At 44.3% G+C, this 530040-nt stretch overlaps 19 protein-coding genes and 4 long non-coding RNA genes across 69 annotated transcripts; 10 read left to right on the forward strand and 13 right to left on the reverse strand.

The window, feature by feature from the left end:
• The first annotated feature begins 28487 nt into the window (after positions 1-28487).
• GZF1 (GDNF inducible zinc finger protein 1) lies at positions 28488-53006 on the forward strand. Of its 6 annotated transcripts, none has more exons than XR_011094287.1 (9): positions 28500-28633; positions 28930-31498; positions 32731-34035; positions 35580-36494; positions 38017-38111; positions 38612-38779; positions 39265-39422; positions 39898-40124; positions 45586-45681. XR_011094287.1 is itself a non-coding variant. In XM_068675183.1 (8 exons), exons 2-7 carry the CDS (start codon positions 40002-40004, stop codon positions 48791-48793), a joined length of 2268 nt encoding a protein of 755 aa, XP_068531284.1. In that variant the 5' UTR covers positions 38858-39422; positions 39898-40001; the 3' UTR covers positions 48794-48806; positions 49704-53006. The 6 variants fall into 6 exon arrangements, 2 of the variants coding, with proteins under 2 accessions (XP_068531284.1, XP_068531283.1); XR_011094286.1 differs by lacking the exon at positions 45586-45681 and adding an exon at positions 42774-42911 and having other exon boundaries at positions 28501-28633; XR_011094288.1 differs by lacking the exon at positions 45586-45681 and adding an exon at positions 42774-42911 and having other exon boundaries at positions 28504-28633; positions 28930-31585.
• NAPB (NSF attachment protein beta) lies at positions 52635-63317 on the reverse strand. The gene is made up of 11 exons (XM_068675184.1): positions 63150-63317; positions 61231-61310; positions 60499-60615; positions 59170-59216; positions 58956-59033; positions 58127-58182; positions 57532-57616; positions 57040-57144; positions 56375-56443; positions 55939-55989; positions 52635-55410 (listed from the first exon to the last, which is right to left on the reverse strand). The coding sequence occupies exons 1-11, from the start codon at positions 63245-63247 to the stop codon at positions 55306-55308; spliced, it is 891 nt and encodes a 296-aa protein (XP_068531285.1). The 5' UTR covers positions 63248-63317; the 3' UTR covers positions 52635-55305.
• A 1130-nt stretch (positions 63318-64447) lies between these two features.
• On the reverse strand, positions 64448-75989 carry LOC137853164 (uncharacterized). 8 transcript variants are annotated; one of them, XR_011094290.1, is made up of 6 exons: positions 75194-75989; positions 67185-71301; positions 66816-67106; positions 66223-66292; positions 65297-66103; positions 64448-65006 (listed from the first exon to the last, which is right to left on the reverse strand). It is a non-coding gene; the product is annotated as an uncharacterized lncRNA (long non-coding RNA). The 8 variants fall into 8 exon arrangements; XR_011094291.1 differs by lacking the exon at positions 64448-65006 and having other exon boundaries at positions 65103-66103; positions 67185-70651; positions 71166-71301; XR_011094292.1 differs by lacking the exon at positions 64448-65006 and having other exon boundaries at positions 65103-66103; positions 67185-67658; positions 67737-71301.
• Positions 66396-74598, forward strand: LOC137853162 (uncharacterized). Its single transcript, XM_068675185.1, has 7 exons — positions 66396-66601; positions 66853-67036; positions 67269-70514; positions 71247-71432; positions 71772-71944; positions 72278-72395; positions 73392-74598. Exons 1-7 carry the CDS (start codon positions 66396-66398, stop codon positions 73752-73754), a joined length of 4476 nt encoding a protein of 1491 aa, XP_068531286.1. The 3' UTR covers positions 73755-74598.
• Positions 75990-77213: 1224 nt separating the features above from the next.
• Positions 77214-111385, reverse strand: ZC3H6 (zinc finger CCCH-type containing 6). Of its 2 annotated transcripts, none has more exons than XM_068675186.1 (12): positions 110934-111385; positions 94165-94345; positions 92619-92744; positions 90780-91035; positions 88742-88860; positions 85771-85887; positions 84138-84251; positions 83422-83529; positions 82409-82662; positions 81244-81764; positions 80736-80975; positions 77214-79635 (listed from the first exon to the last, which is right to left on the reverse strand). In XM_068675186.1, the coding sequence occupies exons 1-12, from the start codon at positions 111245-111247 to the stop codon at positions 78131-78133; spliced, it is 3855 nt and encodes a 1284-aa protein (XP_068531287.1). In that variant the 5' UTR covers positions 111248-111385; the 3' UTR covers positions 77214-78130. The 2 variants fall into 2 exon arrangements, with proteins under 2 accessions (XP_068531287.1, XP_068531289.1); XM_068675188.1 differs by lacking the exon at positions 110934-111385 and adding an exon at positions 107145-107948.
• A 4272-nt stretch (positions 111386-115657) lies between these two features.
• On the reverse strand, positions 115658-122445 carry FBLN7 (fibulin 7). Of its 2 annotated transcripts, XM_068675193.1 has the most exons (8): positions 121812-122432; positions 120152-120311; positions 119770-119949; positions 118772-118897; positions 118503-118640; positions 118282-118419; positions 117730-117868; positions 115658-117581 (listed from the first exon to the last, which is right to left on the reverse strand). In XM_068675193.1, exons 1-8 carry the CDS (start codon positions 121902-121904, stop codon positions 117209-117211), a joined length of 1347 nt encoding a protein of 448 aa, XP_068531294.1. In that variant the 5' UTR covers positions 121905-122432; the 3' UTR covers positions 115658-117208. The 2 variants fall into 2 exon arrangements, with proteins under 2 accessions (XP_068531294.1, XP_068531295.1); XM_068675194.1 differs by lacking the exon at positions 118503-118640 and having other exon boundaries at positions 121812-122445.
• An 890-nt stretch (positions 122446-123335) lies between these two features.
• MERTK (MER proto-oncogene, tyrosine kinase) lies at positions 123336-146873 on the reverse strand. 3 transcript variants are annotated; one of them, XM_068675190.1, is made up of 19 exons: positions 146604-146873; positions 142660-143026; positions 142106-142206; positions 141725-141898; positions 139435-139521; positions 138444-138559; positions 134920-135103; positions 134458-134609; positions 130988-131138; positions 130620-130773; positions 129155-129240; positions 128717-128812; positions 128310-128390; positions 127595-127687; positions 127347-127465; positions 126464-126573; positions 125959-126118; positions 125430-125566; positions 123336-123894 (listed from the first exon to the last, which is right to left on the reverse strand). In XM_068675190.1, the coding sequence occupies exons 1-19, from the start codon at positions 146662-146664 to the stop codon at positions 123411-123413; spliced, it is 2913 nt and encodes a 970-aa protein (XP_068531291.1). In that variant the 5' UTR covers positions 146665-146873; the 3' UTR covers positions 123336-123410. The 3 variants fall into 3 exon arrangements, with proteins under 3 accessions (XP_068531291.1, XP_068531292.1, XP_068531290.1); XM_068675191.1 differs by having other exon boundaries at positions 130620-130740; positions 130988-131141; XM_068675189.1 differs by having other exon boundaries at positions 130988-131141; positions 146604-146872.
• A 6541-nt stretch (positions 146874-153414) lies between these two features.
• Positions 153415-189219, forward strand: ANAPC1 (anaphase promoting complex subunit 1). Of its 2 annotated transcripts, none has more exons than XM_068675195.1 (47): positions 153415-153735; positions 154050-154211; positions 154391-154442; positions 154622-154731; positions 155122-155204; positions 156671-156744; positions 157000-157148; positions 157630-157850; positions 158475-158684; positions 159339-159434; positions 159902-159992; positions 160131-160196; positions 161096-161233; positions 162325-162465; positions 162832-162892; positions 163413-163600; positions 164373-164447; positions 165469-165734; positions 166089-166180; positions 166941-167089; positions 168731-168809; positions 168918-168954; positions 169056-169126; positions 169255-169433; positions 172265-172491; positions 173709-173827; positions 174371-174642; positions 175458-175692; positions 176890-176981; positions 177156-177290; positions 177464-177546; positions 177699-177777; positions 178380-178454; positions 179528-179604; positions 179902-179992; positions 180081-180134; positions 180440-180633; positions 181023-181109; positions 181626-181743; positions 182608-182685; positions 183127-183194; positions 184825-184963; positions 185500-185586; positions 186142-186237; positions 186607-186805; positions 187702-187836; positions 188855-189219. In XM_068675195.1, the coding sequence occupies exons 1-47, from the start codon at positions 153523-153525 to the stop codon at positions 188968-188970; spliced, it is 5859 nt and encodes a 1952-aa protein (XP_068531296.1). In that variant the 5' UTR covers positions 153415-153522; the 3' UTR covers positions 188971-189219. The 2 variants fall into 2 exon arrangements, with proteins under 2 accessions (XP_068531296.1, XP_068531297.1); XM_068675196.1 differs by having other exon boundaries at positions 157003-157148.
• A 2458-nt stretch (positions 189220-191677) lies between these two features.
• LOC137853170 (uncharacterized) lies at positions 191678-219488 on the forward strand. Of its 3 annotated transcripts, XR_011094300.1 has the most exons (6): positions 191678-191694; positions 191854-192026; positions 197196-197277; positions 217056-217158; positions 217511-217582; positions 218853-219488. It is a non-coding gene; the product is annotated as an uncharacterized lncRNA (long non-coding RNA). The 3 variants fall into 3 exon arrangements; XR_011094299.1 differs by lacking the exon at positions 191678-191694 and having other exon boundaries at positions 191823-192026; XR_011094298.1 differs by lacking the exons at positions 191678-191694; positions 191854-192026 and adding an exon at positions 196549-196736.
• LOC137853171 (uncharacterized) lies at positions 195995-197552 on the reverse strand. The gene is made up of 2 exons (XR_011094301.1): positions 197436-197552; positions 195995-197338 (listed from the first exon to the last, which is right to left on the reverse strand). It is a non-coding gene; the product is annotated as an uncharacterized lncRNA (long non-coding RNA).
• BCL2L11 (BCL2 like 11) lies at positions 211427-223642 on the reverse strand. Of its 2 annotated transcripts, XM_068675197.1 has the most exons (4): positions 223573-223642; positions 222817-223264; positions 218310-218422; positions 211427-214598 (listed from the first exon to the last, which is right to left on the reverse strand). In XM_068675197.1, the coding sequence occupies exons 2-4, from the start codon at positions 223247-223249 to the stop codon at positions 214509-214511; spliced, it is 636 nt and encodes a 211-aa protein (XP_068531298.1). In that variant the 5' UTR covers positions 223250-223264; positions 223573-223642; the 3' UTR covers positions 211427-214508. The 2 variants fall into 2 exon arrangements, with proteins under 2 accessions (XP_068531298.1, XP_068531299.1); XM_068675198.1 differs by lacking the exon at positions 223573-223642 and having other exon boundaries at positions 222817-223396.
• A 6537-nt stretch (positions 223643-230179) lies between these two features.
• Positions 230180-248793, reverse strand: BUB1 (BUB1 mitotic checkpoint serine/threonine kinase). Its single transcript, XM_068675203.1, has 25 exons — positions 248699-248793; positions 248511-248570; positions 248276-248420; positions 247831-248027; positions 247203-247243; positions 246005-246111; positions 244554-244603; positions 244226-244416; positions 243190-243350; positions 242511-242842; positions 241568-241620; positions 239838-239975; positions 238742-238834; positions 237704-237794; positions 237249-237321; positions 236434-236614; positions 235789-235867; positions 234568-234761; positions 234186-234326; positions 233373-233488; positions 231848-232009; positions 231539-231696; positions 231269-231446; positions 230899-231005; positions 230180-230474 (listed from the first exon to the last, which is right to left on the reverse strand). Exons 1-25 carry the CDS (start codon positions 248713-248715, stop codon positions 230279-230281), a joined length of 3261 nt encoding a protein of 1086 aa, XP_068531304.1. The 5' UTR covers positions 248716-248793; the 3' UTR covers positions 230180-230278.
• A 137-nt stretch (positions 248794-248930) lies between these two features.
• LOC137853174 (uncharacterized) lies at positions 248931-263272 on the reverse strand. 5 transcript variants are annotated; one of them, XR_011094302.1, is made up of 20 exons: positions 262629-263272; positions 262454-262536; positions 261040-261154; positions 260251-260379; positions 259901-260017; positions 258733-258851; positions 258452-258553; positions 257075-257201; positions 255874-256075; positions 255191-255335; positions 253399-253584; positions 252902-252966; positions 252549-252636; positions 252211-252280; positions 251356-251575; positions 251009-251099; positions 250604-250717; positions 250115-250233; positions 249735-249846; positions 249311-249451 (listed from the first exon to the last, which is right to left on the reverse strand). XR_011094302.1 is itself a non-coding variant. In XM_068675204.1 (19 exons), the coding sequence occupies exons 1-19, from the start codon at positions 263238-263240 to the stop codon at positions 249306-249308; spliced, it is 2850 nt and encodes a 949-aa protein (XP_068531305.1). In that variant the 5' UTR covers positions 263241-263271; the 3' UTR covers positions 248931-249305. The 5 variants fall into 5 exon arrangements, 3 of the variants coding, with proteins under 3 accessions (XP_068531305.1, XP_068531306.1, XP_068531307.1); XR_011094303.1 differs by having other exon boundaries at positions 249729-249846; XM_068675204.1 differs by lacking the exon at positions 249735-249846 and having other exon boundaries at positions 248931-249451; positions 262629-263271.
• A 234-nt stretch (positions 263273-263506) lies between these two features.
• On the forward strand, positions 263507-281653 carry NPHP1 (nephrocystin 1). Of its 7 annotated transcripts, none has more exons than XM_068675208.1 (20): positions 263507-263700; positions 263783-263847; positions 264601-264661; positions 265100-265236; positions 265699-265903; positions 266215-266316; positions 267080-267171; positions 267643-267685; positions 268208-268292; positions 268974-269068; positions 269849-269977; positions 271126-271200; positions 271714-271824; positions 273405-273487; positions 274329-274405; positions 275156-275255; positions 275678-275790; positions 277953-278026; positions 278767-278811; positions 280812-281653. In XM_068675208.1, exons 1-20 carry the CDS (start codon positions 263632-263634, stop codon positions 281079-281081), a joined length of 2031 nt encoding a protein of 676 aa, XP_068531309.1. In that variant the 5' UTR covers positions 263507-263631; the 3' UTR covers positions 281082-281653. The 7 variants fall into 7 exon arrangements, with proteins under 7 accessions (XP_068531309.1, XP_068531310.1, XP_068531312.1 ...); XM_068675209.1 differs by having other exon boundaries at positions 275159-275255; XM_068675211.1 differs by lacking the exon at positions 280812-281653 and adding an exon at positions 278999-280800.
• Positions 281120-285569, forward strand: MALL (mal, T cell differentiation protein like). The gene is made up of 4 exons (XM_068675226.1): positions 281120-283097; positions 284195-284362; positions 284846-284977; positions 285352-285569. Exons 1-4 carry the CDS (start codon positions 282996-282998, stop codon positions 285412-285414), a joined length of 465 nt encoding a protein of 154 aa, XP_068531327.1. The 5' UTR covers positions 281120-282995; the 3' UTR covers positions 285415-285569.
• Positions 285570-287231: 1662 nt separating this feature from the next.
• Positions 287232-317471, reverse strand: ASB3 (ankyrin repeat and SOCS box containing 3). 7 transcript variants are annotated; one of them, XM_068675221.1, is made up of 14 exons: positions 317345-317471; positions 309126-309396; positions 306400-306541; positions 305850-305976; positions 301764-301949; positions 299370-299582; positions 298856-299014; positions 296927-297039; positions 296232-296367; positions 295619-295796; positions 293982-294179; positions 291841-292092; positions 289958-290091; positions 287232-288464 (listed from the first exon to the last, which is right to left on the reverse strand). In XM_068675221.1, exons 6-14 carry the CDS (start codon positions 299563-299565, stop codon positions 288211-288213), a joined length of 1620 nt encoding a protein of 539 aa, XP_068531322.1. In that variant the 5' UTR covers positions 299566-299582; positions 301764-301949; positions 305850-305976; positions 306400-306541; positions 309126-309396; positions 317345-317471; the 3' UTR covers positions 287232-288210. The 7 variants fall into 7 exon arrangements, with proteins under 7 accessions (XP_068531322.1, XP_068531320.1, XP_068531318.1 ...); XM_068675219.1 differs by lacking the exons at positions 305850-305976; positions 306400-306541 and adding an exon at positions 300726-300871; XM_068675217.1 differs by lacking the exons at positions 305850-305976; positions 306400-306541.
• Positions 300520-314581, forward strand: CHAC2 (ChaC glutathione specific gamma-glutamylcyclotransferase 2). The gene is made up of 3 exons (XM_068675225.1): positions 300520-300665; positions 308292-308327; positions 311644-314581. The coding sequence occupies exons 1-3, from the start codon at positions 300531-300533 to the stop codon at positions 312025-312027; spliced, it is 555 nt and encodes a 184-aa protein (XP_068531326.1). The 5' UTR covers positions 300520-300530; the 3' UTR covers positions 312028-314581.
• On the forward strand, positions 317457-330696 carry ERLEC1 (endoplasmic reticulum lectin 1). Its single transcript, XM_068675224.1, has 14 exons — positions 317457-317600; positions 317799-317903; positions 318431-318511; positions 319431-319508; positions 319651-319714; positions 321591-321631; positions 324043-324266; positions 326662-326791; positions 327222-327383; positions 328476-328535; positions 328835-328959; positions 329315-329392; positions 329596-329671; positions 330398-330696. The coding sequence occupies exons 1-14, from the start codon at positions 317457-317459 to the stop codon at positions 330467-330469; spliced, it is 1440 nt and encodes a 479-aa protein (XP_068531325.1). The 3' UTR covers positions 330470-330696.
• Positions 330697-331248: 552 nt separating this feature from the next.
• Positions 331249-337948, reverse strand: LOC137853186 (uncharacterized). The gene is made up of 4 exons (XR_011094308.1): positions 337492-337948; positions 335194-335309; positions 334196-334275; positions 331249-331428 (listed from the first exon to the last, which is right to left on the reverse strand). It is a non-coding gene; the product is annotated as an uncharacterized lncRNA (long non-coding RNA).
• On the forward strand, positions 337316-340625 carry LOC137853175 (toll-like receptor 2). The gene is made up of 2 exons (XM_068675207.1): positions 337316-337514; positions 337959-340625. The coding sequence occupies exon 2, from the start codon at positions 337960-337962 to the stop codon at positions 340552-340554; it is 2595 nt and encodes an 864-aa protein (XP_068531308.1). The 5' UTR covers positions 337316-337514; position 337959; the 3' UTR covers positions 340555-340625.
• Positions 340626-342953: 2328 nt separating this feature from the next.
• GPR75 (G protein-coupled receptor 75) lies at positions 342954-347056 on the reverse strand. The gene has a single exon (XM_068675216.1). It carries the CDS (start codon positions 346320-346322, stop codon positions 344697-344699), a length of 1626 nt encoding a protein of 541 aa, XP_068531317.1. The 5' UTR covers positions 346323-347056; the 3' UTR covers positions 342954-344696.
• A 5454-nt stretch (positions 347057-352510) lies between these two features.
• PSME4 (proteasome activator subunit 4) lies at positions 352511-416398 on the reverse strand. Of its 3 annotated transcripts, none has more exons than XM_068675202.1 (48): positions 416299-416398; positions 406320-406460; positions 405655-405771; positions 404759-404818; positions 401294-401338; positions 400440-400589; positions 399335-399398; positions 396961-397035; positions 395989-396111; positions 395411-395503; positions 394241-394506; positions 392443-392629; positions 391831-391920; positions 390269-390333; positions 390022-390172; positions 389019-389117; positions 388630-388699; positions 388047-388114; positions 387239-387454; positions 386138-386295; positions 384611-384706; positions 376075-376130; positions 374903-374959; positions 374576-374631; positions 374393-374491; positions 373810-373872; positions 373554-373649; positions 372571-372702; positions 371366-371575; positions 370331-370467; positions 369949-370002; positions 369238-369367; positions 368543-368624; positions 367808-367961; positions 367291-367360; positions 366487-366612; positions 365991-366143; positions 365161-365265; positions 364238-364329; positions 363731-363862; positions 362965-363173; positions 362590-362675; positions 361487-361615; positions 361042-361197; positions 357084-357246; positions 355875-356008; positions 354758-354896; positions 352511-354120 (listed from the first exon to the last, which is right to left on the reverse strand). In XM_068675202.1, exons 2-47 carry the CDS (start codon positions 406358-406360, stop codon positions 354762-354764), a joined length of 5250 nt encoding a protein of 1749 aa, XP_068531303.1. In that variant the 5' UTR covers positions 406361-406460; positions 416299-416398; the 3' UTR covers positions 352511-354120; positions 354758-354761. The 3 variants fall into 3 exon arrangements, with proteins under 3 accessions (XP_068531303.1, XP_068531301.1, XP_068531302.1); XM_068675200.1 differs by lacking the exon at positions 416299-416398 and adding an exon at positions 413644-413997; XM_068675201.1 differs by lacking the exons at positions 404759-404818; positions 416299-416398 and adding an exon at positions 413644-413997.
• A 10760-nt stretch (positions 416399-427158) lies between these two features.
• ACYP2 (acylphosphatase 2) lies at positions 427159-472294 on the forward strand. Of its 9 annotated transcripts, XR_011094306.1 has the most exons (6): positions 429173-429375; positions 429819-429835; positions 431653-431762; positions 465567-465743; positions 468132-468237; positions 471351-472294. XR_011094306.1 is itself a non-coding variant. In XM_068675233.1 (5 exons), exons 3-5 carry the CDS (start codon positions 431345-431347, stop codon positions 471463-471465), a joined length of 234 nt encoding a protein of 77 aa, XP_068531334.1. In that variant the 5' UTR covers positions 427159-427323; positions 429819-429835; positions 431244-431344; the 3' UTR covers positions 471466-472294. The 9 variants fall into 9 exon arrangements, 7 of the variants coding, with proteins under 7 accessions (XP_068531334.1, XP_068531331.1, XP_068531329.1 ...); XM_068675233.1 differs by lacking the exons at positions 429173-429375; positions 465567-465743; positions 468132-468237 and adding exons at positions 427159-427323; positions 431244-431353; XR_011094305.1 differs by lacking the exon at positions 468132-468237 and having other exon boundaries at positions 465567-465708.
• Positions 472295-530040: the final 57746 nt, after the last annotated feature.

Raw genomic sequence — 530040 nt, forward strand, 5'->3', positions numbered from 1 at the left:
CCAAATTATACAAAATAACAGTGCTCAACACAAAAGCATTTCCTTTCTGATGCACCAGAACATATCTTCGCTTTTATGAAAACACGCCTAGTGTTTTCTCTCCCCAGCTGACACAGTCAGACTAACCGAGTGCTCAATCTACAATTTATTTTAGTCAACCCATACAACCCAGCAATTTTTGTCAAGATCCATGGCCAAAAAATGTCCAGTTGCCACTCCAGCTCCTCTGAACCCTTTCCAGCTGGGGTTATGGACCAAACCAGAAGTCCTTAGACATCCCACGAGGGCTTATGTTTCAGGGGTTATCCCAGCAGACTGATCAATTGCTGATGGTGTTTTTGTTATGCTGGGCACGTGGTGCAATCAGGGATAAGATGTGGAAGTCAGGGTCCCTGTGTGATGGATGAGATCAAGTCTGTGGCGTCGGATCCTTTCCTTCAATTTGCAAGAATACAGGTAATAACTTTTTTTTTTCCACTGGCTTTTTGTTTTTCAATAAATGTTTGACTGCTCCTGATAGAGCTGTTTACAGGCTGGTTGCAATTACATGAACAGGAAGCTCCCCCCTTCCACTCCCCGGCACTTTTAAGTGAGATCTTCATCTGCAAAGCTTATGTTAATATTTTTACCCACAGATTTGGCAGGAGAGTAGAACTGGTAACTTAAAAACACATCGTGCTTCTATTGAGTTTATTAAATGTGCCATATTTATTAAATTTTCTTCTCAGTTGGGCTGATGTTCCCATCTGAAAAGCAAGAAAAGGCCTGGTTCTAAATTAAAAAGGGGTTGGTTTCTCAACCCCCTCAGCTGAACAAGTCTATAAACCCCTGTCTGGGCTACTAATCAAAACCAAATTATCTTTTTAAGAGCAGAAATCCTGCCTGACGGCATGCTGCACGTAAAAATACATCAGCTCACTGCAGGATCTGCTTCAAAGATGTTTCTCAGAGGCCAAAGAAGGAAATGTATACCATCTGATTGACATCAGCACCAAGTGTTTGTGCAAGCAGCTCAAGGCTAGGACAAGGGACAATGGCCCTGGGGGCAGGGGGACACCTGCACCAGTAGCAGCCTGAGAAGAATAGGAGGAACTGGGCTTCCTCTGGGGACACCCTCAAGGACATTGCTGCAGAGCAGCGCGCAGCAAACAGTGCCGGCCCCTGGGGAAGTGCATGCAGGTTTCGGGGGCTTGCAGCAGTGCCTTATTGGATTAACGTGAAATGAGGATGTGAATATCCAAGTCAGATCTGTATCATCTACTTTTAAAGTAAGAAAATCTTACTGCCTGAAACATTTTCCAGCTGAACATTTTCCGGGGATGATGTTTAGTGACTGGTGATGGAGTCCCTTGCCAATAAGCAGGAATTAGCAAGGCTGCAGCAAAAACAAAAACTACCAGGACAAAGAGATTGCTGTATTTGGTTTCTAGCTACCATCTGCATTACGTTAATAGTGACAATAGGTATGTTGGCTTGTATGCCTGGCAGTCAGGTAAAAAAGCTTTTTGGTAAGTTTCTTGTGTAAGTGGTGGGCTCCAAAAATAGTGTCTTCTGATTGTTCCTATGGCTGACTGGCTGGCTTGGTCTGTCCAGATGTACGTCATCTTTCTGCTGAAATTTTAGCATCTCTCAGGGGGAAAAAATAGCAGCAGCTCCTTCCCGTCCTGCCTCGCAAAAGGCTGGGCTGTTTGTTACAGACAGATGATTTCCCTGGTTTCCTTCCCTTCCTATTTTTGAATGTGAGATAGAGGGTCAGCTTTGCACTTGATCTGGAAGGTCACTTCTCAGTTACGTGGGGGGAACCCAGACTCTCAAAACATGACTTCTTACAGCTGCGCATTAGGAAGCCACGAGGTGCTCCTCTGTTGCTTGTTCAGCAACCCAAACCCAAACCCAGCTGTTTCTGAACCAAGACCACCCAGCTGCAGGAGGCAGGTGAGCACTGCAAGGCATGGGGAGGTTCCCAGCTCCGTACCACTCTGCCCCGTGTGCCAGGCACCTCGCCCCAGGCTGCCTCCCGTGCCAGCTCCTGGGACACCAGCACCAAACCCACAGAGACCCTGGAGTTATTTAAAAATGCCTGGAAGGAAGTAGTGAAGCAAACAACATTGAATACAAGCGGGGAACAACAACATGAAGAACAAACACTTCCAAAACCTGGAGCATAATGGGATGATGGATCAGTGACTCCCTCCAGAAAGGCTTTGCAAACAGCCGCGAGCACCAGTGCTGCTAGCAGGAAACATCCACACCGCCAGGCCAGGAGCAAACGAGGCATCGCCCTGGCAGAAGGCTGCCTCGTCCTCGCACCCCTCATCACAAGCCCTAGAGGAAGTCACCCAGCACTGGTTTTGGGGAGGAGAGTGTGGTCGCAGTGGGGCTTGGTGCCAGCACGTACCCGCCGTTGCAATACTTATTGTCACAGGAAAGCTGTACCCTCTGAAGTTATCAACCATTTACACACCCGTTATGGCATTGCACACACAAGCACATGCCTATTTATATACACATTTATAAACATTATTTTACATATTTTTATCAGTAAGTGTATTAGGATTCCCTTTGTGGTGCGGGAGGTTACCCTGATCACACCAGGAATATCACTTCGCGCTCTGCAAAGCCTCCCAGGATTTATGCGTGGGCCTTCGCTCAGAGGAAGAAAAGTGCTCCCTAACAAAGTTTATAAGAAAAAAAACAACGCAAAGATCTCGCATTCTTTGGTGGTAATCGTTCAGAATTATTTTTTCTAAGCCCTTCTTTTAGTGCTGTTAGCTTGTTTAGTGACTGTAGCAAAGAAATGGCTTCAGCATGAGAGGAAAGGATGCGCTTCCACCTCGCTTTCAGTCATCAAGCCAGCCAGGAAGGCTTGGGAAGTGGTAACGCTGTTGTGCCAGCAGAGATGCTGCAAAAACTGGATGCTGATGGCAAGAGGAGGAGGCTGAGCAGGCAGCTGGCACCAGGCACGAGCTGCAGCCCCTCTGTCCTGGAGTGCAGCTGCTGCCCACACCCAGGGACATCGAAGGGACCATATCTGGCTGTGCAAACACAATGGTTGCAGGGATCAGCACGCTTCTGGGCTGCGAGGGTTGCAGAAAAGTTGCTATCAGCAGCCTGCATGAAAGGCAGCCCCACGAGACGAGCAATTCCCGATCCCACAAATCTCCCAGTGCCTCCACCTGCCCCCCTGGCTGGAAAGAACCAGCGCGTGGTGCGAAGCTGGGCGTTGTGCTGTGCGCCCCTATTTATTTGTCCTCCGTTTGCCTTTGTGCTACAGACAATGCCTTCCATCAGAGCTCCAACACTGAGACAGAGAGTATTCACGGCAGGGGATGGACACTTGAAACCTAACCAGGGGGGTCAGCAGAAAAGCAGTTTGGCAGCATTTCAGCCGATGGAGAGCGTGGGGCCAGCTCCTGCATCCTGTAAGTGCGGTGCGTTTTTCAGTCTCTGCTAGCTTGGGAACAGAGTTGTTCATGGCCAAAGGCAGGAGGTAGCCATGGAGTAAAGGACAACGTGGCCACCTTCCACCTGTGCCACCCTTGTGGAAAGGAAGAGCTGCAGCACACGCTGCCTTCACGGGGGGGGGGTTGTGTCCAGGAACATGTTCTTCCCCTTTTCCAGAGGAAAGCATTTGCAAAGTTCACTGTAGAAAGTGGCCGCTTTTGCCAGAGCAAATTGAAATCATGTTGAAGGTGACGCTGACTTTGAAATGTTGCTGCAATTATGCAAGCTGGCCCAGACACGCTGCTATGTCATAATAATGAAGATCTGTTGCTTATGCACAAGAGCAAGGCATCAGGGAGCCTCTTCCCTGGCTGAGCATTGCCGTGCCAAAGAGCAAACGGCTCCTCTGCCTGTGGCACCTCCAGGACCCTGTCCTCATGCCACAGTCTTCCCAAAAAGTACCTCACAATGCCAAGGACAATCAAAGTCCCAGCACCTCTCTTTGTTGTTTTTTTTTCTGCTTTTTTGGGTCAAGGAAAAATGAAAACCTCCTGAGTGGTGATCGGTCCAAAGGTGCCAGGCCTCACAACACTCTCCTCTCTCCTATATTTTAATGACATGGGTTACAGATCTAAATTCTGCCTGCTGCAAAACTGCCCAAAACATGAATCCCACGCCCAGATAACGCCCACACCACGTAAGCACTTGCACAAATAGTCTTACTTCATTCAGCTGCAGCTCTAACAAACCTTTGGAGATTCAGACAAAAAAAAAAAAGGGCTGTGCTGTTGATTTATGAGACAGAGGGTGTTTGGGTTACAGCTATGAGCACGTTGGTGGTCTTAGGGAAAAGAGAGGGGGGGTTGATTTGGAGAGAGGGTGGGAGGATGCTGAGACCTCGTAGTTCCCTGCTGCAGCACGGTGGCCAACGTGCTGCTGCACCTTCCTCTCCGGCTTTCTTCTCTCTGAACCCCGCTGCCATCACCATTTAGGAGAGGTACTGTGCTTGTTCAGGTAAGGTGTGCGCTGTGTGGGCTGCAGATGAGGCTGCTGATTTTATCATTTGCCTTCCAAAGTGGTGAGTTTTGTGGGTTTTGCCTCTTGTGGCTGACTTGTGGCTTACCACCAGCTGGTGACACCTGCCCGGAGTGACTGGGCATGCCCTCCTCTTCTGAGAACAGGGGAAATCACATCCCGTTTGCTAACAGCTCAAGAAACCCCCAGCCTTTTCAAGCAGAAAATCACTGAGCTCTCTGCAGCGCTGCTTTGAGCGCTGTGTACTTGGGGCTACCATCAGGCAGCGGTGACCTCGTGTGACAACGTCCCGTGCGTGTGCTCCGCGCCCAGCAGGGCAGAGGATCACGAAGTGCCATCAGGTCCTTCAACACCCCGCTGCCGATCTCTGCTTTGCTCTGCTGAAGTTTGTTCGCAAGGGCTTTGTGCCCGTGTAGCACATTGGGGTGGCAGAGAGGGGGGCACGGTGGGGGAACACGGCCGGAGCGGGGTCAGGGTGCGTGCATTCGTACTCCTCCCGCTGGCAGCTGGAGCCAGGAGAGCTGTGTGCTGCCTCCCTGTGAGTAAGAGTGCAAGGAAGATGGGAGTGGGAGGAAAATTAAAACACATGTGGAGAGGACACGATGGGAGGAAGAGGCCGTGTGGATCCAAACTCATAAACTGTCCCCTTTTCACTTGTTTTTATTGCGTTCATTTGTTTTCCTGGGTATGTTTCCTATGTAAACTGTGTATCTGTCTTTATTGGGGGCTGGGGAATTGCTCTGAAATGTCATTCTCGTGGAGTTTGTTCCCCAGTCGAGCAGGCCATCCAGGGGGCAAATTGCTCCTATGGGTTTCTTAAGCTCCATCCCCTCTGCCGCGTGTCGGAGTGACCCCAGTGGCCATGGAAAACCTATAGATATATTCTTGGCAGCAAGCAAGGATGTTTTGCTGTGGGATGAACAAGGAAAAAAATCCCTCAGAAATATATATAATCTACACAGTGTTTTTCTGAAGAAAAGGGTTACATTCAGTAGAAGGCTCCCTGTTTACAGCCAGGGGGTGAATGTCCTCGCCCCACACCACCAGCAGGAGGGTTGAGCGAAATGCTTGGAGAGCTTTTGACCTAAAAGTTCCCATCAGGGAACCATTGCAGCATGCCGCCAAGCCTCCGCAGGAGCACAGCTGGTGTGTGGTGGGGGGACAAGGATGCTTGCAGCCCCTGCAAAGCTGCAGCCACCAAAAAAAGGTGCTTTTGGATGTAAAATATCTGCGGAATCATGTTCATGGCACCCCAGTAGCTCTGGTGTAGCACCTCAGGGATCTGGAAACAGATGAAAAATGTGATAGCTTGACCGACGGATGCCAGATGAAATCTAAGAGCACGGGGTCCAAAAGTGCTGTTGACCTGCCCTGGCAGCAAAGCGGCGTGAGCCAAGCCTCTCACTGCTCCGTGTTTAAAAAGGCACCGAGATGCTGGGGGGATGCCTTGGCGCTAGCTCCTCAGGCAGAGGTTAGCTCTCCACATCTGCTCGCAATGAGCGCTGAGTGCTCGCACGCTCCCCTCCATGTGTTTGGGATTAACGGAGGAGAACGAAAACATCTCCCTGCTCCAAGGCAGCGCTGGGGAGGCAGACCTGGCACGGCAGGATGCGTGTAAAATGCAGATAGCTGGGGGGCAAAGGCGTGGTGCAGCACGTGGCCATACCTGCAGCAGGTTCAGGTATCCCATCCACATCCTCTGCGGGCCAGAGCTCGCTATGCCTGCTGACCCCAGGGTGTTTCACCACCCCACGATACATCACAGCAAGTCCCACTGGTCCAGAGCCTACAGCTTGGGTGACGTTGGGGAGTGGATGTGGGCAACGGGCCAGCGCCGGCTGCATCCATCAGTCTGCAGGCATCATCCATCGGCTGCCTGTGACTGCAGCGGTGTCCTCGGGGAGATGGCTCCCTGAGAAAACACACAGGCTTCCTCAGGGCAGCAGGGCGAAGACAGAGGCCCATAGTGCTAATCCTGACCTCTTTGCCCAGAAAAAAAAAAATAATAATAATAAAAAAAATCAATTAACTCTTTGGCAGTGGGAGGTCCACTGGGAAAGAGAAAAAAAAAAACAAACAACACGCATACAATGAATGCAGAAATGTTTCTATCCTGTTTTTGCGCAGCATCATGCAGCTGCTTTTTGGAAAGTTGAATCTGCACTGTGTTCAGGAGTTATCCCACCAGCGAGACCACCCGCGAGCCCCGTGGCTGCGCTGCTGCTGGAAAGCACGGACGTCATTAGAGGAGATGGGTGTAATTGTTCTCTCTGGACGGACATTCACCGCCTGAAGGCTTCTGCTGCTACTCCAATTAATCTAGCAGCAAGGGGGCAATTGAAGAAGGGTGTGAAGTTCCGGCCGTTCTGTTGGTACCGTGTTCTGCAGCCCTGACAGCGCTTCTTTTGCTGCTCTCCCTTGGGCTGCAGCTGCTGGTCTCGTGCCCGAGGAGAGTTTTTTCCTCTCCCAGCATGCGTGGCCGGGTGACACCTAGCTGCTTGCTCTCTGCCTGCACTCCCCGAGCCCTCAGCCCACCGAGCAGCTCCAAAGCTAAGCTCAGCAGGGCTTGATGAGCTTCAGGCTCCCTCAGCTGAGGCTATTTTACCCGGTTGCTCCTGGCGCACATTTCTCCGGGGAACTTGGCCCGTGAGGACATTTTCTGGGTCATGCTTTGCTCTGTACCCTGCACGTGGTCAGTGCTGCTCCCTGAGGGGTGACTTCATGTCCAGGAACATATTAATCACCCTGTGGGGTCACTGCTGACATCTCTTATGTGAGTTTGTTTCTTGTAGCCTTGGAACCAACCTTTCCTGCCCAGGATGTCCTGTGGGCTTTAAGGGGAGGTGCAATTTTAAAAAATATTCTTATTTGGGGTCACTCTCCCAAAGAGTGTGCTGTGTGGGGAAAAACCCAGGGGAAATGGGGCTCTAGATGTGCGCCTTGATGGGGTCCTAGCCGTACAGAGATGCCAGCGTCACGTTTGCATCACACTTCAGCGTGTTTGTGCAGCTCACTAGAGCTGCAGCAGCGTGACATTTGCTTCTTTTTTTTTTTTTTTTTTTTCCAAAAACCTCGTGGTTTAAAAATCAGGAAGCCCAGGGGCGAGCTGGGGGAGGCTGGTGGGTGGCAGGCGCTCAGCCGGTGTGCTGCGCTGAGCCCCGGCCCTTCCCTCTCCTCCCGGCAGATACGCCACTTCCTCGGCTCTCCGTCAGCGCTGGGGGAGGAAAAAGGAGGAGGGGAAAAAAAAAATAGAAGGAAAAAAACGTAATTTGGAGTGACAAGAGCAGGGGCTCGGGGACAGGGAGGTGCTGGGGTGGCTTCTTGGAACAGGCTGTGTCTGTTCCCTGCCTTGCTCTCCCTTCGTCACACCACCCGAAGCGGCCCGTACGGGGAGCTCTGTCCTTTGGCACGTTCACCCTTTTATTGGGAAACCCTTGTGAAACCCCAGTGTAACTGTACGGCAGAGGCAGCTTATGGTTTTTTTGGTAGAGTAAGTGAATACTTATCTGGATGAAAGGAAATGAGTGGTGCGTTCCCACCCGAGTATCACATCACTTCTGAGCACTGGCACTGCGTGCCTCCCTTCCTCCCTTTTATTGCTTTTGGAGGAGAAGGAGGAGGAGGAGGGGCATGGGGATCTGCCTTCGCCTGGCAGCCCGGGTCTCTGGTTTTTCCCAGAGTGGTGTGCTTGTTCTTTGTGGGAAACTGGCTGTGAGGGCGAAAAATGTGTGAGTAAACATCTTTAGTATGCTTTAATGCCTTTTTTCTTTAGTTGGTGTAGCTTGAGATTGTCCCCCATCAATAGGAGGTGTCGGAAGGCTCACCTCGGGGTGCTTGGTGAGGGCCTGCAGCCGTGCAGTGCCACCAAGTGATGCTGTGTGACTGCAGTGATGTTGCAGCACTTCATGTTGTGCTTCGAAATCAGGTGAACCTTTGCTTACAAAATATTGAATGCCCGTGTGCTTGCTCTCATCTTGGATCCAGGCGGAGGGAGAAATGGTTTCACGGATGTTTTCCTCTGAATTTTTTGCTCCTGTTGTGTTCCCTTTGAAACTTGAAAACTTAACCAAAACTCACAGCCACAAAGCTGAGGTTTTTCCTAATTAAACCAACCTTCCTTCCAAGGAACTGATCCTCAGTTCTGTGAGGAAAGTCCTGTACAAGCACGGGAGGAGGAGAACAAAGCAGGGCACACCTGGGCAGCTCAGTGCTGCAGCCTCGCAAGCGCTGTACGTGAGCTCCCCAAGCTTCCCCACGTGGCAGGCACAGCGTGGAGCCTTCACTTTTCTCCAGTCCAGTGCAGGTTTTAGCACTCCTACTGTGCTGAGGGAGGACATCACCAACCGCCCAGGACAATGCATCCCCCAAACATTCACCCAGTTCTTCAGCGACTCGTTCTTCACCAGCAGGGGAAGGTGCTCAGCCCAGCTCCAAAACCTTGGAGACCTTTCCAGCTGCTGACCTGCCTTCTGCAATGGACTGGGAGGAAAAACGTCCCCCATGAGCACTGCAGGGTGCTGGTGCACATCCATCCCACAGGTCTGCATGCGGGGAGTGAATGGCTCGGCTGGGCCCCGGTGCCACAGCCAGCAAACACCCCATTTCTTCCCTTCTTTCCCTTTTTTTGGTGGGCTGCAGGCAGCCACACAGCGCTCAGTCTGTTACCGGCGCCTCCTGCAGCACCGGGACACCGAAGTGCCATGGGAAGGGCTGGGCTTTGGAAGCCAAAAGCAGGCTGCAGAAGGGCTGCCGGAGGGCAGCTGCAGAGGAGCAAAGCCCTGTTCCTGCCGGGGACAGGAGCGGCTCCTCCAGGTGCAGCGCAGATGAGGCAATGCAGCTTTTGTTACCTTTAATTGCTCGAGTTGCTGCCTGCAGCGTGAGAACGGCCAGAGGCAATTGCACCATCTCAGGCGATGGGTGAGGGCTTGTTCCCCTCGGTGCTCGTGGTTCAGAAGGTCTCTTTCCCACGGGTAACCAGTCCTCGTTAGGTGGGAACGTCAGGACGTTGGGAGCTCTGAGCTAGGGCTGTGCTTGGGCTCCTGCTGGCTGCAGGGGGGCACCCACGCGGTGCCCTCTCCTTTTGGTGCCAGCAGAGCAATCCCAAAGGACGTGCCATCATCTCTTACACCTGCACGTCCAGCCTCCATCACTCACGTCCCAGCCCTGGGGACAGCACAAGTCCGAAAAGTCAGCGGGACCTGGGGGTGAGGCCTTCGGGGTCAACTTGACTTTAGGAATCCCTCGTTTACACCCAGGACATCCATACACTGCACAAGTCAAGGTGTCTCTGAATTTCTGTGGCTTCCTTTCTGGAGCAGAGCCACAGGAGTGGTGGGGTTAGTATTAAATACGAATTTCCTCCTCTTATGGAATGTTTACTCTCAGCGCACCATTTCCTGCCTGCTTTCGCTCGGCCTCCTGTGCGGGTTTGTACGTTTGTGGTCTTTCCCCAAATTTCCCGGCTAAGGTTTGCTGCCTGGGAGCGCTGAGCAGGCAGTGGATCAGGGGAGAGAGGGGGGATGAAGGTTGGCCAAAACCAGCTTAAATTGGGCTCGGGGTGGCACCCTCTGTGTCCCTCCAGCCGCCAGCTCTGAGCTTGTGTTGGAGACGGGCTGGGGGCCCCGAGGAACAGGCAGGGTTGGGAGCGGAGCTGAGGGCTGGGTGGTGGCTGCCCGGCAGGAAGCGGAGGTGGAAATCCTCCAAGGGGACACATCCCTGGGTGCCCCCGCTGGGTTGTGCTCATCCTCCTGCCCCGCACAACGGCAAGGTATCGCCCTGCAGCCTTCCCCGAGCGCTCTGACAGAGAGGCCTCAAGCTGCGGCTCTGTCTGAAAACCCACGGGGACCTGAACTGTTTGCAAGGCAGCTCGACCCCAGGTTTGGCCAGATGCTGACCCAGCCAGCGGGTCTGCTTGCAGGGGAAAGGGGTTTTGTGCTTCTTTGCAAAGCCAGGATGAGCTCCTGGGGTTGTGCTTCGCTGCTGAGAGTCCCTGTGCAAGCTTCTGCGCCCACTCCTTGTGTGGCTCTCAAGAGAAGGAGCTGGCAGGAGCCAGCTGCTGGGCACTGCTGAAGCTTCATTTCTGGTAGCATCAAAGCTGGCTGCGCCCAGCATAAACAAGCGGGTTATCTTTAGCTAGCATTATTCCTTGGAAGCCTCATAACCTACCCTTATATAAACAGAAAGTCAAGGCAGCCAAATGTTGAGCACTGTCCATGCGACATGGCCCCTGCTTTTGGCCGGGTTTCCTTGCACGTGGCTCAGCGGGGAGGTAGCAAGAAGTGGCCAGCGCTTCGTCCCCACGAGCCTGGACGCCGGGCTCGAGTTTTGATCCCATGGCTGGCAAATGCACCAGAAGAACTGTTGGTACCCCCCAGTAATGAGCCCTCCACCTGCCGTGTGAAGCATTTTGCTTGCTCAGAGCCTGGGGCAGTGCAGCAGGAGCCGTGGGGCAGAGAGCAAACAGCGAAGGATTTGCGAAGTGGGAAATATCCACTCGCGCCCATGCCAAAATACACGTGTGTGGAGATACACCCACGTGTATATTTATATATACATACACATCTATAGGTTTATTTTTTCATGTCGCAGTCCCTGGAGTGACGTGATGCTTCAGATTTTATTTTGTGAAAAAGCTTCTAGGCCCGTTGCACAGAAATCCCTGGAGATCTGCCCAACCCTCGCACTTAAACTAAAGCAAATAAAACAGCGCTGTTGTTGTTTTGTTTGTTGGTTTTAAATAAAAAGCTACCTGCAGGCACAGGTGGGGGCTGGGCCCACTTGAGATGCAGCAGCCCTTTGGCTGGGGTCCCTGTGCCCCTGGTGGCAGAGCCGTGAGGCTGGCAGAGGGACAACACACGCAGCAGTCCCACTGAGACCCTTGCAGGCTCCTGGAGCCTCTGGGGGACACCTTGGGAGCCCCTGTGGCTGTTCCGTGCCCTTCCAGAGCATGCGGGGCAATCACTGCTTGTCCCTCACTTGGTGTACGTGTGCACATTCAAGTGCATGCATGGATGTGCATATAAACGTAGGCGGAACTGCACACAGACAGGTCCATGTGCGGACACAGATAATGCATGTGCGCAGGGTCAGCAAAGGAGTTTGCCCAGCACCTCCCTGCCAAGACAATAATGTGGCTTTGTCCAGAACGTGTCTCCACCTCGATCAGAAGAACCCAAGAGAACAGGAGGAAGCGGCTTAACGACCCAGAAAAAGGAAACCAAGATTTCAAACAAAGGGAAAAGTTTATTAAGGCGTTACCAAAGCCAGACTGTCCTGGAAATGATGTTCAGCATTGTTCGGCAGCCGCCCATGGCTGAATTCAAAGGCGTGCCGTGCTGTGCCTTAAAAAAAAAAGCACACGTGCAGGCAACGCTCACGTTTGCAGGGCACTTTCTCTGCTCCAGCATCAGTTTTGGCCCTGCAGGACTTGTCCTGGGAAATATGCTCAGAGGAGAGCATGGTGGTCCCTGGCAGGACGTGGCACAGAAAAACCTCAACGCAGACATTCATGGAGAGGAACAGATCCCACCTGAAGGTCGCTGTGGCAGCAGGGTCCCTCCCCCCTCCCAGCTGCATCATTCTGGTTCCCAAAGCCCCCTTCCTCCTCCCCAGTTCCTCAGCCTTGTGTTTGTGGCATTAATTACCGAATAGGAAAGCAATTAGTAATTAGCCATGCCTCTGCTGCTGTGGCATGTAATGGTTCGATCTCAGAGCAGAATGACAGGTGAATCGACAGCATTTGGGGACCGTGTCCTTAAACTCGTCTTTGTTTAGGGGGGCTGTCTGTTGAACCCCTGCAGAGCTTTTGGGGATGTTACGCTGTCCTTCCCATTCGGTGGGGGCACAAAACCCATTTTCCCAGCAAAGAGGTGCCTGCTGGGGCCGTGCAGGAAACTGAAGCGCCCCACGCCACAATGCATTATTTCCTGCAGGGAGGCACCCCGCAATACAGGAAAGCATCAGCAGTTTTCTGCGGCCATCGCGCCCTTGGGGCAGCCTCAGACAGCTCTGCCGCCACATCCAGTGCGTGCCTCCACACCACCCCACAGTGCTGGGGCCAGGGGCTGCCTGAGCCCAAGCGTGGCCTGTGTAGGAACATAGAATAAATAAAAATAAAGAGCAAACACAAATGCCCTCTCTGGAAAGCAACCAGGACTCGGAGGAGGAGGATGCTGGCATGGAAAACCCATCTCGCTCCTCTCACCACCGTGGGAAAGGTGCCCAGTGCGCCAGCTCTCCTCCTAGCCATCACCACAGCTCCAAAACCTCCCTGCTGAGCATCAGTCTGAGACCAAGAACGATCAAAACACAGGCATTCTTCCAGCGAACTCTGCCATAAATCTATTTATGCAGTGATGCAACCTTATGCTAAGAGCAGTGACTCAGAAGGCGGCACAGCACGGATCCTGTGCAGCCCATCTCCACCACAGCTGGCTTTCTGTGCCTCGTCACCGTGTTATGTGAGCTGGGCTTGTCCCCACGCGCTGCTCTGGGGCTGTGCTGTTCTGAAAATCTGGTTCCAAAAAGTTGTTTGGTTCCTTTGGCAGAGATCCTCAGGGCTGTTGTGGCTGCCCGTTAAATACGGGGGGTTTTATTGTGCGGTTTCTGGTTATCTTGGGGGGAAATAGACTGTCCTCGGTGCATGCGTTCTCACAGCATGTGGCTGTTGGAAATGCCAGTCCTCAGGGCCTGGGTTATGGGGAAAGGAAACGCAGGAAAAAAAAAGTTTCAGCTCCATCAGTTTGGGTTTGATTTTCTTCTCGCAGGCACCCACTGCTGGGCTCGCTGGCACTGGGGAGCAGCCCCGGGGCTGCAAGGGGCGCACGCTCCCCTGGTGATGAAGGTGCCTGCTCTGGAGTTGTGCCGAGGGATGCTGCCGCCCCTTGGCAGCATTTAATTTTTTCCTGCACTTTGGTGATTTGCCCACAGGTGAGAAACACAAGTGCGCGCCTCACCAGGGCGGCGGCTGGTGTGGGATTGCATCGCCCCCATTCACACACAAAGTCCTTGCACCATTTTGCTGCACGGCCTCCCGTGAAATAATCTCTGCAGATAAGCATCTGGATCCTGCCATTGTTATCCAAAAAGGAGCAGCGGGAGGAGAAAGGTGGGGAGTGAAAGATGGTCCCCCCCCCAGCAGCCAGGGCAGCGAGGGGCCACGGGACAGCCCGGGCGCAGATTTTGCAGATTTGTTTGTCTTTCGGGGGGAGAAAAATTCCAGCTCCGCTCTCAGCAATCGCGCAAGTTTTCTCGCTGCTGGATAATATTGCTTTCCCCTTCCATTGTACTTGCACAAAGCAAAACCTCCAGCTGCAAGTTATCTTTTTTCACTGAGCAGGCAGCCCTGCTCAGTCATGAAACCACAGCCTCCACGTGCTCGAGAGCTTGAGGGGAGCAGAAAGGGGAACAGGGCTTGTGCAGGACGCGAGGGTTTGCCATTAGCTTCATGAGGAGCACCAGCCAGGAGACCAAACCACACCAAACGGTTGCTGGTGTTGATAACAATCCTGGTGTAAATCACTGGGTTACTGCAAAATAAAATGATCGTGCTAGAAGTCGTTCGAGAAGAAAACCTCCCCTGCACCCTGCTTCGCTCCTCCGTGGTGCTTCTTGTGCTCCTGCTCCTCCGACGCCAATAGTGGCAGGAGCTTTACCGCTGAGTGAGCTACAATCAGCACAGCCAGATGAACATTTTCCTTCAAAACAAGGAAAAAAAATTTGCAGACTTTTTTTCCAAGCCTGTAGTGATTTTTCCCTGAGCATGACCAGTGATTTTGCCGCTCGAAGCACAGGAGTGGTGATTCTCACAGCCCGCTTTCCCCATGACTGCAAGCCCCTGGCCCTGGCTGGGCTGCTCACCAGCGGGTGTGAAGGGAAAGCTCGCGGCACATCCCACAGCCCGTCCCCACAGCCACCTGCGTGCCCTGGCCTCATCCAAGCCCAGCTGGAGGCAAGTGCAGCCTTTCCACTGACCTCACTCCCCAAATATTCCCTCCCCCTGTTTTTGCAGGAAGGAAAGGAGCGCAGAATTAAGGACTGGATACACAGAAGGACTGAAGGAAAAATTCATGTCCTAGGCTGTCACAAAATGCACGGAGCCCGCACCCAAAAGCTTGGCGGTGGCTGTGGGATGCCTGGCGACCACCTGCCCCATGCTTCACATCCTCTTTGCCCCCTGAGACCGCCCTTTGCACTGAGGGAAAGGGCTTCCAAGACTGGAGTTCCCCCTCACCCATCCCAACCCAGCTGCTTCATCTCCAGTAAACATCTCCTGGGTGGTTTGTCGTCATTTTCAGCAAATTACCACGAAATGCTGGAAAAGCTCGTGGGGAGGCTTTGCTCTCGTGTGTGGGGGAGCAGCAGGGCTGCATCACAGCAGCCGGCACAAACCCGAACCCTCGGCTTGCTCCTGCAGAGCTGCGCCCGTGCAGGTGGGCAGCGGCTCGTGCCACGCACAGCATGAGCCCTGCATGAGGCAGTGCAGAGAATAAAGAGAACAGGATTCCGATCGTGCAACCAAAGAGCTGCTTATTGCAGTTCTGCATTGGCGGGACATAAAACATCAGCCTAGAAGTGGCACGGGTGGCAATGCACCCCCCCAGGGTGCAGCTGCTGTTCGCAGGAGTGCACGGTGCTGGCACCAACCTCCTCCATGCATCATCCCGGCATCTGCTCCAGTGGCAGCACTTCGCTGCCAGCACCAGCACGCATCCTCCAGGGACGTCCAGCAGCACATGGCAGCCCAAGCCCTTCCCGAGCCTTTCTGTGCTGGCACAAAGCTCCTCGGCGGCTGCTCAAATGCAGCGGAGAAGGGAGGAAGAGAAGTGCCGCTGGGTTTGCTGCGGCGAGCACACCGTGGCCTCAGCCAAGCCAAGAGGCTGCAACCTGTTGTGTGTAGAGCTCATCTAGAGGGGAACTGGGGGGATCTGGAGAAACTCTTTCCAAAAAAAAAAAAAAAAAAAAAAACAAAAAACAACACAAAAACAAATTCAAGCTAGACTCTGCACCGCAATGAGGCCATAAAAAAGCTATGTGTGGGCACAGGGCCATGGTATTTCTCAGTGTTTCCCTGCTTTCCTCTAAACATCCGTGGTGCTTTTGCCCTCTCGGCCTGTTTGTCAGCTCCTGCCATGTGTGCTGTCACTTCTAACTGCTGCCTTAAGTTTGACTCGTGCACAGCACCCGGGGCTGAAAGCAAACCCTGGTTTGTGTTATACCAGGAGGTAACGGCGAGGTGATGTTTGGGGAGGAACCTGCAAGCAGGACTGCAACGTTACCAAGAGGAGAACTAAAATGCTCGTCCTGTGATGTTCCTTCCAGATCGCTCTGAGGTTTACAACAGGCAGGTTTGCTGGCAGCCAACCCATTTCTCAGGGCGGAAACCTTCCCCGCAACCTGTGCCAGCTACAGGCACTCCCTGGCGAGGTGGGAGAAGAGGAGCCGCACGCAGCTCCTGCTGCTCACGGCCAAGAACGGTGCCGAACCCACCAGGGCTGGCGCCGGGGCCGGCTGGGAGTGCTGGATGTGGGGCGAGCCGGGTGAGCCGCCTGTGGCTCAGCCTCCCGAAAGAACGCCCCGCTGATCGATCGCACGTGTGCTCGCTCAAACCTCTGGCTCTTCTCCCGGCTCATGAGGCTTGGCCAAAGGCTGATGGGCTATGCGGCTTCCTACTCGGTATAAATCATCCCACACATTTATTGCGGCCGTAAACCCGTCGGAGAGGAACCCTGGTGCTGTTTCCAGTGCCAGCTGCAATCAGCTGTGCCATTGTTTCCTGGCGAGAGGTGCGAGCAGCCCGTGAGCCCTCGGGGGAGGTGGAAAGGGCTGTGCTGGCACAGATCCCCCTACGCCGCTGCTCCTCGGCCCCCAGCCCCACGTGAGGGCAGAGCGGGTGCTGCCCCAGCTGCCTGGGAATTTCTCCATCGGCGCAGGGCCTGTGCAGCAGGGTGCTGGGCCGAGCGTGCCGCCAGCGAGCAGCCTCGGCGGAGACGGCAAGGCCTCCGCTCCCGTGAGAACATGCTCCTCAGGAGCCACTGACATCACGCCAGAAAATGCGTGTTGTGGTCCCTGCCCCATCGCTATGGAAACCAAGTGCAGGGCCTGGGGCTGACAGCAGCAGCGGGGGCAGCACGTGCAGCCCGCCGGCCTTCACGGCACCTCGCCTGCCTTCACGGCACCTCGCCTCGTCCCTCACGGTGCTGCACATCCGCAGGGCGGCCAACGGAGCCCCGCTGCACGGGGCCTTGTGCTGGGAGCTGCCCGCACAACGGGGCTCAGAGATAAAGGCGGGCGGGGACCCAAATCCCGGGCTGGAGGAAGGGACACCCTGTCCAGGCCCTCCCGGTCCAGGTGGGAAACCCATCGGGGTGACTCAGTGGGGCGGCTCTCGGGCACCTCCGGGCCTCGGGGAGGGGTTGCCTCGCAGGATGCAGCAGGTGAGGGGATGGCACAGGGCTTATTCTGGGATGCCTGAGCCATGCCGCCGGCATTCCCAAGGCTGCTGAGCTGCTTTGGCTGTCCCTGCATGTCCCCTGCCCCCTGGACGGAGGCACCCGCTGCATCTCGAGCCGCTCCCACGGGTGCTGAATGTTCCCACTGCTCTGGTCCTTTTGCCAGCACAAGTCCCAGCTTCCAAAGCTCATGTGAGAAAAATAAAGTTATTTTTGGCTATGTGTGAAAATGGCTTTAAGCTGGCAAACCGGACGGAAAAAAAACATGAAATTAGGACGCGCTCCAGGACTCCTTAAAGGCTATCGCGGTGGCAAATATCTCTCGGGGGAGTGCTGGGGGAGTGCAGCAGCCCCTGGCGCTGGGTGGAGGAGCTGGGTCAGGTCCCCAGCACCCCTCTGCCCGGTAGCTGTGCAGAGGGCTGCCCTGGGAAGTGCTGGGAACATTTCATAAGCAAGTGCAAGGAAATGTCGTGAGCTGGTCGGTATTTTCTTACTGCGGGGCTTGGCTCTTTCCAAGGGTGCGAGGCCATCTGGGAGGCTTCTGGCAAGGAAACCTCGGTGACACATGATGACTGGCATTTAGGGACCTCTAGGTGTGCGTGCAGGTGCTATTTGTGGAGCTGTGCTCACACAGACCTGGACAACAGCTTCGCCCTAACCCCTGCCCTCGAGTGTCCGGTTCCTCTGGGATGATCTAAATGTCAAGGTTCGCGTCCGCGGCATCTTGGGGCTGGAGGAGGGAAGATGAGACTTGCTGCTCGTGTGGTCATGGACAGCAACCCCTCAGCATGTCCCCCTGGGGAGGCAGGGAAGAATTCGGGCCAGAAGAGGGAAAATGAAAGCTCAGGGGAAGACAAAGCCAAAAATCACCCATCTATGCACCCAGCCAGGATGGGCTTCCCAGAAACAAAAGGCTGAGGTGCAGGGAGATGAAATGATTTTACCAAGGCTACGAAGCCTTTAACAGAGCAGGGCCAACACCTGGCACGCTCCCAGGGCAGCTCCTCTGCTCCCAAAGGTCTCTGCCCGTGGCACCGCGGTGACATTTTGGGGCAGGAGAGCTGCAGGGGGAGCGTTGTGGCCAGGCAGGGGGATTTCTGCTGGCAGCAAGCAGCTAAAGCCCTCGGCCAGCCAGCCCTGCGGGGCAACAAGCAAATGCATAAAGCATCCGTGGGGAAGGTCTGCTCAGAACCACCAGGAGGGGTCTGGGTGGATTGAAGACAGGGAAGTTGAGCCCTGGATTGTGTTTCGCCTTGCTGAAGAGGTGAGGGCAGCAGTGGGCACCAACCATTGCTCAGTCCCCGCGCTACGGGACTGGTGCCAGGGGAACTCTTTGCCCTCAGCTGGAAACCCTCTTTTGCCCGATTTCCCAGGAATGAAAGGCATTCTTTACTGCCATCTGCAGACATAACACCTGCATAAATTAAAGGCTCCGACAGCGACAATGCCTGAGATTTCCGGGTGGTTTTCCATCACCACGGATTTTCCTTCACGTTAGCAGGCTGCAGTGCACTTCTCCAATTGCCTCCAAAGCCTGCCGCTCTGCTCTCCAAGATTTTTCTCTAAAACCACAGCACTTGGAAGTAAATCAAACCCAGGAGAGATGATGCCGAGGGCCAGGATGTTTGCGTGTGTTTGCTGAGCTGAAGCCAAGGGGTGCAGTCGTGCTGGGGAAGCACAGGGGGGACTGCAGCTTGTTGTCATCACTGGCACCATCGTTGTTTTCTTACAAAAGCAATAACAGGGAAATGAAGCAATGTTGGTGCCAGAGGGCAATGCGCATTGACAAAAAAGAACAAAATACCCCCAAAAGAAAACCGAACCAGAAGCCTGAGCAGGATATAAGCCAGTTTAGCCCCACCAGCACTGGGATTTACCGGTGTTTTTCTTGAACCAGTGGAAAAGGCAGGCATTCCTGAGCAGTGGCTGCAGCAGGGCCAGGGTGCACATAAGGCCCTTTGGGGACTCGGAGGTACTGCTGCTGTGTGAAATACCAGGCCGCAGACAGATGGACATGGGTGATGTACCAAAGGGTCCTCGGCACGAGGGAATTCAGGTAAAAGTGGCTCTCTGTGCATTTTGAGTTTTTGCCTGAAAACCTGCACCGTCGGTGCTGTCTCCTGTGCTGTCTCCTGTGCTCACCCCCCTCGTGGGATGTGCTGTCCGTGGGCTTGTGACATGGGCTTGTTAACCCAGCCAGCACGATCTACGTCGAATTTACTTCTCTGTGCATTGCTCTGCTGGGTCAAGAAAGGAACACACACACTTACAACGTTATATAGAATAATAAAGTACCAATGAAAAAGCCCTTCGGAGGGTGATGTGCTGGGATTCTCATTAAAGTGAAGTAAAACTCTCTAAACTCAAATGCCCCCGAGGGAATGTTTTACTTTCTCCACTCTGGCACTTCTACAGCTCTTGAATTTGCACATTTCTGGTGTTCTGCAATCCTCTGATATCCCAAAGTAAGAGCAGATGCTTTTAACAAGCTCATGGCCCGAGCAGAAGTCACCACTGCTGTACCCAGAGGTGTGTGGCTTCTCGGTTGCCCTCCCACTGTTTAGGAACACTTTGTTATCCTCTTCTAATGGCAGCTGGGGAAACACATTCTTAAAAAAGTAAAGGGAAAAAAAAAAAAAAAAAACACAAATCAGACCATCTGGTGACACTTCCACCTATATCGCTTGCCCATGTGATGAGCAGCGAGTCCTGAAGAGCTGGCTCCGAGACAGCGCCACGCAGTTACTGGAAACGAGCACAGACCTGGCAAGTTGTGACCTCGGCAAACACCCTCCCAGCCCTTCTCCTCTTCCCTTAGCAGGAGCTAATGAAACGTGAATTAATTTTGACTTAATTTTGAATGGACATGGATTCATTTTTCCTTCCCCACATTATCCCTGTCCGCTTTCCCTATTCCAGATGCCCCATCCCACGTCTCCTTTTTTCTCCCCCGTGCATGAAAGCCCCTGGGCGATGCTTCTGAGCCCTGGGGGTCCCTGAATGCACCTTTGCACCCAGGCCTGGAGCCTCCCAAGGCAGCAGCAGTGCTGGGTGCTGGCGGGGCACAGGGCAGGGCACCAGAACAGAGCGATGCTCCCGGCCGTTTCCTTTGCTCCTCTTTGCTGTGATTCTCTCAGCTAAATAGGTCCTTGTTTCCCAGAGCCTTCAGGACTGGGAGAGGGCAAGGGGGGGACTCGATGGAAAAGAAGAACTCCTTGGTGGGATTCCAAAAATAACGAGTTAGTTAGCTGCCAGTGCAAAACCTCCCTCCTCCGTTTCTGTGTTTAATGAGCACGCCGGGAACAAATACAGATGGATGAAAAGGGATTAATTGTGCTTTTAACGAGCTCAGACGTTCCCTTTGCAGAGACGGCTGCAGACCGTGCAGAGCTCACGACGTCCCCTCGGTGGCTACCAGCCCCCTTCCCAGGTGGTGTGGCCATCCTCTGGGATCCAGCAGCAGGGAGCTCCAGGCGATGGGATGGCAGGGAAAGGCGGATGAGAAAACGGCCTCAGGCTCCTTCTGCAACCAGTTGGGATTCCTTTGCTGGAAAATCATCTCTCTAAAGCGCGAAACAAGGTGAGAGCCTGTTTATGTGGAGCTCTGCACCTGGGGAGAGCATTCCCCAAGCCTGACAGCAAATGCTGCTGATCTCCAGTTGCCACTGCCATATGAGAGCTGGTTTATCTGACCCAGCCGTGTCTCACATCACTAAAAACTGAGGGGCGAGCGCATGTGGAGGTGATGCTGGGGTACAAGTACATGTATGGAGCTGATCCCTTAAGCCAAAGCTGCAGGGGCTCTCATCACCCTCTGTGGCTGCTGTCACCTATTCCCACCGGCCCAGCAGCTGAAGAGCCCTGCCTGCAGCTTTCCTTCTCTGCCCTAGCACCTCTTGCTCCCGTTGCGCCCCCCCAGCGTTCCCTCTTCCTTCCCTTCCCGCAGTGTTTTTGCTTGTTTATCCCTATTTCAAAGTACGCGTATCAGCTTTCTTGGATGAAATCCCAGAGCTCCACATGTGGCTCCTTGTGCTGACGTTAACCCAGATTTCTGGCCAGAGGAAAGAGCCCGCTGCAGGAAGAAGCCGGTGCTGCGGGACCCTGGCGGCTACGAGCAGGGATTGTCCGGCAGACACCCTCCACAGGAGCCTGGCCACTGGCTTCAGGGGAGCTGCTGGAAACCCGGAGCAGCCCTCGGGTGACAGAGATCACACCTGGCGTGCACTGGCACGTCCTCAAGCCCGTGCTTTGTTCTCAGGCCGCAAGCCGCCCTGCAGATGTGTTTTCAGCTATCTGCACCTTTCGGAGCCCATCCTCACCTCATTACGGGATTCGATGTTCGGTCGAACACCAAGTCACACCGATGTGCTCTGACCAACAATCCCCCGGCCCAGGACACCACTTCCAGCACTCCAAAGAGAGGGACCAGACGCAAACCTAAATTCTCAACTTTTGGCAACGAATTTGGATTCCCGGTTCACGATGAGGGCCCGTCATTAAGGAAAAAAAAACAACAGGATTATCACCACGAAGCTAGGAAATGTTTATATCAAAATAAATAAATAAATAAATAAATATTAAATAAAAAGAAGTAGCACAGGCTACTTCAGACGTTTACAAGTCAAGGGGCTCAGCCACGATGATGCAGGGGGGGCAGCCCCTTCCCCTGGTCGTGTTTTCCCACCCGAATTACAGTCAGTAGCACAATTTCTGGCGAGCTGCATCAGTGCAGAATGGGACTTTCGATGCCAGACGCAGCCTGCAGGCACTGGGGGTGCCTTGCTGCTTGCCTGGCCTTCACAGCAGCATTTTTGCACTGATCTCAGTGCTTCGGGTTTTTTGTTGTTGCTGGTTTTTTCTTTAAAATTCCCATCAGTCGGCAGCTGGGATCAGGTGGAGTTTGTCTGGCACCAACTTCTTCAAATCGGCAGCTATTTTAACAGATGTCTTGGTCAAAATAAAGGATAACATGAGCAGCGCGAGGCTGGGACTGTAAATCTGGTGAGAAATTGCAGTTTTGCTGGCGTTAAGAATAACTTTGATTTTCTGCTTTATTTCTTTTGGCTGGGGGCAAGGTGCTAATATTAATTCACTCTAAAATCTGTTTGACTTTATGTAGGAGAGAAAAGGGAGGAAAAAAAATATATTTTTTCCCCTCTGCTGATTACATTTTTTTTTGTTAATATTTAAGAGCCTGTAACTAAACAGGAGGCAGTTTGTTTCCAAGAGGGGAAAGCGCTAGCATCCTGCAGCTATCAGCAGTGTCTGTTGGCCAAAGACTAAACATCATCCACCTGCTTTCTCGACTCTTGACAGAGACACAGGATCTTTATATCCTTTCACCAAGCCCCCGACTCAGCAAACTATTTAAATATAGGCTTGACTGGAAACAGGAAGAGTTATGGAGTTAAAAAAAAAAAAAAAAGGCTTGCACACAGAGGGAAAACTTGGCTGAGGTCTCCAGAGCTACATCAGACCTTCAGTGTTTGCTCGAGCAGGATAGGAAATCACAGGCTCGCAAAGGCAATTGCTGGCGTTGATGCCTGTAGTTTATTACGGGTTAAAATATTTTGCTTCTCTCAAAGGTACAGGGAGAAGCAGAAGGTTACAATGTGCCAGCGGCTTAAATATGTGTAATAAACAAGGGCACCTAACGGATGAGCTGTGCGGGGGATTTATTTGGTAACACAGCAAACCATCCAGGGGCTCACCTCCTACATCTTGTTTTCCATCCGCCTAGCACGCCACTTGTCAGGAGCGTGCTGTCAGCTTTGGAGTGAATTAACCCAAAAGCAGCCCCTCCAGCGCCGGGGGAATATATCGTGTCACAAGCGCCTGAGCACAGGGGTGAGCCAGAAAGAAAAAGTAGATGGAAAAAGCGCCGCTCTCCATAATTCAGACTTCTTGAGCCAGGAGGGGCTGTCAAGACATCTTGTCCGGTCTCCCATCTATCACCGCCCCAGCCCTGAACACAGCTCCCGTGGCTCCCTCGAGCTGCCCTGGTGGAAGGGCGCTAGGGATGGGCTGGAGGTGCAGGAGCCCCTGGCTCCTTTGCCGTGCTCCAGCCTCCCCGGCAAAACTAACCACGGCTCGCCGAGAACCACAGCTTGCTTCTCTTTAGGGCTGCAGTATCTCCTTCTTGAGGAAAAAAAAATAAGGCAGATGAATTTTTATCAATTCGTGTGCTTATCAAGTGGCACCAAGGTCTTGGATTTTTTTTTTTTTTTTTGCTAGAACGTGCATAACTCCAGCTCCTCGCAATTTAACATATAAGCAGTGTGAGGGAGAATATATGGTATCTTTGATTTGTAGCAAAATCACATGCCAGAACGTATTATGCAGAACCGCATTCGAGGTTAACCAGTATGTACCACTAACATACAGACCCGGAGCCTGCTGTTTGTTTCTCATTAAGATTTTGTCTGGAATTTGCATTTTTAGACTGTGCTGAAAGCTCTGTCTCTGTTTTGGGGACAGCACTAAGGTTTGCTGAGTGGTGGCTTGGCTCCCATTCAGGAGAGCTTCAGTTTCATCAGCTCCAAACTTGGGAAAAATTCATTTTGAAGCCCTCTTCTCCTCAAAGGCTCTAGCAGACACGTGGTTGGATTCCTCCTGATGCCACAGTCCGTTGAATAGCACGGGGGATCAATCTGTCCCCCAAGGAAGCTACTCAATTTGACCTTTTTTTGTCCTTCCCAGTCTATTCTCACCCTTGACTCCTTCACCATTGAATTCGTTTTTTTCCTCTCCCCATGGCAAAGGGGCAGCCCAGCACTGACTGTGCTCCTGCACAGAGCTCACCCCTTCAGGACACCCTTCAGGGACCTGCCCCAGCCCCGCTCCCTGCCTGCAAATCCAGCGGCACTATCAGTGCACCCGAGAGTGCGCACTGATCGTGCACCTGAGCCCCAGCAGAGCCGCAGGGCCAGCTTCAAATGGCCTGGGCACCGCAGTCATTTCATCTTCTGCGCCAGGATGCTGGGATTATGTCAGTGAGCGACCGGTTGTGGACTTCTGGACCCTGGGAAGGATGAGCAGGGCTGCAGGGCTGTTTCTGAAGGCTGCAGCATCCTCTGGCGGAGCTGCAAGGAAAGGATTGCTGCCCAGGGGAGAGGCGCGATGAGGTTTTGTCTCGCATTGCCGGGACAGTTTAGGGCCTCTTGAAATGTGCCCCAGTGTCACTCATCTGCAACGTGACCTTTGGAAGAGTTTTAAGAACAAGTCTTCTGTGGGGGCCTTCATGCACGCCCCAGGTTTTAGGGATGACTTCTCGTGGCCAGTCGCTGTGTCTGACCTCGCGCTGTGTCAGCGTCCGCAGCCCAGCTCCCTCCACGTGCTCGCCCTTTGGTGCAGGAGGCTCCCTGGGGGCTTTGGAGAGGAAGAGGCAGCCCAGCAATTAGCCTGGCACTGGGGGGACCGCGCTGCCACTCCTCCCTTCGCTTGGAGATGACCTCGGGCAAGTGTCTGCAAACCTCCTGGTGCCCGAGGGTCAGGACCGGTGTTCACAGGGGAGTAACCTGGTCCCAAACATCTCCCTTCTTCCTGCTCTGAGTCACCACAAAGCCCACAGCGTTCACTCCCAGGCAAAGGAGGTAGATAAAATCTGGGTTCCCAGGCTGTGATTCTTTCCTGGACATTGCAGTGTTTAGGCTTGAAAGGACAAAATGGATGTCTGTGTCCTGCTTTATTGCAGCAGCCCTGTGTCGAGATCTCTCGTCCCACACAGGGCACTTGAGTTCAGTGTTTTCCTCAGGCCGAGAGGATCCAGAAGCCTCTCTCCCACCTCGCAGCTGTTTCATCCCTCCTGTTGAAACACTGCATAGAATGGTTTGTGATTCAGAGAGGGTAAGTCACCTGCCCTCTCTCTCTCTTACAAACAATTAGGATGCTCAACAGGAATGAGGGAGATGGGGCTTGATCTTCTGCTCTAAGAAGCCATGGGGAAACATGCATGAGCAACCCCAAAGTGCAGCAGAGCACCCAGGACGTGTGGAGGGTCAAGGCCCTCTCCTCCGACCTCAGAAACCAACCACTGGCAGCATGAAATCCAGCCTGCCCTGCTCCCCAGGGGTCTCCAGCGTGTGAAAGCAGCCTTCAGAGAATTCCTCCAAAGTGGGCCCACAAAGACTGACACACAGCACAACCCTGTGCAACGGCGCTGCCAACTTTTTGTAGTAATTCACTCAATCCTTGCGAAAGCAAGGCTAAATTGGACAGGAGTCTGTACTTCATCTACTCTCCCAACTCCTCTGGGTGAGAACTGTTGAGCAGACCAGGTTTCAGATAAAGTAAAAGCAAACACCATTCCCTTGTGCTAAGATACAGGAATATTATCCTGACATTTTAGCATGGATCACTCATATTGCTGCTCATTCTTTCCGCTCCGAGAGCTGTATCTTGACAATAGAAACATTCTCCCAGTACAAACAAAATAATCAGCGCTGAAAACCAAATTCGTGGTGGAAGCACGCACTCCTCAGTGGGAAATATCTGTCAGGCGAGATTTACCTCTTGGCCTATATGAGCCTGAGCAAGTTGAATTTCCGTTAGTTATTTTTATTCTAAATATTTTTATTCTTTCTTTCCTGCGGTAGTCTTGTTTCCACATAACTGTGTGAATATTTTCTAATATCTGGCCAGTAGCCTGATAATTATAGGATCCAGGTTCAAATTTGTGTGATAGAAGTACAGAAAAGAAAGGTAAACAGCATGATAAGTTCCAGCGATGTTGGCATCTTGGTGAGATTTTTAATTGAGGAATTTATTTTATGTTACCTCGAGGAATTACAATCAGCATCCAACATTCTTACAAGACATTAAAATGTAAAGATTAAAATAAATAAATAAATAAGCTTTCCAGGAGGACTTTATCTGTGATTTGTCTTGGAGACGAGATTTGTGTGTTTTAGTACTTGGCAGCCCACTGAGTGACTTGTCATGTCCATCAGCTGTTTAAAATCACTTCACGTGATAAAGGACAGCTTGGCGTGCTAGCGCCTGTCTAGATGACCATAACACTGAGTTATGGATGAAAAACAGTGGCTTGCCCTGCAGGAGCAGTGGTTGTGTGAGATGCAAGCCTCTCTTTGTACTTCTGCTAAGCCCAGATTTACCCCACCAAAGCTTAAGCACTTAAGTTAGATCCACAGCCATTATAAACTCTAATCACTGGAAATAATCAGCAGCTATCCATACTGGGAGGTGTGGAAGGGCTGGATCTCATTGGCAGAGCAAGCTGGGCTGTGAGATGAGTGAAGGCATTTACTGATTCTGAGGAACAACATGAGGAACCGTTGGCAATGTGAGCACTTTAACCAGATCCTACTTGAGTTCTGGGTGAAAACAGAGCCCCTTAGGACCCAGAGCCACTTGACAAAGATACCTTTTCCTGGCCTTCTCCGGAGGTAACTCATGACAGGGCTGTGTCTTCTGCAACGGAGCAAGAGATGCATTGACAGGGCCTCCAGGCAGGACTACCTGCCTGTCAGTGGCCGGACAGCTCCAGATAGGTCAGTGCCCTTTGCACGGTCATGGGTGATTTCAAATCCAGTCACAAAACACATTTTCTGAGGTGCTGCTTTTCAGCTTTGGGTGGTTTCTCTGTTTAATGGTTTTAGCGCTAATAGCCTTCAACGGCAGATGCAGTCTTTGGGATGTGTTTGGACAAGAAGAGTGAAACAGTTCATTTGGAAAACGTGAAAACAAATTGGTTTTGATTCAATTGCATTTTTTTTCAGTGTTGTGGAAAGAATTGAACAAAAGCTATGTAAATTAATGCATTTTTTTCAACCAGCCCTTGCTAGTGAAGATATATATGAATCACTGGAAAAACAAAGTCCCCACAGAAACTGTTCGTTTCACTGTTGTCCAGCCTGGCGATGTAGACGGACAGTAAAGTACCAAACGCAAGTGAACGAAGTCCTGGCAGCCAGCTTGAAACCATTTTCAGAACTGGGGCCCTGAAACCTGATCTTCTGGAAGATTTCAACAAAGCTGGCTTGCTTTCTCACGGGAACAGAATGCTTTCACACAACTTGCATGAACGCGCTGCCCTGAGATTTGAGATTTTCTTTCTGAGTGTCAGAAAACATTTTAAAGCCACTTATTTCCTCATTTCCCTGTTGTCTACCCATATTAGGAGAAATCTCCCATCTCTCGTCTTCCCTGAGCAAGATGGTACGAGGGCCACCTGTGAATCTCTCTTATATGAGGAAAACTAGAACAGAAGTAAAGGAGACATTGGTGGGTTTAGGAGTTAGGAGAATACAATAACTCAGTAACCTTTTAAAAAAGAATTTACTAACTTTTAGAAAAGGGGGAACTGAGAGAGGGAGTTAGGGGCAAGTAGAGATAGAGTGCTGACAGCATGAAATTAGGATGGTGCAAATTAATTAAAGCAAGAAGCTTTGGGCCCCTTTACCAAGGTCAGTCTCCTAATAAGAGTGTGAGCCCATCTTAAGAAACTGGTACAAATTGGTCCTGCAGATGGACAAGAGCCAGGGAGCAACTGAGTGCGCAAAGACAAGAGGTCAAGGAGCGGTGACGAGGAAGAGTCATCAATCTTCATCCCCACAACCCCTGACGACCGCCATCAGAATACACTGCGCAAGTGCAGATGGGAGGAATTGGAACTAATTTTAATACGAAGCGGGGACAGGTTATGATTATGTATAGGCATATTGTGAAACTTCATGCATATGTAACATTTTACTGCATAAAACCAAGGCAAGTTGCTGCATCAGGTGAGCATGACTTTGGCAGGACTACCCCCTGTGCTGCCCAGCACTGCATAAACATACCTACTTTACAATCTTACTGATTGTGGAGTCCGTTCTCCACAAATCAGTTTCCTGAAAAAACAGCCCAGAAATAAGTAAGCTCTGGCCCTCAAAATCCCACTTTTGCCTGGGGTATTCTCTGCAGTCTAAATCTGTAGGCTGGTCTGTATAAATATGTACAAGCAGGGGGTGCCTCGTACTCTGATAGCCCTGATTATGGGGCTGCTTGTGGGGTGAGACTCGGCACATTCTTGTGCAGAAATACTTTTAACAGCAGAAGCAGTCCAAGGAATGGCTAAAACCGACCCTGCCTGCCATTCTGAGGAATCTGGTGCATCATGCTCGGGAGGCACACAGAGCGTGTCACACTCAGTGCTGAACTGAGCGGTGAGAGGCCTCCCTGATGACCCTGGCTAAAGACCAATGAAGCCCCTCTCTAATTAGTGCGGCTGGGGTGCTGCTGCAGGCAGGCACCTCTGGGCATGGGACGTGCAGCAGGGCAGGTCTCAGCAGGCAGGTGAGCCTGGGGCACGCTGTCCCTGTTCCCTGCCCAGCAGGTGGTTTGTTGCTGCCTGGTTGTGTTGGGTTGTGTATTTGCTTGTTTGTTATTCAGCTGCTGGCTGCACACACCCTGCCCTTGCCCAGGCTCTTCCTCCCAGACACGACAGGGAAAGGGCAAAAGCCCCTCGCCCAAGATGGCGGCCGGCTCCTGACACGCCGCTCCCTCACTCAACATGGCGGCAAAGCCGGCAGGCCGAGATGACGAAGCCAACGGCGGCCATGTTGGTTTCGGGCAGGCGGGCCGTACCACCACGCCGAGGCGGCGGGGGGGGCAAGGTGGTTCCTCCCGGGGGCGGTGCGCGGCCGGCTGGAGCGCTGCTACCGCTACCCAGGCGGGGGGCCAAGGAGCGGGGCCCCGGCGGCAGGGTAAGGGCGGCGGGGAACCTCGCCGGGGCCTGGGGGGGGAGGGCGGCGGGGGCACGGTCCCCCCCCCCCGGGCCCGCCGTGGGGGTGTCCGGGGGCCCCGGGAGCCGCCGCCCCTGCGGGGGGGGGGCCGGGCCGCGGTGCCTCGTGAGGCGTCATGGCGGCGGGGCCCGCCTCGGGGGCGGCCGGGGGGGGGGTCGGGCGTTGTGAGGAGATTCTGAGGAGAATCGGGCCGGGACGGGTCCTGTGCTGTGGGATTCCGTTCTGTGACCTGTCACGTTGGTGTTTTTTCCCCCCAGATACATGGGCATCCTTCTCTGCCTTCCTTGTGGCAGGGCTGTGCCTTGTCCCGGCAGTTCAGGCTCTGTCCCACTCAAGTTTCTACTTAAGCGTGAACAGTGAAAGTCAAGAAACAGCCCTGTGCTACGAGTACTTACTGCCCCTCGTACAAACACACGTCTCCCGTTTCATTTACTGTGTTAATTACCTCCAGTTAGAGCAGCGCTATTGAGTGTGTCATTGTGTCATACAAAAGTGGTGTGGCACAGAACCTATGTAAATCCTTCCTGGGGTTGGAGCTTCTCTTGGGCTTTATTTTTGAGCACAGCTGGATTTATTCCCGTGGTTTTGAATAGAAGACCGGAATTGACTAGACACGGCTTTTGCAGTGGTTCATTCAGGCTAATGATGTTCTGGAAATGTTGCATACTTACAAACTCTTTAAAGTGCTTCTTTTTTTTTTTTTTATTTATTATTATCAGGCAAAAAGTTGAAAGAAGTTACAAACAAACTGAAATTTCAATCTGTGGGGAAAAAAAAAAAGAAAAAAAAAAAAGTTGTGGCCATTTAAAACCTTCTCCCAGAAGTCAGCGCCTCAGGCCAGCAGCGTGCTGCCTGGTGGCAGGAGTAGCTTCAGGGCGCAGCAGGATGGTGTTTTGTAGGGCCGTCAGCCTCCTGCCAGCTCTTTCCTGCCTCGGTGATCGGGGTGCCTCTGACGGTGGGGTGTGAGCCCTGCGCCCCTCAAGCGGAGCTCGGAGAGGGTTTTTTGGGGTGCGAGAAAACAGGAGGCAGCTGTAGGGTAACAGAGAGCGCTCCCCATGCTGCGCTGCTGCTTCTGCCCCGCTGATGATCCCACGTCACCACCTGGGGTCTTGTTCTGCTGCGCCGTGGGGCTGGGGTGGTGCGTTTCCAGTCCAGCAGGGAGGAGAAGTGCTGGTTGTTTCCAGTTTGGGGCCGGCTCAAGCAGGAGATGGTGAAGCTCCGGGAACGCTTGCATGATAGATGCAGTCGGGAGACAGGATTGTGCAGACCAGGGTGTCTTGTTCTCGTAAATGGAGCGACAGAGTGAAGCCTGATACTAATAATGGTGCTGGCGTCATCTCTTCTGTTCAGTTACTGGTTGTAATTTCAAGCCGACGTTAACTCGTAATCCTTAGAGTAAAATGTGTGCTTCTCTGTGATTCAATAAGGGAATGATTTACTACATCTGTTATCCTTGTTTTTGCTGCCCTTGTTTTGGGGGGAGGGGGAGTTGCTCACAAATCTTCTCTTGTCATTAAGTTTTAATGAAGTGTAAAAAGTAAGGAGGAAACTGCTTTCCTAATCCACTGGAGAAGCAGCTGCTCCCATACGCCTCAAAGGAATGCAAAATGCTTAGAAACCTTCTATTGACTGAACTTTTGAGGAAGAACAAACAAATAAAAAAAAAAAACAACCCTTAGATGCTGTTCTGATACCGCTGGAACCTTGTGTGCCAATCTTAACCTCATGAAACGAAAACAGGAAAACCAGCTAGTCAGCAGGACGTCGGAAATGTCAAGTTAAATGTTCTCTCCGAGCAGTAACAAAAAGTAGTCACATCTTTTACTGGGAAAAGAAAAAAAAAAAAAACGGCGAGAACTGATCGATCTGTAGTGGTTTTCATTAGAAAGCCGTTTTGGCGTTGATTTAATCTAGAACCGGCTGAGCTAAAGAGATGGTGCTGGAACATACCTCTGCTTGGCTCAGTGTCAGATATCAGCGTTAGCTGGGTTCACATCAGTGTGTACTGAGAACTTATCGCAGACAGGGATCTGAAAAAGGAGTAGGAGAAAATGCTCATTGATTGCCTTAAGCGCTACTGATCAGTGAGCTGCTGAGCTCTGGGGTCAGCTCTCAGACGGGAGGAAGGATATCGCGTCGGAAAACATGAAGAAGGGCAAGCCAGGCACAGATGGAGCGGCAGCTTTGGTGAATTTGTGGTCTGGGTGTAGGTATTAGCCTGTGGTCTGTGTTTGTTCCCCCAGCCTGCAAGTGTGCCATGGGAGCCACTGATACACAGAACACCAGTGCAGAGCTGGTGAATGCGGGTGTGGGAGAGCTGGCGGGTTTGGAAGGTGCCTGCTTGGTCTGCAGGGACTGGGTGGTCACCTAGAGGCTGGGATCTGCTGGCCCCTGCTGTTGCTACGGCGTAGATGCAAAGTAGTAGGTAGGGCTTATGGCAGGTTGCAAAATTTCAGCCAAAATGAGGTGCAAAACAACAGCGCTGCGCATTTACTGACAAGGTTCTTTGCTGCCCAGAAATCCTAAGGCAGAGACTGTGATAATTATTGGACACTTGCAGGATCTGGATCTGAGCAGACCCTTTCTGACAGAATGTAGTCGGTGTTGTTTTGCACATCCCCCCATTTTCAGCTCCTGTGGTCTATTTCAGCACCTGCTTTATTTGTCTTCACTCTTTCTTTTAGCTACTTTTCCGAAGTCTTTTTCCTTTAATAACATTTTTGTTTTCTTTTTTTCTAAGTAAACACCTTTGAGGAGCAGGGGAGACAGAAGGTTGCGCACTAGCGAGATGAGAAAGCTGGGATCCCGAGCAGACCCCTGCTTTGGGTGAGGCTTTTCACAGGAGCTCACGGAGGAGAGCACTCAGGATCAAACCCCAGCTGAGTACAAATGTTGAGGTTTCGCATAACTCAGGTGTGCAGGCATTTAAGGTTGAGTAGAAATCACGCCCGTTTCCCCATGAACGTTCCTATGACAGAGGGGTCTTTAGAAAACCAGTTTAAACCTTTAAATGCAGTTCTTAAAGTGTTATTTGGGATGTCACAAGCTATGAATTACTTACTCCTGGCAGATTAGAAGATGATTATCCTCCGTGGTGCTTGCTGCAGCAGCTTGTAATAGGAAGAGCTTCTCAAGGCTCCCTCCTAAGCCTGCTATTCAAACCTATTCACTCTAGGCTACGTATTGTGTTCAGCTTCCTGGTGCTGTGTGTTGAAGATGCATTTGTCTTCTTAATCAGGCACTTTATATCTGCCAGGAATGTATTTAATATAATGTCAAACATAATTCAGATGAGAAGTGAAAGCAAGCACAGCGAGCCAAGCCTAAGCAGAGCCTTTAAGCAATAGCAGGCTACTTGGTCTATTTATTTTGGCCTAGTGTTCCTCCCTGGGTTGCGGATCTGTTGCAAACATGTGCTAAATAACAGGCATTCAGAAATTGCTGCGTCAGGAATATCAGCTTACAGTATCAGATCGGAACAGCCTGTGTTAGGGGAGCATCTAAAGACCACAGGAAGGGTGCTGGCATCAATTGTCCGTTGTGAGATTTATTGCTCCAGAGTTATCAGTGTCACACGTGTGGGAGTTGAGACAGGAAAGCCATGGAGCTCTCAGACATGTGCATTTTTGTAAGGACATGCAGCCTCTGTCCCTGAGCTGCTGGGAAAGTGCCAATTGTTCTTTGACAAATTGTCAGAATGTGAAAAAAAAAAAAACAAAACTTCTGACCCTTCTGTTTGGTGACTGAGAAGGGGCAAGCAGTTTTTGAAATATTTTTCAAATAAAGTGATACTACCTTGTCCAAAAAAATATTTATATAAATTGTTTCTAGATATGTAACTTGTCCCTGTCAATTACCTGCATTTTTAAAGTGTGTTTGCTGATGACATTTACATTAACAGAACTAATCTTGAGGTCTTTGCTACGGCTTTTATATGGGGAATTGGGACACAGCTCCACACTGAGCTTTGTATATAAGTGACTGTTCTATAGGAGTGAAAAGAAAACTCATGGAAGAGGGAGAGCAAGTATTCAAACATTTATCTGTTTTTCTGGCAGGATGGAGAAGAAGAAAATTCTGATGAAGTCCAAGGTTGCTGCTCCTAACCTCCTGAGGGCCCTGCATTCCCTGTACCGGTCGGGTCACCTCTGCGATGTGACAATTCACACGCAGCATCTGGGAACTCAGGAGGAGTTTCTGGTTCACAAAGCTGTCTTGGCAGCTTCCAGCAATTATTTCAAAGGACTTTTCCTGCGTGATGAGATGCTGGACACCAAGAATTGCACGGTGACTCTACAAGACATTTGCATGGAAGAGTTTGCCTCTTTTCTGGAGTTCGTGTACACCGCAGAAGTAGAGATCGAAGTGGAAAAACTGCATCGAATGAAGGAAATAGCAGAAAGACTTGAGTGCAAGGATTTGCTTGACGTTTGTGAAGAAGTGAGAGCAGAGGGCAAGAAGGGCTTAGATTTGAGCCTCCATCTGCAAGGTTGGCCATGCGAAAATGATGGAGCACAGTGGCCTCACATCCAGCAGGAAGAGGACCGCGGAGGGAGCAGCTCTTCCCAAGTGATGGCAGGACCCATACAGGGGAAACTCTGGGACAGGCCAAAACATAAAAAGCTGCTGGCTGGTTACGAGCTCATTGAAGGCCAACCAGCAAGTCTGGAGCAGCAGGGCACTGCCTTTCCAGAACCAAAATCCAGGGCAGCGAAGCCACCGAAATGTAACAAGACAGACACCAGAAGCAGCCTCAGCACGGGTGTCACTAGTCCCGAACACAACAGTCATTCTCCTGCAACTCAGACCGAGTCAAAGGAAGCCTGCGTAGTGATACGCAGTACGCTGCCCCAGCAGTGGGAAGATGAGAACGGTTTAACTTCCAAACCTAGCAGTAAAACAGAACGTAGGAAATCACCGCGGCGCGTGGCCAAAGTCTTGCCACAGATGGCATGCGAGAAGTGCAACGCTTCGTTCTGCGTTACCGAGCAGTACCGCTCACACATGGAGCTCCAGCACGGCGTGCATCTGGCTGTCAAGCACAGCTGCAGCGTGTGCCAGCAGCTCTTCTCCAGCCACCAAAACCTCAGGCAGCATCACCTCACCATTCACGGTGAGGAGCGGGGCTTTTCCTGCCTCTTATGTGCCAAGAGGTTTAAGCGCCAGAAGGGCATCAGCGACCATGTCCGGAGGGTACACGAGAAGAAGCAGGAGCCGCAGGCGTGCCCGTACTGCGACAAGGTCATCAGCTCCAAGTGTGGCCTGACGGTCCACATCCGAACGCACACGGGGGAGAAGCCGTACAAATGTGAGCGCTGCCCTGCCAGCTTTGCTCAGAGGTCTGCTTACAACACCCATGTCAGGTACAGTGTTCAGGGAGCGTGTGCGTGTGCCTGTGTGTGCAGAGGAAAACGCATGCTGTGTCTGGGCAGCAGGATGAAAGCATTGCTGCTGAATGCTTCACTTCCAGAATTCCTTGGAGCTGATCAGAAGGGTGTTGAAATCGGCATAGATTTTTGGGGGGTTACTTCACCGGGCTCCCAGTCTGCGTTACGGGATTGAGGTTTCCGAACTGGGAATTCAGGCAAGTGCTTCCTGTTGAATCAAAGACATCTTGTGCAACTGGATCTCCCAAGTGATTTTGGAAGCCTCAAAGTTCAGTTTTTAAATAGGAAGCTGGAAAGGACCAGCACCCGTTTAAAATGCACAAAAAACGTCTTTCCTCTTTCTCTAATGCCAGTGTTTTCTTGATTCTTAATATCTAATTCTCTAGCAATAGATTTCTTAATATCTAATTCTTATCTAAAAAATGGTAATACTAGTAATTCACTCCAGGATGGATTCCAAAATAAAGATTAAGGGAGCTAAATTATTTGAAAATACCATCGGATCAATCAAAAATCTGGTGAAATGGAGAAAGTGGGGGTAAAAGAAGTTACAAGACTGGGTAACTCCTGGTGTCATAAGGTGTTAGAAGTTGTTCCATATTGTTCTTCTGCACTTCTGCTCTGTGCTTTCCAGAGTAAATCCAAGTTGGGACTGTGCTTTATATTTGGGATTATCTGTAGTGCTGAAGAAAACACAGGTTGTGTGCCATAGGCCCTGAGACAAATGATTTTAAACCTGTACCTGTTAGCCTTTCAAGTGTAGGCTCGGCCTTCCATTGAGGGCATGCTTTAACTCAAGACAAATCCCGGTTTCAGGTAAGCGAGCCATAAGGACTGCTCTTCTCCGAGGCAAGAGAGCTGCTAGTATCTGGTCTTGTTATTTAATAATCAAAGGTCCACCAAGAGGACCTCAAACTGTATTTGATTTTTTTTTAAAAAGCACTTGTTTATTCCATGTTTGGAGACTAAATTCGTAGGGGGTGTAAGAGGCTCTCCAGCACATCCATGTACTGTAAGGCTCTGTCTGCTGTCCTGACGTGATTTCTGGCAGATTCATGCCTGACCTGCTTTGAGAACCTTGGCAGTTCACGGTCCATGTCCTGACTAGTGGTGAGTAGAGTTAATTGCCTTGACTGGTGGCTTATGAGGGGCTCTGTTCTGGTTTTCCATGTGGGTGGTTACTCTAGATTTCCCTTGTTTTCAGTCGTTAATGTCTTATGCTGCCCACCATGGTCTTGGAGGAAAATTTACAGTCCATCCTTGGTTGCTGGTCAGATGACAACTGAGTGTACTTGAGAGACTCCAACTTTGATGAACTCTGAGACATTTTGGTTTTGTTTAATTGCAAGATCCAACTCCTTGCAAAACTTCCCTGTGTGGCTCTCCCGCCGTGCTGTTAATTCTCAGAATGATGTGAGGAGAGGTTAAAAGGAAACAACCCTTCCTCCCAGACAAACATGCCTGAATTGAAACTATTAAACCTATTGAAGTTGTGCCCTGTTGTTTGTTTGTTTCAACAGAAAAATCCATGAATCTGGGCAAGAGAGGAAACTTTTGCCGGTCTGCTGGATGGTAGCTCCACCTGCACGCAGACCAAGTGCAGCGGGCGGCAGCGAAGACCCTGAGAGGGGGACGTGGAATGGGGCCTCAGAGGCTGAACTACAGAAGTGTGCTGAGCTCGGAGGGGCTGCAAGCCATGAGGAGGAACCTGCTCCCAAGGCAGACGGTAGCAATGAGCAAGAACAGAAGCAAAAGTATAAGGAAGCTGGAGCAAGAAGGGAAAAACTGAGTGAAGAAGGGGATGAAGCTGCAGGTGAAATGAGTGTGAAGGGAGAGGAGGAGGTAGGTTATGAAGCAGGGTATTCAGAAGCTGAAGATGGTAATGAGGATGCCTGTACTGAGGGTGATGGGGGTGAAGAACGCTCTAATGAGAAGAATGCTGAAGAATGTGAATCAGACAAAGACTTTAAAATGAAGAAGGTAAATAAAAATGGGGTGAATAAGAAATCTGCCTATGTAATAACATGTGATAAGTGTAACGAGCAGTTCGTTTCCCGGAAAAAATATGTGGATCACTGCAGAGACGTCCATCAGTGCTTGCCCGGCAAAGTCTATCAGTGTGATGTCTGCAGCAAGTCGTTTGCTAGCTACAACAGCTGGAAGGAGCATCGAGCCTGTGTCCACAGTGAAGAAAGGCAGTTTGCCTGCACCCTCTGCAATGCCGCTTTTAAAAGGAAGAGAGATGTGAGGACGCATTATGTGCGGAAGCATGAGGGCAGAGTCAAACGCCCTCTCTGCTCCGTCTGTGGGAAGATCCTCAGCTCCCGGACAGCGCTTGTGTTTCATATGCGGACACACACAGGAGAAAAGCCCTACGAATGTGGTGTTTGTCAGGCAAAGTTTGCTCAGCCATCACAGCTTAAGATCCATACCAGGTCAGCCTCCAGTCCTGCTTCTCCCATTACTGCATGCCCAGCGCACTTCTTTTTCCTCCTCTGTCTCCCAGTTCTGAGTCATTCTCCCTCCGTGTCCTTATGACAGGAGTGCAGGGATAGGATGTGATCTGTAAGCTGTGATTAATTGTTTTATGTTAAGGCTTTGTCTGCATCTGGTCATTGCATCAGTTTTGGCAGGGATTTTGAAACAGATGCTCTGTCCGAACTTGTCAGCAAAAGCCAGTCACTTGAAACAGGTTTCAAAATCAGACGATGGCCCTCACTGATGAGAAGTGAGCTGAAAAATGAGCCAAGGACTTGGAAACCCAAGAGGAGAGCCCTGCTTTTTCTGTGTCAGTGAGCCAGCCTTTTGGTATGGGATTTCATTTCTTCTGTGTGATACAAGAGCTGGACTTCTCATCTGGGCTCCCTCTGTAGTCAGCGTAACTAGATCGGATGAATTGCTCCCTGGTGGGGTCCGTGCTAGATGTTTCCTCTCCCGGGAGGGGGTGAATCATCCCATGGAATTTCCCATCTTTTTCCAGAGAGCCTAGCGGGTAGCTCGGAACAGGAGGTGAACTGCGGGAGGGCTAAACTGGGTGAGAGAAATCCCATCCTTTGAGACTGGGCTCGTGTGGTGGGGACGGTAATGTTTTTCTGTCTCCTAAGCATTCTTACAACGATCTAAAAATTGTGAAGTGTGCTGATTGCAGAGTGATAAACTGCGGGGCTGTGTCAGCTGAAAGGCAGCGGGGCTGTGCTGTCAGAGGGTAAGACGAGGCCTGAAATTGGGACAAATTGCAACAAAACAGTGACTCACGGGATTTGTGTTGGGTAACTGCCTGTCTCATATCTGCAGCATTCTGCCCAACAACTCAAAATCAGGCGTGATTTTGCAAATCGTGCTGCGTGGGCTGCAGTAAGGAAGGTCAGCACAACATTAAGATGATAAGTCAGGACCTCTGGCTCAGACTTTCTTTGGTATGAGCTGGTTTAAAATCAGGCATCCAGCACGTGCTTGGAAAAACTTGCTTGACTTTTGCGCCTTTTGACTTGAACTGGGCAGGATATTCCATTTGGAAGCTTGCAAGCCAGAGGCACAGGGCTGTGAGGGATTATGGAGGGCAAGAACGCCACCCGCAGAGTCTGGAGAGAGCTGCTGCTGGCAGCGTGCTGGGGACGCTTGGGATGCGTTCAGATGGAAGCACGGCAGCAGCCTGTTGTTGTCTCCTTTCCAGTACTTACACTGCAAACTGCAACCTGTGAGAGAAAGGTGGATTTTTCAAGGGCCTTAGAGTGAGGGAAAAGGTAAATCCTTAAACGAGAAAGCTTTACATAGCACCAGTGCTGGTAAACGTTCTCTCTCCTGGCTGAGCAGAAGGTGTTTTTCCCCAGTGACCTTCCTCTGACAAAACGACGCGTGCTTCCTGTACTGTGTAGCGCGTAACTTCAAGCAGCAAGTCTTAAAAACACCCTGTGGGAGCCATTTTATTAACAGGCATCTGTGTTTCGCTTCATTTAGGTCCCATACAGGGGAAAAGCCATATATTTGTGAAGACTGCGGGGCTTGCTTTGCTGATAAAGGGAAACTCACTGGCCACAAAAGGACACATACAGGTGAGCATTAAAGACTTCTGTCCCTTCCATTGCCTCCTGCTGCTGCCTGAAAAGAGAGAGTAGGGATTTGAAGGTGCATGGTTTTTTGTTCGCTAGCTCAGAGAAGAGACTTCCAAGTACTGGGAAGGAACTAACAGGGGTCGAAAGGCATATGAAAACTAACTTTGAGGTAGAGAATTGGAAGTGGCGGGGTGGGGCTGGAGCCTTGTGCGCTGAAAGCGTAGTTAAGGGTTGAGTGAGTGAGGGAGCGTGGTCCCAAGGGACTTCCTACGCAGAGGGCCAAGGACAGCATCAAAGGCTAAACAAAGCCACGAGGAACTCAAATAAACAAAAGCTTAAAATTGTGAAATAAGTAATTCTGGGGAGAAAAATATTTGAATGAGTAAAGAGCATCAGGAAGTTAAACATGCAGAAGGGAACCTTCTGCAGCTCCGAGCCAGGAGGGAGTTTTGGGTGCAGACTGCTGCGAGAATTCAGAGTGCCTTTTCCCTTGTTCTCAGGAGAGCGCCTCTTCAAATGCGACGTGTGCGGAAAGCACTTTGCCACCAATGAATACCTAAAATGCCATAAACGATGCCACATGGGTGTGAAGCCATACAAGTGTGAGGTTTGTGGGAAGACGTTTGGCTTGCGAGCCTCGCTGGCTCAGCACAGCAACGTCCATGCAGGTAACGAAACTGTCGGGGCTGGGAAAATGAACGGCACAGAATTTCCAGTCTGAAGGACTTCACAGTTGGGATGGTGACTTTTTTATTCCAGAAACACTGTTATAAGCTCCTTGAGTTAGGCAGTGAGGAGAAGCAGGACTCCTCACGATCCTGACTTGTTAAAAAGTGCAAGGTGCTGCCAGCACAGACAACTTGAATGGTGCTTGCACAGCACAGACAACTTGGTGCTGCTGGAGAACGTGACTGTAGTTGCTGCATTCCCCTTGCAAGAGCCGTGCTTAGGCTTTGCATCGCAGCCAGGGAAGGCTTCGAAACATTTATCACATGGCCTTAGAAGCCAGGAGAAACATAGCTGGGGCCCTAGGTGCACAGCTTTATCCCAGCATTCATCTTTTCAGCCTTCTGTGTGCTTTTTTTTGGTGCTGAAATCCAGACCAGACCAGCCAGCCTTCCAGATCTCTGATTGCAGTTCCCTTGTTTTTCAGAGACCCGCCCGTACTTCTGTGAGCAGTGTGGGAAGACCTTCACCCAGCAGGGCGCCCTGCGGCGCCACCAGCGCATCCACACCGGGGAGAAGCCGTACAAGTGCCGGGCGTGCGAGAGAGCCTTCACCGACATGTCCACGCTGCGCAGACACGTGGCGGTACGTGCGCCCTGCCCGCCTGCGCTCGGGCTGTGCTGGTGGAAATGTTAGAAATGGTATCAGAGGCTTGCACAGTATCCCATAACAGTCACCAGTTCATAAATTTGAGGAGTATTTTCTGGTAAATTGACTCGACTGAGGGGGAGACTGGGACACGCTGCATCTGTGGTTCAAGACTTAAATCGCCAGTGCAGGGCCCGGAGGCAGCCAGGACCTTCATGGCCACGAGTTGTTAACACATCCCTCCCAGAAAGAAAAAAAAGCAATGGAGGGGCGAGGGCTGGGGGCTGCATCCCGGGGGAAGCAGGGGGGTGGTTTATTCAGGCGGGGGGGTTCTGGGGAGCTGCTTTGTTGGGGATTGCGACGGGCGGCCTGCAGGCAGGAGCAGCTCCCAGCCATGACCATAACCCTGACCCTAACCCTGACCACGGCCACAGCCCGGCCCCGCTGACCGCCCCCTTCCCGCCCCCCGCAGGTGCACGGCGGCGCGGCCCCGTGGCGCAGTTTCCTGGCGGGCCCCGCGGAGCGGCGCGCGCACAACTGGGCGCGCATCCGCCCGCTGCACGAGCCCGCCCGCGCATGACAACGGGGCGCGAGCGCGCGCGCTTCCGGCCGCCGCCCGCGCCTCAGGAACGGCCCCGGGAGCCGCTGCGACGGAGCGGAGCGGGACCGGCACCGCCACCGCCACCGCCCCGCGCACAGGTGAGGGGGATCCGGGGGGCTCCGGGGGGCTCGGGGGTGCAGCCGGGGGGCGCTGGGGCCGGGCGGGGCTGACCCTGAGGGGCGCTGAGCCCGGGGGTGGCGGTGAGCGTGAGGCGGCAGCTAACGGCCCCCCGCACCAACGGCCACCCGGACCAACGGCTCCCCGCACCAACGGCTCCCCAGCCCAACGGCTCCCCAGCGCGGCCAGGAGCTGGCTCCTGGCAGAGGGAGAAGGTTCGGGCCTTGATTTCACCCTCCCTGCAGGGCAGCGCCGTGTCTGCACGTGATGGTAGGTGGGAAGAGGATAGGCACTTCGTGAGTAGTTAAAATAATGGTGTTAGGGGGCAAAAAAAAAGAAAAAAAAAAAAAAAAAAAAGGTGAAGTTCCACCGCTGCTGGTTATTTCAGGTGAGGCACGCAATGCGTGCTGATGTGTCACGGAAGCAGGAGAAGGAAAGGCCTGGATAGGTACAGGTACAGAGAGGGGAAATTAACTTTAAAAACATTATTTTCTGATTATTAATGTGTCATCCTTTCAGCCAGGAGGCAAATCACATCATTCATTTAAAAAAAAAGTCTGTCAAAACCGAAGCGTAGCATTGGGTTGTAAAAGTGGGCGACGCTGTGAGATGTTCACCGTGCTCTGAGCTGGTGGAGCAGAGGAGTGCCTTGTCTGTCATCGTCGTCTCCTGTTGAGGTCTAGTAAGCCTAAAGCGGTGACAGATTTTTTTAGGTATTTGTTATAATAGTGCCAGGGTAACTATTTCAGAACTTCAATATTAAACTTACAGAGCTAAAGACTCACAGGTTAGGAAATAAGGAGGCTGTGGTTCTCAGGATGACCTTTTCCTGTAGAATCCGGGATGGAGGTTTGAGCACCTGAGGTGGATTGTGTGTGCTCTTCTCCGAATACTGCTCTCCTGTCTCTTTATCACATAGTAGAGCTTCATTACAGTTAATATAAATTGTGCTCCACTTGAAAACTTGGTTTTGTTCTTCTGAGCAAGATTTCTAGTGTCTCATGTATAAAACACTGCAAATCTACTGTACCTGAGATTGGACAGGGAAAATAAACTTTCCTGTTGGGAAGTGGAAAGAATTTTTTCAGATACAAAATGCGGGCATCCATAGTTAGACAGTGAAAGGCAGTGTATTGCCCGGCCAGGCTTTGCTGGCTTTGCAAACACTGTTTGTTTCTGTGAAACAGAAAAAAACGGTTCCCTTGAGAACTTTGGAGCAACTTAAAACGTTGGCTGGAAAAAAAGTACCAACCAAGTGGTTTTGGAAATGGCGAAGCCCTGGTAGGACTGCACATGGGCATTCAGAAAGTGGGGGCTGTAAGTCTGAGTGAGGGATTGCTTCACAAAAGACACCACTTTGGGAAGGTTTGGGGTTCCTTGGGTTTACAATCTGACAACATATTTATGCGGTTTCCTTTGCCTGAGTCAGGCAGGCTTTCAGGAGTTTATCCAAATCTTGTTTAAAAGTCTTATCGGAAAAGGCTGTTTAATTAGGATTGCAGGTCACTTAAACTCACCTTTCTCCTACTGCCTGATTAGGAGGGACAACAGTTTCTTAGTTAGGCATGCCTTAATGAAAACGTTTCTTTTGATTTTTTTCTGTTTGCTTTGTCCCTGTTATGCTTTCTAATACTGTCTGGTGTTTCAGGTAAAGTTACAGTTGAGATTTAAAATCAAAGTAACTTCCGAGAAATCCGTGTGTGACTGGCAGAGTGTTCTTAGTGTACTGGGTCTGGCTGGAATGTTAACTTTCCCGGCAGCAGCCCATACAGTGCCGTACTCTGCACTTGTAGCTGGAACAGCAGTGTTATCACACCAGTGTTGTGTCTACTGCTGAGCAGCAGTGGCACAGCATTGGGCCTTTCTCTAACCCTCCTAGGGGGTGGGCAAAAAGTGAGGAGAGAAACATCACTAGGGCAGCTGACCTAAACCAACCAAAGGGATATTCCATACCATGTGATGTCACACTCAGCAATAAAAGGTGGAAACAGGAAGAAGAGGGGAGGGGTGGGCTCTTGTTGGGAAAACATTGGTCCTCCTCTCAAACACCGGCTGCGTGCGTTGAGGCCTTGCTTCAAGGACGTGGTCAATCATCGCTCATTTATGGGAATTAGAGAGTAATTTCTTTCCTCTGCACTTCCATATAGCCTTCATTTATTTTGTTTGTTTGTTTTCCTCCCTTCTTTTTATTTTCCCTTTTCCCCTCCCTTTTCCCCTTTCCCTTTTTATTTCCCCTTAGTTAAATTGTTTAGTTCATGGTAGTCTTTATTTAATTATTATAATTATTTCCCTTTAATTAAATTATCCTTATCTCAACCCGTGAGTTGTTCTTTGCTTTACTTCTCCCCCTCCTCATCTAAAGGAGGGGGAGTGAGAGAGCGGTTGTGGGGTTTAGCTGCCAAGCACGGTAAAACCACCACAGCATTACCGCTCAGGGGGGTGCTTTGGGAGTTCTGTCAGTGCTTCCAGACAGACCATGCTCCTTTGACAGCCCGGTCGCTTACGCTCGGGCACCTGAGGTGCTTGAATCTGTCGTGAAACGCGCTCAGAAGTCTGGATGGGACTTGTGGCTGCTCAGGTCTCTGGGTTTGATCAGCTTCCTGCTAATTAACGCGCAGTGTTGTTAACAGCCTTTTGCAGGGAGCAGCAAGATGGAAAGCAACGCGGTTCTCCTGGAGTCCAAGTCGTCCCCCATCAACCTGCTGAATGAGATGCATCAGCTGCGCCTCCTGGGCCACCTCTGTGACGTGACGGTCAGCGTGGAGTACCAGGGCGTCAGGGCAGAGTTCGTGGCTCACAAGGCTGTGCTGGCAGCAACCAGTAAGTTCTTCAAGGAAGTGTTCCTTAACGAGAAGAGCGTGGACGGCCCGAGAACCAATGTCTTCTTGAATGAGGTGCAGGTTGCTGACTTTGCCTCGTTTCTGGAGTTTGTCTACACTGCTAAGGTAGAGGTAGAAGAGGACAGAGTGCAGCGCATGCTCGAGATAGCCGAAAAGCTGAAGTGCTTGGACCTCTCAGAAACCTGCTTCCAACTGAAGAAGCAGATGCTTGAGTCGGTGCTTTTGGAGCTGCAAAACTTCTCTGAATCACAGAACTCGGAGGAAGAGAGTACAGCCCAGCTGAGTGTTTTGCAGGAGTCCAAAGCAGCTGCTGTGGCAGAAGCTGTCCGGGCCGACCATCCTCTGGATCCTCCGGATTCCCCAGCAGACAGGCCCAGAAATGGAGTGCTCCCTGAGGTGTCGGCTGCCAAATCCAAAGAGAAAATGGACAAAAAGAAGGAAATGATGAAGCCCCCATATGCCAAAATCAGGAGGGCGAGTGGGAGGCTGGCTGGGAGGAAAGTATTTGTGGAAATTCCAAAGAAGAAGTACACGAGGCGGCTGAGGGAGCAGCAGAAGAATGCCGAGGGTGCTGCAGAAGAGGACAGCTACCCACAGGACCCGGAGGTGTGTGACAGGGAGAGGGAGGAGGAGCAGGCGCAGAACGCCATCAAACCCGAAAGTGAAGAATGCGATGGCAACTTCGAATCGGAGGAAAGCCTGAACAAATCCGAAGAGGATAAGAAGAAACGAGGCAGTAACTTCAAGTGCAGCACGTGTGAGAAGGAATTCCTGTACGAGAAGAGCTTCCTCAAGCACATCAAACACAGCCACGGCATCGCAGCCGAAATTATTTATCGGTGTGACACCTGCAGTCAGACCTTTGCCAACCGGTGCAACCTAAAAAGCCATCAGCGCCATGTCCACAGCAGCGAGCGCCACTTCCCTTGTGAGCTCTGCGGTAAGAAGTTCAAGAGGAAGAAGGACGTCAAGAGGCACATTCTCCAGGTTCATGAGGGTGGTGGGGAGCGTCATCAGTGCCAGCAGTGTGGAAAGGGGTTGAGCTCCAAAACTGCCTTGAGGCTCCATGAAAGGACGCATACAGGCGACAAGCCTTATGGGTGCACAGAGTGTGAGGCTAAATTTTCTCAGCCTTCAGCACTTAAAACACACATGAGGTATGAACAGACTTACCTGGCCTTGCTAGATTCTGGGGGGAGAAGCAGAATCCCCTGGATCACACCTTGAACCTTCCAGTGAAGTGGGAATGTGAAACGTGACTGACTGGAAAGCTTCAGTTTTTCCTTTTTCATGGCTTTTCTCCTGCTTTTCAGGTTAAGGGAGTTGCTGTCATTCTCTTTCAGCCAAGTAGAGGTGCACGGGCTGAGGCCTGCTGTTGTGCAGCTAAGTTTTCTTGTGGGAGTGCACCTATCGAGGGACGCTTCCCATGAGGAAAGCAACACTGTGCTGAATCATTTGTGTGGTCAGGGCTATAATTATTTCAGCTATGTTGATGCCTCTTTATACTCAGTAGCAAAATGTTACGCAGTAAGTACAAAAATACTGTATTAAATGGAAGAACACCAGATTTGGGTGCTAAGCCTAGAAAACAACTGAAATTGGACTGGGAAGAGGCCAGTGTGGCGCTGCCTGCAGGCACCCAGAGCAGAACCGGTGGGGTCAGGTGTAGCACAAACACGCGGGCTCAGGAGTTCCTGGGAGAGGCTCTTTAGCGAGGCGTTGCTTCTGTGTTTCTAAGGGCTGTGCCCTGCTTTTAGCAGTGTCCCAAGGCAGCTGGGTGGGATCTCGTGCTCATCACATGTCCTTCTCCAACCACTGGTCACGGCTTTGTGCTGCTCGCAGCCAGGTGGTTGGCACAGCTGAGCTCCTCCTCCAGCGAGTGCTGCTGCGAGCATTCAGTAAGCCTGCTGAGCGCAGGAAGCTGTGGGCTGCCCTAATGCACGTGTTGTGACAGTCCGTAGGGGGAGTTCTTCATCTTCTCATAGAAATGTGTACATCTAGGGCTGAGGTCCTGCAGCAGTATTCAAAGGATCCCTGATTTTCACCAGGAGGTGAAAATCTAAGCTAGAGGGACCTGGAGACTGGCACAGGCGACAGTTCTGTGCGCTGCTCCTCCTGTACTCAGTTTCCCGGGGGTCAGGAAGGAGGCGTGCCGTGCTGCTCCTTCCAGCTGTGGCCACTCACTCACCTCCTGATGACGGCCCTGCAGGAGCAGCAATCCCATGCTGCGTGGAGTAGTGTACCGGTACTGCCAGTGGCACAGATCTGCTCTTCAGGTCACAAGATGGTGACATCTTTCTTGCGGTCTCTCAATTTGAATATAGACTTTTCTAAACCTTACTTAATTTCTAACCTTAACAATTTGCTTTTACTTAAAATAAATAAATAAATAAATATGGATCTGGGCCTTACTTACGCAGCCCAATGCCATCAAAGCAGCCCTGCAGGAAGCACAGAACTGGGCCTGGCCAGAGGTATTTCCAAGGGACAGTGAAGCCTTGTGCAGGCACGCAGCGATTCTTCACAAAGTAAAGACAGCTTGTGCTGTGCTGCAAAGGAGAGAAGTAGACATTGGTCTTTTAACGTTGCTTTCTCGTTTCAGAATCCATACTGGTGAAAAACCTTTTGTCTGTGATGAGTGTGGTGCCAGGTTCACTCAGAATCACATGCTAATATATCACAAACGATGCCACACAGGTAAGGCTTCCTTTGACACTGTGCTGTGTATTGGAGGCAGCCTGCTGTGAAACCAGGAGGTCTGATTTTCATTCCAGAGTCACATGTCCTTCTGGTTTTGATGCAAAACTAGACTTCCTCGTCCCTAGACACAGTTTTTCTGATAAATGTTCTTACAAGTGGATGAGCAGACAGTGGAAAGAGTAAAAGCAGCTTATTAAAGAGAAAGGAAACTCCCGGCTGCCTGGGATCTGGCACCTAAGTGTGGACTGGGACCACTTTGGGTGTTCATCAGTATCCAAAGATCTAGCATTCATGACAGGTCTGGCTGGATTCTTAAGAAAAAAAGGATTTCCCTGTAAGCCTTGGAAGAGTTGCCCAAGGGATGTAAAACTGGTCTTGGCACTTGCTGGTCTGCTAAGCAATCTTGTTAAAAGTGCGTGTCCTTCTCTCGGGTAGCTTTTGAAGCCTAAATTGGTGTTTGGAATTGATGCTGTGTCCCGCTGGTGAGCTGTGTGTGACATGTGTGCATCTCTAATTGAATCCTCTTAAAACTAGTCTGCTTTCTGCTGGTTAACTAGTAACTGAACATGGCTGGCAGAAAACACTACATGACAAAGAAATGTATTTACAAGAATGCTTTTCCAGAAGTGAATAGCTGCTTACAGGTGGGGGCCTTTGATCTAGAGAGGCGTGGTTCCCCTTGCACTTGGCATGCTTTGTGCAGGCTTCTTGGAAGAAATCTCTGAGCTTTGTGTGAAGATCGCTGCTGTCGCAGTGGGTGCAGATGCTTTGTGAGGTTGGCACGTGGTTCATTTGGGTCCAGGAGCTTTCAGTTCTTGCATGCGATGTACCATTCGCAAATGCTACCTTGGTTTAACTCTCCTCCTCACCCTTGCTGCAGGAGAAAGGCCTTTTATGTGCGAAACGTGTGGGAAGAGCTTTGCCTCCAAGGAGTACTTGAAGCACCATAACAGAATCCATACTGGATCCAAACCGTTTAAATGTGAAGTCTGCTTCAGAACATTTGCACAGAGGAACTCGCTTTACCAGCATATCAAGGTTCACACAGGTAGGAGGTGCTCTTTATTTTTGTTTGAAACAAACCACCACGGTGTAAAGACTTAGGTCTCCCAGCTGCACAACTCACATGAGGGATTTCTCAATTAGGATTTCCCACTACTTGAATTCCTACCCAGCAAGGACTCAAGTAAGGGCAAGGTTTGATTCTTGATGTAGAATCAAGAATCTTTGCTTCTGCTAGTACCTCCTTGTGCTTTTTCCTGACTCTTAGGGCCAATCTCTAAAATATTCATCCCTGCTTGGGGAATCAGAAATGCTTTTCTCTTTCCTTGTCTGCCCTCTCAAACTCCCCATCACTGAGCAATAACACAGGTTGCAACTGTTTGTGTTATTTTGATTGTGTAGTAAGTCCTGTGCTTTCTTACCCAGCCCCACCCTATAGGCAGCATCCCTGCTCATGTTCTCCATGCTAACAAAATTCTTGTTTGGCTGCTGTGCCTTGCTCTTTCCTTATTTTGTGGCGTTACTGTAGGGGGAGCAGGGGGCGTTACCAGTAAATAATTAATGCTGACAGGAACATCATCTTGTTCTGGAATGGCATCTCTTTTTTCTGTGACACCACTTGCCTCTGTTTCAAAGGTTTTATGAATCCTCGTTTTTCCCTTAGCCAGGAAAGTAGGAAACAGGAGCCTCTGTAACCCTGTGGTTGTTTCAAAAAGCATTTAATACAGCGAGTGTAATGAGACAGTTTATGACATATTTGGAGTAAACCTTCTGGTTATGAGAAGCTCTAATATTGATGCTCACACAAATTGCCTTGTAAGTAGGCAGAATTTCATTCTGGGACAGGATGTTTAGTTGCTAGTGGAGTAGATAGGTCAGAAGTTGTGGTGGTTTCTGTGGCTGCACAGATCTGTGTGTCAAAGCCAAACCTCCTGTGAGAATCCTGGAGGCACCTCGGTGTTTCCCGAAGGTGTTCTCGGTAGCGCTGATGGAGGCAGGGGCTACGTGAGGTTACCGGGGAGCAGCACCACCATCCGTGTGTCACCCCCGCTGCTGTGCTCCGCTTCCAGGCGAGCGGCCCTACTGCTGTGACCAGTGCGGGAAGCAGTTCACCCAGCTCAATGCCTTGCAGCGGCACCACCGCATACACACCGGGGAGAAGCCCTTCATGTGCAACGCGTGCGGGCGAACCTTCACGGACAAGTCCACCCTCCGGCGGCACACATCGGTAAGGCTCTGCCCTTCCCTTGCCTTCTGCCCTCGAGCCTTCTTTCACAAGCACGCTGATGGGTCTGTATTCTGCCAGACCTCTGCTCTGCCAGGCCTGGAGGGGATTCCTGCAAGTTTTTGTTGGTTTTAGCACATCATCCTCTCTGACAGGGCATTAAAAATAACCCAGTAGTTGCAGTCTGCAGGGAAGCCATGCTCGATCCACTAGGGCATGGCCCATGTAGGTCACACCAATAGCCTGTTCGGTGGCAGATTTGGTCTGTGTCCTCTGAGCGTGTTCCCCATGCAGCTGGGAAGTGACAGGAGAACTCATTTTCAGGGTCAGGCTTTTTGTTGGGCCAGTTCAGTGCTTTACAAAATCAGAGGAACTCACCAGGGACAGGGGTTAGAACCTTGATGTACGCTGCCCTAGCCTGGGGACAGTTCTGGTGTATGGAAAGGGAGACCTTTTCTACCGGAGCTGGGTTCAGGCTTTTGCCTGCCTTTCATCATGTGTTCAACCTTCTGCTGTTTGTTTTCAGATACACGATAAAAACACACCGTGGAAGTCCTTCCTCGTCATTGTTGAAGGAGCAGCTAAGAACGATGAAGGTCACAAAACAGAGCTCCCAGATGAAGACTACGACGTGTCACCTAAAATGCCAGAGAAGCTGCTGTCTTTCTCAGAAAATGGCCACTATCAGAGCTTGGCTGCTGTCCCGGGGAGCGTGACTGCACTGCATGACAGCGGCTCTGCACCAGGGACAGACTGTAAGTCAGACGGGACTCCTGGCCCCCAGGAAGCCCTTACAGCTACCACCCTAAGTGAGCTGACAGTACTGCATACGCAGACAGACTCTATTCAGCCACAGCTTCATGCTCTGGTGAATATAGAATAAATTGGTGTGTTGGGTCTGTCTGAGCTGGAGTCACCTTTTCCCTGCAGCAGCCCGCACAGTGCTGTACTCTGCACTTGTGGCTGGAACAGCACTGATATCACTCCAGTGTTGTGTCTCTTGCTGCGTAGTGCTGGCACAGCATCAGGACTCCTTCCAAGCCCCCAAGAGCCAGCAGGCTGGGGGTGGGCAAGTGATGGGGACGGCACATCGCCAGGGCAGCTGACCTAAACCAACCAAAGGGATATTCACTAACACCTGATGTCACACTCAGCAATAAAAGGGGCTCTCGTGGGGGAGGGGGCTGTTCCCCCTGAACAACCACTACGCGTTTTGAGGCCCTGCTTCCCAGGACGTGGCCGAACACCGTTCGCTGATGGGAAGTAGAGAATAACGTTTTTTCCTCTCTCTCTCTGTGCTTCTGCGCGGACTGATTGTTTCTTTTGTTTCTGTTTTTCCTCCCCATTCCCTTTCCCTTTAACTAAACCTTTCTCATCTCAAACCTCGAGTTCTCTGTGTTGTATTTTCTCCCCCTTCCTCTTTGAGGAGAGGGGGAGTGAGAGAGCGGTTGTGGTGGAGCTCGGCTGCCCACCTGAGTAAAACCACCACAGTCCTTTTTGGCTCTAAAGCCCCCCCCTTTTTATTGCTGAGTGTGACATCAGGTGTTACGGAATATCCCTTTGCCGGGGCAGCTGACCTAAACCAACCAATGTCCCCTCCCCATCACTTGCCCACCCCCAGCCTGCTGGCTCTTTGGGGCTCAGAAGGAGTCCAGCACTACGCAGCAATAGACACAACACTGGAGTGGTATCAGTGCTGCTCCAGCTACGAGTGCAGAGTACAGCACTGTGCGGGCTGCTGCAGGGAAAAGGTGACTCCAGCTCACACAGACCCAACACAGTGGGTGTTACAGATCCAGTTCACGCTGCACGCTTTGTACAGTCCTTTGACTTTGCCAATAACCTGCTGAGGAAACTAGGAGAAGCTACAAAAAGGAAGCAGGACTAAACATGAACGGCATATGCTGGATTACCAGAATTTCCTTTAAAAAAATTATTTACTTCAATGTGTACAGCTCCATCCCCTGAAGGTAGGGTAGAATAACACCAAATCCAGTTTGGTTTCAACTGGATTAGGTTTGTTGGTGAAGGTACCTACGTTCAGATAGGCTGTAAGGAAGGTGCAAGTTTGAGTTGCAGCTGCTTTGATCACACCTGTACAATCAAGAGAAATGATGTGGTGTTTCTCAGCCTGGTAGCTAAGCGATGCAAACTGCCTTTTCCCTAGTGGAAGTAATGATATAAATTAAGTTTTGCTAAATCGCATTTCAGGAAATGTTGGTTTCTCTTTGCTTTCTCCAAAGAGCTAAGCAGTAAGCCAGCTCACTCCTTGGGACTCTGAGTGGGAGCAAGCTTTGGAAAGATCTGGAGTTCCAGAAGTCACGATTCTCTAGTTGCAAAATAGGCAAGTGGAAGCCCAGTGCTTTGTCATACAGGTGGTGGTATTATTTTTACTTTTACTGTGAGACTCAGTGCAGTTTGACACTTGTATTCAGCCAGACAGTCTTTATCTTCCAGCTGCTCCAGCTTACATGAAACTTGGCAATTAAGAGAACAAATTCTCTGTTGTAAAAACATTTATAAAAATGGTACTTGATCTCTACTGGAAAAGCCAGCGTAACAAAACCCCTTGTAGAAAGGCAGCTTACTGGCTTCTTCCTGTTGAGTTGTACCTAAGCTCTTTGCTGCTGGTCCAGCTATGTCAGCAGTGCTCTTTTCTCCACCATCACTTAAGCATCGCTGTTGTGCAGAACTGCAGACCTCCTTGTAAATTAAGTGAAATTCTGGTGGGAAAAGTTAATTGCTGTTTGCTGACAAGTTGCTACAGCTAATTCCATGAGTACAAGTCTCATGAGGTAAATTCAGTTGCAAATGGGAGGGAGCCAGTGTTCCTATGACAAATGGCATTAACACATGCAAATAAGTGAACTATGTTCAAGGCAGTTAGGCCTTGATTTCCCAGGTTCCAAACACCGTGTTTGTAGGATTATGTGGGAATCCGAAGTGCAGTTTTAGGCTGATATTTGTTTAACTTGTCCAAAGTTAGCTATTAAGGGGCAGGCATTAAAAACACAGGTGATAAATGAAGTTGCAGCTCAAAGGGCTTTTCCTAATCACTAAAATTCAGCAGCAATTTCTAGAGCCGTGACGAGGTGCCTAATAAGGAACATGACACAGTGAGCACAGGGGCTGAGGGTTACAAATATGCTTTCTGTTCAACCCACATGCTTAAAACCCTCTGCTTCCCCTAGTCTGCTCCGACATCTGGTGTGTTTGTATTCCTCCACCACCACCAGTCACTGTGAGAATCGTGCTTCAGTTTGAGCATGTCTTACCAAGACAGCGAGATCTTTCCTTCAGTATCTCCTCCTCTTCCCCAAGGAGTTCAGCCCTGGGCTTGCTCCCATCATGTCCAATAGCTGGGAAAAACAGAGAGTTTCTGTCCAGGGTAAGCATGTTGTGTTTCCAGATGCATGGATGTCTGTGCTAACACAGAAGCTGAACGGAAATTAAAGTTAATTTGTCTGACCTCAGATTAACCTCACTGGAGTACTCTAGAAGGGGGGGGTATTTTCCAGGTGCAGGGATGGAAATTTGGAAAAAGGTGGCACTGACTAAGAAGCATTTCACTGGGATGATTCTGGTTTTTGGAAGAAGCTGTGAATCAAAGGCAATTTGCTGGTATGGTTAACTCTTCCAACTCAGAACCAGATTCCCAGTGCCCCCCATGTTAAAAATCTGGAGCATCTGGAGCTCTCCTAATTCATTTTTCTGGTTTGCTATCCTGTTTCTCTTTATTTTAATATCAGTATAGTATTTCCACAGATGCTTTCTCGTCTGAAGCTGTGAGAAAAACTTTCTGAAAGATTACATTAGTGTAAAGGTAAAGCACAATCAAGCCTTATTAGGGCTCATTTTAAGGCTTAGGGGTTGGCAAAGCAATAAAGATATCCAAACTGTGGCAGAGAGCTATTTTTGAACCCTAAAGGGATGTCTGATGTGTTTCCATAGAATCCTAACTTAATCTATAGAAAGGGATTTCTTTTTTAAGAGAATGTTTCCAAGAGGTTATATTTGAAATATTTATTCAAGCACGATGTCCTATTGAAGCTCAGTATTCCCAGTGACCAATGTAAAAGTTTGTAGATATATTTAAAGTCTGAGCATTAGTCTCTGTAGCCAGGGAAGCTTTTGTACTCCATGAATGTACAGAAGTGAGTTACTTGTATGAATTGTTCTTATTAAAATGTTGAAATCTTAACACTGACCTTCCGCTGACTTGGTTGCTATATAAAATGTTTCTGCACCTCGCACACAATGCGTAGATCTCTGTCGCTGTAAGCATCGTGCAGCCTCCTGCACTGCCACTGGTGGGATCAGACAGAACCTGGCTCTGCTGCAGGCACTGGGTGCTGCTCTTCTTCCTCCAGCCCGTCACCCTGCACGAGAGGCCCCCTGCTTCAGAGCAGCACCTGAGGGGCTACACCTTTCCTCACTGTGCCCCGGGCTGCGTGTCCTGGACCTTAACTTGAGCTAAGCCTTAGGATAGGATCCTGAAAAAATAGTGTGACACTTTGGGACATTGCCTATTTGCTGCAAGTGATGTACAACAAGTGAATAAGGGGTGTGACAAGCTCACACACGTGCCTGTGAGCATCCACCTTTATCATCAAACAAAACAAAGAGCAGCACTGCACGTTGGCTTTCATCATCACACCCTACCTACCGTGTTACCGCAGGCTGTAGCTTTATAGCTTGCCTTCTGCATTTTCCAGTAAAGGACATTTGTTGCTATTTCTGTTCATGATTTTCACTTTATTAATGTACAGATTCACACAAAACATTATGTTCTTGCTAAGGCCATTTCATTAATAAGTGTTCTTAGTAGAGAGTTGTGTACCGGGGGGGAATACAGCAGGTTGGCAGATCGTCATTTTAAAACTGTCACAATTTACCACTGCTATACTGGAGGACATGCTGTAGCCTACTTATACAGAAGTAACAATTGTGTTCTAATATTTACTCCAGAGCACAGTAACAGACCACATAACCCCATGGGTACAGTCTTCTGGTCCACCAGCAACATAAGCATCTTACCACAGCTGTGCACAACACTGACAATTGGAAAAATGAAAAAAAAAAAAAAAAGCATAAAATCCTTGTCTTGGTTCAGCGTGACATTAACAAAAGTGAAACCTCACAACCACAGTGTGCCCTCACTGGGGCTCCCACAGTGTTGGATCCAAGTCAAGACAAATCTCACTATGCAAGGGGTTTTTGCTTACCAAGGAAAGAAGCAAATTGAACAAGAAGGGTTCCAATCCTGTCCTACTGCATGTAAGTTCAGCAGCAGTTACAGCTTTGGGTCCTCTTGTACAAAATGAGACCATATATGCAAATAATCCAACTTCTGCTATAAGATTATCTACCTACCACGCTAGCTGTGTCCTAAGCCAAGTGTTTTGTGGCACAAACATGTGAAGAACTGGTAAAGCCATGGAACATGCTGGGAAAATAACACAGTTCTTCCTTCTGATGAGCTAAGCATCTCAGGTGAAGACAGACCAGGACCACAAGCTAAATGGAATTCAAAATATTTCTCTGCCAAGTCTGTGGAATAGATGTACACAGACCAACTTGTTTCAAATTGTAGAGAGAGTTTTGGTGCAAGCAGAGGTTAGTTGTGTAAAAATGCATCTGAGAAATGAGCAAACTGAAGCTGCGTGGAAGACTGAGCATCTTCCCAACTCTTCAATGCACTCACCTTGCCAGTTTTGCAGAGTTCATGGGTCTTGTCTTCACTTTCTGATGCACAGAACAGTCTATGAAAAAATTAGTGACTGGTGAGATCAGTCGGAAAAAAAAAAAGGCATTACCAGGAGAATTTTTGGTTTTCTTTTGCATAAGCAAGCAGTAGATAACAGTACCACTTCAATCGCACTAAAAGTCTGTTAGGTCAACAGGTCAAAGGTTGTACTCCAATAAGTTTCCAGATACAAAACAAATTGAAGAGAAGTATGAAAGCCAGCATTCTGGCTGCCGCAGTGCAAGCAGCCAACTGTTTTATCGGGACAAAAAAGGAGCAGAGTCCCAGCAGTGCCCACCTAACTGTGCATGGGGCTACCACGTCGGTCCTGTGCTGGCCGTGGAGGAGGGCCCACTTAAACAGCATTTGTGCCACACTAAGCAGCCCTTTTTTACTCTTAGCCCAGCAGCAGGGCAACTGAAACACACTTCATCACAGAGAAAATACTAAGTGACAACTCCCTCTGACAAATTGCATAGGATCACAAGTCCCTCAACATACACACCTGAAGAAGGTAGCTTCACCACCACTAGGTTAAACAAAGCATTGCACAGAAGAGCCTTGGTTGCAGACATTTTAAAACATGTTTCTAAAATTACTACAAGAATTTTTAGTGTCTCCATCTTTTCAAAGCACACTCAATTCCTTGGTCACCCACACAACGAAGACAAGATTCCCGTTTAATACCAAGTCTCCTTCAACACCTTTGCACGTCACAGCAACAATGCAGCACAGCTAACAGCAAAAGGGTCAGAAACTAAGAGGTACTGCCTGGCACACACAGAAGACTGGTAGTAGCGACAGCAGGAGGAGTTCATGTAGATGAGAAATTAGAAAAATATATTATTACTTGGGTCTAGTCATCTTGGGGTAGGAGGGATGGGGTGCACCACAAAATAAATAAGTGGAAAAATAGATCCAAGAAAATATAGAAGAGCCTTACATTTCATATTTAGATCTTAGATACAAAATACACAATTAACTAGCTCTACTCCTGACAACTCTTCGGAGGGCTGACACCAATCTAAGCAGTCCTGTCCTCGACGTGTAATGCATTTAGCACTAGGTTGTTACGTATGCTGTATTTATACATGCACACATGTATCTGTATAGGATGGATACACACACATGCACATCGTACCTAAGAGTCACAAAGCCTTTCACTAGCACCATTAAAAAAGCTCAATCATTAAAAAAAACAAGATCCAAAAGGTATCTGGCAGAGGTCCATTTAAAAATAGGAAACAGTAACAACACGGCAACAGAACTGAAGCTATTATTTGTACTGTACGGGCATGGACGAAATATTTACATGCTCAACTCAGTGGTACTGAACCTTAAGACAGAACAGCAGGGGGAAAAAGTAGTTCAAGTGCAAACTTTGGGCTCATCAGCTAACCAAAAACAAAGATTTCTGCCAGCAGTGTTTCTTTCACCCGAGAAAGATCTGCCAGCGATACCCAGAGCAACCTCTCTCATCTACCCATGTTATCACAACAAAGAGCAGGATACTAAAGAAACATATAACTCATTTGTCATATAAGCAACAAAATTAAGCTAGATAGTTTTATCACGTATCCCATAGTGGTCCTTGGCTGTAACACAAGAACAGATTACTTAGGCTGCATGCCACAAATACCACGAACAATTCACTTCAGGTCCCCATCCCCTTCTCCTTGAATTGACTTTTTGATGCGAAGCAACATGGTTGTAAGCCACTGATCCAACCGCGATATTGAATCAAATTCTTTCACCTATTAAAGAAAAAAAAAAAAGGAGCAGCTGAAGGTAACATGTTAGAAAGCACAGATGCTATACTGCTGCAAAAGGCGCATTCTGCATTTCTCAAAGCATGTTCTTTTAAACCTTTTACTCTTCCCAAGGTAAAAAAAATAAATATAATACACAAAGAACTATAAGCCATTGTCGGGCACAGGAAGGGGTTGGCATAAACCCCATGAATAAGTGGCGGTATCTTTATTAGAATGATTTGTTTCTCACTCTGAGTTAAAGTACTACATTTGGGACTTAGAGCACATGCTGGAAGCAGCTCTGCTATTTTCTACCTCCTCCTCCTGGACGTTTCGTGGCAGGACGGGGAAGCCTGCCTGCTGTTTTGCCCCCCTGGACTCTCAGCTCCAAGCAAGGTCGCTGTGCTCAGAGCTCAGGCCTCCGGTTACCAAACACGTAACACAGCACACCAAAACCAAGACAAAAGGGGAGGCCGCATCACAGAGCCCCAGAAACAGCCAGCCATACAACACCCAAACACTGGTACTTACAGCCTCGGTGTATGCCTCGCAGTTCTGCTCCTCATGGGCTTCCAGCAGTTTCTAGGAAAACACCGTAGGAAACTTAGAAAATGCTACTGCGTGCTCCATGCAGCTGGTGCACGAGCCTCTCCTTGAACCCAGGAAGGGGGACTGCAGTACACCGCCTCCCCAGCCCCATACCTCCAGCAGCAGCACCTTTGTAACCCGTTAAAACGCCAACCCAGATTTTTTTTTATTTTTTATTTTTTTTAAGTTAACCAGAATATCATATTTCTGCTGTTGCCACTCCCACAAGCTTGGTATAAATCCCATGCAAAGTGAGCCTGATGTCCTCTAAAATGTTTCAGTAAAAGACCAAAGACATGGCAAGGTGAAAAAGCACAAAGCAAAGGGCAGTATGCATTTCCAAACACGAGAGTGTTATTTTAACATTGGCTTTACTTACTTTCAATAGCTTGCATTCCCGTGAATCTGTGAACGCTGGGAACATTTCTTCATATTTCTCAAGAGCAAGCTGAAAGAGAGAAGCACACCCTTAAGCTCTTTTCACACACAGCTCCTTGCTTTTTATTTCAGTTTTCGCCTTCTAGTCCTGAAACCACAGAGAGAGCTCGAGAAAGTATTCACAGCAAATCCAAGCATGCAGGGAAATGAAGAGGCAAGCTCAGAATCTGGCCTCAATCTGGCCAGAGGTGGCTTTGGTTTGAGATATCACTCAGGTATGAACAAAGCAGGGACACAGACTGAAAGCAGAGCAGAAAGAAGGAAAACTCCCTGCATGCAACACAGCAGCTTTCTGAGCCGGGTGCTTATAAGGAGAATCTGCAACGCGTGCCCCAATTTACCTCTGCACCTCCCACTCCAGAAGCGCTGGGGCTCACCCTTAATTCCGCCCACACTGGTGGTTTTTGGTGTTTTGGTCATTTGAGCCCAGCAAACATCAGGTGAGAGCATCAGCTACGTGCTGGCCATTGCCCTCGCCCTGCTCTGTGCAGTTGTTCCCTGCTGCTCTTCCAGAACAGAAGTGGTGCACGGGAATTGATGCTGCAGCCTGGGCAGGAGCCACGCAGACCCCTGCACCTGCAAAACCAACGGCCCGAGCCCACTGACCTTGGCATTCAGCTCGTCCACAATGAAGTGGCACAGAGCGGCCTTGAAGAAATATTCCTTCGCGCTGTACTTGAGCAAAGGGTTATCCATCGTGTTTGTTCCGACCTATGCGTAAAAAAGACATTATTAGAGTCAGGAAAGAAAACTGCATCGTTAAGAACTGAATTAAAAACATGACAGCTGAGTAAAATTAGACAGCACCCCACAGCTGTCTGCAAAACGTCAGTGGCTGCAGAAAGCTTTTGGGCAGCCAGCCAGAGTCCAAGTGCCCCAAAGAGCAGTTTGAGACCCACAGGCAGCCCGGGGCTCACCGCCTGCGCTGCCCTGGCTCGGGGTTCCACCCTGGGGCCTCGGGGCTGCCCGTCTGAGGCAGAACAGGGAAAGCAAAGTCCGCTCCGTGACAGCCTGCTCCACCGTTAGCCCCCCAGAAACACAAAAGCACCACTGCCGGTGTTCCCAGGTCAATATTGGACACAAAGGTGGAGCGCTCACCTGCTCGTAGATTTCTATCGCCTTCTGGTACTGCTCCAGCTGCGCGGCGTAGGCGGCGACCTTCAGCAGACACTTGTTGGCAGAACTGCAAGCAATACCACCACCTGCTAAGTGCTCTCCTGTGGGAGAGCATCCGTGCCCTGCTATCTCTCAGCACTCTGGTACTTAGCGTATAGAACAGCGGGACCCAGAAGCTGCAAATTAGGAGATTTTTTTTTTTTTTTTTTTATGGCTGAAATTAATACAGGTGGAAAAGGATGAACACCTTCTGTTCAGCATGGACCACAGTTCAGACACCGTTCAACCCCTCCGTGCTTTCTGTGCACCCAAAATGGGCATCCCAAGCCAGACAAGTCTTATCTTGGGGTGAGAACACAGAAATTCTTTAGAAACAGCTGGCATGAAGCAGGCACGGGCACCCCAAGGTATCAAAGCTGCAAAGCTTCAAATATTTACGTAGAATTTGGGCATCTTATCAAAGGACATTTTAGAAGGGCCTGTTGGGTGAGGCATGTAAGCAAGTGTGCAATCTAGGACAAATCCCCATTTCTGACCCCTCCCGGCTCCAAGTGACCATTTCACAGAGACCACTTACCTGTTGGACTCCTCTCCTTTGTAATAGTCCGCAGCCTGCTCGTAGTGTGCAATCGCCTGGGGACAGAAATGTTACGCTTGAAAACCACTTCTAAATTACAGTTTGGGGTTAGATCAGTGTACAGGGACCACCTTCCACTCTGCAGATGAAAGGGGCGAGATGACAGCACGCTGCAGCACTTCTGGTGAAGCGAGGCACCCACCAAACTCAAAACATAAAGCTGCCCTTGAAAATTGGACTGCATACTCGTTAACGGCTCCAAGCTCCACAGCACGTTTAATAAAGGTGACACAGCTGGTGAGGTCTTGACTCCAGGCATTTAAAACCACAGTGCAGCAAGGCTGCTGCCGGTTTTGCCACGCTATGGTAAATATTTTAGCAGAACTGTCCTGGCGCAGCAGTGCTCACTTGAAGTGGTGCTGCACATGGAGAGTGAATGCTGGAGTCACTAAGGTAGGTGGATAGGACCCGGTGAAGTGGAGCTGAAGAGGCAAATGGTTTTCTAGAACACAGTACCTAGGGACTGGAAATTTTTGTCCTGCAAACTTCAAGCAGAGAAAGATTTGCAGCTGGAAAAGCTGCTGGATGCTTGATGTGATCCTGATCACATCACATCCTGATCCAGGTGCGGGCTTCCTGCTGGAGGAGCTCTGTTACGGGAACTAACTTCAGCTACCTTCAAACTGGGGGTGACCTGCACGCACTCTTGTCTGACAGGAGATGAGTTTTGGCAGCTGTGCTGGCCCCGGCGCTGCTCTGGCCGGGCAGGGAAATGCAGCCGCGCCTGCAGCACCCGCAGAGCAGTGCCGGCAGGGTTTGCCATCCTCACCTTCTCAATGTCTACCAGCTCGGCCTCGTAGATCTCCGCGATGGTGATGTGATGCTTGGCAGCGATGGTGAACCGCCCCTGGGGAAGAGAAAAGGTGACGTGAGAGGGGGGCTCCCCCAGTGCCCCGCACACACGCCGTCACAGAACGGCCGCGCCTCTTCCAACCACACGCACGGCACCCATCCACCCGCGAGCAGCCAGTGCAGCTCCTTACCATGTCGGTGTAGATATCAATAGCTGCATTTAAGCAGTTGATGGCCTCTGCAGCATGAGTGTTCAGGAAAAACAACACAAAGTCAGCCAAGGCGTCAGAGCCCCCACTTCAACACCTCCCCCCTCCAAAGCCAGCTCTCAGGAACATTTCTCTGCACGGGATCACGGCACTGCTTCTTAAATCAGTACCTGCTTACACGTGTACGTGTGTGCACGTGGAATGACTGACACAGCGTTCCCCAGGGATTGAGCACGTTATGCTCCTCACCCCATCCCAATTCAGCCACCCCAAACACCCAGCAGAAGCCCTGCCAGCGAGTGCTACCTGGTGATTAGGATGGGCAAAACACAAACAACTTGCAGCCCTCAGTCACCAGGCTGCATCCCTAAACACAGCAAAACTCACAACACCAGGCTTGTAAACACAAGGGGCTGCTATTTTCTAGGATTTTTTTTTTTTTCCCTCCCACGCTTACAGAACAGTGACATCAGCCCTGAGTGGTTTCTTCAGAGCTCTGCAACAGCTCTCTGGCATGGGAAAGCACCAGTAACGCTCCTGGGCTGCTTTGTCTGCGCACACTCAGCCATGATACCGGGCTCCCAGAAAACCACAACCCTGCTCTGCACAGCCAGACTGGAGCAAGGCAGACCATTTATCCTTTTATCCCAACACCAGCAGAGGTCCATCTGTTTCCCTCCTGCCTCCCCTCTGCCACGTGGTGGCACCCAAAGTGCCACCCAGACCCGAGACCCTCCTCGGACAGGTGAATGTTTCTCCAAAACCAAGCTAAAGCAGGAAGCAAACTGCACCAGCGCGTCCCTCAGCACGCTTCTGCCTGGGGTCTCTCCAAAGCTTATCAAGGACAGCATCAGAGACAGCGAGAGAGCAGCTGGAGGAGAGGCCAGCTCAGCACGTGCTGGTCCAGGCCGCAGACCGAGGGGATGCTGACTAGGTCCCATCATCCCAAATAGTCCCCCAACTCCTGCTTCATTATGCGGTGCCATCTCCTTGCATAGGAGAGGTGCAGAGCATCCCTTCCCCAGGCTCTCATACCCCGTTTTCCCCTGAGGATGTCTCCTGACTTCTCTCCTCTCCACGCCTGCCATCCCAGCTGCAGAGCCAAGTTCTGCGAGTAACATTACATTTTAGTAATTATCTTTCCTGACTGCTTTTAAGAGGGAGAGGCCCAGGCGATATTAAGGCTTTCCAGCAGCCTGCACTGAGGATCTGCAGGCACACAGAGCAGCTGACTACGAAAGCCTCGGCGCACCAGCTCCTACGCAACTAAGAAGATTTGCACGCCACAATCCCGGATTTTACCCCCCTTACCTTGTGGGTCTGCTTTTTTGTAGGCGTTCCCAGCGTCCACAAAACTGGTGGCCGAATCGTGCTTGCTCTGCAGCTGCATGTGCAGTTTGGCCGCCTGGCAGAAGGCATTTCCTGCAGCTGGGACAGATCACACAGCCACCCGCTGCACCCTGTGCTCCTGCCGAGCGAGCAGAACTGCAGCAAAATGACAAAACCCGGCGCTCCCCAAGGACCCGGCAAGTTTTGGAGGTGCAACCACCCCAAAGGTGTTTTCAGCCCGCTTCAGCATCCAGTCCCACAGTGAGAGGAGCAAGCCCAGGGCAGTGCCTTTAGCAGGCTTCCCCGCAGGCTGCCAGCTTCGGTTGGGCGATGATAAACTACACCCAGATGGGTAATCGAACGTAAACATCCAGGTCACCCCTCTTTGCCCACCCTCCCGGTATTTTAAATCACTGGGCAGAGCTCAGAAATCCCATCGCCACAGCGATAATCCCCACGGAGACAGCCCGGGAGGCACAGCTGCACCACAAGAATTTGCAGGGAAATGCTCGCCATGAACCCCCCCCACACACCCCCCCAGCATCTCCACATTTCAACCGGGGCCAAAATGTTTCCCCCGCATCCCTTTCGCAGCCAGGACGGCCACCCCGAGCAGGAGCAGGGTGAGGTGTTGAGGTGTTACACCACAGAGTTTCTGGCAGGGGCAGCCGGGCCCGCAGGCAGGCTGCGATGAGCGGCCTGGGCTGTACTCACCGCTCCAGTTTTTGGCTATCTTGAACATGTTCGCAGCCCTGGTGTACATCTCGCAGGCTTCCTCCACACGGGTGTTGCCCCTGGAAGAGAGCAGAGCCCGTCACTGCCTGCTGGAGTGAAACACGGCCCTGAAACGGGGCCGGGAGCTCAACCAGGCCTCGCTGGGGTGACCCGGCCTGCTGCAGGTGGCTGCCCGGCTGTGCCACGCTCGGGGCTTGCCTCCTCTGTTAATTAAAGGCAGGTTTCTTCACAGGCTTACTGCTGCCTTCAATCACACGGAGTCCTCCTGACGCCCTGGCCGAGCCAGCCTAGCTGGAGGGAAGCCGGGGAGAAAAGCCCCGGTTTTGCCTCTTTTTTCCTCCTCCTCCTGACAGACAATCACATTTCATTCCTAAGCACAGCCAGCTTCTTAGGCCCGCTTTTCCTGCCCTTGCAAGAGGCGTTTTGCACAAATTGCAGCCAAAAGAGGCGCGAGGTAAAGGGAAACCCCCACAAAACACCCAAAACGGGCCGCTTTCTGCTCCCAGCACAAAGGAAAAAGGAATTAAACCCAAATTGAAATGCAGGCAGTGGCCGCCACGCAGAACAACCCCGAGCAACCACTGCTGGGACAGCAGAGCCCAAGCAGAACCTCTCACGAGGGGACAAGGCCAGGAGAGCGTTTGACCCTTTTTCTTCCGCCCAAAGCTTGTTTAGGAATCACTCGAGTCTATTTTTAGCCCAAGAAAATTCGAAATTCGCCTCTCGAATCTGCTGGCTCACGCCGAGGGTTTGAGGGCAGCCAGGATTACGCCCGGAGCCCGCCCCGCCTGCTGCATCGGCCTCAGGGCAGCGAGGAATTTATTTGTACAACTTCTGCTTCGGGGCTGGGGGCACTCCATTTTTCCAGGCTGTGGTTTAAAAACGTCAAAGCCTCCGTGGCAGCGTCACCAGAAACGCTCTTTTCTTTAAGCAGCTATTTTTAAAATGGCACGCGGAATAAAGCTGGAGGGAGACGGAGCTCCTGGCTTTCCAGAGCCCTTCCAGACACAGCTCCCTCGCCCCCACAAATACCTGCTCTAAAAGAAAAGCCAGGCTGGGTGCAGCAGCAAAGGAAGCTTTGCGATTTTCCCCCGGCTTTTCGTGCCGGTCTCATCCCTGAGCAAAGTTCAAGCCGAGTCCTGCTTTCAAGACAAAGTCTCCGAATTGCGATTTCAGCAAAATTTCCTTGAGGACATGAAATCCTCGGGCGATTCCCCACAGCGGAGCTCCTCTAGACCGAGGGACGCCTTTGGCACCCCTCCATCCCCCCTGTACCGTGCCGTTTGGGGGTCCCTCGAGCTGCAGCCGCTCTCTGGGTCGCATTGCTGCAGTGACACCGCTCCGAAAAGCCCCCTGCGAGCGCTGCAGCTTGTAGGGCCGAGGGCTCTGCCCCTCGCTGTCGCACAGGGACGGGGAATTATTCAGCAAAATATGGCTCTGGGCTGCAGAACAGCCAAGCTGCCGGCGCGGGGGGCTCCAGCTGCTTGGAGTTGGGCACCAGGCCGGGGATGGCAACCCCAGCAGGGGATGCGCCGCCAGCCCCGCTCACGCCTGCTCGGCAGCAGCGCTGCAGCAGCGATGCTGCAAAGGAGCTCGCCCCTCTTTCCGGGGGGCACCCCTCGGATGCTTTCTGGGGAGAAGCGGCCCTTTTCCTGGGCAAACCCTGGGGAGGGCCAGAGCCCTTTAGGGCCAACCTTAGGGCCGCCAGCTCAACCCCCCCCCCCTATGGGGGGTATTGCACCCTGCTTTGCACCCCTGGCTTTGCACGCACCCCCCCCCCTTTTTTTTTTTTTTTTGTTTTTTTTTTCATCCCACCCGTTTGCACGCCGTTTTTTGCCCCTCGCCGTCCTTTTTGCACAAGCCCCAAGGATAACGCCGCCCCCCCCCCCCCAGCTCACCCGAAGAGCCCCCGCAGGAAGGAGTGCGAGCCCTTCACCCGCTTCTCGGCCTCGGCCATCAGCTGCACGGCCTCCCGCTCCTTGCCCGTGCTGTCCATCGCGGCGCAGCTCACGGCCAGGCCAGGCCCGGCACTGTCTCCTCCTCCTCCTCCTCCTCCTCCTCCGGAGGCGCGGCCCCGGCGGGCGCGTGCACGGGGCAGAGCAGGGTGCGCGCTGCGCGCCGCAGGGTGCTGCAGGGCATGCAGGCTGCACCGGGCAGGATACACGCGGCGGGGGGCACCGGCTGCAGCGTGCAGGGGGCGCGGTGCACCGTGCACAATGCCCCTGCTGCAACGGTGCACCTTGCACAATGCACAAGCTGCACCTTGCACAACGCGCACGCTGCACCTTGCACAATGCACGCGGTGCACCTTGCACAATGCGCACGCTGCACCTTGCACAATGCACACGCTGCACCTTGCACAATGCACGCGGTGCACCTTGCACAATGCGCGCGCTGCACCTTGCACAATGCACGCGGTGCACCTTGCACAATGCGCACGCTGCACCTTGCACAATGCACACGCTGCACCTTGCACAATGCACGCGGTGCACCTTGCACAATGCGCACGCTGCACCTTGCACAACGCGCACACTGCACCTTGCACAATGCACACGCTGCACCTTGCACAATGCTCACATTGCACCTTGCACAATGCACACAGTGCACCTTGCACAATGCGCACACTGCACCTTGCACAATGCGCACACTGCACCTTGCACAATGCGCATGGTGCACCTTGCACGGGACGCCTGTTGCAGGACGCGCGCGCTGCACACCGTGCACACCACATGTTCCATGCTGCACACCCCCACCCCACAGCAGCCCTCGCGGCAGGGACACGATGCCCACCCCACACACAAGGAAGCGGGGCAGGTCCCAGGGATTTTGCCTCCTGCGTTTCGTTGCAATGTGCTTGGTGCATTACAGTGGCACAGCGAGGACATGTGGAAACTCTTAAAACTGCTTCTAAAAAAGCATCCCAACACCTGTCTCAGCAGCTGCAATCGATCACCTTCTGCACTTCTGCAACAAGGGGGAACTGTGCAGGGAGTTAAAAACAATAGGAAGAGTTAAAAGAGTTAATGCAATCCAACCAGAATAGTTAAAAGGGTATTTGAACGGGATTTCACTCTTGCATATAGCTCTGGGAAAGAACTAAGGAAAACAACGTTCTGGAACAAGGCAGTGCTCTGCTACAGAGCGGGTAAAGCTGCACAACGAGAGGGTGATGGTGATTCAAAGATCGAGGCCAAAATTCCTTGAAGTGGTATATTCTTTATTGCAGCGCTGGATGCACGGGGGATCTCTCCACCTATCGTGCATACCCAAAGCGGAAAGCAGTCTTGAATTTATACAATCAATCTATCAATATTCTACAAGCACCTACACATATGCATTACCTATCCCCGCCTTCCCTCGCTTCTCATGCTAATTAGCCTTTTGGCACTTTGCGCCTGCGTAGAGCCTCCCAAGAATTGTGGGCAGGGGTCTTTGGGAGGAAGACCCCTGCCCACGGAATCTGCTGAGCTGGCATGTTTCTTAATTGCAAGCGCTGGTTGTTGCTAATTCTTCCATTTGTTGTATCTTTATAACGAATTCCCATGTCCAGTTTTGAGATTTATAGTCCTTCCATTTGTTCCTCTGTCCGTCTGCCGCTTCCTTATCATGAGTTCCAGTGTCTTGTTTCGAGATACACAGTCCTTGGCTGGGGATTGTCCTTGCCTCCCCAATAGCCTCCTTAATCAGTTTGTTTGTTTTTAGATTTGGGTCTGCTTTTTTACGTTCCTCTCTTAGTTTCCACAGGATTGCTGAAGCTTTAACACAGGAGGTAAAGCTGAAGGTTATGCTCTGGGCAGAAAGGTCTGTTCCTGGGGCCGCTCTTCATCAAGCGAAGGGATACAGAAAAAACCTAACTCAGGCCCATCCACTCATTTTGCAAAGGTGACCAAACAGCTGCCAAGTGGCAAATTCATCCAGGCTCGCTCTGGGAGCAAAAACCAACACCGTCCTCCCAGCTCCCAGCCTCCCCGAGGTCCCCTGTTAATCCCACTCCCTCTTCCCCACGACAGAAAGCGGCTGGTGCTGCCGTGGGTCAGCAACTCACCTCAGTTCCCGGCGGGGTCCACGATTTGGGCTCGACTTTGCTACCCCTGGCTCTGTGCCTCTGGACTACAGCTCCCGGCGAGCCCCACGCCAGCCTCCCCGCCGGGTGCTGTGCCGTCACTGCTTCTCCATGGAAACACTCGGATCGCGTTGCCTCCTCGCCTTGTCCCCTCCTTGCCCGTGTGCTGTTAAAGGTGACATCGCGGTGCTTCTGCAACGCCAGAAAATCATGGTGGTGACTCCCCGGTTAAAAACACACCCCGTTTTGATTGGCAGCTCCAAAACAGGGCTGCAACCCCCCAAACCTGCCATCCGGAGGAGGCTTTCGCTGTACTGACAGCACGTGTTTCTTCTCCACCTGTTTTTCAAAGCGCCTGCAGCAGGAATTCATTAATATATAATTAATTCTCTTATGTGGGTCTGTATCCCTGCCCCTAGAGCTATTTGCATGTGCACAACGCAACGCTGATAGCATCCTTCAGAGCTGGCTGGGAAGGGGCCACGCTCTTGGTGCCCCCCAGCCCCGGGAGAACGTCACCGCCGCCCGCAGGGTCTCCGCGTGGCCTCTCCGGCAGGTTCGTGCTGTGCTCCACTCCCCGCAGCCCCTGAGGTGCTTCCTCCAGCAGGGGCACCCGAATTTCTGCGCCTTGCCAGGATCCTGGTGCAGGGGGAGCGAGCTGGGCAGGCCTCCCCCAGCACGAAGGGGTTCGCCTCGTGGCACATTTTAAGGTTTGCTGCGGGATGTTCGCCGTGCTGGCTGACGGTGTGATGGCACAGCGAATGCAGGAGGTGCCGTTAATTATTTCTACTGAAAGAGAAATACTGAATAATTAATAGATCTGTATTGAACAATTAACAGAACGGGGGGGGCCATGCTGGGAAAGCTGGGGCAGAAGTCCCCAGCTGGGGCAAATGCAGGCTGCTGACCTCATTGCAAGACTGGGAGAAATTAGATCCAGGAACGTTTCCGATATCCCCTTGGGATCCAAAGCCAGAACTGCCAGACAAAACCGAGGTCGCTATTAAAAGCGATCGCTGTTACACACCACAGAGAATCTGAACAATCCCAGGTGTTGTTTCCCTTCTCTGGGCAGGACACAATGGAGCCTTTTTGTCTCTACGACCTTGGGATACTACCAGAAAACAAAGCTATTCAGAAGATCCTTTGCCCCATGGCTGCAGAGCTCTGCCATCTAATCCTCACCCTGGAACGGGAAGATGGGATGCATCGGGCCTTTCCTGATTTAGAGGAGAATGCAGAAAAATTAGCCAAAGCCACTGAAGAACTCGCTTCTGTTGCAAAAAGGTAATTTTGCTGGGTGGCTCCCAGGCAGATTTGGGGGCTGGGAATGGGGAGAAAGGGACAGCAAAGAAACTGTGAGCTGGGGGCACGCGCAGGGCACAGCGCCTGGCCCTGCTGTGCTCTCTGCCTGCATCCTGCTGGAGAGAGGGGAGGTGGGAGGGAGGGATGAGGAGGAAGGGATGGTGGGCAGAGGAAACGCGGTGTGGGCACTACTCACGGGACGGACGAGCTGAGCCCCGTGGCTTCTCCTGCAGGTTGGCTGAGGAGGCCGGCGATGAGGTGTACAAGGAGGAGATGCGTCCTGCAGCCGAGTCCCTCGTCCTGGCGGGGAGACACGTGCTGCTGGCAGCCCGCGAGCTCTGCGCACACCCGGACATCCCTAGCCACAGGGAGAGGCTGGCTGCGGCTGCAAAGAGGGTCCTCGCACAGGCCGGGAAGGTAGCACCTGATGGGCACGGTGCTGAGGCGAGTGTGGGGGAGGCTGGGCTCGGAGACAGCAGGGGGAAGGCTGCAGGAGGAACGCCATCTCCCCTGCGCAGGGCAGGGGCTGGGGAAGCTCCAGTTGGAGCCGTGGGTGTTTCCTCACCTTGTGCTCTCACCAGGGGAGGTCTGCTGGGCAAAACACCTCTGCTCTTCCCACTCTGACCGTGTTTTCCGCTGTGCTGGTTAGATCCTTCAGATCGAAGACGCCGCCGGGGTGAGGAGGACAGTTCAGGCTGCCAACCGGCTTTTGGAGTGCCTGAGCATGCTGCGGGATGCAGGGAACGCGCCAGCACTGCTGGCTGCTTTCCAGAACTTTTCTGAGGCCTTCCTTCTGCTGAACAGTCTGACAGCAAAGCACCTCGAGGAACTCGGAGATTCTCCTCGAAGGACCAGCTTGGTCCAAACTTTGCAGCTCCTTCACAAATGCATTCCTTTGCTCCACGCAGCCAAGCACAGCCAGCTGAAATGCTCCCGGGATCAGCAAGTCAGCCTCCCCAAGGACTGCTCCTTCCAGCTGATGGAGAGGACCATCAAAGAGCTTGTTTCCCTGCTCGTCGACAACCCAGGCAGCGAGGAGCTACAGGACAGAAATGGGATCTTCTCCCAGCACGTGTGCAGGCTGCTGGCTCTCCTCTCTCACCCAGACCCAGCGTACCTGTCCGACAGCGAGTTCAGCGCTCACGTGGAGGCAGTTATCTTCTATTGCATGCTTCTAGCAGACATGTCCAGGCCAGATCTCAAGCAGGATCTGATAAAACACTGCTGGGTTCTCCTGCAGCTGAGGAAAAGTATCTGCTGTCACAGAAGCAAACCAGATGGACAGACAAGGCCAAGCTGGGGAAAAAGCAGCCTGGAGGAGAAATGTCACACCATGAGAGAGGAGCTGGAGAATCTTGACCAGGCAGTGCTCACAGCTACCCTGCACCAAATCCTCGACACCTTCTTTGAGGCTAAAGAGCCCCTGAGGCAGTTAGTCGAAGAAGCCTGTAGCCTTGCAGGTGCAGGGTGTTTTCCAGCAGTGCAAGGACTTTTAAAAAAGCTTCAGCCCCTCACCGCCACCTTCTTCACACGCGCCCAGCAGATGCTCAGAGTGGCAGACTTTGTTCTGGCCAGGTGCACCGAAACACAAACTGCTAGAGAAATCCAAGACGGGGTAGAGTATTTAAAGAGCCTCCTTGCCAGTCTCCCTCCACTGCTCACAGAAAGGAGCAGAAATGCAGCCCCGAGGAGCGGCGCTGAGCAGCTACAGTCCCTGTACCACGCGTGGGCTGGAGCGACGGAAAGCCTCCTGCGGTGTTTTGAGGAGACAGTCGGCATGTGTGAATTCCTTAAGCTATCCATCCAGGAGATGGCCAAGCTCAGGGAATGGTGTGAAGAGGCCCTGGATAGTCAGGACCCCGAGAGGCTCTCCCGGCATGCAGCTAACCTCACCCGCTGGGCTCGCTGGGTCGCTGAAGCTGCTGGCAGGTACGTGGATGGTGCCACAGACCCCATTTTCAGGAACGGCTTGCTGGTTCGGGTTGAACAGCTGGCCGGCTCCATTCTTGAGCTGAAAGCAGCTGCAGCCTTTTGTCCAGAGAGCCTCTCCTGCCTCCGAACTAGGGATGTCTTTTCAAAGGCACTGAGCTGTCTGATGGATACTGCTTGCCGCGTCCAAGACGGGCTGGATGGGGCCAACCACCCAGACATCCTCAGCCCTCTCCGGGAACGAGTACGGAGCAGTGGTGTTATGAGGGAGCTGGAGCTCGGCCCGTCGTGTGCTGGGCTAAAAACCACCGCTGCTGAAGCTGCATTGCAGGAAGATGCCCGAAGGTGCCCACTTTCACAAGCAGGTCACTTACAGCCTGATGTTGCTCCAAGGAAAGGAGACGCGCTCCCTGTCATTGCAGCACTCCTAGCAGCAACGAGAGCCCGCGATACAGCAGCCGTGGATGCAGCTTGCTCTGCCTTGCGTGAGCTCTCCGCCTGCTGCGTCGAGGCAGCAAAGGAGGCGCTGCCTGTGGCTGAGGCTCCCCTGGCGGAGACGCTGGGGCAGTACCCCAAGATTGGCTCACTGACGCCGTGTGTTATTAGCTTGGCCAGGGAAACAGCCCCAGGGCAGCTCCGCCACCCGGGCAAACTTCTCCAAATGGCACTCTCGCTCTCTGAAAGGATCCGTGAGACCAAAGAGTGCCTAGCAGCCGTGGCAGGCTCTTGGTACAGCCTGTCCCAACAAGTGCTCAGCTTTATCTTGTCTGCTGACTTCACGAGCGGCAAACAGGCTTTGGACGAGACCATGATGGGCTTAGCTGGGGCAGTTCAGTTAGCAGGGGACATTGCCAGCATGTGTGGTAGGAAGCAAAATCCCGTTTTCCCTGCGGTCTGGGAGAACTTTCTACAGGTCCAGGCCAAATTTTCACATGCTCAGATGAACACCAAAGCGTTACTTGGGAAAGCAATGTCCTTTGAGGGCTCCTGCAGGTTGGGAGAGGCCAGCCTGGAGCTGCACTGCATCCAGTGGGCTGTCAGCATGCGTGTTCTCCTGGGTGCTATGGATCAGTTCATAGGCAGGGACGGCCTGTTCCTGAGGGAGCTGAGAAGTGCCATGAAGAACAAGCTTTGCTCTCAGAGCCTCCTGGCTGCTGTGTCTGAGAACTCCCTCAGGCTGCAGGAGGCTGCCTGGCTCTCTTACTTGTCCTGCCCTGAAGACTGTGGTCGCAGTGAAATCCTAGCCCTCAAGGAGGAGATAAAGGTGCTGGTGGAAGCACTGCTGGATGCCTCCAACACCCTCTTGGTCTCCCCGCTGTCTACTGCCAGCTTGTACATTCGCTTTGAGCTCCTGCAGACAGACCTGGCCCTCAGGGTCAAGGCGCTGCTGCTCCACCTGGAGGAGGCCAACACCGAACAGCTACGGATCATCCGAGACGTCCTTAGCCCAGCCCTGTCTCCCCTCTCTGAGGAAGAAAGGGAGAAGAGCAAACAGGCTTTTGAACAGAAGGCAAATCAGCTACTGGCCAACATTCAGTGGGTCAGAACCACCCTCCACGATGTCCTGGAGACCACCGCTCAACTGCAGTCGCAGGCAGACCTGCTCTCCGTCGCAGACCACCTCCTGATCCTGACGTCTGATGCGGTGAGCAGCGCCAGCCAGCTCTTCCAAAGCCACCGGGACCGAGGGCATCTCCACCTCGACAGCATCGTCTGGTACTGGGCAGCACAAGCACACTACCTCGTCACACGGCTTCAGGCCGTCCAGGGCATCGGTGGGCACGTCCTGGAGCTCCTGAGACAGCGCTTGCAGAGGGCAGGGAACTGCTGCTCTCCCAGACAGCACAGCAGCGTAGCCAAGCTCTCCGCAGCCCAAGAGCTTGGTGCTGTGAGCCACACATCAGCAGAAACTCACCTGACTGGGGGTGCACGCGCAAACAGAACGGCCGGAGAGGCACATGAAACGGTACAGGAATTTTTCCCCTAGCGAGTCTCAGTGCAGCATAATTGTCAGGGCTGTCAGTCAGCCCAGTTACGCTCACTGGGGAGTACTGGGGTAACTGAGGTGGGCAGGGACCTCCTGGGAGTCAGCAGTCCAAGCCCCTGCACAGAGCAAGGCCAACGGCCGAGTTAATCAAGCTGCTGGGTACCCCATACCACTGAGCCCTGGGTATCCAACCTGACAGAGAGCCTGGCATAAACAAACCCATCTCCAACACCCTGTTTCCGAGGAACTGGTGGCTGTACTGTCCTTCCTTTCCCTAAAATACTGCCCGTCTCTGCTCAGCTTCTCACCTCCCCACAGGCTTTCCTCGGGAGTACTGGCCACTCTGTTCCCACCACAGCTGCTGCCAGTTGCAAGAAGCTGGCAAAAACCTCAGCAGCGTGACCCAAATCCCTCTGCAAAGCAGGTCAGAGTGCTCATTTCTCTACCACAAACACTGTCAGCTTGCAGGACAGCTCTCACTTGTTTGGAAATAGCTCCAGGAGATGATGGCATGGGGCATTTGGACTTAATAGTCCCCCTGTGGGTGAAGGCAGGGGAGAAAGGGGCTGGGTGGGAGGGCGCAGCAGGCTCAGTGAGGTGGCAGGCAGCTGTGCTGCCTCCTTTACTCACCCAAAACTGCGTCGGAAACATGCAGGCAGAGACTTCTCAGCATCGATGCATCTGCACGCTCCAGACTTGAAATCTGTTCAGTTCTTGTCTCGACAGCAGCAGAGCGGTGCTCTCAGCATCTCCCTTGCCAGCAGCCCTAGGAGGCATGAGGGAGAAGACAGTGAGACGCTGCGGAGTGGCCCCAGCAGGATGTCCCAGGTCACCAAGGACATGGCAACAAGGATGCTTCACATGACTCAGTTTCTGAGGAAGCAGGGCCCCATCACGGTATGAAGTGTTTCACCCCCTCTGCCCCAGCACTTTAATAGGCATAAAGAAAAGATTTTTTCCTCAAGAGTGTGGTCAAACCCAGTGACAAAGCTGCCCAGTGCCTGCTGAAACACCAGCATTATCCCACCCTTCTAAGAGTGGCACTGGGTGCCACCGGGAATTACGCTGGGAAGTGCACAAAGCACTGAGGATTACTTTCCTGAAAGGAGATGCAAGTCCTGTGTCGAGTCCTTTCCTCATTTCAGAGCACACCTGGCCTTTCCACGTGCTCCTGTCTTACAGGAAAGGGGTCTGTTTTCTCCTTCTCTCCCGCACCACATTTCTGTTTTGTTTCAGAGCAAGGAGCAGCTGGTCGCCTGTGCCAGGCACATGGCCTCTGACGGGCAGGTGTTTGTCAGATTTGGCCGCCTCGTTGCGAAGAACTGCCCGGACAAGAGCTGCTCCTCGGAGCTGCTGCGCGCCGCAGAGCAGACCCACACCATCAGCAGCCAGCTCGGCATGGTGGCCAGGTGGGTCGCTGCAGGCAGGGACAGCCACCCCCAAGGCTGGTGGCCCCTCCTCAAAGGGATGTGCGTGGCGGTCTCCGGAGGTCCTTGTCGGACCCAGGGGTAGCCCTTAAAGCTCAGCTACACCCGACAGCGCTCCCTCTCCTCCTGTGGTTGCCGTAAGCAGCCCTTTCCTCCCCCACCTTGTCTGCCTCTCTTTCCCCTGCACTCCACAGCTGGAAACCTGCCCCAACAGCGCAGGGGACACCTCTCTGGGCTTTGGAGTACCTGGCTACACAGAAGAAGCCCGCTGGCTGATGCTTCTCCAGTAGTAAAATACTTCCAAAATCCTTTCAGGGTAAAAGCAGTCACTGCAGAGAGCAGGTCTGCTTCGGAGCTGCTCGTGAGCAACGCGCAGAACCTCCTGCAGGCCATTTTGCACGTTCTGAGAGCAGCCGAGGCAGCATGCATCAAAGTAAGTTAATGCTGAGGACACCAAATAGGTTTCGCAAGGTAAGCCCGTGACACGGGGAGCTCCTACAGCCACATCAGGCTCCAGGGAGGTGGCAACTGGCTGCTGTGGGACCTCTGTCAACTCCAGCTAGGGGCGAGGATTGTTACTGTGATGTTTCTGTTTCACGCCTTTGTGCCTCATTTCCAAAGCCTCCCGTGCCTCTTTCCAGGCATCGAATCTGCGCTGTCACTGCTACCAAGCTGGTCCACTTCCCATTTCATTTTTGGACAGGAGAGCAGCAGCATCTCACTGGAGGCCTTTACCTGGAAATATTCCATGTCAGCCTTCGCCTTTCTGTTGTCTCAAGATGAGCTTTGATCAGAAGTCCCAAGAGCTCGCCTTGCAGCTGCCAACAGCGGCTGCCTGATCCAATTGTAAATAGTTTGTGAGAGCAGACTTTATCTGAAAGCACTTAGAAAACACGTACAAATACAACAACGCTCTGCACTGATGCAGTTTTTCTTTGTGGCTTAACCTCCGGTATAATCCTACAACTTTTGCTGAGCCCCAGCATGTCATTTTGAGAGGCAGTTTTGATTGGAATTTTATTGGATGGGGAATCAGCAGGCACTGAAAAGCTCCTCCTGTGCTCACCTGCCCATCCTGGTAGAAGCATACCAGGTACATCCATTTTTCACTCTGCTGATGCCAGCCTGAGCTAAGCAGCCATTCTTTTATCGTGATTGTCTAGATTACAAAGTCCTTCATGACCCAGCTTTTTCTCTTTAGAAATGCATGGATCTACTTACCAACACGCTAACTAGATGGCATTTTTTCCCACTGTCTGTACACAGGTTTTTAAGCATTTTAAGTACTTTTTCAAGCATTAACTGTTAGAAATGCCACATTGATTGCACGCACATCATAACATTCAGACTTGTATGTCGTTCAAGACATTTTAAACCAGTTCATGCACAACAAGATGTTCAAGTATTCAAACATTTTGTCTCCTACTAGGGCTTGCACCAGCCCCCACCTGACTCTGAAGAAGGGGCAGTAGCTGCTTTTTGTATTCAGTGGAGAAAAAACCTGTTGCGGCATAGAGCCGAGGAGTGTTTCAACTCAGAGAGGGACGAACTAGGCCTCCGCAAGACTCAGGCAAGGGCTGAGCCTACCCTCACAGCTATGGTACAAGAACAACCACCCCTGACCAAGAACAACCCCAAGAGTCTGAAACCTGTTCAAGGCCACGCACTTAGGGGCCGTCACCCCGAAAAGCAGGAAGGGATGTGTGCTGCGGACGAGCTGCATCGCCGGCTGGCCTCGGCAGAAAGAGCACAGCCAGTGCTGGACTCGCCCAGCTCCCGGCCCTTCTGCTAGCGCTGCGCTCGTAGGACTGAAAGCACAAGGCCTGGAGAGGCTTTTGTGTGCTGGCTGCTCTGCCTACGGCAAACTCCACCCTGCAGACACTGCATCCTCTTGGCAACTGTATGGCAAGAGGAATAAAACGATGCCACACGCTGCTGTTATTTCCTAAGAGGCCTCTCCTCCAGCTGGTGTCTGAAGTTGGGTAACACAATGTGCTACTGAGCCACAGAGGACAAGGGAGCTGGGGAAGAGCCATCAGAGGAGCTTTGTGCAGGGACAGGGAAACCAGAGGGTTTCCTGTTGAGGAGAACGTCAGCATTCACGGATCTTTGTTACGTGGCATGTGAGCCATTCTAAAACCCTAAACCAGTGGCCACCAACACGCCACCCGGGAATCCCATTCTTTATATTCACAAACTGCTCACTCCCTGCGGGCGTGAGATGGCTGGGGCTCTTACCTAGTCAGCCAGGCTTTTGGGGCCAGGGCCAGGGGGAACGTTATGGAAGGAAAACATCATTGGATGAGGTACCTTTATCACATTTCTTTCAGTAACTGCCAGTCTGCTGTGTTTTCCAGCACCTGAGATGAACAGAAGGATGTAGGAACATACCTGGAGCAGCACCAGCAAATCCGGCTGGGAGGAAGGATCGAGGGATTCTCTAAATGCCTGTTTTGCTCATCCCCTGCACAAGAAAGCTTCAGAGCTGGGACGCCTTTTGCAGCACCCTGATCTTTAGCACACTATCGAATTCCTCTTCAACTAGCGCTGTTGTGTAATTCTAACAGACACCATCCTATCAAGGGCGGCTGAAGGGGATTTGCAACAACCATCACCTTTTCTTCTAGGGGTAACAATCCTAAGTGCTGCACAGAAGTGCAGCCTGAGATACACGATCCTGCAAAAGAGTCACTGCACAGTGGGGAACTCACAGGCAAAACGCAGATTCAGAAGGTAACAAGAACAAAGGTACTACAAAACCTGGAGGAAACAAGAACTGAATGAGAAGGAAGACTAAGGGATAGGGCCACTGACTTCTGAAATGCAAAACAAGCGTGTAATGAAATATTCTACACTTTGCAAGAATAAAATGACTTGATTTTTGTTATGAAGGATTCACATCAAAGTCTTTTCATCATAGTAGAAAAACAGCCCACCAAGGGAGGGTAAAAATCTGCTTACGAGTCCTGTTATCATGGGGCAGCAAGCTCCAGCTGCCAATCTAAGAACACGCAGCCTACCTGAAATGCAGAGAACTGACAAGATGAAGGAATCATTTCACTCCTTCACATCTGCAGGGCCAGCAGGAGCATTTTGTCACTCCTGCTGCCCCTGACTCAGGGCATCCTACAGCCTGCGGAGAAATGAGACTTTTCTCCAAGACCCCTTTCAGCCCTAAAACTCTAGGGCCCACTGCTGCAGCCAAAACATTCAGTGCTGATGATCACCGACCTTGCAACTAGGAGCTTCTGGAGGATCCAGGATAACGATACCGGCTGCTCCCGCTGCTGCTCTCCACTTCACAGCCTCAGACAGCAGCTGCAAGTGTCCAAGGGAGACGCCACCCCGGCAGCACGCTGTGTTTGTGGAAGCGATGGAAGCAAGCCTCCCCTGCGAAAGACACAGTCAGTTCACACAGCAGACCAGACTTGACTTGCTTAGTGGCTGCCGCTCATTCCAGCCAACCTCAGTGGGGCAGGACTGTCCCCGCACACCTTCCTGCCCCTTCTGCTGGGCTCAGTCACCCCCCAGCACCTTCCCTTTCACTTATCAGGTAGGGCAGCACTGGCATCGCAGCAATGAATCTCCTCCGTGTCTCAGGAGAGTAGCAGCAGGCACACCAGATCAGCCTTGGATTCAGGGAAGAAACCTGCAAGGAATAAACCAGTGAGCGAGGGTGGGCAGGAGAGCTGAGCAGCAGCCCATGGACGCTTGTGCTGCCCAGTGGGAACTGCTGGAGCAAGGAGGGAAGGGGTTACACAGGGAGATGACAGGCTGCAGGGACAAGCTAGCTCCTTTCAGATCACATTTCCTTCTTACCTTGTCCCCCTTCTTGCCCAAAATAAAGACCTGCATTGTATTAAAGGCACTGAGATGGCAGTGGATCTCTAAGGTTAGAAACTAGCACACCACAGCCCCCTGTCAGAACACATTCCCTTTTCATCTGCAGCTCCAAAATGGATCCGCCACCCAAGGTCCTTCAATTATCTCAACTGGTATCATTATGTCCTTGGTCTTAGGCTTTCCTTTACCCCTTCTTTTCCCAATACATTCAAAAAGAGAAACAAACAAACAAACAACAAGCAAACAAAACAACAATAACAAAAATGAGTTCAGTTTAGTGATGATATCCTCACTGCCCTGCGGAAGCTGTAACTTGAGGTTACGGCCACCCATCCTGCAAGCATGGACTAATTACCTTCCGCATCTGAACGTGAAACCACACATTTGGCTTCAACAGGACTTACTCCTTTTTCTCTTTATTCCCCTAATCAATCCACGTGCTCTTTCCAAACTATTTCTATTTTTCCCTGCTGTTCAATGCTGGCTCATTTTTTACTGAAATTCTTTAACAACCAAACTTGTCATCAGATGAAGAAGCAGTAAGTAATTAAGCAGGACTAGTGGATTTCTCCAAAATAACGTTGACATTTTGTGTCTAGTTCTCCATTATCTAGTTCTCAATTATTGTAAGTGCTATTTAAAATACCATTTAATTAATACAGTTTATACTCTACAAAATTGGGAAGGCAAATTGAAACCACGATTGCCTTCAGCAACGTCTCCCCTGCCACGTTTTGCACACAGAAACCAACAGCTTCACTAAGCACATCCAAGCTCTGCTCAGCAATGCAGGAGCCAGCTCCCGTTCCTGCCTGCATCGCTGTGTGTCTCAAAGGCTCAAAAAAACAAAACCACAGAAGTTGTGATAACCATCATGCCGTCCCGGTCACAAGTGTTCCCTGGGCCAACAAAGAAGAAGAAAGAGGAAAAGGTCCACCGAGGAAGAGACTTAATGCAAAGAACCATTCCACGTGGGCGGGAACCAGGTGGCAATTGAGCAGAACGCAGATTTTTATTTTCAGTGTAGCTAGCTAGGTATGACTACATTTCCGCTAGGTAAAAAACAAACCAAAAGGTAAAACAAGAGAGGCTTTGAGGACGGTTGTGCTCTGGGCATGCAACATCTTCAGAAATTAAAGAACATGCTCGACATTTCCCGTAGCGACGATGATCTTTGGAGTAAGGGAACAATGATGACACGAGTGTGATCCTGGCACCACTCGGCAAGCTAACTCACTGGCACTCAGCGCAAGGTCTGCTTCAAACCCCACTGCCATCCGACTGGAAAGTGGCCAAGTGGCTGAGCTACAGGCAACTTTAATCACCTTCATCCTTCAGACACCCCCTCTGCTGGTACTCCAGCCATCAGCTAGCTGCCATCACATCAACATCACAGTCGTTACCAGACTTTAGCTGTACCCTTTTTAATTTTTTGTTAAAAATGTCATAAAGACACAATGAATACAAGTACTGCAGTTACATCAATACAAAAAAAGCAATACAAATTAAGCAGCTGAATACAAAAATACATTGAAATACATGAACACCACAATGTAACTTATATCACTAATCAGAATTGTGTATGCGTGAAAAAATTAAATAAAAACCTTTTTTGTATTAGACAACTTAGGTATTCTCCACTTTTAACAGTAACTTTCTTCTAGTTATGTACTTCACAATTTCTTCTATATACAGCATAGAATAAAATACTTTTAAAAGATATGACATTTTTACTCCTCAATATGTGATATAGGTCTCTTTTACACTAAGAATATTGACTGCATGAATAAAAACCAATGTCTTACATCAACTGATCTGAAAAGGAGGATCAACATTTTCCTTTTAAATCATTTATGCATACTTCCGTTAGTAAGTTTGGCTTGATGCGTCAGACAATCCTTGTCAAACAGTGTCTCTCACAGTAATGTACATAATATTGCTTGTATCTATACAATCATACAAATGTGGCAATCATATCTAAATGTTGTTTAGGAAAGAGACAGCTCACACATATACAGGTCTTCAGACTTTCTTAATGACTTATTTACAATGAAAGTGCTTTTATCAGCTCTAACACGATACAGGTTTGTTTTTTTCTACATGTCAATTATTAGTCTCCCTGAAATTGGAAAAAGTATTATATAGAAAATACCACAGCTTTGCAAACACTATAGCATACTGTATAACTGCATGTGGTTCTGAGATTAGCAGCTGAAAAGTGTTGATAATTATAATTTAAAAATAAATAAAGCAAAGAGGTAAACCAGTTACAAAACAGCAGAAAACTGCAATATTCACAACAGTAAAAAGACTTAAAATCAATTGCTAACAAAATGGTGAAGCAGTTGGATCGAAAGTCTTGAAAACATCTTTTAGCGACTTATCATCTGATTCCCCATTCGGATCGTTATCCTGTGTCTGAGTTACCTGTCCAGGCTGTCTAACCTGCCTCGGATCGCTGTACTGCGGTCTGATTAATCCTGATAAAGCTTGGATAGGAAGATTATGCACCGCAGGTGCAGCGCTGGAGTGTTTAGCCTGAGATTTACTGGTGCTATTTGCTTTATCTGAAGTGGCTTCTCCTGATCCTTCCGTATTTTTCTCCACGTTCAAGGCAGGCTTGGGCAGTGACGCATCTTCCGAGAGACTGGGTTCATTTTTGCCAGAGTTTTTCAAAATACTTTTTTTCTGGTTCTCCCCGTTCTCTCCTGAAGTAGCTGGAGCTGTGTCCAACGATGATGAGCTGTGGTCTCTCGGATCATACAAGCTAATACCGCTCAGTATCGAGCCCGGAGTTCCCAGCCTGACACCACTTGACGACAACTTGGGCGCGTAGGGAGGCAGAGCATCGGGGTCAGGCTTAGCGGTCGCAGCTTCCGAGGTCTGCGAGGAACTGGCAGCAGATCTGGCAAGGCGGGGGTCAAATTTGGAAGGGTGTGAATCCTTTGCAACTCCATGATGCGAATCTGCACTAGACAGTCTGTGGAGCCTGGGATCAACGTTTTTTTGTAAGCGAGGGTCTCCTAATTTGCTTGAGCTACTGGTGTGCGAATCCACAGACTGATCCAGATAGCTGCTCCTGCCCGCTAAGTTGTTCTTTGCTTTCGCAGCTAGTCTTGGGTCAGCTGGCATTGCATTTGGATGGGGATCATTTTTCAGATTCCGCAGTTTATTAAGTCTCTGGTCAGCAATGAGTGGAGGAAGAGGTAAATTAATTGAGGAGACGGGGTCGGGCTTAGGCAAAGGTACTGGGAGCAAGTCTTCGGGTGCCCACACAATATGCTTAGCAAAGTTTGGTTTCATCAGGGTAACGTCCATTTTAATGTGGCTGAACTGCCTAAGCTGCGATCGGGGATCCCTCAGTGTTACACCAGGCAAAGGTTCCAATGGTATGAGAAAAGCTCGTTCTCTCAGTTCTCTTTCTGAGTCCTCTTCATCATCATCCATCCCTTTTTGCTTGACTTTTACACCGGTGTGAGGGTGGTGTAAGTCTAGCTTTGCTCCCCCGAGAGATGAGCTGGCATGCCCACCCTCATTAACCTTGTGCATCCTGGGGTCTCGTGCAAGCCGAGGGTCCAAGGCTGCGGATTCTGAAGGCTTTCTGGGGGTCGACCTTGGTGAGGCCCTAAGTCTTGGGTCTGCAGCCTGAGGCCCTGCACCTTTGTCTTTTGCCAGCCTCGGATCAGTAGGAATACCAAGCATGTGCTGCTCTGTGGAATGCTGTTGCCGATTCCTGAAGTTTTCACTTTGCTTCTTCAACGTTTTTAGTATCGATTTAACACTGCTCCCCTCTTCTTCTTCACTACTGGAGTACCAGTTGACATTGTCATCTGAGAAAAGAGGATTCAAGTAAATGATCACTGGGGAATAAAACAGTGAATTTACTCATATAAAGGGTAACTTCTCAGTAAAATAATGGAACTGAGTAATAATACTAATACATCAAGTCCTCACTCACTGTATTACGACCACCATATGACACACAAAAAAAAAAACAACAAATTAAATAGGGAACTGAAACAAAAATAAATGTAGTTAGCTGAGGTACTCCCAAACTCTGCTGCATTCTCTCCACATCTCTCTCTCTTGATATTAATTTGGGAAAATAACCTACTTCCAAACAATTATTTCTACTAGTACTGGTAAAAGACAAGATTTTAAAACTGAGTCTGGATGAAAGTGACCTTGCATTGCAGAGTATGTGAAGTAAAACAGCACCTTTTAGTTGTCTTAAAAACAGATATATTTCAAATGTGGAATTTGCTGCTTCATTACGCAGGTAACAGAAGTACTTCCAGAAGCCACAGAAAAGGGTGCAGCAGCAAGCAGGCCAAGGGACAAACATACTCTGTGCTGCTCAAGCTGATCTGCAGGTTTACTGTTCTCTACTGGCTATAGCTTACAGAAACACTCAAATTAAACACTGCAAATTTCAGGTATTGCAGAGGGGAAAAAAACTGCTCTAGAGAAATAGAATATGCAAAAAAGATCAAGAGGCACAACTGAATAAACAGAATCTAAGAGGCTCTTGCAGTATTGGAGTTAGAAATAATAACCCTGTTTCAATCAGGGGTTTTAAGAAGCAATTGAGTTATCAGCAAGAGAACCTTTTAAAAGTGCAGACTACATCAAAAATTATCCACAGATCTACGGTTGGACTAGATGATCTCAGACATCTTTTCCAACCTAAATGATTCTATGATTCTATCTTTCTACTTTGAACTGAAATGCAGAAACTAAACCTATACTAAAATCCTAGAATAAGCTGGAAAGAAAAGCAAGCACCTTGAGCTGAAAATACTGAGCTGGTACTTGTGCACTCACAGTAATTATGAATGGCAATATGATGAAAAAGTCAAATCAACGGATTTGTTCCAGGATAATATATGGTCAGTAAGTAAATTCTGGACATTAACAAAATTAACTTTACCTTCATCTTTGCTCATTGCCCTCTGACCCTGGCTGCTGACAGAGTCTCCATCTCTTTGATGCTTTTGACTAAGTCTTACATAAAGGGCTTTCTGCATTGCTGGAAGAAAATCTGGTACGTTAATGGATGGTTTATGGCCCATATGACTACTCATGCAGTCTGACTCGCTTCCACCTTGATGAGACTCTTGAGCCATAAGGTGAGCCTGGTGGTCTGTAAATTCTCCATGCCACGTTCCATCTGCAGTACAAAAAAATAAACAGTCAGCAGCTACCCCATACAAGCTTTTAGAGCAAAGGCAGTAAGACACAAAACACAATCTAGCAAAACTAGCACAACATATTACACAAATGGAAATCATCATCTGAAAATGTGCATATGGTGAAGGCATCACAACAGGTGTGGTTTTCTCTCCAATATTCTTTCAGCTGCTCAGTTTCCAAGCCATGGTTTAACACTGTACAACTACAAACCACCATATGAAACAACAATTATTAAATGTCCTTACCACCAGAGTTATTAGCTGGCTGGAAGTTATGTACAGCTTGATGAGAATAATAATTGTCGTAGAAATCAGCTGGGTTCTGAATTGGCTCGTAATTCATATTCGGCTGCCGCTCACCAGGCATCTGCTGGTACTGTGGCCCTGGAGGACAATGATTATCTCTCGGCATATTCACCATATGTCCTTGAACTCCTGGGCCACTGTAAGATCCACCAAGACCTGGTGGTGTCAGAGGTGGACCACCTTGCTGTCCTTGCATAGGCATGCCAGACTGGTTCTGTGGTCCTAGAAAGCCTGGTGGAACACCCTGCATAGGAGGACTTTGCGGCATTCCTGGGCCTTGAGGCCCTCCACATGGATGATGTCCAGGAGAACCTGGGTGCATTGGCGGTCCATTATGTCCTTGCGACATGCCAGGTCCTGGCCCTGGACTTGAACCTGGATTATACATATGCTGAGAATGGGGGTCATTTCCCTGAAACGGTGGTCTTGGTGGCGATGAGCTGTTATAAAAGGTTGGTGGCCTACAGGCAAAAGAAAATTAATAAATCACTTGCAAAAATTTTTCACTTACAAACAGCCTACTAGCTATCTGTTCCCCATCTTCACTCCTACAGATGCCTGTTTCATATATATTTGTTTTCAAGTTGGATAAAAGTCTGAAAGCAAAATAATTTTCAAAACAAATAACTGCGTATGTTACAAATAGCTCATAACACATTACTGAGCTTGTCTACAAGTAGAACTTTTTTTTTTTTTTTTTTTAAATGAACACATCCAAAACTGAACATTTGATGCAACTACGAGTTTTAGACATGTCACAGCCAACAATCTCCATCGGGAGGTTCCATTGTCTTTGGTATGGAAAGATCTAACCATAAAAAGACTTTAGAAGGAAAATGAACTTTGCTCAGCCTGCAAATGGAGATAGACAAGACAGGCACAGAGCCAAAACAAGAGCCAAAGGAGTGGCTTTCTGGAAGGTCAAGGCTCAGTAAGTAATCCTTTTAAGGAAAGCATTAAATGAGTAAATAATTGATAGCCGCTATTTGACGGATCATTAACTTAATAGTATACTCAGAGGCATATACTGACATAAACTAAGAGAATATTTTATGCATTTATGTAGCCACGTTCTAGGAATTCTACAGAAAAATCTAAAACCTACTTTTTTCCAATTTTGTGTGCTAAATCCACAGTAGGCTTCACAACAATTTCAAAGAGAGATGGTATTTTCTTATATTCTCCTGAAGGATCTTGATAATTTTCTATATCAGACTCAGAAAACGGATATTGCTCTGGTGGGGTTGGCAGAAGCCCAACACCTGGTGGTGGCTTAGGGAGAGGAACTATGCCACGCTTTCTGAGTTCCTCCAGTTCTTTCTCATCTTCATTTTGTGGTTCCTCTTCATTATTCAAAACCTAGAATGAAGCAATATAGCGAGGAGTCCATTATTTTTACAGTATATGCAATTCAATTTAGTCTTGCATTTTCCATCTAAACGTAATTACCTGCTGCAGTGCTAGTATATATTGGCATCAAACTCAGGAAAATTAGAAAGCTATTATTATTTGTTCCATAGGACACCAATTTACATCCAGAAAGAAAACTACAACTGTAGACAGCAAAGGACAATTTTACATAGGTCTATATCCCTCAAAGAGTAATTTTAAATGACAGAAATGGAATTCTAAATTCTAAAATTCATAATGCTTTTAGTGTTAAACCTATGTCACCTTTCTTTTAAGACCTGTTGTATAGTAACTGGGGGGAGATGTGAATACACTACTTAACACAAAGGTCAGAATTTCATGAATCATTCAGAGGAGGCAACTCATTCCTTTCTCCACCCTGAGTTCAGAAGTCAGATGATATCTATCTTCAAGACAACCAAAGCTACACTTCTTGTTATGGAGTGCATGGAGACTTGCACGGAAAGGGAGTCCAAAAGTCCACGGGCAGAATTACTAGCTGTGAAAATAAGTGAGTCAGATATGACTGAAAAATAATGGGTGGCAAAGGGAATTTGATGTATGGAACCGAGTCACAGACCTGCAGTGCTAAAGAGCAACAGGAAATAATAGCATCGTTAGAGTTTAGCATCAAAGCCCCGTGGAAATTTCTAGCAGCACCCTCCATTCTTTTCGGGGAAACTCACTTTCAGGCTACAAATTGCTCACCTTATCCAACAACTCTTTTGTTTCCGCAGTCAAGGGAGCATGAGAAAATTTGCACTTATCTCCTTGATAGCATTTTGCTCCTGTATGGTAAAACTTGCAAGGGAATTCATGTAAGCAAAATGTTAAGGATTCCTAACAAAGGCTGATTGTTAGTCTGCACTGTTTGGCAAATTTATTAAATTCAGTTATCAGCTATCCTTCAATTCTTCCCAAATCCTTTTATCTTTTCACAGCAGTATCTTAACAATTTTGAAAGCTAATAACCAACTTACCTCTTAGTTTCACTTACCATTCTACTAATAATTACGTTACTGTAGCTTGAACATTATTTCTGACTAGATACTAAAACTGTGATTAAAAAGATCAGGGTCTCATTTCCAAATACAATAAAAAAAAAAAAAAAAAAAGAACAAATCAGGGTTTAAAAAGTACATGGATATCAGGATTTTAAAAGTGTAAGGATAAAAGCATGTAACTACATGGTTTTTATCTTCTAAGACATTAAACATCTTCCTAAGCTAAACAAAACCAGTAATTTCATACATATTTTCTCCTCCTACTGGAGCAGAATAATTATCTTCCTCTACTAAATCCATATATACTTATACTATACTTATAGTCTCTTAAGAAAAGACATAGACACCCTTTGAACTCATTTACATGAATTACGAGTAAATATCAACGGTCAGTTTGATTCAAGTATTTTTTTTAAGGATATTGTGCAAGTAAATGCAGTTCTCTCCTTTGGTGCAGTAACCCTGTATGTAAAACTTGCAGATTTCCTTTTTCTTTTCTATCTCTGCATCATGATCAAATTTACACTGTTCTCCCTATAAATAAGAAAACAGGAGAAATACATTATCAATATGAAATGCTGATTAATTACATTTTACATTTAAAGAAAAGCATTCGCCTTAGCTGAATTTAAACTTTTTACCATTACTAACACAGCATTATAATGTAAGTACGTTCCTGTTAATGGGGAGGGAAGGGGGGGGGTTAGACATGGAAAAAGAATTCCTGAATCTAAGTTCAAAAGAATATATGCAATGGTTAAAGAAAACAAACTGGTCTTATGGCACCAGTTCTCTTCTCTGTTTCTGTTTAGCAATTAACATTAAAAAGACATTTAAACAAATATTTAAATAGTTTACTGGTTTTTTTTTTTTCCCCATACAAACTATTGTGCACTTAATCAGAAAATCTGATTCTCTTTAAACATCATGTGGTAGAACCAAAAGAAGTCCAACAAAGTATTAAACTATTCCATGTAGGAAAAATGGAGTCCAATCAACATCAAGTCCAACCACATCATGTTATACATCAGGATTTGGTTGCTGGAGAAGTTATTTTTTTACTTCTTTGTAATTATTCTCAGGAAAAATACACTAAATGCTCTTTCAACTACTGGTTTTAAAACTGAAGGTGGCAGCAAATCCTCATCTTACTGGAGCATAACATACTAAAATATATAAAGCCAGCAAAAAATGCATTCCTTTCAATTTGCCCCCTTGGTTTAGGCAGAAAAGCACACTAATTTTCACCCTCACTTTCACCATCTGAAAAAGAAACAGAGAATGTTCTATCATGAAACACACAGAGGAACTGAATATAAATGGCGCACTCACTTATTTGAGAAGGATGGAGTTTTTCTTAAATGTATTTTCTAACTGACTGAACTATTCTGACATCAGAGGATTCAACTTCACAGCAGCATTAGCTTCAAAAGTAAGCAACAGCAATTTTTTAATGCAATAACAGACTGTCTTGCTAGGGCTTTTGCTTGCCAGCTGACTACTCTGAATAGTATTCTCTTCTTTCTGTTGCCTTCCACTTGCTGGCTGAAGGAAGATGACTTCAGTTCTTTGGTAGGGGAACTATTACTACAACCCCACTTTTTACTTTAGAGAGAGAAATAATTCAGCATAATTAAGCAATTCCTTCAATGTTTCAAAATTCTAGTACCATAAAACAGATAAATGATCTAATATTTTCAGAAATCATTGCCTATCTACAGATTCCACACGTAAGATTTGTTACAGATTTACACGACACATTGTCAGTCTAAGTTTATAATACTATCACAGAGGTTTTTACTGTAAACACGCTAGTTAGCAAACACAACCATTTTAATAGAATTGGTTATAATCGTAGAAGTGTAACAGAGGGAATATTTTTCCACAAAATTTTCTGTTGGCATTTATCTATAAATATGTCAAACATAAGAAGTAAAAACTCTGAGTTTCAACCCATTAAGTTTTTCTTATACCAGCTAAGTAAAACAAAACAAAAATCTTCTCCCTTTCCTCACACCAAAGAAGTATACCGACAGACACCACGCATATTTACCTTGATACATCTCCCTTCAAGGAAATATTTACAAATTTGTTTGCCTTTGTGTTCCACTGTATGCTGATTTATGAATTCCTGACTCATGTTAACCCATTTCTTCACTGGTTTGCCATCCTGTAAGGAAAATGAACATCCTGCTGATGCTTACTTATTAAGTCCAGCTGCAACAGTATTAGAGCATATTTAGTGCAGTAGTTACCCCTAAATGTGATTAACTACACCATGATTAAGTTCTTAATATTATATTCACAGATCAAAATAAAGGTGAACACACACACTTGTACATAAGAAAACCTGCACATTAGAAAACTTAGCTGCTTTAATGCTATGTTTGCTATAAATACAATCAAATCAGAAACTTCTCACACTACATCAGATGTTCTGTCCATTCAGTGACCTTATTTCTCTCTTACACTTCATTTGGAAATGCTCAAAGGCAGGGCTGGCTCACAGGCACCCAGCAAGCCAGCTCCCACCTCCCTAACTGAGGGCACCTCTGTACATGGGCTTTGGTAACTACCCCTGCGACGTGCCACCCCTGCAAGCCTTAACGTAAAATAACATCCAGTTACACAAGAGCCCAACCACAGCATTTCCTAGTTTCTCCTTGAACTATGCAGTGCTAGCAGCTTGTTGGCCACCAGGAGTCAGCCTTTAATCCTCATCAGTCAGCTCAGTAAGCACATTGATTAATGCCCTGTTCCAGCACCAGGTACCCTGGCCAGAATGCCTCCCCCAGGGTCCACCTTTTTCTGCTGTTCTCTACCCAAACTGCACTGCCCTTTGTGACAGAGCTGCTGCTTCCCCATGTGATGAGTGGGGAGAATTGAGGCACGTGGCTGGGAATGGCCATTCACCAGTGCTTCTGGGAAGAGAGCAGCAGAGGGCACTGAGCAGCAGCACTGGTGGTGCAGGAGCTCTTGCTGCTGAGAAAATCCCGAACCAGCAACCACCTCATCTTTGCATTTCCTTCATAAATACACTGTAATCAAACCTTATCACCCCATGTTACCACCATGCGTGGTGTTCAGTTCAAACAAATTCCTGTTTTTGCTATTTTAATAAATTTGTACATGAACATAGGAGTAATGCCTGTAGCAGAGTCAGAAGCTGAACAATCATCCAGATGTCTAGGCTACCACCTCAGCTATAAAGCTATATTTAATCTAACCTCCCCCTCTACCTGCTTCTCACATGATTTTTATGCCTTATTTGCAATGGTAGGTGGTCGCCTACCAATCTGCCAATAGAGGGAAATTAAGCTTTTCCAGTTTCTGATTTCCACAGGAATGAGCAGGGCTCTGACTGCTGAGTAGGAACTTCTGAAATGGAATGGATGTGGTTCCTCACAGCAATCAAGCTGAAAACATGAGCATCAGCACATCTTGTGTCTGCACTCAGTTTGCTTGGCAAATTAAGCAATGTCACAAAACATTAAAACAAAGAACGATTAGCGGTTTTTATTGACATTGAGAAGCAACGTCTTGAACATTGCTTCGGGCTAAGAACACCACTCCTGGGTCAGTGGAGATCCCATCTCTACTTGGAACACGTTAAATCCAGAGAAATCTCAGCTGCCCCAAACAAAGAAGTTCTGAATCCAGTACTTGATCCTCTTCAAGATTAATTCAAATACCAAACAAAAACAATGCCCTGAGCCTTCCTGAGAGCACTGAAAGTCAGTTACCATCCCACACCTCAAAGCACTTGAAACAACAGCTCGAGGAAGGTTGAAATGCTCCAGTTGTGTCACTGAGAGTCCCGGGGGGGCAGCTGCATGGCAGAAGAATCTCATCAGTCACCCCACCACACAACTCGGCATCTGCGTGGCAGAACTCATAACTTCGCTGCAGCCAGGAGCCCAGCTTTTTGTTCTCCGTCTCCTAGCCCTGCTGGGGCCTGCCTGCAGCTGCCTCCTCGTCTCCACCCTTCCCCACAGCTTGGAGACAGAGCTGGATGACAGGGCATGTTCGGCAGCACCAGTAAGGAGGAGTCCTATGAACAAGCATCGTCCTAACAGATCCAACAGCTGCCCTTCTCCCTACCACATACAGGGCAGGGAAAGGAAAATCTGATCTGGACCACCCGGGAGCCCCCGAGAGCTGGGCCATCTGCAGAGCACAGAGATAAATTACCACGGCTGAACCACGCATTACTGCGTCAGCGAGAAGCCAGCCACGTGTGTTCTTCAGTGCAGGAGGGAGGAGAGCCGCAGATATTTTAGGGAGAAAGATAAACTACCACTGCCTCAGAATCTCATCTCAAGGCGCTGTATACATTTAAATGTGAGTTTGCTTAAACAATGTTTTTCAGCCATGGATGGGTTTGATCTTTTAATCAGCAATTCTGGTTTTTTTGTTTTGTTTTTGTTTTGTTTGTTTGTTTGTTTTTGTTTTGTTTTTTTTTTTCATTTAGATAGTTGAAGATTGGTGTGACAGATTTATTAATACCGTGGCAGTATCAAACACCAAGTTTTCTCTAATTCCTATAACAATAATTGGTAATTCCTGTAATAAATAATTACTAAGCCAAAACCATATTTCCATTTCCACCACCATAGCTCTGGAAAGAAGCAGAATCCTTCATGATTCAGAAGAAAATTAGCAAAACATGTGAAGCCATCCAGTTTCTCCACTGAAAAAACTGAGGTGGATTGGTAGTAGCAAAATGTCATCTTTTAGGAACAGTTAACATGGAAGCTCATAAGCTATTCAAAATCAAAGCTCATAAGCCACTTCTGTTAGTTTTTCTTATTTCCAAGAAAAACAAGAAAATGATCTATTAGTTTAAGTTATCAACTGTGCTTTGTACATCAAGTGCAGGAAAATTCTTTTAAGGGGAAACTGACTTTTCTAGAGACAAGAACAAAAAGCGAAAAACCATGTACTTTTAAATAGTCTTCTGTTAAAACAAGATGTCCAGTCATTTGAAACAACTGCATTAGAAATTCAACTTTAATTCCACATACCTCATGGAAGCCATCAGATCCTTTATTGCCTCTTCCCCTTCCACGATCTTTACGCTTCAATTTCTTCTGCATTCCACGCCCTCGACCAACATTGTAATTATTACCTCTTTGAGAAATACCTGAAAAACAGCAATGACCTTTTTAAATGACCTCAGAAAGTACAGACAGTTACCTAGCGACAACAAATGCAGACAAATATAAAGCTAAATATCTATCTTTTTGCAGTCTGAATTCCCAAATACTGTCTTGGATCATGACTTGGCAAGTAGAACTACACCAACCAGTTATAATTCTATGCAACTGCCTCCTCTTTGAAAAGCTCTTCAAAATCAATAGCAGACTGATAAACCGAATATAAAATTAATCTCATTCAAAGCAGCTTCTCACAATTAGAAGTGCAGACATGTGATTAACTAGCCCAAACACTTAAAATATGTGTGTGCTATGTGGACACTTTCTGAACACAGAACTAACCGGTACAATTAGCACCCAGGCGCACACACGTGCATCACAACATCCCAGAAACTAGAGATCATAACCTAAGAAATATAACAGAACAACTCTGAATGCAATAATATTTAATGGCAACTGTTTAGAAGCCTCAAGGCCGTACTTTTATAGCTATCAGCATGCCAGTAGGCATGGCCTCAACTAAAAGCATGGAGACAGGGTATCCGTCTGCTTTCTCATTAACTTAAAACCAAATAAAAACGAAGCTCTGCAGACATCATCACATCTGCTTCAGGTGGCAGCAACAACACAACAGCAAGGCTGATTCCAGATGACTTGCAGACAGATCTTGAAGCAGCATTACCAAGCAGCACATGAAGGAACACTTTTGTCTCAGCTAAGTAGATTCTAACAATCTTTTGCCAATTTATTTTGTTCTGAACCAAAACAGAACACAAAAGATCACCCCAGCAGTAAATGAAAGAAAGCTTACTAGCTTTGTGTAACACCACATTTTCTTGAGATCTATTCAGATAGTTATGTCATACAATACCCTACTCAAATTTTGTGTCAGACAAACCTTTAGCCACAGTTAAAGGGAGACAATTTTGCAAACTGACTGAATCAACAGTTTCTGAAATATGAACTTTGATGCCAACCTTGTATCTCAATAGAAAAAGCAAAGAGAGTAAGTGAAGTATTTCTAGATGGCAGATCAGGATACCTCTGAAACCAGTATGCACTGTCTCCTGTGTCTAACCTTCCACACCCTAAGACAACAGGTAGCAATATAAGAAGATGGGGGAAGTCAGAAGTCCTTTCATAATACAGAAACCAGAGATGTAAGCTAGCTTAACGATTTGCACTGCCATGTTAAGGAAATGATCAGACACCAAATGAAAGGTGCAAACAAGACTGCTTACATAACTCAGTTTATGTAACTAGGGCATGAACAAAGGGCAGCAGGACTCTTTCAGAATACTTTTTCATCAAAATTTGTATCAGTCCAGCTTTGAATGAAATAAAAGTTGTGAAAAGAAAAATAAAAGGATCTTAGCATACTTAAAGGGCAAGCTGATAAATGTATTCAGGCACCTATCAAAACTTCTAGGTACTTTATATAATTTTATATACATATATACACACGCATACACACAAACACATGGCCTAAACTGGATATTGGAATTCACCTAATACATACTTCTTCCCCTCCCCTGCATCAAGTTCCATTTCAGACTTTCATGAAATGCCCCAGAAAAACACTTTATGACACAGCCCTATGATTCCTTAGTCAGTTACATAATCAAGAGCTTTTTTTTTTTTTTTGGTAAGGTTTTATTTATTTTTTTACTACACAGACAATACCCAATATTCAATCTTTTCCTCGATAAATGCAACAGTGCAACCCTATGATGTTCTTCCTTCCCAATAAACAGTGTACCATTGCTGATGAGAGGCTGCTACCTCACAGGAAAGCCACTGCTTGCAGCTCTCCTCATTCAGCTCTCAACACAAACATCCTGAAATGGTGCATGATATAACTGCTACTGCCATCCATTACTACAGCTAACAATTCAAATTATCTTACCTTTCTGGATCCCTTTCATCCCCTGTTTTTTCACTGGTTCTTTCGGAAATGGAGGTCCTAAATCACTACTGGAGGTCTCTTTAGCTTGCCTGTATTGTTTAAGCTGATCGGCAAAATCTTCATCTTTTTCTTCCTCGTTATAATTACCAAAGTTTTCATCACTGTAATGACTATAGTCATCATACTCCTTACTTTTTACATTTTTTTTATGTTGCATTTTCTGTGAACTCATGTAATTTCCTGATACGTGTCCATGCTGTATGAAAGGGATTGTATTGTTTAGAAGCAACTCAATATTTCAAACACCACCCCTCCAAACTGCTCTACAAAACCAATTGTTTTTACTCTTATTGTCATGCTGTCTACAGATCTGCATAAACAAGCATTAATAATAAACAACAGAAATCAGTTATTCAGTAAAAATTAATACATTTGACTCTGAGTGCATCAAAATAGGGGAAAAAAAGTTTTTTTTGTTTTTGTTTTAAACAAAAGAACAGCATCAGGATTTATTCTCCAGAAAGCTTCTCAGAGAGGCTGACAAAGAATTTTAACGTATGCAGTCCTAAGCATTTCTAAGTACTACTTCTAATCTGTAAAGACGTTCTTCTAAAAACAAACAGCGTGAGTAAAAAATAAAATACTGATTAGAACATGTTCGAATCACATACAAATATATTCAGATCCTTCACAGTTGAGCTTAGATCACATATATAAGAATGCATAGTGGCATTCCTATGTTTAGATATTTACTTTATGTTACAATAGGCAATATAATACGCAAACAATTTTAAATACAAGACTTTCACACTTAGTTGGGAGACTTTGTGCTGATACTGCATGTCAACAAGATTCTTTAATGCTTGTTTTGCTGGAATTTGAGAAGTTACTGGACATTTGTCAAGAAGCAAAGCTGATTAACTTGTGGAGTCTGCAACTGAGCTGCTTCTTGGAACTCAGGCTACTTTGGTGTACACTGTTCAACAGTTTGAAGAGTATCCATTCAGGGAAAGTCAGCAGGACTGAAACAAGAATCCTATGTTTACATTAATAACAGAGTTCTCTCTTAGTAACAGCAGGCAGAATTAAAAATTAACTTGTTATGTCCAATATCCGAAAGGTTAATTAGAACTATGATTAAAATTAAATCTTTCCCTCATGATCTCCATAAACTGATAATCTTGGACACAGATGATGCAATCTGCCCTGTCTCTGACAGTCAGGATGAAATATTTCTTTTGACCCCTCCTAAGCCAGCACTGTCCCTTCTCCAGTTTCTGCAGACAAGATCTTCAGTTTGCTAATAAATCAGGCTGGCTTAGAGCTTTCTGGAATGGTTTCAGGCTAAAAGGAAAGTCTCTTCTCCTCCAAAGTAATACGGTTCCAACAAGCCTCTAACTACTCTATCTCACCTTTAGAGAATAGCATTCTATTTCACCCAGTGGTCTCAGGAGGGCTATTGAGCTGCACAGACTGAGAAAAGCCAGGACAATTTGAGCTATCAGAAAGCAGCAGCAATTCTAGATATTTAAAGGTGACTTTTCAAGAGCTGTTTCCTTAGTACCGTCTAAATCCGAGGTAGGCAACAGTAAAGATATCTTAATAATCACCTGATAGAAGAAAAATAGCATAAACCTTGTTTACAACACCTACACTCATGCTACAGATAACACTTTACATTTGGAAATCTACCCACAGGAGATGAGAACTATATGTACTTCCTGAAATCTGTGAGAACAGGCTCTTTGATCAAGTCAGCCTTCGAAAAACACAGCATTTACATTTTTAAAATTGCACCCAAATAAATACACGGGAAATCAACTTTTAAAAAAATACTACCTGACTGAATGAAGAATCATAATCTCTGTACGAAGAACTGCTACTCTTTTTATGTGATCTTTCTGTACGTTCAATATCAGAGTCATGGCTGTAGTCTGAACTGTCATCACTGGAAGGGGAGTTATGCTGGAGAAAAAAAAAAGAAACAGAATAAAATAATTCTCTAAAATGCTGTTACATAATTTACTATGTAACTGGTTTGCTGCATGTGAACTTAAACGGACCCCTAGCCCAAAATATGGCAGTTCTTTTCTTAACTCTAACAAACATCCGCCTCTAGGCGAGACCAAAGAAAGCACAGTGTGACGACCCACTCTCTTTATCAGAGAAAGAGATTTGATCCAATAAAGCTTTCAAATGAAAACCTTGAGGGTTATGTGGTTACTCTAGGTTCTATCAGTTTCCCTTGGGTTTCTCCCTCTGAGATCTTCTTCTTTGCAACACAGCAGACATGGTGCTGGAAGGTTACAAAATCTGGGAGACATCTAGAAACTTGCCTATGACTATAGAATAGATTGGCATCCCGTCATTTTCTGCTGGGAGAAAACTCAACATTATTCCATTACAAGAGCATTTAGAAGTATTGGTGTGTAGAAGATTTAGAGGGGAAACTACCTGCATACAAATCAATTGTAATTCTTCTGCTCCCCTTCTCAAAACCATACCAGAACACTATAGTTCTGTGATTTGTAGAAAATGGCAATCAAGTTTAATTTTTAGGTGAAAATTTTGTGAATCTCTTGCATCTACTTAAGAGTCAACTAAAAAACGTTCTATGCGTTATCTTAAAGTTAAGTGTACTGAAGAATTCACTCAACTGGCACAAAATCTTTTCTTTCCATAAGTATGCTAAGAAAACGAACAAATGAAATTGAGAAATTTACAGTATGCTTGTTATTGTAAAGAAATTCTCACTCCCTGTGGTTCGGCTGCCACGACCTTTGTTGGTGGCCAGTGCTTACGTTATATTGCTGCTTAAGATATAAACAATTTCAGAAGTGGTTTAACACTTTGGTCTTTTATGTCAGAACTGCCACAACCACTGACAATGTCAGAGTGCAAAAGGCTCACAAATGTGTTTTGTAAACTGCAATTAAGAGAAATGTTGAGATAAACAAACATCCAATGAAAACATGTATCACAAATAATATAGTTAAACCCCCAATCTGATCATGCATTTCTTTTAAAGACAAGCTGACGAAAACCAAGTTTATGAAATGCACTTAGTCAAAGCTAACAAGTAAGTTTCTACGCTATCATTTGAAATGTGCTACAGCTGGATTTCTTAATGATTTATGACCTCTTACTCCACACAAACTATCACTGAAATACATGAATATGCACTGCCACGTGTCAAGGTCTACTTAAATTCTTTAATACTGAAACGCATTGATAAGATAGGAAAAAAAATGCACTTAAGTCCAAAAACTGCCTAAATAGTAATAATACCGTTTTTAGACTTCTCTCGTTTCCTGGATTCTCGTCTAAATCCGGAAACCTGGAACTAAAACAAGCACTTTCAATACTCTGGTTTGCATTTTCTAACCTTATGCTTATCCCGTCTTCTCCTTTTTGACTTTTTCTTTTCTTTTTCTTTTTTGCGTTTCTTCCGTGATTTTCTATGTCCTTTCTCATTTTTCTGTTTATCATCACCTTTTGAACCATGTTCTTTCACATCTTCATAAGCTGCATCATCTATTTCACCATCTTCAAGCTCCCCATCTTCTCTGTAGGAGGAAAAAATATCAATACAATAAAATTACATAATATTATCTCTCTTGTCTGTCCAACAGCACAATAAAAACAAAGCCGCCCAATATTTCTTTCCACCAGTTACATTTTCATACACAAGCATATACATATTATAATACACTTAACACCCCAAAAACTACTAGGATTTTCTTGTGAAGAAAAATTGAAAAGTCATTATACGCACTTGAATTGCACTGCAAAATAAAATAATAATAAAAAAACAATGGTGTGTTTTTTGCTTTGTTTGACTTCTCAGAACTTCTCTTCTTCCATAATTTCCTCCAACACAGCTAAAAACACAGCTTCAATACCCACAACTTCAAAACCCACTGCTACACTTAAACCCATTTCAAACTGAAAACGTAGTTTGACCATTTCTAGAAATACTTAACTACAATGCTATTACTTCTCTTTCTGTTGCTGTACTTGCAGAACAGATTTAGTCAAATTTAAAGGCAATTAAAGCTCTGTGAAAACCATACAGGTAGGAGTAGTAGGAAGAAAACAAAGCAGTTGGGCACTGCAGGATAAACAATGCACCATCCTGTGCACACCTTGCCTTCAACACGCTGTTTCCTGGAGCTTCAGATGCGTCTGTGCTAACTAGTGTGCAATGGCCTGAGCAGTTCCAAAAAGGAAATTACTTTGGTGGTTAAACTGAATCTTTAACATAAATTAATGGTAGTGGATGACAAGAAGGGAGCAGTTAACATTTGAAGTCCATTTGCTGGAATCTAAACACACAGATTACGCTATTTTTCTAAGATGCCTTCGTTTTTGTTTGCTTGTTTTTCCAAATTTCTAGCACTGACGTTTGTAGGGGTTCTCTTCACACAGCACAGCAATAACTGATACAATCATCATTGTAGATGGAACCATAACTTGCGCAGACGAAATGACAGTGTCAAAAGTCTTTAAATTGGAATTAACACCAAAGGATGATTCAAAAACCAACAAACATATAAGTATTAAAACAAAACGCGTCACTTCAAGTGCTTGCTGACTAGCAAGGTTAGTGCTCATCTTTACCTGTACAGGGGGAAAAGAGTCTATATATAGATACATAAAAGAAATACATCCAACAAAACACCAGCTAACCTCTGCCCAATCCCTGTTTCTAGCCTATTTTGTGAGACGGCTGAAGCAATCCCAATCCCCTTTCTGTTATTTCCTGGGTTTTGGTTGGGGAAGAACACACTACTTTCAAACTCACTGGCTCTATAGAACTCTTTCTACATTACTTTCCACTGCGTCAGGAATTCAGACTCTGTAGACATCACAGAACCTTACACAAACACAATGCTGTCTTTTTGCATGGAGACTACCTGAAAGTGGTGTGAAGCCCCGTGGTGCCTGCAACCACCACCCTGCAAACGTAGCAGATTCAGCAGGTACTTCACAGAAAAACTGCTGGGGGGGGAAACAAGGGAGAAGCCCACAGATACTACGAAACCATATGCAAGTTCAAAATAGGAAATTGAGGTTTTCGTCACAGATCTCTACCCTGTAACAGTCAGAATCCTCATTGCCTAGTGAACAGACATCATAAATCTTGAAGTGGGCACTGCCAACAATAGCTGGCAAAACCAGCTGTGAAATCAACACTGTGAAAAAGGTAGTTAAATAAATCTATGTATTATTTTGCTTTTTTCTAACTTGTATTTCTTACTATAGAGGATCGCTTGGTGGTCCTAGAACTACTCTTGCATATACTGTTCTTTGCTACCGGTGGGTAACTTCTGCTCCTCTCTGCCAACAATCACTGCCGTATGCTTCGATTCAAGACTACTATTCTCTCATCTTTATACAAAACAGTAAAAAAAAAAAAAAAAAAGCTTAGTATGACATTTAATGACATTTAGACAAACAATGTAGTATATTTAATATCAACCAAATTACTTACAAAATGATGAAATACTGAGAAAACCCTGAGATTAATGGAAATTGTCTGGGAAGGAATTTGTTATTTGGAATGCAAATATCTGCTGATCTAGACACTATTTGAGGAAAATGGTACAGAGTAAAATACAGTTAAAACAGTAATATTCCTTACGTACTGCTAGTCTGGAAGAGTCAAAGGCTTTATCCCGTATGAAACAGGAATGCAACAATGTCTGTTAATAAAGCTTTGAAGTTTTTGCCTAGTCAATGACGCCGAGTTCCTTGCAGAATATTTTCTGATGTCCCTGGAAATGCAGGAGTAGTAGGAGGCAGGGAAGACAAGTGAACCCAGAGTCATATTACACTGGCTGTGATCTATGCCTCTCTACATTTCAAACAACTAAGGAACTGGGCATCAGAGGCTTTCAAAGCCTTCTGTACCTAAGGAACAACGTAGCCAGCCCTCCCCATCTCTGATCTGATCACATCTCTGTTATGCAGCAGCTCAGAGCACTTACATTAGAATCACATACATACTTTTTTTTTTTTTTTTCCCTAAAGCACAGAGTTTAAGCAGAAAACTGTTCTACCTATGTGTCCACATTCTGGACTGAGGCACTGCTGCACGTTTAAAAGTAGCAACTGTAAAATCAGCTCTTTATTGTGATGCATTCTGACTGACTTGCTACCATAAACACATACTGAAAATGCATTACAGGATTTAAAAAAAAAAAAAAAATCATTCATCACGATTGCAGTGGGGCGTCTCTCAGTACAACAGCCAACAAAAACTACTAGAATTATTAGCTTAACAGCTTCGTAAACTGAAGATTGAAGATTTCATACCAAGGCTTAATCTTTGTTAAGGACAAGGTTGTCTATAAGCAGTAACAAAAGATCCTAAAGCGCAGAGAGATGCACAGTGCTCCAACCTTTCGGTGTGCACCTGCTGAGGATAACTTCTGGTCTTTGAATGGAAACTGGACTTGACAACAAAAAACTTAACGCTGTTGAAATTTGGCCTCTCAGAGTAGCAAGAAGTGACAAAGCATTAAAAAGGCCTCAGACACAACAGACTGGTAAACCTGGCAAAGCTGTAACTTGTCAGGCCCTGTGGCATTCGCATAAAGATCTGCCTTCCTGAAACAGAAGGAACTTAAAGTCAAGACGTGAACACAGCTATCATTGGAAAAAGATGACATTGACTTTATGTGCCGTGCCTTGCTGCTGTGAAAGGGAAGATGGGCACAGGCCTCGTTGCTCTCACTTGCAAATAGAGCTAGACGAAAGAGGCAAATGATTTGCCTTACAAACCAAAAGACGCCTAAACTAAACCCATTTTGCTTGCAGTCTGCCTGGGGTAGCTACCTAACAGGATTTATGATCCAGCACGTCTGATGCTCCATGCTCTAGAATGATCTTGAGGGACCATGACTGAAACAACGTGCTTCTGCTCGACAGTTGTTCCTGGTGTAAAAGAAAGCAGCAGCAGAAATTAAATGAAAGCAGGGCCCAGAGATATTTCTGGTAACCTCAGGCCAATAGTGCTTTAAAATCACTTTGTATCTATTAAGAAAAAATAAATTAGCAGTGGTAGTTATACGTATAAAACATGTATGTACCAGTCACTGCTGACCTAGAAACACGCAGGCCTGGCCACTCTGAAACCAGAGTGGCAGTACTCCAGCACACTGATCCTGAAGGCAACAGAAAGTCTTCCAGCGAGGCCCAGGAAGGAAATTATGACTTGTTGTTGGTCCAGTAGTATGATGTAAATACTAAATAGTGGCATTGGAGCTACACCAATTTGAATAATGTTAGAGCAGCAAGAATAAATCCACATTAGACAAGCCACAGTAATACTTAACGATAGAGAAAAGAATTAAGAATTCTCCTTAAATGGAAATTACATAACTACAATAAGAGCAGATGGGGAGAATAAATAGGAGAAATTTCCTGAGCAGGAAGATCTCCCTCTCTTTTGAGCTGAAATCTCAGGTTCAGATTCCTCTCTTTTAGGAATGAAATCGGCATCTGGTCTTTCCATCTGCCTCGTTCCATTCACCCCCTTGCATAAATAGGTGGATCAATAAATAAATAGATTAAAAAAAATGAAAATAGACAGTGGTTACAAACCTAGAATCAAGCCATAGTACTGATTTTGTAAGCTGAGTAAATGGATGCGCTAGGGAGAAGAAATGGGAAAAAGAACAAAGCAAACACATGCAGGTATTGGCTCACACAACCCCATAAACGCCCTGGAAAAAAGGCAATCTATTGGGGGTGGCTCTCTGCCTACCCCTACCTCCCAGCTCCCGGGGTCCCACAGCCAACGCCGCGCTCTCCCAGCACCTGGGGCCAGCCCACTGCAGCGCACCAAGGCCAGGGAGGATACAGCAGAATATCTATCCCAAGCACAAAACAAATCCTGGTCTCAAACACCACAGGGTCCGTTATCCCAGGCATTCCCTGACAAGTCCCGAAGTACATCGTTTAATAACCCATGAAAGCATTTATTAGTTGGGTATCTCCTGGAGAGATGTGACAAAGCACGCATAACTGAAACGCAAATATTTATGAACCACCTGCCACTATTAGGAAAAACAAACAAAAAACAGTCTTTCCTATTTTGACGAAGCGAGCTAAACTCGCTTGTTCAAGGACATCTACTCAATTAAAACATCCTCTTCGGTGAAACAGCCACTGAAAATGCTCTCTGGGAAATAAGGCACTTGCCAGTTACCGGTTCCTCTGGGAGCTGCCATCATACATTTACACTTCAGGGATGCATGCACGACTCAAGTATCTTTCTAGGAAAAACAACTGTGCAGAATCTCAGGAATACCATCCTTTGGATTGGATTTCAGAGGTACGGTTTCCAGAAGTTGTTCTCTGCTTCCCAAATGCCTGAATTATCTCCACAAAATCCTAGAATTTTCCAAGGGCCGAACTGCAAGAATGTTAAAAAAATAAAATAAAATCACTGGATAAATATAATTTGAAACGATACTGGCCTAAAACATATTTCCAGGAAATGATTTAATTCTTCTTCAGAGAAAGCTTGAAGGAAGCTATAGGGCAGAAACTACCTGCAGCTCAGGCTTCCTTTTTCACTGAAAATCCAAACTGAAGCTGGACACTAGGAAGTGAGTGCAGAGCCTCCCCCTTCCAGAAGTTCCCTTCCTACATTTGTTCCACGGCCTTGGCTGTAGCAAATAGCTTATGAAGGGCTTTCAGTGCTGTGAAGCAAGACTACCTCCTTTTCCACTATTGAGTAATAAAAGTCAACAAACAGATGTCATCTGGAAAATACATAGCCAGTAGATGATTTTCTAGGAAATGGGTCCTAGCTTTATGCGGTTTTCCCTTTGGCAGATAACTACAGTCACACCACTGATGTAACAAGAGACAGTATCAACTTCTGGTTCGCACCGTACAGTGCTTGCTTACAGAATATTCTGGATTTACACAACATCTTAGAATGCTTTTGTTATTGCTGGAGACATCTGACATAAAACCCACATTTTCTTAATGTAGAAAAGCAAGGAACTGTCACCTTATCTTCTTTTTTTTTTTTTTTTTCAAGATTTAATTTCTCTTTCAACTACCCAACCCTACAGAGCAATACAGCAGAAAAAGATCCTTCACTGAAATAATGCCAACAACTTGTGGGGGGACCAGTTCAGGATGCACTTCCTACACAATGCATACCTTAGGAGTCACAAAGACAGCCTCTGCACTGAGGGAATACACACTGGCATTTTATTTTATTTTATTTTTTTTTTTTTACACTTTTGCCATGTGTTAGTTCCCTGGATTCTATACTTGTATTTGCGAAGGCTGAGCTAAACCTGACACATCTTCTGTCTCTTTAGTTGATATTCTTCTAGACTCCCTAGGGAAAGAAGAAAATCAGAGCAAAGAAGGATTTTGCAGGGAAGGGGCAATGACTGTCGCTATCAGAGGCACGCTTAGCTAGACTCCACAGATACTGCTCCAAGCCGAACAGGCAGTGCTGTGTGTGTTTTTCACAATGCAGCCGTACATTCAAAACAGCGGGATTCCCAGGTTGTTTGATACTGCCCCTACACACACTCGGAAGCTGCAAGACAAAGCATTAATAAAAAGCAACAGGTAACACAAATTCTCCTCATCAGTTCCCACAAAGGACACCTGGAATACAGGATCCAACTTGTAAGGGCGTGGAAAACCTCCACCTTTCCCCTAGTGACAGTGTACCACCTTAAAAGGGGACACCAAGTGTTTTTGTGTTCCTTATGCTGTGACCCCCCCGAGCACCGCAGCCCGACTTGGGGAGAAGCCCCACTGCCAAATGGCGCTGCCATTTCCTCCTAAGCCACGGGACAGCAAAGGCAATCTTGCTGTCCAAAACACAGGCAGTGCAAAGATCCCATCACCCCAACACCACGAGCTAAACAAAGCCTGGCTGAAGGCAGCACGCTGGCACCGATCCTGTCCTATGAGCCCTCCACAACAGAAGTTGGTTCGCCTCCAAAGGCCAGGGAAAGAACCAAACTTGCTGATGGATCACGCCCTCTTCCACGATCCCCAGACACTTGGAAGTTGATGGATATGTGGAATAAACCTAAACAGCATTTCCACTGCCCCAAGTGTATTTCTGGTACATCCCCAAAATGGATTAGAGAGGCACAGAAGCCAAGTAATTTTTAGAGGAGAATCAGCCTGGTAAAATCTCTGAAAGACCAGTTAGACAATCCTGTGGTTATGGAAAACAGAAACCCACACGTCCAGTAACTCACCGCCACTCCGGTACTTCCAGCGTAACACCTAACATCCAGACTTGGCTTTAACTTACCTTTCTGACTCTTACTCCCCTCAGTTTTACAAACAGCATCCTCTGTCTTCAAAGATTTATGACCTGGGCTCCTGAAGCCCAAGATACACAAAAGTAGCTGCATCTTCTCAGTACGCTAACAGTCAGAGCCCTGAAGCATTTTGAGGAAACTGGAAGTTGTTTTTCCCCTGTTGGGACTGTTTTTTTCAATCCTCCTAATGCGATTACTTGGCATACATGCAAATACAGTAGGTGCCACGTGAGAATCTAACGAATACTCCTGCATGCTTTAAGAACTTCCAGGAACAACATCATACAGCCAAAATGGGAAACTTTATCATCAAACATTATTTTCTGTTCAGTTCATTTTTGGTAGGTTCGATTCACAGCTGAGGAAAGGTCTCCTTTAGAAATTTAGTTTTGTTTTACAATGTGATGCCCTTGACTTTGCTTATTAGAATAAGCCTTAAAGAGAACGTTAATAACCAAGAACGTCCAAAAGCATTACCAACACTAGAAAAAGCAAACAGAACAAAACAGTGTAAGTTGCAAACCTCTCCCTTTTACTTCCTGCACACAGAGAATTGCTGTAGAAAAAGGGCCCAGTAACAAGACTGCAAACATTACCAACGATCAAAACTCTAGCACATTAAGCAAGAAATTATTTTGAAGCAGCTACTCATTTCTGGTGACACCTGAATTTTACTGTCCAAATAAATGTATGTACACACAAGTCCATTTCTTCCTAAAATGAGTGCATCGTTAAACCTTCACCTCTTCTTTCTCCAATTAGTTCTACAAGAGATAGGGTCTCATAAAACACCCAGGATGTCCCAAATCTCATCTTCTCACATAGCAACAGCACATTAACAGCCCTCAGTTCCCAGGAGCTGCTAACAGCATCATGCACCTATGCTGCTGACCTCTGCAGTAAGGCTGTATGATGCAAGAGAGAGAAAACACGGGTGTTTTGGGCGCTGCTCAGGAGCCATGCAGCGAGGTGACTGCACGGCCCTGCAGCTCACATCCATCTGCTTGCTCTCTCCTGCTGCTGCCACACCATCAACCTGCAGCGCCCTCACAGCTAACACGGTGCTGCTAGAAAATCCTCACGAGCACAAGAACTCAGCTGCATCCCACAGCACAACGGTCACACGTCTCAAGGAAGACATAAGAGGTCTACAATTCATTACCTGAATTTGCCCCAGTGATCTGCTACACTAATTTTTCTGACTGAGTAAGGGAAGAGCTACAAAGAGCAGAAGCTGTTCCTGCCGCCAGGCAGCCAGTGTCCAGTGGCAACTGCTGCTGGCCTTTTCCACAGCGTTGCACTGGTTACATCCAGCAGCCTGCAGGTGTCCTTCAGGTTTGACCCCTCTGCAAACGCACAGCTACAAGAAGTGACAGAGATTCACACAGACTACCTCCTCCACCCCAGGAGGACGAGGACTGACAGCCACGCAAGTCAGACGCAGTTCTGCCACTCCCGCAGTGTTTGCTGGACAGTAAGTAAGCCTTGTTTGCCCATCGGGCATATTTGGGAGTGGTTTTCTCTTCGTTTCCTATTTTCCTAATGTCAAAGCCAGTTCTGAAAGCATGTTCAGAACCAATAAATCACTACAAGGCTGCACTCAGGGATCACAAACAACTTCAAGTTAGCGTGAATGCATTCGTTGGTGATTAACTATTGCTAAAAAAAAGTCTCCGAATCCAGCTACAAGTAAGCATTTTCAAATCAAACTATGCACACGTCCACAGAGGGCATTTATGAACGGGCAGAATAAAAGCCATGCAAGTGGTCCACTGTGACATTAAACACGGATGGGAGCCTTGCAGCCAGGTGGGCTGGACGGTACGGTGATGGATTAGACAAGATCCTGAGCCCTTCAGCTCCACAAACGCCGCCCAATCTGTGCTGCTGCGGTGCTTCAGGGAGCTGATGATCCACAAGGACCAAGACAAGACACCAGCCAAGCAGCCTGCAAAACAGTGCTGGCTGAGCAGCAACAGAGGAAGCGTGTAACTCAGGTGTACAACGTGGACTTGAATTTACTGGTACCCATCCCGTCTGCAGCCAGCCACTTGCATTTTCCCTCTGCCTCCCACGGACTGACTTCCCAGAGCAGTTCTGCATTAGGGTGACCCAGCCCAGCCTGTCGTATCAGCAGTTTGAAATCGTGTTAACCAAGGGCAGGAGTGGAGAAGTGGTTCACTGAAAGGGAACAGGGAATGCCTAAGGGCGCTGGAAGAAGAAACTGGGAAAAGAAAATAAATACAAAGGAGCAACTGGGTGAAGTCTCCGTTCACCTGGTTTGTCTGGACATTCCCAGGGTACATGTGGCTGGCGAAGGAGGGCTCTGAAGGGCAGCACACAGCTAGAAGCAGGCAGGCTCCTAATCAAGTACTCTGGCCACTTTCTAAAACTCAAATTGGTTTATCTTGAACAAGAAAGCGACCATCAACTGAATTTCAAAACATAAAAATGATATTCAATGGATAACAAAGAAGTGTGCAATATGGGGGTTTTGCATAGTTCTTGGAAAAAGAACCTAAAATATAGAAAAGCGTGACTTTGCGGCGGCATTGCCAAAAATCAGGACAATTTTCTCAAGAAAACTTTGTACAGGACGTTTGGATGTCCATCAGAGAGCTGTCTTAGATGCAGAATTTACTTTGCTGCGCCACAAACAAGTAAAAAGGGGCCTGAGACTTACATGTTAAACGCAGCTCCCAAGACCAGGCTGGCTACGGAGGCATTGCTTGCACCTCCGTGACCTGCGAGTTAGCATCTCACTGCTCACATCTCACTGCTCAGCCCTACCATTAGGTCACTGCTATTTTTAAAGCAGTTCGTACTGTAGGAAAACACTGCGTATGGAGATTAAATGCCAGCAAAGCAGAAAGGCCAAACAGAAAGAACCAATACCAACAGGACGTTTTCTATCTAATTACATACAGAGAGACAAAAAAGCCACCCTCCAACTCACAGCAGAAGATACCTTCTAGCATTTCTGGCAATTGTAAACCTGGCACCGCTTTCAAACACAGAACTATTTGTAGCAACCAAGTCTTTGTATTGTCTGTAACAGCTCAATATTAGTCAGAAAATCAAAGCCTGCAGGAACACTGAACTCTTAGGCTTGCAGCAAGCCTTCGGTCTTATCTGAGGCACAAAGGCATGCAAGCGGGAGCCCCACCGGCCGCATGCAGGACGGGACAATGCCTACAAAGCAAGAGCTCGGGAACAGCAAGCGGGCGTGCCAGTACCCGCAGACCATCACGCCGAGCAGGCCGTGCTGATGGCCGGAAGAATGCACGCGTTGCACACACGGCAGTTTCCACACCAGGGCTCCTTGTTTAAAGCTGTGCTTTAAGTCTCGCCTTGCTGATGGCAAGCCGGAGCCGAGTTTGTGTGTGTCCCAAGGGGACTTGGTTCCTGTGAATTTATTTGCTGTTGCCGAGTTTGCCTGCACCCTGCCTCCGAGTTCTTTCTTACTCGTGAAAAATTACCTACATAACAAGCAATCCGTAATAAAACGTAGCCTGACAGGACAAAGAGACGAGATAGCTGCTATCTGGGCGTACACAAAGTCTCAAACACACCAGGAGAGGGCACGTCCCCACAACGAGTTAACTAAAAATATTTCAAGAATGAAAACCCTTCCTTACGTAACCAGCTGCCCCATCTATAAAGCAGGACAACAAAGACCCTGGATCAGAACAGCACTTCCATCTTGCAATGCCCTGAGTGCAGCCAGGCAAGGTTTTTCACTATTTCCTCCTGCTCACAGCACCAACCAACTTCCTCACAGCTCTACAGCTCGGTTCAAAACCAAACTCCTAAATGTTCAGAGAAATGCCATTAATTCATGCTGCACACATCGATCTGGTCTGTTACGTGATCTCACCACCTTCCTATTACGGTCTGCATCTGGAGTAAACTGGGCTGGCTGAGCTACCAATGCAGCAAAAAACCTGAATGCAAGATAAAACAGAATGAAACTAGACGTACGACTTTCAAAACACCAAACTAGCACTAGAGTAAAACTCCAGCTCACATTAGCTTAGAAAACAAGCGTATCAGGCTCTTGCATCTTTTCTACAGAACTGACCCAGAACATTATACCTCGCTCTCAACTTACTACAAAGGAGACTTGAGCAACCAATTCAGCACACAAGCGCGCTGACAGCTGGCCTGTAACCCCCAGCCAACCCTGTCTTCTGGGGCAGGGAAAGACCCTGGGCCTGTCTGGGCCTCACAAGTAAGCAGCTCCTGGGGAAATTCTGTAAATTTCAGCTAGATAAATATTACATTTTGACAGGATTGCATGTACATATCTAATACAATACCACTACTTATATTTAGGGCTTTTTTTTTTTTTTTGATAACACTCTAGGTGTATTAAGAGTCTGGTTTACTATACGCATCTCAGGTCAAAGGACAGAAGTTTTCCAGAAGTCTTGCTGATATAAAGTATTACTTAAAAGGTATTTGTTTTTGTTATTCTTCTGCTCTTCTGAAACTAAAGCATTATAAAGCAATGTTTATAAACAAACGTATTAGAAGTACATCAGGCTACTAAGTAGCACTTATTTATTCTATTTCATAATTTACCAGTGTCAGGACAAGTGCACTGGTGAGAACAGCTGGTAAGAGGAACTCTGTTTGTCAACATCACATGAGGAACTCTACACTAGAAAAAATATGCTTCCAGCAGAAGAGCAGATGAAGCTTTTTTGTGCTTGTCCTCAATGAGAACTTTAAAACACAAAGCATCTTAAAACCCTGAAACAGCATCTGCAGTAAAAAGTCACAGACCTAGGAATGCCTACACCCTAACACATCTCTGCTGCTACTGCTGAAACGACATAACAAGGAGATGGTGGATCTTCAGCCATCCCAGTGTATCGCTCTTTTGCTTTTCACATATCACTTTTGGAACACACAGTGAGACACAGCTTACGCTATTTCAAAATTAAACACAGGAAGCTGGGAGCAGGAATCAGGAGCTCTGAGGTCTGCCCTGAACCAGTCGCTAAATCCCAGTATGATTTTTGGACCAGTTGGCTCAATTTGTACGGCCCTCCGTTTCCCCTTTTATAACACAGAATTTATGACTCTTCCTCCAGCGAGGGAACTGTTACATTTGCTCACAGACCCTTAGGTGTTTTTCAGTCCTCTGAAACAACTACCAAGCATGGTTGTGGAGCTGTGTGGGGCGGACAGAACTGAAAGGCGGCTGTCACAAACCGTCATTTTAACTCCTGCACTCGTGTTACAAATGCTGTGAGTAGATGTACGCTGAAGGACTGGTAGCTGTCACCCTGAAACAGTATTTTTGGAACTAGTTAGGAAGGCCAGAGCTGCCTGGAGAAAGGATTTGAATTTCCAGCAGCTGCAGGAGAGAGAGGGAGGGAGGGAGGAACAGAGGTCCTTTCACCAGGAACAGGACTCTGGCTTTCTGCGCATGGGGACTGAGAGATGGCAAAGATAACGTCAGTCAGACCTTAATCTGCATAAAAAAAAAGATCCAGTTAAACGTGTAAGGTGTAATCTGGCAAGAAAATGACGTTAAACATGGACCTGGTGAGATTCTTTATAAACAAAAACAATGTGGAAAAAAAAAAAAAAAGAAGAAAAAAAAAAAAAGAAAAAAAAAGCAACTCAGAACACCCTTTCCTACCTGACTAGCAGCACCAGGGCAAGGGAGAAAAAGAACAATGGTGACATTCAACAGACACCCGCTGGAAAGTGCAATTTATGGAAAGAAATGGAAAACGGCCCCCCTTTCCCAGGCAGAATAAATAAATGAAGATGTATAAAAGGCATGCATTCGAGAAAATAAAACCCTGCTAACAATGCCCCTGCAGCCCCGTGAGCCCCCCGGCCCCCCGCCCCCCTCACCCCAGCCTCGCAGCCTGGAGGTGACCTGCCCCGCAAACCTACCGCCACCGTTAACCCCCTCGGCACGTTAACCCCCGGCATCATCAGCATCATCAGCATCAGCATCACCACCATCACCCCACTACTATCACCATTATGAGAAGCGGAGAGAGAGAGAAGAATGTTACTCGACCTTTCGTCCCCTGCATGTTGCCTGTCAGAGTCGGGCATGTTTGGGTCAAGAACTGGGTTTGGGGGTTTGGAGAACAGGCTTTCAAAGGCCATGGTGCTGGCCGTGGTGTGGTGAGGAGGAGGAGGGAGGTGGAGGAAGGCAGGACACTGCCGCTGCCCGTGGTGCCGAGGGAGGAGGCGGCGGCGGCGGCGGCGCGCACGGCCGCTCTGGGGGCGGCTCGGCGAGGAGGAGGAGGAGGAGGGCCGGTCCCCCAGTGAGGAGAGACGATGAAGGTCGCACTCACGGTTACCTAGTGGGACACTAACGGGCACTCAGCGCAGGGCGAGGCCGCCCAGGCTGCGCCCGGCCGCCCCGCGCGGGCGGGAGGAGGCGGAGGCGGCGGCGGCGGCGGCTCGGAGGAGCCGGCGGCGGCTCGGAGGAGCAGGCCCGGGGCACAGGAGAAGGAGAGGACACACACACGGGGCGGGGAGGTGCTGGTGGCCGGAGATGGCTGCCCTACTGCTTCCTTACAAACATGGCGCCCGCTCGAGGCACTCTCACAAAATGGCGGCAGCGGCGGCGGCGGCGGCGGCAGCAGCAGCGACCCCGGCGGCGGCGGCGGCAGCGACGGCGGCGGCAGCGGCGGCCCCGGCGCCGCCCCCAGCTCGCTCGGCACCCCCGGCCCGCGGGCCCGCCGCCACCACCGCGTCCTCCGCGCCCGTCGGGGCCGAGACGGCGTCGCCCGGCGCTGGCCGCCGCCGCCGCCCGCGGCACGCTCCGGGTCCGGCTCCGGCTCGGCTCCGGCTGCGCCTCAGCCCCGGGCCCCTCCTCCGCCGCCGCGCGTCACCGCGCCTCACGCGGCGCCCATTGGCGGCGGCGGCGCCGCTCGTCACGCGCCCGTGACGTCGGGGCCCGCCCCCCCCCTCCCCGCCCGCCCGCCGCTGCCGCCGCCCTGCGCGGGCGACGTGTGCGCGCGCCTGCCAGCGGGGGGGCGGGGCCCCGCCGCGCCGCGGGCGGGCTGGCGTCACGTGCGCGCCCCGCCGCCCGCCATGGCGGCCCCGCGCCCTCTCGCGAGAGCTGCGGGGCCCCAACGCTGCCTCAGGGGCGAGGCGGCCTGCGGGCCTGGCTTTCTTTTTTTTTTTTTTCCTTTTTCTTGGTTTTTTTTGTTTTGTTTTGTTTCAAGCACCCGGGAGCGGCTGGCTGCAGGCCTCCCCGCCGTGCCGCAGCTTGTATAGGAGTCCCGGGTTTCTGCTGTCCCCTTCTCCCGAGTTTTTAAAGAGAGAAAAACGCTTCTAGAAGTTAAAAAAAAAAAAATCATATATGTATTAAAAAAATAAAACACACGAACAAAAACAAACAAACAAAAAAAACAACCACAACTCTGGGTACCAAGCACCTACCAGCATATCCTAACAGAATCAAAAAGAATAATAATAAAAATAATAATAAATAATAATAATAATAAAGTAAAGACTCCCCTTTCTCTCCCTCAGCCACCCTAGCAATGACCCGAAGCAGCCCCAAGCCCCACGGGATGGAGGTGCAGCCTCAGCCCTCTGAGGGCCATGGGTTTCCCCAGAGAAATCCTCCCTGGGCACGGGCCTGCTGCTCACCTCGCAGGTCTGAGGTGTCCTCACAGCATCACAGCCGCTCGGACACTTTGTAAAGCAGCACTGCCTTTTAAAGCACCTCATTTAGCCCTCATTTCCACCCCTGTGCTCTAGAAAGCACGGCTGTGTGTTTCAATAAACTGCATTATCCTGTTAAAACAGCCCCTGCCTTCCTCTCCTCCGAGCAGCCTGCGCACAGAGGTTGCGGCTGGCTCCTGTACCAGAATTAAAGGATCATAATTTGAAAGAGCTATTAATCTGCTCTGCCTGGAAGCTCAGCTTGGTACGTAGGCTACCAGCTTCACCAGGTCCAGTATTTCAAAAAAATATAAAAATAAAAATTGCTCTTCCTCCCCCCCCCCTCCCCCCCAAATCTAGTTCAAGTTTGACTCCTTTCATCCTTTCAGCCAGACCAAGGCACTTTGGAGTTGTTTAGTCCCAAATCCCTAGGGCAACCAAACTGGGGGGGGGGGGGGGGGGGGGTCCTTTCCACTCAGTGAAACCACAGAAGACCAACGTATCTTATCATCTCAAGGATGTACTTACTGGAGAACACCTTCAAGCCATCGTAAGGATTAATATCTAGACATGACATAGGCAATAGCCCTAATTTTCAGGCTACATGGGAAATTCAGGCCTTTTGGTGACCGTGTTGGTAGTTCCTCTCTAACAAAACTGTGGAGACTGCCATCCACAGCTGAGCTGCACCAGATCGCACAAATGAGAGCCCCAACCATGATGACCAACAGCTTCAGAAACAGCCTTATTCTCTGATACAATAGAAAAAGGAGAAAAGAAAAAAAAAAGCCCTATGTCATCCTCCTAGCCTCCCACTACACTTCTCGAAATAAGAGCATTTAAAATCAGCATGACCAGGGCCTATAGAAGTATGAATGTTAATTCAGACTGATAATAAAATTGTTACTTAGAGAAGAAATTATTGGCCAGCACAGGATTAAAATCTCTACTGAAAAGGCAATCCAGATGCTTTTATCATCACCTCAGTGATTTTGTGTGTGTGTGTGTTAAAAGGGAGGACATTCAACACTCATTCAGAAATCCATAATAAAGCCATGGAGCAGGACGCTGAAGAGCTGCACTGAAATCAATAATGCAACAAAGACAAATGGAAGCCTTGTGCTTTATCTCATGCGATGGTTGGGGCAGGTCCCACCTCTCTTCAGCAGCACTTGCTGGCTCACACAGCTCAGATGGCCACAATCCAACGTTCCCCATGCTCTTATTACTCTGTAGTCTATCAACGTGGATGGTAACTCTCCTCAGCATCTCTTTCCGTGCATGTTGCTTTGCATTTTCAATGAATTTCATCCTCTTCTGCTGTACTGTGTCTCTAAGTTATGTACCTTAACCTTAGGATAGTCTTGTCCAACTCAAATAAATAACATCAGCTGCAAATGTTGTCACTTCATTGCTCATCGTTTCTTCCATAAACTTATTCCTACATATCTATTTACAACAACACTGGCACCAACACAGACACATCCCACCTGCCAGACCACTGCATGCTGAGAGCTGGCCGTTCATCCCTGCCCTGGTTCTGCTGACTCTCGGCAGTTCATAGTCCCTGAGAGAGCCTTGTTTGTTGTTCTCTAACAATTTTAATGTTATTTCTTTTAACATTGTCTTTTGAGGGACTTTGTCAAAACTTTCTGGAATAAAACCAAGTAAGTTACATCAACTTATTTTCCTTTACAGGCTAGTCTCCTTGGCTTACAGGGCTTTTCAGGACATATGACTCTCTTTTTCCAGTGCCAGCAATCCTAACACAAAAATAAAAGATGAGAACACCCACGTTGGTCCCCATTTGGGAGGGGTGATCCTCCAGTTGCTCTGCTCTGACATAGAACATTTTTCCCCTTACAAACAAGAGAGTGTCTTTTCCCATTTCCTATGCCTGATCACCTACAGTGGCTTACCACCGAGGCTCGTTACAAAGTCCAGCAGAAGACATAGTTGAGCGCCCAGAAAAGCTAATGAAGCCTGCCTTCTGCACTGCTGGCCGAGCTTGCTGAAGTGCATTCTGCAAACAAAGCGCTTCCCATAGCAGAAGCATTCCCATTATCCCATTAGAGTTTCACTTGTGCAATGGCTTGACTCACGCTGCAGCTTTCCGCTTGGCACTGCAGAGAATTCCTCTCCCTGCCTGTTTTGCTTCCAGCAGCCTGAGGTGGCTCCTTACCTCCAGGGCATCCTCCCGCCCCTGCCCTCCAGAAGGGCTCTTCTGCGAGGAGCTACAGGCAATGCTGTTCCCCACCGAGTCACCTCTGGAGAGCAGAAATGCCCAGAGAAGCCAGCTCCTCTTGATCCCCCAGCTATTGCAGCTGGGACAGTTCCTGTCCCTGCGGTTTCCCGTTTCCCATCTCTGGTTCTTTTGCCATCGGGCAGCCTGGCTGTGCTCCAGGCTGTGGAGGAGCCATCTCCCCACGGCCACACCTCCATGCCATGGCAGCCAGGCACCAGGACCTTAGGATCCCTGCTGCTGCGGTGCTGCATGCCAGGCTAGTTCCCAGCTAGGCAAGCAGAGTTGGAGATCATGGCCAGGTTCAACCAAGCATCCAGGCCAACACACACATTCATGGAGAGGAGGCAGGTCCTAGGTCAAATCAGCAAAGCGATCTGAGCTGGAGACCAGTGCTGCCACAGCACAACTCAGGCAGGGACTGAAATGGGGCTCCAGGAAGCACGGGCAGGGGCATGGGTGGTGGCTCCAGGTGGGGCTGCTCAGGGCCATTAAGGCTAATTAGTGTCCTTGGTATGTGAGCATCCCCATGTGCTGTTTGTCAGCACCATCTCCCCAGGCGATAGAGAAAGAAGAGAACTTAAGATTTAAAATAATAGTCTGGGTCCCGCTTTTATTGCAGCACACACAGGTCTTCTCCAGCGTGGGGCACGTGGAGCCCTCTCCGTGCAGCCCCGGGGAAATCCTGGCACTTATTGGTGCCAGGACCCCTTTGGGACTGTAGCACCGGGTCTGCTCCCTGCTCGGGTGGACAACTCCTCTTTCACCTTGTGGGTTGGCACAGGAGCTGTGTGTGCTCCTCAGGCATACCCACAAAATTAATTTTAAATGGGCAGAAAAATGTGTCAGCACAAGCAGGGTAAAACTGTTTATTTAAACATCCTTACATGTGTGTTTGCGTTGTCAAGGAAAAAGGTATGCCTGTGAGAAGTTCGTGAATGGCTCTTTTTTTCAGCCTTTTCAAAGTATAACTAAATTTGGCAATATCAGCTAAACGAATTCCCCAGTACGCTCTCTCAGATATCACAGATATACTGGGATCTGGGGTATGGTGTGTAGGGCTTAGCAACATACCTAGCAACCATAACAAATAAAAATGTCATGGTTCAGCTCCTCATTAAGGCCCGTAACAGGATTAATAAGTGGTGTGGAATGCGTGCTCGTGCTTTCACTTTAGCGAGGATTCAAAGCGTGATATAAATCTGCGGGGTGGGAGGAGATGGCACAGCGCTAATGTATGTGCTGCGCGCCAGCATGGCCTTCTCGGAGCTGCTGGCCTGGCGCTGCTGCAATAAAATTCAGATCTTAAAAATAGCTTTGCTGGTGTTCTCTTCTGTGTTTAGCAAGAGAATTGTCACTGCTGCTTGTAGGGATCTGTCTCATTCGGCTGAGGGTCTGATTGGTGGGTGAGTGATGGTGCCTGGTGGCTTGGCCGATTCACTAGGTTGCCCAAAGTTGTGCAGAAAGCTTCAAGACCCCGTTCCTGGGCTCTCTGACGTTGGGATATTCTGTGTGACCACGTGGGCTCACGGGTGAGCAGGAGGGATGCCTGCAGGGGCTCCAGCACCCCGTTCTCATGCGCCTCAAGGAAAGAAATACCCCCAGGCCTTCCCCGGTGGGATACGCCAACCATGCCTACTTTAGCTGTTGGAAGGTCCGGATGGTCCTTAGCTGAGCACATGCCCCACGTGCTCTGCGTTTTCATGGGCTGCCAAGTGGGAAACAGTTGAAATGAGGTGTTGTTTCCTCCTCCATCGCAGCCCTTTGGGATGGGCTGGGATGTGCTCGGGCAGGCAGTGCCGGCTCCGCTTTGTTCCTTTGGCTTTGCTCTGGGCTGGATAGAAGAGTCACCGAGCAGGGCAGGTGGTCAGGAGCATCTGCTCCTCTCTTCAGGCCCCACGAGCAGGCACAGAGCACAGCAAGGTGACTCCCAATCCCTCCCGGAGCGGGACCAGGTCGGTGCGGGTCACTTGGGAGAATATTCAGGAGGTCCCAGGCCACAGCCACGGTTAAGTCTGAATGACTTCTCTTGGAGCAGTTTCTCGTTTTGGTTCCCCTCTCCTTTTATGTGCTTTGTGGGCCTTGTAGACATTCCAGGCATTTCTCTGCGTACTTAGATTTGGGGATTATTGCCTTCCAAGCAATGCTGGGGACTTAGTGCTGGACTTCAGCTATCTAAGCTGTTTCTCGGCCCCACTTGCCAAGAGCACTAAAGTATGTCTGCCACACGTGAGGGCTCTTCACCCTCTGTTAATTACACCTACACTGCTTCCCTGATTCTCTGCTGCTTCTTGCCCCGTCAGGAGCACACCACATGGCCCTGCATGGCTCCGTGCATCCCACCTCCACCTCCATGCGAGGCCTTCAGCTGCTCCACACCGAAGGGGGCATCCAGGGTTTGTCCTGGGCTCGGCTCATGCCCACGAGCCCCAAGAGGAGTCCCTGTGTCTGGTGGAGCCTGTGATTCGCTCCTGAGTCACCGCACGCCTTCCTTTCCCTGCTGCTGCTGGGCCCCTGCCAGCACCCTGCTCTGCTTGCAGGCTCCCCCACGGCCACAGCCTTTGCAGGGCAGGGATTTCGAGCTGCGGTGATTGGGATGCAGGTGGTCCATGGGCCCCAGCAGCTGTGGGTTCGGGCTGCTAGACATCAGGCACAGTGGCTGTGCCAGGGTGTCCCCTTTTGACACCACCACGCCGATGGTGGAGCCACCTCCTCCTGCGTCTCCACAGCGCCGGCTTGGGGACCCTGTGCTGGAGGGGGACGGAGGCTCACCCTGCCGCCAGACACTCCACATTGCTACTGTGTCCCCAGCCACCCTCCTCGGTGGCTTTGGGGCTCTCCCAGGGCATGCAGAGCACGTCTGGAGCCAGCTGCATGGGGACCGCTTGCTTTCAGTGCCCGTAAGGGGAGCGTAGACAAACCTAGCTATTTCTTGGGCTCGGAAATGTTATTATCCCAACGCGAAGTTGTATTTACTGGGACCAGAAGAGCTTCTCGCTGCACATTCCAGGCTGCAAGATGCTGCAGTCACTTCTCTGGGAAGGGGAAAAATCTCCTGCAGTCAGCTCAAATGCTGGCCAGAGGCTTCCAGCCCAACCCAGGCACTGCAGAGCCAACCTTAAACATTTCTGGGGCTGAATGAGAGATGGCGCAGCCAGATAAGGCTGAGAGATATCTGAGCTTCCCAGCTCTGATCCTGGCCCTCAGGGCAGGTCAGGAGCACCTGGAAGGACGGGCACTGCTTTGTGAGCCCTGGTGGCAGAGATGCCCCTCCGCATCTCCGTGCCAGTCCTCAGTGTCCCGTCCCAACTCGGAGAGGGGAAACCAGTTCACCCTGGCCTCGGGAACTGGGAAAATGCTGTCAGTTAAGGATTACGCTGCAAGGAAAGCCAACCTGAAGGTCCAAACACCCATCTCCAGCCCCATGAGCCAGCTAAAGCATCAGATGGAAACTATTCAGAAAGTCATCCTCTCCTGCTTCTCGGGCAGCAAGCACACTTTTGCAGCGGTGCGGATCATCCATCCCACCCGGCTGCGAGCAGGATTCGGGCTCTGCCATGCAGGGAAAAGCCCTGCATAAAAGAAGAAAAGCCAAAAACATACAGCTCCTCCTGGCAGCCCCGAGCCCAGCCGGGCCCAGGCGCTGTGGGAAGCGCATCCCCAGGCACAGGGATTTCGGCACCGTCCCTAAATGCAGCAGTGGAGCGCTGCAGAAGCATCCCACAGCAGGCTGTGCAGCTGCAGCAGGCCAGACCCTGCTCCAGCAAACCACAGGCTCTGAGCTGCCCCATCCATCATCTTCTTGCTCACAACGGTGTTTTCTTTCCCCAAAGCTGCCCACCTTCAGCTTTTCCAAAAATATAAAAAAATGAAAAGCCCCCTCTCATCTCAGCCCAGCTCCTTTACTGGAACCCCAAAGCTTCTTCTCTGAGCTGGTAAGAAACTTGTAGCTTTTTCTTGCAACGGGTAGGATTTGGGGGTTTGCAAAGAGTTTTCACTCTTCTCAAGCCCTCTCAATCCAGCAGTCCCTTTTCAAGGGACATTTCCCCTGGTTCACACAGGGCACGGAGCAGTGCAGGTGTCTTGTGCTGGGATATGAGAGGGGGGAAGGAAAGCGGCCAGCTCCCTACACAGGGAAAGCTCCTTGTAAAGGATCAAAGGGTGCCTCAAAATGGTTTATTTGCCTAACAGCCATGCTGCTCAGCCTCTTTCCCCTTGTCAGGTGGACATCCCCTTTCTCCCAGGAGCAGGACTTCTTCAAATCTGGGCTGAGTTCAAGGGAAATCAGAAAGCTGCTTTTTGAAGGACTACCAGGTGGCATCACAGAGCGCTCAGCTTTCCTCTAGGCAGGTGTTTTTGCCCTGCTGGAACAAATCCTGCTTCCACATAGCCCTGCTTGGGGTGCTTTGGCCAGGTAGTGCCTGCTGTCCCCAGCCTCTTTAGGGGCTGCCCATGCCACCAGCTGCCCGACCCCCATGCTGGTACATCCCAGCACCTCCTGCCCCTGCCCTCCCAAGCAGCATAAAGCAGCAAAAAGGAAAATAACCAGGGCAGGTTAGTGCCATAGAAAGCCAGAACCCATCCCCAGATGGCTTGGGGTGAGCATCCCCCCCAGGCACGCTGGCCACGCGCACATCGGGTACTTCATTCCACTCTGCACCTGCTCGGAGGCTATATCATCCTTTAATTGCATTAAAACCAGCATAACGAAGAAACATGCATAATGTTGGTGTGCTTTACATGCACAAGCGCTGCGCTGAGGAACGGGGCGAGGTGGGAGAGCGCAGTGGTGCCTCCCCACGGCTCGTGCAGCCGCGTCAGGACAGGAGCTGCCACCGCACCCGAGCTCTTCCTGCAGCTGCACTGACGGTGGAGGCAGGGGGGTGTTACGCAGTGAAATATTCACACCTCGACCTCCTGCAACATGAGCAGCACGTGCAGCCGAAGCGGTCACTGTCCCTGGGTCACATTCGTGCTGGCTTACCCGGGGCTTCCCCGTGGTTGCAGATGGGTGCAGGTGCGTGAGCACACGTGCCAGGGGTTTGAGGAGCTGCTGCCCAGCAGCTGAAGCACGGGGCAGCTCTTAGGTCCTTCCACCCATCCCTCCCCTCTGCTCCTCACACAATATGATGCCGAGGGCTCGCTCGTCCCTCTGGGGCTCATCCTCTGCCTGCTGGCGACGTCCCTCGTGCAGCAGAGAGCCAGCTGGGTGGTGGCAGAGGAGATGGTACCGCGGGGACGGCGTGCTGGCAGGCCAGCATGGCACAGGGGAGGTGGCAGAAGCACTGGCAGCTTCCCCCAAACTACTTCAAAAAAAGCACCAGGCGAGGTCCTCCCTGCACCCCTCTGGTGAGCTGGAGGTAACCAACCCCAGCTGGCGCCCAGGGGTGCAGGAGGCAGGGAGCAGGAACTGTAGGGCAGCACCTTGTCCCTCGAGCTGTGGGACACGATGCAGGCACCCACGCAGTGGCTTCAGTTTTAGACAGTCTCAACCTCGCTGCTTCGGAAGCAGGCTGTGAGCAGAGGCTGGGGAGAACTTGCGGCTTCTCAACGCATGCCGAGAGCTACGAGCAGTGATGTGCATTACACCACACCAGGTTCCTACGCTGCCCTAGGGCTCGCTGGGCACAGCCTCTGCCGCCCTGAGCAGCACCAAGTGCTTGAGCTCTGCCCTGCGAGCCCCGACCGGGATTTTCCCAGCTGTGGGGGAAGCCCAGCACCGAAACACCGGGAGCAGCCCCTGCCCTGCAGGCTGGGGGTCTTGGCATCAGCAGGGAGCGTTCAGGTAAGCAAGCCCAGGCCGGCACAGAGGGCTGACAGCACCAGCTTAGCTTCTTTCCTACAAAAAGGAATTAAAAAGGGAGTAAGGAACTTGGTTTCTGTCCACTGCCTTGCACCACGTATGTGTAGAGGCTATGGGCCGTCCTGCTGGAGCCTCGGGCGAAGACGATGCTCAGCTCTCGCAGCCCAGCAAGCAGATAGCCCATGCACCCAACTTCTTTTGCACCTCATTTGCTGTTTTTTTCCACCTAGGCAAGTGTAAAAGCCACCTGGAGGCTTGTGATGCAGAGGGGAGGACAGCTGGCTGCGGGGCTTCAGCACAGGCCACCACCTGCAGCGCTCCAGGCGGGGGCTGCTGAGGAGGGACCATCACTGTGGGGCTGGCCATGTGCACGTGAGACCACCCAAACCCCGCAGCCGCCCCCCAGCCCCCCCTAAAACTCGTAGGCAGAGACAAAGACGGTGATCTTGGAGAGGTGCTTGGCCTGGAAGGTGCGGTCCAGGTACTCGGACATGTCCACATCCACCTGGATGGTCTGGGGGCCCTTCAGGCTCTGCACGAGGATGAGCTCCCCGGTCTGCCGGTCCGAGCGCTGCATCACGAAGTGGCCCCGGTTGTTGCCGCCCACGATGCCGAAGCGGAGGCTGTCGGGTCCCGGCCGGCCGGGCGCAGCCGCCGTAGCCATGCGGAAGAGTGGGGTGGGGGTCAGCAGGTTGGAGGGCAGGGGCAGGTAGTGGAAGGAGATGGTCTTGGGCGCCTGGTGGCACGACCTGCTGTCCATCGGGCAGGGGTTGCGCTCGCACTGGCTGCGGAGGTGATGGAGAAGGAGGTTTTGAGGGAGCCCAAGTGGACACGGAGGTCAGTGTCCCCCTCCCTGCCCAAGGAGGGAGGTGGCGTTGGGCCAGCTTGGTGGCTACGGAGTTATTTAGGGGACAGGGCCCCCGCCACACTTACAAGGGTGATGTTTTCACATAGGTGACGTTGCCGCCGGGCTGCGGGCACTCCGGGCGGACGCACTGGAAGCCCCCTCCTGTATTGATGCACGTCGTCCCCTGCGTGCAGTTGTCCTGCGACAGGGCGCACTCATCGATGTCTGCAAAACAGGGTGGGACAGCAGGTCACCCTCCCACGGCACCCAAACATCCTCCTCGCAAGGCTCATTTTGGCAGGAAACAGGTGAGCAATTTGAAACGGATCAGGCGCCGCCACTTGTAGGCTCGTTTTTAGGTTGCATCTCCTCTTGGGACCACCCCGTTCATGTAGGGCAGCTCCGTGACTCGGCGATGCTCTCCCTGCTCTCTGCCCACGAGGCGCAGCCCCAGAGCATCGCGCACCACTTGCACGTGCTGCAACCACCTCCCTGCCCAGCAGGGAAACCATCTCTCCATACAAACCCACGGAGATTTTTGCGAGCCAAGACGCTTACAAGCAAGACAGGGGAAAAGAAAGGGGTTGGAAAAGGAAATAAAGACGGCGTTTTCCGTGTGGAGAAGCCGGGGGCCTCACCTTCGCAGCTCTTGCCGTCGGCCAGGAGGCTGTACCCTGCGGGGCAGGCGCAGCGGTAGGAGCCGGGGAGGTTGACGCAGGCGTGGGCGCAGAGCCGCAGGGCCCCCTCGGCCTGGTACACCTCGCACTCGTCGACGTCTGCGGGGACACGAGGCGCCCCTGCTCAGCCACGGCCTTGCCCGGGTGGCAGCGGCCCCACCGGCGGCCCCGCCACCGCTTACCCTGGCAGAGGCTGGCGGCGGCCGTGCCGCTCATGTGGAAGCCGGGCTCGCAGCGGCACTGCTGGGTGCGCTCCACCTGGGCGCAGCGCGGCTTGCGGCTGAAGGCAGGGTCAGCCGTGGCGCTCAAGGGCGGGGGCACTGGGGGGCACCGCGGGGCGATGGTGAGCGCGGAGCGTCGCTGCTCGGCTCCCATCCCCGAGGCTGTTCGTGCCACCCGATGCCCCGTGGGCTAGCCCGGGGTGCCAGCCCCGAATCTCGGAGCCACCCACCCGTCTGTGTGCGGTGCTGGCAGGCGGCCCCGCTCCAGGCCGGCGGGCAGAGGCAGCGCTGCTGGCTTGGCCCCTCCACACACGTCCCGCCGTTCTGGCAGGGGCTGCTGGAGCACACGCTGATCTCTGCCATGCAAAAAAAAAAAAAAAAAAAAAAAAAAAAACAACAACAAAAAAAAACAAAAACATTTCATTTCTTTCTTTTTTCTTTCTTTCTTTTTTTTTTTTTTTTTCTTCTTTTCAGGCACATTTGGCCACCCCACGGCACATTCACCGAGCCCAGATGCCAGCTGTTTGCGACGCGGTGCTGCTGCCCCAGGGCAACGCCTTTGCTGCAACGGAGGGAGCCTTCGGATGCTCTTTTAGCCCCCCATCTGTGCTGCTGGGCTCCTTTTCTCTTGCTTTTCTCAATGAGAAGAGCCAAACCACTGCCGTGCAGGCTGCAGTGGCCAGGGACGGCTGCGATACCTCCCCTTTGGTGGACTCCAATAGTCCCTCTTGCATCGGGAAGCCAGGATTGTCCCCACTCTTGCAGCTGGACCCAGCAAGCCCAAGCAGATGGACACAAAGCAGCCCCACAAGCACTGCTGCCCCATAGCCCTGCTCAGGGAACAGAACCTGCAAACCAAACGTGTCTTGTTGCCGCTTGCAGTGAAGGATGCCATGAGCCATGACCAGAAACCCCATTTGGGAGGCTTTGCCACCCCTTCCCATCCCCTCGGCAAGCCTGGGACCAGAGGCAATTCCCACAGCTGCGCAGAGCTGGGATCGGGACCTGGAGCACTGAAATGCATGAGGGGCGACAAGAAGGGCTGTAGGTGGTGATGCAGCTTCACTCTGCCCTGCTGGTTTGGAGAACCCTTAAGCAAGACCAAACCACGCTTCTCCACACCACCCTGGCCTCACCGGCCAGCCCGCCTGGTCCCAATTTTACCCTCGGAAACGCTTCCAGTGGCGGTGACCCCATCCAGCCCCCGGCGAGGGCACCGCAGCAGTACCTGTGCAGCGCGGCTCCTGCCCGCTCCAGCTGCCGTTGGCCTGGCACGTCCGCGTGCTGGAGCCCAGCAGCTCGAAGCCGGGGTTGCAGGCGAAGTGCACCTCGTGCTCCACCAGGTACTTGGTGCCGAACTTGCGTCCGCCAGCGGGGGCTTGCAGGGCGGGACAGGACACTGCAGGAGCTGCGGGGAAGGGATCAGGAACCGGGGAGCCACAAGTTGCTCCCCCCGCAGCCGCAGGTTTCTCCTGCCTTCCCAGCCCACCCGCACCTTGTGGCTCCATCCGCAGAGATGCCCACAGCACTGCCCGTGCTTTGGCCCTCGGCACCCCAAGCCGAGGCTTGGAGCGGAGCCCTCCGAGGCCCCTGCCCGCCGCGGGACTCACCGGCCGGTGGCTCCGGGGCAGCCTTGCTCAGGGTGGCGTGCAGGGCGCTCAGCCGGCTCCTCATCAGGCGCAGGCCCTCGGCGAAGCGCGTCTCCTGCCCCTTCAGCAGCTGCTGCATCTGCCGCACGGCGGCCAGGAGCTGCTGCCTGCCCAGGCAGCTCTGCGGGCGCAGCGGCCGCTCAGTGGGGCGCATGGCACCCCGCGGCCCCAGCCCCAGCCCTGCTGCCCGTGCGGCTCCCCACGGTCCCGTTCTTTGCCCAGTTTGTGACCACACTGGGGAGTTTCGCACGCGGTGGAGGAAATCCCTAGCCTGGGCACAGTGTCCTACATCTAAGAGGGCAGCACGGCGCTCCCAGCCAGGCTGCAATCGTTTCCTTAGCCCTGGGAGAGACGCTGTAAGTCATGGTTAGTCCTGCTGGAGCGAGAACCGTGTCCCACTTCCATATTACAAAATAATAGGAAAACAGATGTCTTGCGAGTTCTTCTGGGGCCAGAAACACTTGTGGGACTTCTGCCTGCAAGCTAATGGTTACCGAGGGACTGACTCATGCAGGCGACGGGCATCGTTATTATAGGTTTCCTGTGGAATTGACTGCAAACCGAAGGAAAAGAGCAAGAGCTGAGCAAAGCAAAGTCAGTTCTGGAGCTCAGAGACTTGCCGAGCACGCGGGGTGGGGGATGAACACTCCCCGGGGAGCTCACAGCCCCTTTTTTGCTGATGGGGAAAGGGCCAGGGTCTGTGCAGCACGAGGCCAGGGGCAAGCAGAGCTGGCGGAGGGGGGGAGGGAAGGAGGGGGGGGGGATTTGTGGCTCCCCAGCCACAACACTTTGGAAGGAGTTTTCTGCCTCTGCAAACAGCGACCAAGAGGGTGCAGAGGAAAAAGAGAAGCCAGCCTGAAGTGGCAGACTCAGCCCGCTCCGCAACCATCCCCTGCCCGTGCTCGGTGCCTCTCGGGGTCATGGGGGATGAGCCGGGTCCTGCCTGCAGCTCTGGGGTGCACTGCACAGGAGGAGGGAGGAAAAAGCAAATAGATGCCTGGCATTCAGCTCGCTTTAATAAACAGCTCTTTGTTAGGGCTGCTTTTAGCTTCAAGAGCCAGCGGAGCTCCCTGCGGGACACTGAACTGTAACAAACCCCCACTGCCCTGTAAAAATAGTGGTCTTTTTTGCTCCCCGTGTACTCGGTCGTGATCTCAGGCGTGGGGAAAATGAAATAAAATTATTTAAAAAAATAAATACACAAGCCTTGTTTAAGCCTTGCCGGACACTGACAGCCTCCTTGCTCACACCTCCCTCCCGCAGCTGCGGGTGCAGGGAAACCTCTCCTCCCGCCGGGCTCCGGGAGAGGGGAGCAGAGCGGCACCGGGACGCGCTCCCCAATCGCTCACCTGCCGGCTCGAGAGCTCACAAGCTGCCTGAAGCCGGGAAGGAGGCTTTTAAGGGCTGGGAACATACAATGCATTCGCACGCTTTAAGCTTCCTGCTTCGGGCGAGAGGAAAAAGAGGAAAGAGACCCCCCAACACCCCCAGGAGGCATCCCCAGGACCCTGTGGCACTCCCGTCTCCCATGGGAGGCTGAAGGACGGAGCCACGCAGGGAGACGCCTGCGGACAGCCCTGGCCCCACGCGAGAACGAGCTCCCACGCCCAGCACCGCTCACCTGGGACGCCCGCGCTGCCGGCCGCGCCGCCAGGCACAGCAGCAGCAGCAGCAGCAGCAGCAGCGGGAGGCTGCGGCGAAGCCCCCAAATCATGGTGCCGTGGGTCAAGCAGGGCTCTCGGCGGCGAGGAAAGGCTGCGAGCTCCCTCCGCCCGGCACCTCTGCCTCCTGGCTGGGATGAGTTATCCCTCCCACGCCAGCCCCGCGCACCGCGGCCGGGGAAGCCGAGCCCTGGCGAGCGGCACAGGCGGATGCCAGGCGCTCCCTGCGCCCCAGCTCCAGCCACGCTCACCCCAAATGCTGCCTGGGGGAGCTGGCTGAGGGCCCCCCTTCTGCCTGCCGGACACCCCCCAGCAGCGCCAGGCCTGCTTTCTAAGGGCTGTCTGTGGTCAGTCACACTTGCTGTCACCTTATTGTGCTGGCTGCCTTGACTTGGACGAAACTCCGTCGCCGTGCCCCCCGTTTGGCGAAGCCCATCTTGTCAGCCCCAGGTGTCCCCACGCAACGCAGATCTTTGTGGCCAGATCCACCTGGCGCCATCCTCTTCTGCAGCACCCTTTTTTTTTTTTTTTTTTGCAGAAAGGCCATTCCTGCGGCTGCTGGGGCAAGCGAGCACCGTGCAGCCCCTCGCCCACCAGCCCCAGGCTGCAGTCCCTCCCCCGAGCCCGTGTCCCCCGCTGTGTCCCCTGTCCCAGCCCGGCACACCACCACTCACAGCAGTATTTAATAACTGCTGCACTACGCGGGGTCCCTGCACCATCTGCTGGGCACGGCACAGAAATGAGAGCTGGGGCTGGAAGGCTCAGGGCTCAGGGCAGGGCTGAGGAGGCTCTTAGGGCAGATTTTTTTTTGGGGGGGGGGTCTCCCCTCCCTGCAGCAGGGTGCTCTAAATGAGCCCATGCTATGGGGAGAGAAGAAATCCACCCCCCCCAAACAGAGGAGGGCATCACAGGGCTACTCCATCCCTCCTGGGCTTCCACATTACAGCCTCTCATCTCCCCGTCCTGGTGGAGGAGTGATGGTTTTCTCGGCGCTCAGACGGGCAGGATGCTCGGCGACTGGCACAGGTGGCAGGGCCACCCCTGCAGCCTGCCACTGGCCCCACCGGGATGCACCAGGGACAAACCAAAACCTGTGGTCCGTGAGAGGGGATTTTGAAGCACCTGGAGCACCTGTTTGGCATCCACTTTGTGATTTTCAATGGAGATGTCCCGCAGCATGAAAGCCCCCCAGAGGACTGTATGTCAGCGCTGACCACCCCCAGGGCTGCCTGTTGAAAAAGCCCTGGAAAATGCTGAGAAAAGTTAAAAAAAAAAAAAAGAGAGAGAGAGAAGAAGAAGAGGAAGAAAATAAAAGGAAAGAAAAAGCCACCTGAGGCCAGCTGCATGGCTGCATCACCTTTTTGGTGCCAGCCCAGCCTCTCAAATACATAAAAAATAGTTATGGCATTTAATTACCAAATAAGCACAAAGCCCTGTGACTTCAGCCCAAGAAGGGCTGGGCTCCCCTGTGAAAATAACGCAAGAAGAAATAAGACTGTTTATTAAAATATAATCTCTCTGTCCTTCTTTCTGAGCCCTGCTCTGTGCAGGAGTCCTGTTCACAGCAGCACTGCGGAGTCCTCGGAGCTATCGGCGCACCGTGGCTCGGGCACAAGGGAGCTGCCAGCGGGCAAGGTGCTGGCCTGGGTCCACGCCGAGCCCTCGGGGGCCGCCCCGTGGGGCAGCAGTGGGACGTAGGCATCCTCCGTGGGGCTGCCCGGCTGCTCCTCGCCCTCGAGGACGTACCTTGACCCCCATTGTTCGCTGCCGTGGACGTCCACGGCCACCAGGGCTGCCTGCGCTTGGGAGCAGCAGGGCCCGGCAACGTCCCCGGGGTCCAAGTCAGAGTCCGCCTGGGGGAACCCTGAATCCTGGGTGGAGTCCGGGCTGTCCTCCGGCAGGCTGGTGTTGATGTAGATGACTTCCCCGGGCCCCCGCAGGGCGGGCAGGCTTTCCAGCAGCTTCTCCAGGTGGACTTTCAGCTGTGAGAACGTCGGCCGGTCAGCGGGGTCGGCTCTCCAGCATGCAGACATGATTTCATACCTGGAAATGAGGAGAGGGATGCGGCTATCGCAGGGGATGCAACCACTTGGCTCTGGGATGTACGGGAGCTAACTCTCCCCGACAGCTGGAAACTGAGTAAATGCTGAGCCACTTTGCACCAAAGCAAAGCAAAAGCAGCTCCCCCAGTTGGTGCAACCGCCCGATGCAGGGCCGCATCGGCCCAAGCAGCTGCTACCAGCTGCTGCAGTCTCTCTCACTGCCTGACACGTGGAGGCACAGCCCTGTGATCAGCCCAGTGCCACGGGCAACCGTGGTTTGTCGTGGGCCATGGGAGGCATGAAATGCAGCAAGCAGGACGCAGCTTGAGCCTCTGACAAGTGCACTCCATACGGGGCTGTGGGCTTGTGGCTGCTGCTTCAAAGCGGGGGGGTTAGGGCTCGCTGTGCAGCTCCTTGCAGCTTTGCTAGCTTCCAGGTTTGTATTTGCAGCTCTTAGCCAGGGGGGGTTCAAACATTACAGCTGCAAATCATGGGGACCAAAGGCCACACGGGCAGCTTCAGACAAGAACCCTCACCTGGCTGCTCAGGAGTGCCAGGTTTTGAGGTTTCCAATGGCCATGTTTTCCCTCCCCAGATTCATACATTTTAGGCACTGTAAGGCCCTGAGTAACTTCAGGGCATTTTGTGGGGCACAGATCTGCATCCCCTAGGCAAGACCTTGCAGCCAAAACATACTATCCTTAAAAAAAATAGTAATAAGAAGTCTGATTCCTTCCTTCACCACAAACTGCAGAGGGCACTGCTGCCATCTCTGCAGGAGCTGGCGAGGTGACCTCTGGCACTTCCCACCCACCCCATGCAAACAGCCCAGCGTATCAGCCTTCTGTGTGAGGCCCACAAACCCATTGCTTTCTTTTGGGGTATTTGTTAGGATTTGCCCTGGGGTTAAGATGCTTTTCCATTCCTGAGTCACACCCTGCTCTGCTCTGGGATCTGGCTCTTATTAGACACGTCAAAAGTCAGGAGATTAGGAAAATATCAAAGGTTCTGAGCTTTTGGTTTATGTCATACTTTCATTTAAAATTTGACCCACACCATTATTCCGGCCAGCCGTCTTCTAAGAGGAAACCTGTGTGTGTGTTCCTGCACACTCCCTGCCTGTCAATCCCACAAGGAAGGAAAGGTTAAATTCTCATCATTTCAACTTAAATTCAGTCTTTAATAACTTGTGTTTCTGGGGACTGTCAGAGAATCAAGGGGGTGAGCTGGGAGGTGATTCCTGGCAACAAAAAGCAGGTCTGCTGCAGGTGGGAACCCAGGCAAGCAGAACAGTCTCCAGTTGTACTGTCAGATACAGCTTTGTGGGCTCTCAGCCAAATTCAGGGCTGAGCCACAAATGCACAAGTAATTGTTGTGTCTTTAAGGGACGTTGTCAGCAACTGAGAACCACGGAGCATGAGGAGCAACACCCCACAGAAACAAAATCAGCCAAGGATGAGCAGTGCACAGGTAGTTTGCAGCTAGACAGGGTAAACAGGCCATGCTGCAGCCCTGACACAGCAGCGTAATACTCACAGCTCATCTAAGCAGTCCTCAGGCTTTTTCAGCCGCTGTCCATGGAAGAGATACTCATAGATCTCATGGTTCTGGACTCCTGGGTACGGAGTCATCCCTCGGGTCGCTATCTCCCACATGGTAACGCCAAATGCCCACTGCGAGAACAAAGGGAAAGCGTGCTAAAAGGACATTTCCAGGAGGAATGAATGAGTCTTTTCATGGGGAAAGGTCACTTCCTTTCATCCACTGGACTCTCGCACAATGCTAATGGTTGTATCTTCAGTCCTGCCTTCCCCAAAATTGGAAATAATAAGCAGTGCCATAGAACAGGCGAGTGGCCCACTCAGGAAACTTATTCCAGGATGCTGGGCAGGCAATGAAAGGTCAGCACGGCTTGTTACTGACAGCCTCCCGCTCCCCTGGCTTTTGCACTTGCAAGGTACAAGAACAACCACAACAAAGTGCCGCAAGCACGGAAGACTCAACCCACGGATCAGTCTCCAGCTCTTGCCTCCTGCTTTCTGGCTGCCCAGCCGTGGGTACCTACCACGTCACTCTTGGTGGTGTAGACGCGGTCTGCCAGAGACTCTATTGCAATCCACTTCACTGGCATTTTGGCTATTCGGCCCTGACGGTAGTAATCGCCGCTGTAAATCTTCTTGGACAAGCCAAAGTCTGCCACGCACACCGTCATGTCGTCCCGTAGCCTGCCAGGTGGAAACAGGGTCAGAAAGGGCTGGAGAGGCACAGTTTGCATTACTGACAGACATGCGAAGGCTGATGCACATGCCTTCTGCAGGCTGGCCCTTGAAACACATTGTATGCGACTGCCTCCCGCTTCTACAGATCAAAGAACGACAAGAAAGAAAAGCTTGATGCACCAGATTCTGAACTAGAAACCTGAGATTGATCTCCTTGCCTGTGCCTCTCCAAACCAAGGGAGGTTTTGCTTAAGGAAACCCAAGCTGTGTGCTCATTCGTAGTGCTACAAAGCCACAGGGCTTCCACTGATACTCACCCTGCCAGGCCAAAACAGAAGAAAGCAGACTCACATGCAGTTCCGAGCTGCCAAATCCCTGTGGAGAAACTGCCGACTGCTCAGGTACTCCATCCCCAGGGCAATATCCACCATGAATTTCAGCAGCGTCTGCAGGGGCACGAACTGGGAAGGGAGGATGTGGGTTAGGTGGCCCGAGTGCTTTGGGAAGCACGTATGGTCTGACCTGAAATGCCTCCACTGGCCACAAGAGCCCATCCTGGCAAACCATATATCTCTGTGGTTTGCTGTAGCAGTGTCGTTTACCCTTCACATCTTTGCTTCCTCCTTTCACGTCTCTTGAACGCAGCCTGCAACTAGATAGTTTCCTTGTTGCCGATCCCACTAGCTGCCTTAACATCATGTATTTCTGACTAGAAAGCAGCTCTGCAGAAAAGGACCCTGGGGTCCTGGTGTGGAGCAAGCTGACCACGACTCAGCCATGAACCTTTGCGCTGATGAAGGCCAACCTCGTAGCCAGCTGCGTTAGCCAGACTGCAGCCAGCAGGGCAGGAGAAGATATTCTTCCCCTTTATTTGGCACTGGTGAGGCCACATCTGGATACCGTGTCCCAGTTGGGGCTCCTCAGAATGAAAAGATACTGACGTGTTGGAGCAAGTCCAGAGGAGACATCTAAGGTGGGACTAGATAAGATGGTGGACAAGGAGAAGCTGGGATAGTTGGGCTTGTTCAGCCTGGAGAGGGAAGGCAAAAATCCCACAGGCTTTTCTGGAGCCATATCCCACCACCACACCTGACAAGGCAGGGAGCATGACTACAACCAAGTCCTCTTGATGTTCTCCAAAAGCTAAGACAGGTTTTGCCTCCTGTTCCCAAGAGAGGCACAGTCACCCCTCGCTCCTGCAGGCACAGGGCCCTCTGCTCCCTGCACTCATTACCTGTGGGGCCATCTCCAGCCGGGACCGCAGCAGGAAGCTGTGCAGGTCACCATATTTCATGAACGGGAGGATCACCATGGGCTTGGGGACCTGCAGGGAGCTCAGCTCGATGCACACACCTGGAAAACACAGACAGTTTGTACAGCCCCATGGGCAGAGGCACCACAGTGTCCTACAGACACGTGGGACCTGAGCTCCCCAGTCCCGCTCCCCAGCCCAGCTGGAGGGCGGGCAGTGGCAGCCCGTACCTAGCAGCTTGATGACGTTGGGATGGTCGAAGTCCTTCATGCACGCTGCTTCGCTGAGGAACTCTTCGATCTCTCTTTGGGAAAAGTTATCCACTGGGAAGTGGAGAAAAGGGAGGAAGTGTAAAACCCTGAGAGCTTTAACGCTTTAATCACTGCTGCCACATCCCTTCACAGCACAGTGCCTGCGGGGGTGAGGGCGAAGGGACAGTATGACAGAGACAGGCTGGGGAGACCTCACATCAGAGGCTCACACCAGCATCGGGTTATTCAGCACATGCAAGCAGGGAACAGCCCCGTGCCATTTGTGCAGAAGCACCAGGCCCAGGATGGATGGAGACTGCAGCATGAGAGCATGAGGAAAGGTTAGACTTGTTTGGGGATCCCAAAAAGCCAGGGATCTCTTATCTGGATGGAGACAAGTACTGTCACCTCCCAGTTCTCCAAGGCAAACTTGGAAGTAAGATGAGCGTCACTTCCCAGCACGGCTTTGGGTGGAAATCAGCAAAGATCACAGCCTTGGTCATTGTTTGGAAAAGGGTCTGAGACAACCCACACCCTGTTCCCCACATCCCACCATGCTTTCCTTTCTGCTGCCCAGCTTCCACCCAACTGCCCCAGTTCAGTCTCTCTCCATCTGGCAGCAGGAGCTGTGGTCAGAGTGCCAGCACCCGCTTGGATGAACAACGCCAAGGTCTGCAAGGTTGGGGCAACTTACTCTTCATGGTCTTGACAGCCACCTTCAGTGGGGTGCCTTCGGGCTGGCTGAGACGTCCCTCCATCACTGACCCGAACTCCCCTGCACCGTCAGAAAGAAGCAAGCACTTTATCCACATCCTGAAGCCCCACCAGTTGGGACATCCCGATCTCCTCAAAAATCGGAAATGCTCTTAGATGGAGACCTTGTCCCCGAAAGGCTGAGGGGACAGACTTGCTTCTCATCGGTGGCAGAACAAGGACAGGAATGCAGGGGTCCGAATTCCCAGCCTGACATGTGGTTATCTTGACCCACCATCTCCTCCACATCCCCTGGGGCCAGACAATGGCACGAGCAGCAGCGGCAGCCCCTGCCCCATCAGTCTGGGCATGTGTCCATCCCCAGCCCCCAGCAGAACCATCACTCACCTTCTCCTAGGACCTTCCCCAGGCTGAGAGCATTTCTGTCAATGACAACGTCCTGCAGCTTCTGCTGGAGCTCGCTGCTGACACCCAGGCTGCCCACTGTGAGAGGGTGGAAAAGGAGCTTAGGTCATCTCCCACACACACCTCAGCCACGAGCTAACCGTTTACAACATCGCGGTGTTGCGTGGTACAAACAGAGGGACATGGCCAAGGGCCGGGATTTTGCAGCTTTGTAGCAAAGGAGCTTCCCCTGACACCCGTGGGCCATCCAGCTAGAGACAGAGCATCAACGTTTCACAGAGCACCAGGTGAGAGTGGCCAGCTTGGCAGACATGTGAAAAAACAGAATAATCAAGCCCCTAGCTGGATGCACACATTCACTGCTGGCTTGCCCTGCTGCCGCCCCTCACCTCCTCGTGGAGGGATAAAGAGAATGCTCACACGTTAGTTCGACAGCTCTCCGGCAGTAGGACTTCTTCGCCGTGTAACTCACCACCAGCTCTGAGTCATTTCTGCTGAAGGCATTCCTGGTGGGACAGAAAGAGAGTGTGCTAGGCCACTTCAGCTGGTTTTCCTCTGTTCAAGGAACTGCAGCTGCAGGCATGGGTGACCACAGAACTACCCATAATATCAGCAGCAAAGGAGGAAATGTACATTTGCTCTAATCTTTTTCATTTCCCTCTCACTGGATCAGTGCCATTGCCTACAACATCCGATCAAAACAGCCACTTGATAAACAAGGCTGATCTACAAAGGACTGAGTCACAGAGGTATTTCGGGGAGGAAATGGGATACTCATTTCCTAGTCAGACAGCAGTCTGGGCTGGTAGGAGTATGGTGCCCAGACCCACTGCTTCCTAAAGTGATCCCTCCTCTTGTGTGATACGTGTCAATGCTCCAGCTCCGCATTAGCACGTGGCCACCACAACCCTTTAACCAAAAAGAAACTATGGGAGCTGTACACCACAGCCCTGAAATGATGGGAGGCGGTTGGGAGGTGCCATGCAACCTCTCTGGAGCAGGGCCGTGCAGAGATTCAGCTCTGGGAAACAAGAACACAAAAAGCTCCACGGAGCTAGCACTGCAAGGACAAAGAGGTTCCCATAATGTTACACCAGTTAGAAAAGAGATTCTTACACACGGCCATTTTCCAGACTGGGATTGGGGTGATGCTGTGGGAGACCGAAGCAGATGTGGTTCCCTAAGCAGCTCAACAAACTCCCTTGCTGAAATGATGCTCTTCCAAAGGAGCTAATTTTATCATATTTCTGTTTGGCAGCAGACACCCAAATGGCAGCAATTGTAAGAAAAGCCGCTAACACCACCACAATTATTTAACACAAATAATACGACAGGGCAATTAAATGCCACTTAGAAAGTCACGAGGGTGGGTGAGTAGCACTGGCTTATTGTTGTAGATAACAGTCCTTTGTCCACATTCCCAAAAACGTCACAGTGCAGTCCAGCGGCAGGCTGTCTGCTCAGGGACGCTGGTGTTGCACTTAGCCTTTGGACCAAGATAGGTTTAGTGTGTGATGAGGCAGGACGGGTTTCTCTAGGTCACAGGACACAGGATATTATACAACTTTGTTCTCTTAACCACTGTGTCAAAACGCCAGGGCCAACCCCTACACCAAGCTGCACAAGTTCACTTCCCTTTAAAAATAGGAATAGCGAGCGAAAGGTGAACTGCCGGACTGAGGAAGGGAGGGGAAATACTGTTGTTGCAGTCAAAATACACTCAGGGGTCCCTCACCCCTGGCATAAAACATGCCACTTGGGGGAACAACACCAGTGCTGGAAGCAGAAGCCTTCTGGATCCAGTGGGGGCTGCTGGCAAAGCTCCCCTGCCCCTGGGAGCAGCCCAGCTCGGAGCACCACCGCCACTGCTCTCCCTTTGGCTTACCCGTACTTGGTCTCCATGCATCTTTTCTGAATGACCACGGACAAGCAGAGGATCAGCCCAACAGCAATTGTCCCGCAGATGAAGCCCAGGGCTATGATAAAGGAGTCTGCGTTCCCAGAGGCTGGAGTCGAAGAGGGGGCTGAGGTTATTAACCCTAAGGAAACATCCCGTTACCAGAGCTGCTGAAGGAGTCAGACTGCAGAGATCCTTTCCGAAGGCCCAGTAAAACCCCAGGGGTTACACAGGAGAGCAGGGTGCAAGGACTGGAGGGGCACACGGGGAGCTCTCCTGGCTACCAAAGCCCAAGGCTCCCATGCCATCCTCCATCCACACCCGGGCCACGCATGCAGAGAGGGGCGTCCCCTTACCGTTGTCAGGGATGAAGACCTCCACTGGGCTGCTGAAGGGCCCCACTCCCCCCTTGGTGACGGCCGCCACCCGTACGGAGCACGTAGCATTGGTGGCCACCACGGGCAGCAGGGCCACGCTGCTGTTCTGCTGGGCTTCGGAGGAGATGTTCTGCTGGGGGAGAGAGGAGAGGAGCCTGGGCTGGGGCAGGCGGCAGCCCGTCCCCACCAGCTGGGCACGGCAGGAGTGAAACCCAGCGATTTACTGAGAATTGTCCCCTCATTAAAAGTCCTGCAGTGCTTTGCTTCTAAAAGGCCAGAGGAAACGGAGCAGAAACAGCAAGTTATTTATGGAGAATAATAGCCCTGAAAGGACCGGATGAGATCTGGCAAGGAGCTGTGTGGTGTTTCCCGCCTCAGCCTTCTGCCTCTGTTGCTCTTTGCTTGTCAACAGCAACGGGACCAGCAGCCCGAGCCAGAAAAAGGCACAAAAGCCATCTTGCAAGGGAGGAGGAAAGGCATTGCGTGCTCTGGGGTCTGAAACACCTCTCTGCCAGAGTTGTCAACTCAGTTCCCTGCTTCTCAATGCCGACCTGCATTCCTACAGCGCACGGAATGACATCTTCCCCATGCCTGTCGTGCAGCACGGGGGGGCTGACACGGGAGGGGACGGCGTGGGCTCTGCTGGTCAGTGCCGAGAGCCTCCACGCTGGCAGAGCTTGTGTTTGCCAGCGGCAGCGACACAACACCGCCACTCCTTCGCAGGCACCTCTCCACTGCCTCCTGGTTTTGGCATTCAAGCACACTGCTGCAGGGAGTAGCTCTTGGGGCAGGTGTTTTCTGACTGTGGGTTTGCACCAAGCTAAGAGGATTTCCAGCTCGAGCAGCGTCTTTCCTTGCCTGGTAACATCACAGAAGTCGGCGCATTTCATGACACAGGCTTTTTTCCTTGATAAAAACCCAAGCGATCCCCATCCCTGCAAATTCCCTGTTGTTTCCCAATCTCGTGACTCAGCCAAGTGGCTGAGAAAGCGCCTGCTTCTGCTCCTTGCGAGCCAACTGCTGCCACACAACCCTGCGATGTGCAAAGCAGCTGGCGGCACGCTGAGCCCGGCTCCGAGCTGTGCCCAACCTCACGCTGCCCGGCAAAAACAGCGGCAGAGGTGGGCAAGGAGGAGGAAATCAGTACTGCCCAGAGGGAATCAGTTCCTGTTCCCAGTCATAAAGGAGCCACGGAAACGGATGTGAAACATGGACAAGCACCAGGCAGAGCTCCACAGGCTCTAGCAGAAGGCGCTGCCCTGAGGAACACGCACGGTCAGACCAGGACTGGACTGATGCACGCTCCCACACTCCTCCTTCCCAACCACTTGCTTTAACAGCATCCTTCGGTGGAAATCCACACAAGCTCATTTCCCTGCCACCAGCCCCAAAAAGCCACAGGGATCCCTTAATCTCTCACGCAGCCCTGCTGTGTCATCTGAGGACAGCGTCGCGCAGATATCAAACAGACTGTGGAGAACATGAGCACATTTTCAATGCAGACAGCAATTCCGGCAGGACAGAGCTGCCAAATTTAATGATTTTTATGAGCCTTGTGGTGGTTGAGGAATTTCTTCACATCCCAGCTCCTGGAAGCATGGGTCAAACAGGAATTGCTGGTTGAAGAATAAAATAAGAGCTTTTTGAGGTTTTTAATACCGTTTTTAAACTAGTTGTGGAGCACAGGAGGCCTGCAGGTGGCCCTGCTGACACAGAAATACAGAACCCCACCGCATTGATTGTGCCAGGATTTTTTAATGATCATTATTCGGGGGAAGTCTGACCTGAGAAGGGCAGGTATTACTGCTGCGCTTGTGTACAAAAAAAGTACAGGAGGACAAAAGAAGTAGGGAGTATCTGGCATTTAATATCTAGCCTGTCCAGAGTAGAAATGCAGGGGATTTATTTCTGGAAAATAAGAGCTTTGCCATTTGACAGCAAGCACATTGCCCTTGTACTTCAGTTTGTTTGTCCATCGGCTCCAGCAGACAGACCACAGCAGCTCGGGAGGTGCTCTGGAGAGAGGATGTGGGACCACTGCCATTGCCATGCCTCTCAGTTCTGAAACAGCCCTTACAAAAACAAGTGCTGACCCCTGCTTTTGTCTGTCTGCCTCCAGACATTTGTACAGGCATTTTTGCCTTCCAGAAAACCTATAAGGTGATGAAACAAATCAGCACCGAGCACAACTGCACCCTTTGGTCTGCAAAGCCAAGGTTATCTAAAAAACACCTCCCTTGCAGAGCTACCTCCCTTCAGAACTTACTCCACACCAGAGGGGATTTTCAAGCCTCCCGAAAGCCAGCATGAATGAGAACACCGATTAACCAGGGACATAGGCAGAAATTTCACCGCTTAAGCATTTAATTGGAAACGTTATCTAAAAAAAAACAAAACAAAAAAAAACAGGCTCCCAGGGCTTAAAGGGCAAGTCTTGTTTTTTACTTACTGCTTGGAGATGACAAATGTGTCAGCATTTTTTTTCCATGCCAGTCACAAGACCATAATATTGTTTCCCTGACTTCATTCGGTCTGGATCTATACATGCTCTTTTTCAGAAACATAAAAGGAGAACAGAAAATGCAGCATCTTACAAAAAAAGAGCGTGAGTCACTCTTTCCACGCAGGCTTTAGGTCTTCAGTGCCTCTCTGTGCTTTCAGCCTGGGACAGAGGGAGACCAAACCACAGTGCAGAGGCGATGGCTGGATGCTTCCATGCAATTATCCAAAGGCTCCCTAGCCACAAGCAGAGCCTGGATGGGATGCTGTCTCCCATCTCCAGTGTTGCTTTGCCCAAAAGATTTGCTGCTAAGCAAAACCCTTTGCTTCTAACATGCCCCAAAGCCTGTGAAAGGCAAGCAAGACCGTGCCAAATAACTTCACGTACTTATGGACAGGCTCCCTGCCCCAAAATGTTCCTCAAGCTAAAAAACTCTGTGCCTTTTTGCACTGAGTTTGCAGAAGAGTTAATGCATGGAATAAATCCCATCTGAGTAAGGAATGACTCAAAATTCGGGGAGCAAATTCTCCCAAACACCTTACAATTGACTCCATTGCTAAAAGCACCAAGAGATGCTGCCAACATCCCTACTGCCACTCCAAAGATCATACCAAAGGTTTTTGTCACCAAGAGCATCTCCCTTCTATTTTAAAGCAGATTCTGACTGGCACCAAGGAGCCAAGGTGGACAAGCCCCATCTCCTTTAGGCAGACCTGCTTCTTCCCAATATTAACGACACGGGACATCACCATGAGTTACACACCCCATTAGCATGCACCAGAGAGACCACTAGTATATAAGAAGCCCAGGTGAAAGTGCAAGACAACAGACAAATGGGCTCAGAAAGAACATACAGAAGCACCAAGAGCAAATGGGACAACCTTGCTTGATGCCTGCTGGGATTTTTTCTGTGCTTCAAAGCTTCATCCCTATTCCCCTGGTGACTTACCAACCCCTTGGAGTCCCGCCAGCTGTGCCAGATGCGATAGCCCTGCAGTTCTCCATGTATCCTCTCCAGGGGTGGCTTCACCCATCGGATCTCCAGGAGTGAGCTGGATTCATTGAACGACACTGTGACATTCAGTGGAGGGGTTGTAGGAGCTGCAGAAATCAAAGAGAAAGAAGGTGAGAGGGCCGGGTGGATGTGCACAGCCCCTGGGGACACAGTAGGCAGACTGAAAATAAGTTCAACTAGGTAGCATGCAGTATTTCCAATAGCTTTTAATATTTCCAGCAGGTGACTGATCACCCATGGGTAAACTTCCTTTCTCCAGTCAAGAGAGTCAGGATGCCCCAACCTGTAAGCAACCATCACTCTGAACCAGCACCTCCTCCAGATGGTCCTGCACAAAGCACAGTAGCACGCCTCAGGCAGGGAAACCCTTCTCAGTGCTAGCGACTCACTTCCTACCTCCTTCCGTGGTACTGGCAGTTATCCAGGGGCTAAATGCTGACCAGCCAACTTCATTCTTGCAGGAAACACTGATGTTATAGTCTGCCATGGGCCGCAGCTGCTGGATGTGATACACATGGGGAGGCACCGAGGTGTTGAAGAGCAGAAGTGAGACATTGCTTCGTGGAACAGCTTCCTTGACCTTAATTGAAAAATCAGTCCAGAAACAAGGATTAGTCAGCAACAACCTGCAGGGTGAGACACACAGCGGGATTTTACATCTGTAAACAGGATCTAGAGCCCTGCTTCTCTCTCTCGCTCTCTCTTCCATCAAAACAACACCAAGGCCTCATTCTTGGATGCTGCCTCATCTCCACCGAGTGGAAAGCTGACAGCAGGCCATTCACAGAACCCAGGACTAGGTCTGAAACGCATGTGGGAAAGAAAGAGCTGCAGCAGGGCCATGGCAGAGATGTGTGAAGCTGTAGACAGGGGAGGAAGGGATGATTTGCTGTTTCTTGTGACTGGAAGCAAAAGGAGCACCCAATAAAATTACCAGGCAGCAAATCTCAAACAAACAAAAGGAAGTCCTTTTTCATGCAGCACATCATTATAGCACAGAACTTACCGTCATCAGATGTTATGGGAGCCAAGAGAATAAACTGCCTCAGAGGAGCATTAGACAAATTGCTGAGGCACTGGGCTGCCAAGGGTATTAAGGATGAAGGTCTAGATGCAACATGTGGCTCAGGAAGGCTCTAAAGGTTCTCTCCCTTTGGGGACCTCACTTTATTAGCACAGACTTCCCTCTCATGAAACCCTCTGGAAAAACTAATTGCAGACCTCATTAAACTCCATCATCACACATAACAGAGTGGATGAACTCAACACATTAAAAACAAGCCATGAGTTTTGGAACTGTTTTTCGCAACGTATCAGGGCTGAAGAAACTCGCTGAGGGCACGAGTGCCATGTCACTGCCCACATGGCCCATGCAGCTCTCTGGAAAGCATCTCGTTTTGTGCTGGGACCTGTGTGCAGTGCAGCCGGCAGTGCCGCAGACCATAACGGGGCTGATCCGACCCCGGACGTGAGGCTGGGACAGCAAGCTCCAGCTCCGATGAGGCGTGAGAGCCACCCGCTTGCTCAACGAGACCTCTTCTGTTTTGCTTTCTACACGCATCAGCAAAGTTCTGGGAACACAGCAAGCACCACGACAGCTGCTTGGGCTGGGAGAGTGGACAAAAAGAGGAAAGAGCAGGAACAACACGAGCGAGGCTAGCTCAGAACACAACCCAAGGCAGGATGTGTTTCAGCATGAACCAGGAATGGAAAGTTGTACACTCCTTCCAGAAGTCTCCATGCATACTTTGGGGATGGCAAGAGACCTGCCTTTGGGCTTGAGGAACAACACCAGGTAGCTCAGTGTGTGCAAGACGGTCTCAGCATCGACAGTGGATGCATTTTCCAGCAAAAATGAAACAGCTTCAGCTTCATAAAGCTCAGAAGGCCCCCAGGCTGTCACTAAATTGATTTGATGGAGGTGAGCTGCCATCAGACAAACTTGCAAGCAGCTGCTGAGAACACCCCTGAGACTGGCTGTTCTTCTGAGCACCAAACCCAGATCCACTATCTCAATCCTATACCTGTGTTCTGGAGAGAACCTACCAGATTAAAGCGTTTTTAAAAAATCACGCTTCTTATAAACTTAGCTTGAATTTGCCGGGTGTGATACCAACAGCTTCCATTTTAAGCACCAGCATGCTCAAAAATGAGTTACATGGTCAGCGGGCCACACCACTCAACCTAGGGGATTATCAAAGGGGACAGGAGCAAAAAGGCTTAGTCACAACTGTGTTTTTGCCAGATATCATGTCTTGTTTTCCAATTTGAAAGGCTATTTCCTAATGACAGACCATGAACATTAAGTCATAGGAAATTCCTTGGCTCTCCACCCCGCTTCCTGAGCTCCGTTAGGAACGCAGCAGTGGACACGGTGCTAATATTAGCTCCAGTACCTTTCCCCTCTGTAACTCCTTTCACTTTTACCTGCCTTCAAACATCCTCGCTCTCCTGGGAGGTCAGAGAAGCTGTCACACAGAAATGGTGGAGATGGCTGAAACAGTCTGTCCTCCAGCTCTTTCCCCCACAGCGCCTTTCGCCCAGGCATGGGCGCTAGCAGAGCTCTGAGTTGCAGGAGGATATCTGAGGGTTACAGGAGGGCATCAGCCCAGCCTGGGGCTGGAGCTCCGCTGTCACCGCTGCCACCCAGACTTCAGGGCGTTTTCTCTTCCTACCAGTAAGAGTTCACACGGTACATTTAAACCACACAACTTTTTATGTCCTGAAAGGGATAAGACCTTTGAGGTAAGAACACAGGGTTTGCTCTGACGTGGAAGTTAATGAATACAGAGGGTTTGTAAATGCCAAAATTTTGGCTGTCACAATACACTGAATTCACTCTTTGTAGCGTCTCTCCTAGCAGACCACTCCTCATCCCAGAATAGACTGTATGTTATCGGAACCAGAATACAAAATAGCCATTATAAAAAGCACATCCAGAAGAAAGCAAGCAATGGTCTTGGGCCGTGAAACCCAGCAATGTCAAAGAGAGGGAGCAGGCAGAAATTGTTTGCAGGGTTTCATGAAAGCTATAAAGATGGCTTTCTCTGACTTGTCCAGGAGTCAGACAGCCCCTCAGGGCTCCCAGGACTCACAAGGTGTCAGGAGTGGAGAGCTGAGAGAAGTCTCCATCTCTGAGACCCATCAGGAAGGCCACCTGTGTGGGAAGCATTGATCAGGAGGTAAAAGTAGGGACAAGTATGTGCTAGCAGCAATTCAAGATGCACTAATTCTCCCAAAGAGCTACTCAGAGCATCTCTGGGCATCTCTCCATGAAGAGACATGACAACCTGGCTGTCTTGACTGAGAGATATAAAACCTCAATTCAGAGGTTCCTGTTTCCCTCTTCAATTATCTTTTCTATCTATTTCAAGTGAGATGAACTTCTGCCCTAATGACTCACTACTTGAGGACCAGTATTTGCATCCTGTTCCCTTTGCCCACCAAAACAGCTGTCTGGGTGGTGGCTCCCAGCATGGTACCTTCCTCCTTCGTCTTCTCTGCAGGACCCCTTTCACCAACCTTCCTCCCTTCTTCCACAACAGGCAGAGCAAAGCTGCACTTTGCAAGCAGCCCACGCCAGGCCTGCAGCTGGTCTGCAGCAGTTCCTGTAAAGCCTCCCGTGCCCCGTAGCAGTGCTCCAGCTGCCCCAAATCCCAGCACCTGGGGACTCTGCTCGCTCCTTAGCTCTGACTCCTTGGCTTCATGCAACCACAAACTCCCTGGCTTCCTGGACTGCAGGGCACCGGTGAGACAACATGACAGCTTCCCCTTTTTAGCCCACTATGAAAGTCCTGCTCAGTTTGCCCAAACTGATGCCCTGGTCAAATCTGTGTGGTTCATGCCAAACAACACTGATTTCCACCTGCCTTTGGGCATCTGCATGAGGAAGGTTGCGGAGGCAAGGGCCACACACTTACCCGGACACTGCAGCTGCTCAAGGCAGAGAATGCATCGAAGCCCGGCACCCAGGAGATCACGATACCGTGGGCCATTCTATTTAGGACATGAACGCTGGTGGGTGCAAATGGCATTCCTGCAAGGAAAATCCGAGTCCAGTCAGCTTTTAAACCTGCCCACCCTTGAGCTGGAGAACTACAGGATGTTCAGCCCACCCTGGTTAGTAGGGACACGCAGTGCTGGGGAGGTTAGGCAAGCATTGGAGGGCACATGGCCGCAGGAAGGCTTGTGCAAAAGCACGACCACCCGCACGCCTGGTACAAGCCCTGTAGGTTCATGCCCTTGCACAGACGTGGCACGTCAGGCTTCCCCAGGCAGCTCCTGGGGCTCAGTTCAACTGTGCAAGAAATCCAGGAACTGCTCCGGGCACCCCTACAGCCACGGCCGAATCCTGAACCAGCGTACCATGGGTATTTTGGACCACTGGGCAGGGAAGCAGAAGTCATTTGTTCTGACCATATTCTATATTTGTGTGCTGAAAGAGCACTCTGGGTTGCTTAGAGGCAATGACATATTTTGGGGAACACCTTCCTTGCATTGCTGGAGTGGGTCCCATCAAGAATGTCGAGCATTTCCATCATTTCCTATGGAAAATTGTGAGCACCGCCCTGGTAGTGAAGGAAGGAAAAGAGTGATACAGCCCTTCCGAAACCTACCCTGGGTTTGACAGTTCTGCTTTCAAATGTGCTTTTAGGTGCTTCCTCCCATGGCTGCGGTACTGGGACTAGGCTTAGTCCAAATGACGAAGCAGCACTGGATGACCCTGCTACTACGTGCATCCTGCTTGATTTTAAATACAGTTTTCAAAGAGGGAAAAACAAAGATGGGAAACCTAACAATACCACCTTCAGTTTCTGTAGAGTGACTGCTAGGAAGGGTGGAGATCAGGACAGCTCCTGCTTGTAGAGATTTGTACTCAACAGGTAACGCTAGAGCCTTGTTCCCACTTACCTTTCACATTGACCTGCACTAGGTTTGAAGTGGTCAGCCCTTTACTGTTGTGAGCCTCACAACTGAACAGTGCTGTTTCATTGAGACCTGCAGGGGAAAAAATGAGGACCTGTTGACTGCACCTTCACAAAATGTCCAAATCACACCAATTCACCACCTGCTGCTCACAGAAGACCATTGCAGCTTCCTCTGTCTTACTGTTGCTTGCTTTTTTTTTTTTCTTTTTTTTTTCCCGCACCACAATAGACCCCTTCTTTCCCATCTCTCTTTTTTAACACTCCCTACTGCAGCCCTTCTGCACTGGCAGCTGGCTGGCCGAGGGTGACCCACACTGGTGCAGCTTGCCCACCTTCCTCACCACAAGCGTGTGCATGCAGTCAGTGCGAGCTGCACACACAGGACAGGACTGTACATTTCGACGGCACCGTTGCACAACCTCCTGAGTAAGCACTTGTTTTGTGTTCAAAAAGGGAAAGGCAGAAAGCAGAAGAGCCCACCACCACAGTTTGAATCAGATGACCTATTGCTTTTCAAAGATTGCTCAAATCTCCCAGCTGGTAGTGGAAAAAGACCGCTTTTGGGGGCTGCTGGAAATACCCGAATGCAGACTGCTGCTGGTTTCCCCTGGGGCGTTAGCACAGCCTGTGCGAGATGAACAGTGGCTCTGGATTTTTGTCTCATGCAAAGGATGTTACTGCAGGCAAAAGGCTGTCCCTTGTGGCAGGTGGTGGCACAGGTGCCAGGGAGCACATCACCTGCTGCCTTCCCAAAGAGAGGTTCAAGTTTTGCACAGCATTCCCAGAAGTTTTAATTCAGCTTGGCAGCCTGCAGAGATCTACTTTAAAGTGCACAGTACAGTTATCTGACTCCGCAGTTCATTCACCTGAGTGTACAGCAGTTCGTTGGGAGGTCAGCTGCAAAGAGGGGAGAGTGTGGCTGTCCCTGGATGGAAATGGGGCCAGGGAACAGTGTACCAGCCTGTTCCACCGTATTAACATGTCCTGCTGATGTCTGGGTAATGTCCAAGCCTTGCTTTTACAGCCTTTTCCTCTCCAGTGTAACGAAAACAGATTTCTGTAGTTGTACAACTCAAATAAACCCAACTAACCCGGGCCCACAGAGTAATCAAGGAGCTTTGGACACCAAATCTAGTAGAGCCAGGACACAATCCTGTACCAAAAGCCTGGTAATCGATATTTTAAAACCATCCTTACCAGGGAGGAATTTAGTGAAATGCCTTTCCACCACTGCAGCATGAGGGGCTCGCTGCGGTGCCCTGGACTTGTCAAGCATCTACTCACACCTGCAGCAGTCCCCTTCTGTGTGAGGGCTTCTGGACACGGAGGGATTTGTCCAAATAACCCCATCCAGCATGTGCCAACCGGATGCAAGAACATCCAAGAGGAATGAGTCACTTCTTCCGGCTTTCACTGCCTTTTAAAGCATGCCTCTGGATGCCAAGACAAGTCAGTTATAGTCTAGTGGCCTCCTGCGTGTGAGCAAAACCAAGAAGCCCTTCCTCTCTTTTGCCTCTGCAGCAAAACCACTCTGGGTTTTATGTTACATGGAGGACTTTTCTCCCTATGCTCCACCAGGCTGGCAAGGAGATGTGATGCAGGGGCAAACTCCAGGTCTTCCAGAGACATTAAAAGGGGATGACCAGTAAAACAGCCTGTGCAAGCAGCAGTGTGCTGGTTGATGTGGCCACAGGCTACAAGAAAAATCTGCTTCTTGCTTTGGAAAGAGAATTTGAGTGCCCTGCCTCTTCCAAGGAAAAAAATCTCCAGCAGCAGCCAGAAGGGGTGGCACGAGAGCATGCTCCTTGTTAACTGCCGGGCTCTAAACAAAATTCAAGGATGTAGGTCCCCAAAGAGATGCCTAAGAGCCAAGCTGTGTGGGCAGCAAAGCTACCCAGCACCCACAGAAATGCTCTCCGAGGTCGCTACACATACTTTTTACCACACGCTTCCCTGCTATTACTCTGACTGACAAATCGTGCATCTGCTCCCCCTGGAACAGGTCCCCTCGTGTGCCATCACAGCCCCACAGCATTGACTCAGTGCTCGGTGACACATGATTGCAGCCTTCCAGCCCAGCACCAGCAACACACAGTGCCAAACAAAAACGAGGCAGGGTGGCAGTGCACGGGAACACCTCCCCTGCCTACCAGGAGCTGTGAGGCCAAGGTGATGGGCTGTAAGACTGCACGAGACATGCTTCTGCCCTTCCATCCCTCACAGCCACACAGAGGCATCCCAGTTTGCCATGGCAGGGTCACTGCTGGGCTCACCTGGCACCATCAGGACTGAATGGGAGATGTGGGGCTTCTCGTTAACCTTAACATTGTTGCGGACCCAGTAGATCTCCACAGGATCTGGCGGGCCCACAGCTTGGCACGTGAGGTTGAAGGGACTGTTCTTGGTGACATTCAGCTTCTCAGGCTGCCGAATGAAGTGTGGGAGCCCTGCACAGACACAAGAGATTCAGCAAGCTCAGCAGCACAGCTCCAACAACAACCCCACGCTGTCCCACCTGGGGCTGCCCCTTCCCATGCAGGACCCCCCATTTCTGGCGGGCAGATGGCAGCTCTCAGCTCCCGGGAGCTGCCTCTCAGCCAGGGCTCAGGGCTCTCACACCTCCAGCACTTCTGGCCCTTCTGCCTCCAGCTCACCTTCCAGCTGCACCAAGATGGGGTCTGACACAATCTCCATGCCAGAGATGTTGAGCTTGCAGACGTAGGACCCGTTATCTGAGCGCTGAGCAGCACGGATGCTACGAGAGAGAAGGGAGAGGTTCTGAGGGCTCTGAGGGGCAGGCCTGCCTTGCACACCGCTCCCACTGAGGACACAGAGAGGCTAGATGTGGGTTTAAATCAGTACCAACTACCCCACAGCACACACCTAACACATGTTGGGGTTGCAAAGCCTGGCTTAGGGGGCTAAGGCGAGCCTGAAGGAAGATTAACTCTGCTGCTGGCTGCTCTGCTGGCACAGCCTTTAATACAGATGGGTTGTCATGGGCAGGATGGGCAGACCTCTCCCAGCAAGGTGTCACAGTCTGCCCTGGGTACTCAGTGACAGCAAATCCAGCCCTCCCACACCCAAACACCGTCACCCGTTCCCAGTTCCAGTCCCAAGCCCCTGATAGCTGTGGGGCACCCTGCCTCTTCTCAAGAGCCACGCTGACATCCCTCCTCCCCATCTGCAGGAGGAAGGCTACGGTTACCTGAAGGTGGAGGTCATGGCCACCTCATCCTCGTCGGAGATCTCGAAGTGGCTGGTGGCGATGCGGTCCAGTATGTGCAGTTCCCTCCCGTCCTTCCACAAGGAAATGCCAGGGGCGTCCGGCCGGAGCAGCAACTGAGGTACTTTGATGGAGCAATTAAACGTGACATCCTTGTGTTCATTAATCACGATGTGTCCCACCGTGGGGTTAAATTTAATCTGCCCCAGGGAGCTGGCTGAAGGCTCCTCCCAGGCCTGCTTTGTGCCCTGGTGGGGCTGGTGACTGACATGGCTTCGCTTGGGGCGGTGGGACTCTGCCAAGGGGGCTGCCGCCGGGAGTGACAGATACGGCCTTTGGCCAGCATCATCTGCAAGAGACCTCAGTTTTGTTACCACCAGCCAGTGACCCTTCTAAAAATGCCCCCACCTCCAAAACCCTGCAAAGAGTCACTGCTTCCATTAATAATTAAAGGTAGCTCATTTACAGATGCTTCAAACATTCACCATCTCCAAGGGAGCTCTTCTAGAAGCTCCAGGGAGGAAACAGAGCTGGGGGCTGTTCCAAGACTGAACACATACGAGCAACACCTCCAAAAACACCTTAAAGCAAACCAGAAAGACCCAAGCTAAAGAAAGTGCTGGGCTCCTTCTGTTTTAGGAGGGGAGAGGCAGGAGCCGTTTGTGCTGAATTGCACCCTCGGGACTGGAACATAAAAGGAACCCCGGGCAGGAGGAATCTGGGACTCAGATTCAGAAAACCCCCTTCAGGGGCCTCATCTCAGGCATTTCCAGCTGGGAAAGAGTCCCCGCAGGGGATTTGTTTGATTTTAGGCTCTCTGCTCCCTTCCCAGCACAGGGTGAGCTCGGCCACAGGGGGACAGGGCCTGGCGGACCGGGTGACACGCGGGGCAAACGCAGTGCTCTGGGCAATCCTGCTGTGACCGCCCTGTGCATCCACAGCTGCCCCCGACCAGGGAGGTTTCTGTGAGTCAGTCACGAATGCCGCTGCTGAGAACTGCCCTAGCTGAGCTGCTTTGGTAAGGAAAATAACTGCAGGCCGACAACGACATGCCTTCAGACCGTGTGTAGGAGCTGGCTGCTGTTTAGCGTTGTTCTCCCACAGACTACCGTTTTCCAGACATTTTTCCCAAGAGAAGCCTATTTACCAGATCTTTCTGTGGGCTTCTCCTCCCCACCTACAAATCCCTTAACACACAAAGTCCTTGAACTGCGTTCTCCCCCTCCCTCCCCATGCAACCCACACCAGTCACAACCAAGAGCAGCCCCTCATGTAAAGCAATTCCCCCAAAACAAAAATGTATATTTACAAGAGAGAAGATCTAGAGAATATACCACAAGAAGGTGCTTTTACAACACTCCTTCTGAGCTTTTTGGGGAATTTGCAGGCATTCAGAAATCCCAAGTGGACTGGTAAATCTTCCTTGCTGGTTTCAGCAAGTAAGGGCATTGTGCCAGACAGGAATTCCATCTCAATTAATTTGCCTCTTCAAAAAAAAAAAAAAAAAACCCTCACAATTTAAAAAATAACATTGCAGGTAGAAAGTAGGATTGTTTTATTCAACCTGAGTTCAGCTGAGTTTGTTTTGAGGCAGGTCTCAGTCCTGAAACATCAGACAGCTCCAGGTTTTTAAAGATACGTCATTACTATCGTGAGTAATGGAGCATGAGCCCAGTGTACTTTACTCAGAGCCAAGAAACACAACCTAATTTTGAGGCTGGATATATTCCTTCGCTAAACTGCTCACTATTTTTAACCCTCAAGAAATAGTACTTCTAGCTAGAAACTTGAGAAGAGTTTTAAAGTTTGCCTGGTCGTACAGGGAAAGAGAAAGCCTCTCCCTGGTTAACACACAAAACAATGGGTTTCCCTTTCAGGAAAAAAAAAAAAAAAAGACCCTAAGCTTTCCAAACATGCTTCCTAATCTCCACCATCGCAACACAAACAAAGTCCATGTGACTGCAGCTAAAGGCAGACTACAACAATTTACTCACAGCGTGCAGGTGACTGGCTTTGCGAGGGGCAGATAGCCCCACAAACATTTTCCAAGAGCAAACAAACAAGCGAGCAACCCACAAAACCCTCCCCGTCTCCTGGCAGAGGTTAGCCAGGCCAGAGGCATTTGCTTCCCAACACAATCCAAGCAAACAGATTTCAGATTGCTGAATGAAGGTAAAGCAGGCGCCGAATCGAACCAGTAGCATTCGCGCTGCCTTGCAGGGCTTTGTTGTGCTCCCCGGGGCCAGTTTCTGGCCATCACCAGCTCTCCTCACATTAAGGACAAACTTCAAAAAGCTGAGGGGATCTTAGCCTCAATTTCAGTACTGATTAAATGGAAAGAGGTATTTGCTGGCCCAGGAATTAAATACTTTCCACTTTGACTCATGCTGGCAACAGGAATTCATCAAACCAAGGGCTCCCTTTTGAGCACCCCCCTTCCCCAGCTGTTTGGGGTGTGGATATCTTTGCAGTGTCCTCCAAGGGATTTGCCCTGCCTGCCAGGGCACCTCTCACCCATGTCCAGAGCGATTTGCTCAGGCTGGCCCTAAAAGACAAAGTCCAGGGGCTGGAGGCAGGCACGCGTGGGTGCCCACCATGCTGGAGCAACTCCGTCACTTCCCACAGCATGGCCTGAGGGAAAAGCTGGCATGGAAAAAAAATCCACTTGCAGGCATGATGCTGCTCGCTTGACATACCTGGGTTGGAAGCAAAACTAAGTGCTAGCAACACCATAGTACACTGCACAGACCAAACCTAGCACCGGAATAACCAAGCCTGATGACCAAGCAGGTGTCAGGGGAATAATGATGCTCAGCATCCAGCCAGCAGGTCTCACGTGCCTTCTCTGTTACTAGCCAGGAGAAGGGCGTTTTAACAATAAAGTCTGTCTGTCTTAGATGCAAGATACTTTATTACAGAAGACAACAATAAACAGGGAGTCTCACACCCCGCGAGTGAATCAAAAAGTTGTCCTTCTGTGGTCCCAGTACAGAAGGTATTAGAAAACACGCAGGTCTGCCAAAAAGCATTGTACATCTGTAGCCCTGGATTTCCCATTACTGGAAATAGTTCACCTGATGACAACAGCTTTCTGGTCAGGCACTTGTTGAAGTGAATCGTCACATTCAGACAGTGCGGGAGCCTGACCTGAGGAGGGATGCAGAGTGTCTGCAGAGTGCCTGCGGGGTCTCCTACCTCCAACCCACCCCCTGAGGCTGTCAGGAATGAATTTCCCCTGGGGACACACCTGACTACCAAAGAGATCCCGGGGCTCACACATCTTTTGTATTCATACAGCCCAGGGTTTCTGCTGAAATCCAAAAACAGCAGTGAGTTCCCGAACTGCAGACGTCCACAGCTCCAGCCAAGCCTGTTAACTCTCCCCTACCCAAAGCACACTCTGGCATCACCGCTGCTCCTGCCGGGAGCCACATCCTCACACCGATCCACGACCATCCAGCGACCCTCAGGGTGGGCTACAGACCCCCAACAGCTCCAGCTTCAGCGAAGCGTGGGGCAGCCCTGCTGATGGACGCTTTGCTCGTAAGCCCCCAGACCACCTCGGGTTGTTCGCCTTGCTTTTGCCAGGTAACCAAGCACCGCGAGGAGCGTGCCGGTGCCACGAACCACGATGCTTCGCAGCGATTTGGGGCACCATCACCCCGCAACCGGCCCACGGCCACCGGGACAGACCCCAGCCCCACCGAGGCACCCAGGGCCCAGCCCAGCGGGGGGGCAAACCCGGTTCTCTCCGCACGCATCCCCCAGAAAGAGTCGGCTGCTCGCTGCCCCCCCCGCGGAGGGGCTGACAGCGCTGTGCTCGCAGCGACGCCCCCGCCGGGCCGCCCGAAGCCCCCCGTCCCCATCCCCAGCGCCATGGCGGGGGGGTGCAGCCGCAGCCCCCCCAGCGGGCCCCCCAAACTCACCGGCCCCGCAGCGCAGCGCCCAGAGCAGCGCCCAGAGCAGCGCCCGGCGCCCGCCACCCATCCCGGCACGGCCACCGGCACCGTGCTGCGCCCTGCCCGGCTCGGCACGGCTCGGTACGGCTTGGCACAGCCCAGCCCGGCTCGGTACAGCCCGGCCCGGCTCGGTACGGCTCGGCACGGCTTGGCACAGCCCGACCCGGCTCGGTACGGCCCGGCCCGGCTCGGCACGGCTTGGCACGGCTCGGCACGCCTCCCGCGTCGAGCACGGGGCGGGGACAGCAGCGGGACGGGGTGTCCCGCAGCGGGGCGCAGGCTGCGGCTCTCCCATCTCAACACATCGGGGTTGGGTTTTGGGGTGGTCCTGCGTGGAGCGGGGAGCGGGACGCGATGCTCCCCGTGGGGCCAAGATGCTGGGCGCAGCCGCTGCTGCTCACGACCTGAGCTTGTCCATGGAGGGACAACTCCTTTGTGCTTGGGGACTGGCTGGGTGTGCAGGGAGGTATCAGGGATGCTTAGGCATGTTCTGGGGAGCAGCTCCTGTCTTCCCACCCTCCTCGTCCTGCAGAGCCCCACCGCAGCAGAGCGGGACATCGCTGCGGGGGGACAGGCACGGAGCTGGGAGCAGGGAGGGGAGCGCACAGGGCGCTGTGCCTGCCACCCGCCCGGGATTTTCTTGAACCAGAACAGCAGGGCAAGAGGGGACAGAGAATGAAAGGGGAATTTAAAAATAAAATAAAATGAGAAAACAGAAAAAAAAAAAAGCCAAATGAAACCTCTACATGACACAACCCATTTAGTGATTTAGTGTAAGGAGCAAAGCAGCACATGACTCCTGATGGCACCGGGAGGAAATGAGGAGTTTCTGTGTCTTCAGAAGAGCCTCCTGTTCCTTTGGGGGATGCGATGGGTCAGGAGCAGGGGGTGACAAGACGACACACAGGTAGTCTAACATGAAATTAATTTCTCATCTGGGCTGTGTCATTTCCTCATGTGGCCATCCTGACCTGCACGCTGGCCGTGCTTGAGGTGGCTGAGACCAAGCTACGTTGAGGCCATCAGTATTTCATCCACCACGAACCCAAAGGGGCTGGGACCTTGGGGAACGGGCAACCAGCCTGACTTTGGTATATTTCACTGCTGAAACCCTTCTGCTCCCTGCCCATAACATTTGTTGAAACTACAACACAAGTGTAACTTTTCTTCCTGGCAACCTACTGTAGTCTTCTCAAAGCCTTTCAGGAGAATAAAGTTGCAAAAAGAGATGTGATTTTTTTTTCAGTTGCCACTAGGCAAGCATCAGTGCACCATGGAAACAGAGGTGTGGCAAGAAGACAGCTCTGTGTTGAAGATGCTCGTTTCTCTTAGTAACTCATAATGAGAGCTGGGAAGGGCAGTGCTTCTCTCAGGCTGTTAGAGAAAAAAAAAAGAAACACGTGAAATCCAGTCTGATTTTTTTTTCCAATTGGGAAGAAAAAATGTCTCAAATTCAGTGAAAAAAAAAAAAAAATCAATTCCAGACTCCTTTGACTTGCAAAGCTACTTATTCACTGCACATTCCCAGGCCCTAGTGACAAAGACTGAGCTTCCCCCTCGCTGCCTCTTTCGCTCCAGTCCAGCTTCTGACATCTTGAAGTGATCAGCAGCTACGGAAGGGCGCGTGTCGCTGGAGGCCCAGATTAAAGGGAAAAAGGAAAACATAATAAGACGCTGCAAGAAGGCTCAGCATCTTCAGCAATGCCTTCTGTGCAGCTCCAGCAGTGCTGCTTTTCCCCAGATTTTGAGTGCATTTACCAGGCACCCAGCATTGCTCAAGGACTTAGAGGAGACGAGGGAACGTGGAAGCACAGTCTGAGCCTGTCATTTGGGGTCAGCCTTTGCCGCACGTGTGCACTTTCCTCTGGCTCCGTTCCCTGTTGCTGCTGGCTCTGCGATTTTTGGGAACAAAGCACTGGAAGGGCCTCTGGCCTTTGTGGGCTGCAGAGTGAAAAGGACCCCTTGCATTGAGACGGCAATATATAATACTAACCAGGGGGAGGAAGCAGGAACGATTTCTACAAAAATGAAGGGAAAAAAAATAAAAACACAGGCACATAAAGAGGATTTGATCAGCTCTTTAAAATCCCCTAATTTGGGTCATTCCATTACAGTAGCTTGGTTTCTGTTCAGTGCTGGTGTAAATTAGTCTCCAGCTCAGTAGGGTTTGTTGCAGTTCATTTGGGCACAGCATGACACGAAGAAGAGGCTGGTGTGTGGAGAGGGAGGAAAAATCAGGGAGAGGAGAAGCCAGAGGAGGAACTTTCACACCCTGGTCATGACAGAAAAGGTCTGCAAGCTGCTAGCATGAGCAGTGCTTCTCAGGAGAAGCACAGTCTGGCCTCTTTGGCTACTCTCAGGTCAGTGACAAGAAGCTTCCACCTTTCCCAATGTATTGCCATGCTCAGTCTCTTCCACAGTACCAGTCTTCAGCCTCTGCCACAGCAAATGTGGCAAGACGACTTCTTCCCAAGAGGAGCTTGGCTTTCAGGTCCTGACATCCCCATCTAGCTCTACACGCAAATAAATGCATGCATTTACTTATTGAGTGCTAGGTGTCAGCAAGGTTTTCACATCCTTGCCTACATTTCAATGGCAAATTCACCTTTTTTTCAGGGGGCTGCATGCAAACAGGCTGTTTTCAGTCCCAAAGAACACGTTTGGCCAGACTCACAAGCTCTCCCCAAACAGCATCTCCTGCTGCCTGGGCATCAACCAGGGCTTGACCCTGAATACCTCCCAAAAATCAACTGACGTCAAGAGGACTGAAATGATGGAAGAATCTTTAATTGATGGGAGACAGATCTTAGGTGAGGGAAACAAAGGCTGCCTGTCTTGCCTGCCTGAGTGCAGGGATCGTGAACCAGCCAAACCTGCTGTGCTTGCAGCTCTGTAGCTCCGCACAGGCCACGCTGGAGGGAGCACCCAGCTCTCCCCAGCCCGAAGGAGGAGGGCAGAGCGAGTGCCTGGGGCACCACACAGGTATCAGCAGCTCCTGAATCACACTTTCAGCTGTGGGTTTCCAACACAAAGGTAGTCCTACCTACCCATCACTGTCACTGAGCAGGGGCCAGGGCTCTCTGAGCCCACATTTTCCACACACATGCATGCAGAGTCCTGTTGGTGAGCACAGAGATACCTATCTGTATCGTCACAGGCTTCTCCCACCTTTACAAGAAGTTATAATCCCCTTCTGATAGCATCAGCAGCTCTGCAGGTATTCTCAGCTTTCTCTTCGCAGCATCTCAGAGAGCTCTTCCAGTACTCTCAAAAAGTTGTGTCACCACACTTGACCCTTCAGCTTTTTGTGTTTTATTTTTTTCCAGTTTTCCTTCAGAGCAGTGACACTGTTTCTTTGCAAGACTATTTGAAGACTTGGGAGTCAATGTAATATATAGGAAATGAGCTTGTTTAGCAGAAATGACACTCAGGAATTGGGCTGCAGGATGTTATCTGCTGAGATTCCCCCCCCCTCCCCTTTTGCCATTTCTGTATTTTCATTTTGTTAAATCTCGTTTCCTATATTTCTGCTTTCTCTTCATGCATATTTTTCTTCCTATTTGCAAGTTCTCCTGATTTTTTAAACATCAAACTCTGTTTTCAGATCAAGACAGATGTCCCATTTGAGTTAAATGTTACATCCCCGCCATCGGATACAGCCCTCAAACAATTTGCAAAGAAAAGTGAGCTTGTTGTGGTGCTACTAAAATACCTTTTTTCTTATGAGGTTTTCTTCGGGCACACTGTACACTCTGTCTTTCACTTGGCACATTCTGTCCCTTGGCTCAGCTGTTTCTTCCTAGGACAATTTTCATGGTCTGTAGGTTATTTTGCAAAAGCAGAAAGCTGTCTCCCAAGGCTGGACAATAGCTAGAACTTCCTTACTCCTGAGCCCTGGACACTTCTTGTTGCCCACAAAATTGCTGTTTGCATTTCACCATCTTATTTGTGTAAATACTTCAGTTTGTCTTCATATGGAAATTCGGTCCCTGGCTCTGTAGATCCAGGCTACCATTTCTTTCAGTTGTCTTCCTGACAGAAAACTGCAGTAAGTACTCTGCACCTCGGTGAGTTCTTACTTCTCCAAAGTCCAGCTTTCCCTGGCCATTTGCTTCCCATTTCTTAGAAAACGATAATGCTTATTGTCATGGCTTGATTCCCCCAAACCACATGTTGAACCATGATTTCAAACAAGTTTTTGATGCTTCTATTGTCTCTCCCTCTTTTGATTTCCCATATGAAACTGATATCTTTAAAATAAATCATCCTTTTCAGAATGCACTAGCTTTCCAGTTCCCACCAGGGTGCTTCGTACATTTCTTGTTCTTTGATGATTGTCTGTCAACACCTATGAGCACACCTACGAAAAAGTTACTGTACCCCCATCAATCTTCCTCCCACTTCCCTTTGTGTTTCCACAGGTTCTAAAAAATAAATAAATAAATAAAATAAAAATCTGGTATGCTACTTATATGTGAACAGAGAAAGTATGCCACTGCAGCAGTGGTGATATGCTGAAAGCTAGTAATTGACTGTGAGCTGTAGCAACACCCTCTTGTTTAGGTGAGCAATTATAAAGGTGAGAGGTGAAGAAAGCTCACAGCACAGTGTACAAATGCTTGAAAATACCACAAGATAAGCTTGCTCACTGAAGACACATCCACAGAGTACAGATGGCTGTGTGTGCCAGAGCGCCCACAAGATGGGTGCTGCTGACTTCATCAGGAAGGCTTGTTTTTAAGGGAATAAAAATAAGCTGATTGTCCCTCCAGATTCTGGAAGCTGAGTACCTCCCAGAGCAGTATTTCTGCATGTTTTGCTGTGACACCATAACTGAGGGAAAACAGCAGATGCTGGAAGCCAAGCAGCTAGTTACACATGGATGACATTTAATTATTCAGAAATGCACGTCAGCTCATCATTCCTTTAGCAAAACCTGGCTGGTCTCATCAGAAAAACCAGTCTAATTCCCTGACACCTAGTGCTGGTAGTCAGAGATGCAGCTACAGGAGTTTTAGCACCCTCAGCCTTTGGGAGCGTTGCAGGCTGTCTGCAGTGGGCGATACAACCTTTCAGTACTTGAGACAAGAGAACAGCCACCTCAGGCACCCACCACCAGTGTCAGGAGCTGGGGTAAGCTGGTGGAGCCCAGGTTTACAACAAGTTATGCTAATCCCTATCACACAAGTACCTGAAATGTTGTCAAGAGGAACTGTACAACACAGCAATAAATGACTGCAGAGTAACAGAGCACTAGTATGCCCTGCCAGTCCTAGTTAATAGTTTAAGGTATATTACATTTTCTAAGTGTCCTGTCTGCCTTCGGAAAGTGGCTTCCCATAAAGTTGCAGAATCCGCAGGGTAGGGCTGTCAAAATGAAAGTGACATGAAATGCACAGACTGAGTGCTCTCCATTTCATCACACTTCGTAGGAAAAGGTCTGAAAGAACCGTTGAGGGGAGAGAAGAAAATAGAAGAACACCCTAACTAGCATATGTTGGGCAGAGTGAAAGTTATTTCAGGCATCTGTTACACCCGTGTGTAGGGTGTAGGGGCATTTACCACGGAGCAGGCCCCTGGAGAGCTTGCAGAAGTGAAGAAGCAAAGCAAGTCAGTTCTAAGGGGTGATCCAGCTCCAGCTTTGAGACAGGCCCCTTGGGATGTGGCACACAGACAGGCACGCAGGGGGCTGAGGTGGCAGGGGAAAGACCCAAATCCTTCTGCCCAGCTGTGAGTGCTGAGCGCTCACAGACTATGGCACCAACTTTCCTACCTGAGTAATTTTGTGTAGGAACACAGGATATAATGATAGAATACCCTGAGTTGGAAGGGACTCACAAGGATCAAGTCCAACTCCACAGGACCAACCAAAACATCAAAAATAATAATAGCAATAATAATAATAATAATTAAAAAAAAAAAAATCAGTATGTATATATTCCATTGTATGCTTGCGTCCTTGAGTGCTAGGAGTAGACCTGCTCACTTGCAAATTAAAGTAGTAATTTCTCTAAAACTGCCAGCCTCGATGAGCTGGTGTGAGGAGAACCCACAAAAACAAGGGTAAGCGATGCAATAACCCACAGCAGTATCACACTTCTCCCTGAAGGAACCCAGGCTCGAGATCGGCCTTGCCTCCTACGAGGAGCGTCTGAGGGAGCTGGGCTTGTTCAGCCTGGAGAAAAGGAGGCTCAGGGGCGACCTTATCGCTCTCTACAGGTACCTCAAAGGAGGCTGCAGCGAGGTGGGGGTTGGTCTATTATCCCACATGCCTGGTGACAGGACGAGGGGGAATGGGCTTAAGTTGTGCCAGGGGAGGTTTAGGTTGGATCTTAGGAAGAACTTCTTTACTGAAAGGGTTGTTAGGCATGGGAACGGGCTGCCCAGGGAGTCAACATCCCTGGAGGTCTTTAAAAGACGTTTAGATGTAGAGCTTAGGGATATGGTTTAGTGGGGACTGTTAGTGTTAGGTCAGAGGTTGGACTCGATGATCTTGAGTTCTCTTCCAACCTAGAAATTCTGTGATTCTGTGATTCTGTGATTCAATCCACGCCCCAGAGGCTCCGCACCACGGATCGGGGTGCCTGTACCCCGCAGAGGGCGCTTTGAACGGGATCCCCTCGGCCTGTGCTCACCGCCACCCCTCAGCGGGCGGCGAGCTCCCCTTTCCCCGCCCTTCCCGCCCGCCCGCCATTTTGCGTCCCGCCGGCCCCCGCGCGCGCGGCGCGGAGCAGGGCGGGAGCCGCAAGATGGCCGCGCCCGTGTGAGAGCCGCCGCCGGCGCCCCCCCCACCCCCCCTCAGCCTCTCCCCGCCGCCCGTGCTCCGCCGGCGGGGCCCCGGGGCCTCAGCTGCGCGGCCCGGAAATAATGAGGATATCGGGGCCCCATGTCGGACCAGTGTGAAGAGAGGGCGACGATGATCGCGGCCGGCGACCTGCAGGAGTTCGCCCCCCGGGGCCGCGAGCACTGCCGGCGCCACCCCAGCGCCCTCACCCTGCAGCTGCGGCGGCTGCAGCCCGCCTCCGAGCTCTGCTCCTCCGACGGGGCGGCCGGCCTCGTGGGGTCCCTCCGCGAGGTCACCATCCACGAGCGGCAGCGGGTACGGCTGCCAGCGGGCGGCGAGTGCCGTCGAATCGGTGAATTCCGAGGTTAAATCGCCCCCCGGGGGGCCCCGCTCTCCGCCTGCTGCCCACGGTGCTGTTAACAGCAGGGGTGGGCCGCGGGAAGGCGCCTGAAGTGCGAAGCAAAGCCCTCTGGTCCCCCCCGTGCTTTCCAAAAAAAGCCCTGCTTCCTTGGGCCATCGCCCACATCGAGCTGACAGAATGAGCGCTGGGAAACTGCCACCCGCTGGGGTCCCCCGTTAGCCTCATGTCGCCCTCTTTTCCTAAAAATTATTATTATTTTTTTTTTTAGGAAAGCTGGCAGTTGAGGAAGGGTGCCAGCGATGTCGGGGAAGAAGTGGACTACGACGAAGAGCTGTACGTGGCCAGCAATATGGTCATCTGGAGCAAAGGAAGTAAAAACCAAGCGTCTACCGTGTATAAAGCTTTCACTGTTGACAGCCCTGTCCTACAGGTACGAAAACGTGGGAAAACGGCGACTGAATGAACGCACGTTAGCTAAATACCTGCTGGCCACCTTGAATAGTACTTCAGTGCTTTGAGGTGGAATTGTGTTAGTAAATCCGTACAGATGAGATTCAATAGTAACGTCAGATTGTTCTTCAGACATAACTCCGCTGTCTTTGGTTTTAGGCCTTGTGGTGTGACTTTACCATAGCCCCGGAAAAATCTGAAAAAGCTGACGGTAAGTTTTATGCTTATTGTAACACCAAACAAATGCTTTGAGTTCAGTTCTCAGCATGAGATGTTACTCATCAGGAACTGCTGTATGAAGACTGCTACCCTGCCCCTTGAGTTTACGCTTTGTGTGTAGTGAATGTCTAAGGAAAGAGAGAATTTTAATGTTTTTTGTTTGTTCTGCAGTTTCGGGCAGCGATGAAATAGTAGAGAAATGCATCTGCATATTGCAGAATTCGTGTATCAATGTGCACAGCATAGAGGGAAAGGATTACATTGCTGCTTTACCCTTTCAGGTAAGTGCTTCACCTTTTTTTCATAAACGGGCTTGTCATCTGTTTGCACACTGTACCGTGGTGGGGAGGCGTGCATAAAGCACTGCTGTTGGTGGCTGCCTGAAATCTTCATTCTGGTGGGTGAACGTGCCAAAGCTGCTGAGTGTGGTGGTGGTGTTAGGGCGTTGGAATACTTCTGGGAGTGTGGTGGTGTAACCAGGTGTAAGAAGTGGGACAGTACGGGAGCGCCAGCTTGGTAGTCAGAGAACCTGTGCTTACTGACGTTACCCTCGTCTCAAGAAAAGGCCTAAGCATCTCCGTTTGCTATAATGAGATATCCAAACTTGAAACATAATTGATGCAGTAAATACTTGGTACCTTTGTCATGACTATATCTGTAATTCGTTATAGGTTGCAAATGTCTGGCCAACAAAATTTGGTTTGTTATTTGAGCGCAGTAGTTCTTCGCATGAAGTACCTCCGAGTCCACCCAGGTATGTGATGAGTGGATTTTGATTGTTTTGCTACAGACTGTTTGTTAATTTAATACCGGGATATAAGAGTTGAAGAGCAATAATGAAAGGATCTGTGTGTTCATCACAGGGACAGGTGAAATGGGAACTCATGGGAAGGGGCTGTATGTCGAGTCATAACCTCCTCTGCTACTGTGTTGTCTTTACTTGGGAGTGGTGATCCTGAGAGCAGGATTTGGGAAGCAAGTAGAGTATTACTAACCTCATTTTATTAAGGTTTGTCCTGGGAATTAGTTTCAGTCTGTGATAGCCAATGGGGAGATTCACTGGGAGAATTGTCACTGAGATTTTTTTTCTCAGCTGCAACATGCTTTGAATGTGTGGAGCATCCAGCCCTGTATTTGTAGACCATGTCCTTGGTAGCTTGACACACAGCTGAAGAGAAGAGTAAGGAGTTGGTAGGCTTGAATGTATCTGCAGCTTGTATATATTTACAGCCTGAACGTGCCTGTTTGCTCTCTCTTGGTCTTTATGTATACGTCCCAGGTACTTGTGATTGTCTCGTTCTTGTTAAAATTGGGGCTAGAAATAGAGGTCTGGAAAAGACTCAAGAGAGAAGAATCTGGAAAAGAAAATGTTTCCATGAGCTAACTGCAATGGATGTTCTGTTTTAATTTTGGTATAAGCTTAAATGTAAGCTCAGATAAAGAGCCCACTTAATGTGCTGCTGCGGTGTGCTCTCACCACCCTGCCAGTGGGGACAGTGAAATGTCTTTATCCACTTACAAATGGAGTTAGGCAGTGAGTTAGGGGATTTGTTCCATTGAATCTGAACCCTTGATAAGGTCTTAGGTCTTCCAGCCTGCTCTTGCATGTTTTATGTCTAGTGGCTGGCCTTGGTCAGCCATCTGCACTGGACCCCTTTGGGATTACTGGATTACTACAGGATGAAGTTGTCCCTGTCGCAGGCTTTTCTGCTCTCTGGTACTTTGCAAAAATCACGGTTGATCCTACATAATCTGGCCTTCCATGAAAAGTTTTACTGCCATCACAGACGGTTGGCACTATTGCTGCTCTGTGGTGGATACAGATTACCTGATCGCTGCCTGCTGGTCTGGAACCTGGGTGGGGAGTTGTGGAACTCAGACTCAGCTGAAGAGTTTGGGTTAAGAGTTTTCTCCTCCTTGTAACTCCCCTGCTACCAGCTCTGTTCAGTCAAGCCAGCTAAAGTTTGTCGTGTGGCCACCAGGTGGGGTCATTCTCAAGTGCTCTGAGAAAATGTAAAAACCTAGACATCGTTTTTGGTAGACCAGCCTTTATCTGACTCTGCTCAATTAACCAGAAAAGCTTACATTAATGGGATATACCTCTCTGCTGTTAGCTTTCGGGCTCAGATTTGTTAAGGTCTGAAGAGTTGTTTTGGGATTGCAGCAATTATGCTTGTTAGCATTTGTTTTTTGAACATGATTTGTTTCGTTTCTTTCTAGAGAACCTTTGCCCACCATGTTCAGCATGCTGCATCCATTAGATGAGATAACACCTCTTGTCTGTAAATCTGGAGGTAAGTTTAGATCTTGACGTCAAATGCTTAATGTATCACTCAAGCGTTTTCTGTTTTACAAAATTGGCAAATAATCACTCGTTCAAGAATTCAGGATTGGGTTGTTTTAGCTGCTTCATGAGCAGGGAAACTGTTCAAGAAAGAAGCCCAGACTGCAGGGAAAAAATAAGAGTATGAAAAATGCTAACCTTGTAAATGATAACACGGCTGTGGAAATAATGTTTTCATCTTAACTGAAGTCAACTACTTCTTTAGCAGGTGTGTTTGGCTCTGCTAGAGTGCAGTATGTTGCTGATTACACCATGAGGATCGTGTTCCTCAGTGCTGAACCTTCCATTGTGATGACCTATGATACCATACAGAGTTTACATACTGTTTGGGCTCTTCGTAGAGTAAAGCCAGAGGTACAATTTTATTGCTGACTAAATACTGTTACAAAATTTGTGTGTGTGTTTACGTGCCATTATGGCCGTGCCGGTTAGAAATGGCTGATTATTTATTTATGCCAAAAAAATAGGGTGACATTAAAAAAAAAAATTCTTTCATGTTTTTGACTGTACCACAGTCATGGAGATCACATGATAGCGATGGCAATGTGCTATACTGTGCTTATCATGATGTTCCTTCCATTGTACCAGAAGGTTTGGACTGTTCTCAAACTGTTGTTTTCCATAAGAAAAGTGACAGCTTACTGCCTGAAGACCATGGGAGTAGTTATGGTGACTGGAAGGGAGAAAGCATGGTTGGAAGGAATAATTTTTAGGCTAAGTACCTAAATAGGCATATGTTTTTAACATCTAACTGATTAGATAAGCTGTTGGAGTGTCATCCTGGCTGTTACTGCCCATGTATAATTTGAACATAGAGAGCTCTTTTCTCTCCCAGGAGCAGAACACGGTGCTGAAGTTCTCGGAGCAGATGGGCACACCACAGCATGTGGCCACCAGCAGCTCTTTGACTGCTCATCTCAGGAGCCTTTCAAAAGGAGACTCGCCTGTGGCCTCACCTTTCCAAAACTACTCATCTATCCACAGCCAGAGCAGATCAGTGTCGTCACCCAGCATGCAGTCCCGCTCGCCGTCCATCTCCAACATGGCTGCTTTGAGGTGGGTGCTGAACATAACGTGTAAACAGGTGATACCAAAGGAATATGAGTGACAGAACAGGCAGCGCATCTGGTATTGTTGTCTCTCTGCCCTTACAAGTCTGTCTGCCTAAGGTGTACGTGCCTTCTCTGTTACACCATCTGAAAGCCCCCTTGGAATGCTCTCGTGACATTTATGTGCTATTACCTCTGTAGCACAGGAGGGTAATTGGTGTGCAGGAGACAAAGAGACTTTTCTGTCATCACACAGCAAGTCTGTGGTGGAGTTAAAAGACCTGGAGACAGTTTCCGAGTCCCAGAAGTGTTTTCAGTTTCTAAAGAAAGCCATATTTAGAGGGAACAGGTTGAGATATATTTTTACATACTGGACCACACACAGTAAAATGTTGGTTTTCTTACTTTTGAAGTTTCATGTGTTGGATTTTGACAGAGATGACTGGAAGTGAATGGAGAATTGTTTTCCTATGACAATGTATCGCTAAAGGAAGCCAATACTGCTCTATCTGCTGTTTCAGGAGGATTTTGTTTTTAAAGTCTCAATGCATGAGCTTCCTGGCTTAACAGAGATTCTCTATCTGGTTTTGTAAATTCACTTTTCAGTAGTGTTTTATGTCTTTGCTTGCAGCCGCTCTCATTCCCCTGCCCTGGGAGTACATTCGTTCTCAGGAGTTCAGAGGTTCAACTTTTCCAGCAATACTCAGTCACCGAGGAGGCACAGTATTATACATTCTCCAAACAGCACTTCCAGTGATTCCTTTCTTATAACAGAAACCGAACCAATCGTTCCTGAGCTATGTATAGATCATCTGTGGACAGAAACCATCACAAACATGAGGTTAAGTGCTTTTGCTGGAATGTGAGATTTCCAGTGGGGGCTGGGGAAGGGAAGTAAAATGACAGCTTATTTTCCATGTGTGCTCTTTTCCAAATAGCACCGATTTAAAAAAGGTGCATGGACCTGTGCTTCCTAATTTTTCGGAAAAGTGATGCTCACTAAGTGCCTAGATCTCTTGAACAGGGAGTTGGGCCCTTGGAATGGATTTCTTTGTTGTGTTACTCGTAGTTCTCTGAACTGGGTAGTGCTTTCATGAGATCTCTCAGGCAAAGCAGGTTCAAATCTGACCATTGATTTAGGTGTCCAGTTTTGTTTGTTTTTGTTGTTGTTTTGTAAAACTCTTTAGGGGGAATATCTCTTGCCCTGTTACCATCAAAAAGGACAAAACACACCATAAAACCTAAGATTGAATGGGAGAGCAAAGCCAAATATCATGTGCTCTGCATGCCAAAAAGTAGGGAATGTGAAGACTGGAGTGCTAGAAAATTAATTTCTAGTGGAAGGACTGAAACTGAGACTAGCACATTCTTAGCAACTTGATGCACTGCTAATTGAAGTCCAGTGAGTCCCTACAGTCTGTGGCCATTGTGTTTTCTTAATTAAATTTTTTATAGTAAACCTAACACTATGCTGATCATTGTGTCTCGTTTGCAGAGAGAAGAATTCCCAAGCATCAAAAGTGTTTATTACTACTGACCTTTGTGGGCAGAAGTTCTTGTGCTTTTTAGTGGAATCCCAGCTCCAGCTGCGGTGAGCATTCCTGTCTTGGGGACGGGTGAAAAAAGGGGAACACTCTAAAAATTACTAGCCAGATATGGGTTTTAATGTACTTACTCCTTCAACTAGTGGAAACTGTTACGACAAAACGAAGTATATCACTGTCTCTCATATGACTTGTTTTTAACCAGATTGGCATATATTGTTCAGGCTATTTAAAGGAAACTGAAATTGCAAGAGTATGTTTGCTGTACTTTGAGTGGTATTCTTATTTATCCTCGACTTTACCCAGTAGAATTACATCAGGGATTTCAATTAGAGTAGGAGAGTAAAAGTAAAATGATAGCAGGGCAAAACAAGCAAAGGAAGGAGGAAGTAACCAAGTATACCGCAGTATAGCTAACTGTACCATGTAACACAACTTGAATTTTTTGTCTTCTTTCTGTAACAGCAGATAGGACAGTCCTTTTACGTTTCCTGTTGTTTTCTCAAATCTCTAGGTGTGTAAAGTTTCAAGAGAGCAACGATAAGTCACAGCTGATCTTTGGCTCTGTTACCAATATTCAAGCAAAGGATGCAGCTCCAGTGGAGGTATGTATCTTTGTATAAACTGTTAGTATCTTTGTATAAACTGTCAGCTGTTCAGTGTCCTGCTTTGTCACTTGTGTCATCCAGTTGTAATATTTTACTTAAATACAAGAAGCTGAATGTGGTGTTTGATTCTTGCAGGGCATTGATACACTGCTGGTTCTGGAAGGCAGTGGCAATCTAGTGCTTTATTCCGGAGTGGTTCGGGTAAGTAACAGTGTTTTCTGTTCCCAAACAAATGTTTGAATCTTTCGTTACAAACTAGGCTGCGCAGAGGAATCTTGGCCTTACATACCATTTTAAGCTAGTGCAGACTGCCTCTGATTTGAGACTTGATTGAGAAGGTGCCTGTGCTTATGTACCAAGTGTAGTTTCTGTGCAGTGCTGGGAAGATGGTTCTGAAGAATGACTGGCTCCTTGTGGTACAACTAAATAACCTCTTAAGCATTTTTTTTATTTATTTATTTTTTTTTTTACAATAGTTAAATGCAAAAGTAATGCAATTCTTTCAAACAAAGAGAATGTCAAGAATATGGAAAGCAAGAATTTTTCCTAAACTAAACTAAAACTTCTGAAACTCCTATGTAGGATGCTGGACAGTTTTAGATGTCAAATCATTCTGCTTTACGGAGGGTTGTTGTTAGGATGGATGGAATTCATTCAAAATAATTAAAACACTTTTTTAATTGTATAGAGATGCACTATGCTCTTTCAATGTATGCAGAGCATTTGGACACAGGGGTCTGCACATAAAGGTGTGTGTGTGTGTGTGTGTAGTAAGTATACTGAGGAAAAAACCACTCTGAAAGTATAGCTTTCCTAATCAAACTGCTTAAAACATTTGGTAGAAATAGACCTGTAAGCAGTAGTGTACAATACTGACCATATATGGTAGTTTTTTTCAGTGTATCATGATCTGAAGAAAGGCTTAAAACTGATGACAGCTTTTTAATTTTCAGAGGCTTTAGGTCAAATACACATCCAGTTTTCTTAAAACTTTTCCTTTAAGATGTTAAAATATGAAAAGATCCATATACCTAAGAAAGCTCATGGAAGCATAGGCGTGAAATCCAACTGTTTATTTTCCTATATATTGTTCGTAAAAGGTGGGGAAGGTTTTTATTCCTGGACTGCCTGCTCCATCCCTGACAATGTCCAACCAAATGCCTCGGCCGAGCACTCCATTGGATAGTGTCAGCACTCCATCCAAGCCTTTGAATAAACATCTGGGGCCCCTAGAAGAGGTAAGAAGAAACAAAATCCTGCCTTGAAAAGGTTTTAGTTGTAACAGCTTTGGCATAATTTATCAAGTAACTGGATACTTTTTTTTTTTGCTAGAATGTATTCTGTGAATATAAATTGCATATGTATTCCATTACTTGTACCCAGACAGATTTATTGAAAATGTAGTGGGAATGGTATTTTATGCTGATATCTTCTATTTGGGAGTGGTCTTTATTCAAAAATGAGTAGTTCTACATAAAAGCTTCATTATGACCATTTTAGCATGTAAAGACAAACTTTACAATCACTGAGACGTATCTGTTTCTAAATTACAAGGCATCTGAAGGCAGACACATCAGTTTTCTTTTAGAGGGGCTTCCAGTCCCTTCTCATTGCTTAATAGTGCAGAATTGAGGCTTGGACATGGCTGGGAACACAAGTATTTTGCCAGAAAAGGTCTGTGTTACTTTGAACCTTGTGTAACTGTCATTAAAGACTCATTATGGCTCTACTTCTCTTATTTCTCCGTGGTTCATCAAGACCACTCTCTTTCTTTCCACCCTTGTTTTCATGCACAGCTTCCTTCTCCACAGACTCCATCCGTAGTTTCTTCATCTACCACCCTTCCTATTCCTCTGCCTGGTTTAATTTGGCTGCATTGATACGTTAAGATAAATGAATGTACAGTGATGGCTGAGGGCAGAGCTGGGTATGTGACACAAATCTTGTAAGCCATGTTCAACATGCGGGACTAGCTGACAGAGTAAACTGAAAAGGCAATTTAAGTACTTGTTTATTTAATGCTTGGCAATTAAAAGTTTGGCATTTTTCCTTCAAATCATTGATTGATTTCAACTTTTGAGGTATCTTTTGGAACTAATTTGTTTATTTTTCTTCTGTAAGCCACTGAATACGCAGTGATCTATTTTGTGCTGCCCTATTTGTTCATCTATTTATGATTTTTGTAAAATTTCTGATGGAAAGGATGGAAAGACGCTCACAGTTGTTTTCAAAATACATATTAATACTTCAAAAATGGTCATTTTAGCTGTCCTTTGTTCGGTTGCTCTTGTTTTAACAATTCTATGCAATCATTTTTACCACTTTTCAGAGTGTGCTTTTGTCACCAGTTCCAGAGCTAAGGGATTCTTCCAAACTTCATGACTCGACTTATGTGGAGGACTGCACATTTCAGCAGCTTGGAACTTTCATTCATTCTCTACGAGACCCTGTCCACAACAGAGTAACTTTAGTAGGTATTCTGTAATTTGAGTCAACACTTAGCAAAGCGAAATGAGGGGTAAGCTTACTTCTACTGTATAGTAAGACATTGCTAGCAGCTCCTGACCAATAGCAAGGTTATATAATTTCTCTATAGAATACCCTAGAAGGCACAGAAGTTTATCAGTTCCTTCAAGTGAGTCAGGTCAAGATTCATTTCAAGTGTCTCATGTAGTTATCATATGAGGTCACAAATCTTAAATGTAACAAATACCCAAGAGTTAGGAATATACTTAATATATGAATGAGTTCTGAGCTGATGAAAAAGGACCCTAGCTTTATCTAAAGATACATTTTGTAATTCAACTCTTACATTTTTTTTATTTTTTTTTTTCAGGAACTTAGCAATAACACAATGGTTCGGATTACAATTCCTGAAATTGCCACTTCGGAACTAGGTACAAGTCAGAATCTGTCACATGAAATATGTTGCATAATTTTTGAGGGTTCTTTTTTGAAGTAGTTTATGCATAGCTTAGACTACAGTGATTCAGTACCACGTATTCCAATCACCGTTAGCTTACCTTGTAGAGCTGCTGCTATTTATTTAGTTATGTTCTGTTACTTCTAGTGCTTCACCTGCCACACTTTTAGAACTTCCTGTGTTCTTTAAGTTGCTTTATTCTCTACTGTTTATGTTCTTGCTTGAGGCTGAGATGTCAGTTCAGACACAAGTTGGTTTCATTAATAAGCAAAAAGACATTTCCCCTCCCGCTTTGTGTGGTGAATTAGAGAGGCTGTGTTTAACCTGAACTGAAGGAACAGAAGGTTGTGTGGTGTGGCTTTTATTGAAACAGTTTCCGGAAAGTTCAAAGTAGGTCCAAGAACTGTAGAGATTTTTAGCACTGATTGGATGAGTAGTATCAGGAAGTAAGATGGAAAACTGGCCTAACTTTTGCTTTTTTTCTGTCCCAACAGTGAAAAGATGTCTGCAAGGGGTCAAAGCTATCCTGCCCAAGGAAATAGCTGTACAGATGCTTGTCAAGTGGTACAATGCTTATAATGCTCCAGGAGGACCAAATTATCATTCAGAATGGAATTTATTTGTAACTTGTCTCATGAATATGATGGGTTATAACACAGAGAGACTGGCCTGGACGCGTAATGTAAGCAAGCGTGTATGTTTGTTTTCCTAGCTTAGGTTACTACTACTGGTAATTCTTCAAGGTTTGAAATGGTTAGAGAGACACTGAAGTAAAAAGTAGATTGCATCTTGTTTTAAACGATGAATCAGTTCTATATTTCTAAATTTCAGGTATACGTTTTAGTCTGTGCTTATCGTGATACTTGTAAGATTCTTACCACTAAATGGTCAGGTGAAAATAAATTATGAAGATTTTACTCCATTTCATAACTAACACTGATGCACTAAACATTTGTTTCAAGTAATCCATATTAAATCTATTTTGTTTAGAAGCACAGATCACAATTCCTGTTTCCTGTTTCTTAAAGAAGATTCTCCCTGCAATTTCCCAGCAGTTTGCAGCATTTTAAGTTCTATTTTTCTAGCTGTTTCACTGAATTTATTTGGAATTTTCTGTGAGTTTCCTGCTAGCAAGTACATTTGCAGCACTCACAGGAGGTGGAGGGGGGGAAAGCAGGGATATGTATATTACTGAAATTAAAGGAATTACAGTATACCCACATTGCTAGCGTTGGCTCATCCCTACCTTTTCATCTGTCCTAGTAAATACCAGGTGTTAGGAAGTCAAACTGTGAAGTTCATGCACCATACACTAGACTAACTAGCTGTGTAAAAAAATCTAATTGCAATATGTGTTTTATGTGAAAACAAAGTATCAATACAATTGGTGATTTAGCTATGCAACCTTGGGTGTTTTAATATTGAGCTACTTTCGGTCTTCTCATTTCTTACAGCTTGACTTTGAAGGATCGCTTTCACCAGTTATTGCTCCAAAGAAGGCTAGGCCATCAGAAACAGGGTCAGATGAAGTAAGAAATGGTTCTCTTTTACAAATAAAAGCTGCAGGGGTGAGGGGTTTGAGTTTTTTTTTTTATTTATTATTATTTTTTAAAGGCAAACAGAGGTACTCCTGAGTAGTGCATTTCATCTGAGCTCACCCAAGATTACAAGCCTTTGGGGGAAGAAAAGTTATTTTGCCCTGTGCTGTGGCTGTATCGTGTGACCTTGCTTGTCAGGGTCCCAGTTTCAGAGAAGTTGGACTCAGGAATGAATGTAATATGAATTACTAAGCAACCCCGGGCAGTCTCCTGACAATGTCAATTGTCTCCTAGATTCTTTATGCCTTTAAAATAAAGTTGGCTTACTCTCCTGTCCACTCAGCACCTTTAGCAAGCTAGGGGCATCAAATTACGTACTTCACTGAATGCACTGATTCTCATTGAATTCAGTAGAGTGTTGAAGATTGATTCACTGAGTTTTGCCTAGGCAGGAATAGGAAGTTTTCTTACGCAGGCAGTGGATGAGACTTACTAGCATTCCACTATAAGAGGCTTATAAGCTTTGGTGATTCAGTCATGCCATTAGTTTTTTGTGTGTTGACAGTTCAGTGAGCCCATGGGGCTACAGGCTGCAGTCTGCCTGAAACAAAAGGTAAGATCTAATGCCTGATGTACTATGATAGGGGAGGTGCAAAGAAGACTGGGAGCACTGGGTGAATGGCATAAATACTCAGGAAGATGTGTCATGAACAGAATTATTGGTGCAAAAAGGCACTTTAAATCAGCTTTTTGTTTTTATGTTCTCTTACGTATAAGGCTTTGTTTCTTTAATGTATTAGAGATGGAAAAAAACAAACAAGGATGTAACTTAGCACTTGAATCTTGCTGCTGCATAGCTTGCAGGGTTTGTGTGGCACATTCACCATAGAACAATTACATTTGTATTGGTTTAGGGGAAAACCTTCTTCTGCAATGGTGCTTTGGAGTTCACTTGCTGGAAGTTTTTGTTCTCTGTGAACCTCTGCCTCTTTCTCCTGTTTGTTTGATCTAGGACTGGGAATACCTCTTGAGCTCTGATTACCATAGGAATTTTGAGTCTCATCCTGTAGCCAAAGCCTTGAGATTGGACCCTCTGGAAGTTTCAGCTCCAAAGGATGACTTTTTACAGAGCCTTAGCCTGGATTCCTCAACCCTCCTTTTTACCCATATTCCTGCTATTTTCTTTGTTCTTCACCTAATCTATGAGGAGCTCAAACTGAATAGTCTAATGGGAGAAGGAATTCGTTCACTTGTTGTTCTTCTGGTTCAGCTGGCCAGGTATGCCAATCTGACAAATCACAGATATTGTATATTGTTCATTGTCTCTCGATGATGGCTGTGTATGTTTTATTTATTTATTTTAAAAGAGGAATTGAATGGACTACTCATATTTTTGAAGAAAATGAATAAATCATGGTTAAAGATATTTCCAGTAGCAAATCTCTTGTATAGTTCTTGCTACTTGCCATCATCAGCATGATTCACAAATCTTAGTTCTTGGTAGTTGGGTTTTATCCCTGTGGTACAAGAAAGGGAGAGTGAGGAAGTATGCTCAACAGATTTTGTAGGTCAGTTTTTTGTTTGTTTTTTTTGTTGTTCCTTCTAATGTGGTTCACATCTCTTTCATTTCAGGGACTTAAAACTTGAAGCTTATATAGATTATTACTACAGAGACTATCCAGCCCTTGTAAAAAGCTCCAGACAGACTTGCATAATTGATCAAGGTGAGTTTGAAATTAGAACAATATAGCCACAAACTGGTGCATTCAGTCTGGTGCCTCCATGAGATGCTTCACAGAACAAGGACCTGGGAGGGAATGATGTTTTCATTCTAGCAAACTCCTAGTTCAGGCTTGCTGAGAAATGCTAGCAGAGAGCTGTAGAAAAGCCTGGTAGTGAGATGTGCCTCCACTGTGAAAAGTGTCTGTAGGCTGGCAGACTCGCAGTTTGTAGTTTATAAAAACTTAATCAGAGCTAAAAGCACAGTCAGAAAAGCTAAAATAAGGGCATATATTGTTTTTGCATTTGTTTAGTGTACTACCAGCTGAAATTTGCTAGTCACGTAAGACAAACTACTGTTTTTCCCTGACCTAAATATAATCTCATAATATTGGTCAGGCTTTGCTGCTCATATTTGTGGACAGGGAAGGCAAAGAGGTTACAGCTAAGTTGTTCTCTCACTTAAGCAATTTAATGTTGTTGACTTACAAGACTGTTCCCTCGAGGCTTTTGAAAGTTACATTCCTTTTCACTGTGGGCTGAGATTTTTTTTTCCTTGAAAGACAGAAAGGTGTCTTGTGCTTTTTTTACTGTCTAGCTATAAACTTCCATCTAACAGGAGGCAGATGTGATCTGTAGTGTTTTGGTGAAATGCTCTGTTTCTCTAGCTGTACAAAAGAAGTACTGTAGGGCTTGCTTTGGGAATAGTGGAGAATTCTGTGCATTTGCCACGAACTCAGTGTCATTACTATTCATATGATTAAGTCCAAACAGGTTTCATGCACCATCCCTCATTTTTTTCTGCTGAGCCTCCAAGTATCTTTCAGTGGCTGAGTTCCTGTCTGAAGGGAGAAGGAGTGCAGCCTTATCCTTACTTACCAGGAATCTGTGAAAGGAGCAAACTGGTAGTAGTGGTATGTACTTTGGCAAAGAGGATGTGTTTTCTTCTGTCAGCATAGCAGCACTGTGGCCACGGTTTGCCCCAGCTGCTTAATTTTATGTGAGTGAAGTGCCGTTAATGGGAAGTCAAATAATGAAGGGTTTAATCATACCACGTGAAGCAATTAGAGCCTACTGGAGCAGTATTGAGCCTGTGATAAATAACTCTGCTGAGGAGTGTGACTGTAGCTGTATTGCTTGGACACCTGAGCATCTCTGAGGGATGCTGCACTGTACTATGTAGACCTCATCTGTCTGCAGGAGATTCTGTTAGTATCCCTGCAAGATAACTGTGTCAGCCTCTCTCTAGGGGGATTAACAAGCTTTTAGTGGAGAGAATTCCCTGCAAGTCCCATCTTCTCCTTTATCACTTTAATATTGAAGGGTGTGGATGGGTTTTAGCAGGTGGGAGGAGGTGTCTGAGACTGGGAAGAAGAGTTCATGAGTGCAGGGTGCGTGGCCTGTGCTTCACTGCTTATGTTTTTTTGTGGTTTGCAGTAGTGGCATGTGCAAGGTAATAATGTAACTCAGTTAACTGTATTTTGTAAGTGAGAATTTCCCGGCTTTTCTCTTGGGCACGTATCAACATAAATATTTAGCTGCATGAGTAGTTATTAGTGCTGATGTTATCTTCTAGACAGCCCTGACAGCTTATTCACCAAGTGTTTATGGAGAAAACCTGTCAATGCAGGATTTGGAGCAACGATCTTGAGCCTGAGTTGGCTGAAGAGAAAAACAGAGTGGTGAGGCTGTGATCCAAGTGTCCAGGATTAGTTGCAGTCTCAAATTTGAGCTTCCAGGATTCAGCCTGTCCTCTGCTTCAAAGTGTGCAGGGTGGAAGCAGCAACACTAAGACTGTTTAAAGTGCTGATGCTTTCACTTAAAATTTGCCCCTGCCCTCTAACTCAGGGGAACAATAGAGCCTTTTCCTCAGACTAGCACCCATGTCTGTCCAACTGTGTCTTTCTTTCTACTTCTGCCTGACTTGCCTATGCAGAGGTCAGAGCTGGCATGGCGGTAATGCAGCTTGTCAGAAGATCTTTGAGGATATAATCATAACAGATTTTTCCTTGGATGTGATTTTGCCTTTGGCAAGCCAGCTTGTCTTGCTCTATCAAAAAGTAAACGGTGACAGATCACTTTGATTTTGCTGATTAAATAGAAGAAGTGCACCCTGCTTTGAAAGGGGAGCAACTTTTCGCTCAGAGCCTCCACACAGTACCCAATATTCGAGAGGTGGGGGAAACTGAAAGTGAAGAGTGGTGTTCGTAGAAAATGTGTGTATTTTCCAAGAGAAAATAAATGAAGTGTGAAAAAGATGGGAAAGACAATTAGGAATATATTTTCCTGTTTTGAATATCTTTTTCTTTTTACCTTAGAAACAACTATTAGGGAGAATTCAGTTAATTGTTTCAAGGCTTATGTTTCCAAACTTGAATCTAGAAATCTAAAGCATAGAAGTTTCTTTGTTATTTCAACCTTTACTTCATGATGTTTTCATAATAAACCCATCTCACTGTTTAAGATTAAAGTTAACTTCTGCTTGTTTTGATAGGCAGTATAGCAATAACTGCAAACTAAGTGGCTCTGTATTATGGTGTCTTTTTCCTATCCAGAGCGTGGCTTTGTACATACTTGGTGATGAGAGCGCTGTATCTAATGAAGCCTCCCATTATTTGTACAAGATTACATCAGGTAAAGATGCTTTGATGCCATCACAATATCTCCTAGTGTCTTGTGTTTGTTACATGCTGTCCTTTTTGCTTGGAGAACATGGGAGTAATATGGCTTTGTCTTTCCTAGGACAACGAAAACAGCAAATAGAACAGGATGACAGTCGGTATGGTTTTTAATATTATTTTAAACTCTGAATTTTTATCTTTCTGCTGAATTTTTGACTAGTTTTTATTGGCCTATCCTTTATTTTCCATTATTTTACAGATGTAGTTTCAGACACAGCACATCTGTTTCTAGCCTGGCTGAGAAGTTAGTTATTTGGATGACAAATGTTGGTAAGAGCAGCTTTTTTCATCGTGTGACATGGTAACAGTTGTAAATAAGTCTCACGATTGCATAGGTACAAAAAACATTTTGTTTAGTTTTGGTAAAACAATTTCTTTTTATTCTCACTAATTTTAAGGTTTCACCTTAAGAGATCTGGAGTCTCTGCCGTTTGGTGTAGCTCTTCCTATCAGAGATGCCATATATTATTGCCGGGAGCAGCCTGCCTCGGACTGGCCAGAAGCAGTTTGTCTCTTGATTGGGCGCCAGGATCTGTCCAAACAAGCGTGTGAAGGGAACTTGCAAAAGGGCAAATCTGTGAGTATGGGCATAAATGGATTTCGTGGTACTGGATATAGGGCAGAGCACTCTGTTCAAAAACTTCTCCACCGGCTGCTGATGCTTGGGGATGTAGGTTATGGTATGTGGAAGGTGCAGAAATCAAAATTGAGGGCAGTGCAGGGTTTACACGTATACAAGGGTTTCAGTATAAAAAACAGCATCCGGCACAGGAAGAGTACATGCATAGCTGTGGTAACTGTCAATAAAACTGATTTTGAACTTTATTTAAGCATTGTGCTCAAAAGTTTTGCCTACGGAGCAATTTAGAATCATAGAATATCCTGAGCTGGAAGGGACCCACAAGGATCGTCAAGTCTAACTCCTAATTTGATTGCTTCTTTGTCCTCCTCCTTTCCAAAATGGCTGCACCTTTTAAAAGGTGTTAGAGAGGTTTTGGCCCTACATCCAGAGACCCTGCCATCAGAACAACGGTGGTGCAGGGAAAACGAAATGTGTATTTGTCAGTCTGGCTCCTTCTTGAGTTGGCATAGGTGGGGTCTCCCTTTTTGCTGGGAGAACTGGATTGCTTTCTGAAATACACTTCTCATATTTCTTTTTTTCTTTTTTCTTTTTTTTTTGTTTTTTCTTAAAAAGGGCTCAGTTACTTGTATCCTGAAGTAAATTGAAAAAAGTGTGCCTTTGGTTGTTTTTCTTTTAAACGTTTTCTTCTGATGGTGGGAATCAGTAGCATCTTTTGGAGTTGTAACTCACTTAAGTGTTTGCTGTTGAGGACAGTGTGGAATCCAAAACTCTGCTTGAAAAAAGGCTAGTGCCATGCATAAAAGCACTTAATAGTAGTAAAGAGATTATCCGTAGTCTTTTCAGAAGTCAGGTAGAGGGACTTGTATTCTTAAGTACATCTTGGTCAAGATAATTTTTGCTGTCTTAGCTTAGGAAGTGATATTAAAATTACTTTTTTTTTTTATTTATTTTAACAGTGAATTTTGGACTAAGTGCATATCAGAAAAGTTAAAAGCTTTTACTCATGTAGAAGAAAAGTAAACAAGCTATATGTTCAAATCTGATGTGGCAGAGTTCGTTAAAAATTCATTTTATTTTCTGCTAGTGAACTTTTGCCCAGCTCTAACAGTGCTGAATCTTAAAATGATGATAAATCTGATTTTATCACTTACTTTATAACAATGCCTCGAATATGTGTTACCTTAAAAGGATAAAGTGATCTTCAAACACCAAATTGTTTGTCATTTCTCAGGAGGGCAGGGTGGAGTTTCCTGTTTCAAAACGGACGCTGGCTATATGGGTGGTGCAGTTATGTATTGAGATTTAGTGCATATTTATCAGAAGAAATTGGTTTTCATTCATCAGCTGTTAGTCTACTTGCAGTCCTGGTGTCATGTGTTACAGTGAGCCTTTGGAAGACCCCATGGTTGATCTAGTCTATGTGATCCTCTGTCTTTAGCTTGCTGAAATTCAGAGGTATAGAACGGGAAAAGCAACCAATTCAGAGAAATATTTTGCATTTTGTTTTTAGATTTATGGTATCAATATTTATGTCGATACTTGCCTTGTTACTTTAAGCGAATCTTTTATCCATGGAAGATAGAAATGATAGAAAAGAGAGGCTGACTAACCTTAGGGTTGACATTCAAATTGTTTTGTCAGGAAACTACATTCTGCAGGAAAGCTTAGTTCTGCAGAACATGGTGAAGATAAAAAAGAATTGTGCTTTATGCAGAGTGACAGACTTGTTTGGAGCAAGTGTAGGTCAAGCAGACTGTGAGCATACACTGTTGCATCCTGACTTACTCTATCCCTGCTGTTCTTGGTGGTGGTCTTGTGCACTGCTTGTGTGATATGAATAAACTGGTGGGAACAGAGGCATGAATGAGGACTTTTAACATCTTGCAAAGAAAAAGGGGTTTTCCATGACGCTTTGAAGCAATGAAATGCTTCAGTATTTTGTAGTCATATAGCCCTGCTTTGCAAATTCAGAAAACATTCTGGTACGGCAGTGAAAACTAGGTTGACTGACAGCAGCAAACATTTGGAATTCACTGCCATGCAGAATTTTTATTTTATTAAGTAGCTTGCTTTTCCCAGAGTTATTGGGATGGGAGGATAGGGAAATCCAAATTAAAGCCCTAATTCATGAAGACATCAGTGATTATACATGTAACAGTAAAGCATGTGCCTGAACAGAATAGTCAGAACAGCAGCCAGGTTAATGGTCAGTAGGTACTGGAACTTTAAAAAGGACATTACCAGGGACTACATTTGTGCCTTTCGGAGTTTAGCTTCTGTTTTAATATACATTGAAACACTCATCCATGTTTCTGTTTTTCACTACTGAACTTGAAGAAAAAAAAAATCTTGTTTTCTCAGTCATCATAGATAACTGTGTAGGCAGGGAGGGGAAAGCCCTTTACAACTACTGCTCTGAAACAAGAAATATTTTTGAAAGGAAGAGAACACAATTTCGTAAGTCACCTCTTCAAGCTTCCACTTTCTGGTTCTTTGCTCGCCAGCCTTTGCTAAAGCTTTGACATATTTGAGATGTCATCGCTTCCTGACGTAATAGTTATTTATCCCATTTAACTGTGCAAAAATAGCCAATTGTGATGTTCAGAAGTCCTTGGGGCCTTCTAAATAAGTGTAAAGAGCGTATGAACAGTGTCATTCGTGACTGCGCAAATACCAGTCCGTTCTATTTCTAACACCCAGCTCAGTGCAGCTAATTGTGCTGAGTGCATTCAGGTTGTTATTCTAGTATTTGATGGCTTTCTGCTGGTTAGCAATATACATATGCACTGCTGAAAATGACTTTTTTTTTTTCCTTTCCGTTGCAGTCTGTGGGCCCAGTGCTGTCCTCTGATATTCCCTCTGGAGCCGAATCAGAAGAAGATGAGGATGGCATGAATGATATGAATGAGGAAGTCATGTCCCTAATATGGAGTGAGGATTTGAGAGTGCAGGAAGTACGCAGACTCCTTCAGAGTGCCCGTCCTGTACGTGTCAACGTAGTGCAGATGCCAGAATCTAGTGACCATGAATACATAGAAGAAAAAGAAAACCGGTAAATAATTCTGTCTGTTTCTAGCAGCTTTTCACTCAGGTGAAAAATGGTGAATATTTTTGGTGGCTTAAAGTTAAGTATGTCTAATCAAATGGTGCAGTGTATTTTAGTCTGAATTGAGCATTGAAGTAGGCAGGCATGAGTGAGGGACACACAGAAGAGGGTTGTATTTTATAATCCAGGACTTGGAAGTTCATTGTGCACCAAAACTGTGCTGTATTGGTTTGGATGGCTCTTGAGATTGGAGCAGCATATAGGAAAAGATTGTTAGTTCGAACCCCAGACAGCATGTTGAGATCAGCTGGGGTTTGAAAGCAGACTGTGGTGTTTTCTCCACCTATAAAGTAGTAAATATAAGCACAGGACCAATTCTGTAGAGAACACGCATCTGTAGAAAGCAGCCCCTATGTAAAACTGGAAAGCCCTTTTTTCAGAGCTAATCTTAGGTCTAAGCAAGACTTTAGTTGGGGGACCTAATTAATTCTACAGAAAGCAAGTTTACTGCTTCATCCTTCTCTTGAGATTTCCTTTTGGAGCTAAGTCACCTCACAATGAATCCCGTTCTGGTTCTTCATTCACTTATTTTGGGGGTCTTAGAAGATTCTCTTTAAAAAACAAAACAAGGCAACAACAACAAAAGACCAACTTCAGAATATCATTAACATGCAAAACACTCCACAGAAATAGAAAACTAAAGGAATGCATCAAGTGATTCTGTGACTTAACAAGCTGAGTAATCTAACAAGTCTAGAAAGTGTTTCCAGAGTAAGTCATAGAAAATTGTGGTCAGCATTCCTGGAAGTACATTATTAATTCTGTACACAGGTTATTACTAGATGTGATCACTAGTCATAGCAAGATCGCATATGGCAATTAACTTTGTTTTGCTTTCTCCTTTCACCTCGTTTCTGATGATGGCTGCTAACTTGTAGCATGGACTGGTTTAGCTAGCACCTAGCTTTAATGGAAAAAACAGGCAAATTTCAACGTCATGGCAGCTAAAGTTTATCTTTTAGATTAACCTTGTAGGGATCAAAGATTTTGCCTCCATAGTATAACCTGAAAAAATGAAGAAAACATGCTGTCTTGTAGACAGAAAAAAAAAAAACACCAGTCTGTCCAGTGCCTGGTGTCTGTAGGTTCACGTTATATCATGTATTTGGAGTATTTTTATGTACTAAGCAATTGGCTCAATTTTGCTTTGATCTCTCCAACAGGCTGCTACAGCTGTGCCAGCGAACAATGGCACTGCCTGTTGGACGAGGAATGTTCACCTTGTTCTCATATCACCCTGTTCCAACGGAGCAGTTGCCCATCCCGAAGCTGAATCTAACTGGTACGTTGCTCAGCCTTTTCTTCTGAAGAAATTCAGTATTTAACAGAACGTGAGGGAACGTCTTTCAGTTGCGACCCTGTTGTTTTTTGAACCTCTTGTAATTTTATAGCACCTTTTGTGCTTTTCCACAAAAAGTTTCATAGCAGAAATGAGCTTTGTGAAGAAGTAGCCCTTTTTGTTTTGAATCTGCCACTTCTTTAGTATCTGCTTCTGGAATTGTCAAGAGCAATTTCATTTTCTAATACAGACCTTAAATCAGGTACATTCTGACAAGTGAAGAGAAGGGAAATAAATTGCCCAAGGATGTGCAGCTGTTTAGTGCTGGGGTCATACAGGATGAAGATACTGCAAAATTGCTGGTTTATCTAGTATACCGTGCTTCATCATCTGACATGCCTGAAGATATTCAAGGCTGCCTTCAGATCAGAAGTATTACTTCTCAAGCTGTCAATGTTTTTCACTTGGCACCCTGCTGAAGTTGAGAGCTGTTTCTGAAGGGGTTTGGATTCACCTAATTGCTTTTAATGATTCTGTTATGTGCAGGCCGTGCTCCTCCTAGGAACACTACTGTAGATCTGAACAGTGGGAACATCGACGTGCCTCCTAACATGGCTTGCTGGGCCAGCTTTCACAATGGGGTGGCTGCTGGGCTGAAGATAGCACCTGCTTCACAGATAGACTCCGCTTGGATTGTCTATAACAAGCCCAAAATTGCTGAACTAGCAAATGAATATGCAGGCTTCCTCATGGCTCTGGGTCTCAATGGGCATCTCACAAAACTTGCCACACTCAATATACATGACTATTTAACAAAGGTGAGTTATTCTTTCATAAACAACAGAAATATCTGAACCTATTGATTTCTTTAAGCAAACAAACAAAGGAGTCAGCAAATTTCTTTGAAACACTGAGATGGAAGTTTCCTGGCGTGGGTCAGTATTCGAATTGCTTTATTAATGTTAGCAGTATGGGACTTCATTTCTGATTAAAGGTTTTTCAGTAGTTTTGTCACTAAATATTTCCACATTGTGATGATGTACAGCTTATTGGGTAGGTGAATGGTCTGAATTTCCTCTGCTCAGTCTGTATGAAAAAGTTCTTGTTAATCTTTGTGCATGAGCTAGAGTTAGGGATCTGAGATTTTACGTTTATTAAAAGGCTGAAAATCATACGTGCTCTTGAAATCTCACCTTAAATTGTTAGAAGTTGTATCTATTTCCTTTAAAGCTTAAACAAGAATAAATGTTACATATGGTTGGTGGTTGGGAGGAATTGATAATGAACTATGAGGGAGATATGGTCCTCCTAAAGCAAAACCCTCAGGTTTTGCTTTTTAAAACAACCCAAATGTTGTGGGGATTTTTTTGGAAACTAAATACCTGCATTATAGCCATGCCTAGCAGTTCATTGTGTAAGAATTTCAGTTTGGATTGTAATAAGATCTTAGAGCTGGGAAATACCCTCACACCCATAGCAGATAGCGGTCATTATTCCTGAAGAGTTGGTTCAGAAAGTTCAGCAGCTGTGTATATTGAAGAATGTAAGACTTGTATTAGATACTGAGACAAGTGTCTTTCCTTTTCTGAACATGCCTGCTTTCTTTGGTTGCTGATAATTGTTTTCTTTCTAGGGCCACGAGATGACAAGTATTGGACTGTTGCTTGGTGTTTCTGCTGCCAAGCTGGGCACAATGGACATGGCTATTACACGGCTTCTGAGTATTCACATCCCTGCCCTGCTACCACCGACTTCAACGGAGCTGGATGTCCCCCACAATGTGCAAGTGGCTGCTGTGATAGGAATAGGCCTTGTCTATCAGGGCACTGCTCACAGGCACACAGCTGAAGTTCTGCTGGCTGAAATAGGTGGGTGCTAACGCTGAAAAAAAACAAGATGAGGGCTGGGAGAGTCGCAACACATGCATGATTTCCACGACGCATTGTGGACCTGAAAGCATTAACGTATTTTTTTCTTTTAATTATACTTTTGCCACAGCAGTAGGCACCTCCCATTTCCCAAACTCCATTTTTTTTCTTTCAAAGGAAAAGAAGCTACTGTGAATTGTGCATTGGTACAGCAGAGAGCACTCACTGAATTCAGTAGAAGAAATCTAACAGTACTAGTTCTGGATCTATGTGCTTATTCCATATGGAAGTTTTGTCTGAATAGAACTGATCTGGAGCTTCTGGGGCTGCCAGTTATTTGGTAGAAGGACTTCTGTAACTATGTATTCCTTCCAACCCCGATGCCGTAGATTTCTGCAAAAGTCCTGACCCTCTATAGCACTTGAGCAGACCTATTGTGCACTGTTCATCCAACAAATCTGGTGCTTCCCATGTTTCTCAGGTCTGCTATGAAGTAACTGTCACTGTAGAAACCAGATTAAGTCACTGGGTGGGAAAAACCACTTGCCTCTTGTAAGGACAGTCTTTTTGACTCGCTAGGTTGGTGAAAGTGCAGTTGTCATTTCATAAATTCTCCTGTTCCTAGTTTTGTTGTTCAAGGCTTTCCAAACAGCATTCTTTGAGAACTGATTCAGTAAAGTTCTGACCTGAATTGTGTCATCATTCTGTGCATAGTTTTTCCGATTTTATTTCTAACAGTTAAGTTCTTGTTCATGTTTATGTGTAACTTTAGTTAAGAGACTGTGTGGTTTACTAAATAGAGAATTGGATAAATTTTAAGGGTGAGATTATATCTGTCATGTTTTTGGTAATCTGATACGTGCAGTCTTTTCTAGCAACAGCTTTTGAACTGTGCTGACGACATTTGGATAGGTTCAGAGATCTTCAAAGTATATGTAATTGTAACATGGCATTTTCACAGTCTTTGAACTCCAACCATATCCTCTAGCAATACATACTGCTTCTGGAGGGGTTTGCCATTTGGTGATGGATGGGTTAAGTGGCAATTGTTTGTAATTCCACGGAGAACTTCCCTGATTTTCTTGAAGGGATAGACTTTTTTTTTCTAATTTTTGTTAGAAGTGTAATACTTAATAAGACAATGATTACTTAGCTGAAATTTTAAAAGATGAATTTTATTGTTTTGTTTTTCTCCAGGACGTCCGCCTGGACCCGAAATGGAGTACTGCACAGATAGAGAGTCCTATTCACTTGCATCTGGGCTAGCCTTAGGCATGGTTTGCCTGGGGGTAAGTGCCTCCTTTTCATTCCAACTGCAATTAGTAGAAGAATCATTATATATTGGGACAGGGGTAATGAGAATTGTTTCATCGTTGACCTACAACTGGCTTTGGCTGAATGGATTTTTTTACCTCATATAGGAAGGCACTTGCATATTATGTCTTCTCCTCTTCACTCCTTAGCACGGCAGTAATTTGATAGGCATGTCCGACCTCAATGTGCCCGAGCAGCTTTACCAGTACATGGTTGGGGGCCACAGGCGGTTCCAAGCAGGAATGCACAGAGAGAAGCACAAGTCTCCCAGTTATCAAATTAAGGTACGTGTTGATGATTTGCGCTCATCTAAGCAGAAAACATTGGTAGCTTAGAAGTCTACAAACGTCTGTGTCTCAGTGAACCAAGTGACTTGGAATGCTTACTCACATCACCTGCAGGCTGTTTGTTGCCTTCCTAATCAACTAGTCTGAAAGTATGCATTATGTTTTCACAGGAGGGAGACACGATAAATGTGGACGTTACTTGTCCTGGTGCCACACTAGCACTTGCAATGATCTACCTAAAGACTAATAACAGGTATTAACCTTGGAATTACTCGAACATTTTGCAGTAACTTGTGACAGGAGTTGAAACGGCCATAATGTTGGCTTTGCTTTGTGTGGCTCACTCAGTTTTGTGCATTGCTGAAATATGATCCGGAAACCCTGTTCCTTTACTGTGCTCTGCAGATCCATTGCTGATTGGCTTCAAGCACCAGATACGATGTATTTGCTGGACTTTGTAAAACCAGAGTTCCTTTTATTGAGGGTGAGATTTTATTTTCTTGCATTTCTCAGTCTGCTGATACTAAAAATGTTTCTTATTTTAATGTCTTTAATTTTTAAATCCAACCCACATGCCTGTCATGCGGAACCCTTTATATAAATAGTGAGTCTCTTACTTGTCAGCCAGTTACACCTTCAAACAGTCTCTGCTTGTAATAAGACAGCTCACTTCTCGTACTGTGCTAATGAGACAGAATTTAATGAGAAATATTTGAAGGATAAGTTTTATGCACGGTGTTAAATGAAACATTTAATAAATCTTTTTGTAGCTTTTCCGAAAGTAATTTCACAGATAGAAAAAACAAGTTAGGCTTCAGCATCTGCTATAAGTACCTAATGTGCTTGTATTTCAGTTTGCCAGCTAAAGAAACAGAACTTGCAAGGATTTATTTTGTGGTTCTTTTGTCTACGAGCAGAATTTTTATCTTCTAAAATAAAAGCTGTTTTGTTGTTTTTGATACAAAGGCTGAGAAACAGTGAAGGAGCTGCTAATAGGTAGCTGGATTGTCTGTATTTCTGGATGCATTTAGTACATTGAAAATAATATTCATGTTTTTGTATTATGTTTTTTATCACTTTTTTTAGACCTTGGCTCGATGCCTGATTTTGTGGGATGACATCTTGCCCAATTCCAAGTGGGTTAACAGCAACGTGCCTCAAGTAGGTATTTACACTTAAAGTGTTTACTTCCCGATTTTTCATCTTGCTGAATTGTTCTACATGTGTACATTGCTTTAGTAACATGAGCTGCACAATAAAATGAATGTTAATGTGCAGTATTTCCTTCATATAAGAAGCTTAATTTGGTTTAAGAGAGAGTGGGCTGGGCTAACGGTCCACACATTATTCTTTTATCAAACTAAGGCCAGATAAAGCTTCATAAGCCACTGAACAAAGGCAAAAAGGTTAATTGTAATAAACACAAATTGGCATATGTGAATTTCCGATTATATGTAAGGAAAAAAAGCCTTCACAGTGGGGGTGGTCAGACATAAGAAGAGAAGCCTGGGATCTCCATCTTTGAGGTTATTCAAAGCTAAATACGTAAGGCCTCAACCAAACCTGATCTAGCTTTGAAAGGCCTTCCTTTGAGCAGTGGCTTTGGACCAAAGATTACCAGAGTTCCCATCCTGTGAGGTGTTTCAGGTGGCCAAAGAGTATAATGGAGACGCATTTTAAATTCGATACCAACATGACAGAGATGATAGTTACATTGGATTCCTGAACCACTATGGGAGACTCCCATCTCCTCATGGCAGAGGGGATGCGGCTCTTCAGAAAAAGGGGCCGTACTCCATATTGACTGGACAAGAAGCCAGTTGCAAAATTTTTCAATAGGGAGCTCAGCTATATTCCAAGATAGGTTGCATGGAGTTTTTAAGAGCAAATTAGATAATATCTATCAGAAAATACAGGATGCAGATGGACTCCATGGCCTCTCAAGGTCTCCTCCTGTGATGAGCAACATCACAGTTCTGACACAATCTTGCCATTGTTTTAGAAATATCTAAGGAACCAGATAAACAAGCATTAAAAGGTGTCCGTTCTGGATCAGCAGTCCAATGGAGCAATAGCATGTGGAAGAAAAGCTGGAAGATTTGCTGGTTCAGAAAAACTAGCTTTTATATTCTTTTGAAACAAACCTGTTTTGTATCACTTATGAACCCTCAATGCCTTGAGGGTTTAGAGAGGTTCCTCTGAATTGTTTTTTCTCTTTTATGCTTTTTTTATAGATCATAAGAGAGAACAGCATATCTCTTCATGCAACAGAGCTGCCTTCATCTGAAGACCTGAGTTTAGAAACACTGGCGTAAGTAACATGTAAAAGATCAGTTGCAGATAGAGGAGGATTGTACAAAGCCAAATTCTACTTCTGATAAAACACAGCTGAACTTTTTATAGAGATACCAGTATCAAAGAAATCTCTCCCTTGATATTTGGGGAATTTTATTCTCTGTTTTCTGTAATGCAGGGGTCTTTGTTTTTTTTTTCTCCTTTTCTCCCTCTCTTCTTTTCTCCCTCTCATTATAAAATAAGTTTGTGATGCGTACTCAGATTAAGAAAAAAGAGAAACATTTAGTCATTTCCTGTTTATGTTGCTTATTAGGCAAGCTCATGTCTACATCATTGCTGGTGCATGTTTGTCACTGGGATTTCGATTTGCTGGTTCAGAAAATCTGGCAGCATTTAACTGCTTGGTAAGAGTGTTTTTTTCTTCCCGTCAACCCATAGAGCTGTAGGTTATCCTTTGTATCTCTATTTAGTAAGCATTTCTTTTCTTTCCAGTACAAATATGCAACAGATTTCCTGAAATGTTTGTCAGCACCAACAGCTTCTATAGTAAGTTCTTTCAAATTTTCTCTCAATTAAAAGAAGGCTTTGTTGCATAACATACTTTGATTGCATTCGGCTGACGCCTTAATGCAAACAAAAACATCCCTTTTGCTTCTCTGTATTACAGGCTATTTATAGAATGTGGCAGGGATATGAATCATTATTGTTAAGGACTTTGCTGGTTCTCTGCTCTCCTTCTTTCTGTGGAGTGTGGTTTTCGAACTCTGGGGTAGAAAGCAGCATATTAGATGGACCAGAAGTGTGCGTTTGACCACAGAAATGTAATAATGCCTTCCTTATTCTACATGAAGACAGGTCACTATAATCTTGAAACATGCCTGAGCGTCTTGCTGCTCTCTCTTGCAATGGTGATGGCTGGCTCTGGAAACTTGAAAGTCCTTCAGCTTTGCCGTTTCATGCACAAGAAGACGGGTGGAGAGATGAACTATGGATTCCACTTGGCTCACCACATGGCTTTGGGGCTTCTCTTTCTGGGAGGAGGAAGGTAACTTGCCATTTCCAAAGGCAGTTCTTGATTCTGCAAGAACTTCTGGAAGAATATACCCTTCTTGAGGAAGCTGGAGCAATGTGCAATTTACTGTTTTATTGTTTTGCTTTAAACAATATACCCATTCATAAAGAATTTTCTATTTCAAATTAAACTCTTGTCTTCTAGATACTGCATTACTTAAATGCCATAGGAATGCTTTTGGCTTGTGTTTATTTCCTACTGCTACATGTTTATTTTGCCTGCTATGGGAACACATTTGTGAATTCCTTGCGTGTCTGCACTTTGCTACTGTCCTTCCCTCTTGCAGGAGACGAAAATATTTTGAACACCTGTGGTATTGGCCAGTGTTTGTTAGGACTAAAACTAATAATGTTTTTCAACAGATATTCACTGAGCACTTCAAATTCTTCAATTGCTGCTCTCCTTTGCGCTCTGTACCCTCACTTTCCTGTTCACAGCACAGACAATCGGTAAGGGTTTGCTATGGTTTATATTTCCTTAATTTTCAAGCAAAATCATCTCCTTACAATAGACGTTATACAGGGAGAAATCCTCTAGAATTATTTAGTCTGTAAATAAATTTTTGGAGGTTAAAAATAAAAATTGAAAAAAGAGAGGTAAGTGGAGATGTAAGGCAATGGTAGTGATTGTTGATGAGTGAGGAAATGCAGGCAGGTTTCCTGAGGCCTCTACCCAATGTTACTATGACTTGGCTCTTCTAGTTTGCTCAGCAGGAAAAAAAAAAATCACACAAAACCTGTTCATTTATGATGCCTAATAAGTAATAGTTAAGATTCATGAAATCCCATCCCATTAGCTGAAGCATACCACGTTAAAGAACTTTTTTAAACCTACTCGATTACTTCAAATTTCGCTTTAGTTCATTCAACAGCTGTATGGGGTTATTGAGCTGTGTGTGGTTTGGTATTTGGGGATTATTCCATGCCTGTACTGTACAGCGTTGAGTTGCCTATTCCCACGCACAGGTATCATCTTCAGGCTTTGCGTCATTTGTACGTGCTGGCGGCAGAACCAAGGCTCTTAACACCTGTTGATGTGGACTCAAACACTCCTTGTTATGCACTGATAGAGGTTACATACAAGGTAAGGAGTGAAGGCGTTTGAGAAGGTGTGGGAGACAACCGAAAACTGATACACCAAAGCTGTGCTATTTTCATTGTTGTGGCCAGCAGTCTTGGGTTTGTTTTCAGGTTGTGGTGGAGATGAGCCTGATTCTTTAGGCAAATAATTGAAGGGCTGTGTTCAGCCCACTCACGCATTACATGTGCTTTGATGACATCTGGGGAGCAGAATACAGGACAAGTAAAAGGCACCACAAAGTCTTCAAACAGTCAAGTGTGTAATAACTGACCCAGGGACACAGTTCTCATCTTTATAAAGAGGAAGGACTTTCAAAGGCACAGAGGTGTTTGGAGCCATCTGTGTTTTTAAAAGCCCACTTCTGATTCTGCTGACACTAGCAGCTTGGTGTCTCTCCTTGGTGCTTGCATGATAAATCTCCTGGGGAGGAATCCTTTCTGCATGGTTTATTTTGTACAGATTAATGTGAGATGTGTGGTGCTTGTGAAAGACATAAAGGGTTGCTGGGATTTCAGGGGAGAGGAACTGCAGCGCAGATCCCCTGTGGGGCAGACAGAGATGCTGAGGTTCTGCTTCTTGCTGTAGGATACCCCTATTCATAGTATAGTTTATTTCTCAAACCTTTGAATTTCAATTGATGTGTGACTGGTTTGCATGGTGTTATGTATTGATCCACCCATGGGAAATATATCTTTAATTTAGGTTTAGGTTTTGTGACATTAAAGGCAATGCTAAGACATGTATTTACTCAGAGCTCAGCAACAGAAACTGACTGATCTCTGCAACAGAGTTGTTGTGAAACCTGCATTTTCTTTCTTTTCATGCAAAAATCTTTACTAACACGTGAATCCTGGTGGCATTTTGAAGGGCACGCAGTGGTATGCAGAAGCCACTGAGGAGCTGATGGCACCCACGCTTCTTCCAGAGCTTCACTTACTGAAGCAGGTAAAGAAAGTCTCTGTTTAATGAGGAATTTAATCACCTGGTTTTTGTGCTGCACACTGTTTCTGCAGGAACATTTTGAGGCTTTTCTTTGATTTCCTGTCCAACCATAGCCAGACTCTGGGCAAAGCTGTCCTATAGCAGTGGCTCAGAAGACAATTCTGTTGCTATGGAGTGCGTGTGCTGTCTTGTGCCTCATGCTTCTCTTCAGTCTTGACCATCATGTTTTCAAGATCTGTTGTAGCAGGGAGTTCCCTGTGCTGGGAGGTTTCACTGTAGGAGAGACAAAGCTAGGTCCTCTTACTTCTGTGTTTTCAGGGTGGGTAGCACGATAAAAGGGCATTTCCACTTGTAAGGGCAGAGAAAGAACTATAGGCTTACGTAGAAAACCCTTACTTTTATGATTCTGGTTACACCTAGTAATAAAAATGCTTGCGTTGACAGATCAGAGTGAAGGGACCACGGTACTGGGAATTGCTAATAGATTTAAGCAAGGGAACGAATCATCTAAAGTAAGTATTATTTATAATGCTTAACTGAATAATGGATTTGTAGTAATTAAAAAAAAAAAAAATACAAAACTCCCATACTTGTAACACCTACGGTTTGGAAAGAAGTCTGGTTTTGATCGGTTCACTGTTGTTCATTTGACAGTACAAGTGAAGAAAGAAACTGCGTAGTTGGTTTCACCTGTTGATGTGAATAATTCATGCAAAAACAGGGCAGGGGAAAACCTGATAGTAAAAACCGCAGATATTGGTAGCAGGATTGAGCAGTACCAGAAACCATCTTAATCTCATAGTTTTAGTTTAGTTTTGAGTTGATGTGATGTCATGTTTCCCAGACTGTTGATACAGTAATTAGCTAGCAGTTACCGCTTTGTGAAATACTATTTTTCTGATGTTACGTGAAGTATACAAAGCGCTGCTTGCTGCATGTTAACTCTCCATTGGGCAACTGTGAAAAACAGAAATTTTACCGGAATACAGTATCTGTGAGTAAAATCATTCTCATGTTTGTGTTTTTAGCAGCCTTCGGTGTAACTTGTCGCTGTGAGTAGTGCAGAAGAAGCCAGCTGCATCTTTCAGCAGCAGCATGGTTGTTCTAGTTACATTAACTGCCACCATTCAGATTAAATTAGGCACTACCATGCAGTGGCTGTTGGTCCGTGCCTTTAGAGATAACAAACAGAACTGATGCAGAGTGCAGTCCTCCAGATCAGCGGGCACATACTGACTCATCTACTGCACCAGAGCTGGCAGAAGTCAGCTTTGTCCGTCTGGGTTGAGCACTTGTGTGTCCAAAAAGAGCCTGCCTCTACTGCCCTCGCAGAAAGCAGTGTGGGTGACAAGAACTTGCTGATTTTCGGAGTATCTACTCTCTGGGTCTCCAGATGCTTTGAATCTGTCAGCTGTCCTCTCATGTCACCACACTGGTAGTATTGTCATGTCCTGAGCCCTTTAAAATGGGTAGGGATCTGACTAGCAGTGTTTTGGAGGCAAATGCACGTGTGAGAAATCTTTTTTTCATATCTTATTACATGTGAGTTGCTGCTGTGTTGTTATGCTAAGCAGTTAGTTTCAATACAGATAATTTAGTTATTTTAGGGATGCCAGTGCCTACAGTTAATGGTGCAACTGATAGGCTAAATCAGGTGAACACGCAGCTGCTTTGCAATAGTGTAACTTTGAACTGCTGCACGCTTCTATTTGTAGGCTTGGTCAGGAATGTGAGTGGGGGGGGGATTTTTGTGTGGTTGTTGTTTTTTTCACACTGAGGAAGGACTTCTTCACTGTCACAGCATGCCCTTAAAGCCTTTAAGGCATGCCAACTTGCATGGTGCTGAAAATTTATCCTTTAAGAGTCCAGCAAGAAGCAGCAATGGCTTCAGGAAATTATATTCCTTCTATCAGTGGGCTCACCTGTTTTTCTTCACCATCGCCTGCCACCACATCACAATTTAATAGCAGCCCTCCCCTGAAGATAACAAAATTTCTGTGTATACACAAGTTTAAATAATCAGGACAAAGTATGAATGGGGATATTATCATATTTGGGCTGTCGGAGTTCATATTTCTTTTGCAGGTCTGCCTCATTATGTACATCTGTCAGTTTACATAAACCCCCTCGTTATTATTTCAGATCGATTCTTTCAAAGGGTGGCATCTTATATGTGAAGCTGAGAGCTGGGCAGCTCTCGTACAAGGAGGACCCCATGGGCTGGCGTAGTCTCTTAGCACAGACTGTTACCCACCGAAACTCTGAAGCTCGAGCATTCAAGGTATGGCTTCCAAATTAGTTCTCTGGCTGGTGCAGAGCAACACTGAGACCTCTACCAACACAGACAGCGTGGCACACACAGCTGAAAGCTGGTAAAACTTTGTTAAAAAGAGGTCTAGTAGTAAAGTGATATCACCTCAGAGGTGTGTCTGAGGACAGGCTGGCAGGGAAATGGGAATGCCACCTCTGGAAAGGCTGAGGAAAGCACAGCCAGGTCATGCTGTGTTACTTATTTCCAGCAGAGAGCTCTGCCGTCAGGTTACGAGTACTTAAGTTATTTGCTTTGCTTGAGGGAGAGGAAGTCTAGTGTCTTTCACAGGGCATGGGATGAGCTTAGGCCGAGAGCAACCATGCAAATGTATTTTTGTCATGGACAGACAGAAGCGTTGGACAGATTTTGGCTATGATATACCTTACGTAGGTTGCAATTTTTTCAACTGAATGCTGGGGAAGGAAAGGATGGGTATAAATTGCTATTTCATTTGTGTGATAAACCAAAAAGTTCAATTTAAGAGTATGTTTTGATCTATTTTTTAGCCAGAAGCAATTTCAGCTTTCACTTCTGATCCTGCTTTGTTCTCGTTCGCTGATTATTTTTGCAAACCAACTGTGAACATGGGCCAGGTATGATGTCTAGATGTGGACTAGCACAGTTTCTCATTTTCATGAACAAAAGGTGGGAAAAATCTGTGTTTAAATGAGAAGAACAGAAATTAGTCCTTCAGGTAGTGGGGATGGGGAATATTCGAAGGGATGTTTTGCAGTTCAAAGGTGCAGAACAGTGTTAATCTTGTAGGTGTTATTTTTCCATTGGTTAGGTTCACGAAGTTACAAAATAAGAGTTGTGTTACATTCATTGCAGAATGTGTTTAACAAATACCCAGAGCCCTGTTTGCTGTCCTGCAGCATTTAGGTGGAGTCACTCCAGAAGGGTTAGGGGTTTGCACTGTATTTCTCTGCACAAAATGGCTTAAGGGATGGAGTAAAATACAACTGTGTTATGCCTAGTTTTAATAAGCATGAGAATGAAAGCAAGCTGTGTCGCATTGTTAGCTATCATTAATTTATGGAATGTTAGTGCATGGGTTAACTTTAATGGAAGGAAATGCAAGTAATGTAAGAACCTGAAATAAATTGTACCTAGCATGTGCACTTTGTAAAACATGTGTCTTTTATCAGAAACAGGAAATCCTGGATCTTTTCTCTTCAATTCTTTATGAGTGTGTTACCCAAGAAAATCCAGAGATGCTGCCCACATACATAGCAATAGATCAGGTGGAGTAAATACTATTTATTTATTTATTTATTTATTTAAACTATGCTTAGGCATAAGAGTATTATTTGTTGCGTGCATTTTTACAGAGAATCGAAAGGAAGAACAAGGCATATGTTAATGACCTTACACGGAGACAGCAGCAATTTTTAAAAGCAAACTGGAAAATAGTCTAAGGTTGTGAAAACTATAAGTAATTCTTGTGTAAACAAGAAATATTAGCTGGCAGCTCTTCTAAGTAGGTGCTCAGAAGGGGAGCCCCTGGAGTTGAGGGGTGTTTAGGATTTCTTTTCTTTGTGTTTATGACAGCAACATTTCTTTCCTCCTCCAGTTTCTATTCTCACAGTCACTTTGTATTTCCTCTCTACTAGGCTGTGAGGAGATTAGAAAGAAGAGAAATGTCCGAGACATTTGAGCTGTGGCAGATAAAGCTGGTGTTAGAATTTTTCAGTTCCAGAAGTCACCAGGAGAGGATGAGCAGGAATCCAAACCGAGGACTGTTCATGAACTCTGAATTTCTGCCTGTGATGAAGTGCACTATTGATAACACTCTGGATCAGTGGCTTCAAGGTATAGAGCAGATGACTTTAATCCTACGGCTGCGGTCACAATTCAGCGTTCTTGTCTTCTTACTGATCTGTATTCCCAAAGCCCCAGGTTGACTTTTGCATCAAAAGTACTGAAAAATTATTATAACTGAAGTGGCAATGGATGTTAGCATAAAGCAACTTCTTTGCCTTGTATTTTAGCCTTAGGAACATGTATCACATACCTGAGACAAAAGTTTTGTTTTCAGAATTGAGGGGAAGACTTCAGTAACAGTTTACAGAAAGAGGTCTAAAGTCATGCTCGTGTACTGCTGCTTTGTAGCTGTCTCTTTCGTATCTTGCCTACCAATGTATTGCTAAGGCTTTCTTTAACTTGCTACTGGAAGCGAGTCAGGGAAACACTGGATTGTTTTAATCTGTTTCCCTCACGGATGGATAGATAGAATTGTTAATATAAGCTTCAGTTACTGCCCTCAAAACCATTGTTCCTTAATTCTCATAAATATTGCCACAAAAAAAAAAAAAAAGCTTGAAGTGTTCTCTGGCTGCTTAGTGATACTGCAACTTGAAAAAAAAACCTAGTGATATTATGAATTATGCATGATGGCAATATTGCACGGAAAGTTTAATTACTGTTGAAGTCTATTGTGCTATGCAGGGAAAATGCTTTCCTAGTATTTCCTTGGGAGAGTTTTCTGGGAGCAAGAGTGAGGGATGACCACAGCACATAGGGGGTGTAGGATAAAAGTTGGCCATGGCAGAAGGAAAGAGGTTTACAGACAAACTCTTAGCCCTCCTTCTGTGGGGAGGTGGAGGTTCTTTCAGCAGGCTCCTCCTGATGAAATACTGTTGTCAGGCTTTTCTGTTACCACCCTCACATGCTCCCTAAATTTCATCAGCGTGTCTTATGTGTTATAGCTGGAGGGGACGTCTCCTTGCATTCCTACCTAAGCGGGCAGCCTACAGATGAATCTCAGCTGAGCATGCTGGCTTGCTTCCTCATTTACCACTCCGTCCCAACACCAGGACAGCTGGCAGCTGGAGGCTTGGAAGGTAAGGCCGGAGTGTGAGGCAGCACTCTGAACTTAGGTGGACACACGCTGTTGGGTTGGGTCTTGTATTCTGAATGGAGTACATCCTGTAAGTTAGGTGACAGTGGGCGTTTCCTTTGAAAGCTGCCACGTTGATTTTTACTCTTGGTTAATTGCCTTGAATGTGAAAATAGACGGTAGAGTGGAGGAGCCAGAACTAGCCAATATGAAGAAGTCTTGGCTTTCATCTGGCCTACAGGAAACAATATCCTCCCAGGCAGAACCAGATAAGACAGCCTGTGGCAGGGGAAAGCATTTCTCTTGTTAGGCTAGCCGTGTCCTGAATGTCCTTAAATCTCTTTCCTGTAAGTACCAGGTTATAGCGATTACTTTTTCTTCCAGGTTTCCAATGGTAATCTATTTTGGGATGCAGAGAACTCCTGGGCCCTTTCTTAGGCAGCTTTTCTTTTGCCCTCCATCAGTCCAACCTGGGGAAATACCAGTCCGCCTCCGCTTGCCTCAGGAGTGACTTGGTTTCTCAGGTTGCAAAAGAAATGCAGCTGGGCTTTGATTTGGGGAACTCTGTGGCTTGCTCAGGGGTGTGAAATGAATGTCACTACCTCAGTGGTGAAAGGAATCTGTTGCTGAAAGCCACGGCCCCTGGCCCAGGAGTCCTGTGCAGCCATGGCAAACTGAGCATCCAGGCTAAGGCATCTCGTCTTGAATCTTTTCTGGTCAAGTGACTGGGTATCTGTTCAGGTCAAAAGGCCTTCATGGAAATCCTGTTTTTTTTGTGTCCTCTCTACCTGTTATAAACCTCTGTTTTGGGAGTTCCTGGCCATATTAATCAAATTCGGCATTTCTTAAAATTCTGTTATAAAAACTTACTTTTTGACTCGTGTTGCAACAAAATTAGTAGCACATCTCCAGAAATACACCCTGAACCCTGGCTGACTCTTCTTACTGTCTTGTTAGTTCCTTTACTGGGCAAGCGTTACACCAGTATGTGATAATTTTCTTTTGTTCTATGGTCTTTTTAGGAAGCACAAACTTCTCTGAGCTGCTTTTGAAGTTCAAGCAGTTGAACATGCCGGTTCGTGCGTTACTAAGGCTCGCTCCTCTGTTGCTTAGAAATCCGCAGTCCATGGTGCTGTAATTACACTGGCCTGGAAGTCTGCAGCATTCATTTTACACGAGCTTACTGAATGACAGCCAGTGTGTTGTTCCGTGCTATTCAAAAACATACAGGTAAAATGTACTTAATTTTGTAACTTCATAAAAAAACTCGAACTTCAAACTTGTCCCCAGCTGTGGTGACTGTGACGGGGAGTTATTTATAAATTGCTACATGAGTAAAAAGAATTGTGTAAAAGTGAACTAATAATAAATTTACTTTTGTAACTAACGATTATGTTCAGATGCGTCTTTTGTGGTGAATCATGAAAAGACCTTGGCTGAGAACCATATAATTTCCTTATTTTTTTCATAGTTTCTTTGTTTGTGATGTATCTTAATCCACTTCCATGAGGTACAGTAGATTTTAGAAGACAGGCAGCCCAGAAGACGCCAAACTTACTTTTCCTCTTGGGTCTCAGGCTGGTAAGGAAAGGAAGCCACCTGCCACACCGCTCACATCTTGCCAAGTAGGCTTTTCAAGAAATGGCATGATCTTTCACTCTTTCTTTTTATTTTTTTGTCTCATAAATGCTACTGTACATCTCTTTCGTAAGCACTCCATGAGTCTAAATTGTTTTGCTCCCACTCTTTAAGTGATATACTCAATATTGCACTGTTTACATCTTTTCTTTTTCTTTTCTAATCTTTGTTCTGTAATTAGTCAGTTGCTGCTGAGAAAACACCTGCCTCCACTATGTTACGTTATGTCTGGGCAAGAACTGAAACTTGTTACAGGCAATTTAAATAATTGGGCATTCGTTTGTGTTTCCTTCATCTCTGCTATGATGCCTTATGTATTTCCCCAGAGCACTGAACTTGGAGCACAGCTGGGTCTATATTTGTTCTGGGCAGACAAGTCACTTAATTTTTCATAAAACAGGTGGAGTTACTCCAATAAAAGCAGCCAGAGGTTGAATGATTACTACTAGAAAAGCAGCCAGAGCCAAGCTGTTGGACTTGCTTATTCTGAAATTTCAAATTTGAGCTTTTTCTCTGGGACTTGTGCTCATCTCGATCCCCTTTTGTTCCAAACCCTCGAGTAGGGGAGCCAGAGGACCTTAGGGAGGGGAGAAATGGATGAAGACATCTAGGAGTGATCATGAAGAAAGCATGAAATAGAAAAAAAAATCTACAACCTTTCTCAATGTTATTAAAAACAACATTTGACTATTAAACAAGGGTTTCAGTGGCTTTAAGATGGCCTGAAGCAAGGACCTGCATACCAGCCACGTCGAGCTGATGCCAAATCCCAAACCCTCCCCTTCTTAAAAGTTGTTCAGAAGTTGATCTGATTTCCTTGGGCACCCACTGTAGGAAAGTCGGAGTTGCGGTCCAAGGGAGGTTAACCACCATGACGGACAAAGCACAAAACTCAAACGCAGCTGCCCTGGAGCCTCAGCTCAGGCACAAGCCCCCTTCCCTAACCTATCTGTGGGCTGCATGGCTCCTCGTGCTGGCAGGAGGAAGCAAGCGGCTGGATTTTCTCCACTGCACCGAGTGGCCCAGGGCTGCCTGATTCCCCTGGTCCAGAGCTCCAGAGGTCAGAGCAGGGTTGCAGAAGAGGATGAGCCTGACACAGCGCATTCACGGGTGGAGCAGCAAGGGCAAGAGGAAACCAGATGTGTCCTGAGGGAAGTTCCTGCCCGGAGTGCGCGGGGAGGTGGCGCGGTCCTGGGGGCAAGGACGTGGGGCTGAGATGTGGGAGAGGAGAGGGGAGAACCTCGCAGCACCTTGCTGACAGCTGGAAACCAGAGGCAGCGGGCTTTAGTTTGCTGAAAAAGAAAAACAAAACCCACCTACTCTAAAGGCACCTCCTTTGTTGTGTGAGTGACATAAACCATTAAGAAAGAAGTGTGGAAAGCCCCGCTTCTCTCGCTTGACATCAAGCCACGCCGTCCTGCCCGCTGGAGCCCTGTGTTGGTGGCTGCCACCCTGGGGTGCAGAAAGAGCCCGTGCCCCCGGGGCCCGAGGTGCCTCGGATGTCCTCAGGGTGCTTTTTGAAGCCGTCAGCCAGAGCACATGGCTCGAGCTCACTCACGGTGGGAGATGGAGCTCTGGGACCTTCTTGGTTTTGGTTCTGCCCCTCGTGCTCCTGCAGAGGCTCTGCCCACAGGAGGCTTAACAGGGCATCAACACCTGGTGCTTGCCCCGTGGCGAGGTGCGGAGCTGTGACTGGCAGTGAGGAAAGCTGTGACAGATCCCCTTCCTGCTGCCTGTAACACCTACCTGGGGGTGCACAGGCCCCTGGTTGCAGCTTGGGGAAGTTTTTTCTTCCTCCTAAATTGCAGAAATGTGACGCATCAAACGCTCACTTCCCAAAGCAAATAAACCCGTGCTTTCCCCAGCTCCCCGCCCGCGGCTTTATGAGGACAAACATTGTGTTAGCCTCCCGAAGCCCACGCCACAAATAAACAACAGAATCGCCCGGGATTAGCTGCTGCTTCCTTCGCCCTCTGCATGCTGGGGGTGGAAAGAGCATACAGCAAAAACGCTGGACTTCAAGAAACAAACCCGGAGGGGTGGCGTGCTGGTGCCCATCTCTCCGCTGTGTGATGGGTGAGGTTTTGGGCACGGCACCCGCAGCCCGTGTCCCCCTCTTGGTCGCGGTGGCACCAGAGACCAGTGCGGGCAGATGCCGCTCCAGCTGGCCAGGCACCGAAACCAAAAAGCAAAGGTGGTTTGGAGCCAGGCTGCGTGGGGAGAGGTGAGGATGCTCGCGGGTCCCCCTGTGCCAGCAGCCCAGCCCGGGGGCTGCCTGCAGCCGCTGAGCCTCGGGAAGGAAGGCGAGCGCGTGGGTGTGCGTGTGTGTGCGAGCCTCTCTCGAGCTGCATGAAGCCGAGAGGCTTCCTGTTTCCTTTTTAAGGTTTTAACAGAATTTGAAAGCAGCCACCGCCGCGACCTGGACCAATGATCTGGGCAGAGCGGCGGGGGAGTTTCGGCTCGGCGTCTCTGGCGCCCGTTACGAATGCCAACCTCGCTCCCGGCCCACGTGGAGCCTGCGCTCGCTCCCGGTGCCTGCTCCGCTGCCCGGCCAGGGTAAGGTGCTGCTTGCTGTGGGGACAGATCTTTGCGAGCCGTGTAAAACGCTGAGCGTGGTTCCTTTCTCTGCCGGTCATCTCAATTGCAATTTCGTGCACGTTACCTGCTGCAATTTAAATCACAAAAGTACATATACGGGTTTTTTTGCAACGCCCGTGATCCTCGCGCTGCTGTTTGCTGCTTGGGCTGGGCTCTGCCCTCAGCTCAGGGTGCGTTATGTGAATTTTGTGTTTAAATTGCAAGCAGCCTGCTTGTGGGTGCCGTGGAGATGCAGGTGGGGGAGCGGGGTTCGGAGGGGGATGGCAGGGAGCTGGGTTCGGAGGAGCTGGGGGTCCCTCCCTGTACAGCTGGGGCTACACGGGGTGTCCGGGGCCCTTCCCCTGTCCCCTTCCCGTATCTGGCACAGCCGGGGACCGCAGCCAGGCTGCCTCGAGCCGTGGGCTGACACCCACAGGGCTTGGTCACCATTCTGGGGGGTTTCACACAGCATTCACCACCTCTTTGCATACCTCCCCCTGGGCTTTGGGTGAGGAGCGGGGGACGGCACTCAGGGCCTCTCCCTTTTCTTCCTTTTCTTCCTTTTCTTGTGTTTGAATTCCTGGCGCTGAGGGCGAGGTGAGCACACGGTGACCCCAGCCCCAGCGGGCCCCTCAGCGTCACCCAGCGCCCATCACGTGGCGGCCCCCGCACCCTCCCGGCCCCAAAACCACAGCTTTTCCCTTGGCTTTCCCAAATCTCCTGCAGCCTCCCATCGCCCTGTGGGGACCACTGGCTCCCCACTGCCGTGTGGCCGCTGAAGTGCGGCGCCTTTTCAAACCCCGGCCGGCCCAATCGGCGCTTTCTTCCCCCCAAAGTTCCCTTTTTCGTGTGGCGCGCCCGCTGCCCCGCCGGTTTTTTGGCAACAGTGACCTCTGTCGGCACCACCACCCGGCCCCGCTGCCACCATGCAGTCACCCACGTCTCCACCCTGGCCGATGGCCTCGCTCCCCCGTGGTGTCCGAAGCAGAAATCACTCAAATAGTGGAGAAAATGGTAGCGGGGAGCGATCCCGGCTTGTGTCGGGTGAGCGAGCGTCGCCACGCGCCCAAATCGGCCCCGGCGCGTAATCGCCTCTTGCAGCCAGGGCAGGGATTTCGGTAAACACGCATGCTGGGGAGCAGCTGCCAGCGATGATCAGAACCGGAGAAAAGTTACCGAAAGGTCTCCCGAGGACAGCCCAAAAACTGAAAACCTGGCGGGGATTTAATTTGTGAGCAGCGCGGCTCAGCCTCCGTGACTCATGTAAATAGCGATGCTACAACCACTGACTAATCCTGATAGCACTTTCTGTGAATGTTTAATCTCCATTCAAGTTTCAGACGAGTATTTTTTACAATTAAAAAAAAATATGTATACAGGTGATTTTACGGGAAAGAGGTGAGGGAAAGGTTTGGGCTCTGCAGGGCACCAGCTTGGGGCCAGTTTTGGCCGTGCTCAGCCCATGGGAGCAGCCCCCCTGCCTCCCTGCACTCTGCTCTCACATCTGCGAGGTGGCAGCGGCCGTCCCCAGCCCTGCACACCCAGGCACGGGCTTTGGGCAGCCTGGAAGGTGCTAAAGCAGGAGGGAGAGCGTGAATATCACCACCTGATCCGGCATGGCAAGGTGCTGGGGGTGCGGCCACGTAGCCAGCATCAGCCCCACTCGTGCTCCCTCCAGCTGTTAAATCCTGCACGCACACTCCTGCAGTGGGGCTGGCCGGGGCACGTTGTGCTGTGCCGTGCCACCCCGTGCCATCCCGTGCCATCCCGTGCCATGCCAGAGCTCCAGGCACCGCTCAGCAGTCAGGGACCGTCCGCAGGTGGCGGCGAGTTTTGGAGGAATGTCACGGTGCAGCGGGCCGGGGGAGTGACTCAGAGGTGCTTTAGGTCTCTGTGGTTTTTCTTTCATGGTTTTGCTGTGACTTAGCGACTTGTTTTTCGCTCCGCGGGAAAGCAGGTGCTGGCATGCTGGGCGGGCGCTCACCGGACCCAGGCTTCAGAGGGCTGGGAAGGGGTTTGGACACAAGACTCTCACCAGCATGCTGTCCATCCCACGGGATCCTGTCCGGCTGCAGGTTTCTGAACAAGGAGGGGTTGATCCACTTGGTGCTGCAGTCTCTACTCGGACAGACAAACACCCCAGCGGTGCCAAAAACCCCGAGCCAAGGTGGCGATGCCACGTGCTGGGATGCTCCTGCAGCCCTTCCACCCAGCAGGGGCTGCCAGGGAGACGGGGCTGGGGGGTCCCTGCTGCCAGAAACACCCACCAGCTTTACTTTTTCTTTGTTTGTTTTCTTCCCCAGATCTTCTTCCCTGGGTTTTGTTTTTATTTTTTTTTTTTTTTCTTCTGCCGAGCCTGCACACAGCAGGGCGTTCTCCCACCTCCCGCTGCACCCGGGGCACGCCGCCAGCGCTCCCCGGCTGCAAACTTTCCACCAGGTTCTTTTTTTCCTTTTCTTTTCTCTTTGGAAGGAAAATTGGATTTTTGACAGCGACAAAAAAAAAAAAAAAATATTTACCAAAAAAAAAACCCAACTGCCTAATTTTTGCAGCAAATGGTCTTTTCAGAAAGCTCACCGCGAAGCATGCGCCTGCACGCTGGAGGGGCTTGGGGGTTTCTGACTAATGGCTGTTGAAGCTCTGCCAAAAAACATCTTTTTCCACAGAGCTGATGATGACAACAAGGACTTTTTCTGGTTTTGTTGCAATATTTAGGGGGAAGGAGGCAGGAGAGCAGGACGAGCGTTCTCCAGCCTGCGATGCATCCACACGTGCCACCCCCTCCTGCTCCCCGGGCCTGTCAGCGTTGCCATTTCACCCCTAAAACTGAAATTTCACCTTTTTGTGATAACCCAAAGTCAAAATGGCCCAAAATTATGATGTGGAGGGAGGCAGGTGGGGGGGGGGAGGCTCTGCCCCACCTGGGCTGGAATGCAGGATGCAGGAGCAATGCTCGCAGGGTGCCTTCTGCCCCCAGGTCAGACGCTTCCCACCTGCTGGCTGCGCTGACATCCCAGCCCTGCTTCTCGGGGCGAGGTCCGGGTGTTGCAGAGCACGGCACGAGCAGGGCAATGGGGGCAGAAGGCACCGTGCTTGGATGCCTCCTGCCTCAGCAGGTCCCGGGTTCACTTTGGGGCTCTCCATCCCTTGAGCTGCAGCCAAGCTGGCCACGAAACGGCACGGCGCTTCCAGCGCAAGGCTCCCCCGGCCGCATCTTGAAACCATTAGGAGGGAGGGATCTGGTTCCGCTCCCTCTCCCTTTCCTCCCTCTCTCTGTGATGCAGCGGGCGCTGAGCACGGAGCCGCTTGGGCAGCAAGTGCACGTTCCCACAGCCCCTCACAGCTGGCGAAAACCAACCCCCCCCTGCAGCAAGAGCGGCTCCTTGGGCTGATATCTGAGAGCAAACGCAAGCGTGGCCAAAAACATCAAGCCCTACCCAATCAACCCTGCTCTCCGCGCATCGCCACCGAGGCCGGGAGCATCTCAGCTGCAGCTCTGCTCAGGGCAGGGCTGCTGTCCGCGGCCAGCCCCCAGTTTGGAAGCAGGGTGGCTCTGAGCAGGGCTGGGGTTCGCTGATTCAGACAGCCCCTGCTCTGCAACCCCTCCGCCACCGCGTGACTAATTCCTGGACTCGCTCTGAATCAGAGAGTAAAAACATGCCGGTAAGGCATTTTCGGGTCGGTTTATTTTCTTGAAACAAATAAGACCCGTACCCCTCGCCGTGCCCAAATTATGCAAAACAGGCATCGGCGGCAAGAAATGGGGCAGGCACGTGGGGGACACGTAACGGCAGCTAGGGGCGGCCCGCTTTTGGGGAGAAGCCCCCGGGAGCGGGGTGCGCGAGGGCAGCGGAGCTGTGCTGCAGCCACCACATGCCCGTGGCTGTGCTGGGTTTCCCTGCCCCGTGGCTCCCGCGCCGTGCTGGAGGTAGCACGTGTTTGGGATGTGTTTTTTGTTTTTTCTTTCTTTCTTTTCCCTTCTCTTGCTTTTTAAAGAACTTCATTTATCCCCACAAAGCCTGATGTCAGCAACTTTTACTCCCCTCCGCGCCTGACATTTAATAGGTCTTGTTTTGAATGGCAGCAAATCCGGCTTAGTAGTTAAATAAGGCAGGAGAGGAAGAGAGGGAACGGCATCGCCAAGAGCAGTCAGATCAGCCAAACCGCAGCGAGCGCGGGGCTGCTCCTCCCGCCCCTGCTGGGAGCTGCCTGCGAGCGGGAGCCTCACTGCGGGGCCGCCGGCACGGCTGCCCTGGGGACTCTCCCTCTGGCCCTGCCGTTTGCTCGCCCTGCTTCCACCCAGGGGTTTTGCTGCAAACCCTCGGAAACGAGACCTTTCCCAGGGCTCATCCGAGCCCCGCGTGGCCTCTGCCTTCACCCCGCGTGGGAGCTTTCCCACTAGATTTGAAAACCAGAAGGCGTTCACCCTATTCCCATCCCCATTTCTGCCTTTCGGTCCCAGAAGGGCAGTCCCAGCCTGCATTTTCCATAGCAAAGGCCCTTTCTGATGAGAAAAAGCCCCGGTGTTTCCCAGTGGGTGTAGCTGGCTGCCGGGGCGATGACCAGGGGCCGTGGGAAAGCCTCCCCGTCCCTCTCCTCCCTATAAACCCCGCACGCTCCCAGACCCATCCGCGGCCAGGAGCTGCAGCGAGGGAGCCCAGCAGGACGCGGTGCGGGAGCTTCGGAAAGGTGCGAGAGATCTGTGTGGGGCCGGGCATGGGGTGGGCACTGCACCGAAATTACCCCCCAGGGACACTGGTGCCCAGGTGCCGTGAGCGGGGGCTTCTCCGCTGGCTCCGGAGCGCTGCCGGAGCACTCGGGAGGCTGCCAAGGCTCAGCTCTGCTCTGCATCCCCCTTATTTCCTCATGGGGCTCAGTGCCTCTCCTTGATATTTAAGCATCAACGCTGTTTGGGCAGAAATCGGGCAGGTTTTGACTGCGAGGAGAAGCTGAGAGCTCCAGCCCTCGTCACCTGTCCCCGCTGCAGCACCGCCGCCCTGCGCGCCGCATCCCGCAGCCAAAGGGCAAGCCGGCTGGGGCAGCTTTCATTCCACCCAGCTGAAATCCGCTTGATGAAGGCAAAAGCGTGCTCACGAGCTGGGGGGGAAGGCAGACACCCAGGCTAACGCAGATCCTTTCCCTCTGCAGGTGGCTGCTGGAACAGAAGGCACCTGGGAGGCTTTCCAAGGAGCACAGCAGGGATGCCGGGGGGGATCCGGAGGTGCAGCGGGTGAGTCGGTGCCGGCAGCCCCGGCACGGGCACTGTGGGGTTTCTGCCCCTGGTTCCGTATCTGGGGCAGGGAGGGAAGGCAGCAGCGTCATGCGGGGCCGGCCCGTGCAGGGCAGGGTGCAGGGACTCGAGATGGGAAATGAAGCCCAGCTCCTTACCTCCCGCGGTGGCACCGGAGGGGCCAGGCAGCGTGGCAGCAGCTCGCCTCTTCTGCGGGAAAGACGAGTATTTTTGAGCCTGTGCACTTACAGTAAATGAAACTGGGTCTGTAATATCAGGGCCACGTGATGAGCACTTTTGGTAACTTGGCTCCTGCTCGAGCAAGAGGAGAGGAAAACCCCAGGGAGCGGTGGGGCGGAGGCAGGAGGTGCTGCGCCTCTCCAGGCAGGCACAGATGAGTCAGCAAGCTCGGCTCCACAGGGCACCCGTGGTCACGCTTGTGGTCCTGGCCATGGCCATGGTCATCCCTCGGTGCTGGCCCCACCGTGATGCTCTCCCTTCTGCTTCCTCTGAGAGCTGTGCTGCTGCTGCTCTGGGTGCTGTGCAGATTTTGGGGCTGAAAGTGCTGTTTTGCGATGAGCTCGGCTTCTTCCTACGCCCCTATCCCCCCGTGTCCCTGCAGCTGAGCCAGCCCCGTGTCCAGCCACAGAGGGCACGTGAGGATTTTGAGCACGGCGCTTGCTAATCACAGCATCCCTGAGCGAACCACAAAAGCCACTTTGAGCCTGAGCGAGCGGTTGCATTGTGCTGACAAAAGGGGCGAGGGCAGCGCAGAGCCACTGCCTGCTCCTCTGGGGTTGTCGATGGGATGGTGGGGAAGGGAAGGGAAGGGAAGGGAAAAGGGAAAAGGGAAAAGGGAAAAGGGAAAAGGGAAAAGGGAAAAGGGAAAAGGGAAAAGGGAAAAGGGAAAAGGGAAAAGGGAAGGTGCAGCTCAGGCTGGGAGCCCCCAGCTAGGTTTCCCACACCTGAGCCATGCCATAGCCCCGGGGCTATCCTGCAGGTTGGCAATGCTGCGCACCCTCCAAAACGAGGATTTCTTGGGAATTTTAGCCTGCAGGGAAGTAAAATTAGACCTCTGCATTAGACCAAAGCTGGGTATTTTGGAAATCAACTTCCTGCTGCCCTGGGGCTGTGGCGGGGCATCAGGGAGTGACAGGGATGAGGACGTGTGCCTGGACCAGAGGTGGAAAAAACAGGAACTGCTTCTTCATGAGAATTTAAAGTGAAATCAGTTTAAAGAACTGAGACAGGCCAAAGGGTCGCAGCGAGGCAGGGCTGCTGGCAGCTCGCGCAGTTTCTCATCACCCGGCACTGGTTACAGGCAGAGGCTTCACTGACATCCATCTGTCCTTCTGCAGTTTTTTGGGTGAAAGGGAAGTGGATTTGGGCCAGAACTGGAGCTCTGATTGTCACCGCTTCAGGCAGACTCCCTGTGCCGCCACCTCCCCAAACAAGCACAAGGGTGCAACTGCGCAATGCCCACATGGAAGGAGCAGGGGAAGGAAAGCTCCATGCTGGGTTTTTTGCCCCGGGCGCGGCCCAGCACCTCCTGCACCCGCCGACTCTTCGCTGCTGCTCCCCGGGCGTTATCCTGAACGTTTTTGGCTGTCGTCATCAAGGGCTCAGCCGGGAGGAGGCCACTCGCCTCCGGCTTTGAGATTTGTGCTGAGTTGAGGCAACGCGAGCCAGGCTCGGCTCTGTCAGATTGCCCGGGAGATAGGGAAGCTGGAGGAGGAATCGCAACTCTTTTGTAACCCAGGGCACAGAAGCACGCGGGCGCCCCTTCGGCACGGGGCTTTGCCCCAAGGCACTGCCCCTGCTCCGCCTGTGGGCTAGCAGCACCCCGGGGCCCTTCAGCTTGGGGGATTTTATTTTAGTGCTTTAAATTTGCCATTTGGGACAAAATCCCGGAAGGAAGCCGGCTCCTGATGTGCGTGCGCAGCGGGGCGGGAGCGCTCCCGAGCCTTACGACGAGGCGGGACTTGTCCCTGGCTGCTGGTGCAATGGCTAAATATTTTTTCCCACCTGTGACAGCAGATCCCATAGCTATATTTTCAAAACTCGAGTTCACCGACCACAGTGACAGATTTTACGCTCTGGCATGTAGGAACGTCAGTAATCTCACTCCCGTGTGGAGTATTTGTTTTTCAATGTTATAAAACTCCCATTTGCGGTAAGGAGCTCCCCCGCTGCTACTGGGCTCTCCTCCTGGCTTGGAAACCGGGTGCCTGCTGCTGGAAACAGCAGCCCCCCGAGCCCCCCTGGCCCGTCTGGAGAGGGGATGGATGCATTTAAACGAAAGTGCTGAGCTCCTGGCGACAGAGAGGTGCTCGCCACAGGGGAGCACGATTTCTGTTCGCAGGCTGGGACTTCTCAGCGATTTCTGGCAGAGCGCAGAGCGCGCGGTTCTCCTTCTGCCTCGCGTGCTGACCACAGCCTTAGGCAGCGAGAAGAAATGTAACTTTCACACGCCGCCGGGTCGCCCGCCCCGCATGACAAGGAATTCCCAAAGCATGACACTGAGTTAATGGCACGGCGCTGCAAAACCCCAATATCGCTTCTGTTACTTTCGTTATCACTCGCGAAATGAAGTGGCGCACGGCAGCGATGCGCAGTGATTCAGCACAGCCCTGCCAGCGCCCGCTGCTCAGCCTCCTGCCCCGTCCTCCAGGCAGGAGAGGGCAGGGGGGGCCCCAAAACCCCCTGGTTTGGCTTCTCCCATGGGCCTTTTTTTGCCCTTTTGCGACCTTAGGTTGTGGAAGCTGTTTGATGTGGTGTGCTGAAGTGAATTATTGCCGTGGCTTTCTGATATTTGTATTTGCTGATACATTTATTTTCTGATATATATCATGTCCAATACATACATTTTCTGATACCTACATTTTCTGATACATATACTTTGTGATACATCGATTATTAACTAGTGAAGGAATGCTGTGGACACCCCTCTGGATGCATTGTTCTGGTAGCCCTCACTTGTACCAGGCTGTCAGATTATTTTATTTTATTTTATTTTTAATTCCCCAGAGCAGGCCTGTTTTTGCCTGACCAGGGATCTTCAAATAAGGGGCAGAATTTTGTGTGCATGGAAGAAACGTGCACCAGCAGCGTCGGTGTGAGCCTCTCTCACCCACTCCTGCTCGGGGCTGTGCTCAGCCTCTTGGTGGAGGTTTTTTCCATCTGTTTGGTGACTCAAAGTTCAGTCAACCTGCTTTTCACGTGTGGCTGGGCACTGGGGGAGCGATGCTCACAGCGGTTTCTTGCTGTTCTCAGCAAGGTCTCCAGGTCCGTAATGGCTTCGGGCACCTGGGCATTACCCTCCCAACCCACGAGGACGGACGAGGAGTCTGCAGGGTGGGTCAAGGCTCCTGTGGTCGCACCCAAACACCCGTTTGATGCCTTGCTTGGGGCATCAGCTGCACAAGGACCTGGGAGCAGGTTTTGCTGTTTGCCCCGGGATGCCAAGCTGCTGCTTTGGAAGCCCACTGAGAGCAGGGGGTGCTCGGGCTCGCCGTGGCTGTCTCTGTTTCCATGTCTCCTCACCAGTGCTTCTCCAGCCCCATGCCACTTTTGCCGCTCCAGCCGCCCGCGAGCTTTCAGTGTTTTCACAGAATACTTTGCTTTCGTGTTTAAGAGGCTGGAGCGACTCCAAAGCAAACATTGCTAACCCAGAGATAAACAATCCGTGTTGTATAAAAGGCAGCAACCTTTTTCTTCCCCGAACTGCGGCGCTCAGCCCGGGTGAGCTGTGCTTTCCACCAGCAGCCCAGCAAAGCCTGAGAAGCAGCGGCCTCAGCGCAGTGCCAACTGCGGAGCGGCCCTCAGCCACATGCACATCCGTCCCTTGGAGCTACAAGCAAATATTTCCTCCACCAACCTCTCCACCCCATCAGCTTTTTTGTTAGCAAAGTCAACAGCTCAGGATTCCTTGATCCAAGACCCTCGGCCAGTGTCCCAAAATCTGTGCTCCTCTCAGGCCCTGTGCCTGTGCCAAAAAGCCCCTGTGACCTCCTGGGGCTGCACAGAAAGTTGTTTCCTTTCTGGGTGCCCAGAATAAAAGCACTATATTAACCAATGGTGCCCAAAGACTCACCATTTGTCCTTGTGTCATTGGCCAGGGGATGATGTGCGGATAACGTGAGCATGGGAAGTTTGCTCGGCACGAGCTGGTTGCCTGCAGCTGTGCTTGCACACAGCGGCAGTGCCCCCTTCCAAGAGGCTGCGGTGACCCAGCGTGGTGGCCAAAATGGGGCTGAAGACATCGCTGGTGGAGCCATGGACAGCTTGCCACGATAATTTTTTGCTAGCAGCATTGCTACCGTGAAATAATAATAATAAACCGTAGAAATGGACAATGAGCACTGCTCTCTCCGGCAGGAGTGGTGTGTAGCTTCCAACATACGAGGCAGCAGCAGAAGTGCTTAGGGTGGGCTATTTGGAAGGAGCTGGAGCAGGGCAGGGGCGTCCCACAGGGGGGCAATGGCTCTGCATGCTGGCCCCCTGCCCCTTGCCTGGCCCCTGCCTGCGAGGCTCTGCTGCAAAATGGAGAAGCCGGGGAGCCCTCGGCACAGCCCCACTCCCGGCACCGGCCCCAGCGCAGCACCGAGCTGCTCTATAATGGGATGTGGTTTGACCCCAAGTGGGAGGGTTTAGCCTTATATACCATTTATTTGCATACCCTTGTCTGAAATGAGTGTTTCAGGACAGTTTACTGGGGCTCGGTATCCCAAACACCCACCAGAACAAAACCTGCCGCCGGGCCGTTTTCAGACAGGGCGGCGAGGCGGTGTCTGGCTGTGTTATCGCCGCGCACATCTCGCTGGCTCAGATGCAGACGTGCCGTGCCCTCCAACGCAGAGGCGTTCACAGGGCTCTCGCCGCAGGGCCGCCCCCTCCCTGGCCCCCACACTTTGGGTGCAGCGCCGCGGGGTGCGCCGGTGTCGCCTGCATCCCAGCCAGCACCCAGAGCGTGCCAGGGGCAGCGGGAGCACGGCCGCAGGCGAGGATGCACACGGTGCCGAGCGCAGGGACACCGCTGTTCCTCCGCAAGGTTTTCAGCCAATTTTTTTTGTTTCCTAAAAGAGTTTTGTAAATCGTTTATCAGCCTGGTGATAGGTGCTCTGTATGCATAAATATCCATGTGTGTATTTTTATAGGTATTTACATGAAACGAGGACGTGCACGTGCCATCAGTGGAGCGCACGTAACGCTGGGCGGCAAGGCAAGGCTGACGCGTGCCGCCAGCACAGGGGCTAATCCCTGCCATAAACTTGTGCTCTGAAAGCATGTTTTTTTTCACTGTCTGTGTACTCGAGATCTCAAACGATTTCAGAATGACTCAGAAACAAGGGAACAGGCTTTGCTGAAAGAAAGCACTGGGCTGGAAACGCTGCTGCTGGGGTGGATGGGGCAGGGAGCTGGCTCCTCCTGAAAACAGCACGGAGGTGGTGAACACCAAGGCAGGGGTGACTTTCGCAACCCCATGGACAGAATAGGCTCCAGTTTGCCTTTCTGTCTGCATTTTGTTGTCTGTGCCTGGCTTTTTTGGGGGGACGGAATTTAAGGAGAACAGCACAGCCACCTTATCTGGGGCAGCGCATGCCCTGCAGGTAATTTCTCACCCCAGTGATGGTCCCTGCTTGCCAAAAAGCTGTGCCCGCAGGGAGGTGGGGAGGGCAGCCAAAAGCCATCCCAGGTCTGGGGCTGCCATGCTGGCTGAGCCTCTCCAATTGTCAGAGACCTCGCAAACAGCCTCCCTGCCTCTTCTCAGTGCGGCCAAAGGTGTTTAAAATATATATATTTTTATGTAAATACACGTCGTAAAACCACAAGATGTTTCTCAGTTTTGTTTTCAGCTGGCTTTGATGATACGATTGGCATCTCAGCCGTGCGGCGATGCTCAGGGCGCGTGGCCACCACACGTACCGGGGGGAATATTTCACAAAACGCCCCGCGCCACCCCACAGAGCTGGGGACGTTATTTCCTATGCAGTTGGTGGCTGGGATTTCCCACTCACCCCCGCAGGCTGCTCCCTTGCTGGGGGCACAGACAACTACACTTTTTCTGCTCTCCAATCTCCAATTCCACTCGAGGCATCGCAGCAGTGAATAGCCCCCAAAATGTTGTTGCAGTGCCTGCTTGTTAATTTTTTTCAGCTTAATTGTCGTAGAGGCAGTTACTAAACCCCCGTGGAAGTCCCAGTGTGATTTTCCTGGCAGGTTTCATTTTCAAGGCAGATGCTTACGACTCTTGCCAGGCTTGCAGGTAGGAGAGCAGCAGCAGCCCGATTCCTCTCCTCCCAGGCACAGCCACCACGTTGTGCAAATTACCAAAGAGCCAAATGAGCTCAATCCCAAGCCCGGGCTCTTTCGTTTTTCCCCGTTCTCCTTCTGCCCTGCCGCCCGCGTAGCAGTCAAACAGCAGCAGAGCCATTCGCCCACTGCTGCCCAGAAATGCTGTAAATTACTGTCTGAAATAGTCCAAAATTCTGGTTTCCTCAAATGTGGTCAGCTGTGCAGTAAAAGCTTTTTGTGTAGCCCACTTTCAGGGGAGTCTTGGTGTTTCACTCTTTCCACATGAGTCAAACTAAAATGATTTTGCAAACCTCCCCAGGTTCGTGCCCTCCCTTGCTGAGCGGCAAATATTAGTGCGGCTGACGGGCTGCTCGACCGCGCGGCGAAGAAATGGATGAGTCAAAATACACCGTTATCGAACCCTGCCCGTTTTAGCTGCGTTTCGGCTCCCTTCTTTATACAATCACGTGTGGAGCACTTTGCTCTAACAGCAGGCTGCTCTCTGGCTCTGGCAGGGGGATGAAAATAGCGCTGTGGAAATAAGCCTACAGCTCGGCATCCAGCCCTCGGCACCCAGGTGCTGCTGCCACTGCCGTGCTGCCGTGCTGCGTGGAGCGGCCGCCGGCACCAGCCCTGCTCCAGGCCGGGGCCAGAGGGGCGAAACACGGGGAGGGTCCCCTGCCATGCGTCTGGTCATCCCGTAGGGGCGATAAATAGAGGAAGAATCGCTCTCAAACGCGGCGTGCTGCGCTTTGTCACAGGAAGTGCAGACAGCGCCGGGAGACCCGTGGCAGGCTTATTTTCTCTAAATTTTGGCGCACAAAAGCCCTCAGGAGGGTGCCCACCGGGGGCCCTGGTACAACCTGGGGGTGCCGGGGGTGCGAAGATGCTGATGGGGCTTCGGGGGGCTGTGGGCTCAGGGTGGGCACGGCGGCGGCGGCGGGGTCCCCCCGCGGGCCCCCCCGGGGGTGCAGGCGTGCACCGTGCCTCGCGGCCGAGGGGCCGAAATTGTGTCCATCGCCCCGAGGCCAGCTGCTGCCGCTGCTGCCAGCCCTTTCGGGGAAACCGTTGTGGGCTTGTGCAACGGCGAGACAGCAGCAGCGGCAGCAGGGCCAGGAAGGGGAGCGGGGTTTCGCGATGTGTCATGCCCCCGGCCCGCTGCGGGCGGCTTCGTGGAAAAACCCAGGAGATCAGCAGCCGTTTGGGGGACGGGGACAGCTGGGAATCCGGCCCCTCACTTCCCTCCCCAGCGGCCGTGCTTGGCGTGGCCACGCGCCCTTCCCACCTGGGGAAAAGGCGTTCGTTGTGCCGCGACCCCAAAATGGCAGCACCGAGCCCCCACTCGGCGCCAGCCCACGGTGGCCTGGGTGGGTGCCAGGCCTCGAGCCCCGCGCAGCGCGCTCGGCTGCTGAAACCCGGCCCTCCCTGGCGAGACTTTCATTTTATTTTTAAATACCTTGATTCTGCGGTATTAATTTGCTTTTTGGTTTCGATATTAATATCAAATACGCGCCAGGTCGGCGGCGTTTGTTTTCGGTGGTAAATAAGCGCTCAAGTGATTTAATCCACGTGGCACTGGCACGGTGAGGGCCTGGGGGGCTCAGCGCGGCCTCGCAGATGGACAGTGGCACCCAAACACCCTCCCGAGTCTCCGCAAGACCCCATCGGCCACGTGGGATAGGGCTGCCTCACGTTTTGGGGGGAAAATGCCAGAAATGGGCACTGTGCCAGACATGCCCATGCCATGCCAGCCAGAGGGGCCGATGCGCGGGGCTGGAGCTGCCCATGGGCCACTGGCCCCCTACAGAGGGGGAATTCAGCCAAAGGATGATTTGGGGGTTAAATCTGCCCTTTTTCTCGTTGCGCTGTGGCTGGCCTCGCACTGTATTTGCCACTGTACTGTAGCTGAAAGGTTGCAAACAGTTTTGGGAACAAGATGTCTGCCTAAAGCATGACAGAATTGGCCACAAATTGCAGATGAGACTGATAACAAAAGCCAACAACATAAAATATGTAGAAAAACAACACGTTAAAGGCTACAAGACCACTGAAGGGCTTTTTTGTGTGTTCTTTAACCAGGTCTCTAGCGATGGAAGTAAAAACACATGAAAAGATAAAAAGAAAAAAAAAAACTTTTTTTTCTTTCTTTCTTTTTTTTTTTTTCCTTTCAGAAAACAATCAGCTTCTCCCTCTTTAAAACCTTGCAAACGAAGTGGCCACATGGCATGGACAGGGCAGCAGTGCCAGGGGCTGTGAGCCTCTTCCCTGCGGCCTTGGGCTCTGCCACTGATTTTGGAGGAGGCTGCAGCCAGCAATGTCAGTTTTTCGTGATATTTCTTCAGCAAACCTCTGCATTGGGCTGTTTTTGGGTGCAATGGTGGTTTTTGGGGAGGCAGCTGCGAGGCCGTTTTCTCTCCACATAAGCCTGAATCTATCACCAACATTTTCATAGCGAACGTAATCCTTTCGGCCCCGTAGAACAAGGGGGAAAAACAAAACCTCGGCCAGCTCGGTGCTGAGATGCAGGAGGGTTTTTCGCATGAAACACGGTGCGTTGTCTCACAGCAAAGGGAAAAACAGGCTGCAGCTACCTGCTGGAGGGGAGTTTCCTTTGTTTTAATAAATCAGGCTGAGCTCAGAAATTAGGATGAGGTTTTTGTTTTTGTTCTACTTATTTAATCTTTGTTTTTATAAATAAATACAAATAACTCAAACTGAAACTTGATGGCTTTGGTGATAATAAAAGAGCAGCCCTGGGGAAATTTTCTTCATTAACATGTTCTTTCACAGCCCACACTCGGGTTTCGGTAGGAAAACTGCTTAACCTTTTCAGCAGCAGCAGCAAACGCCTTTTGAAGTCCAAACACACTGAAACACCAGGTTCACGACTCAAAGCTGGCTGTGCATTGCCAGGGTTTGGCTCTGTTTTGGGTTTGCGAGGAGAGCAGAAATCCTGCCGCCTCTCCCCAGCACTCCACACACCTGCAGCTCCCACATCCCTGGAGCAGGATATTTGCCTTTTTGCCTTTTTCTGTAAGAAAACAGGGCTGAGGGAAACCAAATCTGCTGTCCGCATGCAGCCCCACATTGTGTTGCCTGATTTCTGTGTCTGTCTCCATTTCCCTGCTGTCCCTGCCTGTTGATACGCATGTGGTTGGGATGCAGGCAAGCAGAGCATCACCCTGGGGCCAGGTTTGTGTTTTGTTCTTCCAGACCCTGCTTAGAGCATGCAGGAGCTGGTGTCTCCACCCCATGTTTGATTTTTGGGGAGCTGACTGGATGCCTGGCACCCTTGCCTCTTGCCTTGCTTGCTTTGGGTGCAGCCAGCCCCATGCTGGGAGCAGAGTCCTTGTCCCCAGCCACCTTCCCCCTTTTCCCATGCCACCTCTTTGCCCTGAGCAGGAGAGAGCATCAAAAGCACAGTTGTTGTTTTTTTAATGTCTTTTTTTTTTTTTTTTTTTTAATTGGGGGGGGGGGGGGGGGGGGCAGATCTGTGCTCTACTAGCTCCCTTACACCATACTAGTTTTTAGTATTTGCAGCTCACTTCCTGTATGAGGTTAGTTTGTTTATCATAAAAGCCTATTTTTAAACCCATTTCTGCCAATAAGTAATTTGAATGCTGATGCTCACTCGTAGCGTTCCCTGGCCAGCCAAGGGCTCGGCAACTGCCTCAAGCCCCAGGCATACAGTGGTGGCACTCAGTGGCTTTTCTTGGGAGATGCGCCCAAGGAGATGCCCCAAGTGCACCCATTAGAGCCATCAGCCCAGCTCATGTGGTCAGGAGGGGGCTTTATCCCCAGATTGTTCTTTAAAGCTAGTTTTAGAGAGATCAGGTCAGCGGATCTCTCCCCATCACCTGCGAGGCCCCATCAGCCATGGCACCACCCAAATCACACGGACAAGGGTAGACCCAGCTGTAATGGTATGTGCTGAGATTAGAAACCCATTTTTCGTTTGGAAGGATGTGTGGAAACGCATCCCTCCGCTTGCATTTTTGCAGCCCTCTCCTTGCCGAGATGCTGAGACGCCTCCTCATGACCCAGAGCTGGGCCAAGCATCCCACGGGAACTGGGAGGACGTGTGCTGCCAGTTTCTGGTTTATGAAAAAAAAAAAAAAAAAGGCAAAAACTCCATACTTTTTTTTCACCTTCCTCCAGACTGAACCCAGCACTGCTGCAGCTGTGCAGACCAGAGCCAATTAGAGCAGCACCGACAGTGCTGGTGCACGGCGGGGGAAGCGGCATCTTTCTGCCCGGTGTGTTGCCCCCTTCGGGAACTGACATTGTGCCACCTTCAAACATTTCCTCCCTAATTAAAATGATGTCTTTGTCAAAAAGTTCCCATTCGGCGGATGATGTTGCGAATAACATTGAGACAAAGCGTGGTTTAATTAACTCCAGCCACATGGCCAAGCAACGAAGGCTCCCCCGTGCCCTCCCGACAAAATTAAAATATGAGCCCATCAGAATGCTGGCCAAGGGGAAACCCCTGCCCCATTCCTTCTGCACTGGTGGGATTTATCTGCCTGCAGGCCAAAGCTGCTGGGGGATTTTGGCTTGGGACAGGGCTGCCAGGGTAGGGAGAGCAGGCTGCATCTGGCATGCCTGACCCAGGTGGCTTTTGTGCTTTGGGGCTGGCATTGGGAGTGGCGGGAGTCCGGCAGCAGATGAAAATTGGCTTTTTTTACACCGTAAAGACACGTCCACACAGCTCTGCCCTCACTGCTGCCAGGGTGCGAGAGCCTGGGAAGCCCTGCCAGTGGCCAGAGCCCTGTGCTGCCCTCCAGAGCGAGGTGAAACCGCCCAGGTCGAACATCCTAGAACCCTCCAGAAATGTAAGAAACCCACTGGAAACAGTGAGCTTTGTTGCAGTATGAAAATCAGATGCAAAGCTTGGTGGGTATTTTTAGCTGTTTAAGGCTGAACAGGTGTTTGAAAGGTCAGAGGCGAGTCATTGGAAAAAAATATAGTGAGAGCATGGCAGGATGGCTCTGCCGCTCCCCTGGTGCTGGATGGCCCCAGAGCCTTCCAGCCGTGCTTTAGAGGGGATGGAGCTTGGGGCCTGCTTTGTCCGTGGCCCTGCAGCACCTCAGGGATGCTCAGAGCAGTGCTGTGTGCCCCCATGGGCTGCCTTTGGAAATGGACACTTGACTTAATGGGTTCATTTTTTAAAAAGAATGAGATTAATCCCACGTAAAAGTCCCACACAAATCCATATTGAAGCAGTCACTCTTTATTAAAACAGTCATTCTTTATTAAAACAGAGCACCTTGATTTACTAGTGCTGGGGTGCGGGCAGGAGGAGCCCTCCCTCCTGCCCATCACTGCGGGTGGCTTTCGGTGGCCATTCTCCATCTCGCTGCCTCCCGTCAAGTTTAGAAAGGCTCCTTCCAGGTACCACAGCTCACTGTGAGCCTCAGAGTGGAAACCATCAGATTTAAAAGTCTCCAGTAAACAAGCCTAGGTACATTTCCAGTAGGTTCAGCTGACAGGGCAGATGCACGTGCAACCGTGAGCCATTTGTGTGGCTTCTTCCATGATCGAATTGTGTGTTGTTGTTTTTTGTTTTTTTTTTTTTCCCTTTTCAAGGAATAAAGGAAGTTTGTCATCACCCAAACAGAGATAAAGTTGCCGGTGGTTTTAATTCGTTACTCAAGCAAACCTTTCAGGCCACAGGAAGAAAGGGCCTCTCCCGGGGCAGGACCTGGTGATGTGTCTTTGGTGGACCTGGGACCTGGCCAACTGGGACCTGGCCAACTGGGACCAGCCATGGCCAACCTGGACGTGGCCATGGCCAAGCTGGGCCACGAGCACCCTGAGCTGGCTGTAGCTGCAGGAAGGCACTGCCCTGCCGTGCTGCCGAGGTGCGTTTCTCTCCCCTGCTGTCTCGCCGAGATCACGGGGTTCAGGCAGGCACCTTGCAAAATGAGTCACAGCAAAAACAAAGGGAGAACAGCCCGTGGGACAACCTGCCTGCACAGGCCACTCTGGCACTGCTCCAGCTCCAGCTCAAGGACGAGCCCCTGTTGTTTGTCACAAAAGCGCTGTTTCATTTTTTCCCCCCAAAACATGAGGCAGGACGTCCATCCCGCGCACCGTGTTGCCCAGCGGGCTGCTGCGTCGGGTGACCAGAGAGCACCGAGAGCTTCAAACCCTCCTGGATGGCTCAGGGCTCTCCCCAGAGCCTCAGGATCCTAAAATCCCAGTGCCACCGCGCTTCTAATGGGACAGAAAACCCCTGTGCAGCATGGGGCTGGCAGCTGGCATGGCCTCGTCTGGGCAGTATGGCCTTTTTTTTGAGCTAAGGCCCCGAAATAGCACCTGAAACCTATAAACTTCCCTTTCGGGAACTTCTGTAATTTGAAACACGCACAAGAAAAAAAAAATAATCCAGAATTTTTTTGTTAAGTTGTTTGTCGAGGGGGACTTTTATTTTTTTTAATACATTTCAGCAGGAGGTAGTGGCTCTCACAGGGAGCAGGTTTTTGGGCACTTTTCCCTCTGATTTCTTTATTTTCCCTCTTTCTTCCTTCCTTTTTGCTGTCCTGTCCCCAGCTGATGCTTTGGAGGTGAAGGTGGGCGAGCATGGTCGGGATTTATCCACCAAAAAATTGAAAGTGGTGGCCAGCATCACGGTCTGCTCAGCAGAGGCTCCCCAGCGGTGGGCACCGAGCGTTTGGCATCGCTGTGAGAAAAGGGCAATGCTTAAAGTCTGCCTCCCAAGCACACAGCTTGGGGATCTTTTATTTATGGGAGAGCAGAAAAAGTGTAATGCGCTTTAGGACTTTGGCGAGCCAAAAAAAGGAGAAAAATAACGGGGAGCAGCAACATCTTCTAAAGCAACTCCTCCTCGAGCGCTAGGTACAAATCGGGGCGCGCGCGTGGAGCTGTGTGTGCATGGAAAGGGATGCGAGGCTCCTCGTTTCTGCCATTCCCTGCTGCACGTCCACCTTTCCTGCTTCGTTTCACAAGCTTCACCATCACCCCGTATCTGCTCCTTTTGTGCTGAGAGCCCCATGTGAGCGATCACAGCAAAATAATTGCTCCAAACCGCGCCTGATGCTATCAGTTATCTGCCATCTATTATCTGTGGTGAAATAAAGGCAAAAAGAGCAAGCGCGCGGGTACGCGATGCAGGACCCAACCCCTCGCCCTCTTTCGCCATCGCTGACCCTGAGGCGGATCCGGCCCTAAAACATTGGGGAGGGCTCTGAACTGGGGGCAGGAGGGGGCTGGGGAAGTCGTTTTCACTCCCAGGTTTTGATTCAAATTTAAAACAAAAATACAAAATTTAAAGTAATAGCTAAAAAAAAATCTGAGAACTCAGATGGGAATCCTAAACAGTGTCTAAAGAAAGAGCTTGCCTTGCAAAACCCTATTAAATTAATTAACCAACTAAATCAATCACAGGCTAGCTCTCCTCATTTGCAGGCATTTAAAATCACCAAGAATTTCCTCGCAAAGGGTTTTTGAAGAAAATAGCTTAATTTAACAGATGCAGTACAGCACCAGGACGTTGAAAGCATCTCAGACCAGAACAAAGCCTCCCCACAAGCCTGGAGCAGCCTGCCGCCACACCTTAGGGGGAATTGGTGATAAAATGGCAATTACCTGTGTCATCATCACCCTCCCCCCCAGCTGATATGAAAATCCCCAAAGAAAGCAGCACTCATGACAAATAGTTGAAAGTTTTATTCATATAAAATTCATATTATAGAACATAAAAGATTGCATCTTAAAAAAAAAAAAAAAAAAAAAAAAAAAAAGATCTGCAATTATTTACAGCAGTATTGCACAAGTAAAGTGGCAATTACCCTGTCCAAAATTCATCAGTGCAAAACACAAGTAAGCCAGGGAAATTGCAATAAAAATGCTACATATGCTGGGTCCTATGAAATGAGTTAGTAATTAATCAGGACATCAGCGTGCACTCCCATTGTACCTGATGCTAAATCTGGTCCAAGGATCATGGCTGAAACAGAGGAAAACGTGGTTTGAAAAGGGACTGAGAAAACTCATGGAGGTGGAGAAGCCAAACTGTCACTGAATGTCACTAATGCTGACATCTTATATGTGCCTAAATCACTAGGAAAAGTGGCACTTAGGCACTTAAAACCAACAAATCTGTTGTCCTACAGAGTGGTGGCTGCACTGAAACCAGCAGGCAGTGCTGGGAGGTCGATCACTCGCATGGTCCATACACACCAGAGACCTGGGGCCAGGGAGGGGCGAGACACAACCTGTGGAGGAACTTAAATAAGCAGAAAATAAATATGCAACCTTTCTGCAAGTTACAGCATTATGGAACAGTAGAGTGCATTAATTACACAGGGAAAAAAAAAAGGAAAAAAAAAAGGAAAAGAAAATCTACAGTATTTACCAAGTTCAACTCTAAAAAAAAGTTTAGAAAAAACAGGATTTCTTTTTTTTTGCTTACTTATAAGCTGTACAAAACTTACACGAGAAAGGAAAGGGACTACATTGCACACAGATATTTGGCTCAGATGATGAAAATAATACGGTGTCCTACTCTAATAAATATTCGGGTATTTACAGTTACCAGAAGAGGAGAAGCGTAACACATGGTGCGAGACCATCCAGCAAATCTGGTTTCTCCACAACCACAGAAAACTTCATTGAATTGTTTTGGCAGAACAGAGCACAGGCTACAGAGGCTTAAAATGACCCCCCCCCCAAAAAAAAAAAATCCATCATCAAACACAGCTAAAATGAGTTTAATCACTATTTAAAAACACCTTTTTCAGAAATTTTATTTTATTTAAAAAAACAACCCCCACAAGCTCACAGGGGGGTGAAGCCTGTTTTTTTCAGGGGGCTGCTTTTTCCTCTGTCTACCTTCTTTCCTCCATCTACCTTCTGGCCAGGAAGGCTTGCAGGGAAGAAGCCCAAGCCAGCGGGTGCCGACACCTCGGCTTCTCCCCCATGGACTCATGGAGTTTTTCCATGGCACAGGGCCGGGAGGATGGGGTAAAGTGCTGGGCGCCGGCCGCAATTCTTTGGTGTGCTCCACGGGACATGCTCAGGGCAGCGCAGCCTCCAGCCCAGCCAGGGTCGGTGGGCATGGCAGCTGCTCGCTCTCCACAAGTGCAGAGGTTCCCCCTCGAAAATACTCTTCTCGTCATCCCTGCAGCCGAGGCCATCTCCCACACGAGATGCTTGTCTTGCAGGACCAGAAAAAAAATAAAATACTAAAATTGCTCCATAATCCTTCCAACGAGTGCAATCAGGGGCACGCAGCCACCAATGGGTCATTGCCTACCAGCCAGTGCATAGAGGTCAGATTGTACAGCTCTTCCAGCATGGAAACACTGATCTTCACACAATGGCACTCAGAACAGCTTCTCCTGACACATATATTGCAACATAGTAGGACAAAAATGCTATCGTGGGACTGGGTTTGCTTTTTCTTCTACAGTGCTGGTGAAACCAGAACTAACTGCAGCATTTGGAAGGTGATTTTAGGACCATCTACACCAGCCAGAGGGAAGAGGACAGCTTTGAAGGCAAGAGAAGCATGTTTGTGCATAGATACGCGAGCAGTCGGAGCAACTGCACGCCCCAAAAGCGCCTGCTGTGCAGAAGCATCCCGCGTGAGATGAACCAGAGATGGTGGTGGGGCCTCCACGGGCAGGGACACAGATCCTGCTGCTGCTGGTGGCCTCCTGGGCCTCTCATAGAGCTTCCTGAGCCACACGGGATGGTCTACAGCTGGGAGAGGAGACAGGGCATTGTCCTGAGGCAACAAACACCCGCTGAGGTCTTCCCAGGTGGAAGGAAGAGACCTGGCACGTGGAGAAGACCTTCCCGAGGCAGTCGGTGGGGAGCAGACCCAATGCTCCACGTCGAGCAAGTCAATGATAGGTCGGTGACACCTTAACTGCAGGCACGTGCAAGTCCATGTCCTGCAGCACTGCCATGGCCCTTCTTCCAGCTGGATCCCCTCACAGGAGCCTTCGGGGTCTTCATCTCCATGCCCGTACCTGGCTGGCTTCTCCCTTCTTCGTCCTGGTCCTGTCTGAACAGAAGATCCCAGAAAACATCCAACGTGCCACAAACCCTCCTGGGTTTAACAGCAACACACTAACCATGCCTTAAAGCAGTTCCTGGAGTCAAGCAGCAGGACCTGTCTCTGGGTGCAAAACTGCAGTGTTTTGGGAACTGTTCCAACCTGCCTCCAAGAATGGTTTATTGCTGAATTACTCAGTCACCGTTATATATTATAATATACAATACAGAAGCATTTTCACACGTCTTATAGAAAGAATTTCTAAAAAAAGGCAACCTGGTGGATTGTTTTTTGTTTGTTTGGTTGGTTGGTTGTGGTATTTTGGACCCTGGGAATCTGACAGCTAAGTCTTGAAATTCAGAATTTAAAAAAAATTATATATAAAAACAATCAGTCAGCAGGAAATAGGCTATTTGCATGATGCAAATGAATTTAGATTTGGGGTAGCATTAGGTATTTACAGGTAAGAGAAGTGCTGATTGAAATCCCTCTGCCCTTCTTCCCTCCTCATCCTCTTTGGCAGCGCAGTGGCTGCAGCACAAACTAAGGCAGCTCTGCAAATCAGCTGGCTCCGCTGTTTTTTTGGGAATATCCAAGAAGAGCTGATAAGTTCCTGGAAGCGATGATGGAACAGGAGTCGACCATCATTGAGTATTTTCCAAGTCCTTTTTAAAAAAGAAAGATTTTTTTAAAAAAATTGAGAGAAACACAGTAAACACCACTCTCAGATAAAATCCAGCTTTGGGGAGTCCCGGCAGGTCCGTGTGGGAAATTCACCCTCATCCAGCCATCGTGCGTCCCGGTGGGGAGGGCGGCTTCGAAGTGCCAGGCTCTGGCGCCAGCTCTTCTTCATCTTTTTTCTTTTTTTTGGAAGAAGTCATCAAGTCCCAGCGCCCCGTGCCACATGGCGTCACTGCATCCTCCAGATGAGGCGGATGATATAATGCAGGAGACGCAGAATAATGACCTGGGGGTTTCCGACGTGGTTATCCAAGAAACCCTAGAAGGAAAACAGGGTAAAAAAGTGACTTTAATTCCCAACTGCACAGCACCCACGAGACAAACACCTCCTGCAACACTGCCTGGACGTGGGAAAGGTGGAGGTAGATGTGGCACCTTCCTTGCCAGCCCCACAGTGCTGCTGCAACTACAGGGGGTCTGCATTTACCAACTGAGCTTGTTTCAAGAAATTTAATACAGACGAGACTCCAAAATTTGTTAGAAGTGGTGGTCGAAACCAAGACGATTTGAATTTTGCATTTTGCTGAACCCTAGTGAATATTTTTTGAAGCAAACAAAATAGTGGGATGAAAAACTGCATGGGAGCCTGCCCTGACAGGCAACCACAGAGGGAAAGGAGGAAAAGACAGACCCAGTTCAATGCCATCAAGTGCTTTACTGCTAGAGAAGCCACTGCTGACACCCCATCTGTGCACCACACCAAGGTGAAGCCAAAACTGCTGCAAAAAACCTATGCCCCCATGCCCACCCTCTGGGACTGCCCCTGCCCACACTGAACTTAAATTGAACCAGTTCTGTGAAAGTCAACTCAAAATTTCTTCTGAGCAGGGACAATAAGACACAAACAGGGCAAATACCCCCCGATGCTTTGGAGCAGGGCTGAGCAGGCACTTCTCAGCTCCTGCAAACGAAACCTGGAAACAGAGATTTCACACGCTCAATATCAAGCACTTTAAGTAAACCCAGCTACCTTCCATGTTTTCTTCCAATAAAAAGCTTTATAATACTCAAGAGGGCCGAAGCTGCCTGTTCCCATGCACATTTGCCTCACAGGCTCAATGGGGACATGGCACTGTCCCCCTTCACGTGGGAAGCGTGTAACGCTGCCGGGGGGCTGAAACGTGGCAAATGAGCAGTAAGCCCTGCTACAAGAGGCAGGGAGGTAATAATAAGAAATTTAAAAAAATAAAAGGAAAAAGTAAGGACCCCCAGCAGGAAGAGCAGCACCAGCAGGTCCCTGCTGATGGTGGCAGCTTTCCGCAGGTTCAGCTATGAGGGCTCCAGGCGCTTCTCCTTGGAGCAAGTTTTTCTTCATTATTTCACAGCAGCAATCAGCACAGAGCATTGGATTTTTGAGCTTTTTGCCTTTTTCAAGCATTGAAACAGAAGCCTCAGTGTCACCACCTCTCCTTCTCTGTGCTGTCAGAAAGCGGTGCAGTTCGGGCTATATTTAGTGCAGCAAAACCATGTCCGTACATGCCCTGAAGAGAGAAATCACGCTGTTTACACCGATATGCAAACTTTTCTCTCTGGCACGGGGCCGTGACGCACGCCGAGCACACTCGTCACCTGCAGAGGATGCTTCAGCACCCTCGAGCTGGGAGGAGAGAGGGCAAATGGCACAGCTTTTGGCATGCCACATGCCCTCCGTGTAACAAAAGCCTCGGTGTGGAGCTGTGTGGCAGCAGAGCACTGTGGCCGCTGCTGTTTGCTCAATCTGCCAGCAAGGACAAGGAGGGGGTTGATGCTGAACTGCCAGCTTCCCACTCGTTTTGCCCTGGGGGGACTTTAAGGGCAGGCGCAAAACAAAAGAGGGCTGCTTTTAGGGACCCCTGCACTCCTCCCGGGTGCAGGCCGGGGCAGAGCAGCAGTGCAGACCCGTCCAACAGCCCCGACCTGTCTGGCGAGAGCTGTTTTGGCACCGCTCTCTTAGTTCCCCATTTCTACCCTCGCCGCGGCTCTGCGCTCAAAGGGCAAACCCGAACAAGTTGGGCTGCGCCCACCGCGAGGCGGGGACGAGGACGAGGACAGGGACATGGGCTACAATCCTCCTGTTCCTCCCTTCCCAGGTGCTGTGCCACTGATCCAGTCCCACATGTGCAAGTTTATTCCTCAACAGCACGCTGTTTGCAGCGGGAAAAGACAGCGTTTCAGGGAGCAATAGCCAGGCACAGTGGGAACAATAAATCCACAGCAATTACTTAAATGCTCTGCAAGCCGCTTGTTTCTGGATGCAATAGACAACAGGAATTCATCAGATTGTAATTAAGCCCGCGGGAGGCGATGCTACTTTGTCCTTGCCACCAGAGAACAGGGGAATGCTGCATTCCCCTGTGGACCTGCGCAGCCCTCATCCGCATGCATGGCAGCAAGGGAAAACGAGAGCAAATCCACAGGGGAGGCTGCTGACTCCAAAGCAGGGGGGTAAAAAAAAAAAAAAGCATAAATTCAAAAGAATTAGCATGACAGGTGACTCGATGCAGGGGAGCACTGGGATGGGTAACCACAAGCAACCAGGACGCTGCAGGAGCTGTTGCAGAGCACCCGAGCTACAGACACTAAGGAACTACTCAGTGCTCTCAACCCAGCCAGGCAGCAATAGGCACAGCCCGTATCACATCCTTCTGATGTTATTACAGGCATTCGGTGTTTTTAGGGTCACGCATGACAAGCCATACTAATGTCATCTAACAAGCCAAACGTGGCCCTGTTTCAGTTCTTTCCCCAGATGAGCGGGTTGGATGCTCTGCTGGGAACCACTGCAGGAGCGCAGCTGAAGGAAACCCTCTGCCACGCAGCGGGTCACAGAACACGCTCAGGTGAGTACAAACCACGCAGGATGCATTTCTCACATCACCCACAGAGTCACATCAAGCATGGGCTTGCAACAGAGCAGCCTAGCATGGCAGAAAAGTGGGAGCATTCAGAAAAAAAGTGATGTACAAGTTGCAAGCAAGGCAGTGCTGAAAGGCTGTGGAGAAGGTGCCGGACTGCAGCAGCTTGGTGCCCATTTTGGGGGAGAGTTTCTGCCTGAAGGCAGCTGTTGTACAGACCCTGGACGTGGTGAGGAAATGCTGCGGGGGTGACTCACGAGCTGGGGAGGATGGATAAAGATCCGGGTAGTCAGCATGTCGTCACCAACGCCTCTACTTCTGACTCTTCTTCCCACAGACGAGGAAAAGGAAGAGTAGATGGACTGGAAATCACATGTACGAACACGCAGCCATGAGAGATGTACAACAGGCAAGTTACTGGCTAACGTTCTTCTGAAAACTACTGTTACTTCATCTCTCTTGGTGCTGGCTTGTTTCTTATTTGTATTAGTGCCACCCATTTTTGTTGCAACACTAAAGGTGAGACTTCACAATCTTATAAACACATGCTTTTTGAAGGAGCTCCTGTTGTCGATTGCTTATAAGCTATCAGACAGGTTCATCCCTGTCTGCGACCAGGACACACATGATCCTCTGCAGCAGCAATGTGGGCACTGGACAAGCTGGGAAGCTGTGCTGGCTCCCAGCACGTTTCCCTTAAAACACCAGCGCTGGAACCCAACAGTGCCAGCCTCCCAGCACGGCTCCTTTTGATGCTGTCCCAAAACCATACCTCAACTTTACTTGCTTCAACTTTTAGATGTCTTTTTCCCTCGTCACCATCAGGTTTGGTCCTAACCCAGCAGCAGACCATGCTTTACTGGCTCTTGGTACTGGGAACAAAGCTGCGATAACTGGAAGTCTCCGGTCCCAACTCGCTGGTGACTCTGAGTGCGTTTAGTGACACTGCAATAGCGGGCAACTCCGCAACGCAGGCAGCACGCCCCTGCACCCGGGTGAATGCAACCACCCGCGCATCCTTTTCTACATTTGAGTGAACGAAACACTTGCCGCAGAGCTAGTTTCCAGATATGATTAAGCTTTTCCCTTTTAGAGACTAAGTGTAAAGAAATGGAAAGTAAAAATAAGAAAATTACCCTTCTTGGACAATAGGAGGCATTGAATTCATCTCCAATGCGCCGCAGCTCCTGTGCAATCCATATTTCTGGCTGTATTTCTTCTGCTAGCGAGTGAGACCGCCACCTGGAAGCTGCACAGAACAAAAACAAGCATTTGAAACAGATGAACACGAGAGAAAAAAAACAACAACAACAACAAATACTCTATTAAACCCAGAAAGAGTGCAACTGTGACTTGATGTGTACGATGTGTATTGTAGACAGGTTTTAATTCCATACTGGTTGTCCATTATTATTAGGCTTTTATTTATTAATTTATTATAGGCTTCCTATTGGAGCGCTTCCTGTGGCACATCCAAGCACTGGTTCCTTCTTAAACAAGGAGGAAAAGCTGAGGAAAATGGAGCTGCTGCTCTTCAATTTCTTTCCCTAGCAAAACCTTATGCCCCCCTTTCTAAACCTAATGATTTCTTGCAGGCAGAGCAGCAATTTCTTCTGAAACCTTAAAAAAAACTCTGTCTTGATAGTTTAATCTAATTCTCACATTTCTTCTCCAAACAGTTCTGAGGCATCCAGCAAGAAAAGGAAAACAATTATTTTTGTCATGCTAAGAAGAAAGCCACAACTGGAGAAACTGCACTTTGAGCAAACTCGTGGACTTTTCAGCTCCCCAACAGGACTGGAAGGCTCTTCACTTCAATTTTTACGTTCCAGCTCTTCAGCAGAAAATAAACCAGGCACAAGAAAACGGCACTGGCTAATAAAAGAAAAAAAGAGCTAATACATCAATTACACTGAACTGTACAGAACCAACCCCTTTAGTCTCCATTTTAAGAAGTTTCTGAACATGTGATAAAACAGTGCAAAATGCCCCAAATATTTGAGGGGGAAAGAAGGAGCCTTTGACCCAGGCGAGCACTGGTGCAGCACCTGTGCCACCTCTGCCCCCTCCTGCCACGAGAAGCTCAGATTTGAGAAAGAAATGCAGCCTTAAGAGGAAAAAAAAAAAAAAGAAAGAAAAAAAAAACTACCCAAAAAAAACAGCACACAAAACAAAACAGAGCATTTCACAAACTTGGCACGAAAGCTTAAAAGGACTCGCGAGGGAATACAAATAGCTTCCAATCTCAAAATATTCAAAGGATTAGTAGGGCAGTTAAAAAAAATTAAAAAAATAAATAAAAAATTAAATAAGAAGTCTGGCTCCGACCTGACTGGAAAATTTATTTCTGAGCCAAGCTGACACTGCTTGGCTTGGGGAGCTGTTTTGTTTTCACACTGTAGTAGCGCAGGAGCGGTGCCCGCTGCCTTCCCGGGGACGGCCCCGTGCTATTTATTTCCCAAGCTGCTGAATGAAAGGTGGCAAAGCCTCGGCGCTCCGGGAAGGCACACGCGGGATCCGGGCCTGTCTGAAACGCCGCTGGCACGAAGCGGTCCCGGCGTGGCTCTCCCGCTCGCTCCATCGGTCCTGCCCCGGCATCACACCGCCGCAAGGGCACGGTGGCTGAGAGTGAAATCGGGCTGAGGTTTTCAGAAAGGACTTTCTGCGGCACTGCCGGATCGCAATATCAAAAGCGTCCAGTCATAATCGGTTGCAGAAACAGTCAGAGGAACTTTCAGAGCGTGCTCGGGGTGGCCACAGTCATACTGGGAGCTGACGCCGCCTGACGCGAGGGGAGGCGGCCCCGGGCCTCAGCCCGTCCGCGCGTGGTGGCTCCTCCAGCGCTTCGCCTCATGGAGGCCAAGGGACCAAACGACTGCCCGACAGCTCCGTGGGCCCTAATTGCCCTATTAAAGCAGATGCCATGAAGGGAGAGTGGCAATGTCTCCCACACCCCCCCGGTAAACATGCAAAAGCTTCTGAAGGCCAGGAGGTCTGTGAGAAGCTTCCCTGGCCAGTGCCACCAGCCAGGCGGGACAGGGCAGCCTGGCGGGGCAATGTTGCTGTGTCCATGTTTAAAACCCAAACCGCGTCCACCTTTGGGGTTGCGTAATTCAAATGCCCTTCAGGAAAAGCCCGTAAAACACAGGAAAACAACCTTGGATGAAACACCAGGTCAGGCACGCAGAGCTCCACCGCACCACTGAGGCAGAGTGTGAGCAACACCCAGCCCACACCGCGCCAGCACGAACACACACACACCTCCAGCTTCTCGGTTTAAGGTTTCCCCGTTAAATTCACCTCTCCTGCTGATGGAGGATTTCCCCCCGTCACGCTAGACTGACAATGAAAGCACCCCTTTCCCTTTCCACCTCTCACTCGAGGCCTCACGTCAGGGCTCAGCGAGGGCTCTACTCACAGCAGCCGGGGGTTTGCTCTTCTCACACGCTGCTGGAGAGCACAAAACAGGTTCATCCACAAGCAGTGAGAAGTTCACACTTCTCTCCCTTCTCTTGGAGAGTAGGAAAGCACATCAAGATCCCAACAGCACAGGGAAGTCTCATTTACAGAGCACCTGCTCCAAACACATCCAGTAAACCACGCACAAAACCCAGGCGCGCACCTCCTGCTCCTTCAGACAGAGCTGCCCTTTGGGAGAGCAGCGAGCAAAGCAATCCACTCCCATTGAGAGCCAAAGACTCGAAATATCAGCCTAGGATTCCTACAGCACCACCAAACAGCTGGGTTCTGGTCTCGGGTGACGTTATTTTGAGCACTCCCATGGGCAGGCCATCCCCATGCATGCCACTGCCCTTCTTTGCCACACTTTTTGAAGAAAAGCAGGCTTCTTCTCCTGTTTCCTCCTCCGTATCTCCCCCGCTGCCCTGCCATGCAGTCTCCAGCATCATCTCTTTTGCTCACCACCACAGCTCCTCCTCCTCTCCTCCTCGAGAGCACCCTTCCCAGAACAGCACACCAGCACTGCGCATCAGGGTGCTCCCCGCCTCCCACCCAAGAACATCTCCACCTCACACCCACCCACCCTGTTTCTCACACACGGTTTTGACCATTTCACACGCAAGAACACGACACCAACGCAAAATCTCCTGAATCTTGAAAGCAGCCTTCACCACAGCAAACCAAGCGAGTCTCGGGCAGCGCTGCAAACGCAGCCCTTGCAATAGCTTGCCACGCAAAAGTCCCCTCTCCTGCTGCTGCAAACACAAACCCATCGCTCCACACTGAAATTTCCACCCTGCCTCCTCCCTCCTGACTCCTAAAGGAGCCGCAAAAACAGCAGGCTGCTTTGGGGGCAGCGGGCACCCATCGCCCACACGTGCCCCCACTGCTCAGTCGGCATCTCCACTAAGACATGCACACAGAAACTCAGCACGAAGTCCCTCTGCTTGCTTCCCTCCAGGGGGACAGAGGGATTTCCTCGCACCACGTGGGAATCTGACGGCACGCACCCGGCAGAGGCAGAAGCGCGCAGATCAAGCGCTGGCAATAACCACCCCGTGTCCTCGCCCACCATGCAGAGCCCGTCCCCACCCCCTGGTCACAGCTGGGGGCCTGCAGCCCCTCCCCGGGAATAAAACAGCCCCGTGCCTCCAGCTTCACAGGGTCTGAAAGTAGCCAAGGGTCCTTTGTACACAGCTCAAGTATTTTCCACTGCCTTATGGCTGTTTAGGATGATGCCCCTAGCAACAATAACAGAACAAAGGCTGGAGTAAAAGCTGTGTCTCGATAACTTTCGCTGAGCTCTCTGTATGGATGTGAAGAAGCCAGAGCTCAGAAAAATCAGGGCAAACTTCAACCTCTTCCTGCAGTACCAGAAAAAAAAAAATATTTGCTGCTTCAAAACCACCCGCGCCTCCATGCTGCACAACTCCAGCATCCTTGTCTGGCGGTGCCACGTGTGTTTGCTACACAAGGTTGTGAAACTTGCATTAAGCTGTAATTACAGCAATAATGTCAGAAAACCTTTCCTAAGGGCATGTTACAGTAAGCACTCTGCAGCTGTAACCACAGCCATTAACCATGAAAAAGAAAAAAAAACAAAAAAAAAACAGATGTTTTGATCGCGTAAAGCTTGGAGCTGGCGTTTGTTATTCCCCAGGAAGCGCTACCTGCCCCGCTCCGTGGGAACGCGCCCACCTCCCTCGGGTCTCGCCGGGCGGAAGCCCAAAGGTTTCCTCCGCTGCCGGCGGGGAATTAATCACGGGGAGGAAAAGCAGCGCGCCGCGGGAGCCGGGCTGCGGCTCTGCCGCTAGAGGCTTCCACTGCCGCTTACCTGGCGAGCCGCGGGTAAACAGCCGCCCGCCACCGCGCCGCTGCCAAGCGCCCACTGCGGTTTCACCGAAACGAGCGGGAGCAGCGCGCCCATGGCACCTCCGACCCAGCGCCGGGTGCCGAGGGAGTTGGAAGAGGAAGCAGAAAAAGCAAAGCCAAGGCGGGGACGTGAGGAGCAGCAGCACGCCTCGCCCTGCGTGCCCTCACCCCTCGCGGGAAGCGACGCGGGGCCGGAGCGCGGCCAAGCCCGAGCCAAGGCGTGCCCGGAGCGCCGGCCTCGCGCCGCCGACACCTCGCGGGCTGGCAGCGAGCGGCACGCGGTGTGTGCAGCCCCCCGGCTGGGTCACTCACCCATGGCGCTCAGGTAGTGGCTGACGGCCTGGCAGGGCGGGCTGGGGGTCTGCGTGGCCTTGTCGCAGCTCATGGGCGCGGGGCTGCGCTCGGCCTCGAAGGAGAAGTAGCCGCTGGACGAGCGCGACAGCAGCGGCGACCTCCGCACGAAGATGAAGAGCGGCGAGCGGGTGGCGAACGGGCCGGGGCTGGCGGGCGGCGGCTGAGCCCGCGGCGGGCTGCAGGGAGAGACGGGCCGGGCGGCGGCCGACGACGACGACGGCGAGGAGGAGGAGGAGGAGGACGAGGAGAAGGAGGCGGCCGCGGGGAGGCCGGGCAGGGCGGCGGGGGCTCCGGGCCTCAGCTGCGCCGCCGGGCCCGGCCCCTCGGCCGGGGGCAGCCGCCCAGCCTGGCGGCCGCGCTGCGCCTTCGCCTCGGGGGGCTGCTTGGCCATCGGGCTGCGCGGCGCCTGCGGGCGGAGCGCGGTGAGCGGCGGGCGGCCGGGGCTGCCCCCGCCCCTTCCTCCTCCTCCTCCTCCTCCTCCTCCTCCTGCTGCTGCTGCTGCCGCCGCCCTCCTCCCCGCCTCCTCCTCCTCCCCGCCTCCCCGCCCGGCCCCATTGTTCTGCCCGCAGTACCCGCGCAGCCCCCCCGCCCTCCGCAGCCTGTCCCCCCCCCCCCCCCCTTCTCCTTCCTCCCTCCCTCCTTCCCCTCCTCCTCCTCCTCCCCCCCCAACTCCTTTCTCCTTCCCCCGTCCCGTCCCGTCCCGTCCCCGCTCACGGTGCTCCCGCCGCGCTCGGGGCTGCCGCTGCCCGCCCCTCCCGTCCCGTCCCGTCCCCGCCCCGTGTTTACCAGCGCCGCCAGCGCCGCCCCCGGCCCCTCCCGCTCACCTCCGCTGCCCTCCCGCGGGCGGCAACGCGCAGCCCCCCCCCCCACACACCCCCCACCCCCCCCCAGCACCGGGCCTTGCACGCCCCTTGCACCGCGGGCAGCCCTTGAGCCCCCAGCGGCTTTGCACACCCGGCCCCTCGCACGTTTCCACCCGCACAGCGGTGCCGAATTTTACTTGGGAACGAGAGAAGGGGGGAGGCAAAAGCGGGGCAGAGGCAGGCTCGCTCGAGGTGCGCCTCGCCTCAACGCCCGCCGGCATGTTGTGTGGTGGCAGACTCCAAGCTGCGCTGTGGCAGCCGACCACAGCTTCCTCCGGCCCTGCCGCCCCCGCCGCCACCACCACCACCCAGGGGCGATTAATTGGGAAAAGCTCATCAGGGATGAAGGTGTAGGCTCGGGGCTGCCCATTACACCCAGCCCCTGGGGTCAAGCCAGGGCTGAGCGAGAAGGGGGAGAGGCAGGCAGCGCAGCACGCACGGCGTCGACAGGCAGAGGCTTCTGCTATTTACTCCTCGCCCTTCGGTTTGGTTTCTGCGTGGGTGGCTCACGCGAACAGAAAGGCTGTCGGGTAAACGCCTTGCGGGAACAGGCCGGCCCTTGCACCTCGGCGACAGCCCGCCTTCAGGCACGGTTTTGGGGATGCGCACCAGGGCCCTGTGCCCCAGGGAACTGCAAAGCAGGGCAGCTCTCACCCACCCCCAAAAACACTCCAGGTCTGGGCACCGCCCGAGCCACCGGCATCATTCGGAGGCCTTGACCCCAGCAGCAGCACCTGCTTGGGGTGAACACTGAGAGGAGCGGGGATAGCGCCTGCCCTAGGTCCCCAACCCCATGGGGTCACCCCGGTGTTCCTCTGGCCCCTTTGCGTGTGCCGTCAGCCCGGCTCTGCCCGCCAGAAACCCAGCCTTTCCCTCTGTCCCACCTCAAGGCTTCGGCTGCGCCGTCCACCGCCAGCTCGAACGTTGGATAAATTTTGGAGGTGCTGCCTTGGCATGGCAGGCTGCCGGCAAGCCTCGCACCCTGGCTCCGCCACACCAGCATGGCCATGAGCATCCCAGGGCCAAGGCACCCAGTACCGTAGGGACAAGGGAATGGGAAAAGGAGACAGCACCCGGCTAGGGGCCACTTGTGCTGCCAGCACACCCTCACTGCGGAGAGCTGGAGAGCACTAAAAAAAAACAGACACCCCATGCACTCAGCTGCTCGCTAAGCTCAAATATTTTAAATTGTGCGGCACCCAGGAATGGAAAAAAATGACTTCTGCTTCTCCAGCCCATTGTGATAAATGTTATTTCACTCGATGCTGGCAGATAAAATCAGTTTAAGCCACATGCCTTAAATACGAGGCTTTATCTGAATCGGTGCTGGAGCCTGACCTTTACCGCAGTGCAGCGGCGCAGGGGCACGCTTCATGCGAAACGCTGTCATTTTTCAGCTTTCCGAGCACACCAACAGGCGCAGACCTGCTCGTGAATCATCTGAAGAGCCTCGAAGATGTCACGGGGCAAGAGAAAAAGAGGGAGATGCTTATCTGGGAGAAGGAGGAGGCTTCTTGGGTAGAAGCAGGGTGCTGGGGAGTGGCAGGGGTGTGGGATAATGTGGATGCTCCAGCAGCAGTAGGATGCGCGCTGGGTGCTGGCACCTGCTAGGAGCACCCCAAAAACCCTACCTGTGGCATGGGACGAGGGGTGAAGGTGCCACCCTAGCCCCTTCGAGCTGGGGACACCCAGGTGCTGTCAGCAGGACCTGGGGGGATGTTAGTGCCACAGCCCATGGGACGGGGGAGAGGTGCTGGGTTACCGTGCGTCTGGCTCCATAGGGAGGCGTCCGCGACTTCTAACTTCAAATTTTGCCTTTCTTTTCTCCCCCTTTTTAAATGGAACTGAGAACTCCGGTGCCTGGCAAGCCGGGTTTAGGGAGATTTTACTGGCAGCAGGGGCTCAGGCCCTGGCTGCCCGGGGTTGGGTGGCCACCAGCAAGCCCTAAAGGAAAACAAGAGAAGCAAGTGTCAGACCCCGGCAGGGGCCCTGGGCTCATGAAGGGCACCATGGCACAGAACAAAAAATGAGTAAAGTTGGGTTTTCTGCAGAAGAAAGAGCAAACCACCCACGCGCCAGGAAATCTCTCCTCTGGGCGTGGGTGGTGGAGGCCCCAAGATGAGTTATCTCTAAAGGGCAACTCTGGGGATACCTAGAGATCTTCATCAGCGTGGATTCGGCGCACACAGAGGAAACATCAGCCTTGCCAGCTGGGGTTTTGGGTTTTTGCACTTTTTTTTTTTTTTTTTTTAATCAAAGCTCTTTTTTAGCAGCTTGTTTTAGAGTCGGTTAGAAAACAGGAGGCCCCTGCCGCCCCCCCGACCACCCTTCTGTCACCCTGCTCACACAGCCACCGTCCTGGGATGCTTTTACCCTTTTCAATGGAAAATACCACGGGTAGCAGCAGCCTGCACCCAGCCCTGCGGAGCGTGGGCAGTGGCCCCAGCTGTCCCCACCAGCTGTGCTACCCTTAGGGTCCCCCCACCAGCCCACAGCCAGAGGAATTCGCAGCAAAGCAGAGAGAGCCCAGGATGGTAAAATCACGGTGCCTCCAGCCCCCCAGCATGTCCCCAGGGGCATCCTCAGTGTCCACAGGGAGGGGGGGGCTCAGTGAGCCCCTCAAGCCAGGGGCTGGGGCAGCTTTCAGCTCCCCCCTTCCCCCAGTAGATAACGATGTGAAACTCCTACACCCACGCGTGCAGGCGAAGGCTCTGTGGCGGCAGGCACAGCCCTGACATTTGGGTTTTGGAGGCTCGGGTGCAGCTGCTGGGGCCCCACCTGCACTCCCCGGGGAGGACGCACACGTGGGGCGCACACCTGAACCCCCCCCCAGCCGTGTGGGCTGCGTGCAGGGCGATACAGGCGGGCAGGGACAGCTCTGGCCTCCCCAGGTCCTTCTCCGCACACAGAGGCGCTGGAGGAGGCTGCACTACAATGAACGAAATGCTGTGAGCGCGTGAGCCCTGGCAGAGATCTGCGCCTGGATGGGGAACAGCTGGCTCTGGCTCCGCGCGTAAGAAAAGTAAACGGAGGAGAAGGAGGAGGAGGAGGAAAAATCCCCAGCGCCGGGTGTTTATGTTTCCACCCGCTGGAGGAGGCTGCTCCAGCTGATGCGCTCCAGCTGACGGGGCAGCCGGCTGTTTGGGATCAAGGCTGGAGGCTTCCCCTGCGACAGCAGGCAGAGCGCGGCGCGGGAAGGGGAGCGTGCCAGCACCACGGCCCAGGGAGCACGGGCTGGATGCCCCGGGAGGAGAGCGCCGCGGCACGCAGCTGGGCGGCCGCCAGCCGCAGGGAACGGCGGAGCCAGGAGAAGATAAACAAGGAGGGAATTACCAAAAATGACACGTGTGCTGTGGTCAACGCCCCTCCCGCCAATACGGGCTTCTCCACGGTGCAATTTCATTTATCAAAACAACGGGACAAGAGTTTCTCGGTACCTCTACATGCACAGCAGCCTGCAATTTCAGCTTGCTTCGTGGCTGCCTTTCCCACTGCGGTCCCCAGGCCAAAGCACTGTCTCAGAATAGCAAGGCCTATGATAAACAAACTCCACATCCCCGGTTGTGGCAAGGCTCAGCTCGCAAGCTGGATGCCCCTGCCCTTTCCCAGCACCCAGCCAGCGTGCTGGGCAGCCCGGGTATATTTTAACCTATCCAACTGCAGGGTGTTCCTCAAGTTTAACAGCTTGGGCAGAACGTCTGACACAACAAAATACCTCTGCAGCACAGTGAGACCAGGGAGATTCATGAAAGTCTGTTGTTTGTCTCCCTCCTGTGGATAGATGCACAAATAAAATAATGCCCCCGCTGTACCTGGGGCTGTGTGCAGCTCATCCCTGCAGCTCTGGGGGGACTTTGGTTCCCAGCCAGTTCTCACAGAGGTGCCGGGATGTCAGGGCTAGAACTGGGTGAGTTCCCACATCACACATGCTGCTGGAAGGCCCCAGTCTCAGGGGAAAGGATCATGCTTTTAGAATACAGACCCAGCCCTGAGAGCAGCGTGGGGCAGCTGTACTTCGGCGCTTCTGCTGGAGAAAGGTCCCCATAAAATGGCAACTCGGGGAAGAAGCAGGAACAGGCTACTTACAGGTGAGACTTAGGAAAACAACACTGAATCCAAGCAAAGTCAGCCATCACCAACCAGATCAGCCCCTTCTTTTAAGGTTGGAGGCTCTCAAATAATATAAACATTTTTACTGTCATTTTTGCATGCAAAATACAGAACGGCTCCCATCTACCCAAAACCTTTAAACCAGCCTACACGCTGCTGATAAAACATTTTTATCTTCTAGGTAGCAAAGTCAGACTGACATCGTCTGAACACTGACATTTTGGGGCACTGTGCATGTGCTGCACGCTAACTTCCCTGGGGCGGGCACGTAGGACTGCTGGCTCTCATCTTTCCCACAAGCCATCGTTATGAATCACTCCAGATCCTGCAGTTCCCAGTTACAGCTCATTTCATCCTCGACACAGGAGCAAGGCCCTTAGGAAGAGAAGTGCCTCACTGATGGGAACCTCCAAGCAGTCCCTGCTTCTCGACAGTCAAACGCACGCCGTGAGTGATCCATTACTCACAGCTGGTACAGCATTAATGCGAAGTGCCACCAGCACACGAGGAACACAGTCAGTGTTTACTCCTCGAGATCAATCAGCAGCCACAGAGGCTTGGAGGCAGGCAGTAATAAGCTGCGGTGTGCTTTTTGGGCAAGCGGCCAAAGGCGCACCTGCTGCACGCAGCCGGAGCTCCCGGCGCGCGCCCTTGCGAGCCCCAGGACAGGGCAGCCAGGGAGATTTCACCACCACGTGGGAGCCCTGGGAGAGAGAAGCGAAGGCAGGTCAGGGCACTTCAGCATGCAAGTGCAGCTGGAAAGCCCTCAAGAGTGATCAGAGCTGTGGCTCTGTGAAAAGGTCACAGATGTTTCAGCAGCAAGGCTCAGCTGAGCAGCGTAAAGGATGCAGAAATGAAGTCACTCCACAGCAAGAGGAGCCTGAGAGGAACCATCCCTCCACACGAGCATGAGCCATAGCTCATTCCTGCCTTCCTGGTGCCTGTAGACCACGTCCTGCCCCTGCTGTTCCCAGAGTCCTTTTAAAGGTTCGGCCACAAGAACGAAGAGCTTGAACAATTTTTACTTTGAAGAAATGCGAAGGCAGAGAAAGCTTCCCCCGTGAGATTTGCTTGATATGAGCAAATGCGGATACATTACTCCAAATGCTCCAAATAAAAATAAGCTTTTTTTTTTTTTTTGAAGTTCCTGTGATTTGGGGCAAAGCTAAACTAGTTTGACACTTTGTATTTGACAAGGTATCTATAAAGCCAAGCTAACCTCACACAAACTCAAGTGAGCCTGTTGCTTTGGCAGTAACCATGCAATGCACTGCTATATTTATTGGCTGCTGTAATTAAGAAATGTGTAGAAATATATTAGAGGAAGAAAAGAGAATAAAGGGTACTTGTAAAAGGAATGCTTTTCTGGAGTTTTCCAGAGCAAGCTGCCAGCTACCACAACATAACATTTTGCCACAGTAAGGGAAAACAAAACCTCACAATGACCAGAAAACAACCATTTCAGTTCCAGCAGGGAGACATTTGTCTCTTGGTTTTGCCTATGTCTCTAATAATTTTTTGTGACTGGTCAGAAGCAAATTTAACAAAAGTAACAAGTGTGACTTAAGTTCTATCTAATCTAAATCTCATCTGCTAACCTCAGTTTCTTTCAACCTAGAAGTTCCTGAGAAAAAGAGTAGAGCATAAGAGTTGTGAATGTATGAGCCACAAACCTCAAAGAATTGCAGTAACAGCACTCTCGAGTGCTGCTGCTCATCCGCACACATCTCGTCACCGACTCCAAAGAGCGTTCCCTCCTATTCGTTAGTTATTAGCAGATGGCTTCAGTGGCTTTTCTAAGAGAACAAGGACTTGTCCTCCTTACACCTATCATCCAGGGGTTTTTCCAGGAAGTCAACCAAGTTAAACGAGTTCACCCTCCTGCAGCCTTTAGAGTAGGCTATTTCGCTTCCAATTGCTGTTTTCACTTCTAGAAGAGATTCTGGAATCTTCCGTGATGGTAGGATTCCAGTTTGGAATTACATTCACATTTCCAACAACTTGCTCCTCCCAGAAGGCTCTGTTCACCATTCTTCGTATTGGGGAAAACACATCCTGAACACCTCCATACACTTTCCATTTAAGAAAATCAGCCTGCCCTTCACCTGACTGGACTAAATCCTCTACACAGTGGGAGCTGCAAGCATCACCTGCACAACCTTTTTCACCAGCTGTTTTCCCCGCTGCTCAAAATGCACTACATATTATTACAACTACAGTCAGTCTCTAGCATGCCTGTGCCTCCCACACTGAAACTACACAAGTTCAATTAACACTTAGTTTCCATGCAGTAAGATTTCTGTGCAACTTCTTTCATGAAACCACAGAAAGATGAAAGTTACCATTCCTGAAGCTAACCCAAGAATGTTTATTTTTAAAACAAGGTATTACAAAAAAGATTTTGCATTCAGGATGTTCCATTCTCAATACCTTTGCAAGCTGAATGCTTATTTTCGTGACCGTTTGTGCTCTATGAGCAACACAACGAGTCTGTTCCGAAGGAACTTTATTTCCTTTGCATATGACTTGCAAAATAAGTCCTTCAGCCTTTTGCGTAGAACTCCTAATGAAGGCAGGCTATGGCAATTTGGTATGTTTAGCATGCTGTCAAAGAACTCTTTCCACACTTCAGCATTGGCAAGCCTGGAAGGAACAACAACAACCAAAAAAAGCATCAAAAAAGAGGTTTAACTGTTAAAGTACTGTTTCCTGCATTTACCCGTTCCCACCCCATCTACAGGTTGGAGCAACTGCAGACCATCCTGTAACAGAACAGTTTCCGTTGTGGCATGCTGCTTAGTAAACCAGAGGGATTTTTTCTCCTTCCAGGCAGCAAGAAGCCAAGGATGCAATGCAATTCACCACGTCCACTGCCAAAAGGCTTCCTGTACTTTAGTCAGTAAAGGCAGTTCTGTGAGGCAGTTCCTGTGCACCAAACCTGTGTTTTTCAGAGCACTGAGAGGTAAAGGCAAACAATGCCAAAAGCTGTGACAGAAACTACTACCAGGTTTGAGGTTAATGATATATCTTCCTACAGATGGGAATTTTAAAAAGACTTGACACCAACCTTCTGAAGGAACCTTCAGGCTTCCAGACACCATTTTCATTCTTCACTTGCATGTAGGTACCAAAGAGCATGCAGTAGACCGTTGCTGCTATGCCGAAGTAGTCTGTCTAAAAGTATACGCAAGTTCCGTATTAAAAATGCATACCTGAACCACTAAAAATTTGCAAAAAACCAAACTCAGAACAAAAAAGAAACCCAAAAACCACAATCCTTGGAGCCAACAGAGCAAGCTCCGTAAGTGCTCCCCTGGAGCACTGAGCTGGATCTACAGCACCAGTGCAGAAGTCTAATATTTCTGTAATTCATCTACTCATATGCTTAACGTACGCATTAAGCTCCAAACGTTCAGGCTGTCTCCACAACCTCATACCTGGTAGTTCCACGGTTTCTGCGTCAGCATTTCAATACACTGGAACCCTGACGTTTCACACCTTGCAGTAAACGCAGTTCCTTCAGGAAATAATTTCATATCTATACTCTGTCCCAAGTCAATGAGCGTCAAGCCATGAGAGAGGCCGTCTATGTCACATGTATCATTATCCAGAAACCTTCAACCAAGATGAGAAGCAGCAATTCGATAAGCATCAGACTATAATACCATGATATGCTGACATCACATGTAGCAAAGTGAAATACTTGCCTTTCTCCAAGCAGGAAGTTATCAGGTTTAATGTCACCATGGATTATTTTGCAGGTATGGAGCTCTTCTACCATATAAAGTATTTTTACAGCGAAATAGATTACAAGCGCTTGAGGCATAACCTTTTCAGGAATTTTTTTGTAAATGTTTATGGCATTCTGTGTACAAAACAAAGATTGGGAAGAACCATCAGCTACACAAGAAAACAGCTCAATATGGATCACATATCCATGTTGGTAAGTACAGACTGTGTTCATAATGAAGTTGCATAAAGTGAAGAGACTCAGGGCACAAGTTGAGCACACTTACCAGCAATGTTCCATAGTTGTAGAGCTCACCAACTAAAATGCTTCCATTTTGGAAAAAATGAGCAGAATAAAAGTGGATGTAAAGATGGCGTATACTTGGATCGAGTCTTTCTACGAGTTGGGTTGCTATGTAGAACTCCCAAGGATTGGAAGGCTTCTGGACCTGTAACCAAAAACGTAGTGTACTAGGTATATCTGTTAATTATTTATTTTTTTTTTTATATAACCAGTAAATTAAAAAAAAAAAGCAGTTCTCAGCTTTTTTCTTAAACTTCAGACCCAAGTTCCTAAACACTTCTTTTTGATCAAATAAAATACTTACATCTCAAGTAGTTAACCTCAGGTCAATCCACTCAACAAATAATCCTCTTGAATCACTACTTCAATTACATGCCACAACTCCATTGTAGCTTATATGCTCTTTAATGCTATTCAAAATGTTAGCCTTTTGCAACATTGATGTTTTAGCCTCCTGCTGCCACCGTATGCTTTAAGTGAAGGTTTGGTTTATGATGAGTTCCAAAGAGAAGAGCCTTTTTGATTCCTCTCCCTAACACTAAATGCCTGATGTTCAAAAAGAAGCTTCTTAAACATTACATTTAGCTACCAGAAAACTTCCAGTTAAGGTATTATAGTAAAAATATTTATTTGTTGGAAGATTGAAACGTTGAAACGAGGCAGAGGAGATCCACAAAAAGATTCCAAAGGTAGGAAAAACAGATTTGAAGGGGGTAGGGTATCAACCCAATCACACAGCCACATTTCAGCCAGGTTGTATTAAGTGCATGTGGGCTTTCAGCCAGCAGTAGATGCAGGGCTGCATGATCAAGTATAACCCTCTTGGGCTAAACTGACCTTGCAGTTACACAGACTTTTTTTTTTGGCAGTAGTTCTGATGAAAGCACATCCTATCATCTGTTGCTCAGTCCTGCACTGAAGCAGGCTGCAGAAGGGGAGAGCAGGGAGAGAGCTGCTCAATCTACAACCTCCATCTAGACAAGCTCGCTTGTTAAGAAAACTGCACCCTAGAGGCATCACCCAGAGTATAAAACAGCCAGCAGCCACCAAACAGGCTGGCTGCAAAAAGCACAAAAATACTTGTGGAAAGCCAGCAGGCATGCATCTGGAAGCAAGCATCTCTTTCACTGTGACCTAATAGAAAGAGCAGTTTTATCATTAATTCACACACAATTTAGTTTGCTGTGAACTAAGAGCATTTCACACAAATAGATCCATTTGCTCAGCTGAGAAAGATGCCCTAAAGACTAAGAATTATAGCCAGGCTACCTATGACTATGCTATATAAAGAAGATCACGAGGAAGTTCAGGCAGGTGAATAACAAACTTCCCATGTAGAATGTGTTGGACATTACAGCACACAAACTGAACAAGGCTTTGAGGATATTCCAATATGTTTTATTACACATTTGTAAATAAATCTTAGCAAAATCCATCCAGGGAGGTGTCAGATTACTGTAAAATTCCAGAATTTTCCAGCAGAACTATTCTGAATCAACACTACTTACCTTGAATGTTACTTTCTGATTGTTTCTAGGGTTACTGGCATCCAGAATGGAAGCCTGATAGACTTGAGCAAAAGCTCCTTCTCCAACCAAGCAGTCCACGTGGAATGAGCTAGAACCTTTATGAGGTGGAAAAAAAGAGATTAACGACACAAAGCCCTGCTTGCAAACTTCGCAGATGAGACTTTAATACTTGGAGGAGGGGGACAGATTGGGGGGTTGGAAGCACCGGCCATAATCAACTTGTTGCTTTAACCCTAGTGCTAGTCTTTCTCTATTTGCTCTTCTTGCTAGGCATGCTTTCAATAAAAGAGAGCTTGCAATCACTGAAGAGAACAAGAGTGCTACGAAGTGCCATACACTACAATCAGTGTTTCTATTTTAGTTCAACTCCCTGGAAGTGATCAAATTCTAAAGTGCATTCCTTAAAAAGTAAACACTGATGTTTAAGTCATAGAAGTGTGTTGCAATTATTGTCATACGGATTTTGTTGAGAGGACTGTTGCTGTTCTATACGAAGTGTACAGAACACCAGTTCTATACTATATACTATACCAGCGTATATGTCACAAATTACCAGGAACAGAAAACTAGGAAAAGTATCTTTGTTCCTTCCTCAGAATACCTAATCAAAAATGGTTAGGTTCCGATTTCAAACAGCAAACAAAAAGGTCTAATTTCATATTTGAGGTTTAGATAACCTGGAAGCTATTTGGATATATGCATAAGTAAACTGGATTAGAAAAAATACTTCAGGAGTTCCCAGAAAAACCTGCAACAAGTGCTTCAAAATGAAACATATCAAGTAGCTCTTACCCAAGGGGAGTTCAGTCTTCAGTTTGATGGTTGGAAGAGCAGTTTTCCATTCAAAATAGTTGTCATAGGTATTGAGTGGTTTAGGAAGCTCTGATAAGAATTTGCAAATCAATTCCGTATCCCATGGGTTCTCAACAAGGACTTCATAGAAAGAACAATATTTAAGAATAAGAAATAAAGAAAGTGTCATTTCAGAGAAGCAGCACACACACTTATATTTGAAGGAGTATAATTGATTCACACTTGTCCTCCCTCCCATCTCATACGTAGCAGTGATCTCCTTGTAGGACCCACAAGACACTTGACTTACTACAGTGACCACCCGCACATTGGAACAAAGCACTGCTCCAGTCTCAAACTTCAGAGAAGAAAACCATAGTACCTGAAGTTCTACCAGTCCTGGCTGTCCTGTCCTGCTCAGTTCCAGACAGCTTGTCATAGGAATTCTTGTCCACCCCAACAGATGAATATTCAGCTCTACTAGTGGCAGTCTGCTCACGTAATTTGTGAGAAGCAGCGGTAGCAGTAACATTTCCTAGAGGTTCTCCTTGTTCTGCGATGTGTTCAAGAGCAAGGCTACATGTTTAAAACAAAATATTAATTGACAGTACTGCCACGGCATTTTGATATCTTCAATAAGCCACACGTACATCACACATCCATGCTTGCAACCTTTGCCATAACCTTAAGAACTCTGGGTGTGGTTCAATAATGGCCTCCAGACGCTATCTACATCTTTTACTTCAAGCAGCAATTAAATCTGTTAAAGGACAGAGCCTAGCAGACTTATCAGCATTTCATATTTGCTCATGATTACTTTATGTGTTTACTCTTCAATAATGCCTGCAGACTTTTCTGACAAGACCTTCTGTAGAAGATCTTGGCACTCTAGCTCAGAGCTACCTCACACCTAGCAGCTCAGCAGAACTGCTCTAGCCTCTATATCCATATACACTGAGCAATGCATCCCGTGACAGGAAGCACGCTGGCAGAATCAACAAGGTGACCTTAGCCTTCAAAGCCACATCATATGTTCTCTTCTTGACCATCTCTATGGAATCATTCAACACGTCTATCCTCACACTTGAGCGAGAGATGTATGTTACAGAAAAGGTACTGCTGAGCCTCCCAAGAAAACTATTACACAAGGTTCTATGGGGAGGTCAAGTTAACTCCATTAACTGTAGAAGTTCAAATACTGCAAGTCAAGCATTTTCCAAGTGTCTGTTTCACCCACATGCCTTGCAAACACTGCTTCCCCAAACGCAGCGGTAGTGCTACCAACTAGCAGTTATTGCCGCCCCCCAGGGGCAAAAAGAGACTTAAAAGAATCAGTACAATTGTTCGAGCACTTGATACTCATACAGTGTGACAAAAAATTAAATCATTGGAGCTTTTCAAGGGACATAATCACCACGCCCAGGTTCATGCAACTTCAGAGTGACTGTTTACTAGCGTACATCTTAGCAATTTTATTCAAATATGTTAGCTCTAGGTTGCTTGGAAAACTTGCACCAAGAACAGCACAGCAGAGCTGCCTATGCTGGCATAAATTTGCATTGCAACCTGAAATCTTGAAAATCTGAGCAAGTCAACGCTATACCTTAGCTTCTTAGTTTTTGCCTGTTTGTGCAGGTCTTCAGAAGGCTCCAAATCCATTTGCAGCATGTCATCCCTGGGAGCTGAACAAAGGGAGCAGCAACAATAGCACATGCTTATTATCCCAAAAGACAAGCACATTCAGAGTATTATTACCAACACAAGAAGGGTAGAGTCACACTGCAGATGTGGAAACTGCTAAGGTATCACAAGAGCAAGCATCAAACAAGCTTATTGTAAAACATACAAGAAAAGACAATAGCTTGATTTCTTCAGGGAAGAGTATTCCAAGACTGAAAGAGGGATAGACAAGCATAATGGTCCTCGCTGAAGAGCATGATGCCTGGACTTCAGTCAGTTGAACTCTGAGAACTCTGCAATAGCTCAGAACAGCCATTTGACAGCACAGCCAAAGGCTCCCCTGTCTCTTGCCACCTGTTCTTCATCCACAGTTAAAGAAATTCTTGGAAAATTTAAGTGCTGGGTCTGCCCATGCTCCCAGAAGCTGTTCTGCAATGAATTTGCATTCAGAAGTTGCAGCAGCACAGCCTACGCTGTATTTGGCAAGGCCTGCAAGGTAAGTAGGGTATAGAAATAGTTACACGGCACTGGATTAGATGCTCTGAACCTGAAGTATTCATTATTTTACCTTTGTCCTCCAAAGCTTGTCGTGAAGGTGCTGACAGGTAATTAAATGGTGTTGATACAAGCTGGGCAGCTCGTGCAAAGTCTCTTGTGTTGTTTGGACTGGCAGCTAATGTTTTATTACTACATGGTACATTCCACACCGTATAATCATCCCTCAAGAACTCTGGTGTCCCTGTTTCTTCCTGGACAGAAAAATAAACACGCAGATTTACGTTAAGCCATCAGAACTGTCCTGTCAGACCTACACTGTAACATACTAGCAGCCTTCAGTCTCAGTAATGCAGAGTCTGAATGTGTCAACTTATGTTATTAGAAAAATAAAGGAAAGTCAGCATAGCCTAAATCACAGTCTTATATAGTTTTGTGTCAGGCTTGTGTGCTGGCAATAATCAGTTCCACAGCAAAATGTTAGTCATCAAAAAATTGTCATAGGAGAATCTGAAGAAGCTTCTCACTTGCATCCAAGCAGCCTGAAGTTTCATGCATCTCCTTGGCTATGAAAATTGTCAGGTGGTTAGCACAACTTCAGGCATTTCTCGTTCCCTCTCCCTGTCATTCCTTCCCTACAGAGATGCCAAATCTATACCTCAACTGCAGTCAGATCTGTTCTACGAATAGAAGTCTCCACTATTAAGCTCCTAAAATTTTTATGAAAATTAACAGTGAAAAAGCTCATCCCGCTATCAGTGAACAGAAAGGGGTAGGTAGGCTTTAACCAAATATCATTTGTAGGACTGTTGAGGGACTGGGACAACAGAAACATAACTACTTAACCCGTCATCAAGGCTAATTCTTGCAATAAGATCAAACACTCACTTCTGTACAGTCAGTCAAGGGACGTTGTCCAATAGTTCTGGGCTCTTCTGACTTCTTTTTACGCTGTGGGATTCTGACAAAACAGGTAGCTTAGAATAACTTTTCCCCAGAAACCTTCCAAGGCAGACTGATCATAACAAAGATTTGATGCTTTTATTTATTTAAAGAAAACCATTTGTGGATACTAACAGAAGTTGCAGTAGCTCAAGAAACAAGCTATCCTCAGTTGTCCAGAAAATTAAGCATCTTAAGCACACTGTGCAAACAGGAAAGTTGCGCAATTCTACAGAGAAGCAGCTACAGCTTTCTCATGCCACTTCCCCACAGCTGCTACTGATTTTATTCAAGCCAATCCTCATACTGCAAATACAGTCATAGCAAAATTATATGGAATAGAATCAATCCTATATGTAATTCTTAATAAACAGCTCTGTTGCTTTTTTTTATCTCCTTACCTGCTGTTCTCTTTTTCATTCTCATCTTCAAAGATAGAAAACATAGGCACGACAGGGGCAGCAACATTAACTTTCGAGGTTCCATCAGGCTCTTAAAATAAGAGATCACCGATCGTCACACAGTGGAGATTATATTAAGTCACATTTTTCCCCTAACCAAGCAGCTGAGGGGCTTGAAGTTGTACCTTCTCTTTTAGCATACTGCACAATTATTTTTGGTCAGGCACAGACATGCTATATCAAAGCACCCCTTAGAAGTAAAGATGCTTGTTTTGAGGAAGGTCAGTGGCTTGATAATAGGTTAGTTTTGGCACATATGGACTTGAAATAGATATAACTTATTTTCTTGTAAAGACTGGATAGAAACTTTAAAAAAGAAAAGAAACTGAAGCAGATAAACAAGGTAAACATGCAAGTGCTTAAAGCCAGAGTAAGAGATGCAGTCACGGCTATATCCATGAGCATCCTCAGAACTTCCACTCAACTGGTCTTTCTTATAAAGGCTTGGAAATGGGGAAGATTTTTCCATCTCAGAAAACCAAGAATGGCCAGGAATACAGAAGCTTCCTTGGCTGCATCTGAGCTGCTGTGAAATATCCTTGAGCTCACTGTCATAAGCCACTACCTAGCTTTCAGAGAGACTTAACTGTTACTGATAAGCTGGAAATTCAAAGACTAACATCTAGCTTGCAAAATGGCTTAGAAACAAAGCTTTATTCATATGAAGGATCAGCCGTTCACTTTTCAAAGTCAGGTTTTAAATACCACAGAAGTGTCTACAGAGAAGCAACATTTAATGATGACGTTAATAGGCTGCTAGCATTAAAGTACTTCTGCCTGTCTTAGACTGTGCATCAACATTTAGAACTTGTCAATAAATCAAATGCACTACCAGGTTAAGAAATTGCTTCTTCGCTTTACACTGACTCACACAACTACTTGCTTCAAAATTACGGGGTACAGGGGTAGGAGTATGCAAGAAACATAGGAGTGAAATAAAGGACATAGGACTAAAAAAAAAAAAAAAAAGGTACATACCCCTTTTTCTACAAAAGACCTCAAATTGCTCCTCACTTTCTTCAAGAGATGGTTCAGGTGAGAAGGGTGTTTGAAACACATCCATTAGAAATCCTAGAAATAGAAAAGAAAAATACATGAATGCCACCCAATAAAGTTTATCCGCTCTGTAATAGTTGAATTGAATGATTCTTATGATTTATCAAATGCCAGTGAACTATTATTCCTTATTCTTGCATTTAAACACTCCAGATAACTGAGCAGGAAGATTAGACTTAACCAATGCATATCTGCTGGTGCCATGGATTTTTCTCCCTAAAAAAAGCCTCACACTCTCATAGATAAGATTTTGGGTTCTTCTAAAGGAGGAAGTTCTTTTATTTTTTAAGAGATTTGGATAACTAATGCATACCACAAGCTTTTTGGTTTTTCTTTTTACAGATTTATATTCAGCAGTAGCTGTTTGCTACGTAGTAGTAGTTAACAGGCTTACTACCAAAACAGAAGAACATGGCAGAAGCACACAAAAGGAACAGAGTAACTTCTGGGTACTATCACTCTACATCTGATATCAGAAAAAAGTCACAATTTCCATTGTGGGATTTTGAAAAATCAGCATTTAGAATTGATAATGCTCATCCTATAAAACAAAAAACTTTTGCATAAGGCACCCTGGTTTGAACTCTGAGGGAAGCTTGATGTCAACAAGAGTCAAGTTATTAACTTCCTATCATTCTTCCACATTAGCCTGTTGAAAGTCATCATCTCAGAAACAAGAGTCACCAACAGTACAGACAAACTCAGCTGAACATGCTGCTCAAAGCAGCCTAGCAGGTGTGTAACCAGTGTCTTGTTCAGAATTTGACAACACGTGGCTGCTGGGATGTTACTAAGGCTGCTATTTCTTGAGCTGACTTTTACTGCCCCTGTCTTGGAAGATGATGTTGGGTCACCAAGTCGACTGCAGAAGAAGAGTACCAGTACCATTAATTTTATTTTCCTCTAGGTGTAAATGTCTATAGCTACATAGCCTCATTTTATATTCAGTTCCACTAAAAGTTACCAGGCAAGACCCCATTAATTCCAGTGAAACTAGCATATTATTCCAGATGCCTACCCAATGCTTCTTTGGTATGAACTGTAGGTGAAGGTTGCACTTTGAATGGCGTTGCCTGTGTTGCTCCTCCAAGGGAGGTATTTGGTGTAGCTTGAGAAGCATTTCCAGAAGCAAAGGAAGAGTTTCCAACTCTAGATGCTAGAAAAGAAAACAGCGAGATCATTTCTAAACTAGCCTGGGATTGTTTATCAACATTTCAGTAGCCAGCAAAATGTTAGCAAGAGAAGTAAACAAGAGGAGTAGCAGAATGACAACCCAGAATTTTGGGAGAGCAGAATTTGGCTTGTTCAGTGATCTGCTTGTTCCCAAGGGAGACTGCCCTGAAGGGCAGAATGGACCTTGGACAGCTGGGTGGTCTTTGAGGATGCTCTCAGTTCACAGGAACAATCCGTTCTGACACAGTTAAGCAGGAAGGAAGCCAGTGAAGACAAAGGACTCCTGACCGAGCTCAAACTAAAAAGGAATTGCACAGAAAGTGGAAACAGGGACCGGCTACATGGAAAGGATACTGAGACGTTGCCCAAACATGCAAGGATGGAGTCAGGAAAGTCAAAAAGCTTAACTAGGGTTGGAACTAGTGAGAGATGTGGCAACAACCATTTCTTGTAGAAAAAAAAGAACCAGAAAAAATAAGGAAACTGAACCCACTGCTCAGTAGGGTAAGGGACCTAGCAAAAGGTGACATGGAAAAGGATGTTTTGCCCACGTTCTTACTCTAAGGTCTGCCCCCAAGTCCCTGAAGGTTCTGACAGAAACTAGGGGAAGGTAGCATTATGTCAGAGACCTCAAGAGTTCCCAGCCAGCCAAGGTTAATTTACACAGTGAAGTATAAACACCTGTAAGTGCTAAGAGTTTAAAACTGAAAGTGATTAGTGGATCTTATAGTCTGTTTCCCTTTGTATTATGGGTCACTGTTTCAGCCAGGTTACTGCTGTATTAAGTTTCAGCATTTTAGTCTCATTTCCCTGCCACATCACCTCTTAAGGAAGAGAAAACACGCTCCCAGTAACCTGAGGAAAATCCCCTCCCAAGGGCAAATCATTTAGCCACTCAGAAGGGTCATCTTCCCTGGAAAGCAGTGGTCCACTAAAACCAGTATCTACTGGTGGCAACTGTGCCCAGTCACTGATGACTGAAAACACACGGTCAGTAAGAGTCAACTAACAAAGTATTAAAACTCACACAAATTCCTTTGAAGTTAAAAACATATTTCATCTTGGTCATCTAAATGCAGAACTGTAAGCAGTAATGGAAGCTCAAGAAGTCATACAATTCACTTTCTGCTCCTACATCATATGTATCCCACATAATTTCACATATACATCCAACACACTTCATTATATTTTTTCCAGAAGATCCAGAATTCCTACTACAGATTAAATAGGTAATCTCACTTTAAAAGCAAAATTTCTAGGTTGTTTTTACAATTAACTATTGAAATTCTTTCCCAAATTAAGTGTTCTTTGTAGTTACCAGAAAAAATTATGTCTTATTCATAATGGGAATGGAAATGCAAATACTGAAATAGTGCCATCCCACACATTTGGTGTGAGACTTCAGTCATCAGGTAGAACTACGTGATAAAGTCCTGTACACATTTATGTTGAATATTCAAGAACTTTCAAGTAAGATGGTCTAGGTCTACCAAAACTGAAAAGCTATGTGCTATTCAACTCCAGCCAGTGAAGTCATATCAGCTGCACTGGTCTTGTCAAGAGTTAATTTATTACCTTCCTTCACATCCACACAAGTAGCTAGTCCAGTGGATCTCCTTTTAGAGTGCCTTCAAATGAAAAATTAAAAACCATTAGAGCTTGAAATAAATACCTTTCTTCTAAATTAAATTATTTTGTAAAAGTTCAGCTTCAGTTCAGGACTTAATAATAATGCATTTTAAGCAGTACAGGGTCCTTTCCCAGCTTAGAACAAAGGAAACATCTCAGAAAGGACAACCAGGGATCCTGCTTTTTCCACACAAAGGACACGTAAATGAAGTCAAAGAACTTTTTAGAAAATTATTATATCTCCCCTGGGCCCTCCAAGTTTCTCACACAGTTGCCAATAGAAACAAAACCCAAAAGGCAGAGTCCTTTAAAAAAGATAAAACACAGGCATTAAGTATTCGTGGATAGTTTGTCTCCCTTATGCAAGTGAATGACAACTGCTTCTGTTTCACCTTACCTTGTCAGTCAAACCTACTCAGACATGCCCATTTTGTTGCCAACCTAGGTTTCTGGTCCCCCCCCCCACCCCCCAAATTGTTTCATGCATTAGATCTGTCACACAAGCCAAAGTGCAAAAGATAAATAAAAGCACTTTCTTTTCCAGAGACATTTGCAGCCAAGTTGTAACATCTGGTATCTGCATGAACTAAGCACATTCTGTTGTTTATTTCGGGCATGCCAGGGACACAAATGCTGAATAATCACTTTGGTTATGCAATGAATTTGTTCTTAGTTATTACAACTAAAACATGGGGTGAAAAGAATTAGAGACTGAAGTAAGGATCGTAAGTTATAAGAGTTTGATCTACGTCTAAATATTGGTTTCCACAGGCTAATTCAGATTTTTTCAGAAGAGTAAAAACCCTTTCTTCAAGTTAGTTTTCAGGTAAAGCGTAACTACAGAAGACTGCACAATTTGTAGAACAAGAATCAAACTGTTTATACATACTGTTCTCCAGTGATCCAATTAAGAGTTGAGTCAGGATGCGCCTGCTCTTGAGCCAGAGCACCGTTGAATGGAGAGTGTAACAAACTCTTCTGGACTTCTCCAAGCTCTTGCTGAGTTTTGATTGTGTCCTTCTTGTATGTTGCTTCCAACAACGAGGAAGATTTCATCTGGTGGCCAACTGGGTTCACGGACTTCAGTGTAAGAGCGTTTGACGACAAAGTGCTTGACTGAAGATGGTCTGCAAGCCCTTGGAGGGTTTGCAGACCTGAGCTTTGACAAGATGCCATCCATTTCTGCTGCAGAGCTGCGCTAGGTGCTACATGTGAATATACCTTCAGAGATGAAAAATACTATTTTACCCTCAAAAACCCACACATGTATAAACATTGCCATTTACCCTTTTATTTTGCATAACTAGAATAGCTTATCATGCTTAAGAGAACTTTCACATGCAACTAAAACTAGATCACAGAGAAGCAAAACCAATCTTTGAGGTTTCACAATTAAAAGTGTTTCATCATGTATTTAAGGTTATGCCAGGTATCTATACTAGTCAGATATTGCAACCTTGACTTCCAGATTTGGTTAACACAGTGCTTGGGTTACCATTCAAAGCGCAGCTAAATTTTTTGCAGCAAGTTCAAGAGGACTGCTCCTATTTATCATAGCCCATACTCACCGACGGCTTATTTTGATCAGCTAACGTTGTAGATGCTGGTTCCAGTCTGGTTTCCTCCAAACTTTTGGTGAGCTGAGTGAGCTGTTCCAGCTTCTGCTGCAGGGCTTGCAGTTCAAGGACAGCTGATTCTTTTCTTTTGATAGAATCCCTCTCTTCTTCTTCTAATGAAGAAATGTCGATATTAAGTAAACCAGATATTAAATCAAATGATGAAAAGGGACAGCTACACATTATCTCAACACTAGCCTGGACACCAGCAGCAGCCCTAATGCTTCTAGAGGAGTTCACAGGCCAGGATACCTCTCTTGCACTTAGAGTGCCAGCCTCAGTGCTCCCACTGCAAGCATACTCATGCCTCCCATCTTCAGCACAAAAGAACGCTAAGCTCTGAAAAATTCTATCAAAGCAACCCTTTGGTAACATCTGAGTGGAGATGGAGCCTGCTGTCCCTGAAGGGAGAGCTGTTTGCTGGGAATTATCATACATAACTACTGCAATAAAAAAACCACCCAAACACTTGTTTTAAATATGCATTTAGAAACACAATGGTAAGAATACTCTGGACTCTGATTACAGACTACAAAGAGGAACAAAGATATTCTTTATCTTGAATTATAGGTATCAGCTGGTAAGCACAGAGCCACAGATACAACTCACATCAGGGTAACTAGTACTGCTAAGAGCTGTCTGTACTTGCCTGCAATTTCCTCAGAAGGAACAACACTTCTTAAGAAAATCTAGGCTTCAAAAGACAAAACCAAAAGGATGAGCTTAAAATCTAAATGTCAGCATCGTGACAGTTTTGGAATTAAGTCCTTGAAGGTTTTGAAAACAACTTGACACCATTACACGTCAGTCATTTGGCCTGTTTACTAATGTTTCCTAGCTTACCACAGCCTGTTTTTGTACAGGGATGATAATCTGGCCTTTGAGAAAGTTTTCAGGCTTCAACAGAGCTTGAAAAGACATGAATACAGACAGGTGCTACTTTTCCAAGAACATAAGAATGGTTTTGAAATAGGTAGAAGAAGAATACCGCGTTCTTTCTGTCTTCTGATGCGCTCGCATTTCATGAAGTATCGCTTGGCTCTGAGCTCCTCAAATGAAAGTTCAGAGCCTTCACATATGAGCAGGTTTTTATTATACATTGCAACCTGCTCACATTCAACAGCAGCAGACGATGACTTAGGAAGAACTTCAGATTTGGAGAGGTATGTCACATACTTTCTGTGAGGAAAAATGAAAAAGTTCTGTTCAAGTTTGTTGGATTTGTTCTGGGGAATATGTTATTTTTTTTCCCCAAAAGTGAGGCCCCCTCCCCTCTTTCTTTTTTTTTTTTTTTTTTTAAAAAAAAAAAAACTTACACTTCTCTTTCACCAGAAGAGCAGGACTGAGTACCAGCACAGTCAGGACCCTAAAGTTGTGGGGTAGGGAGAAAGAAATCCAGCATTATATTTAGCCATCCATTTTGACAGGACTAGCAATCAGGAAGTCCATAATATTTAATTTGGATCAGAGATGACAATTCAGACCATGAGCATAGCAAGAACAAACAGATCAGGAGAAATATACAAGTGATCACAGCCTGAGAAAGCTCATCCTGAAGAATTAACTAAGAGTCTGCTGTTATCACTGAGAATTTTTGGAAAATGAGCAAGATCTCAGAGAATCCAGACACAAGGATATACTTCTGGAAACTGCAGTCCTCAGAAGGATTCTGGGACGAGTTGAACAGGCATTTTCTAGTCCCCGAAAAACAGGACTGTAATTTCTAGATCACGTAGGTTTGTAAAGAACAGACTGGATGGCCTCCTCTGATTTCTTTCTTTGACAAGCTATCCAATTTCAGGGGTATGGAGGCAGGCAAGAGGTCTAAGCAGCTTTAATCATTCATGACACCTTTTAGTACTTGCAGGCAATACCAAACTGAAAGAGTCACAAGCACTTTAGAAAATGGGACAAAGTTGAGAAAGCTGACATATTTCCTACCCACAGTTTTTCAGTCTTAAATTTCACACCCCCCCCCATTCATCTTTCATCTTATTCTGTCAAAAGAGCTGCAAAGAAATTTAACTAGCTCCGCCAAACCTCAGAACTACAGTGCTGCACTCTGGTACTTATCTAAGATGGGTTAGGATTAATACGGTTTCTTTTTTAGTTTTATTGTGGGGAAGAGGATGGAGGAAGAAGACTCCAGAGTGACACGATTTGGGCTGAAAAGTTAACTAAAATTTCTACAAGGTACGAAAAGAACCTCAGCTGGAACTTGCTCCACACTGACGTGGCAAGCTACAGAGTGCTCTATTGACATTCCTCCACAGAGGGGCTCAGGAGCCATGAGAGTGTCATCTCCTAGTAATTTCCCATCATCAACAGACTGATTTCTACGCCAAGTCACCATCTCACTAAGGACCATTTTGGAAGTTTCCCTTCTTCCTCTGGCATTACCTTTTATTTATTCTTCAATAGCATATAAAAGTAGTAGCATGGAAATTCAGTGTGGACGATATTCAGTCACAACAGACAAAATACCATTTATAGTACTATCCCTGCAAAGAACACTAAGTAGCTGGATGCATCACCCTGCCTGGGATACTGGAAACGCGTTGAGTAACTAACAACTGTGACCCCATACTTGTGAAACTATTTCTACAAAGATGGGAGTTAGGCTCTAAGCATCACATCAACATTTCTTAGATGTGGAAGATAGTGTTAGAATATTTTAATGTTTTTATTCAGTCAAGCTCTTTAATCCAAAACTTACGCAAGGGTCCCACAATCTCCCCCATACTAATTCATTTCTCAAGCCTGTTACCTGATTATTGCAAGTATATGCTGGATCGTTAAGATTCGTAACACCTTTTCGAGGAGACATTTGATTTGCAGCCTGTGAAGTTTGAAGTGGTTTTATAACAGCAGCACCTGGGACAGATTACACAGGCTTGCATTAACAAGTAGAAATCTTTTTTCTCATGTATGAATTTTTACTTACAACTTTAAGCATTTGAAAAACGTAACTTTGTTTTGAATACACTTAAGAATCTTTAATACAACTAGGAAAATGGTAAAAAACAGTTCCTACAGGAACCCTATTACACTTTGTAATCATTCAACTAGCTCTGGAACTTAACAAAAGCTCTCAGTTGCATCCTCTACAGTGCATATTATTATTTCTTTATGTTGAGGGATTTTTTGAAACAGCAAAAATCCCATGGCTTGCTGCAGCTGAGCAAACCAAGCTACCAGGGCAACTATGAGAAGTTCCCATGACAGTGTTCCCACATCGCCCAATTGAGGAATTTAGAAGAATATTGTTACCAGCCTCTGGCTTCAAGGACAAGGTCTATGTGATTGCTAATCACAAGGGGGTTGTTTTCTTGTAGTTGTTTGTCTGAGTGCTTTTGACCAATAATCTTGTGTGAGACATTATCTGCCCCTGTTAAGTTCACTATAAAAGTTAGGCTATTCGGGCAATAAAACAGAGCATGATCTGACTCTACTGGTGTCTGTTGTGCTTTTGGCCATGCTTCCTGCAACATCTTTACACTCAGAGAAGACACCGCTATCATTTGCAGCATCAATGATAGAAGACCCAGCTACCATTTATGCGTGGTAAGGAGCACGAGCTCTTCAAACTTAATTTTAAGTTTTGTCATTAAAATATTATTGCTCTAAATTATTAATTCCCTAATTTTAGAGCTGTTACTCACATTCTCTGTTTTGATTGTTCACACTCCTAATTATAGGAATATTCTCATATTGAAATTACAACATCTCAGCCTTCAGCTGCTTTACTGAAACAAATCTCTGCTGGACATTTTAACACTGTAGCTAGAATAGAATCAATACAGCAGGTTCCCCAAACAGAGCACTATTAATCCCACCTAGACATCAGAAGGGCTAAGAGAAAGGAAGCACGAACAGCTTCCTTCACAGTGACAAAATCCACTGATCAAGGGACAAGATTCATCCAGTTGAGGTACAGTTCACAGGCAGATGATCTGTAGCCTCACCTTGCAGAGGAGGATTCTGAGGATCGTAATTCTGCAGCCAGCTAAATTGCAAGAAACATCAGTTATTATCATTAAGTCACCTGTCCCCCCCCACCCCCAGAAACCTTTGATTTCCTTGTACAGTCCTCATGCCTAGAAATCAAACGCTAAGATGCTCACATAACTTCCAGGACATATTCCTGAACATATCCTAGTAGTTTTACATTCTGAAAAGCAAAACAACTCCGCAATAGGTGGCAAGAGATGAAAATCTTGTTTATCATCAGCTGAGTGAATATATCTCATGATTAGCAATTAACAAAGCTCACACTCAATAAATCCAAGATATGCTTTAATTTGCATCTATTTAACAGAACATAGACAAGAAGCAGATCAACCAGTTTCAGGATTTTCTTTCGTAACTCTACTTCACTTAAGGCACTGTCGTACAGGCTTTCCCAGTACACCCTTTAAAACAGACAACACATGCTGAACAGCAAAGAAGAACCATCCTTAAGCTTATACCCACCTGTCACAAAAATAATCATTGGTGTATATACACTCTGTGCTAGAGCAAAGATAGTGTTTGGCTGTTTTTTTTTCTTGTCTATCTAAATAGCTCTGTAAGTAAAAGATGCATCAGAATTACCAGTACAGCTGTTCCAAGCTCTCTCGTGGTTGTGCCTGGTTTTGAAATCCCTTTTGAAGGACAGCTATCGCACAGCGCACGTTGCCCTCATTTACCAGCTGTTGAGCCCAAGCAATATAGAAGGCAGAGGCATTTGCACCGACTCCCTGCCCGTGCAGGTAGTCAAAGTACTCACACGGAGAGCTGATGAACTCTGCCTGCACGAGACAAAAACACACAACCCGTAGGCACTTCCAGGGAAGTTACAGGAGTGAAAAACAGGAACAATTTCTTACTTTTCACGTTAAGAAAGATTTTTATTTATTTTTTAAGATAGAAACAGCTGGTAGATGTGTCTCACGAGCTAAGCAGCTTCACGAGAAAGCTTTTGGAAAGGAACCTTTTAGGAAAGAAGGCGCTCGCCCTTCCCCTTCACGGCGTGGTGAGCGCCGCCGCCCGCACCTACCAGCTTCAGGCAGTAGCCGACGAACCTGGGGTCCCGGCGGTACCTCCCCTCGGGCAGGAACTCCGCCACCAGCCGCTCCAGCAGCCCGGGCAGCCGCGCTCGCCGCTCCGGGGCGGGCAGGCAGCCCTCCAGCCACCGCGCGTACCTGAGGGGGGGAAACGGCCGGGGCCGGGGCCGCGTCAGGCACCGCCAAACGCCTCAGCCCAGCCCGGCCCGGCGCGGCCCGCGCACCCACCTGTCCCACGGCTCCAGCGGGTCGCTGCCGACATAGCTCCGGAGCTGAGCCTCCAGGCTCCTGCGGGGCGGCACGTTAGGGGATGGGGGGGAACCGGGAGCCACCCCCCAGCCCCCCCCAGCCCCCCCCAGCCCCCCTCAGGCCGCCCCCAGCCCCCTCACAGCCGCCCCCCGGCGCCGTCCCCTCACCGCCCGCCCTCCTCCATGGCGCCGCCACAGCCCCAACCGCCGCCGGTTCAAACCCCGCGCGCCGCCTCCCCATTGGCCGCCCCCTCCACCAATCGCGGAGCGGCCCCTTTGGCCACGCCCACCCCCCTCAGGCCACGCCCCCTCCCCGTGGCGCCGGCGGGAAACGCCCCCCGCGCCCCGCCCCGCCCCGCGCCCCCCCCATTGAGTGCCAGCAGGGAGCCAGGGCCGGGCATGAGAGCGAGCGGCGTTTAATGAGCGCTGCTTAATGAGCTTAATGAGCCTGCACCGCTCATTAAGCCACGCATCAGACACACACACACACACAGACCAGGGCTGCAATACACGGATCCGGTTACAAGGTTCAGCTATTCCATAACACTGACACCGCGCTCCCACCGGCAGCCCCATGGCACACCCAGCTCCGCCGGGCAGTTACAGGAGAGAAAGCTCCTCCGCGGGGCAATGCCGCATCCAGCAGCTCCTGCTGCTGATAAACCTGGCCCACACGCAGGTGGGCGCAGCGGCTGAAGGCAGCCAGGCAGAAGGTGCTGGAGAGCCGAGCAGCTGAGGGTCAGCTCCTCCTTGGCGGCGGCCGTGGACACGGGCGTTACACAGCTCGCTCAGAAGTGAGATGAGTGGGGCAGGCAGCAGCAGGCGGCAAGTTTAAGATCTCCTCAAGTGAAGGGCCTTCGTCTTCAGGCGGTATCTCTGCCTCAAACATACGCTGAAGCAGAGCATCAACTGTCCTGTACCCTGAAGGTAGGAGAAGAGGCACTGTGAGCATCCGTTCCTGTTTTTCCAGCAGAATCACAAAATATCCACATTAATACAGATATTACTCAAAGCCTATTCCCCTTTCTTATGCTAAAGCAGCAAGAAAATAAATGCCTTGATTAATGTCTACTGGTATTTTGTACCATCTACTTTTAAACACTGTAAGCACTTGTAAAGGGTAAGACCCTTGCAAGAAAGCCAGTGGAAGCAGCAGCAGGCATTAAGCTAGAGGAAAGGAGCGTATAGAGGAGCGTACAGTCACCCCGGGATCCAAGCCAGGAGCGCAGAAGGCACACAGGAAGGAGAGAAGTAGAAGACAGGCTTCTTGGCAACAGCAGGACCTCAGCCACCACAGCAGTGTCTCCACAGACTGGCTACTAAAGACAAGTGTGCAATGAAGGAACGAGGAAGGCAGGCTGCTACCAGAGTAAAGGACAGCAAACATCAGAGAGAGTCCACAGTCCTCTAAAAACCTCCAGCTGTGTTTTAGCTGCTTTTATGGCCCAAAGAAAGAAGTGCCTCAGAACTTTCCCAGACAGGGCTACTAACAGGGACAGTTCAGAGCCTTGGCCTCTTAGGCAAGAGATCAGGCACCCTGGCAGCAGTCACCACCTCTGAAAGAGCCTGTAGGACCACACTTACGTTTGGAGGCGATTTTAAACACTAGCCCTCTAGGCTGTGTCTTCGTTCCAACTTCCCCCTCAAGGTCGTGCTCAGCACTCTCCATGTTATCAAGGAGTTGTTCGTCCTGGAGCACATCCCTACACAAGAAGGAGCAGAAGTTACCCCAGGGACCCACACATGCACAGCAGCAATGGATTCTCTTGGGCAGGGCAAGTTCCCTGGTCATGCTGTTAGCCTCCAGCGCCTCTCCTTCCCCCAGGCAACAGCCCTGGGCTGAAAGCCCTCAGCAAGGCAGCTGCTTTATCATGTTCTCACCTTCAAGGTGAGCAATTTGTTGCTACTACCTAGAGCAAGCCCATATGGTCATGACAGGTTAGCAAGAACTTTGAGAAAGAGAAGCAGCCTCATCTCACACCTAGGGACAGAAGGAAGCATTTTTCTGCAGTCCCACTGCCCTCAGAGGAGCCAAGTCAGCCACATCCAGCACTACCCTTCAGGGAGGCTTACTCTTGAACTCCCATTCCCAGCTCCTGGATTTTCCGCTCAATGGCTGTTTCTACTTCACTCTTCTCTAGGGAATACTCCACAAAGAAAGCTTCCAAGATGAACGACACAAAGATGCTGAAAGAAATAAGCAGAATTACACAGCAGCATTTCCCTACTGGCATCCCTCTCTTTGGCAATAAACTACCATCTGATTAGGCAGGCTCCAGCTACCCCATCTCCAACACACTGCCAGAGCACCAGAGCAGCACCCCAAAGAGATGAGAATAGATGCAAGAGGCTTCTCCAAGAGACAGACTGGACACAAAGAAACATACAATGCATGACCCTGGGACCATCAACATTGCCCTGGCAGAGGTCAGAGCCCCTCTTCATTCCTGTATAGAGGGGCAAAAACCGAAGACTTACTTGACAATAATTATAACCATCACAATGTGGAAGGCAATGAAATAAAGTTTTGCAGGCTGAGCAGTCACATTGGCAAATCCACTGGCAAAGAGTATAATGGGAGTTAAGGATAATAGCGCCAAAGGAAGATGTCTTACTGTACAATAGTGCTAATGGAAGAAAACCAGGTAATACATCCAGCAATGACATTCTGGAGGGAGAAAAAAAAAAAAACACTGTAGGGGGTATTGCTCTGTCTGGCACTAAGTGCATGAGTGCATTCAAAATAAGGGGAAAAACGGGGCTTGGGGTTGAGGGGGAACATGGTTCACCGAGCCCTGGTTTGGCCCTTCCACCACAAAGGATATCGTGCCACTGGTTGACTACAGTGAGCTCCATCAGAACAATGAAGGAAGACGCAAAGTTGTTGAAGTTGTTCTTGCAGTACTTTCCACGAGCAAACAGAGAATCCTTGAGAGCTGGGTTTCCACATTCCAGAGCATAAGGAGCATTAGAATTTGCAGGGAAGAACTGGATCTTCCCATGGAATAATTCCATGCCAATGATAGCAAATATACAGTACACGACCTGGGAAGAGAAATGCCATCACCCACTTCTCCAGTGAGCAGTAAGCCCCATGGCAAGTTTAGAAGTTCCAGCAGGCTCTTCAGGTTTTTACAGACACAGCAAGCTGCTGAGAAACAGCATAGAGTCTAAGAGATCCAACCCCCTCAAGACCAGTTACTAGGCGGAAATAAGCCAAGAACTACAGCCCAAATGCACAGAAGTGAAACATTCTCAAGTCACAATAGGAAAACCTATTTAAGATTTGAGAAACAAGGTTCTCATTCAGCTTTTTTCCCCGAAAAAAGGGGAAATAGTTCATATTTAATTTATATTAGTTCATAATTAATTAGTTCACATTAGTTCATAATAGTCCATAGTTCAATTTCTTACAGTATTTGTAGCCCAGCCTGCACAGGACATTTTTGCTGCCACATAGAGGATAAAAATGCCCTGACCTCTGACCTGGCAACTAGGAGGAACCCAACCTTTTTGTACACATTTTCATGCGCCAAAACCAAGCATTAATTGGACACAGTTTCTCATAGGCCTGCCATCCAGAGATCTGCATTTATCCTCTTGCAAACCACAAGTGAGAGACTTAAACACATTCCTGCAAAACTGGAATGCTTTGAGCTAAGATACCAGGATTTTCTTACCAGAGTCAGACCACCAAATGTCAACATGGTCGGTACGATGTTTATCAGCGTATTCATGATGACCCGGAACCTACAGCAAATGATTTATGATAACACCTGTTGTGGGAAGGCTTTTTTTTTTTTTAAAGTCCATGCTTGCTTATCACTGCCTCCCATCCAGCATGAACTCCCCACTTGTCCTTATTTATTGCTGCAGAGAGGTTGCAGCAGCTGGGCTCATCCCAGGCAAGCTGGGACAAGGCCTCTGAATGCCACAGTCAATCCAAAGCACTGCGTTTCAGCCAGCCTCTGATACAGCTTGCCCCACGAACATATCCCTACCCCATTCTGTTCATTACCTTTGAATGCTGTCAACAATCCTTATTAGCCTGAGAACCCTTAATATGAAGACAATGTCCAGGATCTGTTGGCTGTTGTACTTTGTAGCTGAAAAAAGAAAAATCTCCTGAAAAATGAGCAGGTAAGTGTAAAGACATGTTCTTACATTTGTTATAGTTATTGTGTTTAATAAGGGCATAACAGGTTTCCTTAAAAAAGAAAAAAAGGAGACACTGGGTTAGTTCTTAGAAACCCTATAGAAAAAAAATCATTGTCCTATCAAAAAAGCCACCCAAGCCCAAAATGACAGCAAAAGACAACTCAAGACCACCGAGTTTCCCAGATGCATGCAGGCTGTTTAAGCCGCACTTACTCGATTTCAGGGTGGTATTGAGTATCGTTGCAGTCAAGGCAGCAAAGATGATGAGGGTATCAAACCTAGCATGAGGGAAGGCAGTGCTGTTAGACTTGTGGGCAACAAAGAACGGGCACTTAAACTGCCACATGACATATAAAAGTAGTAACCCTTCTTCCTCTCATCTGTGCCAGACAGCCCTGCTTCATCTCAAGTTACTTACAGCATGGGAAACAAAACTTTTTCTTTATAGTTTAGTACAAAACAACCTTCCCCCGATTAACTACTATCATCATACACTGCAGTCACCTTTGACCTGGGGAGCAGAGAAAAGCACCTTTCCTGACAGAGACAGGAACGAGCACTGTCCTCTCATGCACAAGCGTTTTAACTATACCCTGGTACATGAGTTAGTCTCAGGCAGCCCATCTCAGACTTCTATTTCTTGACAAGCTGGAGACAAAGATCTCACAATACTTCACACTACTTTCACCACCACCATTCATCTCACTCACCAGTTCCAGAATTGATTTTTGCCGAAGAACACCCTTGGTTCGTATGTGTACACTTTTAGGAGTATCTCAATTATATACAAAGCAAGGAAGACCCATTCTGCATAAGAAATGTAAGGGGTTTCCTCATCCAAAGCAATGAAGATGGCATTTATTAAAATTATTGCATCGTAAGTCCAAACAAATCCCCTGTGAAAAGAAAAAGAAAGATGATTCACCTCACCACTCTCAAGAAGAGTTAGTTAATTCATAGAGTTCTTAGGTAAAGACTGCCTCCTCCCTCAAACACTATTATTTAAGAAATTATCAGTTCTCTCAGAACCTGAGTTTAGGGATGTTACTGCAGAGCCTAGCTTTATCCTTGAAATCCAACACAGAACATAGACCTTCAAGGTACACCACTGTCAATACTCCCAGTGTTAAGCTCTCAGAAACTAACTGCAACTGAATTTCCACCAAGTCAAGCAACATTTATCAACCAGGAAGACTGGACAAATAAGACAGAAGTCTGTAAAAGACCGGGATACAATAGGTGTGCTGCAATCAGAGGGACCTGGATAGGCTGGGGAAGTGGGCAGAGGGCAATCTCATTGTGTTCAAGTGTCAATGTAAAGTTCTGCTCCTGGGGAGGAACAACTTCAGGCACCAGTGCAGGCTGGATCCACTCTGTGAAAAGCAGCTCTGCAGAGAACCCAGGTGGTGGTGATGCAGGGGGGTGTCTTGGTGGATGAACTGAACACGAGCCAGCAATGCACCCTGGTGGGACCAGGGGCCAACAGCATCCTGGGTTACCTTACAGAAATGCTGTAGACAGGTTGAGGGAAATGATTCCCACTCTCTTAAGACTGAGGAAGCCATATTTAGAGCACTGTGGACAGATTTGGGCTTTCCAGTATGAAAGACTGGAATATACTGGAGCTAGTGCAGTAGAAAGATGCTAAAATGATTAAAGGATAAGGTGATCTGACAAGATATTGACAGAGCTGGGAACATTCAACCTGAAAGGGAGAGAGACTGGGGGAATCTCAGTGCATATAAATACCTGATGGGAGGGTGTAGAGAAGATGGAGCCAGACTCTCCTCAGTGGTATCCAGGGAAAGCACAAGAAGCAACGGGCACAAGTTGAAATACAGGAAATTCCATTTAAACAAAAAGCTTTTCCTTCTTTTTTTCCCCTAATCTGAGGATGTCCAGAAACACTAGAACAGGCTGCAGAGAGGTTGTGGAGTTTCTATCCTTGCAGATACTCAAAACCCAACTCAGAGCCCTGAGTAACCTACTGTAGCAGATCCTGCTTTGCGCAGAGGGGTTACACCTGATCATCTCCAGAAGTCCCTTCCAACTTCAGTAATTCAGCAGTTTTGGGAGGACAAACATGAAGCATAACACTAGCACTTTGTAGTACCAGCTTAGTAAGAGCTGATGAAACAATACAATGCAGCTTTGCAGAGACTGCTGACATAAGATCATCACCTTTAAGTGAAGCATTTAGTCTGGTCCTTCGAGGCAGGCCATAAAACACTTGCTTTCAGTAGAAAACTACACTCAGCACCTATAAAAGGCCTGAACAGATAGGACTGCAAGAGATCTGAACTCACCAATAGCAAGTCTACTTTCTCCAGACCAGTGAGGGTAGATTAAGAGCAGCTGGTCCACAGAACACTTCTGAACACAGAACGCCCCACTGTTTGAATAGTTCACACTTCTCAGCGGGACACCCAGATAAACATTTACTTGCCACACCACTACTGTTTCATGTGTGAAGAGCTGCTTGCTCCACCAACCCAGGCTTACCTGTGCCTAACCATACTGCGCAGGAATTGACTCACTGATGACTTATATACGCGAGGCATCCATTGTCCCAGCGGATGGCTGCGTATTTTCAGCGTAATCACCTGGATGTTGAGGAGATCCGCCAGCTGCACAAAGGACTTCTTATCTGCAGTAAAGGATAGCACTACACATCAGTCCTTTGTTATTAGAAAAAGGCAGTGTCTGGCAAACCTACATCCACTTAAGTTGCAGCAATTGGTCAAAGAAAGGCCAGCAGCCAGCACAGACCTTTAACAACCACTGTGGACATGATCTAGCATGAAACTGACTCATCTGTCCCAATGTTCTGTCTCTAGCAGAAACAGAGACTCCAGAGGAATGTGTGGGAAGCCACATTGCTTGGATGAATCCGATAAAGAGGGAAGATACATTTGTCCTGTGCTGAGAACAGGGGGCACCCTTCTCCATACTGAGCTTGGCCTGATCTCACGTGGCCATGAAGAGCTGCCCACAGGACACAGCACAGGCAGAAGGGAGAAAGCCTCTCAGGGCTTCAGTAATCTGGAGAGGGAAGCAGGAAGAGCAGACTAGAGTCCCTCTTGGACCATTACACACTAAGCCTAGTGCCAGAACCCTTAAATCAGCAGACTCCTGACCCCCAGTCTCCTTCCCAGACCCTGAGCACAGCAGGCCCCACTGCTCACCTATGAAACCCTTCTGCTCATCATCTGAGATGCGTAGGAGCAACTCTCGGTGGGAGTTGCTGATATCTGGAGCCACCAGCTTGACAAGCTGCTTCCACCGGGCTTCTCTAACCACAGGCTGTGCTCCCTCCTCTTCCTTCAGAAGGTTGAAGGCCTCTATCATCTTGCGGTGCTTCATGTAAGCAAGCTGACGGATTTCATTCTAGAGAGAAGGCCAGCATTCAGGCAGATGCAGTCACCCTGCTCCCTTCTTTATTAGAAATCTTATTTCCCTGGTACAATGATGTAAGAAACTCAGAGGAACAAATTCAAGATGATGCGAGACGCTAGGCACAGCACAATCAATGGGGTGATGAGAAATGCTCTTTAACATGCAACCACGAGCCTTCCACACAGCACTCTGCAGGGATCACTAGATTGCTTGCTGCTGGGAGATGCACTGAAAAACGGAAGGGAAGACAAAGGACAGTATCTAACAGGAAGGAGATGGGGGAGGGTGTCTAAAGACCACAGGATCTGCAAGCCCACAGGTCACAGAAGCAGAGAGGATGTGTCCACACGTGCATGCCATCCATAAGTCAATGCTGTGACATTAGGGATTGAGATCCTCTTCTGCATATGATCATAAGCAGGCTAAAGAACCTTATACCCTTGGGACACTGTAGCCTCTGGCAAGGCCTAGAAGACTGCTTCCTGTGAAGGAGGTCCAATCCCCTCAAAAGAGCACCCAGGAATTTGCACCTCTCGCCCTTCCATTACAAATATCAAGCTGCACCTACTCAGTTACTGTAGAAGAAAGTTCTAATTTACTTCAGTCTCCCCTGCTTTAAGAGCAAATGTAGTGGCACAAAAAACATTCTGTGCACTTAAAGCCAACTGAAAACAGTCTACTGCAAAGAAACAACATTTTTTCTAGAACTAATCCTATAAAAATAGTACACATGCTTCCTACCTGTTGCAACTTACTGGAGATACACCAGCATTGCTTATTTCATTGTTATTTAACATTAGAACTTGTAGTAATATCCATGATATGGAAAGGTGAACTTGCGCTTTTCATTTACAGAGCACCAATACAAGCTGGAAGCTGTTCACCTTCTCCACATTTTTCAGAATTCCAAGGGAAAGACAGATGCCTCTACGCAAGATTGTAATTGGCAATTGCCTGCTGTGTTATACAATTCACCCCTCCACACATTACCTTCAGGTGTTTTTTGTAGTTGTTATACACAACAGCCAGGAAGAGCGACATGAAGATGTAAGTGTTGACAATGACAAAGGCAATGAAGAACAGGGCATACCATGAGCTGAAGTCAAACGCTGGCATCCTAAAGGAGACAGATTATTACTTGCTGAGCAGACGAACAGGATAATAGGAGAGACATCTTCCAGATGATTTTTTGAAATACTGTTTTAGATAGCAAGATCAAACTTGGCCAGATAACACCCAGAGTGGGGGGGAACCCTAACACTGTGCATTGAGTTAAATAAAACGCTTCTCCCACTAGGTCTGCATCCTGCATGGAATCAGTCCCTGTTTGAAGCGATGCAGAAAAGCAAGCAGAGTTTAAGCTTCTGTCAGTATGGATAAGCTTAAAAGTAAGAGTCTTCAGGTGAGATCTCAGTCATAAGCTAGTGAGTTACTGGCTTCAGGGGCCTTCATTGCATTCAGACCTCCCATTCTGCTTACCCCAGGAGGGCCATGTGTTTTGGTATTTGAAGACCTGTGGTTCCCCTTAACAGCCCTCTTCTGTTCAGTACATCTCCAGCACATAAACGTGTCCCACTCCACCCCCAACCCCATCTTTCCTGATGGCTCCTTCACAGTACAGACTGCAATGGGAACCCAATTAGAACAAATGAGGATCAAAAACCCAGGCCTCCTGCAAGTTTAACACAGCTGTGCAAGTTAAAGTCTGCACACATCCCTACAAATATTGAGCGAGAAGAGTCATCCGATCACTACTGCATACTTCTTTTTAGAAAGAGATTTTAATCAAAGAGCTGGGGCACTTGTCCCTCAGGTTTAAGCTTTGATCAGCTACTGGGTCTTTTGGAAAGCATTATTTTCAATTCACCTTTTCTAAAAGGTCCTCCCAGATTCTGGTTCAGAGGGCATTTTTAAAACAGAGGGCTAACAACTCATGAGATCCCTGCAGACTGGAAAAAAAAAAATCAAAGCCCTGTTGTCACGCTGAAAGTCCTTGATGTGCAAAACACAGCACTGTTCTAACCTGAGACACTGATAGGATGCATGAAAGACAATATTCAGAATACTAAGCAAGCAGTTTAAGTGCTCAGGCTTCGCTGTCATATCAAGAGACTTCTTGGCTACCTGGTGACAGGGGGATAGGAGGCTGAGAAGAATATGACAGCAGAACCAGAAGAGTTTTTCACAGGTAGAAGAAAGGCACAGAAGACTTCTCTTTCCTCCCCACAGATGAGCACAGTAAGTGATGACAGCTGTTGTGGACACTCATCACAGCACTACATGGTGCTTTACACAGTTTTAGTTTTTCCACCATTAGGAGCAGGATACCAGAGCTCACAGCAAAGACTGCAAGCAAAGCATACATACATGACATCTGGGCTGTTTGCTGTTGTCACCAGCACATAGAGGTCAAACACAATTTCTAGGTAGTTTCTGAAGTATGGCAAGCCTTCTGCTGTCTGGAGGTTCCTAGGAGGAAAACAACAACCTGAAGTTAGGCACAGAGGTCACAAATCCCACCACAGGAGCTACAAGTAATTCTATTTACCAGTAATCAATTGGAGTTGCCAGATCCCCTCCTGATCAAGAGGATCACACCAATTCTTCCCACCCAGCTCTGATCACACACAAAATAAAAGTATTCACACCTCTCACCAAACAGCTTCAAGGCCATGAGGGAGAACATAAGAAGGCTAAACATGAAGAGCAGGAAGACATAGGTGATCTCTGGTAACGTATTGCGGATGCTGCGGAAAGCTCTCCGAATCTGTCAGGGAGGAGGGAAGTGTTTAGATGCAAAGCAGTACCTATTTTTCTCCCTTGCCATCACATCATATGGTAACACCTATGCAGGGACAGGCAAGCACAGTAGGTCCCAGGTTTTCTTTGTTGCCTGGCAGGACAGCTTCTGTCCCAGATGTGCCAGCTCTGTTCCTGGGGCTTTCCTCCTTTTTTCCCCCAGTTCACAAACTGTTTGAACTCAGCTAGGCAGGGGACCCTGTAGCACTGCTGAAGTGCTCTTGCTCCAAGGTACTGGTCAGAGACAAAAGTCTGCCACTCCAGGCTACCAAACATGCTCTAAGACCAAGAGTTCAACTGCTCCCTCCAGCAGGCCTCACACCACAGTGGTTTATTTATTTGCAAGTCAGGACCAAAGTGGTCTCAGGCAGCAGGGCAAAGATCTGCCCATGACAGGAGGGATCAGAGTCCAAACCATCCACCTGAACTACAAGTTCAGCTTTGAGAACAGCACACTTGTGCTTGTTTGCCTATGTGACTTCCAGAAATAAAAGCAAGCTAGCCCCCAGACTCAGGGAAAAGCAGTTTTCTTGTCCACAGTGCTGCTCACGTCCATTCCTCCAGAGAACAGCATCTAACTCCTTGCAAGCAGAGATTCTTCCTTCATACAGGCTGGAGGAATCCTAGCCTGTGGACTGATCTTAAAAGAAAGCTTATTCCTTCTCAGTGCAGCATTGCTCTTTATTAAGTATAATTTTCCCTAAATCATGACATCACCACATATGGCAAGAAGCTCTAGTTTCAGCCTCAAGTCTGTCCAGAGCCCTCAGTACAAGTGACCCAGTCCACAGATACTGGAAGCCTTGTGGTACTTTGCACTACACTCAAGCTGCACCACTGTGAACAGACCCTTTTTTCCATCTCACATTCTTGCTCTGGGCCACCTTTGAGAGGAACTCGCTTAGAGTCTAAATTCTGCCACCTCTGCCCCCAGAACATTCTACTAAATCCCCTGGATCTCAGAAAGCAGCAGGCTGTCTAAGAGTAGGAGTTCTTCCCACCAGACCCACTCCTTACCTGGCGACTCTCTGCAAAGTTGATCAGGAAAATGGGCCTTGCAATTCTTGACCATCGAATGCTCTTTATGTTGTATATCCTGAGGGCCCCATATATGGCCAAGTCAGTCAGAGATAACTGCAGAAGAAAGAGGAAAAGTCACAGAAACAATGCTGGAAGTGCATCTAGATGAAAGACAACTGGGTTAGCTAGGTTAGTACAGGATACATGCACACAACAGGTTTGTGGGAACAGGCTGAGCTGCTAGTTGATTTGGCCATGGCTCTTGTAAAGCCTTGGTGCATCAGACCAAGAAAGCAACAGAAGGAAAAAACTCTGCATCACCCAACCCTCACAGCTCCCTAACTTACCAGGATTGCAACCATGATGCAGATATTCTTGGTATCCTTCCAAAATACATTACGAGGGGTGATTTTTGCGAAGTGTGTCAGTCGGCCAAAGAACACCAGAAGGCACAACACCTCAACCAGAGAAGTGGCCTGCAGAGAGAGAGGGGACCCAGGTCAGGACAACCAAGAGCAGCACTAGCCCTCTTCACACAGATAAGGATGCTTAGACAAAGTAAAAAAAAAAAAAAGCAGTCATTACAAGAGTTTTTTCAGTGGGTTTTGCTGCTGGCTGTTTTACAGGCTCACATATGCAACACTAAACAGTAGTTTTAGGCTTCTCCTTTTTGTAAGGTTTCCTGCTACATGCAAGTTAAAGTCAGTGGATTTACATGTATATAGGGTTAGAATACAAGGAGCACAGCCACAAATACCAAAGTGGAACAAATTAAGGCTGCTCTTAGGACTGCCTTTTTTCCCCTTGCAGCACTCTACTTTTGCTGCAAGATGCAAGAACTCCATCTGGGTCACTTAGAAGGCTGGTACTACTCTTTTCTATGCAGAAAAGCAACATGACTTTGCCTGCAGTCACACCAGCAATTGCCAATGTCTATGCTGACTGCCAGTTGCTATCTAGTTTCTAGGCTTTTTTTTGTGTCCCCAATCCAGCTCATCAATAGTATTATCAGAATGATGAGCACTCATCAACTCCTGACCCCTTGACAACTTGTTTCAAGCAAGAAACCCTTGCTTGCTCTGCCAAGCAACACAACAGTAGCTGCATTACTGCTTCTACGCTGTCTGGAAACTCACCAGGAAAGGGAGAGGATACACAGCAGGTTCTTCAAACACTGCAAGGGACAGGTTGAGAAAGATGAAGAAATAGGTGACTGTTCGCATAATCCAGTGGTTATAGAGATAATAAAGCCTGTAGAAAAAAAGGCAGTGGCACCATAAGTAAAAGCTCCAGTGCACGTACCCATGGGCTTAGCAAATGTATCTTGGAAGAGCAGCAGAAATTTCCCAAACAGTCATGAAGAAGGGTAGCAGTAGCATGGGTGCAACAGGGAATTGTTTAGAAGTTTTTGACAGAGTAAGTCTCCTGTTTGTGTTTTTTTTAAATACATAAGTCAAGAAGTATTGTCCCCTTCCACAGTAAAGCCTCTGGTGAATGCTAGCATTCACCATGAACACATCCAGCTCTAAGTTTCCCACAGGAGGCTCCACACAACACTATGCAGTAGTGGCTCCTTCAAGTAGATGCAGAGCAGATCTACAGAGAGAGCATACAGTTTCTCTGCTACTATAAATGCTGCCAACATTGCCAGATAATCATCTCATCTGCCTAGTAATCACCTCAGATAAAAGCTACAGGGCAAGTGATAATATGGATAACACAACACCTTTAAAGATAACATCAAAACATCACCTTGTAAAACAATTAACATACTTGGACAGCACAAGAACTCCAGAAGCTTCATTAACTAAGAGAGGAGAACAAAGTAAAAAGGACAGGTTTTGTGGGGAGGACTACAGGTGTCTTTAATGCTCACGCTTAGCGTTGTGGGCAGTCTGTTGTAGCACTTTTTCCTTCCGTACTGGCAGCCTTCCCTTAGTTTTACGCACAAAATTTGCCTACTGTAGTGCAAGCCTGAAGGAAAAGTCACCTCTGAATGAAGTTGAACCAGCAGCTCAAAGAGAAGAGATCCACTGCTGCAGGCAAAATAGTCTTGACTTGGTGAGCTTTATTCACCTAATTGCAAATTAACAAGCTTTTAATTACTTCTGCCCCAAGCAGCCACTGCCCTTGCTGAGGAACAACCAAGCAGAGGCTCCGCAGGCCCGCAGCAGGTTGGTGTTGCACACTGCAGAGCCCCTTGGCACAGGGCTCTTCTCCCACCCCGCTCACCCCACTACCACCACCCCACCACCTGCACCCAGCACAGCCACCCTGTGGCATCCACCAGTGTAAATGAGGGCTGGGCCCCCTGTTCTCGTTATTTCTGAAGACTGAAGCTGCAGTGCTTTGCTTTAACCCAAGCAGAAGACAGATTTTGTTTTCCGCCTCATCCTTCAGATAAGGCGCACTGAGCAGCATTTAACACACACACCTCAGCCTGAGCCCAGCTCGCTGGACCCCCCCAGCCTCACCTCTCGGCGCCTTTTTGGGCTGTGGGGCAGCCCAAATGCCACCCCTCACACCCCCCCCAGCTCGGGCTGCCCTCACCTGACCGCCTGCGGGGAGGTCTTGAAGGGAATATTCCTGTTGTACTGCGCATCGGACACAAACGCCGCCGCCAGCAGGAGCTCCTGTGGGAGAGGGGGGGGGGAAAGCACAGGTCGGTGGGTGCTGGAGGCCGAAAGGGACCCGCGGGGGGAGCCCCACAGCCCCCAGCCGCTACCTCTGAGGCAGCCTCAGCCATGGCGAGGGCGCTGCCGACCCCTGACGGCCTCACGGCTTTTAACGGCGCCGCCCCGCCAGCGGAAGCGGGAGGAGGAGGAGGAGGAGGAGGAGGAGGAGCCGGGGCAGCCCCCAGCCTCTCCTGTCCCCTCAGCACCCATGGGGCTGGAGGCGCTGCGGCCGCGGGTGGTGCGCTGGGCGCTGCTGGCCGCCTTCGCGGCGGGCGTGCTGGTGGGCTGGCAGGCGGGCCGGGCACGGCGCCGCTTCCTCCGCTGGCGCCAGCAGCGCCTCCAGCGCCGCCTCGACGCCGCCCGGGAGAAGCTGGAGGCGGCCTGAGCCCGGGGGCCGAGCCCGGGGGCCGAGCCCGGCGCGATCGCGGCGCTGCCTCGGGCCGCGGCGGCGCAAGGAAAGGACGCGGGGGACTCGCCGAGGCCGCGCTGGAGCTGGCGGAGCCGGGGAGCGCCGCGGGAAGGACTTCGGCGTGCCCGGACCGGGCCGGGGGGTGCCACCGAGCGGGGCTCCGCCAGGGGCGGCCGCAGCGCCGCGTCTCGGCGCTTGTCCTGCCCCGCCATGCCCAAGCCCTGCCCTGCCCGAGGGCTGCTGATAAAGCCATGAGACCGTGACTGTGGTGTGCTGGTCCCTAACCGCGCCTGGCGCTGCCCTGCGCCGGGGCTCGCTGTGTGTGGGGGGGCACCGCCTGGGGGGGGGGATCGTGGGGTGGAGGGGGGCTCTGGCAACGGGGAGCGACCGTGGGGGAAGGAGGGGGAAGGAGGGAGGCGCAGGCGGTGGCTGCCCCATCGCTGGCAGCGCCCGTGGACGGGGCTGGGGGCTGGGGGCGGCCCAGCCCCGCGGGAGCCGCCCCTGCCACGGCCGGGCGGGCTCTGGGACCCCGCCGGGCGGAGCCGTGAGAGGCGCGGGGAGGCTCCAGCCCCGCGCCTACAAGTCCCGGAGTGCCGCGCTGCCGGAGGTGCCGCCATCTTGTGGGCGCCCGTTGCCCAGCAACCATGGCGGGGCGGCGGGCGCGGAGCCCCCTGCAGCGGGTGCAGCGGCGGAGCCGGCAGCTGAGGGACCAGGTAACGGGAACGGGGCTGGGAACGGCGAGGGGACCGGGAACGGGGCCGGGGCCCCGCTCACGGCGCCTCTCGTGCGTTGCAGGTGGAGGCGCTGCGGGCCGAGAGCGCGGCGGCGGGCGGCGGGCAGCGGCGGGCCCTGAGGCAGAGGTGAGGCCGCGCCGCCTGCGGGCACCTCAGGGGCGGCCTCGGCCGTGCCCCTGCACTCAGCCGTCGTGGCTGTGCTTGGTATATGCTGATTATTTATTTATTTTTCCTATGGATTTGCCTCATACTTTTGTGAAGTAACGTTTTTGAGCAGCGCTCAGTGGCAAGCAGTTGCGTAGCTTAACTGCGTTGTGGAAAGAGCCCTCTCCTGGTTGCCCAGAGCAAAGCCCCTCTCCTTTCCCCGCATCAGAAGGAGCAGCTGGCTCCCTGCGCGCCTTTTTGTTTTTCTCGTGGTTGTACAGATTTCTGCCCCTTGTCACTCAGCTGCCCCCCAGGATGCTTTCCAGTCTTCAGAGGTCGAGGTAGTTTAAGTGGGAGCTTGCACATCACAGGTAATAAGCCGTTAAGCTGTCTCATCCCTTAGCTCTTCTGGAATTCTTGTGTGAGCGTTTGATTGTCATCAAGAACTCGCCAGAGCCAGGTGATGATTTTGTTTTGTCCCTCTGTTCCAGATCTTTTACTGATGCTTCTTCCTTTTGACATTTGTTAAAACACCTCCTCTAAGGAATCACTAAATTCTTGGCTTATGAAGTGCCATTTGGGCTTGTATTAGTATTTGTAAAGCGGTGTGTGCATACAGCAGTGGGAAGGCGTGGGTATCTCGATTTACAAATTTTGGTGATTTAGCATGAGTTAGGTGTCCTGTCTACCAGAGTTTTAAGAAAACACCATCTGTCTGTCTTGCTTTCAACGCAGATGCATGCAGCTGCAAAAATTGGTCGATGAAAATACGGATGCTCTTCATAATTTGAAAAAAGTAGGTATAGAGAGAAGTTTGTTAATGATTTCCTCCAAAGTGCATTGCAGTGAACGTTTAGAGAACACAAACCTCCTTCAGCTTTAGATGCCTTCAGACAAAAGCAGTGCCTAGCCCTGCGTAACCTCTAATCAGGATCTGTGAGATGCATTTATATTATTTAAAAATGTATTTTCAGTGCTTTACTATGTACATTAAAATCTTTATCAACCCACTATATTCTAAAACCTTTCTCAAAGCAATGAGTTATGTTGGGAGTGGAGAATATAGATTTTAAACTTAACATGAAATTGCATCTCATCAAAGGCAAGAAAGATGTCGGTAAACAGGGAGTGACAGCACCCCTGGAAGTTGAAGACTTACAATACATGTCTGGAAAATCTTCGTAGGAGAACTTGACCTTTGATCACTTGAGCCATTTGTTGTATTCTTTCTCAGGCTGATGAGCCTGCGCCAGTGGGGAATTATACTCAGCGGAAAGAAGAAGAGGAAAAGTTACTGCTAAAGCTGTCTCAACAGCTGTGCAAACTTGGTCATGTCTTGGATCAGGATAACGCAGCTACAAATGACACAGTGTAAGTAGCCCAAATGGACAAACACAATCTGCGCTTTAATGGAATTGTACGTGCGGGGCTGGAAAGGACCCTGAAAAATTGTAGCCTTATCCCTTCTATTACCTTAACATTTAGTTTAAAAAACAAAACAACAATAACAACAGAAAAAACTGCTTCTGAAGAGTCAGCTCTTCTGGGGCTTTTTTTCCTGAAAAAAGGAGTCACTGGAATTTTCTGAGGGTGCTGGTTAATGATAATGTAGCTGTTGAGAGGAGAGGGTGTGCTGTGGTCTGTATGCGTGGGGATGAAATACCACTGAGAGCTTTTTCAGATCAGGCCAGAAAGCAAAACACAGGAATGAAGATTCTGTATCTGGGTAACATCCTTGCAGAGAAGCCCACGTTGCAAGGTTTCTACAGCAATAGCAAGAAGGTCTGGTAAAATGAAAAGAAAACAAAAAAGAGTTTGATGTATTTTGGGTAGGAAGGACGGATATCAAAAAGATCCTCAAACAGTAGACGAAGACAAAGAAGAGGATGAGAGTGATGATGACGATGCAGAAAGTAGTGAGGAAGAAGACAGTGAAGAAACAGATGATGAGGATAAACTGTTGGATGATCCCAGTGTTAAAGAATGTATTGCAGTTGGAAACTTTAATGCACAGCAAGAGGGTGACCTCACGTTTAAGGTAAATATGTCTCTGCAAAAGTTTATTGCCATGTTGCTACTGCAGATCATTCTGTATTAAGCAATAAAAATAATTAAATACTAGGCTTCTGGGATTCAGTCAGTTCTTAGCAGGATTCTGGGGAAAATGGCTTTTCCTAGTGTACATTTGGCATACTGGAGTCCAGCGTCCTCTTCTGTAGCAGCAGAGTCTGTAGCTGTGGTCTCTGTGACCTGTATTACAGGGGAAATTGGAATTGTTATTCAAATTGCTCCTGGTGTCATTTTGAAATATTTGGTTGTCTTTTGTCTCCATCTCTCCTCCCGGCAAAGAAAGGTGAAGTCCTGCTTATACATGATAAGAAGGCGGATGGCTGGTGGCTAGCTGAAAACTCAAAAGGGGAGAGAGGCCTTGTGCCTAAAACCTATCTTGCGGTTAGTGTGCTGCAAACTTCTTCCATTCAAGTCTCACCTCTGTTATTGTATGTATGTTAATGATAATGTAGCTGCATGAAGCTTAGCGTAACGCTTAGATGGGCACACACAGCAGCTTTTAGCCAGTTGTTTGCAAATAACGCCATGTTTGTATGCATGTGTATGCAGATAGCTATCACAAGCAGTGTTTTGATGCCATATGGAGATGTGACATAAGTGATTTTTGCAGAGAGTATTTCCTGAATATGGAAGTTATAGACTTTTGCTGCTAACTGTCAGCTCTGAAGGTTCCAAGCTGCTACAGAGCCACGCATGCTTTTCACGATTCATATGAAATGCCAGTTGGAGTATTTTATAATTTGACATTAATTAATTAACCTTTAAGTGTGGGTACATAGTTTGGCTCAATTGAGTCCTGTTGGTCTGAGCTTGCCACTGTGGAACAGGGCTTTTCAGAACAGAGAGTATGTTGGGTAGAGAACTTTTTTCTTCACAATGCCAATGTGTTTCTCTTTCTAAAGAATCTGCTTTGCAGAAGCATTCTCTTGCTTAGTGTTCTCCTGTAGGTATGCTCCCATCTCCTGCTGTGGCTGTAGAACTGAGAGCAGTGATGTGCAGTTACAATGCTCTGGAGCGATAGGTCATGACAGACAAAAAATATTCTCTTCTAAACTATGTACACTTGCTGTAGTTGGAGAAAACATTTTTAAGAACAGAACTGTGAAGAAAATGAGCCCTTGCCCTTTCTGAATCTGAATTACAGGTCCATAACGAAGATGGAGAAAGCCAAGAGGAAAGTGATGAACACATAGAAGTGGTGGATGAAACAGCAGATGGAACTGAAATTAAAAAAAGGTAAGTGGAATATGCAAAAGCAAGTAAGTGTAAAATTGTTCGTCCTGCTCTTCCTTAGATATGTCAATACATGTCCTGCAGAAAACACACCTGACAGATGTATTTGGTTCTTTGTAACTGCTTCTTTCTTTTCAGTGCAGCAACCACTTGATTTTTTTTTTTTTCTGTAGATTCTACAAATTTTAATTTTTCATCACACTTTTACTTTAGTAGGTTTGTTTTTGACTTTTGCTTTGGGATTGTTTATGTATCTATGTATTCATTTATTTTCCTCAAAATCAAAATATGACTAGGTCATGCATTGAGTCATATTTCAGCTTATGAGACACACTAGTAGCTGAAAGCCTATTGTTATTATTATCTCAGATGTACTGATTAAGCTACTGGTATTTGAAGGCAAATCTGTATTCAATATTTAAACTTTTGTCCACACAAGAATATTATAAAAGAAGAACATTATTTTTCTTCCAGAACAGATTCTCACTGGAGTGCTGTGAGAAAAGCTATCACAGAGGTAGGTGTATCTCTTAGATAGCAATTTCATCTACCATAATGTTAATTAATTTGTAGGCAAGATTTGTCTTTTACTAAGCAAAATGTATCATAGTACAGACCAATGTTTTTAATTAAGATCTCTAGTTTGTTTTTGATAGCAAAAAATTGTAAGGTTCCCTACTGCTTTAGAAATAGGCTGCAGCCCAGTCTGTGTGTCTGAATGAAGATGCAGCTGAGGTGGCTTTTGATGTTTTGCCATAGTTGTGGTGCTACATTTCTTTTTCAAGGGTGTGATTTTCTTTGTTAACTGGCTACTCTGCTGCTGTGCTGAAATGGAAGGGGGGATTAAACAAAAGTGATCTGTCTGGGGTCATACACAAAACAAAGTCAAAGTCATTCCTGGTGTCGTGCCAAGCTAACTTCAGATTAGTAGAGGTGATGGATGCCTCGGGTCCTGATATTGTTTGTGTGAGAGCTGTAAATTAGCTGAATTAGCTGTTAAATAGTAGGAATGTTAATATCCAATTTTGTTTATTAACAGAATGATACAGTAGAGGTATTGGCAACTATGGGAGCAGTTCCTGCAGGTTTCCGTCTCTCCACACTTTTCCAGCTCTTAGAAGAAGGTAAGGTTTTCTCATAGTGATTGCAGGGCAGAATTTGCAAGTGTCCTTGGAGAGTTTCTTATCCCAGAAACTAGCCTGTTGGACTAAAATCAGTATTGCTTTATGATAATTGGTACAAGGTATACATAATCTGTACAGAGTATATATTTGACCAGTCAGATAATGTAGAAAAAGTTTTTTGTTGTTGTTGTGTTTTTTTCTTTTCTTTTTCCTTCATCAAATAAGTTTTAATTTATCTGAGTGAAATCATGGTCCCATGAAGGCAATGACAAATTTCCTGATGATCTCAACGTTTTTCCTGTTTGGAAGACTATTCCCAGTGACAGATACAGATTTTTTCTTTTACAGACTTCCTCCCTTTTTCTCAGAGATATTCTGTGAAGAGAATTCCAATGATACTACACATCTCATATTTTCTTCATCTTTTCATTTCAAACTGTCTCCAGTCAGTAGCTCTTTTTGTTAATTAAATTGCGGTGCTGAAATACTACAGAACACTTTCGCAAATAGTTTTGCCCATTTTAGAGGGTACTTGTAGTAGATACCTCCAGAGTTTTGTTAGGACCAGTTAAATATTCAAATGAACCTTAGAGTTTTGTGTATCTTTCATTTTGTGGCAATAAAGATCTAAAAAAAAAACCTTTAAGATTTCTCTTTGTTTTTAAATTTAATGTATTGTAGGTAATCAATTTAGAGCAAGTTACTTCTTACAGCCTGAACTTACTCCATCCCAGCTGGCTTTCAAAGACTTGGTGTGGGACTCTGAAAAAAATACTGTAAGTATTACTAGGGAGAAAGCTATGAAGCTTTTGGTTCAAGAGAAATGACAGCATCTGTAGATGTGAATCACTGGCAACCTTTAAAAATGTTTCATATTGGTGGGAAAATGTTGCTGTGAAATAGATGATAGATTTCTTCAATGTCAATCTAGACTCCTTAGGAAGTTAGATGTTACTACAACCTGCTCTCTGATAAGCAAAAAAAAAGGCAAATAAAAACAAACAAAAAACCCAACCATCAATACAAGGTGCTATGTTGGGTATTTCTTGAGTCATGTTTCATCTTAAGCTTGTGGTTCCTTCCTTGTTTGGGATAAAACAAATCTGCGTGAGGCAGTAGTCTGAATTCTTAAACCATGAACTTCTACTAGTCACAGTGAAACCTCCGGTTACATTTTTCTTCTTTCATTTTGTTTAATGATTATGTCTTGATTTACACAATTTTTAGAACACCTATTTATAAATTACTGTTGGAAAAGCAGCTCAAAAATGTGATTGCCACCAAGACTTGAAATACCTGGGGAAGAACTCCATGACAACATTCCTTTCTGATAGGACATTTCACCTGTCACTGAATTATTTGTATCACTCTCCTTAGGAGAGGTGTAAAGGTTTATGAAGGAATGTTCCTGCTGCTGCTAATACTGCATGAGCTTTGTGGGTCAAAGAATCCAGTCCAGCAAGCACTACAGTCTTCTCAGTAAATAAACAAAAAATGATAACCACATGCAGGAGGAACCTCTAGATTTAATCCTTCATCTGTTTTCTGTGTTTCAGATCCAGCCTAGACCAACTCGAGTATCCCTGATTGTGACTTTATGTAGCTGCAAAATGATTCCTCTCCCAGCAGGCAGCATACAGGTTCTCAGTAGACATGTCCGACTCTGTCTATTTGATGGCAATCGGGTGAGTGGCTGTTTGATGACCAAAAAAGGTCTCGATAAGGTGTACATGATGCCCCGTTCCCGCCAGCAGCCAACTCCTCCAGTTGTCTCAGAGACATACCAAGGCACTTAACTGACTCGCCAGTTAGTCTGGCTTGATCGTGCAGTCGCACACTGAAGTACATACTCTCCCCCTCACCAGCAGCAGTCACCACAGACACGTCCCTGCAGCACGTGGCCTGCCTCTGTTTGCTGGCACTTAGACCTCCATACACATGCATGCAGAATAGAAAGCCCGTTCATGCAGAAAAGAGTTAGAAACGGAGTTTGATGAGAAGACAGGACAAACTGCACCGATCAGGTGCAGGGCATGGCCAGACACGCATACCAGCCAGCTCACAAACACACCCTTTTATCCCCTTATCCCTCTATTTTCCCACCCTTCATGCTCCACAAACCACCCTGATCTCTCCCTCTTTCTGCCTTTGGTTCCTCCCCTGAGCATCCCCTAGTAAGTTATGTGCAGTCCCCAAACGTTCTTGCCTGTGTGCTGCAGTCTCAGCCATAAGCAGCAACCCTTCTCGGTCTGTCAGGCAATCCAGCACCGTTCCTGGTGACTCATCTTCAGGAGCATCACACCCAGCTCCCCGCCCCAGCCCCTCCCAGAGCTGTCTGGGCCTCCATTTCTCTGCATCCATAATTTCGGTTCCCCCACCTGCCATTGTGTCTCTTTGCCCTTCACGTTTGTGGAGGTGAGCCTTGTCTGGGCTCACTTCTACTCTGTGATGGGCCTGGGAGTAGCTGGGTCAGGGTCACATGTGGATTTCCTCACTTGCCATTGTTCCTCTGTGCCTTGAGTGAAGAGCAGTTTTTAATAAACAATCTAATGCTGACTGTCTGGTAGTTTTCCTTCTGCCGAATGCTCTTGGAGGCAAAGGGACTGATACTGGTACATAGGAAGCAGGAATGGTTGGAAAGTGCTGCTGCTGATTCCGCCTTCTGCTGTACTCTTTTAAACTGAAACTGTCTGATAAATTTAAAAAGTAAGTGTGCTTTTATCTGTATTGCATGTGGACTGTTGGATTAATCTTAGGTAATACTACAGTTTCTTAAAGCTGTGTAGATATGCACTAAAACTTGTCAGCATTTTTCCCCACTGTCATGTTTTAGGTACTGAGTAACATTCATACAGTGAGAGCCACATGGCAACCTAAAAATCCCCAAATGTGGACCTTTTCTCCAAGGGTAGGTATCTCACTCCGGAAGTAATATAGCCACTAACTATTTATGGTGTCTATTTACAGCTTCTTATTTAACCATCTGTTACTTCTGATATTCTTGTTGAAACAATATGTGTTGCAACCAAAATAAACAGGCAGAAAATAAAAAAGAGCACATGCCTTGTCCCATGTTTCAGATATTGTGCAGAACCATGTTCACAGCACTACTGTTATCATGTTTTACCCAAGTTGTTGCTGTGTTTTCACAGGGAATTAATTGCTTTTGACTTCTAAAGTTCTCTAATATCTTGTCATCACAGAAAATGTACCTTGGTAACATAGGTGTGGTTTGTGACAAGACAAGGAATAAACAGAACAATGGTTTCAAATGGAACTGGTTCTCTACTTCTCATTTTCTCTTATGTGTAGTGGGATCATGTCTGAGTTCCTATCTAAATGTGTTCAATTGCATTTAGAAATCAGAGGGTTTTTGTTTTATTATGTACATTCATTGTTTTTTTCCCCCCCTCTGTATTAGGTAACAGGCATTTTACCCAGCTTGCTGGATGGTGACTGTTTCGTCAGGTCTAATTCTCCATCTTCAGACATTGGTTTCTTATTTGAACTTGGCATCACTTATATTCGCAATGTAAGTATATACAGTTACAGAATAAATCATTCCCAGCACATTTCTAAAGTGAATCAGCTGTCCAGTGTTCAGTTGTAAGCTGCAGTATCTCAGCTGTGAATTTTGAGATCCAAGTGGAAATTTAGCAGTTTTTTGTTTTTTTTTTTTTTTAGCTTATTTCATGATTGTCTTCATTTTGGCATCTGGGAGTGAAGAGAGAGATGTTGGTTTGGGCAACTTTTAGTTCCAGTCAATATTTAATGAACAAAAGACTTCCTGACTGGTGCATATAAATGTAGCTTTTCCTACACTGAAATAATTTCTGCTAGTCTGCTGAAGATTTCATGTAATGTGATTAGAAGATCCCAATTCTCTGTTCACACTTATGTTTTGTTTGTTTGTTTTTTCTATATCTGCTGTGATTCATTTCACACTACTGTGCTATGTAGTTTGGAAATGAAAAAGTTAACTGTTTAAATATTTTGCACATTGTTGATAGAGATACATCCTTCTATCCAACCAGGATATGCTTCTTAAAGTACAATGGTTGGTGATACAATAGATGGTAAAGCACTTTTCCCTGTAAGAACTATGTTAATAATAAGAGGGACAAGAAACACTAGTATTTGGAGAAAACGGTGGCTTTTTGGAAGAGCTCTTGTTCTGAAAGACCTTAGCTGCTTTGCCTACAGGATTGATTGAAGTCTTGCTGCCTTTTTCATTACTGTCACCATCTTGCTCAGATAAGGTTTGGCAGTCAAGTAAATCAAGGGAAAGATGGAAAATGGGGTAATGACATTTGTTAGCAAACAGGGTATTAAATGGTGGGAAGAACTTGGGAAAATTCTGAAAAACAGAATTCTGAAAAGTTAAGAGAACTTACCGAAGGGTCTTGCTGTATTTTCTTTCATTAATAACTGTAGGAACCTGGGGCAGAAGCCTCCCTGTGGCAATGTGGAGGGGAGGAAGACGTGCTGATAGCATAGTAGGAATGCAGAATTGTTGCAAAAGGGGATAAGTAGAGTTTGAATCTGTAGGGAACTGGACTGTGCAAGTCCTGGCAATGAACTACGTGCTGGTGAGTGACGCTTCACAGAGACCTAATCAGATGTAATGGCCCTCCACACGCTAATTCGAGTAGTCAGGACGTCAGGTTGTCAGCTTCTGTTTAAAGATTAAGGCTGCATGAAGGCTGGAGTATGTGCAAGTTCCTACCTGTTATTTATGGGTTTATGGGTTTGGGTTTTATTCCTGCTTCATCCATCAGATCACTTAGAAAGAAAGTAACTGTCTCTGCCCTCACTTTGTTCAAGCTGAGATCCTGGAAGATGAAGTGGTATCCTTGGGATCATGCAGCAGACCTGGGGCATGTCTGGAAATGGATGGGTTGGCACACAGGGTCAGCTCCATTTCCCAGTGCCCGGGAATAAAGCTTTCTACTGTTTGATATACATATGTTTATCTTAAATGTGGTATAGTCAGTGTTTGCCTACCATGAATTTGGGGCTTTTATTATTTTTATGGGATTGTTCTAAGTATTTGTGATCAGTTACTCATTGTGGTTTAGCTGCTCAGGTTTACCTTCCTCTTTTATTTTCTAGTCAACAGGTGAACGAGGAGAGCTAAGCTGTGGCTGGGCATTTCAGAAGCTTTTTACTTCTGATGGAATGCCTGTTCCTTCCAAGTAAGTTTATTATGTGTTTGTTCCCCCCACACACACAGTATTTATGTATGTATATAGATACATTTTAAGCTATGAGTAAAGTTTATGTTTGGTATGGGCATGTATTGATATGGACAGGTGTAATCCAGTCTAATATGCAGGTTGTACTGGGTCTTCCAGTGCGAATGTTGATCCCACTTCCACACCCAATGTGTGCTCTCTACACACTCTCTACTCTAAAATGTGCTCCCCGGACTCAACATTTGGGTTTGAAATATTGCAAGTTAGCCTGTGTTTAAAAATACTCTTCAGTGGACTCTAAAAACTATAGAAATGTCTAAATAGCTCCCCTTTTATATGAAAACACCTGTATTATATGAAATAAAAATGTTTAAAAAATTGAAGGTGATAACATCATTTTTAATTCTACTCTAGAGAATGAAACTGCATGCTTACTTCAACAGTGACTTCATTTTGACAGAACTGGGCTTACATTATTCTTCAGCATTGAAAATGTTAATGGTACTTTAGCCACGATTCCTCAAAAACAGTTCAGTGAAGCAGCTGCTAAATTTCGTACAAGAAAAATGTTGGAATCACGTGGAAAGGAATCATTGCTAATTGCTTTTCAAATAATTGTCCAGTTTCCCCAACATAATACAAGCTTCCCATTTATCATTAGAGGTTTGGCTACTTAGTATTTAGGTATAGTCATTTCACATAAAATACTAGCCAAAGCCTCAAGCACTGTGTCAGGTTTTTATTTGAGATAGCAGGTTTCTCACTTTCTCAGAGAGCAGTCATGTTGTTCTCATGTATCCTTGTGTTGTTTTATTCTAACCATGCTGCTCTTTCCTCACAGGATGTATGAGCTGCCATTAAATGGTGGTACTCCCTATGAGAGAGGCGTTGAGGTAGACCCTTCAATATCAAGAAGAGGTTTGTTTTTTCCTAAACATTGCATAAATAAAATGATGCGTGTGATACCTAATTCACAAAATGCAGAGCTCAGACAGGGCTCTTATTAGCATGCAGTCAGCACAGCCTGGTGTTGTTTGGTGCTCTTGATTTGCATGAGAGAGAGTTGATTGTTAGGGCTGCTTGGATTTAGAACTGTCTCTTGGTGCTAATGTTTCTGTAATTTACAGTGTTTGCAAGTTGAGGATTATTTCTGATAAATGTATTCGGGTGTTTCTTTAATTGCACTGAACACTTCTGGTCTGTGGAGTAATGCTACAAGATTCAGCAGTAATACTGGTCTAGAGTTCCATAGCAAGGGCAAGGTGTTTCTGTCCCTGTCCCACAGCACCTGGCATGGCAGGGGGCAGGGATTACAGGTGATGCTCTGAACTACAGCAGGGAATTGAGCCAGATGGAAAGAGCTCACCAAAAACAGAACCAGCTTGCCTGAAGAGGTGACAGTTATAGAGAGGAGTTTGAGCAAGGAAGTGGAGAGCAAGTGGGACTCCTTAGTCCCAGGTAGCTTCAGTTAGATCAAATGTTGATACAGGTGGAAAATAAAGAAAAAAAATCAGGCATTCAATTCCTCCTGAGTTTTTAGACAATCCTTAAACCATTACAGTTTCAGAAAAAAACATGTTTTACCATATTTAAATGTTCGTTCTTGTAATACAATTATTAACGTTCTTTCAAAATGACTAATTTCATCCTGGGTGTTTATTTCTTAAGCAGGCAGTGGTGTTCTTCAACAGCTTATAACACTCAAGAAGCAGCCTGTGCTTCTCGTAAAACTGAGGTCATTAAGCACGCAGTCAAAAGACATCCTGAAGTAAGTATATTTATGTGCTGCTGTAAAATCAAAACACGATTCAGCCTAGAATGATCCCAGAGATCTGAAGTGTTCCCCTTCCCTGGAATAGGGGAACTATAGAATTCAGCTATAGAAAATGTGAGGGTTGTGTCAGCTGCATATTACATTTGATCTCTGTTTGAGGCTTAGAACTATTCTGTTGAAAACAAGCAAAAAGCGTTAAACTAGATAAAATTAAAAATTGCAACAGCAGGAGTCTGGCTGTTATAGCTGCATCAATGTCTGCCCTCAAAAGTTAATAGATTCGTGGAGACACCAGTATGAGCTAATACAGGTGTCCCCACAAACCTGTCATCATTCTCAAGTTTTGGAGAACAGTGCTTTACTGGAGCAGTTTTGAATAAAAATCTCAGCTGCATTGTTTTTATTTTTCCCAATAGTTTGCTACCAGAAACATTAATTGGCAGTATGTGCTACATCCATCTCTTGATATTTTATCGACAAATACTTGGTGATGCACTCCTGAAAGACAGAATAAACATGCAGAGTGCAGGTAAGAATTGCTGGTGTTGTAGGGATGAGCTCAGTAGTAAGATCGATCTCTCAAAGAGAATTGCTCTTTCCAGAATCTTCCTTTTGTAGGATTAAGCAGGGGTCTGCAGGAGCAACTCTCGCTGATATGGGGTACTCTTCAGGTGTTGTTACCTGCTAGTGCTGGGGTTGACCACCCTGTCCTGCACGGTTGGGAAGTCACGCTCCCTCTGTAGAGGATTTCAGCGTTTTAAGCTCTCAGTCTGCAGGTGCTGTGGGAGCAAATTGAAAGCTGTTGTCCCTGTTAGTAAAGGAAAACAGTCTCTTGCTGTAAATGCCCCACTCGGTGTGTTTGCCTTTCAAACTAGTAATATTTCAACTCACACCTCATGCGTTGCCTTACTTGGCATCAGTTCACACAGCAGGCTGCAGAAACCACAAGAATAGTTTTATTTTCTGTCAGGTATAAATGAAGTGTCTTCAGTGAAATGCTCGTTCCCCACAAAAAGCCCAAGTGGACAGGCAAAGACAATTTATTTTTGTCTTAAATAAAGAAAAGGTAAAGGGATTGTTTAGAAGAGAAATGTTTCCTTCTCATCACCTATGCAATGAGAGATTAGACATGCTCGCAGGTTTACTCACTTGTTTCTAGTGAATGTTTGCTCTTGTGTGTTATAGGAAGGATTAGGCAGATGTTTCTGTCACTGAGGTGAAGTCATCCTCTTTTATTCTTTTTATTTATTAATTTACTTGTTGGCTGATGCAGTAGGAAGAGAGAAGTGTAAGAGCTCTGCTTTTAGAACTTTATCTTGCTCTTATTTTGGAAGTCTGTCATTCCTTTCATATTTTTCCTTCAGCAGAATTGTAATGGTTTATAGTCTTTACTTTAAAATCACACTTGAAATACAGGGAAATTACATTTCTTAGCTGTACTACAGATGAATTTATATTTATACTGCAAAATAATTTTTTTTTGTGCTTTCTCTGTCTCTTCTCCAGACTGAATTATGCATGTGTGCTTGCTAAGCTTTTTAACCTACAATCAGTACAATACCATACTGAGGCAGCCAAAGTTTTAGGTTGGATGTTAGGAAGAACTTCTTTACCGAAAGGGTTGTGAGGCATTGGAACAGGCTGCCCAGGGAAGTGGTGGAGTCACCATCCCTGGAGGTCTTTAAAAGACGTTTAGATGTAGAGCTCAGTGATATGGTTTAGTGGAGGACTGTTAGTGTTAGGTCAGAGGTTGGACTCAATGATCTTGAGGTCTCTTCCAACCTAGAGGATTCTGTGATTCTGTGAAGTAAAGGTTCATCTTTCAAAGATGCTCAGAACTTAACTCTCTTCCTGTTTTTCCTGAACTTTAATATACACCCTGAATATTCAGTATCTTAGTCAGACCCTTTAATGAATTTATGCCGTATTTATTAAACTCATCACAGAGAAACAGAAAATGATGGTGTTTCAAGGTCAGTTGAGATCCTCTATAGTTATTTGATCTTTATAACATAGGACACTAAATCAGGCTTGTGACCTCCCTTGGAAATAAATTGCTTCCGTTTGGGTTGTCTTGGTATGAAATGTTCTAAAGGCTTTACATTTCAAAGATTGTTATGGTAGCAATTTTCTGTGATGTAACAAACGAAAATTGCTGCTCCTATTTAAAAACTTTTAAAACGCTTTAAAAATAGGCAACTTAAAATGCCTGCCCTGTTCTGAAAAAGTGATTATTATCCACTTATCTCAGGATCACACACAACACAAGCCAGATTAAGGTAGAATGAACATGTGTTTATTCATAACATCCAAACCAGGCACCGCAATTTCAGATGTTTATAAAAAAGACAGGTGCAGCAACGAGGAAACCTTAATCTCTCCTTGGGTTAAATCAGTAAGGGTTCTTCCTTGCTGGCTTCTCCTAATAAACCAGCACTTGTTTTTTTAGTGCATCTCTTCTCTCTCTGGTTAACTGTGTTTCAGCTGTTCAGAGTTTGCTGTAGAAAACTCTTGTCAGAGAATGAGGTTGCTAGAGAGCTCATCTACCTCCTCTGCTGCACTGGGGCACTGACAGCTAATTTTCCCTTTGAAATATTCAGGGAGGGGATTGTTTCTAGGCAGAGATGGTCTTCTGCCTTGGAACCATCCTGTTTCTTCCTTAGCCTTAAACGTGTTTGTTCTCTCTTCCAGATTTAATCTGTAATCCTATTTTAGCAACATTCCCTCAGCTCATGGATCAGCCAGACCTGATGGACGCACTGCGGGTATGTTACCTACAATTACAGCCCACGTATCTGCATTTCCAGGTAGTTTGCAAAATTTGAGCTTTTTTATTTATCCCATGAAAAGATAAATGGAAAAGCCAAACAGCAGAAAAGCTATACTAATTTCAAGTACACAAAGATCTCTTGTGCCTTAGCCCCTCCAAATTTCAAGAAACTGCTTGAGCACATTCAAAAGGGAGCCCGTGGACTAGGTGCCCGAATGTTTGTCTGCTCCTAGGGCAGTGCTGCTTTCCTGACAGGTAGGAGCTGACTTGGGTCCGACCAGCAGCTGCAGAACTGTGCTCACTTATGTACCTGGCAATCCCTTTCAGGCAGACAACAGCATCTGATTTATTTCTGCCCAAAGGATACTGCTGTTGAAACTTCTCAGCCTTTGGGGTTGTGCTGTATTTTCCCATGCTTGTAGAGTGGAAGGAATCAACTTTGGCTGTGATTGATTTTTCTGTAAAGTAGATCCCTTGTCTTTGTTTAAATGGCTCTGATAATTGAAAATCAGTAAGTCCTTGCATTTGTAAAATTTAGTGGAATGGCTGTTTGCTTAAATTAACTCAACTAGCACCAGGGAGGAATGGGGAATATAAGGAAAGCAGGACTGCCAGAGGGGCTTAAACTCCTCTGGAGATGCAGTAAGAGATTTCTGCAGGTAACAATGGAACCTCTCTAGATCTCTGCAATCTCAGTCAGATTTTATATATTGTATATTTTTTATTTTGTTTCAGAGCGCTTGGGCAGATAGAGAAAGAAATCTGAAGAGATCAGAAAAGGTAACAAGTTACTGCTTTGTCTTGGATCTAACTCAAGCTAGAAGTTTTATTTCAGCGTTACTGCTAGTTAACTTTTCCTCTCACCATAGATTTAGAAAATGTAGATACGCTAAATAAACAATTCTTACTATATTTACAACAGCAAACTAGGAGGACTATGAAATTAACTCGCAACTTTTATTCTCAGTGTCTCTATACGGTTGTTAATCCGGATTATAATACGGATGTTGTGGTAGGTTCATATCCCAATGTGGCTCTCTCTCACGATGTGCTTGCTGGTGAAAACTTGCCACTGGTACAAAAGGGGCTGCGATTGTCTGCAAAATAGTCTTTCCTCCTCCAACCTCTGATCTGCATCCAGTCCTTTTCCAAATTCCGCAGTCTCCTGATGTCAGTAGTCTCCCATTTTGGCATGTAGACAGCTGCAGACGAACTCAACAGGCCATGTTACCAGGCTTAGCTGTGTCTTCTGCCATCTCCTGTCCTCCCTACAGAGAGAAGCTATAGATAACTGAACAAGCAAGGTGTCGATCCCAGGCACTTTGCTTCTTGGGAGCAACATAAGGTTATTTCATGCGTCGCGTGTGCTACTGAACAGATAGATACGCAAAGAGATCTCTCCATTCATGCAAACAAAACAAACCACCATTGAATCAGAGCAGCTTTTTCAAGACCATTCATCCAAAATGTAAGCTGATCTGCTCAGAGAATTAATAACTCCTCAGTATCCCAGAACCATCCAGTTTTACCTGATTTGTCATGTGCCACTCCCATGGCAGGATTGCTGCCTGGCATGACAGCTAATTCTTGCTCCTTCTTGCATGCTTTTATGACACTCAGCTGCTAAATCCTTTGCTGAGATGTGAATTGTTTATCTTCCCAGGGGTAGCAAAGAGGTGCCGATGCCAGTCATATTGCTGGCATTCCTGGCAGAGCTTCAATGGTCAGTGAGTTTTCCAGGAGGCTGTGCTGTGTTTGTCTTTCTTGCACAGAAGAGTGTCTTCTGGTGTGTTTGGAAAATGGGGCATACAAATCTTGCCTGTTTGAAGTGGGCAGGATCTTTCAGTACTTGCTAATTGACCAGGCTGATTCTTAGACCCTAGGTTTTGCAAACAGGCCTTTACATGTCAAAGTATCATTCTCTCCACACAGAGAATGTTCTCTCAAAATGTGAAATAACAGCACCTGCAGAATGGCCGTGCCTCCTGCGTGCTGTGAGAAGCATAGGTAGGAGAGCATAGGACCAGTTGAATTAATATTAAAATATTAAATGCTTAGATATTAATAAAAGACTGGTGTTAACTCTTTTTATTTAGATTTTCTGGTGTGCTGTTTCCTCTATTCACCCAACCTAAATTAACCATCTTTTACAAGGGCACAGGTAGGGCCAATAGCAAATTTGATAGTTCAGGCTGCTTCAGCATAGGTCACCAGGGCGGAGGGGGAGGAGGGTTGTAGTAAATTGAAAAGAAATTTATCTTCAAGGTATATTTTTTAATGTATCAGACTAGAGAGTAATGCTGCTGCAAGCAGATTGCAGTGAGAGATTTGATCTGAAAATCAGGCAGGAGGATGGTGATGGGAATCTTGTGCCCTGTGAAGCTCATGATGCGTTTGGGTGGCTCATTCAGACTTTCTCTGCAGAAAAGCAGAGAAACCTCAGGGGTAGGTGTGAAAGCTGTTGTGACTGGCAGGATAAGCATCACAAGTGTCCTCTGCTGCAGATGTGGCAGCATCTGCAGGTTTGGCTGCATATCACTGCTTTTTGTTGCTGGGAAGAGTAGGTGGGTAGGAGAGCAGATCTGCTGATCTGTGGTTTATGCAGTGTAGTTCTGGTGCTGAGTTTGAGGTCCATGTTTAAGGTCAGATCTCCTCCTGTTGTTAACCCGCGAAGTTGAGTGGTTTGGGTTTGTTCTTCCTTTGTAGAATACTCCTTCAGAAGTGCTTGACACTGCTGCACATTTTCATGGGAATGCTTTCAAATATTTTCTTTTTCACAGAGAGATCGAGAATTTCTGAAGTCTCTGTTTGTCCTGGTGTACCACGACTCTGTCTTCCCTCTCCTCCAGTCCACTTTCCTCCCCAGCTACAAGTGGGCCGAGGAGGAATCTGAAGCCTCTCGCTGGAGGGTGATCGCTGACTTCTTGAGAAAGAGCCGAGAGAACGATGGTGCACTCCAGTCCCTGCTGTCATCCGAAAATACCCACAAAGCCTTTGATATCTCAGAGCTGGCCTATGATTTCTTAGGAGAAACGTGGAAAAACCTGTAAATCCTGTAGCATGAATGGATTATGGGGGTAACAATATAGATGAATTCATACCAAAGGAAAATTGTGTACTATCTGGGTTTTAAGAGAGATTTTAGCGCATTTAACAGTAACATTTTGAGACAGTCTGGTATTATTTTGTTGTTTCAACTGATGAAAATTGTATTTGATATTTTCCCCTTTGCCATCTCAGACAAGGCTATGGTTGTCTGTCGGTACGTGTACCTGTGGTAGCCACGGTTGCTTTGTGCTGACGCCTAGCAAATGCTGAGGCAGCACGTTACTCCTCTCCTGTAGCTGCCAATAATTTCCAGTGTTGTTTTGATCAGGATGAACAAAAGACCCTGTTAGAGCACCCAAGTGGACTGGTACAGGCAAGGAAAACAGCAATAATCCTTAAGAATGCTGCTGAACAAGGTCAGGAAAAAAGTCAGCTCTTGTCCAACCAGCAGGCTGCGGGTCGCTCTTTATTTAGCACATTTTACTGTTTTCCGTTCTCACTCAGGAAAAGGTTGGGTTATTCACAGGAATGTGCTTGACCCCACCTAGTACAAATAAAAGGTGGTGAGAATTCAGGGAATGCTGCGTTTCCTATATGCATGACTATAGCATAGGTTAGCTCACTGTGTGCAGGCTGGTGAGCTGCAGGGTATGTCTCATCAGGATGTTCAAGGTTTCTTCTTCCTGAGCAGTTTGTAACCAGGGGCCTTACTGAGTGCTGCTCACTCCTGGCACAGAGTCCTTAATCTGATTTCTCTTTGTGCTGGAGAGCCTGGCTGTCTGGCTGCTTTGTCTGTGGTGATGGGTGCGTTGCCACGGTGCCTGATGTGAGGTGGGCAGCAACAAGTCAAAGTGAGTTTAAATCCAAAGCAGTCACTAGTTTTGTGTGGTGTGAAGTGCTTTAAAACAAGGCCCTTCAAAGATTTCAGCATGCTGTGTGGAGCCCGAGGCCAGCCCTCACTGGCAGCTTTTGTAAACTGGAGCCTTCAGAAATCCTGCAAAGAGCAACCCCCTGGCCTACGATGTGAGCCCATGAGAAACATCATGGGTTTGTTTTTCTTCTGTCTTGTTCAGGAGCCTGGCAGAGAGGCCAAATTCCTAGGGCATAACTTGGCTGTTCTAACAGACGTGTGCTATCTTACTGGGATCTCCCTCCTCTTGCTGCAGTTGCCTGAGTTAGCGGGGTCTTCCTGTCCACTCTAGCACAGGAGGCAGAGACGCCACTTTCAGCTTTTTATTCCTCCAGTTATTTCCTAGACTTCTTGAGTGGGTGAGGCAGAAAGAATAGTGTGTTCATTGAATCCAAAGCACATCTGCCAGGAGGTGGAAATTAAAGCTGGCCTGGTTGCTGTCCTTCTGACCTTTCTGGACACTTAAGAGCAGATGGACAAACTCTTCCATCTTTTGCCGGTGCATTGAGTTGTAAGAAATGTTTGCCAAGGCTGTGGTGGGCTGTAAGTGTTCGAGGGCTAGACGCATCCCATGGGTGGGGGGGATTCTTACGTGAACAAGTAGCAGAAACCCGAGCAAAAAGGGGAGGAGGCAAGAGCGGAAACAAAAATATTTCACACTTGAACGAGTGCCAAGGACAAAATTGGATTGCAGGAAACTTCTGCACTGGTGTGGTGTGGGATTTTTTTCTTCTCCCATTAAAGACGATGAACTAACAGTGTGCTACTGCCGGTGGTGGTGCTGGCCAGGCTGTGAGCCCATCCTGTGGCTGAGTTGGCAGCAGGGTGTGTTACAAGAGAACCGGGGGGTTGCTGAGGACTCCTTCAGCTGGAGGAAGCAGTGTGGTGCCAGCCTGGGCTGGTCTCTGCGATTACGTCCCCGCGGGTGTGCCGGTTAAAACCCCGCCGGGGAGCGGCGCAGCGCAGACACATGCGAGCCGAGTGGAGTGGCCTCAGCTGAGGAGCAATGGCATCGGCGTGTCCCCCCACGGCCACCACGCAGCCCACCGTGCCCTCCGGACCAGCCATCTTCAAAACCGTTCCCTATGCCTTCATGCTACCGGAGATAGTGAGTACGCTGAGCCTTGCCGCGCTGTCACACCCAGCTCCGGGGAGTCCTGGGCTTAGAAATCTGGGGGGAGCCCTCAGGAGGATCCTGAAAAGAGCCTTAATGAGAAATAACTTAATTTCTAGTAGCTTATACTGGCCACGCAGAGCTGATCTTTGTGGTTAAATTGTTCTCGAGACAGCTTGAGGACCAGATAAGCTGCAGCACCACATGGAGCCCGTGCAGGGGGCTGCCAGCTGCCATAGGGCTAGGCAGGGCTGAAGAGCCTGCCCTGGGAATGGAAGCAGCTCTACTTAGCAAAGAGAAATTGGAAATTGCTTAAAATGAAGGGAGTTTTGCTGATTGTATTTAGATTTTACAAGAAGCCGACCTGCCCAGAAACTGTAAAATGCCATACATTTTTGCACTGCGTCTGAGTCCAGAGGGCAGGCGGTGCGAGTGGCTGCAATAGCTGCTCCTGTACTTTGACATGCGGCACAGTAGCTGGTAGCCGCGGCCCCGGTGCGGGCAGCACACACCACCCACACCTCGTGGGCACAGTCAGTGCAAAGCAGGAGTTTTATCCACCAGAGCTGGCGTGGCATAGGGCAGGGGGAGTACAGGCAGATAGCCCTGTAAGCTGTTTCTGCATAGTAAATACTTGAGGTGGATCCAGAGCAAGCAACTCACTCTGGGCTGGTACGTGAAGCTGGGAGATGACTTCCTCGTGCTGTGATTTCAGGCAGGTTATTAATGTGCGGGCAGGGCTGGGCTGACATTGCTGGTTCACGTTTCCGAGATAAACGCACACTTTCTGGCGTCTTTGCCAAAGCCCTTGGGGTGCGGTTTTTCCTTGTGTTGAACACAGCAGCAGTTCTTTCCGTTCTGCAATAAAAGTTTTGAGGCATTTCCCAAGAGTATTCAGGAAAAACCTGTGCCAGCTGGCGGTGCTGCTGCCAGCCCAAGGATGCCCTGCGTAGCAGCCGCACTGCCCACAGATGAAGGGCTTCCTGGGGCCAGCCTGGGAGGGAAGGAGGGAGGCGAGGCGGGATGCAGGGAGGAGAAGGGACTTTTCCCATCGCATGCTCACAGAAGGTGCCTTTGCTTGTCCCTGGCAGCTCTGCGGGACCTGGGTCTGGATCCTTGTTGCTGCTACCTCGGTTTCTCTCCCACTGCAGCAGGGATGGGTGATGTACGTGTCCATCACATCGTGCCTCATCTCCCTGCTGCTCCTCCTCAGTTACATCTTCGGCTTTCACAGAAACAGCAACAACTGGAAAGTGCTGGTAAGGATGGGCTCAGAAAGGGGCAGGTGGTGTGGGCAGCAGCAGCTGGTACCAGCAGCTGGCGAGGGGTTGGCCAGCCCATTGCAAGCAAATGTCCTTTTCCTCCTTTCCTCCCTGGGGACATGGCCAGGCCTTTACTGGAAACGCCTGGAGGAGGTTTTGCTGTGCCATTGCTATGTGTGGCTCGTGGCCCCTTTTCAATGGCAGGGTGAAAGGGAAGGGATCAGGATGTGCTAGAAGCCGTTCCCACCTTCATCCCCATGAACACGGGCCTGGGGCTGGGCCCTGCGCTTCCCCCTGGGAAATGGCGTCCCTCAGGTGCCACCAGGAGGTTCGGTGTGCTGCAGAGTGCCCAGGTGTGCCTGTCCCCTTTGTGCTCTCCTGTGCACAGAGGATGGACAGTGGCATCTCCTGGCCTTGGGGCAGGAGAGAGACAAACAAGGCCGAGCAGTTTTTGATCCCCAGCACTCCCTTGTTTTGCAGGATAGTTTGTACCACGGAGCCACAGCCATTCTGTACATGAGTGCTGCTGTCTTGCAAGCCAACGCAACAATCGCGTCTGAATTTGAAAACGGGTTCCCACTCTACTACTACCAGCTCAACTGCGCGGCATCGGTGAGTCAGTCTCGAAGAACCCGGGTGGGCCTAAGCACCTGCAGCCCCCCCGGGAGATGCAGGAGCAAACACTGTGGCTGTGGCAGAGGCACTCCAACACACGCCCGTCCAGCCCAGCAGTGTCAGATGGTGGTCAGAGCTTCGGCTGCTTTACTCCATCATGTGCTGGCACAGGCTTCTTGGGGGTTCAGCAGCTCAGGACAGCTTTGCACAGCTGCCTCCTCTGGGAAATTTGGGGGCTTTGCCCCCTTTTTTGAATTTGGAAAGAGCTGTAGGCTTGGAGGTTTCCTAAGGTCGAGAGCACTGTGAGATGATGGAGTTACACCCTGCGGGGAGCCCTGCTGACCCCAGCTTTTGCCCTTTCTCTCCTGCAGTTCTTTGCCTTCATCACGACCTTCCTGTACATCCTCCACGCTTTCAGCATCTACTACCAGTGAGCACGGCGGAGGCGGCGTCAGCTTCCCTGTTGCAGAATGAGGCTTTCCCAGAGCGAGTGTGCAGCAGCTGGCTTCCGCGTAGGCGTGCCAGCACCTCCACCAACCTCAGCGAGATGCGGGTGCTTTTCCACTTTATTGAAGGCAGGATTTTTGTACACTGGTGTCGTGTCATTGTGGTTGTGGGGGGCATTTCATATCAGGGTCTGTGGGTTACACGAGGGGAGACCTCACATGGGCTCTAAGCCAGCCCCCCAGGCCCTGGCCCTGCTGAGCCCAGGGAAGAAGCTAGGCAGTGCCCAGGGTGAGCAGCCCCTGCCAGTGCCTCGTGCTGCCCTCTGGGGCCACCCCTTGCCCCAGCCCTGGGCTCCTGCCCCAGCCGGTCAGCCCCTTCCTTCTTGTGGCGCCCTCTGCAACAGCCACCCAGAGTGCCCAGAGCCAGCTCTCCAGGCTACCAAATCAAGTAAAAGGAAAGCAAAAGGCTTGGGAAGTCTCTTCATTTTCCGCCACTTTTTTCCTGCTCTCCTGAGATGCTGGACCAATGGCACTGCCCTTGCGATAAAACTGCTCCTGTTCACCCTGCGCCACCGCCTCACTGGCAGCTGTCACCCAGCCCCGCCGCTCCCAGCGGAGCAGGGCGGGAGCAGGTGCAGCTCTAGGCACCTAGTCAGCCTTTGGAAACAAAGGAAATCTCATTTTCTGTCTTCCTGCAGGCTCAAAGGTCACAGACAGGGTGCTACAATATGTGGGAAATGAGCGTTCTTTACAAGCTCCTGAGTGTAGAGGGCACCCGGTGCACCAGGTGAAGGTAATTGCTGGTGTACCTTGACACAAGCTGGGAGCGCAGTGCGCAGCCCGGGAGCTGCTCCCCACGCTGCCCTGGGCGTGCTCCAGTGGCCCTTGCACAGACATCACACCACGGAGCTGGGCTGGGAGGGGCGGGCGAGCACTGGACACTGCGGGCATGGCAGGTGGAGAGATTTCCTGGCATTACAAGGGGAAGATCTCCCCCAATGCATGTAGGAATTTTTTTCACATTCATGATGCCAATTTCTTCCAAAACCGAAGGTGTTTCCTAGTGTTCTGCAGGGGAAATGTCCTCCAAGCCTGGGGGAAACAGCTATTACCTGGAGTGGGAACTTCATCCACTGTGTGTGTGGGGATGGCGGGGCCTTCTGCATGGGAATGTCTGCCAAAGGAGGGGGGTGGTACTTCCCTGGTGTCCCAAGGGGGAATTGGCTCCACAGCAAGGGAGAAATCGCTAATAATTCCTAGGGAAATTTCCTTCAAAAGGAGGTGGATTTTCCTGGTGTTCAGGGGAAGTTTCCTCGGCCCTGACAAAGGAATTTCATGGCATTTCCTAATGAGAATTCCCTCCAAAGAGAAGAAATTCCCAGCAATCCAAATAGGAATTTTCTCAAAAGGGTGGAATTTCCTCCAAAGGGAGGGGGCCTTTTCCCCACATTCCAAGTGGGAATTTCCTGGCATTTCAAGTGGGAAGTTCCTTCAAAGAGAAGGGAGAGGCTGTCTTGGCCTTTCCCGTGGACATTTTCACCGAACTGGAAGGCTGGAGATGAGACACAGCTGCGCCTTTCCCAGTCAGGAATGGATGGTGCATAAGCTGAGAACAACACAAGAAGGGTAAGAACTCTTCAATGCATTTTTTTATTTTCTCCTATATCCTTTGTTAAGAGAAGTGGTTGCTAACACATAGGAAACTAGTTTATAAGGGCTGCAAAATGTGTTGTACTCTAATAATGAAAGCGTGCAGTTTGATACAGCTTTGTAAAAAAAAAAAAAAACACAACACTACAAGTTAATCAGATTTTATGCAAGAAATTCTATTTAGAGGAAAGGATCTCATTTATTTCATAATTCAGTTTGTCACTAAAGAACACAAATGTTAAAGTTACATCCCGCAATAAATTTGAGCAGAAAACTGCAACTATTGCTCCAAATCATAGTTGCAGCTCTTATAGGCTCCAGTGCTAGCTGTAAACATATTTGAGGTATAAGGAATATTCTTAAGAAATTATGACGTTAAATCAAGGTTGTAAACAGTTCTAAAGAAAGTGGTGTATTTGTTACTGAGTAAGAGATACAAACAAATCCCTTGACTTTGGATCATGTTAACTTAATGTTCATATGCAATGATTTGCTCTTAACTATAAAAATATTGACTAAAAGCAACCACGTGGGGAGACGAGCACAAACAGTTCCAAGGGAAGTGACTAGGAAGAGCTGCTCAAAGATGACTGAAAATGATGATAAAAGAACAACAGCTCTCCACATGCTGAATACAGATGAACAAGGAAAGAAGGGGGGGGGGGGGTAGTTTATTTAGGAAATCCTTCCCTTTCTCATTAATTTTCTACCTCTGGTTCAGCTAGATTACTCCCCAACATACAACTTCACAACAATAATACACCATTGTTTTCCTTGTACTTTATATGCTGTACTTAGAATGCGGTATCTATTCACAGTGTCTGACCAAATAGACTTCAGCTACTATATAAGCTCTGTTCATTGAACAAGCTAATTTTACTCTGCAAGAGTTAAACACTTCCTTTCAAAATCAGAAAATATTCACAGACCTAGAAAGCTACAAGAAGACTTTTTAAATGAGCACATCATAGAGCTTGTAACAAACGTCCCAGTTTGGTATAAAACTGCAGCATGAAAAGATTCATTTCTGCAACCTTACTTACAGCAGTATGTCCCCGGTGCCTGCTAACTGCCTTTACAAAACCTCCGGCCACAGCGTTGAATCGCTGGCAGTGCCATCAGCTAGTGCTGGCATTACAGACTGTCCCTCCTCTCTGCATCTTCAGAGCTGGAGGTGGTGGCAGAGTGAACTGCCTCCTCTCGCTGCCCCAGGCAATCCTCCTGTTCTGGGACAGCGCTGGCACGAAGTACGTCCAGGTACAGGAGGTAGTCCTGCAGACAGGCCGGCAGCGGCAAGTCCCGGATGAAGCGGTCCGATCGCAGGCGTTCACTCGTTAAAATGGACCGGATCTCAAGACGACACAGGTGAGACAGGGAAGGAATGAAGGCTGAGGAATACAAAACAGATCAAGTGGTGAACAGAACCACGGGACTACACTGCCTGTCTGCTTAGTTTACACAGATCCCTCTGAAACCCCCCAGTCTCAGCCAGGTAACGAGGCAGAATTATTGACTGTGAAGGACACTTCTCTGCCACATCAGCTTTTTTGCTGTAATATTAACTGCAATCATTTATGCAGTTGCCATACTCATCCTTCTCTATTGAAATACAAAACTTTACGGGACTATACATTTTGTAAGCCTTCAGCTGGAGGTATGAATGTCAGTTCTTGAATTTTTCAGCACGAACTCTTCATTTTTAATTTCTTGTGCTCACTCACATGACCAGTTTATCTCAGTTATCTCAGAGTACTTAATACTCCTCAAGGGGGAAATACTGCTCAGCATATTTCCTTGCCCTGACTGTTCTTGGCTGAAAGAATGAAAAAGTGAAAAACTGTCTTCCCACCTTCTTCCTCTCTGCACGTTTGGTCAGTATTGCTATTTGTAATAGATAATAATAATAGTAACAATAATATATTTAATATATTATTATATCATTAAATATAATACATATAATACTTAAGTTACAAGTATTGCTATTTGGTTACAGGGTATTAAATACTATTACAACACACATACATTTATTAACAACAAAGGAACCAAAAGAACTTCAAATAATTTTCCCCAAATAAAGCCTTTTTTTTTTTTACACTCCAAAAATATATCCTCATTAGCGTTAAATATTCCAAAGAAAGTCTTATTTAATAACAATAATATGATTTAAATGTTTTCAAAATTATTGTAGCCAATTTAAAGAAGAATGTGCTTTAAGCTGAGTCACTACCATATCTGAGCAGTTTTTCAGTAACATAATGCATAGGTCACAGTGCAAGCTCTATGTTAAAGCTGCTTTTCTGGAAGGTGAAAACATCAAGCACTGGTGTTCCTGGACAATCTGTAATTGAATCGTTTTGGCTGACTTTGTTTCAATTACAGGAGTGATAATGAATTTCTAGATTTGTAGGTATTTAGTATGATGATATAGATGGCTTTTATTTTAATTAGTGTCAATGCTTCCAAAACAAGATAGACACTTTGTTAGAAATACAAATCAAATTTAAAAACAAAGGCAGTGGGATATTGTCTAGAAAATGCAACTTAAATCTTCCCAGAAGAGGTTTTTTAGGAAGATGCAGTACTAACTTATAGTTGCTGCCCATATTTTATAGCATGCTTGTTGATTTGAAGTGGAAAAGATAACCTGAACTGAAACACATGAACTATGAATCAAACAATGAAATCAGTAAAATTCATTCAGATATGTTTTGTTTGCTTGTTTTCGGTAACTATTGTTTCTGCTGCCCAGTTTCTGGACAAGCAATATCTACTGACTATTTGACCTTCTTTGCATTTATGTGTTAGGACAAAGAGCTGTTTCCCACTTATATCCTGGAGATCAGTATACACAGAGACTTATTTTTCCAATTGTTTAGCTTACCAAAATGGCTCTTGGGAGTCCAGCTGAATTTCTCTTTGTAGTCTGAAAGGTCTCGTTCGACAGCTGGGGGAAGTCTCTTCCAGTTTGTGAACTCCAGAATGAAATTAAGGACATCCTCACTCACAGAGTAAATCCTGCACAACACAACTCCCGTAAGATATCACTTTACACAATAGCATAAATATAGTAATAGAAGTAACACCCAGAAAGTTTTGTTTTTAACAAATCCGTAACAATATATATTCCAAGCACAGAAAACCATTAAATCGAAATTCAAAGTAATTCTGACAGCATGACTCCTTACTAAGGATTTTATCTTCCTCCGTTACTTTTTTTTTCAGAAGTAAGCTAGACTGCAAGAGAAAAATACCTGTTCTGAAATACAAATGCCTTGGTAAAAGAGAGCACTCTTCTCTGCACTTACTTCTTATTCAATTTACACCTAAATTCTAGTTAAGGTGGTGAGACAACAGGGTGTTACAAGCATTACCATCATGTTTGAGGAAAAAAAAAACACATAGCAAATATTTAGCTACTTATTTAAAACAAACAAACAAAACAGCAAAATTTGCAAGTGTTTCAAACTCTCCTACATTTCATTTCTTTAGAATGTAGAAAGAACTTCTAGCAATAGTTTAACTGGATGGAACTTATAAAGAGGCTTAAAGTAACAGCAGGTAAAACAGCTTTTTTAGTACTACACATGATGAACAGTCACGCAATTTCATAGAACAGCTTCTTATCTCTATATATACAATCCTGAATTTTCATCTAAATGGAAATATAAAATGCTGTAAACACACAAAATACTAAACATTTTTCATACACTTCCTTTTTTAAGACAGTCGTGTCAAAAATATTTTATGTCCTTTCTAGTTTTTATTATTTCAGTTTTGAACACAGAGATTTACTTTTATACACTTAACTGAAAAGCACCCAGGAGCGAGGTCTGACTGCTTGGCCTTCTTAAAGAGAAGGGTGACTTCACTTTCCTGCTGGTAATTAAAAGTGCCAATGCTCTAGACTGATGTGTTTATGATTATGTAGTTGTTTTGCACAATGAGCCAGGGGCAGTTAATCAACCATATACCTATCATTGCTCTATTATCCTCTTGTTACTTTCCAAGACAGAATAGTCAATACTGAAGTTAAACTCATAGAAACATCAGTTCTGTGGATTATGATGTAAAATCTTAAAATCGTACTCCTTTCATACAGTTAAGTGATGTATGCAATGACGTTACAGAGCATAAATTATCTTGTTAACCACTTAGAAGTATGAAGTTGATCAAATCTAAGCATCTTTTCCATGGACAGGAAAAAAAACAAACAGAAGGAAATACAAATACTTCATAATTTTATGTACATGTTTAACTCTGCAGTGCCTAATTAAATATAAACCAGCACCAAGCAGTTACTTATACACAGAAGAATACTTTTGCCACAGTATTTTGTTTAACACAAGCTCTAGCTCTCTTTCCTTTGCTCCTAACCTCAGGCCACCTTCAACTTCCATTTGTTTCCTATCCCTCTTAACCTTTCTCGGTATTTTAAATTCTTCCTACAATTCCTGTATTATACATAGAAACTCAACTTGCAATAAAACATGGGTGCTTTTAAGAAATGCTGAGTTTAAAAAGCAAGAAAAGATGCCTTTCTCCAGGGTAGGAATAGAACAGTCTTCATTCTGCCATCTTCCTGACTGTCATTTGTTTTACTCAATCCAGCCATTATCGATGAACCTTATTTCAGACCTTCCCTAACCCTTCCCATTCCTGATCATGACAACTGATAATCACTAACTCTCAGCTAAAAACTCTCATGTGCAACAGCTTTACAGATTAGCATGCAACATTTAAGAAAACAAGATCATGTCTGCTTACCAGAACCTGAACAGCAAATTCACTGGATTAAAACCAGCCAAGAGCAGGTGGGGCAGCCATTCCTTGTAATCCTCGTGTGCTTTAACCGCGTAACTTATGAACTCTGATAACTGATCGCCAGAAGGCAGTGAACAGCCCAACTTCAAGAAGCGTCGAAACAATGTAAACTTTTCATGGCACAGGCAATATCCCAAATTGATCCCAAGCAGCGTGATCCCGTATTTCAGAAAAATACCAATTAAATTAAAAAACCTATGAGCAGCACACATGGAACAGGACATCCCATTAGTTTTTCACAGAAAAGCATCTTTAAGTTGTTGCCACTGAGCAAGCATACTTCCTCTATGAGAAATCCCCACAAACCCAAAGAAAACCACACCAGCCTGACTCCAATTGTTTCTAGAAAGCATCAGTTTAAACCTAAACTGGTTTAGGAGACCCTGGTCCTTATATTTAACACATTTGTCGCTTCTGTCCTGAGAAACCCGTGGTTCCTTCCAGCAGGCTTTCTCACAAATGAGAAAGAAAAATGAGGGCAGGCTTTCTCACAAAAAGCAATTTCTCAGATAGGCTGTACGCCTGTGTTCAAGCCTCAGTTAGTTATAGCAGTCGGGGCACCGAGATACATCTCCTCTCACCTTTGTATTTTAGCTAAGAAGGTTTGCAGGTGATGAGGTTTTGAAACTGTTAAAGTATTGCATGCTTTGATTTTTCTTCCTTAAACAAAGGAAATCAGAACAGGTCAAATGTGGAAAACAAGATTCAAAAATAAGAAACTGAAATCATGAGTCACAAATGTAAGGTAGCCACAGAATCTCCCTATACTTTTGGATCTACTGTATAATGTGCATTTTAATGTGGGGGGGGGGGAAGGGGTGTGTGAACAAAATTCAAAACTACCAAAAGTTCACGAATTTGAACAGCACAAGCAACAAATTTTGATCCATGAATGTCAAACACTCTGTTAGAATCTGAGTTTTAAGAAAATTTAAAAGTCTCTACGAAGGTATTTTCTCTAATGAAGCACACTGGGCATGTAACATTACTCCGGGTTGATGTTCCCAAGGAAGACTGTCTACAAAGGGTCAACTAACTTGAATTCTGTCAAAATATTAGACAGAAGATAGCAATCAACTGAATTTTTAAAAAGTTGTTTTCAGATGGATTCTCTACCACATTAAAATTTCTCCATTGCCCTAAGGCATAAAGCAGTATTAGGCAGTTGTTCTCAATTAGAATCTAAAACATCAGAGCTCTGTGCAAAACTCAGTGCTGCCAAGAAGCGATCCAGATTTGATTCTCAATCTTGCTTTGAGCTGTGTCAGCATTCAGTCCCTCGTATATTTTATAAACTGAATTACTCTGGGAGAAGGACAAGGCGAACCTAGGGACAGCAACATCTGGATCTCTTAGAATAATAAAATAAAAATAGCCCACTCTTCCACAAATTAATTTCCCACAGAAAAATGAAGAAACAGATTCATTACTAAAGGAAAAAATCAACAAGAAGTTCATTAAGAACAGCTCACAGACATACCATATGCATACAGAGCAGTAAGGCTCTTAGACCTTACTATTTTTCCTCTACTTTAACAGCCTTTGTATTATGAAGTAAGCATTATTTTATTTCCTGTTGAATACCAGGGGTGTGCACTATCTACCAGATACAGAAAGAAATTAGTCATCACATCAAATGTATTCCATTTTGAAGTCCTCCTTACAGCTATAATGTTGACCTGATTAATTCTGCTAGTCTTATGCAGAAGACCGGCATACAGAAAAGTACAGCACTATTTTCCAGTAATTCATCCTTACCAAAAGGAATTTAGCTAATTAAGAGTCCTCTGTACTGAATTAGAGCATCAAGGCATGTTCCCAGAAGACAGAGGTGTGTCGATAAGGCCTCTTCAAAGCACAAAACCTGCAGTTATGTTCTATAGGAGTCCCCTTCAAAGACCAAGCTTCCCCTAGGAGCCTTCAACAACTCCACACACCATCTTTGTACTTACGGTTTAATTCTGCCAGCTCACGAGTTGGAAGAAAAAGGGCAGGGAAACCCCACATATTTAAAAAAAAAAAAAAAGTTAAATAGAAGACCAGCAGAGATATGAATAATTTCAGAATAGAATAGTTATACTTACTTTTTTTGGAAAACCATACACATGGGTGATCTGCAGTCGAAGCTAAGGCACTCCTGAGCATCTGGACTGTAGCCTTCTTTAAGTAACATTTCCAAACATTCTTTATTACCTCCATATACTGCTGAATACACAGGGCTCACTTTGCCTTTTTCTCTGTCACAAATCCGGTCAGTAATTGGTATTAGCATCTCTAGTATACTGCAAATATTTAAAAAACACTATTTAATTGCATGACCTTATGCAATGATTACGTTTCAAATGTATGATTATTTTTCATATGGTCATTACAACTCAAGAAAAAAACCCTACCTGTTTTTTCACTGCTTAGTTTGCTTTGAAGAACCATTGTCATTTCATACCCACACCCAGAGCGTGCTTCCGCTTGGATTTACACTGATGATGGGCAGAAAAAACTGCACTGCCACGTACAGGCTTAGGTGCCTCTAAAATCTTGTATTCTGTTATTCAAAGGAGGCCAGCAATACATATGTTTTAATTCAAATGAGAGCCATATTTCCTATTTTCCAACGATCCTTTTTACAGCAATAGGGTACCTCTGGTGCACATTTAAAACTAGACTCCTATGAAGCCTGGAAGTGAACTCAATGTGCAAGTTGCAAATGAGTATTTCCTTCTGTTCGACAATGCTCACTGAGACACTGAAGCAGACAAATCAGTCTATTTCACCCTCCACATCCTTCCCAGCTAATGAGAATTACAGGGTAAACACCAGTTCCTTTGCTACGAGAATTTATTGATGCTGCTCAGACTGCCAGTTACGTAGTGCTGCAACAGCTATGAATGCAGCATTTGATTTGAAGACATTCCTAACGTTGACATTTTTGCCAACCCATCTTCTGTTTCTGATACAATGAAGAAAAAGCAGCTCAGTATCTAAGCACAGTCTGCCCTCCTCATCAGTTTGAGAAGAGGCATCAATTTGACACCCAAAGTTCAATGACAGCTCAGTTCATGAACCTCTGCTGTCAACAGTTAAGATCAAGCACCTACTGAGAGACCTGCAGTTAGCATCATCATTAGTACAAGTAAGTGCTGTCACGCACGTGCAACCATGGGCTTCCTGACAAATGCTTTTCTGCAATGGCCCATAACTCCAGAAATTTCTTTCCACTCTTGGTTTTCAGCTGTAAAAGTGACTTATTTCATCAGAATCGAGCAAAGCTAGAATAAGAAGGACTGAAGGAACTGTTTTGTTGGCTTTCAGTTTCTCCCTGGGTCAGCTAATTCATTATTTGCATAAAGTTACTTCACAGACACAACTGTAATTCTAATTAAGAGCTGTTCAAGTTGTGAATGAATCATATGCTACTGTTCTGTACATTTTAAGATGCACAAATAACACGGCCACTAACTAAGTTAGTATCCGATTCAGGACTGTGGAAACCCTTCTAAAGAGTTACTCAGTTCTGGATCAGACCCCGATCAGAAGGTGACTTCAAAACAGTTGATCACTTCACTGAGACTACTGACAGCCATTTAAAATATGAAAAGATTAAGAAATCCTAAACTACAAATCAGCTTGAAAACTCATTTATCTTCCTTTTAGAGCTGAACATCCTCTTTGTTGGTTAAGCTTTTAACACCAGAATGCTTTGAATGTCTTTTTGACCACCTACTTTTTATGGCCCATTTCAGCTGCTGCGTGAATAGGTAACTGCCAGTTGTCCTCGTTGCAGTAGAGGTTTGGATCTGCCCCTTTTGACAGTAACAGCTCCACACACTTTGCATGGCCCTCCTGCGCAGCGATCAGTAGTGGAGTGGCTCTGTCTTTGGCCTGACAGTTGATGTCTGCGCCTGACATAAATCCAACACTTGAGATTACTCAACACAGAACAAACAAGTTACTCACTTAATTTTGGCTATACATGCACTTAGACCCATGAAACTTGTTCACTATCTGGATGAAACTACTGCTGACGCTTTGTGACCACAGAGAGGATGTCATCAAAACAGTGCTAACGTAGTGCTATTGAAGGTGTTTTGAAACCCTGATGATCCTTACTTTTTTCATAGTTTTCTTATTTCCTACTATCACTTGATGAAAACAACATCAAATTCCTAAATCAGCTTTTTAGTAATTAAGGTAGTTTTGCATACCTAACTAACTACATCTAGACTACATTATTTAAATGCGAAGTTATGAATTGTAAAAGTGGAACTAAAATTGTATCTGATGACAGGCTGATTCAAGCTTAAAAACAATAAAGACAAACAAAAGACTGCAATTACCATGGGATACAAGCACTCTTAAGCTCTCCAGCTTTCCATACTGAGCAGCAACAAACAAAGGTGTAATTCCAAAGTCGTCCTTACACTCAATGCTTGCCCCTTTCTCCAGGAGTATTTTAATTATTTCAGTGTATCCCTGAAATAAATATTTTTATTCTTAACAACAACAAAAGATCTGGAATTTACATAATCTGCTCCCCCCTCCCCCCTTCTAAACAGAAATCAGAAAAAATGCAATATATTCTAGAGGTATACTGCAAAATTAAAGTTGGAAAAAAATAAACTATTTCTTTTTTCACATTTGTTCATTTACCTAATACAAATGGAAATTAAATTAGTTTATAGAACCATTGAGCTAATATATTTCCATGCTAGAAACACGTCTTATATCTCAGGGATCAGGAAATACTAAATGGAATTCCTTCTCAGAAAAAATCTTGTAACAGATACAGTCAGTGAGCTTGTAAGTGCTTGCAATATTTGTAATAGTTAAATAATTACTGCTTCCCAACATCAAGATGTCACAGTTTCATCATATCATATCATATCAGATACACTCTTCTGTACATTATATGTACGTGACTATTAGGGTAGGTTAGGAAAGAAAATCATCTGATAAAAAGGCAAAAAATATACAAACTACCACTCAGAATACACCAGTTACACGGAAACGGTATGATACACTTCCAGGTTACCTGAAAAGCAGCTTGGTGCAAAGAATTCCACCCAGACCAGGAATGAGGTCCTTCAACATTTGCTCCATGTTGGAGCAGAAGCTTTACAACCTCTACATGTCCGTTTTCAACAGCTTCAAACAAAAGAGTAAAACAACCAAAAAAAAATCTCCTTATTAAGTTAAAGAACTCATTGAAAATCTCAGATGCTTGCAACACTAAGTTCCTGACACAATAATCCTAATTCTTTTATACGTGTATTTGCTTACTTGCCTTTTACATTTAAACTGCAAAAATACAGATGCAGAGAATGGAAATTCAGTCGCAAAAGGTCTAGTTAGATGTGTTAAAATCCCACCCCCATTGCACTAACACGCACAACAAAAGCAAGTTTCTCTCCTGTGAATCTGAGACAATTCCGGGGCTGGCAGCTAACTGAGCGACAGTTGCTGTGGCCTCCTGAACTTAGGAAGCCCACTGTTATGTCCCAGCAACTTCCTCCAAACTCAAACTTGTTACAGAAAAAAAGTTTAAAACTGTGGTTTAACATCTATATAAAATTCATTTATAAATTGTACATTTAGTTTATACAAGTATATTCGTAGACAAAGCCTCCTTCAGTATCCTGACTCATCCTTGTATTTCTGCCATCACCAATTCTGCCAAGACACACTTCTCTTGTACCAGGGAGTGCTTGATACGGTGATATATCACCTGTGAATCATCACTATTTTTCAAATATTCATGCACATGCTTGCATAATGGGTGCCTCTGGCTTGCAGTACTCAGTGTCCAACACTGAGCTGTGCCGTAGCCCTGTTCTGCACTCTGGATACCTGGCCATGAACTTTTCTGTTTTGAAAATCCCTTGGCTACACAACCCCAGGACCATTCCTTGGTCCAGTCTCATCTATGTAAGCACTTAGGCATACTGTACCTCTATCCAGTGTGCCTTTAATGAAGATTTCCCCACAAGTGCTGTCTGCTACAGATTCTTTTAAATAAATAACCTATTTAGTTGTTTAAAAATGAAGTGTCAACAGACTTGTAGGTAAAAGTTAACGTGGCAATCACAGTGTTTGTAAAACAACAAGCATATTTAATTCAATAATTAGTATTCTGAGGATTCACTATAGAAGTCTTAAGCATTTAAAGATGTAAACAAAAACTATAGAAGATACTAAACTAAGGAACCTTAGTTGTTAAACTACCAAATGAAAATCAGAGAAATTGTTTTAGCAATTTTACATGTCCTATTACAAGAAGTTAATATGCCTGGAACTTTATTTATTAGACAAGTGATGTGCTTAGAAAAAAATACTCTCATTCTGCATAAACCTTGTTTACCACCATAACATCCCACAGCCACCACAGCAAACCCTATTGTATTTTAACATCATTCATGTACTGTTTGAGGTGTATGAACATGGAATTGAATTTATATTTAGTTAAACATGGTGTAGAACTTACTATTTTCCTTTGCTCAGTAAAAAAAAAATAACTTGTCAATCAATACGAGAGGTGTAAATATCCCTTCCAGTTTTGGTTTATGTACATTAGAAAGACAGACATAAGAAAAATAACTTATTTGTCTAAGTAGTATCTTAGCAGTAATACACACGAAGCATCCATGAATTAGAGATCAAATGCATCAGCCTTCAGGAAGATCTGAAGAACTACTGCCTCTTTCTGAACAGTAAGATCTTCATCATTAACATTATCTCCTCAGATCAGATAAGTCAAATTAATGGAGAGTGAAGGAGGGAAAGAAGGGGCAGTGCATTCAGCTTTGAAGCTGAAAGTAATTGCTGGACCTACTCCACCTCCGAGCACAAAGCATAGTATTTAGGCTACAAAAATATGAAACATGATAGAGAATAAACTCTGGAATATACCACAACTTCTCCCCACATATCAGTCAGTCTAAGATTTCACAGAAGCATTCATCACCTAGGAAGAGCGCGGTGGTTGCCTCAGTGGTAACTTCATCAGCATTGACTCCAGCTTCTAGAAGCACACCGACGTTTTCCAAAGAGCCACAGCGTGCAGAAAGGTGCAGTGCACCCATGCCTTCAAACGTCTTTGAATTTATGTAGTTGTCAGATGGAGCTACAGATTGTAACAATAAATTGCAAAACACAGTTCTTAAAATAATTTAAAATAACTTAAAATAACTGAGTTATTGGAGATGGGAGGCCTGCAGCATGTCCATGAACGTGCTGATGGACTCCTTCAAACAGCAGCATCAGTCATTGCTGCCCAAAGCATATACCTACCTTGGACTGAAAAGGTAAAGTAAAACCAGTTGTCATTCACAGGCTACAACATGGCCACTTTACTATATCTAGTCAATGTCTACAAAACAAATTTACATAAGAACACAACAATAGAAACCTACTTTTTATTTTATGTCACAGGGGAGTTTAGCAGCAATTTGAGCTATTCCATGTATTTTTTTCCTTACCTGCATCAATTAGCAGCCTCAGACATTCGCTGGCATTGTGAGCTGCTGCTTCGTGGATTGGCATCCACCCCCTGTTATCTGGGACATCGAGACTGTACCCCTGTTTAATCAGTTTCCTCAGCATTTTAACATTTCCTTCTCTTGCTGCGAGTCCCACAGTGGAACACCGATCAGAATACGCCTCTGTGAAATCCATCCTTTGTTAGATGAGGTCTGCGGTAGGAAGGGGAAGACGACAAGGAGAAAGAAAAAAAAAAAAAAAGTGGTTGTTAGTACAAGACGTACACAGATTGCAGCAGAGGTAGCTTTCAACACAGAGCCAGAAGCACCCTGAATGAACGAGAAAGCAGAGCCTTAGTGCAGCAACCCTTGAGGAAGAAATCTTGGCATTTCAAGCCGCTCGGGTGAGGAACCCACATACAGATGGGAACCATCAGAGGCACCCTGCCAACCCACAACAACAACAAAAAAAGACTTGAAGCATCTTCATGCAGATTTACTCCTCCACCTCCTTTCTGTCCTAAAAAGAAACGAAAGACAACACAAAAAGACTACATGATTTTACAATTTTAAGACACGCTATGAAGCCAAATTAACTTAAAATAAAAAGCAATTTCTAGACCTACTCCACCTCCGAGCACAAAGCGTAGCATTTAGGCCACGAGACATGGTCGAGAACAAACTCTGCAATACACCACAACTCTTCCCCAGGCGGCAGTCAGCCTGAGCTCTGACAGCAGCACGCACCCCCTAGGAAAAGGTGCCGCTGGGAACCCCTAGGACCCATGAGGGACCCATGAGGGACCCATGAGGGACCCCCCCGTGTTACCCCCGGCTGCCCGCTGCCTTCTCAGCCGCTTCCCAAGCGCCTGGTGCCGGCCTCCAGCCCCCAGCCCGGCGCACCTGAGGCCGCCCCGCTTCCCCTCAGCGGGGCCGCTGCCTGAGGCGCGTTTGCGAGCCCGGCGCCCCGCGGCTCGGGGAGGGAGCGAGGGCACAGGGACCGGTCCCCGTTCGCCACCGGCCCCGCGGAGGCGGCGCTGCGGGGGCCGGGCTCCCCCCGGTGCCGTCCCCTCCGTGCCCGCCCCGCTGGCAGCGCGCAGGCCCCGCGGCCGGCCCGGCCCGGCCCCGCCCGCAGTCGGGGCAGCGCGGCGGGCGGCGGCCATGTGGGTGTTCGGCTACGGCTCCCTCATCTGGAAGGTGGACTTCCCCTTCGAGGAGAAGATGGTGGGGCGCATCCTGGGCTACAGCCGCCGCTTCTGGCAGGGCAGCACCGACCACCGCGGCGTGCCGGGCAAGGTGAGGCGGCGCCGGGCCGGGCCGGGCTGGGGAGCGGCCACAGCGGAGCCTGCTCCTCACCTGGGCAGCACCTGCTGCCTGCCGGGGGCAGACGCTCCGGGCATCCCCTGTCAGCCACCCGGCATCAATAACCACACTTTGACCTTTATTTTTGGTTTGTTTTATCCTTTGAAAGTCCGAGGATTCGTTTCCTCCTGGATTCTCTGCTGTCAATGAAAAAAAAAAAACTTCTAATGAACTTCTGACAGGGAAATGATAACAAAAATCACCATCTGTCCTTTTTAATAGGGGAAAAATAACTGTGCTGCTCACTCATTTATACAGACATGGATCAAAATATTCTAAATATTTAAAATACTGCAGGCTGTGGGTGCCTGGCTTTGGGCAGAAAGGCTGCTTGGGAAGTGAGGGCCAGACCCATGCACCTGAGCATGCATACACCTTGCGGTTGTTTTTCAGCTTGCTTTCTTTTTTACTGAAAGAAGCTTATTTACTGGTCAGAAAAACTATGAAAAACCTAAAAATCCAGCAGCAGACGCTTCCAATTTCATTGGAACATAGGTGTTTTTTAGCCACTGGCACGAGAATAATAGTTTTTCTCTGCTGTGGGAGCCTGTATCACCCTCCCCATACAGGGGCTATCGCCCTCATATAATTCTAAATGGCTCGACAAATGCTAAAGAAACAATAGGTTACAGAACCACCCAGCGGGTTAGATGAATGCCTTTGATGTGGCAGGACTGTGTTATTTACAGCTGCAGATGCTGCTCACGGCTGAGTCATCAGAAATGCAAACTGATCATATATGTACAGAAACTGATACTTGGGTTCGGCTCTCCAACAATTTACCTACGTTGAATGTTGGTTTTCTATAGCGTAAACTTGTTTTCCTGATGCTTGCTAAAGCAGCTGTCAGACCCGGTGACTCCACTCTCAATCTGGAATGTAATTTTGGAAGAGCACCCCCAGCAAGGGCATAAGGATTCTTTTTATAAATAAACCAGCATGCTACGTGTAGCATGGGAAAAGTTTTCATTTAGTCCCAACTAGCACTAATTAGTGCATCAGAGACCACAGAATAGCTTGCACAGTACTTACCAGCACAAAGTCACTCTGAGTAAGCGTTCCTCCAGCTGCACGTGGCTGGATAAGAGGGGATGCTGGCAGGACAGCCCAGTGCTTTCTCAGTAGGAACCCTGATTCCTCACTCACCAGTCATCCCTCTTCAAACTGTGTTTATGTGAGCACTGTGACATTTCTGTTCCTTTACTGAATTCGGAAGTCCTGAAAAAAACATGCAAAATATTGTTCAGGTGGGGCATAAGAGTGGCTGATCCGTAAGCCTCCTGAACTTGGGAAGCCAGGCTTTAAAGCAATATTGTTACATCCGTACAGAAAGTCCTCTCTTTGCGCTTCAGAAAGTAATGAAACCCTCACAGGCCAGTTCTTCCTTTCTGCAGATATCCTTGGAGACCCCACTGTATTACCTTCTTTTGGGCTAGCTGAAATTCAGGGGATACCCAGAGTGTGTTTGTGCAAATTTGGAAAGTCTTGCAAAATGGCCGTGCCAGGTTACTATCAACTAGCACAACCTTTGTTCCAGGAAGCTTAATTCTTTGAATTTCTGCCCCAGTCTAGGTCATGCCCAGAACCATCATCTGCAGGCATACAGAGCCTTAAAACAAACAAACAAAAAACAACAGTGCCCATGCACTGGTCTATTTCTGTTTCGAAACAGTGCATTATTATTTATGCAAACTGGTTAATACATTTTATTTTTGTTTGCAGAAACACTTAGCATTAACAAATACACTTTTTTTCTCAGAATCAACAAGTTAATGCCCTCTTGCATTGCTGCAGTCCATGAATTGTTGCTGTTACTTCCAAGGCAAAGAAGCTGCCTCAGTGAATGCTGAGAAGCACACCGTGGAGACTTCCCATTTAACCAGGCCAAATAATCGCCGCTATAAAACCATTAAAACCTCTGTGACATCGGGGATGACATCTCTTGTGGGTGAACTACAAGTGAAATTGGTCCTTCAGTACTAATGCATTTTAAAGAACAGCACTGAAATTCTAGCCAGCAAGTTAAAAAAGGCCCTCCTGAAAACACGAGTTGCTACAACATTCCACGGTCAGCGCAACAAAAACATACAGAGCACTTTTACATACAATGGCTGCAAGCTTTTAGTGCAAAACTCAGTTGACCCTGTACTCGTACTTTGAACTGCTCAACTTATATTGTAGTAAGAAGGTTAACTAGTTATAAAGTGATGTTTCATCGTGGTGCCATATTTTGTAGTTTACAGGATGATAAATTGGAAAAAAGTTTTTAAGATCAGAGTGCAGAAAAAAAAAGGATTTTGTTTTTCAAAATATTCCTGAATTTATGCATTAGCTCTACTTAGAATTAAGATTTTTGTTGGATTAGTCCAAACATTACTTTAAAGCTGCTTGAATCTTATCAGGCAATAACAGTGTTCCCTGAAAAAAAAGAGCCATTGGCTTAGAAAGACCTGAATAAGAAAGAAAGGTTGTTTGCATAAATGGCAAATTCAAATTTCTTACTCCAAGCTTTAGAAAAAATGGCAACAGAAATACAGTCCTGTCTGATTCATGTAAAACCTCTCAGACTAGAATGAGGGGGAAATTGTGTATTTTTAAATACAACATAACCAAAGCATAACTTAGTATTTTCACTCCAAAAAAATAAGGTTCAAAGCTTCCAAAACCTCATCTAGTAAGGCCAGTTTTCTAACCTGTGCATTGCTGGTTTTGGTCACCTGTTGGACTTTTCAGTGTTTCCAGATCTCCTAAAGCGTGATTCCTGCATAATCACTTTTTATATTCAACTTTATTATTTTTTTTCTTTTTTTGGGGGGGCGAGGGAGAAAAGAGAGTGGTGTTAAAAACATCACCAACATTAAACTTTTCTCTTTTTCCAATAACAAAGCAGAGAGCTCATACTATGATGATAATCCCAGCTCCTTTTCTGAAATAACCAGCTTTTCATATTCACAAACTGTATTTTTAGTGTTCATTGTCTGAGATTCTCAACATAACAGTTCTGTTTTTCTTCCAGCAGTATCAGAATAATCTACAGTTCCCTAGGCTACTAATTTTATACTTTAAAAATACTGAGTTCTTGTTATGCTCCAGTTCCCTAAAACATTCCCAGGTTTCAAGATTTGCTAAAATTATTCAGACCTCCTCAACTAATATAAAATGTGGGGGCATAATCTCACCCAGATGCATTAATCTGAACTATTATAACGTTCAGCAGCTCTCTGAAGAGCCTAGAGATGTGTGTGCCCATAGACCCTGTTTTTTTTTTTTCAAGGCTGTTCTGTGCAAGGCAACAAGAGCCATGTGCAGTGCTGAGGTGAGACTGTGCTTCAGTTCTGCCCTTTTCCTTGTGTGAGTCAAGTTCTGCATCCGTCTGCTGTAAACCATAGGAACAGCACTGAAGTGCAAATACATGCAAGGGCTGAAGTGTGAAACCACTGTTAGCACAATATGGTTCCAACCACGCTGAGAGCTTTCTGCAGCCAAACAGCAGAGTTTGGTGGGTTCTCCCTGTAATCCCCTTCCCATTTGCTGTAGCTGCTCCCCAGCTTTGCTGCCCAGTGCAGTGGCAGCTCTGCCATGTGGGCTGTCGGTGTATATCTGGATCTGCTAGAGACTCTGTAGCTAACCTTTGGATGTGCTTTGATAAAAACAACAACAACAACAAAAAACCACTAAGGAAACTTGATGACATGATTCATTTCACTCCTGCTGCCTGCTTTTAACCCCTATGGGACTCCCACATGTGCACTCTGACATGGGGTTACCAAGTTTATACAGAATAATTCAGCTTACAGTTAAATCAAGATGATGAAGGGCTTTTAGTTTGTTAAATGTGAAATGGAGAAAAGAAGTCCCATCAGGAAACTGTCCAAATAAGATTCGCTGTGAAGGTGTTACAGGATCCTGCTAGCCTCTGCATTTCTCTACTGTCTGTTCTGGGGCAGTGAAAATCCAGGATTGCCAGCCTTTGAAAATCAACCCCAGCTCCACTGGATGTCCCCAGCAAGGGGCCTAGGGGAGGACAGACAGACAGCTCCTGTTACGCTATCACTAGGCGCAGGAAAATGAAGCACAAAAAGCTCCTTTTTGTTTAAATAATCTTGTTCTTTAAGGAAACCATTTAAAATTATTATATTCCTACTTACTAGCAAACTTTTATTCCCCTTCCTGAAAATTTTTTAAGAGGTAATCAAACTAAAATCATTTCTAACGGAATGTTCCCTCTTATTCCACCTTATTTGCACACCCAGATGCCAAAACTAATTGATTCAGTAACTGTTCAAATTTTTTCAATGAGTAAATGTTCAGTAGTTTTAATACCTGAACACTTTATGGTATCACTGAAAACAATCTAGCATAGCCATGGAAGATCTTCCTTCAGTTTCATAGGACACATCAGCTAGATCTAAGGAACTGCAGGCTGCACAGAACTGAAAGGAATTCCTCAAAGACACCTGATTTAGGAGGTCATTCAGGTTTGCCCTTGGCAGTACTCCTTGGACACAACAGAAATCATTTTGGTTTATATTATATAGCCAGTCATTTACAGATACATGACTTTCTTTACTTAGCTGGCATGGGTAATACCTGTGGTTCAGTAATAGTGTTTGGTTTAGGCAGCTCCGTGCAAGACAGACTCTACAATCCAATAGAACAAATATCCTGGCCTTATGTAGACAAACAGATTGTTCTTTCATCACACAGCCGATTTGAAGATGACCTACTCAGTACTTCACTGCTTTCAGAACTTTTAACTTTACTGTTTCAGTATTTTACATGTATTAGTTAGGCTTCAGATACAGGCATTGCTGGTAATACAGAGAAAGCGGTTTCACACCACAAAATGTCTCTTTAATCTACCAGTTACAAATTCTTAGTGACCACTATGGAAAAGACAAGTTAGAGAAGTGTTAACAACTATGGAAGAAGCTGATGGCCATATAGAAAACTAAGCCATATTCTGTATTATCTGTCAGAGCTCAGAAGCTAACTCTGTGTCATTATGGATGGTTTTATTATTTTTATTCTTGTAAAGACAGCTTTTCTCATATGTTGAATCATTAGAAAATGAATAACTGGGGGGAGGGTGATTAGCACATGAGCCAATAAGCACACCTGTATCTCGACAATTTTGTGGAGTACCAGATACTCTGTCTTGGAATGATTATGGCACAGCTGGATGACAGAAATATGTATGAGTGTGCAGAGAGGGTCAGTCGTCCTGGCCAGAAAAAAGTTGCTTCTGTATGAAGAGAAATAAATCCTTCAGTTTGGCAAATAAAAAAAAAAAAAAAAAGGCAGTAGTGAGAGTTGCATTGTAAGAGTGAATGTATAGAGAAAGTGAATGGACAGCAAGAATCAGCTATTTTTCCTAGCATCAGATAGAGAAATACTTAAAATTATCAGGAAAGAAGGCTCAAGGAAAAGAGAGCAAACAAAACTAATAAAATACGTATTTAAATCGCAGAACTCACTGCCATGAGATTTGGCAGAGACTATATGAAAGGTGTTAAAATAAACTGGGCAAATGAGTGGAAAAATGATATTGTGGTAGCTAAGACAGTAAGACTTCGGTATAGATTTTAATGCTGTGACTGACAGGAGAAAGTATTGTGGATGAACTGCTTCTGTTTGTGCTAATACCCATGCACGCATTTATACCCACCAGCAGCTTCTTGCATAAATGATGGTGTGCATGTGTTTCTTTAACAGCATCAGGTGGAAAAGAGCCTAAAACAGTGTGACAGACCATGGGTCTTTATCTCAGTATGGCGGTTTTGGTAGCGTTTGTTCCCAGTTTGTTAAACCTAAAACATTTAGAAAAACATTTGATCATCAGAATTTCCCGTCTATTAAAAGAGAGAACACCTAGACCGAGTTCAGTGTTCTTGTCTGGACGAGACTCCTTAAGACGCACTCTCTAAATAAACAGTCCATGACATATTTAGCCTAACTCAAGGTGAACCCTTCAGTTCTATTATTAGCGCAGTGTGTTAACCAGCTTCCTTTGAGATTAAAAACTGAATGACAGCAAAACAGCTCCAGGTAATTTATTGATTGAGACTGTTTTCAAACAGACTAAGATGAACAGGTGCATTTCCTATGTCATGCTTTTTATAAAGAAACACCTCAGTTATCTCGCTTAATGGTATAGAGCTGTGATATAGAGCTGATTCCTCGATGTTCTCAAATAGAAATCATTTTAGTACTTTCTTAGTTTTGTTGCCTTATTTTATCAATCAGATCAGAAACAAATGGCTGAAGCTGGGTGAAGAGTGGCATGAGAATGAAAAAATGCAGCACCTCAGAGCTTATAAATAAACGGCCTTTAAGATTATAAAAGATCCAACATTGAATAAATAGTATCTATAGTTGATAGTATCAGTTAAGTGTTCTGTAAAAACTAAATTTCATATTTTTTTGTTATGAAAAGAAAGTATGGCTTTCCAAAGGCTTAATGTAGGTGAAGACCCATGTTACTACTGTGTGAGAGAGACAAATACAGGTACAGACTAAGCAAACAGAAAAGCACTGAGATGTCGATGAAACTACTACACGAGTCAGAAAAAGACTGAAACGATGTAGTAGTAGAAGAGTGAAAGCTAGCTAAAACTAAGTGAAAGGCATGCATCCACGTACACTGAGTTCAGGTTATCTTTGTAGCTCCTAAGAAAATTAATTTCTGTCCTAGATTACAACTGAATGAATGGCAATGTCTCTGCTTTCCCTTACAACAAACCAAAGACACTTGTACACTAATTTGATGCCAAAATCAGCAATTTTACACTGCAGATGTAGTAGTTTCCTCACAGTGTTCTATGTTTATATTTTAAAATGCTGTTATTTAGTAGTTGGTTTCGGTGATCCTTGTGGGTCCCTCCCAGTGCGGGATATCCTCTGATTCGCCAGGTCATACAAAAAAAAAATCATTAATTATCTTTTCTGTATTTACTAACTGACTTCCTACTCTTCCTGCAGGAGGTAGCTCATAGGAAAAAGAAGCCATTCTAAAGGTATCCTCCCTCTGTCCAGTAAGACAGAAGGAGCTGAGAGGGGGGAAAGAGGAAGAAAACAGTCTTCTGTACAAAAACCTTTTTTTTTTTTTTTTTTCAACTTTGAGTTACCCAGTACTGACATAAAGAGTTTTGTCTTACTAAAAATCCCAAGCAGATTTCTTTGCCGTATGTTTTCAAAAACATCTAATGTGCAGGGTGCTTTTAAACCTAGGAGTTGCCATGTGTCACGGTGTATAATTAACATTTTCTAAAATCCAGTTAGTGCAAGCCAAACCAGAAATGGTAGTACCTTGCTTAGGGTATGCAAGCTGGATTTCGATGTTACATTCTTTTCCATGCCTGTGTATAGACTTTTTGCGTACAAGTGAGAAGGTTTACCTTGTTGTCGTTATAGAGAAAAAAATACAGCACAGTACTGAGAAGAAGCAACATGACTGAGGAAGGTGCATTCAACATAGTTTTGCTTTAATTAATTGTTGTCATCAGTGATTTACGATGAAAGCTTCTTACTGAACTAACAATGATTTTCTTTTAATTTTAGCCTGGAAGAGTTGTGACTCTGGTTGAAGACCCTGAGGTACAGTACTCCTGTCTCTGTAGTGTACAGACTGTCCTATTGTGTTCCCAGCCTGTGTAGTAAGTCTCTATTAATTTTGCTTCTCTACAACCCAATAATTGAGTTACCTTTACTGCAATGAAACGTTCTCTCAAAATTCCTTGGAGCTACACCAATGACTATTCATTATTTCAAATAAATCCATCAGTCTAAACTAAGCAACTGGAAGTAGTTTTGGTCTATTATTATGAAAGGTAAATTTTCAAGTATTGTCATGACGAGTCACTTCAGCTATCCAGCTACAAAACACAGAGTTGTACTTTTGGCGTGTTTATAGCGCTGAAGACACACTGATATTAGATGTTAGGTGTTGTGTTAGAAACACAATCTTAGCCTCCCAAAATAAAAACTGAAACACACCAAGATAATACTAATGTTAAAAAGGAGATGTCTTTGCCTTATTTTTTGCTACACGGATAAAATGCTTAAGGAATTAAATGCCATAACCCTGCATTTAGTTTCTACAGAACGTGAAATTAGCTCCTGCGTAGGACAAAAAGACTTCTGGCCTGGGTCTACTGTTCTTGCTCATCTTTCAACTTGTTTCTTAGGTCTCACTTAGAAAAGCACAAGGGAAATGTCTGGGTTGTGAGAAGGAGGAGAGGTGAAACCAGGCCTACACTTCCAGTCCTTGAAGTTGTAGGAAAACTAAGATTTTTCTGCCTTTACCCAGTCCTAATTCTGTTCGATAATAATGAACCTATCTTTACAACTACATGCTACTACAGCTACTACATTACTTTTAGGGCTCTTACCTACCAGAGAGCTCTTGGTTGGACTGCTCACCAGCCAGGACAGGACTCATGAGGCTGGGAAGCCCTGGGAGATTATTTGGTGGTAGACCTCGGGTGCAGGTGCTTCCCCAGTCTCTGCAGACCCTCAGTGCAGCAGAGCCGCTGTGTTCGGCGCTTTGCTGTGACGGTCGTGTCCGTCCAGCTGCTTGACACTTGAAGGGAGTGCGTCCCTGCAGGTACTCTTGCCTCCAGAGCAGGTGGGGAGCAGGGCTGGAGCAAGGCCACACAACACAAGGCTGGAAGACAGGGAGATGGGTGTTTTGGCAGTGGTTAGTTTTTATTTACAGTAGCTTATCTGTACGGTTCTGATAATGTTGTCTTATCAACCTATGCCCCGAAATAGCAGCCACAGATAGAGGTAAGTTTAACTGTAATCGTAAAGTTCATCTGTTTGTGCAGTTAGCAAAACCAGCAGAATGCACTGCACTGTCTCTCATTGTGATTTTCTGTACCTTTCTAGTAAGAGGTTTTTTCACGTTGCTGTACTGCTGGGTACCATTATGTTACACAGACTCCTATATAAACAAAGAATGGTTATGTTTGTTGTCACTCAGTTTCTATTGTTAAGCAAACTTACTTGTTGCCATAGAAACTTTTTTCCCCTTAGCAAACCAGTTTTGTTTGTTTGGTGGTTTTTATTTTTTTCCCTTTTCTCCAGAATCTGGTACAGCCAGATAATCACACCTCACCCATAAACATCAAATGCTGTGACAAGTAATGGCCTTTAATTCCAGTAACCCATTCTGCAGCTTCGGAAGGTATCCTTATGCTGACCCCACTTCGGCAGCCTGCAGCCGTCATGTCCCCTGCCTTGAGCACTGCAGTGGCAGCAGCAGCAGCGCTTTCTGTCATTGGCACTGCCAGCCCCCAGATCGGTGCCAGCCGGGCATCCTTTTTCACTGGCGATAGGCACAGCACGGTTTGGAAGCGTCTAGCTTGGAGAGTTAGTTTAATTTGCTCCGTCTGCATTTCTGCACCAGTTAAAGAGGAAACCACATGAGAAGGAACAACTGTGCGCTTGTCAGATTTCCGGGTTTTAATTTTTCATCATCTGAAACAGGGATCCCCTACACTGAAACCAAAATGAATGAATGAGCAGCACTTGCCTGCTTCAACCAAATGTTCCGCAGCCCCTGTCCCCACCACACCTGCAGAGATTTTCCTACCCACAAGGTCCATCCACGTGGCAGATTTAAGTCCAGCACATAGCGCGTGCAGAAGGGACCCCTGCAGATGGCTGGAGCAAACCCACACCACAAGCAGCCGAGGGGAAGCAAGGACCACTTTTTGTACTCCCCAGGGCTACTCCTGGCCGCAGCACATGTAATGGTGTGGCCATCCACGGAGGGTGCCGTAGGAAATGCCTCCTCTGCATCTTTTCTTAATGAAATGCCTTTGACCTGCTTGTTAAAGTCAAACTGCCAAATTCAGCTCTCATTAACAAATGTCACCATCCCACCATTATTGTGACTAAATACCAAGGTCTTATTTTAAGGAAGAAAAAAAAAAATAACTGTTTTGTCATCGTTACTGTAGCACTGTCGTGTGTACCCGCTTCACTGCAGGAAGAGCCCACATTTGATGGTGGCAGTAGACAAAACAGATTATCGTATAGTTTAAAGCAGCATTCATAAAAAACAATATGTAGCCTGTAAAGGATAACAGACCGTAACCATTTGCCTGTGCTATTTAAACAAAGCACATCAAAAAGCCAACAACATCCTGTTAATCTGTCCCTACTCAGATCTCACTCATCTGCCCATACAAAACTCTGTAAGGGAGTATAACTAACTCACACCACAGTTAAATGCTTTCTCAGAGATTTTATCCATGAGGATGATGAAGAAATAATCAGATTTACTAAGACAGCGATGAAATTAATCCAGCAGTGTTTGCTGAGGAGCTGGTATGCCCCAGTTGTGCAAACTGAAGGTTTATTCCAGCATTTTCTTCTCAGGTTCAGTATCAGCACAGTAGCATTACCACCCTCCTCCTGCCAAATGTGTGTGACAGAAGTGACACCCATATCCTTAAAAATGAAAACGTAACTAAACAGAGACAAGACTTGGTCAAAATTACTTCGAATTTGGTACTCTTTACAATTTTCATTTCCACTCTGTGATCTTTGTGAGGTCAGGAAGACACTTCTAGTCCTTCCTTCCAGCTCTTTCAGTCTTCAGAAGCCCACGAAGGCTATTCACTATTTCAAGTTTAACTGCAACAAGAAATTGTTTCATAAGAAAGGCCTTGGCATCAGGAAGAGGATCAATCTGCATAATTGCTATTTTGATCTTAGATTTCATAAATAAAACAGCCCTTTTAATATGGGACTGCTTATAAGAACAGTTTAGAAATAGTTATAAGACTGAAAATGGGAGACAAAGTGTGAAGAAAGTCTTACCAAAATAAAACAGAAATACATTAATTTCTGAGCATGCTTTTAAACTCCGCTTGGGTTTTTCTTTTCTTATGTCCTTCAACAGGGGTGTGTATGGGGTGTTGCTTACAGATTGCCAGCTGGACAAGAATGTGAAGTCAAGGCATACCTAGACTTCAGAGAGAAAGGAGGCTACAGGACTACAACTGTCGTTTTCTACCCAAAAGACTCGTCAATAAAACCATTTGATGTATTACTGTACATCGGAACTCGTGATAACCCTAACTACCTTGGTCCCGCACCTCTAGAAGAAATCGCCGAACAGATCATTAACGCGGTTGGTCCCAGTGGAAGAAACACAGAATACCTGTTTGAACTCGCTGACTCTATGAGAAACCTCGTACCAGAAGACGTGGATGAACACCTCTTCTCCTTGGAGAAACTAGTAAAGGAACTATTGGAAAAGCATCAAAGCGTAAATTGCCTATAGAATAACTTCTTTCTTTTAATGATCTTGCTTCATCTTCAGAGGAATGGTTTCGTTGCACAATGGCTATATGACTTGGAGGCATGTTTCTCTGTACTATGCTATCTTATTTATTTTAATATTGCGTTCAAAAGAGTAGTTAGTCATTAAAACATACGGTTTTAAAAATCATTCTTTTGGGAGTCTGTAGAAGGGGGAGCAGGGGAAGTGCTTTAGGTTTGAATTTGGTATATTGTTTTCTTTTTATCCAAGGATTACATCTTTCTTTACAGAAATCTCAAGAGAACCACTTACGCCTCTCTATTATTTCAGGTTAAAAAAAAAAAAATCTTTTAAGTATTTTTAGGTGAAAATCTGCATTCAGATACAACTCCCATTGATTCAAGTGATGTTTTTTTCAGATTCAAGACCGGCATGGAGCTCAGTGCAGCTAAACAGATGAATGTTAAGTAGGTATTGTAAACTGCATAGTAAATGCATAGTAGGAAACTTTTATCAGCATTCACGTTCATCGAAATTAAGTTGTTCCATTGCATTAGTGATCTTACCCTGCATGTTTGTCCTTAAGACATAGAGGATAAACTGTCAGTGTCACAAAAATAGTCCTTTCCCTTGGCTCATTGTGTCAAGCCCCTGAAAAACAAAGTGCTGGGGTACGCCGACACAAACAAGCCGTACCATATTAGTGCCTCATTTTATTTTTCAAGATTAAAAAATAAAACTAAAGTGTTAAAATTAACTAAGAGTATGACTTGAAGCCACGATGCAGCAAGAACGTTCAGAAACTCTCAGCTTTGTTATTTGCCTTTAGATGCTGTTGTAACCCAATTTTGTAGAAACTTACCAGTCTGTGATGATAGATTTTAAGCCAGTGATGTTCGAGCAGTGTTTCAGGGATTCACAGACAAAAGGTCATTAAGAAAGGAACCCTCTTTTCAGCCAGCTGACGTGTTTTATGGACTTCTAGCCAAAAAAAGTTGGAATGCCACCAGTTTAGGCTACTAGCCTTACTTTATGCAAAACAGGCAAACGGAGTTTCCGTCCGAACAAGGACTTGTCTTGCTTCTCAGAATTTTAAGTTATTTTTGTTAACTTTCAAAGTGTACTTTTTTAATGTTAATATAGGAAAGGTCCTGTTTCAAATACCATGTAGCATCTTATTTTCTCATGCAGGGAATGTATATATGTTCAGTAGGCATTTGGAAGCCTATATTTTTCATCAGTACTTGCAAAACCAATATGTTTCTACTATACAGGTTGTCCATTTTCCTTCTTTGCATTTTCCTGTTTTATATTTGTAATTCCTGGAAAATACTAGGATTATCAGCATAACAAGCTGCTGTTACTTTTCTTGACCACCTACAAAAGCCAAAAAGAACATTAATAAACGTGGGAAACATTTGAAAAAGGCACCCAGATGAGTAGATTGTAGGATATTAAATCCAAAATTAAATTCCAGATAATAAGATTACTTCAAATATTTAGCCAAGAAAGCTGTTTTTTTTTGTTGTTTTGTTTTTTTTTAAATACCAGTTTACAACTTTAGCATGCTTCTGGCATCACTCAGGCATACATTTATTGAGGAAAGAAAAAAACAGTTTACTGGTTTTTAGAAGCTACTGTTTAGTGGTTGAATACCACTCTTAAAAAAAACATGTAATAGGGTCTCACTTGATGGACTACTGTAACTTGCAGAAACAAATCCTCTAATGATATTAGCAAAACAATCCCATGTACTGAGGCCCCATTGTTCCATTAGTACACGAGTTACTTGCAAACTGATGGAATAAATATCCTTCAGAGGTCTTGATTCTCCACTGCACTGTGCTGGTTTAAGATCGATATAACTGAGTGGAAAAGCAACCCCGGCTAATTCAGCTGTACAGCGGGACAGAAGCCTGATGGGGACGTCCAGGTGTCTGTCCATCACAACAACCATTCAGATGCCTGAAGATGGAATTAAACATTTGAGCAAGTGACTTCACACACCAGACTACCAGCGATAGCCACATCAGCACTGATCAGCATGCACCGTTCTGCAAGCATTATTCCCCCTGACGTAGAGTAACTCTCCGGTGTTGTGGGATACCGGACTATTCCTGAAAATGTTATGTATGAGTTATTTCAAGAATATTTAAGTGTTCCTCCCGCAACAAAGCCAGACAAAAAGAAGAACCAAACAGCACTTCTTTTCTTGTGCTTGCCTCAGATAGAAGCAAGCTTTAGTGAAGTTCAAACATGAGATGGCATGTTGACTCTACGCATTTTTTAATTATTTCCCCAAAGGCTTATCTGTGTTCCTTAAAACAGGGCAGGGGTTGCATACACTCGATAATGATCCAAAAACATCAGCGATGATTCTCTCTTTAAAACTAAATTTAAGCACTGTGTTGGGGCATTGTGATTATGTATGGCTCTACAGTTTGTATCTTTACTTATATTCAGGACACTGTTGGTTCATTCGCTTTCCAGATTCATAAAACTTGCAATAATATCTGTAATGATACATTCCAGTTTGTACATACAACTTCAATACAATAAAAATGCATCACATTTATTAACTGTGTTGGAGAAAGAAATTTCCATTTTTTCTCAATTTAAAGAGTATCCAGTAATAGGATGGACATCCCTTTGTATCTTAATTCTATCTTGTTACAAAATGATATTAGATCTAATGATGAGAAATGATATACATGAGCTAGCTACCATTATGAAGTCTTAAACTGTCCCAACGCAAGCAATTAATTAAAGCACCAGAAATACACGCTTTATCTTCCTCTACGGGATCTAAGCCATGACTCTTCACACAGCTTCAGTCACCCACAAAAGCCCAGCATACTTTCAGATGTTACTCACCAAAAAAAATATAAAAAATTAATACACACTTACTGTACACCACATGCCTTTTTTCCCTCTACTTGTTAAAACTAAATCTGAATTTGTGACAAAATGATAGAGATTTTAGATAGGGTTTAGTAATACAAACACACAATAAGTGACCTCTAAACTTGTTTCCACAAGTCTGAACATTTCAGGCAATTCTGCTGAAAGCACAGGAAAGAGCATACTTTTTTTGTTCAAAATACCATGCATAACTGATCCCTTACATGCAAAATACCCCACCTTTTGAACCCCACTTACCCCTAAAGCTGAAGCAACACGTTTACAAAACCGGTTGCAACATCTTCCTTCAGTATTATATTACTATTTTATTTTATATCATTGTTTCCTGAAGTTCACCAGGTTACTAGATTAACGCAGATTTGCATCCCTTCCCATCTCTTACTTCCAGTATGTATCTGGATACAGATTCTATTCAAACTACAGAGCTGAGAATGTTGAAAAAAAAATAAATACTACAGCTCCCCCATCAGACCAGACCTATTTCTCCATGTCTGTTCTGCTTAACAAAGATTAAAAAAAAATAAAAAATAGGTGATTTTCCACTGTTCAGCCAAGCTGCTGACAGGAAGAGGGGATGTTGGCTGTCTACAGTGGCAGACACTGGGACAGCAAATCACCAACAGAGCCCTGTATCTTGACTTCCCACTATCCATGAATATGTTTTTTGTAAGATTAGAAACTGATTTTCAAGTAATTAGGCTTCTCTAGAAGGCTTCTGCAAATGGCTTGACCCTCATTTTAACTACCAACCACAATACAGCTCTAATTATTCTAACTTCGGATTCCCTCAGGATTCTTATACTAAGGTCATTTCCTTGCTCCTCCACGGCTTTGTTCAAGTAACTTCCATTCAGTTGTTGCCCTCTCTTATCTCAGAGCCTTGCCTGCATCTGTCTAGTCTTTTGCAGCTTAGGTCTTCCCTCCTGGCATTGTGCTCTTATTGTACATATACTTAAACTGGAAGAAGAGTTCTTTTCCCAGCACAGCTCTGGCACAGGTTTAACAGGAAAAAAAAATACAGCTTTAATCAATCAAACAAAAATACGTTAGCAAAGCTCAGAAGTATTGACTAGGCCTATGACAGCTGTTCAGTAAAGATTTGAGCCACTTCACCTATATTATTTCCATCTGGAAATTGTTCTTCTAATCAGGACAGAAATCAACCGAGGGCATACAAACCATTTATTTAAGCTGTGTAAACAAACTCAGCTTGTTTTGCTGTGTAAACACGGATGTACATACATACATCAAGCTGCTGGCAAACATGAAGAAGAAATTCCTGGAACAAACCATCTGAAACCAATCCACCTGAACTGACCACACACCATCCAGTTAGCTTTCTCCACTGCCACCGAGATTTTTGCTGGCATCATTTCCTTCCTTTACCTTCACACTCCTAGCACCAGCCACATACTAGTTTACTTCTCTCATTAAAGATTTCAGCCCCCATCCTGCTAGTCTGAGTTTATTAAGAATCGCTATACACTGCCAAAACATTCCCATTATCCTCGTCCTACATCCCGATTGCAAAGCAGACAGGAAATTGCCCCACATTTCTCCTCCTCAAGTCTCCATTTCAGCCCAGCCATTTCTCAACTTACAGTTTGCTCTTAATTGAAGATAAAAGGTGTGGTGGTTTTACTCGGGTGGGCAGCCGAGCTCCACCACAACCTCTCTCTCCCCCCCCCCCCCCCCATATTTACTTGAACACAAATTTGTGTTCCTTATTTCGTTGTGCCTTCCAGGTCTACTCTACGCCATAGAAGTTGTGCTGGTATTACTCTAAAAATCTGGGGAAAACAAACAAACAAACAGGAAAACCTAACAGAGTTGAGCCCACTGTGCTTGAGTAAATTCCTACTGTAGTCAAATTGGGTATGTGGGTGAAACTATCAGGTACTTGAGGTGGAAAATGAAGCGTATCTGGTCCACATCCCTGCAATGGAGATGGAAACCTTAAATGAGAAGTAACTTGTAGCCATTCCTGACCCAATGATAACCCCTTACAAAAAAATGATTATATATTAAACCTCTGGGCTCGCTGTGCCCATGGCAGCAGGCTCACACAGCGGTGCTGGGCTCGCTGTCCCGACAGCCAGGACAGGGCCCTTGTTAGGCCCAGCTGGAGGCAGCAGCTCGTCCCAGCAGGACGGCTGCAGGGAGGCAGGCTTTGCCAGCAGCCCGCAGTACGAGACACCCAGATAAACCACAACACCCCCTGAAACCCCAGCTTTTCGCAGCCGGCTGCGCACCAGCGCCCAGCAGCGCGGAGGGGCAGAAGCCAGGGCTTCACCACAGCCCCGCGGCACAGCGGGGCGAGGGCGACCCAGCCGCAGCCCCTCGCACCCCCCCGTGAGGTAAGGGCAGGAGAAGGAGCCCCCCAAGCCCCCTCCCCGGGCCCGGCCTCGGCACTTACCGCCGCCCGCCCCGGATGTTGGTGCGGGGCCGCCCCGCCCCGCAGCCGGCGGAAGCAGACGTGGCGGCGGGGCCCTGTGGTGCCCGCGGTCCCCCCGAGCCGCCGGGCGGCCATGAGGGGCTGCCGGCCCCGGGCGCTGCTCTGCGGCCTCCTGGCGGCGGCGGTGGCGGTGGCGGCGGGGGGCGGCCGCGCCCTCCCGCACCTGAGCGACGACGTGCCCTTCAGGGTGAACTGGCCCGGCACCGAGTTCAGCCTGGTGGGTGCGCTGAGGGGGCGGGACGGGCTCTGGGGGGGGAAGAGGGGCGAGCACAGCCCCCCTGGGAGCCCCCAGCCCGGCCTCTGCCTCCCGGGGTGTCCCGGGCCCCCTCCCCGGCCAGCCGTGCTGCTCCCCGGCTGGGAGCGCTTTAAAAGCCTGAGTGGTTCACGGGTTATTTGTGTGTTTGTTTGTTTTAAGCCTACAACTGGCGTCCTGTACAAAGAGGATAACTACATCATCATGACCACCGTGGATAAAGAGAAATACAAATGCATCCTTCCACTGATAGCCAGCGGCAATGAGGTAAGTTCAGCCTTGTTTGTGATCATAAACTGTAGGCACGTCTTGGCAGCATCTGTCCTGGTAAAGCCCCCATCCTTATGTGGTGGAGAATAACAAGGACTTCACCTCAGGTGACAAACCTTTCCGGGTGAAGAACTTTACCTCTTCAATAGCATGCACGTTTACAGAGTAAGAAATACGAAGAAGTAAACTTCCACAAAAGGATTGTTGATGCTGTTTTCCTATTCCTAACCCAAGCTGCCATCGGTGACAGAGCAAGCTGGGAGCTGCTACTCTTTTGCAACGTGTGTGTTTTTTAAAGCCACAGAACTCTTCTGCTTTGGCTGTTTTGTGACTTCTACTTGTCCCTTATTGTCTAACTAAATTACCTTCTCTGATCACAACACAGCTCCTTCAGGGCGAGAGTTAATGAGCTCTTGTATCTTTTAATTCTGCAGTAAGACTTTTTTTTTGAAAAACTAATAGATGAATATTAACTAACCAAACTTCTTCCAATTTTAATGTAATGAAATATCCTTCCTTTGTAGGAAGAAGAAAAGGACTACAAAGGTCCTACGCCAGGAGAATTGTTGGAACCTCTTTTTAAGCAAAGTAGCTGTTCTTATAGAGTATGTCACTTCTGCGTTGGTAATTTGCATGCTAATCAAAAGATTTTCATTCAGTCCGTTTTAAGGTTTAGCATAATAACCTGGATAAATATATCTCAAACTTTATGTACTAATTCAGACCAAAATAAGTTTTCTGTAACTTTGATTTAATCTATATTACTGATAAAATTCCATATAGTAGAAGATCTCAATATGCAAATAAATTGGGTTGTTATGATACCAATTTAAAAATGTGAATTTTAAATGCTTACTTCCAGGAGTCAAGCTGTAATATGTGGCAGTCTAATGAGCAGCATTTCTCAGAAATTGTTAGAACACCAAAACAAACATACTTCTAGATACTCTGGAAGTTTTTCCATTTTGCATCAGCTGTCATCACAATTCCAAGGCTCATGCTTTACAAGAACAAACCAAATACCAAACAAGCTGGTACTGAGAAACCAAGAGAGCAAAAATGACCAAATGTTATACCTACACAATGTTATAATAATTCCTACACAAATGTTATACCTACGCAAGGTCTTATGCAAGTTCTTGAGGAAGAGAGAGTGGGTTAAGCCCCATTAGTAAACAGCCTGTATCAACAGCAGTTGCCAAAAACAGTCAGTGCTCAGTCACTTCAGCTTAGTCCCAGTGGTTTTAGACTAAATTCAGTCTGCATATCTATTATTATTGTTGTTATTATTATTACTATTATTATTATATTTATCTATGTAAAAGTTAAGAAAGTTTGCCTGTTGTGTTTATTTGGAACCTCATCAAAACGCTGAGGGAACACTGAGACCCTTCACTGTGCTATTGTTTTTGAAGGTGCTTTTATCCACTTGCTTTGGCTGCATTTGCTGTAAAAGCCAAAAATTAGGGGGGAAATGTTTTCGGGGGTAATTTATCTAAACAGAAAATTGTTATTATTTTTAAGATTGAGTCTTATTGGACTTACGAGGTCTGCCACGGAAAACACATCCGTCAATACCATGAGGAGAAGGAGACAGGACAGGTAGGTTTCTTGCGATTTGAAAGTCTCAGCCGCATTTTCAGTGGCGTGTGTGCATAACTCCTCCAGAAGAGTTGAAAACCTGCGTGCTTGAAAAAGTATGGGAAAATAGTAACAGATTTTTTTTAACCTCTTTTGATTGTAGAAAATAAACATCCAAGAATACTATCTTGGGAATATGATGATGAAGAACCCATTATCAGAACCAGGTTTGTCTTACATTATTTTGCTAATGCTAATGAGTTCTTTTGGTTTTAACCATTACTCTTCGAAGAAATATGCTGTAGAAAACCAGTTCCCAATAGAAGAGTACAACTCTGTACGTTAATGTTTTACAAAATGTAGTTTTAAAGTAATTTCTTTCAGCACTTTACATTTATTCATCCTGCCAGTTTCACTGTGATGTTTAGTTAATTAGATTAATTTGCAATGATTAATTAGGATCAGGGGGAAAAAAAAAGCATAGTAGCAATATTGAAGCAATATATGCCAGATGAGCCTGTTTGATAATGTAATCTACTGCCAGTCTTTTTTTTTTTTTTTTTTTTGGTGGGGAGGAGTGTGTTTCAAGATGGAAACAGCAGCTAAAATGTGTAGCACATCTTGGGCTCTGCTATTTTGTAGTAGAATATGGTATACAAACCCACACATCTATAGCCTTTGCAGGTAGATTTGATCCTTGGAATTGTTGCAGAATGTTTTTTAGGGTTTCTGGCACAGACCTTCAGAAATACTGAAGTGCAAAAAGTGTGACTTCAGTGGAAATTAGGTAGCTGAGCCCCAGATTCAAACTATAGTTTAGGATAATTTTCTGAATACTTGCATTTTTCCACATAAATTTTTGTAGATACTGGAAGTTCCGTGTTCACACCTGCTGTTACCTGCTTCCCTTATGTAGGCAGTGTATTGGTTCAGAGAACTCTCAAAATCCACAGACTATGTTCATTCATCAGAGTTGATGGAAGCAGTAGAAAACAGTAATTTACCTTTTTTTTTAATTCTAGGCTAGTACGTAAAAGGCACCACCATTTTTCCTCCTAAATGTGATTCACTTGAGTGCCTTGATCTTGAAGGGGATTTAGAGCTATTAACCCTATTTCTCTGAATTCCTGTTTACAGCCTTCAGTTAGGTATCTTAGTCCTAAAAAGAAACTTGTCTCAGAAACTGCATTGTTTGGCTCCTCTTATTAGTAAGTTAGGGTGTTTGCTTGTGTTGTCATTAATCCTGTGCAGAGATGCCTATTTCTCCCTAAAAGCTGCTGTACGTGATGTATATGGATTGTTGTGGGCTATTATTCTGAGAAGTTACATGTGATGATAACTTGACAAAGTTATCAGTCTTTTAGTATGTTCACTCTCTGTCCGCTCCACTTAAGTGGCAGATTTTATTCTATGTTTCCTCTACAGCAATTCACACTACTTCTCTTGAAAAAAAAAAAAAAAAAAAAGATGGAAATGGCTGGTGTTTCAAACCATTGTGAGCTAAATTCACAAGTGTGATACAGTAAACTTGGAATAGCTGAATGGGTGACAGCAAAGTAGGCTTGCCTTTTGCTCATCTAATTCTGAATGGAGTCCAGACCATCTCCTGAAACAATTCAGAACGCTAAAGACAGCTTTAACCTGGGACAACTTGTAACCCCTACTCTGTTATGATGCTTGCTCTCATGATCATGAGCATAGTGTGCAGTCTGGCCTAGCTTCATCCTACGCCTAGATCACCCTCTGAGACCAGCTGATGGGTGGGCTGAAGTCCTTGCTGTGTACTGTCTCAGTCTGTAATTCACTCACTTTGAAGAGAATAGTCAGTTATCCCTAGAAGAACAGCAGCAGTGGCTTGTTATTCTGGCCTCCATGGTATTCCTGTGGTGCTGGAGCTGGATTTGGCCTGTCACATAAACTCAAAATTGTGTTAAGATGATGCTTACTCATATTTTGTTCTGTTTGCTCTGGACCCCAGATCACCGTTTATTTCCTTTCTTTCCTCTTTTGCACCTGCAAGTTGTTAAAATTGACTCTTGACAGCTTATACACAAAGTACAGTTCACAGACTTTATGCTTACCTCATTCTTAATTATTCCCTAGATCAAGAAGAGAAGGAAAATCCAAAAGACAGTGCAAAAGAGGCAAGTGAAAACATCTATTTTAACTTTTGCCGTCAAGAGTGGAGGCAATTTATATCTGATGAGATTATAAGTTCCCTAACAAAATGAAAATCAAAAAATGAAACTGTTCCCAAGCAGCACTCTTTTCACTTTAGGTTATTAGATACACCGCTAAAAGCTTACTTAGTCTAGTTAGTAAATTTCTTACCCTCCTGTTTATTTAAAGTTATGCCAATCTTAAACTTATATGAGATATAAACTATGTATTCTTTCTCTATGAAAACAATACAGATATCCACAAAGTCACATTAAGTTCTAGCAACAGTTATTTTTCTAGCTGCATCAGAAATCCCTATTCCATTTCATAAATTTTGGGTTAGAAATGCTTAACAGAACTGTACAGCACCAAATCCAAAGATTTCTCACCTGACTTGATGACCCATACTGTAGAACCCTGTGCTTCTCTTTTCCATTAGAGAACTTTTCTATTATTAAGGTCCCAAAGCGCAATTCTGAGTTACTGACTTGGCAGCAAAACAGTGTAAATACCTGAAGCATGCTGGTGTTTGGGATTAGCAATAGCAAATCTGGCCTGCAGATAAACATGCACCTATCTTATTTCCAGTTACCATTATTTTAATTCTGAAGTCAAACTTTCATCTGCATGTTCTTTGTAATACCGATCTAAATAGCAGAGTAATATCTCTCATGCAGTGGATCTCAGAAGATAGACATGCCTGATCAGCATTTTGCAGGTAGTTAGGGAAGCAGACTCAAGTCAGAATGTGCCTGTTCTGATGGCTGTGGCTCTTTGAAATTGAATAATTTTTATTTATTACTTCAGAAGTTGCTAAATATTTTTGCAGAGTTTTTTTTTTTTAACTAATATTTATGATGTATGTACACTGACTTGATTTCAGTCAACAAATAATTTAGGTTTGCAACTTGGTTGGAATCCGTAGTCAGGAAAGGGAAAGGATACATAACACAGCTGGGTGGGTGCTGCTTAAAGTAAGCAAAAACCTGCTGAGGCTAGAGATTTATTTTAACTGAGCGACTGCTCAATAGGATTTGCATACAAACAGCAGCTCTCTCCATTTAGGTTTCTTGAGTAAGTAATGAAATGCCTAGGTGTAATTTTTCAATATTTAAGGAAGAGTAAGTTCTTTTGTTCAGGAAGATAGGAAGGAAAGATATTGGTACCCCTTTTGTGAGCCAATGGAATATATCTTTGCTTGCCACCTTTGACCACTGAATATTTGGGTATAGAGTGGATATGTGACTGGAAGCTAAGGAGTGCCTGAGCAATTACGCTACTGCCACATTCATTCTTGTAACTCACAAATGTTTCATCACTTCATTTATTATGGAACAATTGGAAAAAAAAAAAAAAAGAGTCCATGGCCTGTGTGACAGGGTAGCTTGGTTTGAGAACTCTGCAGTAGGTGAGAGGTTGGAGGGTCCCAGCTCCCCTGGGTTTTGGCCCGAGCACAGAAGGCACCACCAGCTTTTAGCACCAAGCCTGACTGAAAAAATTTACTAGCTCAAGCAACAACAGATCGAAAGTGGTCTTGTTTGTGGGTTCCAACATGGCTTTTGCACAAACAGACCTTTTGGTACCCAGGAACGTTAGCTGCTTTGAAGATAGGAGCCAGAAGAGGGACTTGTAGCAGTTTGGGGAATTAGTTTCCTGAAAGTTGGACAAAACATGAAGGAACAAGTCTGAAGAGAATTTACCTAGGGTGTAGAAAATGAAGGAAAGTAGGTTTAAAGTTTTTATTTGGGCTTTGTAAAGTACTTTTACTTCAAAATGCATTTTGAAGTAATATATTTTACACCACCATTTCAAATTTTATGAAGCATGATTTACCTAGTATATATTGTTAACTTTCTGTTAGCTGCGATGCCAGATGGTGTGAGATACTCTGTACAAGGAGACAGCCGGGCTGGGTATGATAAGGGCAGATGCCTGGATGACTTTGCAAGGGGCCATTGGGGATTATTCATGGCCTGACACTGAACTGAAGGTAACACACCTTGCCAGACCTGAGCTGAGCCTGGCAGAGCTACTCACAGCTCCTTGGCTCCTAGATTACAGGATGAACACAGCTGGCTTGGTGCTCTTTCAAAACATTGCACCCAGCTGGCGAGCTTTCTTAGAACTGCACCATCAGGCAACCTGTGCAGAGAAACCAGCTGCTTTTGCAGTCGTGTTTCTAGTCAGACCTCACGTGGCTTGGTGCATCTGTGCAGTGCTGAGCTGGAGATAATAAACCAGAATGTGTTTGGATGTTGCAGCAACACCGAGTCAGTACACAGGGGCTGGTTTCAATCCAGTAGTGCTGGCTCTGCACAATGCTGTAGTGTTTTCTGTTTCATAAGAGTCAAAGGAGTTTTACTGTGATCCTTAACTTTTACTTTCTTTCACCTAGATACCTACAAAAAATATAGAAGGGCAGATGACCCCGTACTATCCTGTAGAAATGGGAAACGGCACACCTTGTAGCTTGAGACAAAACCTACCCAGATCAAGTACAGTGATGTACATCTGTCATCCAGAAGCTAAGCATGAGATTCTTTCAGTAGCAGAAGTTACGACTTGTGAATATGAAGTGGTTATATTGACACCTCTGTTATGCAACCATCCTAAATATAGGTATGGTACCCAAATTTTGGCTAACATTATTGCTCCAAATTTTCATCAGCTTCTGTGCATGTGCTTATATAAGTCTTATATTCAGCTGTGGTTTCTGGTACAGAACTGTGATACTCATGTACTTATTTTGGCAAATGCAGTTTTGCATAGTCTTAAAGAGTTTTCATCTTAAGTTGCACAGTATTTGCATTTTGTAAGTCTCTGCTGGTTGATCTTGTATGAGAAGCAGATGGGAAGTATTTTATTTCCAACAGGTAAGCTTCTGGCTCTGTCATTCCAGAGGAATGCAAACCAGGCCCTGAAGGCTGTGGGCAGACTAAAAACACTCAGTCTCTTCTCTTAGTTCATGATTTCAAAGTATTTGGGGATCATCTTTATAGTATTTAGATACTGCAAACTGCACGCACCGTTCATGTTTGTATAGACTTCAACTACTCTATTTAATTTCAAAAAACAAAAGTATGGTCTTCAGCCATAACCTGACTAACATTTATCTTAGCAGTACTCAAAACTTAAGAAGCTCTTATTTGTCCTTGCCTTGGTTTACTGCCTTACCACTAGCTGTATGTCATTTTCATCTGAAGAGTTCACAGTTTCAGGTTTGTTTGTCCAAAAATCAAGTTTAGGATTCTTTTTTTCTCTCCTCTCTGAACTGTAACATGCATCTAGAGGATATCCGTAGTTTTAATAGCTTTGACCTTTCAAAGGTTGTAAGTAGAATTGCTATGTACATGATGTAAAAATGAAAGGGGAAAATAATTGACAGGAGTTCTATTTCCCATACACACGGACATCAGAACAAGCAAGTATTTAATTGCTATTCTGAAATAGGCAACAAAGTCTAAAGGATAAAATCCTTGACTGTGCATTTTATACATGCTTCCCATTTAGGGTAAATAAGTGATGTGTTATATATATGAAGTATTATATATTTAGTCCCAATTAGCAATTTTATCAGGTGGTTGGATCTGTTAAGTGCAACAGATAACACAGTATTTATCTGTTGTGCTTATCTGTTGTTTGTATGCTATGTGTTACGTGTCTTATAAACCTCTGTATCAGCAGAAGAATAGAAAGTGCAAGGCAAATTGTTTTTTTCATGTGGTAAGAATGAAACCTTGAGCCACTATTCCCTCCCAAACTGAAAGCATGGAAGACTTTCTGGCCACTGGCAATAAATACTTAAAAAAATAAACATACAAGATTTTTATTCTCACGCTTACATCTTAGTAAATAAAGATGGGTAGAGATGGTCAACTTGAAATGCTGCTCAGCGTCAGCAGAGGTAAGAACAGACAAATCAACATCATTTTAAGTGCACTTTTCCTGTTGTGTTCCCTGAAACAGCACTTAGCAGTACTTCACACACCATCCCTTTAGTAGCTTACCCCAAAATGCGGTTGCATTAACTTAGCAAAAGCACATCCATTAGTTCTAGTTGGCATTCTTATTTGGTTACAGTTTGACTTTTTTTCTTTTAAATTGGTTGAAATCGGGGTCAGGAAGGAAGATTGAGTAGTAGTAAGATTACTGTAACTGTCAGTGTTATGCTTTTTAAATAAAATTCAGATGAAAACAGGCTTCTTTGGTACGGAACTTATTTAATCTGGAGTGTAGTAACTATTTAGGAAACACGTTTAGATTCTTTCAACTACAGGGACAATTGTCATAGAGCTACTGCTGTGTCTTAACAGACTTTTCAAAGGAGGACATGACAGAATGCCACCTTGCTTCTGAAGCAGTGCCTGCATGTTTGTTTTGTAAACAAGCTTTCTCTAAAGAGCACCTTTTCAATGAGATGAGAAACAAAAACTGTACAAATACATAATTTGTCAGTACAATTTTCAGTTTGATATTTGCCTTAATAATCTGTTAAAGTTTATTTGGTATTTTAACGAGGCCTTCATTTGCTTTTTGCAGACATAACTAATGAAGAGAGGGATAGAGGAATAATGATATATGTGCAGTGGGAAAAGCCATACACATCACAGTACAGGAATGTATATTTTAATTATACAGGAACTGCATCTATCAATTTTAATCATTGAGGTTTTCTAACTTCTGAGAGGCCTTTTTGGAGTCTTGACATTACATTCACGGTACATGTACAATGCAGTTTCCTTTTTAATAACTGTTTGTTTTTTATTTTGTTTTTTTTTCCTTTTGAAGAAGAGTGATTAGATTGTGCTGCCAGTTGTCTGGCAGTGGTGGTAGTGAGTCTGCACTGGGCTATGCTTATTTACATCAGCTGCACGGACATTGTAGCTTTGAATGAGATGGTGCTCTTGCAAGCAAGATAGCTCAAGCTAAACTCAGTCAAAAATTTTTAGCAATCAAAAAGTATGTCTTGTCTTTAAAGCATGATAAGTGATATATCCATAACTTATTTGCACAGGTTCAGGGCTTCCCCTGTGAATGACATTTTTTGCCAGTCCCTGCCAGGATCCCCACTTAAACCTCATAATCTGGAACAGCTGGAAAAACAGCAAGAAATGATGAAGATGCCTTTCAGAAGGGTTAAGGAGGTAGAATTTCTTTAATTTGAAATAGAAAAGTACTTGTTTTCCGTGTTACAGAACATATAATTTACAGTTCAGTGGAATAAGTTCGTTTACTCAACTTTGTAAGACCACGTCAGTCTTTCAGATGGTCTTTAAGTTTGTTGAAATTGCATGTAACTTACTTTGTTTGGAAAGAAAACATATCAATTACATTTGGGCTACCAGTAGAAAACTTCTGTAGCCTTCTTAGCCTACAGTTTGGAAAGTTGCTAAGTTTCTGACTCAGTCTCTTGTTTAGCCGTGTCTAAGACACAGTGAAAGTGGTGACTGCATGCTTTCATACTTCTTTGCACAGCCTGCCTCATTTAGTATTAAGTAACTTCCTATAGTTTATAAGATTTTGAAAGGGGCATATGAAATATAATTAATATATTTTTGTATACTTTAATTTCAGGAAGAAATGCATTCAACAAAAGAAGAGAAATTTTCTTCCATTCATAAGCCTGTTGCTGTCGGCAGCCATCAACTATTAACTGTGGGAACAACCCACATCTCCAAATTGACTGATGACCAACTTATAAAGGAGTTTCTTAGTGGTTCTTACTGTTTCCATGGGGTAAGAAATTAAGACTGCATACAATCAAATAGCAGCTCCTTAATTGCATGTACAATATGGTGGTGGGTTTTTCATTTTTTCCATGAATGCTGACAGTTGATGTTAGTATTTCAGCCGAAAGGGGGACTACTTTGTTTCCTCATAACAAAAGAGGTTTTCTGGTTAAAAAAAAAAATTACTAGTAACTAGCTTACTACACCTTAACTGAAAATATTCTTTTGATCTGTATTCAAGACCTACTTTTGCCCAGTCTTTGCCTTGGATACTCTTTATATGCTTCCATAAGCATATTAGTCGGGGCATAAATCTATACTCTTAACTCAGGTCTGGAGAGTAGGGAGTTGGAGCTTAATGTTCCTGAATGATATTTCCCCTGACTTTCAAATATTTAAATAGGTCCTCTTTAAATGACTTTTCTTTGTCTGTGCTGGGCAAAATGCAAAGTTGAAGCAATAGTACGCTTCTATTATATGAATAAAACACTGGTACATTTATTACATGAGCCATGTCAAGTTAACATTTTAACAGCATTCTTATGCACATAATAATTGGCTTTTGTTAATAGAGGGAAGGCTTATATACCTAGGTCTATGCTAGAAAGGTATCTTTATTTTTTCTGTTGAAAATAAACTTAGTTGGACAGTGAAAAATGAAAGTAGATCATGAGAATTGTTCAGTGTTAGTTTTGGTAGTGAGAAAGGAAAAAGATACAGCTTACTGAAAGATGAGCCAGCAGCGAAGAGGCATCTGAAGTTTTCACTTTTCGCTGTCTTTAAAAGAGTAAAATATTTCTTAAAAAGATGAATAGAGGAGATACAAGTAGTTTAAAGAACTTAGTCCTTATATGGCTCTTCTACGAGTTGACATAACAACAAGGTCCTCTTTGCTTAAAGTCATCTATTCCATCCCTTGCCTATGCCAATTAGTCTAATAAGAGATTCCCTCTCAAAGCAAATCACAAATCAGCATATCTGAATAAAAGTTGGAGTTTTACAGCTAAAATAATCAGTTATTTAGGGTCAGGAGGGAAATGGGAGTGGTTGTTTTGGGGATTTTGTTTCATTTTAATGCTAAGATTCTACCTGTCCCTAGGGCGTTGGTTGGTGGAAGTATGAATTCTGCTATGGCAAATACGTTCATCAGTATCATGAGGTATGTTTAAATAGTTTTATGTTCTGCCAAACGCTGACTGTGGCTGGCGGTGGGGAGGTTAAAGAATCTGTTTTTTGGTTGAAAAGCAGCATATTCTTGGCTAATCTACATCTTGGGCTTAAGAAGATGCCTTTCGGAAAATAAATCCTCAGTGTGCTGCTCAAGAGTTTACACAGGGGAATGTAGGTACCACGTCAGATAGAGCACAAGAATAATCAAAGCTGAACTTGTGTGGGTTTTTGAGGAAATGTTATTCCGTCATTAAAACACAATTATCAGCTCAGCCTTTCTTCTTTTAGGACAAGGAAAGTGGCAAGACTTCTGTGGTTGTGGGTACCTGGAACAAGGAGGAACACATTGAATGGTCCAAAAAGAATGCTGCCAGAACCTACTATCTTAAAGAAGATGGCACACAGACAGTTAGGTATGGTTATCTCTGGTTATGAGTTCCTGAGTTAGTCTCATACTTGTGATAGAGAAAAACAAGTGCCATTCTGCTATGCATGAATATTCAGCTACATAATAAACTGTTTTGAGGAGGTTGTATAGATTTTTCCCCTAGTCAACATGCAAGATTTTGGGTATGATGCAGAGGAAAAGACTTTACTAAACAATTATTTGTTTCTGTAATAACTGATATACAGCGTTTTCCTTGTTTGTTTTGTATATTGGAGTTAAATATTTGAGGAATGACAAGATATGCTATTACATAAGTTAGCTCTGTGCTTAAGAATTCTGTTCACTATTTCCAAACTTCTTCATTCCAAACTTCTGGGCAGGATGGTGTCTCATTTCTATGGAAATGGAGATGTTTGCGACTTAACCGAGAAGCCAAGGCAGGTGACTGTGAAATTGAAGTAAGTTAACTTTTTTTTTAGTAAACTGATGTATCGTGTTTCTGCTTCCTATGCCAGAGGGGAAAGCCTCTCTCTGTCTTTCATAAAGCTCAGAAAGCTATGTCCATTAGCTGGGCTTAGTAAAAATTATATAGATAGTAAGGAAATATATATTTCATTTTTGTGCTTACTACATGCTAAACATTGCAAAATTTCTCTTTCAGATGTAAAGAGTCTGATTCACCTCATGCTGTAACCATATATATGTTAGAGCCTCATTCTTGCCAATACATCCTTGGGGTATGTAAACACATACTTGAATTTCATAAGATCAGGTGTCACTTAGTGGAGGATGTCTCAAAGTCCACGTTCCAATTTATGGAAAGTGTGTGTAGTGTGGTCGCTTGCATTAGTCATAGAGTACAAGGATTTTTTTTTTTTTTAATTTGATAAAGAGATTTTGCTACTGAAGTGAAAGGTTTTACACTTACCATCTCAGGCAGGGCTAGCAATGCAAGTCTACCCCAGACAGGGGAACACAGACAGGAGGCCATAGAGAAAGCCACAGCAGGATTTTTAAATGCACTGAAGAATACTAACATCATTTAAGTGTTCTTACTAACCTTAGCGAGCTGCTGCTCTGTCTAGTCACCTCTGTACACCTTACATCTATGACATCTCCCATCCATTTCCTCAAGTTTAAAACAGTCCCTTCCTTCCACTGACTCTTCACAAAAGAAAGATTCTTGTAACGTACCTTAGCCCAAACACACAACTGCTGAACAAGTATTGCTTTCTGTTCAATTGCATTTGCCAAGGGAAATAAGGATTTAGTAGTAGTAATTACGTTGTTAATATACTACAGATATCATACACAAAAGTAAAAAGCATATACCAGGTTTTACAAAGTGATGCTCAAGCCTCTTGCATGCTGTTGTAATTAATCTTGTGATCTCCATTGCAGTTTCCTGTAAGAGTTTAATTAATGATTTTGTAGTTGTTAATATTTTGATCTCTGTGTTCAAGGTGGAGTCTCCAGTCATCTGTAAAATTTTGGATACAGCTGATGAACACGGGCTCCTTTCAGTGCCCAGCTAAAGAACAATATAAGTCCATGAAGGAAGCCATACCCATCAACAACCCAACTGGCTTTTTCCACCTTAACATCATATCCGTGAGATGACCAAGACAGAGAGAAGTTTTCAGCCAACCAACCTCACCAGCAGAATTCTCTAAGATGAGGGACTCATGAACCACTTTGTGTATAACTATGTGTATATAAGAGGTTATCGATAAACTTTTAACGATTAAAATTTTGTCTTGCACTTCCTGTATGACTTGTGTATGAGGTATTCTGCAACGATCATCGAGGTAAAAATTATCGACTTAAAAAAGGCAAAACAGACAAGGTCCAGCTTCATGTGTGAAACTCAACTGCCAACAGAAGGGAAAAGGGAAAGCAATACTTCTTGCTCAGGAGCCTTCAGCAGCCACTAGAACAAAAGTAATTGTTCTAATGCAATTACTTAATTTGTCCAAACACAAATATTGCCTCAGTTTGACTGCTTGGAACTGTATTAATATCACAGTCTTTTCTTAACTTATCTTGTACCCATTCAGCTGTTACTTCTTCTCTCAGCCTGGGCTGCTCTCCAAGACCTGTCTTGTGTTTTTTGTTTTGTTTTTAAATAGGTACTAACTCTGTAATGTTCATTGCAATATATTTATTTTGCTGAACATTCCTCCTGACGTGAGTCAGAATTGCTATTTTGCTTGAGGAAGCTAAAGTTTAATACTAGTGATAAAAAATCAACATCTTTCTTGTGGGGCAGAGTTGTCAATACTAGCTAGGAACCCCGCCTCCCACTTACCTGTATTCAGCTGTGTTTCATATGGGTCCGAGTTATGTTTTTTTTTGGTGACAACTCAGTACCTCCACTTGCCCTCATACTGGCAAACAGTGGCATGGAGGGCCATTTCCTGGTAACATGTCTACCTTGCAAGTAAGATTTTTGATACAGTTGCATGAAGTTTTAGTCTGCAGGCAATATATACTCCTGTAAGTGGGAGGACCAGATAACTGAAATATTACTTGGCAGTATCTGAAGATTTCCATTATACTTCTAAAACAGTTGTTTTTCAATAGGTAAGAAAAAAATGAGAATCGCACATTTGGAGCCAACATGCTTTCAAGGAGTTCCTTCCTAGGGAGAACACTGTAGGGCTGGCAGAAAGTTCCTTTAGTGCTTTTACTAGGTGGTACTTCAGTCATTTGTTTTGTGTGATCACAGACCAACCCTCTTCATACTAAACACACAAGATGACTTTTGTATGTATGTATCTTTAGTATGAAGAGGGTTGGTCTGTGATCACCATCCTGCATTAAAACTGCCAGTGTAGGTGCTGTGCTGATGAGCAAGATCAGTTTGCAAATGGGCAAGATCTAACTCAATGCTTTCAAATACTTTCTCTTGAGTTAAGTTCCACCATAATGAGCTCGGGAGCATTTTGCAAGGTCTGTGATGATGCATGTGCTGGAATGGGCAAAAGCTGGGCAATATTTCAGTGTATTGAAAACACTGAAAGTGCAATTGTGCATTTTCAGTGTTTTGATCAGTATTACTTGTTTGTAAGCCAGCTATGGGTTTCCTCTTTTCTAGAGTTGTTGTGCAAGGTGCAGGAGTTTTATGACTGATGTCAAACGGAAATCCACCAACCATTTGGCATATGACTAGTTCAGAACTACCCAGAATATCAAGTAAAGCTGCTAGACTGTTGCAATATAAAAACTAATTTTAATCTCTCTTACGTAGTAGAACAGAACAAAGCATCATCAGGATGATATGGCATTTAAATTCAAAGTCTTTCTTCCTGATAATATTCTTATTTCTCAGGGCTTGTTACTGTGATGGAAGAGATTCTTCCACCCAGATTTTTTTATCATTATTTTTCCCTAATCTTGGGAACCATTAAATAAGTGAGGAAAATCTTCCTTAAATTTCAATCTTGATCCAAGCTATTAGCTTTTAGAAAAGAGAAGTCATAAGGAAGTGTTCTAACTTTAGATATTTAACTTAGTTTCCTTTAAGTATTTTACTTGTCTTAATAAGTCATCTGGGCCCATCCCATTAAGCAGGTAGCAATGGATGTTACAAAGCTGCACCAAAAGCTTTCACCACACCGTGCAACAAGTTGCTTGTGTCTGCCAGTGAGCAGTAAGCCTTGGTCAAGAACATGGTTCCTCAGAAAGCACAGCTAGGAAAGATCTGCAGGCTCCTGCAGCACCTTCCCTCACTCTATCTGCATGGATGCTGGGCGTGTAACTGCAGCTTGAGTAGCTACAACCAAACTATCTTTAAACTGCTGGGGTAGTAGGTGCAGCTACAGAAACACCGACTTTAGGAAAGGCTCCCCACCTATCCATCTTCAGATTAGCAGCTCTTCCTTCTGCAGGTGTTACCCCTTAGCAGCATTAGCTCCATTTCTGGACTGCCATGGGTAACACTACCTCAGGTATGCAGCAGCAAAGATGCATCCCCAAGTCAACACAGAGTCAAAAAGCAAACAAAAACATTTAGCGCTAAATTCCCTAATCTGTCTTTACAAGGGGCTGGTTGAATCTTAATAAAGCTGCAACAGTAGGCAGAAGTGTTTGTAATAATGGCTTGCACAAGTCTGTTTTGAGGTTGAAATTGCCCCATATCTACTTAGCTTGTCTTAGGAAAGCTAGTACAGACGCATCTTAACGCAGTGCCATGCTCTGAGTGCTCAAGCCCCAGGCTGTATGTGGTGGCTGTGTCTCATTGCAGAATACATACAGGCAGCATTTGTGGGGATGGTGTCAAACTTTATCAGCAGGTATCAGGCTAGGTCACATTACGGGAAGAGAAACCACAAGATACTAAACCTTCCAGCACATCCATTTGTTCTGGGATAAACTAGAAGAAAAGGATAGGTACTCTGCAGAATTTAAAGAATTCTGATTCCCCACATGGCAAAGAAGTCCCCAGCACAATGGGGAAGTGCAACCTCTTTGATGAAGTAGCTGCAGCACCTCAGCATGGCACTAAAGCCAATAAGAAGTCTGCTGCTCTGGGAGCAAATCACACCATCCCCTAAAGCATGCACCCGGTTCTCCATATTCCTCAGCCTCTGCTTCCCCATGCACAGGAACCAATGCGCTCAAAAGTGTACCTACCCTGTGTCCAACATACCCCCAGGCACAAAAATGATGAAATCCAAGCCTCTGTCTCTGTCCTTAGTGGTCTGTGCTACATGACAAAGGCTTCTTTGGATACCGAACAACGACATGGTACATGAGGCAATACCAAATTTACGATGATTTATTGTAGAAATAAAAGACTAGCTTTGTCAGCAAAGTGCATGATTGGATAACAAAGATGAAAAGTAAAGCATTAAGCAATTGTAAAAGCTCAGGTTGGTTAGGTATTTTATCCCCCAAAAGAACTAACAGCCAAATCCACACCACGCCCCAGCCTCCCATTCTTCTGTCAAGACATCTCCTTTGCCAGGCAGCCCATCAGGTCCAGGCACCACAGGACTACCGCTGACGGGCTCTCCAGCCATGTATTTATTGTGCATTGAGGCTGGGAGACTTTTTGGTCACTGGTAAACTTTGACCCCTGCTTAGTTTTGGCTCTGAGAACCAGGCATGGTACCTTTCAGAACATGTGTTTCAGTTCGAGGCACCCAATTTCAATGGAACAGTGCAATCCTGTGCCATGAAGAGGAACTGGACGGCATATGTTATGCTCGTTACTAAGTTTAACTGTTTTCATTCTGGACTGTCAGTCAGTCACTTACCCTTGCCAAGAAAGGTCAGCAGAGGGTCTCTCCAGTCTGCTCCAGGCCCAGCTGTAGCACTGCTCCACTCCTCACTTCTTCTGTGCTCACAGAAACCAAAGAAAGAGATCATGAGCCATGAGAACTTTCCAAGTCATGAGAACTTTTTTCCCCTGTCTTTACTGAAAGGAACTACTACATGGTGCAATACATGACACAAGTTATGGACAGTCCAGCAGACAGCGTAAGACTTTTTCAGGGAGAACAGGGGGACTTAAATCCACAAATATAAAGAACACACTTTTCTTTTTGACCCTCTCCCATATCTCCCCTACAAACAGCTGATACAGGCAAGAAGAACCAAGATGGGAAGGGGAGGAGGAAAGACGTGCACAAAAACACAAAAGGCAGAAGAGACCATGACCTGATACTGCTAGAAATAATTCATTCCAGCATTAGTTTGTGTTTTAATACATTTGAACCTGGAAGAAACGTGCAACTGAGAATACATGTAACTTCCTTCTATGACCCTCTCCCAGGCAGGCCCTGGAACGTGGGAACCTCTCCGTACCAAACATGGGGAAAAATAATCTCGCTTGGGTGTGCAGAAAGTACAAAGCAGAATTGGAGCTCTGCAGGTTTCTGTGCCAATCTGCTTAGATTTATACCCAAGGTATGATGCAGATTTGCATCTCAGCCTGAGAGGCATTTGTTTCCATGCTCATTCAAGAATCAGCAATGTAGAAAATAATGTGAAAGGCAGACAGCAAATTTGCAGTAATGGTACCGATATAATCTGCAGTTAGTCAAAGGAAATTACATGAACGGAAAGTAGATTTGTGAAAGCGAAACACGCCGCTTGTCTAAGATATTTATTTCAATGAGAACAGTTCAAAGAATGAACTATTTTAAGCCCCAGAATACAGGATTCATCCACACAGAAAGAATGAGCATCAGCAACAAGCACCTACCAACATCCCCTGTCCCACATTATCAGTACAGAAATTCTTAAAACTCACTTGTCACTCAGTAACTGGTGGATTCCTCGTACACAACCCAAACCAGTGTAGAATAGCACTGCTCACTTCTTGCTAAGGCCTGATAATTGACAATTAGGAAATGAACTTAGAATTTTCTGTAGGAAAAAAAAAAGTCATATGATTATTGCTATGTCTTTAATTACATCTCCACTCAAAGATACTGATTAAATATAGCGGCCATTAGACTTAAGAGAATAGGGATTCATTTTAAAGCTAATTTTTAATTGTCATTTAAACTCAAAAATTATTAACTACCTGCAGCACTAAATGAAGAAGCAGAGAATACTTATGTAAGACATCTGCACAGCTGGTAGATTTAGCTCAAAGGAGTCAGTGGCACAGTGTGCAAGGCGAGACTGTCCCTGAAAAGTTTTGTCTAGCTGAAGGGACAAAATAACCCAATCAGGCTTGGAAACAATTTTCTCAAATGGTAAAGAAATGAATGGTATTATTCCTGCAGAGAGGCAGAGAAGTACATTTCCAGGTGATAAATATCCTATTTGTACAGCTATACAGATATGATTTACCAGTTTTTATCCAGCATCCAATTCTAAGCCCACCTTAATAAAAGAAGCTCCTTTGAGGGCTGGACTCCTGAAGGCTGATGCTCATTCTTTCTGGATTTGAGCAGGTCCTGTACAGTCTCATCTAATCTGCCATCCATGTGCCTATGCTCACAAATATTTTAATGTTAACCTTATAACATTAACATCAACAACTGGATTCCCTAAATCTGTCTTGGTTCTGCTCTCAACCATGTTGTTTGTATTTTTCCTACTCACTCACAAAGGGCTTTCTTGTGTGCTGCTGTTCCTCCACAATCCTTAGAATAAGATTGTCTTAAAGATTTAAAAGAAAAAAAAAAAAAAAAAAGAATGCCGGGTGAAACAAATGTTAGAATAATGCCCACACGACATGTTGGTAGAATAATTATCCTTGCACCAAAAAATATTCAAATAATTTTTAAAAGTTCATTATTTCCAACTGTGATTTACTTTCTTGACCAGCTGAAGCGGTTTGGACAGCCCTGTGCTAGAAATATAGCTCGTCTGCTTTCTCAAAGATGGAACTATGGACTGAGTTCCAAGAAGAGCATGGCTGTATTTAGATAAAAGAAGAAAGACTCGTTGGGGAGAAATAGCTACAGGGAGTCACCTCAAGAATGTATCCTGACATGTCCGAAATGCTCTTAATTTCCTGTCTTTTCTGCTAAAACAAGCTAGGATCTGTCTGAAGAAGGCATGACTTCAGGGCACTTCCAGAACCTGATGGGGCAGAAAAGTGCCGAGTCTGATAGAAAGGGAAGACAAACAACCATGGGGCTTTCCAGCCCCTCTGGACTGGACATGAGAGCCCCTGGGCTACTGTAAGAATTTCCAGCCACTGGCAGTTACAAAACAGTGGAAAAACAATTAAAAAAATAAATAAATAGCAGAAAAAGCAGAGCAGATGACAGTGCTCAACATCTTGTGCAATCTCTGTTGACTCCCCATCTGCCGACATCCTGAACTGAAGCGAAGTGCACACCTTTCCGGGTAGCACCACAAACACGAAGAAAATCTCCTACTGTTTTTCCCTAGCTAAAGTGCACAAGACATACAATTGCTCTGTTTGAGAACGTAAGGTCTCACATGCTGAAAGTGGTCCTGCACTTAAAGGAGCCCAGAAGATCTCACCGGCCAGGAAACAAGTCACGTTAGAGGAGCAGATCGGTTTTGTCACTGTGCTCAGGTGCTTTCAGCCCCTTCCTGTGCCGCTCAAGCAGGAGTGAAGCTTCCAGTTGCCCATCAGCAGTGGGACCAACTCTTGTATTTTCAATTCTAAGTCTAATGACACTTTTTCCCCCACACACACATGAAAGCTGAAAAAATGCAGTAGGACACCTGTTACAGAACATCCTCACAGTCAGTGATGGTTCTCACCCCTATCTTTTCTGTAACTTTGCAGCAAGCAGCCAAAAGCCCAGTGGTTGCCTTGAGATAGCACTGCCCACAGCAGACTCTAAGCCTTAAAACAAGCTATTTCTACACCTTGTTTTCCCCTCAGCAACGGGCTCTCCCCAACAGGAAGATTTCTCACTGTGGGAGGGGAAACACTGCAGTCTGGGCACAGGGGGGAGAAAGCCTCCCCCACAGCCTGACCCGCCCTGCTGCCGGCACTACAAAAGCATAGCTCCAGAGGCTGGTAGCAGGGAAAGGCACTGGAAGCATGAGGTAGCCATCAACTGTCTTTCATCCTTAGAAGCTGGAAGGCGTTGAACGCCCCAGGACTGCTTACCAGCACGGCGGCAGAGGCACGAGGTAGGGCTGCAGGGTGCTCTGGGCGGGCTGCTGCTGGCTGAGGGCTGAGGACAGGCTGGAAGGTCTGTGGCTTCCCTCTCCTTCCTTCTTCTCAGTTAGTCGTGAGATGTTTTATAAAGGCTGCTTACTACCTACCTAGGGAAGGGGGAAGGGATTAGAAAAACAGAAAATGCTCAGTCATTACAATGAACTGAAATGAATAGCATGCTCCTGCAAATCGTTCTCTGATTCTGTCCTTTAGTATTGCCTCTTGAAAGTAACAACGAAGCAAGATACTTTCTTTTTTTTTGTTTATGTGTAGATAACAAGGCATTCATAGATACAACTAATGAAACAATTTCTGTACTTTTTAGTAAGTTATTTACTTGTTACTTATTTAAAGCATACTCAGTTATGCAAGGTAGAACATACTAAAATGATGGATTTAAAATTTCTTTTCTCTAGGATGGGAATCCTTATCAGAAGTCTTCATTTCTACTTCACTTCCTTCTTACTCAGCAGAGCAAATGGCTTCCTAACTTGGAGAACTGCTGAGTCTGCCTTCCCATTTTATAACTACTCGTACTTAAACCTCTCTTCTGTATCAGAAGCACAAGCTCCCAAAATGGCGAGAGCTCTCAACTTCTCACACAACATAATTGAAAAAATAACCAAGAGAGACTTTGAAGGCTTTGACGCACTGGAAGTTTTAGACCTTTCCTACAATCAGATTAAGGACATTGAACCTGGCACATTTGAGATTCTGCTCAGCCTTGTTTCTGTGAATTTATCTTTTAATGATAAGAAACTTCTTGTATCTGGTCTTGCACCTCACCTGAAACTCTTAGCAACTAGCAGAGCCTCTGACAAATCAACAGAGGCTGCTCTGGAGCCTCCTGCATCAGCTGAAGAGCTGCCACATCCAGGAAGTCCACCTGACCTGCAAAAGATTAATCTGAGGCTCAGACGAAGTACAAGGCATCTTCGAAGAGCAGAGGAAAATACAATGGTCTCTCCAACAGCCACACTGAGGCCTAATCGCTGTGGACTACCAATAAACGGGACTCTTGATCTGTCAAAGAGCAAACTGTCTGAGGAAGAGCTGACGGAAAAACTAGACCCAGACCTCTGCCAAGCTCAGCTGGACGGTGTTTTGGAGCTTGACATTAGTCACAATGACCTGGAAATGGATCTTCTATCACTATTCATCCTGTTTTTGCCGATGAAAAATGTACAGTCTATTGATGCCAGTTACAACAACATAACAATTAACAATATAGATGTGGAAGCAATCTGTCGCTTCCCGTTCAGCAATCTTTCTTTTGTAAATATTAGCAACAATCCCCTAAACAACTTGGAAACGATATGCCTCCCTCCAACCATCACAGTAATCGATTTGTCCTTCACAAATATAAGAGTGATACCTCAAAATTTTGCTAAAAAGCTATTTAACTTAGAAAATATGTATGTTCAAGGAAATCACTTCATATACACTGTACATCCAAAACCCAACAATACAGCTCCAAAGTTTGCCCCTGGTACTGTACATATCAGTGCAATTTCACTTGTCAGAAACCAGGCAGGTACACCCATCGAAAGCCTTCCAGAAAAAGTAAAACACCTGAAAATCTCCAACTGCTCCATTGTAGAACTTCCAGAATGGTTTGCCAACAGAATGCAAGAATTACTCTTTTTGGATCTCAGCAGCAATCGTATTTCCATGCTTCCTGACTTACCTATCTCCCTGCAGCACCTTGACATAAGTAACAGCGATATTAAAATAATACCCCCTAGTTTTAAATCTCTCCCCAACTTAACTGTATTTAATATTCAAAATAATAAGGTTACAGATATGCATCCCGAATACTTCCCGTTGACTTTAACAAAATGTGATATTAGTAAAAATAAGTTGAGTGTGTTGTCATTAACCAAAACCATAGGGAAACTTGAATTCCTTAATGTCTCTAGAAACCTAATAACCAGACTGGAACCCACCAGCCAACTTCGTTTGCTCACTAATCTGGATGGTAGTCACAATCTAATTTCAGAACTCCCTGATCACTTTGGGAAATCTCTTCCAATGCTGAAATATTTTAATTTATCAGGGAATAAGATCTCTTTCCTACAGCGTGGCTCTCTCCCAGTTTCTCTGATGGAGTTGGACATTAGCGATAACGCCATCACAACCATAGCGGAGGACACTTTCGGACAGTTAACAAGTTTGAGCATTTTGACTGTTCAAGGTAAACATTTTTTTTGTAACTGTGACTTGTACTGGTTTGTAAATGTCTACGTCCATACCCCACACTTGCAGATAAATGGCAAAGAAAATCTCAGGTGCAGCTTTCCACCAGACAGACGGGGCTCGCTGGTGGAGGGCAGTAATCTCACACTTCTGCACTGCTCCTTGGGCATTCAGATGGCCATCACAGCTTGTGTTGCCGTTCTGGTTGTTTTGGTGTTGACAGGCTTATGTTGGCATTTTGATGGGCTGTGGTACGTGAAAATGGGTTGGTACTGGTGTATGGCAAAGAGGAAGCAGTACAAGAAGAGGCCAGAAAACAAGCCCTTTGACGCCTTCATTTCATACAGTGAACATGATGCAAATTGGATGAAAGAGAATCTCCTGGAAAGACTGGAAACTGACGGATTCAAAATATGTTATCACGAGAGAGATTTCAAACCAGGACATCCTGTCCTTGGCAACATTTTTAACTGCATAGAGAACAGCCATAAAGTCCTTTTTGTTCTCTCTCCCAGTTTTGTAAACAGCTGCTGGTGTCAGTATGAACTGTATTTTGCTGAACACCAGGTCCTGAATGAAAATCAGGATTCCCTCATTATGATCGTGCTGGAAGACCTCCCACCCAACAGTATTCCACAGAAGTTCAGCAAACTCAGAAAACTATTGAAAAGAAAAACCTACTTAAAATGGAGCCCTGAAGAACACAAACAGAAAATATTCTGGCATCAGCTAGCAGCTGTCCTAAAAACAACAAATGAACCATTTATTGTGAGAGCAGAAAATGGACCCACTCAAGATATGTATGAGATGGAATGAGATAAAAGAACTTGTAAAGATTGTGCCTGGAAAGCCTGCAGTCAAATAAAAGTGTTTCTGTGATTACCTTCTGCAAAGCCTGCTGTGTTGCAACTGGGGTATGTCTCAGATCAATCCCATGGGAGGTTACTAACAGTTTTGTAGGGTGCACATTATTCAGCCTGAAAAAAAATAATCCATTATCCAAAGGGCCGAGATCCCATCACTGATGAAGAGCCTCTCATTTCTGCTTGTTTGATTTTATTCAGCTATTTCTAGCATTTCTTAAAATGTTGTGGATGTCACCTGAAAGGAAGAACAGCTTGAGTCACAGCACATATCCTAAATACCTTTTGGAGATTATTGCAGAAATAATAAAAAGTGGTGACATTCAAAGACAAGGAAGTAGTTCAGACGCTGTTCTAGTACAGCTTCAGATATAGAGCACACGAAGTCTACGTACAAGAAAGACAAACTACAGTAGTAGACAGGTAAAACTTTCCTTCTGTGGTTTAGCAAGAAAAGATTAAAGACTTACTTAATGTAGCCATCCAAAAGATGCAAATCCACAGTACTGTATCATTTGGTTACATGGTAGAAGACAGACATAAATCCTTTATATTTGCAGATGAACACATACAATCAGATGGTCAAGAAAGAGCTAGCCGAGTGTGTCAGTCTCTACTGTTAAATAACTGGTGTGTGCTTTATTTAAAGTGTTATTGCAAACCTCTGAACAATAAGCAAAAAAAGTCTGTATAATATTTAGATTTAAGAAAGTTTCACTTGACACAACCAGCCTAATCCATTTCAAATGGAATCAGCACCGACTCTGCATAGTCGCTATCATCACCGACTGCTACTTAATTTTTATTTGGGGAAAAAAATAATTCAGCTGATCTTACTCCTACATTGAGGTGAAATCAACAAACCATGACAGCAAATAAGTATCAGATGAGAACAAATCATTTAGTGTACCACAACCTGGATTCATTCATAAGATGAGCAAATCCAAATAACTTATCTTTACCTGGTCTAGTACAACCTGTGTGACAGTGGCCAATACCAGTGACTTCAGAAGATGCTGAAAAATACACTGAAAATGTACATTGGAAAACCTATTCCACCACAATGGCTTCACCTTAACCCCACAAATGAAGAATGCTTTAATTCGTGGAGTAAACATTTCATATCCACTCTAAACTGTGTTGGCATTAACTATCAGGTTCTTGGATAGTCATACTACCCACAAGAAGTTCCTGTTAAATCTTCCTACTTTTTTCTTAATAGTTCTGCAGCAAGCAGGTTCATAGCATACATACAGGCAGCAAGAAAAGTGCAGTGCATTACCAGTCTTAGAATTTTCTACTTTCATATTCCCAAGATACTTTCTTGCTCATACATGGACCGCCATAACTAAGACCTACTTTTTCTAAACTGTTCAGTATTCAGATACTTACATTACTTACTCTCTTACACATTTCCTCTCTTCTCAGTCTGTCTTCCCATACACTTTCCATCTTTTTCCAGCACTATGTTGCTTCCAATTAATTGCCTTTGTATATTTTAACTTCACACTTCTCAGTCGTGTTTTACGCTATACTGGTTCTGTGCTCAGCAGAAGATGGTATTAATACTACAAAATGAATAAAGGGAAAAAAAAAAGAAAAGATACACCACAGAAGAGTCTAAAGCAAGTAATTTTTATCATATAAATGATTGCTTGGGTTTAGATTATACTTCTAAAAAGTCATGGCTACCTATTTTCAAAATCAAATCACTCCTTTTTACTCCCCCAGAAGTTACTAAAGAGAATTGAAAAATTAATCGGATATTGTTCCTACCACAGATTGAAGTTGTTACACTTTCCTATCTGACACTATAAACTTATTAACATGTTGGTTGTTTAAAGGGCACAACTGGCAACAGGGGCTAAACAGAAGAAGAATATTGCAAAGTGTTTTTGAGGAGCTTCATTTCATTTGTCTTAATTACACATCACATAAAAGCAGTAAAACCTCCTTCTGTCCTCAAGGTGCACCTTCTTCCCTTCATTCCCATATGAGTACTTACACAAATTACTTTTGTGAATAAGGTAAGGAGGATTTAATTTTCTATCATGTGATGAAGTTCACGTGATCTACAACAAATGAACGGTATGGAATTGGACACACATGCTGCAAACTCAAAAACTGCTTAATATGGCAAAACCAGTCCTAACACCCATCTTTAACTCCCACAAGGTATGTACAGGACCCCACCTCGCAACTGCTTCTGGGGCCCTGCCCTATACTCTTTCCAATCTGAAATTATAATTTCTGTTAAGGAAACAGATCCCACATATTTTTTCCCCCAGATTAGGACGTTCTGTACTGAAGACAAATGCAAAGACAAAAAGGAAAACAAAACAAAGCAAGACAGATCTTTTAGTTATCTTTTGTAATTGCTTCAGTAAGAACCATGTTATTAGTTTATAGAGAAAAATATCTGGGCAGAGAGAAAAAGACTTATTGAAATAATTCCAATTTTACATTTGTATTAGAAAGTTGTTCAGAACATTTTATTGCAATAAAGCTGTCTTGAATTATTCAAAATTAATTAAAATTCAGAGTGTTAAAGAACAGTGTTCATAATGTAATAGTCTTCCAGGAAAATCTTGAAAATTGTTTAGTCAACAAATAGCCTAAACCAACAACTTACACACGGCAATGATGCAAATGTTTCTAAAGTAACAAGTCATCTTTCCATCACTATCACTTTGTTAAAGATGTGGCATTTTCCTATCACGAGGCACCAGAAGTCTGTGGCACAATTATTCTGGAGATACTAAGGCTTTGCTGAAGTCAATAGAAGCTGAAGGGTGATTGCTTGCTTTGAAAAGATCTGGCCACTTCAAGCAGTAATTGTCAAGAATTTAAATGCCTCCAGATCATTCTGTTTCATATGGAATTTCCACAACACATTACAAAACACAAGTGGTTGAATTTAGAAAAAATGTTTAACTTCTGTTATTTGCTCACTGTGTCAACCACTAGATAAAGTGTATGAGTAGACACATTATTAGTTTTTAAATCAAACTGATGGTAGACTTCCCAAGAAAATCTCAAAAACTTGTAGTCGTCTTGTTACTCGGTCATAATGTTTCAACAAATGTTGTTAACAGTTGTCAGTTTTACCTGCCATGAGTATCACAGCTGCATCTCTCCATTTCCTGCTTTTAAGTAGTCAAACGAAAATACAACCAGCAACACTACTCTTCGTGTAAGTTTATGAATTATAATACTCCAAAGTAAGTGCATGATTAATAGCTGTCAGTATTATAATATTGCAATGCTTGTATTTATCCTCAATAAAACATGTAATCGGTATCGGACGGTTATTTCTAGAAAGTGAAAAATACTTATCCAAATATATTAATTTGGGATATATAATGGCACCAATCCTTAAAATAAATGTACAGCAGAAATTAACATATATATACACACACACTTCAGAGGTTCATTATGGCACCATGACACTTCTCAAAATTCCCTCCCCAGTGGCAGCATACTGCTGTTTGTAAAATGCCTCGTCCTGCTTTGGAAAGCCGAAAGGCTGAAATCCTAAACTTCACCTGAAATTCATGGAAATTTTGTTATTACTGACACTTGCTACAGCTAAATACCACCAATTCTTCCAACCTTCTGCAAATGCAAGTTTAAACCTAAGCATTAAAATACCAAGCATCCTCCCAGTTCTTCCTGTTTGAAAATATGGCAAGTATGCAATTTAACAGATAATGCTTCTGCCACAGCCTCAGACTGTACTCTGAGATATTTTACCTCATAACGTAGCAAATCACATAGTTATAGTACTAACATCTTTTTAACGGGTCCACTGGTAAAATTTTGTAACAAAAACATTCTGGTGTAATGATTCCAAATACAAGTCTAAAATACTGCCCCCTCTGACTTGCCACAGAAATTCAAGAAAACAACACCGAAGTAATACCCTAGCATTCACTTTGAATGCAAATAGCTAGATATTAACACTAGTGTTGTTGTTGCCTTTTTTTTTTTTTTTAATTGGCAGCAGTATCACTGTGTTTAGAATAATCATTAACAAAAGCAAAGATGGGGACCCACTAAACCAGCTAGATCAGAACCAGAACTGCTCTCTCAAGGTTACACCGAGGGTACCGGTATCTGCTTGGTCGAAGCACTGTCATAGTCTCGCACCAAATCATTGGTGGTGTGATAATGCATGGCAACATAGGATTTAGTAAATCCAAAAGTTGAGTTCACTGGCTGTAAGCTATTTGGGGTGCTCACTTCCTGGGAAGGGCTGCTGTTATAGATACTGTAATAGGGCTCGATTCGGGTGTTCATGGGGGTTGAGCTGCTCTGTGCATAGTGCTGATGCCCAAAAGATGCCTTGGGACTCAGCACGCTTTCCTTGGAATGACTGGGACCACAGGCTTGATCCACAAGCTTTTTCTGGGGTTTTGGAGACAACATGTACGCTGAATTGGTCTCATGGTGGGATGACTTATTCCTATTGACTTCCAGGCTGCCTTTGCCCATGGCTTGAAGCCTTGTCTTCTGCTTGCAGCAGAAAAAGACAAGGGCTAGGTACTGCAGGCACCAGAGGACTCGTCTCCGAAGTCCGGCGCTGTTGCGGGAATATATAAAAGGATTTAATCCAGATTTGAAAAAAATGAGGGTAAATCCACACAGCTCAAACTGGTAGAGCACAAAGCTCCCGCTGCTGGACAGCATGTCCTGCACCAAAGAGATGCCCAGGGGCAGGCAGCACACCAAGACAGAAAGCACAATGACAATGCACGTCACCACTGCCCTAGAGTCTTTGGCTGCGGACAAGTTGACTGCTGACACGAGCTGGAGTTGGCTGGTGGCAGGGGCTGGCGGCAGGCCAAGGTGCTTGGTGTAGCCGTGTGCCTGGATGTGTTGCGGCTTGCTGCAGCTCTGGTTCCTGTACAAGGCAGGCAAGGCGCTCTGCATGCCTTCCTCAGCCCCGGTGGCACGGGGCCCCACGAAGGGCTGGGGTCTGGAGGTGTCCATGGCCACCACGGGCGGGCACTTCCTCACCTGGGCGTTCCTCCGCAGGGCCTGGGCGATCATGACGTAGGAGACGGACACCACGGCCACGCAGCAGATGAAGTCGGTGACGTAGAGGTAGAGGATAATCTTCCCCTCCCCACTGGCAAAGCTGGACATGGGCAGGCAGAGGCGGGAGCCGCGGGTTTTCAAGGTGGCCAGGGTGGCCAGGGTGAAGCTGGTGGCCCAGAGGAGCAGGGTGAGGAGCAGGGTGCAGGGGAAGGAGGCGGCGCGGTGCGGCTGCTTCCCCAGGACCATGCGCAGCCGGTGCAAGGCAATGACCGCCACCGTCTTGAGCGACATGATGATGAAGCCGGAGCTGGTGAGGTGGAAGGCGAAGCAGAAGGTGCCCGGGGCGCCTCGCGCCGAGTCGAAGAAGAGGACGAAGGCAAACATGGGGGCGGCCACCCCACAGATGAAGAGGTCGCAGAAGGAGAGGTTGAGGATCATGAAGTCGAAGTTGGTCCTGAATTTCCTGAGGGCCGGGTCGAAGAAGGACAAGAAGACGATGAGGTTGCCGTAGGAGCCCAGGCAGAAGACGAGGGCCAGCAGCGAGGCGCAGGCCGCCAGGGTGGCCGTGTGGGTGCCCTCCCGCAGCCCCCCGGCGGCGCTGCCGTTCCCGCCCAGCGGCAGCAGCGCGGTGCCGGGGGGCTCCTCCTCGCCCCCCGCCGGCAGCCGCCCCGACGCGTTCATCGCCGCCTCACCGCGGCCGAGGCGGGCCCATGGCGGGGGCCGCCCGCCACCGCCGCCGCCGCTCCCTCAGGGCTGCCCGCGGCCAGGCGCCGCCCGCCCCGCCATGGCGCCCGCCGCCGCGGCCCGGCCCGGCCCCTTCCCCGCTCGGCGCCGGGGCCCCGGCGGCGCCTCCCGGCCCCCGCCCCGCTCCCCCCGGCGCGGCGCCGGCGGCTGAGGCGAGGCCGCGGAGCTCGCACCCGCGCCCGGCCCCACGGCAGCGCCGCGGCCCCGGGGAAGGGCTGAGGGAGCGGGGCGAGAGACCCCGGGCCAGAGGGAGGAGGAGAGCAAAAGGAGGCGGCAGCCGCTGAGGCACGGGCAGAGAGCGGGGCCTGGCAGCGCCCTGCGTGCGGGGAGAGCCCCGGGGGAAAGGGGCCAGGGCTGATGCTGAGCAGCAGCTGCCCCAAACGCGGACTTCGGTTTGGATCTGTTCCGTCCTGCGTGTCAAATGGTCCCTGCCCGTCCTGTCCTCCGGCGGGAGCACCATCCTGCACAGGGACAGGCGCTGCAAAGCCGCGAAGCCAGCACAGAGAATGCACCTGGAGGGTTTAGGAGGTTTTAGGACAAGTCATGGCCCAGCCCTACCCTTAACAGGACACCGAGTCAACAGCTGGCCACTCAAGGCTTCAGGGTTCTTCCCTGTTGACTTAACACCACCAACACACCTGCCCCAACCCCAAACTGTTCATCATAAAAAGTTAAGGCAGGTTTGCACGCTGCCTCTTCTCCTGCCTGCGCTTCTGTGCTACATTCCCGTGTGAACTGAGGAATGGCTCAGAGGCTAGAGGAAGGAAACATTCATCTTCCCGCAGCAAATAAGATTAAAAAAAAAAAAACAGTAGCAGTAAAGGAATAAAGAATAAATACAGTATAAATATTAAATACTTTAAATGGGAGTGCTGTATTTGTGAAGCAACGGTGTACTGGATGTCTCAACACTAAGCGGATCATGTAGAGAATCACTTACATGGGCAGGAAAGGCTCAGCACGCGTTCTGCAAGCCAGCAAAGGGCCCTGGTAGGCAGACACAACTGAGGGACATCAATGTCAGTCACCTCTACTGTGTTCTCAGTGAAAGTCCAGCAAGGTAAAGGCACAAAAGTGCTATGAAAATACAGCAGATGCAGTGCTTCTGACTTCTGCATGGGCACTTGTCTTACAGCGTACATTCCCACATAGACTCATATATATCAGTCTGAGTATCATCTTAATAACCTTCCCCTACCCTCAGCAATCCTGCAGAAGGACACCGGTGCTTTGCAGAAGCATCGAGGCAGTGACAAGATCATTAGGTTGCCATCTGACGGCTTGTCAGTGCTTCTTGGTAGTTTATTTTTCAACACATTTCTTTCTAAAACTGAGAGCAATTTCTTTCAGTAAACCTATGACTCACAAGAGCAGCCAGGCCGACAAGCCTTGCATGCTAAGCACAACCTCCAGCTGGCAATCAGTCCAGCCTTGCTATGTGGTCTGCTACTGGGAAAAGCGAGCAGCCATGAGAGCAGGCTGCAACCTGGGCACATTGGTCTGGGCCATTTCACATTGGTTTTGTTCTTAAACTAGTTGCAATGAAGATGGACAAAACCCAGAACATCACATTCCTGTTTTCCTAGGGCTTCAAGCCTCTCAGCTTGCCTATCACTTTTATTTTAGCTCTTGCTTGTATTTTTATTCTCCAGTCATGGCTAATTTGAATTCTGTGGGTGAATCCTGGCCCTTCTGAGTATGATTTTTTTCAGCGATGAGCTGGGATCTCCCTGAATTTTCTTATTTATACACATCAGAACATGCTTAACTGTATGATTAAGTGAGACTGACAAAATAGCAGTGCAATGCAAGAGTCCATTACTTCAAAGTGATTAATGCTGAGGAAACAGAGAAGACTGTTTGTAAGTGAAACTAATGCGAGCACAAATACCTGCATCCTTAATTGTAAGCAAGACACTAAGAACTTTGACCTTAGTTTCACATTATGCCTAATGCCTGAGTCTACATTAGACTTGACTACTTCTGTGGTGTCACTTACCAAAAAAAAGTAATAACACAACTTCTTGCAAAACGTGAGTCCTTTAAAAAGAGGGAAAGGTCTAATGTAATTCCAAATACTACATTATTTGACCAAATGCTCAAGTTTGGATAACCACAGTTAGACTTCCTGATTTCCTTCAGTTTAGCAGGTAGAAGCAAGCACACATGGAAAGAAGACTGCATATGCCTAATGGGACTTTTTTTGTTTTTGCACGAGGCCATGCGTTTTAAAGGAGTTAGAGCAAGAGACTGATCTCGTGTGTGCTTTTGAAACCACTCTATGAGAGCCTGAGTTCTAAATCCACTTTTCAGAAGTGTAAGACTTGGACCTTATAAAAAAGGTATTTAGAACTAGCTATGTGCAAAATGCCAGATGTCTGCCATTTTCTAATAGTAACTAGTTTAGCTTGTCACTGTCTCATTAACACAGGACTTAGGCACATGAAAAGCAAGGGCTTTTGTTTTATTAGGTATTTTATAGCTCTATAGTTACGAACTGTAGTTTGAAATGAAGGAATAGGTGTTAGGAGTTACTATAGCCTGCAAGCCTCCAACATTTCAGTAGAAAAGCATGAGCCTGGATGGAACTTCAGTGATGTGCATTCAGAAATGCTGCAGAGAGCAGCATGTGCTCAGCTGAGTGCCCATGAAGACTACGGGAGGCAGTGAGCAGAAGGGAAGTGATTAGAACACAGGTCCTGTAGCTGGGGAGTGAGAGACGAACTGAGGCAGCACACATCTCCATGGGAATGTGAGACACTGCGCGGTCCCTCCTGCTCAGCCCCTTTTTAACAGAACTGCCAAAGTTTGGGGCAGGGGAAAAGAGCAGGGGAAAAACGAGTGTAGGTTTTACAAGGCAATCACAGGAGCAACAACTTTTGCAGACCTCACACAAGGTAGTAGGATATTAACTCCTACTTTACAGCACTCTCAAGGCCTTCCTTAAACCAATTTCGAAAAAAAAAAACAAAACAGCTCTCTAGAACTATGAGGCATCAAATATTTGTCAGAGTTCTCAGCACGAGGCTAAATTGTGTTCCCAAGACGTTTTTTTTGAAGTGTCAAATCTTGTATATATTTACCACAAGAAATTGGAGTTACTTTAATTGTGGAAGCCTGCCTGCCTCCCACCCCAATGCAAGTGGATCAGTGCCTCCCCTAAAGCTGTTCTGTTAAAATGCTGAAAGATGCTGGAATAACAGAAGGGTGAATTAACCCAAAACAATAGAAGTAAAAGACAGTTAATGCTTTTTTTCTCTTGATAGAAACCTTTCTGCATGAACTCATTGAGGCTACTCCCTAAATTTATTGCTAATCTCACTAGACTTACTGTCAGAACAAATTTATTGAGTTTACTGCCTTTTCAAATTTTTTTTAACTTTTTTTTTTTTTTTAAAGATGCATACCGATCAAAAATGACTGCTCCTCTTACTTCCCAGCACACCTCTCACTATTCCCTGAGGACAGTAGGCGCCCTCCTCCCTCTCTAGCAGCAAAGTCTGCCCCACTAATTTATAGAGAATATCTGCAGTGATGGTGCTAAGAGCCCAAGCAGGGAAAGCAGGCCTAACTTCCACAAGCAAAGGCTGAAGAAGACATCCAACCTAGAATCAGAAAAATATCATAGCCCACAAGGTTCTCTTTCACCCTTTGAACAGTCTGCCCCTTTAGGATACAAAGAATTCCTCAAATCGCTGTGCTCTAATCCATCAGAAATCACTGATAATTTTGCTAGCAACTTTTGTAGGCAACTGTCCAAGCTGTTGTCTGTGCTGGGAGAACCCCTGATTCAATAATGCTTTAACTGAGAGTTACTGTCCTTCCCAGGGAGAGAACAGTAACCATTTTTTTATTCTCAGCTCATGGAGTTCTAAATATCTTTTAATAGCTTTGGGAGGCATTTGTTGACCAAGAGAGAAGAAAAAACCCTCAGAGCAAACCAGGTGTAATTTGCCCATAATTTGTGTGCATTGCCTTAAACATCTTGGCAATACTCTGCATCTCCCACACAGTTTTGAGTTTTCTTCTGTAGTTGAACTGCCAGTTCCTTGCAGTAGACCAAAATGACCTCTGCCCTAGTGCCTCAAAAGTACCTTGCTAGATTAAAGACTGTGAAACCTCTTCTCCAGAGCATGGTTACCTCTAGCCTGCAGAGAACCTCAAAGTGACTGTACAGCAAGTATTTTGTGATGGGGAATCCATAAATGCTGCATTCCCACTACTGCACGCCAGTGAGAATGTAAAACAAATTAGTTGATAATTCGCAGCAGGGCTAAAGTTCAAATCCTGCAAGGACATTGGTTAACAAAACATTCTATGGATCAATACTTCCCCTTCTCCCCCCTTCACCTTACCAGATGATTGTGTCTTCTACAGCACAGTAGAAAAGGAAAGCCGAGTCTCTGCTGCAGAATTCCAGGAATTCTGAAGCTATGGAAGAAAGTGTGAGACTGAGTGGTGAATATGGGATGCTGGGGACGCCTAACTGAGAAATTGATAGGAGAGATATCATACATGTGTACCAAGGACAGAACTCCCAGTAGTAGGCTGGTTTAAGAAGTAAAACAGATGAGGCAAAAAAAAACAAAACAACAAAGAACACACCACCACACACCCAAAACCCAAGCAACCCCAAGAAATGAATTCCGCCTTACGACAGCATCATCATTCAATCTTTGCTGCTTTGAGCAGGATGGTCACTGAGGTTGCTTTTGCAGACTGACATACGGTCAACTAAGGCTACCAAGGACATACCAGACAGTCTCCAACATCTTTTTTCACCTCCATTACTGTTCAAGGGGAATAAATCTATCTTCTCACTCTTGAAATGTCTCCCTCTGCAAACTGAGTCATTGCATTTTAATCTCTAAGGCTTCAGGCAAGGACAAGCTATTTCTTCCGTACTTTGAGAGCTGCGAGGAGACAGAGGAAAGCATCAGAGGACAGTCCATCTTAGGAGAAAAGTCCTAGAAATGTCCATGCCAGAATAGAGACTGGGGACTGAATGTTGCTTAACAGTTCATCAGAACCAGTCATTAAGTGCTCAACAACCACTCAATCTAACAATACAAAAAAAAAAAGGCTAAACAAGCTTTGTGAACAATCTTGTTTCTTAAGGAAAGATCATAAGGTTGCCTTTGAGAACAGTGATTTATAATGGAAAGTGAGTAATGGGAAGCAAGATGAAGTCCTGAGTGTTCTTCTACTCCACTCTCCTCTTTCATCATGTGCTTGAGCAAAGTGATGGTAAGCCCAGAACTGATTGTGTGCACAGATTGCTTGGGGAAAGGTAGAGAACCAAAGCAGCAGAGAAGTTACGATATGTGATGAATAACTCAAAGTTATTCCTACATCCTCAGAACAAAGGCTTTAATCTTTTGCCCACAAAGCGTCAGTTCAAGTTTTCTCATACTATCACATTCTACCCTACAGAACTGTACTTTGAACAGGCACTCTATTTTCTGGGGGATCTGTTCGGACAAGATCCCATCAGTAATTTATTACCAATTTATAAACAGTTACTGTGAAATAATACCACCTACTTATTTGCAACCATAGCTCTGACTACAGAATGGTTCCCTGCTCAGGGATGGATCCTCACCATCACAACTAATTCCAGCTACACTGACTACGGACACACAAGAAGAGAAAATCCCAGCTATGGCAAAAAGCAGCAGAGCTGGATCCTATTATTAGCCGTTCCTGGTGAAGGCAAGACAACACAGATAATGTCTGCTATGATAGCAGTTAACCAGCCAACAGGTACTTTGAAGATCATAACTTCCAGCAAATACTTTCTAATACTTTTATTTAAGCAAAACAATCTTCCACTTCAAACTAACTTTTTAAGCATAACATTTTTTCCAATTTTAAGCATACTTCTCAAAAATTTTATTGCAAGTCTCACCAGGTGCAAGATATTTTCATGTAAAAATATAAAAGCTAGTGTCCCACTCATTAGAACTACATCTTTAATTATCCTTAATGCTACCTTAACTCAGTGCCAAGTTCCATGATAAACACACACCTCACACAAAAAGCTAAAAAGCACAGTAAACAACTTTAAGTTCAGTCTCAAAATAAGAAACTTCCACTTCAGAAATCCAAAAAAAAAAAAGCAGATGTTACAAACAATCCATTTATTGGGTCTTAAACTACATACACAATTGAAATAATAATTTTGGCACTACGCTATACAGTGGTTACATCTGTGTGCTGACACTCATTAAATACTGCACCAGGAACACTGCTGTGCTTTGAAGTTTGGAATGAGTCACACACTCAGCAGGTAGATTGCTCGAAATGTATTAGTGCTCCTGCAGGTCTGCATGAAAATCGAAACACACCAGCTTACGCATTATTTCCATGTACCTCACGTTCTATGAATTTATCACATCAGAATATGTCATGCCAGCATTTAGAGATGGCCACAAATGTTCGTTAAAATCTGAATGAGACATAGTAATAAATGAGATACAAGAAAACCAAACCAAAACCTCTGCCTTTTAGACATGAAGAGATACTCTGTTAAAGAAAATAATTTAAAAAACTAATAACGGCATTTGATTTGATACAAAAGCCAGAACTACTACTGTATTAACACCTAAGTATGAATCTTTACAAATTAATCTCACAATGGTATTATGTAAAAGGTTGCAAACTGTACAATGTTTCATCAATGCAATGCCTCTACAATTTATACAGTCTTTTACAACTATGTAACACATATTAAACATGTTGTTAAATAGCCAATAGATACCAGTCTCTGAATAAAGCTGCAGGCAAAAAAAATAAAATACAGAGCTTCCACAATCTTTGAGCAAGGTATGCTTGCTCAAATAGTGACAATCTTTATGAGCACACACAGTTAAAAATAGTCAGCCATTCAGTGTCTTTTCACACTACACATACATTTCATTCTGTAAATTCAACCTTCACTTCATAGTCCACAATTTCTTACCTGTGGGCTCTAATTATGTAGAAATACCCATAGTCCTTCACTCTTAAAAATATTCAGATAATCATAGATTTTTATTCCACGTGGTCGAGCTATCAGTGAAGACCTCGCCATGCAGTAAGAGCTTTCACTCCCCACATTTTGTCCTGCCATCATCTATACTGCACAGACAAAGTCAGCTATTTACATTTCAACAAGATACAAAAAGGCAATCCTGCCCTGAGGTGGACTGAATGATATAGAGCCCTTCATTTGACGGGCACTGAAATCCAAGTAGTGAAAAATAAACTCTGAGAAAGATTAAGTTCCTGGTCTTTTATGTTGACTAGATAACAAGATGCATCAACAGAATTGGAGATCTTCACTGAGTATATTCTGATTTGCAGCACTCTCTGCTTCTGCATAGCTTGGATGTCAGAAACAGCTGGGAAGAAGGGTCAGAAAAAGAGGGTAAGAAATGTGCAGTGTAAGTCACTGTGTGCAATAAAGCAGAAACAAGACTGATGTGTAATGTGGGCCAATGAAAAGGGTCTTTCAATAAACTCATGATCAGGCTCTGTGAACGCAGTTACAGGGAGACTATGGGACTCCCACAGCTGCTCCCCAGGGAGGTGAAATTCTTTTTGAATAGAACCAGGCCTTTATGTATGCATTTAAAAGTGGTTTTGATTAGGCATCAGGATTTCCCAGACAAAAGTTTTCTACATGATAAATTTCTTTCTGAGTTTCCTTTATTTTGCAGAAAGGCTCCCACATCCTCATTTTTCCAGGAGAAGCCTGAAATAAAAAATTCAAAACACAATTACTGCTTCATGCTATTACTACAGAACAAAATGAAAACAAATTAAAATTTATCTTCAAATACCATCACAAAACATCACAGAAGACATCAGAATCTTGCAGCTTAAGAGAAACTCTGGGATTGGATTTGCTCTTTCTGGACATGTCTGTGAAGAGACCTATTAGGAAAGCCATACTGCAGAAGAGGGAACAGTTTGTCCATGGTTATTTCCCATCGTAACACCCAGAAGATACACTGTACCAGGTAGCAGGCTAAAGTCCTCAGAGACATCACAAGTACAAAGCATCAGGCACTTGGCCTCTAGTGAAAACTGACAGACATTTGAAAGGCATCCAACTGGCACAAAATGGTGAGAAGGATCGCCCGTATTCAAGAAGAGTATCCTACCAAAATTCTAATGTAATATAGGGACATGTGAAAAAAATGGCAACAATAATTACCCCAAAATAAATCTGATCCTGAACAGAACACTGGAGACACAAGGAACTGTTATTTGGTGACATATTCTCCCTGTGGTTGAAAGATTCCTTTCTACACTATGTTAGGTTGGAGAGCTAGAGTAGATTTCGTAAGACTGCTGCTTCTGTTAATTTATGTCAAAAAAAATCTTACCTATCTATGCATAATAGCACGGTGAAACCAAGAGGTCAGTAAGCACTAGTAGCTGGTCATCTGTGAACTGCTGTTTATGCTCCTGCCAGTTGTCATGATGGGTCCTCCGGAAATTTGACAGTGTTTTTTTCACAGTCATCTGCACAGGAGACAATCAGTATTGATCTGTATCTATTGTAGATTTAAGCTCCATGGCAAAACAAATGTTAAACATAAAAATAATACTGAGAGAAGTGTTCAAACAGCTACAGAAACTAGACTGGCTCTGAAGAATTTTGTATTTTAATTTTTTCAGTTCTGGTTACAGTCTTTTGACTAGCATCTCAATTCCAACATTCCTACAAAATGAATTATTTGACCAACAATTTCAAATCTGAAAAAAAAATAGCAGCTTCTTATAAAGTATATGTGAAACTGTTTTCCTCTTTTCCTCAAGTTTTTCAAAGGAATGGTTCAGTTCTCAAAACACAAGAAACAGTGGATGAATCTAACACAAAAGGCATGTAGGAAAATCAAATGAGAGAAAAACAATCTTCTGTTACTAAAATAATTAAGTCCACTTAGTTCAGTTTCTTGATTCAGGAAAACACACCATAGCAAAGTTTGTTAAATCTAAGGAATCCTTCAGCAAGTAAATTCATGTTTAACACAGAAAAGGTCAAGAAAACAAAACACACAAAGCAAAAATATAGTTAAAGTAACTGCTTCACTAAAAACTCATTTCTAGAATTGCTTATGAAACTTTGTTTTAAAGATTTTAGTGTTTTGTTGCTGTTGTTCAGTTTGATATTTTCTAGTCACTCCCCTCCCCCCAATTCTATCTTTGTAGGTATATATGAAAGTAACAATTTTAAGATAAAAAAAAAAAAGACAAGTAAAACTATTTCCTCACTGTAGATATAGCTCTTGCAGCTTTTTATGCTTTAAGTTTGAAAGCAAGAACAGGAATCCCACTGAAATACTTCAAAGTCTGTCTGTGAATTAAACTATATGCTTAATGTAATGCAGCAGAAAGTAAGTTTCTTAATGGTATTTTAAAATGTATATATATAGGAAAGCAGATGAATAAGCATATTTTAGACATGGTACACTAAAGAGAAAAATGAAGTGTTTTTACCTCGATAGGTTGAGGATCGTTAAGATGGGCACTGAGATCCATTAAGAGCTGTGGCATCCAGGTGGGTACATCATATGGACTTGACAAAATACATGCACTAAGTCCTAGCACACCGGCATGGCGTTTAACCAAGTCTACAATTACAGAATATTACATTTAATAAGGTGCAACTCTTTTATCTAAGCCATCACTTCATGAGACAGTCAAACTTGAGTGTTTTTATTTTATTTTATTTTTTTTGTAAAAAGCAACAACAACCCTGGAACAGTACAAAAATCTCTGCAGGAAACCAGGTGGTTTTACAGACTGTATAGTCCAATTCACAGAAGTCTGTGGATCTCCACCTTGCTTCTGCTTTCTTACATCTTTAATTTTTAGTGGAAGAATGCGTAAAAAAATCATCCGCAACTTCTGTATATTTTATAAACATTTCAAGAGAGCTTCTTTGATAAAAGAACCTAAGTAGCTAGACAGTAAATCACTCATGAGCTGTATCTCCACTGTTCCCAAGTTAAGAATGTTCTCTCAAATATCAAGCTACTTGATGACATGGAAACTCAGTCTTTCTGGGTCAAAGGAACGTGACCCAGACACGCTAGATATCTGGTCAGGAAGCCAGGTCCCTAACAAAGGTTAACTAAGTTTTGTTTTGTTAAAAACACACTGCTAACAAACAGAAGGAAAAATAGGTGAGCAGTGAAAACATGTTGTGGTGGCTAAGAAATTATATTTACTGAGGAAATAAATATCCCCCATCATCTTAACTATGTCAAGTATGTACAGAGGAAATCAAAAAAATTCTTAAGTTTTAATTCTGGGAGAAGTAGTGAATTAATTTAACCTAAGAATACATCGTATTTTTTTTTGTAGTAGTGTATTCTTATTCATTATTTATGCTGTAAAGCAAACTCTCAAAGCACTTCAGAAAGATTAGGACTGCACTGTATTCACATAGAGAATAAAGTACAAAAGGACATGTGGTTGCCCATTACATGTTACGAATGCTTAGAAAGGAGAAAAATTTGCATGGGCAACCAGCCTTGTGTTTCTCTGGGTTTGTGTTTATTTTCAAATATTGCTTAATCATAGGATAAACCCAATTCTATCTGGAGTGCTTGCAGAATAATCATTTAAGAATAGCAAAAAATTCTTATGTCTTCCAAACCTGTTCTCAAAATATATGGTTTTAGTCTGAAACAATCTTCTTACCACCAGAAGGAATTGTATCCACAGCTGAACCCAGGTCTCGTTTTCGTTTTTTTGGCAACCTCATCTTGCATAGCTGTTCAAAGTGGGTCTGCATGGGACCATCCATAGTGAGGAAGTTGCACTGTAGAAGACCACTTAGAGTGGTAGCAGCCATTTCTCTCACCTACAACCAGAGATAGCACATACCACAGTTACTAAGCAAACGTGAACAGCAAGAAACAAGTTATATTTTTGGGCACATCCGGTTTGGCCAAGTTACCAAACTCTGACCAAGAAACATTTTAAAAACATTATCCTGTTCTCTCAGATCATAAACTACTAGTTTACCTTTTGGCTCATAACAAAATTAATAATAATAAAAAAAGCGTTCTACTGCAATACAGAACTATCTTTACATAATTTGTTAGAAAGTGACGTATTACTTAAGCAAATGCTGTAACTTAACTCAATTGTCAAGAAATACCTATCATAGACTAGATTAACTTTAAATAGTTTGAAAATACCTGTAAAACAAAACACCCATCCCAAATCCTCAATCTGCTTTACAAAATTTTTAAGTCTGTGTGTTAATGTTAGCTCTTTTTCAAGAAAAAAAGTGTACTTTATTCAAAAGCATTCTTCCCTCCCATGGCCTATATACATGTGAAGACATTAGAATTGACAAAAGCAAAGCCTATGTTCACAAAATGTCACCCAAACTGATTCTGTTTTACCTGTAACACAAGAATTTTTTTGAGAAGTAACATGAGGTTAATAAATTACAATTATCTTCAGTGCTTCATAGTCAACAATTCAGTTCCTTAACGTTCCAGCATTCTTTACTTGGTTGACCTGAGTAACAGTTTTTTGTGTGTGAATTTTTGGTTTTTAAACTACTGGAATAAAAATGGAATCACACATTGGAAAAATATTCCTTTTTAATGTGGAAACCCAAACAAACAAGACTAAACTCAAATTTTAATCTAATTGCTAATTCATTCAAACTACAGATTTGCTTTCCCCTTCCTTATAAAATAGCTACAATGCATTGATAGTGGATTACAAGTACAGACAACTCAAACCCAATTACTTGCCAGCAAGTATAACTCCATCAGTCTTACTGATTCACCTCATCTATTCAAAACCTCCACAGAGTATAGTTATAGAAGTGTAAGACCATATTCAGATTGGACTTCCTTAGGAACTCTCTTCCAACTTAAAATAAATTGCAGGCTGACGAGAAAATTTACTAACTTGAAATCCAAATCAACTTGTTGGAACACTGACAGCAATTGACAGATTTATTGGTAAGTACATACTGTTACCACCAACTGTAAACAGAACATTTGTCTATGTGGAGTACAAAACACCCACCAACACTCTGAATCCAATGTAGCAGATTATAATAAATTACATCCTTGTACATAATGTTCTGGACCTTCACAAAGCAGTGAGTTTAGCCGCTAGTGCTACAATAATTAAACATAGTAAGTTAACAATAAGCTCTCGAGACTTTGCTTCATTCCACTTAAATTTCTACAACATATTATTCAAACGTGATCTGCTTTGTTAATAGCATAAAGAAGTATGAAGAGAAAATGTGCCAGTATTGCTTATCAGCAATTTGTGAGTCTCTGAAGAGCCAAGCTATTAAATGAAACATGATGTGCTAATGCAAAATGTAGAATAGGAAGAAGCTTGGCTGTAAAGTGAGCAAGCTCCCCAGTGAACTGTACTTGTTTACATCGTTATTTGCTGTATTAGAACTGTTTTCATTTATAAATTAATAATCTAAATAAAAGGAATGCTTTGCTGCAAGGAGTACTTAGAAGCAAAAGCCTTTAAAATCACATTAAGAAGCTAATCAATCACCACATCTGACACTGAATAATTTACAGATCATCATACTCACATGATGATTTATAGAATGCAAAAACCTATGAAGGAGCTACAGACGAACACACTTCCAACCAAGCATCCAAGCATGTTTTTTTTCTTGGTAGGTGCTACTCAGAACTGACTGACCAAGGTCTACAAAACCATCACAGTATCAAAACAAAAAGTGACAAGGCAAACACCATTCAAGAGCACAAGCAAAACTCGTGTAGTACTTGCAAGGAACAATTTACACAACAAAGAAAATACTCCAAGTACTGTGATATTGTAGTGTAATATGGAAAATTCTTCAAGACACCTAGGTACTATGTATATACTATATTGATCTAGGAAGCTATCTGGGTAGGTGTTTCATATGGTTTCATATTTTTATAAATCAAATTCTGGCTGATAAATTTAAAAAAAAAAAAAAAAGCTTTCAGATTAACTTGGTTATCACTTGAAACATAACCTGAAGTTGAACGCGGTCACTTTCACTTCTCTACTTCTGAGTACACGGAACAATTTACTGCAAAACATGCTTCCCCAACTGCAAATCATTCCTGCTGCTCTCTCCATCTACCTTAACTGCATGAAAATTAGACACTACATTCAGCAGTGGTTATACTGTTGTACACAGAGAGAATTTTCTGGATTGCTTTCTCTTTCCCTTTACGAGCAGCAGGGTCACATTAGTGCCCACAGCCATAGCAGTCCAGCCAAATCCATTGACCTTCCGAAGAAGAATTTCCTATAATTCCATTTAAGTACAGCACCCTTTAATCCTAGGCACATATGCTTAAAGCCGGATGCATGGAATTTGTACTTGATAGAAGCCAGACTGTCCTATCACCCACGGTCACTATGCATTGCTGTCACACTGCTATTTCACATTCTGCATAGCCATCTGAGATTGTCATTTGCAGAAGTCTTTGCAATCATTTTACAAAACAGCAAAAAGGAAAAGACAAATGAAAAAATACTAGCAATATTAGAAGTGAAAACTGTATATTAAAACAAAACAAGGTGGGCAGGATGATTAGGTCAAGCACCTTTTATAAAAATAAGCAAAAAAAAAAGTCTTGAAAACCAAGAGCAAAAATCTCAGTTCCACAGGGTAAAGATACCAGACACTAACTTAAAGCAGGGAGTCCTACTGAAATGATACTCATCTTAAAAATCCAGCATATAAAAAGAAATAAATAATAATACTCTGCACCTTTCCTATTATTTTCAAGAACTGTCAAGATTTTAATTTTTTTTTTTTTAGAGAAATGTAAAAGCTTCCATGGTAACATCAGGATCCTAAGTGGTTATGAGCATAGGTAAGTTTTTGATTTGCATCTCTGCAGTACAGAGGAATACTTTTCTACATTAAAAATAACTAGATAGAGTATATTAAAGTGAGTAAAACGTATTTTTCTAAATTATATGAGATCATGAGGTAAGTGTTCTGACTGGTACGGGCAACAACTTAGCTAGGATTGCCAGCTTTTGCTTTCCAGATCACTAAAACAAATAGTGACATGAATCATGAGAGGTTAGACTAATATTGGTATGGTTGGGTAAGCAGTCTAAGTGCTGTTCTCTAAGTATTTACTTGTACTTATAAAGATTGTAATGCCAAGCCCTTTCAGCCATAAGTTTTAATTCATATATTCAAATTATTTTCAATTTCCTGTTGACATAAGCAAGCTTCACATCTCAGGTAGAACTGCTGCTTTAAATGTAGCTTCAGGAAGAACTAAAGTAGGATTTTTATTTTGTCAGAGGTGTATCACACTCCAGTTTCCGCTTTCTTCTAGAAAGAAAAAAGGACAAACATCCCAAAGAAGGATTTCACTGATACTTGCTAACAGTGCAAATACAAATAACCACACCACCAATAAATAAATACCATACGAAGAAAAAAAAAAGAAGCATTGGAAATGGTGCAGGGGAAATGGAGCAGAATGTAGATTAACACTGAAGATTCTTCACTGAGCTTGAACATGATCAAACATACTTACTCATATGACTTAATACAAGCCTTTGCTTCTGTGTATTTGTACAGAATTTGTATTTGTGAAAGACATTATCTGTATTTGTAAAAGATATGACTTACTTCAAGCTGTTCATCTTCCAGGAGTTTTATAACCAGCCATCTAATGTCATTGACTGCTTCTTCGTTGTTGAGAAAGATAAAGAGATTGTAGAACACCATGGTCTGGAGGTAGGTTAATATGGTATACCTAGCATGCCAAGAATTGCTTCTTGCCGTCTACAAGTAAAAAATAAATAATAAATATTAAAAGAAACAAGAATGTGTAGACGACCAAGGAGGAGATGTAAAGCTAATAATATTTTTAAAAAAAGCTTTGGGAGGAGTTGCAATTAAGGTAACCTTCCTCTTTCAGATATTTTTTGTTTCATACACTCTTTTCCAAATCATACATTTTTAATTTAATCATTCATTTATAATAATAATGGTTAGATCAAACAAACAAAATAAAGCTACTGCACAATGCATCTGAAAGCCTGAAGCTTTGAGCTGTTTTGACCAGACTTACTTGTTTTAGCACCTGAAGTACCAAAGGCACTTGCTGAGGATACAGCAAACCCTGAGACATTAATGATAAACACATCTTTGCATCTCTTTTGAGTTCATCATAGCTATTGTCATTTTCTACTGGTGCAATCTGTAGAACAAGATCAAAGAGGTGGAAGAAAAAAAGAAAAAGCTGATGTCAGTAATAAAGCATTGCTAACAACCAAATCCTAGAAAAAGTTTAGTTGCTTGGAAGGACAATGACAGGAAATTTTCCTAAGTTATCTAGGAAAAAAATGAATCAATATAACATTAAAATATTCACAGCAGTAACCTCTTGAAAATAAGTGAACAGAATTGAGATCCCTGTTCACTTCAAAAAGAGAAATGCTTAACTCTATCAGATAAACTGTACTGCACCATGTATTATCCAAACTGTCTGGCTAGCATGAAGCTCTTCAGGATTAAATGGGTGCCATTAAGCATTTTGTTCCCCAGAGCAATTCTTCAGGTGTGATATCCAATTCATTTAGTATTTTAGATGTAGGTCCAAAATTGAAACCTTTATTAGTATTTCAAGTTCCTTTTTGTGAAAGTAAACTTCAGTTTATTGTTGGATTATTGACTGACGTTTATACGAAGCAAAGACATGCTTTGGAGCATGCAAATATGCATTATTTCAGATGTATAGCACTCAATGACCCAACTTCATGAAAGAATACAAAGGATTAGAGGTGCCACCATCTAGAAAGAATGGCTCAATTATGGAGCAAAAGAAAAAAATATAGAGAAAAAAAGAAAAAGTAAAAAAAAAAAGTAGTATTAGAACAAAAACATTCATTCATTAATTCAACATGTTCCATTCTCCCACCCATCTACATCTCCCACCCAAACTACAAACATATAGGACCATTAATCTACAACTCATTATTTTCAGGAAACCATATAGCAGGTTAAATTACCAACTGTAAGTGTACATTAGCATAAAAAAATAGTTGGGGCCTCATCAATATGCATGTTTTCCATTGCTGATATAAGGCACTTTGTAAAAAAGAAAAACAATAACTTCATATGTAGCATCATGTTTTCAAACATGACTAATATAGCAGCAATTAAAGTGGATACCTTGAAAAACAAGGGTAAAAGCTGGAGTTGCTCCGTGACTGCTGTAGAGAAGGACCGTCCTGCACTTGCCATCAACCATTTCAGAACTGTTTTAACAAAGAGAGGTGATCACTGAATAAAAAGGTAAAAAAAATAATAATCCCCCAACAAATTATACATCCAATTCATTGCTAGAGTACCCTAGGAGTGACTACATTAGTGGACCCACACTAGCAGTTACGTTGGACCTTCTAAAGTTGACGTTATAAACCTCAACCCTGAAACAGGTATCTCCTTGTTACAGCACAGATCTCTGAAGTGAAATTCTGTATTGAAGCTATACGATTTGCAGTCCTTAATCATACTTAATAAGGTTTATAAATGGGGGTAACTCACTTGTTTTCAAGAGTTTAATGCCCTGAGTTCTCTCATCCTGTTCTCCAACTCCATTCTCTTCCATAACATGATTTTGAATTTCTTCATCTGCTTCCATGAGGGGTTTAAGATTTTCAAGTATCCGGGTGGTAAATTCATGGACACGAGGAGACTTAGTTGCAGCAGTATTTGGCAAGGAAACATCTATCATGAATATGTAGGTCAACACACTAAAATAAAGCAAAGAAGCAACATATGCTTAGCACGACTATGGTTCAGAGAAATTAATTTGCTACTCTTGCAAGTACTAAATATCAAAAATCAAATTCCTCTCATCTTCTCTCAAAGTTACGTAAAAAAAAAAAGCATGTATTCCTCATACTCTTTGTAGATATGTGAGTTAAGCAGGGCTAGTCACTGAACCACAACTCTCCCTCCCCCAAACAGACATGCAACTAGCTCTTAAGTCACTAAAATGCTCTTTAAAGATTTCCCTGTATAGTTATGGCTAATTAATTAGGCCCTGAGCAAAGTAAATTTGTTTCTAAAAGCTTTAGAGATCTCATACATAAAAATAACAAACCATATACACGAAGTAAAAAAATGGAGAATCCATCTGAAGTTTCTGAAACAAGTCTGTTAACAGTAACTTACGTAATTTTTATATAGCAGAATTCACACACAGAGATAAGTCACCGCTTCAGTGTAGCTATTAAGTTACTCAGTTACCCAAATACTATGAACAGAAGAAACAATTCAAGCAAGAAGTACAGAAGAGAACACTGACCTTCCTATTCTCTCTCGGACATTTTTGTAAACCTGTGTGAGTTTAGGTTCCAAGTACTTCAGCAGTCTGTGCAACAGCTCTGGTACTCTCCATTCTTGCTGTGCAAGGCCACCTTGCAGTACATAAAGCCGGCTAGAAATAGAAACAATACATCTGTAATCATACCAAGTTGTTCCTCTCTTCTCTAGTTGTCCCCCTGCCCCAGCCTTGTTTTAAATGTTGAATACGTCAACGTATAAAAGCATCTTTGAATGAGCTTCATGCAAAGACCAGTAAACACTGCGGAATTAAAGAACAGTACAGCTGCTATGCCAGTTCCAAACCTTCTCTTAACTAGATTTAAGGGCACAAAAAAAATAATAAAGAAACTGCCATTGGATAGGCAAACCTAACTCATAGAAAAGGAGTGTTTTTGCTTCCTGCTTCTACAAACCATCTGGCACAATATAGTCTCAGTATATTTTATCCATGCTCTTATTTCCTTTATTCAGCCACAACAGAATTTACCATGCATCTACAAATGATCCTCCTTCACCACTCAATGGAGATTCCAACAGCAATTCAAATAACCAGTGCAGTTTCCTAGGATCTCTGCTCTCCTAAAAAACAAACAGGTTTCAGAGATATAAAGCAAACCAGGGATTTGTATAATGTATAAACAAGCAAAGTTTTGACAGGTTTTCTTGGCATATTTTGTGCTTACTCTACCAAGAAAGTGCAAAATTTTTTCACAGTGAAGCTCGGTATGCAGAAAGTACAATGAAACTACAAACGAAAACATGTTTTAAACTCGTTGGTAAATAGCAATTTGGAATAGAAAACAATTTAGCTTTTTTTTTTTTGACGTATTTGAATAATCATTCATGTTTGATATGGGAATTTTGCTAATTATTTGTCAGGGTTCTGGCTGACAAGTTATGCAAAATTTTGCTGAGTGACTTCAAAGAATTACTGATCCAAGATATTTGTGGCCTATCATTTACCCTCCTTCCCAGACCCCACAAATCCCAGCCCACCAGTGTGTAGACATTTTAGTTTACATTAGAAGATAACTAGAGACTAATTTTTCACGGCATAACCTTTCAAGAAAGAAAATGTAATTTGAAAAAAACGATCAGTGATAAACACACAGTAAGCACACACTTTAACAGCATTACCCTTATACAGCTCCTCTAAAATACTTAGGAAGAAAATTAAGGCTTTATTTCCTTTCTGAAATGTTACATTTAACTGTCTACAAACGGCAGAAGAAAGCAAAGTTTCCTCAAAAGCTGTAAGATTTTAGACGAGTGGTACTTTTATATATTGTACTTACAGCTCTCAGCTTTAGCTGATAAAATATATTCAAACACTTCTAAAGCTCTTATTTACACATTATCTGTATACAAAGCCTGGATATATCTTTACAAGACTAAAAATGTACTACTTACACAGGAGGTTGCTATGCATGTGCCCCAATCATTGTATGTTTCCACTGTAATGTTGGATAAAGCTGTTCGAAGTAATGGACAGAGAAGCTTCCAAAGTTTTTCCACCTGCTCAGCAAAAAGGCAAAAGATTTGTCTATTTAAGAACAAAATGGCTGCCTAACCTGTGTGAACCCAATTCCTTTTATCTTCTCAAAACATGGAAAGAATACCATTTCTAGAAGCAGCTATTCTATAATGTTTATAAAAAGGAACCAATACAAGAGTTAAGATTTCAGGAATCATTTCAATCCTGTTTGCAAGGTGTTTTGAAATACTGTGGACTCCATATGCAACTTAATCCCGATAATTTAATACAAACACATCAGAGACTGTACACACTTCGCTTTTGGTAGAACAGTCTTGCACATCCAAAGGACTTGATTTTTTTTTTCTTATTAAAAATCCAGTTCTCCTAGAATTACTTTTCACTACAAAAATGCATTTTAAAGTAATCTAGACAGCTAGGTCTGGGCTAAATAAAGATGTAATGGTCTGAGGTGAATGTAAGCAGACTTATGCCAATCCACGTCAGCTTTGCTACTTACCCAATAGCAAACTCTTTATTATATCCTGTAGCATTTTACTAACACCTAGCAGTGTACAGACACCACAGCAAGCTATGAATTTCACTCGAACACTGGCAATGAAGCATTAAGTATTGCAATGTCTTCCAGTCCATTCTTGGACTTTGGTGAGACATCAGAAACCCTCAACTTCATAGGTTTAACATGTTTAATAATTCCAACTTATTCCTTAACTTTCAGGACTACTCAAAGACACTACTTCAGCACCTTCTCAAATGTCCAGTGTTTAGAGCCTCTTATTAAGCCAGCTATAATTTCAGCAACACATCTCTGGGTGCTTTCATGGGAGTCTGACACAAGGCGTTCCAAATGGGGCTGGAGAACTGGCAAGAAGGCATCATCAAAGTTTCTGAAAAGGCCCTGTAAAACAAGATGTGAAAGGGTCTTCAGTAATTATCAGTCTAAACTATCGTCTTTGGAAGAATGTATGATTGTGAAGGACTTTAGATTTCAATATATAGAAAGTGAAATTACATTGCTTTTCTAATACAATTACATACAAGCGCCTACAGACTTCTACATTATTTTAAGTACGTTTCCATAAGTAGTTAATCAGAAGAAACGATTAATGGGATTAATCATAGCAGCATACATTTAAATCACTATTTCTCAACAGTGAGAGACAAGCCCAGAATTGCGGCTTTTCCACACACAGATAATTATCTACAAGAAGAAAGCAATTTAGTTATTGAACTCCACTTACCTTGAAAAGGCAAAATCTGCGAGGATTAAATTTGTCTTTTCCTTTCCTATCTTCTAAAGACAGAAATTTTATTAACTGCTCAACAAACTTGGGATCAGAAAAATGATCATATATAATTTGTTCTGCCTGTAAAAGAAAAAAAAAGGATTAACTTTGCAGTGCTTGATTGCCACAATAATATCCCAATCTTTTCAATTCCCATGATTCATTGTACTGCTGGCAAAAATCATCCCAGAGTCATCCATTTTTAACCCTCATTTCAGAGGGGATATTAAGTAACACTGTACATGCCACTTGATTTTTATTCCCTTTAATGACTACAGATCATCCTTCCTTTCACTAGGAAAAAACCCTACAAAATAGTAACTCCCACTGTCCTTAATTACCTTTGTTACAAACTCTGGTAAAGATTTAAAAATGAACAAAAAAAGCTATCGTTAACAATTATTCCATAATCACTGACATTTATAAAAATAATAATTTATTCTTGTATACTAACAAAGTATGAAAATTAAGAAGAAAAACACTGTTTAAAGACTCTTTGGTGGATCTAGGCTTCATAATTATTATCACTTATGGTTTGTTAAAAACAAGGTAACACAGTAGTTGAGTTCAATCTCCATCTCTGCAACCAAGCAGAAAAAGCATTTCCACACATTTTATGTATGCATTCTCCAAATTACAGATGATACTTAAATTAAGATAGAGTAGGGAACTTGATCTCCGTACCCTAAACTGTGGGCATCGTTAAAAAACAAAGAAGTATTAAAGCAATACACAAATGAAACTCACTAAAACCCATACCTCTGTTAACTCGTCTCTTTTTCTCCCCAGCTTTGGTTGCTGCTCAACTGGAGCATAAATTGTCATAGTTCTAAATGTAAAGAAAAAAAAGTCAAAATGTTTCAAAAGAAAAGTAGAATGAAACATTTTTTTTGTTCTCTATATTAAACAGGATTTATCAGCTAAGACGAAATCAAGCCTACCATTATAAAAGTACTGCTACAGCAAGCAATCCAGAATTATTAGTAATAAGACTACCACGCATATTTTGTGATCGCACAATTTGCAAACACACATGCTTCAATTAAAATCAGCATATAGTTTTAATGGAATAAGGTTAATATGCATAAGTGCCTAAAGTATCTGCAAAACCTAAAGAGAAACAAGTAGACACTTAAAAAAAATAATCAAAGGTGGCAAAGCAAGCAAGAAGAACAAAAAAAAAATTTCCCAGTCAAATAAATAAAACACACATTACATCTCAATTTCTTCCCCTTGCTTTTACAATTCTATTTTAATGTACATTTAATGTACTCACTGAGGCCAGGTATAATAACCCCAGTGTGTCTTCTCCACAAAACAACATGACTCCCAGGCTTCCTTAGTCTTTGGTAAGCTCCGACTGTCATAGTGCAGCCACTGGTTATCCAGCCTGTCACCAGCCTGAATACCGGAAGGCTTAGGATTTCCACCTGGTTAAAGAGGAATTACTATTTCATCAAACTCATTCATTGACAGTTCCAGCAAATGCTGCAACTTACTTCTATTTTAAGATTCTAAGAGCTTTTATGTCACTTTTTATGCTCAAAGCTTTTTCCTCCATCAAACATGTACAGATATTTGCTCTGTGAGATTAAAAGTAACACTGATAGAAATCGAAGATGGCTTTATTAATTTATGTAAAGGTGCCATAGAAATGATGAATAAATAGAAATAATAGAAATGAAATAATAGAAATGATAGAAAAAGAATAAAAAGGCATACAAGTTATTCACACAAATTACAAGGCTTTCTGAAAGGAGGATGACTATAACCATACCTCTGAAGTTTTATTTCACCAAAAATAATAGCTTAATATATAATTCTATGTATAAATCTGTTTAAAAAAACTATAAAATTAATATTACCTATTTTGTTTAGTTAAGACATTAGCAACCAGAGAGAAATGAAAAGTTTGTGATTCTATGCTTAATTTCACCAGAAAAAGTATGTGTTTTTTTTTTTAAACAATAAAAAAGTGAGTAAAGCATTTCTTATTTTGAATAAAACTTACTTATTTCATAGGGGCATATGGGCACTTTTTTGTGTGTCCTCTTAAGCTGCTTAAGAATGCCAGCCACAGCTGAGATGGCAACCTAAATAAAGACCCAGGCATTAATGTATCCATTCCATACCTTCATCTCATCGTAAGACACATTTTAAGCCAGCTACTCAGTGCCCTAAAAAGCCACTAAAGGTTACATCAAGCTTCACCATCCCAGTGGCTGATACTTCCCATAAAGCAGTAATTATCACCAGGGGATACAGGACATGAGTTATGCATGACCTTTGTATACCACAAAAATAAATCTCCCCCCTTATATTCTGGAGAAAAACGATGTGGCCGTTACTTTCAAGCCTCACTGAGGAGACAAGCAGAAAGAAAGGTATAAACACAGCTGGACTCCCTTCAAGTAATAAGCTGCAGATAGAAGAATACATGTACATACCTGCAGAAAACATCCTAAAATAAATAAGAATGAAATGTTTCACGTTTTCACAGTTTACAGACTTTACATCGTTTATCATGGTTACAGCACTCCCAAAACTGTCACATTCTTAGATTAGGAACTTTTATACACACACAGGGCTGGGAGGCGGGGAGGAATGTACACCCCAGTTTTTGTACTTTATCACAGCTGAGTAACAAACATCTATCCAAAACCCATTAAGCTGCAAGACAAAAAGATGTAGTTATGTTGTTTTTACCTTACGAACTACAATTGCATCGTGGTTGAGACACTGCACAAAAAATCTTATGGCACGGACAGGCAGTATCCTATCATCCCTCAGGAGCAGAGACAGAAAACCAATACTTATGTGCTCGAACTTCCAGGGACTGAAAAACAAACCAGACGATACATAGAGTTTTACATGCACAGACGTGATTATACAGGTTACAATTATGTAAATATATATTCAGACTGACATAAGCAATGTTCTGACATCGCTATAGTCAATGAGCATAACTGGCATTTTAGGAAGCCTCCAAATTGCTGTGAATGCACAAATGGAATCAAACTTATACCCAGTTGAAACACCAAGATCAAACCAGCACCATTTATGTAATTATTAACTTATAATGATATTCTTTTTAATTTTTGTAAACAAATATACTGTGAATTGAAAGCTATTTGATGTCAGTATTATGCATATGCAAATGCACAAGGATCTCCAGCAATCCAATGCTTGCAGGTACTTTCACAAAAATTTTCCAAGCTTGCCACAATGCACCTTACACAAGATTCCTACCGACAAATTGCTTTTGTACAAACTACCATCAGGGTGAGAAAATATTATTCAATTCTGGTCATGCAACCTGCACTTTTTGATGCAACTGGTATTTATTCATGTAACCACCTCCAACCCCTCCCCGCCCCCCCATTAAAAAACAAGTGCTTCGTGCACTGGGAGACTTACAGATTTCTTTGTTCCACACAGTCCAACAGCATGTTGACCAAATTTTCATAGTTTCTGGGTATTAAAAAAAAACACAATCATCAACAAGATGCTGCTGAAAGAACCACATAGAAGTAGAATAAAAGTTCCTCAGCAAAAGGTGGCTGAATGCAATGCAGCAAACAGCACCAACTGGTAGGACAGGGAAGGAAGAGAAGGAAGGAAATATGGGTGTAGAGGAAAGTGGCTGACAAGTCAGGAGAGAAAATGCACCACAACAATTCTTGGACATTGACAGTTTGTCTAGTTTAAAATTTAGTTTAGCAATTTTGGATTATTACATTTAATGCACAGTAAGCATTTGAGGCAGTGGAAACTGGTGCTTAAGGGAGGTTTAACTTACCGCAGAGCCTCAGCATTCTTTTCTTTCTGTCGCTGAATTCCTAACTGAATTTCCTCTGAGCAAAGGGCTGTGAAATTTGAACTTGGATGTTCTGATCTTTGCAGCATAACAGCTATCTCAATGCATTTCTCTGGAACCTATTGATAAAAAAAAAATGCAGAGATTGGAGTGAGCAGCAACTTAGAAATTTTTACATATGTTTGTTTGCTTCTGCTTTGAAATAAGGAGGGTTCTGAATCATTTGAAGAGTGCATAATTTCCTGTCCACACATGCAAGTCCTTGGAGTAGGGAAGACTGCTTCTACATTCGCACATCAGAGTTGTTTCTCTAAACTATGTGTTTAATTTTATTTTAAAACAAAAGACAAACTATAATATTTAATTAAAGCATTTTTATGATTTTTTTTTCTAAAGATGTTTATTAATTGGCACTCATTCTTAAAAATAAGTACCATAACATTTATCACACTGAATAAATTGGTATTCACAGCGCGGGTGACAGAGCACTGGGACAGGCTGCCCAGGGAGGCTGTGGAGTCTCCTTCTCTGGAGATATTCAAGGCCTGTCTGGACACAAGCCTGGGCATCCTGCTCTAATGAACCTGCTTTGGCAGGGGGTTGGACCCGATGACCTTTTGAGGTCCCTTCCAACCTCTTCAGTTCTGTGATTAGGCATGAGACAGTTGTGCAGAGTACTGTGGGACAACAGCTGCAAATACTGATAATGTTAATTTGACCACATGGCTCTACCAACACACACCTTCACATCTGATTAGCAAGAAGCATGCTAATTAACACTGGAAGACAAGTTCCTTTCCACAAGGAAGATGAACAGAAAATTACAAATTCCAGTAATATTACAGGAAGCTATTATTATTTCAGTCTTGAAAGCACAGGCCTGCATTCTTCTGTAACAGAAATCAGAATGGGACCAGCATTGAAACCCTAACTCAAACAACATAAATGAGTCTCAAACACCGATGCAATCAGATGCACCCAGAACCCAGACGTAACTCTAAGCCATCTGACACTTACCACAAAATCCAATCCAATTGTTTCATACTGCCTATGGATTTTTTCTGCTAGGTCATCAAAGAGTCGAACTATGGATGGTTTTTCCAGGGACATAGCTTGGCTAAGCCCAGAAGAAACAATCGCTGGCCATGTCTGTGCAATGCAGTCCCAATCGTGAAGATTTGCCAAACATACTCCACTGTGATTTCCAAGAAGACAGTATAAGGCACCCTACAAAATGAAAAATGTAATTTTGAAGAAGAGTAACATGCACTGTTCTTACGATATATACATAAGCATGCACCCACACAGAAGAGATTCATCTTCAGTGTTCCCAAATAATTACAATATACCATATGCAGCTATGCAGCCTCATTGCCAAAGAGTTTTGAAGATTTTTCGTACAACTCTTTTTATGCTAAAGAACTGTTTTAATAAAATTATAAATCCTGCCAATTAATTTATCCACAAAATGGATGACTGACTTTTGAATTACATTATAGAATGAACTACTCAATGATTAAGTATCACACCTGTTTTTGCTGTGAACTTACGTTCCAAAACCAAACCTACATTTGGTTGTATCAAAAATTTCAGGGCTGCAGGTAAATTGTGAGGCTGATGACCAGGACCAGACCTGAAGTTATGCCATGGAACAAGACGCAGATAACTACCAGACATGATATGATCAACTCCTGAATGTGACAGGGAGGACAAGGAAGGGAACATGATGCTTTCCTGGCCATGAAGGGAACACTTGGATGTTTAGATTGCCTTCTGATTGATCAGCACCATTTCCAGGCCTGACAGCATCAATAATTACCTACTGCTTAACAATAAAACCCATCTGATTTTACTAAAACATTTTTAGGTCATCAGCATTATGTCCAGTTCAAGTTACCCATTTATACTCTTACAGCTGATTGAACTCCTTAATGAGTCCTACTGCTTTGGACTATAGCTTCTCAACTTCCACGAAAAAGAGGTGTTACCATACACTTTAGTAATACCTGAACAGTCAATGAAATGAGGAGCATACATAAACACAAAGCTTCTTTTGACAACTCATTTCATCTAAAATATTCCTCATATTAGTCATGCATAAACTATATGCCATGAAAATTTAAGAGTCATGCTGATAAACAAGCAAACCATGCTTCGATCATTAAAAAATCGTCTGTAAATACACTTTCAAAAGACATGAACCAAAGTTAATGTGACAGTACTTTAAATTGCTGTTGAGTGACATCTTGCCGGTCTGGACGCAAGAACTCCAAAACCAAGGGAATGATATCCCTGCAACAGAAATTATATGTTCCCAGAGCTGTGAAGAATGCTTGCTGAGCTTTACTTCTGACCTGTGTGAAGACAGACATTACTAGGAAGTATTCTGAACCAAAAATATATACAGTACAAAATAAATGGGTAACGATGGTGTTGCTTAACTTAAGCACAGAGTTTATGCAATTAATGTGTGTAGAAACACATTATTTGTAGAAGGTTTTAAATAATTTTAAATAATGTGCTTCCCCTCACCCTCAATCACCGCTGCTTCTAAAAACATACTTTAACATTTATTTGAGAATAGCCACAAGGTTAAAGAAAGTTCTTTGTATTGCCAAAACCTGTCACTGCACTTTTAAGATCGTTTTAAAAGCAAACAACAAACAGCATAACAGATGCAGTTGACAGAAGAGCCTTTAAACACTGTGGATTGAATTGAATTTATATAACCATGGCATTCCCATAGGGCTAAGAGTTCACAGTGTAACCACCAGGCACACTTGTTTTGTGTATTTTTAGGAAGTAGATATGGTGGCAGCCTAATTCTTAAAAATAGATTTAGCACCCCATACAGATGTATTAATCATATTGGGAATATCACACCTAAAAACCTCAACCTGATATATTTTTAACTGTAATTATTTGTTGAATTACTGTTTTAGAAATCTGGAAATAAAGTCCAAAAAAAAAGTAGCCTCAACTGGCAGTCAGCCCACACATTTAAGTTATTTATTTGACAAAGGGGCTATATTTGAAGTAAAAGGTACGACCAAACTGGTAACTAATAGAAATGAAATAATTATTTTCATGTTTCATGTTGACATGGAAATAAACTGAAAAATAAAGGTCCTGAAAATGGAACTTGAAACACTTAAAAAAAATCCCAGCACCAAATATTTCAGTTTAAAAAGGGGTTGTTCCTTACCTGACCATATGAACTTGTGGACAAACACAACAGATCTCTGATCATCTCCTGGTGAGAGGTTTTATATTCACAGCCTTCCATTGTTAGCGTTCTCAACTAAATTGCATTAAAAACACAAATAAAGGACAGATTTTATTTTTGCAATTTAAAAATGTAGAAGAAACACTAGTGCAGAATTACTGCACTTTTTATTAAATGTCAATATAACAAGCTTTTCTAGCGAAGTAGTTGGTGAAGACTTAAGTGAAAGTATTACCTCATGCTGCAACATAACTCTGTCTATCAGCAAAGCTCTGATATGCTGCTTCTTTCCTTGAAGCTGTAAGCAAATACATAACTGGGTTTAGATTTCAATATCCGTATTAGCAATCTGTACTGACTGCATTCTCCCCAGGTACTCTCTTCTAGAACCAGGCAAATTTGATGTAGAAATTTGCACAAACCCTTGGTTATTTTTTTCCCCAGGTATAGTTTTTTTTTTCTTTACTTATTTTAATTTGCCTATTACTATGGAAACAAGTTCCTTCATAAGCAAAAGAAAGCTCTGGTCACAAACATGACTGAGTAAACAAGAACCAGAACAGATCGCCATGCCAAAAGTTTCAGATTTTGGTTCAAGGATGCTAACTGGGGGGTTACTACAATTTAAAACTGCTAAGTATAAGGTTTCCAAATAAAGGTACAGAAGCACTGGAAAAAAATATTCTTATCAAGAAATTATATGACAGAATCATAAAAACCAATTAGTACTGTAAAGAAAATAAGAAAAAAGTCTTCCTGAGCATTAGGAACTATTTCCCCCCCACGCACACATTTCTTTACAAATAAAAATTACTGACCCTGTTCTCCATTGATTTTTTCACTAAATTAAAGCTTTTCCATCGTGAATCAAACTCATGCTTGTGAGATCCTTGGAACTGTAAAACATCACTTATAATCTGTGGAAATAAAAAAATGACATAGAATTATCTTGAAAAACATAAGCTATGTCATATGTTAAGTACTACTAATTATAAACATACCTTTATTATTAGAAATAAAGACTTGGTATCATCTTCTGAATTATCAAGTATATAGCCTGCAATAGGAAGAAAAATTATATATCATCAGATTGGAAACTAGCTTTAAAAATAAACAGTTTTCACAGAATTATAGATTCATTTAGGTTGGAAAAGATCTCTAAGATCACCAAGTCCAACAGTTAACCTACCACTTCACAGAATTTTAAAATAAGCTTAAATTTAAGAATTACAGGCAAAGTAAATCAAACAAGTTTCTCATCTCTACAGTTATACTTAAAAGACAAACATACAGTGCTTTGTACATAAAGAAGGAATGGTTATACTTACGCAGCAATTTCCTTGTAACCCTTGCAATTGTTTCTCGATAATTCTCTCTCGATAAATCTGTACAAAGTTAAACATATTCTTTATTAGAAAAAAGCAACATAAAAATAAACAAACCAGTAGAAAGCCAGAGCAGACTATTCAGAAGCTGTGGTACAGACTGTAACACCTTCTTTCTCTGCCTTGATAGTTGGTTTAATTTTTAAACACAGAATATGGCAGAGTATTAACCGTATGAAAATTTCGGAGTGAACACTAAGTAGGGTAAAAGAGAAAGCCATCAGAATATAGATTTTACATTTCAAGTGATTCCACCAGTAAAAGAATGGGGATTTATTCCCTTTCAATGAATGGAGGAACAGACATTCTCAACATAAAAAAAAAAATTACAAAAGTAAAACCCAGGCTAAACGATACAAGAAAATTCATCAGAAAGTTTTAAATAGTGTCAAATTGCTATAAAGGATCACTCAATTAAAGCACATTCTGTTACACATTATATGGCTGCGAACTCCCTGATTGAAAAATCAACTGATCTGATTTTAAAAGCGTAAAAGCACCTAAAAACATTCAATCACCTGACAAGCAGTTACTTTGTGCCTCAGCTCTTTTTTTTAAGCTTCCCTTTTTCACTTGGAAGTTGGTGAAGAATATGCACAATAAAGCCTGAGGACAGACTTCAAAACATAAACTACTTTATCTCCAAAACTTTGCATTTTTAGGACTCTCAGGAATTAGACTTAACTAATCCTCTGTCATTAAAACATGCCTATTAAGTGTTGTACATGGGCCAGATGAGGTGACTGACCCTTTGGTCTTCAAGTACTCTGTTTCCACTTCTGCCCTTCCAGTATGTTTGAAGACTATCTGATGCTTTCTTCTATGCCAACTACTACTATCTTAATAGGAACATTCCTTTTGTGAACAACCCAAGAAAACTCCAATTTTGTAGTATTTCTGTTTCATATCTGTATCTTTACCATAGCTGAAGATGCAAATGACATATGCACAAAAATTTCTGTGTTGGCCCAAAAAAACCCTTTAGGGTAAAGAGAATAATCAAAATTACGCTCTACAGTAAGAACATACAGTTTTCACTGTTGTCTGTGTTGCAAAATAAAGAAGAAGCAAAACAACTCTTACAACCTCTCTGAACAAAATTTGGTTCTACTTACCGTATTCAACACCAGTGTACAGCTTTGTCTCTTCCAAAGACACCAGACTTGGTACCCTGCATGAAAACATACCAGGCATCACTACACAGTAGGAAAAATCACCGACTATGTGAACTTTATTGATGTTTAATTCGTTTTAACAATTTAATTTAATAATTCATGCTGGTAGCGCTGAAGAGGTTTGGGTTTCTTAACAGTACGCTTCAGTTCTCTAACATTTATCGACCAACACTACTTACATGTCAAAACTTGTCAGAGACAAGTACACACCATAAGGATACCTAGAACTCAGAACCTTGATTTCTCATTTAACAAAATTTCATCAGTTTTGTTAAATAGCCACAGATTTTTCCTCACTGCCAAGCCTATGAACACACTCATCAAAACAAGCATGGCTGCTAGCTGTCTCTGGCAAGGAAACAGATTAATTTGGTGGCTGAAGGGTAAATGGTTGAAACAGAATCCTTCCCTGACAAGTTAAACTGAAGCTTTTCTGACTTTGGTTCCTTCTTTATGAAGTTTTTTTTTTTTTTTTTTTTAAAAAGTGCCCATTATCTACAGGACTGATACTTACTGTTATATGAAGTTCATTATTAATAACGATTCCAAAATAAAGTGATTTTTTTTTCCAGGATTTGGGTCAAACTTATTAGTTTAAAAAAGTTAAATCAATTTTGAGGTCTTTTCAATTAGCTTTACAGATAACCATTCATAAAATATAGATCCAGACATTATATACTAATGAATTTAAAAAGACATATCTTTTTTTTTTTTTTTTTTTTTTTTTGAAGTGCCTTCTCTCCACCCAAAATATTACTGTAGGCAAATTCAAACTCTCAATGAAAAAATATTCCAGTGTGCTTTGGAAAGAAAGTCAGGAACAAGAAATACTGTACAGTTGTAATAAACAAATAGTATCGGCAAGAAATCTCTAGAAAAGTAAATTTCCATATAAAATTGCATCAACAGAGCAAACAGAAAGCTATTTGAAGTAATGTTCTACTCCTATTACAGGTGCTAAGTAACACATGAAAAAACAACTGATTCTACATCTGAGCACACCCTACCAGACACTAAAATAAGCTCTCAGACTTCAGGCAACTGCAAACTTCTGTCAGAACTCAAAAAATAAATAAATAGTTTCTTCTGTAAAAATCAACACATTAAAGCACAATTGCTACAATTACCATGCTGATTATATGAACGGGTGCAAATCTAAATGTCTTGCAACCAAAAATTAAACAAACTGACTTCTCAGACCTCATAACAGTCATATCAACAGCAAAAGTCAAATGAAATGTCTTTTTCTTAATTGATTTGGGCATAAAGAGGTGAAGTTATCATTTTTAACTGTTCAGAATTTGCAAAATGTCCAACATGAAACCAGCATTTTGTCCCCAAATAAATATTTATAAAGCTTTTGTGGTCTCATAAACTTGCTTTTTTAGAATCACCTACGTGATTGACTTAGAAAAATGTTTGTTAGGAATTTCCCTGAGATCAGATCTTTCAAGTTAGGAAAGATACAGAAAAGAGAGAATTCTGAAATTAACGTGGGAAGGGAGAGAACCTTCCCACCCCAAATACTACTACTTTAAAAAAAGAAATACAACAGATAAATTCAACAATGCCAGGAAGTTAAACATTAAACAATTATTTTTGTATAGTATGCTGGATACGTTGATTGGTAAAGGAGCTCATAGCAGCATTTTTCTCTAAGCACTTAAATGTATTTTTACCCTTAAACAGTTTTTCCTCATACGAATGCACAAATTAAGCTCATGCACGGCTTTCCTATCCATTAGGCAGCACGGAAAATTGAAGTGTAATTGACCAGTTTTCCCTCAGGTGGGCTATAGAGATTACAAGTTGTGGTGGTTCCTTCCCATTCCCAGCAAAACGCACTCAGGTGTTCTTTGCCAGCTAGCCAAGTCCTGAACCAAATCTCTAATATTAAAACAAAAGGAAGAACAACACTCCAAGATCTCTCTACCCTTCAGGTTCCTGAACAGACCAAGAACATGCCAACACAGCCTCCTGTAACCACCAGCTAGCCTGGGGCTGTCCTCACACTCACCATGACATCGCTCCCCAGGCAGAACCACGTATTTCAGCAGGGCTACTAACAGGATGAAAATACCGTGTTCAAGATGCAGCAAAGCTCTCTGGCTGGCCCACAACTAAGATCCATGCTACCAGTACTCTGCATTTTAAGCGTCAGCCACTGAGCCAGAGAAAAACAGCTTAGGACATACAAAAGGAAACAACCTCGGATGTTTTTCGTAACTGTAGTCAATACTGACAGAGAGATTTTCAATACTTCATGCAAGGTACAAATCATACTGTGCTTTGTTCTGCAGCAACAGCATCCAACACAAATTGCCAAGAAAACTTAGGAGCAGAGTATCAATAATTATTGCTAGAACAGAAATTCCAATTAAACAGAACTCCAAAGAATTCCTTATTCACCACAGTGCAAAGCCAAAAACGTCTTGATTTGAGAAAATTGCTGCCCCATGTTTTTTCAACTCCCAGACATTTTACAGAGCACTTCATTCAAGTGTTTGTGCGCATATTCCTCATTACATAAGTAGGACTTCAGTAATAAGATACAGCTTTTCAGAAACAAACAAAACTTTCAGCATTGCTCTGCTGAACCAATTGCAGAGCAAAGTTTTTAATAGAAAGGAAAACCCCAAAGCCAAAAAAACAGCGCCACGTTCGAGATTAGATCAAGAGCTGCAACAACCTATTTTGACATCAGAGATTATAAGACAACAGCGGGAAGGTGAACAAGGAGAAAACAGGGTTACTCACCGTGGAGGAGTAACTGTCCCCTTTTCTGTGTGCAGCTCCCCCAGCAGAGCTGGGAAGTTTCCTGGAGATGCCAAGAGAGGTTAGCTAGCCCTGCCCCTCAGCATACGATGTCACATCCTCACACATTTAAAAGAAGCGGTCTTATCCTTGACCTGAACACCTTCAGTGAAAGGACATTTAACAAGCTCCTACCCACATCTTCAGCAAGAAAAGAGCAATACAGCATCCTACCTAACCAAGCTGTATGTAAGAGGCGGGGAAAATTTGGAAGTCCTTTGAGTGACTCTGTTTTTGCTTCCCTACACCAGCTGCTAAAGATTACTTCTGTAATAGTCAGGCTGCAAGCAAGAGAAATGAATGGGACCTTAGCTGAACATCAGCAAAAGATCTCCCAACCTCAGAAAGCTCTGTTCTTTGCATTTGAAAAATCTCTGCTTGCACACAATTAGAGTCATTCCAACAAAAGGCCATGGCCATGATTTACAGTTACAGCAGTCCCTTACGGAAAAGTGCAGATAGCACACAGAAGTTTTACGTGTACCCCCACACCCCATGCAGCAGGGCAAGCACCACACTGTGTTTCTGCAGGCATGGAAAAGAAATGAGTAATCTTTTGTCTCTAACTGTGACAGGCTGATTCACCACAGCTCTGATCGCCTTGTTCAGCTCCAAACAACGCTCATGCCACCCTAAAGGATTGCTCCTTGCATCCTCCCTTATCTCCTTTCTTCCTTGCAGAATTACATGGAATAAATCATATACACACACCTTACAGATTCATGACTTTGTTTTCTATTAATCTCTTATATGCAGAACTTCTGAAGGGACTTCATTCATCCTCCAAAACAGATAAAGTTTAAAGGGAGGTATGTTTCTTGATCCCTACAGGCTAAGAAATAAGAAGTCAGCACTAAGAGACAGTCATTACAGTTCCATTTCCTACTGAATATTAACTGCCCTTTCCAGTCCTAACAAGTTTGGGTTATGTGCTTGTGCGGGGATTGTGCACAAATTTGTTTTCTACTAAGTTACCTATAATCTTCCTGAATACCTGCTCACATACAAAATGCTCAAAGTAACACTTAAAACAGTGGTGTTCACAGTAACGCATTTAAAATAGTGTGAGGTATTGTTTAAATTAAACTACAATGGGATTTTCAGAAGGATGTAAACGATTTAGGTAACTTGTGTATAAAACACAGGAACTCTACTCCCAAGCTTGGGCAAAATGGGAGAAAACTACACACAAGCTACACACAGGAAATACTTGGTCTCAGAAAAAGCTGGAGCATTGTGAAATCTAAGCCATTTACAATCAGGTTCACTAAACTTTGCTATCACTCTTTAAGCACTTCACAGCAGCTGTGGTCATCAGTTAAAAAAACACAACAGTGGCTTTCAGTTAAAAAAACACAACAGTATTTTTCAGTTCAAAGACTAACAGTCATTGAAAGATTAAAAAGAAGAAAAACTAATGAATCGGTGTGAAAATATTAAGCTAGACCAACAGGAGATTCCAGAAGGCTCAAGCCAATGTATACACTTGTAGATACACAGAAGTTTTTCAATCTTTACTCCAACCAGCATTTTATTGAGCAATGTAAATGAAGAAAACAAAGCTTTTTTAATGTGAAGAAAAAACAAACAAAAAGCTCTGTATGTTAACCATTGAAGAAACAAATCTATTTTCAACAAACACACACAAACCGCTGAGATACGAAACAAAGGCTCTTCTTGACAAGGAGAAATATTAAAGAATGTTAACATTTTGGATTATCCATTAAATTATTGGATATTCTCAGCTGTTTGACATTAGGGAACACAGAACCTGTAAAACTCTAGAGAAATAGACCAAATGACTTTCCATAGAAAACTTTTCAAGATGAAAAGTTTCTAGAAGTGGGCAGTGCAACAGACATTTTCATAAATGAATGTCAATGAATTGTGGTACATCATCTACAATCAAACAAAAAGAATCATATTTTAACAGTACAACTGCAGGAGAACGGAATTCTGTCCACATATTACTAGAGAGGCCTTATATTTGCAACAGCTATTTCTTGTTCTAGAAGCAACCTCAAAAGAATTAAGCAGCTAAAAATCACCAGTAGCAAATACTTATAATGTTAGTGGAAAGCAGTTTTGTGTATTCATAGCTGCAATTTGCTTTTTCTTAAGCAGAAGGACTTCAAGCTGGATTCAATCCTTCCACCAAAACTTCCACAAAACATCGAGCTTCTATTCTCAGCCCCCTCAGGGACTACCACATTTATGTAATACTGTGAGTTAAAAGTCATCCATCAAGCAAACGAAATGCCACACCACTGAAACAACAGAAAAAAAACTCACATCTAAAGTATGAGAATTTTATGTAACGACATAAGTTAATTACAACAAGCAATAATGAAGTGCAGTAACGAAGCAAGCATTTAGCTAGCTTGTAACAGCTGTGACATATGGACAATATATAATTTTCATTATCAGATTTCTGTATTAGTTAAGCTAAAAAAATAATTCCTCAACCAGTGAAGTCATCTTGCTTCATACCAGCCACTCATTTAACTGACAATCATAATAATGATCTAATTACGTCAGTTAAAATTCATGATGCTGCTTACAAACATCAGCAACACAAGACTGAGAGAACTGAAATATAGCAGCCAGACACATTTTGACAAAACATACCTGCCTACAAAAGGCAAAGGTATCAGTGTACCTTAGGAAAAAAACTATTAAAATCAAATCTTTGTATTTGCTAAGGAAGCAGAATGCACACCTAATCAGGAAAAGCAGGGAGGAGAACCAAGCCTAGCCACAAAAGGATGAGCTGATAAAAGGATGAGCTGATAACTAGGTCCCATGAGACATCACTGCTGCTGCAGCCTGTGGGGCAGGAGCAGCCCCTTTCTCCCTTATTCCTGCCACTGTCATCCTCTGCTGTCCCCTACCCAAGGCTGAGAACAGAGCCCCCAAAACAGGTTCTGAAAGTACTTTGGCATCAGTTACTTGTCAAACATGAAAACAGAAAATACATTCAAGGGAAAAAGCATTTTAGTAGTTGGAACAGCCTGCAGAGAGATACTAACTGAACCATCCCATCTAGTTCATCATCCTGCTACACAGAGAGTCAAAATGTGCACTCCATCCCTGTATTTCTTCTGCTGAGGTTCAAACCCTCCCATCAATATGACTTTTCTTCCTTCAGTAAGTCAGCTGGAGGGTTAGAAGGAATAGATATACATCATCTGTTTTGTCTGGCAATAATTTTCAGGAATCCTTATCATCAGATATCAAGATGGAGGAAAATCTACCAGTTACACCTGTTCAGCTCTACCTTAAAGTCAGCACAAACAACAATGCTGCATTGCATCGCATGTCATCAGCTACAGGTCACTGGCACAGAGGTATTCTCACACGACATCTCCCACACTAGATTGTTTCAAACATGAATTACTTAAAAAAAGTATTTGGAAAGGACTTTAAAGATCATCTAATTCAACACATCAAACCATTTACCAATACCTGCATTCAAAGTATTCCTATACTGCCACACGACAGCAAGTATCAGCACCACTGGTGTTAAGTGGTAACTGTGCCCGCAGAGCTCGCAAAGTAAGCGCTCTGGGTAACTGGTGTAGTCCCTGTCAATAAATGCCCTTCGGTTTCAGATCTCTGCTTTATGTGCGTTTCCACTGCACTCCCAAGCCAGTTCCCACTATAAACAACTGCTATCTTAACCAAAAAACATCCCAGGAACTCACAATACCATTGCAATTAAAATCAAACCTTTTCTATTCCAGCAACAAGTTCAGCAAAAGACACCTCCTATGTTCAAATTGGATATTATCATACAGACATACGGGATAGAAAACAGCATTCACAGGAATCTGTTTCATATTGCTTTTTAATAAGAACATAATCAATCGTGCACAAGTCCACTTTTCTTACCCCAGATTTCCTCCTTTAAAAGAAATACGTTCCATTTGTGATAATTCGAATCATACAAATAAGCTGAAGCTTATTAAACAAAACTCATTTGATTTGAGTTGGTTAATTCCAGTGTCCTGTATAAAGTGACTGAGAAGATAAATTAATTACAGTTTTAAAAAGCTTTGACATAAGAAGAAGTTTGGATGCAAGACCTACCCAGAGTGGGCAGAAGCAGAAAGTCTGTCCAAAGAACAAATAATGGTGGATTCTGAAGCTCTATGGACATTTACTAGAATGAACTATTACGTGTTATAATGCAGATCATGCAAGAAAAGTAGGATTTTGATTTCTTTTGTCACAAATTGATTTTAGCATGCTCTCACCTAGATTGCATATACTTAATAAGGCAAAACAGATAACTAACTGCATGAAACAGATCTTCCCTAAGCATTGAAATCATTCAGAAGTTGATTATAAGCTAATGTTCTAACCTGTACGTTAAGCATTTACAGACCCTGCCCCAAAATATAAGAGACGATCCTAAGCAATCCACATCAAAAACAAAACCAGAGACAGTCTAAGGTTAAGGCATGATTCAGACTGAATCAAGAAGCAATGCTAACACCGGTCCCGCATTTTCCCCAATATTGACCAGCCACATACTGCTGGTACGGGAACAGTCAACACCTACTGAAAGGTGTTCGAGTCCTTATTCTAGATGATATTCCTAAATCAGCCTGAACGCCCCACATTGCCTCTTCAACTAAAAGATGACTTGCCTACAATTCTTAGTGGTAGCCAGTAGTAATGGTTGAGCTCTCCAGCTTAACCAACACTCTAAAAGTACACACAGAAGATATCTCTCACCCTGCACAAAGAGCTCACAGCACCTGAACTAATGCATTTGAGACTGGATCAATGCTCCTTGGTACTTCTAGCAGCCAGAACGTGGTGGTGGGGGAGAGAAATACAATTCAGAAACAAATTACCAGTCACCAAATATAGACTTTAACACAAGCCAAACCCTCTGTATTTCAAATGATGATATATAGAAATAAATACAGAAATACTTAAACTCGCAGTTGCCTCTAACAATATTTCATCACGCTTTCTCAAACAAGTTAACACTTAAGCAGCAATCTATTAAATAAGACTGTTTTAAAGCCAAACTACTGCGATGCAACAAAGTTCTTGTTACTTCCAAAATGCAAATTCACTTGAGCATTTTTGCTAGAGCTCTACTGTATACTAGCACCAGTAGCCAAGTTCTTTTCTGACACTATTCACACGGTATGAACATTCAAACAGGATTTATTTCCTATTATAAACTAAGAACACAGCTGGAAAGAAGTTTAGTTCAGAATGTTTATGTATTTGTTCAGGGTGATAAAAACATGATTAAGATGACAGCATATTACAATTTGACGGCTTCCTTTGAAGGAGAGAAACCCACAAGCAAATCCCTAACTTCCATTTACTTCATGTAAAATAGTATCAGCAACACAATGCTGTCACATACTTTAAAACATTTGCATAGTCTTGCACAAAAAAACCCTAAAACTTATTTCACGTTTTAAGTACTCCAGTTTCTGTAAGCCACATTTCAAATTTCTGCATCTTTATAATAGTAAAGGAAGTTATTCCTTAAAAAAAAAAAAGTTACAAGAGCTACAGGAAAAGTTACAGGAAACTGTTGGGTGATAATAGCAATAGAAAACAGAGGGGAAAAAAGGTATGAAGTAATTTAATTGATAAAGATATTTGTGATATATAAATTATTTTTACTTACAGATGAGCTACCCTTTCTCCTTTTAGAGGAGGCAGAACATTCCCAGAACCAATCAAGCAGTTATGCACTATGGCAAGACACTGTTGCACATCATCTCTTAAACAAAGAAGAAAACATGATTACTTCAACTGTTACCTTAAATGCTTGAAAATATACAAACAATAAACCATATTTTTTAAAATAATATATAAAAGCTGATTTTTTCTTTAGCTGTATCAAACACAAGAGGGTGAACTACAGAAAGCAAACTGTTTTTTTGCAATCTAATTTGATCACTGAGCTCTAACACTCAACTTTGTTTTCTAAAAATCTTGTTTTGGAGATTTTAAATTCTGCAGCAGTAAAGGAAACTTCAGCATAAACAGATACACCAATTCCAAAACAGTCAGCTTTACCCCAAATACTACAAATTAACAGTTTTATATACAACGTGTCACAGAGAAAAGGAAGAAAGCAAAAGAAAAACACACAAACTAAAGACCTGAATAGGAAACAAAGCCTTTCTTTTAGTTGAAGCACATATTGTGATTGCAGTTTGGTGACATTAATTTATCGAGCATTGCCTTTTTCAGATATAAAGCAGTGTGAGGCCTTGGTAGGACAAAAATATTTACTAGTTCGATACAACCTGCTTCATGCAGGGCAGCACTTCACAGCATGACACAGGATGTCGTGTCAAACATCCAATGATTTATACTATTAAACTCTTACCCTTGAAACGAGAAAAAAAATCTTGATATTTACTGCTTGTAACCGGCTTTAACTAATTGATTTAACTAATTGTAAAAGCTTCAGCACATACTACACTAACGATTATCTTGTGCTTACAAAATTGTCCTATGAAGCCATGGTTTCATGTTAATGAAGTTTAACAAGATTGGTTAAAGGTATTCTTGCCTCCTTTCCCCTTTGTTCATGCCACTGACTCTGTGTTGCCTCCTTGATTAGTACACTACCACTTTTTTGCAGGGACACATTGTCCCTGCAAATCCTTTAACTTGTAATAAGGAAGCAAGTAGATTTCCAAGCCAAATCAGTTCTGTGGCCCATTTCATACCTTAGGAAAGACAAATGGTTGTACTAAGGATAGAGTCTAGAGGAAGATTCTTTTCTTGCTGACTAAAATTAAACATTTAATTTAAAGTTCAATTTAAACAGTTTAATTTTATAATTAAAAATAAATAAACGAAAATTACACCTGTGGTATGCATTAAAAGAACTTCCTGAACAGAAGAATTTTTACACCAACGTAAAGTATCCTCAGAATTTTTTATAGGAGTATTCCTGTTCTAAGAGTATTTCTGTTCAAAATAATCCAGTATCCATTTTATGAAATGCACTTCCAACCTAAATGCTCTTTGAAAGATAAAAAACTTGGAAAGATACTTGAAATAGTCCCAGAAGACAGCGTAACATTATGCTGTTCTGCTCCTTAACCTTTGTACCACCACCACAACTGGCAATAACTAGGCAAAACAGACATGAGGGGATAAATGCACCTTCTCCATATGACATATTACCACTAACCTGGACATTTCTAGTTTTCCAGTTGCATATTGTTCTAGTCTGGCGAGCTCAGGCTGTAGAAAAGTATCCAGCAAATAAAAAGCAAAGTTTATTTCCTCATCTGAAGGTACATGCCACTGGATGTCCAAATTCCACAGGTCACCTGGTTTACCCCAGTCCTATATTAAATAAAGACATTTCCTATTAACCAAATTTTTAAGCTTTTTTTTTTTTTTTTTTTTTTAAGTGTTTACTATTAATGAAAAACAAGAACTAGCTACTGCTGTAAAGCAGTTATCAGGACAATTCTGGAGAAAAAAAAAAAAACACAATAAAACTGAATAGAACTTCCAAATCTAGTACATTGTCTGCATATACCTGGAACATAACACATACCTGAAAGGACTAAAAGGCAAAGGACTGTACTGGTCTAACTGAAATACAACTTTGTTATTCCTTTGGCTGGATATAAATCCAGAAAAATTCTTGTAAATTCCTGGAAAGTACCGTTATCTCCTTTTTTGCAACTATTTTGCAAAGATGTACTCACTTTTGCATGTACCCAGCATTACTTGTTATATCTGATGATCACATTTATACAAAAAGAACGAAGGAAAGGCTAAAGCTCTCATCCACAGAAGCAGATGAAAGATTAAGTTCATCCCAGTGCAATAATGATTCCTGTGACTGGATACTTATGTTTGGAGATAAACAGGAGAGTTTTGCTGTTCACTTAAATTTAACAGTTTACACCACTGCACTTCATTGACTAGGGTCTCAACCAAATGCATCATACATTACAAATTATGAAACATGAACAGACACTCTTGCTTTGTATTACCTTATCATAACCATGCAATCACTGTAAAATGCACACCATTAAACTAACACATCATGCTACATAACTACTCAAAACAGTCAGTATTCATGTTTTACTATCAATATAATTAAGTAAATGGATATTTGCTATACATTTAATAGCTTAAAGCATCTTTCAATTACACTTTCCATTGCTGCTACCTATGTTCAGAAATCTCAGAGTGAAAACAAGTAATATTGTGTATGATTGTTTTTTAAAAAGAAAGTCAAATCCTCTAATCCTAAGTAAATGAAAATCCTTGCCTTGATAGGAAAGTATTCAGAAAGAGGCTTGTCAAAGCCACCTGGCACACTGCAGTACTCTGTGGGGTAGATAAGTGTAGCAGAACGAAGAAGATGATGCAGTAGGTTACAAGACAGAATGTAACCCTGCTTACAGGTTAAATGTAGGGTTCGCTGCAGAATCTTCCCAAGCTGCTCCCTGTACGGTAGCAACTTCTTTCCATCCACTCGAGTGATCTAATAGGAAACATAAACATTTAAGGTAAACAGAATGGATTTTATTCTAGAGGACTAGAGAGAGGATTACACTGTGCAAGTGATCCTGTACCAGCTTTCATTCTGTAAATCACACCAAATTCATACCAGAGTTTACACATGAACTACCACTTCTACCACTATTGAATAGTGTAACACATAGGAACTGATATACTTCCCCTCTTCATCTCATTCAAGATTTTCTAGCATTACTTGCACACAGTGAGATACATTTCAAGAAGTTTATCTTTACCAGAAGATACTTTTTCCCTGTATTGATCCCTCTTCGTTCTCTCCACCTCAACAACTCATTGCAATAAATGCTTTAATTTTATTCCACATACAGACCATATGTTTATTTTCTTGAAGCAACATCCACTTATGTCCCATTTAAAGTTAGAGAAGAAAGAAAGTTATGCAACATAATTCATGCAACAATTAGTTTAACAATTGTTTAAATTTTAACAATTAACAGATAGCTTAACAACAATTAGAATTTATTAATTTCTTCTTTCAGGATCATTAAATAAGATTTAATGACATACATGTACGAGGAGAATATTCTTTGCAATACCTCTGACAAAAGCTGAAGATTCCAAAGTAGCTCCTTATCTAATTCTTCGTCACGTAATACATCATCATCTAGAGGAACAAGCAATTAAGCATTGCTGTAACTACAGTGCAGTGAAGTTTTCCAAACAAATTACATTATAAACCAGATACTTGCATCCAAGAAGTTTACTCCAACACTTCTATTACAAAATTCCAACTCACTTCATCCGCAACCAAGTGAAATTTGTTATAGTTAAACTAAAAACATGAATACTTTGAGTAATTCAGGAATGTCTGGATACACTTGTCTGGATACACTTGTAACAGGCAGATTTTTTTTTTAAAGAACCGTGTTCTTGTAGCTTGAGAAATTTCTGCCTTGAAATTACACATAAATAGTTGTTGCATTTATAATTTTTCCTAAGAAATAATGAACAGAAATATCTCCTATTAATATTATTCATAAATTCATCTTATTAATATTAAAATGAATTCATCGTAATAAGATGAATTTATCAGAAAACATGGAAAATTTCAGTATTACTTTCATGCTTAATGAAAGCCAAGTCAAAACAAAGCAAATATGAAAAATCTTATAAACTTACTGACTGTAAGGTGAGTTATGACACTGCAGCAGTGCGGTACAAACAGCTTCAAGGATTCCTCAGGGCGACACTGGAAACAGCATCATAAACAACCAGTTTAAAAAAAAGATGCAAGAATGAAATTCAGGGTACAAACTGAAAAAAAAAATTCTAATAAATAATCTTAAATATTGAATTTAACATAAATGCAATTAAGAAAACTACTTTGTCAATTAACCTCTTGAAACATTTCCTATACGCAACCACCCATTTTTATGGTATTAGGAACACCCTGTATTTCTAAGACAAAGATTTTATTTGAGTAGAGGCATGAGCTTTTTGGCTTTGATTTGTCTCATTTGTTTTGTTTTTTAAATTAAAAATCAAGTGAAAATGGAGCATTCTCTCACTTTTACTGCAGCTCGACACATATCAGCAACCATACGACCAGCAACTCTTGTCTCAAATATATTTGAAATGGCGAAGTTGAAAACCTTCTCCAAGGCAACCTAAAATTAATAAAAAAGATGGAGATTTTTTTTTTTTTAAAAAAAAAAAAAAGGAGAATGTTTATATTCTTTCCCCCAGGCCCTCCGTAAGTTTAGAAGTGCACACACAGAGTGCTTTAACAGATAACATAGCGGGACATCCAGCCTTCAGCTGGAGAGGCAAACTACTTCTAAAATGTTCACTTTGGGGAAAAAGGGTCAGATACATTGCATTGACTGATGAAAGCTTGGGAACGCTTCTGAGAAACTACAGAGAAAAACAGTTTTCCCTGAACAAGTCACAAACTGATTAAAGGAAAACTTTACTTTTTCACATGTGAAAGCAAAGTAAAGCCAAAACATTCCCTAGTTAACAAATAAATAGGGAAATAGCTATTTAAGTAGTCAGCATATTTTAAGGAGGCTCATTACCATCTTGCAAGTCAAGTTGAATTATACACGGTGAAGTTTGTTCATTATTATAATAGTTACTGGCAATCGGGAAAAAAACACAAGTCTTTAATGACAACAAAAAATTAACTTACAACGTGTTAATGAGAAGATTCCAACCAAAATCGTACTTAAGTGTCCAATGCAAATGTCAAAATGTACAAAGCAACATATCCAAATACATACTAAATGTAGTATAGATCTAAATGGAATAAAGTGTTAACCCAACCTACAAGGAATGTATCCATCCATGTAAAAACATGGATTCCTCTCCATCAAGTACTTCAGAGCTCTGCATTAATGCATATGAAACCATAAATTTACATGAAGCCCTAAACTTTTCTCCCAGCTCCTTCCTTGCTAAAGCATGGAAGTTCACAACAGGACAACGCAGGAAGGAAGAACCAGAACATACCAGCAATTCAAAACAAACTTAAGCCTTAAAGTTGGATGAAAAGCCCCACGTTTTACATACCTTAAATATATCTTTTGAACACTGAGTAAGGATTGTACTGAAAGTAGAAGAGAGACCTAATTCAACTAAACTCTCTAGATGAGTCATCTTCTCTGTTTCAGTCTCCTCTCTGGTTTGTTCTAGCGTGCTGCTCTCTATAAGTCCAAAACACCTACAAAAATACATGAAGTGCAATTTTAGCAATCAGAACGAGGAAGTTGTATAAAAGTTTTCATGCCAAGCTTTCACCTTTCCTTAGCTTACTTACCTATCCATAAACTGTAGTACAAAATCCTCAAATTCAGCAGTTGCAGAGCACAATTCTCTTTCTACCTACAATTTTCCAATGCAAAAGAAGCACAGAAGGTTAGCTCTTCCTAGAGACGCATAATATCAAGTGTATTTCCTACACTAATTACTTCAAGAACACTTCCAAATTTTAGTTGATATAGACCACACTACATTTCCCACCAAACAGAATTTGCATAGTCTCAAGTACGTCACATGAAACAATTATTGTGTTTTCTTTACACTGTGCTATCAAACTTCCTGGCCTTGATCTTTAGCCAAATAACCTCTCAGGCTGAAACCAGGGTCTGTCTCCATAGATACAACCTTTAGCCTTACTACTGATCTTCCTCTCCAGCAGCATGCCAGTGTGCCAGCTGTGGTGGCAGACTTGGCTCTGCTAACATATTTACATTACTCATTCATCATACAAACTCTTCTGCTAGTTTAAGTGCTGCAGCCCCAAGTCAAGAAAATCAACTTAACTCCAGTAGGTTTGTGAAAAAATAGGCACCTATTAGCTGTTCTGTGAACTACAAGCATCTCCTAGCAGTGGACAAGATATTCTGCATGGCAGTTCCAACTACCATGGAGCACTGGTGCTGCCCCATTTATAGCTTGCCAGATATAGTTTCACCATCTGCGTTTGAACTGTTAGATCAAAAGCAGAAAAACACTTGTCTAATGATGTTGTTATTTCTTAATCAGAAGAGATTAAGAAGCATCTGAAGTGAGAGCAACAACATCATACTCGGAAAAGAGAAGCATGACTGCAGGAGCACTTTAAAGAGGTGCAGGTATTTTGAAATAGTTTCCCAAACTAGGAAAACAGCCTTTAGAAGTTCAAGAGTGCGCTAGCTTTCTGAAAAACAAATACAAACAGAAGGGACATCCCATTATTTTTTACACTTATGTTTTCAACAACAAATTCCTCCCAGTCTCCTAGACAACCAATTAGTTACCTTTTAACCTACTCTAAGTTGGACTAGTTTTGAATTAGAAATGATGTGCATCTTATAACAATCCTGTAGTCACCTGTCTTCCCTCCCTCACTTAATGGCTAAAGTTTTATAGCGATAAGAATTCTCAAAAATGTAACACTAACAAAGATGCTATTCTATTAGTCTCAGAAAAATTTAGTTGGCAAGTGACTTCTGGAGACCATCCTGTCCAACGTCCTACTCAAAACAGGGTGAGCTCTGAGTCATTTTATACTGCACATAGCCTTCCACAGCTGAGTTCTGACATAAAAATATGAAACTGTTTGAATTTAACACATCTCTACAACAATCTGTCACTAATAAGCAGTGCTAAGAATGTGTTCCAACTCATATGCTGATGTCAGCTTTATGTCACTGACCAGAAGCAAACGTTATCCATAAGCTTTAGTATTTTTGTGAAGGTACGTTAAACAAAACTGCAATACATGCAAAAAGATTGTAGCAAACACATCACAGTTCTGAAGACAAAAATGACATTGCTAGAAAATAAGATGAAATCTGTAGGTTACGGTTTTGTTTTATAACTACGCAGTGCTCTTACCTCTGTGAGATCATCCCTTTCTTGCAACACAGATGAACAATCTACTAAAGGCACCAAAGTAGAAAACGTTGCAATAAACTGGAATGTAATCTGTTGAGAGTTGCAAACAGCTCTTTAATAAATGCTACTGCATTCTACACATTAAAAAACTTTCCCAATTAAAATATGGCAGGTAAAGCAAATCATTACATTAAAAAAAATCCACCCCAAAACTTCAATAATTATTTCTGATTTCAGATAGAAAGCTGGATGAAGTTGGAACTATACAAAAAACTATTTTCTGTAATAAAAATAAGTGCAAAGCAACACTTATTTTGTGCTGAATTTTGAAGTTAAAAAAGACTTATGTTTAAATTGCTTGAACACTCAATGAAAATTCATTCCTGAAGGTGTGGGTTTCTGGGACCTAATTTAGCAAAAACCTACTAATAAATAACAAGTAATTCTATTTATGTTTAGAGGCAAGGAATATTTGCTACAGGTTTTGGAGTATCTAATTAATTAAAAAAAAAACAAAACAAAACATGAGGTTTTACTTGCTTTCATGAGAGCCTTCAGAGCAAACCAATTAGCTAACTATATTCTAAAAGGAGGTAAGATCTGTACACTCACCATGCATTTGCTGAAGTCATTTGGATCCACCCCAGGCAACGCTCTCATCAGCAGAGGTAGCATGTGTGTTGGCCCTTCAGGAAACCACTTCCCCCCAGATACAAGACTACGAGCTACTCCAATTACACAGCTTAAAGTAGCGGTGAGCTGATGAGGTTCTGTCAATGTCTCAAGTGCAGGATATGTTCTACAAGGTTCAAGAACAATCATATTAGGACCAACACTGTTTATGAAGCTTTCAAAGAAAAGTGAATATATTGTTTTCTACAGTAAGGGTACAAACTTTCTGCAAGGAAAAAAAGGCTTATTAATGGTTCAGAACTGTTTTTGGCAATCTTTTCTTAAATGAACTTAACATTGCTTTATTAGAAAGTGCTGCTTCCACAAATTCAGGATCAAGTAATTTGTTGGCAGTTGTGGCATGGAAATGAGTAACTCCATGGACTTTTAGATTCAAAACTGTGACTTGCTTCTTGTTTTAGCTTTTATGGACGAACTTATGGTGGATTAGCAATAAAAGGGCATTTCTTCCTATAGAACTTTTATCATTACATTATTAGCAGCACCTGCATGAACTAATGCAAGCTATGTATATACAAGTGTAAAGTTCTTGTGACAAGCATGAAAACTTGTCTCAACTGCCTTTGAACAGTGGAAAGATACATTGCTTAATGTTACAAAGGCCATTTTTTTTTAATTTTAAAACCTCTTTAAGTTACTGGCATTTCTAAACCTGTTTTTTATACTACATACTTTTCTGAAAACTGCGTAAAACTTCCTAGAGTTCCTACAGTTCAAACAAGAGTCAGTGCTACCCCTGCCCTACATCCAAGCACAAAGGACCGACATCTCCTCAACAAAATGAATTCTGAATTGTAGCCAAGGCAAACATACCAGTGATAGCTTTATCTACTGAGCAGAAGTTCAGTCTGCTCTCAAAACAGACACAGTAGTCATACCTAATACTGACGTCTGCTGCTGTCCTTGTCAGAAATGTTATGCTTGAAATATTTTCATGCAAGAGCAGATTTATCAAGATTTTATAAACAGCTGAGTCAGTAAGGTATGGAACCCAGGAAGGGTTTTTCTCAAGACAAATTAATTTCTCCACTGGTTTTACAACACAAGTTGTAAAGGACTGCTCTGGAAGGGGAATATGGACAGGGACTAGGAAGAAAGCCATCTGGGGGCAGCACTGAGGGAAAGCACTAAGGGCAGGAAGGAGTTAGTTTTTTGGAATTTCAGGCACCAAGGCATTAGCAATATTATAAACCAAGTATTTTATATGGACACATACTGCAGCGATTTGCTTATGAAGTCAAAAGCAACAACATTAATTTTAAACAATCTGAAATATGCATACTCTGACACAGAACAGAAGTACAGAGCACACTCACTACACAGACATGCAATACCACCATTTGTATTTGGCCCAAACAGAAAGCAGATGAGAAGGCACAACGTGGCTCATGAATAAACAGTACAAAGTTGCTTTTTAAACCAATCCACCCCTTATCAAAATGACAAAACGATAACCAAAATGTAAACAACCTGAGGTCTATATTGCACAAGTTATTGACAGCTCCCAGAACTATACGATTAGCCAGGTGTTTTAAAAATAAACAAACAAAACCAGAAAACATAGTCCTCCCACACTCCCTCAGGTGATTGCCCAGTATTACATATTAGCCTTACTTTAACAATTCCTCTCACTGCAAGTATTCATTTGCAGCAAGAAAATTGCTTGTCATCTGAGTACTTTGAGTATTTGTTGTTAGGAAGGGAGTGGGGAACTTACTTCTCAAGTACAGGTGGAATTACTAACTCAGGACGCATCAGTGCAAGGTTCTGCAGAGCTTGAGCAGCCTCCAGACTTCCAGTTTTACTAAACATAGCTAGAAGAACAGGTTGAATAATGCATTCTACAAAGTCTGTAACATCCTGATCAGTAAGTTTATGACTATCAGGCACAGGAGTTAACCAGGTTGTTTTCTTGTAGCGCTCACGGTGCAGCCTTCTGACAACACCACTGGGTAACCTCTGAAGTAGTTTCATCAGTTTGTTCTGTTGAATATACGAGAAATGTTATTCAGTTATTTGGCAGTAGCAGAACCCAAGCTGCTAACTGTTCAACACACAATTAATAACAAATTGGTATTTTGAAGCTACCCAGCTACAATACATGAAAACTCACAAGAACTCTAAAATACAAGGTTCATAAAGTCATTAAACTTCAGTACACAAAATGTTAAAAATTATGCTGTGAACACTATGCCTTACGTTAAAAAAGTTATGAGAAATATGTTTAAGTACACAGTCAAGAATCATGATTATTTACCAGTAATTAAGGCATCTGAGAGCATTCTCTGCTCATTCACATGTAAGCAAATATCCTACTCTAGAACCAGACAGCTCCTCAGCTCCTTTGACATTGCTTAGACAAGTCCAGTCATTTAAATCTATATTTTCTACCAGCTATCACAGGAATATTCTTACATTCTCTAGCAGAAGACTACACCAGCAAAAGGCAGGCTTCATCAGACTAGATATGCAATAAAAATCCTTTTGGTTTTGGTTAATCAAAACCAGATTTTAGTAGCTTGGAAATCACAGATCAAGAATATGAAAGGGTATCCAGTTCTACCTACATTACGCAAGTAAGACTGATGCTTTATTATATTCACTTTTCTTAGTGATAGGTGAATTAGATGTCTAGTTTTGCATTTCTAAACTGCACTTAGAGTTTAGATGTTTAAAAGATATTCCCATTAGCTGTGGTCCTGATATCAGAATAGAAGTAAACTGCATCACAGTATGATGACAACTTGAAAGTTAAAGCCTCAAAATATTATACAACCACCATACAAACTGGCTATTAGAGCACATAATGCCTCTATCAACACATCTCATTTGACAATTTTGCTGATGTTAAAGGCAAAGTTACTGTCTTGACATGCAAAAAACTCACCAGCCAGCGCCCATTATTTGAAGGATGGTAAAAAGAAGCAATGCTATTGAACAATCCAGACAAATGCTTCTGCACTAATTTACTTGGTCCACCCTGTGCAAAATAAAACACATGATTTTATTACACAGACCAAGATGAAATGAAAATATAACACACAGTAATACAAGGCACAAGTGACTACTCACTCACCACAACCATATTTCAAAGCATCAAAATCACGTGTGCAACACCCACCCCCAACTCAGCACTAGGTAAGCAAGATCCATCCAATCTGATGAGGTTCACTCTAAAAAGGGGTGATTCGGTTGGTAGATGGGTCTTAACGGTGTGAGTCTGCAGTGATATTTGTAGCTGACCCTTCATTTCCAAAATGGCACAGACAGCAGCTGTGAGATAAACCTTTCCTCCTCATTCCAAAACCAACAGTGAAATAAGTTCTAAAACAAACCTTGGGCAACAGGTAGCCTAAAAACATACTTCTGCAGTGAACTAAACATAACACATCCGTTTTACATGCATACTTGCTTAGAGGTTTGCATTAATAGTTTTTGTTATACTTTATGAAAAAAGTTACTAACCATCATGGCCGTGATCCACATTACTGCATGTCCTACATCATAAGCATTTGTTAGGAATCTTGGAACAACAACTTGATTACTTCCCACTGGAAGATTTAAACTCCTCAAAATTCTGGTAAAAATCTGTAAATAACAATTTTAAAAATTGCTTACTATAAACCTGCCATAAAATAGTAACAGCTTAGAATGTTCCTATAGCAAATTGCTCCTGCAGAAGTTGGTCCTATTTACCTGCTTAGAATAAATATTTTCTGGGCAGAGAACTACACACATTAGGAGCAGACAATTTCAACTCTCAGGACTGAGACTAGGACAGGACATTTTTACAGAAAGACATAATTCTTTGACTTTAGAAAAATTCGAAGTCTAATATTCAAATGAGTAGCATTAGAGAACTAAAATTATACATTCACAGCCTGAAACAATTTCAAACAATTCATACTCTCTCCCTCTCACATTGTTGAAAAAAGGCACATGCAGGACAAAAGAAAAGGTTGAAGAAAATCTGTTTTCCATCCATTTCTCCCTTACATGTTAGACAAAATAAAGAAAGCATCTTTTTTCATTTTGTGTTTTCCATACCCCTCACAATACAACTGCTACGAACATCTTTAAAAATCCATAAGCTGCAAGATTCAAAGGTTATATGCATAGCATTTATCAAAAGAATATCCTTAAGGCTTATTTCCACAAAAACATGGTATTAATTATACATTCAGAGAGAACTTGTATAGTAAGGTACTTTGTTTCTTCAGTCTGGTTTTAAGTGAGGCACTAACAGTATCAACTTCCAATACTTTCTGTTATAAAAGGACAGTTGAAATTCTTGAAGTTCACATTAGGTCTTAAGATGAACATACCTCATAGGAAAAGCTGCAGTACAAGACCCATCCAGAGAATATGTATTATCCTTTGCATAGTAAGACTTATCTCAAAGTAAACAAAATAATTTAATAAAATGAAAAACATTACCTTTGGTACGTATGGATCCCAGTCAATGTACCCTATGTTGTCAGTGGCCAAGCGAGCAAAAAGATTTACTAGATGCTGAAACCAGAGGTAAAAGAAGGAAACATTCATTAGAATATATTACTATAAAAGATGCACAAATCCCTTCAACTTGCCTTACAGACGCAATATAAAAGCAATCCATGGCAGTACAATATTTGTAAAGGGAGATTTCAGTCTATCAGGAGTCACTAAAACCATGTTTCATAATGTATGTGCAGGCAATTCCTACTTTCAGGAGTCCAACTCATATTTTAAGCCCTTACAAAGCAGGGAAAAAAGAGGTAACTGAGATCTACCTTTCCTAAATGTTACATTTTTAAAAATAATCTACCTTTTTGTTTGACACAAGGAAATACCCACTGAAAAATACCCTTCCCATGCACAAAGGCAACTGATTCTGTAGCTTCCCTTTAAACAGCAAATCCAACTCCCACCAAAGCAAGCTGAGAAAAAGCTTGCAGCAGACAGAGGCTTAAAGTGGATTGCACAGTCAGAACACATGTCTAATTATCTACATCCAAGCCTGATGAAATGAGCAAGGTTGCCCTGAAAAGGTGGATAAGACAGAAAAGGAAACGAAACAAAAATGAACAAAAATAAAATTTTGTGCCTTCTGAGCAAACTGTCAGAAGTCAGTGGAAGAGGGGAAGAATATCACAGACAACTGCTTACTTATGAGAAGAGTGTTGATGGTTCTTTTCTTAGACCAGTTGGCAGAAACAAGCCAAATAACACTACTAAAAGTACAGGCTGTCATCTTACTGTCAGAAAGAGTAGACAGAATTGTACTTTTTTTGGATAGCTATCAGGAAGACATGAAAGTGTATACAGACAGCATAAAATAAAAGTAAAACTTGTCCAAATCTGGAAAATTGCCAATTGTTTCAACAAAGACTGCCTTTCTCCATCTGTGACGAAACACAACTCCAACTAGGTAGACTTCTGCACCAGCCTTTTCACACAAAAATTGCCAGAAACAGAATGGGCTACAAAGGCCACATTCAATGCTATTTTGGAAATTAGTTTTCTCCAAACACACACAAGTCCTCCTGGAATATACAGGCAGAGATTAGTCAAAAGAACCAGATGGTCAACGAGCTTATGTTCACACCGAGCATGGAAAAAAAAAACAACTGGTAATTTGCCAAGTTTCACTGCAAGAAAGTCAAGGCACAGGTTAGCTGACACCAACAGCACCTAAGCTGCTGGTTGTGTCATCTCAACGAGATTTTCTCTCATTTCCAAAGTTTTTATATGGTCATGAGATGCACACAGTAAGCCAGACAGATACAGCCCAACGGTAGTTTTGGCCAAGGGGAGTAGAGGTTCTTTACTGGATCTAAAATAAAGATGACAACTCATTGCAGTCCCCTGCAGCAAAGCTGAGGAAGAAACTAACCTGTGAGAGATTTCTTCGAAGTTTGATAACTGAAGATTAAAACAGCCTCTTTAAAAGCACTTCATATTGGTATGGCAATTATACCAATTTTAGAGTCTTTCAGCCTGAATATGAAGCCTATTTGTCTTTTTCCTTTTTTTTATAAGAGCATTTTTGTGCCCTCACCATGAGCGTAAGACCTGAAGCAGTAGTCAGGCACCTGTTTTGAGCGAGTCTTTGCCATACAAGCAGTGCGTGGTTTATATGAAAGGATTCAATCACCAGCATAGCACAGAAATGGAATGTTACCTCCAGTGAAGCTATAGAAAACTGTGGGTAACAGAGACAAGAACAAGCAAGGAAGCTCAAGACCACCTGGTGACCAAAAGACTTCAACATAAATTCAAGGCAGAGCTGCAAATAAAAGCTGTGAATAAATGTGTTATATATATGCCTACTTAAACTAAGGAAAGTAATACAAGCATACTGTCCAAAGATGCTGGAAAAAGCAAACAGAGCATCCCATCGTAACAGAGGAAACAGCCACAGAGTGACTGTACACGAGCTATCGCTGAAAGAAAGATCTAATTAAAAATTAGGGATAGCAAAGGATGTACTAAGTTTTAAGATGCTATTTTACAGAACTGTATATTACAGGAATCACAACAGCACCATGCATCATCGTAAGCATTAACAGGCAGTTGAAAATGCCAGCATTCCCAAGACAAAGTAAAACTGCCTGAGAAGGCCATTAAACTAAGCTCACCAAGCACAATTGTCATCTCATTTATTCAGTCAATAACTTCTTGCCAACAATCATGAAATTAACAACTCTGCCTTGTTGTAGTAGTTAAAGCACAAAGAAAAAAATCCACTCTATCAACATTTGACTTGATAGCACACTGTAGGAATTTTTAAATGTATCTCTTCTATCAAGGATAAATAATAAATACTTACCCCTTCCCACTGGGGAAGATTTTGAACTGACACCCAAAGGCCTATAAATTCATCAAACCAAAGCCTGCAAGAGAACAATCAAAATAATTTCAACGTTGTGAAAGCAACTCCTCCACTGGACATTTCACCCACTTTGTCGGGTGGTCTCAGGAACTCACGTGCCCCCCAAGTCATTCAACACAAACTGCGATCAGACATGCTTGTACCTCTTCATCTCCCATAGCATCCTCCCATTCTTTTAGGTCTCCTCCTCTTATTCTTTTTTAATTCCCCTCTTCCACACAACAATCTCACCAGGCATTTCCTTATCTATACTTCAGCCTGACCATGTCAATATATAGTGCCATCCCAGCACAGGTAAACTGGATGAAAACAAATCACACTTCATTTCCTTCTAGTTTAAAATCTAAAATCTGTCTCTATTGACTGATGGTTACAACTTTCATTAGTTTCTATTCTTAATGCAGATGAAGCAAAGGATACAAATCTTCCACACCCTTTCTTTGCTTACATTCATGTTCCTAAACTATATTTACCTCCTCCTTTCAAGTTTTCAGGAAACAGGCACTGGGTGTCCCCAGGTTACTTTTAGAAAAGGAGAATGCCGACAGAATTTGTCTTGAACTCCTTCCAAAAATGCTGCTAAAAGCCACTATTCATTTTACTGGTGACCAGGCTGCAGACTGGTCAAATTAGTGTCATCACTAATTTTATGCTCAAATAGAAACAGGAAGAACTGAGAAGATCCCAATAATTTTGATCTCTAACATGGAGAACAATTCTGAAAGCGTTCTAAATAAGCACTGCTCCACCACAAAAGCTAAAACCTGAAATTTTTAATACTGATTTACAAGATACAAGAATACCGATCCAAAATTTACAGAACCTGTACGTTTGAAAATGAATAGCTATTCTGATGCACGTGGTTATTTCCATTTCTGTTGTTTTCAAATACCAAATTCAATTACAACATGAATGCAAGATACATACACATAAAGGAAACACCACATGATCTGATTTACCTGACTTGAATGTTATCCTGTAAGAGATGAACACTGCTTTTTATAGCAAAACATTACACCAAGAGACATTCAGTTACACTTACCTGAAACCTTTACGGTGAAGTTCAGGAGGAAGGGTAGTAGGTAGAAAGAGTTCAAAGTAGGTAATAGCCTTTTGCATGGTAACATCAAATGGGCACATTAAAGGCCGCCATTCATCCAGCATCTCTGCAGTGGCATCTTCTGGAAAATATCTGAATGCAAGGCAACCATTGAACATACAGACTTAGCTTTGAAGGTGGAGTGTGCACGTGTGAATTTTTATTATTATTATTTTTTTAAACATTTATACCTATCTAGCCATTTGTCACAAATCTTACTTTTACTCTAAACCCAGGTACCCAGGGACAATAGGTAGGTACTCCTCAACCCCACTTAAACTTCACAAAATACAATTTCAGATCAAGGATGACACAATGAAAGATTTAAAATTTCTTCTCTACAGCTCTGCAGTATCTTAAACTGCCAACAAACTGAATTAAACTGGTTCAGGTGCACACATTCTCTGCACATATTACAGTACAAAAGATGGAAAGCAGCGGTGGCCTTATCAAGTGATATCCTAGCTTAATTAGCTACTGTTAATGGGTTTTCAGCCAAGGCTATTGACAAAAAAAAACATTATTCTAAGGCACTTACACATTACAGCACTGAATATGCCCATCACCGTTTTCTACTTTAAGCAACCTATGAACCTGATGCACTGATCAGCCTCAACCTCAGTAAAACAGAAAAGCCTCTACTCTCCGCCCCAGACAACTTCAACCTGCAGCAAGAACAGCAGGTAAAGAATAGCTAATAGTGTTCCACACTTGTTTGCTTTTTAAAACACTTTTCTTTCCTCTCTAAAAGTAATATTAAAGATACTGGCTCAAAAAAAAACAACACAGTTACTCACGGTCTGCAGCTCTTCACAAGCGTTTTTAGAACACTTTCTACAGAACTGAAACAAGAAAGGAGATATTAAGGATACTACATTACCAAATTTCTAGGACAGCATAAAATAAAAGAACCATTTGTTGATTTTTCTTAAGAGTTTAAGATAATGTTGATGCAATTAGATGTCTTCAGTGAACATGCAGTAGCTAATCACCTCCGAGGCAGACCTAATTAGACAGAGTGGAACTGCTCTCCTATACTCCTGGTTCTACTTTTCATATACCACTCTAATATTCACTGCATTTTAACTAAAGAGTAAAAAATTATTTCTTAGAAGCAATATCCTGCATTTTATCCATGAACAACCAGCAAAGCATGCTATCTTCTTAAATAAATATTATATCTTAAATATTTATAGGATAAAAGCAATAGACTTCAGAAAATTATTTTTACATTCTAGATTCTAAACACCGTATCTGACCTTTTCAATTTGTTTTTTTTTTTTGTTGGTTTTGTTCAGAGGTTCTAAGAAAGAAGTATCTGCAAATCAATAGTTATTTCATTACATTCCCCTCGCACTTAACAGCTCATTTTAAGCATTTCACTCATAGCAATAAAGCTCATCATAGAATTAGAGTCACTTAATTTGAGAAATCATTTTAACATGAATTACCATCAAACCATTTGAAAAAAACAAAGAATTCAGAATAATCGCAAAGAATAAGGGAGGCAGAGGGAAGAAATCAATGGAACCGTAAAGGCTGCCAATTTTTAGGTTTGTAAAGTCCACTGTTTACTACAAGACAGGCTCAAGACTAAATTCTGCTTTCACCAAAGATCATTTCCTGAACACAATTTCTAGCAAAAGAATCTCTTACGCAATTTATTTTATGTGCTCTTAGTACAAAAATGCATTCTTTAAGTCACCATCACAAACTAAGCTACAGAAATGCTATTCTGATCAGAATAAAGATGATTCAAATTTATCATCTTTAGACTCTCACCCAAGATCAGTTCAGATCAGTAATTTCAAGACACACAAATACAGAGCATGCACACACTCTCTCTAGTCCTACACAAACGAAACTGATCCCAAACAAGCGAGGTGAAATAAAATAAACCACCATTTCTAGAGCAGTTGGGGATGGGTGGGTGTCTGTGTGCAAAGAATCCCTCCAACACCTCAACATCCACTGCAAGCCAGCAGAAGCCCACCCAGCCCTCATAACACTACTTCAATCGAAGCAGCACTCTAGAAGTTGCAAAATTCTGGACGTTTTATGCACCAGTGACAAAGTAAATCTTTTATCTCTGCTAGAATGACAACTGAGCTTACTGACTGCTTCCAAGATGCAAAGATGAATGACCAACCATTCATTAAACAAAAATAAGATAAACTCCAGAAGAAGGTCATAAAGATTCTGGGTTAAAGAGAATACATTCTTGAAAGAGTTAGGAAACAGGTTCCAAGAGTAGATAAAGCACGAAGCAGCAACATTCCTGAAGAGCACTAAAGGTCAACATGAAAATTGTTTCTGTGACAAAACAAATATTCCCATACTATCACGTTGTACTGAAGCAGACTATTGCTGCGGAGAATCTGAAGCACAGAAGAATATTAAGATACAAATACTAATGGCTGGAGAGCAACAAGCCTTTCAAGGACACAAGTTTGAAGTCCAATCTTAGCATCTGTGAGTGAAAGAGAGCAAAAGAGGAAGACTGGAAGGGCTTTCCCCTCCTGATCACAAATTTAGAATGGAAGCTATAAAAAAAAAAAAAAAAAAACAAACAGCAAACAGTTTCATATGTGAAGAAGCTTCTATCTAAGATGCAGTTAAACCACAGACCAACTACAGAAGATATCTTGTAAGACCCCACTCTGACGACAACTAGTTAGAAAAGGACAAGACAACATAGCTGTGAAGGACAAGACACCGCTGGCTGCTGTTTTCAATATCACTTTAAGCCAACTCTCTCAAGCCTTGTAGCAGTGGTTAAGTGGCTTCTGTTCCCCTTCTGGTTAGACTTTCTGCATACCCATTATTGCAGAATCGTTCAAAAATATCTGCATTTATCACACTAGCAAGTTTCTGCACACAGCTGTACCACTGAACTTAGCCAAGGGTTAAGAGAGCCCAACAGCAAACAGTTCCATACATAAAGCACCTTGGATTGGATCCACAGCCCACTACAGTTTGTCCTCCTGTTCCTCCTCAACTATTTAACCCTGACCATTTGGAAAAGGCATTAAAACCTTTCTAAAACAAATATAACGAAGTAACTTATGCTGGTAGGTATACTATTATATTAGCCTATTAATTACTGAAGCAGTTTATTTAATGATAAAGGAAAACTCCTCCTCCCTTTCAGTTTTCTTTGCTTTTAGTTCCTCTGTTATGTGAAGGATTATCACGTTATTACACCTCATCAAAGGGATACATCAAAAACAGCCAACACCACCATAACCCTAACACTACTCATCATTTTGGCACCACACAACTGTTTTCCTCATTTAGGAAGGACATCACCATATTAATTTGTAAATCTATTTTTTCTGCACTTTCAAAGAGAAACATGCTTCAGTTAAAGCAATAAAATACAAACCTACACTGTTGACTCTTATATTATCAAAAAGCAGCAAAAGCACCATTTTCAATTTTTCAGGAAGGATTCAGGCCTGAAGTGATGTTCTAACCCTACAGCAGACATTCCATTATTAGAGTTATAATTAAGACAATGAGAAGAGATCCAGCTATAGTTTCACAAGTGGTATTATTCCAGTGGATTTCTAATTATGCTGAGCCAAAAAAAAAAAACAGTATTTGACTAGTACAACAAAAGATTTAAAAATAAAAATACAAGCAAAATATACCCCAAACAAAACCACTGCAATCCTAAAGTTCCTCTCTGTTGACTACTTCCACTTATATCACTTTTAAACTATTTCTGAACTTGTATATTCACGAAACCCTCTGATATGGTTTTCCACTGTCACAATGGACTCTGCCAACACAGAAGCTCGGTTTCACACTTGACAACTACAAGGTTGTCCCCGAGTCATTTTCCAGGCCCTATTACCTCATTGCTAAAGCACTTTCCATGATTTCATTGTTTTTAATAGTAAGGTAAACTTACACAGTGACATGCACTCCTACACAAATACTGATTTTGTCTGTATTCAGACACTAATTATTCAACTATAAAATTTGCCTTTCCTTTGACCCTCCAAATACATATGCTGGTTAAATTAGTTAGCGAATAGCCACTTTATCAGCCACTTCACACACGCTCTCTTGTTCCCCAATTAGAAAGGCTTACATACAGTGCGACATTCTCATAAACAGTGGTGGAATGTTAACATTGGTTTTCCAATACAATTATTTACACAGAAAATTATGCCTGTGTGACAGGTGTTACAATCTAACAGAACATGCAGAAGATTACACATCGGCCAGAGCTGAACAAAAAAAGTCATTCTTACCACCTATGTAATACATTAAGCACAAATGTTTTAGGTGAAGACAAGCCTGGTCGATATGAACTGAATGTAAAAAAAAATTAAAAGAGTAGTTAAATTATCAGCTATATATCAAATTAACCCAGCTTTTAAAAATATCTCAACATCCACCAAAAAGATACCCCTCAAAATTGACTTGAAAAACACCAAAACAAAAAGCACCGTATGAGAACAAATCGCACTGCATTTTTAGAAGGAGTGTCTGATATGTAATGCTGTTAATAAAAGCTAGAAGCTAGACAGACCGTCACAACCGATAGCTTCGTCCCAGCTTAACCTCCTTCCCCACTACACAATTTTCTCACACAGTAAATGAAAAGTGACAAGCCAACACCCCCACAGACACTTGTGCTGGCATACACATGAAAAAGGCTCTGCTCTTTTGGATTCTCACTTAAAAGTAGCATCTACAATTATCAAAATAGTGCAACTTTGCAAAATAGTACAATTAGCAAAATTATTTTTCCGGCTATGTAGCCATTAGACAAGTGCTGGGTGACAAGTTACAAAGCTACAGATATTTTCTATTTGTGTCACATTTCAGCAATGGGATCTTCTATTCAGTAAAAGGAGTCAGGGATAATACTTGAACAGTCACAGACAGAAAACAAGTTGATGGAGACCCTGTTTCAGTGTACTTAGAAGTGAACTTGATTATGTTCAGAAAGGAACAGTGTAACAAACATAAATCATGTACATCCTGCCATCAATTATTGTAGCCTCACATGCACTTATTGAAATCAATTTCATGAAATATAAACAAAAATATTTACGGCATACCTAATGACAGACATTAACAGTGCCTTTGTAACTGTACTTTCAAGCATAACAAGTACTTAGGTTTTAAAATGCAAACTTACTTGGGAAACCAATTTAATCCAAGATGTTCTGTTTTGGAGTATAATATCCTTTCCAACATTTCATGAAGTGGTCTCCATGGTAACTCTAAATCATCCCTGGAAAGTAGTTCTTTTTTCCTATAATATAAGAAAGCAAGGAGCACTTTAGGATTAAACATCTACACTGGCCTACTGCACACCAAAATACCCCAGATCAGGAATACTGCTTTGAATCATGCTCTTCTTCAGCATTTGGCATAAACTGCGGGAAGGTCAGGGAATTTACAAGGCAACCACTTATACAATTTCTGAATGACCTCAAGCTGTCAATGTCTTCAACGGAAGTCTGACTAAGCGAAATAAGCATATCAAGTTGTGAGACAGTCTTCACCTCCTCCCTGCTTAGGATTCAGCCTTAACTCTTAGCTCTCTGGGGTACTTCCTTTTCCTAATATTGAAAAGCTGACATTCTTTCACTGTTAAAAGCACATGTAAAGCTTTGCATTATGTAAACACCTTTCCCCTTTCAAACTTTCTAATCAAGATCACCTGTGCAGGGTGGATTAAGTGAAGTAACCTGTAACAGAACATACTATTGCATTGAAGTATCTAACAACATGCGGAAAGTGAAGTGATCAACTACTTAGAGAAGAAAATTTCAGTAGTCATCAGAAACCCGTACTTACTTTAACAGGTTTATTAACAGGCGTGCAAATCCTTGCATCATGCTGATTTCCAGTTTTGGAATTGTTACCAACTCATACAGCAGTTTGATAAAAAGCACGTGATCTTCTTTGCTGAATTTTCTCCCATATAACCGGATGTATCTGCAAGCAAAACACAAGATGAGTCAGCAATATTTTTGAGCATGTTCCTTTTAGCTAAGACCTCAGCCAGATCCTGTCTAGCTTGCTGTTTAATGAAACAAGGGAAAACCTAATTTAAGTTCTTGTTTGAGAGATTTGAGAAGGTATCTAACAAGGGAATATTTTGATACCTGAAACCAACCACTGGGGAAAAAAACTGAAGAATGGTCCAATAAAGTACTACTTAACATTATGTCCAGATTTTATCTCTGGCATAGTTTGACAAGTCTTTTATATATACAGGTGTTGTTTTTGTTGGTGGTGGTGGTTCTGTTTGTTTGTTTTTGGTTGCTGTTTTTTTTTTTTTCCAATGCTCAGAATAAATCTTTCAAGAAAAAATGTTTTATAACCAGGGGCAATCCTAACACTAAATTTAGCACTTCTTTTTGCTAGCCAGGAAGACAGATATTTATTGTACCTATAAAGTACAAACCTTAAAGAATTAGTAAATACTGGCAGGTAGCATTACTAATCACTATAGGGTCCTCTGAAATCATAATTTCTGTGAAGCTTCTCCTAAGAGGAAATTGGAATCTAACTGAAGTTTCTTTTGTGAGCCTAAAAACAACTTAAGAACCCTAAGAAGTTATTAAAAAATAAAAGGAATTATGCTAAAAAGCAGTTATGTAACAAACACATAATCTGTTTTTAAACCAATGAGGTAAAGGAAACTTTACTTACAATAAATAACCAGGAAAAAACAATAACAAAAACAAGGACAGCTTGCTGTCTTCCAAGATTCCACAAACAGCATAACATGATGTTCACACCAGGTACCACAAAAACAATGACTATATTCTTTCACCTCAGCTCAAAATGTACTAACTACTGAATTTAGACTCTCTACATCCCCATGTACTTATTTTGTCTTTTTTTTTTTAAAAAAAAAAAAAAAGAGCAACACTGTCACACAAGCAGCTTTATTGTACTCTATCCTTTTCAGGTGGGGCACTTTAAGAAGGAGACAGGACACAATGTAGAAGATAATTTAAAAAAACAGTTTCAAGTTAAGTTGACCTTTGCTGGTGGTGAGCTTCACTGCTGTCCCTTTATTTACTATTTTTAAAAGGTATGGTTCCGTTAGGGCTAAGTTTGGAAGAGACGCTTGCTGTTTTCAAGCATAGATTGAAAAAAGGCATGCATTTAACTTTTTAAAAATAACCTCCTCCAACAGAAGTTATATAAGGTTCTAGTGCAGCATTTTACACGTCATGCCACTACAACTTATTACTCACCTGAAAAGCACACTTTTCCTTTGTATTACTGCTCTAACTACCCATAAAGAGTCATAAGAAACACTACTAATACACTGCCCTCCAAGGAGCTGTTAGACAAAGCATACAAGATACGGCCCTTTATAAAACAATTTCTGTAGACACCTGCTGCTTGTTTTTGTTTAAAAGATTCGGTAGAGCTTGGGTTGATTTGTTGTTAAATATACACCAGTGGAGCACGGAGGCTTGTCCTAGTAATGTGAAGAATGCCAGATCTCACACTACTTATTTGGTATGTGGGACAGCAAACATTGCAGAATGCCTACATGGTGGGCCCCGTGATCTCTGAACAAAACCCACCTGGATGGAACACAGCCCAGGTAATTCTTAGAGGGGCAAATATAAGCAGCTACTGAGCTAACAACGAAACCAAAGCTCACTGTCTTAATTGCTGAATTTGTTTTCTGAAATTGATTCCTGCAACGCTGAGAAGTTCAGTTAGTTCTTATCTGTTTTGCTTTCAAATGCTTCGTGCTCCTCTGTAAGCTTTTACTCCTCACAGCCCTTCCAGTGGGAGAACTGACCACATAGAAATAAAGTTCAGGTCCCTCACTAAAACACACAAGGCAAACAGTGCCACAAGAGCACACAGGATAGGGACAACAGCTTGACTATGTTTTTCTACTCCACCACTTCCCCATTTCTCAATTTAAAAAAAAAAAAACAAACAAAAAACACAACACTCATCTGCCAGGATCACCCACAGCTAGTAACTTTATCTATTCCAGGAAACTGACTCCTTTTGGTAAGTTGCCTTGCTTTTTCCTTCTAACATTTTCCAATCTCCCTCCTCCAGCTTCCTTTGAATACACAGTGGGACAGCTGCAGGGCTTGGGGAAACCAATAATCGCTCGTCTTCAGAGAAGAAAAAAGCTTCTACAGCACTTCTTGTCACTTCCTTTTTCTTTTTCCCATTGATTTCAACAGGGGATTTCACATTTACTGAGCAGTATTGTCACTAATGTTCATTTCAACGTGTTTTACTCCTTTCACACCCAGAAGGAAATGAATGAAATATAAACTAACCCACTCCTCTACCACAGGAGGTATGTGGATCAGCCAGAAACACCACCCACCTACAGAACAACCGCAAACAGCCAAACAGCTACACTTTCCACACGTATAAAACAGACAAGGCAGAACGAGTCCTCAGAAAACAACAGGTGCAACCGATTTTTTTCCTCTTAGCTTTCCCTTCCTGTTTATTAAAAGGGGAAGACAGCGTTGGATGCAGTGATCAAACTGCTTACTTACACAAGGTAAAGACACTTTTCATGACACTACACACCTGGGAAAGAACACAGCAGCTAAACAGGAACACTAACAGCTCATTTCCAAAATCAACTTTAACCTTTTGCAATTTCCATTTTGTTATTGTTCAGTCATATACACTTAACATGTACATCTCTGCTCTCATAAGGTTAGGTACAGAGTAACAAGTAACAGTGATTTAATTTCTTCATGTATTATTAAATAAAACAAAACAGAACTGCAGAAGCCTGAAGAAATAAGTTATAACTACAAAGAAACGCTCTGCAAGAGATCCAGGGACTCTGTCAGCATTGCTGGATGTAACAAAAAAGGAAACGTTTGCATGGTTACCATTCTTGACATTTCTAACACCAGTTCTACTGTACCAAATGCTGTTTAATTAAGAAACAGAGGAAAGAGTACAATACAAAGTAATGTTCTGAATACAAAGATGCCTGGGAAATGGAGCTGGATGCCAAACTGCTCCCGTAAATGCAGCTTCTTTATGTACATGAAAAAGCAGATTTTAAAACCATCAATTATTGTCTTGCTGCACAGTAGGATTAAGATGACAGTCGGAAAATGTTTAATTCTAGAAAGGGACTACTCACATTTTCCTCAAGATTAAATGAACAAAATGTAACAGAAGTATCCTCAGGAGAGGATACTCCCACTACTAAAGGCAAGAATACATCCAGTTCCTCATGAATCCTGCAGGACAGCTAGGGGCTAATCACATATATGCTTGTTCACCATATAAATGGTGCCTCCTCTTGAGGAAAAAAAAGTATTGGGTTAGTTAATAAAATAATATAGAACTAAATTGTTGCAAATCAAAAACTTCCTGTAAGAAGGCAGGCAATACTACATTGAGATGTTACTTGAAATCTTAATTCCATTGCCCTTTCGATTCCTTCTTTAAGGAAACCGTCTCTCAACCTCTATCAGCCAACTAAAAAATGATAAGTAAATTACGCTACGTTGTGGTGGTCACTGGGTTCACATTTGAAGATCAGCTATGAGCAAATAAAAGAGGATTAGAAAGTGAAAGTTCTGTTTGCAGCTCCATCCTTTCTGCACAGAGTGCAGGGTCTCTGTACACAAAATAAAATTAGAACCCAAACCCAATTCCCTCCTTTAAAAGTATTAGGTACCCAACCTCTCACTCCACAATTACAATAGACCTATTTTTAGGAAGTGTACTGTTGTACCAAGCAGATAGCCTAAATTACCCTAGAAGTTGGCTGCTCTGCTACAGTTAAAAATTGCCTTCACATATAAAGCTGCATAGAGCACTCTCCTAAATTCCTAGCTATCTACTTTCAATTTCTCATGCACAGGAGAGGATTACAATTGGCCTAAAGCTGTTTTGACAAATCGTATTGAGAACAATGAATCATGCTCACCAAACCCACTTAAATCACATACATGTTTACATCGTACATGTACATAAACATTATGTATCCAAAAGAAGGCTTACATTTTTCTGATAAAGATGGGAGGGGAATAGATAGAAGGAAAAAAAAAAAGATTTATATTGCAAAAGTGATTAAAATATTTCATCAAAGTCTGATTGACAGGCTTTCCCGGAATTCAGAACGGTTGAGCTCCATTTTTTCTTACCTTACACTTAAGTGTAATTTTGTAATAAGCCTTTACCTGGCAAGCACACAAAGTAACATCATCAGGAACAGAAGTGGTGTCCTTCAGCTCCAAAAATTCTACCCTTAGCTACTGAAGTAAAAAGTACAGAATGACACTCATGTGTTTTCCAGGCTGCAGTCAACCACCTGCACTGTAACTGTTAGATGTTCACATTATACTGATATGCTCAATTACAGGCTATGCTTAAAAAAAAAAAAAAAAAGAAAAAGAAAAACAACAAAACAAAAAAACAACTATGCACAACATTTTTCAGTAAAACGTAAAAAAGTGAAAAAATTGAAACAGCAACCTGTTTTTGACCTAAGAGGCAGAAGTCTGATGCAAGTCCATTTAAGCAAATTATTTTGATGCAACCTGCCCTTTTTTTTTTTTTGGACATTGTAGCAAGTTATACAACAACTGACATTCAGTCTTCTGCTTTCACAACAGGATTAGTGTTTTGTAAGATACAGATTTTACTAGCCTAAGTTTGAGGAGTCTCACAGTAATGATTAGGTTTGAATGCCAGTCTTTGAGGTACAGTTTGACTTGCATAAGAAGTCCCACTAAGTCACAAGTTCGTTAAGTAACTGCTCTATTCCTGTCCTCACAAGAAAGTTCTCACCACACTCTGGAGACGCATTCCAACAAAAGGATCTGTTTACGTTATGGAAAATTACACATAAACAGCAAATCATGCAAATTAGATTACAGACATTTCACCTGATAAACTCCATTTTTGCCCTTTTTTTCCCCCTCCTACTCAGACCACGACATCAGATAGCTGAAACAGATGCTTTTAAGGTAACTACGGGCAAGTCATGCTCACTTGTTGAGACTATAAGAAACAAAAGATCTCAGGTTCATCCGTCATCACAAAATTGAAACCGATACTCAAATTTGTAAATTAAAAAAAATATTTGAGTTCTACTTTTGTTCTTCATAATCTACAACAATCATCCATAGTTGTATAAAGTTGCAGGGTACCTGGGAAGGTACAACTACACATGTTTTTTTTTCCTACTTAATCATGCATTTACACATCTAAAAACATTTGTATTATTTCATGAACAGATAAAAAATGTTAGTTTAAAGATACATTGGACATGATTCTGAATTACAATTTAATCCACAGAATACTGTGAAAATTCTGCCTTTTATGATTCAGTTATTTGCAACAAGGCTAAGCAGAGATCTCACCATGATGAGGATCCTTTACATTTCTCCATCAAACAGCTGTAAAATTTACTGGAGCTGCTCAGCAGGGAAAAGGTACTAAGCTGACACTGAGATGAACTACCTTCTATTAACAGACAACAAAGATTAGATTTTTTTCCTCATTATCCTGTAATTTGACTTAGGTATGAAATCAGAATTCTATATACTTTGGAAGCGTTTCATTTAGGCCTGAACTTTAATAAAAGTATTCAATCCCACAGAAGTTGTCAAGTTCAGCTGAAGAGCAAAACACCTCTCACGTTAAATTTACCAACTTATTTTTAAACTGATGCCCCTATTTCCTTCCCTGCCTGCTTCCAAACATATTCCAGGTCTTACTGCATATAATATGCCACAAGGAAATCTTAGGACTGAAAGGCATCGGACAAGTTGCAAAACACACAAATTAGGACTTCAAAGAGTAGGTGGAAAACCACAAATTAGAGCCTCCTGACCTTTCTGTGATTCATAAAGTAGCATAGCAGCAGTTCTCAACAGGCTAAATTCACTGCCCTAAAGCCTCAACTGGTAACAGCAATTACAATTTACAGATGACTACTAGGGTAATTCTAACGTAGATCCTTTGAAAGTGTGTAGGATTGTGCGCTACATTTAGCCTACCTATCTAATGTAGATCTTTCTCTTAGTAAGAACTAGTACAGTTTATCTCAGCTTGATTAGTATCTGAAGTTCCACAAGTCTAAAGGCAACAGGTAGCACTGAAACCAGTGTAAGCTCCCAGGTGGCTGAGGGGGGAAGTTCAAAAAAACAGCACTGACCTAGTTCCAGGCGGGTTCAAACTGTCACATAATGAAAACACGTGAGTCATTTTGCAACCGTCAAAGTAATTCTATCTAAGAATGCCTCTTGGCAAATATAAAGCCTTACATTTCGATACAGATGAACCAAACAGATATGACTGCCCAGTATGTATTAATTTTTAAATTAGTTGTTTAGATTTTTCCTTTATATATAAGTGAGGATCTCTGAATTCTACAAAAAGCACGTAGTTCATCACTTCTAGCACAGAGAAAATACCACCACAGCAAAAACAACGTACGGAAATATGGGTAGCTGACTGAAGTTACAGGACTCATTGTCATCTGATGCCGTTTTCGATGCCAGAGCATCAAAAATAGTGGCAATGAAAATAGCAGAAGTATGCTTCGTGAAAGTGGCTAGGAGAAGCCCAGGCTCCGCTCAGTGACGGTGTCTGGAACCGGGCGGTTTGGAGTTGTGTTAAAAACACCTCACAGGCACTCGGGGGGCCGCGCAGTGCCCGCTGCCCCGGCAGAGGCGGGCCGGGGGCTTCTCCTGCTGCTCGGCGCTGCTTACAGAGCATTAAGGCACGGTGTAATCCTGCCAGCACTGACCCAACAAACAGCCCATCTTGAGAAAGACTTCGCGTTCCTACAGCAGGAGCTGCGCGCAGATAACATCTTGCACAACTTGCCTAAAAAGGCAAGAGGTCAAACAGGTGGCCAGGCAGGCGTTCGGAAAGAAACAGCTCAGAAATACCGACAGAGAAAACCCTCCCGATTCACCAAAGCGCCGAGGCTCCCGGAGCCAGGCGAGCTGTAGGAAACGAAACCACCTTTGCCCCGGTTTCCTCCGCCGAGCTCGTGGCGGGCTGCGCGGGACAGGGGCGGGCCCCGGCCCCCCACAGCCCCGGCAGAGCCCGGGGAGACCCCCCCGGGGGCTCGGCTCCCCCGGTTCCCTCCCCCGGAGCCCGTCCCGCGGCGGCCGGGGGCACTCACGTCGAGAGCTTCCTGGTCCAGAAGAGGCCCCCGGGCCACAGCTCCTGCAGCTGCACGGCCCGCGCCAGGTTGCCTTTGATCTGCGCCAGGAAGCGGCCGGCCTCGGCCTCCAGGCGCTCGCCGTAGGGCAGCAGCTTGTTGTAGACGATCTCCTTCTGAGGCTGAGGCGGCGCCATGGCCGCGGCCGCTGCCCCGGCTCGGCCCCCGGCGCTGAGGCGGCGGCGCCGCGCGGGGACGGCAGCGGCACCCCCACCCCGGGCACGGCGCACCGGGAACGGCCCCGAGCGGCCCGGAACGGCCCCGAGCGGGCGGCTGCTGGCCCCGCTCCGCCCCGCAACCTTCCGGCGCGGCGGCGGAAGGCGGCGGCTGAGGGAGGCGGCTCCCGGCCCGGCCGCGCCTGAGGGGAGGCGGCCCCGCGCCGCGCCGCGCCCCGCCGCCATTTCCACAGAGCGGGGCCCGGCGCCGCTCCCGCCTCCGCCTCGCTTCTTTCGTGCCTCTGCGGTTAAATAAAGTTTATTAAACCGAACCGAATAACGCAACGTTCCCCCAACTGCTGCCGCGGGAAGAGAACCGGCCGGCGGCCCGCTCCCCGGAGGGCTGCCGGGGTAATCAGTCACGGGGCTGGCTGCAGAGCGGCTTAAGGGGCTTATTCCAAATAAAAATGCTGCTAAAGCACAGCTCCGCGCTGCCCGGGCCTGCTGCTGGCCTCCGCGGGCGTAGGATGAAGCCTGCGATGGATACGTGCTAACAAGTAGTGCTGATAGCTGTTATCTCCAGCTGTCGCCTAAATATAATTGCTATTTGAATTTCCCCTCAAGAATCACATTGTGACCACTGAACAGCTGCAAACGTATTCGAGTTAGGGCTACAGACAAGGGCAAATCCTGTTTTCTCGTCTTTATGCTCAAATTAGCCCTGCTTAAAATTTGATAGAAAAAAATGATTAAATGGTGGAACACACTACAAAGAGGAGGAATGTAATAGAAAGGTGATGTATGATGAAGGCTGTGGCACTCAGACATTCTCATGGCACCTGGTACCTTCACACCACTTTGTTATCACAGAATCACAGAATTTCTAGGTTGGAAGAGACCTCAAGATCATCGAGTCCAACCTCTGACCTAACACTAACAGTCCCCACTAAACCATATCCCTAAGCTCTACATCTAAACATCTTTTAAAGACCTCCAGGGATGGTGACTCCACCACTTCCCTGGGCAGCCTGTTCCAGTATCTAACAACCCTTTCAGTATGTGCCTTTGTAGCAGACACTACTTCTGTTTGCAATCCAGTGCAACAGGAAATAATTCTCATGCACCTGTTTGAGCAGAGTGACACTACCTCAAATTACAGCCATCACAAAATAATCTGCACTGTAACTTTCTTCACCAGCAAAGTATTACAAAAGCAGCCTTACACAGACAAGGTTTTCCCAGGCACCAAAAGGAAGCTCTGTGCTACTTTGTAGATCTCCCACCTAGTATTTTTACTGTAACATCCTGCGAAAGTGAAAGTCTATGATCACTTCTTAAATGCATCACGTAACTTTCTCAAGGCTTCAGTGAAAATAATTTTTCTGGGTCCTAGGATGAAAGAAAGATAAAATTTCCCTTGACTGAAGTACTACCAAGGGTCAAGCTTTTTCAGGCAGGTTTTGAAGAAACAAAATTAATTCTACCTTTTCCTGCTTTCCTAGAACTACAATTTTAATAGAGGAAGGAGGATGATTTTGTGTTGTGCTCAGTACTTTGACAGTGAGCTTCTACTCCTACAACATTTTCTATCACATATTCTTGTAGATTATGTATATCAGTGCTTACATTATTACAGAACAGTTGCAGCTATAGTTCGTATAGGTGTGTTTAGGAGATTATTGCTCTTTCACAGAGGCATCCTATCTACCCTATGCAAAATAATTTGTGTGAGCATTTCTCTCCTTTCTGGCCTGAGTTAAAAATAGAATGATTATGATCAAATTTCTGTGTGCAGTACATCTTGTTTACTATTCTGCTGGTGAAAACAGGAATAAACAAAAGGTGTTGCTGAACACTATGAAATGAATAATTTTATCACATAATCTGACAATGATAAATAGGGTTACTGGCCCAGAAGCTGTAATAAACTTATGCATATTTAAGGATAAGTAAAAATATTTTTATATACTCTAGATGTGCTTTGAAGCTGAAAAAAAAAATCTAAAATAACTTCTTTTCTATCATTTATAAGCAATTCTTCTTTTCTACTCATTTGCGATGGTGGTTTGTTCAAAAAGCAGTTGCCAGTGTGGGAAAGTGTTTATTAAATTTGAAGCATGCAGGGTTTGTTTGGACTTGGAGAACAATCATCAAAATTATAGTCCAATTTTCTGAAATTGAAGTTGGCAGATACATAAGGAACTTCAAAGCTGCACTCTTCATATTCTTGTTTCATAGCTTCATTATCACACACACACAAAACACCACTGCAGTTTCTGCCCTTTCTCACTCAAGTTAAGACTGAAGCTTGATTTTTCAAACACTTTTAAGTATTTTGCAACATGGATAAGCAACCCCAGCCTCATGGAGCCTATTTAACTGAACCAGCAAATCACCTCAAGGGCGCGTGACTGCTGTACCTCAGACACACAATTGCTTTCCACCAGAATGAAACACTTACCTTTCAGGCAAAAACGTGCAAAGTATGCTACCAGCACCTCGGTCATCCTACCAACTTAACTGACCCCCTTATTCTCAGAAATTATTCCCATTTTCAGAATCTGAAATGAGAAAAAAGGAGATTGAGTCTATCTGCAATTGTAAGAGTAAGCATACTTACAGTCCTTGCATTTTCAAGGTGCTTTCTGTGTGTTGATTCATTTACTAATTGCATTTGTTAATTATTAAAAAACTAATCCTTTTCCCCTGGTACACTGGCATTCTGCAATTTGAAAGGAAAAATATGCATTTTGCCAAGTAAGTTAAAAATACCTTTGTTCTTCAAGTTTGCAATATGTTTTGGCTGCAGCAGTGTGTAAAAGCACATTTGGTCCCCGAGTCATATGATGAAGGACTGGCTTTCATAACATGGAACCAGTCTGTGCAACTTGCATCAACAGCTTTTTCCTCTCTTATTAAGTAGGAGGAATACAAATTGAGAGCAACTTAAATATGGTTGCCACCTGTTGGTTTTTGGCATTAAATCCTGAGAATTGATGAATCCAAGTGTTGTAGTTGAGAAAAAAAAAAAAAAAAAAAAAAACAATTTTCCCATTCATGAGAAATTTTGACTGTTAACAGTGTCTTAAGTCAAATTGCGCATTGATCATACGTTCCCTTGCTGGCCAACTTGCTACTTTAGGTCAAATAACACAAGTGCTGTCATCAGTATTTAGGAACCTTGTCACTCAACCTTAACAGTGGTTTCTACCATCTCACATCTCAAGCAACTACTTTTCCTACATGTACGTTTTTCTTAGTGACCCATCTGTACTTAAACATACCTAAGTTAAAAGCTGATTTTTTTTGTGTGGCAGACTTCTATATACTTTAGAATTTTGAGAAGAAAACCAAGTCCAACAGAACCTTCATAATACCACTAAAAAAAAAAAGAAGTGGAATAGCTTGCTTTTGATGTTGTCAGCAATGAGGATCCTTAGGCTTTCTCATCCCTGCGTTTCTAAATTGATCGGTCACCCAAAGCAGATGCCAACAGCCACCAAAGGCAGTCAGGAAGCTGCTGCTGTCCCGCTCACCCACTTTCAGACAAGATGGCAACAACATACTCTCTCCCAGAAGAAACATCTGTAATTACTAGCTGCAAGTCTTTAGACTAACAAGGCCATTTTCATTGCAAGGAGCTGCTCCATCCCTTCAAGACAAGGACATGAGAAAAGGCTGTAATTAGAGCCTGCTGTGAAAGTGTTTACTCCTCTGCCCCTGGGAAACAGAGTTGCTCTAATGATTTTTGGGTAGTAGCAGTTCCTTGTCTGTATAAACAGCAAAGAGCAGTAATTACAGCTGCTTGTCTCTCCTCCTGCCCCTAGGAACTCAACTGATGTTATTACTTTCTTGAGGAACAATAAGCAAGATGGCAGTAGGATTAGTCATTCTGAACAATCTTCTGAAGAGTGTGAATGCAATTAAAATCACTAGTTTAATCAAACAAACAGGGGAACAGATTTTAAAAACAATACATCTGCGCTTGTTTGTAGCTAGAAAAATCTCATCTGCAGACATATGTTACCTCTTTTGCCTTATTTAAAAAAAAAACTGAGAAACACTGCTCTGCCTAAATATAAGAAACATTTTGATGAGCCTAAAGACTACAAACTAGAAATACACCTATTGCATAAATGCTCTAAAAAAGTTTACCTATTTGGAGGATGGGGGCAAGAGCAATGACAGCATCTGAATGAAGTGCCAAGGAACTTAAGCTTCCTGTATAGTACAGGACAAAAATAGGTTCTTCTAAAGTATGACTCTGAGCAACTAATTTTAGGTCCCTGAAATAAGGCTGTCTGAATGCTCCATTATGTGTTTTAGGTTGGATGGGAGGCGTGTTCGGTATGATCTAAAGCACACAGGCTGTATGCTGATACAGTTCTGTTTCCGTAAGGCCTGTTTAGATGCACACATGGAACTTTTCTCAGGTCATCCTACATTGTTTGGGAAAGGGTTTGAACAGAAATAAAAGGCACTTGCAAAGGGATTGTAGCGTTAAAATATGGGCACCTGTATAACTTGTAAAGCTTTACTACATAGACAGGGCTGACAGGATACAGGCAACGTGGCCATCCATTCACTTTCCATTCTTGGTGGTTCTGTTATGAGTTAGGGCAGTAAATTAATCCTCGACAATATCAATTCACAAGATATTGTTAGGCTTCCTCTCTTTCATAGCTGAAGTTAGTGGGTTACTGTTCTTACAAGGAGTACAGTCCCTGTCTGCGCAAAGACAGGAGCAAAATTCTCTCTGGTAAAATAAATTAATTTATAGCAGAATTGTTTTTCCCCCTCCACCTCCTGTTCTCTTTAGGTGTCTTATTGCCTAAGATTTGGAAAGCAAAATTGTCTCAAATCCTCACATAAGAATTTGGCTTTGACAGTCTATTCCCTCTACATATTTGAAGCTCCTGAAGATATCCCTGGAAACTGCTGTGCCTGCAGGGAAGAAAAATAATAGACTTGAACCTCATTATAAAGAGCTTACTGCTGATATCTTCCCAAATTACTCGGTGCTATTTGAAATGAATAATAATTCCTCTGATAAGAAATAAATGTAGGCAACTTTGGGGAAAGAAGCATTACTTTTTTTTTTCCCCTCGAGACACTGAGATGTGGATTTTTCTGTCCCAACATCCTGCCAAACAGAAATCAGTTGCTGAAGAATATATGATGACAGCCAGTTTGCAAAGGTGTGTTCTGTGTATTCTGCCATTCTAGGAAATCAAGGAAACACTCCCTCAGCAGCCTGCAATCTCTTGTATAGACACTGCTTATTATGTATTTGCAGTTTCAAACAGAATTGCAGCAGACCTTGCCCCAAGCGTTTGACTAACCCTGATGGTATTTTTTCAGTGGTGAAGGCATCTGTTTCACCTTCACCCACAGTTCCCAATTCTTTGGTTTGTCCATTCACTTCTCTCCTTCCAGTCTCCCTCCAGTTCTTAGGTTACCAAAATGGTAACTAGATAGAACCCTTCTGGGAAGGACTTATTGTTCAAAATGTGAACAAATTGTGAAATTTTAACTTGCTGGATAGTATCCTACTTTAGGAACAGCCCCATTGACTTCAGCAGGGCTATCACATATGACAGTGTGCTTCTTAACATTAGAAAACTAATGTTGTTAGAAAAGCTTTCAAAGCCACTTTGGATATCTCTGAGGGATCAAATCTGCGAACTGGTACGTTTCATCCTAAGATATCTACAGTCTCTCCCCTTTTGCATTTTAGCATTAGCTAAAAACATGAGATCTTGGATGTTGTTCTGGTTAAAGGAAGAAATTTGCCAGTGACTATTAAAAAAAAAAAAGTCTGTTTTCCCGACCCAGGGAGAATCAAATAACAGCCAAAAATCTTTGTTCAGATTTTACGCCTTCTTTCAAGCAGCATTGAGGAAAAACAATTGTTGTTTCTCATGACTGTAGCTCACACGATCAGGTTTAACTCTTTCACTGTATTGCTTGTTCACTGTTTTGAAGTGTGGACCAGAATTACTTAAGTATTTATGAATTCTGGGAGAGAGGCAAGCTTTCTTAAATATTCCCTTAGGCAACCAATGCTTTCTCTCCTTCTAAAGATCTATTTATAGTTTGCTTCTGGCTGCATGGTTTTATGCACTGAATCTGCATGGTAGACTTTGGCACACTTCTAAAGCAGCAGCTTCTTTCACATGGTATTCTGGAGACATCCAGCAGACTACCAAACTGTAGAGGGGATCACGTGAAACAAGCGAGAGCTGTCTAGCATTCACTTGGCCTAACCTGGCAAGTTGTTTGTGCTTATATCCTGGTAACATGGGGATAAGTCTAATTGTGTCAGGGATGGGACTACAGCAGCTCAGGTCACCCTGACTACAGCTGGGATTCACAAAACTGTAAATTGGGGAGGGGGGGGTTATTGTGTCAGGTGTCCCACTGAAAAGAAATCAAGCTGAAACAACGTATGAGTTAACACTTCATAACAACCTTGGAAATTTAACTGTCAAGAAAGGATATTTAGGATAGAAGGAATGTTCTAATTAAGGAACACAATAGGACTGTAAACTCAGAGAAGCTCCAGGGAGAAAGAAAAGTTGCTTTTGCCACATTTCTGTGTTGTAACTTAAAGGCTAAGCCTGGTAGAAAACTGAGCCATATTTAGCATAAAACCAGAAGCTGGGCAAAGTACCAAGAACTGGGTGAAAGAACTAAGAAGGCTTAAAAACCAGAAGTGAGAAAGATGAGAATCTGTCTTGAACAAAAAGAGCAAAGATACCTTGTAATCTCAAAAGAGAGCTCGGCAGGACAATGCAGTAGGCGTTAACTGTTATTTCCTCAGGCATATACTGATAGCACTATCTGCAACACCCATGTGTTTTCCTTTTAACACTGCAGCAGATGAATGCAGAATCTGATTCATGCTTTCTTGGCTTTGCCAAATGCATGCTAAAATCCTATAACCATGCCATGAATGAATCTGCTGACCCAAAGGTCTGATGAGACATGATTGGAAAAATGCCTTAGAGATTCCAGACCTCTTTGCATGGAGGAAGGGACTGGTCATCAGCAGCTGGCACAGTACCAGCAGGAGGCCTGACAGGCTCCAAAATTAGGAAAAATTGGCTCAGAGTCACTGCTTGTCGCCAGCAAGTGAACATCTCTGAAAAGCAGGCATTTTGAAATGGGAAGCTGGAAGGAAAGCTAATTTGGGATGGCATCAGGGGTGCCAGAGTTCTTACCAAGTCATGATCACTTTCAGAAGTGACAACAGCTTGTGCTTTAGGAGCCCACCGTAACACCTCTGCACCACATCAGCTGCAGCCCTTGAGCTGTAGGCTACAAGAAAGGCTATGCCAGCTGAAAACTCATCCCTGGGTTTCTAAGGCTATCATGGTGCTGCACAAACCACAGGGCAGCATCTCCAGCTCTCCAGGTGGCACTCTTGGGGTTGCTTTGTGCATTACCTCCTTCTAGCTCCTTAATTTCATGTTGATTTTTTTAAACTTATATGCTCACCTCTTCTTTTTTTCACTGGATTCCCAGGCTCCCTGCCATTTTCTCTCTCCAGCCCACACAAACAACTCTTCTTCCAGGAAAGCTTTTAGTGTCTTTAAGACTGACCTCAGTCAGTCATTGCTGCAGCAATCTGCAAGAACAGCTTCCTGTGACGAGACTAAAAACTAAAGACTAAGAACTGGGCATGCATACAATTTTACTTCCCCTCTGTATGTTCTCCATTTTCTTCAGCTTGCAGAAGACAGACATCCTGAGTCACAGGCTGTGTCATTGTGTTTCATAGCACTAAATAGGTTTTTCATCCCGTTATTCATCTGCTTTTTAAGGCTCATTATGCTTTGGCATCACAATGCTCTGCAGACACAGTTTCCAATATATGAACTGTATGGAATGTTTCCTTTCGTTTGGCATAAACTTGTCACCCAGTAGTTTTCTAATGCCCATGATTTCTCACAGATGAGAAATGACACCAATTCACCATTTATGATTATACAGACCTGTGTGACATCCCCTGCTGGACAGGCTAATGCTCTTCTGTCTCAAGATGACCCAGGAGAATACTAGTTTTAGTCCCTCTTCATATGATGCCATTCCAGGCTTTAGATCATCCTAACTGATTTTGTCTGTTGCCTTTCCTGTTGTTTCTTTGAGGTGAGGAATGGCTGGAACAGGATATTTGGTACAGCCATGGTTTGCACAGCAGCATACGGCTCTCTTTTTTTTTTTTTTTCTTTTTAAATGTTCTTCCCATAACAGGTTTTCTTGCCAGCCCCTGAGCATTACACTGATCTGCTCATGGAACTGCTTGCAGTAACTCCAGAAGCCACCACTATTTGCATTGGTTCATGTACTTCCACTCTGCACAATACTTTGTTTAATAACACAATTTAATCTGACTTCGTAATGCCCACTCATTTAACATAACAAGATACTTCTCTAATTCTTTGCAGCCGCATATTTACTACCTAAAGTAATCTAATACCATTAGCCAGCTATCCAGTCACTATTTCCCTCCCCCCCCCCCCCCCCCCCCCCAGATTATTTAAGAATACATTGAACAAAACCCAGAACAAATCCTTGCTGAATTTCCTTGGTAGCTTTTTCAGTAACAGTTTCTCTATGGTGAATGTTTTCCACATATTCCTTCCTCTTGTGACTGCTCCTTCAGTTATTAGTCCACCAAAATACTTTAACCTTATAAAACCTTAATTAACCAGAGAATTTTGTCAGAAGCTTCTTGAAAATCTAGCAACACTGTATCAATCTGATCCATCCTTTTCCACATAACCACTGACTTCTCAAAAGGATTCAAGCATTAATTCTTGCTACAAAAATCATGATAATTCCTCCCATTTTATCAAAACTACAAATACGTCTACTAGATTGGATGGGGAAGACACCATCAGGGCAGTATGAGAATCAATGGAAAACTGGGCCCCACAACAGTGACCTTTCTAGCTATGCATAAAAACTGGTTAACTCAGAGAAAAGAGTTCAAAAGAACCCAATTTAGGGTTCCTGTTTTGTTACTTTTGGCAAACCCCAGGTCCCACCTGCACCATCTATACTATGAGATGTGTTTGTAGAGCTTCAGCCCACCTTTCAGAAGCATTTTCCTTCAAGCAGATGCTGATTTTCACCAAATCTGTTACAAGTTCATGTCTTCAAAACATAGTCCCCTCACATGATTGGAACTGGCACGCAGATTCTGAAATAACACAATTCCCCACATCCAAGTTATAATCAATCCAGCAAGACTTGACTGAAATATCTGATGACACTGGCTGCACCAATACTTTTCAGGCTTCTGAAATACTAATTAAGCCTTCTCTTTGTTGCTTTTGAGAACAAATAGTGGGCTAATGCAGTTAATGAGAATGAATCAAATAGTTTCACAGTACTGCAAAATGTAATAGCTGTCAACCCACCTCCATTACACACCGTTTCTTTAACAACCCACACTTTTTCGTGCTTTCTTAGTTCTTTTATAGAGCCCTAAATCCTCCACAAAAATCTGACATCATTGTTCTAATGACTGTGGGAAGGGTGATGTTTAAACTTCGTTTTGTTCAACAGGAATAAAGAACAGCTTTAAATGACCACATCTCTTCCTCCTCGCTGTGTTGCATAAGAAGAGAAAATATAACCACTGGCAGCATCTCAGTCAGTTTTCTTTAAATTTTAATGTGCTTCCTGTATATGGATATTTCATTAATCAAATGTCAGACAGACCTCCTTCTGCTCTGCTATCAAACCACGAGACTACGACTCCTAACGTGACTCTTCCAAATATCAGAGGACAGCCTGGGCTCACCATCTACTACTAGTCCCTGTCCCTTCCCACTTCCTTTTTCGATCCCAGTGATGTTCAGTAAAACCTTGGGAAGCGTGGCATTTTAAGTTAAGTACTAATCCAGGTAGAACAGAGGTCCCAAAAACAATACCGAAAGAGGGGCTTTCCAAGTTGTTATATATTAATGTTTTGTTTGCACACAGAATAAAATTTGCCAGAATGTTGCTTTTGTATGTTTGTTAGTTTACGATCTAACCTAATTTGCATAATGCTCCTAAGTCTTTGATTCACAAAATTAAAATATTATAGGTACATTACTCCTTGGTTCATACACTGCTTCTAAATTCAAGTTATAATTACCTTCTGAAATTATACCCAAAGAATTTAAATGCTTGTAGGCATTACAGTAGGTGAGTTTGTGTTTAGTCTTGACCACCAAGTTGAGTCTTCTTCGATCTATTACTGCAGCAAAAGACTAACAGATCTAACCCCAAATATCACTCTGATCTTTATGCTTTCGAGTTCAATAGTATAGCTTCGGTCACACCTGTCAGAAAGATTTTTTGTTACAGGAAATACCAGTTTATGTTCTCATCTTTTATTTACTAACACCTCATGATTTAAAAAGTCTTGACAGCTAATATCCTCATACTAAGCATTTGTTTCTACTGAGCATTTAAGTTCCCTACTAGCTTTTCAGATCAGGATTTTTATTACTATTAACTTGAACTGACTTACCTGAGGATTCTTTCATTTCCTATAGCAGCAAAAATACTTTTCAAAGTATTTTTTCAAAGACATGGTGACACAACAATGAAAAAATATTGAAAACTAAACAGAAATTTAGTTTTATTAAATATTTACATGTATATACGATGTCAACGAGTGAACAAGCTGTGAGTGGAATCACGAAAAATTACTTTGGGAACTGTTGCTATAACTTAAAAAAAAAATGTTTAAAAGAAAACTGCTGAGAAGTCTTCATGTCCTAGACGGAATCAGGATGTAGTGAATAAAAGGCTACTAGTAGTAGGATGTAGTGAATAAAAGGCAACTAACAAAGCAAAAAGCCTTCCATACAACTTGTTGTGTGACACTGCACTATACATAGGATCTCACAGCAACTATTTGGAACAAGCACAGTAACAAAAAAATTGCCCTAAGTAGTCTAGCCACACTAAATAAAATAATGAGCGCACGGTTCTGTATCTATCATCCTGTAGCTTATGTAAGTAGTCCATGATTTTAGAGCACAAGGGGGACAAATTTATGTTCCATTGGGTCCCAAATTTAGGACAAAGTTTGGCTGCAGTCCTGTAACTTGATCTGTGCAGACATGACCCTTCCTCTGTACAGTACTCTACTTGCCTAAGGGGGCCTCTGCACACGTGTGGGGTCCCCCCACCCAGATCTGATTGCTGCTTTGGGTCTTTACATTTCTAATGAATCAGGAGACAAGTGCTGTAACCAGGGGACCTAACTGTGCTAGGGGTATTCTGCAGTCAGCCTCAAAAATTTTCTAAGATTTCTACACCCAAATTTTGAGTTTTACCATTTAAAAGCACAAGGTAGCTTTTTGTTTGCTTTTGGTAAGCCGTTTTCTATTATATGGTTTTATTTCAAAAAGAGTGCTATACATTTTTGCCTAGCACTCTTTTGTTCTTTAGGCATGTTAATTTCCCATCTGGATGCTTTCTCTTGACAGAAGTCCTTCTATGCTCTTCCTACTTTTCCACTCTCCATAGCTAAGGGAAGACAGCATATAGAAAAAGTTGTAGTTGGGAGTATTTATTTGAATGCAGAAATACTTCAGGAAACATCATCAGCTCATGCTGAGAGCTTAAACCTTGCACAAGTGTAGTTTTTCTTCTCAGTGAAAGTGCTACTATGCTAGGAACTGCATTGTTGAAGATGACAACAAAACAGGTACAAAAAGCCTAAGCCACTTCATATTTTTACATGCATTATACTTCATTTTTAGTTTCCTGTAAAAAAGCTGACTAGAAACTAGTAGTAATGGTATTATCAAAACCGTTATGAGCTAGGAACACTTCCCTGTCTTGAGCTATATACTTTTAAAAATTTTTCTTTAGTAGCCCAGCATAGCGTTGTTTATACATCCTACACAGTACAGACAAAAACTCCTAAAGAACTCCTACAGGCTTATCTTGTCCTTCAGGCTTTGAAATCTAATCCTAGTGTTTAAGAGACTATCTTTTCCCCTAAGGACGACAGCTGATAGTCAGTGATCTACAGAAAAAGGAAAGTAGAATTAAGAATATCTCTTACTTCTTAAGTGTCCTACATTACACCTTGGGAGACTTCAACACATCCATCTGAAACATTAAATAAAGGCTCCAAAGAGTTTTGTACAACTTGAAGCAGAGTCTGCAAAGTCAGAAGTCCTATTAGTTTTATTTTAAACTAAACTGCAATTTTAATAAATTTAAAGTTTATTTTAAAATAGGTTGTAAGAGTGAATATAGTTTTGGAGATGACGTGATAAAGAATAACCGAAAAAAAAAAAGAAAACGATTGAAAAGAAAAATTTAGCCTTTATTTGAAAAAATAAATACAAAGGACAGTGTTTTAAAATATGAGCTGTATATACTATGCTTAATAGAGAACAAGCAAAAATTATAAAAGATAAATAATTGAACTTACATGGTTTATACTCTTTTTCTCTGAGTACTTACTACTCTCTAAGCCACAAGACGGAATAGATGCAGCAGCTTCTTTTATACAGAGCCTTTGCTATTCTTTGGGAAACCACTCATCAGAATCTGCTGGGGATCATTTGTAAGTGAGTCAGGTTTGGACCTTAGGTTTATCTAAACACTGATGAAAAAGGGTACCATAAAAGATAAAAAAACAAAGAAACAAATAAACCAATAGATAAATACTTCAGCAGCTAATAAGTTGACGGTAGAGAGAGGGGAGAACTCTGAAGTCAGGAATGTTAATTGTAGATTGTGAAGATGCTCTGGGAAGGCTGAGAGCAGAAATTTAGACGTATTGACAGGTCTGAGAAGGAACCATAATAAATAAAGAAATGGTGAAAAAACAGGAGCATAGCTAGAGGTTAAGGAATAAATTAAGACAGCAACATTGGAGATCATGTACCTGATAGAACATATGTATTAACATGGAAGATAGTAATTTTGGGAGTGGAAAACATTGAATGTATATGGTGGAATGAAGTGACAGCCACACAGACAGAAAGCAGAAGAAATGGGTACTTAAAGAAAAATAAGTTTTTAATGTTTTTCTACGCAGTATAAGCATAAATAACGAAGCCACAACTTCCAAAATATCTTTATCAACTCAAGTGAAACTTATTAAAGTAAAAGATCATTTTATTATAAGCACTGCAATTGACAGCGCTCAGTATCAGGACCCAGAGGGCCCATAGCTCTGATTGTCCTGACCAGGTTCACCTGAGCCAATGATATCCCTTCTGCCCCTTGGCCCTGAAGCCCTATTTAAGCTCAGGGCTGAATCCTTCCTACTTCATGGGTGTGTGAGTCTCTAGTTCTAGCTTTAGGGCTCTTTGTTGTACCCTTACAGTACTTTCTGGAACAATTCCTCATTCTTTCCTGTATGCTATGGCCAAAAACAGGATAGTGGGCGATCTATACTGTGTTTAGAGCTAGTATTTAGAGGTGTTCTTCAAAATTCTTGTTCAGAGTACAGGTATGTATGTGACTGAATGATGAAATTAGTCTTCTCTACAACAGCATTTTACCTAATGCAAAACTTCTGCCAAGTAAAGCAACTTCCTAGATGGCTTTCACAATAAATCCCTTCTATACAAGCCTAAGGTCCATGAATAATTGTTCCTAGAGAACACTATGTTGCAAGTGAAATTCAATCTATATATGTGAAGCAAAAAGACTGATGAATATAAAACAATGTCTTCTGAAAGAGATAAAAGCTGGCTGATGTGAATTTAAATTAGCAAGAATGTGTAATGATCAGAAAAGAAAACTTACTGTGAAATTAGTATGGAGAAATAAAAGACAAACTGTATAATAGCAGCTGCTGCGAGCAAACAAAAGGCTTGGGTAAATTGGCAGCATAATGGTCATCCATGGAATTCACTGCTGCCTTGAATTTCTCTTTCATGTATTAATTGTGATTGTTGCAGCTTTGTTTTAGTAATAAAAAGGTCACCTTTATTTACTGAGTAGCAAGCCAAATACAACACATGGTAATAGATAAGCTGGCAGAAGTTTAGAAGACTCTATTTCATTGCTAGAGTGATCTACAGATGTTATGACACTGTATTTTCTGATCATCCTAGCAGTACAAAAGTTTATTCATTGGAAGAAGTTCATAATCATTTGCATTTCTCTGCGGTGTAACTAAGGAATGTATCTTGTGCTATACCGTATGTAGATATTTAGCATTTCTTGCTAGTAGCTGTAGGAAGTGCACTCAGCTGATTCTTAAGCCAACATCACTACAGCTGGCAGAGGGATGGCGAAAATACAAAACTTCATTGACTTCACACAGACTGTCTATGCTTTAAGATAGTGTATGCTAAAGCTCTCTTACTAATTAGTGTATTTGAATAGTTTGATTACTGATATTGACTTTTTGGACTGTAAAAACGTAAAGGGTTTCATGCTATCTCTGGAGTTTTTCAGATGTCTGTTATGAAACAATAAGAGGGTTGGTACCATTTAGTGAAAGAATGGCAAGATATTCTTATGGCAAATCAGAAAAATACTAAACTGGCTTTAACTGATGAAAAAATCAACTGGCAAAGAAAATTAGAGGGCAGCAGATATATCTCTGGGCCAGAAGTTCTCAAGGACTATGACAGGAATGGATTTCTGTACTGAGGATGAGCCAGCACTGGTGAGAGGAAACCTACCTGACTCTTATCAAGAAAACTTACTTGAAAGCTAAGAGTCAGTCCCTTGATTAAAAACCAAAGTTGCCATTACAGTTTGCTCTCTGCAGATTCCAGTAATCAGTACCTGCATAAGCTATAGTTTAAAGGCCTAAGTTGCCATGTTTTATATTGTAAATAGGCTAATATTTTATTTTGGACCTGTCTTGCTCTTTAGTGTTGATAGATGGCAGCAGATGACTAAAGATTCTAGACTGAGTTTATCTTCTAACCAAGGATAATTAAATGTTGTTTCTAATGCAATGTTTGGCCTGAGGAGACTTTTTCTTTTAAGAAAAAGCAAACAAAGAGTACAAAACCATGTGACATGCCAGAAAAATCCATGCCGTCTGGTTGGAGACTGTACCTACTCAACGATCAGTTCCTGGTTTATATCTTTGCACGTTGCACCTACATTAAAAATGTTTTGGAAAGGTTTGTAAAGGTAAATGTGAGCGCTAACATACATCAGTGTGTAGGTTTGAACAATCTTTCCTGAGGTAAATTTTCCATCTCCAAGCCCTGGTGCCCCCAGCTGGAGTCCAGCCTCCCCCTGGCCCTGGCGTTTGCCCCACATGGGGTAAAATTGGGAAGGAAAAGCTTGTCGTGTTTTATGGGCTGGGAGTCGCGGTGACCCCCGGCGGTGACGGGGCCGCGCCCCCCCCCCCCCCTCAGGCGCCCGCGGCTCCCTCCCGCCCGGCGCGGGGCGGGCGCTTTCCGGGGCAGCTTGAGCCTCGCGCGCTGCCGTCCGGGCGGCCCGCAGAGCTCGGCGGCCGCCATGTCTACCCTGGGGAAGGCGTCGGGCGCGCTCAAGTCGGTGGATTACGAAGTGTTCGGGCGGGTGCAAGGTGAGGGGCGCGGGGCGGCGGCGCCGTGCGCATGCGCGGGGCCGGGCGCGGCTGAGGCGATGGCGGCGCCATGAGGGGAGGCGGGTGCCAGCGGGAGGGGGCGAGGGCTCTGCTCTGCTGTCAAACACATACGCCAACCCCCTTGGGTTGGCAGCGAGACTGAAGTGAATATTAAAGGGTCAAAGGCTGTTCCCGTCTTAATTGCGGAGTTCCCCTCGCCGCTTTAGCGGAAATAACCGCTTGGTCGAGGTCATCTCCCGGCCGGCTTGTGCAGTTGGCCCAGAGTTACAGTGCCACAGAGCTCTGCGGTTTCCTTGCGGATAGACCACAGATGACATGTATACAGTTTACAATAAATTTGTGAAGTGATTTTTTTTTTTTAATAGTCTTTTATAAGATAACCTTACTCTTTTTTGACCTTACTCTTTTTCTTTCTTCTCTAGGTGTTTGTTTCAGGATGGTAAGGCAACATCTGATTTACCAGTTCTCCTTCAAAGCCTACTTCAAAGTATAGTATTTCCAGGGCTAAAAATACAGCAGCAGCAGCAGCTTTGCAGACTATAAACATAATCAACCGACGGATGGAGTTCTAGGTTAGGCTGTTAAGTATTGCAAGCAAATTTAAGAGGAAAAAAATTCTGTTCATCTCTTATAGTAAAATATTTTTAAAAGCTTATTAATGTGTTTATGTTAGTATGCTTTATAAAGATTGTATTTGGATTGTGATACAAAGGTGAGCATTAGAACATACTCATGTTTAGAGAGGTAAATTCTGGATGTTAGCTTCTGAAGCCAATGCATTCCAGTTTACATTCCTACTGGCAATTACAGTGCCAGTGCTTAAGGACGCTTGTGTTTCCTGCGATACAGTTGGTGGGGCTTGTGACCCTGCCAGAGTTCTCCACCAGCTCTGAATTTGTAGCAGGTAATTCTTCTGCTTGACAGAAATCAAGAAACGTGTTTCAAAAGTGTTGTGTGAACCTAGTGAGCTGTGTTTAAGACCTAAAAGTTTTTATGCATAATTTATGTAGTGTGAAATAGCTCAAAATAGAGAAGGATGGAGGTTTACAGCATAGTATGTCTTTAATGTTTCTTTATCAAGTGGAAAATGTGCGTTTGCAGATCATATTGATAGGCTGCATTCTGATGCTTTTGGGTAACTTCTTAGGGGAAAAAGTGCTCATAATCAACTTGAAAAGTACTCTTCATAGGTAGCAACACCTTTTCATTGCCTAGATTACCCCCAGATCAGTTTTCTCTTTTGAAGTATAATTATTATTGAGCTGAAGTTTGGCTGTTGGCATTTAAAACAAATGTCTAAAGAGAACATGGGCTACATCTCATCACTGAACATACATGAAGGAAAATGGAGGAAGCACCTTTTAATCTCAATAAATTTGAGGTGAATGAAAATATTAGCTGTTTAATATTAGTGTTAGCTATTGTTATTCCCTGCAGAGAATAAAACTTTAGTGGTTTCCTGTAAAATACTTTGTTCCATGCCATGTCAGGGTTCAGGCACAAATGAAAAGTATGCAGATACATTTTGTGTGTACATAAAAAAAATAAGAAGATTCAGAAAACGGGACTTGGAAGTTCCTTACATTTGCTGCTATAATTTGCTTTGCTAGTAATGCAGCAGAAGATCCTTAGTATTTAAGGGGTAAAAGTCAGGTGGAAAGGTTTTAGAATGAAACATGAGGAAAAACACTTCTGTTTGTGCATTCAACAAGCTTAAAGAGCTTAGACACCAACTGTTGAAGAGGCAAATGAGCAGTGACAGGAGCTAGAGAAAACTAAGTAAAAGGTGGTAGTGATGGATCAGTAGAGTTCTTTGATTAAAAGTGTTTAAAAATTCCTTAAACAAGGAGAGCAGGTTTTTGGCTGATCTCTGAATGAAAAAACTCACAGTATTGGAAGATTTCTGTGCATATTCAACTGATACAGCAAGCAGCAGGATGGCTTTATTATGAGCATGGTAAGAAGCCATCATATATATAGTTTGTGGTTTTTTTTTTTTGAAGAAAAGTGTTAATGTAAACCGACATGGGAATTTAACTCATGTATTTATGTATATGTAAAATCTAATTCTTGTTCAAAAGCTGGTTGCTTCTGCTGCAGCTGCAGAGCTGATAGGAATGTTTTAATGTCTGAGTGTGAGCATAATCTGTGGATTCTTGTTTCTCTTAAGGCTATGAAAATGGAAGTGGGGTTTGCATGGTATGCATGTAGTGTATGTGCTGGTACTGATTATTGTCTCATTATTTTTCAAATTAGTACACAGAAGAGGAAGCTAGGAAGCTAGGAGTTGTTGGCTGGGTTAAAAATACCAGTCAAGGAACAGTAACAGGCCAAGTTCAAGGCCCAGAAGATAAAGTAAATGCAATGTAAGTATCTTTGTTTCTCTTAGTCTTATCACTGTCACTTGCAGAAGCATCTGAAATCCCAAATGACAGGTGGGTTCTTATATCGGTAACTTCAGTGCTTTCAATAACTTTGGTTTTATTTGAGGTTTTTTCTTTGTGAAATTGAGGAGACGCATCCTTTAAGCGGTAAGTCTTCCAGTTTAAAAATAGTGTGAGGCTTCAGTCAGTTTTAATTTCTAATGTCACACAGCGCATAAGTGTATTATCCCCAAAATACTTTTAAAACGAAGAAAAAGCCTTTATTCCTATACGAGCACAGATCTGCTATTTAACTTTGAATCATCTCTGCAAAGGAACACTGCAGAATGTCTTGAAATGTTTACTTAGCTTTTACTTATATCAGTTTAAGAAAATGGTTTTGATTTTTCTCCCAATTTTTAAAAACAATAGATACTCATTGTAGCAAGGGCTTACAATCTGTATTACCTAGAAATAAATTTTGTAATTTATTAAAATTACAAAATATATATGGTTTTCTTTATTAATTAATTTCCAAGAGCTTTAAGCTGTTACTTTGGAGAAGTACTGCCTGTAAAAACAAAGACCAATCCAAATATCTCTTTTTTGCAAGTGTGTGTAGGGAGATTGGAGTTTTTAAAAATCTCAGTGATTTGTTGTACTGAAAAAGGGATGAGGGATGGTAAAGCCTTCCTTTGCAAGCTTCATTATGGATGGCCAATGATTAGTGCATATTTTGTAGTACAGGAATTGTTCAAAACTCAAATAAAATGAAGTTGACTTTTTTGCAGGGAAAAGTGTTAGACCTTCTTGTAAAGAAACATTGTATGTGACGGAAGTATTTGTAGTAATTTTCTTTGGTTTTGAGCTTAACGTCAGATTGGTTATCTTGGGCTGCAAAACACTTAAAGCCAGAGAAGCAGCAGTTGTTTCTGAAGTCAATGCTTATTCTCTGGAATTCTACCATTAACTTCATATGTAGTATTTAATATCTCCATATTTGTAAATTTAGTATCTCAGTGCAATCTGTAGCAAACATTGAAGATGGACATGTGTTGGAGTATTGTTTTCTTTAAAAAATTTCTCAAGTCAGTTGATTTACTCTGAGCAGCTTTAAGTGAGAGCACAGCTTAACCCCCCCCCCATATGTGTTCATTTGTGTTAAACTAGGATTGCTGCAGCATGCCATGTTCTTCCCTTGTTTTCCCCTTACTGGTATTTGTGTCGATGGCATTAAAGGAAACCTTACTTACCACTACTCCAGGAAATTGGTATCTGTAATATGATATCTTGTAGCAGAGCTGCAAAATTAGACTGATGAGACTAGGCTTGTTCTCAAGGAAGAGATGGCAAAAGAGCTATTACAAAGGGAGAGGAAAGCTTCCATTTTCTTGTTAAACAATTAAAAGTAGGGTCAGCAAGATGGATTGTGACAGTAAATTGGCAGTGATGTTGAAGCTTTTGACGTTGTTTGTGATATCCAGAGCAAATAAAAAGTTGTTTTGAATTGTTTCTTCATTTTAAGATGGAAATGAGGAAGATACCTGTGACATGGGAATAAATGTTGCAATGCTGAATTGAAATTGACGTACAATTAAGTTACACATTGAGATACGGACTACTGAGTTTCCTAGAGTAAAATGCTTGGGAGACACCAGTTAATTTCAGTTGTTACCTGTGTGGGCTTGGATTCATAGAAGATAAAATGTAATGAACATATTTTTAGTGATAAATTGCTGGACTTCCACATGTAAAGGGAGGAACTGTGTATGAGCGGACACTTGGAAAGGCTCTGATTTCTCTTAGTACATGAAAATAGAAAATCAAGTGATTAGAACTAGCATAGAGTTGAGAAGGAAAAAGATCTAAAGCAGGTAAGTTGGAGGTACGACTGTGTGGAGGTATGACTCTTTTTGTATTTTGAGCTCTCTAGTGAAGTGAGGGTGTGTCAGGAATGTGTTTTGAAAATCAGTTGGCTAGGTAACTGATGGGGAGCGCGTGACACTTGTGGATACTGGGAACCTTGTGCTGAATATTTCAAGTTTAACTTTGCTATTTTGATACTGCTTTATATGTGGTCAACTTTCTTGGTAAAAATGTGTGCAATTTTCTATAAAATGTGTTCACTGGAAGAAGTTGCACAGGTGGTTTTATAGATTACATTAATTTTAAGCTAATGTGTTAAAGTAAAAGGCTTACATAGAGCACAAGGAAGGCAAGGATCTCCCAGAAGCAGTAATACTATGTTGTTTCTCTGCGCAAAAACCTACTGAAAGCTCTGCATTTAAACATTTGCCTTGCAGTCAAGTTCCTGTCTTGTCCTCTGGTTAAGTAGGAAAGGTTCTTACCAGATGAAGAGAAATATGTCAGTTGGGCCATGTTTCCAAAAGTTCTTTTTATTAAACAGAAGAAACAAATCCTCTTCCACTTAAGGTTGAATGTCAGCTTTTTTTTTTTCTTTTTTTTTTTTTTTTTTCTGAATTAATGGGGGAAGGCTGACTTTGGTATATTTTGGATTGAAGTGGTGATGGTGCTGAGAAGTGGTTATATTAACTTGAAATTCCCTGAGGCTAGCATTTCACACAGTGAATTTGGTGGTAATTCAGGAAGTCTCAGGTAGGAATAGGTTTTTGATTTTTAGATGTTTTCAATTTGCTTTTAAAGAGGGCTTCTTCATGTTGTCAAAGATTGGTGACTACTAGGAAGTATTTGGTCTTGAACTTCCTACATATAAAACTTAATTTCCCTTGGTTTTTCGGCTCTAGGTGTCGCTGTTCGTGTTCTGTAGATGCTGCCAGCTATGTGCTTCGGTTGAAACCCCTCTAATTTCAGTTGAAATTGACTTTAATGCTAGAATCCATCTCTTCTTCAAGGCGAGTTTTTTTTTTTTTTTTTTCCACGCGGGTTGCTTTTTTTTCCACTCGAGTTCTGCCCCCCTGCAGGCGGGGTCTCGCGTGGACTCACTCCCAGCTGCCCCCCACGCAGGCAGTGGTCCCTGCCGGCAGGGCAGCAGACCGACTCCAGAGCTCTGCTCCGTAAACTGTTGTAGTATTAGTACATCAGGTTTTTTTTGTTACGATTTTCCAGGCTTCCTTTCGTTAGGTGGTGACTGTCAGTGATAACTGCAACTTAAATATGTTGCTTAGGTGAATTGCAAAGTTGTATTGGATCGTTGTACAACCATAGGCAAATGGAATTATCTGAATAATAAATGTAGGTATTTTCTTACTTAATCAGAAACAATATGCCTTTGATATGCCTGAAAATAGACTTATTTTGACTTTAATCCTAACTAAATCTCAATAACTATTTCAGAATAATCCTGCAGGCAGGATTGGCTGAGCTTTCTAGGAGACTTCTCAAAACAACTGCCAGTTAGATGTGCTGCTGCTGCTGGAAGCTTTTTAGTGCATTTGAGGGCTTTATGCATACATGTATTCTGCATAGTGGAAATCATTGGAACCATGTGTAACACTGATATAACTTCATAGTGGAGATATTCTCTTGTAGTCTACATCCCCTTTTACAGGAGGATAGAGAATAGTTCAAGGCCCTTAATCTGGCTTTTTATGCCAAGGAAAGATTGTTCCAGATGTCTTTGTTGCTCCAATGCAATGTTTATAGAAATACTAATGAGTAAAAGTTTCAGTTTAAACTAATATTTGTAAAGAGTGTTTTTTTTTTTTTTTTTTTTTTAACTCCAGTTTATTAAGGGGAATAACTTTGTGCACACAATTAAAAATAGACTTCTGGCAACAGATTGGTAATTATAAAAAAAAAAAAGTATGTACTTGAAAATTATAGGTTTCTTTGAAAATAATTATTATGGGTGATGTATTTAACAAAGATACCTGTTTTTGTTTTTTAAGTATAAATTTAGTGCTTGAGTGATGCAACATTCTAACAGGGTCTTCCTCTGCTCCTTTTCAAACAGCTGAAAGCTGTGGGACAGTTGACACAGCATGGAGCTGAAGCTGCTGCACTGCACGGTTCAGAGGGGTTTTCTAGCTTGAGTCTGCTGCTAATGGTACCCTGTAGCTTCTAGTCATTTTAGCACATGGCAGAGCTTGCTCATGTTGCCTATACAGAAACACGGGCATAATAGGAAGAAAAATGAGGAACTTGTTCTGCTTTCCTATAGAAGAGACTCGGACATTGAGGCTGAACTGATGTGCATAAATGTACAGACACATGCAGATGTGCATGAACTCTAATGATTTAAGTTATCTTGGCCACAGTCTTCATGTGACCTTTCAAACAAGTTATAAAAGGAATAACAGTTGACAAGATCTCTGGTTCTTAAAGCACCTCAGAATGGCAACTTTCATTTTGCTTTTTTTGATAGTAATATATTTTATTTAGTCTCAAAATTCTGAAGTGCTTTTGGTTTCTTTCAAAATAGATTGGGTCACTTTAAAGTTTTTGAAACTGCTGTGTTGCTTAAGGCTATTGCATCTCAACAGATTGGCACAAAGGTTGTGTAGGATGGTTCTGACTCTTGATGTTGTGCAGGAAGCCATGCCAAAAATGATGTAAATCATAGTATAAATTACTGGATCTGGTTTTATCTGATTTCTGAAGTTTTCTCTAGGTAGGTACTAATTGATATTAGCATGAACCAAGAAGTAGCCAATGATACCTGCAGCTAAACATCACAGGGCATCTTTGTCTTTTTGCCCTTTGACTTTATCTGACATCCTTTCATCCTTCTGCTCTTGAGTTAACTTATTATATTCACTCTGTTTCTGGATTAGAAGCTTTCTTTTCAAAGATGGTATTGTGTTGTTTTTTTTTTTTTTGTGGCTGGGGTGAAACAGTTGTTTTAATCTATAATGAATAATATATAATGAGTATTCTGTTCATGCATCGTAAGCTCTTTCCGTGGATGTTCAGACTTGCACTCCTATGTTGTGATGCTGTGGGCTCTTCCTGCTTGTTTCCTTTTTGCTAAAGGAACAAAGAAAATCAGTCTGGAAAAAAAGTCTGGCAAATATTCAGAACTTTATGAAAGAAAAGGAGGCTTTAAAACAAGCAGCTGATGTTCCATGTTTGCAAGCTATGACCATTCTGATGAGAGAGGGTCCTGGACAAAAAGTTCTCCTTCCCTGTTTTCAGTCTATAGCATTTTAGCTATAGTGACTAGAAAAGAAGCCATCTAGGGCACCAAAACCAATCTATTTCAGCTCTCAAGTCTCCCAGCAATCATTTAATGAGATTTCAATAATGATATTTTTGCAGCAGGTTTGGTCTGCTGTGTAGGGACTCCTGTGAAATCCTATTATGCTGTACAAATGCAGATCCTAAGCCTCTGGTTTTGCTTGTCATATGCAGTATGCAATTCTTTTAAATTTGATGTTAAGGCCGCTACTAGAAACTATTATGGACAGTACAAGTATATACTCCAACTTCAGACCATGTAGACAAACTTATATGGTTACAGAGTTCTAGGGCTTTAGGATAATGAGATGGCTTCTGTCTGCTAGTCTGACATCTCCCTAACCTGTTCTGCTTTTGCAGACTGTGGAGCTGGAGCCTGGAAACTTGTGTTTTCCTCAAGGTACTGAAAAGACTCTGGTCCTGAGTGAGCTCTGTGGAGGCTTTGTGGACCCAGGAATGTTGGAAGCACTGGTGTTTAGAAAGCCTGTGCACTGCAGCTGTCCTGGGACCAAACTTTGAAAGCTCAGGCTCCCCAGCAGCCTCACAGATGACCTGGCAGCACATTTTAATGTAAATTTGTTTGGAAAGCAAATCCTGCTAGCTCCTGTTTGAGAGAAAAATTAATTTTTTTTTGCTCAAAAAATCATTTTGAAGATGAACATGTTCACTCTTAGATTAGTTGCATGTCTTCCGTTAGATCACACCTGTACTCCAGGAATTGTGTACACAAATTTGTATTTGTGCTTTTGCAACTGGCTGTTGCCCATGCTACACTTTGTTTGTCTGGGAAACTGCTTAAGCTGTATTACTCAGCTTTGGAGATAAAAAGTTGATCCTTGTTGCTTGTCCCAAACATCACTTGATGTCAACTTATGCTTAAAAAAAATCAAACAAAGAAAAACAACACGCACAAACACCACCACCAACCAACCAACCAACCAAAACGCATAGACTGTGGTCAGCTTCATGAAAGTTGAGGCAGACAGGGTTCCCATGATACATTGGAAAATGACTGCTGTGCCCTCAAAATCCCACTGACGTTAAATGGTACAATGTGAAAAACCTGATAGGCTGTAGTTAGTCAGGGCCCCATTCTGCCTCATTAACAGGTAAGAGATTCCCACTGCCTAGGAGTAGACAGTAAAATTAAGAAATAAAGCTAGGGAGTGCGAATATTAATGTAAAAATAGAACACCATAGCATGGAGAGGAACTGACTGGCACAGTGTCACAGGAAGCATCTTGCAAACCATCCAAGTTGTTTCCCAATTCCTGGTCCAGGATTTCACCACTTTATTCTTCTAGTCTTTCTTGTCCTCTGTAGCTTAAAACAAAACCATTCAACCTATTTCATTGCTATTAATGAGAAAACCAATGCCTTTGTAGTTTTTGCGTGATAGAAATGAAGTGGTTATGTATACCAGCTGTCAATTTTTCTTGTTAAGTGCTAGTATTGATAATAATTAATTGGATAATTACACAGAAATTTTCTTTTTGGCTAGTGTCCATATGGACAGTATAGGCAGGAAACTCAGCCCCGGCAGTGGGGAGTGGAACGTACAAGCAATACAAGCAATTAATTGTTTCAGTGAGCACTTGTAAACAAGGTCAGCTCAGCAGGCGTTAGGGAAATCTCTTATGAAATGTGATGCTGTCTTCATTATCCTTCTAAAGGGTTTTGGTGTAAGACCAAACCAGCAGGCAGGATTTCTCTGCTAGGCTGTTTAAGCACATACAACAGGTTTCTTGGGACTTTCAAGATCCAGGGATAAATAATTTAAAAGCAAAGAAAAAACTGGACCTGTACTCTTTTCTTTGGGAAAAAAAAAAGTTTTTCATCTTAAAGCTGTTCCTTTGCCTGGGTTTACTCACAATTATTCACTGAATCTAGGCTAACAAAAATCCATTTAAGTTAGTGCCTGGGTTATTATTTCTAAGCTATTATTAAAGGAGTCTTTCCTATTATTCCCAACCAGAAATATGTAGGGGGCTGACAACCTAAATATTGAGCCCCATGCGTCATGAGAAATACTGGATATTTTATTTTATGTTGGGAGCAATCAAAAGACTTAAACTCTCTCTAAGCTTTCTACTTGTCAATCATGGAAGGTGTGCCTGCTGGAGATGAGGGGGAATTGCAAAGCATGGAACACATGGGAGCCGGGCACGAAGCAGCCCGTTGGTGGGAGAGGTGCCAGTGCTTGCTCTGCGATGTTGTGCCGCCATGTGGGGTGGGTACGGAGGGAATGCTGGCACTGCAGGGGCTGCTGTGGCCTGGGCAGGGATCCCACCTGCCAGGGACCTGTCTGGCGCCTTTCTCCTGGCAACAGTGCCCCTAAGGCTAAAGGCTGTGTGCGACAGGCTCTGCTCTTCTGGGCCCTCCCAATGGAGAAAATGAAGTTCATGGCTTTAGCTGGAGTCCTGCATGGAAACTTGTCTACTCCCAAAGGGGTTGCGTCACTGGGAACGTGACTCCCCGCAGAAAGGCATAAAAGGTCTGTTACTGTGTGCTTTGGAAACAGAACTTATTTAATGCTTCAAATGTTTTACCAACTAACGTGGCTATCAAAAGCTATGGCATTAATCTTGAAATGGATAGCTTCTGTATGAACATGGAGCTCAGGTGTCTCTAGCAGGACTGTTGGCGCAAGGGCCTGTCTGTGCATATTTCCCTGACTGAAGCATGACAGTTGTTATGGGAAACATGTTTGCCTTGCTCTGTTCATCATCTGTTCAAAGGTTTGGCATGTGCTGTTGAGATACAGGGCACTTGACAAAAACAGCATTTTTTTCCCTCAGTTTTACCAGGTGATGTGTTGTCAAACCCAGTATTCTTTTGGAAGAAAAGGGAGAGAAATGGCACAGTACTGAAGGCAATAAAAATGTAGTGCCTCTGGGCGATGTGAGTCTGTCCCAAGGTAGCCAAGTGTTTGTTTACAGCAGTGGTTTCCCTAGTAGGGGGTTGCTTGCTGCTGACCTTAGAGAAAAACCTCAAAGGACGAAGTGGGAAAGGACAGGGAATTTATAGTACTTTGAATAATGCATTGTTGTCAAAGTATATCTGATATGTAGCGAGTGTAAATTTTTAGCAGCTGTCAGTAGGTAGAAATAAGTTCTCTGATCGACACCTCCTAAAATATAATCCAGAATTGTCATGTTCAGCTGGTCCCAAGATTAGGCAAAGCCACAAGTGAAAGCTGGCAGCAGTGAAATGAACATGAAGGGGGTGACACAGGCTTGCCCGAGGGTGGGACGCACAGTCCTTTTTGAGCTCCTGTTGGTGGCTTGTTTAGAACACGTTGATTGGTAACCCGCTTCTCTCAAACAGCTTCCTTGCTCTTAAAGCAGGGTAACCTGCAGTGGCTTCTGGAACTAACCTCAAGGCCATAACTAAATACAGGAGTCTGAAGTGGAAGAGCTGTGCATATTTCCCTCCAGCATGCTTTGTTTAGCAGGCAAGCATAACATGTTCTCTTCATTGTTCATGCAGTCATCTCAGTCTCTATAGCAAACTGCACCTTTAAAAATAAGTTCCTACATAATTAAAGAAAAAAGGGTTATCCTTAACTGTGTAATGTAAATCTGTTACCTTATTTAACACAAGCATTCATGTTTTAATAGGTAGTATTTAAGAAAATTCTGCGTAATTCTTAACAGGTGAAGTACTCTGATAAACGCTGCCACAAAAGAAGTTGTTAGTTCTGGTTCTATAGCTAGGTCAAAGAAAGAGTAAGGCAGGAGAACCAAGCACTAAACGATGTTGTCCTTGATTCTGTCACTTCACAGCAGAAGAGGAGCTGTCTTTATACCAGCAGACATGGAAATCCTTGAACACTTTTGCCTTCCCAGTTGCTGTGGCCCCACTACAGCTTGGCAGAAAACACGATTTCTCTTGTGGCTATCTAAAAGTTTTGGCTGCTTTTGTACTGCTGTAGTGGTACAAACTGACTGGAGGACAGAAACTCTTCCCCATGAAATATAAGCAATCCAAAGATATTTACAAATAAAGGAGAGGCTACCCTCATAAATTGAGGGTTTTCTCAAAGCATACAGATCTTGATGGAAAGTTTCTTTTTTCACCTTTCTTAAAGAAAAAAGAAGTAGAACTTTGAGGATAACAGCTATAACTTAAGCTCTATATAAAGAGGGCCGTTCCTCAAGCAAATAAACTTTGATATGTTTTAGGTTTGAATTTGGTGAATAAAATAACTTTATGGAGATCAACAGGCTGTTCTGTGAAGCTTGTCTTCAGGCACACTGACTGCTTAATTCAGTAAAGACCCAGTGATTGTGTCTTGCTTGACTGTATTGCCAACTAAGATTTTTGTGACAGTACTTCACCTCTTTTCTTAAAACCTCAGTCCTTGGTACAAACTTATGTAGGAATTGAATTTCTGTTTATAAAAATAAATAAAATGTTCCCAGCCTTGCATGTCATAGAAAAATAAGCTCTGTTAAGATGATGCCAAAACCCAAAGGCAATCAAAGACTGAATTTTATTTGAAAGATCTCATATGATTTTTCCTGGTCATCTGATTTTTCTGGCACTTGATTAATCAACCTGGATGTGTGGGATTAGCAATAATGTGTAGTGAAAAGAGGACAGTAAGAGCGTTAGGAATAGTTTCCAGCTGTTTCTTGTTCTGTGCTGTAGGTTCACTGCACATTTTGTTGCTCCAAACACTTGATATCTAGCTGTGCAAGTAATGCCAAGATATGTTTGTCTTATTACGCTGTGTCTGATTATAGCAATGCTAATGACAAATGAGGAAAAGCAGATCCTGAATCCATGTTCATAATAGCTGGATTAATTGAATTCTGAATTGGTTTTCTGGAGTATGTTGAGCCCGAGCTATACCTGAACCTAGCGTGGGCCCCCTGAATTTCTTGGCCTCACAGCAAAGTGAAAACGCAGTATGGTGAATGCAGTTCGTGAACCCATAATATACAGAGGTTGTATCAACTGCTTCATGGCCAGAGACTCTCTGCAGAGTGAGGATTTCATGTAGCTTGGGGCTCTGTTTACTTTTTTCTTCCATTCAGTATTGCTTTCTACTATTCCTTTATTTACCTCCTGCAGTCTTTCTTTGAATGCTGGAGTTCTTGTATTGTGGGATATATGGAAGCATGCAATTTGTGTTTTTTTTGTGGTATCTATCTGCCTGTAGATGCTTACAAATACAAAATCTCTTGATTTGTCATGTTGAAACTGATCTTTAAACTGCCTGTGTCTAGTGAAACAATAGATGCAAATAGATGCATATAGAATAGGGATGCCAGGGAAGGAATTGGAGAATCAGAATTAGAGTGAAAAGGAGAGAAACTGGTTTTGCTAGGAATAAATGTTAAAAATAACATTATGAATGACAGAGTGCATGTCTAACATGTAAGTTTTGGTGAATGGAATCAAGTAAATCTGCAGAAACTTGCTTCCTAGACCTGACAGATGCTACAAGCAACTTTTTCGTTCCAAAAAAACATTCTTTTAATGTGTTTCCCGAGTAGTTCCTGTTGGGTACAGTAACGGATTTCTATCAGGTGTTTTTCCAGTTAGTTTCATATCGTTGGGTTGCTAGCACAAAGGAAAAATTGTCAAGTTATGGATTTTTCCCTTAGGGTCTGTTTGCTTGTACAGTTACTGAAAATCATTTGTTTGGGAAGCAAACATGGATATGTTTGAGATAGGCAAGGTCTTCAGTGTCGAGCAAATTCTTTTTAGCTTTCTCTTCAGAAATCCGTAGGATATACTCAGTGCCAAGAAACTTTTCCAGTTGACTTGATGTGTACACTATAGTTACTGTCAGGAAAGTTTTCTTTCAGTGTGTAGACTCTTTCCTGTTGTATCCTTGCAAAAATGGCACTGTGAGTCACTCAGTTTCATTTCTCCAAATACATGTACAGTTTGCAGAGCCTAATCTTTAACTTAGCACTCACTTCAGACTCGTACAAGCTTCCCTAGAGCCTTAACTTTTCCTGAGTAAAATGGAGCATTGATTTCTGGTGATATCCACAGTATTAGAATTAGTTTTTTTTTTTTTTTTTTAACGATTAGCATTCAGAATCAATGTCAAACTAGGAAGTCAGATTTACTTTTGAAACAATGAATTGTGGTAATTACATATCAGTACAACAGGTTATCAGAGCACAATGTGATAACCAGTGCTTTTGGATTAATATGAATTAAAAATTGAAGTAATAGTTGGAAATATTGAATCAAATGGGGGAGAACTTTCACTTTAGGTGCTTGTATGTTCCATGTATTACTATTACTGTTGCTAGGTATTAGTTTGGTGATAATGTTAGGTGATGAATGCAGCATAATAAAACACTGTATTGAAGGACTCGAATGGAATTGAATGTGGACAGTCACTCAAATATATAAAGCAATGACTTACCAGTATCTTTCTTTAGGTTGCATTGTCCCTAGGTGTAATTTCCATGCATCTGCCCCTATCCCTCTACGCTTTTTTAAAGGCTTTACGAATCCAGAATACTGTGTGACTGAGGAGGAAATGAGATAGCAACGGTTGTGATCCATCTAATATACTTGTACAGAGCATAAGAATGGGGGTGGACAAGCTGTGAGCATTCTCTAAGAATACCTGGAGTGAGAACATGCATGCAGATGACACCTCAAACAACTCCAGCTGCTGCTGTGCAATTCCATACTTCAGTAGGAGGCTCATAAACTGATTTTGACAAAGTACGTGTCAAAAGCAGTTTCAAATGCTGATACAAAAGGGTGGCTGCACAGACAAGGGCATCATGTCAATGCTAGCAATAGGCTAATACTATCTGTGGAAAGCATCTAATATCCACACCTATGAGTAGCAAATGAATACACTTAAGGAAGCTTTGGTGGGGGGGCCAGAAAAGAGATCCTAATGTTGGTATAGTAACCAAATCCAAAAAAACAAAGTAGGTTGGGAGTTGTAGTGTGAGTATACTTGTCAACTTTTTAAGATGGTATTTTTTTAGTTATCTTACAAAATTGCTGCGGACAAGAATAGTGTGCAGGTAGACCTGACACTATTGTGTCAGGAAAATGCATTTAGCATTTGCAGAAATTTTGGAATTACAATGAACTGAGACATGACTGGAAAGAATAAAAAGGTGACTAACATTTTTTGAGATTATGTTGTAGGAACAAAAGCATATTTGTCTACTTAATTAAGTTGGATTCTAGGTAATGATGTTGCTATTAGCCTTCAATCTTTAGCAGGACAGCTGTAAAAGTCTTGTATTAGTTTATTCTACAAAGACTTGTAGAAGTCATGGCTATACGCATTGTGCTAAAGAACAGTGATCTAGAGACAACGTACACCACTACTCATTGGTCTTTGGCCTGCACTGCAGAAATGAAGGTATTTGGGGTCTCTCAGTCATAAACACCAACAAATTATGAAGCCTTCTGTCTCTGTACTTCAGTTTATCACAGACTAATGAACCTTCTGTCTGACCAGCTAGCCCGTGTTCCTCTCCTCTGTCTTCCTATCTTTGTTTCTTTCCTGAGTATCACATTAGTTTTTAAAGTTTGCTGCTAAAATACCATTTCTTTTCTTGTTTACAAGCTATACTTCCTCAGTCATTAGTACTGGGAAAAAAAAAAAAAAAAAAAGAAGGAAATGGGGTTTATACAGAATACAGTGCTCTTTGGACATTCTGGATGTAATAAATTGTGGAAGTAATAGCCTCTGACAGCTGACCTGTTCATGGACAGGTATTAGCCTGTGTCGCTCTTAAGCCTTAAGGACTGCTAGGCAGAAGCACTGATATCGCTGTGTATCAAAGTAGAATATAGATTCTTTAAATGTCCATGCTATTTTTTGTACTGTAAGATGGCTATGGTCAATACTAGATATTAAAAATCAGATAAAGATATCTGTTATTTTAAATAGAGTAATACTGGGGAAAGTGTGTAAATACTTTTTTTTGTTTGTTTGTTTTGAGATATGCTGGTGTGCATTACTGTAACAAACTCTCATGGTGAATTTCATGTGCAGGAACTAATAAGTTAATTTAACTGGAGGGTATAGAAATCTCAGGGATCTAAAATTGTGTTCTCCTATACTAGTATCAATTTTAAAAGGTTATTTATTTGCTACTGAACTTGAGCTATTACTAAAGCTTTGTTAGAGTTCTTGATGCAATTAAAACGATGGAAAAAACTTTTCAATGTCAATGAAGGGATTCAACTGGACACAGCCTGAGATGTTCCCATTGTAACTTGGTAGATGTGACAGAATTGTTAATCTTTTTTTTTTTTTTTGATATGTGTTGTTTAAAGGTAGTGCAATAAATGCTGAGTTCATATGTATTAGCATATTTGGGGAAATTAAACTGCTAGATTCAGGTTTGGTATGAAAGAAAATGGTTAGAAGTTGAAGTACTACATAGCTTTCTAGGAATAATCATGAATTTTATGAACTACAGGGTATGTATGTGTACATGGACAAATTTTTCAGCCATCATTACAGACATGTAGCAACCTGGAGATCCTCTGACTAGGTTTACTGAACTGCAAAGGTCATTTATAGCTCCTCAGCCACAAAATGAGTGTTTTCATAGCTGAACTCATGCCTAAGGCTTCATGTCAGTTTATCACGGGAGGCTTAAATTGCAATTGGCTTGGCCACAGTATTTTCAGCTGCAAAGCTATTGGGGAGTGTGGGGATTAGCATGTTTGTATTCAGAGGATTTGATTCTCCTGTGGCTTAAATTTTTTTTTTCGTTTGCTTGAAATTCACCCTTTTTGGATGTGGTATAGGCTTTGTAGTTCAGTGTTTTAACACTAGATGTCAATCTACTTGCACTCTAGGTTGCAATGTATTTTGCCTTCTAGATATTTCTTTCACCAACTGGACAAGCAGAATCCTGTCTTCCACCTACTTTGCAGAGAATTCATATCATGAGAAAAGAGGAATTTAAATGTTGGATTTCTCGTAGTAGCCAATACTGAAGACAATTTCTGTAAAACAAGACATGGCAGTTTGGGGATTGCATGGAAAATGTTTGATTTCCATGAAGCTCATTGACAGCTTGAGTTAAAGGAGTGACAAAAACCTAAAAGTAGAAGTTGGAAAGATCTAGGTGTTAATCTACTTTTTTAATATCTAATGAAAAGAAACTTAAACATTCGTATTTCTTACTGATTGCTGCTTCTTGGTATTTGAACTTTGTAGGTACTGAGTTTAATCAAATGGTTGAACATTTGTCTGTTGGTTATTATTTTGTTGGTTGGGTAAGGCTTCTGTTTACAGAAAGAAATTCTGAGTTCTCTATAAACAGATGCTACAAAAATATGAATGCTAAGCTAGAGGGAATCATAGCTGTGTGCTCATGTCACCCCACCTCTGTTCTGTTTGTTCTATTTCTGTAGCAGGCAGTGTGTTTAGGGATATAACAGGAGCCAAATTTAACTTACTAGGAACATTGTCGTCATAACAGTGAGCATGAGAGGGAATCTTGAGTATGAAACCTTCAAAGTCTGAAACCTTTAAAGTCTGAAAACATCAATTCTAAACATATATATAGTATCCTATAAAGTAAAATGTATAATACATAAAAATGGAGCAAAACTTGTTTCAGTGCTTCTTTTCTGTTGTGTGCCTGCAGAACAAAACAACCTGAGTTTAGCCTTAAATTAGCAGACATGACAGGAGGCATTGAAAGTCCATTTAACATTTGTTGACAAGCCAGGAGACACAGGTCTTAGCCCACATCTGTGCTTATTTAAGGATGAATGTTTTGGAAGTGTCTGTGGCTGACTGAGATGCCTGCATCCTAAGGAATCCTGAAATTTTTAAGTGATGAAGTGCTATTTTTGTAGAGGTAGGAGCATTCTGAGGAACAAACACTTGAAGTCAGCTTTAATATTTCTGATACCATGCTTCTACCGTCTCCTCTGTCTTGTGTTCTAATTCTGAGATGCAGTGGTGAAAAGAGCTGTGTGAAAAATATATTACTGTGTGGAAATCAGGTCCTCAGCACTGGGCCTCGGCACAAACCGATGTATTCTGAGAATCTGTTGTAGCTGGTCTTTGCTCCTAGTAATTTCAATGTAAGCACAGTGTTTTTAGTTAGTATTGGTTTTAATGCTTAAGCGCCATTTATGAAAGTGTTTTTACATTTCAGTGTTGCAGAGACAGTAAGAGAAGTGGAGAACCTTTTAGACTGGCAGCAGCACAGACAGGAGCAAAAAAAAAACAAACAGCAGGAGGCAGAGGTTTCTCTCTTAAGTATAGTATCTTACTCTGAGTAACGGTTTAGAAATAAATGGAGCTAATTACTGTTGTGAATGCTATTGGCAGAACCCAGGGAGTTATACTGAGGTTTTTAGGCAGAGAGCAAGTAACAGCGGCTGTAAGTTTAACTTCCTCATTGTGTTAACATCTTTCATTGTGCTACATCTACAGTTTTGTGTCAGACCTCTGCTTTTTTTCATTTAAGAAAGTACGTTTTTAGATAGTACTAAAATAGCGAAGTGGTCTAACAGCTTGCAGAACTTTTGGACAGAGATAAATGTGATTTGTTATAAAACTCGCTAATGTCCTTTGGTCATCTCTGCCATTTTGATCCTGGCTAGCTGCCAAAACTGGATTTATCTCTCTGAGTATCTGTGGAGGTTTTCCATGGGCAGGGAGGCCTGTCCTGTGGGCTGGAGCCCTGCCTGGCATTGCTGGAGTGCTCTGTACTGTGGCCCTGTACCTGAGCTGCCTTTCCTAGTTGCAGCATGCCCCAACTTAGACCCTAGTGTTTGAAAAATTTTCTACTCGGGCAGTGTTTTAAACATGTTTTAATCAGTGGCTGTCAGATGAACTTCACTCTAGCTGGAGATATTCAAACAAATTGTTTGCACCATGAAAATGTCTACTGTTACACTGTAATTCTGTCAGACTGAAACATTCAAACAGCAGTAATTCTGTTCTTAGTATCCTGCAGGAGTTTTGTTCTGATTCGGGCATATTAGTAGTGGTATGCAGCTATAGGTAAAATTCTTCTCAAAGAAATGATATATTGTTTTCTACATGTCCCTGCCTGTTTGGGTCACAGTTAGTATGTCCGTATATCTGAATGAAGGCTCACTTGCACATACTTCAATGTTTAATATGCTTTCTAATTGCATCTTGGGCAATTGCATCAATTGCTGAATTCCTCAAAGGTTCGGGCAGAATAAACTACCCTATGACTTTATATTTTTTAATAATTATCAGTACCCTGCTTTAACTAACTTTTTGAGGTTTTTCTGTTTTCATTAAAAAAAAAAAAAAAGCAAGCTCTGAAGTATCAAAGCTGACTGCTGTTCCAAATGATTTAGAGATCTGGTATATTGTTTAGCCATTGGCTGAAAGAAGTGATAGAATATAGTCAATGTGACAGTAAAAACATAAAATGAATATCATGTCCAATTAAATTGGTTTTTCATTTACCTTATATCGCCTCTGGTATGAGCAACCAAAATGTGTAGCTGTACCTGGCTTTGTGGTGCTTTTGTCACGGTAGTGAATTGTATCTGGGTAATCACTGCTGCCTGAGTAAGCAGGGGGAGTAATACATGTGGGGCTTTCTCCTGTTTCCACTTCTTTGCTCCTTGGCAAAATCACCAAGGCAGAGCATTTCATGCCCTGATGCTCAAAGTAGAGCCAGGGGATTCTTGGAAATGAAGCAATGCATAATCCAAACTCCCAATGGAGCTTTGACAGACCTGTCCAGTCTCGCACTGTTTTTCGTTCATGGAGTTGTCTGGAGAAAATAAAAGGGGGTTGGGCATGGAAACTGCTTCTAATGGCTGAGATTGTGACAGCATCCTTTGGCTGCTGCATTGACTCGTTGGTCAGCCTTGAACCCAAGAGATCCTGCCTCGTCAGCCTGGGTGTCAGCCTCTCCATGGGTAGTGAAGGTGCTGCCTGGCTCTTCTGCCTGCCCACGTGCTGGCACAGAGGCTTCCAGTCCTCCATTTGTGGCAGTATCTCTGGAGAGGCAGCACTGGAAAAGTGTGTGAAGGGCAAGATACTGCCTGCTACCAAAAGACAGGACACTGTGTGTTCATGTAATAAACCTTAATAGCAATCTGTAACATAGCTTCAGGTAGCCTGTTCACAAATTATTTAAGAATTCTAAGTATGTACGGACTTGAATTTCTATTTCATGAAATTAATTGCAGATGAGGAGTGACATGGACCTGAAATTCTTAAAGAAATTAACTCTAGCGCATTAATTAATGCCTTTTTTTTTTTTTTTAAACAAGATCAGAAAATCGCTTTTGCTCGCAGTGGAGGTGCTGCAAGGTTAAGTCGGATACACTCTGTGAATGAAAAGATGCAATAAATATTAAGTTCAAAGCAGAATGCAGTTTCAGTTGAGTGGCAGCAGCTGCTTTCATTATCATGCATTATACTGAAGAGCTATCAGAATTGCTCTAGGTACATTATTAACTAGAACCATATTGCAAAGAACAAACTGCAAGGTATGACATGAGTGGAACAGAGTGCATGGGAAGATCAGGCCCAGTCAGCATGGGTTTATGAAAGGCAGGTCCTGCTAGATGAACCTGATCTCCTTCTATGCCAAAGTGACGCGCTGGGTGGACGAGGGAAAGGCTGTGGATGTGGTCTACCTTGACTTCAGCAAGGCTTTTGACACCGTCTCCCAGAGCATTCTCCTCAAGAAACTGGCTGCTCTTGGCTTGGACTGGCGTAGGCTTCGTTGGGTTAGAAACTGGCTGGATAGCCGGGCCCAAAGAGTTGTGGTGAATGCAGTCAAATCCAGCTGGAGGCTGGTCACTAGTGGCATTCCCCAGGGCTTGGTGCTGGGGCCGGTCCTCTTTAATATCTTCATCAATGATCTGGATGAGGGGATCGAGTGCACCCTCAGTAAGTTTGCAGATGACACCAAGTTAGGTGCGTGTGTCGATCTGCTCGAGGGTAGGAAGGCTCTGCAGGAGGATCTGGGTAGGCTGGACCGATGGGCTGAGGCCAAGTGTATGAAGTTCAACAAGGCCAAGTGCCGGGTCCTGCACCTGGGGCACAACAACCCCAAGCAAAGCTACAGGCTGGGAGAGGAGTGGTTGGAGAGCTGCCTGGCAGAGAAGGACCTGGGAGTATTGGTTGATAGTTGGCTGAATATGAGCCAGCAGTGTGCTCAGGTGGCCAAGAAGGCCAACAGCATCCTGGCTTGTATCAGAAGCAGTGTGGCCAGCAGGGCTAGGGAAGTGATTGTCCCCCTGTACTCGACTCTGGTGAGGCTGCACCTCGAGTACTGTGTTCAGTTTTGGGCCCCTCGCTACAAGAAGGACATGGAGGTGCTCGAGCGAGTCCAGAGAAGGGCGACGAAGCTGGTGAGGGGCCTGGAGAACAAGTCCTACGAGGAGCGGCTGAGGGAGCTGGGCTTGTTCAGCCTGGAGAAGAGGAGGCTCAGGGGTGACCTTATTGCTCTCTACAGGTACCTTAAAGGAGGCTGTAGCGAGGTGGGGGTTGGTCTGTTCTCCCACGTGCCCGGTGACAGGACGAGGGGGAATGGGCTTAAGTTGCACCAGGGGAGTTTTAGGTTGAATGTTAGGAAGAACTTCTTTATGGAGAGGGTTGTTAGGCATGGGAACGGGCTGCCCAGAGCAGTGGTGGAGACCTCCCTGGAGGTCTTTAAGAGACGTTTAGATGTAGAGCTTAGGGATATGGTTTAGTGGGGGACTGGTTAGTGTTAGGTGAGAGGTTGGACTCGATGATCTTGGGGTCTCTTCCAACCTAGAATTTCTGTGATTCTGTGAAAGTGTGAAGGGATAACAATACCTTTTGTGGGTTAGCTTTCCAGTTTCATTTTATTTTCAAGATAGAATGTTTTAGCTTTTTGAGTTCTTCCCAAAGAAATTAATTCTAGACATGTGTAGGAGCATAATATTATAATTATATAATATTAATATTTTATGCATACAAGGGATTGAAGTGTAAATATGGCCTCATGGCTGAACAATGGGTATTATTAAGTTTCCATTGGTCTTTGTGGGAGAACAGCATACAGGAAATCAGCAGGAAACAGCTAAAAGATATTTCATCACAATTCGTAGTGGTTCTCAAAATTACATTTTATTAAGAAAAGTTCTTTTATTAAGAAAAGGTTACACATAGACAAGTTCATATAGCAAGTGTGGGGTGTTGCAGAATTCTTGTCTGCAGCTGATGGCACCATCTGCTCCTCTGTGGGACTGTCCCGTAGGATGTTGCTGCGTCTCCAGTGGTGTGTCAAGGAGAGGCAGCCAGAAGCGTAGTATCATGGGCTCGTGTCCATGTCCAGCGCTGAGGCTAGCAGAGAAGCAAAAGCACTAACAAGCGAACCCCTGTGTGTTGTGCCACCCCCCTCCTGGGCCCACCCTGTCACCAGCCCCACTGTGATGTGGCCACAATATTAGTGGGGCTGGTGCCAGCGGCACAATGTGGGAAGGGACTGGGTGTTGACCTTCCTTAGCAAGTGGCCATGGAGTCCAAGGATCTCTCCTGTAGAATGTTGACGTGTCATGGGCTTGTGTCCGTGTCCAGCGGTGAGGCTAGCAGAGAAGCAGGTACAGGCAACAAGAGAACCGCCATGTGTAATACCAGGCATCTCCTGGGCCCACCCTGTCACTAGCCCCACTGTGATGTGGCCGTGACATCTGGGGCTGGTGCCAGCAGCACAATGTGGGAAGGGACTGGGTGTTGACCTTTCTTAGCAAGTGGCCATGGAGTCCAAGGATCCCTCCTGTAGAATGCTGACGTGTCATGGGATCATGTCCATGTGCAGCGGTGAGGCTAGCAGAGAAGCAAGTATGGACAACAAGAGAACCGCCATGTGTAATACCAGGCGTCTCCTGGGCCCACTGTGTCACCAGCCCCACTGTGATGTGGCCGTGACATCTGGGGCTGGTGCCAGTGGCACAATATGGGAAGGGACTGAGTGTTGACCTTCCTTAGCAAGTGGCCATGGAGTCCAGGGATCTCTCCTGTAGGATGTTGATGTGTCATGGGCTCGTGTCCGTGTCCAGCGGTGAGGCTAGCAGAGAAGCAAGTATGGGCAACAAGAGAACCGCCATGTGTAATACCAGGCATCTCCTGGGCCCACTGTGATGTAGCCGTGACATCAGTGGGGCTGGTGCCAGCAGCACAATGTGGGAAGGGACTGGGTGTTGACCTTCCTTAGCAAGTGGCCATGGAGTCCAAGGATCTCTCCTGTAGAATGCTGACGTGTCATGGGCTTGTGTCCGTGTCCAGCGGTGAGGCTAGCAGAGAAGCAAGTATGGACAACAAGAGAACCGCCATGTGTAATACCAGGCGTCTCCTGGGCCCACCATATCACCAGTCCCACTGTGATGTGGCTATGACATCAGTGGGACTGGTGCCAGCGGCACAATATGGGAAGGGACTGAGTGTTGACCTTTTTTATCGTGTGGCCATGGAGTCCAAGGATCTCTCCTGTAGAATGCTGACGTGTCATGGGCTCATGTCCATGTGCAGCGGTGAGGCTAGCAGAGAAGCAAGTATGGACAACAAGAGAACCGCCATGTGTAATACCAGGCGTCTCCTGGGCCCACTGTGTCACCAGCCCCACTGTGATGTGGCCGTGACATCTGGGGCTGGTGCCAGTGGCACTATATGGGAAGGGACTGAGTGTTGACCTTCCTTAGCAAGTGGCCATGAAGTCCAGGGATCTCTCCTGTAGGATGTTGACCTGTCATGGGCTCACGTCCGTGTCCAGCGGTGAGGCTAGCAGAGAAGCAAGTATGGGCAACAAGAGAACCGCCATGTGTAATACCAGGGTCTCCTGGGCCCACCATATCACCAGTCCCACTGTGATGTGGCCATGACATCAGTGGGACTGGTGCCAGCGGCACAATATGGGAAGGGACTGAGTGTTGACCTTTCTTATCATGTGGCCATGGAGTCCAGGGATCTCTCCTGTAGAAGCTGACACGTCTCCAGGGGAGTGCTGGAAGAAGGCTGTAGCCATGGTCTTGCTCTGTCATTTTCCAGGATTCTATCTGTAATAATAAATAATAAAAAAAAAAAAAAACAAAAAACAAAACAAAAAAAAAAAAACAGCTGGAGGGGAGCGGCCGCCCTTCATTGCCATGGAGGGCCTCTCCTCTCCCTTCTCAGCCCAAACTCATCTGACTACTCCTCTGCCAGACTGGCTGGACTGGCCTGCTGCTGCCCTTTTATAGCCTCCAGGGCTGGCCGCATCACGGGCTCCCCCTGTGACACGGCCACCGCCAACATTCTGTCCCCTGTGACATGGCCATGGCATCACCAGGACCAGTGCCCACTGAGCAGAAGAAGCGGTTAAATAAAATAAAGTAAAATAAAAGTATAACAACAAACAACAGCCACTTGTAATTCTGGGGAGGGAAATTCAACAGCTGTAAGATTGGTTTGAAGATCAGCAGCTCAGCAAAGTTTAAAAGAGCATCAAATCCTGCAGGGACTGTCTACCCACTGCCACGTTTTAAAGATCTGTGTGGTACTTGCTGCTGAGATTTGTGGGCTTGAAGGCTCAATTGCAGCAGAAAAATGTTTGCTGTCAGGAGGTGATACTTCACACTTTGGGTATGAAAGATGTCCAGTGCCCAACCCTGTGTCCGCAAGTGCCTGACAGTGCTGAGGATGTCTCAGCCAGAGCTGTAGACTTGCATCTTTCTTTCTCTTACGTGAACCAAAGATTTTGCCAGTGGCTGTCCTGTGCTGCACCCTCGAGTGGGACTCAAGAACAAAACCCATAAATTATCTTCCATCTGCTTGATTCATTGCAGACTGTTACATCCTCTATAGAGGATGGCAAGAAGATGGCAAGAGCCAGCAGGCACAAAGCGAAACCCGGGGGGGTTTCCTCTGAACATCAGGAAACGTTTTGGTGCTGTGCATGGGCTGCCCAGAGAGGTGGCTCAGTCTCTGTCCTTGGACGTCTTCAAAAGCCGGCTGGGTATGGTCATGGGCAACCAGCTCTGGTAGTCCTGCTTGAGCAGGGGTTGGCCTGCAGCCTAAGTCGGTCTGTGATTGTGCAGTTTTGGGAAATATCCTAGAGACTCAAAATGCAGAAAAGATGCAGTAAATCCCTAGTGAGAATGTATGGATGCTGCCTTCAAAGAAATGTAGTTGAATCACTAATATGTTGACCTAAGAAAATGTAATTACTTTTTGTTTCCCCGATGTAGAATTCTGTCGTGTTACAAGTAGTGAGGTTTTGTATATCTACATTTCTCAGATTTTTAAATGCTGCAATATATTTGCAACATTTCTTTTTATGTACTGTGTTTTCAGAGTAAATCCCAAACTCTTATTTTTCCTCTGACTTCTACTGCTGGGTTTTGTGTTGTTTTTTCTTAGAGGCGAGGGGGGCTACAGCGCTTATTTGTAAAGTAATAAGCGATGTAACTTGTTTTGGTCTCTTACATTGTTTGTTACTCTGTTAAATGCAGAGCAGGCTCAAAATGCGATTTGGAAATTTCACCAGTATTCTCTTTGGGGGAAAAGAAACATCCGTGCAACTCCAACCAACAGATGCTTTGCTGTGCATCACTAATTTGCCCGTTTCGTTTACGTTAGAAAAGTTTGAAGGACTTGTGTGTGCTTATGGCAATGTCGAGAGGTGTTTTTTGGTGTATAATGAAGTTACTGGACATTCCAAGAGCTTTTAAAGGGGAAAAAAATAAAAAAAAAAAAACATTGTATAAGTAATTGTACTAGGACATCTGATTTATGGCAAAGAATTCTTTGCTGCTGTTAGGTTCAGGATAGCTAGGAATGGATGGATGTTAGGAAGAATTTCTTTACCGAAAGGGTTGTTAGGCATGGGAATGGGCTGCCCAGGGAAGTGGTGGAGTCACCATCCCTGGAGGTCTTTAAAAGACGTTTAGATGTAGAGCTCAGTGGTATGGTTTAGTGGAGGACTGTTAGTGTTAGGTGAGAGGTTGGACTCGGTCATCTTGAGGTCTCTTCCAACCTAGAAATTCTGTGATTCTGTGGGGAAGATGGAGGCGTTTATGTAACATTATATATACATCTGGCCGCATGTATCCTTGAACATCTTTATGTAGTGTCTTGGTGGGAAGACTTCAGGGACCAGTGATGCTGTCCAGCTGATGCCTTCTTGACTGCTTTACAACTTCGAATTACAAGGCTGAATGCTTGAAATACTCCTGAGGTGCCAATCACGCAGCATTGCAGGGGCCCTGAACCAACCTTACAGGGATGTAAGTGAAACCAGATGCGAGTGCAGGCTAGCTGGGAAGAGAAGTGAGAACTTGATTGTGGCAATTCTAAGCTTAAAAAAAGCTTTCTAGCAATACCTGGTATTTTCATTTACTTCTGAAACTCTCAGTGATAGAGTGATTGTGACGAAGTATTTTCTTAAAGAAGAAACATTTTAGGATTTCAGTTTTAAGTTATTACTGGTTTTTGGTGCCTAATTCATCACAGAAGCTCAATACTTGTAAACTTTTAAAAATGGAAATGGCTTGGCTTGGAGATCTTCTGGTGATTTGTTTATAGCTTATTTCTGTGACTAGAGGTTCCTGGAAGGTGTATGATAGAACATGGTCTTCATAGTTAGGCTTAATTTAGGGTTTTGCTCTGAAGAGCTTTATATCAATTGAGGAGTCAACTTTACAGAGGGAATGAGTTGCTGTTCCTGAAGAATGAACTGAACAGGGCAATTACTATTACTTTGTAGTTCACCAGTGTGAAACCATGTTAAAAACTGTGGTGCCAACCATTGCTGTGCTTTCTAACCTATGGAAGGTCACCTGGGGCTATTCCCTGAACACTGGCATCTTAAAACAAGCAAAACTATTGAACATATGCTATTTTAACAAATATTTATCCAATAAGTGGCCAATATAGATCAAGAAATTAATGAAAAATATTTCTTAAAAATTCCTTTTAACAGCTGGAATGAGTTGCTTCCTGTAGCCAGCATCTCTCATGCAACAGTTTCATTATTATCTGAAAGAATTTTGCCATAAGGGAAGTGTTTTGCATTCCTTAGCGAATGTATCCCCTGCCCTAAAGAACAGTAAATAATCAGTAATTGTTTGGGACTTGGAACTTTCTTAAGCAGAACTTATGTTACAAGCATATCAATAAAGAAAGCGTTTTGAAGGTTAGCTACTGACACTGAACAGAGATTTAGGTGTTCTTTATCAGTTTTGCAGAAGAATCCCTAGGTTGAAGAGCATGCTGTCTATGTACTTCTTTGTTTCTTTCACTTCTCATGTTAATCTGTTCTGCCTTTGCCTATAGGTTTACAAACATGGCAGGTTGTACCCATTTCCCATAGGGAAACTGTAGGTAGGGTTGAAGCTAATGCCCTGTCATACTCACCCTAGGAACCCAGACACATGAGCTCCCATTTATGTGTGTGGGTATCTCCAAGTGATGGCTTGTTCATCTACACCTGTCACTTGATCATCCATCACACACTGGAGATGTTCTTTTTCAGGCTTTACCCAGATGTGAGGTTTTACTGTGCATCTTTTTTTTCTTGCATCTGCAAACTACCCAGCAACAAGGTAACCTCATCAAGAGGTTTAAGGTGGCTTCCTTATTCTCTGTAGACCTCTGTGCCATTCTTCATATAGACTGAAGTACAACTGGCAAAACCAGAGGTTGTGAATGCTGACGTGCTACAGAGTGCTGCTGTCTTTAATTTTAATGTTCTTCTGTCTTTAATTTTGCATATATAGCCACATGATTACTGTTCTATCTTTGCCACATTCAACTCTGCTTAAAACAACTTCGTGGATAAGGTGTCCAGCCAGGTTTATCATAATTGTGTTGCTGGTTTATTTAAATGTTAAAGCTATAGCCATGTGACCGTTTCAGTCCTGTGTGCTTGTAGTAAACCTAACTGTATTAAAATTATACATAGGGATCAACGTCTCAACTGTTTACACGTAGTTTTCTGTTCTGGTAATCTGTTCACTTTAGAGTTCTCCATGTTGCATTTTTCCCCACTGTAATTTTTCTTAATCCCTGAAGTAAAGGTCTGAATGTATACCAAAAGAAAAGAAATAAACTCCCTCATCTTCCACCAAGTGCTCTGTTGCTGCAGGGTTTTGTCTGTTTACTTGTTGGTATTAGCAGGTCATACCAGTGGTGTTTCAATTGTGTATCTGGGAAAAACGTACAACATTTTTCAGATAAAATCAATGTTGTTCTGCATTTTGTGAAAGGTAGGAAACCTCATTCAGTTCTTGGATGTCGTCTAACCTTTCAGATATATCAGTGCTGTTGGTTTTGGAGAGTATCAACTCGAGCAATTTGGATCTTTTTCTGTGCCCAGACAGTGAAGGACTGGTAGGCACAGCAATCTAATCTAGCTTTCAACTCCTGGAGAGGAGTCTGAGGGTTTCTCAACTGTCAATCATAATTTGCTTAGTTGGGCAGTGTTGAGTTTTGTCTTTATCATTTTACTGTTGCTGGAAGAAGAAAGCAAAGCAGATGTTAAATACTCTAATTAAATCAAACCCTTTTAAATCTTAGCTGTGATCACATTGCTTATTATCTGGGTAAAAGGGTGTTGCCTCTTGAAGTTCACATTGGATTTTTGCTTAAGATACTAAATCTGGTTTTCATAACATAATGTGCTTAATCTTTGAAACAACTATACTGAGATGTGCTTACCATCTTTGGGGTACACTTGTGAAGGATTGGACTCTTAGGTTAAAAATATAAATGATCCTGAAAAGAAAACTCTTTAAGTGGCCAGTCAACTTTTACAGGCCTCCACTGAACTGATCACTAACTTACTTTGTAAATGAAGCAGTGTTAGCAGTTGAAATAAGAAATGGACCGTTTTCTATTTGTGGATTTGGCATCTTTATCTTCCAGTATTGGAAAGCGAAGTCATGAATAAGTGTCCAACAATTAAAACAAAAACTGAGGTGGATATGTTTATTTTAAAGCTGCTGTGCTGGGTATTTATCTAGTTTTGGGGAAAAATTAAGAAAGCATAGCAGCACTTCTGTGTTTATTGCGTCAATATATAGACGAATAAGCAAAATCACATAAAAGAATAAAGTGTTGTTTCTCCTATCATTAAAGGAGAGTGGAAAAACAGAATGATTCATATTGTAGTAGTAAAGGATCTGTCAATTCTTGCATTCTAAACTCTTGCTTTCCGTTGTTTATAAGTAAACCAAAAAATATGTAGGCGAGACTAACATCCTGTATCAAGCTGAAAGCCAAAACGGATGTACTGTTTTAATTAAATAGTAATCTTGCTTTTGTATTATGAGAGACAAAGTTGCTCTCTAATAGCAGGGTGGAAGTAGTCTTTGCTTGCAGGCACCTTGTTGGTAATAATTCTTGTAGCTCTTAGACTTGAGATGACATATTTGTCATGTAACAAAGGAGCAGTCTAGCCAAGTTCAATGTGGGAGCTTTTAACTAATACAGTGGTTTTGTTGTTCCTGGTGGTGTATACACACTGAGAAGTTTGTAGAAGTGCAGAAGACCTAGGCATATGTTTTCCTTTAATTTTAATGAAAGTTCTGTGGCTAAATTCCATGCATTGCAATGAAAACTGAGTCCATAACTGTGTATGGGATTGCTTAAGGCGTGTCATATGTTCAGTTCCTAGAATCAGAATCAGTGTTACAAGTATTTACTGTCTAATGAGCTGCTAGCAGAAGTCCTTGGTGACTGGACTCGTACATCTGTTTACTTCCAAGTACCAGGATTTCCAGTCTCCTGGATTTGTTTGGTGTCGCTGCATAATTTAACATGTGGTTTGGTGTGTGTACCCAAGAGGAAGTGTGAGCTGGTGGTTAAGATAGCATTGGTATTCAAGAGTTTGAAGTATGTTTTGTCTGACCCTGATCCTCTAGGAATGCTAGTCTTCTGAGCTGGAAATAGACATGCATTTGAGAATATCTATTCATGTATCCAGAAGAAGTCTCACAGTGAGGATCTAGCTCTTATCTTTTTACATCATCTATAGTGAGGGTTTTGTGCAATATGGTATACAGTACTAGCAGGTGTTAACTTCAGACATCTTTGAATATATGCTTTCTAATGAAAATTTGCATATAATACTAAGCTTCTAACTTAACCAGGAAAATGATTTGGTACGATGTCAGAAATATAGCTGTTACTTTGGACTGCCTGTATTTCTGCGATACATTGTACAAAAATGGTGAACGTCTGCTTGTTGGGACTATAAAGGATGAAATTCTGATTCTGTCATTGGAAAGCCTTCCACTGATTTCCGCTGGATGGGAATTTCACACAACTGGGCTTCACCCCTATGGAGGGTGCTCTGTCAGGGTAGACTGCCCTCACTGAAAGCAGCGCTGCTCCCAAAAGCGGGGGCGAGCAAGAAGACAAAAGTATGCTGTCTATGCTAGATGCAGTAGCAAAGGACTTCTAGAGATGGACATATTCATAAATTACATGTATTGGTGGCGGGTCTGCAACTTTGAGGGTCAGGAAGAAGCTGTGAAGTTGAATTCTTTGTCTAAGACTTGCTTCTTCCACTGTAGTTCACTGTTTGTATGACTGTTTAGCCAGGTCTGAGTTACCACAAACTACATTTTATGCAGAAAACGTGGGCTTTGTATGGTTAAAGGACTTGTATTTTCTGTTTATGCCTTCTGTTTTCACCAATCTTACCAGTGAATAAGATGGGAAGCAAAGCAAGGTGACCAACTAAGGTGGTTAAACACTGCCTTGAAAGTGGCTTTCCTGACTTCTGCCAAAGATTTCCCCCATGGTGTTGGTCAAGACCAGGCTTTTCGTAGCGATGTCTGTTTCGTGTACTAGCGCTCAGTTTGAGACCCTGGAAAGTGACTTGCAGAAGTGATGTGCACTCAGCTCCTTCCTGGTCTTTTACTCACCATGATGAATTCTGTCATGTAATCATAAGTTTTCTTAAAAATAAATCAGGTTGCTCATATCACAACGGGCACTCCAATTCCTGGAGGATTTTAGTGGCTTTATCTGTAGCCATGTCTGTGGTCCAGCCACCCTTTTCATTTGATGTGTATTATATCCCAAATTTTGTTGCAGCTGTTGTAATTTGAATATTTTCCTTATGCAACTTATACGAACTGTTTGGACTGTTTCCTCTGGAAAATGAGGAAGCTGGGGCATACTCTTGTTTTTGTAAAAATGCATGGTGACCTGACTTGTTCTGACACTAATTTTCTGAAATTATTATTTTAGAACAGCTCCTCCAGAATCAAACACTGCAAGTGTTTGTAAGTTTTCATGGTGCTTGCTCCTAAATTGTTTGGTTATTTTGCTTCCAAGGTCTTGGTTTTGCAAAAAAAAGGAAGGAATGTATTTTATTCTCTGTGTACTTATAAATGGCCAAACGGATTGTTATGAGCAATTTTTTAATAAAAAGCGCATAAGTATCATGAGAGGTCTTGTTCTAGGAAGCATGCCAGTCTTGAATGCCTATACTTGAGCTATCTGCGTGTGGAAATCTTTGTCACTGGAAGCACCAAGTAACTCTAAGTTATTTTGAAATGTGTTCCTTAAAATTAGTTATTTAAAAGTTAGTTAAAATAATTGAGTTTTTTTTTTTCCCTTTAAGGAACTAGTAACTCCAGACTTCAGTCCTGAATCCCATCCTAATATGCATGTTAACACAGTTGCAAGTCAGGAATTACATAGGTAATAAGGAAAGGGTTAAAAGTTGCACAAAGGCAATCGCCATCTTACTGTGACCATCACAGAAAATTCTCTAAGTCAGGAAATACTGACAGGAAATAATGCAGCTGGGCATCGATGAGTACACCAACAAATGATCTCACTTCATTAATGCTGTTGGAAGGCCCCGTAGATTGCTTCAAGCTTTGCAATGGAGAAAACTTGTTTCAAAATGATGAGTCATGACTAGCCCATCAACTTTCAGTACTCACCCTTTCTTGCATTAATGAACCAGTGGCAATTGGTTCTGAAACATAGGTTAAGTCAAGCATAATATTAATTAAATTTGTTTATAAATTTCAATAACAGTTGGCTCTTAATGAAATCTCTGGGGTTTTCAAGCATTTTGTAATTCTTAAATTGGGATACAAGTCCTAAGTAGTCCCTTGTAGCAGTCTACAGTATGAAAGTGACAGGAAACAGATCAGCCTGTTTCAGTGGTCAGGCAGAATAAAATCAAAAAGGGGGAAGGGAAAGAAATGGCATAGATTACAGAAAACAAATGAGATGTTTAATACTTCTTGACAGCGCCTGAAGCTTAAGGGAAAGATGAAAAATAGAAAGATTTGAGTTTTGGAACATATCTGTACTTTGCCAGTAATTCTGTTCTTACCAGGTACTTAACAATTATCAAAACGTGTGTGTTAAGAAATTGTTGTTACTCATACCCTGCTGTTATACTCCTCTTTTGCGGTACAGCAATGGTAGCATTGCCTGAGCTATCAAAGATTTTTGTTCAATGGAGTATGCTTAATTACATACTTAATAAAATATGAACTGATTTTTATTTAACTCTTACCACTTACTGAACTGTCTTAGTGTTTTCTGGGCATGTTATTCCAAAACACCTTTTTTTCAGATTGCCTCCTGATGCACCTTTCATCAGCCTACAACACGTGAAGCCTAATGGATGAAATTGAGACTTGATGGCACAAGACAAAATGCTTGTTAGTAGTTAACAATACTTATTTATAAGGAGTACTTCAAAAATAGTATGGGCCTATCAACTTCCAAAAATGATTTCCTTTTTTTAAAAAAATTAGATGTTATTTTTAAGTAGTCATAGATCTTTAAGTTTTGTGAAAACAGATCAAGCTTATTTCACTGCCTTCACTGGAAGTGTCACTGTTGCATTGAGTAGAACTTTGCTTTTCTTATAGTTCTTGAAATCTGATTCTTTTTTTCTTTTTTTTCTTAAGTACCTAAAAAAAAAAAAAAAAAAGTACTTCTAAAGGGCAGATCTTAATGAGACAGCAGGAAGATGTCCAAAACAAATGGAAGCTTAGAAGCTTAGGGAGAAAGTCCAAGCCTATTACCTATATGATGAACACTTACTAAATCTGCTGTTTTGGTTTTCTAAGTGGTGGCTGAGAGGGTGATAGGTCAGGATTTCACGTCTGGCTTTATCTTTTAAGGTTTTATTTCTGGGAAAATAAAAAAATCTCCTACTTGATTTATCTCTTTTGCAAATAAAACAGTTTTTTTTGTTTTTTTTTTTTTTAAGCAAATAGTTCAAGAAGCAGATTTATTTAATAAAAAAATAAGTACTACAGCACATGAAACATTGAATCACAAAGAATGTGAATTAGATTGTAATTGAATAAATATTAAAAACTTTGCTTTATTTTTTGAAACAAAAACATTGAACCAAAACGTGTTCATGCTTTGATAGCTTTTTTTAATAGTTTGGAGCTTTGATATTAAATGTGTTTATTCACACTGAATATATTCATAACGACAGTTTATAGATTGAAGGAATGGACTTAGCTATAGGCATGACTGCAGCACTTTTTTTTTTTTTTTTTTACAGAAACAATAAATAACACATGGAGAAATTTTAATTTATGGTAACTAATCAATTGAAAAGGTGATTTTAATTATTAATTACAGGGGATATTATTTATACACCTACCTTGTACACTGCTACACAACCACTACATTCTTTGTAAAACTACATTCTTTGTAAACATACTGTGCTGGGTTCACCTCAAGAACAGGTTCTGGTGTGCTGGAAACAACAAATAGCTCTTGTGGAATAAAGAATGCAATACTTATAATGTATCCTTATGTTAATCTCTTGCATCCTCCTTATTTTAGCTGTGTTGATAATTCAGGATGCTGTAATTTTTTTTTTTGCAATTAAATCCTGGCAGAGTCCAAGCTTAAACTTCCACACGTAAAATTGAAGCAGTTTGTTGGCTACCATGGTCCACTTGGTGCTTTTTTGAACAGCTGTGCTCTCAAATGGAGTATTGATTATTACAGTAAATTTCTGTTGGTTTACCTCATATGCTAAAATACCTGCTATTTTATATCACAGTTGCTTTTAAAGCTTTTTGAGGTTGTGGGTTAAAAGATGGATGTAACTATTTCCTTGAAAGTGTGCAACTTAAACTACACTATGCAACCTAATTTAGTAAAGGTGGGGCGGGGAGGAGCTGATCTAGCTGAATATTTGTTAAGAATGTTTCAAAACACTAAGCTATAGAAAAATGGAAAATAAAATTCTGAGTTGTTACATACTTTCTGCCAACGGGCATCCACTTACATAGGAGTTAAAATATATGTTGCTGTTTTCTTTAAAATAAATGTAGTTTGTAAGTCCCAGCATACATTCATCAGTTGAGCTAATAGTAATAAAATGTATCTGAGATGCCAAAATAGCCAAAGTAAATATTTCAGCTTAAAATTGGTTTGGCTGAGATTTTTTTTAATGTGTGGGATGGGTTTTGTTTTCACTGCTAAAAAAAAAAAATGGGCAGGCAAATGTTTTGTGCATCTGAAAGCAATTGTACATGCACTTCAGCATGAGGAACAGCTGGACATCCCACTGCCTAATCTGTGCTCACATGTGTGGATACTTATATAAGGTACTTTGATAGAAACAGTCACTTGTGCATGTTCTGAAGTGAGCTGACCCTTTATCTCCTGAAGCATTCAAACAGTGGTATCTTGGGAAGGGGAAATGCATTGCAGTAACTGCAACACTGGAAGTGTTAGATATTCTCATATGGACTTGCTTTGCACTCTATAGTGCGAAGCTTTAAAAATGGTGATACTTTCATTTTAAGATCTCAATTTTTTAAATAGTTAAAATAGTTCCAGTTAAAGCAGTTGTACAGTTTGCATCTTCTGAGTATCTTTTTGTAGCTATCTGTCTTGACTTTTGAGAAAAACAGCATGAATCCCAGTCATGCTTGAAGGAAATCACTGTCTTTTGGTCTGGCACTATTTTTAGTTCTTGCATAATAACTTAATCATATTTGCTGTGTGAATTGTATCTTCTCTGCAGCTCTCAGAAGATCAGTAAGCATGGTAATGTGGGAGTTAATCTTCACGGTTTGTATGTCTTCCTCCCTTGCTGAACCCCATTACAAAACAGCAAAAAAGTGTAGTCTTTGGAACTTAGGACTGCATTTGTCATCTGCTAAATTTGCAGCCGCATTTGAATGCTTTTCTGGACTGTGGATGCATGTGGGTTTGATCTGAACTCGGACTGTATGTCTAACTGAGGTCTTTACTCTAAGGGCTCTCTTGTTTTTACCAGGCTGGATAACGAAATGGATTTTTAAGCGATACTGCTGATTTGGTCAGTGTGATGCGTAATTATGGTCTGCTAACAGGGTTGCTTTGAAATGCCTAAGGTTAGCATCTAATCAATTTTTTAAGTTAAAAAATTGATGATCGGGGCAACGATATTTTTATTTCTTGCTCAACTATAACACAGCTATTGGCTTGAAATACAGCTTATGTGGATGATGGATACTAACCAGTTGTCAAGTGTCAGAGAAGTAGGTTTTCTTAAGAAGCCTGAATTGGTATGCTAACAGCCAAGGTTCCTCAGCTAAACTTCTTGTGGTCTTTCATTTAATAGATGGGGTATCAGAAATCATTTTTGTTTGTGTTCTGTGTGGTAGAGTGGTGTTAGCCGAAATTGTACTCGGTTTGTGTTGTGAGCCAAACCTTTACCCTGCAGGAGGCAGACATATTACAAGGAAAAATAATAGACCTTTCTGCTTCATAGGGCTCTCTGGTACGTTTATTGCTTTGGGAATATAAGACATGAGTTTAACAGGATGTTATCTTTTGTCCTGTGCTTTCTATAGATCAGCATGACATAAAACCTATTTTGAGTTACTGAAATGGCTAACTTGGTTTTATTTTTCATTTCTTTACTCTTCTTCATTGGAACAAATGTCTGTGATACTGCATATCTTTTTTTGAGAAGCCAAATGTGATTTGTCAACTTCATTTGAATGAAGAGATATTCTGATAATTTTTATGAAAATGCACGTATGATTGCATGCCTGTAAATAACTAAATTATACTTCAAGTTTACCAAAATAATTAACAAGAAAATCCACATCAGATCTCTTGTGTAGCACATCAGAAAATCTTCAGATTTGCTTTCATTTATTTGGGGGATCATTCGCCTCTTTAAGACGTAGACATTTAATGTAGATCAGATATAAATAACAAAGTAAATTTCAGACTCATTTAGCATGGAAAATATGTTCAAGATCTCCAAATCTCAAATTTGAAATACAAAAGGTTGAATTCTGTGCTAGTGCAAGCTAGTAGTGATCTTTTACATAAAAAGAAAATCTTCCCTGATAACACATACAGTTTGCAACTAACATCAACTTCAAGCTACTTTTCTCAGTTTAATGAATAGAAATGAGACACCAAAATATATGTATTTGAAACTTACTCAACATTGTCACACCTAATTTGTACCTTTGATCTCTCAGTTTCTGCTAATTTGTCCTTGCTGTTGATATTATTTTCAAGTAGTATCCTGAAGAAACTTGTACAATGTACTCTCTAGAGAAATGCTAGCCTTGAGTACAGCAGGGTTTGTCAGAAAAGGAAGAAATACAAACAAATTAATAACCTTCATTTGTCAGCTGTGCTTATAAATACAAATTCAGACCCTAGTTTTGATTAAATATCTCTTTCTCCCCTTTCTAAAACAGCTGTGGATTTGACCCACTGGATATTTTAAGAACTGGCTGTTGTGATTCATGGAGCAGCTAGCAAGCAGGCAGAAGCAGCGCAGTCTTCCCCATGGCTACAGGCTCAGTTCTATTCTGGGGCACCACACCTACGCCTGAGCAGGTTGCTTGCTTTCTGGCCCACGCACTTGTTGGCCCGTATCCTTAGACTGCTGGTGTTTTTCCTTGCTTCCTTTAATGCACTGAAGTAACCTGTCTCTTGGTTTTGATTCGTTGGTGTACTGTGGTGGGGTCATCCTAGTACAAGTGTTAAAATTGCTCTCCCTTGCACTCTGTCTTGTTCTGCCTCTGCTAATTCCCCCTTCTTGCAGATATGGGTATGCAAAAGGTGTGGATGTGCAACTATGTGCACACCTTTGATCCTGCCCGCAGTATTTCTGGTGTTTTATCAAGCAGTAAGCACAAGAGTTTAAAAATCTCTTGCTGCTATTTCCCTGAGGGGAGTGCAGCAGTTTCCATGGCAGCAGAGGCCCCCTTTAGTACAGCTCCACAAGCAGCCGCATTTCAGGTCAGGCAGCTTCAGGTTTTACCCCAAGCTAGAGCCTACATTCAAGAGTTAAGAAAAAATAAGTACAAGGAGCAGAGGAGGAAGATTGGTAGGAAAAATTTGACTAAGTTTTGATTGAATCCTCTTGACTTTATCCTGCACCAAAATGTTTGCAAATCTTCCCTGGATTTTTCTGGGGACCCTTTGCACGTTCTCTGGCTTCAGAATGTTTTCTCTGTTTTCTCTACCTTAACTGCTTTTGCTAAACTTAATGCTAAATGTGGTGTTTTTTTTTTTTTTTTTCTTAGGCCATACAATTCAAATAACATCAGACAGCAATGTTTTCAAACACTTGTTATTAAGGTTTTTGTTACCTTCCTGTTACATTCTTTCACATGAACACTTAACTTTATAAATTGTTTCCACATTCCTCTTGTACTGTTAGGGCCCTGCAACAGGAACAGAGGTGGAGGGGTAGTGGAATGGCTCTGCAGTAACTTATGAGCTGTAACATGCCTCTACTATAAAGGCTGGAAGAAGGTTCAGCTTTATGTGAATTTCAGGTGTATAAAACAAAAAGGCTTTAAGTACAATCTTCCTAGTCCTTAAGACTGCAGAGAAAGCCATGGTTTCCAAGCCTAAAGTTCTTTCTAGATGGTGGAAAGCCAGACAGCAATGAAAAAATTGCATATTTCTGTTCTGCAGACACTTAAATATAAGGATTTAGGAAACCGTGACAGTACTGTTTCAGAATACAACAACATTTTGGAGATATTTCATAAATATTTGCAATCCTAGTCTATACACTGTCACAGATGTAAATACAGTCTTCAAAAAGCAACATTCTCTCAAATACTTTATCCCAAACAAAGGGAAATAAATTGTAAACACACCAGTGCCTTTATTCTCTCCCCCTCTAAATACAGCACACATTTCGCTTGTTCTACTGTAAGTAACGCTGGGGTTAAGACAAAGAGAAACAAATATATTCCTAAGCTGTGCCTGGCTCACCAATGTTGATGCCGTAGATCACTTTTCAGGTCTGTTTCTAGCATTGTAGGCTGTAAAATGCTGTAGTCTCAGTTATATGTAGAAAGCCCAACTAGTTTATTCTAAATAAGTCACCGTAGAAGCATCCTGTGTGTATTGATGATTTGATACAGTATCTAGCAAAGGAAAAATGTCTTGTTCATTTATGTGCTTGTTTGGTATGCCCACAACTTCCCCAACACTTGATAGATTCTTTCCTTGTAAATGACACGGTACTTATGAAAGATGCTGTAATATTAGCTCTGGAGAAGTCATGGTTCTTTGAAGCAAATTAAAACCATGCTGTTGAAACAAATCATCCCCAAAATGTGTTTTGGCAAAAGTTTCTCACCTTATATGTGCCTTAGCCTCAGAGCTGGCCCACAGGAGTGTCATTAGTACAAAGTGTGGTGGTCTTTTCAGGTGTGGAGACTAGGAATTTATATAATGCTGTCATTCTTCTGTGAGTGGTGAGCAGCTGTTATTCCCTAAATGATCAGACATGGACCTGAACCAGAAGCCACGTGGTAAAAACCACATATCCTTAAAAAGCGACGTAGCCAAACCCTTAAACCATTTCCTCTTGGGTCAGAACTCAAGTGTAAGGGTTCATAAGAAACTGCTGATAATTCATCACTTTCATTACTGCAGATTTTCTTTTTTACTTCCCCGCTGCACACCAGCAAAGGATGGCAAGGCTTCTTTCTTGTGCTGCATCCCATCTCGTAGGGAGTGATGAGCTGTGTGCTCTGCCACTTCCCACGCCTGCACCTACTGCATGACTTCCATTTTTCTGTACCAAAGCAGGAAAGATTTTGCTTAGAGCATAGTGCAAACAAAACTATTTCAGAAAATGTTTGGGTTTATAGTATAGATTCTATTCTCTTAAAAAGTCTTTGGGAAATCCAAGTCAGTCTGCTGGCTGCAGTATTTGAAGTGTGGTGTTTTTCATCTCTGTGCTATCATGACCTTGTATGACGTAGGCAAAGCTCCTTAAATGATACTTCCAGAGAAATACCTGTGGGAGCAGTGCCCTGGGCGAGGGGACACCTGATGGATGGAGCATGCTTGAGCAGGCCCCAGTAGCCCCACGCTGTGCCCGGGGCCGGGTGAAAGGTGTGTGTGTGCTTTCACAGGCGTGCATGGCCGGGCATCTGAGCGAGCCAAGCAGTGCTGGGCGCTCTCGAGGCGCCGTGAGGAGAAGGCCTGGCAGGGCGGGCGGTATGCGGGTGGTTCCTCGTCCCGCCTCAGGCGGCTACTGCAGAAATGTGCCCGTTAAAATAGCCATTGAAGGGTGAGCTGTGGGCTCGGCTCCTGCCAAACTTCATATAATTTATTATATATATATAAAGGGGTGTCCCCATTTGAGTTGGCCTGCCCCAAATGGGGGGATGAGTTGTCCTACCCGCTCCCGAGGAGCATCGTGCAGCCACGATCAGGTCGGTGGCTGCTGTACACGGTGAGGTGCAGCTCCGAATGCCGCAAACTGGGCATTGTGCGGTACGGGACGTGCTGGGTGGCCTGAAGTTCGTGGCGTGTGAGAGAGCTAAGGCTGAGAGAAGTAGTAGGGGGCGCAGAACGTGCTGTTTATTTGGGCCTACTGATACCAATGGCATTTAAAACAGTTCCAAAGATATCTTTAGAGATGCTGGAGATAATATTTTCTCATTTGTAGATAAATGAGGAATGATCTACAGTAACTGTATACTAATTGTAGCAGATACAGATTTCTTGCTTTGTCAGCTGGTACAAAAAAGTGCTTTGTAGTGTTAAGTGTATGGTCTGTCTTGTGCAAATATGAGGAAAGATGGATGAAGAACTGAGCCCCTACAGCCATGCAAATCTGAGGTAGGGAACAGCTCTGTGACTTTCTTCCCTACTTCCCGCATGAACTAAAGTTACATAAATGCGTCCTATAAGGTTTTAGTGGAGATGAGTTGTTTTATCTGGACTCTCACTGTTCTCACTTTAGTCTTCTCCATGTGAGACTGTGGAGCTGACAATAAAGCTTGCCCTGCATGGAGTTTGTAGTGTTACTGTGTACGTGCAGTGGAATTTAAGAACTGGGAGCAGCCAAGCACTCAGTTGACCTTAAGTACAGCTGTGAAGGCTGGCAAGGATGGTATTTCTGATTTTTGTCCAGGACAAGCTCACCTTAAAATGAGAAGTGGGGTGGCTGTGGGGGTTGTGTTTTCCTGTGAATATTTCACTGGCCTTCTAAAAATGGTGTACACAGATTTTTGCTTCAGGTGATTTAGCATTTCAGATGTTTTTCTTTCTGATTCTAGGCCATCCACCTATATTAGATACTTATGCTGAACAGGGCCCCTTTCCAATTTCTCATGAGGGAATTTTGGGTCAGTTACTAGGCTTTTTTCCTTCTGTTGAGATACCTGGTCACCCTAGGACTCAAGCACCAAGTGCTATTTTGGTTCACTCATGTATGTCTGTTCCCATGTTACACTCCTTACTGCAAAATTTTGTCTCAAATACACAAGAGGGGATGTTCACAACATGAAGCAAAGAATGCAAGGTGCGAAGATGCATAAACATCTGACAAATGTTTCTTAATTTGAACTGCTGGCATAATTTATAGACTAAATTAAAGGTTGTCACAGGAGATTGATTTTGAATGTGAGAAGTCAATCTGTGGGTTGTGTCTTCCAGGGAGTCTTTACATATAGAGCCTCCTTTTTAGTGGTCTAATGGGAAGTAGGCTTAAAAGAGCTTTTTGTCTCTGCAAGGCTGTAATCCTTCATGCTTACTGCTAGGGTTATGTTTCAAGGTATGTGAAGGCTAACAAATACCTGCATTAAGTGTTAAGAGTGTGTATTTCTTCATAATCAAGAACCTGTGCAGAGAGTTTAAAGAATGAGATTAGTTGTGTAGATGCTCAGTATAGGCTTGGTGCCATCCGTGCTAGTTCTAAGAATAATAAACCACTTGTTGCTTGTAGTCAGCTAAGATATCTCATGTCTTTTATACAATTTTTGATAATGCAACAAAAAAAATTCTTGTCAAATACAGGGTCTTGAACAAGGTACGTTTTGATCTCCCTATTTTTATTTATTGTCTTAAGACAAGCAGCTTGAGTGCACAGTTCTAATAAAGAGGCTTAGGTGCAAGATGGCTGCGTTTTATAATCTTCTGTGTGATTTTGCAAGGGATGAATTAACTTTAAAACAACTTCAATGCTCTTCAAATGAGAATTTAAATGAATAATAGTAATATTTTAATTGCAGTTACATGCCTACAATTTATGTATCACCGAAGTTATAAAAAGTATTGTGTGGAAATACACTGAAGTGTTATAGGGTAGAGTATTCTTTCTTCTTAGTTTTCAATACCACAAAAAAATCCTTAAAGTGCATTTTGATAAAGAAGCCTGTAAAGAAGCAGATGTCTGCAAATCAAGTGTTAGTGCACCTCCTGTTATCACCAGTGGCTTATTACTAATGTGCCCAAGTTCAAATTGCTGCAGCACAGGAAGATGGCTGGTATGTAGTTAGGAGGAGCCATCATACTGTCAGCTTCTGGACTGTTACCTCCCTGGAATTTGTGTTCAATACAGTTTTTTAGTGTGCTGTGGAAGAAAAAAGCAAGAGCCAAATGAATTTGATTGTATCATAATGCAAATGCATGTAAAACTCACTGAATTTTGTACAGGTGTTTTTTTTTTCCTCCCCATGTTTCTTATTTCTTTGATATCTCATAATTTAATACTGCTTTTTGTTCTGTAATTTTAGTTTGTTTGCTTTATCCTTTTGTTGGGTTTGATAGTGTCATTTTTATTTCAACTTGTTTCTTGTTTTTGTCAGAACAGAGTAAACTGGCTGCTTGAGTTTTTTTTTCTTGGTACTTTTTAAATTATGGACGGCTTTGAGGTCCTTGCTACAAGTATAATATTCAATCTGCAAAGCTGATACACCCATTTTAAAGCTATTAATTCGGGCTTAAAAGGGGTCATTACATAAAAAATTTACCAGACAGAAAAAGGCTACAACAGACTTATTTACTGTTCTATAATATGTTTTGAAATGTTGACACTTAAATGCAAAATGAACTTAAATTAAAGGAGACTGGGAGGGGAAACAAGGTAACTAAACATTTGGCATAGTTTTCTTATTAAAAGACTGTACTTATGGCTCTTAAAAGGGGAAGCATGTTAGGAGAGTAAACACTACATGTACAGTTGTTTGCATGCTAACCCTCTCTTATTTTTCTTGCAGGAAATCCTGGCTGACTAAAGTTGGAAGCCCAAGTTCTCGTATAGACAGAACAAATTTTTCTAACGAAAAGGAGATTTCCAAGCTTGACTTCTCAGGATTTAGCACTAGATACTAATAGAAGAAAACATCACTAAGCACAAAACTGGTGTTTCTGCTGCATGATATTTTCTGTGCGTCCATAAAATGTCACAAGCACTTGGATGCTTTCTGTACTTGAAATAGATGATTGCTGTTCACACAAAGTAAGAATTCTTAGTTGCTGTATTAGGTATTTCACAACATGATTGTCAATGCTTAATATCTAAAGTGTCAATATCTAATTTATTGCATCTTGAAATCTATATAAGTCGCTAAAAGTATCATTGATTATTTCTGTACAGTGATACTTGTTATTACAACCATATGAAGCCTAATCTTTACACTGTAAAGGATAAATAAATAATCACTATGTTCTACAGTTCATAACCTCTCCAGAAATTAATAATACAGAACTGGAACTCTTAGAGAGGTATGATCTATAATACAGAGATATTAGAATATTACTTGTGATAATTTAAAATAAATGTGCATTGCTTCAAACAAAAATAAACTGCCTGTGGTTTAACATACTCTAAGGTGATGCAGGTACTTCTTGGAACAAGATGATGAAACGCATTGCCTCTCAACCTCTTTTCCTTGTCTGCCTAAAGCCTAAATCTCTACTGATGAAAAAGGATATTCCATTCTTTTTGCTGTATGGTATTATCATAACTGAGGATTTCAGTTACTGTCCTTACTGGATGAGTATTTGCTCATCCAGTAAGTACTGGATGAGTATTTGCTCATCCAGTGAGTTGAATTGGGTACAACAGAGTACACCCCCAGAAGTCATACCAAGTACATAAATGGTCTTGAGAAAATTGAATCATGTGCTTGCAATAAATACTGGATACGTCTCTGCAATATTGGGGTCTAACTCATTTAGTATTTTTTTCACAGTTATCAAGGAGTCTGTTAGTGCTGGAACTGACTTACACCTTCAATTTGAAAGTACTTCTGTGTCAGGATTAGTCCACGTAGGAGGACTTTGATAAAATCTTCAGTATACCCAAGCAGGATCCTGTGTGATCTGGCACCAGGTGTGAACGTGCAGCGATGGCAGCTCAAACTGTAAGTCCCTGTGAGAAGTATACGGGACCCGAAGCTCACTCACTACTTACCTGGCCTTTGGTGATAGCTGAGCAGGGGCCCAGCCCCCTGCTCTTCTCTGTGGCTCTGTCCTTGAAAGTACCCTTGCAAAGGGCACCTAAAACTAGATTTCTGCTGGCTGTTCTGCACCTCTTCGAAGGGTGGATAGTGTCAGTTTAGACAACGTCCTCAAACATGCAATTTTTGTTTTTTAATTCGGAAAAGGACATTTTGTAACGTAAGCATTGTACCCTCGTATATGTGCAGAGCAAAATGTGCATTAGAAAGTATATTTCTAATGACTACTAGATTTATTTTCACTGGTCCTTTGTGTATAAAGCAGTAAAGACTCCTTTCTAGAATTTGCAGAAGTTACTTGTAAATTGTTCTAGTTCATACTGCATTTGACTTCTGTAATTATACAGAAGCATCTTTTGTTAAATTCATTGTGAATAACCCTTGTTCCACTCAAATGGTAAATGGCAAAGTTCAAGTGTAGTAGTAGCTCAGTAGAGGTTGCATCCTCTCTGAGAACTGTATCCTGTCAAACACAGTTCATGTTTTCCTTGAAGCTACCTGGCATAAAATACACCCCCAAAGGCTTTTCCAGCCAAATTGTTTTGGTCATGTTGTGAGAAACAATGACAGAGGAAGGCGGAAAATAAATAGGACGCTAGATAGACAGGAAGAAGAGACAAAGATGGAATTGTTGTTCTGATGTGTTCGCATGGGTAGAGCTGCGTGATAACAATGGCTCAGTAACTGCACCCTGACTCCACTAGAAACGCGAGGCTTGGGAATGGGTATCCAGCCATTAAAAAAAAAGGCTAATTTTGGGGGGAATAGAGTCTGCTGGTTATAAACCTTCAGAAAGTTAAGTGGTGAAAAATTTATGTATATGTTTCACATGGAAAAACAAAAACAATATTTAAAGTGATAACAAGCACTTTACTGAAGACTTTGGGTGCCTTTTTCAAACAAAGGAAGTCAGAAGTTACTACTAATATTACAGTATTTAAGTAAATACAATTTCTGTGATCTCTGCAGTTCTGGGCACCACAGTACAGAAAGGATGTAAAACTGTTGGAGAGTGCCCAGAGGAGGGCCACGAAGGTGGTGAAGGGACTAGAGGGGAAAACGTATGAGGAATGGCTGAGGTCACTTGGCCTGGTCAGCCTGGAAAAGAGGAGGCTGCGGGGAGACTTCATCGTGGTCTACAGCCTCCTCACGAGAGAGAGGATAGGGGCAGGCACTGACCTATTCTCCTTAGTCACCAGTGATAGGACCCGAGGGAATGATGTCAGGCTGTGGCAGGGGAGGTTTAAGCTAGACATCAGGAAGAGGTTCTTCACAGAGAGGGTGGTCGCACGCTGGAACAGGCTCCCCAGGGAAGCAGTCACTGCACCAGGCCTGTCGGAATTTAAGAAGCGTTTGGACTGTGCACTTAGTCACATGGTCTAAACTTTTGGGTAGACCTGCGTGGTGCCAGGAGTTGAACTCAACGATCCTTACGGGTTCCTTCCAACTTGGGATATTCTATGATTCTGTGATTTCTATGATCTGTGGCCTGTATGCTGGAAGCTAGATCTTCTGTTGAGTCTTAGTGGCACAACAGGTTTTGTGTGTGGTAACACTAAGCCTCTGCTTACATGCTGGATTTGAGTCTCTCAGATGAAAAGATGGTTGATTCTGGAATACATCTGTAACCTTCCTCTGTGAGTTGGCAAGACTGCTGTTTTCAACATCCGTTTTTCTCTTGTTTAGTAATATGACAACAGGCAAAAAATACATGCCAATGTCTTAGTGAGCTTAGCTTTGAGTATTTTTGCTGTTATTTAAAATTAAAATGCACGCACCCATACACCTCCTCCTCCTAGCTGAAGGCAAAGGACCAAAATGGTGATGAGTAGCAACATACAACGTGGGGCTTGAGCATGTCCATTCGAACTTGGGCTTAGCCTGTTACCAAAGTGGGGGCTAATACTTGAATTGGAATGCCACTGGCATCCTGATGCATGGCTTCAAAGAAAGTCCTTTACCTAAGATTTTAGTTGTTTGTTGTTGCATTGAAATCAAGCTTGAAGGCATCATCTCTGTTCCTAACTGATGACAGATAACTATGTTTTATTCATGCAAACCCCTGCAGTACAGTTAGGATCCTGTATTTGTCTAGGCACGTAGTCAGCTTGAACTATCTTGTTTAACTCAACAACAAGGGAAATGTTCCATTTGCACAAAGTGGCACCTGCCTTACTTGTGGGTAAACACAACCGTGTAGGACGTCTGTCTAGGTGGTCATTGGCAACAAGCAAATCGTGTACTTCTGTGAAAATATGTTGCACACAAAATGGAGGCTTGTGCTGACTGCAAGAAATAATAGACTGAAGCTTCTAGGTAGTTCACATAAGACGGTGTTGTCAAACACGTTGAAAAGAAGTAGTGTACAGGACTGAGTGTGTCATTGTTGATATCCTGAAAAGGCTGTTATAAAAGAACAGACACCAGTCTGTTTTTTACATCTTGGGTGAATTTTTCCAAGATAGATGTTTGAAGGCTGTTCAAAGTAACTTCTGTTCTCCATCTGAAAGGTCTTTCAGATTGAGGCAGGATGCAGTCCTGCAGTGTGAGCAGGTCAGGAAGGCTTGACAGTGAACCTGTGGCACAGCAACGCTTAGTGGTAACTTAGGTCTCTTGGTTTACTGGGGAGGATAGCAAGGCTGGCATATGTGCTGGTGAATTTAGGGGCTCTGAAGTTGGAAAAGCAGCTTGTCTGAGGAATTCCAAGTCTGAGCACCTTCATGTTTAGGTAGCGTTTGACCATTTGTAGGATTTGGTTGCTGGGAAGCATTTTTCCATGCTGTACGTCACATGTTGCTGTGTTACTGCACCTAGTGAAATGTCATGTATTGTATGTATAGGTGCATGCGGTAATCTTATTTATTTAATCCTCAGATTCTGTTAAAGTATCGTGAGTCCAAAATATCCAGCTTGTGGAAACAAAACATACGCAGAACGTCAGAGCAGTATATCTAAATGTAATGAAAACCCCAGTGATTTTGAGGAGCCAATGAATTCCGACGGTAAGACAGAAAGGGAAGAACAGTTAGCTAACTAGACATGAAAACTAAGTTGACACCTTCTTCCTTTTTCTACTTCATACTAATATCAGTCAGGTATAACTGTAGATATTCTTTATTTTTTATTTAGAATTATTTATTTCAATACAACACAGAAAGAACAAGCGATATATAGTCCAGGTCCATTTTTGCTGTACGTGGAAATAGTTTTCTTAAAGCCTGGTTAGAACTGAACAAATTTCACATTAGTTTCTGAATGTAAGTTATGCATCAGGTCTTTGAATTCGCTCTTTTGTTTACATGGTATGTTCCTGTGTTGTCCTAAATCTCATGGAGAGGGTATTTTAGAGTACAAACAGATTCTGGATTACAAAGACTGTAGTGGGTATATGTGCACATGCATGATTTTGCAGTAATTAATACTTCTAAGTAATTAGTACTTCTAAGTATGGTTCAGAGGCAGGAGAGATGATCTTCTGTACATAATTTAGAGAATTTATGAATTGCTTGGATGTAATGGCCCTATGGGTTATATAAGCAACTATAGGTCTGTTAGGGGCAGAGTTCTTGAAAGTATTCTTTGAACCTCCTCCCCTATGTCTGAACAGAACTTCATCCTTAGCAGGAACAGAGAAGTTGGTGGTGTGTAGTGTTCCTGAGAATTGCATGTGTTGAAAACTTCACTCTTCATGACGGTTGGAAGCTGAACTTTGTGGAGTTTAAAACTACCAGTTTACCATGGAAGTCAGTTCTATCCAATACCTATAGGCACTGATGGGAAATTGTTCCTAAGGTAAATTAGAGAACAAAGGTATGTACCAGTTCACCTTGCATTAGTTATTATTGAAATAATGTCTGAAGCTTCTGAATAATGAGCAACCGCTTGTTGTTGTTGTCCACGTAATTAAGAAATTCCATGCACATTTGACAATTACGTAAAAGTTAAGTTAGTTGGCATTTAATAGGTCTTCATTCTTCTGTCTTAAAAGGACTGAGACTTCTGGAAGTCTGTTCCCACTATTTTCAGGCTATTTGTGAGTTCTGAACAATGTTTAATTTCTTGAAAGAAAACTTCGGGCCAGATTCTATTCTTCCATAATTTAAGAAAGCTTGCCTCATTAAACTGTAGGACTGGCAATGTTAACTAAAATAGGAGCTTCACTCCTAAATGTATGTTTGAGGTGTAAAAAGAGCTTGATGCAGGAAAGAAATGGTATGTTATCTCAGGAGAGGTAGTGAAACTACTAAACAGTCATGTTTGTTGCTGTTCTTGTACAAGTGTGTTGTGCTTACAATATGAAGGTAATGTTTATATTGGATTAAAGAGTAAATATTTAAATCTTCACTATGCAGTGAACCGGAAATGAGAATTCTGTCACATCAGAAATGATATTATATTGTGTCATACTATTTACCCTCAACCCTTACAGTGATTTAATGTAGAATATGGATATTCCACTATAACTACTCATTCTTCAATCTTAATACAGAGAAAAGCATGGTGGCAATTACTACCATACTTTCTCCTATGTGACACCAATCTGTCACTTCTAATTTTCGTGATGGTCTCTGGGGTTGCCTTTCTTGGCTTTCTTTATTCTTAGAAAACGGCATGCATGTTTGCTGCTGGAATCCTCTTACTAGACAGACAGAATGAACAGGATTAGTCAGGAGAGTTTACTGATTAATGCATAGCTACCTACTACTACCCACTGAAAAGTACTCTAATATGAAGGAAACACTGTATAATGAAAGGTAATGGGGGGGCGGGGGGGAGAAAAATGGTGTGCACTGTTTTTTTAGTCTGTCTTTACAGTGGCAGTTCCGTAAATTAGAATTATTAGAATTTCTGTAGCTTTGTTCACTCTTCAAGGCTCCTCAGTGTATAAGTACTAGAACTAAAGTCAAGTTATTTCTGCATCAAAACCAAAACACACCACAGTGACTTGAAATAACTGGGCTTGCCCCAGTTCATTCAGTATTAATGTTAATGTAACTCAGTAAGAAATACTGAAACAGAAGATCAAAGGAGGAGCAAGCTCACTTTTAGTAAATGGATTAAGAGTTTTTTCTAGTCAAAATTCAGGGGTGGTTTAACAAATCGTATAGTAGCGTAGTAGCTTCCACAATTAGGTAATGTTACTATAATATATATAGATACAAGTATAAAATATAATGGTTGATGAATCAGTTCATAAATCAGTTGTGAAATGTAATCTCCTTTATATCGGAAGGAAACAGCACTAAGAATTATACTCCAGACAGTGCTAATGGAAGAGTATGAGAAACTTGGATGGTGTTAGATTGACTGTTTGAAAAGGCACCACGGGTCCCTTTGTGGCTGTGCACAGCAAATAGTTTCTAGGCTTTAACTAAAGTCTATGATTCCTCAGTTTTACAAGTAGGAAAGTCACGTAACGCCTTCTCCTGCATTTGATAAAAGAAGAGTTGTTCCTAAATGTGGATAATAGGTCAATACCAGGCTTCTTGAAGATGTGGCTCACAGTAGAAACTGATGTGCACAAGTAGATAGGGAATGACAAATTTGTTTGGCAGTTTTAAAGGCTGGAAGACGTGTTTTTGATCCACATGCATCTAATGAGCTTAAAGAAGTAAGTTTTGTGTGTTGCAACCGTGCAGTGGTGTCCATGGGTTAGCTGATATTTGAGGAAAAAAAACAACTGTGTTCTTCCAGTCTTCTTAAGACCAATTGTTTTCCAGATCTGATATGCATAGTACACTAAAACCAGGCTGAATTAGAGGCATGCCTGGAATCCCTAGGGTTTCTTTATTAGCTGAAAGGTAACCTGGCATTCACTTGTATTTGGCAGGGAGATAACAAAATAAACAATGGAGAGACACAAATTCTGTCCTCGGGGCACTAGCTTATGTTCCGTTGGAATGCTGCCATGGACTTCAGTGGGAGCGGTAATTGGTCATGCGACTGGAGGAGCGCTATCCAAGCAAGGAAATGCATTGTTAATGGGACAGCTTGAGAAGTGGTAGATAAGATACACTAAGTTGGTTTCTCAATGCAGGCTCTTTTTCCTGTTTCAAGAACTATCACTTTGGCTTCAGAAACATTTTAAAGCCTGAACTTTCTTGCATGAAGTTGACCATTTGAAAACTTCTCAGATACTGTCCTATCCCAACTAAACAGGCAATTACTGATTTCTGTTTACAAAGTTTTTCCCTAAAGAGTGGCAGCAGAGATAAGCGGACATGTACAATCTGGAGAAGCATTAATAAGAATAAAAAAGCAATACAATTTAGCTGAGAGAGACCTAGGGATGGTAAAGACACGAAGGGTGCTGGAACTAGACCTTTGAAATAGCTCAACATGCAGAAATATACCTGAGGATATTTGAAGCTGCAGGCAGTGGTGTCACTGGAAATGAGTTCTGGGTGAGTGCTTATGCTTTTCTGTTTAGAAAAGGTCTGGCTGGCAAAGAGGGTCTTAGCAGAAGGGATTCTATCTTGGAGGAGTTGTTGAGTTTGGGAAGGCATTCAGGAGATGTTTAGAGGAGAGGTCAAAATGGCATCTCACCTGTTTGATGACAGCATCTTTGTGGTCTGGACAGATCGCAGATGGAGACATTTAAGACTTAATGTAACTCTTGCACAACTGGTGATTATTTTTCTCTGGCTTAGACACAACAAGCCTCAAACTTTGTATGGCACATACTGCTGAACTGTACAACTTGTGTACTGCAGCTTAGTTCGGTTGGTGGGAGAAATCTTAGTACCAGGTAGGAAAATCTGTATGGACTGCAATGCGCATCTCTAGATAAGGGAGGGGCTATAATAGGAGTATCTCGTGCCAGAGATGTCCATGTCTGCAGGCAGGAAATAGGCAGACAAAATATTTGCAGATCAAGTTAAAACCAATTAATGACCTACTATATACCTCAGAAAAAAACTTGTTCAGTTATCTAAGTTTGCTGACACTTTGAAAACACACTTCAAAAACAAAATGATGACTAAATAGTAATGTGTACTGCAAAGAATGAGTGATACACCAAACTGAATAGGATTTGGGGACTGTTTATCACAGTTAAGCCATAGCCTGAATACTGTAATGCTGATTAGTTAAATTCATTGTGCAGACAGTATAATCTAGCAGTCAGTAATGTGCCTGTGAGAAGGAAGACACTGCTTCTATCACTTTAAACTAAATTGTAGGCACAGAATGATTGAGGTTATGCTTTCTCTAATTTCCTAGATACGATACATTTGTAACAACAATTTTGGCTGAAGCAAAGTCTATTAAGACTACTGAATCCTTACAGTGTACTATTTAAAGTGTTCAGAAGAACTGTGAAATTCACCACTAGTGGTGGACTCATTTTCTACTTTCAGTAATACGACATTTAATCTGGTCTGAAGTTAATGTTTCTTAAACCAAAAATGAGATTTTGATTCCTCTAGATTCTTAGCTCTTCAACAGACTGGTTTGCTGGATCCAGATGAACACGCAATGCTTTCTTTCTGTGGTAAATGCCCTTCCAAAGCTTTTCTGCCTGGAACAGTCAGATGAGTAAGAGTACTTAGTGCCTTTCAACTGGCAGCAATGGAACTGCTTACCAAAGCAAGGATTTGCCAGATACATGTGGAAACTAAGGCGCAGAAAGGTTGAAAGATTTTGTCTTAGTCATTTCAGCTGCAAAAGGGATCTTTACACTTCTACCACTTTCAGACTTCTGAATTCTGAAGCTCACTCAGAACCACGGTACGGGTTAGGAATAGAGCACAGTATGCACTATGTATCTATAGGTAATAGATATAGGAATAGTCGCTGTGTAAGACATGTTGGCGCTGTGTCATCTTTATTTAAATAGCCATGGGATGCATAAGTTCGCTTCTAGCTTCTACTGAGGTGTCTTGTGGAACATCTGGGGAATAAGCAGTAGTTCACATTTATGGTGTTAATACTCACCTGGGGTCTTGTGAGGGGAGCATAACAGCTCTGCATGCAATCATATGTAGAAACCATAGTGTATTAGTTATTCTTGGAGAGAAAATGTTGCACTGCCGAGCTATTTTCTTCAGTGGAACTTCTGTCTGATTTGGGGGAAAATCAGTCTTAACTGGATGGAAAAGGTAAGAAAGCCACCCTCAACTTCTGATTTTTTTGGCTTAGTCAAGATGCTTTAAAACACATTCTGAATGAACTTTATCGTCTTGGAAATAATGAGAAGGCGGATCTGCTTATGAGAAATGCTTGTGGGTTTCCAGCCAGACAAAAAGGGCAGATTGTAATGAGTAAGGCCTACAGTGCTCATTTTGCTTCTTTCATTATCTTATGCTGAAGTAAGTCAGTAAAGTGTTTTATATACATATGTGGGGTGGGTGGCAGCAACTGCTTTAACATTGCAGACAGTTAGTTCCCAGTGTTCAGTGGTATCAATTTCATTGTCTGATGCACGGGCTAGTTAATTGCATTAGTATTGCATCCTCAAAAAAAGCATTGAGTTAGAGAGCAAGAATAATTCTGCTGTCACACACCTGTTGAACCCTTTTAATCTCAGTGGTGCAAAATTTCAGCTTCTGTTTGTAGACGTACTTCCTCTCTTGTCTGCCTCAACCTGCTCCCTCTGAGTCACACATGTACCATCCTCTTCACCATCTTGGCAAGAATGGGAGGGCATAAAATGCAGTAGTAAATGAGCTTACTATCTGGCAACAGTGCTGACCAGCATCTGCTTATGTCCAAGTAGTGCTCTTTGTTCCCTGGCTTTAAAAAAAACAAGATGTTTTAGATAGTATTTATCAAGCATTCACATGTGCATAGGGAATGGAATCACATGGAAAAGCAATGAATTTTCCTTTTCGCTTTTTTCTAAAAGCCATAACCATGACTGACTTGCATTGTTTAAAAACTGTATGTTGGAAGTTAGCCACTAAAAGCTGTAGAGGATATGACATAGATGTGATAATGAACAGGACTTGATATGCTTAATACATTATTTTGCTTTGTAGCAAGCCTGGAAGATAATGGTTGGGGTGAAAGTGGTGAAAAGGAAATTAGAGAACTGAGGCCACACTGCTATAAAAATGCTGCAAAACCAAACTGCAGCATTTAAAGAACCTTAGCAATAACATACTGTCTTTTGCTGCAGTCACTACAAAGTGGAGGAAGAAAAAATGAATTGGTTTCTCTGTTGCTACAGCGGCATGGGAGGCGTTAACTTTGGGAAAGGAGGAGGCAGACTTAACCTTAAATGTCCCTGAAATACACTGAAATAACAAAACAGCAAGATGTCAGCTGTACATTATTTAGCTTCAAAATAAATCTGCTTCTGATGAGAAGTGAGGGGAAATATCCTCAGAATTAAAAAAAAAAAAAAAAAAGAAAAAAAAAAAAGCTTTAATTCAGGCAGTAACAAGAACCACAGATCAAAGACCTGTAGTACAAGGAGAAAACCTGAAACCTATTATCTATTTTTGGTAACCTGAAACAACCGCTAAACTGATGTTATTGAAAAAGTTAATTCCTCCCTGCTATCTCCTAGAAAAATGGGCAAGGAGATCATTGAAACTTCTTTACTGATGCTACCACCCCTAGCATCAGTGCATCTTTCATGGATTATTTGTTTGTTTCCGTATATCATCCCAGTGGTGTTACAGACAATGCCGGTCTCAGTGAGAGAAATCCTACCAAATTTTTTGCTTCATGCTTCCCTCCACTAAATTATTTTTCTATCTTTTTTTCATGTTTTGAACATGTGAGCTGTGATCCATCTGTTAGAATGTGTATTCTTAGTCCAGGATGGAGTTGAAATTTCTGTTCCTTAGTTACCATTTTCCTTCATCCAAGATCTATATATTTGGACGTATGATACTAAGACAACCTGCAATTTCAAGTAGAGCAACTTAAAAAATTGGAACATTTTAAACACATCTTAAACAGCTCCAGGAGTCCTTTGAAGTATGCTGTGGAACCATGGCTCAACAGTACATTACAACTTTATTGACATTTATTTCAGTGGATCTATTCCTGTTCTATTCCTGTTGTAGGTCATCCTTGATATATTTTCTGGATGTTCTGTACACCAAGTATACTTTATCCATTATAACTGTATGGGAGACTGATTTTCTCACTTGCTTTTCTACATCATTGTTTAAGGCTGTTTAATTCAGTGCCAAAGCTGGATACAGAAGTAGTTTTTTTTTTTGTTTGTTTTTTTGTTTTGTTTTGTTTTGTTTTGTTTTTTTCAGTTCTTGTTTGATCTATGTCCGTTAGAGTCACTTATTCCAATGAAACATTGCAGCTGGTCTTGGCTTGGTCCTTTACCCATCTTATTGCTGTGACCCAGCGAAGTGTTTGTTGATCTGTCATGGAGTACCCTCAGGCCCAATTCCCTCTGATTTTCATCCCGCTTAAAGGAAAGTCAAGAGCCAGTACTCCTTTTTCTCTGCCTTACCTCTTGGCTCTGGTAACTGAACTGTAATTCATGCATTATAAGGCATGAATGGTTACTGCGTTTCCTCAAAGTATTTCTTCTAAGCCTACAGTCTTACCTCCTGGGTAGAGACTTGTCCCTTCTGATTCCCTGTTCTTTTGTCCTTATAAAACCCTTAAAACCTTAGCAAGCCATTCCTATTCTGTTGTGTAGATCTAGCCTCCATCTACGGAAAGCCTCACCATAAAGGAAGTATACGTGTGCCTGCCTGTGTTTTGTACTGTGTTTTGTAGTAAGGTCCACCAAAACATTACTCCACACTGTGGGTTTGTCTGGCATGGTGCAGCTCCTCTCCACAAGGCGTAGCTGGGTTGAAATACTGCAGAAGAGCCCCAGCCTAGAGATGTACGAGTCTAACGTACCTAAATGACTACCAGGTCATGTTGGTGCACACTAGTAGGCCACTACAAAGGGACAGATGCACAGCTAAAGATGTAATGAGAGAAACAATAGGAATGTCTAATGTATTATGGGTGGATCTGTGTAGTAGAATAATAAAAAAAAAAATCTTCCAAATCATACTGATAACACTGATATAGGAGATTAGAGAGATCTGTGACTATCAGACTCTATTACTACTTTTCCTAATACCTGAAGTAACTTCAGTATCCCGTATAAGGATTGCATATATTCTACAGTGAGCTGCTCCCAGTTTTGCAGTCCTTTGTTGCTTTAGATTAGAGTTCTCACATCCTAATGGCTAATTCCAAGGCATTCAGTTCTCAACAGTGTGTTTTTTTTAGTTCCATTGAATCTGAGGTCAGCTAGAGGTTTATAGTCTGCTAACTCCCAGGAGGTTTTGTAGCTGTCCTATTTCCCTTTGGGATTTGGTTTTCCATTTCATTTCAGACTTCCACCACTTAGACGGCTCCATGTGCAATGCTAATCCAGGAACAGCAATATATTTTTTCAATCTCCTTGTCCTCAAGCTATTCCATTTTAGCTGATAGTGATCACTAATAGCTTAGGCTCCTGCTTGTGCTGTAGTTAGCCTGTATCAGAAATCCTGCCTCAACAGCCACACTCCATTGGATATTTGGGGGTGATACTCGCTGACAGCATAACACCACTGGGGTTTGGATTAGCTAGGCATGCAGAAAAGAGAAAGTGCCTGTCTAGCCTCATAAACACACAAGCTGAAAAATACAAGCCAGAGGCAGAGCTAGGGCTGAGCTCACAAATGCGCTCTGACTTCAAAATTTTTCCCTGCGCAGGTGTATTTCATATAGGCTGTTTTCACATAATTTGTAAAGTAAGGGCAGAAGAGCTTTGAGTCAGCATATCTGATTCTCTTCATTCAGAGTATGGTGCATGCTGTGTTCTTTGCAGGTGGAGGCTTTGGAGAACACAAAATAGGGCCAAATTGTAATGACCAGGTCACAAATGTTTTGAATAATAAGTTAATAAGGAAAATGCTGGCAGGCATCACCATGGTCTCAACTGTAGCTGTGAAAACAAGTAGCTCTGGACTGGTCTATTCTGCAAGGGTGACTCAAACATATTTTGTTTTGCTATAAATGAGAGGCAGGTGGAAGTAGTGAAGCTGTCACTTGTTAATTAAAACTAGTTTCTGTCTATCTGAATGCTTTTCTGTAAAGCTTGTGACTTTTTCTATAGCTATTTAGTGGGATTTCATCTACAGAAATTGCTCTTCTCTTTCATTATGAAGAAAACTTAATTTAAACAAAAGAAAAAGTCACGGATGCACAGGGTTAGAGAAATTCAATCTATGAGTTGACCAATCAGTTTAAGGTCAGAGTCAAGTTAGTTTAATCCAAGACAATAAAGTTACATGAACCAATCTAATTTCTTCTTTGTCTTGCTTTAAGGTGAACAGATACAGTGTCATTAGGGTCCTGAAACATAGTTATCCCTCCCTAAGCACCTCTAGTTCCTTCTCTGAAGCCCCTGCTAAATGTGTCTCTGAGCATATCCTACAGTCCTTTCTGAGGGGCGGCTGGCTTACCAACAAAGCGGAAGCCCAGTGTCCCACCTCATTATCATTCAGTCTTTTCTTCAGGAAACCAGAATGACTAAATCCCTTCAGGAGACACTAAGCTTGGAAAATTATTTCATTTTTAACTCCTGGCATAGAGTACACAGTTTTCTCCATGCGCTCCTACACAGTGTTGATTTCTGCAGTGCTTGCACTTAAATTTACATAAATAATACACCTGATTCTGCAAGGGGGGAACAACTCTTTCATCAGAACTGAAATTTGCCAATGATCAAGTAAGTGACTCCAGTGACAAGGGCGGTTTTCTGCAGTTGACAATTAAAAATAAATCCAGACCCTCCTATTTCACACCTCCTGTTATTTCTCAGGATTAAGGGAGGGTTGAGAAGGAAGCACTGATGCACTTGTCCAGTCACAAGAGGAGTGGATTCTAGGGGAGGCAGGTAAAACTGAGGGGATCGTGTGTCGTGCTACAGTGAAGTGTCCAGTAAGGAAGTGGAAGTTGGGATCAGCTATAGAAACGTTGCACTGGATGCAATTGGACATCATTTCTTTTTAATTAATTTCTGCTTGGAGCTGAAATAGTTTGAACGTGGTTTTTTGTCCTCTGATCTTGAGATAAACTGGAATTAGAACTGGTCTGTAGAGGATGTTTTTGCCAGGCTCTGAAGGCCCGTCTGACACCTGAGGAATGCTGAAGCAGCTGGGTGGTGCGGACACTGAGCAGGGCGCAGGAAGGAAACCTCCCTGGTGTCCTTACAAAGCAGTGGTGTAGCCGAGCAGCACGAGGAGCTGGAAGCGGTCAGGTCAAGCACCACAGCACGTGCAAGATGAAGAAATGAATATTATCCTGGAGTCCATCCCTAATTGCCAAGGGGGGAGAAACCTAATCCATCAGGGCCATTTATCTCAATCAATATATGCGCCTTCGCTCTCCACAGTCCCCATTCCGCAAACATTTTCTCACAGCCAAATGGCAAGCCTTTGCTTAATGCTCAGTATCGAGCTGATTGCAGTTCTGAACTAATTGCTTGTGTGTTTCAGGCTGGGGTAAGAAATGGGGCCGTGAAGCAGCTGCGTGCATCTCCGAGGGAGTGGAGCAGGGCCCAGGCCGGAGCCCGCCGGCAGCAGCAGTGCAGGCGCCGCCACGCTCGGCTGCTCCCTGGGGCTCGGCCCCATTTGTCTGCTGCTTCCCTGCCGGGGTCTCCTAGCAACTGTGCTGACTGCCAGGCTGGGCAGGCACAGGCACAGCACTCGCTGTCTTCAGAGCGTTCATCCCCATCTCCTTCCACTCTCTGGATCTCCCCAGGCACCGTGTGCCAGACCCTGGAGATGTGCGTGTGCTCGGCAAGGCTCTGCAAGCGCCTGGCTTTGAGCCCCCAGGACCAAAGTGGTCTGGTGGGACCCCCCACCCACTAGCTTCATGGCCACGCCAAAGCAGAGTGATGCCAGTACAGGGTGGAGGCTGCTGTAGTCTCGTTTCCCAGGTCAGGGTTCCTCATTGTTACCAGAGAGGTCCCTTTTTTCAGCGGGGGTGACTGGCAGTGCAGGGAGCGATTCAGGTTGTAGCTGAGGGCTGGCAGAGTCAGGAGTTTGGGACAAAAGATATGTAAGGATGTATGGGATTGGGCTTGAGTTTTCAGGGCTCGTGGTGCCTGTGTGCATGCACAAAGCAGTTCTGGAAGGCGATGTTTCACTTGACAGATTATTTTGTCTTCATGAGAAACAGGGAAAATTACCCAGGCTATTGAGACCGTAGTGCTTCTGGAAGTCGAGATGGGCTGTCAGTCTGGTACAGCATGCTGGGCCGGAGTTATATCCTGACTTCACCTGCTTGCTTGACTTGAGCTGTGAGTGTTATGACAGGTCTCTGAGAAATTGTGACTATCTTGGACAAGTAGCAGGATATGGGAAAGTATCTCACAATAGCTTTTCTTGGAAGAATTTTTAGGTTGTAGGCAGAGGTCTGGGATCTATTATATTAGGCAGTTTGTAAACAAAAACAAAAATGCAAAAAAAAAAAAAGAGCAGAAAGAGAAATAGAAGCAGAAGAGAAAATATTTTTTTCCAGAAACCTTATAATTCAGCTAGATTCTGAGGTCCAAACTCAAAAGCATCATTTTGGGGCCTGTAACTGGGATGTGTTTTTTTTTTTTTTTTCCTATGGATACCTTTCTCAAAGGGACTTCCTCCATCAAACCAGCTCTTTTGTACCTTTTTTCTTTTTGTTTATTTGGCTGCTCACACACTGAATAAACGCTCTCAAAGAGCTTTCAAAAATCTGAAAGATGGGGACATTATATAAGTGGATCTTATAAAGCGAGGTACTTCCTGGGAAAGCCTTCTAAAGGAATTTCTTTTTCATTTTCAAGTCCCTTATTACAGGATTAAAATCTAAGCTCTTTGCTCCTTCATTGCTTCCCCAAATTAGGCTTTCATAAGACCTTTTAAGTTTTTCCAAGTGTCACAGGTCTCAGCTCTTCTGGCAGAAATTGAAATGTTAGCAACACTACTTCAAACCAATGAACTACATTTGGGTAGGAAAATCTTTGCTGGGAAAGTATAGGAATCCCTCCTTTTCCATGTTTTATTAGTGTACTATACTAAGTGTAGTTGAAAATATTCAGGGTCTTATGTTGAGGAATTTCATCAACTTCAGGTCAGTATGGATTTGAAGAATCATCTTCCGTTGTCTCCCTGAGGTCTCGCCTGCCACCTCTAATACTGGTATTCTGAGAGAGGACTTAGCTTTGGAATGGGAAGTTGGGCATGTTAAATCCCCAGTTCTGGCAAGTAGTGGCCCCAGATGAGCAGCATATCTTCTGTAGCTGTTCTTGCTATAACAGATCTTTCTGATACAGGGCCATGGGAGGAACATGTGGAGAGAGAATGTGATTTATTTTCACTGAGTCTGAGGGCTCAAAGTTGGCATTAAGGCAGACATCCCTTTTGCATTCTGTTCTGTTTGTATACAACTGTAGAACATGGTTGTTTCACAGTAAGCTTCTCTTTCGCAGACAGGCAGTGAGATGAGTATTGTGTCATAAAGCAAAAACATTGCTGGAAGGTTAAGGAGAAGATTATTGGCCAGGCTTTTTCCACTTCATTATTTCTGCCTTCATGGAAGACATCACTGCAATCCCAGTGATGTACGCTGGAGCGGAAAGGAGTCTAGAAAGTAGGACCAAATTATCTAGCCTGAGAGCTGGACCTCAGGGCTCAATCACACATCTAGTAACTGCAAGCAGGGAAGAACTTCTATTCGGTAATCTCTGAACATGTGTGGCCACAGTTATGTTAGTGTTTCTCTTACCACAGTCTTCTATAGGGACTGCTGTGCACGTTGGGATGGGGAGGAAAGGCAGAACAACGAGTGATGGGCTGTAAATCCAAGAAAATGTCAGTCCTTCTAGCTCCTTTTCCTTCTCTGTAAAGGTAGTACAGGTAATGCCTTTAGTGCATGCAGGTTGTTATGTAATAATAATTAATGTAATACTGTTCCAAACTTCCTGCTTTGCCTCTTCCAATCTAGAATTAAGCAGTAAACGAAATAAAAAAGCAAAGAGAAGAATAAGTCCCAGAAAAAGCTTGTGAACACGTGTGTTTATCAAGTTAGATACCTGTCAGATGTATAGAAGCAGGAGTACGCAAGGTTTAGCAACCTGGGAAACCTGGATGATGTAGAAATCATTGATGAATGCTGAGCACTTACAATAAGCAGTGACAGAACATGCACAAGGAAAATGAGTGTTTATGCTTCAAATGGAAACACAGAATTCCTCATATGAAAATATCTGAATTCCAGTGAAAAATGGAACTTTCTTGTAGTCTGCACCTGGAAAAAATGCCAGTCACTGTTTGATGTTCTCAGAAGTTTCTCATTTAATGATGTAGTTTCACCCGGTGACAAGACTTGATTATTACTTCATTTAGGACTAAACAAATGGAAAGCAGAATAACAGTTGACCTGGACTTCCTAAAAATAGACTAATTTGCAATTTTGTTAGTACGTCTGGTTTTCCATACAAGAAAAACATGGTAGCACAAATCAACATTGATTTAAAAGCAACTGATTGAGTATTCCTAGGTACCATACCAATATATAAATAAAACTAAAAAACTTATTATTGATAAGTAAAACTTATCGGGAAAAAAAAAAAAAAGAAAAAAAAAAAAGCCCTTGGAGAACATTGTTTTAATAATATGAACTGTATATTCCAGTATCAGTTCTGTTTATTGTTTATTACTGTCATAAAAGTACAATTCACTATTTCCTTGAAATGACTGAACTAGCTGGATGAGTATTTCGTAATGGGGAACTATTTTCTTTTGTAACTAATTTTAATTGCTGCTAATAAGTTTCTATTGAAAAGGAGATGAGGATAGGATCAAAATGATAGATTACAGAAAAAAGGATGGAAAAGATGATGGTAATTGCATATTATTGGTGTGTAAATAATATGATTAGACATGGTATTGAAGGGATAGTATAAAGGAAAAGGAATAGGAAACTAAGAAGAGAAAGTTTGGGATGAGTTACAGAGAGGCTATGGAGGGATGCTGGGAAAGATTAATAAGATAAGTTGAAAGAAACCTCTGGCAGGCAGAACCAGAAAACCAGTACTTGATTAGCCACTGGAGACGCCTACTAATCAGTGTCCAAAGTAGCTGATAAGAATCTTTGAAACCTTTGAAATTAGCTGTTAACAAGTCACTGCTACTTGAGAGAAAGCTGGCAAAATGGCCAAATAACAAAACAACAACATCAACAACCCCTCCCCAAAAAACCCTGAACTAAATCAGGAATAAAACACTAAACACTGTTTTTAAAATATTTAAAATAGGCAATCTGGCCCACGAACTTGGATAACTTTGTACCTTCAGGATCAAATAGTAGAGTGAATGAGTCATATTCTTAATTTAAAAGAACCAAGATATTGTCCCTTTCACTACAACTTTCAACTGACCTTGGTGACTCAGGACAAGTGGAGCAAAAGTAGTGTGGCTGAGAACAGAATCTACTCTTCGGCATTTACTCAGACTTAAACCCAGATTGTACCAGAATAACTGCACCAAAACCTTTTTCTGGATTCAGAGTAGTGGATAATACTGTATATGGCCTACTGGCTTGTTAACCAACATATTTTTTCTTTTGCTTGGTGTAAATGCATTTAACTATTATCAATGAGTAGAGTACATATACTGGTATAAAAATTTCTGCCTTGTCTGCTTTTGTCTTTTGGCCCAAAATTGGGCCAAACATTTTGCCAAAATTTTGGCCCAAACATTCTGCTTGCAGAATGTTTGATATTGACATGACAGAGTTATGCACAAGAATTATCAACAGGAGCTTTGTGTCTCTCCCAAATAAACATTGCTCCTGTTCATAAGTGCTGCAGTAATCTCAAACCACAGTATGCAGAGTTTGTTCGTTTCAGCATAAGGTTGCCGAATGAGCAAATACACTATAGAAAAACAAAAGACACTGAGACAAAATACATATGGACAATTTGTGTTTCCTCTTTCCGTAAATATGTATATGACATAAGATAACCATATTTAAAAAAAAAAAAAAAGTTAAACATCTGAATGAGACCAGCTGTAGAGCAACTGAGCAGTACATTTTAGTGATCTGCACAAGTCAATCTGCTGACTCTAGATACCACGATATCTGTGCTCTTTGATTTACTTGTTGTCCTACAGTTAGTGGCCAGTCATGAAGAGGTATGTTAGACAAAGTATTAGTAAAGCCTGCCAGGGCGGGTTCAATGACTCTTGACTTATTTTAGATCAAAGTTGCTTAAACTTTATTTTGTTCTATGTTTTAGTTAAAAAACATAAGAAGAAAACTAGTTCTTAAATGGGTGTCCAGGTAGATTTTATTTATGAGAAAAATATCCTTATGCCTTTAAAACGTGTTTTTAGCAGTACTGAGTTCTGTCTTTCTGTTCAGAAATCATTTTTCCATCTATCTAATAAATAAAAAATAAGTTTTACACGGCAAATTCTTGTTCCCCAGTTGATGTCGCCAATACTGTAGTCCTGTCAGAATCTTAACAGTGGCAGATGATGCTCACAGCATCATTAAGTATGTAAGAACACAGCATTTAGATCAATCAGGTTCGGAGGAAAGGGTAAGCAATTCAGATGCTTAAGATGAACAGGTGAACAGCTAAGCTCTGATCCTCAGTGCATGAGACTACAATGAGCAAACGTTAGCAGACAGAGCAAGAGAGTCAGTTACTGATTTCTAGCTAGCTAGTTTCAGTATGCCACTCCTATTTGAAACCCGTCTGCTTTGTATTTACAGATCTCGATTTAGCTCAACTATTACCTTTCTTGCTTGGAACTTAACTATAAAGGGTTTTGATTAAATGCAATAGGAATGTCTGAGTGAAAACCACCATTTTATAATGAACATTCTTTTTAGGTCCTCTTTTCTGGATACACAATATGAAAAAATATTTTGGAACTTTGCAAAATACAAAAATAATACCAGTCTCTCTATTAGTCATATTTCTGGATTGGTTTAGCTGAAGGATCGTCACTTTGAGTTAATTTAGGTGTGCCTAGCTTCTCTGAAAAAAGGACATCACTTGTAGGTCTGAGTATGAGCTTTTGCTGTGGCATGTTGCATTCTTTTCCTCTCTGCCCCAAAAGAAATTACTGTGATTTTTGCTACTCTATAAAAATTAGTCTAGGTAACTGTATAGTTCTTCAGTGTCATGGCTGCAAAAAGGATATAGAAAAGCAGTTTAGAACAGATCACACAATTGTTATTTGCATATATGTAGAACCCCAGGAAGATCTGTGCCTCACTTGTGTGGAATACATGAAGAGATAACAATGCAATGCAGGAGGGAAGAAGAGGAAGTGAGTTTGGGACCTCATGTAGCCACCGAATTTATTTGCTTAGAAAGCTAGTATTAGGTATTGGAATGGGCTTAGCAGTAGTGGCAGGAGAACTGACATTCTGAGGAGACTCTGTAGAAATGCGCTAAGAGTAACAGCTTGGTGTTAAGCTGTGTATGTGGAATTTTGTCTTCTGATTTTAAAGCATTATTGGTAGCCAGCTGAGGAGTCCCATGCGTATTATTATACTCCGCAAAAGGACAGAGCACCCAAAAAGCTGGTCTTCAGAAACCAGGCTGTGAGTTAGTCCTGCCAGCTAAGTTCAGAAGTCAGCAACGGTCTTCACATGGAAGAGGTGAGAACCCTCACAAAGTTTTAACCAGTATTAGATAACGTTATCTGACTGGATTGCACTTTGTACACCATCCAATTGTTGCTATCTGATAAACAGATTTATAAGTGCTATTTTTTTTCAAATTACTATTTATGGGGAGCACCTGACTGGAGATAGGATTATTGTCTCCTTTTAACAGTGTGTTAAGAATTATCCCCCAATATCACCAGAGGTGTTTCCTGCTGACTATCTGCCCTCCTGAGAAAATAGCTATAAAAACCGAATGCCTCTGCTAGCAGAGTTCAGCTATTAAATAATTCTGTTATAAACAATGCTTCCTCTGGTATATAAAACACAAATCCTGTAGTTATTACACGAGGAAATACTTCTGTTTTTAAAAACACACATCTGGTAGCTGTAAGATTCTAAAAACCGCCCTGTTTTTGAGAGAGCTTTACTGAATTCTCCTGAGTTTTGGTGTCAGAGGACAGCTGCTGGCAGCATCCCCTTTTAGCCGACTGAATGTCCTGCTACCCAGGTGTTTGCTTGTAGGTGCTGCACTGCATTTTTTGCAGCCCAAGACAAAAGCAGTGCTAGTGCAGGGCTGTCTGACTAGGGCTCAAGGCAAGCAGAATAAATTCTCTTGTCCTTTTTCCCAGCCATCCCTGAAGCAAATTAATGAAAGCGGGTCTAGACCAATTTTTTAAGAACTGCTCAGACAAGCTCGCTCTCTTGCTGGTGTTTTGTCAGCATAATGATAGGGGTTTTATTCTCTGCAGGGAGGGCATTTGTGAATCTGTCCTCCCTAGAATCAGTCTTACGTGAGGAGGAAAGAAGCATCCAAGAGCACATCTGACCAGGAGAGCTGAAATGGTAAACATTTCCCTGTACCTGTGTGATAGCACAGTGTTAGCAGCATGTCAACTCAAACTGCTGCTACTGCGATTTCCATCACTTCCATTTGTAAGAAGAATTTGCTGAAGAGCAGCTGCAATTCTGTGTTTCTTGACTCCATGCATATTTATTCTGAGGAGGTAAGTGGCTGATGAGCCAACACCCTCATTGAACATGCTAGGATCAAACGAGACTACTGCTGTCACTAAATGGTGTTCCCCAAGAGTGCTGTGGCAAGCACTTGAAGACCAATGTCTTATGGCTAAACTTCGTTGTCTTGAACTAAAAAAACCTGTCACATGAATTTCTATTTTGATACCAGAAAACACTTTGAAACACAACAGGTTATGTTGTTTAATAACCCAGTGTGTTTTCTCAAGTAGCAGAGCCTGATACACTTGAATTGAGAACAATACTACTGTGATGTTCTGAGATGGTCGGCTTCTGTGGGCTATTGGGAAGCTTAGATATTTCGAGCCCAGAGAGAGGGGCTCCTGAGTTGGCAGAGTAATCTGAGAAATTAAGAGAGTAGGGCAGTGATTATACAGTGCTAAAAATCTTAAGAAAAAAAAAAAAAAAGCGCACACAAACTTGATAATTATAATAATTAGGAGAATAAGATAGAAGGGGATATCGCCCGTAGCAGAGGGATAATTTCTTGTCTACTCTGTCTGCATTATGGAGGATGCGCTGCTTGCTCAGGGCTCTTTCTCCTCAGTAATTGGTGAAGTAGATTCATTCTGCAAGAGACAACAAAGCCAGAAGTAAAGGCAGTGCTGACTGGCTGAGCAGATTTTGGGGCTCCAATGTCTCTGGCAGCAAAGAAAAGAACGGCACTTGAAGATTATTTTTTTTCCATTACAGCAAGAACTAGCCAACTGCAGGTTTTCTTTCTTCCAAGGTGTGCATAAAATGAGAATGGCAATTGCTGGCTTCTGTGCTAGCTGGGGAGAACACAGGATGTCATATCACAGGCAGGGATCTTTCAGCAAATCAGCACTCAATTCTTCATGGGAGTTCTGTCCAAGTGTTAGTGTATAGGAGTGAAGAAAAAAACTAGAAACTGCTTAAATCATATGAAGATGTCTTTTAATACAGCACAGTATCAAGTGGCTGTTGGTATAACCTAATTGCTGCAAGTTTTTTGTGTAGGCCACTTCACGTCAAATCCATAGTCAAATGTTATATAAGAAAAAATGTTGTAAGATGTCCTATGTGTTGCTAAGTTTGTGTGGTGGGAGATAAAAAGCCACCGTGACAGTGAGAAAAAGAAAGAGCTACTTTCAGATTGATTCTTTCTGTAGCATAAGATAGAGGTATTCTGGAGGTGAGAGGTGAAAATAGAATGACGTAAGTGCCATGGTTATGTCTGCCTTTACCTGAAGCATCCTGAAGCCTGTGACGCTCTGCCAAGCATCATGTTGTGCTACTTGGTGACCTAAATGTGTGCTGATCACAGGTAATGTGTGCCCTTGTGGTAGAAGTCTTTCAGGCTCTTCTAGGAGGGATCTTGGCGCTCTTGTCCGTCCGATGTTGGCCACATGTCAAGGCAGATGGAAATAGCCTGTCACCGAACACTGTGATCATCCACCCGTGTCCAAGGAAGGAGAATGCTCTGAATTGCAAGCCCTTCCCCTTGGCAATACCAGGTCATTGGTCCTAATATGACCCTGCCCATTGTTCCGTGGCTTCGATCAGTGGTTTTAGCCTTATGGGAGCCCTTAAATAGACTTTGCTTTTATCTCTGAAGACTGCAGACTGTACTGAAGTGGTAGTGCTGGAGCCCCAACTGGGTCTTGTGGAAAGGTTCCACAGAAGGACAGATTTCCATTAGGAAAAGGAAGATACTCAGTTTTATTATGAGAAAAAGATAAACAACCGAAATAAAACAACTACACACTTCATGGCTGGATCCTGGTCCATGCTCCATCTATTGGTGTGAGGCAGCTTGAGCAGCCTTGCTCTTCATGGCATGGGCTCTGGGCAATGCAGACTTGCTGTAGTGGCTCCTATGTAACTTCATTTCCCCCTGTCAGCATGAAAGGGGCAAAGGTTTCTGGCAGATCCTGATGATTTTCAGCTACTCTGCCAGCAGACGGGGGCTGCAGAGGAGTGGTACAATCTTCTCTAAGTTGTACCCTGGGACACGACTGTGGAGGAGACCCGGGACTGAGGACAAGTAAAGGGCACCCTTGTGCCCTTTGCCCCCTCAGCTGCAGTTGAGCAATGCTTAAAGCAGCTGAATGTCTGGTCCTCCCAGACAGATACAATAACCAGTCTGTGAGAATATTCATACCAATTAAATCTTATCATCAAGTCATTCTGTTCCATCACTTTACTTAATTAGCCACGGTCTTTGGCATTTCAGCAATGTTATGCCATGCCAAAAAATGAAAGTATTCTTTGTGTGCTACACACCCAACAACTGCCTGTTGGTCAGCTAGAGTCAGATCAACAAATATTTCCCCTGCACTGAAGGAATATCTGCTGGAAATCATAATCACCCACTTCTGGTTTTTCAAACCAAAATGAGTTAAAGGTCATTCTCTTTTCATCTGGCAGTCCGCTTTTGTTGTTTGAAAAGCAGCCTGGTTTCTCATCAGCTCTCTGGTGGATTTTGTGTGACTCACAACAGTTTGTATTCACAAATAAAACAGTTCCTCAAGTGTTATTTGGTAATACAGCCTTTCTGTTTATGAAAGATAAATGCAGGAAGACTAAAAAGCAACCTCAAATTAACTACTAGTTAGCAGGCAGCAGCAGTGAATCAGAGCTACTACCTAGATCTTGTCTGCAGCAGGTGCCACTGACTTTGTAAATGTATATTAGATGAAGGTCTGACCTCATTTAATTTTCAGTGATTGAAAACTTTGAAAACCAGGCTGATCATCATACCCTGCTTTAAGGAGGAGGTGGGGGGGGGGGGGGTATGGGGAGGGGGAAGCCTGATCTGGCAACCTGTGCTCTAAATGAGTACAATTTTATTTCTCCTTTCAGTTGAGGAGCTCTTGTCAGTGTGGCTGAAGAGCATTATGGCCTGCAGAGCCCAGCCTGGAAGAGCTCTAGCAGTGAGGGGATGCATTAAGAATGAGTTCTCAAATCCGTGTGAGGGTTAGTTCCCTTATAGCCACTGATGTTGAGACGAATTTTCACTGCCAGTGGGAAAGGGGCTACCAACCTACCATTTGACAAGAAATCAGTTAATTCAGTGGAAATATAATCTATTTTAATAGCACCACCACAAATCTGTGCTATGCCATCTGAGGCGTTTGTCAGATGTGACAAGGCACTCAGCCTATTTTTGTCATGCAGCAAATCCTTTTTCCTATTTTACTTGGGGCTAAGTCCCATCCTTAGATATGAGCTCACTCCTCTTTCACTTACATGGAAATATTGGGCGAGTGCTGGAGGTAGAATTTGGCTGTGATCTGAATAGATGACATCTGTAATCTTCTTGAAGATCGGGGACTCAAAGGACACAAACAGGTGCTGATAAACATCTAGCCTGCATAGATGCATTTGGAAATCAGACATGGTGCTTGTCTGCATCTTAGAGTGCCTAGATATGTTTGAAAATTTGTCTGTGAGAGACTTGTTTAGTCGTGCAGTAAGTCCATACAGAGGTGGGAATTGAATCTATTTCTCCCATATAAAATCTTAATCATAGTAATAGTTTTTCCCTCACCCCAAAGTCCCCTTGATGAGTTCTGTCTGCTATCCATTACAGCTGGAATGTGCTTCTGCTTGCTTGTCCTCCATGTGAAAGCCTGTCTCTTGCTATTACCCATAGCAGAATCCAGGGTATAATTGAAGTTATCAATGCTAACAGTAGTCCTATCACTAGCAGGCTTCCAACATGCACGTGAACCAGTCTTTATTGAAAGTGACGGAAAAATGCCCCTTTACCTCCACACAGCTACACGTTCGTTTTCACTTTGTGGGCCTGATCCTGGGACGCGTAAGGCCTCTGTTGCAAAGTAACTCCAAAATACATTAGTGTATCACAAACATGAGTGTATTTACTGCGTTCAAAAGAGGCCTCTCCTGTCTTTTTACTCGGACTTGCAGTTCTTTAGGAAGTTAATGGCCTTTGTTCCCCTTCACTGTTCTTTGCTGCATGAGCCCAGCAAACGGTTTGATCCAGACTTGTATTTCCCACAGGAATCTACCTTCCTGATCTCTCAAGCTCCAGATCAGCCACATGGGATCAACAAAAATCCTCTTGATTTTAACTCGTGATGCAGGCCTTCAGCCATTGCAGCTTCATTGAGATAGACAGGCCTTACGTCCGTGGTCAAAAATTCACAATTAAACCTTTCCCCTTGCTTTTCTTGCTGAGACTGCCAATGTGTGGAGATTTTCTGGAGTCCCAGGGGTGATTAGCAGCTGGCACAGCCGTAATGTGCAAGTAGTTTTGAGATTCAGCTGCTCTTGCATTAAGCTGAGCAACATCAATGATGCATGAAACAGCTTTGTGCAGAGAAGGAACCAAGCTTAGCCAGCGTGCAGAGTGGGTAAAACAAGCTGTCACTGTGCAGAGGTTCTTTTGTTGGGTGGGGTGTGTAAATATCTTTCCTACCCTTTACACAGGGCTCTAGAGATCTTCTCTTCATTAATAAATTTAAATCCAAATAATGAAGCATTTTGGCTGATTGATGGGGTTGTTGTGCACACACCCAGACTATGTCATTTCCAATCAAAAGGAAAGCGATTGTTTCCATATGTTGGCACGTTTGTGATCTTGGTGTCGAGCCAGTTGTCTGGCTGCGATCAGGCAGCAGCATCTAACAGTGATGGAAGATTATACCTTGGAAGTAGGGTGCTAACTGGCTGTATTCCTTAAAAGGATATAAACACTGCGCACTTACCCAGGATGTAATTTATGGTTCCAGTATGTTTTGACTTTACATAGATGAAAAAATAGTCCTTTTGTGTGTGTCTATATGCATAAAAATTCCTTTCTGCTCAACCCCCCTCCCCAAAAAGGAATCCAATAAAAAAATAGCTGATGCTGTTTTGTGTGCTAACTGTGGGCTATTGCCTGATGAGACTTAAAAGAATTCACTCTTTTTTTTTTTTTTTTAACCCAATTCATAATACGTATTTTAACAGCTAGTTGACAGCAGACTCTCTGGCAGTAATTTATATTCTAGAAATAATTTGGTTCTTTCTCTGACATCTTGTTTTGTTAAGTTGCTTAGCTGGAATGCAGTTTCTTTGAACAGGTTTTTAGAGATGCCCTACATCTACCAAATCCATTTTTTGTGTGTGTGAAGTGTCAAACAATTTGCATATTGCTCCACAAATGCATTAATACCGATTTAAAACTGTAGAGATGAGATTCCCCCGTGCTAAGGCCATGCTGACTCCTGCTGCAGCAAGCACAGGTGTGTACCCTGGGGAGATGGTAAGCTAAAAACTCCTGGAGAGGATGTTTTTAACATACAAAGAAGCCACCAGTTTAAAGTATTCCGCAAGCACCCCAGCAGCCTACAGCTTTCTTAACCATCTTCACTGGAGCAAAGCTGCCTGATTATGATCCAGCCAGTGAAGCAAAGATCAGTGCTCCCTTCCTGAAGCGTCCACACCAGCAGTACAAAATGTGCAGGGAATGCTTCATAGGTGGTGTGTGACCCCATTTGAAAAAAGCACAGGCAGGTTTTGAGAGAGAAACGGATTTTTGTGTAATAGCCAGGTCAGGCCTTTTGAATGATCTCAGTATGAAGTTCTTAAAAAACAACCAACCAAACAATCTTTCACTCTCTAAATTATGAACAACTGTCGAGCTTTTAATTCTGAAAAAAAAAAAAACAAAAAAAAACCACCACACAATAAAACAAAACAAAACAAAACAAAAAAAACCCACCACCACCAAAAACCCTTTGAACTGTAATAGATAGCAGACAGAATCATTCAAATCAGTGCTTTTCTCCTCATTCAAGGCTCGTGTACATGTGGAATGAAATAACAGGATGCAGAAAGACAAGGATACCTGTTTCTTCCTCAGGTGACTTGTACTGTTGTGAAAAGGAAGCGGAAAGACCAATTTGTTTTTCCTCTTTTCAGTCAAGTTTTTGAGCACAGATATTCAGAACAGGTTTCACACTTTTCAGCACTTTTTTTTTTTTTTGTTATTAATTGGATTATTATTCTTTATATTATTATCATATTTATTTTTATTTGAAAGCCTTATAGTAAGGCTTTCTATTGGAATACTTATATATTCTGAGTAGAATTCTGATGCCTAAATTCTACTGGGAAATAGGAACTATTATCTTTTTATAGAAGATTAATTTGCAAAACTACTGTAATGAAATGTATTAAGATAGATAATGTATTCAGTAGCTTACAAAACTCATCATTTTAACTAATTTATTTAGCAAATAGTTTTGATCTTCCACGCAGGTGTTCAATACTGAGGAAAAAGTCCTCACTCCTTTTTCTGTGAACCATATCCACACTTAAAATTTCAACTACGGCATTATTCACATGCTTTTCTTAGCAATTCAGATTCTACCTTGTCTCTAAAAAATGGTATCTCTGTGCAGCAAATGTACAGTTTGTGGAATTGATAGCAGTCTTGTACTCAAAGTGACTACCATGATTGATATGAATCTGCTTACCCCTGTTTTCTAATATGAAAACTGGCAACTAGAATTTCCATCTGATTTGATTTTTCAGACTTACAAAATCTTTCTCAGTGGTGTTTTTAGATTCAGTTATTAAACACTGCTATCAGGAATTCAATAGGCATTTTATAGTTCTATTAAAATAAATGCTTCCTTCTAGATGCATGTAAAGGAGAGTTCGTTCTCAATGTGTACCATTCCTGCACAGGAAGGTGGAGCTAACTCCAGGTATTCTTTAAAAAGCTACCAGTTGGTGTGCGTGCTGACCAGCACACACTGTAGGAACTTCAGAACTTAGTTTTCCACCTCCAAGCTGTATTCGTATTCCTCCTCTCTAGCTAGTGAAACAAAGAAGTAAGCTTTTATATGTAATTGCCCAGGGTTTCTCCAGACTTGCACAGCAGAGCATGGGAGACCCAAAACTGCTGGTACTTTCCACTTCAGCATAATAACTATCTTAAAGCAGTGTATTCTTGATCCTAGCTGTATGCTGATGTAGCAAGCTGCACCACATTGATTACAGCCTCACAGGGGCAGCCAGTTGGAAAAAGGACTGGGAGACAGATTTCATGCACTGGTCTGTGTAGTCGCCCCCTCACAGCCTGCTATGCCTGGCATCCAGTGCTTAAGTGCAGGCTGCCAGTTATGCTGACCTTGAGGAACTCACACTGTTGACCTCTGTTTCCTTGTCTTCTCAGTGGCATATCTTATTTCCTCTACTATTACTGTAACAAAGGATTTTAAGTTATCAGACATAAGTACCTGATCTGGCCTTCGCTGCTATATGAGGCCCATCGACCACTATTTCTGTATGATGGTGCATGTTACCAAAATAAATGCCCTTAAATTAGCTGGTTCAATTACTAGAAGCAGTCTAGCTGTAGCAGGAGAGAGTTTGCTGTAGGCCAATTAAGTTTATTTTATGGTTTCTGTCTTTTTAATTTTTTTTTCATAGTTAATAATAGATACCCCAATGTATTTATGAACTGTCATACGTATTTTCTGTCAAGAAGGGGACCTTTTGGCAGGTACAGATCCTGGTCCAACAGCAGAATAGCATCTCTTTGTATGCTGCCTGTTGTATTATAGGGGTGTCAACTGTAAACTTACTCTATTCCAGTGGTGCTCCAGCATTCAGGGCTCATTTGAGAGTTGTGTGTACCAGTGACTCTGACAACTTAGCCCTGCTGCCGCTGTGCAAATGGAAGTGCAGTGGCCTACATTTCAATAGCGCCTAGCAAGACAGCCTGACCCACTTGAAACACTTTAAGCAGCCCTACTTTTCAGAAAGCTTTGTGCAGTTATGTCCCAGTGGATCTGGCCTCATGCCATGTCCTAAGCTGAAAATTCAAAATTTCTGGTTATTTTAGACAATTTAGTAAGAGTTATTTAAATTGTGTATGACGTTTGGTTTCTTCATTCTCTCATACCTGGATGTGTCCTGGGTCAGTGTTAGGGGTCAGTCTGTGTTTCATTGAGTGTTAACAACGAAAATTATTCATGTTTATTTAGAAGGCGATACTGTTCTGTTGCTGGATGAAGAATTGCCCGAAACTGCCTGAATTGCTCATAAAGGTGTAGTGGTAACTGGTATGAATCATTGATGCTGCAGTTTCTAAACTGTCCTGCAGAGGGGGAAGGTAACATGAAGAGGTAAAAGGTCCATGGGAAAAACAGTACGACCGCTAGAGATATGCACGCACCTGCCAAATGATCCGACAGTCCTTTTCTGCCCTGCACTTCAGAAGTGGTCTCGCTGACACATCTGGCCTTCATCCTCACCCCAGCAAAACCACTGCTCTGGAGCCACTTCAGCAGTGCTGCTGCTCAGCAAAACCTGGAGCTGCCATGGCGTGTGCAAGCCCAGCTGAGAATGCAGCTCACTGGGGCTGCTTCCCCTTTTGGTAACCCTTAGGGTTTCACTTGTCTGTCGAGGTGCTTCAGCACTTCAAGAAAAGCAGCTGTCACTTATCTTTGGTGCAGCACATAGTGTGTTTTGTGGGCTACATTGCAGCATGTAGTACAGGCATTCCCTAACAATATTAAATGTTCAGTTCCACTTGCAACTCCTATAGCACCCAGCAGTCCTGCAGAGATGTTACAGCAACAGACCTCCTCTAGCCATCAGTATGATGCCAGGGAATCTGCTGATGAACCCATCTGAGGAAAGGTAAGACAATGTGCATCCTGTATGATTAATAGCATCCAGGAAGGTGGAGGAGTACATTTATCCCAGAACTTCCGACTGTCAGTTTAATACTGAGATCTGTTGTCAGATGCTTTACATTTGCTAGCGGTTAATATTAATGGCATGCTCTTTTGTAGTACTTGTACGTGCTCCATTTTGTGCTCGTGTATATTGTAGCACCCAGGCTTCCTGTAGTTTTGATAAACAATAACCTAATGATAAATCACACGATTTGGATTTCCAAAGACTGTGTTTATGCTCTGACTTCATTGAACCTGACTGTCCTTGCATGCAGAAAAGCTGGAATGAGAAAGAAGAGAACAAGGGCTAATGTGCAAGGGTCTGTTTTGATACAGACCTTTAACTTTTGCCAGGCCTTGGGAGTTTGTATGTATGGTTATGCATTTCTTACCAACAACTCACTATAAATAGGGGACTAATCCATAGAGTCGGGTGGTCTTCAGGAAGATACAAAATACAGAATTCAGTTGTCAAATGTATTTTGAGAATTGCAGGCTCTGTTTGTTTTCACTTCTGTTCATTCGGAAAAAAAAATAAATAAATCTCATGTGTCTCTGATGAGCAGAATCATTTGGGATGCAGTCATAAATCTCCTGGCCTACAAAAGCAGCAGTTCAGAATTGTATCCATAGCAACCCATGTAGCAAGAAATGAAATCTGATATGAATAGACTCGTACAGAAGAGCCGTATGCAAGTCACACACTCTCTGAGGCAGAGTGGTTGAACCAGAGAAAATAAGATGCATTTTCTTTTACTTGTTGCTTCTTTCCAAGTATTCCTGCCGTGCCCCATTTCATGAATAAAACGGGCTGACAAACCAGCTATTATTCCATTGCCTTCAGCTATTCGGACCTAGTCCAATGGCCAATAGAGATGCCGAGAAACAAGCGTAAGCTTTGCCAGCACTTGAGCTAATAAATGAACTCAGCTCACAGCTGCATCTACGAGCTGCTTATGTTCCCCTGGTTAATGTCAACCTTGTTTCCCTTTCCAGCGACATGGAGCTTTTGTGTGTACAGAGATAAAACCAGCAAGTGGTCGATAGTTCCTAAGGGAACAGAAATATTCCTGAGTGCTGAAGGGTCATGTTCAGTAGAACGGCCAAAAACAGAGAAAGGAAACTCAGTGAAAAGCCGAATGACCTCACCCAGCCTCTTCCTGCAGAATTCCTAGGAGACACTAGGCTCTGAAAATCACTTATCAAAACCAGACGTCAGAGAAATAGCCAAGGCATACCCCAGAATTCCTGTGAGAGGACACAAAAGTTCAGGCATTTCTCAGACAACTGAAGTGGATGTCTATCCTGCTGGGGAGGAGCCCTTTATATCCTACAGCGAAATGCCCTTCAATCGATGAGTTACCTCCTGTAGATAAAAACATGCAGATGCTGATACCACCATCAGCAACTGAAACAAGAAGAGCCTGGAGTCACTGTGCAGGCCAGCGCAATTGCTTATTCTAATATCAATAACACCAAACACAAGCTGACACCACTGAACTGCTGGAGGGAGCACAATACTTCTTTGACATACTAACAGCTGCACCATGCTTTGATGTTTCTAGAAAACTTCATGTTCATCAAAACTTTCTTTTTGAGTCATGGAATTTTGCTTCTTCTTTGGAGCATCAGCATCTTGATTCCTGCTAAACATTTGATAAGATGAATTTTAGGTTAGTTAACACTTTCAGAGCTGCCGATTAAAAGTAGAAGTCACTGTGATTCATGAAGAGACACTTCTTTTTTCAAACCAGTTATACTTTTCCTTTTATTTTTTGGCTTGTTCCTAGCTGTTTTACATGTATGATTTTGGAGTACACTACCTCTTTGGATGCTGCAGCATGGAATGTCATTTCACATGCCATGTCGTGTCAGCTTGTGATAAATGGAACCCATTGTTGTTTCTATAGGAAACAATGACAGCCAAAAGGGACAATTTGCTGCCGTCCACAGGAATGCAAAAATAATATGCCACTGCTGTCTGTAGCTAATGAAGAGAAAGCATTGGAGCAAGCCCTTTGGAGGGGGAAGATTTTGTGTAAGATTAGTCTTTTAAATAATACATTTTTTCATGTTAGAACACATTAAATGAGAAAACGGCTAATTTACTATAGGTTCTTCCTCCACCCTAGAAGAAAACAACTGTTCAAGGGACCGAAAGACAAGTTTTATTAAGAATATTTCTCCACTATTTTTTGCTCCACTTATTCCCAACAGATTTTTTCCCTGCATTCTTTTGTCAGGGAGACTCAGAATTGTAACTCAAAAATTTTACTTGCAGCCTTTCATAAAACAAGCAAGAGTAAGTTACTACCTGCACTGCTCAGACTGGCTCCTCTTACAAGCTGGAGTTCATGTATGCACTTTGGTGCAGAGAGAGGAATGAAAAATCAACTATCAACTTTCTACGTTAAGACAGACATCATTGTGCTAACTGTATATAAGCCTACTATCCTTGCATCTTTTAGAGGTTTTCCTCTTAAAGACTACTAGGAAAATGGAAGAATAATCCTTGAAAATGTTGGTGAAGATAATGTTTGCTTAGTACTTCAGATCCCCTGTGTTGTAGCCAAAACTAAAACAAACCTATACAACATGCTGCGATAATTTTTCATTGGTAAACATAAAAATGTACAAGACTTCTCTAACTTAGCCATCAGTTGTACAAACTCAGCTTCCATTGGTATCAATGAAAACTGCACTTGTTTACGAGCTGCATCTCTTCAGTGTCCACCATCGTGGCCATATTAATAACAAATTGACATTTGAAGGTACAGATCTTGCCAAAAGGATCAGCTCTGTATCTATTACTGTGTAGAGGGGGGTTTCCTGATCCTGCTTGTTAAGGCTTTTCATTTCTTATGAACTGTAAGTTTTAAAATAACTTGATAGACTGTGGTGGGGAGGGGTGGTGGTAAGAGAGAGGGTAAAACACTCTGAACTAAAACACTGAACTAAAACACTCTGTACAACACCAACACGAATACTAGGCATGAGGAACCAATCCTGAAATGAATTACAGCCTTTTGGGACATCTCATATATTTTAAATAAACTTACAGTGCCAGACCTCAGAGGTCAGCATAGTAGGATATTAATGTGTCAGTATACCTAGGAGAATCTGTAAGAAGTTCCATTCTTCCTGCAGACAAAGAACACAGTTAGGTTGTTTCAGGCACATGGATAGGTAGGGAAGGGGAGAACAGCTCTACATCCCTAGCCATTTTGCATAGTTTCCCTGGATGGAGTTTTTCACATGAAGTAGCAGAAGCCCAGCATTGTATTTAACTGTGTATTTATATAAGATGCACACAAATCCTAAAAACATGTTAATTTACTGTTAAGTTTTACAAAAGACAGATGTCCTTTTAAGACAATATGTCTTAAAAGATCAAAATGCCAAAATTAAAATCAATGGAAGAACAAGCTAGCATGATAGAATTTTGCCTTTGCATCTAAATAAAGACTTTCCAGCCTCAACAATGCCCAGAACATCTTCACTAAACAACTTTATTGCTTCAGAAACACATGAACCTTGATCATGCACTACTTAATAGTAGTGCTGCACAATGTCAACTGTGTTTTCCAAAATAAAACTGTATTGATACATTTCTCTCTTATCTGGAGCTTCCTAGAGGTTCTGCCAATGCCATCTCACCTTTCTGACTAAATTAATTCTGTATTCTCCAAATAGTGCAAATACAGGTGTAGTTGTACAGGTATCACTACTTCAAATAGCGAAGAAATATATATTACGAGATAAGGGGGCATGTTCACGACAATCAAATTAGAAAATGTATTTCCGCAGGAAAACCATTGGGCAAGGTGTACTGAGGCTGTATAATGTCTCTCATTAAAATAAAAGCAAGGTCAATGTTGCTCAAAAAAAAAAAAAAAAAAGTTGGACAATTAACCTGTGTCATCAAAAGAGTCTGAAGGACCCTGTGATCTTAAATTTGAAAATGAGATAGAATCAGCAGGTGCCATGGACAAGCTTAGAGTTAGGTTTCTTTTGTAATGATGAATATAATTTTAAAATGGTCAACAGTTAGGGCTGTCCGTATTCTAACAGAAATGGCCAGACTGCCTAAATCCTTCCTAGTGTAACTGGTTTTTACTCATGAGTAACATTGCTACTCACAGCTTGCATGAGTAAATGTTTCCAGGCTCTGATTCATACTTCCTAAAAGTGCATGTTACATAGTTCAATTCATCCCCAGTAATCAGACTATAAATACACAGCCCTATACTATGCTGGTGTACCTGCGCTTTCATCTTTTTGATGAATTCTCCTTACCAGACCTACTTTTTGTAGGCACTTCATTTATTCTGAGCTTCTCTGGTGGATTTTTGTAACCATACTGGTTCCTTGATTGTGCCTTGATTACTGCTCTGAGCTGTTTGCTGTGCTAGGTTTCATAGAAGGCTACACAGAAGTTGGCCATAAACAGTTACTTGCTCCTTGTGCATCACCAGTAAGCTGTTGTGTTCCTCCAGCCTTGGAAGCAGTCTTCTTGGGTTCCCTGCCAGCAGGTCCAGAAGGAACCTGCAAGGGAGTAATTTTGTAAGAGAACTGGAGCAGAATAATCCTAAGCCTTCCCTCTCAGATGTAGGCATGAGTGTGGGCTGTTACTAGGAAATAAACAAAACGTAGAAAGGATAGATCTTGATTTCTATGTCTTTTTTTTTTTTTTTTTTTTTTTTAATTCAGGTCTTGTGAGACAGAGATTAATAAAAAAAAATCTTTAAAATGTGCTGGCAGTTTTACAATGGATACTAAAAACAGAAGTTCTGGGTGTTGCTATCTAGGACATGCACTTGAATCTTCAAAGTGTTTACTGACTTTTTGTGACATTTGGTTGTGCTCTTAGGAGCTCAGTCATGAGAAATTCCTTCAGAAGCTGTGCTGCCCAGTGTGTCTGGTTCATTGATCTGAGAGCTAAAGAATCCTTCTAGGCAACAGTGAGAGGATAAAAGCAGTTAATGTTTTCACAGGTCAGCAGCCCAACCTACAATCAACTATGCTGTCACCGTGAGGAGGTGCAGATTATCTCCCCGCACCAAAAAAGGCTTCTACCACGGCATGAGAGAATTAATTCATGGGAGGGGCTGGACAGTGTCCACACTGCTCTTCTCCCTGGGGTCTGAGTGGAGCCTGGGCTTGTCTTATGCATCTTCCGTGAGACAAAGTGAGGGAAGAAGTGAGCTAGTGTTGGCCTGGTGTTCCCCTTTAACTCTGCTGCACTCTTTTGTTGCCAGGTCTTTAATGTCACTTTTGTGTCTGAATGTGTGGCTACCTAGGCCTGGGGAAGTGTAGCTACCTAAATCAGGCATGGGCGTGGGACAAAGTTAAAAAAAAAAATAATAAAAAGTTTAAGGAGAATTGGTAACTGCATTTACTGCTTCTACTTCCTTTCTCCCTGAACATCCTCTGAAGTGAAGTTCAGTGTGGAGAGGAGCATACAATCCAGCTGGGCCAGCTGCAATCTGCATTGCCTGACTTTCAGGAACTAGACAGGCTGTGCTGTCTTCTCTGGTGATGGTGTCTTGGGTCTCATCACAGAGTAACTGTACAGAATGTGTATTGTACTGTCTTACCTTTCAGGCCCTAAGAGAATTCTGCGCTGCTAGGGATGCATTAGCAGCCTTTGCAATCCCACTTAGAAGTGGTCTCGTACTAATATAGGCTACCCACCTCTCTCCTGGTTTAGGTGATGTAGTGAGCTCAGCCTACAGTTGGTACAGTCCAGCACAAAGTGGCAAAGCTGATAACTGAGGCTTCCTGCAGTTCCTAGCTCTCGTTTGATCAGTCACACAGCTTCCGTCCCAGGCAATGAGACGCTCTTGTCAATGAGGTGTCAGTGTTTTTCTCCACAGTACTTTTAAATATTTAAACGTAAAAGGGTCTTTGGAGGAGGTGATTTTTTTTCTATCTCTAGGGAAATGGTTCAGCGTGGTGTGTAGCAGGTAGGTATGTAGGTAGATGTGTGCACCTTTGTGACATGAGTTGTCAGTCTCTCCCGGTATCTGGATGAGCAGAGGTCTCTTAAGCTGGAAGTTCTTGAAAAGAAGAATGGGAGATGCCTCCATGGTTGTGCAGGAAACTCCCTAAGCTGAAGGTGGCATTACTCAAGCTTTATGCATTTGCACCACAGAAAGAGAACAGTGAATGATTACCCATATTATTGTTTCTACAGCACTGACTTAACAGAACTTGTAACATTGCACCGATGTGGTTGGGCTAGTGAACTTCTGCAACCTCTTACAATTAACAGTTATAATTGCAATAGATGATCTGTCACGAGTCAGCCCAAGGAGTTTTGTGTTGCACTCTGCTGACAGGTGCTTCACAAGGATGCGGCTGCTTCCAGTCCATTGGCTAGTTCATCCATTCTCTTTCTGTAATATGAGTGCCAAAACAGGTGAAATCCATAACCTTAAGCAGTAATAACCTCATATTTCTGTGATATGTGGCATTATCTGTGTGCATTGTGGCAGTGGGTGGTCAGCATGTCTAATAAAGCAGCAGCTACTGGTAGGAGCAGTGCAGTTTAGAATTGAAATCACTTGGACTGTCAAGTATTCTCCAGCCAATCTTTAGTTACAGGCTGAGGTTGAAGTCCGTGGAAATGCTGCCATAGGCCTTAATCGGAGTTGTATCAGGCCCTGTAGTGGCACTGTATGTTTGAATTGTCTCTGAGGACTGTGGCTTTCATCTAGTTGCAAGTTAATGAAATTGCAAAGTCAGTGGTTCCAGCCTAACAAAAGGAATGGAGCCTCAGTTTAATACACATCTCTCGTTTGTAGTAAGTAATGGGAGCAGGACAAAACTGCGATCTTTGAAAAAGGACACAGCCCTGCCATTGCATTTCTTTGGCACAAATCGTTGGGGATTAAGCTGTGACCCATGGAAGTTCCTACTAGAACTCTTCTATGAATGCAATTGCTGTCACTGCACATGGGAGGGGAAGTGGTTTGTGCAACCACAGAGTATCTGAAACACTGCGGTTCTAACCATGGGTGAAAGTGGGGAATGCCTGACAGGAGTGAGTAAACACCAAATGTAATGGCTAATGAACCTACTAGGGTCAAAATGTGTCATGTTTATCCTAGGAGATCATCCAGTTGAGTGCTGGTGACCTGGTCAGTGTCCTGACCAAGATTTTATTTAAACTTTACAGCACGATGTACTGGGAGTTCTGTGGGCTCGCTAGAATCCCTTCTGGGAACAGATCAATGCAGCTGTGCCATTCCTCTGCCTCCAATCCTTCTCCACTTGTATAGTAAAAATGACATCCTTCACTGGGAAAGCTGTTTGTCAGTACTGGAGGGGAGTTGTGAGAGCCACGTGATTATTAAATAATACTCATCTGCATTTGTTAAATTGTTAATGACAGAAGAACGTGCAGCTTACAGAAGCCAAGAAGCAGTTAACAAGCTGCCTGGAGCTTAGGTAAGGTGAGTATTGCACACAGGTTTGGCACTGATCTCCTCACTCACGTTCCCTTTAATCTTTTACTGGTACTTCATCCGTTGACTAGACTGTCTGTAAACAGCTCTGGACAGAGGAACGTCTCTGAAGGTAGCGTGTGCACCATCTTTCTTATAAGGGAGCGTTGGTGTCTGTTGCTCTGTGCTGTTTTGCAGATAATAATACAGAGAAAATAGATGTTTTCTCACTCATTAAAACATTAGTAAACAGCAAGGTAGAATGTGGGCAAGCAGCATGCTTCTCACTGCTGAGTATCTGAATAGTTATGTGGGTAAGAAAAGTCTCATTACCTTCTTTTCACTTCTGAATCTGCAGTAACTACACGGAGTTCCTCCCTCTGCCAAGTGCTCATAATGCACACAAACATCCAGAAAATGTCTCTCAGAATCAAATCTGCTCTCCATGATAAACAATGAATGCTGGCTTAAACTGAAGATATTTGGCTTGAGAGGCATGGCTTAGCCCAGTCTAACCTTTTGGGTGATGTAATACAATTGCTGTTAGTGGAGTGGCTTTACCTGATGTTGTTTTGCATTGTGTTCAGGTCTTATCACACAGCTAAATTACATTCATTTGCTCATTGTCTGGGTTTCTTGCATTACTGACATGAGTTCTACCACATGGGAAGAAATCAAATCAACAAAAATGAAGGCCCCTTTCCTCTGACATAGCTGCATGTTGGTACAGAGTGTGCTGGCAAGGGTGGCTTACGGTAATGTAGCAGGGGGCTGCAAGCTTTCAATAAAAAGCAAACAAACAAACAAACAAACAAAAACACTTCCAGACTGATTTTATGATGTACTTGTAGACTTGTTTATTTTTCAGCCTAAGCACCAGAATAGTTGCAGCCATACAAAACTGCAGAAAAAGAATTTTGTTTAAATAATGAATGTTGAATCACTTCATAGTGTGTTTTTTATCTTTGGGATGCTTTACAGAGCTATAACACATTTTCATCTAGCAATAGCTGTTCCTGTCACTGAAGAGTGTCAATACACCACGTTGTTACATGATATACATTAATCTTACTAACATCACAAAAGCAAGATACCCTGACAGTATCACTGTGACCAGTGATTTCTTAAAACACTGAAAGCAAATGGTTTTAGAAGCTTTGGTTCTCCCTAACAGAAATAACAGAAGGAATTTGCTAGAACAGGGTGATGGGCATCTGGATTTAGGCATTCATCTAGGAATCAGAAAATCTGGGTGTGATTCGTAGCTCTGAGCTCCTCCAGCCACATAGTGACTGTGAGCCCATTAGTTTTTGTGAGCATCAGCACTTTCTCGATAAGGATGATGCTTTCCTACTTTGCAGAAATCTTGAAAGCTTACCATGAATTTCAGGTCCCAAGGTACTATGTAATGGTGGCCATATTACGAAATTGACTGTGCCAGCTTTGATTAGCTATACTGCAAATCTGCTGCTATGGTAAAATGTTAAATAGAGCCAAAATCTAAATCTCAGGAAATGTCTCTGAATATTCTAACACTCATCTAAAACCCTGCCTCCCAATCTCCTAGGTTACAGTTGCTTATGGCACTAATTGGTCAATGAGTGTATGGCACCAAGTGTGACGTGGATGAGGCTGGAGTGCAGCAATTACAGCTCCGGAGATTCTGTGAGGAATTCAGCGAGAAAAGACAGTTGGGTGTGTACACAGAGGATTGGATGAAGCTCTAATGATTCCTATGATTGTTCACACAGACCCACTGCCTAACAAGGTGCTATGAAGAGGAAATTCAGGCTGCAGGATTGCTGTTGGAACCGTATGTGGTAAATCATGTCTTTTCTGTGACAAAGTCTTTGGTACAGACCAAAAATCTTTTGGAGAAACCAGTTTTGCTTGTTACACACACACCTCGTGTACGTGTGCTTGCACCTTTACAAGCTGCAGAATTTGTCCTTTGAGCAGAATAAGTATTTGCCATGTATCCCATGAATCACTTTGATGCTTTCTTGGTAACGAGTTAAAATAGTGAGTCAGCTAATTGAGCTTGAAAAACAGTTTAATGCTATTATAGGACATAAGGAATCTTTTTTGTTGTTGTTGTTTTTCCTTCAATAATGCCACTTCATGTACTGTGCACTGATGCTAAGAAAAACATTTATAAGCAGCCTGTCTAATCTAAAAACATGTGGGTCCACAGCAGATAAATGAGCATTGTTTTTGCAGCCTCTGTCACTCTGACTTCCAATTCACTTCATTTGTGCCTTGTTTTATTACCATTACAAACCTTCACACAGATGGGGGATAGAGTTTGCTGAAATGTTTTTCCTTATACACTTAGCCTATAGCAAAGATCCATACCAGAAGCACGTGCCAGCACAACAACACATCATTTTCTCTCTGTGAGACAATACACTCAGAGAGGGAACAGCAACCCACTTCCTTCATCTGAAAAGAAACTTGTAAGGGCCAGATTTGATACTGCAGCCTCATCAGTGAAGCTGGCTTTTTAAATAGTCATTCAGTACAGGGAGAATTCTTGGTCTGAGAAGTCCTCTGCCTTTAGGATTGTGGCATAGGGCTCTATGGTGGCCATACAGTACCGCTTACTGCCAGCGGAGGACCAAGGTTGTAAGTTCATTATTCCAGGGAGTGCATGGTAAAAGTCTCTTTCGTACTTGACTGCTGCATGCTTGCTGTGGGAACTCTGAAGCTGGCTGCTTTCCAGTGTTCCTACACTCCTGTTTGGTATAACCTTCAAAGGAGAAACATTCAAAGTTAGATTGTTCCATTGTACAAAGCCCTGTTCCTGTGGTGTGAGACTCCGTATGCCACAGGATGGTCAGCCACTTTTCTGACCTCACTTCCTTCACCTTCCTAATAGCTTTTTAAGCATAACTCAACAGAAGGAACAGCCTGTGGCAGGCCAGTGAAATCTTGCTGTTTTAATCACCACCGCATTCCACAGTACTCTGCTGAAACAGGGGCATGCAGATAATGGATATTTTATTTCAGTACTTTGTGCATATTGAGCAATATATTTCCCTACTTATGTGTCAGAGCTTGAAATTATTATCCATTTTTAATGAGCTATAGCGTGCTCAGCTAATGTAGAAGCTTAATTTTAGATACAGATTTTAGTTTTGTGCATTAGGAGACTTGTTACTCACTGCTGCGAGCTAGGATGAAACAAGAAGTCAGTTACTCGGTGGTGGTTCAGTGACCCGGGCGCAGGTAAAGGTAGTCCTCTCGGTTCCTGAATCCCAGCTGATAGATACCGTGAAGTATGAGCTGCTGCATACGTAATGTCTGTTCCAGTGGGCTGATCTCCCTGCAGGCTGAAATTAAAATAAATAATCTGAAAGCGGGACTAGCTAAGTAAATAAGCCAAGGAGCAAGGTACTCAGGTCCAGCTGCAGAGCCATTCTGTTGCATTGACACTGGATCTAGTGTCTAGATATCTCCTTGTAGCTCAGCTGGATGCTGGACGCTACCTCCTGAGAATTTGGGATCTAAAGATCCTACACAAAGGTAAATTCAGCTCTACAGTTGCTGTATTGAAAGATGCATCTCCAGCACAAAATCTGATCTATTTGGTCAAAATCTCAAGTTAGCTGATCTTCATGTTCTGGTGATACAAAGTTTAGATAAAGCTGGCCCTAGGAGTCCCAAGGAGTGTTTCAGTTTTAACAGATCCTAAAGATGTGAATCCTCACCTGCCTGCATAATAGTTTTAGTCTACCATGATCAACATTATTGTCAGTGCATTCCAAAACATGATGGGGTACAAATATAAGAGATCCAACTCTCCATCAAGCCAGACAACTAGAAGCCAATGAGACAGGAAGGCAGTAAGAGGAATTTTTCCAGGCTTTGCCTGTTTGGCTCACTACAGCAGGACAGTTCCTCAGTTCTTCTTCCATTTTCTGTATAGTTTGGGGTGTAGTGTAGACTTTTCTTTGTTTCTCATAATTCTGTCTGTTTTATTTGTTTGTTTCTAACTTTTTTCAAGTCAAGTAGAAGTGTAAAGTACTACATTTATGTTGAAGGCAAATGACAGAGCAATACCACCAAGGTCTTTTTGCACCAGGTAATCACTAGGACCCTTTATGTCTGGTGAGTGTATTCATCTAGAAGCATCCTTTTGTAATGTCCTCCTTCCTCTGCCAGCTGTTTATTCATGCATCAAAGATGAGAAGTATCGAAGGTGAGCTTACTGTAGCACTAGTAACATACTAAAATTAAAGAGCTGTGCTTCTAAGAGTTGCACTCTTCTTCCTTAGACCAAAAAGAAAAGAAAGACCTGAGCAAACTGCAGCAGGAGATATGACATGAAGCTCATTGAACACATGTAATTAAATACTGAGATTTACAAGATCAAAAGGGACCTGGGTAAATTAAAAGAAAAGTCCACATGGAATGGATCTGTCTCTTGAGTGGCTTCACATTGGTTAGAATGATGTGAAGCCTTACTAATCAAAGCAAAGATGAACATGGCTGAAGATGAACCATTGGTCAGAGTGCGTTTCTGTTTTGAAGTCAGCAATGAGTAAAAATTCTGTGATTAGTCTTATATCAGTGAAATGGGGTGGCAGCTTTCTTACAGCTTAAAGAAAATGACTGCTGAAGTCACTGAAAGTCTTTCTGTTACCATTAGATGATGCTGGGCTGGGGTGTTTGTGTCCACAAGACACATGTCACCATCTCAGCTTAGACAGGAAGACCACAAGGTGCTTGAGACTGTGTCCTCATGTCTTCACGTGTCTCATCCCCAGAGTAAAATGCAGCAGGGAGCAAGGACAGAGAGGTGAACATTGTGGCTATGTGGGGGGCTGCAGGCAGCAATGAATCAGAAACTTTCAGTGATGTTGAAACTAATCAAAGCAAGTAGAGTAAAACGTGCAGAAAATTACAGCATATTCCTGTGAGTGTTACAGCAAAGACACTAAACAAACTCAAACCTGAAATAAGTGGGAGTGACTCACATGGACTTAAGTGGCAGTTGAAACTGTTCAGACTTGTGCAGAGGTTGGTCCAGTTTAGCATGAATTATTTTCCAGGGCACAGCTGAGAGCATCTCTACTTGCCAAAGGTGTATTTCTCATTGCAAGAAGACTCTTGTTCCAATTCTCAAGATTTCCCACAATGCCAGCTGAGTTCAAGGCACTTCAGCATCTGTAAGGCACCATCCCTGAGCGTCAAGGTGATGAGGATCTGAGGCCAATAAGCAGAGTTTAGAGGAAGAACACATACTTGACTTTGTTTTTGTAAATTTTCCCCATATCCTTCCTACAACAGGAGTTGCAAGACCATCCAGATACATCTGCAGAGTAAATACATGTCCATAACAATTGAGTGCTTATGCCCAGCTTTGTTAAGCCCTCTGCTAGTTCAAAAGTCAGTGGGGGTAAGTAATGGATCCTGGAGCCAAGTGAGATGATTTACTCATTTACATTTTGATGTCCCCATTCCTCTTCCACTTCACAGCTCTTTCATAGCAGTGCTGATGATATCTGGGCCCTAGAAGCAAAGTGAGAGATCTGAAGGCATATGCCTGTGTGCTAAATTCTTTCTGTGCCAATTAAAAATTGCAGCGCTTTTAATTACATGGGACCCTGGAAAACCTCATCTCCAGAGCTGTGAAGGTTCAGAGATGCTAAGCACTGACAGCCGCGCTGCTTTGCTGTTTTCTCTAGCCTCCACGTACACTCAAACCCTTCTCTTTTTAAAGTGAGCATAATAAATGTGTGTGTGCAGTGGTCTCTGATAAAGCTCCTGGTGCTGCACTAAAGGGACCTGTCTTGACCATAGTATGAGCAGTCTGAGTGCTTAAGTTACAGGTTTGTGCCAGATATCAGTCCTTGTTAGTAATGAGCAGAGATTCCCATGCAAGGGGTGGGAATGTTAAGATTTGTAAAACTTTGTGAAATTGAGATGATGAGTTGTTTATTAGGGCTTACTGATACTTAATTTTCAAGATCAGTCTAGCCTTTGACTGGTCTCAAAGGAGCTATACATTCATACTGCCATCCATAACCTTCAAAGTCCATGGACCTGTATTACTAATCGTGATGAGTAAGGGCTCACTTCATCACTGAAAAATGCTGCAGAGCCTGCAAGCATCTGCGCTCTGCTGTGCTACTCTGGAAGTCGGTGCAGGAGCTCTGCAGAAGCATAGCATGCAAATGCAGTATTTCTGTGTGATGACAGAACATCTTACTGCAATTACTTTGGAGGGACTGAGAGGGATTTGTGAGGCTCCAAGCAGTTAGGAAAGGGATGGAGAGGATAGGGTGTGGAGGTCTGTAAACCATTTCCTCAGTGCTTGCTGACCGTGACCATGTGATTTACTCTGCCTAAACCTAAGTGGAGGTGATGGGGTCTCAGGCAGAGCTTTGCATTCCAGAGCAACTCCATGTGGGGCCATGAGAGTTGCAGATAGATCCAGATCCAGAGGATATTCATGTTGCTTGAGCCCACGTGTTGTTCCACCTTTAAGTTATGAACAAAAGACCTGGCCGTGCTTTAAATTGCCAGTCCATTTTTCCACTAGCTTTGCTGTTTCTCAGAATGGCAAATTCTAAGAAACATGGCTTTTCCCTTAGCTGGCTGCTCCTGGGTTAAATATCATTTACATGCATTTCTTTCTCTTATGACTGTAAGAATAACTCAGTCTTCCCCGTTAGACAATTCCTGGGTATTAATTGCAGGTTCATTAGCTTGGTCAGGAGGGTTCATTGTTTGCACAGCTGAGCTGCGTATCTCAGGAGAAGATAAATAACTATTCTTGTCCTAGGAAATGCCAGTGACAGGCTTACAGGCTTAGCAATCAATTTACCCTGGTACTTTTTAGAAGAGGAAAGGTGGGACATTTGGTTTTGGTTAAGCAGAGTCCTTTCTAGGAGGTGGGCAAAAGAGCAGTTTGATGCGAGAGCCACAGGGTCTGGCTCTGTGCCGTGGAAAAGTACCCAAAAGAACTTGACATGGCTGAACATTTCCTGAACAGAGCTGCAAGGGAGGAGAGCATCTGGTGGAATTAATTGCCTGTAATTTTTTTGAGGGGATTGCTGAGTGAGAACTGCTGCAGAAGAGCGGAGATCAGAAGGGTGGGAGCAGGTTATTATTTTGTAACTTAAAAAAAAAAAAAAGAAAAAAGGGAAAGGCACACTGAGGCTGTCTTAAGACATTGATATCTCCCCAGAGTTTCAGTGCATGCAGACATACATTATAGCAAGTTCAGTTGGTCTATAAGTAACACAGATATGTTGCCCAATGCTTCCAATTCCCCCATTTCAGTAACTTGTAAATGTCAAATTTGAACTCTTTGTACTGAAGTATTTTGCCCCAAGTGTCGGTCTCAAGTTAAACATTTTTTTTTTTTTTTTTTTTAACTTTCAGCTAAAGCACTTCAGCTGTTTCTTACAAGTGTATCCCATCACATATGATTTTTTTTTTTTTTTTTTTTTTAATAGATTAGTTAAACTCTATTGATGTGCTGTTTAGGAAGGCTGTTACTACACATGCTTTGTCACTTCCGTGAAAATGGCCCAAATTTAGTCATCACAGAACCTCAAAAAATCTGTAACGCCACTTACTGAGGAGGAACTTGTTAGAGTTGGTCAGCCAAACCTGGGGAAGAGTCAGTCTGTACTGAGTGTGTTCAGACACAGGCCTCCCTACGAGCAGACCTTCATGGCCATTCCTCCGCCTAGTGACAGGCAAAAGCTGCGAGGTAAGGATGCAGGAAAACATTGTTTTCCTGTCCTCTTACAATTCTCTGGCTCCTACGCAGGCTGCAGGAAGTAGAAAGAGAAAGCAACCTCATCTGAGGTGGGAAATAGGAACGAGAAGAGTAGGGGAGCTAATTAGAAAAGGAACTAAGGAACTTAAGATGTGGCACTGTAGGTGCAGAGCTGAGATTTAGGACCAGCACTGGTTTTCTGGGAAGGGTAAAACCTGGAACCAAAGATGAGCAAAGAGAAGAATCAGGGACAAAAGAAAACGCAGGAAAGGAATTAGGGTGAGGAACACCTAAAGGCCATTAAAATGCCTTCCCCACAAAGCAGCCAGCTGCTGCACGGCATTCTTCCTCCACTGCAGTCACTGTACTGAAAACTTTGTCTGGGACACCACTATGGGCAGTACCTGTGAGTTCTCACAGCTGCCATTGATGACTGATGCTGGGGAGGTACCTGGATGCCTGTTGTCCTCAGTCTGTACAGCGTGACAGAACAGGCCTTGCAGGACTTGTTGAGTGAAGCCACGAGACTGTCTGAGCACTGAGTGAGGACTGAGCTGGGCCAGAGGTGATCTTGGGAGCCACACTGAGGCCACGTGGGCGTTTTGTATCTGGCTGCTGCCCTACAGGCTGCTGTCAGCTATCTGCTGTTCCTGGAGGGCACTGAGTAGCCAGGTAAGGCAGCTAGGAAGCCAAGGCAGTCTGACTCTGACAGAGGAGGAAGGAGACAGAACTTTTAGGGGTAGAACAGGTGACGGAGTCAGTGTTAAGAACAGAAGGGAAGGCACCGAGCAGCATGTGGAAAAATGAGGAGAAAACAGTGTCTGCTGGTTGCTTTTTGGGCCTCTTTTCCTGGAAACAGAAGGAAGGCTGGGGCCTAAGGAAAAATATTGTGTAATAGTGGCTAATGCAAACAAGACTGAATTAAAAGGAGGTGGATAGCATGCTGATAAATGAAATTTAAGAGTGGCAGTGGTTTGGTATTTTTTGTTTGTTTGAGGGTTTCTTTTGGATTTAACAAGGAGGGCAGTTAATTACTACAATTAAAGTAACGGGGTATCTAACAAATGACTGAAGAACTCAGTGAACAGTGGAACCTCTAAATCTGTTAGGAAGACAAACCTAAGCAAGGTGTCAGCCAGCTGGCCCAGTTCCAGCCCTGGGGCTGCGCACAGGTGAGCTGGTTCCTGCAGAGCAGCTCCCTGCCTGCCTCTGCCCGAGGAGTCCCGATGGGAGAGGGGGGAAGGCCTTCCAGTCCGCAGTCTTGTTTCGGGTTTCAGCACAAAAAAATGAGCCTGCTGTTTTTTTGGAGAGAGCAGAGAAGACCACAGCCCTGGCTGCATCTGGGGTGGAGACATGTAGGGTGGAGACCTGTAGGCCCTGACAAGTGGGAGGCAGGCCAGTGGGCTGGGGCCGGGTCCTGTGGCCTCTGCTGGCTTCTGGCATGGAGGGCTCCGCTCCTCCCAGCCTCTGCAGCCAACGAATGCTGCTCCCTTGCTGCGCCTACAGTAATCAGGAACATTGTTCTGTAAAATCTAGCGTGTGTTTTCTACTGAGCTTCTATGAAAAGCTTTCCTGATTGCTCCGTATGTTGGGTGGTTGTTCTTCGTAGACCTGCTTGCCCACTGATGTTATTGGGTATCAGAGAGATCCTCAGCAGGTACAGAACTGCTCCCTTGCCTCTAATAAAGTCACTCCAATAAAAATAAAATAAAATATAACAATATTAATAATAAATATAATAATAAATATATACAATAAAAATACTGAGGGATGTCAATGCAATATGAAAATCCCACCATCCTGGATTTTAGGACAAACTTCTAAAATAGTTGAGGTGCATAGTGAAGGAAGGGAACATTGTGGAGGCTGTGACTGAAGGCCTGTCAAAATAAAGATCGCAAACAGGTCTGGGTGCTGCACAAGGGCTGGGAGGTGGGCTAAGCACTCCTCTGGGATCCCTTCCTCTTCTGTTTTTTTTCTGAGTTCGTGGCACTGGCAAGTCAGACTCTCACTCTTGTTTTTTTGTTAATGGCAGTTTTCCAAAGAGATACACAGTGAAAAGCAGATGAGAAATGGCAGGCTGTTACCTGAGAGAATTTCTTCCCCTTTCCATCTGGATTGCAGATAATTCCATCTATGTGCACACATGAAAAAGATTCTGCCATAAGAAACTGAATGAGGTTACCAAATCCAGCCAGCACTCTGAATTGCAGCTTTTGGAGGGTTCTCTCCATGATGCTGGGATTCAGAGCCAACCAAGCATGCAAACATTTTGCAGAATGCGTAAAAACTGTTTTAATCATTTCTTCATGCACTTTTTCCAGCACCACAAAAATCTCATTCATTTTAAGTATGGGCAAGGTGTTAATATTCTTGGCTGACTGGAAACCTAACAAATACCTTTGACATCTAGCTTGGCTGTGTTTCTTGTTGGATCTGCCAAGCATTCTTCAGATGTCAAGGTCTGGGATTTATATGCTGGGAAGTGCATGATATTTTGAGGGCGTAGAGTTAACCAGTTTTGCACAAAATGTACTAGTTATGTAAAAGTCATATTTTAAAATGAAATTGGTGCCTTATGGAAAACCCTAAGTACAGAACCAGGAACCGAAGTTCTCTGCTTATGCACAGTGCAGATGCAGCCCAAGGATTGGCTTTGCAGGCTTCTCCACCCTTACACATTACTGTGCTTCAAGTTCATCTGTGAAGTAAATAGCTAATTGGATTTCCATGTCCACTCTCCTGACAGGAGTTTCATGTGTGGCGCATTCTGGTTTGGATGTCTGTTTGAAGAGCTCATTCCCAAAGGCCTAATTAGCCAAATCACAGCAGATATTTTGCAGCTTAGACTATTGTATTTCTCCCTGGACTCCCTGAAGTCCCTTTGATTTGTGTAAGGAAGCAGAAAAGAGAGCTTTATTGGAGGTGGATGTCCTCCTCTTCACTTGGACCACCCACTCATTTTCCTGCCACTGTTGCTAACCGTGAACTTCCAAATCCCCCGAGCTGGATCCTCCAGGAAAGGAGGTAGACTTGAATATCAAGAGATTGAAGAAAAAAGAGAAAGGGTTGAACTTTCAGTGTTTGTCTTTTAGATTTTGAGCTTTCAGATGTCTCAGATGCATTCTCAAACATTTTTCTACAGCTAAAAAAGAAAAAAAAAGTGGGCAGAACAGCATGACCCGTAAACAGAACTGTTCTTATGCAGTCACTTGGTGCCAGTAGCTGGGTCTTCAGAAAGACTGTCAAATACCTTATAATTCCTGCTAAAAATATAAGCACTAGCCACAGAGCAACTCCATCAGCTGTGTCAGGGGAAGATGGCTGTGTGATTCAATGCTTGCAATCTACTGGCAGGAGCTTCCTGTGTGCGCAGCAGCCTCCACCTGGATCGGTGTCCTCACCAGAAGAGCACTGCCGCTGCTCGCCGTCTTTTTAATTAATGTAACTTCTCCCCTAATCCCTCAGCTCTTACCCGTAAGTGTAATGTTAAAAGTCTTTAAAATGAGACAACTGAAAAATTGAATTATAGTACCGTACAAGAAATGGTCTTTTCTTGGTATGCGTCACAGTGAGGCCTTGCAAAAAGGGCTTAGTTCCTGTTGGGCATGCGGAGATACCTGGTGGCCCGTCTGGGGGGCAGGCTGCCCGGGGAGAGGCGTGCAGGCACAGCTGCAGGTGCTGTATCTAGAGTCTGGGGGTGGCACGAGACGAGTCCCTTGCAGAAATGCTGTTATTTCTGAAAACACCTTATTTGGGGCAGTGCTAGCTTTCAGAGCCTTTGCAAAGCCCTGTCATTGCAGTGAGGAGTCCTCCCCAGAGCTGGCATATCTTCATGGTTTTGCTGTGTGGATCGCAGGAGTGGTGAAACTGTCTGCTCAGGTGGTGACGGGTTCCCTCAACCCCTAGATCAGTCTGTTAGGAGAGGGGCTGTTACAGTCTGCTGTTCTAACAAGCTTCTAAATACTGTTTGAGTGTTCTGCTCTGGCAAATCTGTACCTGCTCCCCAGGGATGGACTCTTGCTCCTGTCTGGGGCTGGTTAGCATTACTGAACATAGAAGTGGGCTCTGCCATGCATTTTTAGGGATGTGGGAGCTGCTGGGCTTCAAACTGCTTGCTCTGACTCCACAGGCTCCCAGCTGTTCTAGGGGGTCCTATGTGGGGAGCAGCTCAACACCCCCCCAGCAATTTGTCTGTACTGGCAACCTTTCGTGGGGCCAGTGGGAACCTGGCCTGCAGTGGGCTGGTTATGGCACAGAATACTTATTAGAAATGTAAATTTTCAAGGAATTGCTACCTGCCTACTTTTTAAAGCAGACTGCCCCCATTCTTTGCAGTCCTGCCAGCTAAATCAAGGTGCTACAGAGAGGAAGGAAGGAGTTGAGCTTTCTCAAATTCTCTTTTAATTTTTAAAACTAAAACTTTTAACTAAATCTGAGGTCTGATGGTAAGTAGCAAACACAGCCTTATTCTGTAAAATGTGAATACCTTAAAGAAGGATGTTTGTGGTAGGCCACAGAGGATCTTAAATACAGTGGCCTTATCCATTGTCATTATGTGCACAAGTAATGTGTATTTGTCATACCTTTATTTTATTTTGGTTAATAGAAAGTAAGGTATTCCCAAACAACAGGTGGGGAATGGAAACTGGCATCATCATTCTTGCCACCAGCTTCTCTGAACTGCAGAAGAGATTTGATTGGAGACTTTGCAGAGTTTTGGTGTTTAAAAATATACTGCATGAATATGCCTTAACTGTGAAAAGCAGATATGGGTTATTACTAAGCACATTCCATAATGGAAAGTCTCCATGGCTAGGTGGATGTGGATCCACCCTGAACATGTCTTTGTTTATTTGTAAGATTGTTTCCTGTTTTTTCTTATCAAAAACTTTCAGCTGTGAATTAAAATAAAGAGGCAGGCTCTGACGTTACAGACTTTAGACTAAGGGATGTGAGGAGGCCTTTTCACAGCACTTTGAAGGAGCTGGAGAGTTATCCAGGGGTGTATGGAGTAACAGAAAACTTCCAAAACTCCCTTCCATACCTCGGTTGTTAGTTCAACTCCACTGAAGCAGAGGGAATTAGAGCAACAATAAACCTGGACCATTTAAAATGATTTTTAGCCCAGTTTCATGTGGAATTGTATGTCTGTGTCCTCCTCTTCTCCGGTATCTTTTGAAGCTGCTGGCCAAAGTCAACAAATTTGACTCAAATGAAAGATTTTTAGTGATAATTATGCTCTTAGCAGTTTCCTAAAAATAGGAGGTCAGGGAAAGGTGAGGTGAGTTTGAACATTTGCACTCTTGCCTCTAATAAATCTTTTGATCCTTTCATCCATTCTTCTCCTTAGGTTCACCGAGGTTTTTGCAAAGAATTTAGGAAGACTAAATGAAAGAATTCAGCTGTTCTACTCAGAGGTGAAAGCAAGGCTTTATTTGCAGTAATCTACTCAATAGGTGAATTTGGGGATTGCAGGTGTTGAAAATGAGTGAAGTTTATGCAGATTTTGTTTTCTTTAAGGCTAGAAGGAACCACCATGATTATCTGGTATGGTTTCCATTGCATAGGTCATCAAAGGTCAATAATTTCTTCATCTAGCCAGTTTCTGATGATTTCTCACATGGGTGGAAAATGTGCACCTTATTTGTAGCAAATTTATCTGCTGTCAGCATCAGCTGATGGATCTCCTACTTGCCTGATTAATTAAAATCTGAGTGTACCCTGCATTCAGTACATACAAGACTGACTAGGTTATTTCTTGACCTCTGCTTGATGAATTAGATTAAATAGCTTGGTTTAATAAATTTCATGTTTTTAGATCTAAATTTATTTTAATTTCTTTCTGATCCTTTCCCTATATTCAACTTTTTTTTTTTTCTTTTTTCCCTTAATATTAGCCCTCAAAAGCAGATAGAGCATTACAGAAGCAGTCAGAGTAACAGCAGAAGTAACGTCATCCTTTTCTCCTGCAGAACAAAGGAGAATAGATGAGGTAGTTGACCCAGATTCTTCCCTTTTCGTAACGTCAAAATCAGTTATGAAGATTTCTAAATCTATAAAATTAAATCTTTTAGTATTTCTACCTGAAGTTATAAGGAAAACAGTGATGGAATAGATCAACACATACCTATTGATTTCAGTGACCTTTATGTTAGCAGTGAATTGGTTAGATTTATCAAGGATAAAAAAAAATCATGAATGTTATTCATAGAAAAGCCTTCTGAATAAAAAACAGAGTGTAATTCCACACTTTACAGTGTGCTGCTTCTTGGAACATGAAAAGTTTAGGCATCTACCTCTGCCCCCAGACTAATCAGTAAATAATAAAATAAAATAAATAATAATAATAAAAAAAGTGAAATAAAAAGGAGCAGTTTGTGCCAAACAAATTCAAGGGCACAGAGACCAGAGGCAAAAAGATCTTTCAGGTGGGATGCACGTACATACATTAAATCTTTTTGTCACTGTGGTTATGTGCCAGGGGAGGAACAGAGACATACTGACAAAGAAAGAGATTCTCTTTTTTCAGCTATGCTATGGAAGTGATCCAAACTTTTTGTCAAAATCAGCATTGTATTACAAACTTCTAAAGCCAGTTTAAAGCTTCCATTGAGAGGCATTCACTGAGAGCATGAGTCATTGCCTGTGTACAGAAAATGTAATGATTTATGTGGCCAGGGAGGGGTTGTTGTTAGAGACCCTTAAAAAAGATGGGATATGTAATTTAAAAGTGGAATTAATTGCGAGTGTAATTGCAGCTCAAATCCATTAGCAGGCCTGAGTTGGTGGCAAACTTGCAAGTTTTAGTGATGCTGCTGTGATGTGTCTACTCTTTGTGGCCATTGCAATCAAGTGATGGCATTTTAAGGATGAAAATTCAGCGTCCTGAAGTAACACGGTCCTAGGTGTTTGCCCTGTTCTAGGCAATATGTAATGCCCTCAGCATGTTGTTGTTGTACGTGGCTTTCTCCTCAGCCAGCACAGGAGAGAGCCATTTTTTAAGTCAGTCTCTGAAAACATCTTGAAATGTTCTGCCAAAGACCTTGCAATATGTGCAGCCCTGATTCTGCTGGAAGGGGCACCAGTGCTTTATGGTGAACTGTGGCGCAACCATAGGGTCTGCGGCTTTGTGAGCCTCCAGCCCTTGCTGTTGGCTGACGAAATGACCCTTCCCTTGCACAGCTGCAGCACTGTGCTTGTTGCTGTCTGAGCAGCTGTCCCTGGGCACTCGCTGCGATGTGGGAATGCTCTGCAGAGTGCAGCGATACTTTGCCTTGTTCATCTTGCTCCCAGTGATATCCGTCATGCCCTGCACTTCTTCAGCTGTCCAACTTCTGTGCATGGATACACACGGATGATTTATCCATAGGGACTCATCTGGACCAAGAATATTTAGAAATATTTCTCATCCTTTTAAGAATGTTTCTGAATCTGGAACTTGTTCCCATCTTAGGCTTGGAACAACTGTTCCAAGTAGGGAACCATCCAGCCTGCTTTCCTGTGTTAAGCAGTTCAGGGTTATAAGTCAACAAGTAGGAGCTACTGTAGGAGCACTAAAGCATGTAAAACAAACAAGCAAACAACAACAAAACAAACAAACAAACAAAAAAACAGATGAAATGAGAGCAGAACTTCAAGAATAAACAGAGCAGGCTAGTTGTGAGTGCTAAATGAGGAATAAATTAATTATTGCCATCACTACCAGTATTGTCAGACCCTCTTGACTGCTTGGCCTAGCAGAGGTGAGAACCACAAGCTATAGATGGCAAAAGAGAGTCCCTGGTCATTAAACAGTGAATCTGTATTATGTCAGCTTAAGCTGTCCCCTTTATTATAAGACTGATTTTTTTCTGAGAGCTGAGGGCCAGATTACAGCAAGAATTTAGTCATTTGCATTATATTTCTGGACTGCGTGGAGCATATCAGAAAAGAAATGTAGATTTGGGAGGCCACTCTAGTGCAAGGTAGAGAAGAAACAAGGCAAAGTGGGGCCTGGGAGGGAACCACTTACCCCAAAGTGCTGCCTTGTTTTGCCCTGGAAGGGTGTAGACCACCTAGGAAACAAACCTTATGAAGATTATGTCCCCTTGTGAGGCAACAGGAGAGCCTGGGAGGCAGCAGCAAACCACAGAGTCATCGCTGGTTTATGTCTCATGGCAAAATCGCAGCTGAAGCTATAATTAGAACATGAGAATCTCTCTCTCTCTTTTCTTTAATTTTTCCTCCAGATGTTGAGGAAGAAATGCATCTTAAAGGACTAATGACCAGCATTATATGAGGTACAAGAAATTCTGTTTTAGCTTCCCCGAAAACATATTCTGGTCCTACAAGACAAACATGTAGTGTTGTGGGTCAGATTGTTTCATTAGCCGAAGGGCCATGATAACAGAGTTTAACAAGCAGGGCCTGTCTGGCCTGTGAGGCATCAGGGAGTACCCAAATATTTTTTTCACTTTTTATTTTCCTGCCTGCTTTTATTAATATGCCTTAGTCTGGCTCTCAGGGTATTGCTGCTGGAACAAGCAGCTTGTTCATTCCCTGGTCTCCCTGCTGGGACCACTCACATGTGTATTAGTTACTGTCAGTGATTGTAGTGTATTACGAGCATATGGCTGGTGGGAAGTGGTCTGTGGCCATAAAAAGTGTAGGCTAGAGGCAATACCCCTCTCCTGACTTTGCTAGATTAGAATCTGAAGGGTGAAAAGCTGTGAAATCTATTGCCCTTCCCAAGACCTGTTAGTTGTTTAGACCTAGCTATGATTTTTAGTGTAAGGTCTTTAGAAACAAAACACAGGTACAAAAAGAGTTCTTTGATGCTTATTTTTATTGTTGACTTCCACTGTATTCATGAGAGTAAAAAAAATCCAAGGTTTCTACTTTAGCAGAAGTAGAAACACTCATTTACACACACTCATTCAAGTGTGTGTAAAGTTACCACTAGTGCCACCGGTTTTATTTTATTTTATTTTATTTTATTTTATTTTATTTTATTTTATTTTATTTTATTTTATTTTATTTTATTTTATTTTATTTTATTTTATTTTATTTTATTTTATTTTATTTTATTTTATTTTATTTTATTTTTCTTTAGGTCCCTGTGAGTCTCTCATTTTAAAACAAGAGACAAAATAACCGAAGACTACACAAAATGACTGTGTTTTTATGTTGTTTTCCTTTGTCATTACATTTAACCTTTGTTTTTTCTTTCATTTTGTATGTTATAAAAATGTAACTGCTGTGTATAGAGATTTATATTCCAAGTGAAAAGTGCACACTGAATTCTTTCATCTTAATTGGAAAGCTATAGATCACTTTCTCTGTTTTCACCATGGGCCTGATCCAAACCTCTAGGAAGAAAATGTCAACAGTCATCAGCTCGGGCCTGTGTGTCACAGACACTAGACTGACTTTTTGCACACGGTGGGAACAAAGAATTTTCCATTCTGTTATTTTCCTTTGTGAGAAGACATGCTGTACGTACCGGCTGAATTTTTAAATTATTTACACAATTGTATCCTGACAAGCTACAACTTCCTCCAGTTTAAACATAGCTACTGTTTGTTTCTGTAGTGTTCAGCAATGTTTATAAGGTTGAGGAAGAACCATAATATAATGTGGTATCCCCCCATTTATTTTCTCTGAAAATGTTTGGTCGGATTCTGATCTGAGCTACATCACTAAAGCAGTGGAGCTGCCTCGTATCCCCCAGTGGGACTGAGTTTAAAATGGTTGCCAAGAGTCTCTGTGCTAGGAGTAAGGCCGGGTGGTTACTCAACCTTGTTATGGGACACTGCTAAGAAGGCTGTACACTATAGGGGTATGCACATTTTTCAAAAGACTATCTGGCTTGGTATATTTTTTAGAGATTCGTTTTGTTTGAATTGCATAAGGTACAGTTCCTTGCACCACCAAAGCATGTGTTGTAAGACCCACAGCTTTGTGTTTTGTTCAACATCATACCTAGCCGCTGGATCTAACCATTCTTGCATGCTTAAAATCTCCTGAGATGGATCCAAGGATTGTGAATTCAGGCCCTTGTCATAGCAATATGCATTTTGAATAACTACATAAGTTTTCTAGTGAGTTTCAGGTATTTTGGGGTAAACTGCAATCACTAAGCTTTATCACCCTGTATATTTAATCTTGAAATTCTGGCATCAGACTCTTGTCATATATAAATGCCATTTTTCTATTCTAGGCTTCCATTTGCTAGAGATAATCGAACCACTGCAATGCATTGATTTGTAAAGTGCTTTGTGATATCTTGAGTGTGAAAGCAGATAAAATCAAATTCTGGTCTGTCAGCTGCTTAAAAAAGTTCATCTGTGTATGGAGAAAAACATCGTGCTGTCACCTGTTTTCAAGCCGACATCTTCTATTGGTAACACAAAAAGCTTTAAAAATGCTCAGGGGTTGGCAAAAACATTATAGCCGGTCTTGGATGTGTAGGGTGTCTTCCTCCCATCACCTGTCCCACTTTTCAAATTTTCCTAATAGACATTTTGTTTTCTTCACAAGATTAAAAGCCTTTTATAAGAAACTGGATTGCCTGCAAAATCAGGAGACCTTTGGATTTTTTCATCAAATCCAAACCTCGGTTTTTCTCCAAAGGATTCCGTGTGGGTTTGGCACTGATTCTTATCCAGGACTAGAGAACAACAAGGTGTTTTCCAGATGAGTAAGAACAGGTGTGCTGAGAGCGTGCTTGTAGAGCTACTGCTCAGAGGGACAAAAAGTGGTGCATAACTTTTGACGTGCGGTTGATCCAATCTTATTAACATTTTCTCACTAATATCAACAGCTTCTAACAATAGCCTGGAAAACAAACAAACAAAAAACAACACATAACCTTGGAAGATAAGGTGAATACTCAGTTAACTGGAAATAAAGCCATCTTCCAAGAGACAGAGTTCCTGGAGGGGAAGTATGCAAGAAGCATCACCTACTGAGTAAGTTTTGTTTTGTTTTCTTTTTTTTTTCTTCTGGTTTTTGTTTTTGTTTCTAGAGGATGAATATATTAAACAATAGCCTTCTAAATTGTCTTAGACTTTGGCAGTTTTGATAGTATCATACGCCTTGAAAGACAGGAATAAAGCATTGTGACCTCTGGCTATCTATAAAGCAGATAAGAATTGGGAGTAAGAGCCAAAGAAAGAGTAAGAGCCAAAGAAAAAGAGCCTGCAATTGATGTTTAATTCTGCAAGTCAACATCCCACTCAGTCATACACTAGTTCTACTTTGTGATGGAGTTTCTAACGAATGGCGTGGGTCCTGGGGGCATGGATGAACTATTGATATCAGAACATTAGCAGATTTTAAAACTTCTTACCTTAGCTAGTGCGTTAATGAGTTGGAAGTCTTCCCTCAAACTGCTGGTAGGGTTTGTGGCAGTTTGCTACACATACTCCTGTAGCAGTGACTGTTCAAGGAAATGGTGGAAATGGTTAAGTAAATTTTGTCAGGTACAGCCATAGAGGAGGAAGACTCGGCTTCGTATCCCTTCTACAAAGTTCTAAATAGAACTTTAGATATTTTTTTTTTCTCATGTGAAAAAAATAAAAAAGTGTTTGGACCTTGAATTCAAGTGTATAGGAGTAAGTTTCAAAAAGATTTTTAAAATATCACGGTAATAGGGTGGAAACAATGTTTTGATGAAAAATGCTGCTCTGGAATAAGGAGCAATAATGTATGAGTTATCAGTTTCACTTCTTTAGGTGAATTACCAGATTCACTACTTTGGATTTCATGCAAGTAACTATTTATAGGATGATCACTGAAGCTAGCTTCAGACTTTGTTTATAAATAGATGAGCATACATTTTCCTTTTATGCCAGAATTTTCCAAACTGCAGTTTCATACTTCCCTTGTTCTGATGTGAACGTTTCTGGCAGTTTGTGGAAGAGTGACTGGGCATTGGTTGGGAGTTAATAAAATTGATTTCAGCAATAGACTGGCTTCCCAGTTAGCAAATACTGCATATCCAGTATATCAATTCCCCTTTCAAAAGTGATGAAAGAATTGGGGATTCCATTTGCCTGCACACAGACAAAATTCTGATGACAATTTTGAAAATGAGACTTTGGGCTTATAAGATATTTCAATGTTTTTCTGCAGTTTGGAATTCAGTTGTTATGAAAGGATAGCTTAGGGCAAGTGTTGTAGAAATGGCAGTGCATGCCTTTAGCCACTGAAATCTGCTGTATTTAGTGTCTTTGACTTTTTTTTTGCCAGCTTCTTCCTGAATCAGAATCACCTCACTAGAAGTGATTCTTACCCCCCAGACAGAGACTGATTGAGTTACACTTAAGCTCATCATTCTTGGTCTTCAATGCTGAAATTTCAAAATTAAGAAGGCAAATATTGTAGGCCAAGACATTTTTAGAGTTGTTCATGGGAGCAGGTGAGAGAGAGAGCTCTGCTAAATGATGCTGAAGCTTTTGGTCAGCTTAACTCACCATTTCTCTTTTGATACACTGAGAGGAAACCTTGCTGCATGATCACCTTCTAGTGCATGGGACTAATCCTCAAACTGCAGCACCACAAAAGATGTTCTGAAAGGGCAAGAAACTTACACCTGCTCAGAAGTGTTCCATATTACATGTTCCTTATTAAATGTCTGACTTTTTCAGGAAACTTAGTTGGCAGTCAAATATTTGCCTCCAATTTGTACGTGCAACCCTGTAACAGCTGTACGTTTGCTAGCTAAATACTGGAAGCAGGGTAGCCCTGGCAGGGCACAGCTCAAGTGTGTGACATGAGTATTACTCTACTTTCCAAGGCGTTTTGTGCATCCCCTTGGGCCCCCACTGCTGCAGCTGAGCTATTACTGGTGATGAGCAGCCAGGGTAAACCTACTTTGTGTCTGTCTGCACGGCTTCGGGCATACCTTTGACTGCAGTTGTAGACATTCTCCATGATGGGGT

The sequence above is a fragment of the Anas acuta genome, chromosome 3 (assembly GCF_963932015.1).
Source record: "Anas acuta chromosome 3, bAnaAcu1.1, whole genome shotgun sequence".
Taxonomy (NCBI): domain Eukaryota; kingdom Metazoa; phylum Chordata; class Aves; order Anseriformes; family Anatidae; genus Anas; species Anas acuta.

What these genes read in the sequence shown, in the direction of transcription:
- ACYP2 (XM_068675227.1), top strand. Translation starts at nt 429,306, where the DNA reads ATGTCTACCCTGGGGAAGGCGTCGGGCGCGCTCAAGTCGGTGGATTAC. An exon ending in GAAGATAAAGTAAATGCAAT is followed by an intron (nt 431,763 to 471,350) that starts GTAAGTATCTTT and finishes TTTTTCTTGCAG; the next exon opens with GAAATCCTGGCTGACTAAAG.
- MALL (XM_068675226.1), top strand. Translation starts at nt 282,996, where the DNA reads ATGGCATCGGCGTGTCCCCCCACGGCCACCACGCAGCCCACCGTGCCC. An exon ending in GCAACAACTGGAAAGTGCTG is followed by an intron (nt 284,363 to 284,845) that starts GTAAGGATGGGC and finishes CTTGTTTTGCAG; the next exon opens with GATAGTTTGTACCACGGAGC. An exon ending in AGCTCAACTGCGCGGCATCG is followed by an intron (nt 284,978 to 285,351) that starts GTGAGTCAGTCT and finishes TCTCTCCTGCAG; the next exon opens with TTCTTTGCCTTCATCACGAC.
- NAPB (XM_068675184.1), bottom strand. Translation starts at nt 63,247, where the DNA reads ATGGACAGCACGGGCAAGGAGCGGGAGGCCGTGCAGCTGATGGCCGAG. An exon ending in GATAGCCAAAAACTGGAGCG is followed by an intron (nt 60,616 to 61,230) that starts GTGAGTACAGCC and finishes GATCTGTCCCAG; the next exon opens with CTGCAGGAAATGCCTTCTGC. An exon ending in AAAGGAGAGGAGTCCAACAG is followed by an intron (nt 57,617 to 58,126) that starts GTAAGTGGTCTC and finishes TATTGCTTGCAG; the next exon opens with TTCTGCCAACAAGTGTCTGC.
- CHAC2 (XM_068675225.1), top strand. Translation starts at nt 300,531, where the DNA reads ATGTGGGTGTTCGGCTACGGCTCCCTCATCTGGAAGGTGGACTTCCCC. An exon ending in ACCGCGGCGTGCCGGGCAAG is followed by an intron (nt 300,666 to 308,291) that starts GTGAGGCGGCGC and finishes TTTTAATTTTAG; the next exon opens with CCTGGAAGAGTTGTGACTCT. An exon ending in CTCTGGTTGAAGACCCTGAG is followed by an intron (nt 308,328 to 311,643) that starts GTACAGTACTCC and finishes GTCCTTCAACAG; the next exon opens with GGGTGTGTATGGGGTGTTGC.
- ANAPC1 (XM_068675195.1), top strand. Translation starts at nt 153,523, where the DNA reads ATGTCGGACCAGTGTGAAGAGAGGGCGACGATGATCGCGGCCGGCGAC. An exon ending in TTAACAGCAACGTGCCTCAA is followed by an intron (nt 178,455 to 179,527) that starts GTAGGTATTTAC and finishes CTTTTTTTATAG; the next exon opens with ATCATAAGAGAGAACAGCAT. An exon ending in CAGCACCAACAGCTTCTATA is followed by an intron (nt 180,135 to 180,439) that starts GTAAGTTCTTTC and finishes TTCTACATGAAG; the next exon opens with ACAGGTCACTATAATCTTGA.
- NPHP1 (XM_068675208.1), top strand. Translation starts at nt 263,632, where the DNA reads ATGGCGGGGCGGCGGGCGCGGAGCCCCCTGCAGCGGGTGCAGCGGCGG. An exon ending in GGGACTCTGAAAAAAATACT is followed by an intron (nt 269,069 to 269,848) that starts GTAAGTATTACT and finishes TCTGTGTTTCAG; the next exon opens with ATCCAGCCTAGACCAACTCG. An exon ending in TGTGGACCTTTTCTCCAAGG is followed by an intron (nt 271,201 to 271,713) that starts GTAGGTATCTCA and finishes CCTCTGTATTAG; the next exon opens with GTAACAGGCATTTTACCCAG.
- LOC137853162 (XM_068675185.1), top strand. Translation starts at nt 66,396, where the DNA reads ATGGAGCCTTTTTGTCTCTACGACCTTGGGATACTACCAGAAAACAAA. An exon ending in TCCTCGCACAGGCCGGGAAG is followed by an intron (nt 67,037 to 67,268) that starts GTAGCACCTGAT and finishes TGTGCTGGTTAG; the next exon opens with ATCCTTCAGATCGAAGACGC. An exon ending in GGAAGCAGGGCCCCATCACG is followed by an intron (nt 71,433 to 71,771) that starts GTATGAAGTGTT and finishes GTTTTGTTTCAG; the next exon opens with AGCAAGGAGCAGCTGGTCGC.
- LOC137853174 (XM_068675204.1), bottom strand. Translation starts at nt 263,240, where the DNA reads ATGGCTTTATCAGCAGCCCTCGGGCAGGGCAGGGCTTGGGCATGGCGG. An exon ending in TTGAAGCTGTTTGGTGAGAG is followed by an intron (nt 258,554 to 258,732) that starts GTGTGAATACTT and finishes TTTTCCTCCTAG; the next exon opens with GAACCTCCAGACAGCAGAAG. An exon ending in TGTAGTCAACCAGTGGCACG is followed by an intron (nt 251,100 to 251,355) that starts ATATCCTTTGTG and finishes CTCCCATTATAC; the next exon opens with TCTTTGCCAGTGGATTTGCC.
- ASB3 (XM_068675217.1), bottom strand. Translation starts at nt 299,565, where the DNA reads ATGGATTTCACAGAGGCGTATTCTGATCGGTGTTCCACTGTGGGACTC. An exon ending in TGCACCAAGCTGCTTTTCAG is followed by an intron (nt 296,368 to 296,926) that starts GTAACCTGGAAG and finishes TATTTATTTCAG; the next exon opens with GGATACACTGAAATAATTAA. An exon ending in AATTTGCTGTTCAGGTTCTG is followed by an intron (nt 290,092 to 291,840) that starts GTAAGCAGACAT and finishes TGTGTTGTGCAG; the next exon opens with GATTTACTCTGTGAGTGAGG.
- BCL2L11 (XM_068675197.1), bottom strand. Translation starts at nt 223,249, where the DNA reads ATGGCCAAGCAGCCCCCCGAGGCGAAGGCGCAGCGCGGCCGCCAGGCT. An exon ending in CCACTACCTGAGCGCCATGG is followed by an intron (nt 218,423 to 222,816) that starts GTGAGTGACCCA and finishes TGTTCTGTGCAG; the next exon opens with CTTCCAGGTGGCGGTCTCAC. An exon ending in CCTCCTATTGTCCAAGAAGG is followed by an intron (nt 214,599 to 218,309) that starts GTAATTTTCTTA and finishes TTTTCCTTCTAG; the next exon opens with GGTTTCTTGGATAACCACGT.
- BUB1 (XM_068675203.1), bottom strand. An exon ending in AATTGGATCACTGGAGAACA is followed by an intron (nt 241,621 to 242,510) that starts GTATGTATAAAC and finishes TTTCATTTGAAG; the next exon opens with GCACTCTAAAAGGAGATCCA. An exon ending in AATGAAAAAGAGAACAGCAG is followed by an intron (nt 237,322 to 237,703) that starts GTAAGGAGATAA and finishes CTGTTTTGTCAG; the next exon opens with AATCCCACAGCGTAAAAAGA.
- MERTK (XM_068675189.1), bottom strand. Translation starts at nt 146,664, where the DNA reads ATGGGTGGCGGGCGCCGGGCGCTGCTCTGGGCGCTGCTCTGGGCGCTG. An exon ending in GCCATGACCTCCACCTTCAG is followed by an intron (nt 142,207 to 142,659) that starts GTAACCGTAGCC and finishes TCTCTCTCGTAG; the next exon opens with CATCCGTGCTGCTCAGCGCT. An exon ending in TGCCAGTACCACGGAAGGAG is followed by an intron (nt 134,610 to 134,919) that starts GTAGGAAGTGAG and finishes TGATTTCTGCAG; the next exon opens with CTCCTACAACCCCTCCACTG.
- FBLN7 (XM_068675193.1), bottom strand. Translation starts at nt 121,904, where the DNA reads ATGATTTGGGGGCTTCGCCGCAGCCTCCCGCTGCTGCTGCTGCTGCTG. An exon ending in TGCCCCGGAGCCACCGGCCG is followed by an intron (nt 119,950 to 120,151) that starts GTGAGTCCCGCG and finishes CCTTCCCCGCAG; the next exon opens with CTCCTGCAGTGTCCTGTCCC. An exon ending in CCAGCACCGCACACAGACGG is followed by an intron (nt 118,641 to 118,771) that starts GTGGGTGGCTCC and finishes GGTGCCCCCCAG; the next exon opens with TGCCCCCGCCCTTGAGCGCC.
- LOC137853175 (XM_068675207.1), top strand. Translation starts at nt 337,960, where the DNA reads ATGGGAATCCTTATCAGAAGTCTTCATTTCTACTTCACTTCCTTCTTA.
- GZF1 (XM_068675182.1), top strand. Translation starts at nt 40,002, where the DNA reads ATGACAACGGGGCGCGAGCGCGCGCGCTTCCGGCCGCCGCCCGCGCCT. An exon ending in TCACAAACGATGCCACACAG is followed by an intron (nt 45,681 to 46,563) that starts GTAAGGCTTCCT and finishes CCCTTGCTGCAG; the next exon opens with GAGAAAGGCCTTTTATGTGC. An exon ending in GCATATCAAGGTTCACACAG is followed by an intron (nt 46,732 to 47,755) that starts GTAGGAGGTGCT and finishes CTCCGCTTCCAG; the next exon opens with GCGAGCGGCCCTACTGCTGT.
- ERLEC1 (XM_068675224.1), top strand. Translation starts at nt 317,457, where the DNA reads ATGAGGGGCTGCCGGCCCCGGGCGCTGCTCTGCGGCCTCCTGGCGGCG. An exon ending in TGATAGCCAGCGGCAATGAG is followed by an intron (nt 317,904 to 318,430) that starts GTAAGTTCAGCC and finishes CTTCCTTTGTAG; the next exon opens with GAAGAAGAAAAGGACTACAA. An exon ending in CAGGTGACTGTGAAATTGAA is followed by an intron (nt 329,393 to 329,595) that starts GTAAGTTAACTT and finishes TTTCTCTTTCAG; the next exon opens with ATGTAAAGAGTCTGATTCAC.
- ZC3H6 (XM_068675186.1), bottom strand. Translation starts at nt 111,247, where the DNA reads ATGCAGCACCGCAGCAGCAGGGATCCTAAGGTCCTGGTGCCTGGCTGC. An exon ending in ATGATTCTTCATTCAGTCAG is followed by an intron (nt 91,036 to 92,618) that starts GTAGTATTTTTT and finishes CCTTTCATACAG; the next exon opens with CATGGACACGTATCAGGAAA. An exon ending in CAAAAGAGTTGTTGGATAAG is followed by an intron (nt 82,663 to 83,421) that starts GTGAGCAATTTG and finishes GCTTCATTCTAG; the next exon opens with GTTTTGAATAATGAAGAGGA.
- PSME4 (XM_068675200.1), bottom strand. Translation starts at nt 413,819, where the DNA reads ATGGCGCCGCCTCAGCCTCAGAAGGAGATCGTCTACAACAAGCTGCTG. An exon ending in TGGAAGATGAACAGCTTGAA is followed by an intron (nt 357,247 to 361,041) that starts GTAAGTCATATC and finishes CTCTGGTTGTAG; the next exon opens with GTGAGAGAAATGGCTGCTAC. An exon ending in GGATACAATTCCTTCTGGTG is followed by an intron (nt 356,009 to 357,083) that starts GTAAGAAGATTG and finishes CTGTAATTGTAG; the next exon opens with ACTTGGTTAAACGCCATGCC.
- GPR75 (XM_068675216.1), bottom strand. Translation starts at nt 346,322, where the DNA reads ATGAACGCGTCGGGGCGGCTGCCGGCGGGGGGCGAGGAGGAGCCCCCC.